This window comes from Stegodyphus dumicola, chromosome 2 (assembly GCF_044657685.1).
Source record: "Stegodyphus dumicola isolate Sdum_Otavi_A_Nest chromosome 2, ASM4465768v1".
NCBI classification, from domain to species: Eukaryota; Metazoa; Arthropoda; class Arachnida; order Araneae; family Eresidae; genus Stegodyphus; species Stegodyphus dumicola.
The window spans coordinates 19,676,101-20,197,998 of NC_140769.1; the positions used below are offsets into that span (position 1 = coordinate 19,676,101).

General features: G+C 32.7%; 6 protein-coding genes and 1 pseudogene across 14 annotated transcripts; 3 read left to right on the forward strand and 4 right to left on the reverse strand.

The window, feature by feature from the left end:
- The first annotated feature begins 56,356 nt into the window (after positions 1 to 56,356).
- LOC118191723 (protein NDRG3-like) lies at positions 56,357 to 124,720 on the forward strand. Of its 5 annotated transcripts, none has more exons than XM_035362568.2 (14): positions 56,363 to 56,736; positions 67,309 to 67,401; positions 79,550 to 79,649; positions 82,142 to 82,262; positions 90,456 to 90,518; positions 90,680 to 90,740; positions 92,528 to 92,692; positions 92,773 to 92,876; positions 100,521 to 100,586; positions 100,711 to 100,810; positions 109,384 to 109,468; positions 109,580 to 109,633; positions 113,356 to 113,422; positions 120,763 to 124,720. In XM_035362568.2, the coding sequence occupies exons 1-13, from the start codon at positions 56,734 to 56,736 to the stop codon at positions 113,418 to 113,420; spliced, it is 1,080 nt and encodes a 359-aa protein (XP_035218459.1). In that variant the 5' UTR covers positions 56,363 to 56,733; the 3' UTR covers positions 113,421 to 113,422; positions 120,763 to 124,720. The 5 variants fall into 5 exon arrangements, 4 of the variants coding, with proteins under 4 accessions (XP_035218483.1, XP_035218459.1, XP_035218450.1 ...); XR_015039389.1 differs by having other exon boundaries at positions 56,365 to 56,736; positions 109,580 to 109,672; positions 120,763 to 120,828; XM_035362559.2 differs by lacking the exon at positions 113,356 to 113,422 and having other exon boundaries at positions 56,364 to 56,736.
- Positions 124,721 to 127,317: 2,597 nt separating this feature from the next.
- LOC118191715 (uncharacterized) lies at positions 127,318 to 167,754 on the reverse strand. 2 transcript variants are annotated; one of them, XR_004758651.2, is made up of 4 exons: positions 167,596 to 167,754; positions 143,382 to 143,506; positions 131,364 to 131,434; positions 127,318 to 127,454 (listed from the first exon to the last, which is right to left on the reverse strand). XR_004758651.2 is itself a non-coding variant. In XM_085810500.1 (3 exons), exons 1-3 carry the CDS (start codon positions 167,622 to 167,624, stop codon positions 127,441 to 127,443), a joined length of 168 nt encoding a protein of 55 aa, XP_085666626.1. In that variant the 5' UTR covers positions 167,625 to 167,754; the 3' UTR covers positions 127,318 to 127,440. The 2 variants fall into 2 exon arrangements, 1 of the variants encoding a protein (XP_085666626.1); XM_085810500.1 differs by lacking the exon at positions 131,364 to 131,434.
- A 2,164-nt stretch (positions 167,755 to 169,918) lies between these two features.
- Positions 169,919 to 341,557, forward strand: Crag (DENN domain-containing protein Crag). 3 transcript variants are annotated; one of them, XM_085810501.1, is made up of 34 exons: positions 169,919 to 170,011; positions 176,480 to 176,616; positions 184,706 to 185,051; positions 192,268 to 192,454; positions 197,561 to 197,617; positions 197,757 to 197,826; positions 200,894 to 201,063; positions 201,167 to 201,399; positions 220,091 to 220,157; positions 226,024 to 226,079; positions 229,963 to 230,107; positions 231,840 to 231,933; positions 232,990 to 233,071; positions 233,171 to 233,213; positions 238,323 to 238,463; positions 239,396 to 239,537; positions 240,089 to 240,501; positions 243,406 to 243,446; positions 243,562 to 243,706; positions 244,987 to 245,115; positions 251,219 to 251,495; positions 255,051 to 255,203; positions 255,961 to 256,104; positions 258,954 to 260,033; positions 277,701 to 277,895; positions 294,188 to 294,389; positions 301,044 to 301,095; positions 301,201 to 301,395; positions 305,950 to 306,303; positions 307,248 to 307,331; positions 307,443 to 307,566; positions 307,872 to 307,929; positions 312,777 to 312,946; positions 328,901 to 341,557. In XM_085810501.1, exons 3-34 carry the CDS (start codon positions 184,753 to 184,755, stop codon positions 329,041 to 329,043), a joined length of 5,745 nt encoding a protein of 1,914 aa, XP_085666627.1. In that variant the 5' UTR covers positions 169,919 to 170,011; positions 176,480 to 176,616; positions 184,706 to 184,752; the 3' UTR covers positions 329,044 to 341,557. The 3 variants fall into 3 exon arrangements, with proteins under 3 accessions (XP_085666627.1, XP_085666629.1, XP_085666628.1); XM_085810502.1 differs by lacking the exon at positions 169,919 to 170,011 and adding an exon at positions 170,036 to 170,773; XM_085810503.1 differs by lacking the exon at positions 176,480 to 176,616 and having other exon boundaries at positions 169,925 to 170,011.
- Positions 341,558 to 343,108: 1,551 nt separating this feature from the next.
- Positions 343,109 to 345,381, reverse strand: LOC118205725 (heat shock protein 70 B2-like). Its single transcript, XM_035378018.2, has one exon. The coding sequence runs from the start codon at positions 345,164 to 345,166 to the stop codon at positions 343,250 to 343,252; it is 1,917 nt and encodes a 638-aa protein (XP_035233909.2). The 5' UTR covers positions 345,167 to 345,381; the 3' UTR covers positions 343,109 to 343,249.
- A 1,276-nt stretch (positions 345,382 to 346,657) lies between these two features.
- On the forward strand, positions 346,658 to 348,929 carry LOC118205727 (major heat shock 70 kDa protein Ba-like; annotated as a pseudogene).
- A 4,542-nt stretch (positions 348,930 to 353,471) lies between these two features.
- Positions 353,472 to 459,002, reverse strand: PIG-S (phosphatidylinositol glycan anchor biosynthesis class S). The gene is made up of 15 exons (XM_085810504.1): positions 458,658 to 459,002; positions 454,682 to 454,818; positions 453,951 to 454,143; positions 437,139 to 437,300; positions 426,517 to 426,626; positions 420,008 to 420,128; positions 411,485 to 411,546; positions 389,606 to 389,723; positions 383,137 to 383,226; positions 379,407 to 379,579; positions 375,100 to 375,156; positions 370,875 to 371,003; positions 359,215 to 359,317; positions 354,383 to 354,440; positions 353,472 to 354,279 (listed from the first exon to the last, which is right to left on the reverse strand). Exons 1-15 carry the CDS (start codon positions 458,701 to 458,703, stop codon positions 354,174 to 354,176), a joined length of 1,665 nt encoding a protein of 554 aa, XP_085666630.1. The 5' UTR covers positions 458,704 to 459,002; the 3' UTR covers positions 353,472 to 354,173.
- Positions 459,003 to 491,168: 32,166 nt separating this feature from the next.
- LOC118195575 (uncharacterized) lies at positions 491,169 to 496,723 on the reverse strand. 2 transcript variants are annotated; one of them, XM_035366909.2, is made up of 2 exons: positions 496,579 to 496,723; positions 491,169 to 492,231 (listed from the first exon to the last, which is right to left on the reverse strand). In XM_035366909.2, exons 1-2 carry the CDS (start codon positions 496,585 to 496,587, stop codon positions 491,329 to 491,331), a joined length of 912 nt encoding a protein of 303 aa, XP_035222800.2. In that variant the 5' UTR covers positions 496,588 to 496,723; the 3' UTR covers positions 491,169 to 491,328. The 2 variants fall into 2 exon arrangements, with proteins under 2 accessions (XP_035222800.2, XP_085666631.1); XM_085810505.1 differs by lacking the exon at positions 496,579 to 496,723 and adding an exon at positions 495,687 to 495,713.
- Between the last annotated feature and the right edge of the window lie 25,175 nt (positions 496,724 to 521,898).

Consider the following 521,898-nt stretch of genomic DNA (forward strand, 5'->3'; position numbering starts at 1 on the left):
TGTTAGTTTTTTAACTGTGATCAAGGTGTTGGCTCAAGGAAATAGACTTCCTCCGTGAGAAAAATTGGACACTTCCCCCCAAGATTATATATTCCGGAAAATCTGTGAGTGATTTTTAAATTTGTCTACCTCTCTATCATTTCAAATTACTTAAACGAAAATTATTTATTTTATATATGTAAACTACTAAATGATTAGAATATTTTGAATAATGACCAATTAATTTTAAATCTGTAAATGAAGGTTTAAAGATTTGTTTTACCAGCTTAATTAGTGAGCTATTGAGTGTCAAAAATAGTATGTTAATTTTGGAATGAGATATGTGTTATTTTTCATCTTAAGGTATATTAATTTTTGTAAGCTGTAATTGCGTGTGACATTATGTGTTACTTTTCATAGTAAAATATGTGGTAGGATTACTGATCAGTTATCCATTATTTAATAATATAATATATTCAAGAATTTAATAAATGTGTGTTAAAATTTAATTGCATTTGTGTATTTATCTTGTGCGTAATTTACTGTAGTCTGTCATGTTCCTCCATTTGTTTGAGCTGGGAGGCTTTTAAGAAAAATGGAGTTTTATTGAATTTAGGTTATTGATTTTTCCCTAGTGTGCTTCACAACGCGCCCTATTGTACTAAACCAATACCACTATACGATTGATAGATATGATATACAATTGTTTATTCGATTTATCTTTTGATATCTTATAATTAGATTTGTTTTGATTATGTTATTTTTTTTTAGTTAGTTTGTCCGGCACCATAAGTTGAGTCAAAGTTTAAAGTTTAAAAGGGTATCAAAACCCCCAAATTTTCAGAGATACAACAATAAGATATTCAACAAAATTGGCATATCATTTCAGAAAGAGGTCCGATTTTGTGTCAAAATACATATATTAGAACAATGCTATGTATGTTCGAAAGCTAAGTCGCGCTATCGAGAAATGAAAAACGCAATTTGAATTTCGTCAATCGGCCCAATAGAACGGGAGATTTTTTTTTTTTTTTTTTTTACTGATTTGTACTTAGATAATTGTTTAAGAGCATACAACTCAAATTATACTGTCGATTATAATAAGTTGGCAGATGAATTACAAACACAAATTTTGCACTAACGTATCAAAAAAAAATTCTTTAAAGCGTTTGAATTATAAATTATTGTTATTTCGTTCAATAAAGTTAATATCTTTTAAACAAAAATAGTTTTGAGTATGATGTTTGATGTTTGAATTATGAAACATGAATGGGTTACCCTAAGGATTTAAAATTTTATTTTATGGCCTTGATGTCTAAACGTTTGCCGACCCCTGCTTTATAGTACGTAATTAAATTCCTTTCTCTTATTCTTCAATATCGATTAAAAGTTTCTATCAAACTCCATAACAAAAGTATAGCAAAGAAAGAAGCTTATATTCTAGCAATCCTTACTGATATTATAAATGCGAGTTTGTTTGTGTGTTTGTTTGTTACGCTTTCACGCCTTAATTACTTAACCGATCATCATGAAATTTTCAAGAAATATTTTTGATGTATTAAAAAAGGTTATAGGCTATAAAATGTCTTCGTACGACTTTAATTAGCCGAGATATTAATTAAAAACTACTTTTCCACTTACTTTGTTGGGTTTTTTCCTATTAAAGGGATTTGGCTACGTGCCAATTTATACTTTTACAAATATCTATGGAACGGCGGTTAGTTGAATTTCGAGACACATATCCGCTGATGCCAAAAATTCGTCGGAATATGTCGACACCATTCTCATCTTCGTACGACTTTAATCAGCTGAGATATTAATTAAAAACTCTGAAAACGCTAATTTGAATGTTACTCAATAGCGACATTAGGGTCTTCCCTTCTTGAGTCTTCCCGTGTGGGTCCAATAAATTGGTAATAACAGTTATAACTTTTGATCTAATTATCCAAATTTCTCGAAATTTAGAAATTTGTGTTGCTCTCTGAATCATGGGAACAATGATGGTGTAACTGTTTTTGTCGCTTAATTATTTCCAGCTTAATCCCAGATGAAACAATGCTCCACTTGTTATTTTTAACTCTTTGTTGACAGGCTGCGATTCGAAAGCGACGGAGGGAGGGAGCTGAAATCCGGTCGACCGTTGGGTTGGCGATCAAAGTTCACGGATTTACACGTGGAAACTTCTAATTAACTTACCAATTTGAAACTATTATCAACATTTCGATTTTTGAGATATATTTAATGTTTTGTTTCGTATTTTTTTAAAGATCTATTCATTCGTGTTATATATTTCTGTTATTGTTGCTTCAAAAATTGCAGTGTTACAAAATGTACAGGAGCGATGAGATAGCTTCGCCGCAAAGCAGTTTTAGGGTAGCCATAAACTTGCAAGGGAAGGCAGGTTTGCCACATTTGGCGACAAAATTGGCGATATGCAATGGACGGATGGAGAACCTTCTGGAACGAATTCTTACCGGTTTAGCCAAGAATGCTCTCGAACACAAGCCGAAAGCTATATAAACCTTGCTGGTCCGCAGTCAGTTAGTGTGTGCCTCGCATAGAGTGCGACAGAGTTAGTATAGAGTGTGTGCCTCGTCTAGCGAGCTGATAGTCAGTCATTGAGCGAGTGTCTCGAAGTCTAGCGCCGAGTTGGTCGTCGAATGCATCGAAGAGTCTCTTAGTGTATCGCGGTTAGTGCATTCTCGAGAGAGCGTGTTGAGCTCCGGGAACGACTGAACCGAAGAGTCGGGAGCCGTGCTCTGTGTGTCGTCGAGTGCATCGCAAGTTGTAGCGTGGAGAGTCTCGAGAGTACGTGGAGTTCCGAGAACGACCGAGCAGAGTCGGGAGCTGTACGTACTCTGGTACTTTGCAGTGAAGTTGTCTCCACCGTGATAGCCTGATAACCTGAAGGCTGTGCCACTGATTGTGTCAGCGTGTTTATAGTAGTCCTTCAACGACTGTAACGTGATTTTGGAGCTGCCCTGATTAGAACTGGCTAAATAAAGTGTGTTTCGATACTTCATCAAATGTCGTCGTTATTCACTCCCACACGAATCCCGTACGAACGTGAAGGAAGAAAATAACGTAACAGCTGGTGACAGAAAAGAAAAACCGTAACACTATTATCAATATTTCGATTATTGTGATATATTTAATGTTTTGTTTCGTATTTTTTTAAAGATCTATTCATTCGTGTTATTTATTTCTGTTATTGTTGCTTGAAAAATTGCATTTACAGTTTATATTCTTTACATTTTACTGTGTGCGATAAAAAATTTTGTTTTATCATTTTAAGGCGCTCGAATGCTCTTTATTTTGAAATTTTACGCGGAGTGTATTTTTAAAATACACGCGGAGTTGAAACTTATTTAAGGACATCAACGCAAGTGAAGCTGCGGGTAAAGCTAGTATTGTACAGAGGGGGGGGGGGATGAGAAAAGTGAAAAAGTAATTTAAAAAAAATTCCTTTTTTTTTAAAGACAGGTTTGTAAAATTGCTATCCGGGGGGGGGGGAGAGAAACCAAATACGTAACCAACGTGTTAAGTATAGCAGATTTTAAAACCATATAAATTTGTGATTCTTCCTCATTTAGAACTAAACGACCAAATTACACAAGCAAATATAAATACAATTTTCATCATTCTAAATAATTCAATGGAAAAAACTTTTATGATTTTGTGCTGTGCTATTTATTTACTGTATTATTTGGTCATCTTGTCTCAATAAAAGAGAATCTTGAATTAACTTTCAAAATCTGATACACTAAGCATTTAAATTTTTATTAATTTTTTATTGCACACAGATAATCAAAAAGGGAAAGTTTACTCGAAACGTTTTGAAAGAAATTTTAACAGATTCAGTACCTGATGCCACAGGGAAATGAAATTGTTTTCTTGAAAACAGGCGCTATCATTTTGCGTTTGTGTTAAAATTACAGCATGATTTGTATGTTAACGTCGGGTCTGAGGGAAAACACCATATTTGAAACTTTTATAGAAATTAACTTTTTCTTTAGGATGTCTCAACTTGGTACTAACAGTGTAAATAACAATTATAGTTTCAAAAAAGCATGTTTTATGAGAGGAAAAAACTGAGAACATTAGATTATTACTCAAAATTTATGCAGTTTGAAAAACGAAAAATTCTAGGCGAATAAACAGGTGATAATAATGAAATATATAGATAAGGAGTAAAGAAAATAAACGTCGAGAAAATCCCAAATATAGCAACGTAATCAAGAGCACAGAGAGCATCCGACAGCCATGCAAATTTTTAGGACTTCCATGGCGAAAACAAGACTTCTCGAAAACGACTTGTCACTAGGAAATAGTGTGAAAGAGGTGCTGAACTCTCAAATAAGAGCATTTCAAGCCAGATTTAGCAGTTTAAAGACTGAAGAAGCCCTGAAAATGTCCATCATCTGAGAAGTTTCTTGGGTCTTAGCACCTACTGTAGGAGATTTATGGACTTTTCTCCATCGCAAAACCCTTTCAAAAGCTGACAGACAGCAAGCAAAAGTTCTTGTGGACTAAAGAATGTGAGGATGCATTTAAAAAACTGAAGAAAACTATAACATCTTCGAAAATTCTTAGCTCAACAAACCATTTTTTTTTTGTCACAGATGCGAGGAATGAGAGTATCCAGGCTATTTTGTCCTAAGAAATAAACGGTCAAGAACGTGTTGCAGCATACTGGAACAAGTGTCTGTTTAAACTGGAGAGGAATTACTGTGTGGCCAGGAAAGAGTTGCTCGCCATAGTTAAAGCCGTAGAACGTTTCAATCAGGGGCGTAGCTAGAGGGGGCAAGGGGGGCATCTGTCCCCGGGCGCAGAATCCAAGGGGCGCCAAACTGATGTTACGACATTTTAGAATTAAATGTTTTCCATCCTTGGCAAGCAGTAGAGGGCGCGAAATCTTCAGTTGTTCCTGGGCGCTGAAAACCCTAGCTACGACTCTGGTTTCAATCATTATCTGTGCGGCAGAAAATTCTTAATGACATGGCTATAATGACCGTAACAGAATGACCTGGCTATTAAATTTCAAGAATCCCGAAGGCCAAATGTCCAGGTATATATAGAAGTCCATATATAGGGCATCACTATTCGACATCAGAAAGGTTCATCGTACGGAAACACTGATGTCCTGTCTAGAAGTTCCTGCCCAGAAAACTGCCAATATTGATCTAGGGTCGAAGTGAAATACGAGCTGTTTAATCCAGTCGTACGTCAAGTTACGAATTCAACATCGTCTTACCCACACACTTGGAATTACGAAGAAGCTAGGAAAAACCAGTTGGAAGACGGCGACATTAAACCCATAACTGACTTGATGGAATCTTCAAAAAGCTACCTGGCAGACATTTCGATCTATAGTCCCATAGCAAAACCATATTGGGCTCTCTGGTACTCATATTCGAAACGGCGTCTTTTGTCGGAAGTTGGAATAGGATAATGTAAAGGCTCAAATGGCAGATGATATTTCCAAGATCCCGATTCTCGGGCCTCCTTAAAGAATTTACACAGCTGTTCAATAGGAAAATACTTAGGAATAATGAAGACTTTGCATAGAGCTCGAGAGCGCTTACTGGAGTAATGGAAGGGGTGACTTGCGAAATTGGTGCTAATCATACAATGCTTGTGCGGGTCGGAAAGGACCGAAGAAATGCAATCGAGGGAAGCTACAATGTTACAATGTAGGAGCGCTTTTTGAACGCATTGCCTTTGATATCCTGGGACCTCTGTTACGAATTGCTGGTGACAGCAAATACATCCTTGTTGTCATTTCTTACTGCACAAAGTGTGTCCTATCATTGATCAAGAAGCTGTCACGGTAGCAGGGGTAATGATATAGCTCTGGATTTCCAGGCTTAGAGTGCTTCTTTAGTTACAAGGGAGAAATTTTATCTCGGTTGTAATTAAAGAACTCTGCAAGTTACTCGGCATCGACAAAACTCAAAGGACACCTTTACATCTGCAGTTAGACAGTACGGTAAAGGGTTTTAATCCAACTAACCTTAATAACCTCTCGCAGGTGATTTCCAAAAACCAACGGAACTGAGACCAGAAGTTATCCCTGTTCTTACTGGCCTAACGCAGACTACCGGCACGAGACTACCGGCTGTTTCCCATCCCAGATACTCTACGGTCGTGACCTTCGTCTGCTTTGTGATCTCATGTTTGGTCACAGGATCTACCTTGTCATCTGTTGTTTCAGATGCGCCTTTATCGCCTGAGGAGTACATTCGAGAGCTCCAAACACGGATCTCCTTTCGATCTCCAGGCATCACTTCAGTGATGCACAATTTTGCACGACAGCGAATCAACTTGGTGAAGGAGAAGATGAAGATTCGAAACGAACGAGAGCTACAGGGCATCGATTCAATGATGGTGGAAAGATGTGTTTATGAAATCCGATTCGACAGAAAGGACTTTCTCCTAAACTATAATCACCTTAATACGATTTTTACACAGTCCTAAACAGGTTGAACGACATCATAGTTTGGATACGTAAGTCATCAAATTCTAAAGTCGTTCCTTAGGACAGGCTAGTCCCTTACCATGTCCTTAAAGTGTAAATGCAAATAGTATACTAAGACCATGGTCCTATTTGTATAACAAATTTGTAAATTTAAAAGTTTATTTACAGGTTTAACATTTGAATCTTTATGTCATTATTGTAATTATTGTTTTGGTATTGCACTGACTTTCCTTAGTCGTAAGTATGACTTCCTATGCAGAGATTGTACTGAACGGGACGTGCAGTCCTAGGAAGGGGGCAGTGTAATGAATTTTGCACGCATGTAAATAATATTAGTGAAATTATATATGAAATTTTACTTTTTTTGTGTAATGTAACATAAAAATCTGAGAAGAATAATATTTGCTGGAAAAATAAGAATACAGTTGCAAGTCTATTTAACATTGAGTAAATCGCTACTCAAAATGCATCGTCGATTGGAACTTTTTCTCCAACGAAGAAAATATTGCGGTATAATTCTGCTATTTAACTAACTTGGCTCACCAGTGGCTGCGCTAATAAATGTGCTTAGTTTAGTAACTTGACCCTCGTTCAAATCACAGCTAACGAACTAGTTACATAAGCGTGTCGTTGTTTTCCCTTCGTGTAGCGTGAGTACGAGTCATTTTCCCTTAGAAGTTCTCCCTGAAGCCATGGCAGTACATTAGGAAAAAGGGGGACCCAGACCTGGCTAGTTCGAGGCTGCCTTAACACAATTTAAACGCCCCTACCCCTAGAGGCTATCCAAGGAGGTGTATTATGCCGTAATCAATTAAAACAGTGCACTGATTTTGATAAAATGCTTTTCTCGTTCTCAAATATGATGTGGTATTTACACAGCATTAGAATTTTTATGAAAAGTATTCCGAACATTAAATCTGTTTTGAAATTCTAATTCAGATAAGCAAATTTGATCTATGATCAATAATTAATGAACATTGAACGCGTCACAGAATCAATAATTTGTATGTCTTCCTTACATTTAAGCCATCAGCGACATCCCAAGGAGAAAAATCAAATTGTGGCATCCACGTAGATACATCCCTGTTCACGAGATAATCCAAATTGCCTTCGATTTTGTATACTGGTGGTCGTAATCCAAGTCTTGACCAAATCTAGGAAATTTGTAGAAAATAATAATTAGTCATTATCACAAATAAATTAAAGAATTTGTGCTATGTAAAATTTTAATGCTTAGTCATTATTGTAAAAAAATTGCATTTCCAAATAAGACTTGACAGAAAAAAGAATGTGATCGTAAAGTTCCAGAACGTTTGGCAAGGGGGATGGGGAGCGGCTAATCGAAATGTGATGTAACCAAATAGAATGGTGCCTCTCATAACAAACGTGAATAATACTGCATAACGTATCATGGAGGTAGGAAGAAAGCCTCCATGTAACGTATAGGAACGGGTGGGACGCACGGGAACTTTACCGACACGCCGCTGGTTGCTATGTCCGCCTTGTCACCTTGTAAGGATCCTAAGTTTTACTAACGTTTATTTTATTTTAAATCTTTACTATCACTTCTTATTTTCTACTTCCGGCCAGAATTAAAAGCTTTAACTTATTTATGCAAATTTGTCTTGCTAACGCCAAGTACTTAAGTTGTGGTTTTTTGCCAAGCAAGATAGAGGAAGGAGTTATTGGAAGCAAGCCGCTTGCCATAGTAGTTTTACGAGTTTTCACTTGGTTGCTGGTTGCCTTCAAGGCCAGAGGTTTAGTCCTCTTAATAATTTCAAACGTATCGTAGTTTTAGCAGCTCGGCTTACTACATACGGACTTTTGTTAAATAAAGGCCAATCTTAATGCTAGGCACTTGTATACTAATTCAAAGTTAGTTTTAGTTAGAGTTTGAGTTAGTAGTTTTATATTCTTACGTTCAGACCACAAGTGGTTGGTCTCTGTATTCCGAAGTTCCGGAAAGATCTGTAAAGATAGAAAAATAAAGGGTTTCGTATACCCTTCCTGTGTGTACTGTCTACTTCACAATTTATTGAACATAGCTTGAGTAAGCTCCCTGTTCCGAGTCAGGACAGTTCATGTTTCCAAAGCAAGTCAAGAGGAACACATGTCCTGATAGTGGCGCCCGAAAGAAGTTTTAATCTGAAAGACTTTTGAAATGTAGTATTTCAATGTAGAAGAATTGGCACTTGCTTGGAAAATAATAGAAGTTAACAAACAATGTACTACTAATGTATGTTTTAAAATGCGTAAAATTAACGGCATGTTAATATGCCCTTATGTACAATGTGAACTGTTACCTTAAAAGTTAAGAAATACTGTGATATGTTAAAGGTGAAAATATTAGAGTAATGCCCAAAAATTTTAACTTATTCGTATGACTGTAAAAAGAGCAAATTATTGTAAATATGTGTTAAAGGTTGAATGAATGTAGTTAGGCTCTCCGACGCTACACTTCAGAGTTAGCCACTTTTCAGAATAGTACCTCAGGGTTCAGAGATGAATATAAGGTGTGTTCTGAGGTCTTGTTATGTTGAATTTTAACACGTTAGTGTTTTGATTGCGCAGTGGCTAATCGCACCGACGGGGCGAATAGCTAACAGGCTATTCACACCACCTACGTTCGCGCATGCGCACAATCAGCCCAGGTACCAGCATTTTACGCCGATTTCCGTAAGGCAGGCGGTAGTGAGAGCGAATGTTGTTAATAGTTCACCAGCAAAAGAATAATTTGTAAGTAATAATTATCAGTTACAAAGACGAGGTCAATCTGTATACATGATAATGTTCAAGAAATGATTAGATAAAATAGGGATTTAATTGATGGGTCTAATTGCAAACGAGGACGAGTAAATAGTTAAAATATCTTTAGTGTATTGACAAAAAGGCTACAGGAATTACTTAAATTCTATTTAACAGAGGAATTTTTATGCAAACTTAGACCCTATTCTTATAGCACAGGACTGTCCGAATTTATTATTCAATAAGAAAACTTACTGAAAATGATAATATTCTTATATATTCATCACTTTTTCAGTATCCACACGGGTTTATATGTTCAAATGCCATATTTCAAAATCAAAGTTATTTATGAAATAAAACCTTACAAAATATAATAAATCATTTGTGTGTACAAATGTTTAAATCTAAATTTCTTACATTAAATTATTTCTGTCTTTTAAATTACATCCCATTATTTATTTCAATTTAATTGATTAATGTGTCTGTACTAATATTTCAAAGTTCTTTGAAGCACTTTTTGTGTTCTGAAAATGCCAAGTATTTCCATAAAAAAAATAAGCAGGCATACAGAATAATTCATTTAATAGTTGATATGATCGCTTTTAACTTATTTCATGTCTAAATTTTCTACACAGAAATCCTCTGTCTAATTTTTAGTATCTTTTATCCGACGAAATTTTTCAAAGAGGAATGAATTAAAGTCTTGATTGCAAAAAACACATCTTTAAAGCTAAATGTAATCTAAGAAGTACAAAAAAATGTAAACAAGATTTTGTCCCCCCGCCCCAAATCAGACATTTAAACTATTCAAACCGTTCAGAAAAAGGATAAACATTGCGAACATAAAAATTTGCTCTTTTTTATATATACTTTAATAAAAGGAAATGTGTTCCTTCTTTTTATAAGAAAAGGAACCCATTTTCCTTTCTAAACTTTTGAAAGTCGCCAACGCTTAAAAAATGATAAACTACGCCAAGGTTACGCCCGCCTTTTTTTTTTTAAAAAAAATGATTCACTACAGCAGTTCGCGAACGCAGAATCCGTTCCTTTCGATTGGGTTCAATTGACGGATCTGACAACTCAATGCGCATGCGTGGTTAATGTTGGTGCGAATAGCATCGGCCTTTTGATTGCAGGCGGTAGTGTTGAACACTTGTACATAGACACGAACGTGTTTGGTGTTTTTCTTTACAACACATGTCAGAGAGCACGGGGAGATAAATAACGTCATGAATGAAATAAGAATTTTAAAAGAGAAATATAAGTAATCATGTTACTTGCCATTAGATTGTGTAACATTTCATTAAACTAGTTTTCCTTCCAGATCTCTGGAAGGAACCAGATTCAACTAAGAAACTCCTGTTTATAGATGCAGTACAGATGAAAATTATTTGTCCATGGAGTTGATAATGTAAAAACGACTTTTTAATTTCTAGATTAGATAATTTCTAGTGAGAAATGTCTGTAAAACATTGGCCTCGCGTTAGATCCCAGAGCTAAAAGTTTTCAACAAGGTCGTTTTAGACCTCAGTTTCAAACTAATTAACTCTAGCGGGAAGTATGTAAGGATCCTAAAATTTACTAACGTTTATTTTATTTTAAATCTTTACTATCACTTCTTATTTTCTACTTCCGGCCAGAATTAAAAGCTTTAACTTATTTATGCAAATTTGTCTTGCTAACGCCAAGTACTTAAGTTGGGTTTTTTGCCAAGCAAGATAGAGGAAGGAGTTATTGGAAGCAAGCCGCTTGCCATAGTAGTTTTACGAGTTTTCACTTGGTTGCTGGTTGCCTTCAAGGCCCGAGGTTTAGTCCTCTTAATAATTTCAAACGTATCGTAGTTTTAGCAGCTCGGCGTACTACATACGGACTTTTGTTAAATAACGGCCAATCTTAATGCTAGGCACTTGTATACTAATTCAAAGTTAGTTTTAGTTAGTAGTTTTATATTCTTACTTTCAGACCACAAGTGGTTGGTCTCTGTATTCCGAAGTTCCGGAAAGATCTGTAAAGATAGAAAAATAAAGGGTTTCGTATACCCTTCCTGTGTGTGTTGTCTACTTCACAATTTATTGAACATAGCTTAAGTAAGCTCCCTGTTCCGAGTCAGGACAGTTCATGTTTCCGAAGCAAGTCAAGAGGAACACAAGTCCTGATAACCTAATATTATAGTTCCCGATTCTAGGAGTGGTGTTGGCATCTGGATACTTGGGCCGAAGGCCCCACCTCATGTAGATCAGTTTCCCTTTCCTAGTTGTTACAAGAGAGAACTAAAAGGAGATTGTAGCTGACTGAATTTACAGAGATGTAATAATTGAACATGAGACAACACCCTACATTTGCAGACCAGAAAAGCCAGTTCCAATTGGCGATTTCTAGAAACATAGAAATAGAATAAGACAGGCAGTTACGAGTCAATTAGCGCATTAGTAAATTACATAAACATGAGAGAGGTTTCCCGGTTCTAGGAGGAATACTGCATAAGTGATATATAAAAACAAGTAATATATAGATACATATGTATAACAAATACATAAGAATAAAATTTTACATTATATAGTTGTTGAGACAGCCATTGGCCTATTACTATTTGCTAAATCATTGTAATCATAAGAACAGATTTTAATAACGGTGTTGTTTATAGACCTCTGCCTCTCATTGAATCTTTTTTGCAAGAAAATAGTAATAAGTCCTGATCTGAACAATATTTAGTTCCTCATGGATCCGGTTATTACGAAGGTACTACGGGCATCTACGATCTGCCGTAGAACGCAGTTCTGCGCTATCTCCGACCTTTTTCTATTATTTACGCGCAAGACTGGACACGCATAGCAAAGCATGGGACGCAGTATGGATTTGTAAATGAGTAACTTGTGATCTATAGATAGAACGCTGTTTCGAACAATTAAGGGGTAGAATTTAGTTTTACGAGTTCGAAACTTCTGGATAAAGCTGTAATGTGTGGGGTCCATCTGAGCAAATTGTTGAGGATCACCCCCAAAGGGATTGAAGTTCCATAGAAATTGAGATTTTGCTAGTATCACTGTATCGTCTGCATATATGGCTAGAGTAGTGTTGCGCATGATCGGAATGTCGTTCGCATACATATTGAAGAGGGTGGGACAAAGTAAGGACCCTTATTGGACGCCGGCTGAAGTAGCATGGCTGCCGGAATATGTGCCTGAAACGTGAACAACAAAGTGTCTACCGCTAAGTGGGATTTAATTATGTTTATGATGTAACCTGTGAAACTCAGGTTGTGTAATTTGTATATTAGTGCATCCAACAATACTCGGTCAAAATCCTTGGCTAAATCAATAAAGGTACCTCGTGTGATTTTGCGAGACCGCATGTCCTCTGAATTGGTCTCAACAATTATGTAGAGCTGATTTGATGTGGAAAGTTCTCGTCGGAAACCAAACTGATGCGGGATGAGAATATTTTCTTTTTCCAGGTGGCCTTTTATTCGTCTGAGAAGTACTGCTTCGAAGATCTTGCTAAGCGTGGACAACAGGCTTTAGTCTCCGGCCTCGTATCGGGCTTGTTAGGTTTCAATATAGGTATAACCTTAGCCAACTTCCATGCTGGGGGAAAATGATGCCACTGTAGCATAATGTTGAAAATCTTGGTGATGAGGAAAATGGTCTTGACAGGGCGTTTTTTTCCTGTTCGGGTTCCTGACGTTGTTAACTCCAGGTATTTTGCTTCTCCTCATTTTTTTAATATAGCCAATGACTTCAGACGGCAAGACTGAAATCATGTTGTCTGTGCGTGGGTTTGTAGAGTAACTGGTGTGAAAATTAGAGACAAGTTGTTCTGCTGTAGAAACATGAATGTTGTTAGTGCAAAAATGAGATTCCAGATGCTGAGCTAAGAGTTCTGCTTTCACAATGAATCCTGTTAGGGTCTTTAAAGGACGGAATTTTGTTGTAGCGCATATCTTATGCCTATCAATAGCTTTTCACAGAGAGTGATCGCAGATAGTTATCCCAGTCGAGTTGTGCTCGAGCATTTGTAAGAGACTTGACAGCCTCACACAGGCGATTAAATCTCACTTTATTATCTCTTTGCTTAGTACGCTAGAATATCCTCTTCGCAATATTTCATTCTCTGATGAGTTTCTATAATTCTTTGGTTTTAGCATATTTGTATTTTTCACCTCCTTCTTAGCACCATCATGTGCATCTTTAACTGCTTTAGTGAAGTTTTCAATTGAGCTATCAATGTTATCCCCCGAGTGTATTCTGAGAGTTGTGTAATGTATGTTGTGTATAACTTTGACATATTTATGCCAGTCAGTAATAAAGGCTGTGTTGTCTGATGCAGTATAACAACTCATATCCAAAATTAATTTAATTGGACTATTATCCAACGAAAGTTCAGCACGGAAACATCAAGCGGATCGCTGGTGTTCCTTAGCAGGAAAAAATCGATAATTCTGGATGAACCAGATGTATACTGTGTTGGGGTTTATGGAGTTGCTATGAGTAACATCGTCGAGTTGGCCAAGTTAAAATTTACACGTCCTATGGGGTTAGAATTACATTAGTTCCAGCCGCGATTCTAGCTTTCAAATCTCCATCTATGATCACAGGTGTACCAAGTGTGGGTAAACTATTCAAATCCAGCTGAAACGGCCGCAGGGTCATGTGAGGGTGGAATATAGGTGGAGAAGAAAGTGTATGTAATAAAAGTGTTTGTAGTGAGTAAAATAGCGCAGCCCTCAACGGCCGAAAGCTGTGGAATTGTGAGTGGATAATGGGGAATGCAACGCTTAATGAAGAGAGGTTTCCACCTCTCTTTGGTCGCTGTGCACTTAGAGGCCTATGAGGGCAATAGAAATTATATTTGGAACATGTTGTAGAGACATTAGGTATTTTTTTGGAAGCAGGAGAGATGAAAAATTTGCAACGCCTTTGCCGGGAATCGAACCGCGGACCTCTGAAATACGCGCCCAGTCTGCAGACCACCACACCATTAAGGCATGCCAAGAAGGCGGGAGAAATACCTTCTACTTTAAAGGCGCATTAGGGCCAAGCATGTGTTCTTGTAGGAACAGAAGATCGAGGACATGCTGATTTACAAAATCCTTAAAATCATTAATCCTACAGGATAATTCATTTGCGTTCCATGTAATCACAGTAACACAACTATAAATAACACTATTCATTATAAGTATTTCTCTCGCCTTCCTAGCATGCCTTCGTGGTGTAGTGGTTCTGCAAGCTGGACCGATATTCCAGAGGTCCGTGGTTCGATTACCGGTGAAGGCGATTGCTCATTTTTCATCTTGCCTGCTTCCAAAAAATACCTAATGGCTCTACAGTGCCGCCCGAACTAAAAAGGTGTTGGATGATGATTCTCTTCACCCAGGATTTGGCGACTGGGTTTTCTAAAAACCCCAGTTGCTCTTGAAAAGGGGGAGTATATAAGGTATTTCTCCCGCCTTTCTAGCGTGCCTTCGTGGTGTAGTGGTTCTGCACGCTGGGCCGGTATTCCAGAGGTCCACGGTTCGATTCTCAGCGAAGGCGATTGCTTATTTTTCATCTTGCCTGCTTCCAAAAAATATATATTTTATCATTATTACCTAATGTCTCAATATCATTATTAAAAGTATTACATGAACCAAATATGTCTTCAAATAGTCCAAACAATATAAGTAATTTGTCAATCGTATTTGCAGTAGCCTCTAATTCAGGCTTTCTGTCAATATTCTTGGGAATTTAAGACCGCCTTTTAGACAGTTACAAAATTTGCCAGTTTCGAGGCGCTTAGCCGAACAGTTTTCCGTCTTATGAAAACCTGCAAACTTCACGCGTCTAGATTAAAATTTGCATGTGTCCGAAGAATGGGGTGAAAGTGGTGACAGTTATGTCTTGTTAAACGCACATTTATATTCGGCTTTGATTGCTTTAAGTAAAAAACTTTTAACGTTAGTAAAAGTGTGTGTGTGTGTGTTTAATTATGGCAAAGCACACTAGGGCTATCTGCCTAAGGGGAGGGATGCCCTCGTGGAGGACTTTCTAAGGGAAACTGGCTCGTATACACGTTACACATGGCGAAAACCACGAAAACACACATGCAGCCAGCCCGTTCGCGGGATTCGAACCTCGAACCGAACTACCAGTGTTCAGCGACTTTACCGCTCGGCCGCTGGTGGGCTTCACGTTAGTAAAAGGTTTTCATTAATATTCTTCATATTATTATCATGAATTGTTATTATTATTAATTATTATTGTTGTTGTTGTTATCATTACTGTTATTTCATTTTTATTTATTTACTTTTATGAAGGATTCGATAACATTTTTAAGGTTAAGATTAGCATTGGAACTTTCTAGGCTTCCCATAAAAAAAATACATAAAATTATAATGTTTTGAAAAATAAATTTACAATTATTTGAGGAGAATGAAAAACATGGAATATTTTGTTATATTTCAAACTTTTTCTTAGATCAAGTTTGACGCATAAAAGCATTTTATATATGTTTCTTGGTAATAAATTGAAAGCATTTCAGGATTCTACATATCAGTTGCTCTACAGCAGCGTTTCTCAAATTTTTTAAAAAATTTCAATTTTTTAAATTTTCCCCCTTTTTTATAAATCAAAATATTCTGCGAACCACCTTACTTTTACCTCCTTCGAAAGCAGTTTTTTGGCATAGGTCACTTACTACCAGTATACTTATATTTAAAAAATAATTTAATTTTATATCGATCCGAAGCCATTAAGTTAACGGAAGAAAATTCATATTCTCTCTTTGTTAATTCAAGACCATTAGAATTTGGGTATACTTTATCTTATCAAATAAAAGTTAAATAAATGTTGGAACTCACAATTCGATACATGCCGAATCTTGCACAACTGTTCCCTGTTTTTATTGTAGAATCATTACGGTTTTCTGAAGCAGGAATACATGAAAAATGCCCTCACTGGGACTCGAACCTGGACCTCTCGAATACGCACCGAGTGTGCTGCCGTTATACCACGAAAGCATGCAGAAAGGAGGGAGAAACTACCTTATAGTACGTATACTAGTATGCTCTAGTCTGATATTGGGCACGTACGTCAAGTCAGCTTCAGTACTTTTTTTTTTTTTTTTTTTACTATTTCAGTTGGTGATGAAAACCTTTTCTCATACAGATACGTAGAAGCAAATTGAATTATAATCTTTAAAACACAATTGTACAGTTCACCATATTTCGTTTTACCTGGTAATGAATTAAAGTCGCCAGATGTGCAGAGAAACGATGGCAAGAAGCACACAATCATAGTATGTTAAATCCCTCTTTTGTTGCTAAGGGTGAAGTGGGATGGCCATAGAGTAACTAGTAATAAAATTCATAAAATGTTCGTGTTGGGAGAAAATGTGATAAGCGATTACCATGTGTAATTCGAAATTCCTTTTTGGTCTTTTTTGGAAATATAGAAAGGCTATAGGAGCAGCCTTTGAGGGCCACAAGTGGTTCAAGGACCACAGCTTGATAAACGCTGTTTTAAAGTATTAATGTGAAATGAGTTTTAAGTTTACCTTGGAATATAGTAATAATAAAGTAGAAGCCTAAATAAAAGCTGGGAAGTCATTTAAACCATTATTGCTGCATAATAGCAAAATATAATTAGTTTACTGATTTAGGTGGTAAATAACACATTTGAAAAGAAATTTTAGTGATGTAAGCAATGAAGCAGATATTACTGAAATTAAACCATCGAATTTTTTTCCTGACTATAAAATGTAAATTTATCACTGGAATATTAAATATGAATTTAAAATTAACTGCGTCAGTTTTTCCCCCAAAACAGCGTAACTAAGAAAAAAGTACTGTTAAGTGCTATGAAACAATCCTAATTTTTCGAAGACATTTAATACAGAATTTGAACTAAATAAAAGTCACCGATTATTTTAGGAAGCAAAACGAAATGAGAGGCAATAACGTTTAGTATATTTTAACTATAGATATCTTTTTCAATATAACGTTAAGTTTTATATTTCAGTTTTAGTTGATTTTTGAGTTACTTTGGAGGGTAGTTTTTAGAAAGTATTGAGAAAAGTGCCTCTCGTGTCATTTAAATAAGCTGTATACTTATGCATGTACGACTCTCAAGTCAAATTCAAGGCACCATTTTCATTTTTAAAATGATAAATTTTCCCTCTATCAAAATTCTGTAAATACATATATATTTTTTTTCCTATCAGACAGGAAAATGAAATTCTTCCTGTTCGAAACTTTTACACATATACGCATATTTCTTTTCGTGAGCTTTATATAATAAGATAGTATATATAAGTATAATTCAGATTCTACTTACATTTTGTTTTTTAGTAAACACGAAGAGCTGGTTGAAATATATTGCCGACTCTATGTATGGAATTGTTACAAATTCTGTACCAAAAAGTTGCTCGCCGATAAAATCACGAAGCAATTTCCAGGTCAGTTCAATATTCGGTTCATTACCAAGCTTTCTGTACAATGTATCCTTCATCCAAGCCTGCACAGTTCTTCTTAGTGAAGTCATTATTCTTCTTATTCCTATAAATGAAACCGGGTAACGATTCTTATATTTTATCAAAATTTACACTCTATTTATACTAAAATTTAATATCAAATATTACTGAGTACTTCTGCTGACTTAACTGAATTTTTTTAATGCTGTCTAATATAGCTGATGGTGCTGTCATACAAAAGTTGTTGATTTTTGGCATTGTTTCGGGCTATTGTTAATTTTATGAGTAATCTGCAACAGTAAAATAAGAAATTCCATAACAATTAAAAAATTTATTTCTTTTATTTCTTCTTCATTTATAAAATCAATTGCATTTCAATTAAGTTCTTATGATATTAATTCATTATTATGATTAAAATTTTCAAGAAAAGAATTCAAAGTTTCTTTAAATGATCTTCTGCACAACCAAGAACTCATAATTTCTATTGAAACAATAGCTAGGATTGTTATTCTGGTAATCTTGTTATGAGGCACAAAGTAAACTGGGAAAAAAAAAAAAAAAAAAAGCTTTGCAAAAAAGGGGGAGGGAAGTATTGTTGAGAGAAAAATTAGATAAATTCCTACCTATTTCTGAGAATGGTAAACACAATATATTAATGTAATGTATTTATCAAATTGTACGTTACGTTAATATAATAATACTAGAAGGCCGGCCTGGCGGTCATACGAAGTGACCGCTGTTCTAGATATTATAAACTGTAATTAAAATGATTTCTGCAAAGATGTCTGCTAATTCAAAGTGAATTACCCAGGGTAGGCGGCGAGGACGCCTCTTTGCTTACTGCCCCGCTGGGTTTCTTCCTTCTACTTGCTTAATTGCTTAAAGTAGAGTGCAATGATGGAACCACTGGCGGTACATTTCTTAAGAACCACCGTAAGGTCAATAAATAAAAGTGATTTAAATAATAAAATGTTAATTCACATGTCAAAGATATCTTTGTACACAACATTTCTTGTGTAGATCTTTCCATCATTTTTAAGCTCGCCTTGCAGAGGACCATCGATTATTTTTAATTTTACGTCCGTTCTTTCATGAAGTCTTGAACAGGCAACATAAAGTTGACCGTGTCCAAATGCAGGCTCAGGTTAAAAAATACCAACACGCTTAATTTGGCCCAGAGACTAATTGATGGTCATAGCAAAGGCAAGTTTTACAGGAAATTGTCTACGTCTCAATTGAAACGGCAACCCTGTGCCGTGGCTACTTCACCCCATTGGCTAGTAGAGTTACGCAAGTAAACAGTAAACTATCAATGGCAAACAGACACTTAAGCTGCATATATATATGGGGTGAAGTAACATCATCTCCTCCGAAACGACTGGCTTCCGGGCTTAGCGAAGAACACCGTTGGATTCCGCAGGTCCGTGGCACGCCATTTTGACCATTCACGTCTTCGTGAAACTTTAACTAGCTGAGATATTAATTAAAAACTAATTTTCCCTACGTTTTCTTTCTTTGGTTTTCTCTATTATAGGGATTTGGCTACGTGCCAAATTTATTTTTCTAGAATATCTACGGAACGGCTCCGACTTGAAATTCGAGATGCGTATCCTCAGATTCCAAAAAATTCTCTGAATCCATCGATACCGTTCTCATCTTTGTATGACTTTAATCGGCCGAGATATTAATTAAAAACTGCCGAAACGTTAATTTTCGAGCTCATTTTTCCGACTGTCAATAATAAACTATCGGCAACAAACACTTAATATAAAGATTATATAACTGGGCCCGGCATTGAATCCCGAGAAGGTGCATGCTTATCTGTGTGGCATGGGGGAGCATTTAAAATACCTAGCGGACCGTCATTTTTCTCCCACGGCTTTGATAGTAGATCGAAATTTCTTTCTGTTTCTTCTTCTAAAGTGTCGTTAGGAAAAACAAAGGAAAACGCTAATGCTAGACCGGTGCTGACCAGTTTGCTGCGTGGTTGTCTCTGCGGGTTCTAAATTCTACATCCTAGCACTTCCTCCCCAAGTTCGAAACATTTCGCTGCCCTTAAACTCTGCTACCCATTACCTCCTCTGAATTTTACATATTTTGCCATCCCTAAATTTTGCTGCTCGTTTCTTTTCTAAATTCTAAAAACTGTTGCCTTCCTTCGGTGATACAAGGAAAAAAATTATTTTCAACAAACATGGAGAAAATTATAATTATTACAAAAATATAAATAAAAATCTGTTAAATTTTAATTATCATCTTCTTTCTTTAAAAAATAAAAAACTCATTCCTTTTAAAAATGAGGCTTTCTGTTTCTATTATTAGGAGCAGAAGATATGAATTTTAATTAAAAAACGTTTTTAACACGAAAAGTTTTTTCCTCTTCTTTTTAGGTTTTTTTTCTCGAGCTGAAGCTGGAATTATTTATTCCTCTGGAATTGGGGGGAAAAAGTTTAGAGCAGAAGACGGTGTTTTAAATCTTTTTTTTTAAATCTCCCTCGTGCACACTCCGACTACCAAAGGTTGCATAAATTTCATTCATTTTTCAACTTTTACTCGATCCCTTTTTCTGTAATAATAATCGGGTTATTTTCCATTACTAAAAAAAAAAAAAAAAAAAAAAACTTAAAATACTAAAGTTGCTTGTTTTAAGCTGTTATCTTCAAAAAATTACTTGAAATCTGTTGTTTGGGAGCTTTTTCTCTTTCTAAAAATCTGAAATTTCTTTAAGGCAGTTCCCTCTTAAAAGAAAAATTTGGAATCCATACCTCGATCAAATTGTTTCCAATCAGTCTTTTCTTAATGATTTCCTTTAGAGCATCATAGCAAATTATGCGTGCAACTCGCATGTTTTCTCCCATGAACGTATAAATGTTACCTGGTTGATTCGGCCTCGTTTCAAAGATTAAGCCAAATATACACCATACTAAAGGGGGAACTACCAATGATTTATTTAGTTGTTATAATTTCCTTCCTATTAGAGCCCCACCAATAACCGAATGGTTAAGACCGTTCAATACTGATAGTATGGCATGGTTTGGTTTCAATTCCAGGCAAACGAGCTCGCTGCATAATTGGTTTTTGTGGTTTTCACCCATGTGCAACGTGAATATAAGCCAGTTTCCCTCAGAAAATCCTTCTCTTGATCATATAGCCCTTGTGACTTCGCCATGTTCAAATAGCCTAATCTAGCCTTTCTGCTGGATCAGTTGTAGCAATTCTAGACCTTTAGAGTTTAATACGTACAGTAAACATAATGTTACGTTCGTAAGGGGTTCATATGGATTTGGAGTGAATAACGACGACACTTGATGAAGTATCGAAACACACTTTATTTAGCCAATATTAATCAGGACAGCTCCAACAATACTTTTTACGCTCGTCGAAGATCTACTATAAACACGCTGGAACAATCAGTGACACAGCCCTCACACTGTCAGGCAATAATGGTGGAGACAGCTTCCTGCAAAGCACCAGAGTACAGCTCCCGACTCTGCTTGGTCGTCCTCGGAACTCCGCGTACTCTCGAGACTCTCCACGCTACAACTCGCGATGCACTCGGCAACACACGAGCACAGCTCCCGACTCTTCGGTTCAGTCGTTGCCGGAGCTCAACACGCTCTCTCGACGATGCACTAACCGCGATATACTAACAGACTCCTTCGGTGCACTCGACGAACCACTCGGCACTCGCTGCCCGGCTGTCAACTCGATCCACTTCGCATGGACTGGACTGACCCGCTAGACGAGACACACACACTAACTGACTGCGGACCAGCAGGGTTTATATAGCTTTCGGCTTGTGTTCGAGAACATTCTGGGCTAAACCGGTAAGAATTCGTTCCAGAAGGTTCTCCATCCGTCCATGGTATATCGCCAATTTTTTTCACCAAATGTCGCCAAATGTGGCAACCCTGCATTCCCTTGCCATTTTATGTCAACCCTGAAACTGCTTTGAGGCGAAGCCATCTTACCGCGCCTGAACATTTCGTAACAATAATAAAATTGTTAGGAAAACTTACAAACGATAATATTTTCCTTTACCGAACATTGAGAAATTTAACAAAACACAGTAAAATTGAGGAGGAATACTCTGCAACAATTTGTTTTAGTGTCTGCGTGAGGGGGAAAAATAATAGACAAAGGGAGAAAGAATGGGAAAAGATTTCTATGGAAGCTTGATGACTGGTTGCATGGTTGTTTTTATTCTAATGGGTAAAGCATAGATAGGACTTCCTCAGAAAGTTCTCCTTGAAGATATTCTCATTTATGATAATAATTATCTGAATAATTCGTAGAAAATATTTTAAATACGCGACTCTTCATTAAGAATTTAATTAACCAGTTTTTCGAAACAATTTACAAACGCTTTTTAGTTAATGCTGTAGAAATTCTCTAATGGTTTTTGTTTTTTTATTTATTTCACTTTTTCCAGCTGAAAGAGAGAGCAAGTAATACTTTCTTTTTGGTGACCGAAATTAAATTGTTGATTTTATTTTTTAATCCTTCGAATATACAGTTAAAATAGAAATATGTAAATAAACTACAGTTTAAATTACTGATAGCATGTCAATCTACATAACCCTTCCTTTGTGCCATGGCGAGTTGAATTTTTTACATCTGAGAATATATGTTGTTCGAGGCTCTTATCAAGTTAAATATTTTCGATTTGAAGTGAATTGAATTAGGATGTTTAGTGCGACAGCTGTTAAGAATCTGTTGGACCCTATTTAAATGCACATCCCTTTGTTGACATTCTGATTTCCATAATCTTGGTGACCGGGCTGCTGCCTAGTTAACGTCTTCCCTGTTAGTTAAAATCATCTTGAAAGAGGGACAAATAATCATGTTTAAAATCACCACAACTTTCCAAGTTGTTAATTTCTTTCCAAGAATTAAATGGTTAGTTTAATTAAAAGTACACTCCCTCAAAAAAGTTAGTTTAATTAAAAGTATACTCCTATTCAAGTACCGGAACCCATCCAGAAAACACAAAAATCGCTTAAAGGGGTTCTAGAAAAATGATGGTCATGATTGTAGAAATTAATGAGTTATTAATGAAAATTACATTCTTGGAAAAATAAGATTTTTTTTAGATTATTCGTATATTTTCTTTTTTTCTTTTTCTTTCCTACCCTATTTATCGCTGGAGGCTAACAAACATCTGGAGGCTGTCTGTCTGGAGGTAACTTTCGAATTGGAATTTTACGGGCCCTAACCCTGTGGACAATTACGTGAGTAAAAGACATTCCAAGCTATGGTTTCTGATGGTTTTAGGAACCTCTCCTTTTTTATCATGAATCATTGGCGATGACTTTCCTATCGTTGAATTTTAAAGACTTCACGTCTTTTAGACAAGACATCCCTTGGCATGACGACTCCGCTAATCACCGAGAGACATCTCTTCTTGCGGAATGGTGCTTGATACACCTGGGTGCCTAGGCTGAAGCCTTATCTCATATCGAACATAGTTGAAAGTTTTGAAATATTTTAGAAAGTAACCCCAACAGCGCGGTGACGTCGCTGTGACATTGCAAACCTGTTGCACTGTGGCGATCTCCGTTTAATCTCCGCTTTTTGCGACGTCAAATTGGGACGTTGATGTGAAGTCACTTTGTGATATTGAAGTCACACTGTGACATTGATGCGTAGTCGCGCTGCGACTTTGTTATGAAGTTACACTGTGATATTGATGTGAAGTCACACTGCGGCGTTTATGTAACGACTCATTGCGATTTTAATACAACGCCATAGAGTGACATGAATGCAACAAAATAAAGGGCTTTTACATTCACTAAATATGTAAATGGATGTCACGCAGCATTAGAATGCTTTCTAAATAATTAGCGTTATGAATTCCTATTTTAGAGAGCAGGTAACTACAACAATGTTTTAATGATCCAGTAAGGAATTATACTCTTCAAGGTATTAAAATACTTCCGTAATATTCGAAATTTTTAAATTGTTTAAAATATTCAATATAATCATTTGGAATTCTCTCATCGTACTAAGGTTGTAGTCACCCTATTAAGCTTACATAACTGTTATCCATTTATGTTTATTACAGCTCTGTATAAACCATAGCGTACAGAAAATGCTGAACGGATGATATATGATGCGAAAGTGATCATATGGTCATTTTCTAACCATATTACATTGCAAATACTTTTGAATATTAGCTGTCCAGAAGCTACATAATTTTGCTTTTGTTTAATAGAATTTAATACTTAAAGACACTTCATATTTGTCCAAAATTTCTGAATATTATCAAAATTTGAGTTCTTATTGTAGCTTATTAAACACTTAACCACATGTCTTAATTTAACACCTTCCCCTCATTTCAAAACAGAAATTTTTCAAAAAAAGAAGAAAAAAAACTCCTTGGCTTGCAATATTGATAATACCTGTATTTCTTATAATATAATAATCAGTATACTTCTTAATTTAATACCATTCTCCCCTCTTTCTAAACCGAAAAATTAAAAAAAAATTCTATTTGACTTGGAATTTTCTGTAATTGTTTAGCTTTTAACATCGTTTTCTCTTCTTCATTTCTCTCTTCCTTAATTGCTTTTCTTCCAAACAAAGAGCTAAATTTGTAAGGATCTTAAGTTTTACTAACGTTTATTTTATTTTAAATCTTTACTATCACTTCTTATTTTCTACTTCCGGCCAGAATTATAAGCGTTAAAGTTTTTATGCAAAGTTTGTCTGGCGAACGCCAAGTATTTAAGTTGTGGCTTTTTGCCAAGCGAGAGAGAGAAAGCAGTGAGTCGAAGCAGGCCGCTTACCTTAGAAGTTACGCAGTTGCTTGTTGCCTTCCAGGCCAGAGGTTTTAATCCTCTTGATAAATTTTAAACGTATTGTTGTGTTCACAGTTCTCTGTGCTACATACGCTTCCTGTTATTATAAGGCCAATCTTCCACGTTTATTATTCTAAAGTTAAATTAGAGTTTAGTTTTATTTTTATACTTTTACGTTTTGACCCCAAGTAGCGGGTCGGTGTATTCCGAAGTACGGAAGTCATTGTAAATAGAGAAAAATAAAGGGTTTTGTATACCCTTCTTGTGTATCCTGTTTACTTCCCACAGTTTTGAACATAGCTTTAGTAAGCTCTCTGTTCCGAGTCAGGTCCTTGCATGTTCCCGAAGAAGGTTAGAAGGAACATTGAACCTGATAGTGGCGCCCAACGAAGAAGAATAACTATGGCCGAGTTTCAAGAAGAACCTGTGCTGCCTGCAGAAACGGCTCAGAATCCAGAAATGCCAGCTGCCGCCCTGGAAGGATTTGGTTACATCGTCCAGACCATGCGCGCTTCGATGAAACCAGAAGCAACATTTAATGGAAACTCACCGGTAACCAGTTTTTTGAAAACATTGGATGACCACTTCATGCTCTACCCCGTGCACGAGTTTCAAAAAGTTACCTTAGCTACCAGCGCTTTGAGGGGCCAAGCGCTTAACTGGTTCAAATGTATAGGCAGAAGTCTCTTGGGTCAAGCAGGAAGTCCCACCTATACTTACGAGAATTTCAAGACTGCCCTACTAAAAGCCTTCCCTGTTGTAAGGGATCGTGCGAAATTAGAAACGGAACTTTTTAGTATATATCAACAAAGAATCGAAAACCTCTCAAGCTTTATTTTAAGAAAAATTCACGTCTTCAAACTCTTGTATGGAAACCGTCCGGATCCTGAAATAATTCAAGTGATTTTGCCGAGGTTACTGCCCCAAGTGCAAGACTTTATTGAATTAAGAAATCCGACTACACTGGAAAAGTTATTTGAGCTAGCAATCCAGTTTGAAAGTAGAAGAACGGCGGACATCGAAAGAAGACGCCAATATCATCAGCGAAACCAATTTGGTACGCCAAGACTACAGCAAACTCAAGCACACGGCTACGGAAGCAAAGCGAATCAGTGGGCAAGGAAACCCGAGCATTCAAAAACAGCTGGCGAACGTCGACAGTTCAATAGCAACCCAGGAAAAAAGTCTCAAGGCCAGGGGAAAAAGAAGGAAAGCACGGAAATGAAAAATAATTTAAACTAAAACGGATTACTGCTACGAGAGGGTGCGGAAATCCGAAGGCCACGAAAACCCCTCTCCCTTCAAGTTGAATACAGTAATGGTGAAAAATTGGACTCTTCCGAAGATTGAAGTGTTGGTGAATAATTTCCCAGCCACCGCACTCCTGGATACAGGCGCGCAGTGTTCCTGTGTGGCAGAAGATTTTTTTAGGAAGTATTTTCGGAAATACCGCATATATAATTTGAATAATACGACAGTGTTAGCGGCGCAAGGAGAACTATGTAAATGTATAGGTAAAGTACCGCTATATGTCCGTATCAAGGACGAACAAGTAAAGGTGATGTTTTTTATAGTAAAGAATCTGCAAGCACATATAATCTTAGGGATAGATTTTCTTTCAGACGCACAAGCAACACTGGATTGTAATGAAGCGTCCCTTAAGCTGACAATGAAATCAGTTCGTACTGAAAAGGCTGAGCTCCCGATGTTAAAACTTGACCACCTCCCTAATGACGAGCAAGGAAGAATCCGACAAGTGGTAAGTGAATTTGCTTCGTTATTTAGTGATATTCCAGGATTTACTCAGGTTACTAACCATAGTATTGACACCGGAGATTCAATGCCAGTTCGTCAAAAACCATACCGGTATGATAAGAATAAGGAAAAAATTATAGAATGGCATATTACCGATATGTTACGTAAAAAGATCATAACGCCCATCTCAAGTAGTTATGCTAGCCCGGTGGTTTTATGTAAGAAAAATAATGACTATCCTTTGACGCATCCAAAAAGGTGGAGATTCGCTATTGATTACCGTAAATTAAACTCCATAACTAAATATCCGGTATATCCGTTACCGATCATTGAAGAAATTATAAGGAACATAAAATCCACCAAATACATGACGACTTTAGACTTAACGACTGGTTATTTTCAAATAGGGGTTAGGCCTGAGGACGTGCCTAAGACTGCTTTTATAACCAAGTCTGGCACTTATGCATTTTTGCGTATGCCGTTTGGCCTTTCAGGGGCCCCGGCAACATTTCAGCGATGCATGGACATTGTGTTAAGACCTGTTCTTGGAAAGTCCACATTTATCTATTTAGACGATATCATTATTACTAGTGATAATCTGGACCAACATGTACAGGATTTAAGACAGGTGTTTTCTTTATTAAATGAGGCCGTTCTAAAAGTTAAGGTCGAAAAGTGCTAATTTGCAGCCCCTGAATTAAAATATTTAGGTTACAAAATAGCTCAGGAATCGAGACAGACGAATCAAAAATAATCGCTGTGCAAAAGTATCCGCCGCCAAACACGGCGAAGAAGCTCTCTTCTTTTCTAGGACTTTGTTCATATTATAGGTCCTTTATAAAAGATTTTGCAGCTATTGCTGAACCATTGTTAAAATTAAAAAGGATAAAGGCAAGATTCTCGTGGACGGCCGAAGCTAGTAGTGTTTTCGAAAAATTAAAACAAGCATTAACGCAAGCCCCTGTGTTGAAATTTCCTGAAAAGGATGAGAATTTAGAAATTTCAGCGGATGCTTCGGATTATGCGGTAGGAGCGGTACTTTCGCCAAATCAGCAGCCTGTGGCATTTTTTAGTCGAACTTTAAATCAAACACAAAGAAATTATTCCGCGACTGAGAGAGAGGCACTTGCAGTTCTGTTAGCAGTGCAAAAGTTCCGAGTTTATTTTGGAAGAGCGCCAATAACAGTGTATTCTGATCATGCGGCGGTAACTAGATTGTACTCAGGGAAAAACTTATCCCCAAGGTTAATAAGATGGGCACTCAAGCTACAAGAATATAATCTGGTAATCAAGCATACCCCCGGAAAGGAAAATATCGTAGCAGATGCCCTATCCAGAATTAAAACAGACGAAGAAGGTAATACCGTAAAGGTGGCAATGCTCACAGCATGTACAATAAATTCCCGAGAAACTGTAATAACCGAACTGGGTAAGGAGCCTGAATTTAGGAACATTTATTAGTATTTAAAGGATCCTGAAAATTTTAGCCACCAAGATATTGTGGCGATAAGAAATAGGGCGGCCCATTACGAACTAATAGATGGTCTATTATTTTATACAAAAACTGCAAATTCCAACAACGAATTTCGACCTGTTATCCCAGCTAGTCTTAGATTAAATATCCTGCAGGAGTTACATGACAGCCCTTTAGCTTCTCAGCTGGTATTCGAAAAACTATCCGACGCGTACGCGAGGCAGTCTATTTTCCTGAACTGCAAAAGTTAACAAGGGCGTATGTCCAGTCCTGCCCAACATGTCAAGCAGTTAATTATATTAATTTCCGCCCGGCCGGGTTTCTAAATAGTATTAAATCCGAATTTCCAAATGAAATAATTGGCATCGATTTATTGGGCCCTTTCCCAAAAAGTCAGTTAAACAAAAGTCGCTATCTCCTTGATATGGTTGATCATTTTAGTAAGTGGACCGAAATTGTTCCCTTAAAACGAGCCTCCGCGAAATTAGTTACTGATTCTATTTTAAATAAATATATTTTAAAATACGGGGCGCCCCTAAAAGTTATATCGGATAATGGTCCTCAATTTGTAAGTAATGTATTTGAAGACATATAAAGTAGGGGATGAAGTTTTAAAAATTAAACATTCACTTTCTTCAGCACCAGAAGATAAGACTGCCAAATTTTTTCCACGATTTGAAGGACCATATGTTATAGAAAAAATAACTCACGCTGTAGTAGTGTTAAAAGCCAGAAATGGTGAAACCTGCTCCGCAAACGTTGATCAAATCAAACCCTACTTCGATCGTAATAAAATGCAAATATTTTCAGATCTTTTGCAGGATCCGGCACGGCAGACACCGCAGGCACAAGCTCCAGAGGTGAAAAAACGACAAGTACAAGGGCAAGCGATTAAGAGGCAGGAGCAAGTGAAAAGAAAATTTCCCCGCGGAAAAATTGAAGGTAGCAAGAAAAAGAAGCCGTTCCACCGTTCAGAAAAGAGAGTTCACGAACACCCCCAGAATGAAGAAGGAAGAAGGACGACGTATGTGAAGAGAACCAGGAGAAATGACGGCAACTATAACCCGGCTCTAAAACGGAAGATCTACTCATCCGACAGGACTCTCCGCAGCAAATGCCGCCGAACTGCGGAAGGGCCATCAACGGCGGAAGAAAAGTTACAAGGAAAATTTGAACGGCCAGCAACGAGGTCCAAGCAGGAACACGACAGAAGTTTCCCGGTTCCGCCAAGACCAGCTGCCATCAAACGGCCAAGACCACAAACAGAGGAGAAAAAGAAGGTATTCAAGGGTGACCGAACTGGTGAAAAAAGGAAGCTTCCAGAGGAAGGCACTGAACGGCGAGCCCGTACAAGAAGGAGGATAAATCAAACTACTATCTGCAATACCTTTAAGGACTGGGCCCAGAAAAGGATGTCCGAATATCACAAAGATAAGTAAAATTTTATGTTACTTTGCAAACATTAAGTTAATCTTTCATTCTTACTGCAAGTGGCAGATTTCAAGACGTTTTACCTCATGCGAGGTCTACCTTTATCGCCAAAAGGGCGAGAAATGAGTTGTTACCGATTTTGGTATTATGTTTTTCAATTACTCGCGCGTAAAACTAAAGTTGATGTATAATAGCATTGTGTAAAGACTTAAATATTGTAAAAAGTTATTGTATAAATTTTATTTAAAACATTCTAGCAAGAAAGAAGTTTTAGTCTGAAAGACTTTTTGAAATGTAGTATTTCAATGTAGAAAGAATTGGCACTTGCTTTGAAAAGAACAGAAATTAACAATGTACTACTAATGTATGTTTTCAAATGTGTAAAATTAACGGCATGTTGATATGTTCTTATATACAATGTGAACTGTTATTTTAAATGTTAAGAAATACCGTGATATGTTAAAAGTGAATGTTAAAATTTTTTTATTCGTGTGACTGTAAAAAGACTAAAGCATGGCGAATATGTGTTAAAGGTTGAATGATGTAGTTAGGCTCTCTGACGCTACACTTCAGAGTTAGACACTTTCAGAATAGTACCTCAGGGTTTAGAATTGAAATTAGGGTGTGTTAAGAGGTCTTGTTATGTTGAATTTTAACACGTTAGTGTTTTGATTGTAGGAGGAAGTGTGGAACACGTAGACAGAAACACATTCGTGTTTGGTGTTCTTTTACAACACATGTCAGAGAGCACGGGGAGAGATAATTAAAATAGTCATGAATGAAATAAGAATGTTAAGAGAAGTATAATTATATATGTTACTTGCCATTTCATTGTGTAACATTTCATTAAACTAGTTTTCCTTCCAGATCTCTGGAAGGAACCAGAATTGAATAAAAGCTCCTGTTTAGATGCAGTACAGATGAAAAAAGTCTTGTGTATCCTGGCAGCTGCTATTGTAATAACAAATTTCTTTCTTTTAAATTTCTAGTTTCTAGCGAAGTATATTTGTAAAAGATTGGCCTCGCGTTAGATTCTAGAGCTAAAAGTTTTCAACAAGGTCGTTTTAGACCTCAGTTTCAAACTAATTAACCCTGGCGGGAAGTATGTAAGGATCTTAAGTTTTACTAACGTTTATTTTATTTTAAATCTTTACCATCATTTCTTATTTTCTACTTCCGGCCAGAATTATAAGCGTTAAGGGTTTTATGCAAAGTTTGTCTGGCGAACGCCAAGTATTTAAGTAGTGGCTTTTTGCCAAGCGAGAGAGAGGAAGCAGTGAGTCGAAGCAGGCCGCTTACCTTAGAAGTTACGCAGTTGCTTGTTGCCTTCCAGGCCAGAGGTTTTAATCCTCTTGATAAATTTTAAACGTATTGTTGTGTTCACAGTTCTCTGTGCTACATACGCTTCCTGTTATTATAAGGCCAATCTTCCACGTTTATTATTCTAAAGTTAAATTAGAGTTTAGTTTTATTTTTATACTTTTATGTTTTGACCCCAAGTAGCGGGTCGGTGTATTCCGAAGTACGGAAGTCATTGTAAATAGAGAAAAATAAAGGGTTTTGTATACCCTTCTTGTGTATCCTGTTTACTTCCCACAGTTTTGAACATAGCTTTAGTAAGCTCTCTGTTCCGAGTCAGGTCCTTGCATGTTCCCGAAGAAGGTTAGAAGGAACATTGAACCTGATAAATTATTTTGATAATTAGATGAAAGAAAAACCGTTTTAGTACTATATTTATAGGATATTTACCTATTTGAATATTTTGTTACATAAAGAATTGTTACGTTTTGAATTAAAAGCTCTTGTAAATCAACACAGTCATAGCTTCCAAATTAGTTAACTACAACCTTAGTTTTCAAATTAGCGATTTGTTGCTTATCTGTAATACTGAACGAATAGTTATGGGTACGCAAATCAGTAGATCGAAAACGTGGTTCTGGAAACTAAATTACAGAAAATATATATTTATATTTACTTATATTAGATGTACAAAAAGGGGCATTCTCTTTCCCCGTTATTTCTCTATTGACATATTTCAATTTTATGAGATTTTGAAGCTATAAATTTAAATAGCTCTCTTATACTACACAGCTTCAATATATTTAAATAATTGTATTAAGGTACAAATATCGTGTAATTTGTTTCATTTGATGATTATTGTGAATCACTTGTTTTAAATATTTCTGTATTTCCTAAACGCACGTTTCTGTTCTCTTGACAATTATAGATTAAATTTAGTACCATATTACACAATTTATTATGCAAACGCATAACAAATTTGCATGAATTAATAATTCCAGTTCATGAAACAATCCTTATTACCAAAGTTGAATTACGGAAAATCTGTAATACTTGCTTCTGAGAATATACACTATCAAACTGGGATTCCAGATGCGAAGCTAAGGGTTCTGCATTTTCAGTTTCTATGTAAATGGATCCTGTCAGGGCCTTTAAGGGACGGAATATTATTGTAGTATTTCCTATATCCAGAGCATGCTCTCCAGATATCCATATAAAGCAGACTTACATAATTAGTCCAGTTTTGTTGTGACTCAAAATTTGTTAGAGACCTGGCGGCATCATCTAATCTATTGAGCAGTTGCTTGTCAGCAAGAAATCTAACGCGTTGGTATCGTCTTCTTGCAGCATTTCGTCTTTTAATTATATATTTAAGTTCCATACTTCTTTTGGGTTTGAAATTTTTGATAATTTTATAGCCCTTTCTGTGGGTATATAATATTGAATTCGTAAAGTCTTTAACCAAACTATCAATGTCACACTCATTATGCACTGTTGGCAGTGTGTAATGTATGTTGCTTAGAGCTTTGTAAACTTAGGCCAGTCAGTTAGTGGTTCTTTTGACCGATGTGTTATAATAGCTGATTTCCAGGAGAACTCTGACCACGCTATGGTCAGATGAGAGATCATGTAGCACGGAAACATCCAGTGTATCACTGGTATTTCTGAGCAGGAAGAAATATATAATTCCTGAAGACACAGTACTATATCGTGTTGGAGTCTTTGGAGATGCTATGCATAATGCAGCCGAGTTGGCCTAAATTGTAAATTACTCGTCCTTTGCTGTTTAAGTTGTAGCAGTTCCACGCGAGATGTCTAGCGCTAAGGTCATCAACTATGACAGTACGGTTTCCAAATGTGAGTAAACCATTCAAATCGGATCGTATATTTGCGGGGTTCGATTTGAGGGAATATAGGTGGAAATTAATGTGTATGGCAAAGAAGTGTTTGTTGTGAGGGTAATTGCTGTGGCTTCAGCGGTCATCGGGAGGCATTTGCAACTTTACTGTAGATAAAGGTAGCGATACACGCCAAAATCAAAAACAGAGTTAATCAAACATTCGGTCTTTATAACCCCCCTTTTTTTCCAGAAAACACCATCACCTTTGAGGAAGTCAGGCGAAAAAAAATTTTCTTTTTAAAGAAGCAAAAGGTTTGCTCCTTGAAACTTTAATTTCCTTAAATTAAAGCAGCCCCATCTTCTTGCATGGCCTCGGAATTTTTACTAATTTTCTATATAACTAGCTCATCTTATTTTTGCGTGCAGTAGCTGATGAAGCGAAATTCGCTGAACAAAATCTTATCTTTCAATAGAAGACTAGATTATTTCTTTGGTATGTGTTGATGTACAAGGTGATTATAATTAAAGTTTAAGTTTCAAAACGCTATAAAAAAGAACCACTGATGAAAATGATGTGAAATTTGAAAGGAATGTTATTGAAGAAGGCGGAAAGCGTATGGCAGAAGAAAGAATTTAGTTTCAAAAGTTAGCAACAGATGGCGCTGTAAGCGGCAGAATCACGACGAGAAACGAAAAATGATTCGTAAAACAACGGCTAAGGTGGAAGTTACACATTAAAACGCATTGACAAATTAGGATTGTTGAATAATTTTATTTGCATGACTGTACATATCACATCGAAAGGGACAAGAGTTTCAAGAGTTTTGCGGCGACATACCGCATAAAAACCATTCATCAAAGAAGTTCGGAACTGTCGCGAGACTGGCGCAAAACATGTTCAATATGGTGTCCACCGTTGTGTGCAACAAGTTGAAAGCGACAAACAGCATGTTCCACAACGGATCGCAGTGTCTCCGGGGTGATGTTCAGAATGTGTTGCGAAATGCGTGCCTTTAATTCCGCTAAATTTGCAATTGGAGCACGGAACACAACATCCTTCAGATATCGCCACAGCCAGAAATCACACAGAGTAAGATCAGGCGATCGGGACGGCAAGGCTGTAGGAAAATGACGGCTGATAATTTGAGCATTTCCGAAATGGCGCCTCAGCAGCTGCTTCACGGGATGTGCAATGTGCGGAGGAGCGCCATCTTGCATAAAAATGATTTCATCCACACATCCACGCTGTTGCAGAGCTGGAATCTATCCACAAATAAGCTCAAACCCCTGGAGATTGCCCACAAAATGGCCATTAAGAGAGCTCTCGGACTTCTCCGCTTTACCCCCTCCTCTGAGGTGTACATCGAATCCCAACTAAAACCCATATTCCTTGAAGCCCAACACCAACTCCTCCATCTTCTTCACAGAGTGTGCATCTCAGCCAATAATCATCTCTTAGCTCCTCTGCTACTTTCACCTACGCGTTCAGGCAATATAATGGAATTCCTCAAAATTAAAACTCCAAATCTTTCCTTCCTTACAAGCCCCCTGCTTCTCCTACCAACTCCCCAGCCCACTGGGATTTCTCTCCAGCACCCACTCGATGCTATATTCCTTCACTTACCTCAAAATCCTCCCTTCCTTCATCAGCTGTTCAGTCCCTTTGCCTGGACACTCTAGCTAATCTTCCCCCTAACTCTATTTTCATTTTTACTGATGGCTCCCTTACACCAACCCACAATGGTGCAGCATATGTTATCCCAAAATTGGGCATTCAACAAAACTTCACCCTTCAGGACAAATGTACCATTTTGGAGCTGGAACCCCTTGCCATACGTGAGGCACTCTCCTGGTTCTCTTCTTCTCATCCCCATAGCTTTATTCTCACTGATAGCAAATCTGGCCTACTGGCCCTTCAAAAGCTTCCTTCTTCTACTTCCCTTCATACGCTTCTATCAGAAATTTACTCCCTTTATCAGACTTGCATCTCCTTAAATAAATCAGTTAAATTTCAATGGATCCCCTCCCACATTGGCCTTGCTGGCAATGAAGAGGCGGATCGACTTGCTAAACTTCCCACAGGTACTCCCATTTCTCTTCCACCTTCCGCCCTCCAAACAAAATAATCTCTTATCCTCTCTCTCAATACTGACTTCACCTCCTATCTACAAGATCATTCTGCCAACCCTGGGCGCCCCCTCTCTTCAATCACTCTGTCTAATAAGCTACTTTCTCATCCCCCCAAAAAAGTTCACATTTGCCTGCGCCGTATAAGAACAGGCGCTATCCTCACCCGCGAATTACTATTTAAATTTAATAAAATTGACTTCCCCCTTTGCCTATTCTGTAAGGTTCCTGACACCCTCGAACACCTCCTACTTTATTGCTCTCTCTACTCCGTGCCCAGGAACACCCTTCAGACTCATCATCTTGCACTTTCTGAATCCCCCTCTATCCTTGCTGCACTCTACTCCACTTCCTCTACCATTCTCAAACTCCTAGGAGACTTCGTCAAAGACCGCAATTTCATAAATATGCTTTAAATCACCTCTTTGTCCCTTCTACAGTCGGTCACAAAAGTATTCGAACACCGGTACCCATTCAGAAAATTTACTTTTCCGTTGAGAAACAAAATTGTCTCCAGAGTCTATCTTGGTTCGATAGAAAAAAAAAACAAAAGGATGGCTCATGTCCAAAATTGGCTAGGTGCATGAAACAAAATACAACATGACCTATCTGGGTGAGATGGGAAACAAAATGGCTGCTCACGTAATCCATTATTGCGCTCATAGAAAACGCAAAGTGTGGCTGCGGCTCGTCTTGGTTCGCGAAGAGTGAAAACCCAAAACGGTCTGTAGTGTCTATCTTTGTTGGATGAGAAAACAAAAGGATGGCTCATGTCCACTTTATTTAGATGTGGGAAAAAATATAACGTGACCTATCTGGATGAGATGTCTCCAGCGATCCAGTATAGACTTTTTCCCCATCTGCAATAGGTGACATCTATAAACAATTTTATTGAAATCTCCTCGAAATATAAGAAACAGCTAGCTCGTGAAATTGTAAGGTATTCCCAAAAAATTCCACTTCTTGAAGAAGGAAAAACATCCTAGATGCAGATGAGGTAGAGAGAGAAAAAGCGTGTTGCACTATGGAGAGCCCGCACGGTTCTGAACAGAAAACGTGGAATGCTTTTATAGAAAAGAGTTGAAAGTGAAAGTAAAAGCCGATTGCAAATTTTTCACTTGGTTTCCGACTGGGAAAAAATTTTCAGAGCTCAGAAAAAAAATTCTGAGATGAAAAAAAAAAAAAAACTTTTTGTTAATTTTTATCATGTCTTCTAGACATGATAAAAATTAACCCTACCCCCTTTTTGTGTGGGAATGTTGTCTCACTGTTTCTAAAAATAGACCATGACTCATTCTAGGAATTATATGTTTTAGAAAGGATGAGTCATGGTCTTTGGGTTTCTCCATTCCAAAGTAAACAAAGTGAAGACATCAAATTAATAAAAAAAAAGGAAGTGTTTTTTTTTTTTTTTTTTTTTTTTTCCAGTTCTGGAAATATTTTTCCCATTCAACAGCGAAGAAATATTTCCAGCCAATACAATTTCATTTTTACTTTCACTTTCAATTCATTTCTTATATCTATAAGAACATTTCATGTTTCTGTTCAGATCAGTGTGGGTTGTTCAAGACGCAGCAACTCTACACCATCCCACAGCCAGGAAAAAAACAGCCCACTCAATCCCTGAAATGGATTAAAAATAAATTCTTTCATACATTTTTAAACCTCAAGAGTGTTAGCTGTCATGGGAAGAGCCTTTTTTTCCCCTGAGCTCTAAGAAAATGTTTCCCAGCAGACTCAATCGATGAAATGGATTAAAAATAAATTCTTTCATACATTTTTAAGCCTCAAGAGTGTTAGCTGTCATGGAAAGAGCCTTTTTTTCCCCTGAGCTCTAAGAAAATGTTTCCCAGCAGACTCAATCGCTGAAATGGATTAAAAATAAATTCTTTCATACATTTTTAAAGCTTAAGCGTGTTAGCTGTCATGGAAAGAGCCTTTTTTCCCCTGAGCTCTGAGAAAATGTTTCCCAGCAGACTCAATCGATGAAATGGATTAAAAATAAATTCTTTCATACATTTTTAAAGCTTAAGCGTGTTAGCTGTCATGGAAAGAGCCTTTTTTTCCCTGAGCTCTAAGAAAATGTTTCCCAGTCCACTCAATCGCTGAAATGGATTAAAAACAAATTCTTTCATATATTTTTAAAGCTCAAGCGTGTTAGCTGTCATGGAAAGGGCCTTTTTTCCCCAGCCCACTCAATCGCTGAAATGGATTAAAAATAACTTCTTTCATACATTTTTAAAGCTCAAGCGTGTTAGCTGTCATAGAAACTGAAATTTATGTCATGGTTTGTGTCTCACACGTCGTCAACGGTATGGTTTGAGGTGTCTTTCAATATCATGACATCTCCTTTCAAATAGGATTTTTCTTAAACTGTGTTAAAATCTTGTTGCATCCAAACCACGGATGGGAAATTCTGATTCATGGATGGATCATCCAATTTCGCTAGAACCTGATAAATGGTTGCTGATGAAATCCAAACGAGATGTCCTAGCTTTTCAAAAGGGAAACATTTTCCCCTAAACAGAAGAATGATTTCTATTCTGTGAGACATTAAAAAGTGGAAAGAAACTTGTGTTCACAGAAGCTCTTTCTAGAAGAATGTTCCTGGGTCCAGATGAGATAGAGAAAGAGAAAAAGCATGCTGCACCTTAGATAGCCCGCGCAGTTCTGAATAGAAAACGTGGAATACTTTTATAGAAAAGCGATGAAAGTGAAAGTAAAAGCCAAATCGTCTTGGCTGGAAAATTTTCACTTGGTTGCCGACTGGGAAAAGATTTTCAGAGCTCAGAAAAAAAATCTGAGATGTAGTGAGAATGTTGTCACACTGTTTCTAAAAATAGACCATGACTCATTCTAGGAATTATATGTTTTAGAAAGGATGAGTCATAGTCTTTGGGTTTCTCCATTCCAAAGTAAACAAAGTGAAGACATCAAATTAATAGAAAAAAAGGAAGAGTTTTTTTTTTTTTTTTTTTTTTTTCAGCTTTGGAAATATTTTTCCCATTCAACAGCCAAGAAATATTTCCAGCCAATACAATTTCATTTTTACTTTCACTTTCAGTTCGTTTCTTATATCTATAAAAACATTTCATATTTCTGTTCAGATCAGTGGGGGTTGTTCAAGATGCAGCAACTCTACTCCATCCCACAACCAGGAAAAAAAGATGTTCTTTCATGAGGAATTCTTTTGGCTTTCGAAAACAACGATGACATGATGATTGTAATATATTTCTGTTCTCATGTCCGATGCTTGAACTCAGAATTATTTCCAGAGCTCTGAGAAATTTTTCTAGTCACTCGATGACCCAAATTTCGTATATTTATTTAAGCCACTCGAGTTTCGACTTCGCATCCGTGTGTGCTGTGCATTCAACCTGGACACACATTCCCTGAGCTCTAAGAAAATGTTTCCCAGCCCACTCAATCGCTGAAATTGATTAAAAATAAATTGTTTCATACATTTTTAAAGCTCAAGCGTGTTAGGTGTCATGGAAAGAGCCATGGTTTTCCCTGAACTCTAAGAAAATGTTTCCCAGCCCCCTCAATCGCTGAAATGGATTAAAAATAAATTCTTTTATACATTTTTAAAGCTCAAGAGTGTTAGGTATCATGGAAAGAGCTTTTTCTTTCCACAGCCCACTCAATCGCTGAAATGCATTAAAAATAAATTGTTTCATACATTTTTAAAGCTCGAGCGTGTTAGGTGTCATGGAAAGAGCCTTTTTTCCCCAGAGCTCTAAGAAAATGTTTCCCAGCCCACTCAATCGCTGAAATGGATTAAAAATAAATTCGTTCCTATATTTTTAAAGCTCAAGAGTGTTAGGTGTAATGGAAAGAGCTTTTACTTTTCACAGCCCACTCAATCGCTGAAATCGATTAAAAACAAATTCTTTCATACATTTTTAAAGCTCAAGCGTGTTAGCTGTTATGGAAAGAGCCTTTTTTTCCCCAGCCCACTCAATCGTGTTAGCTGTTATGGAAAGAGCCTTTTTCTTTTCACAGCCCACTCAATCGCTGAAATGGATTAAAAATAAATTCTTTCATACATGTTTAAAGCTCAAGCGTGTTAGCTGTCATGGAAAGAGCTTTTTTTTTCCCAGCCCACTCAATCGCTGAAACGGATCAAAAATAAGTTCTTTCATACATTTGTTTAAACCTCAAGACTCTTAGCTGTCATGGAAACTGAAATTTATGTCACGGTTTGTGTGTCACACGTCGTCAACGGTATGATTTGAGGTGAAAATTGAAAACCCGGTATGAAAAATCTCTTTAACTTCACTTTAGAAGAAGGTGTGGGATAGAGAGATTTCGTCATGGGAAAATATCTTTCAATGTCCGTCGATGAAATCCAAACGAGGGGTCCTAGCTTTTCAAATGGGAAACATTTTCCCCTAAAAGGAGAAATGATTTCTATTCTGTGAGACGTCAAAAATTGGAAAAAAGCTTGTGTTCACAGAAGCTCTTTCTAGAAGAGTGGTCCTGGGTCCAGATGAGGTAGAGAGAGAAAAAGCATGCTGCACCTTGGACAGCACGCACAGTTCTGAACAGAAAACGTAGAATACTTTTATAGAAAAGTGTTGAAACTAAAAGTAAAAGTCTTGGCTGGAGAATTTTCACTTGGTTGCCGACTGGGAAAAATTTTTCAAAAGACATGATAAAAATTAACCCTACCCCACTTTTGTGTGGGAATGTTGTCTCAGTGTTTCTAAAAATAAACCATGACTCATTCTTGGAATTATATGTCTTAGAAAGGATGAGTCATGGTCTTTGGGTTTCTTCATTCCAAAGTAAACAAAGTGAAGACATCAAATTAATAGAAAAAAAGTAAGAGTTTTTTTTTTTCAGCTTTGGAAATATTTTTCCCATTCAACAGCCAAGAAATATTTCCAGCCAATACAATTTCATTTTTACTTTCACTTTCAGTTCGTTTCTTATATCTATAAAAACATTTTATATTTCTGTTCAGATCAGTGGGGGTTGTTCAAGATGCAGCAACTCTACTCCATCCCACAACCAGGAAAAAAAGATGTTCTTTCATGAGGAATTCTTTTGGCTTTCGAAAACAACGATGACATGATGATTGTAATATATTTCTGTTCTCATGTCCGATGCTTGAACTCAGAATTATTTCCAGAGCTCTGAGAAATTTTCCTAGTCACTCGATGACCCAAATTTCGTATATTTATTTAAGCCACTCGAGTTTCGACTTCGCATCCGTGTGTGCTGTGCATTCAACCTGGACACACATTCCCTGAGCTCTAAGAAAATGTTTCCCAGCCCACTCAATCGCTGAAATGGATTAAAAATAAATTGTTTCATACATTTTTAAAGCTCAAGCGTGTTAGGTGTCATGGAAAGAGCCATGGTTTTCCCTGAGCTCTAAGAAAATGTTTCCCAGCCCCCTCAATCGCTGAAATGGATTAAAAATAAATTCTTTCATACATTTTTAAAGCTCAAGAGTGTTAGGTATCATGGAAAGAGCTTTTTCTTTCCACAGCCCACTCAATCGCTGAAATGGATTAAAAATAAATTGTTTCATACATTTTTAAAGCTCAAGCGTGTTAGGTGTCATGGAAAGAGCCTTTTTTCCCCAGAGCTCTAAGAAAATGTTTCCCAGCCCACTCAATCGCTGAAATGGATTAAAAATAAATTCGTTCCTATATTTTTAAAGCTCAAGAGTGTTAGGTATCATGGAAAGAGCTTTTTCTTTTCACAGCCCACTCAATCACTGAAATCGATTAAAAACAAATTCTTTCATACATTTTTAAAGCTCAAGAGTGTTAGGTGTAATGGAAAGAGCTTTTTCTTTTCACAGCCCACTCAATCGCTGAAATCGATTAAAAAAAAATTCTTTCATACATTTTTAAAGCTCAAGCGTGTTAGGTGTTATGGAAAGAGCCTTTTTTTTCCCCAGCCCACTCAATCGTGTTAGCTGTTATGGAAAGAGCCTTTTTCTTTTCACAGCCCACTCAATCGCTGAAATGGATTAAAAATAAATTCTTTCATACATGTTTAAAGCTCAAGCGTGTTAGCTGTCATGGAAAGAGCCTTTTTTTCCCCAGCCCGCTCAATCGTGTTAGCTGTTATGGAAAGAGCCTTTTTCTTTTCACAGCCCACTCAATCGCTGAAATGGATTAAAAATAAATTCTTTCATACATGTTTAAAGCTCAAGCGTGTTAGCTGTCATGGAAAGAGCCTTTTTTTTTCCCAGCCCACTCAATAGCTGAAACGGATCAAAAATAAATTCTTTCATACATTTGTTTAATCCTCAAGACTCTTAGCTGTCATGGAAACTGAAATTTATGTCACGGTTTGTGTGTCACACGTCGTCAACGGTATGATTTGAGGTGAAAATTGAAAACCCTCTTTAACTTCACTTTAGAAGAAGGTGTGGGATAGAGAGATTTCGTCATGGGAAAATATCTTTCAATGTCCGTCGATGAAATCCAAACGAGGGGTCCTAGGTTTTCAAATGGGAAACATTTTCCCCTAAAAGGAGAAATGATTTCTATTCTGTGAGACGTCAAAAATTGGAAAAAAGCTTGTGTTCACAGAAGCTCTTTCTAGAAGAGTGGTCCTGGGTCCAGATGAGATAGAGAGAGAAAAAGCATGCTGCACCTTGGACAGCCCGCACAGTTCTGAACAGAAAACGTAGAATACTTTTATAGAAAAGTGTTGAAACTAAAAGTAAAAGTCTTGGCTGGAGAATTTTCACTTGGTTGCCGACTGGGAAAAATTTTTCAAAAGACATGATAAAAATTAACCCTACCCCCCTTTTGTGTGGGAATGTTGTCTCAGTGTTTCTAAAAATAAACCATGACTCATTCTTGGAATTATATGTCTTAGAAAGGATGAGTCATGGTCTTTGGGTTTCTTCATTCCAAAGTAAACAAAGTGAAGCATCAAATTAATAGAAAAAAAGGAAGAGTTTCTTTGGAAATTTTTTTCCATTCGACAGCCAAGAAATATTTCCAGCCAACACGATTTCATTTTTACTTTCACTTTCAGTTTATTTCTTATATCTATAAAAACATTCCACATTTCTGTTCAGATCAGTGTGGGTTGTGGATGATGCAACATCTCTACCTCATCTCACAACCAGGAAGAAAAGATGTTGTTTCATGAGGAATTGTTTTGTCTTTCGAAAACCACGATGGCGTGATGATTGTAATATATTTCTGTTCTAATCCGTGGGGTTTGTGGAAAATACATTCTCGATGCAATGCCCCACCCAGGAAGAACAGAAAATGTTTTAAAAGGAATACTTTGGCCTGACTTTTGAAAAAAAACAATGATCACAGGGCTGTTGGGATAAGATTGAGAACCCATGATGATGTTGTGCGATGGGGCTAATCGTTTTTACTTAAACGGATCTTCTTCTAAACATCCAAGGTATGATTGTTTCCCTAGATGAAAGAAAACAATACTTTTTTTCTTTTTTACAAGAAAAGTATCCTCAATAATGTTACTGAAAAGATTAAAGCGATATTTTGTCATGGAACTATTAGACCGCTCGTCTATAGTCATGTTGCACCTTGGACAGCCCGCACGGTTCTGAACAGAAAACGTGGAATACTTATATAGAAAAGAGTTGAAAGTGAAAGTAAATCGCGTTGGCTGGAAACATTTCTGTTGGCTGTCGACTGGGAAAAAAATTCTCAGAGCTCAAAAAAAAATTCTGAGATGAAAAAAAAAAAAAACTTTTTGTTAATTTTTATCATGTCTTCTAGACATGATAAAAATTAACTCTACCCCCTTTTGTCTGGGAATGTTGTCTCACCCTTTCTAAAAATAGACCATGTATACCAATATACTACAAACGGACTTGAACGCCTGTTCTCAGTATGTAGCTATACAAATTTGAAGGTAAAATTAAAAAAAAAGACATCTTTTTGGGGAAAAGGGAGTAAATTTGTATAGGAATATACTACAAACGGAATTTAAGGCCTGTTTTCAGTATATAGCTATACAAATTGGAAGGTAAAAAAAAAATAAAAAAAGACATCTTTTTTTTTCGGAGGAGGGAAGGCAGTGAATTTGTATATGAATATACTACAAACGGACTTTAAAGCCTGTTTTCAGCATATAGCTATACAAATTGGAAGGTAAAAAAAATAAAAAAAAAGACATCTTTTTTTTCGGGGGGGAAGGCAGTGAATTTGTATAGGAATATACTACAAACGGACTTTAAAGCCTGTTTTCAGCATATAGCTATACAAATTGGAAGGTAAAAAAAAATTAAAAAAAAGACATCTTTTTTTTTTCGGGAAATTAAGTGAATTTGTATAGGAATATACTACAAACTGACTTTAATGCCTGTTTTCAGTATATAGCTATACAAATTGGAAGGTAAAAAAATAAAAAAAAGATATCTTTTTTGGGGAAAAGGAGTGAATTTGTATAGAAATATACTACAAGAACATCAATAAAAGAACATCATGGGTCCAAGAATTGAAACTGAAAGTCCAAAAACGAAATGTTAACGACTGGGAAGAAAATTTTCAAAGGTGAAAAAAGATTTAAAAAAAAAAAAAAACACTTCCTTTTTCTTTCTTAATTTGATGTCTTCATTCTTTTGACCTTGTAGAAATAAAAAAGTGAAGACATCAAATTAAGAAAGAAAAAAGGAATTTTTTTTTTTTTTTTTAAATGTGTTAAAATTTTTACAGAGCTCTGAGAATTTTTCCCAGTCGGTTTCTAGAAGCAACTCGTTAATGTATTTAAACCACTTGCGTTTCAGTTTCAGATCAGTCTGTGCTGTGCACTCAACGTGGATACACGCTTCTCACTCTCCTGTGAAGAGCTTCTGTGAAGGTATGTGAACATTTTTTTCTTACTCTTTTGTATTTCATAGACTACAAATATTTATTGAGTCACCCATTTTATAGAAATGTATTCTTATTTCCTTTCAATACTTTGAGATAGGGTAATATTTTTCCCCGTGCTACTGTTTTTGCTTTTCAAGGCTAGAAATGTTTTACTCAATAGCTGTTTTTATAGAATACATGCTATTATTTCGTATACTGATATATTTTGTGAAACTTTAACAAATCCTTTTCAACAAAGCAAGATCATGTGATCCACAGCTGGCTAGACCCGTCAGTGTAATCGGATCACGATTGTTCCATCATATACTGATATATTTTGTGAAACTTTAACAAATTCCTTTCAAGAAGCCAAGATCTCGTGATCCACAGCTGGCTAGACCCGTCAGTGTAATTGGATCACGATTGTTCCATCATATACTGATATATTTTGTGAAACTGTAACAAATTCCTTTCAAGAAGCCAAGATCTCGTGATCCACAGCTGACTCCATTAGTCAGGAAAAACGGATCACGATTTTATCAATCGTATACTGATATATTTTGTGAAACTTTAACAAATCCCTTTCAACAGGGCAAGATCTCGTGATCCATAGCTGGCTAGAGCAGTCAGGATCAATGGATCACGATTGTTCCCTCGTATACTGATATATTTTGTGAAACTTTAACAAGGCAAGATCTCGTAATCCACAGCTGGCTAGACTAGTCAGGATTAACGGATCACGATTTTATCAATCGTATACTGATATATTTTGTGAAACTTCTTTAACAAATCCTTTTCAAGAAGGCAAGATCTCGTGATCCACAGCTGGCTAGAGCAGTCAGTATAATCGGATCACGACTGTTCCCTCGTATACTGATATATTTTGTGATATTTTAACGAATGACTTTCAAGAAGGCAAGATCTCGTGATCCAGAACTGACTCAATCAGTCAGGATTAACGGATCACGATTGTTCTATTGTACACTGATATATTTTGTGAAACTTCTTTAACAAATGATTTTCAAGAAGGCAAGATCTCGTGATCCACAGCTGACTAGACCCGTCAGAATTAACGGATCACGATTGTTCCATTGTATACTGATATATTTTGTGAAACTTCTTTAACAAATGACTTTCAAGAAGGCAAGATCTCGTGATCCACAGCTGACTAGACCCGTCAGAATTAACGGATCACGATAGTTCCATTGTATACTAATATATTTTGTGAAACTTTAACAAATCCTTTTCAAAAAAGGCAAGGTCTTGTGATCCACAGCTGACTCCATCAGTCAGGATAACGGATCACGATGGTTCCAACTTATACTGATATATATTTTGTGAAACGTTAACAAATGACTTTCAAGAAGGCAAGATCATGTTATTCAATAGAATTGTTCAATCGTATACTGGTATATTCTGATAAAACAACAGAATGATCCAATTTTGAATACGATCCCAATATGTTTTTATAAAATCCATTTCATATTTTGTAAAACGTGAACGACTGACTTTCAAGCTGGCTGCATGGGTGTTTTTTTTTCGTGGTTTTTCCCCATGTGTAACGTGAATACGAGCCAGTTTCCCTTCCAAAGTCCTCCACGAAGGCATTTCTTAAGGCAAATAGCCCTCAAATGCTTTACCGTCCTCCGAATCGACTTGACCTCTCTCCAACTTCCACGGTGTCATTTGAACGATCGAGTCGGCTGTTGGAAAAAAATGTCTGACAGCTGAAAACAATATCTCCACACACCTTCACAAAACCTCTTTCCAGGAGGAAGAAGCGTGTATTCAGCTCCAGTGCACAGCACAGACTGATTTAAAGCTGAAACGCGAGTGATTTAAATAGATGAGAACCCTCTATAGAAATAATTTCAATATATCTGGTTTTGTGAATCAAGCCGACTGGGAAAAAAATTCTCAGAGCTCAGAAAAAAATTCTGAGATGTAAAAAAAAAAAGAAAAAAAATCTTTTTGTTAATTTTTATCATGTCTTCTAGACATGATAAAAATTAACTCCCTTCTCTTTTTGTCTGGGAATGTTGTCTCACTCTTTCTAAAAATAGACAATGACTCATTCTTTCTAAAGAATAGAATTCCAAGAAAAGATTGGATGATCATGGTCTATTTCTAGAAAGTGGGAGACAACATTCCCAGACAAAAAGAGAAGGGAGTTAATTTTTATCATGTCTAGAAGACATGATAAAAATTAACAAAAAGTTTTTTTTTTTTTTTTTTACATTTCAAAATTTTTTTCTGAGCTCTGAGAAATTTTTCCTAGCCGATCCCATTTCGTTTTTCGACTTTCACTTTCAAGTCTTCACTTTTCTATAAAAGCATTCCGCGTTTCTGTTCAGAACAGTGCGGGCTGTTGATGAGGCAACATGTCTCTCTCTACCCAAATCTAGAACCCTAGTCACGAGAGAATATGAGACTAGAAAAAAAGTTTAGCTTATTGATCTAAAAAATGTCCCATGCTAGAACTCAGAATTATAATCAGAGCGGGGCTTTCCAGTATCCAGTGCCAAGATTTTAGATTTGCCATGGTGACATGTTCCCAAATTCATAAATTCTTCAATTATAGTCCCCTTCTTTGACAAATGGCTAAGAAATTCTTAAAGAATATCATGAGATTGGGTAAAGAGACAGACTGGAGAAGATATCCAAAACACATCTCGTGGAGATGACTATCTCGTAAGAAAGAAAGCTAACCGTCCCACCACACCTACACAAACACACGTGTTTTTTTCAAAAGGATCATGCTTTTGGAAACTCATTTCAATTTTGAATAGGAAAATCATGTTTTTAAGAGAGGGTCTTATCTAAAACGTAGAGTAAAACATATGAATCATGCCGGGTATAGGTAGCCCTAAAATTAGGCATTGAAATTTTTTAATAGATTCATGATCAACAGAAAATAATACAACGTCTTACTTGCAACTATTTAAAAGAATCCTTTGAACCCATACTTGAAAAAGAAATGAAGAAATATCCAGCTAGCTCGTCTAAAGTTCAGAAAGGTTAAGAGATTCTCAAAGAATTCTTTTTTAGAACATCTTGGATTCCCAATTAATGTAGAGAGGGAGACGTGTTGCCTTTTCAACAGCCCACAGTGTTCTGAATAGAAACTCGAAATACTTTTATAGAAAAGAGAAGAGTTGAAAGTGAAAGTCGAAAAACGAAATGAGATCGGCTGGGAAAATATTTTCAGAGCTCAGAAAAAAAATTCTGAGATGTAAAAAAAAAAAAAAAAAAACTTTTTGTTAATTTTTATCATTAATTATCATAAATTAACTCACCCGCCATTTTGTATGGGAATGTTGTCTCCCACTTTCTAAAAATAGACCATGACTCATCCAATCTATTCTTGGAATTCTATTCTTTAGAAAGAATGAGTCATTGTCAATTTTTAGAAAGAGTGAGACAACATTCCCAGACAAAAAGAGAAGGGAGTTAATTTTTATCATGTCTAGAAGACATGATAAAAATTAACAAAAAGATTTTTTTTTCTTTTTTTTTTTTTACATCTCAGAATTTTTTTCTGAGCTCTGAGAATTTTTTTCCCAGTCGGCTTGATTCACAAAACCAGATATATTCAAATTATTTCTATAGAGGGTTCTCATCTATTTAAATCACTCGCGTTTCAGCTTTAAATCAGTCTGTGCTGTGCACTGGAGCTCAATACACGCTTCTTCCTCCTGGAAAGAGGTTTTGTGAAGGTGTGTGGAGATATTGTTTTCAGCTGTCAGACATTTTTTTCCAACAGCCGACTCGATCGTTCAAATGACACCGTGGAAGTTGGAGAGAGGTCAAGTCGATTCGGAGGACGGTAAAGCATTTGAGGGCTATTTGCCTTAAGAAATGCCTTCGTGGAGGACTTTGGAAGGGAAACTGGCTCGTATTCACGTTACACATGGGGAAAAACCACGAAAAAAAAACACCCATGCAGCCAGCTTGAAAGTCAGTCGTTCACGTTTTACAAAATATGAAATGGATTTTATAAAAACATATTGGGATCGTATTCAAAATTGGATCATTCTGTTGTTTTATCAGAATATACCAGTATACGATTGAACAATTCTATTGCATAACATGATCTTGCCTTCTTGAAAGTCATTTGTTAACGTTTCACAAAATATATATCAGTATAAGATGGAACCATCGTGATCCGTTATCCTGACTGATGGAGTCAGCTGTGGATCACAAGACCTTGCCTTTTTTGAAAAGGATTTGTTAAAGTTTCACAAAATATATTAGTATACAATGGAACTATCGTGATCCGTTAATTCTGACGGGTCTAGTCAGCTGTGGATCACGAGATCTTGCCTTCTTGAAAGTCATTTGTTAAAGAAGTTTCACAAAATATATCAGTATACAATGGAACAATCGTGATCCGTTAATTCTGACGGGTCTAGTCAACTGTGGATCACGAGATCTTGCCTTCTTGAAAGTCATTTGTTAAAGAAGTTTCACAAAATATATCAGTATACAATAGAACAATCGTGATCCGTTAATCCTGACTGATTGAGTCAGTTCTGGATCACGAGATCTTGCCTTCTTGAAAGTCATTCGTTAAAATTTCACAAAATATATCAGTATACGAGGGAACAGTCGTGATCCGATTATACTGACTGCTCTAGCCAGCTGTGGATCACGAGATCTTGCCTTCTTGAAAAGGATTTGTTAAAGAAGTTTCACAAAATATATCAGTATACGATTGATAAAATCGTGATCCGTTAATCCTGACTAGTCTAGCCAGCTGTGGATCACGAGATCTTGCCTTGTTAAAGTTTCACAAAATATATCAGTATACGAGGGAACAATCGTGATCCATTGATCCTGACTGCTCTAGCCAGCTATGGATCACGAGATCTTGCCCTGTTGAAAGGGATTTGTTAAAGTTTCACAAAATATATCAGTATACGATTGATAAAATCGTGATCCGTTTTTCCTGACTAATGGAGTCAGCTGTGGATCACGAGATCTTGGCTTCTTGAAAGGAATTTGTTAAAGTTTCACAAAATATATCAGTATATGATGGAACAATCGTGATCCAATTACACTGACGGGTCTAGCCAGCTGTGGATCACGAGATCTTGGCTTCTTGAAAGGAATTTGTTAAAGTTTCACAAAATATATCAGTATAGGATGGAACAATCGTGATCCAATTACACTGACGGGTCTAGCCAGCTGTGGATCACGAGATCTTGGCTTCTTGAAAGGAATTTGTTAAAGTTTCACAAAATATATCAGTATATGATGGAACAATCGTGATCCGATTACACTGACGGGTCTAGCCAGCTGTGGATCACATGATCTTGCTTTGTTGAAAAGGATTTGTTAAAGTTTCACAAAATATATCAGTATACGAAATAATAGCATGTATTCTATAAAAACAGCTATTGAGTAAAACATTTCTAGCCTTGAAAAGCAAAAACAGTACCACGGGGAAAAATATTACCCTACCTCAAAGTATTGAAAGGAAATAAGAATACATTTCTATAAAATGGGTGACTCAATAAATATTTGTAGTCTATGAAATACAAAAGAGTAAGAAAAAAATGTTCACATACCTTCACAGAAGCTCTTCCCTGGAGAGTGAGAAACGTGTATCCACGTTGAGTGCACAGCACAGACTGATCTGAAACTGAAACGCAAGTGGTTTAAATACATTAACGAGTTGCTTCTAGAAACCGACTGGGAAAAATTCTCAGAGCTCTGTAAAAATTTTAACACATTTAAAAAAAAAAAAAAAAATTCCTTTTTTCTTTCTTAATTTGATGTCTTCACTTTTTTATTTCTACAAGGTCAAAAGAATGAAGACATCAAATTAAGAAAGAAAAAGGAAGTGTTTTTTTTTTTTTTTAAATCTTTTTTCAGCTTTGAAAATTTTCTTCCCAGTCGTTAACATTTCGTTTTTGGACTTTCAGTTTCAATTCTTGGACCCATGATGTTCTTTTATTGATGTTCTTGTAGTATATTTCTACACAAATTCACTCCTTTTCCCCAAAAAAGATATCTTTTTTTTATTTTTTTTACCTTCCAATTTGTATAGCTATATACTGAAAACAGGCATTAAAGTCAGTTTGTAGTATATTCCTATACAAATTCACTTAACTTCCCGAAAAAAAAAAGATGTCTTTTTTTTTATTTTTTTTACCTTCCAATTTGTATAGCTATATGCTGAAAACAGGCTTTAAAGTCCGTTTGTAGTATATTCCTATACAAATTCACTGCCTTCCCCCCCGAAAAAAAAAGATGTCTTTTTTTTATTTTTTTTACCTTCCAATTTGTATAGCTATATGCTGAAAACAGGCTTTAAAGTCCGTTTGTAGTATATTCCTATACAAATTCACTGCCTTCCCTCCTCCGAAAAAAAATGATGTCTTTTTTTTATTTTTTTTTTACCTTCCAATTTGTATAGCTATATACTGAAAACAGGCCTCAAATTCCGTTTGTAGTATATTCCTATACAAATTTACTCCCTTTTCCCAAAAAAGATGTCTTTTTTTTTAATTTTACCTTCAAATTTGTATAGCTACATACTGAGAACAGGCGTTAGAGTCCGTTTGTAGTATATTGGTATACATCGTCTATTTTTAGAAAGGGTGAGACAACATTCCCAGACAAAAGGGGGTAGAGTTAATTTTTATCATGTCTAGAAGACATGATAAAAATTAACAAAAAGTTTTTTTTTTTTTTTCATCTCAGAATTTTTTTCCCAGTCGACAGCCAACAGAAATGTTTCCAGCCAACGCGATTTACTTTCACTTTCAACTCTTTTCTATATAAGTATTCCACGTTTTCTGTTCAGAACCGTGCGGGCTGTCCAAGGTGCAACATGACTATAGACGAGCGGTCTAATAGTTCCATGACAAAATATCGCTTTAATCTTTTCAGTAACATTATTGAGGATACTTTTCTTGTAAAAAAGAAAAAAAGTATTGTTTTCTTTCATCTAGGGAAACAATCATACCTTGGATGTTTAGAAGAAGATCCGTTTAAGTAAAAACGATTAGCCCCATCGCACAACATCATCATGGGTTCTCAATCTTATCCCAACAGCCCTGTGATCATTGTTTTTTTTCAAAAGTCAGGCCAAAGTATTCCTTTTAAAACATTTTCTGTTCTTCCTGGGTGGGGCATTGCATCGAGAATGTATTTTCCACAAACCCCACGGATTAGAACAGAAATATATTACAATCATCACGCCATCGTGGTTTTCGAAAGACAAAACAATTCCTCATGAAACAACATCTTTTCTTCCTGGTTGTGAGATGAGGTAGAGATGTTGCATCATCCACAACCCACACTGATCTGAACAGAAATGTGGAATGTTTTTATAGATATAAGAAATAAACTGAAAGTGAAAGTAAAAATGAAATCGTGTTGGCTGGAAATATTTCTTGGCTGTCGAATGGAAAAATATTTCGAAAGCTTAAAAAAAAAAAAAAAAAAAAAAAAACTCTTCCTTTTTTTTATTAATTTGATGTCTTCACTTTGTTTACTTTGGAATGAAGAAACACAAAGACCATGACTCATCCTTTCTAAGACATATAATTCCTAGAATGAGTCATGGTTTATTTTTAGAAACACTGAGACAACATTCCCACACAAAAGGGGGGTAGGGTTAATTTTTATCATGTCTAGAAGACATGATAAAAATTAACAAAAAGTTTTTCTTTTTTTACATCTCAAATTTTTTTCTGAGCTTTTGAAAAATTTTTCCCAGTCGGCAACCAAGTGAAAATTCTCCAGCCAAGACTTTTTCTTTCACTTTCAACACTTTTCTATAAAAGTATTCTACGTTTTCTGTTCAGAACTGTGCGGGCTGTCCAAGGTGCAGCATGCTTTTTCTCTCTCTACCTCATCTGGACCCAGGACCACTCTTCTAGAAAGAGCTTCTGTGAACACAAGCTTTTTTCCAATTTTTGACGTCTCACAGAATAGAAATCATTTCTCCTTTTAGGGAAAAATTTTTCCCACTTGAAAAGCTAGGACCCCTCGTTTGGATTTCATCGACGGACATTGAAAGATATTTTCCCATGACGAAATCTCTCTATCCCATACCTTCTTCTAAAGTGAAGTTAGAGAGATTTTTCATACCGGGTTTTCAATTTTCACCTCAAATCATACCGTTGACTACGTGTGACACACAAACTGTGACATAAATTTCAATTTCCATGACAGCTAAGAGTCTTGAGGTTTAAACAAATGTATGAAAGAATTTATTTTTGATCCGTTTCAGCGATTGAGTGGGCTGGAAAAAAAAAGGCTCTTTCCATGACAGCTAACACGCTTGAGCTTTAAACAGGTATGAAAGAATTTATTTTTAATCCATTTCAGCGATTGAGTGGGCTGTGAAAAGAAAAAGGCTCTTTTCATAACAGCTAACACGATTGAGTGGGCTGGGGAAAAAAAAGGCTCTTTCCATAACAGCTAACACGCTTGAGCTTTAAAAATGTATGAAAGAATTTGTTTTTAATCGATTTCAGCGATTGAGTGGGCTGTGAAAAGAAAAAGCTCTTTCCATTACACCTAACACTCTTGAGCTTTAAAAATGTATGAAAGAATTTGTTTTTAATCGATTTCAGTGATTGAGTGGGCTGTGAAAAGAAAACGCTCTTTCCATGATACCTAACACTCTTGAGCTTTAAAAATATAGGAACGAATTTATTTTTAATCCATTTCAGCGATTGAGTGGGCTGGGAAACATTTTCTTAGAGCTCTGGGGAAAAAAGGCTCTTTCCATGACACCTAACACGCTTGAGCTTTAAAAATGTATGAAACAATTTATTTTTAATCCATTTCAGCGATTGAGTGGGCTGTGGAAAGAAAAAGCTCTTTCCATGATACCTAAAACTCTTGAGCTTTAAAAATGTATGAAAGAATTTATTTTTAATCCATTTCAGCGATTGAGGGGGCTGGGAAACATTTTCTTAGAGCTCAGGGAAAAACAAGGCTCTTTCCATGACACCTAACACGCTTGAGCTTTAAAAATGTATGAAACAATTTATTTTTAATCCATTTCAGCGATTGAGTGGGCTGGGAAACATTTTCTTAGAGCTCAGGGAATGTGTGTCCAGGTTGAATGCACAGCACACACGGATGCGAAGTCGAAACTCGAGTGGCTTAAATAAATATACGAAATTTGGGTCATCGAGTGACTAGAAAAATTTCTCAGAGCTCTGGAAATAATTCTGAGTTCAAGCATCGGACATGAGAACAGAAATATATTACAATCATCATGTCATCGTTGTTTTCGAAAGCCAAAAGAATTCCTCATGAAAGAACATCTTTTTTTCCTGGTTGTGGGATGGAGTAGAGTTGCTGCATCTTGAACAACCCCCACTGATCTGAACAGAAATATGAAATGTTTTTATAGATATAAGAAACGAACTGAAAGTGAAAGTAAAAATGAAATTGTATTGGCTGGAAATATTTCTTGGCTGTTGAATGGGAAAAATATTTCCAAAGCTGAAAAAAAAAAAAAAAAAAAAAAAAACTCTTCCTTTTTTTCTATTAATTTGATGTCTTCACTTTGTTTACTTTGGAATGGAGAAACCCAAAGACTATGACTCATCCTTTCTAAAACATATAATTCCTAGAATGAGTCATGGTCTATTTTTAGAAACAGTGAGACAACATTCTCACACAAAAGGGGGTAGGGTTAATTTTTATCATGTCTAGAAAACATGATAAAAATTAACAAAAAGTTTTTTTTTTTTTTTTTTTTACATCTCAGATTTTTTTTTCTGAGCTCTGAAAATTTTTTCCCAGTCGGCAACCAAGTGAAAATTTTCCAGCCAAGACGATTTGGCTTTTACTTTCACTTTCATCGCTTTTCTATAAAAGTATTCCACGTTTTCTATTCAGAACTGCGCGGGCTATCCAAGGTGCAGCATGCTTTTTCTCTTTCTCTATCTCATCTGGTCCCAGGAACATTCTTCTAGAAAGAGCTTCTGTGAACACAAGTTTCTTTCCACTTTTTAATGTCTCACAGAATAGAAATCATTCTTCTGTTTAGGCGAAAATGTTTCCCTTTTGAAAAGCTAGGACCTCTCGTTTGGATTTCATCAGCAACCATTTATCAGGTTCTAGCGAAATTGGATGATCCATCCATGAATCAGAATTTCCCATCCGTGGTTTGGATGCAACAAGATTTTAACATAGTTTAAGAAAAATCCTATTTGAAAGGAGATGTCATGATATTGAAAGACACCTCAAACCATACCGTTGACGACGTGTGAGACACAAACCATGACACAAATTTCAGTTTCTATGACAGCTAACACGCTTGAGCTTTAAAAATGTATGAATGGAGTTATTTTTAATCCATTTCAGCGATTGAGTGGACTGGGAAACATTTTCTTAGAGCTCAGGGGAAAAAAGGCTCTTTCCATGACAGCTAACACGCTTAAGCTTTAAAAATGTATGAAAGAATTTATTTTTAATCCATTTCAGCGATTGAGTCTGCTGGGAAACATTTTCTTAGAGCTCAGGGGAAAAAAAGGCTCTTTCCATGACAGCTAACACTCTTGAGGTTTAAAAATGTATGAAAGAATTTATTTTTAATCCATTTCAGCGATTGAGTCTGCTGGGAAACATTTTCTTAGAGCTCAGGGGAAAAAAAGGCTCTTTCCATGACAGCTAACACTCTTGAGGTTTAAAAATGTATGAAAGAATTTATTTTTAATCCATTTTAGCGATTGAGTGGGCTGTTTTTTTCCTGGTTGTGGGATGGAGTAGAGTTGCTGCGTCTTGAACAACCCACACTGATCTGAACAGAAACATAAAATGTTCTTATAGATATAAGAAATGAATTGAAAGTGAAAGTAAAAATGAAATTGTATTGGCTGGAAATATTTCTTGGCTGTTGAATGGGAAAAATATTTCCAGAACTGAAAAAAAAAAAAAACTCTTCCTTTTTTTTTATTAATTTGATGTCTTCACTTTGTTTACTTTGGAATGGAGAAACCCAAAGACCATGACTCATCCTTTCTAAAACATATAATTCCTAGAATGAGTCATGGTCTATTTTTAGAAACAGTGAGACAACATTCCCACACAAAAAGGGGGTAGGGTTAATTTTTATCATGTCTAGAAGACATGATAAAAATTAACAAAAAGTTTTTTTTTTTTTTTTGATCTCAGAATTTTTTTTCTGAGCTCTGAAAATTTTTTCCCAGTCGGCAACCAAGTGAAAAATTTGCAATCGGCTTTTTCTTTCACTTTTCTATAAAAGTCTTTTCTATAAAAGCATTCCACATTTTCTGTTCAGAACCGTGCGGGCTCTCCATAGTGCAACATGCTTTTTCTCTCTCTACCTCATCTGCATCTAGGATGTTTTTCCTTCTTCAAGAAGTGGAATTTTTTGGGAATACCTTATAATTTCACGAGCTAGCTGTTTCTTATATTTCGAGGAGATTTCAATAAAATTGTTTATAGATGTCACCTATTGCAGATGGGGAAAAAGTCTATACTGGATCGCTGGAGACATCTCATCCAGATAGGTCACGTTATATTTTTCCCACATCTAAATAAATTGGACATGAGCCATCCTTTTGTTTTCTCATCCAACAAAGATAGACACTACAGACCGTTTTGGGTTTTCACTCTTCGCGAACCAAGACGAGCCGCAGCCACACTTTGCGTTTTCTATGAGCGCAATAATGGATTACGTGATCAGCCATTTTGTTTCCCATCTCACCCAGATAGGTCATGTTGTATTTTGTTTCATGCACCTAGCCAATTTTGGACATGAGCCATCCTTTTGTTTTTTTTTTCTATCGAACCAAGATAGACTCTGGAGACAATTTTGTTTCTCAACGGAAAAGTAAATTTTCTGAATGGGTACCGGTGTTCGAATACTTTTGTGACCGACTGTACCTCCAGCCCTCTGTCTCCCTCAACCACTACCTCTTCACCAATCTCTTCTGGAGCTCTACATGCCTGCTGGCTTTCCTCCTTCATTAACATCTCTCCACTATGCTCAACTTTCATCTTCCTCTTCTCTCCCTACTTTGCATTACAACAAGACCGAGAGTCCAAAGCACTTCCTTCTGTAAAAGACAAAAATACCATTCGACAAACGTTCTTCAACCGAAAAACTCTTCTCCTAGCTACCTCCAACACCGACAAATCTCTGAAATAAGTAAGTACCCAAATTTATGTCTCTCTTCCTATTCTAATTTATATCTTCACTTCACCACGCCAGCTCATCACCTGCTCTACCTTCCTATTCTGAAATTGGTCATGCACATTTTCATCTCCGGTTCCTCTTCTCCTTCATTTTAAAAGAGACGCATACTTCTGACCAGTGATGGTTGCGGTAACAGGACCAGAAGCACCCGTCTGCTCGAAAAAATATGGTTGTAGGATGAATGATGCCGTAAAGCCACACCATACCGTGACCTTTCCAGGATGAAGTGGTACGGGGTGCGTTGCCAGTGGATTTTCTTTTGCCCATATTCGACAATTCTGGGTATTCACGTATCCTGTCAAATGGAAATGGGCTTCATCTGTCCACAAAATTTTCCACGGCCATTTATTATCCACTTCCATGCGAGCCAGGAATTCTAACGCAAACGTCTCCCTAGCTGTCAGGTCAGACGGAAGCAACTCCTGCACAGGGCCAATTTTGTACGGATAGCATTGCAGGATGTTTCGTACAATTTTCAGCACCGTGCTTGTAGGCCTGTCCAATGTTCGGGCAATTCCTCGTGCACTCACGGTTGCACACCACCGCCGACCCCTCCTGTAATGCTGTGGCCATTTCTTCAACTACCGTCGAATGCACTCGTTTTCTCTCTCTACCAGATTGCACATCAAACGAACCTGTCGTTTCGAATTTTTGCATCATTTTCTTTAGACCTACGACACTCATTGGACCAACGCCTTCTTTTATACCCTTCAGTGTCCTGAATTTTTGCAGAGCTACTCTTGCACAATCATCATTCTTGTAATACAGCTTTACCAGCAGAGCGCGGTCCTGCAGTGAAACACCCATGGCGAACGTCTGAGACGCGAAATGAGGAACAGCCTGGTACCTGGCGGCTTTATAACACTGAAATTTAATTAACATTTTAATGTACGTCTTCTTCCGCTTGCAGCGCCATCTGTTGCTAACTTTTGAAACTAAATTTTTTCTTCTGCTATACGCTTTTCGCCTTCTTCAATAACATTCCTTTCAAATTTGACGTCATTTTCATGAGTGGTTCTATTTTTATAGCGTTTTGAAACTTAAACTTTAATTATAATCACCCTGTATTTCGAAGTTTTAAATGTTTTGTCCAGAATTCACGAAATTGCTACGTAGCATCCTTAATCGTCCAGGGCGTGGCATTTGTTTATTAAATAAACAGATCTATCTGTAAACTGAGTCATCGCATGTCGTCAGTCACAAAGATTGCAAAGTTCATACATAAAAAAAGTGAGAGTGAGATCTGCGTTCTGATTGGCTAACTGTCTATGTATACATATCTTATCGTAGATACTGAAGTAAATAATACCGAATAATAACAACTGCGAATTTAGCAAGACATAGTCTACAAATGGTATGTAAACATTTAGTTTAAATTAAAATTGAGGATAGCAAAATTTTAAAATATATTTTATATGTGATACATTATGTGTGTAATTTGCTTTTATGCGTTTCGTATGTTTAATTTCGAATTTTTTTTTCTGTTGGTAAATTCAAATATATAAATCTATTGAAATTGGATGTAATTGATAGTATGACGACATTCATGAATATATTTTTTTAATGTGAATGTACTGAATTAGTTTTAAATATGTATAATGTTTGATTTACTACAGCTTGAGGGGCAATAACCTCAGTCATTTATCGTTTCGCATAAAGCATTGCCGGAAATACTCTTGACGCATAATTTATTTGATTTCCTGTATTTATGTAGCTCTAGAATTGATTGCAGATGTATCAAGAATATATCTGAGAAATATTAATTGTAATTTAGTCTTTTGTTCAAATAAAATATTTACATAGTGACTGCTTTCACATCATCATTTTACTGTGGTCTGTGTATAAAATAACTAATTCTTTTAGATAAATACTGTGGATATGCATTCACCATAAATGCATATAAAAAACACGTAAACGCATCTAATCGTGTTAATTCTTTGTACTAAGCATGCAAAATATTACTGAATAATCACTCCTTATGGTATTTTTCTTTTCTGATGTCATTGCCTCATTCCAAGAATTATCTAACTTTTTCCATCACTCTGTTTGGTAAAATCCTAGTATACGGTGCAGCCTTGGCGCGATTTTAAACATTATCGCCAACACCAAAAATTAACAAAAGAACGTTCTATGTATATATAGTGATAGTATACTATACACTATATACTATCACTATATACATAGTATATACTATGTATAACTATATATATTCTTTGAAATACCCGTTTACTACTTATCGTATATGTCCCGTTTTTATTGTTTAAAGAGTATAAAATCTATCGAAATAAAAAAGTTGATTATGAGTTTATACTTATTTTACATAAGAGTTTTGGCATTGTGGGGGAGGGGGGAAAAGAGTAAAATTAGCGTGAATATAACTTAGGAGTTAATTTGGAAATTTTTAGTTAAGTATGTAATGGTCGCAAAGTCCAGATTCATTTAACAACAGTGCAAGGCCGAAGTGAAAGATTTGAAGAAATTTTTGCAATTCATGTATAACCACATTTTATTCAGGCAAAAGTTTTAAAACTTTGGTGTGGGGGAAACAGGACTAATTTAACATCTACCAACAGTTTTGTACCATGGGAGGAAACTACAGAATTTGTGTTTTTCTTTTTCTCATCATCATACTAGTAACGTCTGTGCGTATGTAGTGTGTATGTTGCATATTATACTACAGCTGAATCATGCTGTTTACATGTATATGTATTTAATAACAATACTTATTTGGATTAGTATTTTCATGTTGCAAATATGCTAGGTGTAGTGAATATGAATTATGAATATGCTAGCTAATCGTATAAATAAATTTTCTTATCTTTTCTATTGTAATTTTAATAAAAAGGTTGAGTATCTCAATGATCACTTGTAAAACTTTTGTTTTATAACTATATTGAACAGAATATACTTTAATGTAGTTTATTGCAATATTGTCTTCTTAAAGTTCACATTCAGAATTGATTTATGTATCATTTCCTCGTATTTGATTTATAATATTAAAAAAAAATATCTAGGAAATGTAATTAGAATCTTTGAAGTAATTACTTACAGTATTTACAAAATCTAAATAAAATCCAATATTTGAACTCAGACAGTCATATTTCATGCTGCAACATCTTAATCTAATGTCAAATCACATTTCTTGTGTTTTTATCCAAACTCGTAAGAGGCTAAAGTGTTAAAGAAACTTGTTTATTGCTTGTTTTCTGAGATTTTATTATCAAAATAATGAATTGACTGTGTTATAATATTTTTGCAGTTTTACTTGAGTATAATGTAGATTGCCATAGAAAGCCCATGGTAACATTCCTTCCAAAAGCAACAAATCTTAGCTATGATTGAATATCTGGTTAACATATTGGGATTGGGAATAATTTCTTAATCATTTCAAGAATCTGCAATATTTTGTCTCATCAAAATCTGAAAAACCAAGCCTAGGAGGATAGAATAGCACTTAATACCAAAATGTGCGTGATTTGTCCATCAAAAGAAATCTTGTTTGAAATTAAATGATCTATTGCATTTTCTGGGATTAGTAAGCACTTGTTAGCTTGATCATTAGCTCCAATAACTAATAATAACAATTTTTATACTAGCATCCAGTGCTAGTATAAAAGTCTCTGGTATATATGTATGTAAGTATATTTACAGTTCAAAATTAAAAAAATCATTGGGCAGTTTTGGAAATTTCTGGATTTTAGATCATCAATTTAAATCTAGTAAGATTACATGTAGAAATTATTAAAAAGACATTCTTTGTTAATACATGTTCTGAAAAAGAGGTATTTTGTGTAAAGAAAGTCCACTTTCCCTGAATGATCACCGCGTAAAATTAAAATGTGACAAATTTCAAACACCAATATTTTCTGTATTTAAAAGTATACTAGCAATATGTGCCATTCCATTAATTAATTGATGGTGAAGATTTCAGTTATATCATCTTCATTTAGAATTTTTTTTCATATTCCATTAATAGGAAATTTTTTTTTTTTTCTTCATTCTTGCAATATCCCCAAACCTTCAGATTCGTTACTCTTATAATAATGAAATAATGAATAATTATAATGAAATTTGGTAGATGGCTATAAATTATGCCAAACATTTTAAACAATATCTTCAGACATGTACCATCATGATTTTGTAGCAATCAACATGTTGGATTTTATATTAAAATATTTCTAGAATTCTTGAATGGTTTTACTTCAGCATTATTTCTAAAAGTCTCCTTTATATGTGCATTTCAGTATGCACAGAATTTGGATATCCATTCTCTAATAGATGAATGTACGGTTTTTGGAGAACGAGCAAAATGGACAGGAAGCGTTATCATTTACTAAAACTGTAATTTTGATAGGACTGAATGACTGAACTAAGAAATTAGCTGCTTCAAGTCGGAAAATTAAAGGAAGAGTGCAGTTTTGTTAACTGAGGTTCCATAGAATCCAATTCCTTTTTTCCACTGCTATGCCAGCAAAAGAAAACCAATATACAGTCAAAAGTCATTAATCCGGACTCGTCGGGACTTCAGCGATTCTGGATTATAAACACATCAGTTTAAATCTGGTAGATGGTGTGCAGAAATTACAAAATTAAAAATATGAAACCGTAATTTATGAAATAAAGAACAATTATGATCTGAAGAGTATCAAAATTTACAAAAAGAAAAAGCTTAATATTGATTTGTTTATTTTATTAAACATTTCTTTCAATGTAAGTTGTTTAAGTTGCTTCGTTTCATTTGATAATACTTTCTCTTTAATTCTATTAAACAGACATGATTTCTTGTTTAGTTACAAAGTTCCACTGTTCAAGTCCTATAACTGCTGTGTCGAGAATACCGACTAATTTGTCAACCGAACTTCTTTCGTTTTCAATAACCTCTGTCACTTTCTTCACTATCGGAACCGAATTATAATGACGAGGAACTTGTTTTAAATCATATCAAAGATGGAGTACATCGAGATGAAATACTACATTTAGTAAGGAATTATAATCCAAATAAAATAAAAACTTCTGCCCTTAAGATAAGGATAGGGCTGACAGATCAACTTCTGGCTGATCTTTAGAATATGGTAACTGGTAGTTTGGCGACATTTTGGAGGCGATAAAGGTTACTACCTGGGACTTTGGTAATAAAGTGAGCAGTACTCAGTTCCGATTACGCATTATTTTGTGTGAGGGAAATGAGAGATCATGGGATATGTCATGTGATATTAATGGACGAATTACGGTTCTTTAATCGGAAAAAGGGGGAAATCGGGAAAAAATCTGGAAATTTTGTATTTGGCTTTATTCTGTGTTGTGTGAAACAGTGTTCGTTAATTTTTGGATCCCATGGCCCTAACTAAAGTGAATTCGAAATGGGTATTTAGTGGGATTGAAAGGGGTAGTAATAAGTGTTTCTTTAAGGTTGTGCGTGATAGAAGTAAAGATGTTTTATTAAGTTATTTATTTTACCTGGTACTTTGGTGTGAACTATAAGTATGATTTTAAACATCCTGAAAAAGAAATAAGAAAAGTTTATCGGACACATAATCAAGATTCTGAAGAAGAATAGGTAAGTTAGTATTTTTAATTATTTGAGGATATTATTTTTATGCATTGTTCTAAATGTAAGGTGGAAGTAAAGTAATTTGCGTAAACATGCATGGAAATAATTTAAATATTTGAAACTAAGTATTTGTAACCATTTGTAATGTTTGCGGTATGAATTAGTTAGTGACGTTTGTAATATAATAGATAATGTAGAGGTAAAAGTTTTGGATATTTTATTTATTTTATACAGGGAAATGTTTATATTTGGAAAGGGTATATACTTTTTCGCGATCAGGTAATTTCATATATGTTCTTTTTACCGGGTTTAAAGATTCAGAAAATTGTTATGCATTTTCGTGAAATTTTTCTAATTTATGAGAAAAAAGCAGTGTACATGGATATAGTGAAGAGTGTGCGCAATGCCATTTTTGTGCAATTCTGGGATATTTTTTTAAGTAAAAATAAGTCGATGTGTACATGGTTTAGTGATATTTTAATTAAATGATAGTTATTTTGTGAATTTTATGTTTGTAGGAATTTGGTATACGTTTAAGTTGAAGTAAACATGCATGGAAATAATTTAAATATTTGACACTAAGTATTTGTAATGCTTGCGGTATGAATTCGTTGGTGACGTGTATAATATAATAGATGATTTAGAGGTAAAAGTTTTTGGATATTTTATTTATTTTATATGTGGAAATGTTCATATTTGGAAAGGGTATAAACTTCGCGATCAGGTAATTTCATATATGTTCTTTTTACCGGGTTTAAAGATTCAAAAAATTGTCATGTATTTTCGTGAAATTTTTCTAATTTATGAGAAAAAAACAGTGTACATGGATATAGTGAAGAGTGTGCGCATTGCCATTTTTGTGTAATTCTGGGATGTTTTTTTAAGTAAAAATAAGTCAGCGTTTACATGGTTTATGTGTATGTGTTATTTTGAAAAACGCGTAAGGAGTATGGTATCGTGCACTTTTTCCCAATTTTGCAGTGAATATTTGTCATGATTAAGCAGTTTTGTTAGATAAAATTTCTAGCATAAGTGTAATTCGGCTAGTAGATTGTTGGAAGAAGTGTTCAGTAGATAAAAAGAAAAGAAACATGTCTTTACTTTGTGAAGACAAAATGGCGGCGGGAAAAAAAAATAGAGGCTTGCTGTAGGAGAGTTGGTCGCCAAAAAAAAACGCCAAGTTACCATAATGTAAAGATCAACCCAACTTCCAATTCATTGCGCACCGCAGCGTTCCCCCCACCGAGCAGCGTGAAATTGATAAACGAATTTCTAAACATACTTTTGCTTTAGATCCTTTACATATTAGCAAATATATATCGGAAATTCTATTTGATATAATCGAAAGTTCAAGGTTACTTTTATAAAATTGCTGTAACAGTCTGCAAAAAATAATAAGCCGGATCCAATTCGAAGATTAAGGAACAACGCAATCTGCAACATTAACTGAATTAAATAATTTTAGCTTAGCTTATATCGTCCGTTATACATGAAACGCGCATGCGTAAACGTTTTATGCATATTCGCAACCGTAAAGGTCTTACGCGCACACATAAACGCCTGTGCGCATGCGTCATGCGCAGAAAGTTTTTAGCTTTGAGGTCCGGATTATAGATCATTCTGGATTATGGGTGTCCGAATTAATGACTTCTGACTGCATACAACATCTGACTCCAAATAAATATGCTCTGTAGCTTTACTTGTTCTTTAGGTCAGATAGAAAAATGCTAACTCTCGTAACCAGTGCAGGTTAAGCCATAAGTAAGAAGAAAGAAGATGTCCTAACCAATTTTCCCCATACACTGTTTTGAAGCACTGGTCACCAATACATTGAGTGATTTACCAGTAAGATCAATGGGTTTTGACTGATTGGATGTAAATATTTTGTAACTACATCGTAAATATACATATAAATGTATGTATTTTCTTTTTCTACAATATTTCAGAGTCCTAAGCATGTGAAAAGAATAAATTTTTAAGCAATATTTCATTCTGAACGGAATTTAATGCTACACTTTTCACAGAACAGTTTGCTCAGAATGGTTTAATTTGAATGAAATTTGAATTTCACAAGTTTTCATTAATTGCATTAGAATAATGTTTTAAGGTAATTTGATTTTCAGTTAAGGATTACAAAAGTTAAGATCAAAGTTTATTGTATTATTAATATTAAAATTATGCATTATTTCTTTTCTATTTATAGAGCTTCTTCCTAAAATACTTTCTCAAATATGACATGATTTAACTTTTGAGGAATCTTTTAAATCGAAAAATCTAAGTCAATTTATAGTTAATGTTCTATTTGGTCCATTTCAAATTGGAGTACTTTTTATTTTAATAGTGAAATATGTGGTTAGATTAGAGAGAAGGTTATCCCTTATATTATTGCAAAGTTGTTGTTTCATTTATTGCCAAGTGGTGCTTTATTTATGGTAGCCTAAGTAGTTGAATGTTATCAAAACCCTATTAGACATGCACTATTATGACATAATTGGTTTCATGATTGCGGTGAATTTGTAACGGCTTGTGGTCTGTGTTGGTTAGGAAGAATCTTGGTTGTTTTGTGGTTTACATGATAAAATGGCTGAATGTGGTAAGATTAATTTGAAGTTTCTGTATGATTTGGAATGAAAGGGAAAAAAGCATTAATTGACTGGTATGTAAATGAAAGTTTACTTAGTAGCCATTATTAAGTGTCCTGTTTGTAAAAAGGAAATGCGTATGGTTGGAAGATACGGCTACGGCGCTACGGAAGATATTTTTTACTCTTATTTTGTGAATTTATGTGGTGACATCAGTATACAGATTTTAGTTCAGGTAATTTTAGGAAGTTTTTGAATGCTGTTAAGGAATTTTGTTTGACTGAAGACGTGTTAATTTGTGAATAAGGTAGGTGGATATTTCCTTTGTGTAGTGCAAAGATGAATTTCCTTTTTTACGTTATTTATTGTTTGATTTAAAATGTAGTTTTTTGAGATTGTGTAGTTTTTTTTATGGCTGCTCCTTTGACTTTTTAAGTGAATATAGTTCGATGTGTACATGAACAAAGGGAGTGCGTAGTGCCTAGTTTGTGCAATTCTCTGATTTTTTTTTAAGCAAAAATAGGTTGATGTGTACACAGATAAAGTCAGGGGAGTGTGCAATGCCAAGTTTGTGCAATTCTGGGATTTATTTTTAAGTGAAAATAGGTCGATGTGTACATGGATACCGAGTTTGTGCAATTCTTTAGCTTTGTGTAGCGGCGATTTTGGGGGCAAAAATCGCTGCTACACAAGCCAAAATTTTACTTAGGATTAATTCATAGTTAGAAGAAGTTTCTTTTCAGGGTTCATAGTGGTCCTTATAAGTGATTATAAGTCCTTATATTTCAAAATAAAATATAAAGACCCTTATAGGTGCTTACTTTTTCTTTAAAGCCCTTATTTTTTTGTTTTTAGTGCTTATTTTTTGCTTTTAGTCCTTTTTTTAATGAACGCGCTATTTTCCCCTGTACCAAAGCCGAAACTAAATAAACAACTTTTCTTCCTAATATGGAATGTCAGATGGTGAATCATACTCCCGGAAATAGCTTTTCCCCCTTTCTCTGCATTAACATAACTTTTAGTGTGCACGAAGAGTGCAGACAGGTGCCCGTAGTTCTATTGGTCAAAGAAATGCGAAAGCAGTAGAAAATTCCGGTACATTCGGCATTCTTTTTCTCCCGTCCAAATACTACAGTCAAAAGTCGTTAATCCGGACTCATCGGGACTTCGGCAATTCCGGATTATAGATCATCAGTTTAAATCTGGTAAGATGGCATGCAGAAATTACAAAATTAAAAATATGAAACCGTAATTTATGAAATAAAGAACAATTATGATCTAAAGGGTATCAAAATTTACAAAAAGAAAAAGCTTAATATTTATTTGTTTACTTTATTAAACATTTCTTTCAAAGTAAGTTGCTTCGGTTCATGTGATAATACTTTCTCTTTAATTCTATTAAACAGACATAATTTCTTGTTTAGTTACAAAGTTCCGCTGTTCAAGTCCTATAATTGCTGTGTTGAGAATACCGACTAATTTGTCAATTGAAATGTTTTCGTTTTCAATAACCTCTGGGTTACTTTCTTCACTATCGGAAGCGAACTATAATGAGGAGGAACTTGATTTAAATCATATCAGAGACGGAGTACATCGAGATGAAATACTACACTTAGTAAGGAATTATAAGCCAAATAAAATAAAAACATCTGCCCTGAAGATAAGGATAGTGCTGACAGATCAACTTCCAAACCGCGGCGTGAAATTGATAAACAGATTTCGGATTTCAAAACATACTTTCGCTTTGTAGATACAAATTACATATTAGTAAATATATATCGGAAATTCTATTTGACATAATCGAAAGTTCAAGCTTACTTTTATGAAATTGCTCTAACAGTCTGCAAAAAATAATAAGCCGGATCCAATTCGAAGATTAAAGAACAACGCAATCTGCAACATTAACTGAATTAGATAATTTTAGCTTAGCTTATACCTCCGTTACACATTAAACGCGCATGCGCACAAACATATTCGCAGCCGTAAAGGTCTTATGCACACTCTTAAATGCCTGTGCGCATGCGTGAACGCGACGCAGGCGCAGAAAGTTTGTAGCTTTGAGGTCCGGATTATAGATCATTTCGGATTATGGATGTCCGAATTAATGACTTTTGACTGTACACACGTTTGAATTTCTATCAAGATCTTGATAATTTGCATTCTCGTTCCACTTGGTCAGTTCATATCCGTGTTTATTATGATCGTTATGCTTATATTATGAGCATATGTATGAATGTTTATAACAACATAGTTGCAGTAAATGCTGAAGTATAGTAAACTTCCAAAAATTGTTGTGTTTTAACACAGAGCTTTCTAAGGAATAATATTCGGAATGGCTTAAATAAAGGGAAAGTAACCGAATAGTCAAAATAATTTAATTTTTTTGGCCAATACATTACACAGTACGAAGGTTGGGAGGTTCTTCCCTTTCTCCGCAAAATCTCGAATATTGAAACTGTTACAGTTCGCTGCAAAACAAGCAACGGGCCTTTTTTTTTTTTTTTTTTTTTTTTTTTTTTTTTTTTTTTTGGTCACTTTCCAATCTGGATTGAATAGGACTAAAAGTTCTGCGGTCTACCAACCCAAACAGAGTTTTTAAATGGAAGACTATGCTGAAACAAAAACTCACTTTTGGTATTATAGTTAGAGTGTATGAGAAAGGTTGGATGTCGTTTGACTTAATGAAAGAGTGGCTCAAAATTGTATGGAACCATTTTCCAGGTGCTCTTCTATATAAGTTACTGCCATGGCCATCTCATGGAAGGTTTAAACAAACAAACAAAAAAAAGAACGAAACAAAGACTATTCCTGTTGTTATTCTAGGAAGACGTGCATGAAATTTTGCAACCATTAGATCTATCAGTGAATAAACCATTTAAAGACCATCTCTTAAAGTTTTTTAATGAATGGCTATCAGGTCACACAATTTTATGAGAGCTGGAAAAATCTGGAGATCATCCATTGAAGTGATTTGCTCGTGGATTTTCGGTGCATGAGATCTGATTGATGAAGCAGTAATTATGAAGAACTTCAAGAAAATGGGGATATTTAATGCTCTCAATGGTTCTGAAGATCATTATATGTGGAAAGATAGATTTAACAGCGACATAGACAATGGTGATGACTTGTAAGCTGTAGCAGATGATGCAGACAGTAGCTGCGGCATCACTGATTCATTTGAGGATTAGGGACTAGAAGTGGATAACAAAGGAACAGATGTGATTCAAGTTACATGGAAGTAGAATTGAGGTTATCTTATTAGATATTGTAATGTTAATATTACTATGCATTTTTATTAGAATAGAAATTTCTTTTAAAATAATATGTATGGCATTGTTTGCATTGCCAAGTGGCTTCTTTTCGTATTTTATGTTTATAACATACGCGACATCGTTTTGTTGGGTGTTTCTTTAATTCTGTTGTCGGAATATTCTCTGGGAAATGTTCCCAATTTTTCGCTTGTAAACGATGTGGTATTGGTAAACGATTTTGTATTGATTAGATTAATTTCAGATGATAGAGTCGGACTCGTCCACTGTAATTTTGCCCAAGTAAGCAGATGACAAATCTCACTTGTCAAATATACGCAAATGGTTAATATGATTTTTATAATTGAAAATTGTAGTGGAAAGGAAGTTACACATTTAATTATATCATTTTCATTGTATCATTTATCTCTTTGCACTAAGAACATAAAAAATTAAGTAAGGTTTTTGAGGTAGATATATCATCTAGTATATGATTTATGTACTTAATATGTGACTTTTCATTTATGATTATTTTTTATGTGTAGAATATGAATATGGATGACATCGAACTCAGAAACATCGAACCAGATCAACCTCTGATTCGGTCATTGTCTCGAGCAGAATCCTTTACTCATCAGGTATTGTTCGTGTGATTTTAGTTTACATATTTTGACATGTTTTAAGTTTTGTATGACCTATTGCAGTGTTTCCCAACCTTTTTTTCCTCGCGAACCAAAAGAAAGGTCCGAAAAAATTTGACGAACCCCCTATGTAGTCGTTAATGACAGGTAAAAAAAAAAAAAAAGCAATAAAATTTGATAGAATATATATTTTTCATATTGCAGAATAATTGATTATATTAATCATGAAACATTTAAATAAAACATTAATAAGACTAAAATGATGGCTATAAAAGTTGAAAACAAGATAAATTTAACAAACTGGTTCTTATGTTTTACATTTGGAAAAACTCTTAATGGGATATTTGTGGCTGTTTGATAGAACAAAGCAATTCAAAGTTAGGTTCAATATCTGACAATTTCAGTCTTAGATCAGGTTCAGCATTTAACCTGTTTCTGTATTTATCTTTAGTATATGTTGAAAATCCTTTCTCGCATAGATATGTTGTGCAAAATGGTAATAGAATTTAAATGGCTTTTTTTGACAGAACAGGATATTCATTTTGTATACTGAGCTAGAAGTCAATTAAAGATTGATCTTTAAAAATTGCTTCTAGAGAACTGTCACAAGATAACTCTATGAGTTTTTCTTTTTCCAGTATATTTAGAGAGTTTTCTGAACTTACATTTCCTTGAAATGGATTACGTATCCAGTTGTTTGAGATGGATATATTGCATCTGTTGGGAAAATAGTCATCGAAAGTTAATCGAAGATAGTTCAGATGTTCACATATACTCCTTTTAATGTTTTCATCAAGTTTAATTGAATTTTCTGATAAAAAAGTGCTGACAGAATCGAAACATCCATACTCATTCATCTGCAGGCATTGAATCCAAAAATTGATCTTTTTCAACATAGCCTCAATTCTATCATGTACATTGAAAATGGTTACACCCTCGCCTTGTAAAGACATATTTAATTCATTCAGTTTACAAAAAAAAAAAAAAAAAAAAGTCAGCTAAATATGCAAGCTTTTGCAGCCAAAGAACATCGGATATACAAGAAGACAAATGAAACGGATGATCAATAAAAAATGCTTGAACTTCAGACTTCAATTCAAACAAACGTGTCAAAACTTTACCACAGGAAAGCCATCTAACTTCTGTGTGAAGTAGTAAAAAAACGTGGAAACTTCCAAAATCTTCACAAAGCGTACGGAATAGACGGCAATTTGTAGCACACGAAATACCACAATTTTCACAGCATCACTTAAAGTAGTAGATAACTCTGCAGGAATACGCTTACATACTATAGCTTGCTTATGAATACAACATAAGAATGGAATATCCAGTCCTCACCTCAGTGTTGAGGTATCACTGGAGCCATAGGCTAAATATATTTAATAATCCAGCAATAGCTAAAGATTTTATACAAACAATTTTAAAATTTTTAAACCTAGCAAAATTTTGAAGTCCGCTGTCTAGAAGATGTGTTGGCCTCGCCAACATCTTTATTGAATATTAAGTACAAAAATTACAATGATCAATTTATACATCAAAGAAAGATATAATAAGTATATAATAATATAAAGAGAAAATAGATACACTAATACCATAAGTCAGAATACAATTATTATAATTCAGTACATTTTAGGAAAATACAGTTTATAGAATTATACATTTTAGGATAATACAATTTATAGAGTTATATATAACATTTGTAAGCCATTACATTAGAATATTAAACATATATTATGTTTTCATTAGAATATAAATATTCCATTAATTTAGATAATTGAAGTTGACCTTTTTCCAATAACATAAGTTTACGAAGTAGGTCGAAATTTAAAGTTTGATGAAATAATTCTTGTCTTTTGCTGTCCAAACTCGGGCAGTCTATAATCATGTGAAGTGCATCTGCTGTTTCTAAGCCGCAAGGACAGCGACTTGGTGGATTTTTTATCTTTAATCTGTTAAAGTAACAGGAAAAGTCTCTGTGATTCGAGAGTATCTGATTGACGAAGAAATCATGTCTTCTCAGAAAAGTGTCTTCTCTCAGAAATTCTAGGAAGAATCTTGAAGGTAGATCTACCAGTTTCTTCTTCTTGCCATCGGCGTTGCAACAGAAGGAGAGCTTGTTCTTTAGCTTTGCGCACTATACTACTAAGTGGAATTTTGCAATCAATTCTCTCTGCAGAGGATATTCCTTTTTTAGCTAATTCATCTGCTTTCTCGTTTCCTCTGTAACCGCGATGGCCTCTAATCCAATGTAATTTTACTTTAGTAATGTAAGCGAGCTTTTTAACTTCGATGATTTCTGAGTTTAAGATGTCGAACTTTGCCAATGATTTTAATACTGCTTGGCTATCCCTGTATAAGTGGGCTTTATACTTGTGATCTTTTAGCCATTGTAGAGCTGATTTCAACGCTTGTATTTCCGCTTGGTATATGGAACAATTTTGATCCAATTTATAAGAATATTCAGCTTCTAGAGTGCCGTTCCAATAGACACAGAATCCTGCTCCTGTGCCTTCATCATTCTTCGATCCATCCATAAATACTTCATAATTTTTATTAGATGGTCATTCCATTCACAAGTCTTAATCCGTGCTGGGTGAGTATACCATTTATGCTTTGGAAAGTCCAGAGCTTCTTTAGAAAAGTTGAGATTTTCAAATGAGAAGTCTGACCAACCTCTTTTAGTCCTTTGAATTGCACTTTCCTGGTTCAATTTGATGTCCAGTGGTATTAGGCCTGCTAAAGTCTGCAAGGCCGAAGTTGGAACAGTTTTATAACATTTGGTCATGGCTAGTAAAGCCACTCGTTGAATAGTATTTGCTTTGTTACGCATTTTAACTGTTGGTGGAAACCACCAGGCTGCACAAGCATAAACTGCAGTCCTTTTGATTGCACGTTTATAAAGTTCTTTCATGACTGCTTTGGATAAGCCAGGAAATTTCATCAATCTATTAATTATTTTGCAGACCTTAGTTTTGATATAGTCTAGATGGGGAAGCCAAGTCAAGCACTCATCGATAATTATTCCTAAGTATTTGATATATTTGTGACATTTAATGCCATTCAGTTTAATTTTAGGGGCTGAATAAGCTGAGCCCCTCTTTTTAACTGCGATAAACATTGAACTGGACTTCTCCGGAGAAAAGCATAGTTTGCTTGTCTTTGCTCATTCTGTGATTCTAGTGAGGGCGTTGTTAGCTCTATTTTGAATCTGTTGATGGGTCGATCCCGTCACTATGAACAAAACATCATCCGCATATGCTTGAATCTGAACACCTTCTCCATAGTCTATTTTTAGTGCTGTGTTCATGACAATGTTCCAGAATAAGGGTCCAGAAATTGACCCCTAAACACATCCTTTTTCTTGAACATGAAAGAAATGTTCATTGTTAATTTCATAGACTATTTGTCAATTATCCAGCATTGATTCAATAACCTTGTAGAGATTAATAAGACATAAGAGGGATCTTAGTTCGTTTAATAAGCAAGGCCACCAGATGTTATTGAACGCACTTTTAATATCAAGAGATATTATATTCGTGTAACAATTATTTCTTCTATTTTCTTCGACCGTATTTATAATATCTTTAATTGCATCCGTTGAGCATACTCCCACTGTAAATCCATATTGTTTTTGGCTAATTTTGCCATTAGAGAATAGATAATAATTTAGTCTATTGGTAATCAACTTATCATAAACTTTGCTCCACGTATTTAGTAAACAAATTGGTCTGTATGCTTCAGGTAATTCTGAATTCTTTCCTTCTTTTGAGAACAGAACGAGTTTTGCTGTTTTCCAGCATTCTGGAAAGATGCCACGTCGTAAAAGTTCATTATAAAGTTCAGTATGCAACATTGGATTAGCATAAAATGCTTCTAAGATTATCTCTTTAGGAAGATTGTCCAGACCTGAAGCTTTTCCAGAGTTTAAAGACTTAATTGTATATTCTACCTCCTGTCTAGTAAACGGGAGGTGATCTCCTTCACCCGCGCCACAAAACCAGAAAATTTTCCTGTCATTGATTTTGCACCATCTGTACACACACCCACACAGTAAGACCAGCTTATTCCATTCTTTTCAAAATATCCATTGATCATATCGAAAATCGCTTTTCCAGTTGTATAGGTTTTCAAAGGTTTTGCAAATAGTACATCTTCTTGAACAATATTCGTAAAAAGATATCTAACGTCGACAAGCAAGACTGCGGCATTTGTTACATCTGTCGATTTGTCAAGTTGAATTGCAAAATAATTCAATTTTATTCTTTTTAGAAGTTCGTTCTCCACATAATTAGCCAAGTCATTAATTCTACGCGACACTGTGTTGTTTGATAAGGGAACTAGCTCAATTTTCTTTGCTGCCTTTTCCCCAAGCATACATTTGGCGATATCTTTCGCACATGGTCCAATTAAATTTTCTGCTATTGTATGCGCTTGTCCAGATCTTGCAATTCTATAACTTACTCGAAATGATGCTTCAATGGCCATTTTACTATCTTTGTTTGAAATCAAGAAAGAAGAAAGGCTACACTTTTTGATATCTGCTAATTTTCTTTTGAAATATTCAAGAGGTTTATCTTTGTGTGTCGGATGTTTTGTTTCAATATGTCTACGAAGAAGTTATGGTTTTAAAATGCTGTTGGCAAGAACTTTGTTACATATAGCACAAAGCGGTTTAGGTTCCGACTCATCCTCAGTAAAATGAAAACCCAATTGTATAGTCGCTGTCATATTTTTGCTTTTTCTCTTTTCTATCATCATTTCCTTTGCTTCTCAATTCATTTCCTTTCCTTGCTCTGGTGAAACGGTACCTCACTACAGCTTTCAGTACTATCATCTCGATTATCATGTCTCGCTTCTAAATGACCCGTTTTTAAACATAGATCCATAATAAAAATAAGTTATAATAATAATTAAATTAATAATTATTAAATCATTTACACAAGAACTTGACAGTCACAGTATCACTATCACTCAAGCTTTACAAGTGCTAAGCCTATGTATGAACATAGACAGACAGACATACAAAATAGACAGTTAATACAACACTACTCTCCCAGTTTCCGGTTGTGAACAAGTATCTAATTCTAAAATCTGTAGTAAACTGCCTTAATTTGATATTTATTTAAAAATATTACATAGAAGGGAAAACTGCTGCAATGATTTTAAATATAAAGCAGAACATGATACTAATCACATTGATAAAATGTTTTAAATATAAATAAATGTTTGTAATAAAAAGAGAATAGTATTTGATTACTTGAATAAGAGGAATAAATTATAGTGTATAACATTGTTGATATAATTTGATATAAATGAAGTAATTTTGAAAAACAAATAAGGAAAAAAGAAATGAAAATATTGAAATTTATTATAGATTTCTTAACAAATAGGCAGCGAACAATCTGTTTTTCAATGGGTGTGTTCTTTAATTTTTGTGTTAATTAATCCCTGTTAATCAAATTTTCTGTTAACTCATTGTTGAAAAAGTATTCTGATCTTATTCATAAATTTAAAGTTTTAGATCTTATAGCTACTGATCCGTCATTAGTCTTATTGTTGTTAGTTAGATACACAGTTAGAATAATTATATGGATTACGTAATACTATAAACATTTAGTTAAATTGTAATTTTTATGTGAGAATGTGCTTCTTAATAATATAAATGAAAAAGGAATTTTGAACGTAGGTCTGCATTACTGAAGCTTGTATAGTAAAACTTTCTTTCATAATTGAGTTATACCAGATTTTAATATTTTCTTTAAAGGAAATTGTAAAATATTCATAAATAGTAATACAGTCAAAAGTCTTTAATACAGACTCATCGGGACTTCGGCGATTCTGGATTCTCGGTTTTTCCAGATTATAGATCATCAATTTAAATCTGGTAAGATGGCATGCAGTAATTACAAAATTAAAAATATGAAACCTAATTTATGAAATAAAGAGCAATTATGACCTAAAAGGTATCAAAAAAGAAAAAAAAAAGCTTAATATTTATTTGTTTACTTTATTAAACATTTCTTTCAACGCGTGCATGCGTAAAGCATACATTATGCGTAGATGCATAGTCGAAATTAGTCACATATGTTTTAATGTTAATTATATTCTATGTAACGTATTTTAAAGTATTTGAATTTAGTAATATTTTAATTCTTTTAAATGTTGGTGTAATGTTTTTAATTCAATATTCAATTTAAGTAATATTTTAATCTAATTAAACATTGACACAATGTTTTTATAGCGGTGTTTTTATTCTCTTCTTTGTTATATGAAAGTAATAATAACCTTACTTTAGTATTTTATATTCATAGTAAATGTATTTATTTACACTTGCCTGCCATCTTAAAAAACGATATTTTCAACAAAAAATTAATCCATTACTTTTAATGATATTTATTTTTTTTAAAGTTTTGAATGCTTTACTATGTGTGAAAACAGCATTTTTCAAGATGGCTGACGATTGTAAAAACCGCGCCAACGTAAATCGCAAAAATCCGTGCAACCGTCTACCAAAGTAGCACCCACAGAATTTATGTATACTAAAATGCATTATTTTTTAAATAAAATGACAACAAAGTATCTATTACCATAAATAACTTGTCTAGCAATGGGTGTACCATAAGTCGTATCGCTAGTCAAAAAATAAAATCGCCAAAATCCGTGCAACCGTCTACCAAAGTAGCGTCAAGAATTAAAATACTACATATTACTTAAATTCAAATCCTTTAAAATAAGTTTTATAGGATATAATTATTTAACATTATAACATATGTGGCAATAAATATCTCGGCAATTTTTGAAAACAGTGTATTAATATTTTTAATAAAAATTGAAGTATACAATTATAAAGTAAAAGAAAAATATGTACTTAGATTTTTTTGCATATTTAATCTGTTGTATATTGATAAGTACCATAAAAATCGGAATCATAATTTCAATATCGATGGAAAAATTTGAAAAATGTAATATAATTTAAAAAATGTAATCTAAGGGGGGGGAACTGAAAAAATTTGAAAAATGTAATCTAAGGAATTTGAAGAAATGAATAATAAAATTTTAAAATGGAATGGTAATACACAAGTATTCAGTAACCAATCATGGAGTTTATTACAGCTCGTTAATGCACAAATATTCAGGGAGCTGATTACATCATGCATAGAATTAAAATTATATAAATATTCATACATAATAAAATCATTTCTACAAAAATGCAAAATTGTATTTTAATGTTTAACAGCCATAAATAATGTTTAAAACATTAGAATTAATTTATAGATATTAAAACCAATTACTTTTAAAGTAATGTCACGTCATTCATTACATCATCCACAACATAAAATTCCATAAAATATCATAAACAATAAAATTTTTATTTCAAATAAAAATGCAAAATTAAATCGATTTTTAATATTTAGAAGCCATAAATAATATTTAAAACACAGAATTTATGCATAATAAAATGCATTATTTTTTAAACAAAAGGACAGCAAAGTATCAGTTACCATAAATAACTTGTCTAGCAATGGGTTTACCATAAGTCGTATTCCTCGCCCAAAAAAATCCACCAAAATCCATGCAACTGTCTACCAAAGTAGCACCTACAAATCTTTCATCCACATTGATTGTCATCACTTAAATGTAGCGCATTTGACTTATTTATACACCAAATGTAATACTCATTTAATGCATTGCCAAATGCATATATGTGTATACATACAATATATAATTTCACTTATATATAGTATTGATTTATGTTATAAGAATGTTCATATGTAATACTGTGCTATTCAAAATATCTTATAATAAAAGAAAATAATATGTACAGAACAACGGGCCTTGTATGCCAGTGTAACTGATTTCCACAGAAATTATGTTCAATTCCATACGGCACGAACTAGGACGGATGTCATCTTCCTGGTGTATAGTCAAAGCAAAATTTATATTTACGCCTCAAAAGAAAATATAAAAACATTTCAAATGGATGAAACCAGTTCTGTCTTTCCAATCAACAACCAATTCATAAATAATTTTTTTATTGCCAAACCAGGAAACAAAAATTTTTGACACTTTAGGTTAATATGTATACGTGTGATGTCATGATTTAAATTTAATATAATATAACAGCTTTTTTTCAATATTAATAAAAGAATTAACATGGCAATAACATATTGTATCAGTTATCCTAACCTGAAACAAAAAAGTTTAAACAGCAGCTATTGATTTAAAATGCTGACCATGTGCTTTCTTCGATGTCAGAATATGATCTTATATAATAATAATGCCTTAATGATCTTATATAATAATAATGCCTTAATGATCTTATATAATAATTTAGCAATGCTATTTTTATTTCATTTTGTAAAACTTACAAATTTTAATAAACAAACTGCGTTATTTAAAAGCGAGCAGTGGCAACACTTTTTAAAATAAAGCAATTTTTTTATCTCCAGCATGCAAGACTGTTGCCATTTGGAAAAAACAGTGCAAAAATTGCTGTTTTCAGAGTTTTTAATTAATATCTCAGTTAATTAAAGTCATATGAAGATGAGAATGGTTGAAATTGCTTCCCACGAACTTTCGGAATCCGAAATAATATAATTAATGTTTAGCAGTGCTATTTTTGTTTCATATTTTGTAAAACTTACACATTTTTTATTAACAAACTCTATGATTTGAAACCGAGAAGTGTCAACACTTTTTGAAATTAAGCAGATTTTTATCTTCTGCATCTAAAACTGTTGCCACTTGCAAAAAGGAGTGCAAAAATTAGAGTTTTGATTAATATCTTGACTAATTAAAGTTGTATGAAGATGAGAATAGTCGAAATGGCTTTCCAGGAATTTTTGGAATCGGGGGGGGGGGGGGGGTGTACTACTCTGGAAATCAACTCCCCGCCATTCTGGAGGAGATAATGCCAGAAACAAACAGACAGATGCACACAGATTTTAATAGTACAGATATGGAAGAAACTGAATGTTAATTATGAAGTTAGGTTATTTGTATATTAATAAAATCCATAGTAAATACACAATCATTTTAACTGTATTATATGACAAAGGGAATACGAACTGAACAAGTAACAAAGTAAATTCAACTAGAAGGATAAGCTTGATGAGCTTTTGCCAGTACTTAAATTTCCCCAACACAGAACTAGAATGAAAATTCTTGGGTTTTGTAAAACATCAAAAATCAATTAGTATGATAATTATGAAAAAAATTAGTATTACTATTCGTTTTGAATTACTATTTTTAGTAAATGATTTCATTTTATCTGGAAATTAGGAAAAGTATTTTTAACCATTTACATAACAAAATCTGCATCAGTTTTTAATGAACTGTTTATTAAAATTTAATTAAACTTTTATCCTTTTAAAATTTTCTGTTTAATAACATGTTGAATTTCACTAACCTGCTTGTGACAATTATCTGTCTTTCTTAATGTGTGCCTGTTTTATATAATTCATTTTATATTAACGTAGCTTTAATGTTCTTAGAAGTATATTTAATTTCTAAACCCAGTATCATTACAAAATATTGGAGCTGTTCTGAAAAAGAAATAATTCTGGCAAATTTTTATTTGAATAAAAACTTCTATTGATACTTAAACCATAAGAACCTATTAAAGGTATCTTATTTCTTTTCTTAGTTGTGGAATATATAATATTTATTGATTTGGGGTGCTTTTGATATTAACCCTTGGAGTGGGACAGCTTTTTGTATCTCCTTATGAAGAGTTGCATTTAAATTGCATTTTAAAAGTAGAGTCGTATAATTACTTGTTTTAATCTTTGTTTTTATAACTTTCCATCCATTGGAATGATAGTTAGATCATGAATGAAAATAAGAGAACAAAATATTTTAAACAACAAGCTAATAGTGGCAGCAAATCTCAACTATTATGAAGATGATCTACTATGTCTAATATTTTAATATACATGTTTGTAAACATGTAAAATAAACATGTAATACATGTAAAAAATATCATACAATAATCAAATTTCAGTTAAGAAATTTTTGTTTGTGATGAAATTAAGAAATTTTCATTTTAACAATTTTGAAATTTTATTTTTTATTCCTTCTTGCTATTATTACATTTCAGACATTTATTGAAAAGTTCTTCATTCAAAAGTTCTTTTTTTCATTTTGAAGTACATTTTCTGCTAATTATATTGTCACTGCTGATATGGATGTTTAAGTATGGTCTTTTCTGTTCACATTACATAATTTTAGCATTTAGCATTTTATTTTAGTGAATTACTAAGAATGGAGAACCAAAAAGGTCATTTTTATCATATTATGTTCTTTTATTTTGAAAAAGGGGGAAAATGATTGTCAGCTGCTCATAAAATTTGCATTATATGTGAAAAAAGTGCTGTTTCTGCTGATGCATTTAAATGCGGTTTCAGAAGTTTAAGCATCCAAATATAAGCTTCAAATATGATGCCTGCTGTGGAGCTATCAAAACCTATTGAAAGGAGTTATTAAAAGAAGTTGTCACTGAAAATTAAAGTTCTACAGTTCCAGGAACTATCAGACAAAATACATATTCCACTTACAGTACATGATCATTCGAAGAAGCTAGGGCTTGTAAGCGTCTACAGTGTGTAAATATCCCATTCTATAACAGAATAGAATCTGCATGTTCTACTTTTGGCCTATGATTCTTATCTTAAAAAAAAAAAAAAAAAAATAAAGACCGTATTTTTTTAAATGCTTCATTACAATGCTATGTGGTGGGACTACAAAGTGTATAGTGGGACTAAATTATATGCTATGAATTTTTGCCACCAAATCAGATATAAGTTTGGAAAAATACTTTTTCCAAATGGCATTTTTAAAAGCAGAAATCAAAGTGAAGAACACAGAATTGACCAATCATCAAGGTGTTAACTTTCGTCATGACAGTGCTCAGCCTCGCATTTTAATGAGCTTCATACAAAAACTTATTGAATATGGGTGAGATATTTTGCATCACCCCCATATTCACTAGACCTAACTTCTTGGATTTTCATCTCTTCAGGTCATTTCAAAATTCTCCAAATGACATGGCATTCACTTAAGAGAATTTTAAACACCACATGAATTTCTTTACAAATAATGCATAATGATTTATTTTAAAAAAGGAATTTTCCATCAGCTCCAGAGATTGAAAAAAATCGTAGAATAAAATGGTGCTGTTGTAGTTCAGTAATAGATTCTCATGTTTTTGTGTTACTTCGTTTGTATTTATCTTAAACAAAACCTAAGGACTTTTCAGATGATCCAATATTTTAAGTTGAGAACTTTAATGTAAATCAATTTATAGAAAGGAAAGCACTGAAATGTATATTAAGAAAGGAAATTTTTATATTATGGTCATTAAGTACATTCATGAACAAATATTAAAAAACAATAGTTTGAAATGCTTCAATTTTGAGTTTATTGCTTTTCTTCCTTTCATTATAGTATAGTACTGTTTATTTTATTGAAATATTTGAATAATGAAGATCACATTGTTGTCTAGTTATCTTAACTGTAACCTTATTTTGTTGTTTAAATGTAAATTTAGCTTTTGGAACTTTCCTGTACTGGTTTTATTTCTTACTTTGTTTCTTTACTGGTTTTATTACTTACTTTGCTTAAAGTAAAGGCTTGCTAAATTAAAAAAGTAAAAAAATAAGGAGCTATTTTTTTTTTAAAGCAAAAGAAAGATAGAAAAATGCAAAGTTTAGAGAAATCAATATTTAGCACCCTTCGCAAAATTGAGGATCTTTTTGATAGGGTCTGTAAACATATATCATGAGTTAGATAATAGTATTTCATTGTAGACTTTAAATGCATACTGTATTAAATGCTTAAAGTAGGTTTTTCTCTTTCCAAAAAAAATAATCTTTATTTTAAATCTCAGTCTTTTAAAATATTTCATGTATATTTTCATGAATTAATTTTTTAAAATTTTAATTCATCATTTAAGTAATTATTTAGTTCTTTACTAATTCATCATTTTAATTAATTATTTAGTTCTTTACTCATTCATCATTTTAATTAATTATTTAGTTCTTTACTAATTCATCATTTTAATTAATTTTCTGTTCTTTGGAAATGATATATGAAAAACCTTTTCTAATAATAATATATATGTATTTAATTAGTTCTTCTTTAATAGGATGACCAGATAGACACAGAATATGGCACAGTTACTGTAGCAGTTCATGGTGAAAAAAATAAACCAGCAATTTTGACATACCATGACATAGGATTAAACCGTAAGTTTCATGCTTAAGTTAGATTGCTATTTTATTCTGTGCAGTGTTAATGTACACTATAGTATTATTGAATTTAATAAACAATTTTAGAAATTGTTTGTTCATGCCAAATATTATTCTTAGTTTTTTAAAGTAATATCTTATAGACTATAAGTATAGCTTTTTAATTAAATGTAATGTTTTATTAATTCTTTTTAGTCATTTACATTTATTTCTGTATTATCTCTTTTAAACCGTTTTGGACCTCCCCTCATCTTTAAATTTACTAACGTTTTATACGCCGTTTCCGTAATATATGCAGAAAAATGGCAAAAACTCACGGGGGGGGGGATCACTCGATTAAAAAAAGAACCACCACATAAGAACATTCAAACCGCAACAGAATAGCTTTAAATTTCCGACACACTGTTTTGTGCTCTGCACATAAAAATGTTTTTTCCCATACTGTGTTGCCGTTGCTCGCTTTAATATTTTTTAGTTCGTTATCAAAAATTCGTTCATGTTTAGGACAAAATAGGAATCAGATAATAAAAAAAATTCCAAATTCCAAGTTAGGGCTTCCAGATGCCCATATTAGGTTGGAAACGTACGTTATTCAAAATTTGATGGCTCTAGTTACCGTTGTTTTATCACGATGCCATAAACATTTATCCAGATTTTTCAATATTTAATTTTTTAAAATATAACACAGGGTGATAACATTCACTGGCAACAGAATAACAACACACCTTCAAAACATTGGGTTAGCCATGTTGGCGCGTTTATTGCCCATTGAAAAACAATCGCCAAGCAGTGGACTAAACACATTTCAACCTCAAATTTTATAAGAAAAACTAAATATTATCTAAAAATTATATTATTACATTCATTTTCAAATTTTTTTAAAATTATTTATTCATAACACCATTGAACCCATTTCTTCTTGTTTTGCAAATTAGTTTTTGTACTAATTTCTTTCTTTGTCTCATTTAAACTATTATTATCTGTTAATGTTGTTGCTTAGGATTTTGGCAAGTTGTTTCATTTGACTATTTTGATTGTCAAATGAATTTGGATACATATGGTGTTAACAAAGCCAGCACAAAATGATTTTGTGATGCTTGGAGCAGTGTGATAAATTACCTAATATTAGGTACTTTAAAGAAATTTTATTAGAAGTTATTTTAAATTAACATGGGATTTGCATAAATCAATATTTTTGCAATGTTAATAAGTTTTATTTATTTGTGTGTTTTTTAAATAACAAAGATTTTATATGAAGTAATGCGTGATTATAATTTGTAATAAATTTAATCTATTTTAATAATTTTCTTTCATTATGTACATGATTACCTAGCTATTAATTATTGGTTTATCAATATTTTCAGTGGTAGTTCATAATCTACATTTGGCAATTTATCATGTATTCCTGCCTAATGTAAAAGTTCCTAATTTTTATCCCTCTGTAGTTAATACAGTCAAAAGTCATTAATCCGGACTCGTCGGGACTTCGGCGATTCCGGATTATAGATCATCAGTTTAAATCTGGTAAGATGGCATGCAGAAATTATAAAATTAAAAATATTAAACCATAATTTATGAAATAAAGAATAATTATGATCTAAAGGGTATCAAAATTTACAAAAAAAAAAAAAAAAAAAGCTTAATATTTATTTGCTTACTTTATTAAACATTTCTTTCAACGTAAGTTGTTTAAGTTGCTTCGTTTTATGTGATAATACTTTCTCTTTACTTTATCGGAAGCGAATTATAATGACGAGGAATTTGATTTAAATCATATCAAAGACGGAGTACATCGAGATGAAATACTACATTTAGTAAGGAATTATAAGCCAAATAAAATAAAAACATCTGCCCTGAAGATAAGGATAGTGCTGACAGATTACCTTTCAATTCATTGCACGGCGCGGCGTTTTGGCGTCCCTCCCCCCCGCGCCGCAGAGCAGCGTGAAATTGATAAACAGATTTCGGAATGGTTTTTGAAACGAAGGATATGCCTTTATCCATTTTTTTGCAGCAATTCCACTTTTGTTTAATGGACTTCTAAACATACTTTCGCTTTGTAGATCCTTTACATATTCGGAAATTCTATTTGACGTAATCGAAAGTTCAAGCTTACTTTTATAAAATTGCTCTAACAGTCTGCAAAAAATAATAAGCCTGATCCAATTCGAAGATCAAGGAACAACGCAATCTGCAACATTAACTGAATTAGATAATTTTAGCTTAGCTTATACCGTCCGTTATACATTAAACGCGCAAGCGTAAACGTATTACGCGCTTGTGCACACGCAAATTCGCAGCCGTAAAAGTCTTACGTGCATGCGTCAACGTGACGCATGCGCAGAAAGTTTGTAGCTTTGAGGTCCGTATTATAGTTCATTCCGGATTATGGGTGTCCGAATTAACGACTTTTGACTGTATGTTATTTCCTCTGCTCTTTCTTAGGAAAAAAAAAAAAAAAAAAAAAAACTGAAATACTTATTTTTTAGATATATCCAACTTCCAAGCATTCTTTAATTTTGTGGACATGCGAATTTTAATGCAGAGCTTTTCAATTTATCATGTGAATGCCCCAGGGCAGTCAGAAGGTGCTCCGAATTTACCTGAAAAGTAAGGAATACTTATATATATAGTGAACCCTTTCTAAGATGACCACTTACTACTTCAAACAATTTTCAATATTGTTTAGAGGTGATTGTGTTAGAGAAGTCAGATATGAGTGATGAAAGTTATCATTTAAGCAAAATAAATTTATCTAATTTAAAACTTTTGCTGTATATTAAGGAAAAATACTGAAGGGAAGTGTATGGGTTTATTAATAGCACATTTTAATAAAATTACATGTTTGTCATAAAACATCATGCTGCAACCCCCTCCCCTTAATAAAAGGAGAAATTGATTTATTTTGTATTTAAGGTTATAAATGAATAATAGTGAATTATGAGGAGATTAAAATAAGGAGAATAGAAAGAAAATGATATTTGTCAAGTATATTAAAGAAAAAAGAAAAACTTGCAGAATTTTCTGGTCACATTTGCTGAGTGAATTCTTCTTAATATTTTAAATTTTTAATTGTAAAACAGTGGGAAATTGAATCAGAAAAAGGCTTCAGTGATTCACTAGCATCAGTAAACATTTTAACATTATTAAAACTACCAACTGGAAAATTCTGGAGAGTGGAATGGGAAAGGGTTCAGAGAAATGGCATAACCCACCTCTTGTTTGTCGAGCTAATGGAAGAAGTAATGAATAATATTTTAAAATGCAGAGAATAGATCTTATTGCCAAGCTTCCTATAAAAAATTATAAATTTTGTTTAGAAATTTCAAAAACATTCACCATCTATGTATGATCTATGCTTGATTTTTCCTCTGGTTAATCACTTCTTTTCTAAAACAATTTGAACTTCGTAAATAAACTGTCTTAATTTTTCCTATTATGTAAACGTAATTATTTTTAACTTGCTACACAAAATTTAGATCTTATAAAAATTTACTCCAGTTATTCAGGAATAAATATCAAGGATCATCATCTAGGATATTTTGGATTTATATACTATTTCACTGTAAGTTTAGATTTACTGACATTTTTTAAGCATCTCAGTTATAATGAATTTATTGTAAATAGTATTTTTTTTTTTTCATCTAAAGCATCGATATCTTGCATAATCGATGTTGTTTGTTTTCTTTTTGGCACTTTGCACAGTTGAGTCTTTCAATGTCATTGATTAAGTGCAGCATTGCCCAACCATAGCCCATAGAAGCTTTGAGGTGGATCATAAGAAAAGGTATAGTTTGAGCATTCATAGTATGAACTAAGGGATTCACGATAGAAACATATTTAATAAAATTATTTAATAATACTAAATAAATAAATGCCATAGAAAAGTCTAGAAACTCATGGTGAGAAGATGCATAAATTCTCCAGAACTTTTGCCAGTTTAATGGGGGGGGGATTTGTTTAGAGTAGACTGAAGGACTTATATTATCACAAAGTTGTTATTTCATTTATCACCAAATTGTTGTTTCATTTATGGTAACCTGAGTTGTTGATGAAGAATAAAGATAGCAAAATTTAGCTTACCTATTGTGCACTCAGCAGCGCAATTGAGTGTGCAAAACTTAATTGATGTTATGAGGGATATATCCATTAATAATAGGATGCAGATTTAAACACTGATAAGTATTTATTCTGCTGTTCCTGGTAAGTTGACTGTTCCAACTTTGTTTCCTTTCAGATTGAAAATCCGTCAACAGCCAATAGGAAGTCTTTAAAATTCTCTGGTATGGTTTTGGTTGTGTTTGTTAAAAATCCTAGATGTTCTTGTGATACTCCCTTCGTTTTCTTTTCTGATCATCTTGGCTCTTCTTTGAATACAATTTTGTGTTTTTCTTCAGTTTTTTTCGCCATTTTCTGCGTTTGCAACCATTAGATGGACAGAAATTTCAGTATTTTCATTTGCTGATAGTTCTTTGACAAATTTTACACTTCTACTGATGATTATACGGTTTTCACCTGTGTAGATTCTGTACTCCTTTGATCGAAACCTACAAAAATGCCTTCATTCGCTTTCTGGTCTAATTTTTTACGGTTTTCCTTACATACATATGCATAAGCTGTGCAACCAAATTGTTTCATATGAGCTAGATTAGGTTTTCTTCTGCTCCTTAATTCATAGAGAGTCTTATGACAAGCTCTGGTTGGAAGGCGGTTCTATTTGTAATTTGTTGTGTTGACAGCTTCACCCCAAAAATTGTATGAAAGTCGGCCTTGGGACAGCAGGCACCTGATCATCTCAGTTTTTATTTTTTTTTTCTTTTGCTCACACCGTTCTGAGGAGGTGAAAAGGGAACAGTTAGTTGATGTTTGTTGCCATTATCTGATAGAAATTCATCCATTTCCTTGCTGGTATATTCACCGCCATTATCGGTACGAAGAGTCTGAATTGTTCTTCCAAATTTATTTCTTGTCATACCGACAAAGTCCTTTAATTTGCTAAGAACTTCATTCTTTTTAGTGAGCAGATAGATGACAGTATATCTAGTAAAGGCATCAATAAATGATACGAAATAAAGTTTTCCACCAATACTTGGAGTAGTCATAGGCCCACAAATGCCACTATGAATAAGCTCCAGTGGTTTTTCTTGTGCGAACACTAGCAGCTTTTGGATAAGGAATTTGCTGCATTTTATTCTTTATGCATTCCAAACAGTTTTCATTATAAGTGCAATAATCTAATTTTATTCCTTCTGCTAGGTTTTCTCTTACTAATTGTCTGATTGCATCATAACTTCAGTGAGCTAACCTTGAATGCCATGTTTGTATATAGTTTTTATTTCTACATTCAATAACAAAATTAGCGTTTTCTGGAATTTTTATTAAAACAATTTTATATAAACTATTGTCATCAGAATATGCGTGCATAATTCTTTGGCTATCCTTTTTGATGTGACACTTTTCTTTTTCAAAAGTAACAGAATATCCCTTACTAGCAATTTGCTTAATAGAAATTAAGTTGCTCTTTAAATCAGGAACATAATAAACATCATTCAGTCAAATTTTCTGTAATATACATTATCTTCTAAATCAAGGTCAACCCGGCGAGTATAAAATTTTTTCATCTGCTAAAATGGTTTTTGCTTGAGAATCCTCATATATCAGTTCTTTTAACAAACTTTTATCTAATATTAGATGACTGCTTGTGCCGGAAACGAGGCACAAAATCTTTTTATTTATATTTTGTTCTGAGCTATATAATGGAGTAATTATTAAACCCTTTTCATAAACAATTCTTTGGGTTGGTGCCGATTCACAGCTTTCTTTGTCTGCGTTCATACAATGTCGGTTCGATTGTCCGACATGTTTGGTCACGCGATTTTCTGATTTTGAGTTGTCAGGACAAGAACTGTTATTTTTGTTTTGCAATTTATAACAACACTCATGAGTATGACCAGTGCATTTACAAAAGATACAAAATTTCTTTTCTGTATTATTATCATAATTTCTTGCATTTATTGCGGTTGAAGAATTAGAACTTCGATCTGCTTGTTGTTCTAGTCTTCTAGTGCAGTGGTGCGCAAACTAGGGGTCGCCAGAAGTTTTTTGGGGGTCGCCAAATTTTTATGAAATGCATTATGCCTGCATGCTGCATACCATACAGTGTACATATAAAGAGTGAAGCGCTGTCACTCACTGTTTAATTGCATTTTCATGCTGTCCGCTCTTTCTTTGACCGTAATGCGTAATGTATGTAAAGTGTGAAGACGCAAGTTTTTCACTCCGGTAGATAGCGCCCTCTTCGCGATAATTTGCCAGTTTTACTGTAAAGCGCCTATTTGATTAGACATTAACCTCAGGGAAAGGGGAAAAATTCGCTTCCGTGATCAGCCAATCAGATGGCGAGGTACGCAGTGTATCTGATAGTCAGAGTGAAGACGTGAAGTGTTCGCATGAAGTTGTAGCATGTAGCTGTTGGCCTGCAATTTTTTTAGTTTATCCTCAAGTTTTATCGTGTGACGTTGTGTAATTATGATTTTTTATATTTTTATCGGGCTTTGCTACTCTTTGTTATTAGGTATGTGCTATCATTAGAGAAAGATCTCTGTTAATATTATTGAATTTCTCGAAAAAAAATGATAAAATTTTATATATTATTTGTTATGTGTCATTTGCCCGATATGTGTCATTTGCAACGAAAAATTAGCAAATGAGAGCATGAAACCAGCTAAATTAAAAAGGCACCTGGAAATTAAACATAAAGAACTTCAAAATAAACATGCCGATTTTTTTCAAAGACGAGCTGAAAATCTGAAAATTCAAAGTGCACATTTAAAGAAATTTACAACAATACCTCAGAAAGCATTACGAGCTTCTTTAGAAGTTTCTTATCTAATAGGAAAAACAATGAAACCCCATACAATTGGAGAATCCCTTATCCTTCCAGCAGCAACTAAGATGACATCAATTATGCATGGCAATAAATATGGAAATGAACTAAAAACAATACCATTATCAAGAGATACCGTGTTTCGGCGAATTTCCGAAATGTCACGAAATAACGACTCAGAAGTCATAAAACGCATGCAAAATTCATCTGTATTTGATTTACAACTGGACGAGACTACCGATATTACTAAAATGTCATGTCACAACTAATTATTTACGTTATTTTATAATTTATTTTTAATGAAGATATAACAGAAACGTTTTTATGTTGCAAAAGTTTGGAAGGGAAAAACAACTGGAGAAAAATATTCGAAGTAATAAATGAATATTTTGAAACAAAGTCCCTTACCTGGGCAAACTGTTTTGCGGTTTGCACTGATGGTGCTGCAGCATTAACAAGTTCGAATAAAGGGCTCAGAGGCTTAATTCAGAAGGTGGCGCCTCATATGGTATTTAATCACTGTATGATTCATCGGCAAGCTCTTGTTGCAAAAGATATGGATGAAGAGTTGCACAACATATAATAAGACGGTGTTAGTTCAATTAAGTACATTAAATGCAACAGCCACAACAGCCATCTCTTTTCAATACTTTGCAATGAGATGAGCTCAACGTATGAGAGATTACTGTTACACACTGAAGTCAGATGGCTTTCACGTGAGAAAATACTATGACGGATATTTGAGAAATGAAGTGTATATGTTTTTAATCGAAAAGAAACATAGATTGGCAAGTTATTATATCAATGAAGTTTGGCTAGGGAAGCTGAGCTATTTAGTTGATATTTTCGAAAAACTTAACGACTTAAATTTGAGCTTGCAGGGTGAGAATTCAACTATCATAACTTAAGCCAGTAAAATTCAAGCTTTTAAGAATAAGCTTAGTCTCTGGCAAACTGAACTGAATAAAAACAACACCGACATGTTCCCTTGCTTTAACGATTTTATCAGGGAAAATAATATAGATATATTTACATTTAAAAACATCGTTTCTAATCACATTGAAAAGTTAAAGGAAAATTTTTCGAGAAGATTCGAGGATTTTCCTGAAAACGATCTTGGTTGGATTCGTGATCCATTTTCCTTTGACATATGCAGTTCAACTCTTCAAATTAGTGAGAAAGAGCAATTGATAGATCTAATTAGTGATTATACTCTTCGAAATCAATTTAAAACTCAGCCTTGCCAAAAATGTTGGCTATCCGTGGAAAAACAATATCCCGTTTCATGCAAGAATGCCATCAGAGTGTTAATACAATTTGCATCAACGTATTTATGTGAAACTGGATTTAGGAAACTAGTTTCAATAAAAACTAAATACCGCTCGCGTTTAAACCCTGAAGATGATATGCGAATTGCAATTAGCAACATACATCCAAACATCGATGAGATAATTAGAAACTTGCAGCCACATACGTCTCATTAAAGGGCAATTTACTGATTTTTGTGTTATACAAAAAGTATTTTCTTAAAATTATAAATAAAATTAATATGAGTCAGATATGATGATGTTTTTATTCGAAACGAAAGAAATGCGCGAAATATACATCGTATTTGTGAACATTTATCTCTAGGGGTCGCCAAAAATTTCTCTCTACAAAAGGGGTCGCAGTCGAAAACGTTTGCGCACCACTGTTCTAGTGTGCTCGTCAGTGAGTTTCATTTTGACAAGATCTATAGTTATAAGAGTTTCCTCTCTAGCTTCAATTTCAGTTATAAAATTATTGTATGATTCGAGAATCGGAACTAACAAAAGTGCGGCTACATGCTGATCCAGAATGTTCTCACCAATAGCTTTCAGTCTTTTGACTAAGTCCATCATATGAGTGATGTGTGCAATCATATCTTATTGTTCTTCCATTTTTACTGAATATAATTTTCTCAGAAGGTATAATTTGTTGCTCAAATTGGAGCGCTAGTGAACTGATTTTAATTTCTGCCATGTACCGGCGGTAGTCGTTTTATCTCTAACAGGAATAATCTGAGAGTCATCAATGCATATATTTATTATAGCTCGTGCTTGTTTATCCCTCTTTAAAAATTCATCATCAGGTTTAGGTGGTGGGGGAGAATAAAGATTATCTAACCCATCACGCATTAAAAGCATTTGAATCTTGAGTTTCCAAGTAGCGTAATTTTCGGAATTCAGTTTCGTTATTTGCATACAATCTTTAAAACTTGACTGAGCCATTATTAATTCTTACTTAGCAGTTTCAGAAAGTTTATATATTATCTGCTCAATTTAAATTTTAGTTTCGGGACGTAAAATGATATTAGTCTTAATAATCAATGAAGAATAAAGATAGCAAATTCAGCTTACCTTTTGTGCACTCACAGCAACACAGTTGAGTCTCTGAAATATAATTGATGTTATTAGGGATATATCCATTAATAATGGGATGCAGATTTAAACACTAATAACATATTTATTTACTGCAACTAAAATAATATAAGTGACAAATAACATTAACACACAGTATACACATAAAAAATTTTTCTTATGATGCAAATCTCGCAGGCAGATTTTATTGATGATAACACACTGTACAAACATAAAAAATGTTAAATATTAGTTCTAAGAATTGTTTACGTTGGAGGCATAGACATTTTAATATCATTTAATTTTTTTCAAATAGGTCTTTCGCTTTCCTTCTGCACATAAGTTCTGTGAGATAACTTTCCAGATGATGTCATGCCCTTCCTCTGTGTTTCTCATTTTGTCATTAGGTCTTATTATTTTTTGTATGTGCATTCCAGTTTTGGGATCGACAAACTTAAATTTATGGTTAACTGTGAAATGTTTGAAACTTTCCTCTTCCAGTTTTTCAGTGCCTAAGAAATTTATTCATATCGAGTTATTAAAAAACACTGTGTGAAAGCTACAATAGGTAATATTGTCAATTGGAAAAGAAAAAAGGTCAAAATTTTGCTTCATGTGGAAAAATTGTTTCAAATATGTATCCAAGGAAAAAAAGGAATGTTTCAAATGTTGCAGAGGTAAGATATTAAATATTAAAAGAAAATCTGCCAAGTGCAGTTGCAAAATCCTTAAAATGCTCAGTATAAACTTTAAACAAAGCAGTTAATGCTGATTTAAATCTTAAAAAGGCAAAAAAACATAATATGCATGTCTTATCTCCACGACACATCGCCGAACACAGAATGATGTGCAGAATTCTTTGTGAAAAACATTTATTTAGGCAAAAACGGAAAACTTTTCTCACAATAAATGATTCTGTGGTGCATTTAAATTACTGCAATAAAAACATTTTGATTTCTTATCATCAAAGAGAAGAAAAAATCTTAGAACTTGGTTCAAAGAATCCAAAGAAAGTTTTCAAAGGGATTTGTGATTGTTGCTGATTTTTCATATAATGGCAAATCATAAATAAAAAGAGTATAGAAATATATTAAGATCAACTTCACACATTATCAGGAACATATTTTATGCATAATTTGGAAAGCTGTTCTGGAGGAATGGGATAAAATACCTTTTCCGATACCACAAAAGGCCTTTGTCTTGGAAATTGCATTCTAGAAAGATAGGGAAGAATAATGGTTACCAAAAAGAACATTTAAAACACAAAAATTTTAGGTAAAACATTTCTCTAAATACAATGAATATTGTCTAAAAAGTATGTGAACAGTCTCTGTATTTCATTCACTTCATGAAAAAGTATCTTTACATATATTAGAACTCCTTCTCCTTTTTCATAAATTCATTCATTTTTCTGTAAACTTATCCAGTAATTTATGTATTTTTTAAAAATAGTATCCACCCCATGCAAAATAACAGCTATACTGCTAGGGGGGAGGAAAAATGCTTAAAACTCATTTTTCTTTCTTTTCTTTTTTAAAGTTTTATATATCCCACAATGGATCAACTAGCTGAGACTTTAATTCCTGTAATGAAATTTTATGGGTAAGTTTATATTTTTATCATGTCTTTTTTCTGTCCCACCTCGAATATTTTTAAAACTATCAATTTATTGTTAGTATTGGTACAGAAAAATTTATGAATATTTTCATATATTGAATTCTTTGATATTTTTTATTAAGCTCATTTAAATTTTTATTTTTCAGCTTAAAACACTTTGTTGGATTGGGTGTTGGAGCTGGTGCTAATATTCTTGCTCGATTTGCGGTATACGGAGGTTTTTAGTTACTTTAAAAAAATGTTTCGATTATTCATTAAATAATTTGCAAAGTATACATTTTAGTACCATAAGTAGAAATTAGTAGAAATTTGAAATATATCCAGTAGACAATAAATTTTAATATGTTTTTTATTCATGCCTAACAGATATTGACAAAATGATTTTAACAATTTATATTCTAGTTCTTCCTATATGTAGACTGTATTTTTCTTCTAAAATTGTAACTACTAAATTATCCAATGTACATTGTTTCAGCATTGTTAGTCTTTTTAACATGTATTTAGAGTTTCTTTGTCAAATTTACCCAACAATTTCCTTTAAATCTCTTCTGTGGTTGACTAAATAAATTTTCTGTATCTATAAAAATCATGGTTAATGATTTGAATTCTAATTCCTCATTTTCCCCTGACTTCAAAATGTTTTGTTTGAAATTAGTTTCTTCATTTTTTTTTTATCTTAATCATGAAAATAATGCTAGATATTTTCTTTTTTCCCCCATTTTAAATGGCATTCTGTATTATTTTCTGCAAGTATTTTCATTGTTTGATTACTTTTCCTATAAGATTTGTGATTCATTTGTTTAAGTGTCAGAAAGAACAAGTTTTTGAAGTGAATACATTTAGTTATTTATTTCTTAGATGGTGCCATATAAATGCTATTTTTAAATTCAAAAGTGCAATAAAATGGCAGGAAAAAGAAGTGATTAAAACAACAATCAGTTTTAGTGTCACCATCTAAAAATAAATAAATAACTTTAAGTGGTGAATAGCATACTACACGGTTACCAAATTATTATTTGGGTAGTTCTCGTGTTTGTTGTATCTCTCGTAGCCTTTCTTGTATAATGTAATATTTCTTAAATGACTCTTATATGTTATGCAGGGTTATCAAAAAATATAAACTTGATTTTTTATTGCCAAATTAAGCTTTATCATAAGTTGGTCTTCTTAGCCATTGTACTGAAATAGTTGGACAGGGCTTGATGATCTCAATATTCACAGAAGCTTCGCTTTAAGTAATTTTGCAGTATACCATAACCAGCCAGTTTGCATGAAAATAGCAATCATGCAACAAAAAGCTAAGTGTGTGTTGTGATACACAGAATTTAAATCTTGAAATTGTTCTATATAACTTTTTGCCCAGTTTTTATGAGGCATGGTGACCTGTTGCAAAACTATGACTTGTTGCCATTGCTGTTAATAATCTAGTAATGAGCCAGCATAGTTGGATGAATAGAACAATGCTTTAATTTCTGCAGGGTAATCAACAGAGCTTATGCTGAAGAATCAGAAGACACATGTAGTTAGAATTAAATCTTAAAATAAAATTGAAATAGTTTGTACTTTTAAAATTGATATCCAGATGTAATATCCCATTTTGCGATAGAAACTTTTATTTTAATCTTCCATACATCTGGATACTAATTCTGAAAAATACAGCAACCTTGTGAGAAAAGGAGGGGAAACTTTATCCAAGTCCTTCACTTAGGACTCCAGATGAAGATAATGATAAAAGATGGGCCATTTGTGAAAGGCCTGGCCTCAGTGATATTTGAACATGTAAACCTATTTTATTTATATTTTAATTTTAAAAGAGCATTTACTAAAATGTACTAATTACATGACAGAAATGTTGAACTTTCATTTTGCAGTAAAAATTGTTTAAATGGTTTATTTTTTTAGGGGGGATGTAATAAAGCTTCTTAATGTTAGGTTTATATGAGTGACCCAGCATTTGCCGTGCATTATAAATTAACTTCAGATTTTTTTCTCAGTTGGCACACCCAGATTGTGTGGATGGATTGTTTCTCATAAATCCTACTTGTACAGTATCTAGCTGGACTGAATGGGGCTATCAAAAGTTAAATGCTATGCATTTACGTTCAGCTGGAATGACTGCCTCAACACTGGATTATTTAATGTGGCATCATTTTGGACGGGTATTAATAATTTGTTTTTTACTAGTTGGTGATGTTTATAAAAGTGTCATAAAAGTTCATTTCAGTTTTTATCCTTATAGCAAATAGAAGAAAGAAGCCATGATCTGATCCAAGTATATCGACAATATTTTAGTACTTCAGTCAATGCATATAATCTCTCTCTGTTTATTGATTCATTTATAAAGTAAGTCTTTTGGCTTTGGCACTATTTGTTTGTTATATTTTCTGTATACTTGTCAGTTTAAAATTTTCCTTTTTAAATATATTTAAAATTTTGTTTATTTGTTATGTACTCTTTTTTAAACCTTTCCTTTTTCTCTTACTAATCTGTAGAATTCAAATTCTTCTTATGTTTGTGAATTTTCTACTGTATGATTTCACTTTAGATTTTGCTATTTGAATATTTTAATAAGAAATATTCCTCACATTTTAAGGAGAAATTTCACAGTGTCCTTACAATCCTTAAATGCCCTTAAGTTTTTTCAGAAATGACTTTTTATTCTTAAAAGTCATTAATTTTGACAATTTTACTAATCCAACGTTTTGATCTGTTTTTTACAACTGCCGTTTTGAGTGTGAATTCACATTTTAGATTTTTTTTGATAATTTATTGACAAATATGTATTTGATTGGTTGCCATTTGAATACATTCCTACTTCTAATATGATCTCTATATATATTTTTAGAAATTTATATATTTAGATATATATTTAGAATTTACTTCTAATATATTTAGGAATTTTTTTCTTTTTCTTCATGAAGAATTCATAAAACATTACCTCAAAAACAACTTTTCCCATGTGAGGATATGATTTTTTTTTTTATTTTATTTTTATTTTTTTATTTATTTATTTATTTTTTTTTTGTGTGTGTTTGTGTGTGTGTGTGTGTGTGTGTGTGTTAAATCTAACAACTGATCAACATAAGGCAATTTTAAATAATTTGCATACAAAATTTTGATTTATAATTTTTGAATTTTTCAACATTTTTTTGTGTGTGTTGTACTAACATAATAACATTGATAAATATCATTAAAATAATGATAATATGTTGAAATTAGAAGTATGAAATATTTTTATTGTCTTCTGCCATATTTTTAAAGTGATATTACTTTCCATTTTAGTGATTTATTAATATTTGGATTCTGAAAATAAACAGTAATAATAAATGTAATAAAAGCACAGGTTCTGAAACACTTAGCAAAAACAAAAAAGTTACTGCAATTATCTTAAAATTAAATTTATTTTTCTTTTATATTTTTTCATAATAGTCTTTGGTACTTATGTATTAATGCAACCACCATAGTAGAAGTCGCCAAATTTTCCGAATATGCCAAAAGTGGCATAACTGTTTTCCAGCAAACCATGCTCAGAGTTGCCAACTCTCCCGATTTAGGCGGGAGACTCCAGATTTTAGACCGCTCTCCCGCCAACCCGATTTACAATATATTTCTCCCGACTTTTTCTTATTCTTAATATTTCTCACGATTTTTATGGAACTTGGCTTAATACTTCGTTTTATGAACAAAAAAAAAAGGGATTTTGGACGTCTGAAAGCAACTGAATTTTCTTTAGATTATATCTAAAATGAAACCTTGCGAATCAGATGAGAATTTCTGCTTTGTGATTGACAGCATACGTATCCAGAAACGTCGTTCTCCAATGGGCATCGAGCTCCACTGCGTGTCATCTGGCATATATTAGCCAATGAGCACAAAGCAAGCTCAAGGCCGTTGGCCGTTCTTTGGATGTTCTTTCGCTATTTCGTTCATCTTGTCCTGAGTTGTGTGAGTACACGTGCCTTTAGGAAATAGTTTTAGAAATTATCGTCTTTTGATATGTCTGCGAGAAAGGTGAAATACTCGTGCACGTTTCAAAAATCGTACATAGTTGACTTTCCTTCCATTATTTCTTCAAGGAAATGTAATAAATTTGCGATGTGTACCATCTGTCGTTACGATTTTTCGATTTCGCTTGGTGGAAGGGCAGATGTTCTCAAACATGTGCGTACACAAAAACACAAGGACAACATGAGTTGTTTTGAAAAAACAAAAAATTAAATTTTTCTTCGGAAACAAAAGACCAAAAAGTGATTAATGCAGAATGTCTGTTCTCTGCCTTTTTACTGGAGCACAACCTGCCACTGAATGCATCGGATCACGCTGCAGCTTTATTTAGAAAAATGTTTCCTGATAGTGAAATCGCTAAGAAATACTCAAGTGCAAGGACCAAAACAGGTGCAATTGTTAAAGAAATGGGTTTGAAAAATAAATCTTTAGTTATTGATTGCATTAAAACAGCTCCGTTCTGCCTCTCTACGGATGGAAGCAATAATACCAATTCAAAACTGTATCCAATTGTTGTTTCTTTTTTTAATCCAGAGTCTTCAGAAATTGAGTGCAGTTTACTTTCTGACCCCACTTTAGAAGGACATTCGGCAGGCTTTAATATAGCACAGCTAATTATTAAAACTTTAAAATAAAATGCAGTCCCTCTGGATAATTGCTTAGCGCTTGGTGCCGATAATGCACGAGTAATGGTAGGCTTGAAGACTGGTGTTGCAGGCATCTTAAGAAAGGCAAATTCAGATTTGCAGATTATGAGGTGCACCTGTCGCCTCTTAAATTTAGCAGCTGAAAAAGGGGCAGCTTCTTTACCATTAAATGTGGATGAACACATTGTTGATATTTATTATTATCTTGAAAGGAGTTCTAAAAGAAAGGAAAAATTGAAACAGTTCCAACAGCTGCATAATACTGAAATGAGAAAAATTTTGATTTTTTGTAATTTCTGCATCATTCAGCAATTCAACTGGCAGTTCTCAAAATAATACTGCAAAATATAAGCGTAAAGCTGATACAAATTTCTCTCAAAATAATAAAAAAAAAAAATTGCTCAACACACGAAACATTTTCCGATTACTGTAAGTTTATCTTGTGAAGAACGAATATTTATGTTTTTTTTCTTCGGACCTTAACAAAGCTTTTTGCTTTTTTTTTTACAATTCATTTTGCCATCATTCGATGTTCTGAACACAATTCTACAAAGCAGAATTCCATTAATTCATGTTTTGCAATCAATGATTTATGATCTGTTTAAAGACATTTTATCAAAGTTTGTAAAACCAGTCTGTGTTTTGTCTTGTAATTCTATATATGATGTGATTTATGGTGAAACAGAAAATGAGAAGGAAGATGAAGATTTGGTAATAGGAGCTGCAGCTACAAAAGTAGTGAAAGAACTTAAGACAAAAATAAGTTTTATCTTCATGTTAGAAATTACTTCTGTCAAGTATGTGATTACACACTACATAAATTTCCAGTCAACGATGAAGTGATTTTGCATGCTAAAGTTGCTGATGTTTCTGCTCTAGCAAATGCATCTTTTTTTGATATAAGGTACTTTTTGAACAGATTTCCTGTGTTACTTCGTTTAGTCATGAAAGATGATGATATTGATGTTGCTACTGATATACTGCAGTCGCAATTTTGCAGTTTACAATTAGAAAACTTGGATGAAGTTATAAAATCAGCTAGGATTGACACCCAGTGGAGGTTAATTGGAAAATTGAAAGGTGCTGATGGAATTTTAAAATATAGTGAACTCTCTAGAATTATGTTGGCCATCTTGACAGTTCCCCATAGTAATGCAGAGTGTGAGAGGATTTTCAGTGTTGTTGCGAAAACGAGGACTAAATTTAGATCTAATATTAGTGATGACACATTAGAAAAACTTTTATTAGCGAAAGCAGGCCTACGTGGCAATTGCTATGAACAAAATTATGAAGTTTCTTTCTTAACGAGAGCAAAATCTGCCACTGTCCATAACATTTGTATGAAAACTGATTAAAGTGCCTTTTTTTTTTTTTTTTTTTTTTAAACGATGAAAGTAATAAAAATGTTTTTTATGTCTAAGGTATTTTTGTTTTGCTTGCATTTAAGACTTAGTAACTATTTAAAGTTAATTCATTATTAAAAACTATATTTTTATCATTTAAAAAGTCTTTTTAACATTGTGAAAAATCTCCTGATTTCTTAAAAAAATCTCCTGATTTTTGAGTGTCATAGGTTGGCAAGTATGCATGCTCATAACAGTCTTTCAGTCAAGCAATACCGGCATTTTTGAATGTGTTTGTTTTCATTGTATTCCAAGTTCCAACGGTTTTTATAAACAAATCGTGATATTTTTTGCTGTAAACTTAGTTGCCAAGGGTTGGAGGAAGCTGAGTCTTCACAATTCTCTGATTTTCTTGTAAGCGAAAACAGATTGCTATTTTGGGAGAACAATAGCACAGAAAAATTTCGGAAATATTTAAAGGAAAAATGTAAATGTTTTATTTTTAACATATCAAGCAATCTGTATTTAATAATTCAAATTTGTATTTAAATTGTTGAAGTATATTTTCTTTTCATATGTTGATAATGTTTAACAACTTACGATAAATATTGTTAGTTTAAGAACCTTTCTAAAAAAAATGTCACAAAAACCACCAGTTTGTACCTTTCATCTGTTAATAAGTAGCTTTTATCTTTTCATGTGTAAAAAATTGCCAGATTGCACCATGGTGGTTCTGTTAATATGTAAGAAAAAATTTTTCCCATGTAATAGTTTCATAATATTCAAATGTGTATAGTTTTTCTCTGTAAAATTAATTTTGCACTTTTCTTTCCTGAATTCACCCCCTCTCTTTTCCAGAGTTGGTTAGTTTTTTTTTTTTTTTTTTTTTTTTTTTAGTTTTTATTTTAGACTTTGCATCTCAGAAAGTGTATAAGGATTTCAAAGCAACATTTATAAACCTGTTATTCCGGATTTCAGAAAAATGTGACAAAATAAATGTCTATGTTATTAACACATAATGGGCATGTGTTACAGGAATTTAGCGATGAATTTCTTATTTTTTGGAGAATGTTTTGAAGGATGGTGAAAATGAAGTTATTTGTATTTTTTTATTTTTGATCCTAGAAGGCTTTCTCTTAATAGGTTTGTTTATCTTTCCTTTATTTTCACTTTACACTGTGCATAAGTATATAAGTATGGAAAATTGTAAAAATTTTTCTAATCTTGTCACTTGACAGTTATTTATGGAAAAGAATTTTTCTGTTACTAGAGAAATTAAAAATTGAAAATTTAAAAGATTTTTCTTATATGTATGAGTGTACCATATTACTAGAGAAATTAAAAATTGAAAATTTAAAAGATTTTTCTTATATGTATGAGTGTACCATAGGTCTTGGCACTTTGCATTTTGCTGCTTGGTGAAATCTCAAAGTCCTAAATTTTTAAAATTTTCACTCCAAAATTCTTCTTAATATATGCAGTGTGTTAAAGAGTGTATTAAATTATGTTTAATAATAATGCATCCTACTTTCAAATCTATTTGGTACTTTCTGATTATTCAGACCCCTAGTTTCAACATCTTGTAAAATTACCATTTATCACAAAAGTTCAGGCATCGATAAGTGCTTAAATTTATTCAATTCACTTTTGTTAATATGTCAATTTTTTTTTTCTTTGATGTCCTTAAAAGACTTAATTTTCATGCGCAGAAATATGTACAAACATTGATTTCAGTGTTCTAAGCTATCTCTAGTTGTTTATCTTCTTAGTAAGATTCATGCAAAGTTGGAATAACGTTTAAAGTTTTCTGTGTTCATCTGACCCTATTATTTAAGATTTCTGTCGACTCATAGTACACAGCAATATGAACACTTAGGTGAAATATGAATGTATCTTGTATGTATGTATAATTTTTTTTTAATTTTGGTTCAGCTGCCATATCTAGATTATATAGTAAAATCTATTTCTTAGCACATAAGTCTGAAATTTATATTTAGTTTTAACTTATATATTTCTGATTTTATTGGAGAGAATTAACAAACTATTTTTAATTTTTGGCTTTAGTAGAAGGTTATTATGTTCCATTCGTTGTAAGTTTATTTCAAGTAAAAATTTAGTTCTTGAAACTATCGAGTTGTTTTAATGTTAGAAAAAAATACTTTTGTGAGTGAAAATTTTTGGATCATTATGATTATGCTGGTTTATCATATCATTTATTGAGCCACATAAGTTTTGCCATTATGCAAAATGTAAGATTTTGAATTTAACTTGTATATGGCCTCACAAATAGTCGGGTCTGTAAATACTGCTATTTGTTATAACATAAGCTCTTTAGTTTACCTTTAAACTAGCCACTACGCGGCCAGCCTTCCTCTGGCTTTTAAATGTACCAGGAAAGTGCTTAAATGGAACACTAAACATTAAATTTAAAAGAATGCACAGAATTTTACTCTGCAGAACTACTTTATATATAAAAAAAGAAAAAAGACAGAAAGAAAGGAAAAAATAGAAATTTCAATAAAAATGTATTATATATAAAAAAATTACAATGAAATAAGCAATATCCCTTAACACAAATATTAATTATCCTAATAAATAAATTAACCAACTTCCCGTTGCAAAATCTTAAGAATTGAAATGTTATAAAAGAAATTAAGAACTTTGTTTCTTAAAATAAAATCATACAAAACTTTTTATCTAATTAAAATTATATATAATTAAAACATAATATAAAAAAATACAATGACATAAACAATAAATCTCATATTTTCAAGAGAAAACAGTAAGCAGTCCAGTATCCAAAGCAGTGAATAAAAACTGATGCTAAAACCACATTTCTAAAAGATTGAAACTATCATCAGAAAGCAATAACCAATCAAAATTGTGCTTTGTGGATGACATCGTCCAAAATATAAAAACCTCTTTGCTATTAGCTAATAAAGAGAGAGAGAGAGAGAAAAAATGAAATTCTTTCTGTTATGCCTCACGATACACATGCGCGTCAGAATAAGAAGATTGGAATGTTCATGTTGCGTGTATAATTAATAATATTGTATCTCATATTTTCAACAGTTAGCAGTCCAGTAAACAAAGCCTTGAATGAAAAACTGTTGCCAAAACCACATTTCTAAAAGAATGAAACTATTTAAAGTGATGCTATTTCATCAAAAAAGATTTAAAAAAAAAAATCTGATTCAAATTTTGGAAAAATCGCTTCGAGGTGCAGTGGCACTTGTCTAAATGCACCTATGTACCAAATTTCATAGCCCTGGGTCTATTAGCTTACGCACAACACGAACGAAAGACACACACACAGACAGACTCTTTCTTTTATTATACGTAGAGATTATGACTTGCTTAATGCTTTGAGCTATTTGAAAAGTAATAAACGTGAATTCTAAACAATTGAAACTTTTTATTTTTTTCTTTATTATCTATCTAATTAGTATTTAAAAATTTGTGTAATTTATAATAGATCCAATTAATAATTCTGAATATTTGTAGTATTGTTATGATTAATAAAACATGTTTCTGACTTTTGTTTAGTTATTAAATAATAACTTACTTTATAATATGCTACTATTTAGTTGAAGAAGTATCCAAGGATTGAGAACAGTATAATTTGTCATTTAAATTAATGATAATTTTGATCTTAAACTGCATGAAAAACCTGGTTGTGGCTATTTTTTGTACAGTATGTAATGTTTGTACAGCAGGTAAAAAATATAATACTTTTGTGCAATATAGTATGTTGCTTTGAGAAATAAATTTTGCGTAGAAATCAGATTATGAATTTTTTATACAGTATAAAATTATATATTTCTCGTACAGTAGATACTATGTGTTTTATATAAAGTACTTTGTAAGATATCAGTATTATTTTTTTATGGTGTAATTTTGATATTTTTTTCTGGATTAATATGCATTGTAGTAAATGCTGATTTAAGAAGCTCTCTAAACATACAGACTTGTAACTTTCATTTCCATTCTAGGCGTACAGATTTGGGCATTGTCCGTGAAATGGATCCATTAAAGAAAAAAGAGGCAAAAAATTTTAAGTATGGTTTTAACTTTTCATTTGATTTGTTTGTATTAACTTTTGTTACTTTTTCATGGTATAATGTTAAAAAGTGTAATGCAGTGCATAAATATTTTTTTAAATTTATGTTTTGTTTTTAATAGGTGTCATGTTCTTCTGCTTTGTGGAGATATGTCCCCTCATCTAGAAGATAGTGTAACCATGAACAGTCGTCTTGATCCAACGAATTCTACTTGGATGAAGGTTTGGTCTTGGTTGCAATTTTTATAAATAAAAATCCTTTCATGTTATTCCATTGATTAAGACATTAAATTTGGAAGCTATGTTTGATCATCTGTGTAGTAACCAGAAGTTCTTAATGGTGCTTTTTCAAATATGGCAGATGATCTTTAAAATATGGACAGGATGATCTTTAAAATATGGATATAATGAATGACTTCTGTATGAAGTAGTTTAATCATGGCAGTTATGTATGTATGCATTATATGAACAGAATTATAGTTAAATTTTAAATAATTTTAAAAAGTTATAATAAAAAAATACGCTATCTTTAATTCCCATCAAAATACATTCCGTGTGGAATTGAACATTGCTCTTGTCACTTTTTGAAGCAATTCTGGAAGTCTTGCTTTTGTAAGTATTTTTAAACATGTCATGACTGCATCAGTATACTAAATTAGTTTAAAATGTTTGCTTTTTCTAGTCATCTAAACTTTGAGAAAGAGGAATTTTCATACTGCCAAATCTAGTGAATAAAGTAACTGAGGGCATACTGCAATGTTTTTGACTGAAATAGCTATGCCAGAAGTAGTGCCTGATACAAAACCATTGTTGTGATGGAGGATGAAACTATTTACTGATTTTTCAAACTGTATTTTTCACACAGTATTTTTTAAGTGCTGTGGTAATCTTTTGTATTATTCAGAGTACATCATCATGAATAAAAACTCAACCTGCCTTATTCTGTGATAGTTTAAAAAAAAAAAAGCCAATTTATTTTTATGTTGGTTCTTGATTGACATGTTTTTCGCATGCAAGCCATCATTTGAATCACTTGTAAGCCTTTTTCTTCAGCATCACCATAAATTGGTTATAATGGTGTCTGCTTAGCACTTTTTTGGTGAGTTAACCCTTTTGAGACAGCTCACTTTTGTTCAAGATGTTCCCTTGGAATGAATCGGAGCCGAAAGTAATTATCCCTCAGGGCAGGGGCTTTGTGTCGCTAAGCCTAACTTTAGGAAACAAAAATAATAATAATAAAAAAGTCCTTACTAATTTTTGGTTCTGTTTTAGATTATTACTTGAGCTATCATATATGTTAAAATTAACATTTTCCCTTTATTTTACATGAAAATATATAAAAAAAAATGCTTACTTTAAAAAACAATTTTGGAAAGCTCTATTCAAATTATTCTGAAATTTTAATGGACAAAATATATGAATAAACTTTCAAAGTAATAAACAAATACAAAAAAGACTGTTTGCAAGAAGTAGTAACAAAATCTTTCACTAAAAGTGGAAGGCAGCCACTTGGTGAGCTCTCAGTCTCTGACAAAATGCTTCTATCATAATTGCTAGAAATATTGCTTTCTAACTCTTTAGAAAATAAATCATCATTCTCAGCTGTGTCACTGATTGGCTCATTTATCATGCAAGTATATCTTATAAATAACACTTGCTCACCATAATAAATTGAAGTTAAGGCTTTCAGAAATGAAAAGGGAAGTACTCGAAATATAAGAGATAAAAACAATGCAAGGCATAACAGAACCCGACATAATAACCCTAAAAGACACTACATAGTTGTGAGAAAAGAATGAAAAAAAATATTTGAAGAGAAATCAGGAAAGTAAATATTTATATCGCATTCGAGTTAAAGAGCAAAGATCTGTTTGTTTACCTCCTCACCCACAACAGCTGACACCAACATTATGCAAAATGTGATCAACTGAAGATCAGGACCCTAAAATTACATTCAGTTCAAAAGTAATGGACACAGGATGCAATTTGGTGGTCTTTAAAAAATGTTTCAGCTTAAAATGCTTATATGTATCACCCATCCCTCACGCTCATTCTCTAGTGATGCAGGGTTGGGATGCCCAACTGTGAGAGACTTTCACAGTGAATGTGTTTATGAGATACCCATTCAGATAGGTCTAAAACAAAATATTAAGTTGATTCGTTATTACTGATCCGTTGTTTACAAGACACTTTAAAACATATTTTCTCTTAATCTTTTCACGACGGCACACCTTTGTTTAAAACGCTCGTGCGGGACGGAAGGGAATCGAAGGCAGTCACCGTACAGGAGGGAGGTTTTGCATCGCTAAGCCTAATTTTATAAAAAAAGATCAGGAAAAAAAAAGCTTTGCTTCTAGCATAGTAATTTTTTGTATTCTTTTAGATGATTACTTGAGCTCTTATATATTGTTGCGTGCGTATGGGTTCGTTACGAAATGAATGCACAAGTCCGATGAAAAATGAACAAACATTTATTATTATCACAACAAAAATGCTTAAATCTTCTCAAATTATCATGCAGTATTACAATATCTCACAGTAGTTATCTTTTAACTACTCAAATGTCCAATAGAACATAATTCAAAACAGCTAAAGAAAGCTAATCCGCGAATTCGCTACAATCAACAAGAGCAGTTTTCTAAACAACAACAAACTATGCAACTGATCAACAAACTGAGATGTTTTCCTCCTTTTATAAGATTTTAAAATCACGCGCTAGAATTTTCCAGTACTTTCTCGAAATCAAAAAGAGATATTTATTTATTTAATGCACGCGCTCTTGTATTTTCAATTTTCTGGCTTAGCTTTCTTTTAATATTCGTCACGCGCTGCACTGCGCGAGAAATAAAACCATTTAATTTAATTGAACTAACATTAGCTTTTTAAATACCAAATTCGTAACACTGCCCCCTTCCCAAGGACTGCACGTCTGGGACAGTACAATCCCTGGACAGGAAGCTAAACTTACAACTGTGGCATAAATGCATTAATAAGCATTACATTACAATAATAAACAACATGAACAATAAATGCAATAAATAAAACAAATCAAATGCTATCAAATACAAATCAAATACTAAATGCAAATCAAATACTAAATACAAATTAAATCAAATACACATTTAAAAACAAAAAGGACCATGGTCTTATACTATTTACAATTATTTACATTACGTACTATGGCCATAGTAATGAGCTAACCTGTCGTAATGAACGACTTTAGGTTTAGAGTTCGAAGACTTACGAATCCGAACCACGACGTCATTCAGCCTGTTTAGGACTGTGTGGTGACCGTCTCAAGGTGACTGTAATTTCGGCCTGAGTCCTTTTCGTTGAATCGGGTTCCACAACCACACCTTGTCTCCTTTGTTGGATCTATGTCCAGTAGCTCTTGTGTTGTATCTGGTCTTCACTTTCTCCGTGACCAAGTTCACTCGCTTTCGTACGGAACGGTGGATCACTTCAAAACGGGCCTGGACATCTTGGATGTGTTCCTCAGGCGATGAAGGCGCATCTGTACAGCGATCAAACAGGCGGTCACAAGGCAGACGAAGGTCTCGACCGAAGAGCATCTGGGCTAGAGAAGAGCTGGTAGTTTTGCGTTTCTTTTCGACCCTAGTATGATTTCGGCAGCTTCCCGAGCTGGATCTTTCGGACAACGCGTCGGCATTTCCAGGCGAGGATCCTTTTTGAGGATGGATAGTCATGCCATCAGATGCTGAAAGCAGTTTGTTGTTTTTCAAGTCTAAGGAAAAATTGTATTTCCTTAAAAAGTCCAATCCGAGTATGCATGGATCTGTGATATCCGCCACATATGCCGTGTGATGGTAGGCGGCACTTCCAAACGTGATGCTTACGTTTAACTTCCCAGTTATGTCGATCTTATCACCAGACGCAGTCTGAAGGGTAACACAGGATGGCATCCAAATAAGTTTATCTTTAAACTGTTCAGCGATATCTTTCCTAATGATGGTAACATTAGCTCCTGTGTCAATGATCATATTGCAAGGAACTTCATCGATATTCCCATTAATGGACAGTTCGTTACTGTTGCCACTCACTGTTCAAATTTTAAGCGCTTTAAAACAAGGTTTTCCATTATCTGGCAACCTCTGTTCCTCGATATGGTCACTAATTTGTTTACTGCGTCGTTGCTGGGAAATGGTCTTATTTTCCGTACCTCGGGGTGTTCTGCAGTTTCTTGGTATGTGGCCTTCAACTCCGCAGTTCCATCACTTTAGAACTACTTTCTTTTCATTTCTGTTCCGTCTCAAGCCACTGACTTGTCTGGTAAAATCATCTGCTTTATATTCTGTACCCTGGGGTGTTCTGCAATTCCGTTAGGTGACCTTCACTACCACATCTCCAACACCTTAGAGCCACTTTCTTCTCGCTCCTACTCCGTATCAAAGCGTCCACTTGTCTGGCTAAATCATCTAAACGAGCCATCAGTTGATCCACTGGCTCATGGACTCGCACAGCTCTAACTGGGTAGCGATCTCTATTAGTTGCTTCCTGGGCTGCCTCGAACTTCATGGCATACAACAGAGCGCTTTTCAAATCTTTAACATCCGCCATTCGCAGTGCTTTCTGTATTTCAGGGTCCCAGATGCCATCGATGAAATATTGTAGAATTTCCCTCGTTTCTCTCGGGCACTCCGTAAAGGCGAGGTGGGACAGCCTTTCAACATCCGTGGCGAGTTCCTGGAGTGATTCGGTGGGCTTCTGTTGACAGGATTTTAATTGAAGCCTGCTGTAGTCTTTTAAACATTTCTCACCGAAGCGCAGCTCCAAGGCACCGGACAGAGCTTCGAAATCTAGCCTTTGATTTTTGGGAAGCGTCTGCAGGATATCCGCTGCATCTGCTCTCAGAGAAGTGGAGAGATGACAGGCCTTAGCTTGGGAGTCCCATCCATTCGCATCCGCAACGATAGAAAACTGGGTCTTATACACTTGCCAGGATGTCTTCCCATCATATGTGGATAGCTTCAGAGATGGACGAGCAGGCATCGGTAAGAATTTAAAATCATCATTCTTGCTCCCTGCCGTCGCTACGAATTTTTTTAAAGTTTCCATTTCTTTCTCAACTGCAGAAACTCTCTCTTCAATTTGTTGTTGGACGGCCGAAACTTTTCCTTCGACTCGTTGCTCCACAGCCGACACTCTTATCTTCTATTTCATCTTTGACAGAAGAAACCTTTTCTTCAATTTGCCCAACTTTATTTTCTACAGCTCCTATTCTGTCTTCCACAGCCTCAAATTTACTTTCTATTACGCAGGTTATTTCTCTTTTCATTTCGTCTTGACCTGCTTCAATGTTTTCTTGTACAGCTTTTATATCTTCCTTAAAAGTTACTTGACCAGCTTCCAACTTTTCGTGAACGGTTTCCATTTCCTTTTTAATAGATTCCATTTCCTTTTTAACGGATTCTTCCATCTTTTCCTGACCAGATTTCATATCATCTTTCATTTCTTCTTGTCCCGCTTTCATTTCCTGCTGGCCCGTTTTCATTTCCTCTTTAAATGCAGCAAAGGCTGATATCAACTGTCTTAACTGCTCTTCCATCGCTCTTGTGATTGGCATTCAAATCCCACCGCTGCCACCAAAAATTGTTGCATGCGTACGGGTTCGTTACGAAATGAATGCACAAGTCCGATGAAAAATGAACAAAAATTTATTATTATCACAACAAAAATGCTTAAATCTTCTCAAATTATCATGCAGTATTACAATATCTCACAGTAGTTATCTTTTAACTACTCAAATGTCCAATAGAACATAATTCAAAACAGCTAAAGAAAGCTAATCCGCGAATTCGCTACAATCAACAAGAGCAGTTTTCTAAACAACAACAAAATAAGCAACTACAACAAACTGAGATGTTTTCCTCCTTTTATAAGATTTTAAAATCATGCGCTAGAATTTTCCAGTACTTTCTCGAAATCAAAAAGAGATATTTATTTATTTAATGCACACGCTCTTGTATTTTCAATTTTCCGGCTTAGCTTTCTTTTAATATTTGTCACGCGCTGCACTGCGCGAGAAATAAAACCATTTAATTTAATTCAACTAACATTAGCTTTTTAAATACCAAATTCGTAACAATATGTTAAAATTAGCACTTAATAACGTTTTTTTCTTTATTTTACATGAAAATATACTTAAAAAATTTCTTGTCTTGCAAAATAATTTTTGGAAGCGCTATTCAATTTATTCCAAAGTTTTAATTGATAAAATCCATCAGTAAAGTTTTAAATTAATAAAACAACACAATAAAGACTATTTACAGCAAAAAGTAATAAAGTTTAATATGAAGACTGTGGTAAATCTCGAAGTACGGAGAAGTATCACTTTCTAACTCTTTAGAAAATGAATCTGCGTTAATAAATGGTTCACTGACCATACAAGGGTATTCTTCCTCTGATAAATAAGCGCCTTTCTGCTATAATAGACTGGAGGTGAGGCTTTCCGAAAAAAAAAGAGCAGAAACGGAAATATATCTGAAGGGCAATGCAAAACATAACAATACTCCACATACTAACCCTAAAAGACTATATATGGTAAAGGAAAAAATAGAATAAAAAAAGGAATTGGATATAAATCTGACACGCGAATGTTTTCATTAGCACACAGCGATTTAAAGAGCTCATCTCTGTTTACGTTTTTCCTCCCCCCTTCTCGCAAGAGCTGATGAGTAAAATACCATTTAATTTAAGTCAAACAGAATATATCAAACTCAAGGTCAGGAACTTAAAACTGTGTTCATTTCAAAATTAATGGACATAGTATGCCATCTAGTGGCCTGCAGAAAAACATTTCAGCTTAAAATGCGCATACGCATCACCAGTCCTCTGAATGCAATCTCTAGCGATGCGTGGATGGGACGCCCGGCTGTAAGAGACATTCTTAGGGAATGCGTATATGGGACGCCCATCCTGAAAGGGTTAATTATGGCTCATAACTGTGTGACTGCACTTCAAGTTAAGACAAGTAGTTTTATTAATGCTTGATGTACTTCTTATTTGGAAAGTCCTATAATTGCTGTGTCGAGAATACCGACTAATTTGTCAATCGAAATTTTTTCGTTTTCAATTTTTTCGTTTCATAGTGTAGATTAATTTTTTAAGTGCTTGATTATTATTCATGAACTTACTCTGTCGGTATGGGTCTTCATAATGCAATTGGGAGCTCAAAATTTATTTGTGTTGCAAATGAAGCAAAGGATTGCATGAACAAATGCTGTTTAGATATTTCTTGAATTAAGGGAATAAATCAGTCACACGGTTGAAATTTAGAGAATGTGAAGGTTGTCACAACACTTCTGAACCTCATCTTGCGAACAGGTCATTCACCCCAAGTGATAAAAATAATAATGATGATGAAGAAGAATGCAAGCTACAATTGTAGGCATTGCCATGGGAGATTATGGATAAAGTGGAGAGTGTTTGATGCTGTTTTTTCTGCAGGACTTTATGACAAGTGGTTTGCAAGAAATGTACGAAGTACAAATTACATCTACTAAGTAAATATTGAGTAACGATCATACCATAATAATCATAATGACATTGACTCTCATGGATTTTGCACATGTTTTCTTTGGATGTGGAGACCCGTAGTAGTTCTCCTTACTGGATTTACATTTTTACTGTGTTTCATTTAAAGCAATGATTTTTCATACGAATTCACTCTTCACAGATGTACTATTCCATGTGGATGTTAGCAGCCTTGTAAAATTGTCAAAAATCATTCTTCTTCATTGGTGTGAGGAATCAGGTGTATGACAGTTTTACATAATTGCTGCTGCATGCTCAGTAAGTTTGACTTTATTTGCAAGACAGAACAGAAACAGTCCATTGCTAATCATCATCAGCAAATCAAGATATAGCTGATACTTGTGCATCCAAAATGGCTAGTTGCATAAGCCATGTTATTCATCAGTCATATTTTGGTATAACCCATCTTGTCACCATACTTTATATTTTAATATGTCAGCTTTTTTGACGTGTATGAGTACTTTAGAATATTCTATCCTTATATGCAGCTCCTTGCATTTTAGTTTTAAGCTAGGAACACTTCCATGCACTGACTACACCCATGTAGTATTGGAAGGATAATGACTGTTACATCTGAAAGAGGGGGAATTTCTGTATGTGTCAACATTGTTATGGTTGCTAATATGGTCCATTTCTCTCCAGCACTGCTGCAATCATTATGCAATTTCAAATTCAGGTATTCTGCAAAATGAAATGTTATGCTTTATAATTTGCAGACTTGTATTTTTGCATTGTATCAAGGTTATATTAAGTAAGGGATACGATTCTGTATTTACACTAGGATATTTCCATAAACAATCAAACCTTTAGAATTTAAATGTATGTAATATTTTATATTTAAAAAGTACCAAAAATTGGGAAAACAAAAGAGAGGTATCTGTAGGAGACTTCAATGTCTAATCTATCCCTTATCTGTCTAAATGATAACCTTACCATTCACAGCCAGATTTGAACCTCTGTCTAATCTGAGATATTCTACATCGTCTTTTGTGTATTACTTGCAAATGTGACTGAAAGGGAAAAATATGAATTTTAAAGAAATTGCACTGGCAAAAGAACTATTGGTAAATGAGTTTTGAAAACTATGTTATAGCTAAAGTCACCCATCATATGATGAAATATTTTATGGTTGTGATTAGGAATGAAATGATTGACGTATAAATGAAATAAGAAACATATAAATTGTGCTCCACACTATAGGATAATATTTTATGTGACCAAATTGTCTATTTTGTTTCTAGCTGTCTAACTGTGGAATGGTTTTAGAAGAAGAGCCAGCTAAAGTCAGTGAAGCTCTTCGTTATTTCTTGCAAGGGCTTGGTTATGGTGAGTTCAGTGTTCAGCTCTGTAGGTTTTTCCCATTCTCTTTGTAATGTAGGCAATGCCAATTCATCTGTTTATGCTATTTTGTGTCAAATTAAATGGCCTTCATTTCAGCTCTCAATCAGTATCGCCGTAAATCATCAGCTGCTTCATCACTCAGTTGTGAAGGTAATGTCATGAACGCCTGTTGAAAAATTTCCTTCTTTTGTAAGTTTTCAGTTATTTTTTGTCAATTTTATTTTTTAATTCATTATTATTGATTTTATTTTTCAAGTTGGTGAAGTTTGAAATTTTGAGATTATCATATAGATAATAGTTATGTTAGCAATATGAAGTTATAGATTTATTTCAAAAGTATGGATGTGATATCTTAATCTTAAAATCTTAAAAAATCTTAATTACAATATCCAGCTGAGCTAGTATTCATAGAAATAAAATATGCACATTTAGAGCAATGATCTTCAAACGTTCCCAGAACTATAAAATTATTTGTGTGGATTCAAAGCCCCCCTTTTCCCCCTTCTTTTTTTGATGCATGTGGAACCAGTATAATCCTTAAAAAAGCAAATATTAAAAAAGCATTAAAAATATATCAGTGTTTTGTAGAGAAATGAAAAGAAAATCATAATTTAGTATTGAGACTTATTTGCTACATATTATTTTAGGTAAAAATAAAAATTTAAGAGAAAAAATAATTGACTTCTCTGGACATTAAAGTTTATATCCATATTTTACTCAAAAAATGGTTTTAAATTTTGATTTGGTTTGTAGACCTTGTAGGAGTTGCATGGAACCACATAGTTGAACAGTTTGAGGACATTGTATAGGATCAATTAGTACCAATCAAATATAGAAAGAAATCATTTATGATGTTAAAGAACCATTTTAATAATAATATTTGATTTCATAATCTTCATGATGTATCGGAATTTTTGCTATCTCTATGTTAAATGTAGATTTAAATTCTTTTATGTAATATGTTTGCACAAGAACTATGACCAGCTAAAATTAGTTTAGCAATTCAGATATCCACATTTTGCATTAATAAAAGGCTTACATTTTTGTAAAATGAAAGAAATCTGAAGAAAATTTAGATTTGCAAAAAGTAATCATAAGCTGCAGCATTTACCATATTTGACGGCATATAAGACGCACCCTTATTTAGACGGCCACACACAAGGAAAAAAAGTTTCGATAGCGTGGTTTCTTTTAGTTCTCACTTTTCGTAAAAGCTAAATAAACAATTATTCACGTATAAAATGCAGGTAACTTTTTTTAGACCAAATTTAAGAAAAAAAGTGCGTCTTATATGCCGTCAAATACGGTAATTCCTTTTTTTTTTTTTTTTTTTTTTGTCTAGATTTGCATTTATTAGGTGTTTCAATAAATTTTCAAGAAAGTGCATTATGAAAAAAATATTGTATTCTAGTTGTAATATTTCAAGCTTTCTCTCTAAGTTACACACAAATGACTTTCAATATCAAAGCTGACAGTTTTTTTTTCTAACTCCACTTTTTTTTTTTAATCTACTGGCTGGGCACTCATTAGTCATTTGTCAGGAGTGGCTAAACCAGTGGTCATTTATCTGTCTTATCACCAGAAATGCTGCTGCTGCTGCACTGCTGGCCTGATTGATAATCCAGAGAAAGGGGGTTGTTAGACATTTACTTATACTCATGCTTTTTCCAAAATTTAAATTTTGTCCCAACTCTATGGCAGCCTGCTTTGCTAACCGCCATAGGAATCAGGGTGGTCGCAGACAGATGTAGAAGATGTAAATGTTAATGACTTGCTTGCCTAAAGGAATTTAGCTAATAAGATAAAAATACTATTTGCTCCTTTTCATCCATCTTCTTACACCCAGATGTACTTTTTCCGAAAATACTACCAATGGCCAACCTAAACTCTTTTCCTTTCTGAGGAAATGTTCTTCTTGCCTCTCCAGACAGAACTGTATTATACATAGGCTAATTACATTTCAGATAAGCTGGGTATTTTATCAGATTGTTCTTTGATATTCATGTTCTATTAAATTTAGTGCTCTGTGTATTATGATTGAATCAGTCATGTTTGGATTTACCTTTGTGTAAAACTGGGAGCTTCTCAATTTTTTATTGCATTTTCTGTTCTTTTCATTAAACTGCCAAATTTTTCTATTAACTTATCTGAATTATGTTAGCTTTTCAAATGCAGCTCTAAAATGTTATTGATCACATAGTGCCAAAATAAAAGAAAATACTGTGAAAGAAATTTTAATCCAAATTTAAAAATCTTAAGAAATGCTTCATTGCTTTTGATTTAATTTCATATGGCTTGAGATGTTATTTATATGTAAAAAATAGATTCCCATCCCCATAATTATCAAAAATCATTTACACAAAACTAAAGTTTTAAAATAAAATGTTTTACTGCTACATTATATTTTTATTTGTTTTTCTTTGTAAAGTATACATTCTTACATCGTATACATTGTTACTGAAAAAACTTCTGTGTTATAAACAAAATCAATGAAATAATAATGCAATGATTAACCTTTGTTAATCTGTAGCCCAAATGATATTGAGTTTAACATAAGCTAACAGCAAAATTGGAGTTAGGTGAAAATATCATGTAAAGCATGGATATTTGTAATGTGCAATATAAGAGAGCTTAAGTCCAGTAGTCCTTTTCAAAAAATTGATAGTAAGCCTCTTGACGGGGGTACAGGTCTCTTTATTTTTGTCAGTATGTTCTTAATCAAAATTGGGATGGCCTTTTTAAGCATATAACTCTTTAAGTGCTTTGCTATATTTAAAGAATTCATCATATTAAAATAGTATGTATTTCAACACTTTACGTAAAACAAAACTTTTTCTCAAATAGCATGCTCATTTTTTTCCATTGTTTGATTTTATTCCTCAAATTATGCTTAGTTACCAAATTTTGTAATAAACATGCACTTCTAATACATTAATCAGTACTGTAGTGTTATCACAACCACCTCAGTAGAAGTTGCCAAACTGTGGCAATCATGCACATAACAATTCTTCAAGTAACTGCAAGTTTAAATAAGCAATATCGCCATTTTCATACATGCTGTTTTGGTTGTATTAGAAGCTGTAAAGGCAAATTGTGATATTTTGGGTCTTCAACTGAATTTTGGAATATCGCTTGTGAGATATCTCTGCAAATGAAAAAAGTTCTGTGAAATCTTTTCGAGAATACAATATTTTGATGCAAAGGTGGGAATTTTCAGATTTGCATTTGATAATGTTTTATTTTGGAAAAAAACTGTTTTGGAAATCTCCATGAAGGAGTGTGTTAAACAGGTTGCCATTTGAAGCAGTAATTGGTTCAAGAATATTCGTCTACTGTGTACGATAGCAGTCGGATTGTATATACTGCTGGAGTAATGAATTAATAAGTGTAACATTTTACTTTGAAGAGTTGGAAATGGGTGGTAAATGGCCAAAGATACCATTTGTAAGTAATTTTATGAATATTTTACAGGATAAATATTGGACTAAAATAAAACTATATGCTATTAATAACATGTACGATATGAAATAAATAACTTTCTCCAATTTGAAACTACCAATCTACCAAATTCACAAATGTGGTTGCAATATTAACAAAGTACTCATTAAACCTGCCGTTTTTTTTCCCCTGTCTTCAGTGAATGACCATGTGCTTAAATATTTCAGAATTTTAATAGCTGAGTTATTAATTTTGCATTTTGAAAACATACTGTTTTGAATACCAAAATTTTATATTGTTCAGGATGTAAAATTATTTTAAAATAATCAAGATGTCAGAAAAGTATCAAAGGATTTTCAGAAGAAAAAGTTTTTTTTTTTTTTTTTTTTTTTTTTTTAATTTCATTCATGTACAAGATAAAATTTTATGCTTAGAATCATCTACTGTGGAAGAGATTAAGAATTTCAACTTAAAGCATGTCAGTATAGAAGAAAAATAAAAGTGAGTAGTAAATTTTAAATAAGTCGATAGTTATCCCAGTTAACCCCTCCTTCTTGAAATTTTGGGGGATTAATACTTATCATTTTAACCTTTATTCATGTATTATTTAAAATTATGCAAAATTGTATGTAATAAAAGTTCATGGTGAATATGTATCTCTCTTGTAGCTGTCATTATCTTGAGAAGACTCTGAAACCAATATTTTTCAGAAAATAATTAAAACCTATTGAACTCTCACTATCTGAAATTTTTAAATTAACAACTCACAAAAATTAGCCATTAAAATATTTTAAAATTTAAAATGTAATTAAGTGCATCAAATATTTTGATTCTTTTTTAAATTAAAAATAATATTTCATGTTGTCAATTCATAAAACTGAACTTTTATTTTACCTTTTTGAATAAAATTAAAACCTAACTCAAAGAATTTTGATTTTAAAAAAATTCTGTACTTGTTTTTATACAGTAAGTAAATGCAGGGGTTACATCATCAGTACATTGTTCACATGGCAAAATCAGATTTTACAGAGCTAACTTTCTGTGGAAAAAATGTGCCAGGTATGACTGAGATTTAAAAATGTATGTATAATTGAAATAAACTGAAATATTGTTACAAGTAAAAAGGAGAAAATGAAATTTAATTGAAATGTATTTTTTTTTTCTGTTTAATGAGTAGGTACAGGATACAGTTAATTTTTTAAAATGCTTGTAATTTTTGCTTGGAATGATTATTGATGCAACTCTTTGAAAGTTTCATGGTAAGGAGTGCCTTTGCCAAAGTATCACATGAAGATTTGACTCTAGATTGAATCTTTTCTTAATTCTTCCATATTGGTTTTTGCTTTATTCGTTTATAGCTATGAATCTTTTCTTAATTCTTCCATATTGGTTTGTGCTTTATCCGTTTATAGCTAGTTCTCTTGCAGGCAATGAAACAAGTGTATTATTTTCCTATCTAAAATTTTAGTTTTTTAAATGATGCCAAAACTTTGCATTTTTTTGTTCCTTGTTCTCTTCATTCTTTATCGTAGACATCATATAGAATTTTGAGCTTAGAAGAAATACATATGCAAGTGAAGAGGATAAACACTGATAAATACATGATCATAGCTCTGATAACATGAGTGAAATGATCACAACTCAGCCTGAGTGGAAGAGCTAGCAGGATTGCCAGATGTACGTGTGGACAGTCTCTTGTAAAATGTACATTGCTCTGGAAACATGATGTTCATGAAACCGCTTATGAATGAAATTCTAGTATCATGCAAGTCAAATGGAAACAATTAGGATAACAAGTATTTGCAAAACTGCATTCTGCAAATTTGTGCTTGACAAAAATTTACTGTATTCTTTTACGGTATTTCTTAGAATAGCGTAAACAGAAGAATGTCAAAATATTAAACTAAAACTAACTTGGAAAAATATAATAAATAAATAGAAATATAACCGTTGATAATAGAAATATACCATTTCAACTGGCCTGTGCTTTCCATTCATTTTTCTACAACATTTATTATTAAATTTAGAGTATGAATAGCCCACAGAACGAAAATGTGTCATTTGTATTTCAGTGTAAACTTTGAAGTACGTTTATTTTCTTTCATTTGGATTCCTAAGTGCATGTAATTTCAGCATAGCTGTAAAAGGTAACATTTTCAATGATAAATTAAGTCTTATAATAAGATAAATATTGGTGAGTGAAATAATAACTCAGGATTTGATAAAACTGGAAAAGGTTTTTATCTGGAGTTTACATATTTAGGAAGATGAAGTTTATTAAAACTTGCAATTTGGGAAAATGTACCCTTTCATGGTGCAAATCATTATGCATTTTTTATATAAATATAACGATTGTTTTTTTTTTACTTTAATCTGCATTTATCCTTTTAGTAGGTAGTGTTGAACTAATTAAGAGGGAAAAAATTAAATAAATTTATGTGAAAATAGGGCAGTGTAAAAATCTTGCTCATTTAAAATATCTGTAGGTGAAATACGCTCATGTCCATAAATTAAGGATAATGCAAAATCAGACAAAGGAAGAGTTAGAAAGAAAACAAATTTGACTTATTTGTAAAGCTTATTTATTAAACAAAAGGTAAAGAGCAAAAAAAGATGCTATATGTTTGATATTATAAAAAAATTAGCAATTTTTTCTCATTGGAGCAAATTAGAAAAAAAAAAAAAAAAAAAAACTATTTACAAAAAACCAATATTACATGGTTGGCATGATTGTTAATACATTGTATGTCTCCCAGACGATGCAATACAGTCCGAACAACGCCTAGGCATGCTGAGTATCAAATTATCGATCTGATCTTGGGGGATATTACACCACTCAAAAAGCAATGCTCTCCGAAGTTCCGGTAGACATGCAGGAGGAGGTTGACGGGCTGTAACTCGTCGGCCAAGCATGTCCCACACGTGCTGTACTGGATTCAAGTCCGGTGAGAATGCTGGTCAGTCCATACGGGTGATATCCTCCGATTGAAGGCATTCGCTTAAGAACGGTGAGGACGAGCGCTGTCATCCATAAACACAAATTGTGCGCCCATTGCGCCCTGAAACAAACGTACATGTTGTTCCAGAAAGAATGACGTCGCGATAGATTTGGCTTGTCATGGTTCCAATTTGAACATGCAGGTCAGTTCTGGAAACCAGAATAATTCCACCCCAAACGAGCACTCCTGCACCTTCGTAATGGTGTCGTTGGTGTTTTCTTGGTGGCGACAGGTACTTGGAGCCCTATATATAAAAGTTCGGCGAAAATCAGACTGCAAGCTAAATCTGGACTCGTCGGAAAACATCGCACAAGCCCACTGTTGAGGTGTCCACAATGCATGCTCTCTACTCCAGGCTAACTGTAGGTGACAGTGAGTTGCAGTAAGTGGAACGCATCTGACAGGTCTACGAGCATATAGACTAATCTGCCCTAAGCGTCTGTACATGGTCTGCCTTGAAATTGATGTACCAGTGGCTGAAGAGAGCTGATGAGACAGGTCTGAGGCTGTGCTCCGCCTGTTGCTTTTGGCAGTAACTGAAAATACCGGTCCTCATTCGGCGTTGTAACTCTGGGGCGACCTGTGCTGTAACATCTACTCACATTACCATCATATTGGAATCATTGCCAAAGCCTGGAGATGACACTCTGGGCAATTCCAAGCTCGTCTGATACATCCAGTTGGGTACGCCCACATTCCAGACGGCCAATAATTCTACCACATAAAAATTCATTCAAATGCGTCCTTTGTGTCATAACTATTCGGTTATTGCACTGAAATGCTTATAAAGCGTCTGCGAACAATTTTACTTCTTTTCCTGTATTCCTTATATATCACTCTCTTACACTCTTGTCATTGTGACGTACCATCGGTGTCATCTGGTTACTTCCTGAAATTTGCATATGATTCTTGAAGATGTGTGTAGTGATTTTACAGGTGTTATATTTATTTTAGAGCTCGATTTCCACGTAACTCCGAATTATCCTTAATTTATGGACATGAGTGTAGAAATTCTACTTTCAAATTTAATTGGTTATCATTTATCCTAAAATGACATTCTTAGAAATTTTAATATAATTTTACAAAAATTATACATCTGACATTTTGAAATTAAAAGGCTTAAAATGTTATGGTGGTAAAAGCCAATTTGTTAAATTTCTTGTAATTAAAAGATTAAAGATTGAAAATTAAATCCAAGTGAAAAGAGCTTAAAAGTACAAAATGGAATGATGCTCAGATCTGGTGTCATCACCAAGCATATTTCAATTTAAATATAACTTTTAAATTTTTTAATAAGAATTCTAATTTTTTGGAAACATTTCTAAAAATGTTTGCTTTAAGATGGCATGCAAGTTTTTATAGGTTATAACTCGGTTTCTCTTTTTGAAAATTTTTTAAAATTATTTTAAAATTAAAATTTTTAACTAAATTAGAAAAATGTTTGAATATTATTTTAATTAAGCCCAAATTTTAGATTTTAACAGACTAAAATGAAGTTTTATTAAAGAAAAACATTATTATTAAAAATATACCAAATTAAGTTAAAATTACTGAGTTAATTTTTGAAAAAAACTGCAATTTTTACAATACTTGGCGTTTTGCATAATTAGAGGTGTAGAATTGAACTGTGGGGGGAGGGATAAAATGGCATAGCATTCTAGACATATGTTGACCTTCAAATAACCAAGGATTTGGCCCTTAAACCCTAGTGTATCAGTAAGTGACATTTTCTTGGTTTTAATTCTAAAATGACCCTCCCAATTTCTACCATTGTGCCATTTTAGTTAAGTTTTAATTTATATTTGTCCTTAATGCTTCATTTCATCATGTTTTCAATTATTCTTGAGAATTATACGGATTTAAATGGGAAGCAGCTTAGTATGAAGTGAGGGAAAATGTGTATTAGATCTCCATTTGGGTGTGAAGCCAAATAAAATAAGCCTTGCACTTGCCTATTAGTAAATGCCACTGCTCAAGTGAATAAGATTGGTTTTGGTTTTACGTGATTACAGCAAAGTCTCTAGGTTTATTTGCATAAGGGAAAGAAATCTTTCATGGAGGACTTTCTAGGAGAAATTTTCTTATATATACGTAACACATGGAGAAAACCATGAAAATGCCCATGCAGCCAACCCGTTCGTAGTATTCGAACCTCTCTCAAAAGAATGAGAATTTTCAGATTAATCCAGATTGTTTCTTTGCCAAGTCCTGGAGACTGGCAATTTTGTTTTGTAACATTTTAATTTGTCCCTAACAAGTGTGAGGAATAAAATAAAGTTATAAGTAATCCATTTGTCTGTATACATTTTTGCCATTTGGTTAAGCTGTCAGTGATAATTGAAGCCTAGCTTTTAAGTAAAATTTAAGGGCAAGGATTAGAATTTAATGTATCAATGCATGTATGTGAATTTAAAGTTTTCATGAAAAATATTTTTGATCGCTGTTTGGTGCTTGGAGACTTAAATCAAAGCTATATATAAATTTGATATATCTTAAATTGTACTTTCAGAACTTGAAAAATTTAAATTGACTTTTGTCAATTGGCTGTACAGAATGGGAGACATAGCACTATTACCCTTCTTTTTAGGCCAAAAGGTGTTAGCCCAGAAGGGCTGCTAATTTCATTTTGGCATTTTGTGTCGGTTCACTATAAAAGTCAGAATCACTTTTCAAATTGTTGCCACCAAATATTAGAGCCTTACATTATATTTAAAGAAATTAAATAATGAAGAATTTGCATGAATGTATGTATATTTCTTGCATTTTTTTTGGGGGGGGAACCAATGGTACCTATAGACATCAAATTCTGAATAACGTAGTCCTGCATTCAAATATAGACATCTGGAAGCTCTAATTTGAATTTTTTTTATTATCTATTTTATGTTTTGTAAAACTTAAAAAATTTTTATTAACAAACTCAAAAATTTCAAAGCGTTCTATTAACACTGAAATCACGTGCATCTTCATGCACAGATATTTTATGTGCGAGGTTTCTTTACATTCCTTACTGGTATTATGTTAGTCGCATAGCAACATAAAGACATTACATTAACACTATTTTGCATCAAATTACACTGGTGAAAGAAATTAAGAGAATTTTCATATTTGATCTACGATCTCCAGAACTACTGGACAGATTTTAATAAAATTTGGTGTGCACATAGGTTGGTATAATACAAACAAAATACACATTCAACAGTTATAATAGGCACACATGTTCGTGTGTAACACTCATGGGAGTCTGAAGGTCTGAAACAGCAGTTGCAGAAGATATGAAGGAAATTGGCTAATAGGGGATATGGTCCCCTATTACAGCCATACAGGCCTCGCAGTGTGATGTCATACCGGAAATAAGGTAGTTTATCAGTGCCTGTGGTAATTGGTCCCACTCATTCAGCAATGCTGTTTTCAGCTCCTGAATGGTTCTTGGAGGGGGTTGCGAGTTACAGTTGCCCTCCCCAAAGCGTCCAAGACATGCTTTATAGGGTTGAGGTCTGGAGACCTGGCTGGCCAATCCATCCGGCGAATATCCTCACTCCTGAGAAATTCGTCGACCAGAAGAGTTCTATGTGGCCTCGCGTTATCGTCCTGTAAGATGAACTCGGGGCCCACTGCACCAACATAGGGCTCCAAGACCTCACACCAGTTACAGAGCCCAAAGACGTGGAGAGGTGTGCGGACATCCAACATGATGCCTGCCCAGACCATTACACTGCCACCGCCATAATTGTTGATTTCATGGACATTGTAGGGTAGGTAGTGGGTCCCTGGCTCTCTTCATATGAAAGTACGGCGAGAATCGGTGTTTATGGCTAAAACGGGACTCTCGGTGAACAGAACGGTCGTCCACTGCTTCGTACTGCAATCACTATGCTGCCTGCACCATGCTAACCAGACTCTCCTCTCTGTAGACATGAGCGGGATGCAAACAACCCTCTCTCATTCAGTCTTTCGGAAACAGTCACCCTTGTTACACGGGTTCCTGTGACTACATACAGGTCCTGAAAGAGCTGAGAAGCTGTAGCCTCTCTGTTACGCCTCGCTAAAATGGACAAATAACGATCTTCTCTGGCCATCGTGGTTCTTGGATGACCTTGCCCAGGCTTTTTCTCGATGAATCCAGTATCCTGAAAGTTTTCATAGGTTACACATGACACTGGGCATTAAATTAAACTCTGCATATCTGGACTTGCAATTGGCCTGCCTCTAGCCTCCCCACAATTCACCATCTCATTCTGTCATTTAAACATTGGTGGTTACTCATTTTTACTGTTCCGATGTGAATTTAACTGATTACTGCAAGATAACAACACCAAGAAATTCATTGAGGTGTGCTAGCAAACGCAATTCGTCCTACCCTCCACGCACTTATAAAGCCTGTTTTTCTTGCTGGCTCCGCCTACACACACATGTACGCTTACGTATTTGCCATACAAGATATGCATTTTTATCTAGAAGCAGTGGTTTTTCCTTCAGTTCAGTTCTTTTTATGATATCCGATAAAATATGAAAATTTTCTTAATTTATTTCACCAGTGTAATTTGAATGTCTGTATCACTTTTTAAATCTGTTTCGAATCCCCTGTGTGAAAAATATGCCCCTTTGGGCATAATGAAAAATCTGACAGCTTTCAAATTTTTTTTTAACATACTTTACCTCTTCTTATTACAATACTTATTTCAAATATTTAATTGCATGCAAATATTTGGCAAGTTTATTCAGGGACATGTTGTGAATTCTAACTGGATCCTAAAATTTCTGTATAATTTAATTAGCTATTTTTTATTTAATGCATGTTTTCAGAAATTCTGCTTTTTGTTAATAAGTGTCAGTACTTTTCAGCTACAGCTTTAAATTCTATCATGCCAAAGTCCGCACATTCCAGAGGCAGCTCACCAACCAGATTAGAGGTGCACATTGTGGAAAATCCTATCAACAATCTTGATGTTCCTTGCTGATAAGCATTAAAGATGACAGTTTCTCATCTACTTCACCAGCATCGAGGAAAGGCATGTTTTCATAGACTAGTCGAATTACTCTTTTGAGCATTTTCAAAAACAAAAAAAAAAAAAAAAGTATGTACCATAAATTAGTCGGCAGAGTCATAGTTTTTTTTTATTGATAATATTTGGTACATAGTGCTTTATTTTGATTACATTTACATCTGTTCTGTTGTTTATAAAAGAACTATATTTAAAAGTTTAGAGTTTGTGAATATTATTAGACATGTATTGTTTTCAAAGTGCATTTGACTGCTGTATAAACATAAAATACATTCTTCTTATAGATCTGTAAACCAATTTATTTCTTGTGTTCTGTAGCTGCATTTATTTATTTATATTCTTCAAGTTTTTATCATAATTTTAAAATTATTAGAAGAGCTGTTCAAAATTCTTTAGTGAGAATATATTCAATTTTAATTAATTAACTGGATTGTAGTTTATTATTTTAATCATTCTGAGAGTTTTTCTGTTTTTAAAGATGAATACTACTTAAGGGTACTGTGAAAAAAATATTTAATGTTGACATTTATAATTATTTGAAAAACTGTAACTATCTGTAAAAGATATATTACCATAAAAAGTGTAGTCTTAAAAAATGGGTGATTATAGAAAGGGAATCTGTAATTTTGTTTATTTAATTTCTTAATTTAGAAGTATGGTATTTGATAATAGTTTTACTATTATTAAATGTTTGTAAATTAAAGACACATAATATGCAAATTTCAGAATTTTTATGAAACTTGTATTATGTATACAGTGTCCGAGTTTATTATAGATGTGGTATCATTTTTAGCAATAAGGTTACATTAAAATTAAAAAATGGAAATCCTTAATTTTTTCTATAAACTGCTTTAGGTTTATTGATATTTTCATTTCATCGTTCTCTGATAAGCTAGGAATGTTGTTGAATATTAATTTCAGATATTATTAAAAAAGCTATGTTGTAAGAATAGCAAAGACTAATAAAAGAGAATAAAATAAAAATTTGCAAGCTCTTAGACTTGATTTTAAAACTTTCTGTATAATAAGATGTTACAAAAATTATGTTTTTTTTTAATTTATTTTAATGGTTTGTCATCTTTGTGTGTTGAGAGCATGAAAGTTGAAGTTTAATTAGAAATATTAATTACTAATCATTTCGTATTTTAGGAATGTGAAAATGTTTTTAAAAAATATATAAACTTTTAAGTAGCTCATTTTGCTGTGCATCTGAGTATTGTACAATAAATTCCAATAATCTGCTTAATTTTTAGTTCTATTTTGTTAATTAATCATCCACAAGTCTTAAATATGTAAAAATTTTCAGAATTGCTCAGTAGAAAACCAAAAATCAGCACACCTTGGGACCTCAGATTATGTTTGTTATGTTATGAGAGATTATATTTAGGCAAATCATTCCAAATCATCATATTTAGGCTAGAAAAATCAAAATTAATATAAAATTCTGAAAACCACAACAAAATTTAACTTCTTTTCGACTTTTTTAAAGAGAAATCAATATATACAGAAGGAATTCTTCTTACTTATTTTTACAGAGAATTACATATTAAAGTTATTATAATTTTACATGAAGTAATAAGGATAAGAAGTACAGTCAAAAGTCGTTAATCCGGACTTCGGCGATTCCGGATTATAGATCATCAGTTTAAATCTGGTAAGATGGCATGCAGAAATTATAAAATTAAAAATACGAAACCATAATTTATGAAATAAAGAACAATTATGATCTAAAGAGTATCAAAATTTACAAAAAAAAAAAAAAAAAAGATTAATATTTATTTGTTTACTTTATTAAACATTTCTTTCAATGTAAGTTTTTTAAGTTGCTTCGTTTTATGTGATAACACTTTCTCTTTAATTCTATAAACAGACATAATTTCTTCTTCAGTTATAAAGTTCTGCTGTTCAAGTCCTATATAGTGCTGACAGATCAACTTCCAATTCATTGTGCGCCACGGCGAATATGTGTCAACACGACGCATGCGCAGAAAGTTTGTAGCTTTGAGGTCCGAATTAACGACTTTTGACCGTATTATTTTTCAGACATCCACTTTACTGTAGTTTCTTTTAAAACCATAGGAAATTCTACTATGAGTTTTTTCCCTTTTCCTCAAATTAAACTGACTGTGTTGCCTACTGATTCTGTTGTTTCTAATTCATTTGTTCACTGTTACTTGCTAAAATATTTGTTTATTTGACACTTTCCTGCACTTACCATTTGGATGCAACAAAAAGTTTGCAAATAGTGCTTGTGGCTCATCATTGGTGCATTCAGCAGGAAAGTGTCAAATAAATAATTTTATGCATAAAATTTCCATTAATATGCAAAGTGTACAAAACTTCCTCACTTGTGTTAGTTACTCAAAAAGTAGAGCTACCAGTAGAAACTGCCAACTACTGTTGTCTTGCTCAGTTGAAACAGCAAAGGGTTAATCTTCCGTCAAGAATGCAGATGTTTGATGACATTTGACAGAATATTTGTTTAGTGACAGCTGTAAAAGCACTAAATTGGTAGAATATGATAGCTTACTGAAATATTAATTAAGGAAAACCAATGATGTGCAAATCCAGGCAAAATCCTTCACAGATTTCAAATAAAGTGCAGTTTTAAGTACAAGTATTTTTAATTCAGGATCTTTACTTCAATATATCCTCCCTTCTTCTTAACCAACAAGTGCCCTTTAGTTGCTGAATAGATAAGATTGCTATGCTAGTAGTTTGAATTCTAATGGGCAGGTTGGCTGCATGGGTGCATTAATAGTTTTTCTTATTTGTAACAAAACTTTTAACCAGTTTTCGTCAGAAAATCTTCTATTAAGACATCCTAATGTGTTTTGGCATAATCAAATAATTCCAACCAGCAAGTAAAAAATATTTTTCATAATGGATGGTTCTCTTTAGTATAATATCATATGTTATATATAGTAAACTCCTAATTAGCCAGTATAACACTGAAGATAATGTGTGATTAATTCAAATTCACAATTAATCTAAAGGCAGTTAAAACAACGAAGAAAGAGGAATAACTTAAACTATAATTGACAGAATATTTGCATCCAGGTCAATCCACCCCTGTACAATTTGGAGTTCACTACACTTCTGATTTGTAATATGAATTTTTTTAATAGTTTTGTATTCCTATTAATTTTCAGATTTAGCACTTGTTGAGTTTATTAACAAATTTGTATGTATATTTTCCAGGAGTTCTATCTGTCTTGTTGATTACAAAGTCTACCAAGTTTATTTGTATTTTTGGTATTCTACTGTTAAAAAATAAGATTTTTAGAGCATGATTATTATTATAAAATTCTTTCTTTCTTTTTTTTTTTTTTTTTAAATTGAGCCTTGTAGCACATCGTGGAGAGAACTTGAATGCATGTGCTGGTTTTCACATTAGCATTAGGTGCCTCAAGAATTAAACGTTCGACTTGCTTTTTATGTATTTTATATGATGAACTAATGTAATGAGTTTATCTGTCTGTGTTGTCTGCATTAATTGCAATTCTTGTAAAGACTTTTGAAAGTTTATATTACACCTATATTTGGTATTGCAGTTTGTGATATATATCAGTGGATAGATTTTAACAATCTTGGTCTTTGACTTTTTTTGTAGTAATTGTATTCTTTGTAGAAAACTGTCATCTATTAAAATTATGATATTTGAATGAACTAGGTACTATTCTGTGTGAGATATTTGCGTCAAAAACTACCTATAGGAAAAATATTTTTAACTTGCTTGTTTTAAATCAAAGAAATTTATAATTATAAATTTGAATAAAGATATGTTGTTTTGGGTTTATCTTGCCTGTATATTAAAATGGTTGTGACTGTCACTTTGACGACTTTGTTACTAATATTGGTTAAAAAAGGAAAAAAAATCATCTTGAAAAATAGTAGTTATACAGGGTGATTCAGAATTCATCAACAATATTTGATGGGGAGGTAGGGAATAGGAAAAGGAGATTTCATATAGGAAAGTATGGGCGCATGTTTAACGATATTTCATCCATACATCAACAAAATGGCTTTGCCGTTGTTAGTTTTCATTATTTGCTTGTTTTGGTAAGTAGTAGAATGTTCTGAAGGAGTAAAATATTTACAAAAAAGGCACGAGGCAATTAATTTATATCTGCATAGTATTCCGATACAACAGTCAGCAGTCAACTAAAAATATATAATACCGATAGAGATCCCACAGTGATTTTATTGGTGTCGGTCACACTCCATAGCAAGCACAAAAACAATGTATACATACATATGCTACCTGTAAACTTGCTTTTTAATCTTATTTTTTGGCCATCCAAAGCGAACATGAAAGTGCACCAGGACCTAGCAGGGGGACTTTCTAAGGGAAACTGCCTGCTCGAATTATAGGTCCAGGTCAGACTACCAGTATTCAGTGGTTTTAACCACTCAAACATCGAAAGGGTTAGACCTCGCTACATAACATAAGAGAGTCACTGCATCTGTATTTTCTCTGAAGTGCCTTATTTTTGTTGCTGCCTTTTGGCACAAACGACGTGCATGCAAATAAGTGTTTTAAAGTGTTAGTTATTTCAATCATTATATCTGGATATGCTTCCTTCGCCAACCATACAAAACTTGCACATTTGTTTTTTAAGTGAGTACTTAGCTGACTTTGGCTTGCCCATTACTAAGGGCAGAAGTGGTGGCCACTTCATTGTGGAAGTACTTAATAGGTGGGCCACCAGTACCTCCTATGAAGGGACGGACAATTACAGTCATGCCTTCTCCTTGATTCAAACTCCGGTCCTTCGGTACCATAGTAGGCTCCCCTAACCACTATACAGTCTTAGTGGCCACATTAATTTACCTTTGTTTTTTTGTTCCTCATTTTCTCTCTCTTGGTCTTCGATTAGCTACAGCATACATTCGAAGGTAAAATCGGCAATGGGGAATTTTTGTAGTCCAAAGCACTTTTTGTAATGTCCTCTTTCCTTGATGCCCCACATGCTTAGTGGTTAATCTAGCTCTGCATCTGGGTCATTATAACCTTTAGTTCACTCTCAGTTTTTGCATGTGTTCAGTAATACATGAATAAATGCATCAGTGAAAAAATTGGCTTCGACATTTTGCCCGCATTCAGTTCACGATATAAATGCGAGCAAATACTTTCACGCACGGAATTTATTTTAAGAACAGGAGGAGTACCGAAAATTTAGATGCTGTCTTGAGATTACTATGAGCCAGACTTGACTAAATTGGCATCTCTTGCAAATACAGTAAATCATTTCTCAAAGAAGGTCAAATAAAGCTTCAATCAACTAAAACTGCATACAAAATGGAATGCTAATTAATGCTACATTATGAGAATATCATTTAAACAAAGAATAATTCTTCCCATTTCATGTAATATAATTTTGGTGCTGCCAGTAATAATAAATAATACCACACGGTCACACTGTAATTAATGGGAGTGAAGTGTCGCTGATGGCATATTTGATATGCTGAAACAAAGCATTTTATTAGAAATTTTTCAGAATGCTGTGAAACCTTTTTGAATGGAATCTAAGTGTTATTGTTATTAATTATTTATTACATTGAGTATTATTTTATTCTACAATTAGTATTATTAGTAAAATGTGTGATGTTTCACTGGCCCTTGAGAATTTAAAAATGTTTCATGCAGTGCAAGTGGCTTAAAATTTTGTATGCAAAATAAAAATAGGCCATTGTTAGGCACTGATATTTAAAATTTTTAAGTATTTTATTAGTGTACAAAAATAAATATAATCATTATTATTAATATAGCACATTAACTTAATCCATATTTTTATTTTAATTGCAAGTTTAGGATTTCTTTTTTATATTACAAGAAATAATACTAACATAAGCAAGAACTGATATATTTTCATAAAAAACAGATTTTATAAGAGTTATTTTTGCATATTAAGTTTAACTTTCAAACCACTCCAGTACACAGTGATGTTCAGCACTTCAAACATTACGGATGTATGTGGAAAGTTCATTCTCTCAACGCTGAGAGCGAAGATTTTATTGTTTCTGATAATTCTACCTTTGCGTGACACAAATTTATTTACTCACAGCTGAATTACAGTGCAAAATTTAAAATTAAAGTCCTGCTATAGAAACAAACTTCAATCCACTTTTAAACTTGTAACTTGATGCAACCAAAAAAAAAAAAGTTTATTTTTTATAATTTTTACGAGTTGAAATTTAGCTTTTTTAACAAATTCGAATAAAAAGGAATTAAGGGACAACTTAAAAACTATGAATGAAAAGAAATAATTCAACTACTTGTTTTTTAATTACTTTTTCACGTGCTTTGAAATATACTGAAACCAAGTTCTTAGAAAACAAGTTCAGGCAAAAGTTTCAGTGTGAATGTTTTAATGTTACACACTAAAACCAATACGGTTACAAAAATCTTTTATTTTCACAGAATGGAGACTGCCATATTTTTTTCAATTATTAGATGATGAAAAGATCCTATTGTATAATTCTGAAGATACTTCATTACTAATTCTACAGCAATTCATACATCAGGCCCTGTAAAAAAAATAATAAAATGATGATTATTTAAATTTATATGATTATTTAAAGTCTGTCAAAACTTTGCATTTAATAACATTTATTAAAAATGTTAGGCATTTTTTTGCCTTACATCTTACCTTACCTTACATCTTTATGCTAATATTAATTTTATTTAGTACACAGTATGCTTTAACCAGAAATAAAGCATGTCTGTGTAAAATTTTTAAATAAGAAAAATTCACAGCGGAGGAGAAATTCTGCTCTTGAAGAGTTAGGCCTTTAAATCAATAGTTTTGTCCAAAACACACCACACTGTACTTGCCTTTTTGCCCAATTTTATATTTTATGTTGGCATGTTCCTCAGATCTGTAATAATTCACATCTTTAATTTAAATTGAAGGGCTTGCAGCAAGAAGGGCCCAGCTTCATATTTCTTAATTTTCAGAAAATTAAAAAATTTATTTTTTAACTTATGTTCTAAACGTTTGTCCTCATTAAAAGTGTTAAGGAAAATGATTTTTTACGGCTACTCCAAAGCAAAGAACGATTACCCCCCCCCCAAATAAACGACCCATGAACACAAAATCTCCCTTCTTGTTGCAAGCCCTTCAAGGCTCACAAAATTTAAAATAAAATAAAAAGTAAAAAAAAAAAAAAAAAAAAAAAAACTTGGCAGATCATTAAAATTGCCCTTTAGAATTACAAATCATTATTGTCATAAATATTAAAATAATCAAAAACAAAATGCTTCAAAACTGATCTTTATGAATCATAGGAATACCCGATAGATTTTTATGAATCATGTGGAATACTTGATAATTCAAAAACAATTACGATGGTGATCTAATCTGCTATATATAATACTCAAGTTGCAAAGGGAAGCAATTCTACATTAAGAAGAGAAAAAAGTAAATCATATGTTTTTCTCAAATTCTAAGAAAAACAATTTTAATTGCTGGAATAAGGCAATAAGCACTCATTTTACAATTTTAGTCAGGATGGTACAATTATAACACTGTGGATGCTCTTAAGAAGAATTTCAAAAATAGAACCAGTTCCAACAGATACATAATATGGTGAACACCTCTAATAGAAACAACACATGCAAAAGACATGGTGGGGAAAAAAAAAAAAATTAAAATGGATATATTTAGCATTTGAAAAACATGAAAATCTATGACAAGGAATGATCTCAGAATATGCAAATCAGATAAAATGGGTGACTTTGCAATCATTAACAAAGAAAAATTCATCAAAATCCAGAACACTACAGAAAATGCACTGAAGAACGCACAAACACCATAAAGGAATATAAAGCATTTTTCAGAGCAGCTACATGTAATAAAACTGTTCCAATATTGTGATAAGACTGCATTATTATTGTAATAAGATGACTTGGTAGAAGCAAGTTGCAACAGAGTGGTTCTCTGCATCATAACTTGAAGACAACTTGATTGCATAGTTAGAACAATAGATGCATAAACCAAAGAAACTTACAGACATGGCTTAAATTCCACAAATAATTTATTTTTGATAATGCACATTATCACTGTGAGTGTGCTATGCACCCCCCCCCAATTTTGTACAGATTACATCTTCTTAAAGGATGAAAATTAGAAAAGTAAAGACTGCAGTAAGGTGACAAGCATTTGGATGAAGAAGGGAAGACAAAAAAGAGTGTTGTGACGCAATTAAGCTTTTGTACCACATTCCATTTCAGATCACATGGCAGTTTAATGTTGGGTTCAGACTTCATCGATAAGTGGGCAATACAGATTAGATGATGGATCTTTCTTGTTTAGTTAGAAAATTTACTGCTTCGCTATTTTTAGAATGAAACAGGAGTTAAAGGGCTATTAGTTTATTATTCAAAAGTTAGATTTTATATTTTACATATATATACAACAGAAAATGGTATATTGGTAATATTAAGCCTGATCCTGATTACATAACATCAAAATATTTCACACACATCGAAACTCAAAAAGAAAACTATTCAAGCTTTGGTAAATGGTAGACATTCACAGTCCAGCAAATTCGAACACAAATTTGCCAAAATCTGCTCCACTTTCACAAAGGACAGTATATCAACTGTGCATTCTACAAGTGAATTTCATGCACAAATTCCAAAAGCAGCCGGTCCTGGTGTTATCATGTTTACCATCGACATCAGATTCTTAATTCTGTCTGCTCCTTTATTTGAATTTCAAATGATTTTAGTAAAAACCTTAACTGAAAATTTAACAATTAAATCCAAATTTATTACAAACACTTATAAAACTTTTAATGCCAAACCTGTCTATGGAAAAACTTACAAACGGCAAGCTAGTCTCTTTTGAAAGCATCAGTTATCGTGTGGAAATTTTTGTTTTCTAGCCACCAACTTGGTGTTTAAAAAAGCGGGAGCTGTGATAATAAGTGGAAAAAAATCTTATCACTATGCTGCCTTTCAGTGGAAAAGATCTAAAGATGTGGAAAACATTAATAAGGTATTTATAACTATAGAACAAAAAAGTACTATATTGTAAAAACCTAAATCTAGTTTCAGAAATTTATATTTTTAATCCTCAGCTAAATATATTACATTAACAATCTTCTCATCACAAAAAGCTGATTTTTCTTGTTATGTAAGCTTAGGAAATGTCAGTATATATGTATTTGTTCAACTTTTCCATCCATAAATGAATTATCATTTTCTATTTACTAAGATTCAACATATTTTATACTACATTGAGTTTTACTAGAAGTAAAATATAAATACTATTAATCACAGCTACAACAAGACAAACTTAATGTTGATAAAGTTGGAATGACTGCTTTACTTTCATTTGCTTAGCAAATTTATTGTTACTCTTGAGAGAACTAGTATGTAGATAAAAGGCCTAGAACACTACAATGATTATGACTTATGATTCTATGAAGGTAGCCTAGCTTATTTGGCACACAATTCTTCATTGCTTTGTACCAAATTTAGAAAATTTATATAAATAAATTTAGATTATATAAATATAATTAATTACAACATATAATAATATAAAATTAAATAAATTTAAATTTATTAATGTAAACATAAAATATTTATTGGGCAAGGAATGGCTTCTTAGATCATTTTATGATCCTCTCCACTCTCTAAAACAACTGTTATATGTGTGTATTGCCATAATATTAAGTATTGTACTATTTAGATGTTTAATTTTTGAATTTAGGAAAATAATTTCAAGAATTTGCAGCCACATGTTTTGTGCAAAATGTTTATTTTTAATGCAGAATTGTAGAATCTAATAACAATGAAATCGTGAAAACAGCTCAACTAGAACATTACACAAAAATGCTCCTGACAAGATTTATTAAAAAGTTCTGTTGCCATTTGGCAATTTCTTTCTAAGTTGATAACTTTTTGGAAGTTTAGGAAAATTTTCCCTGAAGCTTTCAGAAGCCAGAGCAATACCATATAAATATGACTCGGACACTGCAGTTCAAATTAGCATTAAGTAAATTGTATTTCAGAATTTATTCTATGACTGACATCAGTAATTCACAATACTCGTATCAAACTCTATTCACAATCAAAGGTGGATTTGCCTAACATTTGCTTTCTCCTTGAATTATTTTCAGCTATTTATTTCGCTGTGTGTCAGTATTAGTTGCAATAAATTGTCAATTTCTGCTTGCTTAAGGAAGACATATATGAACCCATAGCTCGCAGAAATATATATGACTTGAGATTGCTCTAATCATCAGTCCTCAAACATGTTTATTGGTGGACTTGTCACTGAAACAACTAAGATAGCTTTACAGTATTTATTATTGGCAGACATAAATCACTTGCAACTTTCCCTGTGTTTTCAGGTTCAATACATACTTCATATTTCAGTGAAAATCATACAGCATAAGTACCACAATGTTTTTTTTTATGCTACTTACCTATTACAGTCAGACTTTGAATGCAATTCGCAAACAGGATATTGCAGAAAACAGTCAGCTTTTTCATGGAGCTTTGAAAAACAAGTAAAAATTGGAGAATTACATTAAAAACTGAATTTCCTCAGCTAGTATTTCATGAAAGCAGCAGCACACTATACTTCTTGCCGATTTATAATTTACGTAAAAATGATGGTTAGTTGACTGGTTGATTTAATTAAGGTGAAGCATGCAAGAAGGGATACCTTGGTGGAGGACTTTCAATGCAAAACTGCTCATATTCGTGCTACAATGGGGAAAATAAAGAAAATACCTATACAGTTCACTGGAATTTGTAAACAATCACTATTCATGCATATTCACTTAGCCACTTGGAGCCAAAAAGAAATCTGTTTAATGGAATAAGTATTAGAGAAGATAACAATATTCATTTCAGATCAAATACTGTTATTATTTTATACGCCAAGTTTCATTCAAAAGCAACTCAAATTAGTAAACAAGTTTTTTTAGCATCTTACTGAAAATACATCTGAAATCACACACTGTATGTTAATTAAAAATATCTCATGCTGTCAGGTACATTTTAGAATGTTTCCACATTCAAAAACAAGAAAAAGTCATAGCCATCAATCATCTCAAAACAAAATACATGAGAGATTTCAACACATTAGCATCTCAGAAACACAGACCATGTTCCATTGTTCGTGCTGCATAACCATTGTTTTCTGATTATACATGTACTAAATATCTCAAAAACAATTATACATAAATAAATATACAGATAAAAATTTAAAAAAAAAAGCTTGTATTTACATATTACACCATTGACCATCGGTGGAAATTTCGGTAATGGTTACCAATCATTCCAGCAGAATTCTAAATGATTGGCACAAAATCGTACTACTGGGCCTGTCGATGGGATAATAAGCAAGTACCAAAAATTATACTTTCATAACTTCCTCAAAAAACACTTAACCCTTAGAAATTTCTTCAAGCTTCCCATAACCTTAGATACTTCCTCAAAATACTCTTAACCCCCTGTGTAGCATAACTGCACTTATCTGGTCATGAGATTTTTTGTCACTTGATATACATTATCAGGTCTCGGCAACCTTAGACTCACAAGGTCTTTGAGTGACCCATTTCATAACTTCAAGTGATCCAATTGAGTCTTTTTCCATAACTTCAAGTGATCCAATTGAGTCTTTCTTATAATCCACAATTAACATGTTGATGCCGGCCTGACCCACTGGTGGGTCATACTTAATTGTTCCATTGCCCGGCATGATTCACCAATGTGTAACACTTGTATATAAAAAATACGTAGTACAAAATTTTATTTTATTTTAATTATTTACTAGTATACATTAATATTTCAACATATCAAACATTCAATACGAACAAATAACTTAAAATATAACTTACAAATTAAATATAATTATTAATTTTTTCTATGCAATTTTTTAAAGCAGGCTAAACAAAGTGTGGGCTTGCCCTTACAATTATCATAATATGTTGTTATTTTCTTTGCTCTTTATTTCAAAGTTTCGCCCCATGAAACGGACCACTAATTCAAGCGCTGCTGCAGGAAAAAAGCAATGAATAACAGTGCCGCCGTCAACATGTTAATCTGCTTTTAGCACTACTGTTTACCATAACTCCTTTTCTGTTTGTTTTTCTCTCAATGCTAAATTATGTCACCCAACTAAACAAGAAATGGTTTCTTTTTACTATTATGTATTTTGTGCTCTCTAAGGTTGCTCCTCAGAATTTTTGCTTTCTACTGAACCCAATTATTTGGAATCAGTTGCTACAGACAATATTCATCCCATGGTTATTCATAAATCCTTTTTCCATCTTGTCACCAGGCATTCCATTATTAGAAGTAACATTAATAACCTTGTTGTTCTTCCATTTCATCCTTCAATTAGTTATAAAATTTCAGGGATTGTTCAGATGTTCAATTTTCATGTCATTTTCTCACCTATAAATAAAATTCATTTTTTTAATTTTTAAAGATCCCATTTCTGACTTTAATTCTTAGAGAATTTATAGCTTATCGTGGTTTTAGTTACATTGGTCAAACTAAATTAGCATTAACATTTCACATCAAGGAACTTGAATCTTATATCCGAAAAGAAGAAATTAAGAAATGTTTGACAGCTAATCATTGTTGGAAATTTAATCAGTTTTGACTTTGGGGCTGCAAAAACTATCCCAAAAGCTTCTTTAGTTGGTGAATCAAACTTTCTTGAAGCTTCTCATATTCAAGATTTATCTTATTTAGTTAATGACTTTAATTAGAATCAAGTTTTAAAATGCTTTTAAAATGCTATTAACTTTATTTTCCATGCTTTATTACTATTTTCATGGACAAATGGCACTACATCCCTGTTAATTTTACTGTTTGGCTTTTGCTATAAATATGGCCTCCTTCTCTGCAGAATTTCTTATGTCTTGATGATGAGGGACTTGCACCTCTTGCCTTCGAAATTCCTTACTGAATATATAAGTCCTGAATTCCTTACTGAATATATAATATTACTGAGAGTCCTTACTGAAATATATACTAAATAGAAGGTTGCTGCGAACTTTAAAGAAAGCATTAGCATTTGTTTCATAAGAATCACACTAAATTATTTGATTTTTTTAACATTTAAAAGAAAAGAGTCTTAAGTAAGGCCCTGATGTTCAGGTTCCAGCACCGGAGCCCTATCTAAGTATAACACTAAAGTTTTTCACATCATAAATAGCATAAGTTGTGTGCACAGAAATCTATTTATGATAATAAGCAATAGTTATGAGCAATGAAGATCATAGAATCGTAGGTGAATAAGAATTTAAAAGGTGAGAGTTCAGCTGTGGCCGCAAGAAGGGTTGGTGATTGGCATACGTCAGGCAACAAAATCGAAGTTCAAATAAACAAGCGTTAGACTTCAGCAAGGTGGAATAGCATAGTCACATGACAAGAAGGAGCCAGAAGCCTTGTGATTGGCTGGTGGTAGAAGAGGGAAGGTACTAGAGTATACAGGCTTTGTAAGGAAAGACAAATTTTTAAAGTAGACCACTTATTGGCAGAAAACAAATTCTCACACCATGAAAAATCTTTCTCAACATTTACAGATATGTTTGGGAAATATTTAAAGAAATGAATTATATTTATAGATATTTATTCAGATATATTTTCTTTTCCTGTAATATTAAGAATTATTTTTCACTGTTATGACATTTTCCTTGATTTCAGAATCCAAGACTACTGGTATTTCATGGTATTTTTATTGCTTTTCGATGCATTATATTGCACTGAGTTTCATACTTGAAAAAAAATATTATAATAATAATAATTAATAGCAGAACAGAAGGTAAAATATTGCAATTTGATTTTATTTATGCTAATTTTCCTGCTATTGAAACACATCTTGTGGAATTTTAACAGATGTAGTAACTTCTGGCTTCTTATTTAAAACAGACTTAATTGTCAAATTTTCATTGCAATAAATGCAAACATCGACCTTGTTCCTCAGTGCATTATCAAAAGCTTTAGATTTAAAAAAAAAAAAAAGAAAAGAAAAGAAGCTTGTATTTTAAGAGCTTCAATACTAAGAAAATTTTAGAGGGGGAGGATTCTTCCCAAGGTTTGAAATAAGTCTATCTGTTAGGTGAGATCAACTGAAACTCATTAACTGACCATACCTGCAATATGGTATAATAAAAGGAATGGGCAGTCATAATAGTACATCAAGGAGTATGTCTTTGTTTATGTAAAGTATTAATCCAGAAGGTATTGATGATTTATACTGTTTACATAAACAAAAAGCGAGGTACATATAATCTTTGATGGCATCAACATTTCATACTTGTTTATCACTTCCAATATACAGCGTGATAACCAACCTCTTCTCTATCACAACTTTAAAGCACGCCTTACAAAAAAAAAAAAAAAAAAAAAAACTGTAAAAAGAACCCACTTATCCAAATTCCTTCAAAATTTCTTTTTTTTTCCCCCTAATGTTATTTACTTACTTATTTATTTGGGGGTGGGCAAGATTTCACTTTGCCCTTAATCATCTTTTAAAATGAATGACTATTACTTTGCTTTCTGAATGGAAATCGATATTTTCTTACAAGTACTTTTCCAAGATTTATCAAGTTGAAAAATATCAGAAACAACTGAATCTTTTAGTACATGTCTTCTGCAGGAGCACTGGTGAAAATGTTGATTTGGTGCATTTCTGCACTCACAAGAAACAAATGTTTATGGTTACCGATCTTCACATATGTGCTTCTTCTAACATCACTTTTAAAACCATTGTTTTGTTTTGTTTTTGTTTTGATAAGGGAAAAATAATAGTATGAGGAATTAGAGGATGCTTTGGGAACCCCCTAAAGGCCCGTCCACACGAGGACGCTCGCGACGTAGTTGACGCAACTTTTTTGACGGCGGCATAAATTCGCATGACGCAGAAGACGTAAAACCGAGTACACTCCTGTTCAGCTTTTTCGCCCGCGATGCGCGCGTATAGCCAATAGCCGACCGAGTTCTTATCACGTGTCATAATCAGAAAACCTTCTTGCTTACCCGTTTCAATATGGCGTTAGAACCACACAGAAATGAGCTTTTGCTTAGAAATATCATAACTGTATACAGCAATAAAATAATCAGCATTGTTCACGCCATCTTCAGATTTCTCAAATCATACATATTGGTATACATTTAAAATTCTCATTAAAGGGGAAAACTGTATATTTATAAAGCAATGATCCGACCAGTATATCCATATGCTTCACCTATTTATAACACCGCAAGTAATAGGAACCTAAATAAATTACAGTTTCTACGAAATCAAAGTTTCTGCCTTACAAAATTCTTCTTAATTATTATAAATATTGGCTATATCATGTGTAATAAAAAGCTCTATAAATATTCCAATATTAAATACACCAAAAACTAACTTCAGCAATATAACAACTTCAAAAATAAAGCAGTTGACTGTGAAAGAGTATTCAATAAAATAAAATTACGAAATTTTGGAGGAAAGTTACAACTTGTGTCATACAGCAATCATTTATTGAAGTTTAATTAAATTACCTTTGTAGCGACTTCTACTTGATACATTATTTTTCAGAAAAACTGCCATCACAGATAGCTGAGTGGTTAGCGCGCTGCTTTGGTGGCGGAAGAATGGAAAGGTGGCGAGTTCGAACCTCACCCGTAGATGGTGTTAAGTTAACTTTTCTCATTTTGAAACGTGTTTCTTACATTTAATCATGAATTATTATATTCTTATTTTATCTATTATTACTGTTTTCATTTCTTATTTTATTCATTATTATTATTGTTTTCAATTTAGTTTAAAAATGTGCACTGCAAATAGAAATCCGTATGTAATAATATCTCTGCATCTCTTTATCGCATATCATCCATAAATTCTCCCTTTATTTTTATTTTATTGCATATTTTATCATGCACATAATTTCTCAAAAACTGTACAAAGTTTGAACCTCATTCTAAATTCAAAAATAAATAAAAAGAAAAACAAAAGACCAAGGGAGGGGAGTTAAAAAAATATGAAGTTGGTTTTATTATATGGTGGATGGTGTATATAAAGAGAATTAAGTAATTTAATTCTCTTTATACTATACTGTATTCAAAACCAATTTTATAAATCCTAATTTTCCTACAATATAGAATCTGCAAGTCTGTCAAACTGGTCGATACTCATCCTGACGTAATTAAAAAACAAGTAATATACAACAAAAACAAACAAACAAACAAAAAAAGGGACAATTCCTACTTAGGTTCACAAAGAAAAATTTAAAAAATACAAATAAACAAATTAAAATACAAACAGAATTTTTTTAATTAAAAATTTTAATATGTGAAAAAGCTGTATTAACATTAAGTGTCTTTCACTACAAGTTTAAAAAATTGTATATGAATTTGAGTGGATGAATAAAAAGCATTTTATGTAGTGAAAATTTAAACAAGATATAGGGACAGTGTCAGCTAAGGAATTTAATAATTCCGGATATTCATTTCGCAAACGAGGCAGGAAAAAAAAAAAAAAAAAAAAAAAAAAAAAAAATTCTCTTCGAACAGGTCGCTCTAAAAATAAATCTTTCGGACCCATTCTTGCGGTTTTGCCTCTGCTTAATAATATCACTTAATAGTAAAGTTTCAGCTATAAAAAAAATTATCTGATTCGGACAACTTGCCGCAAACATACAGAAGCACAGCGAAGTAATAAGATACAGCTCTGCTGACGCTATATTATAGCGTCACGTGATTTTTGCGCAAAACAATTCTATTGGTTAAATGCATTCTTCGCAAGCATACTCGTTTGGACGCTTTTACGCTGGTACGTAAAAGCGCGTTCGTCAGCTACGTTTCGAGCATACTTGTGTGGACGGGCCTTAAAACAGATTTCAGCAACCTATAACTGGGAGTCACCGAGTGACATTTCATGATTTCAAATGACCCACTTGAATTCTAAAAGTAAAGTGTACTATATAAAAATAAAACATATATGAAATGATCACTTGAAGAAAACATAAGAAAAATAACTATATAAACTGAAAATAAATAATAAATTTTTTAATTACAAATTTGCGTTAATGAAAATGCATTTTTATTTAATGCAACTTCAAGGAGAAATTGTCCAGATTGGCAACGCCGATAGTAATTCATTGACAGACATCTGGCAACACTTATGCCTCGTTTCAGTTCACTCTCCCTTGTAGCAATTTTCAGTAGTGCAAGAATAGTGATGCAGTGAAATAATCAAAATACACTCATGTCCATAAATTAAGGATAATTCGGACTCATGCGGAAATCAAACTCTAAAATAAATATATCACCTGTAAAATCACTACACACATCTTCAAGAATCATATGCAAATTTCAGGAAGTAACCAGATGACACCGATGGTGTGTCACAATGACGAGAGTGTAAGAGAGTGATATATAAGGAATACAGGAAAAGAAGTAAAATTGTTCGCAGACGCTTTATAAGCATTTCAGTGCAATAACCGAATAGTTATGACACAAAGGATGCATTTGGATGATTTTTTATGTGGTAGAATTGTTGGCCGTCTGGAATGTGGGCATACCCAACTGGATGTATCAGACAAGCTTGGAATTGCCCAAAGTGTCATCTCCAGGCTTTGGCAATGATTCCAATATGATGGTAATGTGAGTAGACGTTACAGCACAGGTCGCCCCAGAGTTACAACGCCGAATGAGGACCGGTATTTTCAGTTACTGCCAAAAGCAACAGGCGGAGCACAGCCTCAGACCTGTCTCATCAGCTTTCTCCAGCCACTGGTACGACAATTTCAAGGCAGACCGTGTACAGACAATTACGGCAGATTGGTCTATATGTTCGTAGACCTGTCAGATGCGTTCCACTTACTGCAACTCACTGTCGCCTGCAGTTAGCCTGGAGTAGAGAGCATGCATTGTGGACATCGCAACAGTGGGCTTGTGCAATGTTTTCCGACGAGTCCAGGTTTAGCTTGCAGTCTGATTTTTGCTAGACTTTTATATGGAGAGCTCCAGGGACCCGTTACCACCAAGAACACATCATTGAACGACACCGTTACGGTGGTGCAGGAGTGCTCGTTTGGGGTGGAATTATTCTGGTTTCCAGAATTAACCTGCATGTTCAAATTGGAACCATGACAAGCGAAATCTATCGCGACGTCATTCTTTCTGGAACAACATGTACATTTGTTTCAGGGCGCAATGGGCGCACAATTTGTGTTTATGGATGACAGCGCTCGTCCTCACCGTTCTTAAGCGAATGCCTTCAATCGGAGGATATCACCCGTATGGACTGACCAGCATTCTCACCGGACTTGAATCCAGTACAGCACGTGTGGGACATGCTTGGCCGACGAGTTACAGCCCGTCAACCTCCTCCTACACGTCTACCGGAACTTCGGAGAGCATTGCTTATTGAGTGTTGTAATATCCCCCAAGATCAGATCGATAATTTCATACTCAGCGTGCCTAGGCGTTGTACGGACTGTATTGCATCGTCTGGGAGACATACAATGTATTAACAATCATACCAACCATGTAATATTGGTTTTTTGTAAATAGGTTTTTTTTTTTTTTTTTAAATTTGCTCCAGGGAAGAAAAAATTGCTATTTTTTTTTAATAATATCAAACATATAGCATCTTTTTCTGCTCTTTACCTTTTGTTTAATAAATAAGCTTTACAAATAAGTCAAATTTGTCTTGCTTCTAACTTTTCCTTTGCCTGATTTTGCATTATCCTTAATTTATGGACATGAGTGTATTATGGATAAACAAAAAGCAAAAAGAGATTATTTCAAGATGTGTGGAGAGAGAAAATAAGATGTATTGAAAATGCTGATGTATTTACTTTATGCACAACAGCAATTACCACCAGAACTTACAATACTGAGCGACATTTTTCTCCAAAACATAAAAATGTGACTTTAATGCCAAATGAAGAAAAATCTGACTATATTGCTAAATGTATATTAAATTTTGTGATACAAAATAAATTGTTAAAGAGTTTTGTTGCCAACCACAATCACGTTACATATGCTTACATATGCCATTCTTAGCAGTGGTTCCAATCGAAAACCATTCACAGACGGTGAATTTTTGAAAAATGCATTCATTAATTGTTCCAAACACTTATTTAATGACTTTGCAAATAAAAAATCACTGACAGAATTTAAGGACTGTCATTGTCAGCAACAACAAGCATCGCACTGGACATGTGGCCGAATATACTGATGAAGAAGACAAAAAGGATTTGTTATCTAGTGATGTGATGTGATTAGCATTGCACTTGATGAAAGTGCCAATGTAAATACTATAGTTAGGCTTGCAATTGTTATTAGATATTTATCAATAAATGGTTCAAAAGTCAATGAAGAACACCAAGGACTTGCTTATACGAATAACATGACCAGACATATTTCGTCAAGCACAAGATTTTACTAATTTAGAAAATGGGCAAGTATTAGATTTAAAAAGTAAGTTGTTCTCTTAACAACTGACTGTGCTCCAGCTATCAATGGACACACTTTTGGATTAGTAAAGCTAATGGAAGATGAACTCGGACACTCACTTTTATAATTTCATTGTATCATACATGAAGAAAATTTATTTGCAAAGGCATCTATGTAACAACTTAAAAAATGTAATGGAAAAGATTGTTAAGATCGTAAACATGATAGTAGCAGGATTGCTAATAATACATAGGTCCTTCAAAGCTTTTTTGATGGAAATTAAATTGAAATATGGAAACTTTCTGTTATATTCGGAAATGCAATGGTTAAATTGGCGCAAAATTCTTAATAGATCTGTAAGAGTGTTTTGATGAGATACAAATATTTCTTTACAAAATCAGTGAACATGATTTTTAAAAGTTGTTCTTAGCAAACATAATGAACCATTATAATAATTTCAACCTACAACTCCAAGGAAATAAATACACAATTTCAAAAATGTACAAGGAATGGAAGAGTTTCTCTTTGAAATTTAATATTTGATACTTGAAACAGACACAAAAAGAAAGAATGTCATTTCTTTCCCTTGTTATAAGGGCAACATGAAAAAGAAAATACAGTCGAAAGTCATTAATTCGGACACTCCTAATCCAGACCTCAAAGCAACAAACTTTCTGCGCATGCGTCATATTGACGCATGCGCGTAAGACCTTTACGGCTGCGAATATGCGTATGCACATAATACATTTACGCTTGCGAGTTTAATGTATAATGGATAGTATAAGCTAAGCTAAAATTATCTAATTCAGTTATATATATATATGCGAATATACATGTGCGCATGCGCATAATACGTTTATGCATGCCCGTTTAATGTATAACGGACGGTATAAGCTAAAATTATTTAATTATCTATTTCAGTTAATGTTCCAGATTGCGTTGTTCCTTAATCTTCAAATTGGATCCGGCTTATTATTTTTTGCAGACTGTTAGAGCAATTTTATAAAAGTAAGCTTGAACTTTCGATTATGTCAAACAGAATTTCCGATATATATTTACTAATATGTAAAGAATCTACAAAGCGAAAGTATGTTTCGAAGTCCATTAAACAAAAAGTGGAATTGCTGCAAAAAATGGATAAAGGCATATCCTTCGTTTTTTTAACCATTCCGAAATCTGTTTCAATTTCACGCTGTTCTGCAGTAGGGGGAGGGGGGATGCCGCGACGCGCAATGAATTGGAAGTTGATCTGTCAGCACTATCCTTATCTTCAGGGCACATGTTTTTATTTTATTTGGCTTATAATTCCTTATTAAATGTAGTATTTTATCTCGATGTACTCCGTCTTTGATATGATTTAAATCAAATTCCTCATCATTATAATTCGCTTCCGATAAAGAAGAAAATGACACAGAGGTTATTGAAAACGAAAAAATTTCGATTGATAAATTAGTTAGTATTCTCGACACAGCAATTATAGGACTTGAACAGCAGAACTTTATAACTGAAGAAGAAATTATGTCTGTCTATAGAATTAAAGAGAAAGTGTTATCACATAAAACGAAGCAACTTACATTGAAAGAAATGTTTAATAAAGTAAACAAATAAATATTAAGCTTTTTTTTTTTTTTTTTTTTTTTTTTTTTTGTAAATTTTGATACCTTTAGATCATAATTGTTCTTTACTTCATAAATTACGGTTTCATATTTTTAATTTTATAATTTCTGCACGCCATCTTACCAGATTTAAGCTGATGATCTATAATCCGGAAAAAATCGATAATCCGGAATCGCCGAAGTCCCGACGAGGCCGGATTAACAACTTTTGACTGTATTGATGAGAGCAATCTTAATACGTTTAAAAGCTGGATTTTATGCATTAAAAGTTAATTTGGAAGGCCGATCTCAATTTTTTAAGAGGCATGTCAAAATTTTTACTTTTATAAGAAAGCCCTCAAAATAGAAGAAAGTATTTTAGATTTCTGTTATTTTCAATATCTTCTCACAATTTTAGTTTAGAAATGACATTATGGATAGTAATTGTATTATGGACATTGCAGAAAGATTTAGAAAAATCAGTCGATCATGATCTTTTTATAATATCAATGTGCTGAGCATCACTTCTTACAAAATTTTAATCTCAGGGAAAAAGGAAAAAACCTGGCTTTGCTATTTTGTCTGCAATTGGTTCAACTTATAAATGCAAGCAAATATTTCACACATGAAATTTATTTTAAGTAAGATAGCTTAACTATAAAAAATTTAGATGCTTGTATTTATCTTAAGATGACCAACTATAAGCCAGACTTGACTAAACAGACATCATAAATCAGGAAAAACAGTGATATATAATTAAAAAAAAAGTTCATCCAGTTATGTTTGTTTTCATAACAATGAGAATAATAATTTTAATTTTCGAAGTATGATATAGTCATGTTTCAAGACTAAAGCATTATTTGTAATAATTTTCTCAATGAAATTTCCTTATTATACACTTAAAAAAAAAAAAAAAAAAAAAAAAAAAACCTCTTTCAAAATGAAAATAACACTGCTCTGAAATGTCTATTTAGTACACTTATTTAGGTTGATTTTGACTTTGCTGCTGCCTGCCCTAAGAACTACAGTTCTCAGCAATAATCAGGCCCTGTCTATTTATAACAAATAATATAACAGACAGCAGAGAAATAGATATATCATCATTAAGTGATACAATTACAAAATGAAAAAGGAAAAACTATCACAATAAGTTCAACATTCAAAGCAAGAATTAACTTGAAGATATCATCAAATTCTGGAGAGAATTTGCCAACACACACATCATAGAATGCAAAATGGTAAATTGTTCTGCCAGCTATGGAACACTGGATGCAATGTGTTCACTTTTACTAAGTTATTAACAATTAGAAGGAAGCAAAATTCTTTCACCTAATATATGCCACTTAATATATTAAAAAACAAAAGTACTTTGAATAATAATAAATGCTATACATTTAACAGTATAAAGGAGCAAAAACATGATAAAAAATATACTTTGAGGCTTTCCATCTTTCCATATAGTTTGCTTCATAGCACTTCTACGTGCAGCTTCTGAACGAAATTCTTGCTTTAATGCATTTTTAACTATTTGTGAGCTTATTGCAGAAAACCTGAGGTATCTGTAAAAGGAAGAGAAAAATAAGAGATTATATATATATATATAAAGTAATAATAAATGAATACAATAATAAATTTTACGTTACTATCACTAAATATTTTAAGCCCTAATAAGGTAACAACTGACTGGAACAAAATCTCAGATCACACTATTAACACTATATAACAGGGATGATCAAACTTCAAGAGGATGGGAGCCACATGATTGATTTTATGAATGTTTGAGAGCTGCAAGTCCAAATTTATATCGTTTTAAAAATAATGAGACAGATTTTGAATATAAATAAACTTTTGAAGTAAATTAATGAATATGTGATTAACATGATTACATATAAATATGAATAAATACAGCTTATATCTACTGTTTTGTGTTCACCATGTTAAGTCTCAAGAAAATAAAAATTGCAACTTTTGTACTGGGCAACTGCTTTCCCCCCCCAGGTAGAGAAATCAAATATTTTTTTTCTGATTTACTTTATACCTCTCCATTTATAATTATTATTGTTTTATTTATTTATTTATTTTTAAATTTAACTCGTGAGCAGTGTTTTAGAAAAGGACATATTAAATGATGCATATCAACATGCCCTGCAGAGAAAACTGTTATTCAACAAAGAACATTTATTTAACAATAAGCTATTAACATGTTTAGGCTTTTGCTTAAAAGATAATTTTGCTTCTCCATACAATTAATATAAGGACCAACATACTATGATCATTCCACTCTTTGGATCCAAACCTAAGAAACAGTTTTACTCATTACTGATGCCCAGTATAGGAGAATTAATTAAAAAAAAAAAAAAAAAAAAAAGATTGTAATTTCAGTAGTGTTTGAATAATCAATATCTCTCATGACGGACCTGACTGTTATAGTATTTCAATGTGACATCCAACTTGCCAGAATTTTTTAGTAATCAGTAACACTGTGCATCATTGAAAATTATCGAAACTATCTATTGAATCGTACCAATAATTTTGAACATAGATAAAAAAAGTTCATGTGCATCATTGAAAATTCTCGAAAGCACCTCTTGAATCGTTAGGATAATTCTGACATATCTAACCTATTGCTAACAAATCTAGTAGTTTATGCCGGCTACATAAACGTTACGTCAAGCACATATTCCATTTGCCTAACAGGCGAACTCTTCAACCTAGTTGTTTAATTTTGAGCTGTTTTTCAAATACATGGGAAATCAGAACTAATGTTACTGAAAGAAAACATACCTGTCATTACTACTGTTACGAAATCCCCAACCACGGTTGTTTCAAAATATTCTAAGATTGCTATAAATCGACATCAATCACTTTTTAAATGCAACTTTTAATATGTACAATATTTGCAGATCATTAATCAAAACATGGTGGTTCAGTTGACAAACAATCTATATGTTTTCACAATCGAAATCTTTTAAATAGGAACCGAAGTGTTCCTAAAGTGTGCGTAGCATCTAAAGATCCATCTATCGAGCTGCCAGTGGAGAGTCTATGGAAATTCAGAAGGAACGTCGTGTTTAATACACGAAACTAGCGCCATCTATCAATTAATCAAAATAATTTCCACAATGGTAAAACAGCTTCCCCACAAGGCGGCGGGTTTAGGGTAGCCAGACAATAGCAAGGGAAGGCAGGATCCCCATATTTGGCATGAAATTGCCTATTTGGCTACATTTGGCGACAAAATTGGAGATATGCCATAGATGGATGGAGAACATTCTAGAAAACATTCTTACCGGTTTGGCTCAGAATGTTCTCCATGACAGACTAAAAGCTATATAAACACTGTCTGTATGCAAAGTAGTAATATATCGTAGTGCATCGTTGAGTGAATCGTGAGTCTTATCATAAAGAACATCTTGAGTGTGTTGCTTGTTTTTGGAACTGTCCTGAGTAATATTGGCAAATAAATTGTGTTTTGATACTTCATCAAGTGTTGTCATCAACTACTCTAAATTCACAAACCCATAGAAACACAACACTGTAAAGAATTTATTTTGCAGATGCAGATATAATATGAATGTGTAACTCTTCATATTTCTACAAACATGCACAGATGTTCAATGTGGAGGCCTTTTGTAACATGGCAAACATCTGCACATTAATTTAGTTCCTAAGCGCTTGCCAAATAGGTATACGGATTCACCACATTCTTGGATCCATAAATGTCATGACAAATGACTTACTGTCTCATCTTGAATTTCTAAGTAAAATAACTCGGAAAAAAGTTTAAAATAAATAAATATCAGCCTAACAATTAATAAAGAAATGTGGCAATGCATGACTTCTATTTCATTTTCCATTTGCATTAAAAGAACTACTCTGATATGCAGCCTCAAGTCGCCAAACATTTTTTACGAGAAATTCCACTCTGCCATATTACTATCTAAATTTTTTGTGTACATTTCGAACTTTAAGCCTAAAATGTCTCCCAAAAACGCGGATTTCGCACATGCAAAAACCACCTTTTGAACACACAATTTAAGCTAAAAATCCAAAACAAAAACAAAAAAATTAGATAGGAAAAACGTAAAGTTTCTAAACAAAAATATTTGACAAGAATCCATGTACACAGCGATATCTTTTAACTTAAAAAAACATCTACAAATGGCACAATCTAGGCAACGAACAAATCTATGAACTACTCTCACTTCGCTTTAATAAATTTCAAAGAATACCATGTACACAGTGCTCTGTTTCAACTTTAAAAAACATCTATGAATTGCACAATCTAGAAACTATGCACTAATCAACAAAATAAACTAAAATAACTAAAAAATTTCAAACAATTAAAAAAAAATAACGACAGAAATTCATACTAAAGAAGCAATGAACATAACATTCTACAAAATAAGAACAAAAATAAAATAAAATGCTCTTACCATGAATTAATGCCTTTTCGAACAGCAGATATACCAATTTCATACCGCCTTTAACATGCCGCCACGTAATCATTATTGTATTTGACAGCCAGACACGCTATCCAGAAAATTTATACTATGGTTCACAAATAAATAAAATCACAAATCCCTACTTCTATCATGCACAGCCACTAAAAACAATCTCCCAGACCCTCTTTCCACTCCTTCAAACACTCACCGCCCCTCAACAGGATGGCCACAATGATATTTCCTTTTGCCGACCTTCAATTCAACAACTTCCACCATTTTATCTTCCCCCTATCTTCTCAGAAACAGACGCGAACCAACGAGCTCCAGCGAAAGATTTTTCAACATCAACAGGGTTGCCATACAACATGCAATAACACCAAAAACCAGTGCAGAACACATATCGGCACATCTGGTGAAATTAGGGCGTATAGCAGAGTTGTACCGTATTAAAAAATTAAACTATATTTATTTGAAACAAGTCACATTTCAGATGACAAAGAATCGAATGTAGCTTACGAGCTGCAGAGCCGCAGTTTGGCCATGTGTGCTACATAACAACAAATGGAGTATATATAACTCATCCCATACTTAGCTTTAAACCTTGAGTGCATTTTTAATCCAACCACCTATAACTTAAATGCAAGACAGTATTTTTAAATGATGAAGCCATGAAAGAAAACCACCAAGCACAAATGACATAGCATGGAAAAAAAACAACAAAAACATTGCAAAAATGTGTAAAATTTAACACAATTACTCACACTTATATGTTGCACATAGTTTCTGATGGTCTTCTCACACACAATTTCAGCAAACTGTTCAAAAGTGGTTCCCATGCACTGTTGCTGGTCAGTTTTCTTACATATGGCTCGAAATGATACCGAATTATGTATAATATTTTTTGGTAAACAAATCACATGCAGTATTCTGTTAGCAGTTCAGGGAACTGAAGGTTTGTTGCTAGGTATGCTAAGTACTTATATATTAGCACAACTACTTCGGATCAATCTTCTGGTGAATTTTACAGAGGAAAAATATGATGGCCAATAACTACAAACAATTGGTAAATATATATTTACGGGTGCCCTTTGGCAAAAATTGGTCACTTTTGGCATACATGGATACCGAGTTTGTGCAATGCTTATTATTTTGTTTGTGTAGTGTTTTGAGACAAAAATCACCGCTACACAAAGACAAAATAACAAGTCAAAGAATTGCACAAACTCGGTATCCATGTAGACATCGACCTATTTTCACTTAAAAAAACATCAGAGAATTGCACAAACTTGGCATTGTGCACTCCCTTTATCCATGTACACATCAGCCTATTTTCACTTAAAAACATCAGAGAAGTGCACAAACTTGGCATTGCACAATCCCTTGACTTTATCCATGTACACCAGTGTTTCTTAACCTTTCTAGCGAGTCGCATCCCATTGAATCTGAAAATATATCTCCGCGCCCCATTGAAAAATGTGTTTTAATTTTTTTAGTCTAAAAAAATACATTTTTTGTGAAACTTATTGTTTATTGAAAAACATTGTACATTTTATATAAATACGAAACAATATTATTTTTATAAATGACTAAGCTGTTGTTGTTTGTTTATTATTATACTGGCGAAGCGAGGTTCCTTTTTTGAAGGACATATGCGCAAGTCATCACTTGCATTTAAGCAATTTCTCGCTTTAGTTTTTATATGCAAAAGCGATGAAAATCCCATTTCGCACAAGTAGGTGGTAGCAAAGGGTAAGAGTAACTGTAGTGCTCCGTTCGCCAACTCTGGATAATGTTGTAACTGTGAACACCAGAATTGCTGCAATTCTAATTATTCGAATTCCATTTGAACATGTCCACTTGCTCGCATTTCAATAAGTTAATCTTTTTTCAGAACACTATCATCCATCAAATTTAAGTCAAATAGAAATGGATCCAGTATCCATTTCTGAGGTTTGGTAATATTTCCAGTAGAAAAATATCCATTGAATGATTCGCTCAATCGTCTCAAATGTATTACAATGTCGGGTATAATTGTATTCCTTTCATTTTTCGCAATAACAGAATCAAGCAACGGAAAGTTTGCAAAATTTCCCTTTTCTACTCGACGGATCCAAATTTCTAATTTTGGGATAAAAGAAGATAATTTTTCACTAGATATTATTATATTCATACCAAATCCTTCATTGATAGATTCAATTCATTTAAATGGTTAAATATGTCTGCTAAGTAGGCCAGCCTCAGCATTGCATCATTACTCTTAAAATCTTTTACTAAATAACAGTTTTGATTTAGTCAGTAATTGAATAATTTCCTCACGCAATTCAAAAACTCTGTTAAGCCCTTAGATAACCATCGTATTTCGGTGTGATATAGGAGCACGGTATGATCAGCACCGATTTCTTCGCAAAATGCTCGAAAAATGCGACGATTAAGCGCTCGCCCTCGGATGTATTTTACTACATTTACTGCTGTAGTTAGATATTGTTTAAACTTTCTGGCAATGCTTTCGACGCAAGTGCATGATGATGCAACATGCAATGCATTATTATAACTTCCGGTAATGCATTATTCTGTGGTGATGGCGATAAGGAGCCCGCCTTGTGTCCTCCGATAAGTGTGGCAACCCTAGAAGAGAAGCTTCTTGAGAGTAGCGAGACAGGCCGACTGTCGGGGAGTGTGCACGAAGTTCTGAAATAAAGCTTAATTTTTATTGTGCACTATGTTCTAGCTAATATTTTTATTAATGCAGTAAGAACATAATCTGTGATATGGAATGCGAGGATTGGTGGTAAAACATACAGGTAACACTATGATAGGAATCACCATAATGGTAACCCAGACTGTGTTAAATCAGGCCATATGAACAGTTCTCAAGCACTTTCGGTTTTGACTACAAGCCATCACTCAAGATCTTCAAACCAGAAGTAATGGATTACATCGGTTTTCATCCTCTGAATCACAGATGAGTAGTAATTATAGATCATTTTATAATTCTGTTTTCTACTTATAATTTTCTTTAGTTAAATTTTTGCTTTTATTTTGGCTTAAAAACCTTGCACAATGTCTGATGTTCATGCCGTCCAAATTCCGGTTTATAACCGATCAGACCCACCTTTATGGTTTATTATGTGTGAAAGTACCTTTGCTCTTGCCACCCCCAAACCTATCACAGAATCCATTACTAAATATAATTATGTAGTTGCTCATCTTCCTCCAGATATTGCATCAATAATACGGGATTTACTTATGAAACCAGACCCTATTGTCCATGTACAAAGCTCAAAACTGAATTAATAAATCGTTCAGGAGAATCTTCTCAGCAAGAAATTCGCCAATTATTATCTGGAGAGGAATTAGGTTCTTGAAAACCTTCCGATTTGCTTAGAAATATGAAACGCCGAGCAGAATCTTTAAATGTTCCTCATAACTTAATGTTAGAATTATTCCTTCAACGCTTGCCTTTGACTGTTCAATCTATTTTGGCAGTGGTTTCCAATTTAACTGTAGATAAAGCTGCAGAAATTGCCGACAGAATTTTAGAAGTAAATCCAACCCCAGGGACTTGTGCCGTTTCTCGCACAGTCGATCAGTCTTTTGAGGATAAATTATTTAAACAAATAGAAAAATTAAACAAACGTATTGATCGCATTTCTCTTTCTCGTGGTGGCTCGCCAAATCGCGGAGATCGCAATAAGGAAAGAAGCAATTCAAAAAGGAGAGATTATTCTGTTTGCTGGTATCATAGACGTTTTGGGAAGAAGTGTAGAGAAGACAAATGTACAAAACCTTGTTCATGGCAGGGAAACGAAACCAGCAAAGAATAGAGGCGACTTATTCTTTGCCTCAAGTTTCACATCGCCTGTTCATTTGTGACCGCAGAACAAACCTTTCATTCTTGGTCGATACCGGCTCTGACGTGTCCTTACTTCCAGCAAATAATTCTCAGAAACGGAATTCTCCCCAACAAACACTTTTCGCTGCTAATTCTTCCACTGTTCATGTTTATGGTCAAAAATCACTTTCTTTGGGTTTCAAATTAAGATGACAGTTTACATGGACTTTTCTTATAGCAAATGTTAGTACACCCATTCTTGGAGCAGATTTTCTCCATTTCTTTGAATTGGTGCCGGTGCCTGATCTCAGAAACAAATGTCTCAAAGATTTAAAAACACAGTTTAAAACCGTCGGCTGCGTGAAAAATGCCAGCATTTATTCAGTAAAAATTGTATTTAGCGATACACCATATCACAAAAGTTTAAAAGAATTTCCTTCAATTACTAGATTACCAGATCCTAGCCAACCTGTTAAACACAACACCGTTCATTATATCATAACTAAAGGTCCACCTGTGGTTGCAAAACCTCGTCAGTTAGCTCCAGATCGCTTAAAAATAGCAAAACAAGAATTTCAAACTATGATGCAATTGGGGCATTTGAGACCTTCGAGCAGCAATTATGCATCCCCACTTCACATGGTTCCAAGAAAGGGAAGTCCTGTAGGAATCCCTTTTTTGGAACCATGTGAATGGAGACCTGTAGGAGATTATCGATCAATGAACGCTCAAACAATAAAAGACAAATACCCTATTCCATGCTTAGCCGATTTTACTGCTGCATTGCACGGTACTAAAATTTTTAGTCATGTCGACCTGATTAAGGCATACCATCAAATACCAATTAACCCAGCCGACATCCATGAAACCGCCACATGGTTTATTCGAAAGTATCCATATGCAATTCAGCTTATGCAGTGCATCCGCGACTTTTCAACGTTTTATAGATGAAGTCACGTGGGATTTAGGAGGTGTTTACACTTCCGTTGATGACTTGCTCATAGCCTCTAATGATAATGAGGAACATTGCAGGCATTTGAAAGCTTTATTTTCCCAACTTCAGGAATATTAACTTTGCATAAATGTTTCAAAATGCACCTTTGGTCAAACGTCTATTGATTTCTTAGGTTTTCTTCACCTTAGTGAAAACGGAATTGAACCTCTTCCTTACAAAGTCAAATGTATTTTAGATTTTCCTCAACCTACCACTCTCACTCAGCTTCGCCGATTTTTAGGCATGTTTAACTTTTACAGATGTTTCATACCTAAAGCAGCACATATTCTTTCTCCTTTAATAAAATTGTTAGAAGGCTATATTAATAAAAAGAAATCTCGTTCTCGTGTTTAGGATTCATCCCCACAATTAAATTGGAACGAGAATGCTGAACAAGCCTTTATTGCTGCCAAAAATGCCATTGCTCAGGCTAGCCTTTTGAGACACACTATTCCCGGAGCCCAGCTAAGCATCTGGGTAGATGCCTCAGATGTCACTATAGGCGGCACACTTATGCAGTTGTCTCAACAAACATGGGAACCTATAGCATTTTTCTCTATGAAACTCAATAAAAGTCAACAGAAATGGTTCGCGTGCGATATGGAATTATTTTCAATTTATTCTGCAATTAAGAAATTCCGACACATGTTAGAGGGCAGAAATTTTATAATTTATACGGATCAAAAACCGTTAATATACGCTTTCAAACAGAACCTTCATAAATGTTTACCTTGACAATTGCACCATTTAGATTTTATTTCTTAGTACTCTACTGATATTAGGCATATGCAAGGTTCAAAAAACATCGTTGCTGACGCTCTTTCAAGAGTTGAAATTGATTCCATAACAAAATCTCCATTTTTGGATTTTAAAAAATTTTCGGAAGCTCAACGGCATGATCCGGAGGTACAAGACCTTCTCAAAAACAACACATCATCTTTGAAACTAGAATTTAAACCATGCCAGTATTCTGATGGTAATATTCTTTGTGACATATCAATGGACATTCCTCGTCCATTTGTTCCGAATTCCTTTCGCAGACTCATCTTTAATCATCTGCATAATCCGTCACATTCAGGAATTGCAGCTACTACGAAGCTTATTTGTTTTCGTTATGTATGGCCCGATATGAAACGTCATATCAAAAATTGGGTGAAATCCTGTGAATCTTGCCAAAAATCGAAAATTACTAGGCATACTAAAGCACCACTGGGCACATTCTCTCTTCCTGATGCTCGTTTTTCAGAAATCCATATGGATATTGTCGGATCGTTACCTCCATCAGAAGGCAACGTGTACCTTTTGACTCTAATAGATAGATTCTCCAGATGGCCTGAAGCCATTCCCATCCCGGATATGAAAACGGAAACCATTTGCAGAGCCATCTTCAACTGTTGGATATCTCGTTTTGGCTGCCCATCGATCATAACAACAGACCAAGATTCTCAAATGAGATCCGCACTTTTTGCAGAATTTACGCGCATTTTAGGTACGAACAGAATCACAACGACAACCTATCATCCAATGTCCAACGGCATTGTTGAACGATTTCATCGACATTTAAAATTATCTCTTAAGGCTCACGAGACCAATAACTGGACTGAAACACTACCAGTTGTTATGCTTGGTATTCGGACAGCCGTAAAGGAGGATCTACAGTCATCTTGTGCTGAACTGGTGTACGGCACAACTCTCAAGCTGCCTAGTGATATGATAACGTCATCTAAGATATCTCCGTATGACACTCAATTTATAACGAATCTTTGGCATAGAATGCAACAATCAAATCCAATATCAACATCTGCACATTGCCAAGAAAAGTGTTATGTAAGTGCTACCTTAAAGTCGTGTACGCATGTATACTTGCATGTCGATCGAGTGAAGCCACCTCTGTGCCAACTGTATACAGGTCCACATAAAGTCCTTTCTAGAACGAACAAAACTTTCACAATTGATATTAATGGTCTGAAATCTACTGTGTCTATAGACCGTGTGAAACCAGCCTATTTGCTTTCGGACTCTTAATTTGCCTGAACTGAAAACAAATAAAGACTTAAAGACAGTTCAGCAGAATAAATCTGCAAACAAACTCTCTAAGACACAAACTGTTACCAGATCGGGAAGACATGTTCACTTCCCTAAGAAACTTGCTTCTTACATAACAATTTAAAACATATTTTTTAAATTCATATCGTAACATATTTTTTGTTATTTCATGTTTATTATATGTGTCATTATCTTTTATATATTGAATTGCATTTTGATCTTTTCTAATTTTATATTCTAATTTCGTAATTATGAAAAAAAAAAAAATACCCAACAGTACGGATCCTCTGAGATATTTTCATAACCTGATGTCGTTCCTTTGAATGGCCATCAAAGGAACTGGGGGGAAACTCTGTGGTGATGGCGATAAGGAGCACGCCTTGTGCCCTCTGATAAGTGTAGCAACCCTAGAGGAGAAGCTCTGGGAGTTGGGAAGGCAGTCGGGGAGTGTGCGCGAAGTTCCGAAATAAAGCTAATTTTTATTGTGAACTATGTCTAGCTAATATTTTTATTAATGCAGTACGAACATAATCTGTGTTATGGAATGTGAGGATTGGTGGTAAAACATATAGGTAATAATATGATAGAAATCACCATAATTCTCTTTTCGTGTGTGAAAAAAATCCTGAATTTTTGTAACATTACTGGGGCTCTATCAGTGCATATTGAGCCAATCACATTCATTGGTAATTGATATTTAGTAAAAAAATCCTTGATGCGATTGAAAACATCAACTCCTCTCGTATTCACCTCCAGTGGCTCACAAAATAGAAATTCTACTATCACCTCTTTTTCCTTCACATATCTGACAAATACCAAAAGTTGGCTACAATTATCAACATCTGTTGACTCGTCCAGTTGCATGCTTATTTTTAGTGGACTGATTTTTATGTCTTCAATTACTTGCATTAAAATATCTTCACTGAGATCTTGTATTCGCGATTGTATAATATCATTTGATAATTTTTTTATGTACTTCCGAATCTAAAACTGTTTTAGCAATAATTAAAGCAGAAGGTTTAATCAACTCTTCAGCGATCATGTGAGGTTTCTCTCTTTCTTTTCTTTTCTTTTTTTTTTTTTTTTTTTGCACATAAATATGCCACTTGATATGATGCTTCTAATAAAGGTTTTTTAATTGCTGGTCCGCACAATTTTAGGATAGTTCCACTGGTATCAAACCGAGCCTTCTTTGACTTCAAGCTGTTCATGCTATGCGCTTTTTCGCCACCATGCAGATTGTTGAAATGCTCTAATAACTTTGATGGTTTGAGATTGCTGTTTGAAAATATCTTGGAACACAAGATGCATTGCGGTCGTTACGTGCCATCTTTTTCGGTTGTGCAGTTAAATCCATAACTGGCACACTTATCGTTCCATTGTTGGTTTTTTGACATAGTGGGGTTCACTACAATCGATTTAATTGTTTAGAAATAATGTAACATAATACATAAAATGTTCTTACGTTTGTAATATCACTGAATCCTATTCGGCTTGAACGGGCAATTAAGAATGTATTAGTCTCAAGAGGTTTCTGGACAAGTCAAAATACACAATACACATGTCGCAGACACAATAGTTGACTCAACCTAACACAGGCGCAGTAGATGTAGATACAAATCTGTGAATCCGTAGATTAGATTGGAGTAGCACATATTGAACTCAGTGCATGAGCAAGCTGGGATAACGTTCTCCGCTTGTATTCCCACAAAGTTTTTTTTTTTTTTTCTTTTCTCCGTCACCTAGCTGCCTGTTCGCGTTCGTTTGTAGCATTTCATGCTTTTTCGTAGCGTGGTGTACACACCCATTGGCACCGGTTCTTTCCTGTGTCTTTTCCCAATAAGTGAGCTAGGTGCTACCAATTTTCATGAGCTTCAATATTGGGGACACTATTGCAGATTTCAAATATTTTATTATAAGAAATTTAATAAATGATATTTAATCATTTTTATGGTTAGGTAGGGGCTTCTCCCGCACCCCCGGTTAAGAACCACTGATGTACACATAGATCTATATCAAAAGTGAAAGGAGCAGCCAACAAAAAATATATAATCTCAATAAACTATATTTTAAGTCAAACAATCAACATAAAAAAAGAAATTCATCTTAGCACTACACAAAGGATATATCCACTTACCTTATTTAGAAATTTCCCTTTCTTCAGGCAAACAAAATTCTTTAACAGCATCGAAAAACTTCCTAAAATTATCTGAACTAGAATCTGTATACTGGCGATGCCACATAAATTCACAAAAATAAGAGTAAAAAACATCCTCTGTGGTGACGGTACTCTCCGACATTCAACCATACGCATTTCCTTCCTATAAACAGGACACTTATAATTTCTACTAAGTAAACCTTCATTTACACACCAGTCAATTAATGCTTTTTTCCCTTTCATTCCAAATCATACAGAAACTTCAAATTAATCTTACCACATTCAGCCATTTTATCATGTAAACCACAAAATAACCAAGGTACCTCCTAACCAATATCCAACACACAAACAAATCCACACAAATCTTTTCCCATCATTCAAATTCACAACAGTCACGCTACCAATTACGTCATAATAGGGTTTCCATAACATTCAACTACTCAAATTACCATAAATGAAACAACAATTTGGCGATAAAACAAGGGGCACCCTTCAATCTACTCTAACCCAAAAATTATTTATCCCATACAAATATCTCATTTCAAATATATTTTGTATTTTAACTTATATATATATAATAACTAAGGATATTTATATCACAAATCAATTAATAAACCTATTCATAATTGAGGTTTTTGTTTCTTTTGTTCTGATGGAAATTTCATGGCAGTCGCTTAAGAATAGATACAAAGCAGTATTTCCTTTTGTGATTTTGTGCCAAAATACCGAATTCCTGCAGAAATTTTACTGCAACTTCTTTTAATGAAAGTAAACAACACAATTTTGTTTATAGGAACTGTTGGTATTTGGAATACAACAAAAAATAATCTACAGTACAGAGTCCGTAATCCGGACTTGTCGGGACTTCGGCGACCGAATTCATTCATGACCGAATCATTCCGGATAATGGATGTCCAGATTACAGACTTTGTATTGTACATGAAAATGGAACTGTGGACTGTTAAAACTTAACTATGTTTCGCTGCCAGAGTCTGGCAAACTCTGAATGGTAATTTATATTAAGGTGGATAACACAATGCATGGGTACCCGAAACAATAAATTTTTTATGTACTGTGCAAAAGAAAAAAAAAGGGACAGTTTTGTATCTCGCATTCTACTGGGTCGACTAACGAAATTCAAACTGCGTTTTCCATGTCTCCAAAGCATGACTTAGGATATATATGAGATTTATATATAGCTTTGATCTAATATAGGTATTTGGACACAAAATTGGTCTTTTTCTGAAATAACATACCAATTTTTTCCATGTTTCGATTAATTTTTGGTGAGAAATTTATGGAGAAATTAAAAAATTTATCTTGGCAATTTTTTTTCAGTTTACATCAAGAGTAATTCACTTGGCAAACTTCTTAATTTATAGCAACCTATTTTCCTTTCCTTTCTTCATTGTCCACGAGTGGGGAAAAAAAGTCATCATTCATACTCCAAGCATTCTGCTGTTTGTGTGAAATTGAGATTCCAAGTGCTGGGCTAAAAGTTCTGCTTTCTCAGTATCAGTGTAGTGAATGCTTTGGGACCCTTTAATCGCAGAATTTTATTGTGCCACCTCGTACAATTCCTTATTGCTTTACACAGCGACTTATCGTCAGTGGAGAGCAAGTTAAGGTAGTTCGCCTAGTCGAGTTGTGCTTGTTTATTTGCGTGCAAGACAGCATACAAATAAAAAAAGAGGCAGAAAAACAAATGTACACCTTGCTGGAAAGAAAAACAAAAGAGAAAGGGACAGTTCTATATCTTGCGTTCTACTGGACAGATTGTCGAAATTTAACTTGCATTTTACATGTCTCCAAAACACGTTTTAGCGTATATATTAGGCTTATTTATAGCATTGTTCTAACATAGGTATTTTGGCAATAAATCAGACTTTTCTGAAATAACATACCATTTTTTTTCCATACTTCGATTCTACGATCAAATTATGGCTAGATATTAAATTTTGCACTTTTTGGTGAGAAATATAAAAATTTATCTTGGCTCATTTTATTTCAGTCTGCACCAAGAATAATTCACTCGGGAACTTCTTAATTTATAGCAACCTATTTTCCTTTCCTTTCTTTCATTGCACACAAGCGAAAAAAAAAAAAAAGACATCATTCATACTTTCTAATAATTTTAACAAAGTGTGTAAACCACATTTTCATTATTATCGCTTATAATAAATACCCAAAATTTCAAAACATGCCAAAATGTAAATTCACAAATATGTTAAGAAATTTTGAATAAAAAACTCTAATTTTTGCAGGTATGCTTAGAAACACATCTACTTTAAGAGGATAGCAAAACTTTTATAGATTATAACTAAAAATTGTTTTCGAAAAATTTATAAAAATTATTTTTAAATAAATTTTAAAAATAAATCATAAAAAATAGGCAAATTTTATTTGAAATGAGCCTAAATTTCAAAATAAGAAAGGAAGAATAAGTTTAATAAAAAAGATATTAATAGATATATATCGAATTCAATTAATATTGAGGCGCTAAACCTTTGACAGCTAATTTTTTGAAAACTATTCGTGCGATTTTTACAAAACTTGGCAGTTTGGAATAATTTGAGTCGTAGAATCAAAATATGGAAAAAAATTGGCACGTCATTTCAGAAAAGGTCAGGGCTGATGGCTGCTCTTTACTGCACAGTACCCCTTGGTTTCTGTCTGAAAAAATAGCCAAGCGGACTGTTTATGAAATCTGGAAGCCCGCTGTGTGAAACAGGTTTTTCAGTAACCCTAATATCGATATTGTTGGCAAAACTAGCCTTGCAGGGAAAAAATTTTTTTATCATTAAAAAGGGGTTATTTCTGCGAATATTGCCAAACGTGATGTGATAAATCTCGATTTTGGCTATTTTTCGTAATAGTAACCCTTTCATATGGACCTGGTTTTTTTTAAGTCTTATCATTCATTTCAATTCCTGTGTTTGGTTGCATGTGCGTTGGGTGTTGTTTTTTGATGTATGTACCATCATTTGAATATGTTTGAGGTATGTTAGAGGATGAATTTTGGTTTGGACACTACTATACGTATTTTTCCGCCATTAACAACAGAACAGCTGAAACAATCAAAAATTTATTTTATTGCTTACATAAAGGATGGAGGAGATAGTGGTGGGAAGCGCGACTATATGCATGTGAAAAAAGGTAAGTTAAAAAATTGATATTTCATTTATTTATCTCTGTGTGTTAATTTTTGTTAAAAGATTTGTTGTTTAATGTTTTATGTTAGGAAGCATGTATGTTTGGTTATTTGTTCATCTCTGTATAACACTCTGTTAAGACAGCGGCCATTTTTTCTGGTTAACACGATATTCCTGTTTTTGTTTAGGTGAAAATACATTGATGTGTACATGGGCAAAGTGAAGGCAGTGCAATTCTCTGATGTATTTTTAAGTTAAACTAGGTCAATGTGTACATCGACACAGAGTTTGTCCTTGACTTCTTGTTTTGGTTTTGTGTAGTGGGCGGAAGGATTCGCATCTTCTTGAAATTGGTGCCGATCTTGGGATAAAAAAATAAACTATTTGCCAAAGGATACCGTAAATTTTAAACAAAGTCTGATTTTGTGTCAGAATACCTATATTAGAACAATGCTATATATAAATCTAATACAGTACAAAGTCCAAGATCTGGACGTCTAATATTTGGAATGACCCTGAAAGCCACCAACAATTTTTTTTTTTTAATGCTTTACACATGCGCACTTGATTTTTCCCCTTCCACAATAAAACATGAGGAGAGTTCCGATTCTTAATTTCACTTCGGCATTAGATAAAATATCTCGTTATTGAAGAAACAATTATTTTATGCTAAAAATAGATTTTATTCATGATACTCATACACCATATTATTTATTCATGATATATTCATATAATATTATTTATCCATGATAATTATTCACGAAATATTATCATATTATTTAATCATGATACTTCCCATACCAAAAGATCACATTTAGTGCTATTTGCATTAAGAAGAACTGGTTTATTTTCGCATAAACCCAGAGGCGACGCCACAGTTCGGATTACGAATTCAGGAATGAAAATTTTTGGAATTTAGAGAAGCACCGAGCAACAAAATTAAGGGATGACAAAATTTTTAGAATTTAGGGAAAGCACTAGAACCCGAAATTTAGAGGTGGCAAAAATTTAGAACCTACGGAGGGTCTTGACAGCAGAATTTAGGATCTGCAGAGACTCCATCAGGTGGTAAAATATCCAGCGCCGTCTCTCGATAAGCCTTAAGTATACGTGGAAATTTATTCATTCAGGACTCGGATAAGCCTTAAGGATGTGCAAGAAATAGACGTAAGTATAATAAATAACTAAACTAATCTAATTCAAGCTTAATTGTCACAGTGCGTGATAGAAACAAGACAAAATTTAGCAGAACAACTTGCCTTCCGTCGCCAATATCATGATACATAGCCAATAATATATATAACGGACGCTATTAAGCTAGGCCAAAATTATACTTTACTGATTCCATGGAATTTCAGTTAATATAGCGTATTGCACTGTTCCTTAATTTTCTGAATTGATTCAGCTCATTATTTTTTGCAGGTTGTTATTAATACAGCATTTTTATGAAAATTAAATTTTGAACTTTCAATTATGCCAAAATAATTCTGGAGCTGCAATAGGATCTACAAAGCGACATCATGTTTCAATGTTCATTAAACAAAAAGTGGAATTGCTGCAAAAAATGGATAAAAGGGAAAATCAACTGTATATGACATAAGACAACAGAAAAAGGGAAGCTTTTTGAATTTGGGGGGGGGGGGTCCGACTTACCTTTCACAATGAAAACAGGAAAAATTTAACAAATTAAATTAAAAAATTATTCATTAAAAGTGATGGTCAGACAGCATTGCGGTGAGGGCATGGCATTGACGGGTTGAATGGTAATGCCTGAAGTCAAAATATTTCATGAAGAAATGAACTTAAAAAATCTGATGTATACTCTACATTACTTATACGGAATATTAAATTATACGCATTTTTTCTTGCATTTCATTTAAACTTATCGGATTGATCTAAATCTACTTCATTGACAGCGCAAAAACCACAATAGAATAAATGCACTCTTTAAAATTCACTATATTTGTTTACCATAGCAACACTCTGGCGCTAGGTTCACTTAACAGTATTATATTTCGTTCATATTATAACTTTATGACTTATTTTTTTTAGTCATTAACTACTAAAGAGTTTTCGCCAGTAGATCGCATTAAAGTGCACTAGGCAAGGATATTTCCATATAAATGCTACTAGAGAAGTACCAACACCCGTGGGCGAAGAAAATTCAGCTGCGTGAGCAGGCATATCTTAATACTTATGAAAGTACGCGATCATCATAAAAATTGTGCAGTGATAAGCAATGGCATTAAATTGAAGCATGCAGGCAGGTGCAGTCAGTTATATATATTATAACTCAGAATGCATATTACAGTCAAAAGTCATTAATCCGGACTCGTCGGGACTTCGGCGATTCCGTATTATAGATCATCAGTTTAAATCTGGTAAAATGACATGCAGAAATTACAAAATTAAAAATATGAAACCGTAATTTATGAAATAAAGAACAATTATGATCCAAGGGTATCAAAATTTACAAAAAGAAAAAGCTTAATATTTATTTGTTTACTTTATTAAACATTTCTTTCAATGCAAGTTGTTTAAGTTGCTTCGTTTCATGTGATAATACTTTCTCTTTAATTCTATTAAACAGACATAATTTCTTGTTTAGTTACAAAGTTCCGCTCTTAAAGTCCTATAATTACTGTGTCGAGAATACCGACTAATTTGTCAATCAAAATTTTTTTGTTTTCAATAACTTCTGTGTCACTTTCTTCACTATCAGAAGTGAATTATAATGACGAGGAACTTGTTTTAAATCATATCAAAGACGGAGTACATCGAGATGAAATACTACATTTAGTAAGAAATTATAAGCCAAATAAAATAAAAACATCTGCCCTGAAGATAAAGATAGTGCTGACAGATAAACTTCCAATTCATTACACGCGGCGTTCCCCCCGCCAAGCAGCGTGAAATTGATAAACAGATTTCGGATTTCAAAACATACTTTCGCTTTAGATCCTTTACATATTAACAAATATATATCGGAAATTCTATTTGATATAATCTAAAGTTCAAGCTTACTTTTATAAAACTGCTCTAACAGTCTGCAAAAAAGAATAAGCCGGATCCAATTCGAAGATTACGGAACAACGCAATCTGCAACATAACTGAATTAGATAATTTTAGCTTAGCTTATATCGTCCGTTATACATTAAACGCGCACGCATAAACGTTTTATGCGCATGCGCACACGCATATTCGCAGCCGTAAAGGTCTTACGTCAATGCGCCGCATGCGCAGAAAGTTTGTAGCTTTGAGGTCCGGATTATAGATTGTTCCGGATTATGGGTGTCCGAATTAATGACTTTTGACTGTATATCATTTAAAGAATTATCTAATCATTGCCACATGCTCTATTCAAATACTATAATAAAGCTAGAATGATGTTTAAAAGAAATTAAGCAAACAAAACAAAAAAGAACAGGGTTAATCTTTGAATTATGGTAACTTGTCGATTTTTTAGCGAAAATTTGGCGACCAACATTGCTACAGCAACCTGCTAGTTTTGTTTCGGATGCCATTTTATTTTCATGAAGTAAAGGCATATATATATATATTTTTTTTTTAACTCAACATTTTTTTCAACAATCTGCTAGCCGAATTATGCTTATACTAGAACTTTTATGGAACACAAAATACTTAATCATGACGAAGATTAGGTGCGGAATGGGGAGAAAGTGCAGAATCGCAAACTGCTTGCCGTTTTTTTAAGAATTGCACACACACGGTACCTATGTACACGTTGACCTATTTTCACTTAAAAAAAAATCCCAGAATTGCACAAAAATGGCATTGCGTACACTCTTGACTTTATCCATGTACACTGCTAAAGTCCTAGCTAGTAACCTTTATCGCTTCACCAAAATGTCGCCAAACTACCTGTTACCATACTCCAAAGATTAACTAGAAACAGTTTTTCACAGACAATTGAGTATTTCTCATTCAATTAATTCAGTTCTTACTTCGCGACAAGGCAAAAATACATAAAAACTCAAAATATCTGTATTAAAAATTACGAAGTAAAATGAAAAACACTTATTTCCTCGAAAAAATTCCAGACGGGATTAAGCATGATTTAATTCACAATAATAAATGAAGGCGTTATCTTCGTTGTTGCGAAGCTAAGTTTCTCTAGATTGGCAACAAATCCATTGTCCTGCTGTTTCAAATATAAACAAGCAACGGCCGCCATCAAAAAAATTATTAGGCTTAGCGGCACTTAAACAACTTTAGAAGATAAGAACAACATAAGTCAATAATTTTTAAAGCAAAAAATTTACAATTTACAAACATATAAGAGCAAAGAAACTGATAACACTGAGCCGGGTAAGAGAGTGGATACATATATATATTTATATATGCTTGGTGCGACCAATTGCAACCAAATTATAAGGTGCACATCTACATGTTATAGCAGTCCTATATACAAAATTTCAACGTTCTGAGGCTACTCGTTTTTGAGTTATGTGAGATACGTTTGTACAGACGCCCCGAAAAATTCTCTTCAGAATTCATTTTAAAGCAGTTTTATAATTTTTTTGGAGGAAAAGAGTCTTTTATTCTGTCGTTACATACAGATGTCATGCAAATACATCGCTAAATTGCATTCGAAAGAGGTCAAAAAAATTTTCGTTGAAATATGCTGCCTGAAACTTTTCGCGATTGCAATACTTCCTTTTTACTTCACACAAGGAAATAAAAATGAATGTACATATTTGATAGGTTGGTTAACCAAATTTAAAAATTGCCATGGTAAAAGGCAATTAAAAATTTCAGATGAAAAAGCTTCAGCTCATACTGAAGCTGCTGAACTATTTGCAGATGAATTCATTTAACTCATTAATAGTGGAAAACCTGGTGAAACTGGTCTTTTCTGGCTGCAAAACACTTTGCAACCTCTACAGAAAAGGCTCTAACTGACGTCAAGGATTCCAAAGAGAGACTAAGAATTTTTTAGCATGCGTATATGCTGCAGTACTGCACAAGTGCAAACTTTTCATAATTGGTAAAAATATACAACCTCAAGCATTTAAAGGAGTAAAGATTTTCCTCATTATACTCGTATATCATGCAAATAAAACAACATGGATGACACAAGCTCATACCCGAGGCTCGGCAACATTTGAATTCGGTTGGTTTACCTAATGATGCAAAAATTGCCGTGAATGTATAATAACTCTTCCGCTCATACTTCAATTAGTGAAAATTCAGTGTGTGTGCTAAAATGCAAATATAAAGTAGCATTTTTAAAATCCCTGCTAAATGTCTTGAATAATAGCAAGATTCAAGAATATTTTAGCATAAAATCTGCTATGTGGAGCATCGCAAGACTGCAGGAGGATATGTCTCCAGATACTTTAAAAAGTGCTTGGCATAATTTATGGCCAACTACCATATTTCATAGTAGGATGATGAAGATGTTAGCTGCAAATTTGAAGGTTTTTGGATATTGCAAACCAAAGGAGAAATTTTCCAATTAATGGATTTTGTAAAGCAACGTAAAGAAGCAGTAATAAATGAAGATGATATAAAAGAAATTTATTATTGCAATGAAACCCCAATCATAAATGAATTAACAAACGGGGAAATCTGTAGGATGGTTCTAGATCCAGAAAATACGTAGCGTATTCGGAAACTAAGTACCGTTTCATTCTAGTGCCGTCGCAGCGCTGTGGTAGGCGTCCCGCGCCTGCGCACTAGTCTTTCTTGTTCACTGACTTTCAATTGTCGCCATTTTGGTTGCTCTATGTTGTGTTTTCAGTTTGCTGTGTACATTCAAAATGTTTAAGACAATTAGTTCTTCCGCTGACTGTGAGATTCGCGCCGTGATTAATTTTTTGAACACGAGGAATGTTAAACCGGCCGAAATTTATCATCAATGACAGAAGTTTACGGCAATAAGTGATGGAATGGTGAGAAAGTGGGTAAGAATGTTTAATGCAGGTCGAACAAATGTCTATGCGGAGGCTCGGAGTGGTCGGCCTTCTGTTGTCACTGATGATTTGGTAAGGAAAGTTGATGAAGCAATTCATGAGAACAGACGCTTCACAATGACAACTCTTTCAGAGGCATTTCCACAAATTTCACATAGTGTTTTGTTCGAAATTGTGTCTGACTGCTTGAATTATCGCAAACTGTGTTCCCGATGGGTTCCAAAAATGCTCACTGATGTTCACAAAACAAAGCGACTTGGTAGTGCCCTGACATTTCTCACGCAGTACAGTGATGAGGGAGAAAACTTTTTAAACCAAATTGTGACAGGTGATGAAACTTGGGTGTCATTTCACACCCGAATCGAAACAACTATCGATGGAGTGGAGACACACTCATTCTCCGAAAAAACAAAAGTTCAAAGTGACAAATGCCATCACAAAAAATCATGTGCACTGTCTTCTGGGATAGGAAAGGCGTTTTGCTTACTGAATTTCTTCCCAGAGGTGAAACCATTAATGCGGCACAATATTGTGAGACTTTAACAAAACTAAGGCGTGCCATTCAAAACAAACGAAGAGGATTGCTCAGTAAAGGAATTGTGTTGCTCCATGACAATGCTCGTCCCCATACTGCTGGTGTCACTCAATCATTAATTCGACAGTTTCATTGGGAGCAGTTCGATCACCCGCCGTACAACCCGGACTTGGCGCCGTCCGACTATCACTTGTTCCTGCACATGAAGCGCGAGCTTGGTGGCAAGTGCTTTGGATCTGATGATGACATGAAAAATGCTGTGGAGTCGTGGTTATCGAAACTGGCGGGAAGTTTCTTTGACGATGGTATACAAAAATTGGTCACCCGCTATGACAAGTGTTTGATCATTGGCGGAAACTATGTTGAAAAATAGTTTAAGACATGTATTTTCATGTAAAAATAAAATTGGATTCAAAAAAATTGTTTTACTATTTTTTTTTTTTTTTTTTTTTCAAAACGGTACTTAGTTTCCGAATACGCCTCGTACCACTGCCGATAGTGAAGAAAGTGACAGAGAGGTTTTTGAAAATGAAAAAATTTCAACTGACAACTTAGAATGCTTGACACAGCAATTACAGGACTTAAACAATGAAACTTTGTAACTGAACAAGAAATATGTCTGTTTATAGAATTAAAGAGAAAATATTAACATATAAAATGAAGCAACTTAAACAACTTACATAGAAAGAAATGTTTAATAAAACAAATAAATAAATACTAAGGATAAATTTTGATGCCATTTAGATCATATATGGTTCATTATTTCACAAAACACAATTTCATATTTTTGATTTTATAACTGCTATGTGCCATCTTACTAGCTTTAAACTGACAATATAATACCCGAAACAATCACATATCCGGATCTCTGTACTGTATATATCCCAAGTCACACTTTTGAGACATGAAAAACACAAGTTGAATTTTGTTAATCGGCTCAGTAGAACAGAAGACATAAAACTGTCCCATCTTTCTTTGTGCAGTGTACATAACAGCTTGATATGGGAAATCTTGCTGATAATTCTGATCTTGTTTTTGATGAGCACAAGATAATTTCCTTCTATTTAGGGCTACTCTATTAGTTACTTCATACAGGCTTTCTTTTTGGGTTATAGAAGACTGGAGGGTACCACTTGTATTATCGCAAAGTTGTTTCATTTATGGCAACCTGAGTAGTTGAATGTTCCGTAAATATACTTTTACCTAGAATTGGGTGCTCGTTTGAATTTTAAGTGAAAATATATGGATGTGTACAAAGTCAAGGGAGTGTGCAATGCCAAGTTTGTGCAATTCTCTGATGATTTTTGTCAAGTGAAAATAGGTCAACATGTGCATGGATAAAGTCAAAGAATTACACAAACTTGGTATCCATGTACCACCAAAAATCGCCAATTTTCACCAAAGGGTACCCGTAAATATTCTTTTACCCCTTTTTGTTAAGTGCATTTTGGATAATAACATCAAATTTAACAAATATGTAAACAGGATTCCCTTTCTTTAGTTTAGCAAATATGCCTAGTACTGGTTTAATTATTAAAATGGCCCTTGTTGTTTTTGTGGTTATTTAGATGCCCATAATTTTATTAAACTATGCAAACACAACAAAAGGTAAAAATTTACAATATGGTGCCCCCCCCCTTTTTTGACGCCAAGATTGGCACCAGGAAGACACAATTTCATAATGTCCGCTACAAAAAAACAAAATAAGAAGTCAAAGAATTGCACAAACTCAGTGTCCATGTACACACTGATCTATTTTCACTTAAAATAAATAAATAAATAAAATAAAATAAATCAGAGAATTGCACAAACTAGGGATTGAGCACTGCTTTGCTCATGTACAAATCACTCTATTTTCACTTAAAAAACGTCAGGAAGCTAAAACAAAGTTAACACTATTGTGGTAACCAGAAATGGGGTTTCATCGCAAAAACTGAACAAAATTTGTCGCTAATCAAAGGGGCATCAATTCTACATTAGTGCCCAACAAAAAAATCTTAAAACTAAAACATTTTATTGGAATAGATTTTAAACATATATACCTTGTCAATGATTACTATATGATGGAACCATACCTTCAAATAGTAATCACTGACACAGTATTTTGAACAATACTGTACTGACAAGTATAGTACTACCCTAATTACTACCTAAACAGCATTCTAAAAATTATTACTCCCTTCCCTACTCTTGACATTTTCCCATTTCTAACTGTTTTAGAGAGTTGAAACAATAAAAGTTTAGCACATAAAATGGATTATGCTTACATGGACAACTAGCAGTACAGGAATGTCGAAATCGATTATGTATTAATTGCAGTTAAATAAACTCAGAATTAATTACAGAAAGTGAATTCGAATTTGGAGTCTTCATAACATAAAAACACGTAATTAATGAAAATTATGAAATATAGTATTAAAATGTATGCGGGATACCGTGAATATTAAATGGTCAGGGTGACCTTAAGTGTCGAAATTAATTTATAAGAAAGAAGAATCCCAGTATATATTAATAAGTTGACAAGGTATATACTTAAAAATAAAATCTTACGTTATTCCTGCTTGACGCCAGTATGTCATGTTGAAAAGAACAAGTTTTAAGAAATTAAGCGTGCAGAAATTCTCCTCAGAAGAGAATTAAAAAACAATAGATAAATAATAATGTAGAGTTGAGAATTAAGAGTGCTGACGTTGTTAGTCATCAAATTTTGCTAATCTCAAATTTCAAAAGGTTAAATCCCCCCCGCAAGGGAAAAAAATCAAATTAACCATAATGAAAGGTATTTAGGTAATCCAGAAAAAGTTTCTTCTTTTATTTTAGTTTTCTAAGCATTCCTACCTGAATGAAAAACTGAACTTCAAAGATTAGTCTGAAAAACAAATATTTGAAAATAGGAGTTTTGAACACGTATAAAAGGGCATTAAGAAAGGAGATAGATACATATATTTTTTTTACTATCTACTATAGTTGGGCGATTTTTGTTTTCCGCTTATATAAAATCTTCGATGCTATTATTCAAACGGACCATGATTGCGCAAAATTTGTTTCTATCAATAAGAATACGAGGGATAAGGTTCGGAGAACATAGGAGTTTTGAACACGTATAAAAGGGCATTAAGAAAGGAGATAGATACATATATTTTTTTTACTATCTACTATAGTTGGGCGATTTTTGTTTTCCGCTTATATAAAATCTTCGATGCTATTATTCAAACGGACCATGCTTGCGCAAAATTTGTTTCTATCAATAAGAATACGAGGGATAAGTTTCGGAGAACAGCCTTGGTTGCTCCAACTTGGCTCCTTTAAGGATATTAAGTTTATATCATAAATTATTATGTTTAATACCAAAAGCCCAAACATTATCGCTGTGATGATGAGTGGTGCACCTACTATTACTAAAGTGTTTACCTAATAATGCGTCCTACTCGTACCTTATTCTTAACTGGTCGCGACCTACCTTATCTCTAACTTTTTTCGAAGCTAGGAAAAAAGATCCATCCTTTCGGATTAAGACTCCTCTAGACCTTATTTCGGAGGAGATAAGGAGCCTTATTTCGGATAGATCAAGTTAAGGCTGCTCCAGATCTCAGTTAAGGCTCCCTCTGGATCAGCCTTTAGTCAAGTAATCAGCCCATGCCCTATTTGGGGCCCCTCAGTGCTGACTAACAGAAAAAATGACCACATTTTCTAATCTAGAATGCTTCGGCAAATACTTAAAGCTCCGTGGTATATAAGGAACAAAGAAATTCATAATGACCTCAAACTTATCACCATCAATCGCTTTACACAGCGACTTTCGGATAACTTTTTCAAAAATATTCAACATGTTGCGTATCCTGTGCTACATATGCTACGTGTTTATGATCCTGCAGTCGCCTCATCCAGGAAGAGACCGAGATCGGTTCTCAACCCTGATTATGCTGCAAATCCTAAGAGGTGTCAATCATTTAGCTTTAAATACCGAAAGAATAGCGGGCGAAAGGTGCTCCTTCTCCCCTGTGAGCTGAACACTGACACTACAACTTTTTCGAAACGTTAGCGCATCCCCCCTCCCAATTCATCCTTAGAAGCACTCGTAGTGTAAGGTCATTGACTTTTCCCCTATAGGTTCTTCGGTCTCCGCATAGTTGACGCTCGCAACGAATGATCAAGCTTCAAGAAAACACCATTTTACTATTCCTAGTCTAAATTTTTGTAAATGATGACTGCCCCTATCTAAGCTATTTTGGTGCAAAATTAGCCTTCTGAGTTTTTTCCTTTTTTCTCAGTTTGAAGGCATTTATTCATAAAGCTTTTTTCGGCTTATCAAATTTTTACCGTGTTAGAAATCCCCCTCTTTTGATAATGTAGAGGTAAAGGCGTTAATGCCTAAGAACTCCGTAACTTGTATGTCCTTGATCCTGCGAGAAAATCGTTATATGTGTGGACAGGCGAGCTATCTCAGATATTGTCGGCCGAGGAAATCGCTACGTGTAGAAGGGCCTTTAGAGTTGTGGGACATACGAAAGGAAAAAGTATTATTTCGTGCAAAATGCTTCTGAAACACAATAAAGCATATTTTATTTTAAGACATGTCAGTCTATGATGTAGTAGTTTATATACTAGAGCAATTTTTGGATTTCTGTTGAAATATCGTACTGTGTTTCATTGAAGAGAATGACGCAAAAACAAGCGGTGTTTTTGTCGGCATGGTTGATAATTGCTCCGTTCCCTTCATAATATTGGTCAGGAAAAGTAGTTCGTACTCTTGTCCTCGGAAGAATATGTAAAATAAGCTATAGTATTTTTTTCCTCGTTTGAAAAATTTTAGATAATCTTTTGTTAGGCAATTTTGAATTTATTTTGTTGCAAAAATGCTAACTATTCAGACAGATGGCGCTACGATAATTGTCATTAATGGCGACTTTTATTTACAGTTACTCTGAAATTTAACAGCTATGTAAATATATGTGTGAAGAGACGGGTGAGTAACCCGTTTGATATGATTTATCGTGGATGAAACACTTGACTTAAAAATTATTGAGTATGTCATTCTTAAAAACGTTGCACATTAGGCATTTCAGCTCTTTCCAACCGTTATATATTTTAATTCAAATGTTTCGTCTGCTGAAAAAATTGATTAAATAGGTGACAGTCGGGCAAGAATATTTTCACAGTAGTTTCAGATAGTTTTTTTTTCCTTTTCTCTCTTTTTTTTTTTTTTTTTTTAAATCTAGTAACTTTTCTTTATAATCTCTTGTAAAACGAGCTGACTTGCTCTGTTATAATGAGCTTCTTTGTATAGCATTTAATATTTCTAATGTTATGTCTGTTTCTGCTTTTTCCTATCAAATCTTACATTTTCCTCCTATAAATGTAGGTGTGTATTTATCATGAATGCATTGTTCTGGCATTTACTTTTGTTTACATACGGTTTGTAACTTCCTTAACGCATTGTTTCTCCTCTCGATTTTATTCCTCAAGGAGTGTTTGAGTGAAGGTGTGTAATAAATTTATTACATATAAATTGTGCGTTTAGTTGATTTTACAGTTACTTATACATAATTATTTCTTGAAAATTAATGTATTATCACTATTAATCACATTAAATTTAAAATATATTTACACGGTCAAATAATAACTTAATATTTGCTGAGTCAAATGATAGTATAAGATGTTCTTTGCTTCGATTCAGATTGATCTACATATTTTTCGAGAATATATTTGAAAATCAAATTCCTAAAATGTAAGTATACAGAGTTATTGAATTTAAAAATTCTTTGTTTGTCATCTTTATCTTTTCATGTCATCTTTCAGTAATAATTTTTTACAGTATTTGCGTAGATCCTTTTTTATGCAAATCTTAATTAAATGGTATTGTATATAAATTGTATGACACTTTTCTACTTGAGCTTTTTGAAATTTTTAAATTGCAATTTTAAAGCTGTTGTCTTGTCCTGTTTCTTTTATAACTAACTAATGTACTTTTTCTGTGTGAATATTATTGGTAACATATTAAGAGCTTTATTTGTACTGCGTATTGTCAAATATGACGTTCAAAAAATTTAATCGAAATTTTAGATTCTGAAGCTTTTGCCACTGTTTTCTTACTATTTTATGTTAATATTCATTTATGAATGAGCATGCATGTTAATTTCATTTTGTATAAGTGGTTTTTTTTATGTAATTTGAATTTATATGTTTAGTTACATAAACTTAAGTTTTTTTTTTTTTTAGTTTCTGAATTTAATAAATATTACTGAATCAAAGTGAAAAAAGGGTGTTTTTTTGTTTCTTAAAACATTGTGGGTAGAGTAGACTCTTTGTATTATGGCGAAGTTGGTGTTTGATTTATCGCCAAGTTGTTTCATTTATGGTAGCCTGAGTAGTTGAATGTTATGGAAACCCTACTGTGCCATAATCAGCTACATGTTTCTAAAAAATTTTGAATCACGGTATGTTTTATAAGCGTTTTTGTGGTGTGTGTTAAAACTGTTTAGATGGATTTGAATGGGTTTGTAGGAAGAAAGGCTCAGATGGTCACTATGTGAAGCGTTCTGTCAGAAAGAGTACCTGGTTTGAAAAATGTATAACATGTTTTTCCTTTTTTATATTATTTTATTGTTTGGTTTAAAATGTATTTTATTGAGATTATGTATTTTTTGTTTGCCTATATTGTAGACTTTGTGCTCCTTTGACTTTTTAAGTGAAAATATATCAATGTGTACATGGACAAAGTAAAGGGAGTGCACAATGCAAGTTTGTGCAATTCTGGGATTTTTTTAAAGTGAAAATAGTTCGACGTGTACATGGATAAAGTTAAAAGAGCGCACATTGCCATTTTTGTGCAATTCGGGGATCTTTTTTAAAGTGAAAATAGGTCGACGTGTACATGGATAAAGTCAAAGGAATGCGCAATGGCATTTTTGTGCAATTCGGGGTTTTTTTTTAAGTGAAAATAAGTCGATGTGTACATGGATACCAAGTTTATGCAATTGTTCATCTTGTTATTTTGGCTTTGTGTACGCTTCGCAAGCCAAAATAACGAGTCAAAGAATTGCACAAAATCAGTATCCATGTACCACCAAAAATCGCCAAGTTTCGCCAAGGGGTACCCTAAACTATACTTTTACCAACATTGTTAAACCATGTTTAGTGGTGATTATTTGGGGAAAAAATTAATTTTTAGTGTTTAAATTCCTCATGCATAAAATTATATTATTAAATACTGAGTTCTTTTGAAATACAGTCAAAAGTCGTTAATTCGGACACCCATAATCCGGAATGATCTATAATCCGGACCTCAAAGCTACAAACTTTCTGCGCAGGCGTCGCGTTGACGCTTGCGCATAGGTGTTTACGCGTGCGCGTAAGATCTTTACGGCTGTGAATTTGCCTGTGCGCAAGCGCATAATACGTTTACGTGTGCGTGTTTAATGTATAACGGACGGTATAAGCTAAGCTAAAATTATCTAATTCAGTTAATGTTGCAGATTGCGTTGTTCCGTAATCTTCAAATTGGATCCGGCTTATTATTTTTTGCAGACTGTTAGAGCAATTTTATAAAAGTAAGCTTGAACTTTCGATTATGTCAAATAGAATTTCCGATATATATATACTAATATGTAAAGGATCTACAAAGCGAAAGTATGTTTTGAAATCCAAAATCTGTTTATCAATTTCACGCTGCTCTGCGGCAGGGGGGGGGAGAAATGCCATGGCGTGCTATGAATTGGAAGTTGATCTGTCAGCACTATCCTTATCTTCAGGGCAGATGTTTTTATTTTATTTGGCTTATAATTCCTTACTAAATGTAGTATTTCATCTCGATGTACTCCGTCTTTGATATGATTTAAATCAAGTTCCTTGTCAGTATAATTCGCTTCCGATAGTGAAGAAAGTGACAGAGAGGTTATTGAAAACGAAAACATTTCGATTGACAAATTAGTCGGTATTCTCAGCACAGCAATTATAGGACTTGAACAGCGGAACTTTGTAACTAAACAAGAAATTATGTTTGTTTAATAGAATTAAAGAGAAAGTATTGTCACATGAAATGAAGCTACTTAAACAACTTACATTGAAAGAAATGTTTAATAAAGTAAACAAATAAATATTAAGCTTTTTTTTGTAAATTTTGATACCTTTTAGATCATAATTGTTCTTTATTTCATAAATTATGGTTTCATATTTTTAATTTTGTAATTTCTGCATGCCATCTTACCAGATTTAAACTGATGATCTATAAACTGGAATCGCCGAAGTCCCGACGAGTCCGGATTAACGACTTTTGACTGTATTTATGGGTGGCCTGTAACTGTGTTAGCTGATATCCAAACAGTGACGGCTCGTGATAAGTACTGTGGAACTGCAGCATCCCTATTTCCACTTATTATTATTTTTAATATTTAATATAGTGTGCCTTTTAGTCTTTAATTCTTTCTTTATACTTTTACAATACATAATCCTTAAGCTTAACGTCAGTAGCTATCCCCTACTTTGTGAAAAAGGTACGAAATTCTTTGTTTGGAACTGCGCGCTTCACAGTTCCAGCGACGTGGTGTTTGGCTGCTCTGCGCGTGCGCACACAGAAAAGCAGCACGCGAGCCGAGTAGAAAGAAGAGCACTGTCGTTCTTGCAGTGCCGAAATTCTGGCATGTTGTTGGAAACGTGATTTCTTTTTACTCTGCGCGTGTGGTATTCCTCCACAAGGTGAAACTTCACCATACGAACCATAAACAGAGTTGATGAAAATTTTCAACCTTTAAAAAATTGCCTTACTGAAATTCAGTCAACGTCAAATGCAGATCAAACTATTGCAAAAGCAACAGGAATTTTAAAATATCTAAATGATGATAATTTCAAGTTTTGCTTAGAGTTTTTTTTATCAGATACCTCATGTTGAAATAATATACAACTAAATGCAATCCAGAGAAATTAGTGTGTTTAAAGTTAAGGAATATATAACATATTTCAAAACTGCTATTTTAGAATTAAGAAACTCAAAATACTGTGAGAATTTTTCAAAGAGACTGAATGCAGAAGCTAAGGAAATATGTGACTTTATACTATGTATTGATATAATGCACAGATATTCTACCACTAAACACTTAGCAGTTTTTAAACAAGAAATGCTTTGCAAGTTTTAGGAATGAACATTCTACAGAAAAAGTAGTACTGACCACTGAAGCATATCCAATGATTTACAAAGAAAAGCTTTAAACGGAACTAAAAGTATTCTGTTGTGGGTCTGATATCCATGAATACTGCAAATTAATTGAGCTACTGAAATTTATCTTCAAAAATAATCTAGATATGTTCTTAGTGAAATTACGAAACAGATAAAAATTCTCTTACGAGTTCTCATGGCTACATCAGAGGCAGAATGCTGCTTTTCAACATTGAAAAGAATGAAAAATTTTCTAAGAAGCACTAGGAATTCAGAAAGATTAAATGCGCTTGCATTGCTTTCAATAAAGAAAAATTTCCTCAGTTCTCATCCAGAGATCAAGGAGAAAATTATTGATCTTTTCGAGGAAATTAAAACAAGAAGAATGGATTTCATTTTTAAATGAATAAACAAAGATTGAACTGTAACAATTTTGGTTAAAGTAATTAGGAAATGTTTAATATTTTTCTTGTAAGATTTCATGTAGTTTCAAAATAAATTTTCTTTCTATACATGTTTGTTTCCTTTCAGACAATTGTGCCCACCAGCGGCCGAGCGGTAAAGACGCTGAGCACTGCTAGTTCGGTCCGAGATTCGAATCCCGCTAACGGGTTGGCTGCATGGGCGTTTTCGTGGTTTTACCCATGTGTAATGTGTATACGAGCCAGTTTCCCTTAGAAAGTCTTGCATGAAGGCATCCATCCCTTTAGGCAGATAGCCCTCGTGTGCTTTGTCATTATTTAAATAATCTAGTCCTTTTAGACAAATTTTTTTGGAACAGAACCCCCACTAATTTTAGCCACGAGCCGCCACTGGATCCAAATAATGTTTTATAGTGAAGTTTTGGTATTTGTATTGTGTGGGTTGATCAGTTTGATGTTCATTATTTTATGTTTTGAAAAATATTTAATACAAGAATACTAAAATATAATACAGTTATATCTCTGAAGTTATGTGATAGGTGCAACTAATGAAAGTTCTGATGTCAGATTCCCAGTAATCAGAAATGTACATATGTGTATATATATATATATATATATGCATGTATGCACATACACATGCATACATACATACATCCATATATACATAATTCTAAATCTCTTCCTGATAACAGAAGAATACCTATTTATTTTGCATACAAAACAATGCATATGAATTTTAGTTAAAAAGAACCAGTGGCTAAAAATGCACTTGTTTAAAAATATTGAGTAATAAAGAATGTGTTTTTCATATTATATATGATTATGATTATAATTACATATTATATACATTTCATAAGAATTTTAACTAATTTTCTCATTCGTATAAAGCTAATTTAAATTATAAAAATTTAATTGTATACGAGTAAAAGATTAATTATTGCTGCAAACTAATTTTCAAAATATATAATTCCATTCACTTTTTTGAACCAAGGAATGAAAGTAACAGCACTATGTATAAAAATGTAGAACAACTGCATTGTTAACACAATTAATAACTGAAGTGCTGTTTTGAAGAAAGTTATGGGGTTTTTAGAGCAATTAGCATAAATTATTAGACTTTGATGCTACTTATTTTATTAAAGCCAATTCTTATGTGCAGGTTTTGTTAGATGCAGGTTTTGTTCACCAGCATTTTATGAATTATTCACAAATTCAAATACAAATTAACTGCAGGTATAAATGTGTGAAATAAAATAGGCAGCCTTATTAAAGCAGACAGAGCCTTGCAATATTTAAAAGTTACATGTTACAAAATTGGCACTTCAATCAAATCAGCTTATTTTGTTAGTACCTTTCCAGTCCTTCCTCCCTACATAAAATTAGCATCTGAGGTAGGAAACGTCATGCAGGTATTTTATTTTACAAAAGGTAGAAATAAATATAATAGAGCTTTATTTTTTCAATTGCAATTAACTCCCGATAACGATTTACGATAATATGAACTAATTATGATATGCGATTTTTTTTTTTTTTTTTTGTCATGCAACTACCTTATTTTACAAAAGGTAGAAATAAATAGACTAGGAAAGGTAGAATAAAAAGAATAGAGCTTTATTTTTTTCAATTGAAATGAACTCCCGATAACGATTTGCGAAAACATGATTTGCAATTTTCCAACTTTCATTTTGTCTTACCATAATGTTCCGTAAACAGAATAGAGCTTTATTTTTTCAACTGAAATTAACACTCAATAACGATTTGCAAAAATATGAACTAATTATGATTTTCCAACTTTTATTTTGTCTTACCGTAACGTTCCCTATACCTATGTAAACAGAAAATATCCCTTTTTGTCCTTCAGGAAAATTCTCTGAGTGGGTTACAGGGTTGTAACCCTTGTCAGGTTTACAATAATCTGGTGCACATGTACTCTCTTCTGAGATGTCAACAAATTGCCAAGAGCCAGTTATCTGAAAGCTGCCAGAATTTGATTAAAGAGTGAAGTATTTTTTCTATAATTTTATTTTCATAATGATTTGGATTCTTTTATTTATTTTGGAATACGCAATTTTTTAGGAATCTGCCTAATTTTTCTATAAAATCAAGATTTTTTTTATGGTTACTGTAATAAAGAGCATTATGTTTTAAGACTATTTCATATTTTATCTAATTCTTTCCCATTTCGTCCTATCATAGTATTTTGTGTGCTCATAATGTGATTATATTTAAATTATTGTCCTATAACTAAATTTTAACAATTTGTTAACTGCTTGCCTGATTATCCTGAGTTATCCCGGGTTCGTATATATTGCAGTTAATTATTATCCCGAGAAAACTCTGGCAAAGCAGAATTTGTCAGTACGATTTGTTTTATCACGGTTTCACTCGACTTGGAGGAAATGAAAAGAAATATTCAGCTTTTATTGACAATTCGCCAAGTTTTGATGGTTTCGCGGTTCTTTTGGTGGGACTGGTCACGTGTTTTCCCTATTGTCTAGTATACGTCGGCTTGTGGATTAGTAATGTATAAAGAATGATAGTTACGTTGAAAAAAGTAAAATAATGGCGATGATGCAAGATAGCAAAAGCGATGATTTTTCAGATAGTGATTATAACCTCAAGGCATTTTCCATATGTTATTCCTGATACTGAAAAAAAATCAAATCCAATGAGACAGTGTCCTCTGTGCTCCCGCAAAAGAGATTCCAGAGGTAAGCCAGTAAGAAAAAGAGACCAGATAGCAGTGTATAGAATGTTAGATATCACTTTGTGTTGTCCCTTGTTTCAAAAACTCTCATACAACGACTAATATTTAATTTTTTTTATTTTCCCGAGATAACTCGGGATAGTAAACTAATATAAAAACTAAATGCTTTTACACCTGTAAAAAATTAAAAATTCAACTTATAACCTGTATATTTCGTTTTGTTTCGTTTCCTAGTATTTAATAATAAAATAAAAAAATGTGATGATTTTTTCGCAATTTTTTCAAAAAAATGTGTAAGGGAAGTGGTTAATTTCTTGGCTTAGTGCTAGGCAATGTAAAGAATTTTAAGCACAATATTGAGGGAATTATTTTTAATTTTTTTTAAAGTTTATCACATTAAAAGATTATAGAATTTGCAGAAGCCATGTGCCTTTTTCTAAATAAATATGTTTAATGTGATTAGAATTTATTTACATGAAAATCATAGTTTCCTCGAGTTGAAACAAAGTCTCAATAAAATGAATTATAGAAGAAAGTATGAGTAAAATAAATGATACCATTTTGAAAGTCTGATAAATTTTTATTCTTATTGTTTTTTAAAAGTATGTGTTAAAATATGCTGTTCTCTAATTTATTAGGGTAAAAAGAGGTATGCATTTTACGACAAATAAGACCCCAGATTCACATGAAAGTTGCAATAGTATGAATTGCATGAGAATGAGAATGGGAGAATTAAAAAGTAGAGAATAAATTCAGAAAAGAAGAAATTATTAAATTAAGATTAAATGAAGGTGGTTCAATTATTTTGTTGTTTTATTACAACATAACTCGAACTCTGCACAACAGTGAGTAGTAAAATTAAAATAAATCAATTCATGAAATTAATCAAATACTTCACTTTACATAATATTTTGGGTGAAAACATTGTTGGTAAAAATATATTTATGGGTGCCTCTTGGCAAAAATGGCAATATTTGGCGGTACATGGACATTGAGTTTGTGCAGTTCTTTGACTTGTTATTTTGGCTTTGTGTAGTAGTGATTTTTGACTCAAAAATCGCTGCTACAGAAATCCAAAGTAACAAGTCAACCTATTTTCATTTAAAAAAATGAGAGAATTGTACAAACTAGGCATTGTGTATTCCCTTGATTTGGTCCATGTACACATCAATCTATATTCACTTAAAAAGTGAAAGGAGCAGCCGACAAACAATATATAATCTCAATAAACTACATTTTAAATCAAACAATGAAATAACATAAAAAAAGAAATTCATCTTAGGACTACACAAAGGAAATATCCACTTATTTACAAATTTCCGTGTCTTCAGTCAAACAAAATTCCTTAACAGCATCCAAAAACTTCCTTAAGTTATCTGAACTAGAATCTATATACTGGTATCGCCATTTAAATGCACAAACTTGATTGACGCTTTTATAGGAGCTAATAGGGATTCTAATCACTTTTTATTTTCAGCTAGAATAAGAGAAAAAATATCAAATTCTAATAAAGATGACTTTAGAAACTACAAAGGTTTGATTGTAATCAGCTTAAAGAGGAAGAAGTGGCTAGAACTTGCAGAGAGATTTTGAAGAGGAGTATTTCATAAGTGAAAACTGACACTTTGATCTTGAAGACCTATAGTTTTAGAACAACCTTATCCAAAACCTTATCCTGCAGGTTTAGTTTTGGGCCATAGAGCTCGGAAAAGTAGAGTTTGCTTTGATGAAGAATGTAGGCTCTCAAAATAACAAAAAAGAACATTACAATATAGTACTAGAAATATTGGAGAAGAATACCATGAGATATGGGAAAATGAAAATTAAATTCTTAGGGCTAAGAGAAGAGCTTTTGAAGAAAATAGATTCAAGGATGTTGAACACCTGAAGAAGATCATTGAGTGCTGTGCATTCTGTTAGGAGGTCAGATGCTATCAAAGAGACTTTTTGTAGAAATAAAACAGGTGATACCCTTAGTGAAAACTCTCAAATTTTGGAAAGATGGATCAAGCATTTTGAGTACTTATTAAAAGTTAGTAAAAATTCAAATTCTTTTGCCATTACACAGGAAGATAGCTTGGCTGATTCCATTGAATTGGCATCGTTAAATTTGCAGGAAATAGTATCTAAGATTGTCAAGAAGTTTAAAAACTACAAAGCACTTGCAATCAATCTCTTACAGGCAGAGCTTCAAAAATATGGAGGACCAACAGCTATGGAGTTTTTCCATAGAATAATTGAAAATATTTGGTTGAGAAGATGCCAGAGGATTGGTACATAGGGGTTGTATGCCTGATCTACAAAGGAGATTCTTTGGTTTATGAAAATTATACAGTGGTGGCCAAAATTGTGGACACTTTTGGAAATTTTTATGTTTTTGAACTTTGTATGCTTATAGAAAATGTTACGTTTCGCAAAATGCAAAATTGTATTACACAAAATTCATTTATTTGCAATACAAAAAAAGTTATATGTACTTTAATATAAATAAAAAACACAGTTATGAAGTGGTTTGTAATGTCTAGCTTTCCTGGCCAATCACTGTTCTTGTTCTGAGAACCAATCAAATGTTAGTAACTGCCAGTAGAATTTGACATCATGCTTACACTTGAAACAATTCATTATTTTGCTTTGTTCTGTAGAAGGAGGACCTGTTTCTTATACACTGCAATTACAAGTAGGAATTTTTGTAAAAATTTTTAATATTTAGTCAAGAAGAATGACATCAAATAAAAGAGTAGATTGGACACCTAGAAAGAGATGTAATATTATTGTGTTACGAGAAAGTGGTCTTTCCTATGCTGAAATTGCAAGACAGGTGGGTGGTCCAATGACTACATCTGGAGTCCGAAAGTTTTGTTTACGATATCAGGAGACAAATTTAATAAAAAACAAAGAAGGAAAAGGCCGAAAAAAGTGCACCACATCTATTGATGACAGAAGAATAAAAAGACTATGTCTCCAAGATAGAAAAATGTCATCAGCGGCTATCAGAAGTGATCTGAATGATGCTGGTGTCTCTGTCAGTTCAAGAACAATCAGGAGAAGATTAACAGATGTTGGACTGAGAGGTAGAATTCCACGAAAAAAGCCTTATCTTAATTTTCAACAATGAAAAAAAAAAGACTACAGTGGGCAAAGGAACACATTAATTGGACAGATGATCAGTGGTCACAAGTTATATGGAGTGATGAAACTAAAATATCGTTATTCGGTAGTGATGGGCAAAAATATGTAAGACGTAGAATAGGAGAAGAGCAACATCCTGACTGCATTCAAGCAACTGTGAGGAACCCAGTTAGTGTTATGATTTGGTCATGTATGTCAGCTGATGGTATTGGTCGCCTTCATGTCATCGATGGGACACTGAATGCCAGAAAATACATTGACACTATTCTAGAACCAAAACTTCTACCTTCCAGCGGAGATCTCTTTATCAACAATGCTTCGTTTATTTTTCAGCAGGATTCTGCTCCTTGCCACACGGCCAAAATATCGAAAGAGTGGTTTTGTACAAAGAGCATTAAATTGTTGTCATGGCCAGGAAAAAGTCCTTACCTCAATCCTATCGAAAATTTGTGGCACCGTTTGAAAACTCTTGTCCGAATGAGGCGCCCATCAAATAAAAGGGAACTAATTGAGGCTATAATTGTTTCCTGGCATCATGTAATAACGAAAGAAGAGCTTAAAACTCTTCTCAGCTCAATGAAACGTCGATGTGAAGCTGTAATAAAAAATAAAGGGTACCCTACTAAGTACTGATAACTCACTGCAATCATCACTATCTAATGTATATCGATAACTATTATCATTTAACTTTTTTTGTATTGCAAATAATTGAATTTTGTGTTTTGTATTGAATTCAGTAATAAATTCTCTTTAAAATGATATATACAAGTTTGCATTTTGTGAAACGTAACGTTTTCTATAAGCATACAAAGTTCAAAAACATAAAAATTTCCAAAAGTGTCCACAATTTTGGCCACCACTGTAGAAGGATAAGTTTACTGTGCATTTCTACAAAGCTTTTTTCAAATTACTGTACAAGAGATTTGCTCCTTACGTAAATTAAATTATTGGTGACTGTCAATGTGGATTCTGTACAGGTAAATCCACTGTGGGCTATATCTTAGGCCTTAGATAAATTATTGAGAGATCCCATGATATAATATTGATTTGCATCTCTTGTTTATTGTTACAAAGTGGTATATGGTTCCATTGACTGCAACAAATTACTAAGAGTGAAGCATGATTTTAATATTCCTTTAAAACTGATAAAATTGGTAAAAATAAATGAAAAATGAAACTAAGATAAAACTAAATATATGACTACTATTGGAAATATTACTTACACCTGAACTCATTTCTTAATTGGGGGATTATAATTTTGAAACGGTTACACCTTTCATTTATCTGGGATCTATCTTTAAAAAATTAAAAAAAAAAAAAAAAAAAAAAAAAAAAAGTTTCCTACTTGAAATGAAGAGATGTAGTTTTGTGGCTAATAAAGCTTTTTATGGATTAAACCATTTATTTAGATATGGTTTTTTAACTTGAAACACAAAGCTATTATTCTACAAGACTATAATCTGTTGTGTCTTAAATTATGCTTCAGAGACCTGGACTATTATTATGAAAGAGGAAGGAATCTTTAGTAATTTTGAATGCACAGTCTTGAAAAGTGTTTTTTGGAGGAATTCAAGAAAATGGTATCTGGCGTAGAAGACCCAATACCAAATTATACGGAATTTTGAAATAGCCAGATGTTGTTCATTACATTAAAGTAAGCCTTCTCAATTGGGCTGGGCGTGTTATCCATATGAACGACAGTAACATTCTAAAAGAAATATTTTTGGCTGTACCAAATAACGCAAAAAGAAGAAAAAGACCTAGACTTTGATGGATAAGTGCTGTAGAGGAGGATTGTTTTGTCCTTAAAACTAATAATTGGAGAAGTTTGGATGCTAGTTGTGGTGGTTAGAATTGTGTAGTTCAGAAGGCCCTGGGTGTCGTGCCATGGATGATGATACAATTTTGTGAGCACAGCAGTTTTTTAATGTCCCGTTTGCATATTGATATAAACCAAATCTTTGATCTGACAGCTGCAGTTGCAGGTCATCTAACATTACAATAAAATCATGTATTATGCAAAGATTTTGATAAATTAATTCCATTATCAAACTGAGAGAATGGTTTGGTTTGAACGGTGAATGTTTATTTATATAGATTATAAAGTAACTTTCGATAATAATATGATCTGTATTTTGTAACTGAACAGTTGTGGATGCTGGGGTATTAACCAGTACTGAAGTATCTATAACTTGGTATGTCATAGCCAACAGTTAAACTGGTGGTGAAATATATTTTTACTGTCAGCAGATCATTAAATTTGTTTTCTCAATTCCTGTCAGGTTTTTGTCTAGAAATCGCATCAGATGGATTGTTATTTTTTGTAGCTTATCTCTGTCTCCACATGATCTGGGCTGAATAAGAAGGCAAGTGACTTTCTACAGATGAGTTTCTAGTTTTTATTCTAACACTTTGTCAACAGTTAACATTACATTTGTATTGTATATTCCATTGTACTTTAATTCCATATACAATTTCCTTGCATGGGAACTAGAACATTTGAGACTTTTTGACAAAATACTTTGTACCTGGAAATAATGGATTTCTTCTTCATTTCTCATCAAATATAGTATAAATGTAAAAATGTTGTTTTAGAAACAATTGCATGGGAAAATGATTGTTTAAATATAGTGCTACATATATATGCACTTAGTATAATGAGTTTGAAGCTGACATTGAAATAATAAAAGCAATACACATATTCTTTTACACCTCTGAAAATACCTCAAAGGAAAAAAATAACTTCTTTTCAGAAGAATCCAGAACACTTCATAGGATTGCTAGTGCTTACTGTAAAGCACTTGTAGGTAAGATTATTGGCAGTGTTGGGTGATGCCCAAATACCTTTTCGTATTATTTTTGATAAAATGAGCTGTTTTAAAAGCTGTTGTTAGAAACAGGGCTGGATTTACATTAAGCTACACAAGCTATAGTATAGGACCATCACTTTCTTGAGCCCCCTAATTAATATTATAAATAGTATTAAAATATATTATAACAGACTTAAATAAGGGCTCCATATCTTAAGTAGCTTAGGGCCTTATCAAGTCTAAATCTCGCTCTGGATAGAACTTGATACATTTTGAAATAAATTAATGATGCAGCAAATGATCCATGCAGTTGAATGAAAACTTTAGAACTTTTAATGAAAATAATTATATTTTCTGATTTTTTGCACCCCCACTGAAAAGTTATGACCTCATTGGTGACTCTGGAGAGAAACATTTCAGTATCTTTACATCTGTTTCAATAATCAATCTAGTACTGTCTATTTTTTCTACATTCATAAAAAATGTAAAATGTATATCTTTTCTAAAAAACCTTCTGTAATTTTTTTGAAACTTCATTGTACATGCTAATGTAATGAAAGTAAAAGAGGGCAAACTTAATAATCCTGTTACCATTTGTTATGATAAAATTAAATGTACTTGATTAAAAAAAAAGAAAAAACTCTAATCAGAAAAATTATCATTTGTAACCGTTCCTGTGTGCTCTGTTAATAAATCCTTTTAAAGCTAGCCAGCATTAGTGTTTATTGAGGAACGGCTACATTGGCATTAATGTTTATAGAACGGCATTAATGTTTATTGAGGAACTGCTACGTTGGGCGCCAATGTGATATAGCCTTTCCTCAATAAACACTGATGCCGGCTAGCTTTAAAAGGATTTATTAACAGAGCACACAGGAATGGTTACAAACAAAAGAAATATACATAAAATGAAACATGTACCAAATGGAACATCAAACATTAGAATAACAGTAAACTATCATCATGGTGGCTGGAGGTCGACTGACGTTTTTTCATATCGCCAGGAGATGGCATTTAAAAAAAATAGTTCGGTTACAGTTCATGAGTTCATGGCGTTGAATAAAATAGTTCAATTATACTTAAATAGTTCTGTTACACATTTAATTTCAAAAGTGCAATTCCATGTGTACTCAAACTGGTGTGGTACTTTCACGTGTACGTTGCCACATGAATACTTTTTGGCAATATAGTGCATTTCCTCATTAATACTTTTTTGCAACTTTTTGATGCAGGTGTAGATAATCAGAAAGTACCAAAATAATAAGTGATCTTTAAAGTTTTAGTCAAAACCATTTTAATGAATTTTTTCTGTCTTATCAGTGAATAAATATCTAATTCACTGGACACTTCTTTATTGTATGAAAACTGGTGCCCACTTTGAGTAATTCTTTTAACATTCTTTTTAAAAATAGACTCCTTAATTAAAATTCATTCTTTTTAGGTAAGCTTCCACAAAACATTTAATACCCAGGATGTTGGCTGTGAAGAATGGACGATAAAAGAGTAGCTGATTACTTTGTTGTCGCTGGGCTTCCGGATAATCCTTCAAAATTAGATGAGTTTTCTCGAGATGGAATAAGCCCGAAAACAACACATCCTTTAGTTCCCATTACAGACATAACAGTGATAATACGTAGCCAAGGGGAGATTGTACCTAAAGGATATACTTGTATAGAATATACTCCTTTTAACTTTACTGCAGATTTAAATCATGGGAGCTTACGAAGTCCTAACATATATTTTTGTTACAAACGAGGAAGGGATAAGCCACCTTTGGTGGATGTCGGGTAAGTAATCTGTGTTTCTTATGTTTGTTCTGGGTCAGTTTTGTGAAAAAACATTGAGACTTATTTAGTGTAATGTTCAATTCATGTTCATCTAAAGTGTAATAATTTTTGTTTCTTTCTGTTTAAAACATATATAAATATTTGTTTGAAAATGTATAAATATTGCGAAAATTTTTTACGAAGTGTATAATGTAATTATATTTAAATCATTGTTTATCGTTTAATATTTTCTGTGAAAATATTAAATGATAAACAAAATATGATCATAATCCTGCATACCATATTGGCTTGAATAGCAGGCAGTACATGGTTTTGTAATTTATTAAAATGTGCTTCCGAAAATACTTATATGTTTAATCCGGTAGTCTTCAGATTATGTTTTGCAGAAGCTTGGGCCTCCATGCAATTCTTTAAAAAATTCCATTTAATTCAAGGGGCGGGGGAATATTTTTGAAAACTATGTGGACTGCAGAGCTGAACATCTAAAATAATTAATTAAAAGAATTCTATAGATACTGTTTGAATAAAAATGAAAACCATGAATATGGTCACGATTTTCTACGTACAGTGTATACTACTAAAGTAATGTATTTTTGAAGCATTTTTAACATTTACTTTCATACAGGTAACGATTCTTCCCCCCCCCTTTCTCCCAAATATAGTTTCATGGGTTCCCAGAGTTGATAAAGTTTGAAAACCAGTGGTTTAAATCCAGCATTTAAAAAAGGCAGTAAGATAGTCAGTTGCTTAATTTTTATGGATTTACCTAATTTTACATGAAGGCATTATATTTAAGTATATTAATTACGTAGTAGAACAATTTCAGCATATCAAGTAAATGTGTTTGAGTTCATAAGTCCTATCTTTTCTTCCCCCTTGTAAAACTTTTGGTATTCTCATAATAGTTAACCTGACACTCATCTGGTGACCTGTTGCTGGTGAATCATGATGAAAACCAAGAAAAAAAACTAATATAATTAGCGTACTAAACCATATAAAAAGCAACATTATGTAAATAAGTAAATAGATAAATAACAAATAAAGTATATGTACTCACTTTTATTACATTACTGGAAAATTTATTACATTACAAAATTATTATATTATACATTATTACCTGAAGAATGCTCTGATGTAGTCCTGAAAAGGACCTAGCATATCCTTCAGTATTTGTCATTATACTTATACATTTGTCTTACATTGTATAAAAAAGTACTTCATGTGGCATCTGCCAGTTGAGGCAGCCATATTTAATGTTTGTCAAAAGTCATCATTTTACTGCTATAATTAGATATAAAATAACACTGTTAACCATCTCTACTTTTTATTGACAGAAACACTGTTTTGGTGTCTCTGAACATTGCCAAAACTTTATCCCCATTGCTGACAGATCATAATCACAAATCAGCAAGGTGATGGAGCAGCATCGTAAATGTTTTTTCTCTTATATTCTTTACAATTATTTGGGGCTGCTATCAGAACAAGATTAAAAAACGTATGTATGTACCACATGTGTGTGTGTGTGTGTGCATGTATGCATGTATATAAGTACTTACATACATATGTATGTGTACATGTGTGCATGCATATATATGTGAGTCTATCTCTATGCACACACATATATGCACACATGCATTTCTGAATCCGGTCCACCGATAACTGAAGAGTACCATTATTTGTTTAAGATGACCCACATAGTCACTCTGTCATTTCAATGTTGCCAACATAGTAGGATAATAAAAGTTTCTCTGATGATCAAGCCCACGCCGACAATAGGTGCGCTGAGTCAAAAAGGCGCCGGGCAATCATTAAAGCAAGCAGTTCGTCTCTCTGTCTGTCTGAACAAGAAAATTCTTATCTTATTTGAATGTCCCTCCGGGGATCGACTCTGGTAAAACCCGGGAAGTTACTGATTAAGATCTATACCTAGGTAGCCTCAGCCATGGGTGTTTAAATTCAGTCTCCGCAGGACTGAAGTCATCGCTGATGATGGCTGTTTCAGGCTCAGCAGGGACCGTATGGTACTGTCTTGTTCGTTCTGTTGGTTGTGGTGGAGCTATATATCCAGATATTCATGGTTGTGCAAGGCGAAACAGCTCCGATGGCGAATTCAGCAAGCCTTTAACCTGCTAGAGGTTTCCAGTGAGTGCCTGGAGTCTTCTTGTTTTTTGCATTGCTAATGGGATGCAAAAAACTTTGCATCCTGTTTGTAACTTTATCACCTCGTGAATAAAACACTTGTCATCATCCTTTGTCATATTGCCTTTTATGTTGATCTTGCTTTGTTTCGATGTGTTCTTGTATGTCCTTTGTAATAGTTGCGAATTATTTAAGACATCACATTCATTATCATTGTTTTTTACCACAGCCTTGAAATCGTGTATGTCATCCTGACAGTCATCAGTTCTTTTCCAAACATTAGGAATTCTCGTGTATGGCCTCTAGTGTCACAGATGGCCATATTCATGGCAAAACAAAGAACTGGGAGTTTTGAATGCCAGTTGCCATGCATATCTTGTACAGGGATTGCAAGATGAGGTTTTAGGTCTCTGTTTTTTCATTCTACAGGGTTTGATTGAGGAAAGTAAACTGGTATTAAGTTTTGATTAATATTTACTAATATTAAATTAATAATATTAAAACTTGCTGTTAGATGGCCCTAATAAATTGGAATCCATTATCGCTGATGATTCTTCCTATTATACCATGCCACATGAATATCTCTTCAATGAGGGTTATGGCGCAATCACATGCTGTAGCTTGAGCAAGAGGAAATAATTCAACACATCACATAGTACAGTCTTCGACAATGAAAATCCATTGTTTTCCATTGTCAGTTTGTGGGAATGGCCAAACAAGTCTTTAGAGATGATCTCACAAGATTGAGAATAGACAGGGGCTCTTAGTAATCCAGTTGGCTTTTGGTTGATAGCATTCTAGCAGTTGCATTCAGGACAACTTTTCATATAGTCGGATATATATACATAGTCAGATATATCTCATAGAAGGCAGTTGGAATGACTAACTGGGCCTCTTCCAATTCAGAACCAGGCATGTATTGGCAGAGAACACCTTGATTCGTTAAGAATCCCTGTTCAGCCCAATTGGCACGTTCTTTAGTTTTCTGAGTGGATTTGAAACTTTCGATAATCTTTTTAAAATTTTCATCTTTGAATAGAGATTTGCGCATGTCTTTTGGACTTCTTGTGGGCATGTCAACTACAGATATATTTGAAATCAGGGAAGGTGAAACTTCATATTCAGAAATTGATATAGGACAGCATGTCAGCAATGATGTTTGCCTTTCCACGGATGTATTAAACTTTCAGTCTGAAAGACTGAATTTCAAGTGCTCATCTAGCAAGTCATTCTTTTAGATACTTGAGGTTAAAAAACCATTTCGAAGGTTAATGATCAGATGCCACAATTATGTGTGATCCTTCAATGAATGATCCCACGAAACTTCTTCAGGGCCCAGACGACAGCGAAGGCTTCTCATTCAGTCATCAAATAGTTTCGCTCAGCCGCAGAAAGCTGTAGGCTGGCATATTCAATAGAGTGCCCTTTTGCTCTTTGTCCTTGAAGTAAAACAGTTCAAAGAATCCAATTGCTTGCATCAGTTCGAAGAATATAAGGTAGAGTTCCATTTGTCTTCTTCAACGTGGGAGGTGTTATGAGGCAGTTTATTTAGAGTTTCAAATGCTTTTTACTGGTTGAAACCCCATTCACACTGGACTTTCTTCTTTGTTAGATCACTAAGGGGTCGTGATATTTCTGCGAAGTTTTGTATATATCTTCTAAACCAAGAACATGTTTTAAAAGGAAGAATTTTAGTTTCTTGAATTGTGATCTTTGATGAGGAGATAGATATTGTCCTTCACCTTTTCTTAACAGTACAGTGCTAACTGGCACCATACATTTGGATCCCTCAGTGGGTTAAAAATCATCATCAATACACTTAAAGTTCTATTTCGGATTATTGTGATAAAACCACCAATGATTTAGTAGGTCTAAAATAATCCCAGCACTTCCAAGAAAATTTAATTCTAAAAGTGTTTAAATAAGTAACAGATGAAATGACAGCATCATGTGCAAAGCAATTAAAATGAATGTTTCTATTATAAAAAAAATTGCTTCGAAATGTTTTCCTTTTTTCTTTTGTATTCTCTTATATTTATCTATTTTCAGATACATTGTGTAAAATTATTATAATAAGTTTTGTATATATCTTTTAAACCAAGAACATGTTTTAAAAGGAAGAATTGGAGTTTCTTGAATTGTGATCTTTGATGAGGAGATAGATATTGTCCTTCACCTTTTCTTAACAGTACAGTGCTAACTGGCACCATACATTTGGATCCATGAGTGGGTAAAAAATCATCATCAATACACTTAAAGTTCTATTTTGGATTATTGTGATAAAACCAGCAATGATTTAGTAGGTCTAAAATAATCCCAGCACTTCCAAGAAAATTTAATTCTAAAAGTGTTCTGTTACCCTTTGCTGTGACTGTTACAAATAAAGGTATGTGGAATCACCTTCTTTCAATGAATGTGTACCTGAGTCATGTGAATCTCTTTGTCCCTTTGAATCCTGTTGGTGAGAGTGAACTTCATAGTCGTTTTCTTCCTTCAGCATAAAATGACATGGTGATGTATTTCACTTGTGGTAAATTCTTTGAGGGGGGAAACTTTATTATGCCACTAAATAGGAAGTCTTATTGAGGTCATCTTACCAAGAAAAGCTCTGTAAAGTCATTTGGTTGTCCAATAATTGATTTGTACGAAAGTCAGTTTGTGCTGCAGAATGTCACTAAAGTTAAATACAAAATTTGAAGAACTTATGCAAGATTTTGATACATAGTTTATGAGTTTTTAAAGTTACTTTTATGCATAGAGAGATTACCCAACAGAAATAATTATAAAATAGATTTTCTCTGTTCTTAAAATAATAAAGCAATATGAAGTACCATTTACCACAAAATTTAATATGAAAAAAATATGACACTGAATGAAAATAATGTATGGAAAAAATAATAATAATACCATTCTGTTCCTTAGAAGAAAAACATTTTGCAAGGTAGACTCACACACTACTTTAAATCATCAAATATAAACAATTTTCAATCTACCTGGAAATGAAAGACAAAATATCAGTGAGGGAGGAATCTTTATGGAGGCACAGATTAATAAACATAAAATGCCTAGGTGTATTGGCACGTGAAGTGGGTTTGGTGCCAGAACTATGAATTAAATCAAAACTAATTATGCTTTATAACAGGATTTCTTAAACTTTTTTCAGTCCCAACTCCTTTTTATCACTGAGATTCTTTCGTGACCCTCAGAACCCCATAATATTTACGAAAATTTTGCGGGACCCCATAAGCACCTGCACAAATCCGACACACGTGTGTGTAAAACTGCCAATTTTTTCACTTATACTGTAATATACTATTGCAGTTTTTAGGTCATTAACTTTAATTTCTAATTTTAAGACATAGAACATTGTGAAAATTTTAAATAAGTAACAGATGAAATGACAGCATCATGTGCAAAGCAATTAAAATGAATGTTTCTATTATAAAAAAATTGCTTCGAAATGTTTTCCTTTTTTCTTTTTTTGTATTGTCTTATATTTATCTATTTTCAGATACATTGTGTAAAATTATTATAATAAGTTAAAGAAATATAAAAACTGCCAAATTTTTTGGCAACCGCCTGCTGCAGGTCGCAACCCACAGTTTAAGATAGAATAGATTTATTATACATAATTACAAGTTGCCCAATCTTGCACGATAATCAACGGCAAGCAGCAGAACTTGGACTTGTATATAACAGTTTCTGATGCAACAGTGTACTTCTAAAATGCCTCGCTTTTAATATATTGCACATATACACATATTATTTCTAAACAAAAAAGTGAATATTATGAATATATTGTTCTTCTCATGCATGCATTATGTGTAAACGAAAATCAAAGAATTTCTCAAAAAATCACATAATATTCATAAAAAGCACACAGACACACATGTATATATCTATGCTTTTATATATATACTTTAGGAACACATGTTAACATTTAAATATTTTCACATTTTCAACATTAAGAGGTAAAAACATTATAGAATGTTAATTTTTAAATGGAAACAAATGATATCAAGTCATCAGAGCGGCAGAAAAAAATAATACTCGTACCTGATGGGCGAGGATATTTTCAGACATTACCCAAAGTTTTATTCAGTGGTGGGTATTGGAGGTTTCCATTGAGTGTGGATTTAACTTCTCATTCTGAAAGAGAAAATAATGAGCAAAGGCCAAGCGAAAATTCTTAAACATTAACGTTGGGCATCACTTATAGGGGGTCATGTTAGATGGGTTAGATACCACCTAACATGTTCAATAACCCATGTTAGATACCACCCAACAGGTTCGTGACTTGGCCTTTACTGAAATTTTTCACTGCCTGTTCACCAGAGGCCATCCTAATGTCATAGCTAAACCATAGTTTATAGTATCAGGAGCAGTTACAATGTTTAATTGTAGAGACTGGTTGGCATTATATTTAGATAAATTAAAGGATCTTGTTGCACATCTTGGACATTTTTTTTAAATACTTACCATTTAGTTTGTTAGAGAAACTCTTATTGAGCATGTAAGTTTTTCTGTCTGGTAAATTTTGCTAGCTGTGTAAGTTACTTTTTATTTTATTTATTTATAGATTAAAATCCATTCTGAAAATATATTTTGTTGTATAATAGCAAGATTAAAAATTTAGAGCTTCAGCATTAAATTTATTGAATTTTTTGTTCATGGTAAACAAATGTTTGATTTTGTAGGATGTTTCTTTTTTCTTTTTCTTTCTTTTTTTTTTTTAAGAATCGTAATTTCCAAATTAAAAAAAAAAAATGTGAAAATTATTAACTTTGTAGAATTTTACTTTATTTAAAAGAAACAGTATGGAATGCTGTCCATGTAGAATTAATTCTGTTGCTAATAATATATTGAAATAAGTTATAGATGATCTTTTTTGACCATCTTAGACTTCTGTTCTTAATTTGAGTATCAGCCATTAAATTTGTTTGAAAACATCTTGTTTGCTGTGTGAGTATCTTTAAATAAACTTAAAAATCTAGATAGCACTAGATACTTTTTTATTGTTTTTCATCTTTAGCAAAGTTTTGTAATTATATGAATATTTTTATTTCAATCATTTCAGTGTTCTCTATGATGGTAAGGAAAAAGTTATGGCTGACAGTGAAGTGGTCCTGACCACTCCGTATGGTCGCTCAGCCAATGTAAATAATAGTGGTTCCAAAACATTTATTACATATCGCAGAGCAGCTGAAAATGCACCTTGTAACCAACTAGTTGTCACAGATATATGTGTTATTTTAGCAAATAAGGTAATAAACTGCACATTTTGTATTTTATGTTTTCCACTTGAGATGTAAAAATTGATTTTTAAAAGATACGTGTAAAAACAAAAGTTCCAGTTTGCTTCAAAAAATTCTGTTAAACTTACCTATTGCATCTACTTATCTGTCTTATTTAGAACTGTATTTTTTAATAATATTATATGAGAATCGTTGCTGTTAAGTTTATGGTAAATTAAGTGTAAAACGTTAAAGTTGGTAATTAAGGTTGAACAAGCAATGGAATTGGTAAATTAATATAGTAGCCAAAATTGTAAAAGAATAGGAGAAAGAAATAAAACTTTAGAAAAACTGGGAAAGGAAATTATTAAAGGGAAATAATTAGGTATATTTTAGAAGCATTTAAATATTAGTAACAATTATTCTGTTTATGTAGCAACCACTGTATTTACATACATGCTGGTAAATTTCAATGAACAAAATCAAAAAAGGCATTAAAAGTTCGAAAATTCAAAAGGTCTCGCAAAGTATTTCTTGAGATATGTTTGAGGTAAATAATTAAGATGTATCCGTAGCTGTTTTTATGTTTTCAAATAATATATGGAAGTTAAAATAAATCTGTCATACTGAAAATTTAAAAAAAAGGGATGTTTGTCAGGATTCTAAATAGGAAGCAATGTTATTCTGTACAGTTTTAAATGAAAGTTTACTATTATCTTAAAGACAGCTAAAGTATGTGTAAAAAGAATAGAAATTCAGTTGAAAATTAAATATGTTAAGAATAAAGGATTTATGAAGCAGAAAAAGTAAGTGATATATGTTACATAATCAAGCTTCTTGTTTGAAGAAAATCAAATCATCATGGAGTGTCTGTAAAACGGGAATGCATTGTCTTCTTCTTCAAGGCTCAGGGATTCAGAAACCAGTTGCTGAAATGAATTGTGTGTTTATAGAAATTTGACTGTAATTCTGTGCAACATTCTAAAGTTTAGAATTTAATGTTTCATTGAACGTGAAAATTATTAACTTTGTAGAATTTTTGATGGCACGAATTATTTTAAGTGGTATAGAATACTAAGCAAAGCTGTTAATGTAAAGCAGTTTTACAATGTTGAAACAGTTATTAATGTTGTAAATAGACATGAGAAATAAAAATGTATTTTGCAAAGACTACATTTGCCATTGCAGTCTATTAGGTTTTGAGAAATTCAAGTAAAGCAAATAGAAGATTGTTTAAAATAGAAATTTTATTGGTTTTAGGCCATAAGAATTAGTGATGACACAATGTCTTTGCCCTGCTTTTGATCAAATTCACACACTCCAAGAATTTTGTACCCCATCCCTTGCAAGCCCTTAAATGGATTTGTGTTCATGGATTTTAATCATCCTTGCTCCAAAAAGACATTGTAGTTCTTAAAATCTTTATCGGAGATTTTAACTTACATGCTTATTAGTATTATAATATCTCTGTTAATCATTATATTAATTGACAGGAAAAATAAAAGTATGTTGAAGAATATTTTACCTTGTTTTAACAAAAGTAAGAGTTTTGTGAGAAATGCTTGATATCCAGTATTTTGCAAAGACTACATTTGCCATTGCAGTTTATTAGGTTTTGAGAAATTCAAATAAAGCAAACAGAAGATTGTTTAACATGGAAGTTTTATTTGTATGTATGTATATTAGAATGGGGGATTTTGTCATTGATAATGTAATGTGGATATATTATATTGGTCCTAGCCATTAGATATACATGTCTATAAATAATACTGTAGGAAAACTAATAATTTTTAAAAGGATGAGGTACTTGCAGGTATAGCCAGTAGAATAATTCTTTTATATGTTGAAACACATTAGTTTTGTTGTAAGTAAACATTCTTGATATGTCAGTAATAAATTGGTGCCAAGCACACCCATTCTTGAATGGATTTTGCATTTTAAAAAATGTTCGAATAAGAAGATTAGTGGTAATGACAGTCTAGCTAGAGCGATAAGCAAAGAGCAAATATGATGTTTTCAAGTTAAAAGTTTAGTTCAGAATAATTTAGTTTCATTTGAGATTTTTTTTACATTCCCTAATTATAAGTTTTCCTTTCCAAATTTGAAATTGTATTGGATGAAGCATTATGAAGTTGCCTGCACCATTAGCGTTATCAAAAATTGTATGAGGAATTAACATTGAAATGATGCAGCTCAGAGCAATTTCTATATAAGCAGTTACCATTTTTAAACATAAAGGGATAATAGCCAAATTAAAAAGGGATTTAAGGGTCCATTGAAAATTGTAGTATTTTCATTTGCATATATTTTATCTTTTAGCCCTGAAACATATTAAACAAGTAAACCTTTAAGTGTATATTATCTAATGTATCTCATGTTATATAACTAAGCAACATTTTATAGTTGGATAAAATGAAATCTGCTGTAAGTATAAAATAATGTGTTGATTTTGAAACTGTGTTTGAAATTTGGAAAAATTAATGAGTTAAAAGTCCTTTGAGTTTGAAGATGATTTTCCCTAAGAAACAAAACTTAATATAAAATGAATTAATTTTGTCATTTTTAGATGACATTATGCTTAAACCTTTAATCAGCTTTTTCTATTTTTTATATAGCTTTTATGTGTCAGTGCTAATGTTGAATTAGCTTCAAAGAATTTGACTCTACATGAATATAGATTTTTTTTCCTAAATTCATATAATATTACAGTTTACAATTAATACCATATTTTAACACTTGAAGTATTATTTTACATTGATATTTGTTTTGTTCTTGGATTACTCATTGTGGTCTCTGGGTAACAATGAGTAGTGTAAGAGCTCAGCATTATTTAAGGAGTGTGAACTACTTTCATACTAAACATATAGCTTCTCATGTTATTTTTGGTTATCTCCAGTAACATTTTTTTGGCAACAAACCAGACATCCCTGTTGCCATTTACATGTGTTTTGTAATCTTTTTCTCTTTCTCAGAAAGTGTGATCATTGAGCACATTATTTACACGTGCTACTTTTCAGCAGTTACTTGAATAAGTATTTAATAATGATGACCAAGAAAATTTAAAGAATGAAGACCAAATTAAAAAAAAAAAAAAAAAAAAATTGGCACTGATGAATCCAGATGTTAGTGTTTTTCAGGAGGATGGTACCCTTTCTAATTCAAAAACTTGTAGAATTATCCATATGATGAAGTTTGTTTAGTTAATGGAAAATGTTGCAGTGTAGCATGTGGGACCTTGTGTTAAGAAGAAGTCAGCCTTAGTGTGAAAAATTGGGTTGTAAAATATTCTTTTTTGACCATTTTGTGATTCATTTGCAGTTGACATTTTGAAAGGTACTTACGTATTAATGCAACCACCTTAGTAGAAGTTGCCAAATTTTCAGAATATGCCAAACTCTGGCAGCCATGCACATGACCATTCTTTTGGCAACCATGCTTATAACATCAGTCAAGCAATACCGCCATTTTCGTTACCATTCTTTTTTGTTGTATTCAAAGTTCCAGTGGTTTTTATAAAAAAAAACTTGATATTTTTTGCTTTTTTAGTTTTAAAATAAGAGCTTGTGGAATTTGTCAGCAATGGAAGAAACTGTGGTAAAATTTCAGCAGGAATACAGAATTTTGCTGAAAGTTTTCTAAAGGGAACAACTAAGAAATGTTTCCTAGATAGCTGCTATTGCCGAGGATTGCACGAAGCAGAGTTTGTGCAATTCTCCAATGTTTTTTTAAGAAAAAACAGATCAGAGAAAACTTCAGGGAAAGAACAGTGAAAAAATACAAAAAGATTTAAAGAAGAATGTAAGTTTTTTATTTTTTTAATGTATCGTGCAATCCATATTTAATAATTCAAATTTGTATTTTAAGTTGCTAAAGTATGTTTTCTTTTGATAATGCTTACCAACTTATGATAGATATTGATAGTTAAGAAAATTTGATAAATGGTGCAAAAACAACCGAATGTTATTTGATAAGTAACTTTTTGCCTTTTCATCTGCAAAAAATTACCAAATGTGGTCAAGGTGGTTGCATTACGCGAGTACCTTTTGAAATTATACCTATCAAATACTGAGAAAGAGAACTTGATTTGTCTCTAGGAATGCTAATTGGTTAATTGTCTGTATGAAATTATTTTCATTCTATTGGACAAGGAAAAATTGCAAAGTAAGAGGGAAAAAATAAGATTGGACACATAGATGAAAGCTTATTTATTTAGCTAAAGAACTTGATTTATTTAGCTAAAGAACTTGCAGTATTTGCAACAAAACAGAGTTTCTTAAAAAGGGAATAAAACTAGAATGTAAAAAGTTTACTGTAAATAGTTACAGACAGTGCAGCAGAGAGCTTGATAATATTTAGAGATTTCTGGGTTGGGGTGGCTATTCAACACAATAGTTTGAAGAAATTGCATATATTAATCAGACAATCAATTACAAATGCAGCTTTATTAATCCTGCTTTGAAGCTTTGAAGACACATTCAAAGCACAATGGCTGTATGTTGTGCAAAGTGGCAAAATAAAAGGCGGCATAGTATCACTTAGGTGCATATCTTAGTTTATTTGATGAAACACTTTGCAAGAAAAAAATCTTTTTGATGCAATTATGACTGCAGTAATTTTCTGCTCGAAGCAGTTGTTTTATAATTTCTTTTTACTAACCTATTTTTAATTTACATCTTCCCTTTTCATATACAGCTTGCAAATTCTTCAAAGATTTTTTTCGGTAAAGCTAAGTTTTCTCAACTACTTTGGTAAAGTGTTGAACAAAAGTGAATATAATTGGTGGTGTTTGGTTGTTAAGAAAATTTCAGATGTAACCCAAAACTATTACTTTATTATTTTTTTTATTATTATTATTTAAAGAGGGAGTAATAGAAAGAAAATTTGCTAAGAAATGAACACAATATTTTTAAGTATGAGCTTTTTTAATTAAAGTTACTTTAAAAAGTAGAAAATAAAATGCTTGTTAAAATGAATGTAACTTATTATAGATGGCCTGAATTAATATTGTTGATATAACAAATTGTAAACATTGTAAATACTATTTTGATTGTACATTAAATCAGATACTCAAGTTAAGCATATAATTTTCTTTTCTTACAAACTGTCAGAGACTGACTTGCATTTATTCCTACTTAGGGAGAAAATCCACCTCATGCATTTTGTAAAATTAATAAGAATTTAAATAAAGGGGTGGTAAGTATAATAAAAGTTTTAAAAAATTTTAATTTTAATAATTTATTTTGTTGTAATTCAACCTTTATTTACTGGTTGATTTGTGCTGAATGCTATATAAAGTCTTTTTTTTTTTTTTTTTTTCCTATACATCTTTCAGCTCGGTTCTGATGTTTATTTATGTTATAAAAAGTCTATGAATAGGCCTGATCTCCTTTGTTACAAACCAGGTAAATAATTATCATTTTTGATTGAGAAGTTATATGTTACTTTTATGCCACTGTTTATTAGTGTTATTTATAAATTGTTCAATTTTAGACCACCTTTTTCATGTTAAATGCTTAAATTTCTTTTCTATTTTCTACTGAAATTTTATTTTATATGAGTTAGATAAATTATCCTTTTTTCAGAAGAATTGTTATTATAAATTTATATATGGATTGAAACATTAAAACACTGGTAGCATAAAATGAATGTTTTTTATATTACATTTTTAATCAATACCTGACCTATCTCAAAATAAATGGATTTTCTCTTCCAGTGTTGCATGCATATGCTGTTGTCAGAATTTTTTGCAAGTTGGTGTCTGAAGTTATACAGCCATGTTGTTCTTGAAACAGAACTAGGGGAGCTTTTGGAAATGCAGAGAGGGCTGTGAGTTAGGTGCTACTCATATCCGCTATGAGCACAAAGCAAAGGCTTTCTTATATTGTATCATTAGGCCAGATGAGATGTAGTCTAGTTCAGCAGTTCTCAACCTTTCGACTAACGCATACCATCTAAACAAAAAATTTAAAACCTTTAGTACCACCACTACAAAGTACTATTACCACCACCACTCTTGAACAAAGCTTAGATCACATAAATTTACGAGTGTTGGAGAAAAAACTCAATCAGGCTTTTGGAGTTTTAATTTTTTAATTTAATAGTTAAAAATCTTTTTATTCTTTGCATACCACCGGTTCACAACATCTGATCTAGATCATATTACAAGCTAAAACTGAAATGGCATTGAAATAGGTGGCGTTATTACGAGTTATCGCAAAAATGAAAAGCCATCAAACCTCCAGCAGTGTGAAGGTTGTGGTGATTCGTATGGATAACTGTGATCTCTTCATATCATAAAAATTAACAGTATGAAGCACTACTGTTAATTTTTGGAACTGTGACGAGCAGTGACACTTTTTTGGGATTTTTCCCATCATTTTTTGAGGCAATGCGTAGGTGCATATAGTGAAACCTGTGGCTGATATGTTTGTTCACTGATGCTCTATTATTCACCATGCTTATCAGATTTAAGTCATTATGATTAAGGTTTGCACATTCGGAAATTGCATGGTGAATAATAGAGCACTGATGCTCTATTATTCACCATGCTTATCAGATTTAAGTCATTCTGACTAAGGTTTGCACATTCAGAGATTGAGACATAGAGTGCATGCATCAAGTCTAAATGTCTGACATCACAGGGAAACCAGAGTCCAGGGAATACCACGAAGATATTGCTTTGGAATGTCCATTAATTTTCTTGCATGCATTCCATCCTCGTTAAGCCTTCATGCAGCAGTAGAACTGCTAATTCAAGTTCCAGCGTAGCATGAAGGTCTAAACGCCAATCCCTCATATTCGCATCATTGGTTCTTCAAGCTGACAATGACAGGAAATGGTCTTCTGATGCAGTGTTCCTCTTGGTTGCCCTTGGTCAGCCTATCTGTCAATTGAACCAATGCTTAAAAAGCAGCTCCAAACTCTTGATATGACATTCTGAGGGATATTCAAATCTTGATCAACTTTCACTTGTGTTTGACCTCCCTCGATTCTACCTACTATTCGCCAGTTTTTACCTTCACTTAAATGATGCTTTTGAACCATAATTACTGAATACTGATCATTCTCAGAAACTGCGTTCACTTTAAACAACACTACAAGCAGAAATTCTAACGTGCATCCATTCCGGACCACATTGCCAATCACTGAATTTGCATATTTCTGGCGCTAATGTATGCATGGAACTGCAATTTTGTGTTTTGCTGTATTTAATTAACATAAATAATTACAGCACTGGGCACTATTTGCAACATTAACGTAGTAAGCATATTTTTTTCTCATTATCCTTTAATTTGTTGACCAGTGTATATTCAGAGCAGTTTACCCGTTTAGGAATTTTAGGGCAAAATACTATGTTCATGTAGATACTAACCGTAGTTTCTTCTTTTGTAGGTGAATCCCACAAGTGTATGCTTTAAAATTGAGTTTGAAGCAAAAAATATCATTATTTATTTATAATGTTACGAAATGTCAAGGCGTGGTGAGATGGCTTCCCCGCAAAGCAGTTTTAGGGTTGCCACATTTGGCAAGAAGCCATGGATGGATGGAGAACCTTCTGTAACAAATTCTTACCGGTTTAGCCCAGAATGTTCTCAAACACAAGCCGGAAGCTATATAAACCCTGCTGGTCCGCAGTCAGTATTGAGAGTGTGCCTCATCTGGAGTACGAGATAGTTAGTATTGAGTTGGTGTCTCGTCTAGCGAGTCCATCCCTGTGGAGTTGATCGAATTGACAGCCGGGCAGCGAGCGCACCGAAAGAGTCTCGTAGTATATTGCGGTTAGTGCATCGTCGAGAGAGCATGTTGAGCTCCGAGAACGACTGAACCGAAGAGTTGAGAGCTGTGCTCTGTGTGTCATCGAGTGCATCACGAGTTGTAGCGTGGAGAGTCTGGAGAATACGTGGAGTTCCGAGAACGATCAAGCAGAGTCAGGAGCTGTACTTTGGTGCTTTGCAGAGAAGCTGTCTCCACCGTGATAGCCTGATAATCTGAAGGCTGTGTTGCCAATCTTGTCAGCGTGTTTATAGTAGTTCATCGACGACTGTAAAATGTGTTTTGGAGCTGTCCTGACAGTACTGGCCAATAAAGTGTGTTTCGATACTTCATCAAGTAGTATTGTCATTATTCACTCCAAATCCTCACAAACCCCATACGAATGTGAAGGAAGAAAATAGCGTAACAACTGGTGTCAGAAAAGAAAAACACAACAATAAAAACTGCTGGAATTTGGAAATATAACAAAAGGAACTCATGTGATGGCATTGCTTGTTAAAACTGAAGAATTGCTATGTGCATAGTTACTATAGTTTAACACATTTTGAAAATTTGTTAACTTTTGCTAAGGTGGTTGCATTAATACATAAAAAATACCTTTGAATGGTAGTTAAGTACACTTGACATGATGTATGTCATAACATAATCAGTTGAACTTTTTTTTTTTTCTGATCCAAGAAATTTATTTTTAAACAGGTATTATAGGAAGATTTCCTTTGGAAGATTATGAGACATTTCCCCTACCTCCATCAGTTCCTCTCTTCTGTTTACCCATGGGTGCAACAATTGAATGTTGGCCAAAAAAAGCCCAGCATCCCAAACCTGTGTTTTCCACATTTGTTCTAACGTCTTATTCAGCTGAAAAAGTAAGGTTACTTTAGTTAGCTTTATAATTTTTAAGTGTGTTCATTTTTGCTATTATCTTTATATTATAATCTTTGTTTTAAAAATTTTACATTTTAATTCCAGGTTTATGGTGCGGCTGTTACATTTTATGAAGCTTTTCCAGAAGCCAAATTAAATGATGAAATGAAGGTACAGTTGAATTATGTAACAGATGAACACAGAAAAAATAAATGTTTGCAAATGAATAAATCCATTTGTCTATTATCAAGATGGCCCTTTTTTGATACATTTGAGAAGTTTCTTCGTTATTTACATCGAATGTCAATTACGGGTCCTCACAGAGTTCCTCTAGAGAGGTAAGATGAAATGAATGCTTGGTATAAAGATTAAAAATTCTGTGTTAATTTTTGTATTATCGATGTCATGTTTTTAGTTTTTTGGGGAAAATATACACTGACTTCTAAAAGTTAAGCACACAATGCAAATTAACTCTTTTAAAAAATGTATTTGAATTCGAGTGGCCCAATATAGCTGCAGATGCAGATGACCTTATGCAAATATCATATGTTTCAGCCAATCACAGTTGACAATTTTTTATGTTATACCTGTTTCTGTGGCTGAAAGCAGATGAATAGTGGATAGTGTATTCTGACGTGTTATCGGACGTTTTGAAAAGAGACAGTCAATTAAAGATGTCTCTCTTTTCTTTGCCATTATCATTTGGTAATTTCTAGAATATGAAAACAATTCCAAATAAATCAGCTAGCAGTTTGGAGACCTGTTCTAGTAAACTGAGAGTTACCACCTCTTCTGAAGATTGGTATATTGTTATAGCAGCCAAGAAGAATCGTTAAGCGACCTCCACAACTGTTACATCTGTGGTTGCAACATCATTTGGCAAGTATATCACCATAATATCTCTTAATACTGTGACAGAATTGTGCCAGTGCATTTAGCGTGAACCTTGGCTACAGAAGCAGCAAAATTTTTGGAATGTGAAAGGAACATCAATTGTTATAACTGTGTAAAAAAAGGCAGCAAGATTGCATCATCAGAGCACAGCAATGATTGAAATGCAAAGCTGACTGATAAACTGATAAGGATAGATGGATTTAAAGCACATAGTAGCCCAAAAGCAACTGCTATCCCATGTAACATCTCAAATGAATACTCATCTCCAATTCTCTAGAACAAAACTCTATACTGCGAACATTTATGGAAGTTTTCTTACTACTAATTATAACATGTAATGCTCCCAAGCAGTGCCATTGGTGCAGAGTGCAGTGGCAATAAATCATCTGGTCTAATGAATCAACATTTTACCTTATTTCAGACCATTCACACTGTATGCATTTTTATTTGGGAAAAACCTACAGAATCATTTATACCAGCCTTGCCAGTGACACTTGTTATCCTGCAATAGAAGTTTGAAGCTGGTCATCATCAGAGCATCTTGGCAGATCACGTCCATTCTTTTTTCTACTCTGTATATTGTGGAGGCAGCTGCTTTTTTAAGGCAACAGTGTTGCTATTCACACTGCTAGTCCCATTCAAATATAATTCAGTTCAAAGAGCATGACGATGAAGTAGGATTTCTTGTCTGGCTTCTTCATTCCCCTGAGTTGAACAATATAAGAATATCTGAAGTCCAAACTTTGCGCTCAAATACTACCTCTCATTATGCTTACAGAATTAAGATATTACTATACAGGAGGAATGGCTTCATATTTTCTTAAATGTTGTGTAAAGCTTTTATGGTTCCATCCCATAATGTATACAGTATGTACTTCAGTCAGTTGGTTCAGTTCTCTAAAGATTTTTTATTTCACTGATGATCATATTTTGCTCTACATCTGTATCCTGTTTTCTAGTGAAAGTTGAGTACAACGAAGGAGTGATTGGAATGAGACAGCTTGCACAGTTCCAATGGCTGAATATTGCAGAATGATCAGTAAGTGGTAGAGTATCATATTAGATGGTAATGTCATAATCTAAGTATTGCATTGGTTCAGTGGATGATTGTGGACTGTGTTGTGTAAGCCCAAGTTCAAATTTAATCATTTGGGGGCACTAGAGATCATTCACTCAACGGCCTTTAGATTTTGTACTGCCAAGATATTTGGAAATAATGTTAGCTAAAGAATTAAGCACATAGAATTTTTGAAAACCATGCTATGTGTAGGTAAGCATTATAAATAAAATACCATTTTGGAGGTATATAGAATGGAGCATTTCATCAATGTAAGCTTCCCTTATTAATATCTAGTATACATATTGGAGATGATCAACTGTTGATTGCTTATGGATTATGACCTGTTTGATTACTGCAGAAATAGCAGGTTGATTGCAGTATTCATCTGATAATCTCTTCATTAGTGAGATAGAATTAAGAATCATCATTGAGCACCATACTATGTTATTTTTGATGCCAGGATCTCGTATGACACCTTTCTAAGTGTCATGATGACAATTTAATGCTAATGACATTTTTTGAAAAGAATAGCTTAACTACAAAATTTCCTCAACCAACTGATGAGGAACTGTTTGCATCAACAGAGTTGCCAACTCTCCCGATTTAGGCGGGAGACTCCCGATTTTCGATCGCTCTCCCGCCAACCCGATTTACAATATATTTCTCCCGACTTTTTCTTATTCTTAAAATTTCTCACGATTTTTATGCAACTTGGCTTAATACTTTGTTATATGAATAAAAAAGTGCTTTTGGACGTCTGAAAGCAATTGAATTTTCTCTACATTATATCTAAAACAAAACCTTGCGAATCAGATAGCTTCTGCTTTGTGAGTGAGAGCATTATACGTATCCAGAAACGTCATTCTCCAGTTCTCCAATGGGCTTCGAGCTCCACTGCGTGTCAGCTGGCATATATTAGCCAATGAGGACAAAGCAAGTTGTTATTTGGACGTTCTTTTTAGTTATTTCGTTCATTTTGTCCTGAGTTGTGTGAGTACACGTGCCTTAGGGAAATAGTTTTAGAAATTATCATCTTTTGTTGTTACGTCTGCGAGAAAGGTGAAATACTCGTGTACGTTTCAAAAATCGTACACAGTTGACTTTCCTTCCATTATTTCCTCAAGGAAATGTAATAAATTTGCGATGTGTACCGCCTGTCGTTGCGATTTTTCGATTTCGTATGTTGGAAGGGCGGATGTTTTCAAACATGTGCGTACACAAAAACACAAGGATAACATGAGTTGTTTTGAAAAAAACGAAAAATTAAATTTTTGTTCGGAAACAAAGGACCAAAAAGTTATTAATGCAGAATGTCTGTTCTCTGCCTTTTTACTGGAGCACAACCTGCCACTGAATGCATCGGATCACGCTGCAGCTTTATTTAGAAAAATGTTTCCCGATAGTGAAATCACTAAGAAATACTCAAGGTGCAAGAATCAAAACAGGTGCAATTGTTAAAGAAATGGGTTTGAAAAATAAATCTTCAGTTATTGATTACATTAAAACAGCTCCGGTCTGCCTCTCTACTGATGGAAGCAATAATACCGATTCAAAACTGTATCCAATTGTTGTTTCTTTTTTTTGATCCAGAGTCTTCAGAAATTGAGTGCAGTTTACTTTATGTTCCCACTTTAGAAGGACATTTGACAGGCTTTAATATAGCACAGCTAATTATTAAAACTTTAAAAGAAAACTACAGGCACTCTGGATAATTGCTTAGCACTTGGTGCCGATAATGCACCAGTATTGGTAGGCTTGGAAGGCTGGTGTTGCAGGCATCTTGAGAAAGGAAAATTCAGATTTGCAGATTATGAGGTGCACCTGTCACCTCTTAAATTTAGCAGCTGAAAAAGGGGCAACTTCTTTACCAATAAATGTGGATGAACACATTGTTGATATTTATTATTATCTTGAGAGGAGTTCTAAAAGGAAGGAAAAATTGAAACAGTTCCAACAGCTGCGTAACAGCAGTTTACAATTAGAAAACTTGGATGAAGTTATAAAGCTACGATTGACACCCAGTGGAGTTTAATTGCAAAACTGAAAGGTGCTGATGGAATTTTTAAATATAGTGAACTGTCTAGAATTGTGTTGGCCATCTTGACAGTTCCCTATAGTAATGCAGAGTGTAAGAGGATCCTCAGTGCTGTTGCGAAAACGAAGACTAAATTTAGATCTAATATTAGAGATGGCACATTAGAAAAACTTTTATTAGCGAAATCAGGCCTACGTGGCAATTGCTGTGAACACAATGATGAAGTTTCTTTCTTAAAGAAAGCAAAATCTGCCACTGTTTATAACATTTGTACGAAAACTGATTAAAGTGTCTTTTTTTTTTTTCTTAAACAATGCGTGTAGTAATTTTTTTTTTTTTTTTTTTTTTTTTGTGTAAGGTATTTTTGTGTTGCTTGCATTTAAGAATTAGTTACTACTTAAAGTTCATTCATTATTAAAAACTATATTTTTATCATTTAAAAAGTATTTTTAACATTGTGAAAAATCTCCTGATTTCTTAAGAAAATCTCCTGATTTTCAGGTTGGCAAGTATGCATCAATCTTGAAGCATTCAAATCTTCCTGTTTAACTTGTAGAATGTTACTATTTGTGGCTTGTAAGATTGCTACTACATGATGTTGATACTTCAGTTTGTGTATTGTGCCATCTGTCTTGATGTTCCATCACCAGCATTTCCACTTGCATTTTCTTCTAATCGTTAACACCATTTTATACTTCATTTGAATTTTCTTTTAACTTCTATTATTCCATTCTCTTTATTCTAACAATGAAAAAACCATGGATCAGTTTTGGGAATCGGATCCATGGTTATTGCATTATGTTGAATTTCTTCTGCATTGTGACCCAAAAAGACTCAACAGTTGTATGTAGGTGTATGGCTCAGTTCATAATAAGTCCATTAATTCGATAAAAACATTTTCTACAGCATCCCCAAAACATTTAAATCCCTTTAGAAAATAACACAAATACTCTCTCTCAGAAAATCTCAAAAGTTAGGAATACACTGGTTTGCCCTTTTTATTATATTTTCAAATTCCATGATTGATTAGAAGCAACAGTAGTGTGTATAACATGATTGATAAAAATGAAGATTTAAAGAGGATAGTAATATTATAAGTATTTTAGCACTTTCTGTTGAAAAAAATGTTGGATGGACAGCAGTAATATCATGAAAATGTTTGTTAGTTAAATGATTAGGAGTATAATTTTATTACTTCATAATAATGCAGTTTGTTAAGTGACATGAGCTAAAATTTTATATTTCATTTCACACTATTCTTTCTTTCTTTTTTTTTGGGGGGGGGGAGGATAGCCAGAATTGTAATGTTATTGACATCTTTTCTTGAAAATGCATCCAGGGCATTTGTACTGTCCTGTATCCCACTTGTTTTGAGGGCGTTATCCATCAGAAATGGGGCGGACTATATCTGTTGACCAGTGGCCAAATTCTAGAGCCTGCTGATATCTACCTGTAGCTGTTCAAAATGTAGAAAATACTAAAAGTAATGATGATACAATTAAACTGTAATTTTCTGTTAAAATTATGTATTCTAAATTGAAAATCATAAAAAAGGGGGTGGGAAGGAAAGTTAAAAGTAGACCTATGGCTGACTTCTTCTTTGGAGGGGGGGAGGGCAACACAGGAGATTAAGAATTAAAAATAGTAAGTAATAATTTTGGTACTTACTGATTATCCACATTTCAACATTCGGTAGAATTGCCAAGTGTTTTCGATGTAATTTCAGATGCGCATGATTCAGTTGGCAGGCGACACATGCACATGCCTACCACACGTTTAAATAGACCTGGTTGTTTGCACGCTTTATCTGGAAGTGTCATATTCCAAACCATATCCACTTGCTTTAAAAATGAAATATCAGTGTACATATTTTTATTTCGTGCAAAATTTCTTATTTTATAAAATGCTTCCTTTTATTATTTATGCATAGGCTATACCAACCAATTACCTACAAGTTACAAAATAGAGTTAATGTGTACAGGTTCATAATAGATTGAATGCACACAGGTCCAATGATAGGTTGATAAAATTTATTTAATCAAAAGAAGCACTTTAGAGTTTTGGAACTTTCCACAGAAATACTCATACAGGTGTTCACAGTATCATAGAGCACAATCAGTAGTTACACTATACATTCATTAGTTTTTTTTTTTTTTTTTTTTTTTAAAGCAGCAGACATGAAAAAGGAGCAATTCCTTTATCGGGATTCGAACCTGGATCTCTCGAACACGCGCCGAGTGTGGTACTGTTACTGAACTAACAGCTCACAACAACAACTGACATCAGAAGATCTCTCTGGTTTTACATAGTTTTAACACAGCATCTGAGAGATGTCTCATACTTCCTGAAATTATTGGAAGGCGTATAAGGCCGGGTACGATTACAGTTACATCTGAAATCAATTGCAGTTGTTTAATTACAATATCTATTACAGAGATATGAAGACTTGACCTGTGTGTTGCCAAGTGTGACAACTTCTAGTGATTTCTCGCCAAATCTGGCCACAAAAGTTACAACTTGCCATTGCCAGCTTTTTGCAAGCCATTGCCAGCTTAGCAATGTCTCACCAAATTAGCAAGATAGCCATTTACTCAGTGTCAAATATACTTGCCCTGTATTCTTATTTTTCCTGCAGAGCATCCTCTCTCTAAATTTTCATGTTACATTTTACAGAAAAATGCAACAATTTCACATGAAATTTATCTCTCTATGTACAAAATTTGTAACAATAGTTCCCAAACTGTTTTTTACTAATTCACAAAGTCGTAATCAGTTGTTGACATTTTGTAGATGTGCAGTTAATCAGAAAATGCTTGCAATTTTAATTAGGTGTGTTATTGAATAATTTAAGATATAAAAATCAAGTGCATCATATTATTAAATATTTTGTATTTCCAAATGTTTATTGCTTCATGTAATATAGTTGATTCCTGTCGTAAGAAATTGAAATGTAACAGATTTTCCAGTATAGTGAAGGAAAACAAAATTATAGTTAGATTAATATAAGATGAATTTAAATGTTTCTGGTCCATTGTTTCCTGCTAAGTTCTGTATGAAAGCAGTGACAAGATTTCTCTTGCACCCAAAAATTCAGGGGAAGAATAGTTCAGTTTCATGTGTTACAGGCAAAATCTTGTCCTGCATCGTGAAGCAGGAAACAAAGGGAAAAGTATTGTACTCCTGTGCATCCTGATGGTCTAAAAGTATTGTTTTTATGGTTTAAAGAAATGAGGCCCTAAATTTTATGCAGTTGCATTGCAAGAGAAGGCCCAAATATCTGTAAAACTTCAAGAATTTCTTTTACAGTACAAAGTCCGAGATCAGGACGTCCAATATCTGGAATGATATAAAATCCCGACCTTAAAGCCACCAACAAAACTATTTTTTTAGGAATTTTTTTATTATGCTTTACACATGCGCATTTAATTTTTGCCCCGCAAGGAAATGTGGAGAATCACGATTCTTAATTTCACTTCGGCACCAAATAAAATACCTCATTCAAGAAACAATCATTTTAGCATAAATTTGTGGGATCAATAATTTGACTCCATAGCTGCATACCTGCTCAAATCAAAAATATTTTATATCCTTGACACCATCCTGGCATAAAAAACTTGAATAATAACTCATGCCTAAAGATTTTTTTTTTATATTAGTAATTGAATGAAAAAGAGTATGGAAACCTTTTATGTTGACATTACGCTTGGCGATGATTACAGATTTAAGTTAAGTGTGCTAAATGTTGACAAGGAACAATATTGATACGGAAAAATTTAGCAAAAATTTCTTTTCACATGTTAAAAGTAGATTTTGTTAATGATACTCATAGGGCAAAAGATTACATTTAATGCTATTTGAATTAAGAATAATGATTTTTAATTCACATAAACTCAGAACCGGCGCCATAGCTCGTATGGCCACACTGGGCAGCAGAATTTAGGAAAGACAAATTTTTGGGAATTTAGAGGGGCACCGAGTAACAAAATTAAGGGATGATAAAATTTCTAGAGAAAGCACTGGGTCCCAAAATTAAGGGACGGCAAAAATTTAGAACTTAGCGAGGTGCTTGGTAGTAGAATGTAGGACCTGCAGAGACTGCATCAGGTGGCAAAATATCTAGCGATAGCCCCTCAGTAAGCTTAAGTATATGTGGGAATTTATTTATTCAGGACTCATATAAGCCTTAAACGTGTGCAAGAATTAGGCATAAGTATATTATAAATAATTAAAATTAATACAATTTCAGGCTTAAATGTCTCAGTTCATGGTAGAAGCAAGACAAAATTTAATGGAACATTTTGTCTTTTGTCGCCATGCTACATAGCCAATAATGTATAGTGGATGCTGTTAAGCAAGACTAAATTTATACTGTACTGATTTGAAAGAATTTCAGTTAATACAGCAGATTACACTGTTCCTTAACTTTCTGATTTGATCCAGCTTATTATTTTATTGCAAGTTGTTATAATTACAGCAGTTTTATGAAAACTAAGGTTTGAATTTTCAATTTTGTCGAAAAGAGTTTCTAATTCTGGAGCTGCAACAGGATCTACAAAGCAAAAGCATATTTTAATGTCCATTAAAAAAAAAAAAAAAAAGACTTGCTGCAAAAAATTAATATAGGCATATCCATCTCAAAATTATGTGAAGAGTATGGAATTGGAAACTCAACTGTATATATGACATAACAGAGAAATGAACTTTTTGAATTTTTTGTGAATTCTGACACCCTACTTGCAATGAATAACAGAAAAATTATTCGCTATGCTAAAGGTGATAATTGAATGGTCAGACAGAGATGCAGCGAGGGCGTGCTGATGGCTCCAGTGCTAATGGCTCAAGCCAGAATATTTCATAAAGAAATGAACTGCAATTTTTGACAGATTGGTTAACTAAATTTTAAAATCACTGTGGTATAATGCAATTAAAAATTTCAGGTGAAAAAGCCTCTGTTGAACTGTTTGTAGATGAACTCATTAATAGTGAAATGTTATATCTAGGACAAATTTACAACAGACAAATTTACAGGAAACTGGTCTTTTCTGTCAGTATGTACCACGAAATACCTTGTAAACCTCTACAGAAAAGGCTTCAACTGGTTTCAAAAAGTCCAATGCTGTACTAACAATTTTAGCATGTGCAAATGCTGCAGGGATGCACAAGTGTTAATTGGAAAAAATACACAACCTTGAGCATTTAAAGAAGTAAAGATTTTCCCATTATATGTCATGTAAATAAAAGAGCATGGATGACACAAGTGTTAAAGTACGATTTGAAAATTATTTCATACCCGAGGCTTGGCAAAATTTGAATTCGGTTAGTTTACTTGATCACATAGAAACTGCTTTGATTATAGATAACTGTTCGGCTCATATTTCACTTAAGGTTTTAATGAAAGTTAATATATTCATGTTATTCTTTCCTCCAAATTGTACGTCCATCATTCAGCGTATGGGTATTGGAATGGTGCACATGCTGAAATGCAAATATAAAGTAGCATATTTAAATCCATGTTAATTTTCTTGAATAATGACAGGATTATTTAATAATTTAAAAAATATTTTAGCATAAAATCTGCTGTGTGGAGCATTGCAAGATCGTGAGAGGATGTGCCTCCAGATACTTTAAAAAATGCTCATGATATTTTATGGGCAGCTACCATATTTCATGGTGAGGATGATGAAGATGAAAGCTGCAAATTTGAAGGCTATCGGATATCGCAAACCACAGGTGAAATTTTCCAATTAATGGATTTTGTAAGGAAATGTGGAGAAGCGGTAATAAATGAATATGGTATAACAAAAGTTTTTCATTGTGATGAAAATGCTTCAATCATCAATGAATTAATGGACAGCAAAATATGTAGTTTGGTTCTAGATCCAGAAAATACCATTATCAATAGTGAAGATAGTGACGGAGAGGTTATTGAAAACGAAAAAATTTCAATTGACAAGTTAGTCGGAATTCTCGACACAGCAACTACAAGTCTTAAACAGTGGAACTTTGTTTACTGAACAAGAAATTATGGCTGTCTGTATAATTGAAGAGAAAGTATTAGCATAAAAAACAAAGCGACTTAAACAGTTTACATTCAAAGAAATGTGTAATACAGTAGACAAATAAATATTAAGTTTTTTTTTGGTAAATTTTAACACCCTTTAGAATATAAATGCTAATTCAGAAGTCAAACAACATAAATCAGCGTTATATTTACAAAATTTTCACAGGACTAGTTTCGATGGTTTTACCGAACCACCATCCTCAGCTGCAAAACCACAAATGAACAAGATAGGAAATAATGATTAGATAACATAAGAAAGCCTGGACAAGAATAAGCAGGTGGCACCATCTGTTGGTGAAACCAGAACTACAACAGAATTTCTTTAAAGACTGAAGGCAAATTTGGATTGGAATTAGGATCGTTAACTAGAACAGAAAGATTTTTTTGAATGTGAAATGCCTCTAGAAAATCCAGTTCTCCAATGGAAGATGTTTTTTGAATAATTTTGGCAGCAGAAAAGTTGAAAGTGTGATTTTCGGACCAACAATGTTGAGCAACAGAAGACTTCTGTGTTTCCTTTTTTCTAACATATGCCTCATGTTCCTTGACGTGAAATTTTAAGGCTCTCTTAATTTGGCCAATGTAAATTAAACCACACTGGCAAGGAATCCTCCTCAAGGACCCTATTCCGGATATGAATTCCTGGGGTATTTATAGGATTCCTTGCTTCATCCAACTTCAGTACTACGGTTTACCGTAAACCTTCATCGGTTTGCCTTCCACCACACTTTAAATCATGTCATCCAACTAAACAAAAGTTAGCTTCATTTTATTCCTATGTTTTCCATGCTCTTCAAGTTTGCTCCTCCAAACTAGCCCTTGATGAAGAACTAAATTATTTAAAAGCAACAGCTATTGACAGGGGCTTTTCACCCAACATTGTTAATCAAGCAGTTAAACAATTCTCATCTCAACACACTAAAAGGCACTCTAGTTTTAGGAGATTATAAAAATTCTGTTGTCATTCGCTTCTTTCCATCAATTAGCTATAAAGTTGCACATATTTTGCAGAAATTTAACTTTCGGGTTGTTTATTCTCCCATCAATAAAATTCCGAGTTCCATACTCAAGGACCCCATTCCGGATATGAATTCCTGGGGTATTTATAGGATTCCTTGCCAGTGTGGTTTAATTTACATTGGCCAAACTAAGAGAGCTTTAAAATTTCACGTCAAGGAACATGAAACATATGTTAGAAAAAAGGAAACACAGAAGTCTTCTGTTGCTCAACATTGTTGGTCCGAAAATCACACTTTCAACTTTTCTGCTGCCAAAATTATTCAAAAAACATCTTCCATTGGAGAAGTGGATTTTCTAGAGGCATTTCACATTCATAAAAATCTTTCTGTTCTAGTTAACGATCCTAATTCCAATCCAAATTTGCCTTCGGTCTTTAAAGAAATTATGTTGTAGTTCTGGTTTCACCAACAGATAGCGCCACTTGCTTATTCTTGTCCAGGCTTTCTTATCTTATCTAATCATTATTTCCTATCTTGTTCATTTACGGTTTTGCAACTCAGGATGGTGATTCGGTAAAATCATCGAAAGATTCGGTAAAATCATCTAGTCCTATGAAAATTTTGTAAATATAACGCTGATTTTTGTTGTTTGTCTTCTGAATTAACATAAATGCTTCATTTTTTCATAAATCATGATTTCATATTTTTAATTTTATAATTTCTACATGCCATCTTACTGGATTTAAACTGATGATCTAATATCTGGAAAAATCCCAAATCCAGAATCGAAGTCTGACGAGGCCGGATTTCGGACTTTGCACTGTATTTTATATATTTGCAGATTTAATGACTGGTATGTTATTGTTTGCCATCAGCTATGTAGTGTGTCTAAATTTTGTTGCCAAAGAGGTGGATGAAGGGCTGATTCAAATCATTTGATGTGGAATATGACGCATAAGGTATTATAATGTTGATAAAATTGCATTTTTTTTCCAAATGATTTTGAATAAAGTTTTGTATTCATAAGCAAGAAGTGTCATGATGGATGAAATGGAATAGGCTATTTGACAGTTCTTAGTTGTAATATGGATAGTAGAGATAAGAGGAAAGCCACTGTAAGATTACAGATCATAGTGGTTTTGCTCTTGGTGTTCAGAAACAACAGTTTCAAGGTGTTCTTAGTTTCAAAGAGGATATTATTTTATATTCTTTATCTTACTTCTAACTAATTAATCAAGGTAAAACAAAACTGCTTACCTTGTTCCAATGGGTTCGGCCAGGGCCACTGGATCATTTCTTCTCAGGGACTCTATCTGCAAATCTTGAGAGGGATAATCCATAAATGATAAACTTTCTTAACACAAACATATTTAATGAAAATGCAAACGGTTACAGAATATTTACATAATGAAAGGTTTAAATGTTCGCACGACGCAGCGTGCGACTTCTCAGTCCCGAGTTCTCGTGATCTCTAGCGAGAGTTCATAGTTCGAGATGACGTCACTCAGCCATCGGATCTCAGCAAGAGTTGAGTTGCAACATCCTCCCGCCCGGAAGGACAATTGCCGTAATTGTCCTTATTACATTCCAGCTCCACCGGATATAGTAATTGCACTGGTCTTTTAATCGTATGTCCATTGGGCAAGCGGACAGCACAGGCTCTCACCTTGCCATCTCTCCCAGGAAGGACTTCCATTATGATGCCCATCTTCCACATCAGCCGTGGAATTTTATCTTCATGCACTAATACAATAGTTCTTTTCTTCAAACAGGTTCCTGTTTTCACCAGTTTGGAATGATGAGCAGATTTTAAATTCATCAAATAATCCTGCCTCCATTTTCGCCAGATTCTTTCTACCAGTATCTGTTGATGTCTAAATCGACGTGTAAGACTCTCCTTTGTTGAAGTTAATTTAGAGCTTCCTTGTGGCAATGATAGTAATCGTCTTCCTATTAAGAAGTGACCAGGTTTCAAAGATTCTGGCTCTCCTAGATCTGAGTATGTAAATGTTAAAGGTCTGGAGTTCAATATAGCTTCCACTTCTGTTATGACTGTCTCTAATTCCCTAAACGTTAAGGATGATTTTCCTAAGATTCTCCTCAGAAGAGCTTTAAGAGACTGAACCATACGCTCCCAAAAGCCTCCCCACCATGCCCACCTCTCAACTATAAATTTCCATTTGATTCCTTGCTTAGAGAACTCGTCTTGAACTTTATTGCTTTTCATCACCTCATTTAATAGCTCTAATTCTTTTTTCGCTCTTTTAAAGGTTTTGGCGTTATCGGTGTACACTATTCGGCACAAACCACTTCTCGCTATGAACCGTCTAAATGCAAGCAAAAATTTTTCTGTGGAAAGGTCAGCCGTAAGTTCTAAATGCACGGCTCTGGTTACAGCACAGGTAAACAGTAAAATGTATGTCTTAGATAATTCTTTTCCACTTTTTACGTACAGTGGAATCGTGTAATCTATCCCAGAGTTTTCAAACGGAAAGGCTTCTTGGCATCTGTCTGGTGAGAGAGGTGCCATATCTTGCATGACAGGTTTAGTTCGAAATATCTTGCAGACATTGCAATTGTACAGAACACTTTTAATTTTTCGACGAGCCTTCAGCAACCAAAATTTGTCTCTTATCTGATTTAAAGTATCTGTTATTCCTCCGTGCCCTACCACCTGATGACTGTGAAGAATAATTAGATCAGTCAAGTGATCTTTGTCGGGCAACATGATTGGATGTGCTTGTTTGTAATCCAAATTTGAATTTTCTAATCGTCCACCAACACGAATTACACCACATTCGTCTACAAATGGATTGAGGGGCCTTAGTTTTGATTCTGAACTTAATTCATCGTTGTTCTTCAATGCCCGTATTTCATTTGTAAAATTTCGCTCCTGAACACGTTTGATCCAATAAGTTTCTGCCATTTCCAATTCGGTAACCTGCAAACATCCTGATAATTTCGAGGTATTTTTAATATTGTTGATGAACCTTAAGCACCACGCAGTAATTCGGTAAATTCTGTGTAAATTGCTGTAATTTTGGGTTTTAAATAAATCTTCGGAAGGTTCGGTAACGCATGCATTTACGAAAACTTCCTTTGATGTTTTTCTTAGTTCCTTGTTGGAATCTTCAATGTTCTTTGTGGAACATAAATTCGGTTTTGGCCAGTGTTCCATTTCTTCTTTCAACCACGTGGGCCCTTCCCACCATATGCTATTCTGCTTCAGATGTTTGACATTTTCACCTCTAGTTAGTAAATCAGCTGGATTATGTTCACCAGGCGTATATCTCCAGTTCAAGACATCTGAATTCTTCTGTATTTCCTTCACTCTGTTCTGAACGAATGGCTTCCACCTTTTCACATCACTTCTAATCCAATGTAACGTTATACTAGAATCGGTCTACATATATACAATTAAATCAATGTCCCGAAGTTTCTTTTGAATGTAATTTGACAAGCGCGAGCCTATCAAAGCACCCATCAATTCCAATCTGGAAATTGATAATTTTTTCAAAGGTGCTACTCGTGATTTTGATGTAATGAAACTTGTCTGAATGACTCCATTTTTCTAATAACAAAAATACAGAACAGCCCCATAGGCCTTCTGACTCGCATCTGTGAAACAGTGTAACTGTAAACCATCCTTTATATCCCTTTTCTCAGCACCTGCAAACTGATGTCTGGGTATTTCCAAACTAGAAATATGAGCTAATTCATCACACCAGCTTTACCAATTCTTTCTGAGATTTTCTGGTATTTCAGTGTCCCATGCTATCTTTTGTTCCCATAAATCTTGTAATAAAATCCTAGCTCGAATGGTGTATGGATTTAAAAACCCCAGTGGATCAAAGAAACGTCCTACAAATCTCAAGATTTCCCTTTTAGTTGGTATGTTATCTATCCTTTTGGCATCTTTTACCAACTCTTCAATTTCTATTAAAAATGTATCATTTGACCTATTCCATATGTATCCCAATACTTTAGAACAAGTCGAATCATGTGAAAAATCTTCATTCCATACCCTTTGTAAATTCGTTTCATTCGTTTCTCACTTCCGCATGTTAAATCCACCTTCTTTCAGTATGCGTTTAATATGTTCCGATTCCTCGAATGCTTCTGATTCTTCATCTGCTCCAGCGATTAAATCGTCTACATACATATTTTCAGTTAGCATGGAAAATACGTTTGGATACTGTAACTTGTATTTGTCAACTTGTACATTAAGAGTTGCTCTGAGAAGAAACGGGCTAGATGTTGCTCCAAAAATTACCCTTGTCATACGAAGAACCTTTATTTTGGTTCCATTTAATTCACCATCGTTCCATAGAAACTTGACTGCATTTCTGTCTTCATCAGCAAGAGAAATCTGCAAAAATGCTTGTTCGATGTCAGTTGTAAACGCAATTCGATTTTGACGGAACTTAAGGAGCAATTCCAGTATGTCTGGACACATCTTAGGACCTGAATGTAAACAGTCATTTAATGACAAACAATTCTCCGCATGTGACGAAGCGTCAAAAACCACACGGAGTTTTGTAGTTTCCTTGTTTTCTCTTATAACGGCTTGATGCGGCATAAAATACGTTTTTCGTCAAATTTCAATGTTAGTCTCTTCGGCGATTCCTTCTTTTAAGTACCTATCAATTACTTCGCGATATCTGTCATAGAACTGTTGATTATTCTGAAATCTATGACTTAAACTCTTAAATTTAATTTTAGCAATCTCCAGATTATCTCCTAGCTCATTTGAATTATGATTCCGATGAAGGCGCACAATATAACGATTGTTTTCAAACTTCACAGATCTTTTGAAATTATCGAAAACTAAATTATCTTCTAATTCGAGTTCCTTATCCGAATCATAATTTATCCCCATAGAATCGAGCTCCCAGAGATTCTTCAGCAAACTAGACAGTGATTCGTTCTGTGTATCTTTATTATTATGAACCACAACCTTCATCGTATTCACATTAGTTTGTGAAATTCCGTAAGCCCTTTCGGTTCCACTAATGGTCCAACCCAATTTTGTTTCAACTGCTACTAAGGAATTAGACAGTCTGTGAACCTTACCCATAACTATTTTCCAATAAAAATCCGCTCCTATCAACAAAGAAATTTTCGGCGGTTTATTCCCTGGTCCCCATTCATCGGAAAGTTGTATGCCCCGTTTTTTAATAACATTAACTACTTCATTTCTAAGGGAATGAATATGTGATCCATTAATGACAGGAATAATTACAGCTTCTATTTTGATTTCATATCGATTCTTCGAATTACGCAAAATGAACCTGGTTTTTTTAACATTCTGCGCTTCAGACGTTGTGCAGCCGAAAGAGAATATTTTTATTTTTTCTTCTCCAATAACGGGAAGTTTTAATTTCTTACAGATGTCCTCTCTAATAATGTTCGCTGTGATCCTAAATCAAACAACAAGCGAACGCTTTGCTGGCGCCAATTGCCTGTGTTTATAATTTCAGCTCGTGCTGTCAGAAGAAATGAGTTATTTGCTATTGTGCAATCGGAAACAGAAGAGACTACTGCCCTTTGGATGGGACTCTTGTCTGACGCATTCGTTTCGTCAGAGTGTATCAATGTATGATGTCGCTGATCGCAAATACCGCAAGTTAGTTTCGATTTGCACATCCTCGCTAAATGGTATCCTTTGAGGCACCTGAAACAAAATCCCCTTCGCCTTAACGCTTCCCTTTTTTCTGGCACAGTTTTTTGACATGATTCTGACGTATGATTTTCAGAACAGAATAAACAGCTATTAGATAGTGATGTATTTAACGCTGCCGCTGAAGGAATTCTACCCTTATTATAATCCTGATTTCTTTCGCTATCTCGAAAACGTTCTCCAAACTGCCGCTTATTTTCCAAATGGGATTTCTTTTCAGTGACTTCAGAATCTGTTGGCTTAATTAAAAATCCTGTACGTTCTCGACTATTTCTTTTCTTAGAAAATGGAGCAAATTCGTAATTTTTGTCTGATTATCATCTTCATATTTCCTATTAAATTCTAGTGCTAAATCATTCGGAATCACCTTTATTAATATCGGATACAATAAGGTACTGTACGAATCTGGTAAAAAATTACACGATTCTAATCCTCTAATTTGTACTTCACAACGATCATATAATTTTCGAAGTGCTGTCACATCGCCAGACCTTTTAACCGGAGTCAGAGTTAATAAATTGTTCATATGGGTATCTATTATTAGTTCTTTGCGTCCGAAGCGATCTTTTAATATTTTCACAGCCTTCTCGTAATTCTCCGCTGTTAATGTCAACCCTTGTATTGAAGTTTCTGCATCGGAAGTAAGAATTGACTTTAAATAGTTAAATTTATCTACGGCATGTAGACTTTCGTTTTCGTGTACAGCTGTCTCAAATCGTGCCCCAAACCCGGGCCAACTGCACACGTCCTTTCCCGAAAATGTTTCCAGTGCCAATTTGGGGAGTTTAATTTTGTTCTGCGATTCAGTGACATTTCCATATGAAGTAGAATTAGCACTATGTGGATTAGTATCTAAATATCTTTTCGCGCGTAATTTCCAAATAATAATTTTACTTTTATACTCTTCTCTAGACATTATTTCATCTTCTAAATTTGCTACATCAATTAAAATTTCAATACCATTATCCGCTAAGATTAGTTCTTCTTCTTTACTAATTAACTGAGCAACCGTTTCTTCAATTACATTTCTGCCCTCCTCAATTTCTGTTTCTATTTTATTTATTAGCCTCATAACTACTGCTCTTATAGCAGATCGTTTCTTTTTTAATTTTTCTAAATCCATGTTTTTGCTTAATAAAAATTTATTAAATTTCACTTCAAATTCAACCCAATGGCCCCACGTTGGGCGCCACAATATTATTATTTTATATTCTTTATCTTACTTCTAACTAATTAATCTAGGTAAAACAAAACTGCTTACCTTATTCCAATGGGTTCGGCCAGGGCCACTGGATCATTTCTTCTCAGGGACTCTTATCTGCAAATCTTGAGAGGGATAATCCATAAATGATAAACTTTCTTAACACAAACATATTTAATGAAAACGCAAACGGTTACAGAATATTTACATAATGAAAGGTTTAAATGTTCGCACGCTGCGTCGTGCGACTTCTCAGTCCCGAGTTCTCGTGATCTCTAGCGAGAGTTCATAGTTCGAGATGACGTCACTCAGCCATCGGATCTCAGCAAGAGTTGAGTTGCAACAGAGGATATTCAACAGATACACAATACTGTGTCAGTATTCAGCTAGGCATATAAGAATCTGGAAAATGTAATAGTTTAATAATGCCTGTAAAAGTAAGTAGCATAAGAAGACAGATATTTGAAAAGGATTTTTTTTTCAAATAAAAAATATGTATTAATTACGGTTTCAGTAATGAAAATATGTATTTCATTGCTCATTAAAATAGTTCCAAAGATTCATCCATTTTAAACCAGTTTTAGTTATAAGAAACAGATTTTTAATCTAGTTTAACTTTATTATGTTGAAAATCATGTATAAGGCAGTGTATCAATGATGTTAACTCACATATTTTCTAATGCATTCCATTATGTTGTTTATAATCAATCATCTGTTGATTAAATTTTCTTATTTGATATATTTCTGCATTGGTACAAATCATAATCACTAATATCTGGAGAATTTTGTCACCAAAATCGACTTGATTCTTGTGTTGAGGAATTCTTTTTCCTGTGATTAATCACTGTAATTAGGAACCTTGATAAGGTATTTTTATTGTGACATAGGTTACAGAACACTGTACTGTCTGAAGCTGCCATTTATTTAGTTCTCGTTATATTGATAATTACTAAAAACAAAAGGGTATTTTTGCTGCAGTAATACCCTTGCTGCAGAATGAATATTTATTGATCTTAATTGTTTTCAGTTTCACAGTGTTTATATCTTTACAAAAATTGAAATTTGTAAGAACTGTGCGAGTTCATATTTGCTGATGTTCTGATATCCTGTATTAATGCATCTTTTTATTTTTATTTCAGAATAATATCTCATTTCATGTTAGAAGTTCCATTTCCATCAGTGCAAAGACCTAGGATTTTAATACAGGTAAATTTCTAGTGGTTTTGGTCATTTTAATGTGGGTAGTTCATTTCACTTCGATTTTAATTTGGATACATCTAAAAAATTGCTCTTTAAAATCATGAAATTAAATAAGTTCTTATGATTGCATTCCATCATAACCTTGTTAGTTCTCATCTTGTTTATTGGACAGTAGACTTCCCGTCTCTAAAGCCCATTTTTGCAGTCGTCAAAATAAAGTGGGCAAGTGAAACTGTGTAAGTAGCAGATGAAAAGAATAGACTCATAAGATATTCGAAAAAACTGTAGTTACATTTTATTGTAAATATTTCTGTAAAGCCCCCTTTTTGCAGTCTTGAAAATACCATAGGCAGTAAAACTGAATAAATAGGTGACAATATTTCACAGTTCATGGGTCATTTATTTTTAATTTAGTTTTGTTTTTTGTTGTAGTAAAACAAAACTTGGGTGATATTTTCATTGATATTTTTAGCTAAAGATCGGAAACAGATCACTGTGTACATCAGGAGAATAATAGTGGGGAAAAAAACCACAGAAAGATTTAAATAAAAATACAGGTGTTTTATTTTTTTAATGTATCATGTAATCCTTATTTAATAATTAAAATTTATATTTTAAATTTCTAAAGTATGTTTGTTGATGATGTTTAGTCACGTAATATAATTATTGATAGTTTGGGAATCTTTCTAAAAATAGGCATGACAACCACCAATTTGCACACAATAAGTAATTCTGCCTTTTCATCTGTAAAAAATTATTAAATTGTGTCAAGCTGACAGTTCTAATATTTAAGTATCAAGAAAAATAAAAATAAGTACCATATTATTTTACACATGTAAAATTTTTCTGAAATTCGTATGGAAATGGAAATATTTTAATTATGTTATTTATTGTTTCTTAAAATTAATGAATGATATTAAAAATGTTGAATTAGTTTTTATCACATTTGTATTTTTATTCTACATTATTGTTTTTCTTTGAAATAAAGTGGAAAGTCTGAAAGTTATACAGTTGTTTATGAAATAATGAAGTATTTTTGACATTAAGGGAATCAAAATTACAAAAAAGATGAATACTTGTTTGTTTGCTTTATCAAACATTTCTTTCAATGTAAGTTGTATAAGTTGCTTTTTTTTTTTTTTTTTTTTTTTTTTTTTTTTTTTTTTTTGCGGGGGACTAATACTTTAAGTTCCATTATTCATTCATTTCCATTAAATTGTCAGTCAAAATTTTCCATTATCAGCAACATCTCTGTCACTTTCTTCATTATTGGTAGCTATATTTTCTGGTTTAGAACTATACTACAGATTTTACCATCTTTTAGTTGATTATTGATATGGGCATTGTCATTGCAATAGAAAACTTCTGTTATAATCATCTTCATTTATTACCACTTCTCCACAAATTCCATTAACTGAAAAATTTTATTTTTTATTTACAATATCCAAAAACCTTCATATTTGTCTCTATCACTTTAAAGATTAGGTAGTTTTTGTTCACTATGCACTATTGGCAATCTTGCCTCTTATTTGTGTGCTTAAGTAGTTAAGACTGAATTCTATTTAGTTATTTATTATACTTAACATATATTTTTCACATATGCTTTTGTTTATCTGGACAGCAATTCAGTTATTCTTAAATGAAACAGCAATAAATTTAGTTATTCTTAATTCAAACAGCAATAAATTTAATCCATTGGCCGATGAATATCATTTACAAAATACATTTTTTTTCATACATTTCCGTTTTCAGTTACTAATATTTACAAAAAATATTTTACATATAACTACGTGAGTCATTTCTCAAGCTGCCATGAGTTGATAGTCATGTGGTAATGAAAGTAGTAAAAAATAAAAAAGCTGATGTGTACACCACATGACTTCCTTGTATGGAGTATTAAATTATACGATTTTTTCCTGCATTTTGTTTAAACTTTTTTCCTCGAATTTCATTAGAGATATATTTCTCGTTCAGTTAATTCAGTTCTCACTTCGCAGCAAGGCAAAAACATATAAAAACTCAAAATATTTTCACTAAAAATTGAAAGATATAGAAATAAATAAATAAATAAATAAATAAATAAAATAGCAAATACAGTTGAAACAATTAAAAAATTGTTATACAATTAGAATTGTAGTTTCTTCGTAAAAACAAAAAATTCGGACTTCAAGCAAAGAGGCAGATTTTTCGATGCGAAAATCTAAAAATTTCGTATGGTCAAAAAAAAAAAAAAAAAAAACTGAAGGTGCAGAAAGACTTAATTCACTATTTTGGTAAGTTTCAAGTGTAAACAAATATGTCTGCTGTGGTTTAAAGAGAAAAAAAAAAAAAAAGGCTTAGCCACACTTAAACAACTTGTTGATAATTCTACAACTTTTGCCTACAGATTAACTAAAGGTATAAAAACCGTAACTGAAAGATAAAAACAACATAATTAAATCATTTTTAAAGCAAAAAATGCACTATTTACCAACACATAAGAATTAAAAAAAGGGGGTTGCTCACTGAGCTGAGCAACAGATGAAATGCTGTATGATCTTAAATTCATTTAGTGCGAAAACAAGTTATTCTACTACTTGTGCAATTGCTGCAAAGTAAGTTAATAATAATTTATTTACTAAATAATATTGATTATATTATCTCCTAAGATTAATTATGGTGGAATTATCTGAAAAGAGTGAATCTATACTTAGTAAATTCTATTTCGAAAGATGTTTTGAAGTAACTTGAATGTAAATTGTTAAAAATGTTTAATGGGGACTGGAATTAAATCATGAATAACAAAATTTCAATTGTAAAAGGATTCAATTAAAAGCAAGAATTAAATTAAATGCATGTAATCATTGTCATTGATCGGAAATTAGTTGACTTTTCAAGGGGAACAAACCAACTCCCGTTCAATGAACAATAATTAAGAAATAAATACGAAGGTGTTTCGTCCTTTACTCGAGCAATAAGGCGAAGCCAAATCGCAATTCAAGTCAGGCCAAACATTTCCGTGAATAGAAGGGATCTAGAACTAATGCAGAGATCCAAAGAACTCATTCCAAGCATTTTAGCTAATTCAATTTTGAGTGAAAAGCAGTTTCTGCAGTAAAATTGATAACGCTCGAGTAACCATCCCCCGACACCCTCGTGTTTATGCATTTGAGTTCAATATTATTTGTAAAAATTAAACATTGGAAATTGTCATTATGAAATAGAATTCAAAGTAGTTGAAATAAACATTAGAAAATTACAAAATATAAGAAAAATAATGCAATCTTTGTAAAAAACAAATCAAAAAATAAAAAATATATAATAAGAAAAGTGAATGTACATGAAGATATAAAGGCCAGAAAAAGCATTAATTAACTTACGTTCTTTCTGGTTGGGAAAGGGCAAAGTGTTCTCTTTGCGTCTGACTCGGAAGGGAACATAACATGTTACAGAAAATTCTTTAGCGGCAGTGGGAGCTTTGAATTATATCAGTCGGTAAGACTTGTGTGAAGTAATTTATGGTAGTGGGAGGGACTAGGAATTCTTGAGGAACGTGTGCTGTGAAACTCTTATTTGAGTGAAATTGTCTGTTAAAAAAATTTTTTTTTTGAAAATACTAGTGAATAGAAATTAATTAATTTCTGGCTAATTGTCGTGTCGTAATGATTGAAGAAATGATTGTAATGAGAATTGAAGAAAGGAAAAAAGGAATTTTCACTGTCATATATATATATATATATATATATATATATATATACACTTTTCATGCGGCCAATTGCACCCAAAATGAGAGGTGCACAACTACATTATTATAGCAGTCCTGTATACAAAATTTCAACATTCTGAGGGTACTTGTTTTTGAGTTATGCGAAATACATATGTACGCATGTACAGATGGCTAAAAAAAAAATCTCTTCTGAATCCATTTTAAATCAGTTTTACAATTTGTTTGGGGAAAAGCATCCTTTATTCTGTCCTTACATATAGATGTCACACAAAAACATCATTAAATTGGGTCATTCAAATAGGGGTCAGAATGGATATTTTGTTGAAATATGCTATCTGGAATTTTTGGTTATTACAATACTTCCTTTACTTTGTACAAGGATGTAAAAATGATTTTTCAATTTAGCATCAGGATTTTAAGTTTTCAGGTGTAAAATGAGCATTGAACTTTGGTTTGGTTAACTTTGAGATATATTCTAAACAGAAAGGTGGCTGTGGAACCAAATTATATGTCATACAAATTTATGCTAATAAATGATTGTTTCTTCAGCATTATGAGTTTTATTTGGTGCCAAAGTGAAATTAAGAATCTTTCAACACTTTATAATGAGAGACTAGAAGCAAGGCCGCATCACAGCTTTTCCTTTTATATATTTTTCATAGACAGTTTTTACTTCCTTGTACGAAGTAAAAAGGAAGTATTGTAATCGCGAAAAGTTTTAGGCAGCATATTTCAACGAAAATATCCATTTTGACCGCTATCGAATGCAATTTAACGGTGTTTTTGTGTGATATCTGTACGTAAGGACAGAATAAAATACTCTTTTCCTTAAAAAAAATTATAAAATTGCTTTAAAATTAATTCTGAAGAGAATTTTTCGTGGCGTCTGTATGAACGTATGTACGTGCGTACGTACGTATCTCGCATAACTCAAAAACGAGTAGCCTCAGAACGTTGAAATTTTGTATATAGGATTGCTATAACATGTAGATGTGCACCTCGTATTTTGGTTGCAATCGGCCGCACCAAACTTATATAAATATATTTATATATATATCTACTCTGTTACCCGGCTCAGTGATCTCAGTTTCTTTACTCTTATATGTTTGTAAATTGTACATTTTTTGCTTTAAAAATGATTGAATTATGTTGTTTTTATCTTCCAGTTAAGGATTTTATGCCTTTAGTAAATCTGTGTGCAATATTTTTAGAATTATCAGCAATTTTAAAGTTGTTTAATTGCCGCTAAGCCTGTTTTTAATGGTGGCCATTGATGTTTACATTTGAAACAGGAGACTAGTGGATTTGTTGCCAACCTAGAGAAACTTAGCTTCGCAACAACAAAGTTAACGCATTCATTTATTATTGCCAATTAAATCATGCTTAATTCTTTCTGGAATTTTTTCGAGGAAATAAGTGTTTGAGATTTACTTCGTAATTTTTAATTTAGATATTTTGAGTTTTTATGTATTTTTGCCTTCTCGCGAAGTGAGAACTGAATTAATTAAATGAGAAATACTCAATCGTCTGTAAAAAACTGTTTCTTTTTTGTTTTGTTTGCTTAATTTCTTTTATAGATCATTCTAGCTTTATTATAGTATTTGAACAGAACATGTGGCAACGATTAGATAATTCTATTCTTTAAATGATATAAATTTTGTGCATTATGAGTTATAATATGATATAAATATGTACATTAACTTATATAATTATTGAATTATATATCAGTTAACTTTGTTTCCATTATATAATTATCATATAAGTTAACTGTAATATAATTATTAATACTGTTAAGTGAATCTAGCGCCAGAGTGTCGCTATGGTAAACAAATACTAGAGTGAATTTTAAAGAATGCATTTATTCTATTGTGGTTTATGTGCTGTCGGCGAAGTAGATTTAATTCAATCCAATAAGTTTAAATGAAATGCAAGAAAAAATGCGTATAATTTAATATTCCAATACAAGGAAGTCATGTGGTGTACACATCAGATTTTTTTTTTTTAATGCCGGTGGTTTAGTCCTGTCATTCTATAATAAGCAAATATATTTTTTTTAAGACAGAGCCCAGGTAATCTGAAACATGATTAATTTGTGCCTAGCAAATCAGAAGTTGACTGTAATTTTTTATGCTTATTATATTTGGTAACTTTTTTTATTTCTTTCAGTTATCTGATTACACAATAACCCTTGCTCAGCCTGGAGATACACAGCTGCCTCTTACGTAAGTTTAATTTTTAACTCATAAATTTAATACCTATATATTATTCAAACCATGTTTTTAATTTAATATTGCAAATTTGAAGAAAATTTCTATTGTGCTTTAAGTTACTTTCAAGTTGGGGGGGGGGAAGTGGTAATTTTTATAAAAAGAGAATTATTATTTTTTCTTCATTACGAATATACCAGACATGATGCAGTATATGTGGATGGGAATACAATATCACTTTGATATCTGCAGGCAGGGCTGAATTAATGCTAAGCAGTGTAAGAACGAGCTAAACCAAAACCGAAAGAAAGAAGGAATGAACTAAAAACTGGCTAAACACACGTAGACCTACCAAAATCTTTATGGGCTTATGATCTCTAAAAGTCTTAATCTCGCCCTGTTTGCAGGGCAATAACAGAACTTACATTGAAATTTACTAATTACATGGTAAAAAAAAAAACTGAAATTTCTTGTTTATTTCCTATAATTGCTTTGTCGAGAACACCGACTAATTTGTCAATCGAAATTTTTTCGTTTTCACTAACCTCTGTTACTTTCTTCACTATCGGAAGAGAATTATAATGACGAGGAACTTGTTTTAAATCATATCAAAGACGGAGCACATCGAGATGAAATACTAATTTGGTAAGGAATTATAAGCCAAATAAAATAAAAACATCTGCCCTGAAGATAAGGATAGTGCTGACAGATCAACTTCCAATTCATTACACGCGGCGTTCCCCCCGCCAAGCAGCGTGAAATTGATAAACAGATTTCGGATTTCAAAACATACTTTCGCTTTAGATCCTTTACATATTAACAAATATATATCGGAAATTCTATTTGATATAATCGAAAGTTTAAGCTTACTTTTATAAAATTGCTCTTACAGTCTGCAAAAAATAATAAGCCGGATCCAATTCGAAAATTAAGGAACAACGCAATCATCAACATTAACTGAAATAGATAATTAAATAATTTTAGCTTATACGTCCATTATACATAAAACGCGCACTCGAAAACGTATTCTGCACTTGCGCACACTCATATGCGCAGTCGTAAAAGGTGTTACGCGCACGCGTAAACGCCTATGCGCATGTGTCAACGCGGCGCATGCGCAGAAAGTTTTTAGTTTTGAGGTCCGGATTATAGATCATTCCGAATTATGGGTGTCCGAATTAATGACTTTTGACTGTATAATGATGCATATTCAGATTTTCTGCAAAACTGAATGACAAGGCTATTACAATATTTTGCAGCAGACACAGTTCATAATTTTTATTTTTTAGGTATTGCATCTTGGATAGCTTGCATGTTCATGTGTACTTTTCATGAAATTTTATTCTGTTCATGTTGTTTCTATTTTCTGAGAAATATTTATGCCATGGAACCCATTGCTACAGCTTTTATAACATATGCTGTGCCAGTTACTTAACATCCATGCAATGTATGATAACAGTTTTATATTGTATGCAATGTCATTGTCAGGTCCAGCTGTTAATAGAATTTTAAGTTTTATTTGAATTTTTTTAAGATGAAGCAAGTTTGCCACGATTTCTCTGCAACACTTTGTATAACATAACATTGCTTTTACTGCTATGTGTATGAGCTGCCACTGCATCTATAATATTTTTATTAACTGTCCAAGCTCCATGACAGGCTTTATCCAGTCGTGAGTTTTTTTACCACTTGGTATATATAATCTTATAATTTAAGATATTTTACTTCCTTACTTTCTTTAATAATATAAATGGCATCTTAATGAATGTGAGTTTATGAAAGTAGAGACTAAAATAAGTAAATATACAAATTTAGCTAATAAAAGCTGTTTAAATACAGATCTTAATGACACATATAAAAACTCGCACCTCTCAGAGGGTTAATAAAAAAATTATTTCAAGCAAGATAAGTGTAATTTTTTATGTCTTGATATAGGCTTTCTTCTATGAATATGTCACCTGTTGCTTTTGAGTCTAAATGTTATTGTAAAAATTTAGAAATAAGTTGGTCAGTTGCATTTAAATTTAGAGGATCTGGGGCTATAATTAGATAAAAATTACTCTAGGGAGAAAGAATTTTAAATAAATAATATAAAAATTGAGCACATATCCAGTGCTTTAAGTTATCAGTGTACTTTTCAAGGTCATTTATTAGATGGTATAATTGCTAAGTTGACTTATTTATCTTGATTGAATTGGCTTATGTTATTTATTGCACTTGAAGTGTTTTTCAGTGTGGATATAAAACCTATGCACCATAATATTTTTTCAAATAATTCTATGCAAGTAAAATAAATATTTATGCTGAAATATATTTAATTCTGTGTAATTGACATATTCCGAAAGAATCAATATGAAGATCATAGAAAAAAATAAAATATAGTAAAATTGATACAAATGTACCATTCTGTAAGAACGTCCCATACATTTTAAATCTAATTACATAAAAGAATTCTCAAATACATATGAATTTTCTTGTACATAATTACAGCATTGTGAAAATTTTGTGACATTTAACCGTTGTATGTACTAATGCCTTGTTAATGCACATGTGTCCTTAACACGTTGAATGCCACGTGCATTTGCATAGTTTGCCCATGGCGCCAACATGAATTTTTGATTATTCGATGCATACTATGTTGAAATATTATCTACAGAAGATAAGGTGAGTTATGTAATTGTGTTTAATGCATTTTTCTTGGTGGGGGATCACCGCTTACTCCTGAAGGGCTGCAGACCATTTTTACAATTTATTTTTTAAATTTTTGCGATCTATTACTCTTCAAAACATTGTAGTAACAATAAAAATTTATCTGTATTGATATTTACTTTAATTTTATATTTTTACTTTTGGTCGAGTCGGCTGTCGCCCGTGGCCCCTACGGTGCTGTAGCCGAGTCGAGTGCCGGCCGCCGTTGACCCCCCACGGCAGTCAACGCGTTAAGAGTTTAAATACATGCACACACAGCAGTAATTAATTTAATATCTTTATTTTGTATCTTTAACTGATCAATATCTTCAGTGTAGTACAATAGTTTTTTTTTTTTTTTTCATTACAATAGACTTTTACTCTACTTTTCTCTCTTCTGGGATAATAATCTCCCCATTTTGTAAATATATATTCCTTTGTGATACTTTTGAGAACTGGGAGAAGTACTATTGAAATCTAGATAATAAATTTAGAGAATTACAGATTAATTTTATGAATTTTCTGATGTATTGACACTTTGATAAATTTTATTTGAGTAATCATATGCAAGTATAAAGAATTCTCTAATATTAACTCCAGTGGTTCCAATTGATTTTAGTCTACCATGGAAATGGTTGTCTTCAAGAGATAATGTTAATACTGATGTTGAATTTATGTTCACATTTGGAAGTGGCTGTTTTCGAGAGTGACTCATCATGGGAAAATTACCTGCATCCAGATAAATGAATTTACTGGGTTTATTAGTTTTCATAATATTATTTTTATTGTATAAAGAATTGTATTTTATATTGTCAATATACAAAATTTGATTAAAACTATTCTTATTAAATAATAAAATTAAGTGGTTTATTAATTTTTTTATGATTTGTGATAATGGAAATGTTTTTATTTTGTTAATTCATAACCATTTTCATGTGAAAAAATGCGATTCAATAAAATTTATTTAATTTAAAATTAAATTTTGCTTAATTAAAGAACTCATTTGAAAGTGAAATACCCCCCCCACACACACACAATAAAGTCAGAGAATCTGCTTTTAAAATCTAAAAATACATATTCACAAAATTATAGTCAGAATTATGTTCTAAATTGTTTTACTTTCGACAAATTAAGTAATAACTATTAAGAGTAAATAACTGAATTGTATAATTATAATGCATTATAATAATTCTGGAATTTTCTTTTTTAGGGGAGCATCTTTTATTCAACTTTTAAGGAATTTAGGACCTGACAATTGTCTTAAAATTCTTCTGTTTGCATTGACTGAGCAAAAAATTTTGTTTCATTCATTGCGCCCTGATGTCCTTACGAGTGTTGCTGAAGCAGTAGTCATGGTAATATTATTACTTTTCAAAAGTCTTTTTGTATTGGATGTCTATCTTGTGTAGAGATATTAATTATTTTTTAACTAAATTTTATTAATTAAACAAATTATCTGAATGAACTACCATTCTGGAGTTAAATAAATGCTTCATAATTGTATGATAACAAAGCTGGAGTTTTGCAAAATTGCAATTGTAGATTATGACTACTAAATGAACATTTCAATTTCGTCTGAAGAAAATTATAAATTTTGCTGCAGAGTTTGTAATCATAAGTCACTACTTGTTGTTTATCTGGTACATGCCAACTGTCTAGAAACAATCTCTTAACATCTTTTGCATATGAAATCTGTTTTTTTAATTTCTGCCATGTGTTGTTTGGCTATTCATAAGTAAGAAGGCAAGTGATGATGTGCTGTACCACACTGCTCCTTATTCTTCCATTTTGCTGATCCCCACTAATGTTGCATTTCTTGTGTGTAGATGCCAGTACTAGAAACCAAGTTGACATTGTGTGTTGGGGGGGAAGTGGAGTAATTCATCTGAACAAGCTCATGACAATCAATCAAGAGTCACTGGTGGTATTTTATGAGGAACTGACAGGTGCTGGACAACCCAATAATTTATTTTCTATTATTTATTCATCTTCACAGGAAATAATGGTGGTATTTTTACCATTGTTTTTATGGAAAAAATTAATTCATATGTTCAACAAAATTTAATTGGGTAAGTTAATTTGTATTGGCTATTCTCAACAAATGGATTAAGTTGCAAATGCCCAGCCATTTGGAACAACAGCTATGAATTATGCAGTTGTATATATTGATAGTATCTATATTATTTGTATCTTGATTCATTCTTAACAACACATTATTCCTTTGATCTTAATACATTACTGTAATGACTGTAACTATGTCAATGCTTCTGTTCTGATGTATATAATATATATTTTAATTCTCTTCAGAATGATCAGTGTTTATCAGTATTTCTCAGAAGCAGTTGCAGTAGTTATGATCAGAAATTACTTAGTCATTTTATTGAGTGATAAAATTTAGAAAAAATGAGAGGGCTATTTTGAATTTAGTAAAAGCAAAGGTGAATTTAATTGGTAAATTTAATATGGTTTAAATATAAAATAATTTAACCGATAGAAAATAATCAAAGGCAATTATGATTAGGAGAATATTAATCATAACAGCAATGTAAGAATAGGGCAAATTGTTCCATAGAAAATGAAAATAGTTAGCAAACAAATTTAAAATTAGAAGCTTTTGTGATATTTTATTTTCAACACAGGCAATTTCATAGCAACTTACAGGCAGCTTTTATAGTTATTATTTTAAAAATGTTATAGAATTACTGATGAAGCATGTTAAAATATTCTTAGGGTGTAAAGGGCTAAAACTTGGAAGGCAGTTATAATTATTTTTGAGGAGAATAAAAAAGTTCATTTTAAATTGTAGTATCTTTTATTTTTATTTTGTTTTATTTATTTATTTTTATGTAAGGAATTATTGTATTACCTTGGATATGCTGTTGTAGTGTAAGTTGTTAAGCAAATTAAAAAAAAAAAAAAAAAAAAAAAAATCACCTGACAGTATGTCATATATTGCTAAAGTGTATGAATTTGTGATTTCTGGTTTATTGAATGAAACATAAAGTACTATATATTTTATTCTTATTTAAAGTTAAATATATCATTTGAAGTTTAATCATTATCTGAGTTCACATTTTATTTCACTAGCTAATATTTCCTTTCCATTGGCAATGTCCATATATACCTCTGTGCCCACTTGGTCTGTCGGATGTTTTGTGCGCACCAGTGCCATTTTTAGTTGGTAAGTTTGAAATTGGTGAAATTGCAAATACCATATTTTACTGGCATATTTCTTTCTCTCTCTCTCTTTTTTTTTATTTACCACTTGAAAACTGGCAGGGGAAAAATATATGATGTACACAGTTTCTGAAGAAATGGCTTAATTGACAAATATGGTACATTAAAACATACACATAAAGACACACGAATATTATTATATATTTTAAAGGCCTTATCAATTTCAATTATATTTTTTTTATTTACACAAAATACTTCCTATTTGTGTGTATGTTTTACATTGCTACCATAAATCAGAAGTTTCTAAATCATACGCCAAAGAAATTTAGGGGGAAAGTATAGGAGGTGGAGAAATATGCAAATAAGTATGGTATTTATCAGAATTTCATACATTGAACTGTAATTAAACTGCTTATGTAATTTGTTCCAATTCAGATTATCCTCTAAGCAATTTTGCATAGCTTTGTGTTTGCTATAAAGTCATATATTTTTTCAAAACTAAATGTAATATATTCATTATTATAGATTAAAAAAATTAGACTTTGTTCTGGAGATATTAAATAAGTAGTTTCTGTAAAGTTGAAACCAAATGATGAAATAATAAGGGAACAGTGAGAAACTTTTGAATGAGTATTTTAAAATTTAATAATATAGCATGTTTATGGATAAGCTTCAAATTTATTCTCTTTTCCAAAAAAAGACATTTTGTGCAATATAGTAAACCATAGATAAAAATAACTTGTAGTCAGTTGCTTCTTAAATGGAATTAGTTGCTCAGTAACGAAAAAAAAAAAAAAATAGTTTGAATGAATTGAACATAATTATCTCTTTCTGAAGGAGTACTGTACTCTTTAAATAGTATCCTAGTCTGAGGGAAAAAGTATTGTAAATAAATTTAAACATATGTATCTCTTTCTGAAGATATCCTACTCTTTAAATAGTATCCTAGTTTAAAATAAACGTACAGAGTTTCAGAGTTTATTATAAACAGAATTTTCTTGTAACCTTTTTCATTATACTGCTGTATGAAATATGTATGATATTTTTTTATTTCACACAGGTGTCGATTCTCGATATTTTGACCTTTTTGATCCACCGCATGATGTCACTTGTGTTGATTTGGATACAAATTCTATTTTTATGTATGTATTATTTTATTAAGGTATTTTCCATAAACAAAATACATAAATGATAATCATGAATTGGTTTTAGTAAAATTACATCTAAAATTTTCTATTTAGTTCTGAAGAAAAAAGAGGTCTGAATGTGAAACTCTTCCCCAAAGTGAGTTTTTTATTGTGGTATATTATTTGTTTTATAAAAATATGAAATATATTTGTGATATATCAAATATGCATGTTCGCATAGTTTTGGTAATTTGATAGTTTAAAAATATGTTTATAAAGTTGGAGAACCTGAGAAAAATTTTATAATGTTAAAAATACACAAATTAACATAAATAGGATGATATATATAAAATACAGGATTATAAAGAAGAATCATCCGATTACAAAATTTATTATTTTCCATAATTACAAACAGAAAATTATAAATAATGTGTCATTGTAAAGGAAAAAATATTAAATTTTTTGCACAAGTGTTCAGTGTGATTTGGTCACCCATATAATATAAATACGATATGCCATTTCTTGCGAGACACATTGTAATGTTTCACTATTAACTTTTTGTAAAGCATCACAAATGCATTATTTAAGTTCAGGCAAACTTGTAGGCAAAGGTGGTATGACCTTTGACATATCCCCAAAGGCAGAAGTCACATGGGGCTAAGTCAGGTGACCTAGGAGGGTAGCTGTGTAGGCGAGCTACATTAAGACCAATCCAATGGTGTGGTAGTTCTCTGTTTAGAAATTTATGATGGGGCAGTGCACCATCTTGTTGAAGAAAGGAAATTTTGCATATGTTCCTTAAACCGAGAGAAAAGCCAAATTCTTGGATCAAATAATCTTTGTAAACAGTTTTATAGGTAAAAAGTACTGAATGTGAGAAAAAGTGTAAAACTGCTCAAAGAAATTTACAATACATTATGGAGTATAGATCACAGAAATGTCTTTAAATCGTAATATTGCAATGCCAATTAATAAATACATTGTGACTGCTCCTTTTAAGTCAGCCAGTGATACTAGTGTTTTTTTTAACATTAAGTGCATGAAAATTTTAAATGGTTAAGATTATGCATTTCCTTGCCTGTCACAGTGCTGAAAAATTATGTTATAAATTCTAACTGCTATTTAAGTAAAAATGATCTTATGAGATAAGAGTTTCAATTTTGATGCCTTCAGTTTTTGCGCTATGTATTTTGTCAATCAGTGCTAATGGATTGTTGCAATATTGAATTCAAGAATTTTTGACCATACATATTGTTGCATGCGTATGGGTTGTAATAGATTGAATGCACACAGGTCTGGATGATAGATTGATAAATTTATTTTATCACAAGAAAAGAAGTCAGAGTTTGGAATACCCATACATGTATTCACAGAGTACAGTCAGTAGTTGCACTTAAAACTGCTAAGAACGTTAAACTGAATGCAATGAAAAGCACATCTTAAAGCAAAAGTTAGCCCTGAGATATCTCAGTACTCCGAACTCATGTTGAATGAACAACTTGCAACTTCAAAAACTAAGAGCAGATGCTCTCTCCAGTCTTATATAGTTTTCACCTGGCCGTTCAGATATTTCTAGTACTTTCTGCTTCTTGAAATTACTGAAAGGCAACATGAGGGCCAAATTACGGTTACAGCTAATATAGTGATAAATTACATTTATTAAATTACAATAACTATTATGATGATATAGGGACGAGACTAAAATGACGTCAAATGATCACCAAGTTTTGTGACTTTTGGCGATAAAATTAGCCACCAGAACTATTGTCAGCTTGGTGATACCTTGCTAAATTAGCAATATACGCATTTACTCAATGTTAAATGGACTTCCCCATGTATTCTTACTTTTCTGGTATAGCTTGGCTCTCTAGACTTTTTTTTATGTTACATTACACAGAAAAATACAACAATTTCACATACAATTGCACTAAAATCATTTATCTGTGTGCAATATTTGTGACAATTTATTCATACCAGCAAGAAATTTTTCCTTATGAACACTGTGCAAAGACACAGAAGACTTACTATTGTCACTGTGCAAAGACTTATTGTAGAGTTGTTGGCAGTTTCTTTTTGTTTTCCTACACAGTGATAATATGCACAGATTTGAAATTTGGTCAGTAATTAGCAAAGCTTCATGCTACAGAAAGAGATGTTACAGCCTACATGAGGTTTATAGGACACTAGTTGTGATGCATTATGTCACACATGCAACTGACTTAACACTTGGCATGCAGACAACGTATTTTTACGTTTTTTGCAGTCTGTCACTGGAGTGCAGGTCACATAAAAATATGTATGGCATGCAGGCAATGTATTTTTACGTTTTTTGCAGTCTGTCACTGGAGTGCGGGTCGCGTAAAAATACGCATTTAGTACATTTGTGGTGGATACCCGCTAACCACCACAAATCTAGACATTATATGGGTGTTGTTTACGTTGCTAGGCAACGCTTTGCATTTTCCTTTCAACAAGTTACGATTAGTTGAGTTACTTGGCCTTTTGTTGAGTTATTTCGTCTTCAATTCTTAGCTCCAGAACATACAAGTCATGTTTTGTCAATTTGAAGCGTGGTTTTTTTATTATTTATTAAATAAATTGATGAAATGAACCGTTGTGACAAAGATAGTGATGAAGAAATAAGCGCTGAGAGATTATCGGACTTTTCGTATGATAGTGAATCTGAAAGTCAAGATATCGAAGAAAGTGACGATGATGAATTATTCCACGTTCTCAAGTGTTCGTCCGAAGAAGAATTTCTAGTAGTTCTGAAACAACTTCTGATGAAGAAGCAGATGAATGGTCATCGATTAACAATCCTCCAGACCTTGAAGAGTTATTGGGTCATCCTGGGATAACTAACATGGCTAATGTTCCTGAATCCACAGCTGATGCAGTAAAGTTATTTATAGACGAAGACTTTTTTGCATATTTACTCACGGAATCAAACAGGTATTATTATCAAAATATGAATCAGTTCAAAATATCTCCCAAAAGCACGAAATGGAGAGATATTACGATTCCGGAGATGTAGAAATTTTTTGGGCTTATTATTTTCATGGGACAAGTTCGTAAAGATGTCCGAGACGATTATTGGTCAACTGATGTCTGCACAAGTACATTGTTTTTTTCAAAAACTATGTCAAGAAATAGATTTTGCCAAATATGGAAGGCTTGGCATTTCAATAACAATGAAGACATCACAGACGATTCTGATCGATTATTCAAAGTCAGGCCTATACTAAATTATTTTGTTGAAAAATTCAATAACATTTACAAACCGAAACAACAAGTATTGTTAGATGAGAGCATAATACCTTGGACAGGACGATTGTTTTTTTGAGTTTACAACGCTGGAAAAATTATAAAATATGGCATACTCATACGAATATTGTCTGAAAGTGATACTGTTTATATTTGCAATTTTGAAGTTTATGCAGCTCAAGGATTATGTTTGATCGAAACGACACTCACAGTAGTTTTGCCATATACTGATGTCTGGCACCATTTGTATATGGATAATTACTACAACATTTAGGTTTGGTTTCCTTAAATTCGTATTTTTTTTTTTTCTTCTTCCCCCTGTAGAAGGGCTTCAGCATCGATAACACGGAAGCCCTTTTACAGGGGGAAGAAGAAAAAAAAAAAAAAAAAATACGAATTTGCGGAACAATTAGGAAGAATAGAGGTCTATCAGACTGCCTGAAAAAAACTAATTTGAAAAAGAAACAATCTTTTGAAGAAAAAATGATATATTGGTACAAGTTTGGCAATCCAAGAAAGAAGTCAGTCTCATCCATTCCGCAGAAATGAAAGAAAGTAGTAATGTTGATCGTATCAGGAGACAAAAAATTATAAAGCTAAATGCTTTGATCGACTACAACAAGTACATGAAAGGAGTAGATCGGGCCGATCAGTATTTGTCCTACTATAGTATTTTGCATGAAACAGTGAAGTGGACAAAGTGCTTAGTTATGTATATGATGAATTGTGCATTTTTCAATAGATATATAGTATACAATTTGACAAAGATGCAAAAAATAAAATACAAGAAATTTTTGCCTGACATCGCACGACATTGGGTTACTGATGAACCAGAGCAAATGATATCCAAATGCAACCCTCCTGGAAGAGTGTCCATGGATATGCGCAAACACATATTTCAGAAAATTCTTGGTGCCGGGAAGAAGAAAAATCCACAAAGACAATGTCGCGTGTGCGCATTAAAAAAAGTACGAAGTGAAACGTGTTTCATATGTAGCTTTTGCCTTGTTCCTCTTCATAGAAGAAAATGCTTTGAACGGTACCATGCTGTAAAGAACTATTAACGTGTTATCAGCTCTATTTGTGCTTGTTATGAAAAAATATTTTTGAATACATTGTAAAATTTTAAAAATTGTTTATTTTCATGATTTCGTAAAAATATTGTTTTTTTTTTTTTTTTTCTCTTTCCTTGTTAAATAATCAGAGTTTATATTTAAGTGTAAAATAAAAAAAAGTTTCGTTCATAAAAACAAATTAGTTTTCGATTTACTGCGATTTTCTTGAATAACCATACTTCCACACGATTCACGAAAAAACGCCTGCTGCACGCTTAAGTTCGTGGCGAAGTAAAACCGCATGAAGTGTTAATAAACGTGGTTTTTCTTCCCCTCAAATTAATGATATTTGTAGTATCTACCCTTTTTCATATCAGTAATATTATGCTGTGATTTTGTTTTCAGACTTAACAATTATGTCTGTGAACGTGTTTCCTTAAAATCATATGATTATTTTTTTATAGCGTCTTATCTTGATATTCGGAAATAGAATACGAAATTGTTTTTAGTTAATCCATTATTTATTTCTTTAAATTAATTTTGGAATTTTCTAGAGTATTTTCAGGGATGAGATGAAACATTTTTTCCTGCCTTATTTGTGTTTTTTGGTAGCAGTTTCCGTGATGTATAATTTTTTTTATTTTATCAAACAGTCCCACTCTATCTAACTTGCATTACTAACACTAATCATCATATTCCTAAATCTGTTCTTCTTTCTATTCTAATAATGTGAAAAAGATATATAAACTTTAATTCAATATTTTGTATTTATTCTTATATTTATAATGTAATACATTGTAGAGATATTGAATATTATTAGAATTGTTATTAGTAAGATTTTCTCAGTATTGTTAGTTTCATTTAATTCCTTAGAATATATAAAAGTCATCCTTTAATAAACTAATAATACTCTGTACAGTGGTAATAAACTATCTGTAATTTTATAGCGTTCTGCCAGGATACTACGTAATACTCTGCAGTCTTTGTATGAAAAACTGGGATCCGTTCGTACTAATGCATCTTCTTCATTACTTTTAGCGACTAACTCTGCATTGATTGATTATGATTTTAAAGCTAAGAAAAAAGAGGTAAGTGCATTTGAGATGAATAATTTTCTAAATGTTTGCAAAATTTGAAGAATTGTGTTACGAAGAATGATAGTTTTCATAGGAATTTAAGTTTCAGACCAAAATATTAGAAACTCATTAAAGCCTGCTTTTATATTTGACCATGGATTTATAAAAGTTATGATGTTCTTGTTCATGATGACTATCTGGCTGCCTTTGTTGGCCTTTGAAATTATATCTAGGATAGAATGAATTTCGCGCATTATAGCTCTTTCTCTCACATTTAGGTTTGGTTTCAAAAACTAACTGTGTTTCACATTTGAAAAGAAAATTTCTGTTCTACTTAACGACCCTAATTCCAATCCATTTTTACCATCAGCCTTTAAGAAAATTATGTTCAAGTTTTCTTGTTTCATCAAAAGATGTTGCCAGTAGTTTGACTTCTTTCCAGTTATCTTATCACCATATTCTATCTTGTTCAATTGCACTTTGGCAGCTGAAGATGATTTTGTATTTAAACCATCAAATCTAGTCCTGCAAAATTTTCAAACATTACGCTGATTCTTGTTGCTTATCTTCTCTTACAATTGTCATTCACCATGCTATTTTAATCAAAATAAGTTCATTGAAGATTGGAATAAACTATGCAAAAAATTGTAACCAGGGTAATTTTCTTTATAAACATGTGTGCACACGCACACACACAAAAGTAACAATTACATTACCAAAATGTAATCAAAGACTTTTATCGTCAGAAATCTTCTCCAAAAAAATATGTGCTAAGACAGTAAGTACCAGAAAAAAAGGTCACTTGATCAAAATTGATTTTGATCAGAAGTTCACAAACCTATCTGCTTGAAAATATTTATTTAAGTTTTAATATTATATTATTTATTGCTTGTACATGTTGCTGTCAATATTATTATGCTTAAATTATTACTTTTCTTTATAAGCGTCAACTAGAGTTGGAAATCCAAGAGGCATTTTTGCGTTTCATGTCATCCATTTTAAAGGGGTATCGCTCTTTCTTGTTGCCAATCACAACAGCTCCAACAATTGGAACAACTGATCCTAACTCCCTATTTGATTTATCAGGTATGGTGGAATTTGATATCTAAAAACTTAATTCTTGTACATGTTTTTAAGTAGTGTTTTTAAACTTTGTCATAAAATCGGTTGAGTAAAGTAAAAATATCAATGGTAAATTGATATTTTTTTAGAATTAAGAAATAATGTGAACAAAATTTTGATGAAAAATTTTTGAAAGAAGTTAATGATGTTGTCACCTGCCAAAAACGTAACTTAATATTTCAAAAATTCATTATTCTGAATTTTATTTTTTGTACTTTAAATCAAAATCATACTTGCATTATTTTATTGATTCACATTTTAAGATATTATAAGATAAGTAAGTGAAATGTGTCAGTCTGGACATTTTAAACTTTCTAGTTTTTCATATTTCAAGGTTGATAGCGATGAATTTCTGTAAAAGTTTTTTTTTTTTCCCAGAAATCTGCAATATATTTTACTCGTGGACAGCACATAAATGCAAATTTATATGAATTCTTCTTTTTTAAAACTACTGTTTTACAAAATTTTCAACAAATTATTAAATCTGAATTTAATCCCAAAATTTCTTTTTCTAGGTTTCCTTCGAAGTCGCGATAAGGCATATAGTCGATTTTATTCCATGATGATGAAGACTCAAATGTTTATTCGCTTTATTGAGGAACGGTCATTTGTGTCTGATAAAGATGCCAGCTTAGCTTTCTTTGATGAATGCACAGAAAAAATAGATTCTGCGGAGAGTAGTGATACTAAATTTCTTGAAATTGATGAGTCTCACATGAGTGATCGAACAGTATTTGTGGCTCCTCCTGAGCCAGTTGGTTTGCCGCCTGGTTTAGAATATAGGTATAAACAATTTGGAACATTAAAACCTCAACTGTTTCACAAAAATCCGGCCAAGTCTCTTTTAAATTTAATTGCTCAAGCTAGTCCAATGCCCAGTAGTCCAATGGCTCGACGAACTAAGCAGGAAATAAGAAGTGCTCAAAAAGTAATTGATGAAATTTTTTTTAATAATTTTTAATGGTCATAATATAATTTAATTATTTATTTTAAGTTATTAAATATAATTCCAAGTTTAATGTAATTATTGCATTCATTTGGACATCAGTTCATTTTATGCATATGATTGGAAACTTAATGGCTTGAAATTGTTATTTCATAAACATTTAACATACATTTGTAAGCATGCATTTCAGTAAAAATTGATATGTATTTTAGATATCTGTAATAACTGAATTTTTTTTCCCCAAAATCCCCTGAATAAAAATTTTACGTTTCTATGTGTTAATTATGTCATAAAAACCTGCAAGCAAATTTTAAGTTTAGTGATTTTTAATAACCACTAATTCAGTGTGGAAAAATATATTTTGCATTGTAGAAGTATTTTAACTGCTTTTAATGTTTATTTGAATCTTGTAATTTCAGGTAATGCAGAAGTGTTTTGAATCATAAAGTATAAACCTGTTTTTTAGATATGATGAATTCTGAAGAATCCTTGTATTTGATTTTATAGGCGGTTAAATTAGTTACGTTTTAAAAATGTTTGAGAAGTGTTTTTGAATGATTAATAAATTCAAAATTTCACTATGAATAAAATCTAAACTGTAGAGTAAAAAGAAATAACTTAGATATATGTTTATTACTCCATAGATAAAGGATCAAATTAATTGAAATTAACCGGTTTGTTAAGTAGAAGAATTTATATTAAACCCGAGTAGAAAAGGAATGTGTGTGCAGAAGTGTTTTAACTGCTTTTAATGTTTATTTGAATCTTGTAATTTCAGGTAATGCAGAAGTGTTTTGAATCATAAAATGTAAACCTGTTTTTTAGATATGATGAATTCTGAAGAATCCTTGTATTTGATTTTATAGGCGGTTAAATTAGTTACGTTTTAAAAATGTTTGAGAAGTGTTTTTGAATGATTAATAAATTCAAAATTTCACTATGAATAAAATCTAAACTGTAAAGTAAAAAGAAATAACTTAGATATATGTTTGTTACTCCATAGATAAAGGATCAAATTAATTGAAATTAACCGGTTTGTTAAGTAGAAGAATTTATATTAAACCCGAGTAGAAAGGAAATTATAGTGGTATATATAAGGATATTTTCTTTGAATTGTCTAAATATTATTTTGTCATTATGCACTTAAGGTACAGCAAAGTACCCGAGAGTTATCTCTTTCAAAAATGGTGTACGTTGCTGAAACCTCCAAACATCATAATTTATTTTGTTCAAAGAATGAAAGGAAAAAGCATTTCCTTTTGTTCAATAATTGAAATTGTAAAATTTAGTGGCAGTAATTCTAAATGATTTGTGATGCACCAAGTGTGTTACCATTACACCACGAAGACATTCTGGAAGGAGGGAGAAAATACCTTGTATACTCTCCCTTTTAAAGGGCAACTGGGGATTAAGGGATCCAATTGCCAAATTATCGAATTATCTGTGATGAATTATCGTTCACCACCTTTTAGTTTGCTTGCCACTGTAGAGTCATTTGGTTATTTTGAAGCAGGAGACGTGAAAAATGTACAGTGCCTTTGCCGAGACTCGAACTTGGACTTCTTGAATACACACGTCGAGTCTGCTACCATTACACCACAATGGCATGTTGGAAGAAGAAGGGAGAAAATACCTTATAAGTAAATAAATAAATTAAATTAAGAAAATATACCCACATAATTAAAGATATTGAACAGAGAAGGGGTTTAAGTACATGTATTTTTTAGCATAATGTTACAGTTAAAACATGCAGATTCTCCTTGTAAAGGAACATAAAGAATTCCAGAGGGAAACTTCTTTTGATGAGAAGAGAACACAAATAGTCTGTGCCTGCTGGAACCATAAAAAATCTGAAGAAACAGCAAGAGGTCTTAGCCATAACCAAGCAATGATTTCCTAATCTAGCAGAGAACTGCTGCTCCACAAACCTTTTCCCTAACCCCAGTAACATCGGCGAGTTCCCTAATCCCAGTAACTCTGGTGAGTTCCCCAATCCTGCTGAGTAACCCCAGTAAATTGCTGAGGGTGATAATGCCACACACTTACTGAGGACTATTTTGAAGAAGAGGGAGAAGAAAACCGATTTTGATAGTTTTTTGAACCAGCTGAGTTTTCCATTTCTATTGTAAAACTGGTAACTAAAATACAACTATAGTATGTTACACCTTGTTTTAACTCAGTATGAGGCAGAAGGAGTGGGTTTGAAAAGTGCTGTGTTTTAGGGACTTGAAGTATTTCATTGATGCAAAGCTTTGCTTTCCTTCATCCAATTCCAGAAACATGAGCTTTTCATCAACCAGAGCATGAATGTAGGAATGTAAGCTGATTTCTCCAGCCTAGAGAGATCTTAATAAAAAATCTGGTTCATAAGGCCCTGTTTCCCCGAGATGAAGCTTATTGAATACAAATCTCATTGAACACATTAAATGATTTAAGGGAATGGAAGACTTCTTAAAACAGACTAAACTGAATTGAAAAAGCTGAAATTGTAAATATACTTAGAGTATGTAAGCAATTTTATTACTAATAAATTAATTTCCTAATATTTCCAATACTGATGATTTTTTTATATTCACTGAATGTTCTGTATGTTACTTTTTATGATTTTGGACTGAATACAATCAAAATTTAAATTATTTCCCTTATAAACTATAAGAAAAGCATCCCACATTATGGCCAGTTTTAATAATGAATGCCATCATAGAATAAAATATGTTTTGTTGTCCAAGGCATCAATTACTGCATTATAATTTAGACACTTCTGTTCTTAGATAGCTCTATCTGCTTTACTTTATATTTTATTTAATTCTGCATTTAAATGTATTTTATACTTTTTTTATTTTTCACTGTCCCACCAATTTATTTCATTTATGTAAACATTTTTAGATTGCAAGAAAACATTCTGAAACTCCTGTGATGTGGGCAAAGTAATGTTATTTTCAAATTACAACTTAGTGTAGTATTTTTGATTAACTCTTTTTTTATTTTTATAAATATCCCTGGTCCGATATTTTTCTCTAATTAGAATATTTTTTATTTCAGATGTTTGGTTGGATATTGCTTCAGTTTGTGGTTTATTCATTTGCCCTCCTTTTTAAAAACTGCATCTTCCAAAAGCAGTGCTTTGAGGTTAGCATTTGATGTTCTTGTGAGAATGCAGCGGTACAAAATCAGCCAACCTGATGAAGTAAGTAAGCTTTTGTGAACTAATTATGACATTTTTCTTATATGGTTGAATTTATATAACATGTATCTACTTAATCTGCCAATGCCTGTAATCTGCATTCAGTTCTGAAAGTAAATTCGGTTTTGATTGAAAGTTCTATTTTAAAATAATTCAGTGTGCAAATTTAATGGTAATTAAATTTTTTTTTTCTTATATGTATTTGGAAATGAGGTTTTCAATAAAAATATTCTGTATTTATAACATATCTTGATTAAAGAACCCAAATTATTTCATTATCAAAGTTATTTAACATTTTTTTGTGCCCACATCAGCATGCTATTTGTAATAAACACAGATTATAAATCACAGCAAATTTTTTATTTTTATAAACCCTTACCTTCAGATAAATATATTATTGTTTTTTAGTATTAGTTTTGAATTTATTTGGTTTATGAATTTAAAATGTGACATACGCCAAGGATTTATCTGTCCACAGTTTCTCCTGATATTGCGTTCAAACCCAGCATTTAATAACTAGTTTGTTTACATTCACAGCAATAAGCAAGTGTGTTTACGATAGTGAGTGAATAGTAATAGATTCATGAAAATAACTCTTGTAAAAGTTTTTGTGGCATTAAAAATGAGGAACAAGATGAAGGGCTGAAGAGTAGAAAAATTTTGTTTCAATTAATCCAGAATTTCAGTTATAGTGCTTTAGAGTTATTCATTCAATTGAAATGTATCAAATGTAATGGCAGAATTAGAGTAGGAATTCAATTTTAGGAAGTCCTTGCTTTTGGAGGTTTCATAAATTGTACATTTGTTTATTTTTTCTCTTGTTTAATTGTATAACTATTACTTTTAAAGTAGTTTCATTGATGAATGAATAGTTTTTTATATAAAATTCTTTCATGCATATTTACAAAAAGAGTTCTGTAATTTCAGAGAAAAATTCTTTTTTTATTCATCAACTACATTTTTCTGTTGCACTGATATTCTTTTCTTTGTATATAATTATAATTTTAAAAATATAATTGTTTTACATTCAAAAAATCTTAGTTAAATAATTTTTAAGCTGTGAGTATCTTTAGTTAGGTATATATGTGTAAAGTAAAACTTAGGAAGACGGGATAAGTAATTCATGAAATTCTCTAATTTACACAACTCTTAATCCTTAGATGTGCAGATTATGGAAATCCTACTGGGTAATAAATATGGTTTTAAAAGAAAATATATTCTTTATTTTCTCCTTTTTTAATCACATTTTCACTTTTTTTTTTTTTTTTTTTTTTTTATGTTAGGTCTGTTACAGAGTGCTGATGTTGTTATGTGGATTATATAGTCAGCCAACTTTAGCAGTTAAAGTTTTGTTTGAAATGAAACGTCATGGAGTTCAACCAAATGCCATAACTTATGGCTATTATAACAAAGTAAGTCTCATGTTTAAATAACATTCAGTTTTATGCCACATGATAAGAGATTAATGTATCATGTTATAAATTTATAGTTGAAATCCTTTGGATTCCTTTTCATCGGTTAGAACATAGTTTCATAACATTAATGTTATTGCTTGCCAGTTAAGCACTGGGTTCTAGAGAAGCATTAGTGTTCTGAATGGCTTTAAAAAACAAGCAGGCAATAAGAACGTGCTTGAAGAACTTAGTTGTTTGAACACTTTTGAAACAGACATTTCAACATTAACTCAATTATGCAAATATTACAAGCATGCATCTTTATAAAAATCATGCAAGTCGTAAATAAGCTGGTTGAAGTTTCATGTAATTTTATGTATTTATTTTTTATTTCTAGGAATGCAGCTATTAATTATCAGTCTAACATTTTAAAAACCTGACCACATGTGAGATACTTAGTGATATCCAATGCTCACAAGTACCCCACCCTTTTTACTTTTAATATATACTGTGGAATATGCTATGGAAGGAATTTGTGCATTGTTTGTCAAGTTTCTAATCATTACCATTCTGTTTTTGTACTGCATGTTTCAAGTGTAGTAAATACACAAAAAATTTAAGCAATTTTGGTCAGTGCTCAAAAATTATATTCAAAAAACTTCATATCATGTTACAGTTTGGAGTATTGAGGGTGGAATGTTGGATAAGTAATAATATATTCTTAATTATTTAATCTATCATATAATTTTTTTGGATCGAATTATTTTGATCTCATATATAAGCTGTCTCTCAAACTTCAATAGAAAGAAATTTACAAAAATTCTTAACTTGCACATGGACTTGCATATATTCCTTCGACTCTGTAATGTCCACCTGATAGAGCATCATGGTGCTCTTTTAGTATTCTTTCTCATTCATTAGGGATTCCTTTTCATCCTACTAACTGAACATACTTTGTATTCTTAGTGAGTTATATATATATTAAAAAAAATGGTTCATTAGATAACCTTGACTACTCCAATTATTGAAATTCTCATCTTTAGTGGGACTTTCCAAAGATTCAGTAATTTTCCTAATATTTTGGTTCTTCAGTTGCATCAAATTTTTCTAATTTTTCTTGGGCTTCATGCAAGTCTTTCGATAGTGACAGTGCAAATCTGGCACAGTTCTTTTTTATGTTGACAGAACAGTTGGGGCAGCATATCTGCACCAGTATTAGCTTTGGGGCAGTCATGGGAATTATGGCATAATTTACCTTAGCTAAAACATTTATGATCATCTTGTTGACAGTCTTTAGATATATGGTCACATTTGCCAACAGTTACAATCGAATTGTCGTTCCATCGAACAAAATTTTTTAATTTCTTTTCATACTGGAAATCATAATAACCCTATCTTTCTTACGAACATATTTTGCAGTTTCTAGTGGACACATTTGTATGCGGTTTTCCTGAATTATTTCTATATCACTGAAACCTTTATTTTTTAGATGACAGAGAAGCTGAAATTATGTAAAAAATTTATAAAAATAAATAGCATGATTGGCGGGAGTTTCAACAACACTGAGCAAATTTATAACCACACTTCCTCCAAGCCCAAATTCTTCATATTCTGGTAATTTGGGAGCTGTTGACTTACCCAAATAAATATGGAAATGAAACACATACCCATTAGACACCGCCAAAGTCCATGCTTTGTATCCAACTCTTATAAGTTTCCCTTTTAAAAACCTCTTTGATGAATGTTTGCCTTGATAAGGAATCATTTGCTCATCAATACTGAGATCGTAGAAAAATCTACCAAATTGTTGGAATTTCTTATTTAGTAAGTTTAGATACAGTCTCACCTTATATAATTTATCAGTATTTTCAATTTGACTATTGTCAGCTAAATGCAAATTCTGTTTCTGTTTCTGCTAAATGCAAATTCTGTTTCATATTGCTGTACTGCAAACGTGACATCGATTCTCGTACAATAGGAACAGAAATGTCCTTATCAAGAGACCAATACATTTCTTCTTGAGGTAAAGAATGATATCCTGTAAGTAATAATATTCCAATAAATTTTCTCACATAGGCTTCAGATGCAATAAACTTAGGGCAGTTCCCCCCCCCCCCCCGAGCGTATATATTTCTCTATTCAACGAGAAGAAAGTAAACGTCTGAACAAAAATAAATAAATAAATAAATAAATCTCTCCACTAGTTTTACCTTGTATTTTGTCTTTTGTAGTTTCTCTTCTATACCTTTCTCCGTTTTCTTCCTAAGACATAACTGATGGTTCCTTTTTTATCCATTTCAAGTTTTCAGTTTTTTTAATTTTTTTGTATGACTACCACTGCTTTTAGAAGGCTGAAACTTCTTACGTGAATTTCAACTTCCCTAGCAGGATCATTTGGTAAAATATTATAATCATTATTTAAAACAGTGTCATTCTCTTTATCTTCATCACTAGCTTCTGCAATTTCTGGGGGAACAACAACAATATCAGTTTCATTCTGGTCGTTATTAACATTATCATCATCTATTTCTTCATCAAAAAACCTTTGAAGGGCTTTTTCTAAAAGATTCCTTGTTCTAGGCATTTTCAAAGCAGCCAGAACATCGAAAGGAATGAGTAAAAAAGGAGATTACCCATTTCCTGCTGACGTTGTGTCAGCGCAACACCTTTTTTCCCTTCCTTCACAACAGAAATATAAACATCTAATTGATGTAATGTACTGATAAATGGTGACCTTGACTAAAAATAGATCACTCATAACGACGACTATTCTTTCGTTAAATACTTTCGGCAAAAATACCCAGTTGAAAATTTTGCTTAAAGTATGAGATTAATTATTATAAACAAAATGCGTGTTGAAGGCAAATATTCTTTTACAGAAATAATCTTCATAATATTCCCTATACAAAATCATCCGCTGGTATAAAATATCTTAGGTAGTTATATTTATATACGTATTTATTTTGACCGTTGTGTCAACGCAACACCAGCGGTTAATGGGTTACAGTAGATGCATTTCTAAGCCATACCTGCAAAAAATTAAAGTTTTTTATTCAAAATTTCCAAAGATATACGTGAATTTATATATTGGCGCGTTTTAAAATTTGGCATATTTCTTGAAAGCGATAAAACATCAAATGTGGCCTAGGCAGTTTGCTAAAATTGTTTGAAAGTAAGAACGATGTGAATTTTTTTCCACTTCTGCACAATGTAAAAAGATTGGAATGAGGTGCCTTCCTCCCCTCCTCCGGCTCAATGGAAGAGAAAGGAAAATTGGTTGTTATGTATTAAGAAGTTCGCCAAGTGAATTATTCTTGACACAAACTGAAAAAAATTACGCCAAGATAAAGTTTTGAATTTCTCTGTAAATTTCGCAACAAATTTTACCAAATTTAATATCTAGGCATAATTTGAGTCATATAATCAAAATATGAAAAAAATTGGTATTTTATTTCAGAAAAAGTCCAGTTTTGTTTTAGAATATCTATGTTAGAACGATGCTATATATAAATCTAATACATATCCTAAGTCAGGTTTCGAGACATGAGAAACACAATTTGAATTTTGTCAGTCGGCCCAGTAAAATAACAGATATACAAGGTCTGGCTATTAATTTCCAGGACTCGTGGAATAACTCAGAAGGAAAAAAGGTTAAACACATAGCCATTTAATATGATTCAAAGTAATCCCCATCAGCTGTAATGCACGTCTGTGCTCGGCTGTGCAAATTTTGGGAAAAAATTTTAAAGTCCTCTTTTGGAATGCTCTTTAATAGTGACGCTACAGTTTTCTTGATGGCTTCGACATCCTGAAATCTTGTTCCCTTCAGTGAATTTTTCAGCTTAGGAAACAGGAAAAAGTCTGCGGGAACCCGCAGACTTTTTAAATTGCATAAATAAATCTCTCCACTAGTTTTACCTTTTCCCTTCCTTCACAACAGAGTTATAAACATCTAATTGATGTAATGTACTGATAAATGGTGACCTTGACTAAAAATAGATCACTCATAAAGACGACTATAAAGACTCTGAGGTCTAGGGAGTATGGTGGATGCTGCATTTCAACGACACCATGCTGGGCTAAGAATCTCCTCACAGGCAACACAGTGTGTGGGCAGGCATTGTCATGTAGCGGCAGCCAACTCCCATTTTGTTGAAAATGAGGCCTCACTCTACAAATTTGTTTTCAGTCAAGAACTTTTGTGTAGAACTGTCCATTGATAAGTCATGTTAAGAGGAAGAAATTCATGATGAATGAGTCCATCGCATTGAAAAAAGCAATCAACATGACCTTGATTTTGGACTTTTCTAACTGAAATTTTTTCTGCCTTGGTGAACTTGGAGACTGCCATTCGGAGCTTTGACACTTGGTTCAGGGTCGTATTGATAACACCAAGACTCGTCTCCCGTGATTATCCTATCCAGGAATGCAGAGTCAGCATCAGCATTGTCGATACGTTTGCCACATGCGTCCAGTCTCAATTGCTTTTGTTCGTCCCTTAAATGGTGAGGAACGAATCTGGAACAAATCTTGCATTTGCCTAGGTCTTGTGTCAAAATTCGCCGAACCGTCTCTTTTTCTCTTTCAATTCTTTGGCAAGTACTCGAATAGTCAATTGACGATCACATTTCACCATGTCGTGAACTTTTTCAGTTGCTTTCGGCATGAGTACAGACTTCGGCCGACCTGTGTGTGTGGATCATCTTTGATGCTATCGTGCCCGTCCCGAAAGTGTTTAAACCATTCAAAAGTTCTTGAGCGGGATAATGCTTCCTTCCCGTAAACTTTTTTTAACATTTCGTAGGTTTCCACAGATGTCTTGCCCAATTTGAAGCAAAGTTTAATGTTAATTCTTTGCTCCATTTTCACTTCGACAATAGGAATTTAAGAGCTACATTTTAATGCTCATTTCCACGAAAACACTTACTTCAGAATGGTGCCGATTGCACTGCACATGCACGAGAAAGCGCTCTTCAATATGCAATCATTAGCACCATCTTCCGACTTTTCGTTCTCCTATAATTATGTCAGTCCTGGAAATTAATAGCTGGACCTTGTAGAACTGTTTCCTTTTTTTTTCGGGGGGGGGGGAGTGTACCTTTGTAATTTGTTTCCTGCTGATTCTCCTATTGTAATATTAGCCATATCAAAAGCAGCTGGTAAAATAAGTTCTTATATGATGACGTGAGGTTTCTTGCATTTGCAGTGAGGTAGGGTGAATGGTCTCCAGATGTTGTTTTAGTTTACTTGGAAGCATACTCTTGGACGAAAGAATTTTCAACTAGAGCACACATTGTGGTCTTTCTTTATTATTTTACTTCTATTGAAATAAAGCCAAATAGCTGACATTGTATTTACGATATTTCCACCTTTTTGCTCCCCAACTGCTTGTCGAGGCTTGATCACTCCGACTTGAACTATCCACTTGCTTATTTAATAAAAATGTTTCCATTTTACTAACTTTTGATAAAAATACAAAACATCACATTTAAGACAAAACAACCAAACTGCTCTCATACATATGCTTAAATAGGTATTATAATGTATATCTGTCCTTGGTTTGTAAATCGCAATCCTCTGCACTACCAAGAACACTTTATTACTATTTCTATTTAACTTAACAATTTAACTGCTTATGCTTACAATAAACTAATTTGCCAATGTGGCTTATGGCGGTTTATGTACTACTACCAATGAGTGCTCGCAACAGCTCCAGTCGATACAACATGACAATCGAATGCAGGCTTCTGGAAATCTTTTGCATTGTCTAGCTAAGAATTCATCATTGCAAAACCCAACCCAAATTCCATACGTGGGAGGAGAGTGGTGCTGTCAGTTTCCAGTTTATGCAGCACATGCGATTTGAATTTAGATTTCGTAAAAAAGTACACAGGAGCAGTGTGCCGAGCCGCACACTTTGGGAATCCCTAGTTATAAGAACAGATAGTCCGGCCAACAGTGCATAATGCATCAAGAAATTCCTAGAAATGTAGTTGGTGAAAGCATTTTTTTTATCAGTGCTGTCAAATATCTTAACATGGTATTAAAAATATATGTATTTATGAGAAATTGTTTTGACATAGTATATTATATATGTATTTATTAGAAATTATATTTTTAGGCAGTACTGGAAAGCAAATGGCCTGCAGCTGATACAAGCAGTACTCTGATGTGGAATCGATTGCGAAATGTGATAATTGGAATTGCACAGTTTCGGCAAGGGCTAAAAAACAAAGCAAGACGCTCTCTGTCTTTGTGTTCTGAAAGTGAGTTAGATCGTATTAGCAGGACAAGTACTGAAAGCAGCAATCCCGATGATGTGACTCTTGTGAGAATTAGTAATCCGGCTGAATTTGTTCCAGATCTTATCAAGCTGTCTGATGATCAAAATAACTCAGGTATTTTTTTTAATATTTTATATTAATATATTATTTTTGAAAGAGCCCCACATTATAATTCATATTAAGTATCTTGTTTGCAACTTTTGTTAAGTTAATGAATACTTTGGACCACAATTATAGTTATTTTAGGTGATATTTTTTAGCATAAAATATGTATATGATTGCATAGCAATGCATATGATCTGACATCTTTCACACACATTATATCTCAACACTCTTAATTTGTAATTTAATTGATTCAGCTAAGGATGCCAGATATCTCAATGAACAACAAATCTTGTATGCAAATAGGTCTTGTATATTTAAGTAATGCATATGCTGTTTCAGGATCCAAACTAAAGAAAGTATAATTAATGCCAAAAGAGACGTCACTGAAGCAGTTATGAAATTCAGAACCAGACATCTTAAGAAAACAAGAATTGGTCAGGAAAGCGCAAGAACATACACATATTGTGGAAATATCCCTGATACTGAATGTGATGTACTGAATATACTCTAAAAGAAGGGCTATTAATTTCATTTGGGGGTGTTTCATTATAAATGGCATTTCACTTTTCAAATTGTTGCCACCAAATATTATCTCCATGTATTATATTTAAAGAAATTAAATAATGAATAATCTGCATAAATGTATGTATGTTTCTCACATTGTGATAAAACAATGGTACCTAGAGCCATCCAATTTTGAATAACAGAGGTCTCCACGCGAATATGGGCATCTGGAAGCCCGAATTTGGAATTTGTTTTATTATCTGTTTCATGTTTTGTGAAGCAGTTATGAGTTTTTGATTAAGAAACTGAACTGAATGAAGCGAGCAATAGCAACACTGTGTGGGGGGTGTGAACATTTTTATCTCCAGCTCGCGAGACTGCATATCGGAAATTCTAAATATATGTTCTTTTAAAATTATTTTGTGATATTGCTGTTGAATTGAATTTTTATGGTTTAAGTGTGAATAACATGATATTTGATACATAAAACGAGGGGGGGACCTTTAGATGTAATGTAAAATCTGAAATCTTTCAGTTTTTTTTTTTTTTTTTTTTTTTTTTATTATTGTGTTCTTTTTATTTTATTTATCATTACATACCAAATCACTCAAAATCAAATAAGCAAAAAGTAGACCTCAAATGTTGTGCTTTTAAAGCAGAATGTAGTGCCAGTTATTTTGTCATAGAATTAAATGACAAAGTTTTATGTTTAATATGCAGTGACATGTGCGAAAAGAGTACAATATACATTATCATTATGAAACTAAGCAGGCAACACGGTATTCAGACGTTGCAGAAAGTGGATGATCATTAAAATTGGAAAATGTAAACCAGAATGCCTCATTACAATACAATTTTTTGTAAAAATCAAAAATGCTATTGAAGCAGTAACTAAAGTCAGCTTACAAATAGCTCATTTATTAGCCACGAAAAGGAAATCATTTAGCAATGGTGAATTAATTAAATTATGTTTGCTTGTAGCAGGCAAAAAAATGTAGCCAGAAAAAATAGTTTTGTTTTGATATCTCAGTCTTTCAGCGAGAACAAGTATTCATAGGCTTAAGGACTTTGGAACAGACTTAAGCCACATCAATAGTCATTCAAAAGACAAGGCAAAAAATTTCAAATAGTTTTTATTTGCTGTTGGTAAATTGACAAATATTAATGATTCTGCCTAGTTGCTGCCGTTTATTCAGGTCTATTCTGAATTTGAGGTGATTAAAGAATTAGCTTTTATGAATAGTCTCCAGGGAACAACAAGAAGTGAAAATATCTTCAAGCAAGTCAAGAAAACACTAACACAATAAATACAGTTTACAAGTTTACAATGGAATCACTTAAAATGTATCACAACTTATGGTGGATAAAATATATTTGGAAAGGAGAAAGGATTAGTTGTACAAATTTTTAAGGCTTGTGAAGATGCTAAATGTTTAAAACATCTGGTAATTCAATTGTATTATTCACCAGCAAGCTCTTTGTAGAAACATCTCAATCTGTCATGTGTTTTTGAACCAGTACTTTTTTCAGTAATACTATTAAACTAGTCTTTGTATCAGCAGTAAACTTCGTTCTCTGTCGTAGCTTCGTGAATCACCAGCTTCGTGAATTTATATTAGAGATCAAGGCTGAATATCCTGATAGAAGTCATAGATATATTTTTTTAAATGAGAAAAATTGCCCATGACCTTTATTATCATTCACTGATTAGCTATGGAAAGCATTTGTCACAGATATTATGGCATATCTTAAGGAATTCAATTTCAAATTGCAAGGAAAAACAGTACTCATATGTGAAATATATTCTATCATAAAAGCATATCACTGAGAATTTGCATTGTTTGAAATGCAAATAATATTAAACAAATTTGACCATTAACCATACTGTAAAGAATTTCAAATATTAGGAAAATCTGCATTCCCCCCAAAAAATACATGCAGGATATAGCTTCTGAACTTGCACTACAGTTACCAAAGCATTTTGTAGATCTTGATGCAAGTACAAAAGATATTTCCATGTTTCAAAATCTGTTTGATTGTATAGTATATGATTGCATGGTAAGTAGTTTCCAACAGACCTTCAAATGGAAGTGATTGATTTTTGAAATTATACATTTGTTAAAACTGGTATTTAAAGAAAAGGATCTAACTCAGTTTTATAAATATCTTATGTATACTCAGTTAAAATTATATGCATGGAGCAAAAAGACATTTTTAAAAATTAAATATGTAAAATCAGAATTAATATACATATCACCAGCTGCAAACAACTTTATTGGCAGGATGTACTAATTTTGAACATTTAATTGATGAAATATTCTCTCAAAAACAATTATTTTCTTTGGATTAGAAATTTTATTCTGTTTAATAAAAACATCATAATAATTCAGAGTCCTTCTATTCCTAACTTCATCGTTGCTCCCATCTTGTGTCTCCCCTAGAAGTGGTCAAGTGATCTTGCGTTTTCTCACTGGTGAGCATATTGCCATTCTTACATAAAAAAGAAGCATTTCACCATATATATGTAAATGATAAAACAACAGGTTTCAATGTAATGATGTAGAAGCATTGATGGCATAGAGCATAGAATGTTGAATGTCATAATGAACAGCAAACTTGGTAGCTGAGGGAAATTAAGTATTCATCTTAATTTCAATTGACATTTGTGGCCACAATTTACTTGGCACTCTAATCGTGCAAATCAAGAACATTTATATATTTTATAATGCTGCAAAAGGAAGAGGGTAGCATCTTAATGAGAACAGAGGTAGAAGCTAAGTGCACAGTTATCCAGTATGGAAGCTCACCTGTAGAAAAGTTTCAGTTCTCGAAATTTGAGTTCAAGTTCCAAATCAGCAACATCATCAGCTTTATGCAAGTTATATGATATGGACTGATCTAGAAATGACACAGTCAAGAAATAGTTATAAATATTTTTGGAATAGAGAGAGGAAGTAACCAACTTAAAAAGGAGGAATTATGGGGCTATTGCTAGTTTAAATTACAGTTTTGATTTATACATATTTTTTATCTTACATATATGTATTTTCCTATTTTCAGATGGTCTTTCAGACAGAGGGTACAGTTCAATGAACCATGTGGATGGAATAAAACCGTCTCCAGTTCTGGAGACTGTCATTTCTGATGATGTTAAGAAAGAAGAGAAGTCTGACACAGATGTCACTTCAGAAAGTGATAAGAGAAAACAAAATGGTGTTTATGTGTTACATTTTTTTCATAATTTGATTTTATTAAACCAAACTCATTATGAAAAGGGAATTGCTGTTTGAGTTTTTTGTAAGTTGCTACAGCATTAACATAAATAATAAATTTATCATGATGAGTAATGTGATATAATTAAATTTTGCATCCAGTTTTATATGAATAGAAATCTCTTTTACTATTGCAAAATTTTGTTTTGAATGTGTTGTATGTTTTTTTTTTTTTTTTTTTTAATTTTTGTTTTAAGTATGTATTTTGTATTGGTATTGAACTTCCAATTTACTGGAAATAGCATCCATAGTCAACTCATAACATCAGTCTGATGGCAGTTAAAAACACAGAAAGTCATATCATAATTAACAGAAAAACTCTTTTAACAATTTATCTGCATTTTAAGCATTTTCTTGTGGCAATAAGTTTCCGTGATTCTGAAAATTAAATCACAGTTCAAAACAAAAACTACAAAATGTAAATAATGGAAATATAAACAACTTTAGAAATGAACTATATGCGAACTAATAATAAATGCCACTGAAGAAAAGCATGTACAATAATACTTCATTTAGTTCAAATTTATGAAAAAAAGTGTGTTAGAATTTCTTTTCTACTTCATGTACACAGTTTTGCTTAATGCAAATGGATTGTAGTATTAATCTTTTCATTACTCCACAATAAACCATTTTAATTTTTAAATAAATATGAAATTGTAAAGTGTTCAATTTGAAATAAATTTTCTTTCTCCTTTTAGATATAAAATGTGCTGCTGCAAGATGTTTAAAATTCAAAGAAATAGATTTCTCAGCTTCTGACGACTTCAGAAGTCGTGTTGGTAGCATAGTAAAAAGTTCAGCTACAAGTATTGGCAGTCTTTCACAGCTACAAGACTTTACTGGTATAAGTTTTTTAATGGTTATTTTATTTATTGAAAATTGTATTGAATTATCTACAATTCCACTATTTGTGATTTCACATATTAATTTATTTATAGTTTGCTCTTTAATGTATGAGTTTCCTCTTTTAAGTTAAAGTTTGCTCTTTAATGTTTACTATCTAATGTATAGTTTTTGAGAAAATTATATGTACAGCCTGAGGATTTTTATCTCATTATATTTCTCTGAAACAATTATTCTTTTTTTCCCCCTGAATTTCAAGTGGAGTTTCCTTCATTGTGTGGTTTCCATTCACTTGTGTACTCCTGAAAAGTCAGGGAAGATATGAAGACTTTTAAAAAATATCAGACAAAATCATAATTTTTTCTCAAAAGTCAGGGATGTTGAAAAAATGCAAATCGAATGTCACAGATAATAAAACATTCAAATATTTAGTACATTTTACGGTTAAGTTATTGCATTGTATTTAGTAGTATATGAATAGAATTAAATATCCATACTTAATATAATAACTAAATTATGTTTGTCAGGGAAATTATTCTCTTTAATCAAGGAAATCCTACAGAGGTATATTATTATTTGTAGGATTACAAATTTAACTTAATAACTCACATGATGCATGAATTCTATGAAATCCAAAAAGTGGCATGAGGAAAAGAATGCTTTATGATAAAAAGAGTAATGACGTACATGAAAGCTTATTAAATAATTCCTTACTCCATTTATGTTATTTCTATATGTATTTAAAACAAAGTAGGCTTTTTAAGAAAGTATAGCACATAGATTTTTTATGTGCAAAATTTATTGAATTATCTGGGGATCAAATCAAGTATCTGTCTGAAGCTGTGTTATTTTTATTTTATATTCATACATTAAAAAAATATGTGTATTTAATAACTGAGAAAATATTGTGGGAACTGTTTTATATTGTATATGTGTATGATTATAACACAAACTTTATTTCCTTAATCATAAACTGCATTGAGGAAACAAGTATCATTTCATATTTAAAGTGAAAGTTGCTACTTATTTGAAGAGAAGTTTAAAGTAAGAAATGCCAGAAAATTATTTAAAAAATGGAAATATTATTTAAGAAAGTGCAATAAGTTTGTAAGTTTATGTAATAGCTTTTATTTGTCAGTTTGCCATCACTAAAAAAATATTACTTGTAATGCAGTGATTTATTTTGTTTTGATTTATTTACGAGCTGTTCAGTGAACAAGAAATTAAATAACAAAACCATACTAATGAAATTTGCATACATTTGAGCTTCATAAGCATGTAAAAAATCATTGAACACTTGTAGTTTACTTCAAGTTGATTAGCAGATATTTAATCAGCAAGTTGAAAACACAGAAAGTCATATCATAATTAACAGAAAAACTCTTTTAACAATTTATCTGCATTTTAAGCATTTTCTTGTGGCAATAAGTTTCCGTGATTCTGAAAATTAAATCACAGTTCAAAACAAAAACTACAAAATGTAAATAATGGAAATATAAACAACTTTAGAAATGAACTATATGCGAACTAATAATAAATGCCACTGAAGAAAAGCATGTACAATAATACTTCATTTAGTTCAAATTTATGAAAAAAAGTGTGTTAGAATTTCTTTTCTACTTCATGTACACAGTTTTGCTTAATGCAAATGGATTGTAGTATTAATCTTTTCATTACTCCACAATAAACCATTTTAATTTTTAAATAAATATGAAATTGTAAAGTGTTCAATTTGAAATAAATTTTCTTTCTCCTTTTAGATATAAAATGTGCTGCTGCACATTTTATATCTAAAAGGTTTTTAAAATTTAAGTTTTTAAAATTTATTTTACATATGTAACTCATTTTAGCCCTAATTAATTGAGTGCTGAATGAGATCACTGTGTGGAATTTTCAAGTACATAAAATTAATTGTATGAAAGTTGTGTAATCTTCTGTAATGTGCAACCCTGTTAATAAAAGTAAGCAACATGTGCTTCTTAACTTTTTGTTACTGAACATCTGTACCAGGATCAGTTAGACTGATAGTGAATGCTGTGTATAATGAACAATTCGTAGAATTAAATAAGTGCATCAAGAGTTAGAGCTACTTTTATCTAGCAGTATCAATCTGTTCTACAGAACTTTGGAGCTCAAAGCAACTCCTGTAGAAAGTAAAATTTGAAATTTTTTTAATGCTATATGGACTGTAAAATTAATCATTTAAAATAATTAATTATGTGATTGATTTTTATTTCTGGTGTTATTGTTAGATAAAATAATATGAAAATATGTCGTTTTCTTTTTTTTGAATAAAACTGTAATGCTCACTAGCAGTACCAGTAACTACCAGTAAAATATTAATGAAATAATTCATGATCTTACCAGCAGCCAAAAAGTAAGAACGCTAAACACTGTTGGTTCAACCCAGGTTCAAATGTTTGGAAATAGGTTGGTTTCAGTTTCTGTTATGTGTAACATAAATATGAGTCAGTTTGTCTCAAAATGTCCTCCATAATGGCCATCAAAGCTTTAAGCAGATAGCCCTGAAGTGCTGTGTAATCTAATTCAGTTAGTAATCCAGTCAAATAATCTAGTCCAGTTAATTCATTTTAACCCTCAAGTTCCAAGTAATCCAATTCATTCATTTTTCTGAGGATGGTAGGAATCCACCAAAAAATATATTTTAGGAGTTTAAAAAAAAATAAATAAATAAATATAAAAAAAAAATGTGATTTATTAAGAAAGTTTGAAGACTGTCGTTGTAATGAAACATGAAAATCTATAAATATGTATTCATATATTGTGATTTAATATTTTGATGAAGCAATGAACATTATGCTTAAAAATACTTTTTTTTCCCTCACAGTTGACAGCTGTGCAGGAATACTCATGACCAGTAGGACTTCTTTGTTAGATGAAATGAAACTAAGTAGCTGGGAACCAGAAACTCGTAGACGACACAAAAGTGCTGGTGATTGTAATTGCCATGCATCCAGTTATCAGTTACTCTCTTGCAGCAATAACTTAAATGACCCAACAGATGAAAATGAACCCAAAGTATTTTTACGCTCATATAGTTTTGGCTGTGATGCTCAGATTATCAAAAAAATTCGTGCACTAAAAGAAGATTCTGAACCTCTTGCAAAATGGATTGAATCTCCTTTGAAAAAAGGTTTGTTTGATAAAAAAAGAGAAGACAAAGAAAAGGTTTCAAAAAATTTTGGATTAACTCGCTGTGATGAAGAACCTGAAATAGAGCAAGAAGTGTCTTTATTTCCTATGGGTCTCAAACAAAGGCCGAAATCACCGAATATTCCTGTTGAAAAGCAAAGAAAAATATCTCAAGAGTCAAAGCATAGTGTAATATCCAGTCTTTCCTCTGAGGATGGTTCTGCTGCAAGTACTAATGAAGATAAAAATGCTAATGAAGAAACTTCATCTACTTCATCTCAAGACTTTTTGTCTTCTACTTTTACACCACTAAAAGAAGCTTGGTTAAATTTTGGTTTTTCAAATACCGCATTACCCCGCGTTGCTTCAAACATTACAACCACATTTGGTAATGTGTATAGGGAATCATTCAGAAGAAAACAGGGAAACAAGGTGTCAAGAAGTTCAACATTTCATAGTGGTTCCAGGAATTCTGTTCCCAAATTGAAACCTCGGAAAGAAAGTTTGGGTAATTTAGATACAAATGAGATTGGAAATATGTGTAGATCATCTACTCTTCCAGTGTCGCCCAGAACGGGACCTAATTTAGAAAATGAAATGTCTGAATCCCCAGGACGAGCATTTCCTATAAGTTCTTCTTCCTTTGGAATATCTCGTTTGACAAATAAACATTCAGAGGTTTTATTTGATAGTTTGAAATCAGCTGTGACATCTGTCTCTTCTAAACTGAATGAATTTAGAAGTTCCTTGTCAGCATCAAATACGCCAACTAGAAGTGAGTTTTGAATTCTTTAATCTTTGTTGTGTATTGAATTTTATATTAATCTCATAGAACTGTATTCTTATATTGTTTAAATCTGCTCATTAATGTTAAGGTTTTGGTAGTAAAAATGAGTTTTAGTGTTCTCTTTCAATAAAAATTTTCTACTCGAACATATCCCTTTTCTTTTCTGTTCCTTCCTTCAAAATTGCTTTGGTTTTATTCTTTTCTAGTGTAATTTTGGCATATTCTTATCTTAGCAATTTAATTAAAATACATGGCTTTTTATAATTTTAACTTTCCATGCTTGAATGCTTAAAGTACTGATTACATTTGTATTAATTTTACATTTATCATTTGATCACCATATAAAAATATTAACAATTAATTTAAAACTCTGGCATCTTAATGCTACAGTATACCTTAAAATATAGAAATTAGTTATTGACATAATATACATAATTTGTCCAAGAAGTCTGAAGACAAAGTGCGTAAAACTTTATTCAAATATATCAGCCATCATCATGTCTAAAATAGTTCTTTTGATGTTAACATGCTTTTATTAATATACTTTTCATAGCTAGAAGCAAGTCTTCAGGTTTGTTTCTAATAGGTCCTTTAATTTCTTTGCCACTTTTGTCCTTATGTTTTTTACATTTTCCACATACTATGTTTGAAAATCATTTTGATTTTTGGACACAGGCGAAGGCAAAGGAAACATAAGGGGATCAAGAGTAGCACTGTGTCATTTGGCACTTCAATGAAACTTTTGACCTACTTTTTTAATGTTGTTCATTGCATGGTGGTCATTAGAGATTTGCATTATGAGAAAGAAATTTAATGCTGCTAGTTGGAGGTTCCAAAGAACTTTTAGAAATGATAGACAGGATTTGATTAAATCTTGATTGAGGAAAAATGTACATTCTAGAAACTTTTATCAAGAAGATTGAGATTTCAGGCTTCCAGCTTTTATCCAGTAACTTTACATCGCCTGAAGAAGAGACTGTCAGCGCTATTCTTAAGCCTTTCCTCCTGATTGTGAGTGGTTTGATAATGACTTTCATGCTCGGGCTTATCTGCTCACAGTGAATATACATCTTTCATTGATCCTTTTCGCCAGCTGTTTGTGATGTAATTCAGAATTCAGTGCTTAGTGAAGCTTCTGGCTTCCAAAGAAATTGCAAGATACTTTCATCCATTATTTTCCTGCTGTTTTTCATAGACTGTTCAACATATGTCTTGGTGTTTTTCCATGGGCCTGGAAGAATGCCCTTGTCATTATGATATCCAAGAAAAAGAATTTTAGTGTTCTAAATGTCAGTAATGTTAGGTGCATCTGTCTCCTTTTTTCCTTGGGTAAATGATTTGAAAAACTAACATTAACATAATTACTTGGCATCTATATGAAGAAAATCTTCTTACTGCTGATAATATGGTTTCACTGCTATCCAATGTACTCAGGATACACTTTTGCATCTAAGATCACAGTACAGTGTGGCAAGATGAGAGGTTTGTATACTGTTTTATTTATTTATTTTTTGATGGTGAAAGAGCCTTTGATAATAAATGGTGGCCTGCCATTCTTAATTTATTGAAGAACATGATATGTAGACCTTAGAAAGGATGTCCACAAGGTTCTATTTTGGCCCACAACTTTGGATTATCATTATCAATGATATCTTGCAGAAACTAATCTCTTCAGTTGTGAAATTAATGTCCTTGCTCATGATTTGCTGTGTGGTCAGAAACAGGGGTTACGTGATATATATATATATATATATATATATATATTTTTTTTTTACTTTGCCCAAGATGTTTTAAATTGACCTTGTGAGTGGTTGGTAAATTTTAAGCCAAAATTTAACCATGAAAAATCTAAGATGATCTCATTTATTGAAGAAATAATATTTATGGTGAATATCAATTGCTTTTTAGTAATAATTCCATTGAGACTAAGTTTGAAATTAAATATTTAGGTGTTCTGCTGAGCAGCAAATTTAACTTGTAAAAGCATAATTTTTATATTTCTAATAAATGTGAGAGATTTCAAATCGATTTCGAAAAGTATGTAATAGTTTTTATGTTAAATTGAACGTTAGCGCAATAATTTATAAACAATGTATCCTTTTCATTTCAGATGGCTGTAGAGCTTGGGGATTTCTCTTTAAAAAAACGATTGTCTGCTTTGAGTTCAGGGGTGATTTTGCTGCGAGTTATCAGGGGTTACCAAACTATTAGTTATCATGCTGCCTTCCTTCTTGCCAGATTTCCACTGTTAGATGTATTTATTCTGTAATATATAAGTTGCAAGGAAAGCCTTTTTAATTGCTCTAGTTTTCATTTTGATCATTTACTGCCTTTATCTGCTCTTGCTCAGCCATCTGTCAGACAACAAGGACAAATTTTGTAATGCATGGATATTGATGAAAATTAATTATCAGTTGTGTGCTGTGTAGATGGTAGTAGAACTGATAACTGAGTTGGTTTTGCTTATGCCATCTATGAGGATGGTGTTGAAATTGAGCATAACGAATTGTGTATTAGAAATGAAGTACTGTTTATAATTCTGAACTTCTCTGTATTAGTTTAACAGTAGATACTTAGCCAGGCTACATATGTTTCCAGTTATTTAATCTGCCCTGATTCTGTGTCTTCCCTGGAGTCCTTAAAAATATCTCATCACATAATGATATTATTCTTAATATTCAAGAACCTATCGAGGATCTACTTGTGAAGGATATTTTTGTGTTTTTTGCATTTGTTTACGGGCATGTGCATATAATATGGAAATGAGAGAGCTGATTGGCTTGCGAAGAATGCAACTAGAAAAGATATTAATATTGATGCAAATATTCCAAAATTGTACTTTAAAAATATTCAAAGCTAAAATGATTGAACAATGGAATTATGGTTATATCACTTTTCATAAGAGAGCTATTACAAAAAAACTTTTTCCAATTATCTTTGAAAGACATAAAACTAAGAACTTATTACTCAATTTTAATGTTACACAGTTTTTGTCTGGCGTGAAAAGTTTAATATTTAACTTGAACGGTTTAAGCTGCCATCTTCCAATGTATGCTGTTGTGATCTTGGTGTTCAGCAAAGTGTCTTCCACATATTTTTGGATTACCTTTTACTTAATTATGCTAGAAATTCATTGAAATGTAAATGGAAATTAATTAGCCACTGAAATGTCCTGAATTTATTTCTCTGTCTTCGCCGATCTTGCTTTCAATGACTTTTTTAATCTTAAATCTTTTTTAATCATTTACAGTTAAATACTGTAAATGATTTTCTTTGTTTGATTGCTATACTATATATATGTTTGATGCTGTCTGTTTTTTGAGATCATCCTCCTCCAGAACAGCAGGGAGTTGAGTTTCAAGAAAGGCAGCTCTGGATTAAAAAATTTCATGGGAAGCCATTTCGACCATTCTCATCTTCCTACAGCTTTAATCAATTGTGATATTAATTAAAATGTCTGAAAAAAAGCCAATTTTTGCACTCTTTTATTCAAGTGACAATAGTCTTGCGCATTGGAAATAAAAATGCTTTATTTCGAAAAGTGTTACCAATGCTCGCTTTCAAATTGCAGAGTCTGTTAATCAAAAATTTGTCAGTTTTGTAAAATTTTAAGGAAAAAAGAAAAAAAAAATAGCATTGCCAAACATTAAACATATTATTCTAAAAGGTCATATTCTGCTGTTGAAGAAAGCATGTGATTGCATGTGATGCCATTGTATGTCAAAAATGTTTTGCTAATGTCAGCATTTTAAATAAATAGCTGCTATTGGCAACCTTTTGTTTCAGGTTAGGATAATTGACATATGTTATTGTCACATTAATTATTTTATTGATATTGATAAAAAGTTATATTACATCAAATTTAAATCATGTCATACATATGCATGTCAACCTGAAGAGCGAAAAGTTTTTGTTTCCTGATTTGGCGACAAAAATATTTAGGAATTAGTTGTTGCTTGGAAAGAATGAACTGATTTCATTCATACTGAAATGTTTTTATACGTTTTCTTTTCAGGTGTACATAGAACTTTTAAATTTTGCTTTGTCCCGCTAACTTATTCATATTATTTAAATTTGATGTGTTTTTCGTACTCACATTTTGTAATTCTCATGTGATGCTTTGTGGTGCAAGACGAATTTTTTTTTCTTCAGTAGTCTTCTCATGCAATTGTTGCTGTTGGTCGGCCTTGGTCAGGCTATCTAGCAACTAATCCAGTGCTAAAAAGCAGCTCCAAACTCTTGATATCACACTTTGAGAGATATTCAAATCTTGAGTCACCTCCATTTGTGTTTGACCTCCATTGATTCTGCAGCATTCGCCACTTTTTACCTTTACTTAAATGTTGCCTTTGAGCCATAACTACTGAATACTGATCGCTCTTAGAAACCACATTCACTTTAAACAATACTGAAGGTCAGAATTCCAACATGCGTCCATTGTGCACCATATTGTCAATCACCGGATTTGTGTATTTCCCATGCTAATGTATGTGCAGAAGTGCAATTCTGTGTTCAGTTGTATTTAATTATTGTAAATAATTACAGTATTGGACATTAGTTGCAACATTAACTTAGAGCATATTTTTTTTCTCATTATCCTTTAATGATCAGTGTACAAGTCATTTTTGAAGTAACATCCTTGAGAACATGGTGCTGTAAATTTATATTATTTGTTATAGTTTTTTGTGTGTAATTAACGTTTCATGTGTTTTTACATGTGAATAACTGCATTTTTATGTATTGGCATTTATGTATATATTTATTTAGTGCATTTAATTATTTATTTCATGAATTATATTGTAACTCTTTTAACTCTGAACTAATTGATACTCTAGAATCGAGATATGAAAATCGTAAGGATAGTAAACAGAACTAGAGATATGACCAAAGGTCCTTCCACTGGGCCTTGGCAATATTTTTTATCTACAAGACAGCAACATTTGGTGATTTCTTGTTAACTTTGTAATAATCTGGAAGTTTTCAGAAAATATGCTTTAGAAACTCTTAAGAGTATTTTTGAAAAAAAATTTTCAAAAGTGCTTGTCCTTCCACTTGAGCAATCCTATATATATAAAGCTGTGAGCAGCATACAGTAAGTCACTCAATGATTTTAGTAGGAAGTGTATTGAGAACTGTTAATGCATATTACACTGTTGAGCTTTCCACCCAGTGATACTGCAAGTGACTTTGATTATCTGTAATGTCCATGTGTAGTAAGGGAAATTTTGCTTTATCTTTCTTCTTCTTTCCAAGCTATTTATGGTTGTTTAAGTTGCTGTAAGAGCTACTGTTTATCGCAGTCTTTTTTAAAAGTTTCAAATTTTCTGCTTCATCTGGCCTGATTATGTAAGGAAAGTCTTTGTGAATTCTTAGTTAGCACACAATATATACTTACTCAAAGGCTCTTGGTGTTTTTATAGACATCAGGATGCTTCTTTTGGTATTCATTATAAACTGGCTGTCATATCCTTTTGGATACCTTAAATTGTCTGAAATCACCATGTTAATGAGAAAGTGCAATAAGTTCAGAGGCTGAAAAAATCTAGCTAATAAAGTGGTTGTTGCATGACAGGAATCTGTTTTTGATCAAAGAAACCCAAGCTTCTTTGCTCAAGACTCAAAATTATGCCGAATGGTCAAAAGATGCTTTAATTCTGTTTATATTATCTAATAATTTTGTGCAATTCCAAATCAGATAATGGTGGTTCAGTGAATTCACTAATTTTAACACTTTTACATTTTTAACAATATTTTAATTGCTATATACAGAGCGTATTCTTAGGCCGCCGCCTTCAACATGAACAAACTTTATTCTTTTTTTTCAATTAAGCGAACAACAGCGCCCTCTAGTGGTTCTTCAAATTACACAACACTCCCCTCTTGAACTCGGTGGAAAGTTCATCTTTCAATAATATATTCTAGAATATTCAATTAATATTTTGGCAATTTTGCCTTATCTTTCTTCATGTGATGCTTTGTGATGCAAGACGAATTTTTTTTCTTCAGTAGTCTTCTCATGCAATTGTTGCTGTTCGTCGGCCTTGATCAGGCTATCTAGCAACCAATCCAGTGCTAAAAAGCAGCTCCAAACTCTTGATATCACACTTTGAGAGATATTCAAATCTTGAATCACCTCCATTTGTGTTTGACCTCCATTGATTCTGCCAGCATTCGCCACTTTTTACCTTTACTTAAATGTTGCCTTTGAGCCATAACTACTGAATACTGATCACTCTTAGAAACCACATTCACTTTAAACAATACTAAAGGTCGGAATTCCAACATGCGTCCATTGTGCACCATATTGTCAATCACCGGATTTGTGTATTTCCCATGGTCGGGAGAATCAAACCTAAAAATACAAAATACAAACATTAGTTAAGCTCCATATTATATAACAATTGTATAGGCCTTTTTAAGGTACCAGTAGGTGTTTTAATTATGCAAGATCTTATTTTACCATCTCTGCCTGGCATTAATTCCAAAATTTTACCTATTGTCCAGAGATTTCTGGGATTTTATTGTATTAGCAGGCAGAGATAGTAATCGTCAACCAACCAGAAAATCAGAGGGTGTTAGTGGAGAAGTTCATTGGGATCGGTAAACACGTAGGTAATTGGTCTACAATTAATCATTGCCTTGATTTCAATAAGCACTGTTTCAAGTTCTTTCACAGTAAGGGATGATCGACCAATAATTTTTCGCAAGCTGGATTTTATGGTTCATATCATACGCTCCCAAAACCCTCCCCAACATGGACCCCTCTCAATAATAAATTTCCAATTTATGCCTCTAGCAGAAAATAATTCTTTCACAGATGAGTCACTCAGAGTTTTAAAAATATGTTTTAGTTCTTTGTCAGCTTTTTTAAAACTCTTGGCATTATCGGAGTACACGGTGGTACACAGTCCTCGGCGAGCTAAAAATCTTCGGAAAGCTAGTAAAAAACTTTCAGTGCTGAGATCAGTTACTATCTCTACATGTAAGGCACGAGTGACTGCACACGTTAACAACAGCATGTAAACTTTACCTTGCTTGTCTTTCGTAAAAAATGGACTGGCAAAGTCCAACCCGGTCACAGCAAATGGAGGCGACTCTTGGATTCTGTCTGGAGGAAGTGGAACGATATCCTGCACCCCAGGACGAGCACTATATCATTTGCATATCACACATTTGCTGATGATAGTCTTAACACGCTGTCTTCCCTTAATGATCCAATATTTGTCTCTGATCTGAGATAGTGTCGAATTAACTCCAGCATGGAATACCCTTTCATGTGAGTCCATGATGATCAAGTCGGTAAACTTGCATTTTGAGGGTAATAGATTAGGATGTTTTAAATTCTCGTGACAGTCTGCAAATTGAATGCGACCTTTCAACCGAAGAATTCCCTCCTCATCAAGTCTTGGATTAAGGGAGTAGCTGGAAGAATCGAGAATTGATTTTTTATTTGATAACTTAATCATTTCCACTTGATATGATTCTCGTTGAGTAAGTTTTACCCAATAATGTTCAGCTGCTTTAATCTCAAAAGCACTTAAAGGTCCATTCTCTGTAGACCTTTTCTGAAGCCTCCGAATAAATCTAAATACATAGGCAGTAATTCGAAGTAATTTTCCTAAAGAACTGAATTTTTCTATATGCAAAAATGGGGATTCATTGTTAATTACAGGTGCAGTCAAAACAATACTTTTTCTTAACTGTAACGATTCTGAATTTGGTTGTAATTTCTTTTGTTTCGGAAAGTTTTCAGTAGGAAAACGTAACCAGTGTGGCCCATGGCAGCACAGATCATTCTTAACTAGTGACTGAGCACTAATTCCTCGAGTCAGTAAATTGGAAGGATTTTGTTTTCTTTTGCAGTGGTTCCACAATTTTTTTGTAACACGATTGGCGATAAATTGTTTCCAATTATTTGGCGAACCTTTAATCCAAGTAATGGCGATTTCGGAATCACTCCAAAAATAAACATTCTCAATTAAATCACCAAACAATTTTTTAAAATATTTATACATTCAAGAAGCCACAAGTGCTCCCATTAACTTTAAACGAGGAAGCTTGATTGATCTTAAAGGTGCAACTCTGCATTTCGACATGATAAAGGAAGTTTTAATTTCAGAATCACTCGTACAATATCTGAAATATGCGATGGCCCCATATGCTTTAGAACTAGCGTCCGAAAATAGGAAGGCTTATATTCACTGGATTGTCATCAAAGAAATTTCGCTGTATCGATATTTCAGTTAAATCATTAAGTTCCTCCCACCAAATGTTGAATTTGTCCTTAATCTCTGCAGGAAGGACCTCATCCCAGTCAGAACCGGAACACCAGATTTCTTGCATAATAATTTTTGCCCGAATAACAAAGGGTGCAGTAAATCCAAATGGATTGTATATTTGGGTGATACTTTGCAAAAATTTCCTTTTTGTAGCAAAATCGTTTAAAAAAAATTAAATTTTTTAAATTTATATTGTCCTCAATGGAATTCCAAATCATGCCTAAGAAATTCAATTCACTAGTTAATTTGTTATCTGATTCCTTAATCCCATTTGAGACCCATAAATCATTTAATGCTTTAGAATTAGTTCTTAATTTTCTAAAATTCATCCCAGCATCCTTAAATATGTTAACTGCATCTACAGATAATCGATATGTATCTTCAACCGTTCCTGCTCCAGAATATAGGTCGTCGACATAGACAGAAGAATTTAACATTTGGAAACTGTACGGCATTTTATCTTTATATTTCCGAATGTGATATTTTATAGTGGCAGCCAAAATGAAAGGAGATATAGTCAAACCGAAAGCTATGTGACACATTTGCGTAATCTTAAAGGAGTCATTATTTTCATTAAACCAAAGAAATTTTAGAAATTGTCTATCACCTTCAGCAATTCCTATCATCAAAAAGGCTTTTTCAACATCTCCACAAAATGCTACCTTAAACTTACGAAAATTTAATAATGTCTATTATAATAATGTCTATTATATTTGGATTTAGATTAGGTCCCGATTCAAGGCAGTCATTTAACGAATTCGTGTCCTCTGCCCTTGAGCTAGCATCATACACAATTCTTACCTTAGTAGTTTCACTAGGTCGTATCACTGCTCGGTGCGGCATAAAATAACCCAAATTTGTATCATTATTCTGACATTCCTCCACAATTCCTTCTAATATCTGGTTCTCAATTATACTTTTACATTCCTGAAAAATCTCCAGAGTTTTACTTAGTTTATTGTGAAGGTTTGCGAATCGTTTCTTAGCTACCTTAAAATTATTTCCTAGATTATTCGGACTGTATTTCCAGGTTAAATTTGCCTCATATCTTCTGTTTTTAAACTGCAAATTTCTTTCAAGCTGGTCTATTATTTCGCAGTCAATATCGGAATAATCATCAGAATCATTAATTCCCATATGTTCTAATTCCCCAAAACCTCTTAAATCTTTCAACACAACAGTGTTTGTCATTACCGCTAAATTTTCAGAACAAGTTTTATTTGTTTTATTTTTCTCGATTCCTGCAGCAACCCAACCAAACACAGAACTAACTGCGTATAACCCTTCAGATATTTTAATTCTTTCTGAATAAACTACATTCCAGAATTCATCCCCGCCAGTTAATATCTCAACATCTATGTTATTTTTTCTTGAGCAATCGGGGATCTGCAACCCCAGATGCTCTATGAAGTCTGCAATTTGTTTACTAGGCACACTGATGGGCGCCGAGGAAATAACATCCGAGATCAAACATTCAATTTTTATTTTATTATTTTGTTTCCAATTCTGAATTTTGATTTCAACGACCGGATAGGAATGATTCATTGCCTTGGTCGCACCAAATGAATACACAGAAAGTCTTTCATAACGGATTGGAGTAAGTTTTAAAAAGTCGGCCAATTTTTTAGTTATAAAGGATCTGTGACTGCCTTGATCAAGAATTAATCTAGTTAATTTTGATTTATACTTAGAACAAGCATAAACTGTACCAGTTTGTAATAATATTTCCCTGGCATTACAGTCATTATTATTATCACCTTGAGGAACAGAAGCAATCAATTTTAAGTTTTGAACTTTATTTCTTTCCTCAGAATTCAAAGTCAGAGATTCATTTTCATTTCCAGAATAACCTTGTTCTGACTTTTTGATTACAGGGGATTTATTAGTACAAATAAATTCATTGTGATACATACCGCCACATTTATTACGTTTAGTTTTATTTCTACACTTTTTTTATGTATGAAATTTTTTAAACAAGAATAGCAGCGGTTTTCAGATCTTAGTTTCTTTAATTTATCAGAAACATTCACTTCGCATTTAAATGACTCATGCAAATTATCACAAAAGATGCATTTTCGGTTAACTGCAGTATGAAATGCAGCCGTGGGTGTATGTTTTACATATTTTCTAGTTTCATATTTTGATTGATCGACTCGTGGAGGCACAGGACTCTTCCTTTCATTTAATACTAGATTTGAAACTTTCCTGCATTCTATTTCCGTTTTAATAAATTGCGTTAATTCCGAAACTTTATCTTTCGATCCTTTTTGCCGATTAAATTCCAAAACTAAATCGTCCGGAATTAATTTTAATAATATTGGAATTAATAAATTCCATATGACCCAGAAGTTACTTCTAAAGTTTCCAAATTACGAATTGAAACTTCTAATTCATCATATAATTTACGTAAAGCCTTTATGTTAGCAGAATTTTTAACGGCTTCTAAATTGAGAATTTTATTCGTGAATGAATTAATGATCAGGTCTTTTCGACCATATCTGTCCTTTAGTGATGCTACGCAACTATCGTGATTACTTTCTGTTAACTCAAAGCCTGAAACAACATTCAAAGCTTGTCCCATTAAGAATGTTTTTAAGTATGCAAATTTTTTAATTTTAAAAGCGTTTCGTTTTAATGTATTGAATTTTTGAAACTATTCCAAAATTCATTCCATTGTTGGGGTCTCCCCAAAATTTATGAATCATTAATTTTGGTAATTTCAGCGTACTATTCCCACTAGAACTGGAACTTACATGCAAATTTCCATTACCACTAGATTGGTTTAAATCAGAACTTTGGGGATTACTTGCTGGCTGTACTGTGGTAACCGCACCTAGAAACTGCTTAATTTGACTACAAGCAAATACATTTGTCATTGTATTCTTCGCTTATACTATAATCTTTTTCAATTAAGTTAACATCAATTAACTCTTGTATTTCATCATCAAGCTTTCTCAAATTATTTTTCTTTTCAGTTAATAATTCAATCAATTCCCGTAATTTTTTAATCGAATTTTCGTCCCCTTCAATTTTTAATTTATCTTCAATCACTTTAATTAACTTAGTAGCAGACGATCTCAATGTGGAACATTTACGTTTCAACCTATCTAACTTATCTTCCATTTTATTTAATTTAAATACACCCACGAACAGCAATAATAAATATTTACTAATTTACTACAAATAATCACTAAATAATTAATTTAAGATTTCCCTACCTTTATTTGGAATTCCATTGTCCCTTGAATATGAAATATCCATTGTTAAATTCAAATCGAAACACTTAGATTGAACACCTAAAATCTTCACAAAGCCTTTTACGCCGCATGCACCATCTAATAATTTTGTGCATTTCCAAATCAGATAATGGTGGTTCAGTGAATTCACTAATTTTAACACTTTTACATTTTTAACAATATTTTAATTACTATATACAGAGCGTATTCTTAGGCTGCCGCCTTCAACATGAACAAACTTTATTCTTTTTTTCAACTAAGCGAGCAACAACACCCTCTAGTGGTCCTTCAAATTACACAACATATTATGACCCTAAATGTGCTGTTCTTCAAGATACCACTTAATACATATCTTCTGTAAAAAGTATGCTAATGCTTTCTAACAACCAAATTTAAGCACTGAGAGTTTCACACTTGTTGTATGACTTTTAAATGAACAAATGGGCATTACAATATCTCTGAATAATAGTGGTTTGCAAAGTATTCAAGTTCAGATATTTTGCTTTGTCATACTGGGCAGTACAGTTGCTAGTGGAGGCTGATTGCTGTCCTGAAACTAAGCATACGAGTTTGATCCGTGTGTAAGGCTTGTTTGTGTGTCCTCTTCCACTTCATATGCATCTTATATAGGCATAACCCCCTTTGGTGTATAGCTGTTAGATTCAGCCTTTCCCAATGAATTGTCTTCAAATAAATGCTGAGTCATTAGGAGAAAAAATGTTTTTTCTTGTTAACATTTCAACAATAGGACATTTAAAGGGTTTACAAAAGAAACAGAATGCTAATGCATTCTAATCTGTAGATATAATATGTTTGCATTTTAAAAGATATGTTTAATATTTTTGCAGTACAGCAAATGATAAATTTATGAAAAGATAAAACATGTATAAAGGATAGTTATTAAGTTATTAATGTGTAATAACTTAATTAAGTATCTACGTATATTGTTTTGATATAGGAAATAAGTTGTGGCATATTTCTGTTCATTAAAAATATGTTTAAATGTAGGAAACTTATGTACAGTAAGACCCCGCTTAACGCTGTTTCGTTTAGCGCTGTTTCGGTAAAGCGCTCTTTTATTTCAACCCGGGGATTCCACGAAGTCGCTCGCAGCATACGGGGATTCCCTGAAATATTATGCAGCGATAGGTTTCAAATACCAATCCGAAAGAGTGTACTTGTATTTCTTGTTTGGTGCGGTATTGTACAGACATATTTTGAAGGGGTAAATGTGGAAGATGTCGAAGAAATAATTCAAGAAGCAGCGGCTAGTCTTTCTAATGATGAGCTCAAGGAATTAACTGAACAAGAAGAAAACAAAAATGTTGACAGCAGTGATTCAGAAGAAGAGCAAAAAGAACTTTCGATGGCGTTTGTAAAAAGGAGTTTGTCTACCATAACTGAAATAATGGATCAATTCATTGAAAATGATCCGAATTTTGACAGGAGCTCAAAAGTAAGGCGTGGTGTTAGAGATGCTCTATCCGTTTATGAAGAACTTTTAAGAGAACAACGCAAAAGAAAAAGGCAAACAACATTAGATGCTTTTGTCACAAAAAGGCAGAACACTGAAAACGCGGAAGGCTAACTAAATATGACTGACTTAGAATTTTATTTTTTTTTTAAGAATATTCGTTTTATTTTTATTAAAAAAACATACTTTTTAAATTTAATACCTAACCAATTTCCTAGCCATCTTCCCCTAGCCCCAAAATTTACATGTAAAGATAGCCTCGTTTAGCGCTGTTTCGCATTACGCTCTACTTTGATGGAACGTATCCCCCGCGTTAAGCGGGGTCTTACTGTATATGCTTGATGAAAAAATATTGATAATGGCATACAACTTATTATTGATAATTTGTATAGCAGAAGTTTTCTTTACTAGTTAGGGTTTCATATTAGTTTTGTGTATACATTAAAAAATATTTAAAATAAAGAATTCTTTTTCTTTCTGCACTCTTCAAAGCACATACAATGTTTTCAGTTAACATACAAAATCCTATTCAGGCAAAATAAAATCTGTACACTCAATCATGCCTTAGAAATTAATAGATGAGGAATGGAAAGAATCTAGAAGCAGCAATTGTTTTTCATGTGCCTTAGAAAAATATTACCTTTATGTAAAACATAAAACCATTAATTTTACATCCATGTGTCCTTGCACACAGCTGTTTCTCAGGGTGTTGCTATTTGATAAAGCATAAAAATATGTAATTTTCCTTCAGATTTAATCAATCTGTAATTGATTAGCAGCCTAATTGATTTAGAAGTAATAAGTGTTTTTCCTTAGATAATGTGCTCATTTATATATTTACAGTTCTTTCTGGCTGATGTAGTTTGTACACCTTTCTTTAATAATAGTTTTTAGGAGTGGTGGTTTTTTTTTTTTTTTTTTTTTTCCAGTACATTAAAATTTACAATGAAAAATATTCAAGAGGAGCTTCATACTGTTTTAAAGCCATGCATTAAAACAATGAATACAGTCAAAAGTCGTTAATTCGGACACCCATAATCCGGAATGATCTATAATCTGGACCTCAAAGCTACAAACTTTCTGCGCATGCACCGCATTGACGCATGCGCGTAAGACCTTTATGGCTGCGAATATGCTTGTGCGCGTGCGCAAAATATGTTTACGAGTGCGCGTTTAATGTCTAACAGACAGCGTAAGCTAAGCTAAAATTATCTAATTATCTGTTTCAGTTAATGTTGCAGATTGCGTTGTTCCTTAATCTTCGAATTGGATCTGGCTTATTATTTTTTGCAGACTGTTAGAGCAATTTTATAAAAGTAAGCTTGAACTTTCAATTATGTCAAATAGAATTTCTGATATATATTAATATGTAAAGGATCTACAAAGTGAAAGTATATTTCAAAGTTCATTAAACAAAATGTGGAATTACTGCAAAAAATGGATAAAAGCATATCCTTTGTTTATCTAAACTTTAACGTTTGTTTATCTAAACTTTGTTTATCTTTAACGCCGTAGCGCGGCCAGCGCGAAATGAATTGGAAGTTGATCTGTCAGCACTATCCTTATCTTCAGGGCAGATGTTTTTATTTTATTTGGCTTATAATTCCGTACTAAATGTAGTATTTCATCTCGATGTACTTTGTCTTTGATATGATTTAAATCAAATTCCTCATCATTATAATTCGCTTCCAATAGCGAAGAAAGTGACAGAGGTTATTGAAAACGAAAAAATTTCAATTGACAAATTAGTCGGTAGACACAGCAATTATAGAACTTGAACAGCGGAACTTTGTAACTGAACAAGAAATTATGTCTGTTTATAGAATTAAAGAGAATGTATTATCACATAAAAAACGAAGCAACTTAAACAACTTACATTGAAAGAAATGTTTAATAAAGTAAACAAATAAATATTAAGCTTTTTTTTTTTTTTTTTTTTTTGTAAATTTTGATACCCTTTAGATCATAATTATTCTTTATTTCATAAATTACGGTTTCATATTTTTAATTTTATAATTTCTGCATGCCATCTTACCAGATTTAAACTGATGATCTATAATCCGGAAAAATCGATAATCTGGAATCGCCGAAGTCCCGACGAGTCCGGATTAAGGACTTTTGACTGTACTATAATAAATAAAGCTTTGAATGATCATCTTTTTTATGCAACTTTATGATCACAATGATGAAAGTTACAACAATTTCCTTCTTCACTGATCATCCAGGGGTAATTATTTGCAATATTTTATAGCCATTTCTATTACTGTGATTGAGTTTTGCCTTTAAAGTGTAGAACCCTATCATAACAGAATTGAGAAAGTTCAGAAAACATATAGTGTACTTAGCTGATATCTGCCCATTGTCCAGTGCCACACAACATAACTGCAAGGAAGATACATCAATTTCATTGAAGTTAAAATGATATCTTTGGTTTTCATTCAAAATTTGACTTGAAATTTCAATCTAAATAAATTGAGTTAAATATTACTCTTGAATCAAAAAGAATTCAATTGCTTTGATTGTCTGTTTCTTCAAAAGATATATTGTTATATACAAGCCATTTGCAGAGTTTAATGTTTGCTTTTAAGACGGTGAAAATTTGAAATTGCCAGCATGACTTAATAGAACTGCTGAATATTGATTGATATTAGGATGCAAAAGTTAACCGTATTGAAGAAAAACATTCAAACACTTATAAAAAAAAAGTGGATGTGTTTAATTATTAAATTTAAAAGTCATCTGAGAGAAATATTAAAGAAAAATTTGTTACAAACCAAACATTATTGACTTCTTACATAGTGGAAGCAAGCTTTAGTCAAATTAATAATTTATTATGGAAAAACAGGAAAGAGGTTGATTATTTTTGAACGGGATGATTTAAGAATTAAATTAAGTAGTCTTATTCTAAATATTAAGCAGATTGCATCAATACATCAAGGGCAGTCGTCTTGTTCATTAAAATTGATTTTTTGCGCATTTTGAATCTGTAATTCCCCCTTCCTTCCCTGAAAATTTATTTAAATTAAAAAAATACAGAAAATAAGACATAAATTTAATAAATGTTTTTTTTCCAAAACATTTGTTTATATTAGCCTAGTCATTTAAGTTATTTAGGTGCAATTATCTGTAATATGTTATGTGCTGGTATATAGTAGAGAAAAATGTAAGTGGGTTGATGAAGAAAACCATTCTTTTAAAAAAGGTCAAGACAGGAAAAAGGTTGGGAATTCTTGTTCTAGAGCATTTCTGCCATTAAATCTGTGAAAGTATATCTTTTCAGGAGTTATCACACTGCTGATATATTTGCTGGCACATGAACTTAAAAGATATCCAGGATTAAACTATAGATGTAATGTAATACACTGTTGTCTTGTTCTCTATTTTAATCTTTTTGAAAGATTTTGTTTGTACAGTACAAAATCCGTAATCTGGACTCGTCGGGACTTCGGCAATTCCGGATTAGGCTTTTTCCGGATTATAAATCATCAATTTAAATCTGGTAAGATGGCATGCAGAAATTGTACAATTAAAAATATGAAACCGTAATTTATGAAATAAAGAGCAATTATGATCTAAAGGGTATCAAAATTTAAAAAAAAAAAGTTTAATATTTATTTTTTTACTTTATTAAACATTTCTTTCAATGTAAGTTGTTTAAGTTGCTTCGTTTTTTGTGCTAACACTTTCTCTTTTATTCTATAAACAGACATAATTTCTTGTTCAGTTACAAACTTAAACTTTGAGGTCCGGATTATAGATCATTCCGGATAATGGACGTCCGGAATACGGACTTTGTACTATATAGTATCTTTACAAGACATAAGTTTTGAAATGATGTAATCATATCTGATTATGACATGGTAGAATTAGCAATGTCAGAATAACATAACTAATAAATATTTTTGTTAAAAATGCTTATTATTAACAAACTTTATAGTATTTATAAAATTTCTGTAACATTTACAACAAAGCATACCTTTACCACTCCATTTCTTAATCTTCAATTTTTCCTGGAAAAAAAGTTTTTCGGGTTAAACTCTAATGCCATGATATGATAACCATTTTAATTCCTTAAGTAAGTTTGGATGATATGAACTTACCTGCAAGGTATGAATGATGCTATTTATTAACTAAGAAAGAAATTCAGTAACCTAAATAAAATTGAATATATTTATATTGTAGGCCTTTGTAAAAGTGGCTATTATGGGTAATTACAAAAATTGATATATTTAATAATCCAATCTTAGTGTGCAAGTTTCAAATTTGTATAAAACTTAAGTGATGAGTTCTTTAATAAAAGCCTTTAATAACTGTTTACACATGAAACTTAGATGTCTAAATTTCAGTCTGGATTATGTTTGCTTGATCAGAACCTACCAAAATGCAATATCATGCTTGGATTGCAAAGTCAGTGTTTTCAATTCTGTCTTAACGGTTGCCTAAATGAGGTAACTGCATTTATAAATTGAGTAAGTTGTACCTAATTTGTAAACTAGGCTAATTAGTTAAATTCTATAACTGTAAGTTCAAAATTATATAAAATTTTAATTGCTTTCACTTTTAAAAACGAATTCGTGTGTTTTTTTGGTCTTTATCTGCCTTTTTTAATGAAATTCATATTATAGAAATATATATATATATATATATATATTTTTTCCCCCCTCAGTTGCAAATTCTGTAAGTAGTCAGCATGATATAGATCAGTTAGTGTTGTATGATGACGGAGAATTTGGTGGATTATCATCTGATGGTCATCGTATTAATATGGACTCTCCAAATTTTACCAGTTATAGCGATTCTTTATTTGGAATTGAACCCTGTAGCAGAGAAAGGTCCTGCAGGAATAGTTTACCTCATGTTGGTAAGTCAAATTTCATTTGATTCGAGTTCAATAGCAGATTGCATTTTTTAAGTTTAGAGGGGGGGGGAATAAATATTTATGATTTCCTCTTATGCAAGGCAAATATTAAAAATTTTTTGTCTTTTGTTGCCCAAGTATGGTACAATGTTTCTACTCATTTAGAAAATTGTGAGCAATTATAAAAGATCAAAGAAAGAAAAAAGTAGTCATTGAAAGTATTTTCAATAGATCAGGAAAAATTTGAACTTCTCAAGGAGTTGGGAAAGGGATAAAAAATAGATTTGGATCAGTCCATTCAAGTAATAAAAATTCCTTGTTTTAAATAATGCACAATAAACAAAAATTGTCCTTCTTAAGAAGAAAACAAAGAAAAAATCATGTTAACATTTTTCTTGCATAATGTTTTTTACTCATCTCATATAATTTTATACATTCATGGCTTTTCTCTCTACCTATTAGCGAGTTCTTGCTCATTCTTTTCTTTAGAGATTTAACTGTCCTCTCAGCCACCTTTTTAGGAGAATAATATGTCCTTAAAAAATAAGTAGTGTGATTTAGAAATTTCACTATTGTGTAACTGTACACTAAAATAAATTAGATTCAATTTAGTATAATTGCACTATTTTGTAGATCCCTGCATTCTTTCTTTATGTTGCATATGTATGATCTCTCTTGTATTAATTGAGTTATATGTATGATTAACTATTTTGTGCATAAATCGAAATTTTTCTAGTTCTTGAGCTTTATATCTGGACCAGCAGTCTGAATAGATGCTACTTCCTTGCTTAGCATTTTCATTTATTTCTCTACATTAAAATTGCTGTACTTTTATTGGAAACTGTAATAAATATTGTTACTTATGTTTCTTTGCAGATTCTATCCAAAATCTATGGCAAGTAACTCAATGTACAGCATGATGTTTTCTCTTTAAGTAGATTTTTGTCTATTTCAATGCTGAGATTTTTTTTCCTTTCTTTCATTTTCTGTTCCTCACTCTTTTTTTTTTTTTTTTTTTTTTTTTAAATCAAGAATGCAGCTCTATCGCATATGATTATTCCATCTTATCAAACTTTCGTTGGGTGTTTCTCATCACAGTACAGTTTAGCACTGATTTATTCTTTGCTTCAGCAGTGCATGAATCTCAAGACATAATGTAAAAATTCAACTATTCAGAACACTCAGGAAATGTTAAATGCCAGATATGGGAAAATTCCAGATAGTTGAGCACATAAAAAATGCTTTTCATGGTAGAAAAGTCAAATGGATGGAGGAAGAAATTATAAACCTAAAATTCTAAGAAGAATCATCTTCTTTGCTGTCACCTTGAATATCAAAAGCCTGCATTTAAATCATATGAGATTTTTGGGAAAAAGAGCATTTTTTACATAAAAGCTTACATATTTGTGTGACAGTAATACATCTGACCTGAGTATGCAATTTCATTGACCATAATAAATGAGATCTCTCCAAATTTGTGTCTGTCATTCTGGCAGAATTTTGAAGGAATAAATTGCTGTTTATTTAATTAGTCCCCCTTAAAAAAGTCAATTCCTACTGTTTTCTGATGAAGCTATCAAGAATAAATGTAAAGGTCTCAAATATTCCTTCTTCTTCATCCAAATAAGACCGAGACAAAAGATACTTCTAGAATAATAATATATTTTTATTCACACATTACTACCTAATTATACTAACAGTGCACAAAAGAGAAGTTATTAATTACATCTATCATATTCATTCAATACTAGTTTTAAAAATGCTCTGATTTCATTGTGATCTCCTGTTGATCACTCTCACCATCCTTTCCACCAGGAAGTGTGATCCTATAAATATTAGCATGCTCTAGGATTTTATTCTGGTTTAAGCTTTTGAATAATCTGTCACCACCTGTGAAATTCATTCCATTGTTGGAATAGATGGTATGGGGGTTTTGGGTGGCTAGCAATGAAAGTCTAAAGAAACATCCAGGCAATAAAGAGAAAATCAACTCTAAATGTACTGCTCAAATAGCACTAATTAAAATTAATATCCATATTTTTTTTATTTCCGTTCAGTATCAATAATCCAATCAAGTCAATACATACAATCTCAAAAGATTCTGCTTCTATTACTTGATCTGCAGGAAGAGGTGCAATGGGTGTTTTCAAAAAACTAGTTTTGAATCTCTGGCATATAACACAGCTTCTTATGACTTTCTTGACAGTCTTTTGTGTTTTCAAGATCCAGTATAGTTTTTATAAAGTGGATATCAAAATTGTATAACATGATTGGTCATTTCGTGTTTAACTTTTATTAATTTTATTCCAGTAGGATGATTAGAAGGAAGAATAATAGGAAATTGAAAATCATCTCTTCTCGGAATTCTGTTTTTAACGCAAAGGATTCTGTTGGAATCAATCATTGGCTGAAGTACACATAAAATTTCTCTCATTAAGACTTAATCTGGCATTATTTGTAAAATGGAAGATCCAAGACATTACCTTTAAAATGGTATTATACTTGTAGAAAGAAATTTTATCAAAATTAGCCTCCGTCCTAACAGTTGAATTAACTATAGAAATTATTTCCTTCTTCCTTTCAGTATGTAAAATATTTTAATCTGGCACAATTTTAGAGCTAGGTCATTGTTCTGGAGGATTCCTCACCTAGTGCCCAGGCAGCACGTCTCCAAAAATATATGTATAATTTTGGTGAAATAAGGGTATGGTATTTTTTACATTTTTTTTGCACGTTACTTTTACGAAATTTTTACGAATGAAAAAGGCTAAAGTTACTGTTGACTCTTGATCGTTATGTTATTTTTACGAAAATTATATGAATCCGAATGTACTGAAAAAAACTACCGCCATAATGGTATATTTTATACGTCACTTTTACGCATATTATACGAATCCGAATGTTCTGAAAGAAACTACTGCCTTTATGGTATATTTCATTTGTCACTTTTACGGATATTATACGATGTCTAAAAAGATTGAAAATGAAGTTTATTAATTCAAAATATTTAGTGTATTTCTGGCATTTCACTTTGTTTTCTTTGTCCACGAACATGAAAAAGGGGCATTCAAATATGAGGCTAACATTTTTCTATGAATTTTAACATGTGAGCTAAATTTTTACGTGCATTTTTGCAAAAAAATTATATTTTCTTAATTCAAAGATCTTCAAAATAACTTTTTTATTTTCTTATATCAAATTTGTTATTTTTATTCATATCAACACTTACATTAATTTACACAATTTAATTTCTTTTTTGAAAATCCTGTTACTCATTTAACTGGATTAAGCTGTATATTAAATCTGTGTACTTACTGAGTTTGGTACAATACTCGTCTTATTTTATTTAGCAAATGTGGGCTATTAAATTGGAATAAGACTAGCAAATTTTTCATGTCGAGAAATAGAATAATAAATACTGCAGAAGATGCTCGAAAATGTTTAACTTCTTGAACAATAATTTAATGTAGAACAAAGGATCATTAATTATAATCAAAGATATACTAATATTTTTATTTAATAATAATAATAATAACCCTATGAAATTGTAAGCTGAATTCTCATATTTTACATATATTTCAGTTCCTTTAATCTCTGTTATAAAAATCATATGAGGCTAAATTTTTTAAATTTTGTTTAATGTACGGGAAAAATGATATAGCGATTTTAATCATTTTTATGAGGAATAATAAATAATTATATTTTATATTTTTCCTGAAACAGTTAAAGACATTCTTAATATAGAGATCTACAGAATAAGTACAAGGGTCCAGTTAAATGAACTCAAAATTTACATAGTTAATTTTACGCTAACTTATAAAAATTAACCGGATTTACGATTATACACTGAGTATGCGCATACACAGACATTTCTATTTTTCGTAGAAAAATTGAATTATTACTTAAATACAGAGATGCTGTGAATATAAATTTATATAATGTAAAAGTAAGTTTATTTCATATGCTAATTTAGAGGCTTTCTTAATATGTTTAATTATAAAGAAAAAAAAAAAAGCGTTGCAATTCTTGTTCACTGACCAATGGCAAAGCAGGCACTTTCTACTTCCGTTTGTGGCAGGATATTTGTGAAGTCAGCAATGGCGGTCGAAAAGAATGGTAAAGTCGCAAAGAATACTGTTTGTTCGTGGATTGGCGTTTGTGACTGAATCCATCGATGTTACTAACTATTTGAAGAAAGTAAGTGAATATTTTATATTTTCAGTGTTTAATACTCTTACTTTCTTCACCTATATAAAATTTTATAAATAGCGTCTGTTAGGAAATGTGATTTTCCATGTGTTGTTCTTTTGTGTACGTGCCTAATGATTCATTTTCAGGATTTGGTACTGTTAATGACATAGAATATCAAATCAATAAATTGAAAAAATTTTGCACTAGTCTGTTTCTTACTGTTTGTGTCACTCCTGTTTGTATGTGTCTCACCTTTTTATAGTTATATTATTTTTACTCAAACGTTTTTATATTTATCTTAAAGCATACTGTAATTAAGCAGGAAATAGCTTTTAATGGAAAAAGAAAGGCAATATTAACATGATTAATTGTTCAGAAATCTGTTCTGGAAATATTATCTACCTTATGCCAAAAAATAAAGCATGTAACTTTCATTTATTTATGAAATTCAAAATTTTTTATTTGCTTAGTGTTTTCCCTAAAAATAATTTAATTTCTTATTTTTGAATTTAGTTTTATAAATTTGCTTTAATATATAATCTTTAACTCAAAGATATTGTGCTATTAAAACAGGAAATTTTAAGCGATAGAAACACAGGTACTTTGTTCCAAATCTTTGTTCATTTTATTTTATATATACTGAATTTTCATGCACTTGTAATTACTGAAATATATCAAGTTTTCTTTCATAAATGCATTTCTTTTTTGTTTGTTTGATTTTGTCGTTTTAAAAGATCTGCCATAGTTAAAAAAAGAAAATAAAGTAAGAATGCTTTACTTCCAGTTTTGAATAAATTTATTACTATTTACTGCAGCCTCAGGTTTCTCTAAAAATAATTTTCGAAGTCAAAACTTGATAGTTATGTCGATTATTAGACTTGCATGAAAAAATTTATTGAAAAGTTTGTATTTGATCTAAAGTACCTTAAATTATTTGAATTATATTTTACTAAATCATGCATTTGGATATAACTAGAAAGTTAAAAAAATGAAAATTGTAAATGTGCAGAAATGCTTATATAAAACCAAGAAATTGTTTATATTTTTGTTGCTTTTTCCCTTGTAAATTAAATATATATATATATATTACAGTCTGGGGAGTCAGAACCCTGCTGAATTGTAGTAAACGAGATGTCCAATCTACTATACCATCAAAGACACAGATTTGGATTTTCTATTTCATAGTTATTGAAATCATAATGGTATGTTTATGTTTGTTTAAATTAGTACTGTTTATAAATGTGTTAAAAAATAAATTCTGATAAGCTAAGAAATGATTTATTTTCTATTAATTATGAACTGTAAATAATGTAACCAATTTTCTTCATAGTATTTACTAAACATTTTTTTTTAAAAAAGGGAGGTAGTCTTATTTATACAATTCTTGCACAGTGAGATACCAAGAAATAAAACATTTCAGGAATTTTCACTCGGTATATCTTGATTTGTAAAATCATGTTGTTCAATGCCATATTACTTTTTCACAGGAAAGTAATTTTATTGATCTAACATCTGCATAAATCAAACTTTTTTAACAATGATTACAGTTTTTAAGCTAACTTAAAATTTTCAGATTTAGGAAATATATGTTTAATGTAGCATTAGTTTTTCATGGAATAGAAAAGGTTTTAAAAATGTTCAGTTGTTAGAGGGAAATAATATAAATGAGTTTGTCCTGATATAATTTCAGCTGGAAATGAAACTGAATTTTCGGATAGTGAAGATGAAATTCTCTGCATTTAAGAATTCTAATAAAACTGATTAATGTAAATCCTCTGCATTTAAGAATTCTAATAAAACTGATTAATGTAAATCCTATGATTCATATAGGTATTCTTCTGTTATCAGGACCAGATTCAGAAATGTGTGTCTATATGCCTGCATTTTTCAATGTAGGTGCTCGTGTGTGCATGTGTATATTCTTTATGTATGTATGTGTATACTCATACACATATATGTGCACACATGCATATACACGTGCTTACATATCTAACAATCTTCTTGCAAGGCATCTTGAAATAATTATTTTCACGTTAAATGTCAAAACAATTAACTTACAAGGGCACAGACACGTATATAAAAGAACACTGAGTGATCTGATGAGGGGATTCCCTGAGTTGAGCTGAATAGGGAAATGGCGCCACCCATACCAACAGCCTGGCTCATTGCTCGTTACTCGAGTCGATGCTCGTATTTTGCTTATACTTTTCTCGTATCTCGAGGTTTCATTGTACATTTCTGAATCCCATCCTTAATAAGAGAGGAGTAACTTTGCCAGTATTGCAACAGAGCTAGAATGAATTATTTTGTTAAATATGTGGAAAATGCATGCTTATTTCTAAAGATATTCTGTATGTCTATTTTTTACAAGAAGAAAAAATAGCTAAAAGTTGTTAATTTATTTATTAGTCCAAAGGGCCTTTATCCCTAAAGGACTATTGTTTTTGTTTTGCGTTGGTTCACTATAAATATCCGTTTCAATTTTCAAACTGTTCCCACCAAATGTTTAGAGTCCCTATTGTGGGATTAATACTCTCTAGCTTAGTGCCCTCTATAACCTATGTTAGGGTTAGCCTGTATAACCTTCAAGGATTGCCAGTTTGGGCGAGATATCTAGGTAGTCATCATAATACGTACCTTATTTTTTATTATTTTTAAATTAAATTGAAAGTAATAAACTAGTTTTCAAGAATGGAGTTAAACTAGATGTGCATTCAACTCTGGTTTATTGTGTTAATGATGTTTTGCTGTAACAAATATGAATTTTTTGTTTAAGTATAAAAATTTAAAATGTTTTTCTAGAGAATGAAGTACTGCCACTAAGTCATATTGGATATGTTGCAAGGTAAATTTCTATTCTACATCTTTATGTCCTGTTTCAGATATAATGGCAGAAATAATAAAAACCTGAAATTTAAAATAATAATAACGTTGAATATAGTATATTACATAGTTAACTGCGTTTTGGCAGCCCATTAATAATCTTACACATATTGAATACGAATAATTTTGACAATTACCAGTATTTTCAATAGTATAAAATTATGCAAGAAAGCAGTTTTAGTTTAGCATCAATTTTAAATACAACTCTCTTAATTTTGAAGGTGATCCTGCACACACAGGTACTGTGTAATAGAAGGCTCTCCAACGGCCGAGCTGTAAAGTCGCTGAACACTGGTAGTTCGGTTCGACGTTCGAATCTTGCGAACCGTCTGGCTGCATGGCCGTTTCCGTGGTTTTCCCCATGTGTAATATGTATACGAGCCAGTTTCCCTTAGAAAGTCCTTCACGAAGGCATTCCTCACCTTAGGCAGATAGTGCTATTGTGCTTTGCAGTAATCAAATAAACCTAAACCAAACCTGTTACAGATGTACTTTTGTTACTAAAATAGTAAAACTTAAAACTAAACTGGATAGCATAAACAGACCTTAGAGAGCCATGACTGGCAATGCCTTGATATATACTACTTTCTAGATGGTGAGCTTTGTGGTGTTTGTGCATAAGTGGTCAGCTTGTTCCAGGCCCCCTGGTATTAGTCCCCAATGGAACTTGGTACTAATTTTATCGACCCACTCAAGAGATGAAAGGCTGTTTCAACCTTGCCCAGCTTGGGAATCAAACGCGGTGCTGCTGCGTGACGCACTAGCTACTTTGCTACCGAGCCTCCCTAAAATAGTAAATTTTTGAAAATTATTAAAAAAATTTAAAATACTAGGGTACTTTTCTGTCTCACCGGCGCAAATCTTGCCAAGCAGACTTTATTGGCGACAACACACAGTATACACATAAAAAAATGTTAACAAATGTTAGTTCTAAAAAATTTTTATTTTAAAGGCATAGAAATTTTAATATCGTTTAAAATTTTGTAAAATGATAATAAATAAAGACAATAAATTTGTAGAAAAACATTAATTTGTATTTGTAAAAAGAGATTAATTTAAGAATTTACTATGCTTTTATGGTGCAACATTCTGATTCGCCATTTCATATCATGTGACCCCAAGTGATTTCATCTCATGTTAAACTACGCTAATTCTCTCAGTAATTATCTACATTAATTTCAAGTTAAATCTTAATTTGGAATACAAGTTTAAATGCAAGAATTATTTCATTTCGTATGAATAGCTTACTCAGAAATTATGTAAAACTGCAGGAATTTACTTCGCTAATGCATTCTCATTAGAATTGATGAATTTAACCCTTGATTTTGCCTTTTCTATATTTTCGGTAGAGCGTGTGATTGCATCTTAATTGAGTTAATTACCACGAATGGCCTTAGGACATAAGATTGAACTATCTGGTAAAAATTCTGTGTAATTGTATCCCAGTATTAAAAGAAACATTCAGTCTGATAGAAATTGCTGCGACTTATTTTGAAAATGAAACGTAAAAGGTTACCAGCGAGAATATTCTGTTTGGCATCGGTTGTACCATTTTGGACGACTTTATCGCTTGCACCGGCAAAATGGAAAAGTACCTATATTGGTTTGACAAAGGTAAGGTGTAATTGAATTTAATAAGTTGGAAATACTGTCTGTCTTTCCATGAGTTAAAAAATAATTTCAAATAAAATTTCTTTTTTCAGTTTTTCATGTTAGTTGTTTAATGTTATTGTAATCTGATTTATCATATTTAGTCACATATTCCATCCCTCTTTGCACTATAGTATATAATTCAAAGGACTTATTAGTTTTAGCAATATTTTTTTTACCAGTATACATTTTTACCATAAGTCTGTTTCTAAATCATATGCTGAAAAATTAAGGAGTAAAGTACACAAAGAAAGAAAATATGCAAGTAAATAATGGCATTTAGTGTTGTTTATATGTCTAATATTTCTACTAGATTGTAAAAGTTATAAAATTCTATTAGCTTTTATTCTTTTTAAATTTGAGATGCTTCTTTGCACCCAAATAGTTAAAGCCTTCCAGAACTGGTACTTTGATCTAACTTCTATTCCTAATAAATAATCCAGCTGCATACAGTTTACTCAATTTCTGCCATGTGTAAGGTAAACAGTATTAGCTTTTTTTAAATATATCTTTTACAACTATTCCATCAGGTAGATTTCTTTCATATTTTGCCTTAATTGAATCATCCTGCTAATTAAGAATTTATTAAAGTTAATATGTTAATTTTTTGTGTGTATAATACATTTTAAGTATGTGCAAGCAAATGCATACATTAACAGTTACGTAGAATTATTTTTGGGTATCAAATTCAGAAAATTTTGGGCTGTTTTTAAAAGATTTATTAATGATTTATACCATATTAATATTGGTAAAAAAATTCTGTGGCTTTTATATGAGAGTATATATTTTAAAATAGCTGCATGATATGGTAAAAAGCTTCATGTGGATCATAAATTAATATTACGTGGGAATTTTTCATTTATTTAATAAAGAAAATATTCAAGCCACAATTAAATCTTTTTCACTGGATTATTTGCACACAAAGTTTGCAGCAAATATTTCCTGCAACAGAAGTGACAATTTTTATTTTGCCAAGACAGGAGATTTAGTTAGTGAAAGCAGTAATCCTATTTTGAGATGTTAAATAGGAAGGCAAATTTTTGAATTTAAATTGATTTTTGAAGGAATACTTCATTTAGTCTTGCTATCATTCTACGTGGCTTTTAACTTTTTTATGGTATTTATAATTTTATTGTTATTCAGCTTTCTGTTTGCTTAGAATGCACATGAATGTAGACTTAAAATATTTTATATTGCAAACTGAGATGCCATTATTATCATAATTAAAGATTTCTTCTGATTCTGGAGGAATTTACTGATAATACTTTTGATTGTGTATTGGTTTCTGGTTTATTGAAATGTGTAAAATAGCCTGTTAATGCATATACGTATGTTTATGAAGTATTCTGTTATATGTATATGGTGTTGTGTTTAGTTTTCTGCTTACTCTTTATTTAAGAAAAAGTTATCTGTAAGAAAGCGAATATTCTTTACTATATGTAGGAGTAAAATTGGAAAGGCTAATGCATTATAATTAATACAAAATTAAGTTTTTTCTCGTGTACTTAAATACAAACATAGCCATTAAAGACTTGCAGTTCTAAACAAATCTTTAGGTATTTTTTACTTGAAATTATAGGCATTGTGTAAGGTATATAATTGAAGTTTACTGTGTGATAGTATGAACTTAAAATTTTAATTACTGAAATGTAAATTTTTTAATATGAAATACTCAGTGCATTTTATATGCATCTTTTAATACTTCAATTATATTTAAAAACTGAAAACATCTGAAGTGTGAAATTATTACAAATTTTTCTATTTCTTGTTTAGGAGCTGTTCTCAAAACATTGGGTGACAAAGAATTCACTTTTACAAAAATCGAGAAGGATATTAAAGACAGCAAAATATAGAACAAATATGGCGAAGCTGAATGAAATCTATATTGAATTTTGTTATTGAAAAAAATTATGCTCTTCAGATTTAATGTTAGTTTTTATTGTTTAACAGTAATTGCAGTTTTTGAATACCTGTTAAATAAACCTAATTCTTAAATTAATTTCATGTGTATTTCTTTTGCAAGTATTACAGTTCATAATACTTCAAACAACTTGAAATTTGATACAGTCAAAAGTCGTTAATTCAGACACCCATAATCCGGAATGATGTATAATCCGGACCTCAAAGCTAAAAACTTTCTGCGCATGTGCCGCGTTGACACATGCGCATAGGCGTTTACGCGTGCGCGAAAGACCTTTACGACTGCGCATATGCATGTGTGCAAGTCCAGAATACGTTTTCTCGTGCATGTTTTATGTATAACAGACGGTATAAGCTAAAATTATCTAATTATCTATTTCAGTTAATGTTGATGATTGCGTTGTTCTTAATCTTCGAATTGGATTCGGTTTATTATTTTTTGCAGACTGTAAGAGCAATTTTATGAAAGTAAACTTGAACTTTCGATTGTGTCAAATAGAATTTCCGATGCTGGAGCTCCCAAAGGATCTACAAAACGAAAGAATGTTTCGATGTCCATCAAACAAAAAGTGGAATTGCTGCAAAAAATGGATAAATACATGAAGAAGGTGACAGAGAGGTTAGTGAAAACGAAAAAATTTCGATTGACAAGTTAGTCGGTATTCTGGGAACAGCAATTACGGGACTTGAACATTGGAACTTTGTAACTGAACAAGAAATTATGTCTGTTTATAGAATTAAAGAGAAAGTATTATCACATAAAATGAAGCATCTTAAACAACTTACATTAAAAAAAATGTTTAATAAAGTAAACAAATAAATATTAAGCTTTTTTTTTTTTTTTAATTTTGATACCCTTTAGATCATAATTGTTCTTTATTTCATAAATTACGGTTTCATATTTTTAATTTTAGAATTTCTGCATGCCATCTTACCAGATTTAAACTGATAATCTATAATCCAGAAAAATCAATAATCCAGAATTGCCGAAGTCCCGACGAGTCCGGATTAACGACTTTTGACTGTACTTGTTAATTTATGTGGGATATGTTCATAATAATTTTAGAATTTAAATAACTCATTGTCATCATATGAGTGTAATCTAAAATGCACTGCATTTGACAAGTAATTAATAAAAAATTAGCCAACTTCTAATTGCTTTCTTTTGTCCAGTTGCCTCCTTTTAAATCATTTAATACCACATAGCTATTTGATGAAAAAATAATTGATTTGTCCACATCAACATGTACATTTATAATGATGTTATAGAAAAAGTCACATGACATAAATATTTAAAAACTTCAATATTCCTAAACAAATTAACTTTTTAAAATTTTATCTGGTATATAAGTTAAATAAAAAACATATTTAAATAATTTTGAATTTGCATAATTTTATGAACTTATTTATGAAATTAACAGTTACATTGTAAAAGGGAACTTTTTAAAAATGTCTCGATAAAGCATTTCTTTTGTAGAGGTGAACATTTAGTACTGATCTAATATATTTATAAGATTTTAAACTGAGAAAGACAACAATAGATTACAATACATTGCAAGATTGACTGATAAATGTAAAATTTTTACATATCATAATTATGTGTGTACTTAAAACAGAAGTTACTCTATTAACTTACATGCAAATTAATAATATTTTCTTTAACATGTTTTTGATAAACTTAATTTTAATAAATATATATATATTTGTGTATTATCTGAAGATATGAATGCAATATTTGTGACATTAAACATTCATCTTCAAGGAAAATAAGCAAAAAGTAAACTCTGTAACTATTGGAAAAGGTAAGTTTTCTACAATATCCCTCCTGGTTTATATTTAACAATTTTAAAATTTAGCACACTCATTCAAATAATCTAAATGTATGATGTTTTCTTTTGCGCTACAGTCGTTTACTGAATTTGGTAATTAACTATATTGTACTTTAGATAGAAATTAACGTAGATATTCCCGGTATTTTACGGTACAAAAGCTTATATATTTGATAATAATTGACCTAAATCTTCTGCGAATAACTTTGGTAAAAATTTAGTCCAATGTCTTCTGCTCTTTACTGTGTATAAGTGCACATTTTTGGTAAAAAATTTGCATAAATCTCCAATTACCTTTTTACTGCATTTTTCGTAAAATGTGCTTATTTTAATCTCATATTTTTTATATAAATCGATGCAAAAATGTTCTGCATATTATGATTAAAAGATAAAATATTAATTTGATATAAAATTTTTACATATCCACCTTTTAGGTATGTACAGCAATATGGAATATATATAACTGGAAAATTCAAATGCAAAAAAATGAATTTCTATTAAAAAATTACGTAACACTTAAAGGCTGAAAATCACTTTTAATATTTCATTTCAAAGTGACTACAAAATATGCAATAAATTTTGTAAACCTGAATTCTATGTTTTAAATCAATTAATGCTATCGTTCATTTTCATGGCATAAAAAAATGTCCTTCGGAAAAGCGAATAATTTATTTAAAGTGTTATTTAGCCATAATGAATTTAGTAAACAAAAATGTAAATGAACGATAGCATTAATTGATTTAAAACATAGAATTGATGTTTATGAAATTTATTGCATATTTTGTAGTGACTTTGAAATGAAATATTAAAAGTGATTTTCAGTCTTTAAATGTTACATAATTTTTTAATAGAATTTTTTTTTTTTTCATTTACTAGTGCATTTAAATTTTTCAGTCATATATATTCCATATTGCTGTACATAACTAAAAGGCAGATATGTAAGAATTTGATATAAAAATGACATTTTACCTTTTAATCATAGCATGCAGAAAGTTTTTGCAGAGATTTATATAAAAAATATGAGATTAAAATAAGTACATTTTACGAAAAATTAAGTAAAAAGGTAATTGGAGATTTATGCAAATGTTTTACCAAAAATGTGCATCTATACACAGTAAAGCGGAGAAGACATTGGATTAAATTTTTACCAGTCATTTGCATACGCAAAGAAAACATAGGGAAGATGTAGGTCAACTACTATCAAATATATACGTTTTTGTACCGTAAAATACGGGAAATATATACGTTAATTTCTATCAAATATATATGTTTTTGTACCGTAAAATATGGGGAATATCTACCTTAAATATACGTGTATATACAGTAAAAAATCAGGGAGATTTACGTAAATTTTTACTAAATATATACGCATACGTGAAGCAAAAAATTGAGATTTACGTATATGCGATAAATATACGTAATGATTCAGAAGTCAAACAACAAAAATCAGCGTTAATTTTTAAAATTTTCACAGGACTAGTTTCGATGGTTTTACCGAACCACCATCCTCAGCTGCAAAACCGCAAATGAACAAGGTAGGAAATAATGATTAGATAAGATAGGGAAGCCTAGACAAGAATAGATAAGATAAGAAAGCCTGGACTTTGTTGTTTGACTTCTGAATTAGTACTTATTTGGCGTGTTATTGTGTCTTAAATATACGTGAATTTTTACTAAAAATATACGTAAATTCCAGAAATTTACATATACGTAAAAGTTGCGAATGAACAGCAGTCTCTCACGTAAATATACCTAAATTTTACGTAAAAGTTACGTATAGTATAACGTAAAAATAAATGTAAATATCTAGTAATTGCCACTGGACACTTTTTATGATATTTTTACGTTTTTTATACGAAAGGCCATTTGTAAATTGCGCATATTTTTCTCGTGCAATTTACGAATGCATGCTGCCTGGGTGGGGACCCTCCTGCAACTTCATTTGACACTAAGATTTACAGACTGCATCCCCGAGAGGAGAGGTCTGCTAGATTCTATATTCGAGGAACATAATTTCAGTTATTTTGATCACTTAAAGCACATATTTCTTTCTGTTGTACCCAAAAATTGCTCAGATTTCCTCCACTTTGATACAAAGAATGCATCCAAAGTCTCACAATGTTTGGTTCGAACTCCTGAAAACATTCAACGAGTGAGTGATAACGTTAATTACAAACCCATTCTTGGGTGATTGCCAGACTGAATAATGTTGCCGAAAGCACGCTGCCAGACGGAGAATCGTAGTCTGATCAGGACAGTTGTGCATACTAAAATGCTGATGGTATGCTGTTTGAGGATAACTGATCTTTGATTTTCAGAATAAATTTCAATCAGTTTTGTGCACTGTTTAGGATTTACTTTCTCCATGGTGTATCTCACAGATGTACTTTACAATCAAAATAAAAATATTAAATAAACAAATTAAAAAAAAAAAAAAGAAGAAGAAGTCATTGTAACCATCACGGCGTTTGTGCAACCCTGTACAAAAATGTATCGAATTATTTACGTATAAACAGCTGTTTAAAAAACACTTGATTTTTGTGTTAAGTGTGATTATATGAGTTACTCTTTGAATATTTTACTGAACACTAGCTCGTATGTGTATGTATATCTATTAATATTTTTATAAATAGATATAAATGTGTAAATATATGTCTACTTGTAAATGTAAATGTGAGTTTGTAATATTCGTTTGATTTTCACTATATGCAGTAGACTGCATTTGTTTTTGAACACTTATATTGAAATTTATTTTCAAAATAAAATCTACACAGTATTGAAGAATTTATCCTTTTTTTTTTAATACCTATAAACTCCCCTCCTCAAAAAACCTTTTAACACATTTTTTTTAATAAATTCAAAAAGTTTTCGAAAGTTTTTGGATTAAAAAATTTGAATTAAAATTTATTCTATCTTTCTTGGCTCATTGCAGCAGTATTTAGTCAGATAAAAAAGTTCAAAGGCATGGAACATGGTTTAAAATGTAGGAATTTAATCCTCATTGTGGCCCTTTGTAATGTTTGTCATATTGCTACTCTCTCTTTGAAAACTTATTCTTGCTGAACTTGTGGAAGGCCAGAAATGAAATTTATAACTATACAATTGGTTGTGGTTTATGAATTTATAATTACAAATCCATATTTAATTTTGAAATTAGTATCTTGTTTTTGCAAATAGCTGAAGTCCTAGCTTTTCCTAACTAGTCCTAGCTGGTCCAGAGCAAGTAGCCTCATCTTTGTTATGGCATTGTGTAGTAGAGCATCATTTTAGCTTGTATAAAAATTTCATTTTTAATCTCCCACTGCAGTGGTTTAATAAATTCTATTCGATCTTAACTTGACTTGTTCTTATTGAATTGCAGTTATGTAGTTGTTAATGGTGATAATTCACCGACAGCTTATGATAACACTTTGTGTTAGTAATTAAGTTGAGCATACACTTGAAATTAGTACACATCTTAAAAATAATAAATTTTTCAGGTTTTAGATTAATATGCGAGTACATTTTTTTAATTATTATTTTATTTTTATTTATTTATTTATTATTATTATGAACACTTTGAACCTAATTCCTTATAGGAGACTAATTTTGAAAAAAGGCAAATAATAGGATACTTGAAAAAGAATCTGCTGAAGTTATTTTTTTAATATCTGGTAAATTTTTCTTGCAAATAAATTTCAAAAGCACAAGTGATTCCCTCCCCAAAAAGTATAAACCACCATAGTTTTGTGCACTTTGAGGTTAATAAAAATTATGTTACTGCATTAGTTTAAATATAAACTTCATTCTTGACTATTTATTCGTTGTTTCTTCTTGTTACAGGTAGTGCTCCGGTTTTTTCATCCCAGGTGTATGAAATGTTTGAAATGCATAATTCTGCTCAAAATGATAATTCTGTCATACATAAAACTGCTATTGAAATATCAATGACAACGTGCTCTCGTTGTTTCACTTGCTGCTCTTTACTCTATGATGAAGAAATTATGGAAGGTTGGAGTGCTGATGAATCAAATTTAAATACACAGTAAGTATTGTGCTGATTGGCAGGTGTAAGAGGTTACAGCAAAATGAGAATTTATTTATTCTAGTAAAAGTAATTGAGAACCTGTTTATTTATTGTAAAAATAATGATTAAAAAATCTCAGATATGTTTAAATCTTTATTTTAAGAAATTTATATGAAGTAAGTTACTTCTTCTCTTTAAAAAAGAAGTTTAATGAATAATAATACAGTCAAACGTCGTTAATCCGGACTCGTCGGGACTTCGGCAATTCCGGATTATCGATTTTTCCGGATTATAGATCATCAGTTTAAATCTGGTAAGATGGCATGCAGAAATTATAAAATTAAAAATATGAAACCGTAATTTATGAAATAAAGAACAATTATGATCTAAAGGGTATCAAAATTTACAAAAAAAAAAAAAAAAAAAAAAAAAAGCTTAATATTTATTTGTTTACTTTATTAAACATTTCTTTTAATGTAAGTTGTTTAAGATGCTTCGTTTTATGTGATAATACTTTCTCTTTAATTCTATAAACAGACATAATTTCTTGTTCAGTTACAAAGTTCCACTGTTCAAGTCCTATAATTGCTGTGTTGAGAATACCGACTAATTTGTCAATCGAAATTTTTTCGTTTTCAATAACCTCTGTGTCACTTTCTTCGCTATCGGAAGCGAATTATAATGACGAGGAATTTGATTTAAATCATATCAAAGATGGAGAACATCGAGAAGAAATACTACATTTAGTAAGGAATTATAAGCCAAATAAAATAAAAACATCTGCCCTGAAGATAAGGATAGTGCTGACAGATCAATTTCCAATTAATTGCACGCCGCGGCGTGCCCCCCCCCTCTTCCCCGCCGCAGAGCTGCGTGAAATGGATAAACAGATTTCGGAATGGTTGAAGAAACAAAGGATATGCCTTTATCCATTTTTTGCAGCAATTCCACTTTTTGTTTGATGGACATCGAAATATACTTTCGCTTTGTAGATCCTTTGGGAGCTTCGGCATTGGAAATTCTATTTGACATAATCGAAAGTTCGAGCTTACTTTTATAAAATTACTCTAACAGTCTGCAAAAAATAATAAGACGGATCCCATTCGAAGTTTGAAGAACAACGCAATCTGCAACATTAACTGAAATAGATAATTAGATAATTTTAGCTTATACCATCCGTTATACATTAAATGCGCATGCATAAACGTATTATGGGCATGCGCACACACATATGCGCAGCCGTAAAGGTCTGCATCTGCAGAAAGTTTGTAGCTTTGAGGTCCGGATTATGGGTGTCCAAATTAACGACTTTTGACTCTACTTGTCAATAAAAATCTCATCCATTGTTATTTTCTGCAGTGTCATATAGATTGTTACTACCTAATAATATGCTGCTTTGTGAATTCTGTAAACGTTGTTGTCAAACAAATAGAATGTAGTATTTAATGTTACTCATTTTCAAAGTAAGATAATCCATTTATTGTGTACAGCAATAAATACAATTGAGTACAGTTAGGTATGGATTCACAAAACATGCATAACTTTTTCAACACAACATCTTGAAAATGTTTTTCATGGCAGTCAAAGCATTGCTGCTATCTTCCAGGTACATTTGCCATAATGAGTTGTAGGATCTCATGTGTGATAATCGCAGCAGGCATGGATGGGGCTGTCGGAAAAACAAGAAATTTTCCGAAGCGACAGTGATCATAGGTCTGCCTTGTCACATGATGTGTGTGGATTAAAAATGGTTGAAATATTGATCATAATTACAGGATTCATGCCACAAGTAATAATAATAAATTAATAAATAAAAATATACTAATTGGAAGAAAAAAAATTTAGTGATCCCCCCCCCTGATAATAAATTTATCTTGTGAATCCTATTGGTGTTAGCTTGTTTCAAATTCATATTTTCTGGATTTAATTCTTTACTCCATCATAGCATTAAAAGTGTGGAATTTTCATGTTCTGACACCTCAATAATTTCATAGTGATGCTGACATATATGTGCAAGCGTCAGAATGCAGTGTCCTGGCATTTTGACGAAAATTGTACTCTTCACAGTATAAACTGATTTTCATAAGGTGCAAGGCATTCCCTGCATTCTGACGAAAATTGAACTCTTCACAGTATAAACTGATTTTCATAAGGTGCAAGGCATTCCCAGCTCCATCTTGCAAAAAAGGGGTGCCAGCACCTTTATCCTCAGACCAACCCTATTGGCCTCCGATCCACAGCCTCCTGAAGAGCTGCATTTTTAAGGCTGGTGATGGCAAGTAGGATATGAGTGAAAACGTGAGCTTTCAGATACTGCTATAAAAAGTTTATTACATTCCTTAGGGTTTAGTTTGGGAAAATTCAGTGGCTGTCCTTCAATTCCCTGGAACTTTCTCCAGCAGATTTTAATTGATCAAGTTTTTACTCGTGCTGTACTCGATATTAACGATTTAAAAATGCAGCTTATTTCTAGATTTTGTGTCTTTGACAGGATACTTTATAGTTTGTCATCACATGTTTACCTAGGAGATGGCAGCAATGCCCTGATTATTAGGGAGAATACCTGTAGGCATTGTATTGAAGAAGTAATTGTAACCCCTGTTTCATTGTATTGTAATGTCTTATTCATAAATCCACAACACTGATTTAACTGTTTTTAATTGCATTTTTTGATGACTGATTTAACTATTTTTAATTGTTAAATCAGTAAATTATTGTTGTAGCATATAGTAAATGGCATATATTACTTTAAAAATGGGTGATTTTAAATACTGCAGTTGCATTTGCAAAGTATAATGGAATTCACCTTAGAGAAATATCTATATATAAAATGGTAAAATACTGTAATTTTTTAATGGTTAGCAGATAATGTTACATAATATTGCAGTTTAAGCTAATGCTTTGTGTGATCATGTTTTAAGACTATTATGCATAGAGTAAATAATCTTTTTCTATATCTTGTATGGATTTATAAAATCATTCTTCAGTACTGACATTTGTAAAAGAATTTTTATGAATCTAAGTGTGATATTTTAGTTTCAGTGAAATTTTGTGTTTGTATACGTACAGATCTGTCTCTTATGTACAATTTTAATGGATCAAATTCCTATAAATGTACCACAAAATCATTTTTTATGCTTTTTTATTGAAATTCAGTTTTTTTACAAGCATTTTAAATCAAACCTCTGTAAGAATTTGCTTTAGAACCAGTGTTTGTTAAAAAATAATTCTAAACTTTTTATAATTTAAAGAAGCTGATTGTTTGTTTACAGTTTGCACTTGTGCATATTCCTTGCACTAAGTCTCTACTGTATGTGAAATATTTCTGTATACAATTTTATACATAGATAATACAATTTTATACATAATTGAAAATTACAGTTTTATACGTAATTGAAAAATTACTACCATATCTATCTATATATTTAATATTAAGAAAGTTATGTGCTTGTAAGATTTCAAGTTAATTTCATTTTTCAATTAAGATTTCATAAAATTGTGATTTTTCCTGCTTGTGCTCAAAATTTCTGGCTGATAAGAATTTCAAGAAATTTTTAATGTATATGCGTAAAATAGCCAATCATTGTGCTTCTGACATAAGATCTTTTTAGAACTGTAATTAAATTTGAAACCATATGAAAATTTAAACATGATTTTTCATTGTCTCAGTTAAAATTTATGTATGCAATACATTTTAAATATATAACTATGCATATTTGTAAACATTATTTTGATAAATGTATTTTTATAGTTCTTTAATAGTTAATATTAAAAAAATAATATACATTTACAACATTTGATAGTAATTAAATCTTTTTTCAAAACTGCAAAATTTTCTTGCATGTGTGCATAATTCTTTTGAAACTATTCATCAGAATTTCAGGAAATTTTGACAAATTATATAAACCTTATATGAGTATAAAATAAGCAACTGTCTTATGTTTCTAGCATAAAAATTTAAGTAAAACATTTTAGTTATGCATTGTTTTTTTAATTTTGAGGACGAAATGAGTTAAAAATAGTATTTTTTTTATCCTTTATGCTTCATGCAGTACGTATAATTTTATTTTGACCACAATGAAGGTATTTTATTAAAAATATTTTAATATCTGAAACATAAATAAAAAAAAAACAAATACAATATCAGGAATTTTGAAATAAGTGTAGAAAATTGTCTGAACATAAACCTGCTAATTATAAGACATGGAGCATTAAACTTTGTTATATATTTGGCTATTTTTATTGTTTAAAGATACCTGGCCGCTTAAAAAAAGGGTTTAACCATGTAGCAATAAATCAATCCATTAACAGGCTAAAGAAAATAATTATATGAGATCTCTGCATTTGGGTATGGGCCACATTTAAGTATCATTATAAATAATTATGGATAAAATAACAGGACCAGTTGTTACTGACCAAATGCTTTGCATACCAGTGGGGATGGAATGACTTTATTCCCTGCTTGACCAAAATTTTGATCAAGTACACACTAGGATATGAAACCTGATAGTCTTACACATATCTTTCTGTACCACCTAACTCTAAAAACTCATACTGACGTAGTTTAAGTACTTGCATTTTACAGAGTCTAAAAAGACTGTGCCTTACCTAGGGTATAAACTAAGCTCCAACCAGCAAAAAAATTTTACAGTTAAAGAGAGTAACAAATTTGTACGTATGTAAGACAATTTCTACTTTAGATCAGCCTCAAAATTGCTTTAGCATTTTTTTAAAAATCTATGTCAGTGTGAGTTTTTTTATAACTCTAATTTTAAATCAAGAATTATGTTGCTATACGTTTTTTATTTGACTTAAAGTTTATGTAAAAAATTCTTTAGAAACTATATAAATATGAGGGGTGATCCAAAAAAAAGTTTACAAGGCAAATGAAAAAGTATTTATTAACAATAGAAACAAGATACAAATGGGAATCAAAAGACACATCTGGCCTTCACTTTTCCACATAGTCACCAAACCTGTTTAGGCATTTGTCAGAATGTTCGACCAACTTGTTTATCCCGTCTTAGTAGTAATCAGGGCCCTGCTCATTGAGCCATTTCTCGGCAGTTGTTTTCACTGCATCGTCTGAGGTGAACCGTGTTCTGGATAAGTATCGCTTCAACGCCGTAAAAATGAAATAGTCACTTGGAGCCAAATCGGGGCTGTATGGGGGGGGTGATTCCAGACCTCCCACTTGAACCTTTGCAGCAATTCCTGAGTCTGGAGAGCTGTATGGGGCCTGGTATTGTCATGCAGAAGAATGACGCCCTTGCTCAGTAATCCAGGCTGTTTGCATCGGATGGCTTTACACAATTTCGTTAAGGTGGCACAATAACGATCGGCCTTAATGGTATGGCCACGCTCCAAATACTCAGTTAGGATCACACCAGTCAGATCCCAGAAAACGGTTGCCATCACTTTACCAGCAGAGGGTGGGACCCTAAACTTCTTCCTCGTCGGTGATCCAGTGTGTTTCCACTCCATCGTGGCTCTTTTGGATGTGGGGGTGAAGTGATGACACCATGTTTCATCACTGGTAATGATGCGATCAATGAAGTGTTGGCCGTCTGAATGGTATCGCTGAAGAAATGTGAGGCTGCACATCATTCGAGTGGCCTTATGCTCCGCGGACAACGCATATGGAACCCAGCGGGCACAAACTTTGGAATATCGCAACTCATCGGTTATGATATGCTAAACTTTACCATAACTCAGGTCCAACTCTGAGAAAATCTCACGGACGGTTACTCGTCGATCCCTTTGGATGAGTTCTTCAACACGTGCAGTGTTGATATCCCTCCTTGAAGAACTTGGATGGCCGATCGCTTCCATATTGTGGTTTTCCACATGTTCCCTACCCGCTTGATAAGAACAACACCATTTCGCTACCTGTTGTCTACCCATTGCTTTGTCCCCGTATGCCTCAACGATTTGTCTGTGAATTTTGGATGCGGCCACATTCTTGGCCCATAAGAATCGAATTACGGTTCGCACCTCTATGCGAGACCACTTTTCTAGACGTCGTGCCATTACTGTCGCTCTTAAGTGTCTGCATACTCACGCTACTTACTTGTAGCACCGCTGTAGGACAACTAGCGCCATCTGTCAGCCACCCGGGGTGGAAATATTCGCTCCACAATTATTACGTTTCAAATGCTTCTGCTTGTAAACTTTTTTTTTGGATCAACCTACATATATCTCCTAGTGAATGGACTGGCTACATATGTGGTTTTGTGGCTTTTTCCATTTATTATGTGAATATGAACTAGTTTCAGTAGAATGTCCTCCAAAAAGCCCTAGTTTACTTTGCTGTAATCTAATAAATCTGAATATAGAAAGCTAATAAATCTGAATATAGAATCAAAATATAGAATATTTTATTTATAAACTGTCTATATTTTGATTTATAAACTGTGTGATATATGGTATTTTTAAATAACTCTTGAGTGTTTTAATAGCATGCTCTTGTTCAAATGCTGCTTAAAAAGTTTTAAGTTGATTTTTCATGTGCAATTTTAATATTTTATTAAATAAAATTGTTTCATATTACAGACATAAAAATATGTTGACCAGAAATAAAGGAAATTTGTTTTTGACCAAAATGAAAAATAATTTTTGATTAGTTTTAAAAATATTTAATCATGTTTACTAATCAAAGTGCTTGATTTATAGCTGCTCCTTTTGCAAAGCAAAATTTGTTCCCCTCTTGACCATATTTGTTAAAGTAAGTAACAAATGCTTATTTTTCAAAAAAAAAAAAAAAAAAAGGGGGGGGTGAATCATTTCAGCACATTATGTTTTTATTAAGTATAATGATATTTCCTTTTAGGATTTTAGATGGGATGGATCTGATGACAATTGTATGAGTCCTGCTCAGTCATCTGAGAGTGTTTGCTCTGCACCTTCTGGAAATCATGATGGCTCTATAAGTAACCGTCCAAAGCTTCTAAATGAGAAAAACACTCACCTTAATAGGAGCATAGATTCAAATCACAACACTTTTATTTTGTTTGAGGAGGAAAATGTAAGATGTGTTTTTTAACCCTTTTTATTTGAAAAATCTGTTATCACAACAGACATGTAAAATTCCATAAATATATTTATAATAGTGCCTCACAAAATAGAGGTTCTATTTAACCAAGAACCTATTTAACCAGACAGTATCCTGAATTATAATCTTGACTATACAACATCTAGAATCTTTTAAAGATGTCAATATTATCCAGTAATTGTTTGTTATCCTGTCTCACATTTTCTTGGCAATATTTTTTTAACTTAACATCTTTAATAGCCGTTTGGTAAGCTTTGTCAAAAGGTTAATTTTTATGGAGGTAATCATTTACAACATAGCTAAGAGCTCAGTAATATTTATAGATTGTTGGAAAGGATGTTTATGAAAATGATTGGAAGAAGCCTTGTACTTATCAAATCACAGAAACAATAATTTCTTGAAATTTCATGAAATTGTTTTATACTGTTTCATATACTACCATGTGCAACAGCAAGAATGTAGTTTTTGTGCCCCTCCTTTTTTTAATCCTTTATCTGGCATGTAATTCTTTTCATGTAAAATTGAGTTTTCTGAACTATTTTGTTGTTTATTATCACCTTTGATACACATATATAATGTTTTATTGCTTCTGAAAAAATTGTTTCTTATAAAATGTGAATGAGGTAATTGATACATAATTGAAATTGTGACTAATCTGTTTAGTGACAGTAGGCCTCAACCGTTAGCTGAGTTGTTAAGACAGCTGAATATGGGTAACTTGACCAGGATTCATACTCAGATGAACAGATGACTTACTTCACTGATGTTTTTTGTGGTTTTCCCATGTACATTGTGAATATGAGCCAATTTCTCCAATAGAGACATCTTTACCCTTACGCAGATAACCCTTTTCGGCTTTGTTGCTTGGTCATATTCAAATACCCCTTCTCCCATTCAGTTACAAAATTATGCACTATTTCAAGACCATCCTGAAAAAGAGGTGGTCTGCATTAAATGATTTCTCAAAATATAGACCTCACAGAAAACAAAAGCAGATATGCAAACTGCAGAAAAAAATAAAAGTAAAAGGAATTTAAAAATTGTGAAACCATAACTGCTAACTCTTTAGTTTTTCCAGGAAATTCCTGAATTTTCATTACATGGCCCAGTTCTTTTAGTTTAGTTAGTTTTTAGGTTTTACTAAGGAAAATGCTTCTCAACTACAAATGATATTTTAATTCTGAAAATTCCGTTACTGATTTGCAGAATAATTTTTCTTACTATATTTTATTTGACCTAAATTGCCTTAATCTGCTGTAGGCAATTGTAAAACTTTTTGTAAAGATTCAAATTATGTTTAATGACTTGCCATTTGAATTAATTTTGTGTTCCATCTGTTTATGTTACATTATTAAGGTTATACACACCTTAATCATTATTCATTTTGTTTTAATTGTATTTAAAAGTGCTTTGATATGTAAAAGCTTTCCTTCCCTACTTAGGATTTTTTTTATTATAAAACTGTAAAAGAATTTCAAAATGCAATTACCCAGAGAATATAAAATTTAGACTATCTTATTAAATAGTAGTTCACTGTGCATCCTGAAATATTCTGTATTTTTATATTTTAGAGTTGGTGGTTATATGGGACTCTCTATAATACATACTGTATGTTAATAATTTTATTATTAATAAATTTACTATATTTCCAAAGGGGGGTGTTTTTAATGCTCTCTGAAAAATGTTTGTTATATTTCTTGGTTTGGAGTAGAACTCAGAAACAGATTAAAATTATTCCAGTAGTGACCTATGTCAGCATCTTGCATAAAAAATGCTATTACAGAATTGGTTGCAGTCATTTTGTCGGGCACCACTGTAATTGTTTGCAATTTAATTTCATATTTTCTTCTTTTTTAAGTATTTGAATAAATTTGTGAAATATAAATCATTACTGTTTCAAAACAACTGGTTAACTGTTACTTTTTTGATTACTTTAATTGATTATCACTGTAATTAAATAATCTTTATTTGTAGATACTTTGCTTATCCTATTATGCAAATCTGTAGATTGAAAAATTTTTCTGCCTCATTTTCACCATATTAGCTCTAAATTTATCATTAGGCATATTATATATAAAATTTTGTTTGGCAGCTATTTAAGAAAAAACGATAGCTGCTGACTATCAGCTTTAGTATACTGATCCTAGGCATGTTTCAATTACAGAACTTTTAAAAATGATTTGAGTAGTATGAGCAGGAAAGCTCTGTAAATATAGAATCAAACTTCTATGGTGTCCTCATAAAGCAGAAACTGTATTACTAAAATATTATGCTTTAAGTTTTATGTACAGTTTTGTACTTTTGCGTGCAAAGTTGTTGGAGATATTCTCAAACAAATGTGTTAGCTGAAATTAATTTTTGATGCCTATATTTTGGCCAAAAAGACTTTTTGCCCAAACTTTGGGACCATTTATTATATAAAAATTTACTTTTCTGTGGAGGGTCTTAAAATGATACTGTTTGTTCAGTAGGCCTTAGAAATGTTGTTACATTCCAAGTAACATTGTTACAACATTGTTACTGGAAGTTTTCTAGAAAAAAATAATTGAGGAAATATAGTCTGTTGTCACCTTTTTATGAATGCTTTGAATATGTACAATTGCCAATTGAAAAATTTAAGACAACAAAGGCAGTTTTAAAATTTTAGAAAAAAGCACAATATTCTAAATGTGGCAAACCATTGCTGAATTGTGTGAAAGTTATACATCAGTGTGTCTAAACCTGCATTTGTACACTAGTAGACTTTTTTTATTACTGCAAGTGAAGCAAATATTCTGCTTTGTGTAGCTAATAAGGAAATGGTCTGTCTAAAAATATGGCATGAGTGTAATTGAATTTTGTGCTTAAATTTGGGGGAAAAAAAAAAAAAAATTGAGATGCTTGAAATGTTTTGACATGCTGCATTTTTTCAAATAGGAAATGCAGAAATTATTGTTCTAAAACTGATGTCTTTATGGAATCTCTTCAGTGTTCTTTTTAAGTACTCATAAAGTGTGTGGTGATTGGTTAAAACTGCTCAATACTAGATGTTTGACTGTTGTTTGATTTCATGTGAATGGCCTGTCTACATGGTTGGTTTTCATGATTTTCATATTGTGTAAAGTGAATACAAGCCAATTTCTGATAAAACGTCTTCCATGAAGTCATCCCTTCTCTTAGGCACATAGCTCTCGTGTGCATTACCATATTCAAATAACCTAACCTAAATAACGTAAAAATGAAATTCTGTGTGAAGAATTTTTTTTTTTTTTTTTATGGGGAGGGGCTGGTTATGCAGGGCCCTTAAGCATCTAATTCTGAATTCTGATGGTAGATTCTGAATGATCCAGCTTAAAGTTTTTCAGTTAGCCTTTGAATAAATCAAAGACCACCTTTTATGTAATACCTTGCATTTGTAGATTCAAATGCAAGAAGGGGGCAGGCAAAACTTTCAATCACCTGCATGTTGTGATTTTTGAAAAGGAAAAGCATTTGTTTGTCAGTGATCAGATGCTAGAGTAGTGATAGATGCTGAACATTTGTTTCTTCTTGTAGTGATTATCAAGTAAAGCATATATAGTTTTATAAAACTAAGACCTTTTATTGAAATTTTCTTTTAATAAGAACTGTAATCTATGTGCCTGTTCATTCTAAATAATTTCAGAAGTACCAGGTGGTCATAAATTACTGTGTGTATAATCATTGACAAATAGTGAATGATCCATGCCTGTATATACATACAAAATTATACATCATCTCAAACATTTATTCATATGTGTTAAAATTTTAAACAATTAAATATGGGCTTTTTTAGTTATCCAGTCTCTTATGATGCATTCTTTGCATTAATGACTTTCATAATTCATCATTTAAATTCATCACTGCTGCATAATTTGCTGCTTTTACGAATCATATTTTTCATCATTTTATCATATTTTTCATTTCCTACTTAAGGAAATGAAAAATATGATGCAGATTTATTTCTAGGTCAACTTGATCTCCAGATACAGTACTTAAGACTATTTTAATGTGTGATTATAAAAACAACATTTTTGCAATTAAATTATATGACACAGTCGAACTGTTATAATGAATTATAAAAGACATTACAACAATAATGCCCAAAGTGCTAGGGAATACATGATGAGAGTTTCAGAATTGGCTCAAATAATGTATGAAAACAGAAAAGGAGTGCTTATTAAAGTATTTAAAATTTAGTACAATTTCAAAAATGCTTGACTTGCTACATAATTTGATATGTAATATAAATGGGTATATTCCATAGCTCACTCACTAATTGTCACTGAAAATGTGCCCAATAATTTATAACCTTCCTGTATGATTGTATTGCTAAAGTGTGTGTGTGGGGGGGGGAAATACTGCTGCTTCTTTTGTAGAGTTTTAATAAAAATTTTATTTATTTAGTCGAGGTCAAAATTCCTCTTTAGTACTATTTTATACTGCTCTATCTTTCTCATAATTCTGAAATGGAAATTTGAAAATTTTCAATTAAGTAAAAAAAAATTTTTTTTTGTAATAATTTTTCAGGACGATCCAATTGAAGAGCATACTAGTCATGGGACTCAAGAAGGCAATTTAAAAAATGTTGGTTATCAGAAAGAGACTTGCTCTCAAAATTCAGTTTCTAGCCCTTTGGATGAAAATGAAAATCCATCCACTGCACTTGCAGATGCTAAATCCTCTAAGCAGTCCACTTACTCCTCTAGTAGTGATATCAGGAGGTTTTCTGTATCCATGTCAGATATTGAGCCAGTTACAGTGCCTTATCTAAGTCCATTAGTTTTAAGAAAAGAAGTTGAGAATGTTCTGGAACATGAAGGTGATAACTGTATGACAAAGCCAGAATTTGTAGACCAACATCCCATTATTTATTGGAATTTAGTAAGTCATTATGTTTTAATAGTATTATAATTTATGAACATTAAATATTTATATATCACTTTAAAAGTTTTTAAGAGCACTTTATAAAAACCTGTAGAATTTTTTAAATTATTCTTTTGAATCTTTATACTTGTATAACTTGATTTTTTTAAATGATATTGATCTTATTTTTGGAAAACATTGAACTTTCTTTGTATTTGCTAACAATATTTTGTAATTTAATTTAACAATTATTTAACACTTTTTGTAATAATAATTTCAGTAGTTTTGAAAGCCCCGTATAGCTGAGTGGCTAAATACGCAGAACATTAGTTTGCTCTGTGTGTAGTTCCTAGAGTAGCTGAATAGGCTGCAGCATGGATTTTTCACATTTTCCCATAATGGAGCCTAATTCATTTAGAAATCCTTTCATGGAGGCAACACATGCACGTTTTGTTATTATCTGTTAATTTATCTTTTTAACTTGTTTTAATACTGAATAATACTTTTTGGGAGGGGGGAAGAATCTGTGTATGTACAGTATAATGTAAACAACCACTGTCCTGTTAAATATTAATTTTGATCTAAAATAACAATGTTGAATATATTTTCAGAATTTTACTGTTTATAAATTTAAGTTTACAGATGTGTAATATAATTTTTGTTTATTTACATACTATATAATGCTTAGTTTCTGGTACACATCCTGACCCCTTGCAGTATAATGTAAATTCTTTGATTTTGAATGTTTTAGCAAATTTTCATTACTTGTGCCATAACTGTCCCACGGGTTTTGTCCCCCTCCCCATTTTGGAAGTGTGCAGAGTCCCCTTTCTAAGTGAGGAAATTACTATGTAGTGTAAAACAATATTACATTGTAATGTTGATCTAAATTGCTTGTTAGACTTAATGTTACATATCTTTTAATGAAATTGAATATTTTATTGATTTACTTTTTCTTATAGATATGGTATTTTAAACGCATTGGTGTTTCAAGTCATCTTCCTAGTCTTGTTTTATCTGCTGATTCTATCACTAAAGGAAAACAGGTTTAAAATATAACTCCTTTTAGTTTTTTTTTTTTAAATTTAAAGTTAAATATTAAATTTTAAAAAATTATAATATTAAATAATGATTTACACAAAATTTGTTTTTTACAGATTCCACCACTTTGGCAGAAAGCTGATGGTAGAAATGTATCAATTCATTGCATATGGGATAATGTGAAACTTCATGAAGATATGGGGCAGCCATTTTATTCTCTTTGGGTTCAACAAGAAAATGGTATTTTAATATAAGAAAATCATTCAATTTATCTCCTTCTGTGCTTTTGTGTTGAGCATCTCAGTAGAAATTTTATAAAATAACATAATAGTTATTAGGTATTTTTTTATCTTCATAAGTTAATATGTACATACACATCTTAGTCATAGAAAATATTCTTAGAAAATATGCTTAACAATTTATCAAAAAAATTTTAATATTATTATTAAATGCATGGTATTTTAATATGAATGAATTATTTAGAATTTTATCTTTACTAAAATTATAATTATTGCATAAAAACAATATAAATTTACATTCACTAGGTGAACAATCACCTCTTGTCACTGCACTTCTTACAGATGAACGACAAGCTTCAAAAAAGTATGTTCCGTTTTCATTTTTCAATTAAGTAAATTAGTTTTACCTTTGTTCTCAGTCATTTTGTCACAATAAGACCTTTTATATTCCAGCAAAATAAGTTTTATATACATATATATATATTTGTAAATGTAATAAAAAATGGGAATGATTTATTTAAAATATGCATGCTCAAGGTATCACTTGCAAAATTTTTGGGAGTTGATAAGACTTTCATTGACACCTGGCAATAATCTGTAATTTCTTTTCTTTTTATTTTTTACTAACTCATTCATTTTTTCATTGTCTATTTCTTCAAATGGCAAATATAACTGAGCAGCGTACACATTAAATTTTGTTTTCAAAATAAAATATCTGCTACAAGAGTTTTTTAATTGTTGCAAAAAAAGGTACTTTCTGATTATCTGCAGTCCTGGTTTCAACATATTGTAGAACTGCTATGTTTTTTGATATATTTTGGAATATACATGTGGCAATAGACAATCTGCATATCTGTGCCGCACACATTTTAACCCTTTCCGTACGGGTACGTCATAGACACCACAGTAGCATGTGGTTCGCCTGTGGTGGGTGTGACGTCTGTGTTTTAAAGGATTGTCTAGTCTAATCTGTCTGGCTAGACCTGTCTAATGTATATGTGAAAGTCACATGAAATGAAATTTAAATATTTTTAATTCTAACAGATGACACCCTATTCCCATGGTACCAAGATAAATAGGAATTAGGATGCCTGAACTTTGACCTTGGACTGTTTCATTTGATTCTAAAGGGTAGATAATGGTATTCAGTAATATAAACAAGCGTGCTGAGACAAGCAAGCGTGCTGCGCATGTATATTTTTGTTTATGTTCCTTAAAGTGGCTTTTTGAGGAAAGAGTATCCGGCATAAGTCCAGTTTTTATTTAGTTTCTTCATTTCCTACGTAATATAGGGTGTTCTTTCTTTTGTGTGAATGTAAATTTTTCGAGGGGGTTTGTGTTAAGATGTCAAAGCGAAAGCGATATTTATAATGCCATTTCATCGAAACCCATTTTCCATCTCTAATTCTTAATGAGAAAAAGATGCATTGTTTGCTTTCAAGCTACACTGAGGAAGCGAGCTTTGGGAAAAATATCTTACTTTGAGTGTAAAGATTGTAATACAGGACTCTGCATGTATCCATGCTTCAGAATATATTACACAGAAAACAGATTTTCATCGTAAATATATATATATGTATGTGTGGATGTGCCTGTGTAGGTTTATTGCTTTAAATTAAATATTTTAATCGTTGCTTAACAAATGCTGAATGTTTGTTTTAAAATTCCTCTTTGAGTGTCTACATATATCATTACAGCTGCAAAATTTATTTATATTTAATTCTGTAAATCACCAAGCATAAATATAAATGCATTTTCTGAAATATTTGAAAAAAATTGTGTAAATTCGAATAAAAATGTATCTCTGCCAAATATTTTTAGCAAAATTAGGCTTAGCAATTGAGCACCCGATGTCCAGTGGGGAGACCACGGAAGCCCAGCGCTCCGTCTCATAACGAGAGGCTAGGAGATCAGGCTGCCGTTCAGAAAGGGTTAAAGTACACATCTATTTACACACTTTACTGTCATTTCACTGGTTAGCCATGAAGATAGCCAAAATAACTGATAAATTCAACAAGGAGTAGCCAACTTTTAATGGGGATGGAGAAACTTGGAAAATACCAATGAACTTAGCTAAACAGAAAAGCATTTTTAATGATATCTTTAACTCTTTAATTGGTCAATTTTTTCATCTGAAGTGGTTCTAAATAAAATATTTTTTTCACATAAATAAACACCATACTTTACAGAGTGTAAAAATGCAATAATTTATTTTGTAACTTTCATAATTAGTAATTTTAAATCAATTTTCATTTTACAATTTTAAAACATAATTATTCTTAATTTTTTTTTTTCCCCCTCTGTTACAATATACACACTATAATAAACACAAGTGATGCAGTGGAGACAAATTTACAAAATTTCTCAAAAATAAACTTAGTACTAAAAGCTCTTTTTAGCACTAATTTTTTTCCTCAGAAGTGGGTTTTTTTGGGAAGGGGCAGGGTACAATTTAAAACATGGTGTAATGCAATGTCCTATGTTACACTTAGGGCAAAAAACATGAGTTTCCTTTCAGATTCTCTTTCCATTCTCATTTCTTTTCGAACAACAAATTGCACATTGCCTTGCAGTTATAATTTTCTTATTTGTGGGGCAATAATTTCAATAAAGCATGTTTCTGTCTGTCTTAGAGGATTGGGCTTAGAACCTCAGGTTGTTATGCATGGCACCAATTTCCAATCCTTCTCGACTCGGGGAATCTCCTCGTCTGATCACTCAGTGTTCTTTAATCTACATGTTTATGTACTTGAGAGTGAATTGTTTATTACATCTAATGTGAAAATAATTATTTCATGATACCTCCCAAGAAGATTGTTGCCTCAGATAGTGCTGCAAAGAAAAATAAGGGAGCAATGGCCTTTGAAATTAAGGAAGAAATCATTGATAAACATAACTGTGGTGTAAGAGTGACAGAATTGGCGAAGACTTATGGCCTTTCAACATCAACGATCTGCACTATTCTGAAGAAGAAGGAAGAAATTAAGAAACTTGATGTAGGCAAAGGAATTACCATTATTTCCAAGCACCTGCCAAAACACCTAGAAGCTGTGTGGATTAACGAAAAGCAGTTCAGATCGGTGAAGCTATCATAAAGGTAAACTACGGTTATATTATTTACCAATGTTATTTATTAAAAAAATGGATATTTTTGGGGGGTGCGGAATGGATTAACAGGATTTCCATTATTTTCAATGGGAAAGTTTGCTTCTAGATACGAGAAATTCACTGTACGAGCTCAATGCTGGAATGAATTAAACTGATATCCCAAGATTCCATGGTATAATCCATGAGTTTTCTTTTTTTTGTTATTCTGTATGGACTTGAATTTGTCCATTTGATTATTATGAATTGTAGACAGTAATAAAAAAAATTTAAAAAAACAATTATCCATCAATTTCATCACCATAACTTTTCCTCTCTGTAAAAACTATCTAGAATTTCCCCTTTTTTCAATTTTCTTTGCTGCATTTCCTTTGGTGCTTCTTTCATCTTCAGGTTTAGTGTGCGGTGTGTATCCATTCAACATAAAATAAGTCTGTCTACTAATTCTGGGAGAAAATAGGAATTGTCTATAGAAGCAATAGATCCATCATTGTCAGGACACCTTGTGATGAAAAGCAAAGGATTGATTCTTGTAAAAATTGTAATTGATAACACATACCTGGATATCGCCCAGTATCAAATATTTTATTCCAAATCTAGCTCTTTTTATGGGAATAAATTGCTTCATTCTAGTCATTCCTTATATAGCATAAAGTTCTTGTAACATACCGCATTGGTGTTGCTGTCTTTCTAAACTTCTCGTCTAGATGTTTGATAACTGGTCCATATATTTATCAATTTGGGGCATTCGGGATTTTTTTGATCAAATGCTGAATTATCAGAGAGATATAAGTAGCATTGCATAAGAAGAAATCAGTTATGTGACATTATTTTATGGGAAAAAGGTGTATGCATGGAATATCTCTTTCTCCAGTATTGGTCAGTTCCAGGTTTCTTTACAATTCCTTTACTATATTTAGAACAAAAAATATATGCATCTCTTCCAAATTTGTTCCTTCACAAAATTTACTTCTTGAAAAATGTGTTATAACATTTGATTCAATACACTGTTTAACATACTTATTTGTCTTTTCAACAGTTTTATCCTTAAGAAATTTATCAATGAATATTTCATAAAATTGTAAAGCATCCCATATATCGTCAACTTGCATGTGTACAGATGAATTGCCTGTAAAATTGAACCAAGAGCATATAATTGCCTGTAAAATTGACCAAGAGCATAGGGGGGTCATATCAATTTCTATAAAATTTCTAATAGAACTCAAATTTTCATCAGAGCTGAGCTCACTGCACAAGTAATATTAAGAAGAATCCCAGGCATTTGAAAGACATCTCTGAATCTGTATCAGAATTCAGTTCATCTTCTAGCAACAAAGTATTTTCATCACATTCTTCCACAATTCACTAAAGTGCTCAAGTAGAAAGGTTTCGATTCAGAAGTCTTGCATACAACAGAGCAAAAGTTTCTTGAAGTCTGAAAAATTCCAGTTCAACAAATTAAAAAATGAACAAAACCTTTGATATGGACAAGTTGTACCATCTATTGAAAGGTATTGAAACTAAATCATTTATTTATATAAGCATTAAAAATACAGGGAAATCAAAAAAGGAAACTCAGAAAATATCTATTCCTGTATGCTGTGCAGGCAAACTAGTTGGGGTTAACTTTGAGTAAAATTCCATTATTCAGCAGTATGTATTTACAAGCTCTGTATTCACTGGATATGGCTTAAATTTCAAATTTTTAGTATTAAAATTGCCATTTCATAGTCATTAATTGCAAGTCTGTTGACATAAAAGAAAAGTCTCTGTAAGTCCTGAGAAGATTTTATGAAAAGGAGTTTAAATTATGTTTTGGCTTTGGAAAAAGCATTTTGAAGTGCAAATAAAGGAGTTAGTTACTTAGAAAGTGAAATAAATGCTGACCAATAAAAAAACTGAAATTGTGTTTTATGGACACATTCCTGATATTTTTTGATTGCAGGAGTGTACGTTTGTAGTGAATGCTGACCAATAAACTGATATATTGTGATTGATAGAACCATTCCTAATACTTTTTCATCACAATAGTAAAAATCAGCATTTTTATTAATGAATACTGACTGTGATATGTATTTTGATCTCTGAGTTTGTTTTTTCCCCCAGTGTCATGAAACAAATTCTGGGTCGTCTTCAGTGCAATGATTTATATTCTCCTATATGCATGCTAATGAATGAGAGGAGGAAAGGTCCGGCCAGGAAGCATTACCACAGTATTTACAGGGAAATTCTTTTCCTTTCCTTTGTTGCAATAGGTAGAGAAAACATTGATAACTGTAAGTATATTAAATTCGTACTCCTTTAAGAAGTGTCCTATTTGAGTAGCACTTTCATGTAAAAAGGAAATTATATATTTTTTAGTCATAATTTAACTGCAGCATATCATTAGGGATTTTCTTTAAAAAAATTTTTAAAAACTTGATAAGTATGGAATGAAACTGTATTCTAGTCTATAAATGAATTTTTTTGTATGTTATTTCTGTCAAGAAATGAGTAAGCAAAAACGTTAGTCAAAAGTCGTTAATCCGGACACCCCTAATCCGGAATGATCTATAATCCGGACCTCAAAGCTACAAACTTTCTGCGCATGCGTCAACGCATAATGTGTTGACGCATGCACGTAATACCTTTACGCATGCGTGTACGCATGCGCATAATACGTTTATGCATGCACGTTTAATGTATAATGGACGGTATAAGCTAAGCTAAAATTATCTAATTATCTATTTCAGTTAATGTTGCAGATTGCGTTGTTCCTTGATCTTCGAATAGGATCCGGCTTATTTTTTGCAGACTGTTAGAGCAATTTTATAAAAGTGAGTTGAAACTTTCGATTATGTCAAATAGAATTTCCGATGCTGGGTCTACAAAGGGAAAGCATGTTTCAATGTTCATCAAACAAAAAGTGAATTGCTGCAAAAAATGGATAAAGGCTGCTTCGTTTCTCTAACCATTCCGAAATCTGTTTATCAATTTCACGCTGCTCAGCACGGGGGAAAGGGGGGAACGTCGCGGCGTGCAATGAACTGGAAGTTGATCTGTCAGCACTATCCTTATCTTCAGGGCAGGTGTTTTTATTTTATTCGGCTTATAATTCCTTACTAAATGTAGTATTTCATCTCGATGTACTCCGTCTTTGATATGATTTAAATCAAATTCCTCGTCACTATAAATATCACGAATACAAATCAAATAGTTTTCTGGTTGCAATTTTCTAATTTTGACTATGCATGATGTACGCTTTACGCATGCGTGCGTTGAAAGAAATGTTTAATAAAGTAAACAAATAAATATTAAGCTTTTTTTTTTGCAAATTTTGTTACCCTTTAGATCATAATTGCTCTTTATTTCATAAATTACGGTTTCATATTTTTATAATTTCTGCATGCCATCTTACCAGATTTAAACTGATGATCTATAATCCAGAATCGCTGAAGTCACGACGAGTCCGGATTAAAGACTTTTGACTGTACTGAATTTACTGCACATGTATATGGAATGCTTACATATTTTTCCATTGATCATTTTCAATAATTAGAAAGTATTCCCAAACAATGCAATTTAGTGCCAATAATAAACAAGCATGTTGTCACTACATACTTATAAGATCTCCAGTTTTGTTTAATGTAACCATGATGCTTAATAAGCCAGTTTAGGCTTTATAATGAAGGATATAAGGTAAGAGTTATTTCTCTGGTTTTTCTTGCAGTTTGAAAAAAAAAAAAAATGATACATGTTGGGGACTGCTTTTTTTATAACAGCAAGCAGTTGAGTGCATTCAGAGTGAGAGGCTTATTATGCTGTTCCATATACACAAACATTTTTCTTTAAGAAATTCCATAGGGGAACACTTCATAACTGTTTTGGTAAATGTTACACAGCATACAATGTTACATAGTTTACACAGCACTTTTAAGAAACAGCATTGCCTTTTTGCAAGAGAGGCAGGTGCTCCATAATGTAACATTCTTGCAGGATGGAGCACTTCTGCTCCGATGGAGCACCTGCTATGATTATCATTTGATGGCATTTGAGTCCTCAGTCTCTCTTTTCCACATGAACAACCAGCACAGTCTCCAGACCTCACAGCTAGTAACTTTTGATTAAAGTCCTTAGGTATTTAGTTTTAGCCAAAATTGATAGAAGATCCTTAATTTTGCTTATCAGGAACATTTTCTCATATTTTTGTACCTTCGTTATGAGTGTAAATTAAAATTTTCAATGGATATGAAATGCTCAATGAGCTATAGTGCATCTAGAAGGATACTAATTCAGAAGTCAAACAACAAAAATCAGCGTTATACCTACAAAATTTTCTGAATTAGTATTTATTCGGCGTGTTATTGTGTCTTAATCTAGAAGGATGTATCTGCAAGTTGAATCCCACTATGTTGAAGGTGTAGATATGAGCTGCAGTTCCATGCAGATGATGATATCATATGACTGTGATATAATTGCTGTTTTGGGATGAGAGGTAGAATATATCATTCAAGATCACTACTAAACATGGCTGTGCAAATTTGTTCAAATTTGGAATTGTGCAAATTTGTTCTTGTCTCGGGACGCATGTTACAGCAAAGAATGCTGGCTAACGAGGTCATCAACAGAGGCAGTTCCAGCAGATAAACAATTTTACGAGGGGCGTAGTAATCGGAGTGAAGGGCGGTTTTGGGATGAGAGGTAGAATATATCATTTAAGATCACTACTGAACATGGCTGTAGCTAATATTTAATTTTTGGGGGTGGGCTCTGACTTTTTGGAGTAAAGCTAAGCTGTGACTTGATGAAGTATTTTGGTAATTCTTATATTAGTAAATTTAATCTGTGCGATTTTGGGCAAAAATGATCTAGAACAGCATTATTGACCTTAAGTCGTAAAGGATTGAAACTTGACGTAAACTGTAGACACATTCTTCATTTTTTCTTATTTCTTAAATAGTTATTATTGTTTCTAAAGTTAAAATCTTTTTTCAATTGTCACAGTGAAAACTGGCCAACAAAATCATTAGAAGCTTTTGTTTATTTGAAAAATAATTTGCATCACAGACTGCTGATGCCTTATCTGCAGTTTTGGGTTTGCCATTTTTGTCACCATAGTGACCATTCTCCATTTAATATACACTACCTGACATTGAAAATGCAACACCAAGAAGGAGTGGCCTGAAAATTGTGCAAATTTCAGGGTAGACACACGTCACCAAGTTATGTGAAATGTGCAGCTCTCCAGTGCACGTTTAAGAAGATTATAAGGGAAGGAACACGCAGAATGTTAAATTTTTGTGCCGTTACTTCTGCTAGGGAAATCATCGTGGAAAATTTGTTTTTGTCTCAGGGGACGCGTGTTATAGCAAAGAACGGCACGTTAACGAGGTCGTCAACAGAGGCCGCTTCCAGCAGATAAATAATTTTACGAGGGGCGTGGTAATGGGAGTGAAGGGCGGCTTGTTCCATATGGGGTAGATCTCAGCTAACACGCACCTAGTTGCATCCACAGTCCATTGGCTGTGGCAACAGTGATTGGAACAAGGAAATGTATCAAGTTTGAAGGGTGATTGTGCAGGCAGAGTGACGTCAGCATGCATGGATCTATGCATCTGCCGACAAGTGGTGGTGCACCCATAAGCCACTTCTACCTCCATTCTGCAGCATTTCCAAGACACCCTGGATGTTCCCATATCAACCAGAACCATTTGCCTCCAGTTGGTGGCTAGTGGCCTGCACTCATGGCATCTGTTAAGAAGACTGCCATTAACCCCACATCATAGACGCCAATGTCTTCAATATTGTTGGGTTCGAGCAATGTGGACAACGTAATGGCACAGGGCCGTGTTCTTCATACTTCTGTTTCTCCAATGATAGTTGCTGTGTACAAGTGTGGCATTAGTGTGGAGACAGGTCCAATCCAGCAGCAATTGTGGAATGCTCCACCACATGGCATCATGGTTTGGGGGTCAATTGTGTATGATTTCAGGTCTTCTCTAGTTTGTATTCAGGGCACCATGACGACCCAATGATAGGTAGAGGATGTGCAGAGGCTAGTGACACTCTCTTACATTCAGGGAGTGCTCAATGCCTTATGTCAGCAGGATAATGCTCGACCACACACTGCTTCCATCAGCCAACATGCTCTACAAGGTGTACAGATGCTTTCCTGGCCACCATTCTCTCCTGATCTCTCACCAATCAAACACATTTGGGATGTGACTTGAAGCCATCTGAAGACCCTGCTACTGCAGCATTCAGAAGATGAACTGTGGCAAGTGGTTGACGGGGAATGGAGAGCCATTCTTCAGGGCACCATCCATAGTGTCATTGACTTCAAACCTAGACGTGTTGCTTCATGTCTTGCCGTCCAAGGTGGTCCTACTAAGCTGGTGCTGTTCTTGCTGTATATTATGTACGTCATTTCGAAATAAAGATCATGTATTGTTCGTGGCAGTCTCTTTTTGTTTGTTGAGTTTCATCGCTTTCTGGCCATTCCTTCTTAGTGTTGCATTTTCAGTGTCGGGTAGTGTACCTTGACGAGGTTCGTGATTATCATCTCTATAAAAAAGAACACATTCCTCAATAGAATCATGCGGTCTATTATATCTTTCTAGTATAGTATATACTAAAAGGAAATGATCAGCATTTCATGTACGAGAAGGAATCTGCCATTTAATAAAGAAATTAAATCATTGATAAAAAGATGGAAAATTTATGTGTGATAATAGATTTCTGAATCTGTTGTGGATATTTTACTATGATGTTTTTGGAATTTGTGATTTTTAGAATAATCATTTTTATGTTCAGATTGTTACATATTTCTTTGACTTGAATATATACTGAATGCAGTGTCTGCATTTTGCGTGCAATTTAGAAGTCGAGATTTATATATTACTGCCTGTATAGCACTTGCAATAACTAAATTAGCTGTTTGTAATGATTTTGATAGTGCATAAATGATTTACAAGAATTTGAACACAAATATTGCAATAATGAATTTATACTTATTAACAGACTTTAACAGCAAAATATTTTTAGCTTTCAGCAAATGTTTGTTTGATTTCTTCCAAAGAAGCAACAACTGGTTCAAGAATTTGTTTAAAAAGGAATATAGCTTCATGTCTTTCACCCCACCTAGTTCTGCATAATTTTTTAACTTATTTTTGTCCATTGAAAGAATAAACCTTTTAATCTTTTCTTCTAATACTTTTATGTGCATTTTGGACTTAAATGAAAAAGTGTGCATTTTGGAAGTAATTCCAATAACACTTATGTCTTGAACTTTACAAGGATCATTTGGTTTAAACAATAAGATGCACAATGTGTGTACAAGGCTTTTGGGGTACGTATTTCATGTAATAAATAGCACCTCTTAGCAATAATTGCTGATGCTCCATCATAGTCTTTTCCTCTTAAATGTTGTACTTGTAAAACAAAGCCTCCAATTTTTTTTACAATTAATATGAAAGAGCTTTACCAGAAACAGGAGATTATGTAATTTATCTCCTGTCCTTCCTTTTAAATGTCCTCCCCCCGGTTACTCCCATACTTTATATAAAGGGAGCTCTGTTTGTGGAATGTAATTTGTTTTGTCAGCTGATACAAAAAAAAAAAAAAAAAAAAAAAAAAAAAACTTTTCATTAACTCATTCAATTATTATTATTATTTCGTATAAGATAGCAAAACAAAGTTACTACTTCATTTTATATTTTGGGGCTGGTATATGAAGCACTTTTGCTAACAGTAGTAAATAGTTTTTTAAGATTTTGTCTTCTCAACTGGCTCTAAATCTTAGTAGGCTTCAAAAATTTCCATCTTTCTTCTCTGGCATTTTTAAATTTTTATTGCCCCTTAATTGAATGCCTTGCTGTCCACAAAAACATATGATTTCTATTATAGGTATAACTTTCTTTCTATTTTCCTTTGCCTTTCTTCTTTTTTGTATCTAGTTGTTTATCTATATTTCCTATTTCCTTTTTAACAATTCCTCTAATAGTGCTTTTTATCAGTACTGCTTTTTCGTGTAGTCCAAAAGATTCCAATAGGGTGTGTTAATGAAAGTCCCAATTTTTTCATGTTTTTGTTTACACTCTTCTTCATCAGTTAAAAATAATACACATCGTGAACAACTTTAGCCTCAGAATGAGCAAATTATATAAATTTTTGCAACCATTCATAATGGAAGTGTTTGGTAAATTTTTCTGTATTCTTGGAAATAAAATGTTTGTAATTATTTTTAGGTCTTCAAAAACACTTCTAGCTTTAGTTTTTTTTTTTTTTTTTTTTTTTTTTCTCTTCCCATTATTGTTTAAAAGGCTACATTGTAATCAGCTATACTTTTTTTATTTGATTTGATTCTGGGTTATGACTTGCTTGATAATTAGATTCAGATGTTCTTGTTGTAGGTGAAGATGGTAAAACTACTTTTATATTCTTCCATCTGACTTTCTCTATCCACAAAATGATCAGCTGATGTACTTAATAAAATTTCTCCTAACTTTTCTTTCATACTGTTTTCAGATTCATCAGTCATTGTAATCATTTGTTTCTTGGGAAGATAATGAAATAGATTTTTTACCAGTTAAATTTACTCTTTTCATTTTGATTTCTACTTTCTTGTATGAAATAAAGGAAATATTATATTCATGAAAATTTTCGTGTATCTTATTTCAACGAAAATATCCATTTTGACTGCTATAATGATCTAATTAAATATGCTGATTTTTTTTTCTTGTCTACTTTCAAATGACAGACATTTCAGTTTGTGATTGAGTACTAGAGTACAAGATCAAGAATCAACAAGCTATGGACTTGTTTTGCTGTATCTCTCTCTCTCTTTTTTTTTTTTTTTTAAGTTTTGTAGATTTCAAGTAATCTCAAATAAAAATTATTGGATTCAGACTAAAAGAATGAATAAATAAATTAATAATTTGCAATAAAGCAATTAATTAAGGAAGTACTTCCGCACAGAACCCAGTAAATGTAAACATCGCCAACTTTGGCGATAATAGTTCAAACCTGGTAACCTAGCAGATTCATCCTATTCGCTTGTTCGAAGGTTGCAACCATTCCTCTTGCGTTCATTTTGTTGAGTTATCACTGTCTTAGTTTGCATTAGGAGATTTATATTGTTCTTCTCTTATTTATTATTATTTTTCTGATTTTCCATGTTATTTTTTCTGAATTTTTTAACAACGAATAGATAGAAATATTTTGGTATAATTAAAGAAGTTTTTTTCATCGATAGATGCCGGTTCTCGGCTCGTTAGTTTGAGATCAAAGGAAGAAAATATGGCGGGAGGGGTGAATGCTAATTTGTAACATGGCTGTTCAGGTTGTGTTCTTAGTTATTAACAGCTGTAATCATGCAGAACCATGAGGTTTCCAACCCCTCAAATAATTTGTTTTCGTAGGCCGCAAAAATGTGCGTGTGCATTTTAAATAATTAAGTAATGGTCTTATTTTTATTATTGGTTATTGTCATCTAAAATTATGAGAATAAATCAATTTTTATGGCGTAAAATTTTAACAAGATACTATATTGTTAATGCTTTTTAACAATAACCTTTCAGGGGATGGCAGGTGTGACATAAATAGCTGATTAAATTGAAATAAATAATATTGATTATCTAAGATGACAGAATAGTTTGATGCATCCCCATGGTCATCAAAATTAGCAAACCACTGATGGTGTAAGAAATACAGTTCAAATGACTCTTGAAAAATAATAAAATGTATAAAGTTCTAGTTTTATTAACAATGCTACTGAAGAAAATTTGATTACTCTTGAAGGTTATTTGTATTGCGAAATATATTATGAAAAAGACAGGTATTTGTTTCAACGTAAAATGCTTTAAGCCGTATGCAAGTAACTTGAAAAAAAAAAATTACTGAAAACTGTTTATGTAAAATGGATGTACTAAAGGTCATGCATTCATTAATTTATTACATGGGCATGGCTCTTATCGAAATACATCAATCAACAAGCAAAGTACTTAAAAAAATGAAAAAAAGACACTTATAATAGAAATATTAGTATTATATATCATTTGGAGAAAATACATATAAGTATAATGTAAACATAAGTATAAGAATACTAATTTTTATTTTTTAAATGCTGAATTTTTATTTCCTGTAATGTTTAATATATTGTTTTCTGTGCTAACTTGAATTTAATGCAAATTTATTTTCGTATATCACATTTAACTGGTTAGTTTTACATCTACGTGCTTATTATCTGTGAATTTTTACTACCACTTGCCTACTACCACTTTTTAAACTTGCCATTATGTTGCAATAAAAAAGTATTATATGCATAAATAAATAAGTATTCTCTTTATCATAAAAATTGTAAATTCTGGTACTTTTGAGATAGTAGGCAACAGTTGTTAATCTGATATAAATGCTGGAATAATAACCAGAAATTCTGACAGCCCTTATGTTACTTGAAGATTCGTCACTGCTTGAAAATATAATCATGATTATGTGGACAAAATCTTTCACTAAAGATAATTTCTTTTCCTGAAAGAATTTAACGACAGAAGCTTCATCGTTTGGCAGCTACCAAATTGTAAAATGCATCTTGGTTTGATCCTCCTAGTATCACATGAAAATAGTCTGGATCAAAACATGCTGAGTCATAATGTTTGCTGCACTTCATGATGTAAATCTTGTCCACATTTTAATTGTTGCCTTCTTGATGGAAGATTCTAGCTTCTGCAAATTCTAGTTTGTGCAATCTTAATCGTCAGTTATAGGTACAAGTGACTTATATCAAAATATTTATTTGATGGCAATTTTAAAAGTGATAATTAATATAATATAGTAACTTGTTTTGAGACTGGATAAAGAAACCTATAGCCAGTAATGTCCAAATCTTGCCTTAAATCACCAAAGTCATCTGCATTTCTCTATGTAACCATAGCTGTAGTTTTTCAGTGCCTAAGAACTGCAGAACATTTCATGCTCTCTCTTGTTTGCCAAGAATAGAAAATATTTTATTCTAGAATTTCATAACACCAATTTTGCACAGATGTCTCTCTTTGCCACACCCCCAGCTATGGCTTTGTTTTTCTATTGGCATCTGAGAGGCTGCACAGATTTAGGCATTTAGGGGATTTTCCATATTTAAGCAAAAACATAAGCATGGCACGTGTTTTCTACAAGTGGCAAGACAGCCACAGTAGTGAATGTTCTGAAGGAATTACTAAATAGCGATGACTTTAATATGATAGTCATGTATAGTAGTGCCAACTAACTGGGACTATTTTATGGAACTTTTTTTAAGGTAACATGTAATTATTTTGACTATTACTTGCAAGTACAAAAGCAAAAGTACTGTTATGTAAAGTGTGACAATACATTTACATAGTTTAATTATTTAATATGAAGATTTTTATGTTTTTTAATTTAATTTGTTTATTTTAAAATTTGCTTTTGTGCAGAATTTTCAAGCAGGTTTATACCACTGTTTGAAAAGCAAGGTATACAAAAGTCACCTCTTCACCACAGTTTCATACTTTTGTGTGCAATGTTCTGCAGATTCATAGCTTTCATAATTAAGTATGCGTTGTCTGAAAAATAAAATAAGGGATGGTGAGCATTGTTTTAAAATTACATGTATAAGGCTTTTGAAGCTTGTAAATTAACATGACTGTCTCCATTGTCTTGGGTAAATAGGATACTTGTACTTGTTGAGCAAAGTTCAATTTACTTAGCAGATAATAACTAAAATATACAAAAAAAATAAAATCCAACAAAAATGTATTTATTTGTATTTTCTAAAATTATAAACAAATTATCTAAAAATTAAATAATTGCAGAGTTCCCAACTGTTCTGATTTAGGCGGGAGACTCCTGATTTTTGACCGCTCTCCTGCCAACCCGATTTGCAATATGTTTCTCCCGACTTTTTCTTATTCTTAAAATTTTTCACAATTTTTATTGAACTTGGCTTAATATTTCGTTATATGAACAAGAAAAAAGTGATTTTGGACATCTGAAAGCAATTGAATTTTCTCTAGATTATATCTAAAACAAAACCTTGCGAGTCAAATGAGAATTTCTGCTTTGCGAGTGAGAACATACGTATCCAGGAGCGTCATTCTCCAATAAGCATCGAGCTCCACTGCGTGTCATCTGGCATATATTAGCCAATGAGCACAAAGTAAGCTCAAGGCTGTTATTTGGATGTTCTTTAGTTATTTCCTTCATCTTGTTCTGAGTTGTGTGAGTACACGTGTCTTTGGGAAATAGTTTCAGAAATTATCATCTTTTGCTATGTCTGCGAGAAAGGTGAAATACTCCCGTACGTTTAAAAATAGTTCACAGTTGACTTTCCTTCCATTATTTCCTCAAGGAAATGTAATAAATTTGCGATGTGTACTGTCTGTCATTGCGATTTTTCGATTTTACATTGTTCTCAATCATGTGTGTACACAAAAACACAAGGACAACGCGAGTTGTTTTGAAAAAAAAAGAAAAATGTAATTTTTCTTCGGAAACAAAGGACCAAAACGTTATTAACGCAGAATGTCTGTTCTCTGCCTTTTTACTGGAGTACAACCTGCCGCTGAATGCGTAGAATCACGCTGCAGCTTTATTTAGAAAAGTGTTTCTCAGTAGTGAAATTGCGAAGACATTCTCAATTGTTAAAGAAATGGGTTTGAAAAATAAATCTTTAGTTATTGATTGCATTAAAACAGCTCCATTCTGCCTCTCTACGGATGGAAGCAATAATACCGATTCAAAACTGTATCGAACTGTTGTTTCTTTTTTTAATCCAGAGTCTTCAGAAATTGAGCGCAGTTTACTTTCTGTCCCCACTTTAGAAGGACATTCAACAGGCTTTAATATAGCACAGCTAATTATTAAAACTTTAAAAGAAAATGCAGTCCCTCTGGATAATTGCTTAGCACTTGGTGCCGATAATGCACCAGTAATGGTAGGCTTGAAGACTGGTGTTGCAGGCATCTTAAGAAAGGAAAATTCAGATTTGCAGATTATGAGGTGTACCTGTCACTTCTTAAATTTAGCAGCTGAAAAAGGAGCAGCTTTTTTACCAATAAATGTGGATGAACACATTGTTGATATTTATTATTATCATCTGGAAAGGAGTTTTAAAAGGAAGGAAAAATTCAAACAGTTCCAACAGCTGCATAATACTGAAATGAGAAAAATTTTGAAATATGTGTGTACACGCTGGCTGTCTTTAAAGACAGATCTAGAATCCTCGATCAATGGAACCTTTTTGCATTTTGTAAAGAAGAATTAAATGCTTCGAGAGTTAAGATAAAAGGCTCTATTGAAAGTTATAAAATACCTAAAATAAATGGAGGTGTAGTTACTACTTACATTGTTAAAATAGGTTTGAGAAAAATAAAGTAATTTCCGCACCATTCAGTAATTCAACTGGCAGTTCTCAAAATAATACTGCAAAATATAAGCGTAAAGCTGATACAAATTTCTCTCAAAATAAAAAAAATAAATAAATAAATTGCTCAACAGACGAAACATTTTCCGATTACTGTAAGTTTAGCTAAGCACGAATCTGCCACTGTTCATAAGATTTGTACAAAAACTGATTAAAGTATCTTTTTTTTGTTTTGTTTTGTTTTCTTAAATGATGCAAGTAATAAAAATGTTTTTTATGTGTAAGGTATTTTAGTGTTGCTATCATTTAAGAATTAGTAACTATTTAAAGTTAATTCATTATTAAAAACTATATTTTTATCATTTTGTGAAAAATCTCCTGATTTTTGTGTGTCAGAGGTTGGCAAGTATGTAATTGCATCTGACAAATAACTGTTACTGTAAAATTCTAATATTCTGGCACCTGGTAGTTTGGCATATATCCAATATAAATGCTGTCAGACTAATTTTTATGAACTTAGATAACTAATAATGTGCTGTTTGGAATATTTAAGTAAACTTATAATAATTATCTGAATTTCAGAGAAGAATTAACGGAATGCATTTTAATAGTTATTTTAAATATTCTATTAAAATCATACACCTTAAAAATCTGCTTACAAAATTATTTTCATATTAGGTATATATTCAAACAGAGTTGCCACACTACCTGGAAAACCAGAAAAAGTCAGGGAATTCGAAAGTGACCAAAAAACTCTGGGAAAATTCAGAGAAATCAATTATTTTAGTCAAAATCTGGAAAAGTCGGGGTATTTCATATGGTGATCCAAAAAAAGCAATTTTTTCGCCAATGTGTGAAGCTATCACTTTCTTAGTAAATTATGTATCATCTGAGTATTAATCGGGCAGCTGACATAGAGCCAATTTTTGCAGCTCTAATTAGATTGTCTTTTAGAAAAGTAAAGCAAGTTTCCAGTAACCTCAAGAATCAAGAGACTTGCATGTGCATGTGCAGTGCATGTTGAACTAAAGAAAATACCTTCCCATTCTCGTCTAAAACAAAATCAATTTAACACATCGAACTGGTTAACAAAATCAATTAGTATATGGTACACATGGGATTTGGCGACATTATGATGAGCAATATACGGGTCATTTTGTTGATGGCAACAATTTTCAAAATCGTACCAACGCTGTAGTGTATACTAGGATTTTACTGCAAAATCTTTTAAACTTTTTTTTTTTTTTTTTTTTAAATAAATGCTTTATTTGTCATTTTGAAGTAAAATAAAAAAATAGCAATCAGTCATCTAGGCTAACCGTTTAATATAACTATAGTCTCCAAAATATCGTTGATTACTGTAATTCAATTTTTAAGTAATTTATTTTAATGTTATTCATACCATTTAATGTGGCTTCTTCCCTCTAAATTTATTATTAGTTAATAATACTTGCAAATTTCAGGCAATTTTCTCTGGTATAATTCTGAATTTAATTCTAGCAGTATGATGACATACTATCACGATAATGCACATATTTTTTGCTTAACTATGCTGCTAAATAAATATAAAATACCTGAATTTATTTTAATATATCATTAAATAGATTTCTTTCTTTTGTTTAGCTGCAAAATTTTTTTAAAAAGAGACAATTTTTTTTATCCAGGTTGGGCAGATTCTTATATCAGTCTTCAGCGGAGAAAACAACTCCTATTATAGTTATAATAGCAATGCTTTGGTTATTGTATGTTATGTATGTAATAAATTCAGGAGCAGGAAGCAATGACAAGGAAATTGGAGGTGAATGCAGATTAAATCTTCAGTTTTATTTTGAGCAACATGTTGGTACTACACACAATTCGGTACATTAAATGTGCCTGTTCCAAAAAGCTTACATATTTTATATAACTTTGTAGCAAGAAAGTAGCAGCAGACAGACGGCAGTGTAGCTAGGCCAAAGAGTGGAAAGCAAGTGTGTAATGTTCAGGATGAAATCTCAAGTCAGACTGAGTTAGTTTTGGTTTTCAAAGCATTTTGATTGGATATTTAATACTGCTCTAAAATTACTATTGGCTGGTTGGGTTTTAGTTCCATTTACATCATCATAATTATGTAAGAATCATATGACATAGAATAGTGTACATCATCATAATTACGTAAGAATCATATGACATAGAATAGTCTCAAAATAACTCAGTGCAGAGAGGGGTTACTATTTTTAGAATTGAGCAGGGAAATTAATTTACACTGCTAATTTTATCTTTTACATATTCTTTCTTTTTCTTACATATTCCCTCCCCTTTAAGAAGAAAAAGGCATAGCGACAGAGAAGCCTTTTTAAAGCGAAAGCATTAAAGCACTAGCAAATGAAAAAACATAAATAATAAATTTTTGATCCTGTAAAAGTATAATTTTTTAAATATCAATTTTTTAAAATAAATTCTTAATTTTCAGAGTCCTATTGAATTTTCCAGCATTTCAGTCCAAAAGTCTTTTTGTTTGAGAGTTCACATAATCGTAATTCTTCAGAACAGGTTCTTGTTATTACAGAACATCACGAATTAAAACTTTTAAATAATCATTACTTATAATTAAATGTAACACACATAAATATTTATGATACTAATTTCCATATTGATAAATTATATTTTAACACCATATAATAGGAGTAACAGTTTCAGAAATTATAGTTTCACCGTTATTATCTTTCTTTTGCTATTCCTTTATTTTACCATACTGGAAGGCCTCGTAATACTTCTAAACAAACATATCCATCAATAGGGCTGTCCTCTTGAACTAACTAGTGTGTTCTCTGCACTGGTGGCCCAGGTGCCTAGGCAATTACTTGAAAAGGCCTCCGTTCCTTGCATAAGGTAACTGGCCTTTGAGAACTGCACTAATACATTCCTCAATAAAAAAAAGTATAATAATAATAATATAAAAAAATTACACACACTCATAAAATGAAAGCCTCCAACATTATCTTACATGAAGAGGGTAAAAGGAACAACTGTACAGAGGTAATTACAGGCCTCTTAGGAACCAGTACACCCTCATCATACTCTATATTTAACATACAATCACCTATAAATTTTAACATGCATTTACCATAATTTCATATTACTTATCCATTCTAATTTCACTTATATTTTACATCTACTTCATTTTTAGAATAATTATAAAATTCATATTCAAAATTTTCAACAAAATTTCAAAAATATAAAAACTTATCTTAATAGCCTTCCCTAAAAATAATTAAAAATCTAAGAATTCTTTACTCGCTTTACTAAATTATTAGAATTCAAATTTCTAATATCGTTAAATTATATTTTTTCATATCATAGTGTTACATTTTTAATATCCAATTTATTAAGAAAAAATATCAGTTCCCAATGGAGATTTAATTATGCAAAAGCGAGTATAATTTTCTTACGCCTACTTCAAGTGTAAATTTAATCCTATGACTGTAAAAGAACAACCTAATTTATTCACATAAGAGCCATATTAAGATATGCAGTTCAATGACCTTGAAAGCACTGGAGTGATTTTAAATATCAGCACTCGGAAAACATTCGTCATTTTACTATAAACAAACCCTGGATTAATTTTGAAAGGCTGGCACTAGATTTCATTTTTAAGCACTCTCAGCAAATCTATGATTCGATTTTTTTTTTCATGTTTTCATACTGCTGTTGAAGAACATTGCACTAATTAAATCACCGCATATACTAGATTAAATTTCGAAGAATGGATTTTGACTTGAAACATTTAAAACTTTTAACACAACTTGCTGATTCTAGGTTGTGCGTATAGATTGACGGAGCCGAAGTTATCTTGAAGATTAGAACACAAAGGCATTAATTAATTAATTCACTTTCACAGTCATAGCCACAATTTGGATGATAACACTTCTGTGAAGAATAGGAACAGTTTGGTGATTTAAAACACTTTTTTTTTCTTCTAATTATTTAAGAGATGGCTGCACACTTCGTTTTCACTGATGGTAGCACTTTTGGACTTGCGGATACTCGATATGCATTATGAATTTTCATTACACGTGGAAGTTTGAAGAGATGGTTGGTTATTGTAGACACTGCAATGACATTTCCACTGGAATTCCAATGCGCAGGACATTTGTCATGTCGACTCGGATGTAATAAATTCAGGAGCAGGAAGCAATGACCAGAAAATTGGAGGCGAATGCAGATTAAGTCTTCAGTTTTATTTTGAGGAACATGTTGCAGCTACACACAAGTCGGCACATTAAATGTGCTTGTTCCAAAAGGCTAACATTTTTTATAACTCTGTAGCAAGAAAGCAGCAGTAGACAGACAGCTGTGTAGCTAGGTGAAAGAGTGGAAAGCAAGTGTGTAATATTCAGGATGAAATCTCAAGTCAGACTGAGTTAGTTTTGGTTTTCAAAGCATTTTGATTGGATAGTTAATATTGCTTTAAAATTACTATTGGCTGGTTGGGTTTTATTTCCATTTACATAATCATAATTACATAAGAATCATATGACTTAGAATAGTCTTGAAATGACGCAGTGCAGAGAGGGGTTACTATTTTTAGAATTCAGAAGGGAAATCAATTTACACTGCTAATTTAATCTTTTACATATTCTCTTTCTTACATGTATATATATATGTATTAAGTCATATGTAATTGGCAAATTATGTGTTTTCAACTGGTACCATAATTAATTTACCTCTCAGCACAGCCAACACACACTACCTGGATAAACTGGAATTTTCTTAAAACACACATGGAAAAGTCAGAGAATTTCATTCTCCTTTTGAGTGGCAACCCTGTTCAAACTTAATTTTGTTTGGGGATGTTTTCTATGAATGTTATATTTGTGATTTTTTTTTCCAGTGTCTTTTGACTTGGAGTACAGAAAAGCATTTGCGAAACTTTCGAACAAACAGTTATCTCAATTGCACACGAATGATCGGCCTCCTGCAGAAGGGGCGGTCTTCTGTCGTAGGTATTTCCGCGACTTAGAATTGAGAATATGATGTAAAAATAAATACCTTTTGTGTTCTGTTATACACTTGTGCATAATATTTTGTTTTAAAAGACTGAAAATTTTACAACTGAGCATTCTCAAAATACTGACTGTTATTGTAAATGTTTTGTTTACTAAGAATGTATGTTATTTTTTTCCCCTTCCAAATTAAGAACTATTTTTTGCCTTCACGTTTTCAAAGTATATTTTTCATGTTTGTAATTAAATAAGTTATAAAAGTTGTTTATGTTAATACTTTTGATAAGCAATGCAAAAATGAATACTCTGTTTTTTATTGTTTAAAAAATGTGAGTTAAATTATAAATAATTCTATCTAAGTAATTTATGAATGAATAAAACATTTTTTCTCTCATGAATTTTAAGCATTTTTTAAAACGATAATCCTCTAGAGACCCCTAGAATGATTGTATGTATATTATTTGTGTCAGATAAGTTCATGGTTTTCTAAACTAATTTGTGTGTAACATTTTTCATTATGTATTTTTATTATTATTATTATTTATTTATTTAAGTACAGAAGTTTTCAAAATTATTTGTTGAGTAACTTTTTTTAATGAATTGTAATCAGAAGTATCTGCGGTAGAAATTGGACATAATTGGAAAATTTTAGACAAGAATTATGAAAACTGTACAAGAAGTTCAGTATTCTTAAAGTTGTTGGTTGAATAGTCAAATAATTTTATTAATTGTTTAAAAATGTTTTCCTTTCATTAATTTGTCAGCTTTCATTTGGATAATTTGTTTTGTGTAGATGCTTTTATTTTTGGTACTCATTCCCCCTTTCCAGAATGGAAAAAAATCCAAATAATAATAATAATAAATGAAAATTCATTTGTTATTTCTGTAAAAATGATGAAGCATTTTATTTTGATCCTTGTAACCATATATTCCTTACTATTTTTAATAGTTTTGTAAAATGCCACATAAGGGAAAATGTGATTTTTCTCAAAGTTATGAATTTTTTTATTATATTTAATTAAAAATGTCTGCTATTAAAACCTTTTAGATTTTTTAACACATTTTGCTTATATCTTTCATTAAAATATTTAACTGAGCATTTATATGTATGCTGTAGACCACATATTCAAAGAAACACTTTCAATGGTTATTCCAAATGCCAGAATTTAATTGAATCTGAAATACTTTGCCAAATAAATCAGTTTTAAGGTATTTTCTGCACAATCAAAGTAACTAAAGTAAATAACTTTTTGTTTATAGTTTTATAGAGTACAGTTTGACATGACTGCTCTTATAATATGCTTCTGTAATATTCAAAATGTTAAATTATACTATCACTTGAAATTTGGTTTATTAACTTCAGTGCACAAATTTAAATAAATTTGTAACCATGTTATTAAGGTTTTCATAATTTTTTTTAAACTTTCCTTCTTTTTCTTTCCCTGCTTTCTTTTTAATGAAATGATTTAAATTTGGCATTAATTTGCTCTTGTTTGAGCATAAGCGAATGATGAATTGAAATTTAATGAGAACTGAAGATAAACTTCCCCCTTTATGTTATATATATGTGATGTACCAGCTTTAGTCATAGCTTAAATTATCAGACGATAAGTTTTAAAAAAAAAAAACAGGATCCATTTATTATTATTCAGGAGAAATAGCAGTTACAAAATCAGATATCCGGAGTAAATAAAAAGAATTACTAATAACTTTTTGTATGAAGTTTACTGCATCGTGACATTTAAGAAAAAGCCCCGATATTCTTTTGCGAGTCCTTTTATAGCCTCTGGAAAGGCGGAGCTTCCAAGAAATGACGTCAGCCAATCCAGTTCGCTTTAAATATTTCCAGAACATTCTATAACTGTACGTGTAGAAAAGGCGGGAAAAAACAACTTGACTACGGGGCTGTGGATTTAATTCCACATACTTTCAAATAAGAGAACATCGCCATTAAAAATGAAAAGAACATACAGTTAGAATTTTAAGTGTATTCTTGATTATGGAATTTTATTATTACAAATATCCCCCCCCCCATCTGAAAAGGCTTGAAATTTAAATAAACTCGTAATTACTTTAACATAATATATTTAAACCAAACTATTGTCGTAGCAACTTAGTTCACACACTGAGAAAAAATAATTTCTTAAAATCTGTTCTTACTTGGCTGTTGAGTACACTGTTTAATCCTGCTCGTTTGTGGAAAAAAAAAAAAAAAAAAAAAACAGCATAAATGATTTAAATTCTTCAGCTTCTTTCCAGCAGACAATATCCAAATCATGCGGTTCTAACTATGAGACGCACTCAAAATTCGAAGACAAAGCTGTATCACAATTCACAATTGTTCAGTTGTAAAAAACAAACACCACTTGCACTCAAAAAGTTCTTTTCTTCCATTGGAATTATTTTCCTTTAGGGTACACCCATCCTGCCGACTCCTTGTGATGTACCAGCTTTAGTCGTAGCTTAAATTATCAGACGATAAGTTTTAAAAAAAAACAGGATCCATTTATTATTATTCAGCAGAAATAGCAGTTACAAAATCAGATATCCTGAGTAAATAAAGAGAATTACTAATACCGTAATTTCCGGAAGAAACGCCGCGGCGTTTACGTTTAAAACTTAAATTTTCAGCGGGTGCGGCATTTAGGTGCACTAAAAATAAAATATTTCCTATGATGGTCATTGTACATAGTTTGGATGGCCTTGTCATTGTGCATAGACTGGTGCTGTTCCCACACAAAAGACCATTCAGTTGCTTTTTGCGAACGTTATTTTGTTTACATTCTTTCCCTTGAACAGACCTACATGCCTTATTCACTTTAAACGAGATCTGAGAACAATAACATTCTTCCCCCTTTCAAATCAACATTCTCATCAGTTTGAATAGTCTCTCTCCTCTACCATTCGATGAATCTTCCAGGACCCATCCTCTCCCCACCCCTGCCTTTTCTGCAATTTTTTTCAAAGGCGGTCACGACTCCACCTGCCTCGCAATAACGAACTCTGACAAATTTCCCCTTCAGCATGAATGGATTTTTCTTGGCATTCTGCCAGATACAGATCCCATCAGTTTTGGTACAAGTACTTGTTGGATAGTTTTTAAGTAAGAAGGGAGCGGAAAATTTTTGAAAATGTCCCTAAACGGCACAGAAGCTATATTGCTGGTTTTAAGCTCAATGTAATTTCACGTGCTGAACAAACTGGAAATCGAGCAGCAGCTCGAAAGTTTGAAGTGGACGACAGATGTATTCGACGTTGGAGAACTGAAAAAGAACTTCTTAAAAATATGCCACAACAGAAACAAGCCAAAAGAAGTGGTACTGTAAGGTGGCCAAATCTAGAGGACTACCTTGCAAACTGGATAAAGGAGCAACGAGGAAAGGGAATGGCAATTTCGACTGTAAAAATTCGCTTACAAGCAAAATTTATAGCAAAACGAATGAACATAAATGATTTCAAAGGAGGTGTAGCAGATTTATGAAAAGAAACGCTGATGCAGCCTTTCTTCCAGAAATTACGGTAACTTTTTGTATGAAGTTTACTGCATCGTGACATTTAAGAAAAAGCCCCGATATTCTTTTGCGAGTCCTTTTATAGCCTCTGGAAAGGCAGAGCTTTCAAGAAATGACGTTAGCCAATCCAGTTCACTTTAAATATTTCTAGAACATTCTATAACTGTACATGTAGAAAAGGCGGGAAGAAACAACTTAACTACGGGCTGTGGATTTAATTCCACGTACTTTCAAATAAGAGAACATCGCCATTAAAAATGAAAAGAACATACAGTTAGAATTTTAAGTGTATTCTTGATTATGGAATTTTATTATTACATGTATATTAATATAATTGTTATTAGTATTTTTTTATTTTAAAAGTATAAAAACGGGAAAATTCTTCACTTAAAAAAACTCCTTTTATTATGATATATAATATTGGATAATTAGCCCAGTAGCGTATAAAATTTTTCAGTATTTAATATCATAGTTTATTAAATTATTGTTAATATGAAAAACAGAACTATAGTTTTGTACTGTAATATTTTTGGTTTTAATAAGATTTAAATTGTAAATATTGTCAGCTTTAATTGAAAACACCTGCACTATTTCATAATATTCATTCACCATTAAGCAGTGAATATAAAATGATATTGTAATAATAATATAATGAATAAAAAGGTTTATTCATTATGATATTTTTGTGTAATTAAATTGTTTTACTCAGTAAATGAGAGATTAGATTCGAAAATGATTATGTGAATAAGGAATAAGTTGTTTGTGTATGTTTATAAATATGTAAATGATTTCACATTGAGTTTTCTGTTGAAAAATCATGCTATATCAACATGTTACTAATATATATGTTATTGTGTGATACACACAGTAACATGATGCTTCACTATTTAATTTTTTTTTCTTTCCATAAACGTGCATTGTTTAATAATATTTGCAGCGTGTGTACATAAAATCAAAACTTAACTAACTAAAAAATAAACTGTCAAGTGTTTTGTTGATGTATTTAAAATAAGTAAACAGTTTTTCTGATGTTTCTCTTTAAATACTTAAATCATTTTTACAGATATATTTTATTCTGCAACATCAAATCTGTTTTGCCAACTTTTATGCAATGTGCATAAAATGTATGCGTTTTCATATAATACAACAGAATTCTGATACTTTGCACATCCTAAAATCAAAGGCTGTGTGCCATAGAGAATTTTGCAGATTATAGTCATGCCTTTTTTAGTTTCATTTATATTTTCCCCTTTGTAATTTTCATATTAAATTTGGATGGATCAATAATGATTCTAAATTGAATCATTATGCTACCATTATATTCTGTATGTTTATAATGGATTAATAATAAAGTGACCATACGTCCCGATTTTGGCGGGACAGTCCCGCTTTTTGGAGGACTGTCCCACGTCCCGCCGATTTTTAAAAATGTCCTGCTTATTAGAAAACATCTGCATTTCTTATTTTAAATGTATTGTAAAAATATATTACCTATTATTTATTAATTATTATAGTAAATATAAAGAAATAAAAAACATAAATAAAAAAACACATAAAATGCATGCAGAGTAATCTAAATTAGGCGATGTAATGAGTTAGATTTACTCAGTGGTGTTCGATCATTGTCATTACGTCTCGTCAAGGAATATGTTTTGTTAACTGAGGAACAGCTAGCATCAGCTGAAGGGCTATTTGCTTTCCACACCATAAACCACAATCCAAGTTTCAGATCAATTGATTATACGTCGCAAATGATCAAAACATTCTACGACAAAAAGTTTCATGTCCAAGGACAGAAACCGAAGCAATTGTCTGCATCTTGCATTTGAACTTTTATCAAAATTTAAATGCTTTTGTATAAACTGATCCATAATTTTTGTTATAGTGTCTGAGCTTTATTTTAGAAAATCTTTTGAAAGTTCCTTTTGCTCTTAGTCTTCAGAAACACTAATTTTGTCATTTTCGTGTACTTGTTATTCAACTAGTTTAAGATCATCATTGGAAAAACTTTCACCAATCTTAATTTGCAATAATTCTTTAATATTCTGCACATTTATATTATTTAACCCTGTTTCATTAAATAAGATAATTTCATTATCTAGCTTGACAATTTCATCGACATCAACATTGAATTCTCTTATGTCAACATCCTTGCTTAGCTTTAAGCATACATTATCACCTAATTCCAGGAAAGACTGATGTTGTCTACACTATATATGATATTGTATTTCTTCAAAAAATCTTTAATGGATTGTATATTTTTTTCCTCGATTTTATGAATCAGTTGTAGGAATGTCGCTGCAGATTATAAGCATTAAAATTTGAAATTATGCTTTAACCTATTCATTGGATTAATGAAGTTGTGTTCATTGGGGGGGGAATGGAAAACACTTCTGTGGAATGAATGCAGTTATGTCGGCCAAATTCTTTGGATGGCATAGAACATTATCAGTCAAAAAGTAAACCTTTCAGTATTAGTTTTTTTTTAATTCATAGTAGCATTAACATAATGCTACTGCTTTTGTCTGAATGTAGAAAAAAGTGTAGGGCAAAAATATTTGGTAAACCAGTTCTCAAAAATTTTTTATACTTTCTCAAAAATATTTATGGCATGTTATGTAATGGCTTAAATCATTATTTCCATAATACACATTATATGCTAATATATTTTTACACATTAATCATAAAACACTTTAATTTGTTTTAATTATGAATTTCAACTATATGTGGGGTGCAATTTTATTGTTTTAAAACCTAAATGCAAGCTTTTATTAAAATTTATGTTAAAACATCCAGTTTACATATTAACTAGTATCGGTACTTTTCCGCTTTACCGGCGCAGGCAATAAAATCGCCAATAATGGTACAACTGATGCCAAACGGAAAATCCTCACTGGTAACCTTTTATGCCTTATTTTCAAAACAAGTCGCAGCCATTTCTTATCAGATTGATTGTTTCGTTTAATACTTGCATACAATTTACATAGAATATTTACTAGATAGTTCAGTTTTATGCCCTAAGGCCATTTGCAGTAATTAAGTCAATTAGGATGCAATCACGCTGCTCACCTGAAGGCAAAATTATAGAAAAAGCAAAGCCAAGGGTTAAATTCATCAATTCTAATGAGAATGCACTAGCAAAGTAAAGCACTGGGGTTTTACAGAATTTCTGAGTAAGCTATTCGTACGAATTGAAATAATTCTTGCATTTAAACTTGTATTCCAAATTAACATTTAACTTGAAATTAATGTAGATAATTACTGAAAGAATTAGATTTTTGTAACGTAGTTTACGTGAGATGAGATCACTTGGGGTCACCTGATATGAACCGGCGAATCAGGATGTTGAACCATGAAAGCATAATAAATTCTTAAATTAATGTCTTTTTACAAATTTATTGTCTTTCTACAAAATTTTAAATGATATTAAAATATTTATGCCTTGAAAATAAAAAATTCTTATAACGAACATTTGTTAAAATTTTTTATGTGTATACTGTATGTTGTCGCCAATAAAGTCTGCTTGACGAGATTTGCGCCGGAGAAACAGTACCTAATTTTCAGTTATTGTTTATGCATCATATTCTTAATATATAAAAACATAAAATTTAAGTAATGGTGTTAAAGGTGGTGTTTTTTATTATTATTATTAGAAGTAGTAGTATTTATTTCTGCTTTCAAACAACTATAGAATGATTCAGCTCTTCTAAATTTAAATCTTCTGCATTCTCCAAGTTTAAATGTATAATTTAAAATTTTTTCTATTATAGTATTAAAAAGTTTACTATGTCTATTAAGATGAATTTCTTAAATGTTGTATGTTTTCTATAGACTTCTACATATCTAAACTGTAGTGTAATGTATTTTTCATTTTTTCATGTACAGTACAAAGTCTTTAATCCAGACATTGATAATGCGGAATGATCTATAATCCGAACCTCAAAGCTACAAAATTTCTGCGCATGCGTAGCATTTAAGCATGCACGTTTAATGTATAACGGACGGTATAAGCTAGGCTAAAATTATCTAATTATATATTTCAGGTAATGTTGCAGATTGCGTTGTTCCTTAATCTTCTAATTGGATCTGGCTTATTATTTTTTGCAGACTGTTAGAGCAATTTTATAAAAAGTAAGCTTGAACTTTGGATTATGTCAAAAAAGTTTCCGATTCTGGAGCTGCCAAAGGATCTACAAAGCGAAAACATGTTTTGATGTCCATCAAACAAAAAGTGGAATTGGTGCAAAAAATTGATAAAGGCATGAAGATATTGTATAAATATGAAGAAAGTTACAGATATGAAGAAAGTTACAGAGAGGTTAGTGAAAATGAAAAAATTTCGATTGACAAGTTAGTCATTCTTGGCACAACAATTACAGGACTTGAACAGCGGAACTTTGTAACTGAACAAGAAATTATGTCTGTTTATAGAATTAAAGAGAAAGTATTAGCACATAAAACGAAGCAACTTAAACAACTTACATTGAAAGAAATGTTTAATAAAGTAAACAAATAAATATTAAGCTCTTTTTTTTTTTTTTTTTTTTTTTTTGTAAATTTTGATACCCTTTGGATCATAATTGCTCTTTATTTCATAAATTACGAATTCATATTTTTAATTTTATAATTTCTGCATGGCCATCTTACCAGATTTAAATTGATGATCTAAAATCCGGAAAAACCCCTAATCCGGAATCGCCGAAGTCCCGACGAGTCCAGATTAAAGACTTTGTACTGTATTTTGATATTGACTATTATAATACTGTATTTGTGCATACATTTTTTTCATGTATACAAGCATGTATAAATTTCCTTTTCAGTAATTTAAATGAAAATGAGTTCAAAATAACTGATTGCTTATATATATATTAGATTAGTAGAAGACAAAAGATGAGAATGTTTTATTAAATATAAACTATATAAATTTTAATGTAGTTTAGCTATTTTCTGGAATGCGTGTTTCATTAAAATTCATTCTGTTTTACTATATCCAAAATAATATTTTGATAATAGATTGGAAGACTTAACATTTCCTCCTATGATTGTTAAATTTCAAAATGCATTTTGAAGTAAAGTGGTGAGAGAAATATTATTCCTACTTAATTACTAATAAAAATAATTTTTAAATGATATTATGGTGCATTTATTAAGTAGTAAAATTTATTTCTTGTATTTTGTATTACTAGTGTGCAAATCAGATCCTACAATTTGTAGAATTTTCTGTGATAACTTCATATGTAAGAAGACTCGATTGTTGCTATATGCAAATTTTATATCTTTATAAAATGGAGCATGACATGGATCTATCTATATGTATTTAATTTTCAATTATACCTTGAAATAATTGTTTAATGGAAATTCGAAGATTTCTAATTGTGTAAAAACTTGTACATTCGGATATTAAGTTTTAGTCCACCTGTTAAAATTCAGTGCATTTAGCTGATATCATACAGTACTATTATATACCTTGTGGAGTTTTTTTTTTTTTTTTAACTTTTTTCTAACAGGGTCCCCATGAGAAATATTTAAAGCATAATTTGATGATTTATTTTGTATAATTAGTAATTCAATAACTATTTTTAAATGCATAAAAAGATTTTAAATTTGAGTACATCAGTTATTGCAAATTAAAAATATTTAAGTTATTGGCATCTATAAAATTATCATAAAAAATTCTGTATTAAGCAGAATCAGAACATTTTTTCTATAATTTCCTAAAATGTTGTATTCATTGATGGGGATACTCAGATAACCGGCATTTGGCGGGGTTCTGGAAATTGCATTCATCAACTTGGCGGATAGGCACCAAACAGTTGGAAGAATGTTTAGGTTGCTAGCCCAGATGTTAAGCAAGATAAAGAAAAGGAAAGGGATATTTTCTTTCTATATGGTTGATACTTTGCATTGGGTGTTGTGACTTTACAGATAAATCTTTGTGCTGATGATCACATGACTCTGTCAGTAGACGCTTTGAATTCACTGTTTAATTATTTCCTAAATAAATTAATTATACTTGTGATTAGAATAAGATAATTTTATTTTTATACAAGAAAATTAGAAATTATGTTCCTTTTCATACTTTTGGCTCACATTATTTACATATAATTAATTTCTAAATAAATTAATTAAAAATACTTAAAATTTTTAATTATAGACTTTAATAAATTAATTACCTTTCTAATCAGAATAAAATGATTTTATTTTTATAGAATAAAATATGCTCTTTTTCTAACTTATTGTTCATATTTCCAGATAATTTCTAATTAGAATGAAATTTTTATATACTTAATATTTAAATATATGAGAGTCTGGCCATAACAAACAGGAATTAATTTCTAAATCAAATAATTGTACTTATAATACAAATATATATATTTTTTAATTTATGGAAGTCATTTGTTTAATCTAACTGAATGCCTTTTTTCTAATTATGTCCATGTATAAATACGATTAGGAATATTTAGAATATCAAAAGCACTCCCATTCTACTAAGTTCTAAGGAGAGGGAAGTCTGTTAGCCATGGCTTCACTCCAAGACGAACTACCAGTGTGCAACAGTTTTACCCTTCAGCCGCTGAAAGACACCCTATATCATAAAAGCAGTTTTTTAACCCCTCATAATCATATTTAAATTCAAATATAATTATTAAAATGCAATAAAATTATAATCAAAATTTGAAATGCTAATAAGTTAGTATAAAATATTAAACAAACATTATTCTGCTGATTTTCTACGTCAAGCATATTTCACTGATTCATTGTATTTGCAACAAATGCATAACTGAAATACATTCGCCGACCACATGAAATTGCTTCCTTGGCCGCCAGTTCGAAACCACTGTTATAGACAATGTTGTAGTATTTAACTTTTCATGGAATAAATACAGAAATATTCAAATAACCTTATCCTATTCTATTTGTTTGGTCTCTTTCTGAAATTTAAACAAGTGCATAACACCTTGAAAAGCCATAGTAGCACTTGTTACAAATCTTGTTTCCCTGCAGTTACGCAATTCAGGATTACATTTCTTTGGTTACATACACGAAAACTATTTTCGCACTTAAACAAGAAAAAAAAGAATAAAAATAACCCTCTTAACCTTATTAATTGAAATTATGTGCATAAAAGAATCCGGAATGTAACATATAAACCTGACTGGATGATTGAATAGCCTGCAATAGATTTCGAGAATTCAATATTATTGTGGAAATACAAGCATATTTTGTTTTTTTTTTTAAACTTTAACTAACTTAAACCTGTGATATATATCACATTTTTCATGATCATTGCTGCATTTATATAAAGAACATGTTTTCAAACATATATAGCCATTATTACAGATAATTGTTCAGATTAATGGTAAGAATTAAAAAAGAAAAGTATAAAAGTTAATAATACTGGAGTTATATATATATCATAATATAAAAATACTAAAATTGAAAAATGTACGTAGATTTACTTAATCACAACAATAACTAATCGTTTACAATTTGTTCTATATGTATGGTTTACCATCTCAATGCAAACGCTACACTTTGCCTTACTCGATTTTCGCCCAGCAGAGCCTTTCCCCTAATATTGGGCTGAAGGAATTTTTGGAAAGCACCTTTTGATTCCATTTCCCTCTTGGCATCAAAAAATTCCTCCCGAGGATATGGTGAGAAAAAATTGCGCTAAGAGCCGCTTATCTGAGTTCTTCCAAATTGATACCTGGGTTATTTATGTTCTTTCTGAACCTGATTAGATTTTAATGGAATGATATTTTTTATTGTTCCTTTGAAGAATATTCATATTTAAATTAAACATTTTCAGTTTTTTCTTGATTGGGAAAAATGTGATGTAAATTTATATCTTATTATTATTAATAATTTCATTATTGAAAAATTTCTAATTTACAAAGGCTGCACAATAAATGAAAATCTGGAAAAAATTATCATTTACATCATGTTCTTTGAAGCATACAGCAATTAATTGACCATATTTTTTCTTTTTCATTAATATTTGAAAATATTGCTTTTTTTATATTTTTTCGGGGGTGCAATGTCTATAGTTTCAGGAAGTATTAGTATATTTTTACAATCTGATGTATAGCCATGATTTTTCCATGTAGTTCAGTTTTCACCATTTATTGTAATAAGTTAAACAATAAGTTAAATTTTATTGTACCTAATTCAAATTAAGGAATTTTCAGTTTCACAAGAATGGAAAATAATTTATAAATGTGCATGTTATCAATTGTTATGAAGAGCAATTGTGTAAAAGTGTACTTTTTGATATTAATTCAGTAATATTTATTGAAAATATTTATGCTTTGCATTTCATGTCATTTAATTTATATTTTACATATTAGAAATTAATTTTAAAACATTTATAAAGGTATATATGGTCAGTTATTGCATAGCTTGAAATATTGATTGCATAAGTACAGGGCTGACGCTAGGCTTTTCGCCACCTCGTGCAAATTTCTGGATTCTGCCTCTTGGTTTCTCTTTAAGTTCTAAAATTTTTGCTAACTGGTACGACTGCACCGGCTGTGTGTAAGTAGCAGGTCATCATTTGTTACTTTCAATGTTCCTTACTTCATGCAATACAGGATATAAGTGCACACAAACACAAAAGGGGGAAAAATAAATCAAGCATGCTGCTCAAAGAATCAGCATTAATAAGCTTTTTATTATTGTCATTGTTATGTATGGAAAATAATGAATACGTAGACTTTTAAAAGAACTGATCTCGAATTATTTTAGTATTGTTGGCAGATTTGATTTTAAGAAGTGATTATTTTGTTATTAGACACTGTTATGTGAGATTAATAGTATTTTAATTATTTTAACCTGTGATTTTACTCCTGGAAGACAAATCTTTAAGAAAGCAAAATTATATGTATATTTGTTGAAAAATTTTTGCTGATTATTGTAAATAAACTAAACAGTGAAATGTGTTATAAAATGGACCTTTCTTTATTTTATCCTATGAAATTCTTAGTTCAAGTTAAATAAAAAATATATTTGTTATCTTTTGCAAAATAAGAAGTGTTTTTTTTTTACTTCTTACATGATGGGTTAATATTATTCTAGCTTCTTGCAGTCATGTTGGGCAGAAGATATTAAGAGGTATACAGTTTATGTGTAACTGCATATATACATTGAAAATTCAGGGGAAGATTTTTTAATATTCTATCTACTAAAATAATAACTCATTCCACAGGTAATTCTTAGAAACATTGTATCGCCATTTTGAAATACTTTCCAGAAAATGTTGCTATAGTGATTTCTTTAAAATATGTTAGAACAATAAGAATCACAATTTTAAGAATGTACTTAAAATTTTTCTAACCACTTTTTAGAATAATTCTATTTCAATAGAATTATCTATTATCCATAAACTGTTTCTCTTAACTTCCATTATTAGATCAATAAAATCTGAATTTTACTCTTAAATAAAACATCATGCTTGATCAAGAATATGGCATAAATTTTATTCTAGGCAGTGAGGTCACTGCTGCTGCGATAGGGTTTTGGCACCCCCCTTTCCGTTCAGTAGAATGTACCCAAAATCCATAGACATAGCAAATAAGCAAGTGCTTATTTATAATGATAATATCACTATTTATCATAAATTAGACTTTGAAGCAGAATATGTGTATGATTTAAGTGTTTTGGGTCATTTAGACCACACAACATGCATGTCATTTTATGAACTAAATGGTTATATTCTTAAATTATTGAAAAGTAAATGTAACAAATGAATTGTTCAACACATTGCATTTGCTTAGAACATAGATATCAATGCTGTGCACTTTGCTAGCCCATCCTTCTACCATGCATCCATCTCAAGTGAATCTCTTAAATTTATTATCTGAGCAGATAAATGTAGATTTTAAGCATACTGAATGAATGAAAGGGTTTTGCTTAACACTTACATGCAAACATGTCATTAAAAATATTATTTTAATTCCAAATTTAGTGAACTCTAGAAGCTTATTCTATATACCCACTCGTACAAATATTCTCTCTTGCATACGCTTTTGAACTCTATCCAGCGAAAATCACCTCATGCTTAAAACATACCATTTAATAAAATTTTTAATTTAACAGTTTCATACAACTCAAGGTAGAAAAATCCTATACATTTTGACATATATCAGTGCAATACTCTCAATTCATTGCAGCATAAAGTTACACATAGCAATATGTTTATAATAGCCAAAATTTTTAAAAATTTCTCATGCACAATATGAAAATTATTCTACAGCTGAAATTAATCACAGACTCCTAAACTAAGTAATTTATCAAAAACTTCTAAAATTTCATATACCTATTTGTTCATAAAAACCACAATTTCATAACTTCTCATCATGCACAACATAATTAATACTCAGTAGCCTGAAGTAATTAATTCTTGCTCACTCATTGAAAATTTACAAACTCTTAGTTAGAATGTTACTGATTTAGACTTACTGGTAAAAATACAAAAGTATCAACTTTAAAATTTTTAATTATTTGCATTATCATAAAATACAAATTAAGCATTACCGGAATAACAGGAGGAAAAAATGAAAGGCACAAATGAACACACATATATAAAAAATTAACTTACTTTATTTCTTTTCCCTATACTTAAATACAAATATTTTAAATAATTTAATGATGCAAGTTAACTTCACTGGTGATACATGATATATTTACAGTGACATGAAATTGGAATGTTCTAAGTTCAGCATGTTAATCAACTTCTTCAATGGTAGGTCCAGTGCCAGCACTGGCCCTAGGTTCTTGACTAGAATTAAAATTGCTTCCTTGATGTAATTTACTCATGAGAGGAGACAGTTCAGATTGCACTTCTTTCATTTTATGTTCTATTTCATCCTTCTCTGCAAGTGTATTATTGTCTAACCACTGAATTACAGAATCACAGGTCTGCTTAACTTTGGCTTTATCTGATGAAGATAGCTTGTCGTCCGATGCAGTGTCGGCTGCTTGCTTTACGCTGTACACGTAGCTTTCAAGGGCATTGCGTGAAGCTACTCTCTCTTTCTGCTCTGCATCTTCTTTTTCATATTGCTTCGCCTCTTCCAGCATCCTCTCAATTTCTTCTTTCGACAGACGGCCCTTGTCATTGGTGATGCGGATACTCTGTGATTTTCCAGAGCTCTTCTCCATTGCAGAGACTTGTAAGATGCCATTTGCATCTAAGTCAAAGGTTACTTCAATCTGGGGTACGCCCCTCGGAGCAGGGGGTATTCCGGACAGCTGGAACCTCCCTAGCAAGTGATTGTCTTTTGTCATCGCTCTTTCTCCTTCATAAACCTGAATGTCAACACCTGGCTGATTGTCGGAATAAGTTGTGAAAACTTGCGATGTCTTGCAGGGAATGCGAGAATTTCTCTCGATGATCTTGGTCATGACACCACCTGCTGTTTCGATACCCAGTGACAAAGGAGCCACGTCTACCAACAGGACATCTCTGATCTTTTCGTCTGTGCTTCCTGTCAGAACGGCAGCTTGGACGGCTGCCCCATAGGCTACTGCTTCGTCAGGATTGATCGACATGCAAAGTTCTTTACCGTGGAAAAAGTCTCTCAGCATTTTCTGTATCTTGGGAATGCGTGTTGAACCACCGACCAAGACAACGTCGTGGATGCTGCTCTTGTCTAACTTTGCATCTTTCAAGGCACGCTCCACTGGCTCGAGGGTTGATCGGAAGAGATCCATGCACAGCTCTTCAAATCTCGCTCTGGTTATTTTCGAATAAAAGTCTATCCCTTCGAATAGTGCATCTATCTCGATGCTAGCTTCAGTGCTGCTGGACAGAGTCCTCTTGGCTCTTTCACAAGCGGTTCGCAGCCTCCGAAGAGCTCTTGGACTGGAACGCAGATCTTTACGATGCTTGCGCTTAAACTCTTCTACAAAATGTGCCACCATCCTATTATCAAAGTCCTCTCCCCCCAGGTGAGTGTCACCAGCTGTAGATCTCACCTCGAACAAGGAACCTTCATCGATTGTCAGGATAGACACATCAAATGTGCCACCTCCTAAGTCAAAGATTAGGACATTCTTTTCACCTCTCAGATTCTTGTCCAGACCATATGCCAGAGCAGCTGCAGTTGGTTCATTGATGATTCTCAGCACATTCAGTCCAGCTATTTTCCCTGCATCCTTTGTTGCTTGTCTCTGCGAATCATTGAAGTATGCAGGAACTGTGATTACAGCATCAGTAACTTTCTGCCCTAAGTACATCTCGGCAGTCTCTTTCATTTTAGTCAGCACCATAGCACTTATTTCTTCAGGATTAAAACGCTTGCGCTCACCTTTGAACTCGACACAGATCTTTGGTTTACCGCCTTCGTTTGCTACCTTGAACGGCCAGTTTTTCAAATCTTGCTGAATTTTTGGATCATCACACTTTCGGCCGATCAACCTCTTTGCATCGAAAATGGTATTTTCGGGATTCAGAGCAACCTGAGATTTTGCAGGATCGCCGATGAGCCTCTCGGTCTCCGTAAAGGCAACATAACTAGGTGTTGTGCGATTGCCCTGGTCGTTGGCTATGATTTCCACATTTCCATGCTGGAAGACGCCGACGCAGGAGTATGTCGTGCCTAGGTCGATACCAATAGCTGGCGCTTTTCCACTCGGCATCTCTGATGTTAAATCAACAGCAGTAACTAACCACTGCAATAAGGTCAGAGAGAAATGCTATCAGAACACTTCACAAAAAATTCGTAGTTAATGCAAAATCGGCGAAGAATACAGCACTTCCAAAGATCGCTTTGTTTGTTTACAATTCTAATCGCCATCCTCACAGAGCTCATATTTATACTTTCGCAGCGCCTTCGGGAAATTTCCCGAACATTACTCGGGAATGACGTCAGATCGATTGTTCTGCCGCCTTCCAGATGCTCTCGAAATTTCTCGACCGAAGATACGCTTGTGGTGCCATCTAGGAAGTCCCATTGAAATTAAACATAACTTTCATCCCCCAACATCAAAACAAATTTCTTTCGGGAAACGTTTAGAAATAAACAAGCTTTTAAATCTCACAATATTCGTGAATCATTCTTATCTTACTGTCGCTAACACGCATTTCTTTTTAAGCAAAAAAATATCCTGGAGAGTGCAGTATTCGAAATATTCACATGCGCCTGAAACCTCAATGCAAAAAATCTACGATTTTATGAGTTATTAAAGGAAATCACGATTCGATTTTGAATGGCTCAAAACTTGTTGTATGAGGACTCAGATGCTAATTTAGAAGAAGTGTCAAGTGACTCTTCATTTATGTAGCTCTGGAGATGAATGTCTAGATTTTGACGAAGAAGATTAAAAGGTGTTCTTCCCCATATAGATTGGGTATTTGCAGAAAGTATTACATTATATAAAAAATTCTGTAAGTTCATTATAATGATCAGTAATATAGTTTTATCCTTAAAGAGATTAGATATACACCGGTAAATACGGTAATTTTCAACTAATTTAATGACAGATATGTTTAAAAACTATGGAAATAAATAGGTATAAATTATAAAGAAACAATGAATTGAAAATTTTAAGAAAAAATCCTGGCTACAGGATACTTGAAAATTAATTTCTTTTAAACATATAGTGTAATTTTCTTTACATATAGTGTGATCTGAGTCCTCATACAACAAATTTTTTACATATAGTGTGATCCGAGTCCTCATACAACAAATTGTCCTCTGTATCATCCAGTGAATTACTAATGCTACACTTCTTAAATGATTTAACCACTGTCTCTGTTTTTACAGCATCCCATGGAATTTCGAGCCATTCAAAATCGAATCGTGATTTTCTTTAATAACTCATAAAATCGCATTGAGATTTCAGGCGCATGTGAATATTTCGAATACTGCACTCTCCAGGATATTTTTTTGCTTAAAAAGAAATGCGTGTTAGCGACAGTAAGATAAGAATGATTCACGAATATTGTGAGATTTAAAAGCTTGTTTATTTCTAAACGTTTCCCGAAAGAAATTTGTTTTGATGTTGGGGGATGAAAGTTATGTTTAATTTCAATGGGACTTCCTAGATGGCACCACGAGCGTTTCTTCGGTCGAGAAATTTCGAGAGCATCTGGAAGGCGGCAGAACAATCGATCTGACGTCATTCCCGAGTAATGTTCGGGAAATTTCCCGAAGGCGCTGCGAAAGTATAAATATGAGCTCTGTGAGGATGACGGTTAGTATTGTAAACAAACAAAGCGATCTTTGGAAGTGCTGTATTCTTCGCCGATTTTGCATTAACTACGAATTTTTTGTGAAGTGTTCTGGTAGCATTTCTCTCTGACCTTATTGCAGTGGTTAGTTATTGCTGTTGATTTAACATCAGAGATGCCGAGTGGAAAAGCGCCAGCTATTGGTATCGACCTAGGCACGACATACTCTTGCGTCGGCGTCTTCCAGCATGGAAATGTGGAAATCATAGCCAACGACCAGGGCAATCGCACAACACCTAGTTATGTTGCCTTTACGGAGACCGAGAGGCTCATCGGCGATCCTGCAAAATCTCAGGTTGCTCTGAATCCCGAAAATACCATTTTCGATGCAAAGAGGTTGATCGGCCGAAAGTGTGATGATCCAAAAAAATTCAGCAAGATTTGAAAAACTGGCCGTTCAAGGTAGCAAACGAAGGCGGTAAACCAAAGATCTGTGTCGAGTTCAAAAGTGAGTGCAAGCGTTTTAATCCTGAAGAAATAAGTGCTATGGTGCTGACTAAAATGAAAGAGACTGCCGAGATGTACTTAGGGCAGAAAGTTACTGATGCTGTAATCACAGTTCCTGCATACTTCAATGATTCGCAGAGACAAGCAACAAAGGATGCAGGGAAAATAGCTGGACTGAATGTGCTGAGAATCATCAATGAACCAACTGCAGCTGCTCTGGCATATGGTCTGGACAAGAATCTGAGAGGTGAAAAGAATGTCCTAATCTTTGACTTAGGAGGTGGCACATTTGATGTGTCTATCCTGACAATCGATGAAGGTTCCTTGTTCGAGGTGAGATCTACAGCTGGTGACACTCACCTGGGGGGAGAGGACTTTGATAATAGGATGGTGGCACATTTTGTAGAAGAGTTTAAGCGCAAGCATCGTAAAGATCTGCGTTCCAGTCCAAGAGCTCTTCGGAGGCTGCGAACCGCTTGTGAAAGAGCCAAGAGGACTCTGTCCAGCAGCACTGAAGCTAGCATCGAGATAGATGCACTATTCGAAGGGATAGACTTTTATTCGAAAATAACCAGAGCGAGATTTGAAGAGCTGTGCATGGATCTCTTCCGATCAACCCTCGAGCCAGTGGAGCGTGCCTTGAAAGATGCAAAGTTAGACAAGAGCAGCATCCACGACGTTGTCTTGGTCGGTGGTTCAACACGCATTCCCAAGATACAGAAAATGCTGAGAGACTTTTTCCACGGTAAAGAACTTTGCATGTCGATCAATCCTGACGAAGCAGTAGCCTATGGGGCAGCCGTCCAAGCTGCCATTCTGACAGGAAGCACAGACGAAAAGATCAGAGATGTCCTGTTGGTAGACGTGGCTCCTTTGTCACTGGGTATCGAAACAGCAGGTGGTGTCATGACCAAGATCATCGAGAGAAATTCTCGCATTCCCTGCAAGACATCGCAAGTTTTCACAACTTATTCCGACAATCAGCCAGGTGTTGACATTCAGGTTTATGAAGGAGAAAGAGCGATGACAAAAGACAATCACTTGCTAGGGAGGTTCCAGCTGTCCGGAATACCCCCTGCTCCGAGGGGCGTACCCCAGATTGAAGTAACCTTTGACTTAGATGCAAATGGCATCTTACAAGTCTCTGCAATGGAGAAGAGCTCTGGAAAATCACAGAGTATCCGCATCACCAATGACAAGGGCCGTCTGTCGAAAGAAGAAATTGAGAGGATGCTGGAAGAGGCGAAGCAATATGAAAAAGAAGATGCAGAGCAGAAAGAGAGAGTAGCTTCACGCAATGCCCTTGAAAGCTACGTGTACAGCGTAAAGCAAGCAGCCGACACTGCATCGGACGACAAGCTATCTTCATCAGATAAAGCCAAAGTTAAGCAGACCTGTGATTCTGTAATTCAGTGGTTAGACAATAATACACTTGCAGAGAAGGATGAACATAAAATGAAAGAAGTGCAATCTGAACTGTCTCCTCTCATGAGTAAATTACATCAAGGAAGCAATTTTAATTCTAGTCAAGAACCTAGGGCCAGTGCTGGCACTGGACCTACCATTGAAGAAGTTGATTAACATGCTGAACTTAGAACATTCCAATTTCATGTCACTGTAAATATATCATGTATCACCAGTGAAGTTAACTTGCATCATTAAATTATTTAAAATATTTGTATTTAAGTATAGGGAAAAGAAATAAAGTAAGTTAATTTTTTATATATGTGTGTTCATTTGTGCCTTTCATTTTTTCCTCCTGTTATTCCGGTAATGCTTAATTTGTATTTTATGATAATGCAAATAATTAAAAATTTTAAAGTTGATACTTTTGTATTTTTACCAGTAAGTCTAAATCAGTAACATTCTAACTAAGAGTTTGTAAATTTTCAATGAGTGAGCAAGAATTAATTACTTCAGGCTACTGAGTATTAATTATGTTGTGCATGATGAGAAGTTATGAAATTGTGGTTTTTATGAACAAATAGGTATATGAAATTTTAGAAGTTTTTGATAAATTACTTAGTTTAGGAGTCTGTGATTAATTTCAGCTGTAGAATAATTTTCATATTGTGCATGAGAAATTTTTAAAAATTTTGGCTATTATAAACATATTGCTATGTGTAACTTTATGCTGCAATGAATTGAGAGTATTGCACTGATATATGTCAAAATGTATAGGATTTTTCTACCTTGAGTTGTATGAAACTGTTAAATTAAAAATTTTATTAAATGGTATGTTTTAAGCATGAGGTGATTTTCGCTGGATAGAGTTCAAAAGTGTATGCAAGAGAGAATATTTGTACGAGTGGGTATATACAATAAGCTTCTAGAGTTCACTAAATTTGGAATTAAAATAATATTTTTAATGACATGTTTGCATGTAAGTGTTGAGCAAAACCCTTTCATTCATTCAGTATGCTTAAAATCTACATTTATCTGCTCAGATAATAAATTTAAGAGATTCAATTGAGATGGATGCATGGTACAAGGATGGGCTAGCAAAGTACACAGCATTGATATACCAAGTAAACACAACATACTTATTGATAATCTGAAGCACACTTTCCATATCTTTTCCCACGATTTAAATTGACTGCTATCATGCAACCAATTACATCATAATATGGTTTCCATAACATTCAACTACTCAGGTTATCATAAATAAACCACCACTTGGCAATAAATGAAACAACAACTTCGTGATAATATAAGTTCCATTCTCTCTACTCTAACCAAAAAAAATTCTTAACAGTTAGAATTTCTTAAAATTTTTATTTTTATTGTTCTAAACTATTTCAACGAAATTTCTGGGGGCCTGGTTACGTTTTCCAAGTTACAATTTCCTTCTGATATAGTAGATTAAAAGTTGAAAATTTCATTCTCTGTACAGTGAAAACGACTGGAGAAGTTGTTGCATTTGAGGTTTTTGATATAGTAGGTTAAAAGTTGAAAATTTCATTTTTTTGTGGAGAGAGAACGACTGGAGTTGCATTGGTTTTTGTTGGTTTGTGATAAATTAATGAATGACTGTTCAGATTAATAAAAATTTAGCAAAGTTAGAAATATTTTCATCATTGTGTAATTTGGAGTTTGAGTAGATGTTATACTCAACAAAGTGCAATGAGTTCATAAAGATGTCATTTTGTAATATGCTGAGTTATGTTACTTTTTCATTTAGTATTATTCTTAGGGTCTGTACGGAGGAAGTTCTTCATTTAAATGTTTTTTTTTTTTTTCTTTTCTTTTTCTTTTTTTCATTGATATCTTTTGCTTCGAATTAAGTTAATAATGATGTCTTCATCAAGTGTGTTTGAGTAGCATTCAGGTGCATATTAGTAATTTGGAGCTAAACAAGAAAGAGTCCCAGCATAAATAATGTATGCTGGGACACTAAAACATTTTAAATGCTTAGGACTTTAAATCTTTTAATCCAGCTCTGGCTGCGTATCACGTTTGTTGTTGACAGACCGAACAGGTGAACAGACATCTTTAAACCAGAGAAGATTCTTTCTCATGAAATAGAAAGTTATAAGCCAGTTAATCAACATACAGTTACACCTTAACACCATTATAGGCACCTGAGCACAAAAGAATGTGCTAAGATCTCTACAAAACAACTCGCAGAAATGAAATGCAAATGAATTAGCATATGGCCCATGTGTTAAGATGCCCTTATTTACGAATGGACAACATTGTAATCTTATCACGATGGCAGAGTGTATATGGGTACAATACGAATATGCGAGGGATAGACATAAGTGATACTATAATAACTCAATTTTCCTCCTTCAGGAAAAATACACAATGGTATTAACAAAACTTTTTTGAATAACATGAGTATGGCTATTTTTAATGCCAATATTGTTTTTAAATAAAAATCAGAATAATCTTACTTTTTAACTATCGTTTTATTTAGTTAAATTATTTTTTGGTTTTTCTCTAGAAGTTGCAGTGCTTATGTTATACCAAAGTCAAAAGGAGAATTAAATGCACTCAGACTGAAACTTTCCATCACTTTGTTCAAATGAAAATGTAACAGTGGTGCTTTGTTTTGTTCCATCTTCTGCAATAATCCTCACAAAAGGCAAATGTTTTATTATTATGAATGCAAGGATTGTAACAAAGGGTTCTGCTTTGAAATTTATCACACTAAAATAAATTTTAAGTAAAATATATAGTCTTCAAATGTATAAAATCAGAAGCCACTGACAGTTAAGCAAATACTGGGGGGGGGAGTCTTAAAGGTTTCAAATTTTAAATTATGCCCAAAGGTTTTTTTTTTTTTTTTTTTTTTTTACGTTCTGTGTGTTACCTTTATTTATTAAATATCATATTCTACGTACTCAAACTATAAAATCTAGTTCAACAGTAATATCACAAATGAATTTTAAAATGAGCATATCTTTAAATTCCCAATACAGAGTCTCGCGCACTGGAGATAAAAATGCTTTTTTTTTTTTTTTTACAGTTTTGCCATTGCTTGCTTTAAAATCGTTTAGTTTTTTAATCAAAAATTCGTTGAAGTGTTACAAAATCTGAAATTGATAATAAAACAAATTTTAAATTCAAATTAGGGCATGCCATATTCTACATGCCCATATTCTATGGAAGATTACATTATTCAAATTTAATGGCTCTAGATACCATTGTTTTATCACAATGCGAGAAACATACATACATTTATGCAGATTCTATATTTAATTTCTTTAAATATAAGACAGGGTGATAATATATGGTGGCAATGATTTTAAAAGTGATACAGCCAAGTTTTCGAAACAAAATACCAAAATGAAATTAATAGTCCTTCAAGGGCAAATTGGCCCTTTGGACTAATAAAATAAGATAAATGTGAAACTTAAGTACATAAAGTATGTAAATAAAATAATATATACCATTCAGAACATTCATATTCAGAATTATATATTCATATATATTATTCATATTCAGAATTATATATTATATATTCAGAATATACCATTCAGAACATTCTTTAACAATGCATTCATCTTTTCGTAATTTTAAGTTTAGCATAAAAACCCTCCAGCCCTGGAGAAATATTCATGGAAAAACAGCCAGTCCTGGCAATATGTGCATGTTTGTGCCTGCCGTCGCGAAAGAGTTAAGGGCAGACACAGTTGTGTGTCTATAGGCACAACTGTGTGTGTACTAGGCTGCAGAAAATTCATGCATTACTGCATAAAAGTCTGTCAGTATACTGGGAATCGATGCTTAGTGTGGATTGTTGGCTAGATGTCCTCCCCTTTCTTTTTTTAAAGCTTTTATGGGAAAAATTTATCTGGGCATGCTTCAGTCATCCTCCATTTCACCAGGTATTCATACTCCATGGGAATGAGAGGATTTATTACCAACAAAATGACCAAGCAAACTTTGATGAGAATTTGATGAAATGATAGTGATTAGAGTGAATTAGTTTTTCCTCCATGCTTTCCAGATTAAACCCCACTGGATTTTTATTTGTGAGCCTTAATACATATAAAATCGAATAAGGGAGATAGATGTAAATACAAATGTAACAAACTATGTATACTGGTCACATTTTATAACTAAACTGAAACAGCCTGTGCAGAATCTAAATGCATGTTTGGATCACTATTACTCACCCAGCAATAGGCTATACACAGGAGATGTGTGAACATTGGGTGGGGAGAGCTAAAATAATTTTGAGCATTTTTTTCATGTGCAGAGCCCTGTCTTCAGATTGTCTTGGAATCTTCTGCAGTGGCCTTGGTGAGAATGTTGATTTGCCATGTTTCTGCACAGGTGAGAAACAAAAATTTATGATCACCAATCTGCACCTATACATTTCTTTTAGTGTGGCATTTAAAATATAACAATTTTTTGTCTATACTTGTAGTTCACATTTCTTCAGCGTGTGAAAATTTTTGCTTTTAAAACACAGTGATTTTTCAATGGTTACTGAACTGCATTCTTCTACCTTCCATTTTAAAATATAAAAGTTTTTCCTATGTGGCTGTAGTTCATGTTTCTTTGGCTAATGCAAATTTTCAGTTAGCTATAAAATCAAGAAAAGTCTTCACAGTTGGAATTGGTTTAATGGATCACAAATATACTTTATTATGGCACTGCAGGGATCAACAAAATGGGAAAAAAAAAAAAAAAAAAAGAGGCACAGAGGTACCATTCACCATCACCTGTAATCCTATTTAGCATTCACATTTATTCAGGAACCAATTGAAATGTGACTACCAGAAGGAGTTTGTAAAAAAATAAGTTTTACAGTTATGTATGTTTTTTTTTTTTTTTTTTTTTTTTTGATAAACTGCTAACAAAATTGTACACTAAAATAAACACTTTAAAATTTATGATTTCATTTGAAAATAATAAACATAATGAGTATTTTGCAAAGAAAAACCACTATATTGAGAGAGTGCCATTGCATTTATTTCTCACTGAGAATGTAGCAGAAGACAAGCAACTCTTCTTTTCATATATACATTTTTCATATCCTGAAGTGTATTTACATTTTACAGATGCAGTCCGTATTCTTGCCAAATTTGCAACATTTGGATCATTCACTGGCATTGCACAAGATCTTAAAATAATCACACTGTATTATTGACAGGCTAAGCTTAATGTGAGATTAATTCAGGTAGAAGATGGTAAATTATATGCAGGTGGTTGGTTATGAACCATGAAAAAAAATTACGTTCTTTACTATAAAGAACAATTTTTTATACATATAAATTATATGTGCATCAGAAGAACTGAAAATATTACTTGAATAGATAAGCTGAGAAACAGATAAGTTGATTTAATGCATAGATAAAAGAATATGAATTTTATTTCAGAAGGGACAAAAAACTGAATATGCTCACAAATCCTTAGGTTCTGAAATCTACAGCCAAAACAAAAATGTTTCATTAAATTTTTTTGTTGTAAATGATATGTACTAGTACAAATTATCAAATATTTATGAAAATCTTAATCAGATTTTATTTTTGAATTTCTCCAAAATTTCCATAGGTGGCTCATGGATGTTATCACAGGAATGCTGATAGGTAGAAATAATGGAATATAAATAGCGTACCTAAAATGGGAAAAAAAGTCAAACAAGAATCATATTAATTATGTATTTTTAACTCAAAATTATTTAATACTAGTACAAAATTTATTCTATACATTGTTCTTACTTTTGATCTTCTGGGAAATACAGCAGTGCCAATAGAGAAGGATCAAAGAATACTTCATCTGAAACAGATTACTGATTACAGAAAATTTTTATTTCGAAAATTCCTATTTGATAATTATTGGACTCAGAATTTATATAGTACTTGATGGAAGAAAGATGTTGCATGCATCATTTATGTATGAATAATAATCAGCTGGCATGCTGAGGATATTTTATCACACAGCTGATGTAAATGGAATGCTCAGGAAATTGTTGGATTTTGTATGACGTATTAGAACATGAGACAGGCACATAGATTGCTGGAGCAAGATATGGAGCATTTCACCTCTGAAGTTGAGGGACCTCTATGTAAGCCAGCGTATCAATTTTGAGTCTACCATGATTATGCAGATTCCGACAAAGCCACTACTGCCACAGTTAACTGCTATGACACGCAACTTACAGATGAAAGGGTTTGATGTAACTAAATCTTAAAGTAACAGCAAATATGAATCCTAGAAATAAATTCCATCAATCCTAGAAAACAATGAAATATGAATAGTCATACCCCCAGAAACATCTCCTTACAGAGCCCATTATGCCCTCCAGTACAGAGCCCATTATGCCCATGTGTTTATTGCTGAGCACAAGGCACAACATTTTACAGCCATTTGCAACTAGTACAAGCCTGAAACTGGGGCATTTTATACCCAAAATGATCTAATACATAGACTATTATTTTTTTAATATACTTTTATTTTTTAAACAAAGTTAAGTAATAGAGAATATACTTAAGAAAAAGCAGGTATGCCATAAAAGCGAGTTTTTTCCATAGAGAGGGTATATCATTGATGGGCTCAGTGCTAACAGCTCAAGTCAAAATATTTCATGAATAAATGTAAACTCATTTATAAGAGTGTATATATTAGACAGGTTCATTAACTAAATTTTAAAATTGCCATTGTATAAGGCAGTTCAAAATTTCAGGTGAAAAAGCTTCAGCTGATACTGAAGCAGCTGAACAATTTGTACATGAACTCATTTATTAATAGCAATAAGTTTTCTCCAGAATAAATTTATAACACTGACAAAACTGGTCTTTTCTAGCAGTATGTGCCCAAAATACCTAGACGACCTCTCCAAAAAAGGCCCCAACTGGTGTCGAAGATTTTCGAGCAAGAGTAGCAATTTTGGTGTGTGCTACCAAAATGCCTAAAGGCTCGTTTCCACTACTGCGTACGAACGCGTTGCGTCAATTGAAGACACGCCTACGGCATCCGTACAAGCGTTTCCACTGCTGCGTATCCGTAAAATATTTTAATTTTCCGCCGCTAGGTGTCACTGTAATATTTTGGCGCCAAACAAGCAGTTCGCGAGTTACGACGCTGAACATCTGAATTTTCCCCGCTTAAGCGAGTATTGTTTATTTTGGATTTGATACGGATCCTGACGTAAAAGGCAGAAAAGTTTTGTTTACTAAATTCCATGTTATTGGAAATTTTTATTTCTGCTTATGAACTGCGAAAGTAAAGTGCGCTAGCAATTTTAAATAAGTAAGGTTTACTTATTTTATGAACATGAATTTATGAACATCAGTAATTCCATAGAAGCTGAAGTAAATTTTAAAAAAAAAATTGTGTTTCTAGAAGCCTTAAATATTATGAAATAATATATATATTATTAAAACTAAAATGTACTGTTAGTGAAAAAGTAAACAAATAAATAAATAAAATAAAAAAGTTAAAGAAATTAAAAAATAGTTGGTACTTTAAAAGTACAGAGCAACTGTAAAGAAAGGTTCGTGATATTTACACAAAATTTGCTATGCTTGTATACAGCTGACTTCAGGGTCATAGCTGGATAATTTATTAGAAATCTCGTTTGTTTTAAAATGCACTATGAGCAGTTATATTTTATGCATAATCCATAAAATATTATTTTTAATTTAAACATTTTTAATTCATATCTCTTTTTATAAAAGAAGTTATAAAAATAAGATTTTTCTCTTTAAATATACACACATTAAGTAAAGAAAATGGAAATATTTAATTAATTAATTCCTGCGCTTCTGCTGGAGAGGACTGAATTTAAAAGCAATTATTATAGTAATTTTTTTAAAAAAAATGTTTAGGGCATTAATACTGTCTCATGTTAATTTGAATGAAAGTTTAGAGTCGTAAACATCCCAAAGTCTGAGCACATGTATATACATTCACATAAAAGTGAAACGAAAATATATATATATATCTGCAGGGTTTCAAAATAAATTAAATTTAAATAATTCTCTTGCACCATTGCTGCAAGGAATGAAATTTGAATTTAACAAACATTTTCTATTTGTAAAAAGCAAATTTAAAATTAATTAAATTTAAATGAAATTTAATGCAAACAAATAAATGATTAATTATTGCTGCGAACTAATCTACAATATCATTTAAATTCTGAGAGCATATGTAAATCAAGTGCAAGTATCAAAATCCATGAATAAATATATAATTCCAAAAATTATTCACTTATGCATTTTTATAAATTTTTTAGGATTAATAAATTTTTGGAATTATATATTTATTCATGGATTTTGATACTTGCACTTGATTTACATATGCTCTCAGAATTTAAATGATATTGTAGATTAGTTCGCAGCAATAATTAATCATTTCTTTGTTTGCATTAAATTTCATTTAAATTTAATTCACTTTAAATTTGCTTTTTACAAATAGAGAATGCTTGTTAAATTCAAATATATATGTACAGGATATGCTTTAAATTAGTATTATATAATTTTCAAACTTTTTTGCGGGAAAAATTTAAATAAATAAGAGCATAAATAAAACAATATATTTAATGCATATAATAATAGAAATAAATTATAAAACACGAATATAGATCAAATTGGAATAAAAAGGCAAGAAAGTTGCAGACAAGGTGCAAAAAGCGTATGGGATTCGAACTCACGACTCCAAAAAAAAGAACATCCTTACCATCAGCTTTATCACTAAGCTAGGATTGCACGTGAATTGCATGCATATTTTGGCTTATATACATCATCAACTAAATCAATTCTTAAAACTTAATTTTTTTGGTCCTATTTCAGTGTGCTATCGTCTGAAAAATTAACCAGAGTTTGTTTTTCAGCTTCTAGTAAATTTTTTACAAAAATAATTATCTTTTAAAGTGGCGTTCGGATTGAAGTTAAACGGGCTGTTAAAAATATATTTCATGTGCTTACAAATATATGTTATCCAAAAAGATATATTTATAAAGGGAAATACAAATTTAACATACTCTTCAATGAACTGGAGTATTTAAAAGGCTATCAAATTTAATTTATAATTAACGTTTTTAGTTTTTACCTGTTTCAAAAGAAAAAAATAGCAAATCTTTTAATCATATCTAATTTGCTATAGCAGTTTGATATAGTCAGACATTCATTTTCATTAAATCTAAATGAGTATGCAGAACTAAAATATGATTATCAGAACAAATTTTGCCATTTCATGGACTTGGAATTATAATTTTTGCCGCTGATTTTCTTGAACTGAATTTCTTGAACGAACAAGTACTGTAGTTGCAGTTATCTTGTTTTTCTTATCTTTTTTTAACTAAATTCAGCTGATTGCTGTCTTTTTCAGCACACAGATTTCTCGCTATAATGTTAATTCAGAAATAAGTATTTTTTAGCAAAACATTCTTTCCCTATTAGCGAGCGTTCATTGCTACTTCTGCCGCCATTAATTTTTAGTGACTGCACCTTATTGCTCCTTTTTTACCACGTGACCCCAATGCATCCGCAGACATACGGATAGAAGTTGAACATTGTTGAACTCCATCCGTATGTCATCCGTCACCGCACACCGGCCGGATTGCAGATGTCAATCAAAGTGAATTTGCTCGCTGATTGGAGAAATGCATACGCAGCAGTGGAAACTGGCCTTAAATGTAAACTTCCCATAATTGGAAAAAATACACAACCTTGGGTATTAAAAAAAAAGGAGTAAATGCTTTTCCTATTATTTGTTCAACTAAAAGAGCATGTATGACATAAATATTAATGAATGACTGACTGAAAAATTATTCCACATCTGAGATTTGGCAACATTTGAAATTGGTTGGATTACCAGTTGATGCAAAAATGATCCTGAGATTAAAGATAACTCTTCAGCTCATACTTCACTTAGTTTTATTAAAAGATAACATAACTGTCTTCTAAATTGTACAGTTACAGACAATGGATGTGAAAGTGCTGTGTCTGCTGAATGTAGATAAAACAGTCTTTCTCAAATGTATGCTAACTTTTCTGACCATTCAAGAGTTCAAGAATGTTTGAAATATTTTAACATAAAATCTGCTGTCTGCAGCATTACAAAATGGAGGGTGTGTATGCAGATATTTTACAAAATTCTTGGCATAACTTATGGCCAGCTACCGTATTTCATGGTGATTACAGCCATGAATTTGAAGGTTTTCATGTAACACCAAGCGAAATTTCCACAACAAATAGAATTTGTGAAGAAATATGGAAAAATGGTACATCCATCAATGTACAATAAAATAGAATAATTTAAAGAATTCAAGAGATCTTATGAGATAGTTGTACATTGTTTCAATTTTTTAAAATTATCTTGGATCTATCTGTCTCTTACACTTTGATGTCTGTAGTACTTTATACTACTAAGTTTATAGACAGAAAGATGATACAAAAATTAAAATTAAAACTCATTATATAATATAATCTCATAGAATTTTCTCTTCCTTCAAATACATGTGGATTTATAATATATCACATTTATATTTAAAACATGTAATAAATAATCTTTGAACCGAATAAAAGGAAGAACAAAAATAAAAACAAACCTGAAGCCAAAAATGCAGCTTGGGCTTTAGTATATCCTTCTTCTAAGTAGCCTTCCCTCAAAAGCATAAGACTTTCTTTTGTGAATGACAAACTAAAGTATATCTAAAAATATTTTTAAAAAATTACTTCACATGAATTCTTAATTTTTTATTTATAATATTGTATGTGATATGCAAATAAATGCCGTTATTTTATGTAAAATAAAATAAATTCTACTACTTTTTCTTTTTTAAGATATTACTTTTCTATAAAACTATATATTTCTATTCTGCTAAAAATACACAAAGGCAAAATATTCTGAATTTCTCACTTTTAATTAGCAAGTGTAAAAATTTAGAAAACAATTATTTATACTATTTATTTTATATTCATTTTAAATAGCAAAATATTCAAATAAATTAGACAAAAAAAGCAAATAAATGCCACTTATTATGAATAAGAATTATGTTTTTATTATCAATAATTCAACTTGGAATTTAATGCTATGCCACATTTAAACCTAATATTAATGGAAATACACAGTCATCCTTCATTACCAGACTGTGTAAAGAAACAAAGTATCAATACAGTGAAGCAAATAAAAAAAATATTCAAAGCTTTATTTAATTAATAATATAGCTTTAAAAATTGACTACACAATTTTATTTTTAAAATAAGCACATTTGTTATCTAAATGTATCATTATTCGTGTCGCATTAGATAAAAAAATCTGATGTGTACACCACGACTTCCTTGTATGGAATATTAAATTATACGCATTTTTTTCTTGCATTTCATTTAAACTTATTGCACTGAATCAAATCTACTTTATCGATAGCACATAAACCACAATAGAATAAATGCACACTTTCACTATGTTTGTTTACCATAGTGACACTCTGACGCTAGGTTAACTTAACAGCGTTACATTTCATTCATTTTATAACTCAGAATGCACAAAATTTATATCATCTGAAGAATTATCTAATCACTGCCACATGTTCTACTCAAATACTATAATAAATCTAAAACGATGTATAAACGAAATTAAACAAACAAACAAAAAAAAAGGGGGGGTTTACAGATGATTCAGTATTTCTCATTCAATTAATTCAGTTCTCACTTTGCAACAAGGCAAACATACATAAAAACTCAAAATATCTATATTAAAAATTACGACGTAAATCTTAAGCACTTACAGTACAAAGTCCGAGATCCAGACATCCAGTATCCGGAATGATCTAAAATCCGAACCTCAAAGGCCACTACCAATTTTTTTTTTTTTTTTTTTTTTTTAACTTTATTATATTTTTTTGTGTGTGTGCTTTACGCATGCGCATTTGATTCCCCCCCCCATCATAAAACACATGGAGAGTCCTGATTCTTAATTTCACTTCAGCACTAAATAAAATACCTTGTTACTGAAGAAACAATGATTTGGGCATAAATTTGTATGAACAATAATTTGGCTTCGTCACTGTGTATCTGCTTGGCATACATTTCAAACCGAAAAATTCTACATACATCATTGATTTTACACCTACTAATATTTTATATCCCTGACTCAAACCTGGCGAATTATTATCTACATATATATATAAGGAAGAGCCTGTCTGTGTGTGTGTCTTTCGTTCATGTTGCACGTAAGCTAATAGACCCAGGGCTATGAAATTTGGTACATAGGGTGCATTTAGACAAGAGCCACTGAACCTTGAAGCGATTTTTTTTTTTTTTTTTTTTTTTCAAAATTCGAATGAGGTTTTTTTTTAAATGTTTTTTTGATGAAATTGCATCAAATTGATAATTCTCTCTCATTATATCAGCAATAATGGCATGCAGCCATTGCTGATATACACTGTTGCCATTGTTTCTGATATCAATACTATTGTAACTCAGAAAAAGGAGGGAGATAATTCTGTGCAGTTTTTTAAATTTAATGTTTCTCTCGGATACTAGACTTTTGTCAAGAGAAGGCAACGGGAAGTTGGTTAATTTATTTATTAGGATAATTTTGTAGATATTAAGGGATATTGCTTATTTCACTGTAATATTTTTATATGTAATACATTATTATTAAAATTTGTAGTAGTTTTTTTTTTTTTTTTTTTTTTTTTTTTTTTTTTTTTAAATTTATATATATATATATATATAAAGTTGTTCTGCACAGTGAAATTCTGTGCAGTTTTTAAATTTAATAGAGTTTCCTTTAGGCATTTTTCCAGTACACTTAAAAACCAGAAGAAGGCTGGCCGTGTAGCGGCTAGTTTATTATATTTTGCTTTCATTACCACATGCTTATCAACACATGACAACTTAAGTAATGACTTATGTAGTGATAACCTAAACAATTTTTTTATATTAGTAACTGAGAAACTGGTAACCTTTTATGTTGACATTATGCTTGACGATGATTACAGATTTAAGTTATATGTGCTAAAATATGTTGACAGGAAAAATATAACAAAAATTTCTTTCCATACGTCAGGAGTAGATTTTGTTAATGATACTCATGGGCCAAAAGATTACATTTAGTGCTATTTGAATTAAGAATACCTGATTTGTTATTCATGTAAACCCAGAACCAGCACCAGAGTTCATATGGCAACACCGGGCGGAAGAATTTAGGGAAGACAAAGGGAGGCATGCTTGGTAGCAGAATTTAGGAGTCACAGAGACTGCATCAGGTAGTAAGATACATAGCGCCGACCCTCAATAAGCCTTAAGTATATGTGGGAATTTATTTATTCAGGACTCGGATAAGCATTAAGCATGTGCAAGAAATAGGGGTTAAGTATAATAAATAACTAATACAATTCAGGCGTAATTTGTCTCAGTGTGTGATAGAAGCAAGACAAAAATTTAGCAGAACAACTTGTTTTTAGTCGCCAATTGCATAATACGTAGCCAAATATGTATAGTGAACGACAGCTAAAGTTTATGATGATAGTCGCAAATCTGAAGGTTTTTCTGAATGTTTTGGGATATCGCAAACCATAAATGATATTTTCCACTTAACGGATTTTGTAAAGAAATGTGGAGAATCGGTAATAAATGAAGAGGATACAAAAGAAGTCTTTCACTGTGATGGCAATGCTCCTTAATCATCAATCAATTACCAGATGGCAAAATCTGTAGTATGATTCTAGATCCAGAATATACCGCTACAGACCAGAGTGGCAAAAAATTTTCAACTGACAAGTTAGTCAGAATTCTGGACACAGCAATTACAGGACTTCAAAAGTGGAACTTTATAACTGAATAAGAAATTATGTCTGTATATAAAATTACAGAGAAAGTATTAGCATAAAAAACGAAGCAGCTTAAACAACTTGAAAGAAATGTTTAATAAAGTAAAAACTTTTGTTTAATAAAGTAAAATGTTTAATAAAGTATTAAGCTTTTCTTCCCCCCCCTTTTTTTGGTAAATTTTGATACTCTTTAGATCATAAATTCTTCATTATTTCAAAAATCACAATTTTATATTTTTAATTTTATTATTTCTACATGCCATCTTACTAGATTTAAACTGATGATCTAATATCTGGAAAAATTCCAAATACGGAATCATGGAAGTCCTGACGAGTCAGGATCTGGGACTTTGAACTGTATTTCTTCAAATAAAGTCCAGAATGGACATGGTTCATAGCCACATTTTAGTTAAAAAAATAAGCACCTATAAGCACTTTTCAAGCACATTTTAAGAAAAAAATAAGAACCTGTCTAATTACATTATACACAACTGCATAACCTTAAAAATTAGACATGTGATTTAAAATATGAGAAATGCAGTATTTATTAAGAGAGAATAAGCATTACCTCAACTATGGAAAATAATTACTTTTTTTTTTCTTTAATTTTAAATAACAGTTCAATTTACAGAACTAGTTTACAATGAGAGAAAAAAAACTATGCAGAACTCAATTATATTACAAGATTTAATGATGAAATTTCAGTTCAAAATGAGAAAATAAATAATAATAAGGCATATTTATTGTATTCGCTTGGAACCCAATAATAAATACAATTTATTTTTCCACTCATATTGATATTTAAACAATTTAAATCTAAATTCTGAACATTTTCTAAATTTTCATTGTATATCAGTTTTCCCTTAACAGATATTGCAAGCAAAGTAATTTAAGTAAAAAAGAGTAACATTTCTGAAATCAGAAGACAGAAATTTGCTTCATGCAGTCATCCTTTAACAGTAAAAGCTTAACTAACCCGCATACTTGGAAATTGGCGAATATTCGGACAGTCGAGCGTAACTTAAAAAAGAGGAGCTGAAGGGAGTAGACTGTAGCTGCTCTTTAGATTTTTCCACTAAATAAATGCTTTTGCATTTCGACATGTGCATCATATAAAAATAAACCAATGAAACTGAAAAATATTCTGCTTAACAAGCACAGTAAAACTCTCATAAATAAATCTCGGACAGAACATTAAAATTAATTATCTCTGCAAGATATCGCAAACGTTATTGCGCAATATGTGTGCCATAATTCTTTCCTGCATGATATTATGCAATCGGAATCAACAGCTGCCGGTATTGGGAGAATAAAGAATTAAATAACTGGGGTGTTTTTCATTCTAATTTTCAACAGACGGCGTTAAATTTCCAGCAAAGAATCATTCTTCGCTTGGGTTGGTAGACCACAGAACTTTTAGTCCTATTCAATCCAGATTGAAAAGTGATTAGAAAAAAAAAAAAAAAAAAAAGTTCGTTGCTTGTTTTGCAGTGAACTGTAACAGTTTCAATATTCGAGATTTTACGGAGAAAGGGGAGAACCTTCCAATCCTCGTACTGTATAATGTATTGGACAAAAAAATGAAATTATTTTGACTATTCGATTACTTTCCCTTTATTTAAGCCATTCCGAATATTATTTCTTAGAAAGCTAATCTGTGTTAAAACACAACCATTTTTGGAAGTTTACTATACTTCAGCAGTTACTGCAACTATGTTGTTATAAACATTCATACATATGCTCATAATATAAGCATAATGATCATAATAAACACGAATATGAACTGACCAAGCGGAACGAGAATGCAAATTATTAAGATCTTGATAGAAATTCAAACGTGTGTAGTATTTGGGTGGGAGGAAAAGAATGCCGAATGTACCAGAATTTTCTACTGCTGTCGCAATTCTTTAACCAATAGAATGACAGGCACCTGCCTGTACTCTTCGTGCACACCAAAGGTTATTATTAATGCAGAGAAAGGGGAAAAGCTATTTCCGGGAGTATGATTCACCATCTGACATTCCATATTAGGAAGAAAAGTTGTTTATTTATTTTCGGCTTTGGTACTGCGAAAAATAGCGTGTTCATTAAAAAAAAAGCACTAAAAGCAAAAAATAAGCACTAAAAACAAAAAAATAAGGGCTTTATAGAAAACATAAGCACCTATAAGGGCTTTTATATTTTATTTTCAAATATAAGGACTTATAAGGACTGCTACGAACCCTGATGGATTAAGCATGATTTAATTTGCAATAATAAAAGAAGGCATTATCTTTGTTGTTGTGAACCTTAGCTTCTCCAGATTAGCAACAAATCCACTATTCTGCTAAGTTTCAAATGTAAACAAATATGGCCATTATAGTAAAAATAATTAGGCTTAGCCACACTTAAACAACTTTTAAATTGCTGATAATTCTACAAATATTACATGCAGATTTACTAAAGGCATAAAAACTTTAACTGGAAGATAAGAACAACATAATTCAAGCATTTTTAAAGCAAAAAATACACATTTTACAAACATGCAAGAATAAAGAAACTGAGATAGATCATTGAGCCGAGTAACAGAGTAGATATATATATATATATATGTTACAACTTTTTCTCGGTCTTAGCAAGACCCACTTGGTTTGTTATCATCTTAATTTTCTTTTATTTTAATTACAGATTTCTAAAATATATAAAATTGTTAATCTTTAAGCTTGCAGGCCCAGCCCGTATGTTTTTTGTATATTTAGGACTAATAGCAGACCGCTATTTATTTTTGTTTTTATTTTGATTTTAATTTTGATTTTGATTTTAGTCTAGATATAAGATGTTTCGGTATAGTTTAACATATTTTAACACCTTAATGTGTCATTTTGTGCGGACGCGTCGGGAAATTGGAACAGAGAATTGAGACTATTAAAATTTTCCAAGACACTTTGTCTAAATTTTAAAAAAATTTTGTAGCGAAAAAGTTTCAATTGTCTGTTTCGGTGAAACGCGTAATGGGGTTAGCTTGAGTCGACGTTCAAACAAATTAAATTTCCCTTGAAAAGCCAGTTTGGAAGTCGAGTTGGGCTAATTTACCATTTTCCGCTTACTTTTTTTATCTGATTCTGTTTTTTTAATGTTTTACATGTTTAATGGTTTGATTTTCATATGTATTAATTTTTAATACGTGTTGAACTTTTTGGAGCAACAGCTCCTGGTAATTTTTAGGCGAGCTGACTACAATTTTTATATTTTACTTATTTTGCAGCATATTGCGCAAGATGTTTTCTAGACCAAATTGGTTTTTCAAAATTGTAATTACTACCTTGCTTGATATCTTATTTCTTTTTCGCAGCTATAAGCGCAAAAAGTGACAGTAAGTTCGGATGTATTTAGATTTTAGGTTTTTGAGCTTTAGCTTATAAGTTGCTGGAAACTGTTTACAGTTCCACTTTCACGATAGATTAGTCTTCCTCCCAAAAAACACTGTAAAGCAGGCTAGCTCCCTCTTTACTTTCAATCACTGGCTCAGATAAATAGCATAGAAATAATTAAGTGAAGCAACCAGCTTTGAAAAACCTGTAAGGCTAATGCTACTCTGCCTCTTTCTACTTCAAGTAAAACACAATCACTTTGAAAGACTTACAATTGCATCTACCAAATTACCTGTAAAGAATGTTCTCTCACATATATAGGTCAAACAAAAAACCCTCTAAACCTCAGAATTAATAACCATAGATCTCATATCAAAAAATTTAAAAATAAAAACAATAATAGCACCAAAGATTATCAGCTTACAGCTAATTCTTGAACATTATAATTTACATAATTTTGATAACATAGAAATAAACGTGCTTGATATTGTTCCAAACACCAAACTTCGACTGTTTAAGGAATCAATTTACATACTTCAAAAAAAGTCACTTTATCCTTACGGACTGAATGCATATCTCAGTAATACCACCAATAGACAGCACGAGATCTCTATATATGGACAATTCAGATTTTTTAGCACTACTACTACCAGAGGAACTAGAGGAGGTGATACCAAGAACAAAAAATTTTTTTTCGTCACAAGATCTGAAATTAATTATTCACAATCTTAATTCCTACCTTGAACATAAAGAATTCGCAAAAAATGCCATAAAACTTCTTCATACCTTTAAGAATACTACCTTATGGAATCTGATAAAAACAGTAAATCAACCTTCTCAATGCTTCACAATAGTCAAGGATCTGATTATAGACTTCTGCAATTTTAAACTAAAGAAAAGTAATTTTTTTCACAAAAAACTTTTTTGTGCTATTCAGTTCAAACACCCTTCTTACGATAAGTTAAAAATACCTAGCATTTTTAAAAAATTTCAGCACTTGCTTCCTGACCAACCACTCCAAATTAAACCCTGTTTTAAATTTGAAAAAACCTTAGGTCAACTGGTTATCAACCACCACATTATACAAGATAATAGCAAATGTAATTGCCAATTGACTGTCTACAAAAAATATGTCGATCCTTTCCACCAACATATTATTACAGGAGATCTTAATATTGTTGAAGATGTTGAATTACGTACCCTTTTGCAACTTGGCACCAAATTTCGTCCTACTTTCGGTATTAATAGACACGTCTGCCTCAAACAATTCAATAATGATCTTGATAAATTTATTATTTTAGCTAGTAATAGATCCAATTTACCCACTACGACTTTTCTTGAATGGAAAGCTGCACTTATTAAAGAATTTCAACGTTTGCTGTTCAAGTCACCTTGTTTCAACTCTTTACACAATAAAAAACGTCTGGAGGATCTAATTCAAAAATTGCAAAATCACTTTATCATCACGAAGATTGACAAAGCAAGCAACAATTTTAGTGTTATTTGACAAAAATTCTACTACAACCTTCTGCATAAAGAGTTAAATAACACCTGCACTTACCAAAAAATCACTACCAGTGCTCAGATTCTTCTCAATAAATTTAAAGCACTCCATAAAAGACTAAAAATACAACCCCAGAAATATAACAACAGGTTTGCCAATCTCTATGCCTTACCTAAATTTCATAAGTCTCCAATAAAATTCAGGTTCATAGCGAATAGTACCAAAAGTTATCTTAAAGAAATAGATTATCTCTTTGCACAAAAACTTCGTATGATAGATTTTGAGGGTTTGCATTGCAACTGGATGATCTCTAGTAACGAACTAGTTCTTAAAACTATGAATTCACTTAAAATAGACCATATCCAATGCTACGACTTTGAAAACCTCTATACATCTCTACCGCTTGAAGAAATTTTTACAAGTTTACTAGCTCTTCCAGATTTATTTCCGCAAATTTCTACCATTCTCAGCTACGAAAAATGGCAACTATTCCTCACCAGCGTGCTCTTCAATAATTTTATTCAATTTGACAATAACATCTATAAACAAGTACAGGGAATCCCTATGGGCAGTAATTTTTCAAGCTCTGTGTGTGAATTATTCCTGTTTACAAAAGAATTGACCTATGTCCGTTCACTCAGTACAGAAGAACGTATCTTTTACCAACACATCTATAGATATATTTATGATGTCATTGCATTTAATAACTACAACAAAATAGAAATAGCTAATATCTACCCTGCATGCTTAAAACTAAATAAAACAAATACAGAACAGCATAATGTAGTCTACCTTGATTTACATATTATAGATTACAATTTTATTAAAGTTTACGACAAAAGAAAAGAATTTAATTTTTCCACACTTAAATTAACTAACTGGAATTCAAATATTTCCAAAAGAGTCATACTCAACACAATTTATTCACAGCTACTTAGAATAAAAAGAATCTGCAATACTGCAAAACACTTACAAGAAGAAATACTATACTTCGTAACTATTTTGAAAAGTAACCTAATTCCTCATAAAATAATTAAAAATACCCTAACAAAAGCTGGCATTAGCTTTACCTATTTTTAGATTTTTTGAATTAGATAATGATATTTTATGCCTAAAGCCCGAAGGACGGTTTAAGATGGATGACTGATTCAGAGAATCTAATGTAAAAATGTACAGATAATTCTTGTTTATTCATTCTCTTTCCTCCAAAATTTTGGCACTTTACTTTTAAATACTATTGTGTAAATAGTTTTAAATTTCTATAATGGCCAATTTTACTGCTTTTATTAACAAATCGGGCCTTTTCGTTTTTCATAGTAGCTTGATCGCCCGCTAGCTTGAAGAATTACGACTTTTTTAACAAATGACTGTTTTTTCCTTTTACTCTTACTTTAGTGGCCAAGTTTTTGTAGTTTTAGCTGAATTGCCATTTTCACTTTGAGACAAAATTTTTTCCTTCCAACTACATGTCAGGAGCCATTTTTGAAATCTTTTCACGTTTTTCCGAGTTTTCCGACCCCCTTCAATAATAGGAGACGAGTTGCAGATAACGGACAATCTCTTCGCATTGGCTAATGCCCACAGAACTTCGCTCCCCCCTACATACGTCATACGACTGAAGTACACAGAAGGGAATTACAAGCACTTTTCAACTAGATTTAAGAGGGAGAGATCTGCATCGCCACAGGTCAGTTTTTTGTTTCTTTTGTTACAACTTTTTCTCGGTCTTAGTAAGACCCACTTGGTTTGTTATCATCTTAATTTTCTTTTATTTTAATTACAGATTTTCATTACAGATTTCTAAAATATATAAAATTGTTAATCTTTAAGCTTGCAGGCCCAGCCCGTATGTTTTTTGTATATTTAGGACTAATAGCAGACCGCTATTTATTTTTGTTTTTATTTTTATTTTAATTTTGATTTTGATTTTAGTCTAGATTTAAGATGTTTCGGTATAGTTTAACATATTTTAACACCTTAATGTGTCATTTTGTGCGGACGCGTCGGGAAATTGGAACAGAGAATTGAGACTATTAAAATTTTCCAAGACACTTTGTCTAAATTTTAAAAAAATTTTGTAGCGAAAAAGTTTCAATTGTCTGTTTCGGCGAAACACGTAATGGGGTTAGCTTGAGTCGACGTTCAAACAAATTAAATTTCCCTTGAAAAGCCAGTTTGGAAGTCGAGTTGGGCTAATTTACCATTTTCCGCTTACTTTTTTTATCTGATTCTGTTTTTTTAATGTTTTACATGTTTAATGGTTTGATTTTCATATGTATTAATTTTTAATACGTGTTGAACTTTTTGGAGCAACAGCTCCTGGTAACTTTTAGGCGAGCTGACTACAATTTTTATATTTTACTTATTTTGCAGCATATTGCGCAAGATGTTTTCTAGACCAAATTGGTTTTTCAAAATTGTAATTACTACCTTGCTTGATATATATATATACACATATATTTATATACTTTTACTGCGGCTGATTGCAACCAAAATAGGAGATGCACACATGTTATAGCAGTCTCACATGCAAAATTTCTACGTTCTGAGGCTATTTGTTTTTCAGTTGTGTGAGATATGTATGTACGCACGTACAGACACCACAAAAAATTCTCTTCAGAATTCATTTAAAATCAGTTTTATAATTTGTTTGGGGGAAAAAAAGAGTCCTTTATTCTGTCCTTACATACAGATATCACGCACAAACATCGTTAAATTGTATTCGATAGTGGTCAAAATGAATATTTGCGTTGAAATAGGATACCCTAAATTTTTCGAGATTACAATACTTCTTTTTCACTTCATACAAGGAAATAAAAATATTGTCAGGTGCATTAGTGGCAGATCCAGCTCCAGCAATTTTAGCACTCTAAGCAATCAGTACTGTTGACATCCATATAAATTAAACCTATTAATAATTCAAAGCAATTTTGATTGTGAATTTAGAAGTCAGTTCTGAAATAAATTCAATTGGCACACTTCAAAAATCAACACCTTTGGCAACTGCCTTATGTCACCTGTACTTGGATTTATTCCTGGTTAGTAGACACTCTGAAACCAAGGCTTTTTGTCTCTTACAGGAGAATAAAAAAAGAGGGCTAAAGAAAATTACAATGTGTGAAATAAAGAGCTGTCTTGCATATGGGAGATTATAAAACTATCTGAAGAACACAGTAATATAAATAATAAAATAATATTACGAATTTCAAACATTTGTATGAAAATTATTCATCCTTAAACACTGGATATCTGATTTATATCACTTTAATGATAAATATTAAACATACAACTGAATCATTTGATGTGATATATATAATTAAGTACCATTTGTAAACTGATATTATAAGCAATAACATATAAAGTACACCCCCCCCAAAAAAAAATTACAAACCTTTACAATGCTGCAATGCAGATGAAAGTAAAGAAAAGGATTTCAGCAAACCTCAGAAAAGAATTTTATTTCATTATTAAAAACACATAATTTTCACATTATACACTAATATAAAAATTATAATATTATGCATCAAGTATATAAAAAGTTAAATACAGTATTTTAAGGATAAAAAAGAAAAATTTACTTTTTGTCCCACTTCATCTCTGATAACAATGTTTCCAATAGTTTTCAGCAGCTGGCTAAGAGACGACAGAGAAGAGATGGCACTTGATAAATATTCCTGAGAATTCTTGCGTAGCAGAAAATCCACTTCCTGGCAATGCATAAATATTTTTAGCTTATGTACGTAATTTTAAACACCCAGTTTCACAGACAACTGAATATACATCATATGTGTGTATGACAAATTACAATACAATCTCAATAATTAAAATGCATGTAAAAATAGGTACCATTATATAAAAATGGCTATGTGAAGCAGCAAACATATGGAAGTAATAAAACTGTTACAAAAAAGGGGGGCAAAACAATATTATACTTCCACTTTTTACATAAAATTTCCCAGTTCCAATTATTTTGTGCATATGATTTTTGAGGGACATATCTGTCAACTCCCAATTTACTGATATAATACCAGGACAATTAAATATAGAGGAAAGTGGGATAACCAGTATTATGATTAACAGAAAAATACTACAAATTATTTATCTGTGTTTTCAAGAAGTTTCATCCAGAAGAAAAATTCCATCTAGTTACGTAAATTAAATCAGCATTAAAAAATAATAATAAGAAAAACTACAGTACACTCCCGATTATCCGCAGAATTGGGTGGCGCAGCCGCCGCGGATAACAAAAATCGCAGATAATCCGAAAAAAGCTAAAAACGGGTATAGCAAAGGAGGAAACAGGCAAAGATGGAATATCTTTGCAAAATCGTTTTATGTACAATAAAACGTAAAATAAACAGCAAGAAATGTTTAACTAATGCTTAATATTTTAGTATATCACTCAAAGATAACCTAAAATGCATATTGTTAATGAAAACAGAAAAGTGCTTTGAACCCAGTCATTTGTGTTTGCTTCTTGCTTTGCAAGCATTTTCTCTTGATCCGAGATTGTATTTTTCGTAGCATAAGTTTCTCGGCCAACTCCGTGTCGTCTTGTTCTTCCGAATAGCTCAGCAGTCCATCGACTTGTTGCAAAGCCGCTTCGTGAGTCTTCCGCATCTTCACAGTGGGCTCTTGTTCACCTTCACTTCGTTGTCCTTCATTCTCGGTCTCTCCCTTTGCTTTCTTCATAATTTCGTCATCTGTCAAGCGTTCGAAGCCAGGTTCGTTGACGTCACACTCCAACCACTCGTTAATGTTTTCAGCATCGACGTTCTCATCACCCGGAACTGTTTTCACCATATCAGCAAGAGTTGCTGTGGGCGTGTCTACATCTTCATTCTCTTCTTCACAACTCAAAGGGCTTAGGTTGTTGGCTTCAACTTTAGGCATGAGTTTTCTCCATGATTTTATGAGGGTTGACGGTTTTACTGAGTCCCATGCAGATGCAATATCGTAGCTGCTGTCCAAGATTGTGTAGTATTTCCAAAACTCTTTCAGATGATAACCTTCTTCAATTTTGGTCATTAGCACCTTGGTTTGGTATGTTCTCTTCATTGTTGCAATGACACCTTGGTCCATGGGTTGGATTAGCGCAGTAACGTTTGGGGGCAGAAACTTTGCAAAAATTTGTCCATCAGAAGACTTTAGCACGCTTGTTGCTGGGTGAGAAGGTGCGTTGTCGATCAATAGCACAGCTTTTTCAGGCAGGTTTTTCGATTTAAGATGTTTATGCACTTGAAGAACAAAGATTTTTTCGGACCATTCTTGAAAAATGTTTCGGTTCATCCAGCCTTTTTTTTTGAGGTGGGGTTAAAGTAATCAACGGGCAATTTCTATCCTTGTGCCTTTGAAAGACCTAGTTTTTTTTTTTTAACTTTCCAATGACAAAGTTTATGTCCACCAGTAGCGTTACTGCAAGACATGATAGTGATCCTTTCCTTGCTGCTTTTATGAGCCGCTTTACTTCCACTTTCAAATGCTAAAGTGCGAGTGGGAAGACATTTCCTCAAAAGTCCCGATTTGTCGGCATTGTAAATTTGTTCAAAAGATAGCTCTTCTTTTAAAACAAATTCTTCAAATTCATGGCAGAAATCGTTGGCTGCTTGTTGGTCACCACTAAGTTCCTCCCCATGAAGTCTAATTTCTCGAATTCCATGTTGCTGCTTAAAACGAGTCAACCAGCCAGAAGACGCATCGAAATTTCCTTTCAAGCCTAACAACTCAAAAAAGGATTTTGCCTTCGCCGCAATGATAGGACCATTTACAGGAATACCCTCTTTTCGAACTTGAGCTAACCACTCTGTCAATGCCGTGTCTAGCTCATCAAAGTTTCATAGTTTTTCGCGTTTTCATTGCGGAAGCACTGTCCGACATTGATACAAATTTTCACCAATTTGTCTTTTTGCTTTAGAATGTCACGCATTGTTGTTTCCGCGATTCCGTAATCCAATTCCATCTGCTGCCTTGTAGCGCCGTTTGCTACTCTGGAAATTAATTCTCGTTTTTGCGCAATCGTCAACACAACCTTCTTCATTTTCCTGACATTTTAAATCGATAACAAAAAACACAAAACCAAAAAGCACAAGCACTGAACACAATAAAAGATAAGAAATTAACTCTGACCAGTTCGCAAACACTATCAGGCTTAAACTAACAATGGCGAGTGGGAGGAAGTGGAATTTTATAAAAGTAAGCTTAAACTTTCGATTATATCAAATAGAATTTCCGATATATATTTGTTAATATAATATGTAAAGGATCTAAAGCGAAAGTATGTTTTGAAATCCGAAATGTGTTTATCAATTTCCCGCTGCTCGGCGGGGGCGTAAGGAATTGGAAGTTGATCTGTCAGCACTATTATGTTTATCTACTATTATGCACTTATCTTCAGCGCAGATGTTTTTATTTTATTTGGCTTATAATTCCTTACCAAATGTAGTATTTCATCTCGATATGCTCCGTCTTTGATATGATTTAAAACAAGTTCCTCGTCATTATAATTCGCTTCCGATAGCGAAGAAAGTGACAGAGGTTATTGAAAACGAAAAAATTTCGATTGGCAAATTAGTCGGTGTTCTCGACACAGCAATTATAGGACTTGAACAGCGGAACTTTGTAACTGAACAAGAAATTATGTCTGTTTAATAGAATTAAAGAGAAAGTATTATCACATGAAATGAAGCAAAACTTAAACAACTTACATTGAAAGAAATGTTTAATAAAGTAAACAAATAAATATTAAGCTTTTTCTTTTTGCAGATTTTGATACCCTTTAGATCATAATTGTTCTTTATTTCATAAATTACGGTTTCATATTTTTAATTTTAGAATTTCTGCATGCCATCTTACGAGATTTAAACTGATGATCTATAATCCGGAAAAATCGATAATCCGGAATCGCCGAAGTCCCGATGAGTCCGGATTAACGACTTTTGACTGTATACACTTATCTATTAATAATAAAAGCTAATACAATGTTAAAAGCTGCAGGAAAACAATATGTATTTGTATTGGAAATTGGTCCAGAGGTTTTCAGTTACTATTTTTAAGAGATTTTATATTTATTCACTTTTTGGCTGAAATTCTCTTCATAAAATGGTATAGTAAGCAGCTAAAGAAGCAGTTAAAAATGTGCAAAACAAGTTTTGAATGAAATAATAAGTTTCTTCTGTAGTATTTTAAATAGAATTGGTTTTTAACACGGTGAACAACTTTGGTTAACTGATTGTAAAGTTGTCAATTTTCTTCCATGGTTTTGTTATAATAAAAAAGTACCTAAAAATCTGTCCCAAAAAACTGACTGGAATCTCAAAATACTTGAACAGTAATTTCACAGTAATTTAATATGCATAATAATATCTACGTAAACAAAGTTATTAAAAATCAGTTTCATTATACTATATCTGTTATAACTTATCTCACTTCTCTGAGAGCAATATCAGAACATATATTTTATCAAGCTGCCAGGCCTACGAGTGCATCTGTTATTCATATATGGCTTATGGGCACCTTGTAAATGACAGTATAATTTTGCCATAACCATTTTGAAGAAGAATCCCCTGAGGGTTTAGTCCAAAGTCTTGCACTCCTAATTTCCCTACTACCAAACAACTCAAGAGGACTTTCAATTAAACATGTATTTTAAGTGCCCTCATAAAACTCTACACATAAACATCCATTCAAACTCATGTACAATGAATGATATGCCAGCCAGTCATGCTTATCACTATACCAATCAGGGTGGCATTGCTAGATCTTAACTTCTGCACGTTTCAATACTTGCAGAAATGAGATACATACCCATTTATGAATACTTGAACTTGGCATGACTTGACAATTTTCATCACTGAGAGAATCCTATACAGAAAGAAATTTTTCAATTAAACTGGTGTAAAAATGAGTTAAATATCAATGAGTATGACATAGATGAAGAAAAGGATCATTAGCTAGTACATAAAAATGTAGATGTGCTCATGGATGATTGACGAAGTTCTTCCTTTTTGGAATAATAACATCATTAATGTAAACACATACTATTAAACTAAACTGGGACAAGACATACATATGTTAGTCAATGCATACAAACATTCTAGTCACATATTCACAGGAGAAAAAGAAAGATGACAAGCTATATATTAGAAGGACAGACACTATATATTATATATATATTATCGATATTAAGATTAAAAATGTTCATTCACTCTATTTCTTAATAAAAGAACACAATATTGCTTTATTACTATCGACAAATAAAAATTTTGGTTTGTTATCTAAGCATAAAAGACTACTGTTCTAATTACTCAATATAGTATTATATGACAGAGGTTAATGCTAAAATGATACATTTTAATGTATCATATATTATCAGCATTCGATTATTTTGAATAGAAATGAGAAATAAGCAAATTAAAAAGAAGAAGAAGAAGACTTTAGGATCTATTACAAATTAGAATTTTATCCAAATATAAGTGATAAAAATCTTTAAAATAAATTTTATAAGTCATGAAAAGTAAAAGAATATAAAGATGCTTAATTACTTTAACAAATAACAAAATTCAATAATGTAAAAATATTGACAATTAATATTACATCTACAAAGAAAGCATGATCTCATTTCAACTGATAAAGAATATTTATATTTTTCTTTTGAATATGCTTACTTCTTTTAATTGAAATTAATATGCTATTATAAGGTTAAATTTTGTTGTTTGTTAAAATTTTAAGTGCATTTATTGGTTCATCCAGAAAATTTTGCAGTTTTTTAAATCAAAGTATATTTAAATCCCCCCCACTTTTTTTTTTTTTTTTTTTTGGCTTGCTGCTAATAAGTGACCTTTATTCAACCCCATATGGAAAATGGGTATTCCTGCTCATGCATGTGTTATTTTTGCATGTATTGTATTGTTATAGATTGAATGTAATGAATTGTAATTGACTGAATGCACACAGAATTGATGATGGCTTAATAAAATTTATTTTACAAAAAGGAACACGTCACAGTTCTTGAACTTTCCACAAAGATACTCATACAATGCTTTTCAGTATCACAGAGTAATTACTCTTATCAGTATCACAGAGCACAATTAGTAATTACTATTAAGAATGTTAAAACACAATGCAATGCAAAGCGCACCTAAAGAGCAAAAGTGACACGGAAATATCTGAATACTCCGAACTCACACTGAACTAACAACAACTGAGAAACTGGCTCTCTCCATGGCAAACTGTAATACCTTCCACTTCTTGAAACTACTGGAAAGCATATGAGAGCTGGATATGGTTATGATTACTTATAGGATGAATTACAGTTATTCAATTACAATACCCATTACAGTTATACAAGGATGGGACCAAAATGTAGCCCAAGTTTGGCACCTTTTGGTGATTTCTTGCCATTTAGTTGGGACAACATTTAGTCCTCACGACAGCTAGACATGCGGCACACAGTTCAGAATTCTCTTACTTCACCGATCTGAGACTTGATTACAGCAGTAGTTACCTTCGGATGCAAGAAAAATGTCCTTCTTTAGGACACCTTGAGACTTAACTGACAATGATGAGCTAAGCGAGAGGGATTCTGAGCATTCTTTTCAATTTAATAAGACTTCTGTTACACAAAGAGGACTTTCTGAGATCTCCCCAAAATAGGAAAAACAAACAGAAGAAGATGAAAATGATGTCAGAGACAAGATATACTAATGACAAACAAGCTACAATGGAATAAAATGAAAGTGAAAAACTTTAGAGATGACCCAAAAATATGGAGCTGAAGAATTTCTAAAGAGATTCACACAATCTAATGGCAAAGAACCCATTCTTGTGGAGCAAACCTTGAATAAAAGCAGAACCGAGGAAACAAACCAGAAGGATGAGAAAGAAGGCAAGTAGATGTCCACAAGAAAAATGGCAAAAATTCTAGAAAAAGAAGTTCGAATGGAAATCACTAAAGAAAACAGATACGAAGGGCTGAACTGTGCAGAAAATCCAGACGAAGGAGGAGCAACAGAAGAAGAAAAGCCCCCTCCAATTGTATTACAGCAGAAGACGACAGATTGGATGAAACTGCTTATACAACGGATTGGATGAAACTATTTGATGAACTGCTTATACAAGCCAGTGAAAATACGTTTGAAGCCAAAATGAAAGCTACTTCCATTTATGTGAACATTAAACACATTGCTGACAAAAATTCTTCAAGATAGAAGTATTCCTTTCCATTCGTTCCAGCTGCTGAGTGAAAAACCGCTAAGGGTGTATTGAAGAATTTACCGGACACAGTCACTGAAGAGGCTATCCAATACGGCTTAGAAAAAAGAAAATTTCTTGTGACAAAGGTGAAACAGTTCCGAAGAAGTCACAAGAACAATTTTGAGAAGTTCCCAATACTCCTTGTCGAACTGAAGCAGCGGGATTCACGATCCACCAGCTAAACAATATGTTCAGTGTGAACATTAAGGTTAAAAAATTTGTGCTAAAAAACAGACCATTGCAATGTTACCGGTGCCAGGGATATGGGCATTCCCAGCATCTCTGCTCCAACCCTGAACATTGTTTCAAATGTGGGCAACACCACAGAAGCAAGTTATGCCCGTTAAAACATGAAGAAAAACCCACTTATATTAAACTTATATTTTTATAAGAAAGCACACATAAGCTTGTACCATGAATGCTCGGCATATAAGAAAAGATTTGAGAGAAAGATGATCCCTCCAAAACTGAAGACACCAGTTCCCACCTTAGCAGACTTTCCCCAGCTGATCTAAACAGATGAAAAAGTAGAAAAGAGTGAATCGAAGCTATCATACAGAGCTCAAGTTAAGATGAGAATACAGCCCTCCCCCCCCCCAAGATGAGATGTCTGAAGCAGTTTCCTGGCTGCAGGATAAGAAAATCAAAAATTTCCTAAGCACAATTATCGCAAGTATCAAGAAGATCAGAGCAGCAAGGAACGCTGCCAAGAAGTTTGTAGCAGGGTTCTAAGCTGCATTAACATTGATGAAGTTTCCAGAAAATGAAGATTAGACTTTGCACTCTCAAGATATATCAGGTACTTCATTTTGAACTTCAAGCGGTTTCTCTCTGAGTCAAGACTTGGGAGGGTGATCTCATATGTGATTGGCTCGGACGAATCAACACTCTCCATTTTAGCAAAGTGATTTTCACAGTTCGTACGGCAGCCAATGAAGAGAAAGCCATGACCAGATGCTCTTTCAAGATTTTCACATGTATGCAAGTACATGTTTAAGTTTCAGCTTTAATGGCACTGCGCTTTGCCTTAGTTACAAAAATCTACCAACGCCTTAGAGCACATTTTCAAATCAGGCAGTAAAAGCAGTAGATCTGCTAAATGCTGCCAAATACCAATACAAATTAACTGAACTTAAGTCGCCAAAACACATATAATTTCATTAAAATTATTTACTATGCACAAAATTCATTACAGTATCATTATTTTTGTTTCAATGCAATGATAAAATGCTTTTTTACTTCACAGAAAATTAGGGCTATACAGCTCATAAAATTTATGCAGTATATAATTAAAATGCTATTTCTGATGACACAGAAGATACTCTGAGAAGTTTAAGCACACAAATTTCAGCTCCAAAATTGATGTTCATTCTGGACATTATTCCTTTGTATGACAGAACTTGCTAAAGAAACTATCTCTGAAAATTTCCATTACATAAAATCTGGATCTAAATATTCCAAAAAACACAATACATGATTGTTCAAAGAGGACAGGGTACATAAAGCTGGTATGATGCGTGGATACTCAATACTTTGACAAAAACAACTGTGCTTGCTTTGATTTCGGCTTGTGATTCGTTTTTGAAATGATATAAAGAAGCTTGTTTTTTTAACTTCCTATCATTCCAGCTGAGAAGTAACTTCAAAATTCCCTGAATGGTTCTGAAGTTCATTTCTATAAAGGCTGTCAAACAACATTTTGATAACATTTTTTTTACAAATAAATTTAAAGACCTATAATTTTAAGAAATGTTACTTGCACTTTGTGTACTTTATATAGTGCCATGAGAGGTAAAAACTTTGCAGTAGATAATTAACATTTCCATATGAGTTAGTACTTATAATTTAATCCCACTTACCATTTCTGGTAAACCTAACAACAACCGAAATTGACTAAGAAAAACTTCCATCACTGCATGCACATCAAGATTTACAGTATGTGGTAAAGATGAATTTTCTGGCATAGGACAATTGAACATCAGAAAACCACCCCATTGAGGCAACAGAAAGGCATTTGAAGAGACAGGCTGCCCTAAAAAATATTGTGATATATTCATAAATTAGGAAGGCACAATAATATTTACTTATTGTTCGAATAATAATATAGTAGAATTCTGATAATCACATACAACTCAATTCTTGAATTCCTGTATGTTCGTGTTTGATTTTGAAAGTAAACAAACAAAGTTTCTATTTTCAGATAATTTAGCATGACAACTTTCTTTTGTGTATATATACATATATGAAAATAAATATTTTAGAGAGTAATTAAAATATGAAATATTAGAAAAAAATTTTACTGAAAAAGCAAATTTATTTAATTATTGAAATTATTTAGCATTTTCTGGTCCACACCCGCTTTTTTTTTAATAACAAATGAAAACGACTCGTCGTGCCCATGTCTCATATGGGCAACCAAAATGAATAAATTTTGTCATTCCCGTATCTCACATAGGCTCTGCTTTTGCAATAAAAAGGTCAAGGAATAACAATTTTTATCACGCCCATATCAATTCTATTTACACAGATGGTAGCACAATACTTGTAAGTTGATTAGATAACAGTAGTATGTAGATTCAGAATATTTTTTCCGTTAGAACATATTTTGAAAGGATGCAGTTTCAGTGCTCGTCGCTTTTCCATGTTTAACGTTTGTAAAATGAGTAGTTCAAGTGAATAAGATGACTTAAGTCTTGAAGAATCGTGAAGTGATTCAGAAGGCAGCTTTTTTTCAGATGCTTTTGATTCTGAAATATCGGATTCTGAAGATAGTGACGATCCCACACAACTTTTACTAGGTCACCAATGGAACCAAATTATGTCGGATGTCCCAGATATTTGTCCTCCACGTTTTGAGTTCAAATATTTACCTGAAGTTAATATTTCATTCCAAGCCAGTGCACACATTTTACAATATTATGAACATTTTATAAATGATTAAATAGTGAATGTGATTGTAAAAGAGACTAATTGTTATGCATCTGAAATGAATGCATGCTGAGCAATCAGGTAATGTTGTTGGGAAAAGGAAACTGAAAGGTAGAAGAGAATGGAAACCCGTATCGGCACATGAAATTCATTTGTTCCTTTCACTTTCAGTTTTACAAGGTATTGTAAAAAAACCTGACAAAAGCATGTATTGGACTAAGAAAATATCAGAAGAAACTCCTTTTTTCCATAAGATAATGTCATATAATCGATACTGTGAAATAAAAAAATACTTGCATTTTGTGAACAATGATTCTTATGATCCATAAAATCATCCTAACCCAAAACTCTACAAAATTTAGCCTGTCTGTGAGCATCTGAATAAAGTATATCAAAAAACAATTACTCCAGAAAGAGACATTACCTTAGATGAAACGCTGATGTTGTACAAAGGATGTTTATCCTGGCACCAATACATACTCTTGAAAAAAGCAAAATTTGGTATCAAAATATATATGCTAAGAGAATCTAGTTTTCGTTACATATGGTCATTTATCATATATACCGGGAAAGGTACTTTGTTTCATCCTAAATTCTGGTCTTTCTTGGTACCTTCACAAGTTGTTATGATTCTGATGATGCTATTATTGAAACAAGGTTAATGCATCACCTTAGATAATTATTATACTTCACCAGAATTATGTGATATCCTTTTGACTTATCAAACAGATGTGGTTGAAACTATTAGACAAAACAAAAAAGATTTACCTTTAGCATTGAATAATAAAAATTTAAAACTGACGAAGTTATATCATTTAGACGGGGCAAAATCCTCACTCTCAAATGGAAAAACCTGAAGGAAGTAACAATGTAATCATCTTTTCATGATTCTGAAACTGTCGAAGTAATGAAAACTGAAAAGGTAAAACCAAAGTTAAAAACTGAAAACAAAACCAAAGGTAGTAATTGACTACAACAAAACAATGGGAGGTGTGGATCTTGTAGATCAGTATCTTTCTAGTTATCAAGTAGCAAGAAACGGTGATAAAAAATATTATAAAAAATATTCTTTCACCTTTTAGACCAAGCCATTTTCAACGCTTTTCAAGTTTATAAAAAAGTAGGCGTAAAAAAATCACATCTAAAGTTTAGACTGGATTTAATCGATGAAATAATTGACAAATACCATACTTTTATCAGTTTTTGAAGACGAGGTTGACCTTCGAGTGAAACGCCATCAAATCGTTTATTTGAACAACATTTTATTAAAACTGTACCACTTACAGAAAAAAAAACCTTCCAGATAATGTAAAGTGTGTTCATCAAAGAAGAATTCAAAGAAAACGAATTAGGAGAGAAACGAGGTATTATTTATTGTAAAGACTGCGATATAGGACTGTGCATATCAAGTTTCAAACTTTACCATACCCTGAAAAATTATTAATTTTTGAAAAAAATATTACAGCTATTATTGATGCTGAATAAAAGCCTTACCATTTGCAGATAATAATGTGCGTTATTTAAACGTACGTGATTTTTCTCTCTCCAAAATTTACATGTAATCTTAAAGGCCTGTATTGAAGCTTTTCTGCCTAGCTTGAGTGTAAGAGGAAAGCCAAATATAAAATAAAACAAGGTAAGTTAATAAAAAAATTTATATACTTAAAAAAACTGTTAAATTTAATGAAAAATATAGTGTTTTTATATGAATTTATTTTAAATTTCATAAGCATTAAAAAACATTAATAAAAAATTGATGATTTTTTAATAAATTTTGCGATGAGTAAGGGGTTAAGAAAAGTAATTAAAGTAATTTCATTGGTGGATATACAATTTTTCTATGTTACTTAAATGCTTTTACAAAAAGAAAACCTAAAACAAATACAAAAAGAAAAAGAAAAAAAAAAGAGTTCCCTGTTTCATTAAAAAAAATTCTCTCTGCAGTACGCATTTCCTTTACACTGCCATAATTTTCTTTGTGTATAATAGTTTTTTGTTCAATAAATCTTGTTAAATAATACTTAAGGTGTGAGATAATTCTTAATATGTGAGTGTGTTTAGTTGCATTAAATCTGGATTTTAGGTAAGTAATCTAGACTTAATACAAAAATTGGAAAGGTAAAGATGTAAACAAACCTCAGAAAGATATGACCTATCTCTGCAAAATTCAGTAATCCACACAAACTTTGATCCTGAGATATGCAGATTATAAGAATTCTACTCAACAATAATAGCTTTTATTGTTAGAAAAATTTGTCAGTTTTTGTATTTTGCATAGTGATACTTTTCACCAAAAGTTGCTTTTAATTTACATGCACTTGCACGTTTTTTGCAGTGCACGATGAAGCTCTCTTTCCTAAAAAGATTCTCCCCCCCCTCGTGCCCATATAACATTAATATTTTCTGATTTAAAAATATAGCAGAATGTTCGTTTCTTTTTTAATTTTTTCAATGCTTGAATTCTTTTAACTAAATCAATTAAAAGCAACCAAACTCTGAATTTCCTGACATCACTTATCTTTGCTGTATAACGTTTTTTTTTTTTTTTTTCCTTTTGTATCAGGATTTAAAAACCATTATATGTAAGATTAGAACCATAATACATAAGATTATATGTAAGATTAGAAAACATATGAATGCAGCTAAGAAATGAGGGCATACCTTTAGAATCATAAATCCGCAAAGGTGTCTGTTCTTTAGTTGGAATATACACAACAAAGTTGAGATTGGGATCCACTGAAATATCTGAACCTGCAGTCAAAAGGAAAATGTTCTTACTAGAAATGTGATATTTAATCAATGAAGGTCAATAACTAAATAACAGTTTTTACATGAAGAATTAATAACACACAAAGTGCTTGATATATATATTTTTCTAACCATTACTCTCATTAGTAATTCATATTTTTAACTCATACACATAATTCAATTGATATAAACATTACAAGTGGATTCAAATCAATATGCAGTTAATTGACAGCATCTGAACAAACATATACACTGAAGTGACAAAAGTCATGGGATACCTATTAATATTTTGTCGGTCCTCCCTTTGCCCGGCGAAGTGCAGCAACTCAACATGGCATGGACACAACAAGTCATTGGAAGTCCCCTGCAGGAATATTGAGCCATGCTGCCTCTATAGACGTCCATAATTGTGAAAGTGTTGACAGTGCAGGGTTTTGGGCACGAACTGACCTCTAGATGATGTCCCATAAATGTTCGATGGGATTCATGTCAGGCGATCTATGTGGCCAGATCATTCGCTGGAATTGTCCAGAATGTTCTTCTAACCAATCGCGAACAATTGTGGCCCGGTGACATGGCACATTGTCATCCATAAAAATCCCATCGTTGTTTGAGTACGTGAAGTCCATGAATGGCTGTAAGTGATCTCCAAATAGCTGAAGGTATCCATTTCCAGTCAATGATCGGTTCAGTTGCACCCGAGGACCAAGTCCATGCCATCTAAAAACAGCCCAGACCATTATGGAACCACCACCAGCTTGAACAGTGCCTTGTTGACAACTTGGGTCCATGGCTTCGTGGTGTCTGCACCACATTCGAACCCTCCAATCGGCTCTTACCAACTGAAATCGTGACTCATCTGACCAAGCCACGGTTTTCCATTCATTTAGGGACCATCTGATATGCTCACGAGCCCACGAGAGTTGCTGAAGGCGATGTCGTGCTGTCAGTAAAGGCACTCGAGTCAGTCTTCTGCTGGCATAGCCCAAGGAAGACAAATTTCGCCGCACTGTCCTATCGGACACGTCCCTCATACGTCCCACATTGATTTCTGCGGTTATTTGACACAGTGTTGCTTGTCTGTGAACACTGACAACTCTACACAGACGTCGCTGATCTCGGTCGTTAAGTGCAGGTGGTCGGCCACTGCGCTGTCCATGGTGGGATGTTATGCCTAAGATTAGATACTCTCGGCACACACTTGACACTGTGAATCTCAGAATGTTGAATTCCCTAACGATATCCGAAATGGAATGACCCAGGCGTCTAGCTCCAACTACCATTCCGCATTCAAAGTCTGTTAATTCTCGTTGTGCGGCCATAATGATGTCAAAGCCTCTTCACATGAATAACTTGAACACAAATGAAAGCTCTGCCAAAGCACTTCGCATTTATACATTTTCTACGTGATACTACTGCCATCTGTATATTTGCATATTGCTGTCCCATGACTTTTGTCACTTCAGTATATTTATAGATGAGCTGTCTTCAAACTATGTGGAATCATAGGATTTCATGAAATTCATATAGGGGTTTTAAAGGTTAAAATCAAAATTCAAAACTTTTTTACTACCATATGAACCATACAATTAAGTGTCTCAAAAAATTAATTAAATACATTTTGTTTTCACAGATATTGTTATCTAAAAAAAGTATGAAAGAAGTGCATTTTTATACTATAGGGAACTTTTTTTTTTTTTAATGTTCCCACATTGATATGTTTTTAATGCTTTCTTAACATTTACTTTTCTAAAAATAGCTTCTACAAATCAATAAATAAATCAAAATAAAAATAAAAAGTACAGTTTCACAGCTCAGTATCTGAGTCTACAAAATAGTTTTAAGCGTTTCTGAGAAAACCTTGACATAGATTTTAAAATATATTAAACAAATTTTTACTCACAACCAGAAACTGGGTGTATTATTTTGGAACCATCAATGAATCAGAAGAATGGTAAGAGCCTATCAATAGTTGAGTGGCTAAGATCACCGAACATTGGTAGTTTGAGCCAGATTAAAATCCAGGGAAACACACTGGTTGCATGGAAGTTTTCATGGTTTTGCCAACATATAATGTGAATATAAGTGTTTCTCTCAGAAGGTCCTCCACAAAGGCATCACACTACTTAAGCAAATAGTCCTCATGTGCTTTGCCATAATCAAAAATAATTCTGTCTAAAATGTAAATAACCTAGCAACTTACTCTCAAAATACAATAATATACAAATTTAGATCACAGCCTAAGCTGGTTATATGAATAAATATTAGACAATGTGTGTTATCACAAGTCAATAACAATTGATTCTAGAAAACTGCTCATTTTAATTACATATTTATATGCTTTGATTATTTTACATTTTATATTATTATAAACATAAATTATAAAGGCTATTTGTTATTTATAATACTGAAAGAAATTACCAAATCATATTGAGCTATTAAGAATAATCATACCTGTTTGCAAATCAATGGTAAAAATAACTGACATAGGCAAAAGAAAAAGTTGTCTAAATTCCCAGCCATTAACAAGGACTGAGCAAATGCAGGCCATGCTAGCCTCTCTCTAGGTGAATATCATCAGTCAAATTTATGAGCTGGGATTAAACTACGAATTGTCACTAGCCAGAACAGATCTTGAAAGCAGTTCAACCATTGAATTCCAAGGGTGTGAGCGAGGGTGTGGGTGAGGGTCCATCGCGAGACCAAGGGTGTGAAGGATTAGAGAATTCTGATGATAAAAAATTGTGCATCTCTTGAGTATTTTTATGCTTTACCCTTCATAATTTTTGCATTCAATTTGGATTATTTGCACATAAATAACTAACCAAAATAACATTCACACTTTAAGAATTATTTAATCAATACTGAATACAAAGCTCATATATTTTTAAATACAAATATATGCAAAAAGAAATCATTTCAGTACAAGAAAAAAATGTAATATAAAGATAGAGGATAAATGATTTGGAAATATTTTGAGGAAAAAAGGAATTGTTTTATAAAAATAAATCAAAGTGAAGAACTTTAGCAGTATTAAGACACAATAACACGCCGAATAAATACTAATTCAGAAGTCAAACAACAAAAATCAGCCTTATATTTACAAAATTTTGACAGGACTAGTTTCGATGGTTTTACCGAACCATCGAAACTAGTCCTGTGAAAATTTTTTAAATATAATGCTGATTTTTGTTGTTTGACTTCTGATTTAGCAGTATTACTTGTCCCTAAACTGAGACTTTGCACAACTTCTGATATTGTATGGCAGAATAATGTTCCACATACATGCAATTATACAAGTATTAGTAATACTTACTAGCAATCAATACTATCAAGTCTTAGAATTAAATTCTGCATTTATTAAGGGAAATGTTTTCTGTCCTTTACTCCTCCTTTCTTTTCAGTGTTTTCCATTTTAAATCCCTTAAAAAAAAAACTCTGCAAATGTTATTTTTAAAAGATTATTTTTGTGTGCCACTGATGCAGACAAGCTAGCTCATTGTGCTGAGCATAATAATCATCTTTGAGGCATTTTTATGTTGAAATTCAGTGTGAAGCAACAGATCCTTTACAAGTTAACCACATAAATACAAAATTAAAAAAAAAAAAAAAAAAAGCAGAATATGCATTTAAAAGCAGGGTCTTCTCTAAAACAAAATATTCATAGAGGTTTATAATTTGTGCTTGCTCTCAAGGAAAAAGAAAAAAAAAGATAACTGACACACGTACAAAAAATTTTAATTAATACTGTTCAATCAAATTAGTTTATACCTATAGTATATTTTTCTTAAAAATTTATTTCCATGTTGCTGTTAAATCTATTTTATTGAATTTTCCAAAAATTTAAATGCTGCTTGTTTACATCTAAGATTGAATGCAGATTACAAACCTTTGTAGTTCAACTGGTTACAGATAATCAGAATTTTACTGTTTATTCAAATAAACTAAAGGTAGAAGAATCCCAAATTTTCTCACATCTGAAATGCTTTTGGATCTCTTGAAACTTTTAAACAGGGTTCATAGAAACATTTTAGTTAAAAAAATAAGCACCTATAAGCACTTTTCAAGCACATTTTAAGGAAAAAATAAGCACCTGTCTAATTACATTATACACAAATGCATAACCTTAAAAGAAAAATTACACTTGTAATTTAAAATATGAGCAATGCAATATTTATTAAGAGAATAAAAGCATTACCTCAACAATGGAAAACAATTAACTTTTTTTTTTTTTAATTAACAAAATTAGTTTACAATGAGAGAAAAAAAAACTATGCAGAACTAAACTAGATTACAAAATTTAATGATGATATTTCAGTTGAAAATATAGAAAATAAATAATAATAAGCCATATTAACTGTATTCGTTTGGCACCTAATAATAAATACAATTTATTTTTCCACTCATATTAATATTTAAATAATTTAACTTAAATTAAAATTCTGAATATTTTCTAAATTTTCATTGCATACCAGTTTTCCCTTAACATATATCCCAAGCAAAGTAATTTAAGTAAAAAAGAGGCACATTTCTGAAATCAGAAGACGGGAAATTGCTTCATTCAGTCATCCTTTAACAGTAAAAGCTTAACTAACCCGCATACTCGGAAATTCCCTAATATTCCGGATAGTAACTGGAAAAAGAGGAGTGGGGGAGATTGTACCTGTTCTTTAGATTTAAATTTACGCTAAATAAATGATTTTGACATTTCGATATGTGCATCATATAAAAACCAACGGAACTGAGAAATATTCTGCTTAGAAAGCACAGTAAAACTCTTTTAAGTGTTCATAAACAAATCTCAGACTGAACATCAAAATTAATTATCAATGCAAAATACCGCAAACGTTATTGCGCAATACGTGCGGCGTAATTCTTCCATATGTGATATTACGCAATCGGAATCAACACCTGCCGGTATTTGGAGAATAAAGAACTAAATGAAGAAAAAGAAAGACACTTACTACTCTGGGGTGTTTCTGATTCTAATTTTCAACAGATTGTATTAAATTTCGGGAATAGAATCAATCTTCGCTTGGGTTGGGTAGACCGCAAAAATTTTAGTCCTATTCAATCCAGATTGGACAGTGACAACAAAAAGTCCGCTGCTTCAATATTAGAGATATTGCGGAGAAACTCCCAACCTCTGTACTGTATAATGTACTGGCAAAGAAAATGAAATTATTTTGACTATTCAATTACTTTCCTTTTATTTAAGCCATTCCGAATATTATTCCTTAGAAAGCTAATCTGTGTAAAAACATACCCGTTTTTGGAAGTTTATCTATACTTCAGCAGTTACTGCAACTATATTATTATAAATATTCATACATATGCTCATAATATAAGCATAACGATCATAATAAACACGAATATGAACTGACCATGCGGAACGAGAATGCAAATTATTAAAATCTTGATAGAAATTCAAACGTGTGTAGTATTTGGGTGGGAGGAAAAGAACACCGAATGTACCAGAATTTTCTACTGTTTTCACAATTCTTTGACCAATAGAACGACGTTCACCCGTCTGAACTCTCGTGCGCACCATAGGTTACGTTAATGCAGAGGAAGGGGGGGAAAGCAATTTCCAGGAGTATGATTCACTATCTGACGTTGCGTATAAGGAAGAAAAGTTGTTTATTTAGTTTCGGCTTTGGTACCGGGAAAAAATTCGCGTTCATTAAAAACAAAGGATTAAAAAAAAGCACTAAAAGCAAAAAATAAGCACTAAGAACAAAAAAATAAGGGCTTTAAAGAAAAAGAAGGCACCTATAAGGGCCTTTATATTTTATTTTCAAATATAAGGACTTATAAGCACTTGTAAGGACCGCTACGAACCCTGTTAAATCTTAAATCCTTAAAATAAGATTAAGAAAAGAAAGCAAAAGAAGGAAAATTACTAATTGTAATAGCTTTTAACTGAAGCAAAATCTAATATCTCTATTTTAAAAACTAAAAAGAAGAAAAAGGGAGTGGGAATGATAAGAATAATTTTTTAATATACATATACACATATTTAATACACAAAGGAGGGAAAAAAATGAAATTCAGTAAAAGAAATAATTAAAACTCTTGAATCCTGAAGATTATTTTATCAGTCTAATGTGACAAAATATATTTTGAATAATAGTTCAGAAATTTTTTCAAGAATTTTTTAATCCAAGGAAATGTAGAGGGTTATTTAGAGAGTTAACATAAATAAACATTCAATTCTCTTCAGAAGATTAAGACTAGTATATTCATGGCTACCATGGGGGGTGGGGAATATAATTAATATTAAGTGATCCAGGTCAACTGAAATGCAGTCCAAGACAAATGTAAAAAAGAAAGGAAAGAAAAAAGGGAAATATATATATTTAATCAAAGAGAGAAACCATACCAAGCCTTGCTTCAACTGGGTTTATAAGCGAAGGAAGGTGTTCCAAGTTAAGAACAAATTCCCCCCTTTCATCACTAGACATCTGGGTAGGTATAGGTAAAGAAGTCATGTACAAGATCTAAAAGGGGGGAAAATACACAGTTAAAAAAGTAATACCAGATATGTTATTCAAAAATCTAAGCCATTGTTTGGTGTAAATGAGAAAAAATTGTGAAATACATACTTAAGATTTACTGGCCTTCTTGATGCATTTTTAAAAGATTAATGAGCAATAAAACCATTAAGTAAATATTTTACAGTAATGTTGAGATATTTGTAATCGCATTCTTATTGGTTAAAAAGAATTATAGCTTTCTGTCATGTCCGATGCATTAGCTTTCTGTCAGGTCCGATATATTTTGAAACTTAATCCCATTCTATTTGTTTATATTTTCTTTATGTTATTTTTGATTGATTATTTTATGTGTCTTGTTTATGATTCGCTAAACCATAATCTGCTGTAAAGTTACATATATAACCTCTGTAAACTTTTTCTCTCTCTGTGTGTATCTCTGTAATAAATGTTGTTTTTCGTACCACGGCATTTTAAATGTTCAACAGCAGAGCGTGGTTCATCAAAAGTTAGAATGCGCTGATATTTTTTTTCATTGAACCTTCTATGCCAGTGTCATAATTTATCATTCGCGTGATTTTGATTTGGTTTTTCGTGAATGATGGCTTTTTCAACTGGAAGTGAAAAACAAAGTTTTTGGTGTTGCCAAATTTGATTGCGCTAAGAATTTTACTGTTTGGTGTCAAAGGGTTCAAGCAGTATTTACTACAAAGGAATTGGATACATTTTTAGGAACAGTAGCAAGTGCGGACAGAACTGCAGATGTTTTGAAATCAAAAAAGGCTAATGCCTTAATTCTTGTGCTTTTAAATGATAATATTCTTGCTTCTCTTTAAAGTGAAGACACAGCACATAAAATATGGAAGAAACTGCAATCTACATATAGTGCTGAAGGAGCAGTGAGTCAAATTTTACTCGTAAATGTTTAGCTACCATAAGAAAATCTAAAGATGTGTGAATGAGATAACATAATGAACTTGGTTAGTAATCTACGCGTCTCTGGATCTGAAGTATGAGTGACTCTGATGTTATTATTTGCATTTTAATGTCATTGCCAAAGAAATATGAAAATGTTAAGGCATGACTAGAAAATCAGCCAAGTGATAATTTGAGTTTGGATTTTGTTACAAACAGATTTATTGATTCTGAATCGCTTGTTTTCGATTACAAAAATGAAGATAAGTATTCTAAACCAAATATGGACAACTCTGTTTTTATTAGCGCTCATAAAGAACTGTTTTCTACTTATTGTAAACATAAAGGACATTCCGCTAAATTCTGTAGAAAAAAGAACTGCGTCTGTCATAGTTGTGGGAAAACTGGTCATTTCAAAAGTGAATGTTTTGATAATTCTAAAAAGCAGGCAAATTCAAATAGTAATAAGTATGAATCACCTGCAATATCTTTTATGGCTGGAAATCTTGTGCATGATCAATTTATTATTGATTCTGGTGCAACTTCTCACATGTCTTTTCACAAAGAACGGTTTACCTCAATTAAGCCTAAGACTGGAACTGTTAAATGTACATCTAAATCAGCGGTTTTAGAAGTGCGGCAAACATAAGAATTAAAAGGACAATTAATTTCTGTCAAAAATATTGAAGCAGCAGGTTTGAGCATAATTTTTAAAAATGAAATAGTTTACATTGAAAACAAAAACAAATGTTTTAGATTTTGATATTTGGAGAAATGAAGACAATATTTTAGTGATTTTTCACCAAATCTACTTACAGCTTTAGCAGTAAAGAATAATGATTTATGGCACAGATTAGAACACTGTTGTGATCAATAATTTAAACTAATGAATCTTCCTGCAAAAGAATCTTTTTGTGAAGAATGCATACATGCCAAACAAAGTGCACTACCTATAGGAAAGGGTCCTCGCATAAAAGAATCCAAACCATTTATAACTATACATACTGATATATGTGGTCCAATAGAACCTCAAACACTCCATGGGGAAAAGTATTTCATGACTATAATTGATGACTACTCACGATTTATGGAAATAAGACTGCTGTTCAAAAGAAAAAAGTTACATTGTTGATGAATTTAAACTATTCTTTAAATTGAATCCAACTGTCACAAAACTGCGCTATGACAATGCCAAAGAATATGTCAATGGAGAACTTTATGAAGTTGCTAAAAGAGCAGGTGTAAAAATACATCCTGCACCTCCCTATACACCTTTTCTAAAAGGTGTTGCTGAAAGAGCAAATAGAATTGTACTGGAAAAAGTTAGAGCAATGATACTGGAGGCAAATTCACCAAAAATTCCTTTGCGTTAAAGCAGTACTTATGGCTGATTATATAAATAATCGACTCCCAAATAGTTTAGTTGACAATCGTGTTCCTTATTTTCTGAAGTATGGTGAAAATCTTGATTTGACAAACATGCGTGTATTTGGCTGTGATGCTTATACTCTTGTGCCACCATCCCAAAGAAAGAAACTAGATAAAAAATCTGTCAGAATGATATTTGTAGATTATTCTACAATGGGATATCGTTTAATGATACCGGAAACAAGACGCATCACTGTTTCCAGAAACCTTAAATTTAATGAAGAAAAGAAGAAAGTAGAAAATCAAAAACGCATTCCCGATAGTTCTGATTTCAGCGAAAATGAAAATAATGGCATTAAAAATGAAGACAAATCAATTTCAAACACTGATAACAGTGAATTGAAATCTACAAGAGAAAAGACACAACCAGTTAAGTATCCTAATCCTGAGACTTATCAAGTGATGTTTGCACAACAAGGCACTCTGACATTTGAAGATATTGTAAATCTACCAAAATGGAAACAAGAAGTACGGAAAAGAGCTATGGACGAGAAAATGAAATCTATGGAAGATAACGACGTCTGAGATCTACAGAATTTACTCCTTGATAAAAGAGCCGTTTCCTGTAAATGGGTTCTATGCAAAAGACGAGATGAAACTTATAAACCCAGGCTTGTTGCTTGTGGCTTCATGCAAAAAGGCATAGAATATAAAGACACATTTTCACCAGTAATTAGTATGTGCTCTTTACGTTTAATCCTGGTAATTATCAATAATGAAGGTTTACAAATATTTACTTTAGATGTCAAGACAGTTTTCTTGAATGGTGAGTTTGAAACCATCTTCATGGACCAGCCCAAATGATATGATGATATGAGTGGTAAGAAATGTAAACTTAAAAAGAGTTTATATGGTTTTAAACAGTCTCCTCTACAATGGTATCAGAAATTTCTTAATTTTGTTATTAAATTAGATTTTAAGCAATTGGACTCTGAACCATGTATTTTCATCAGAAATCTAAATTGTAAGAAAGTAATTATGGCTCTTTATGTGGATGACTTATTAATTGCAGGTTTGGATGTAAAAGAAACAAATATTATAATATCATTGTTATCTAAAGAATTTCAAATGTCAAAATCTGAAAGTGTCTCAGAATTTTTAGGCATTAGATTGAAGTTCGAGTCCGGTTGTTTATATTTAGATCAGAAATCATAAATTGAAAAATTACTCGATAAAATGTCCGATTGTAAAACTGCCCAAACTCCCATTGAACCAAAATCTACAGCAGCTGATTTTCAGAAAGGAAATGCATATCATGGCCCATACAAAGAATTAATTGGATCTTCACTTTACTTAGCATATACTACAAAGCCAGATATTTTATTTGCAGTAAATTGCTTAAGCCAACTGCAGTAGTATTCTACTGATGTTGCCTGGTGTGCTCTAAAGAGAATTCTTAGGTACTTGAAAAACACCTTAAATTTAAAATTGATATACAAAAAGGATTTTGATATACAAAAGGTTGATTTGGAAAGGGCAAACTTAAGTTTGTATGAAGATGCAGATTGGGGGAGGGAGATACTCAAGATAGGAAATCAGTTACTGGTTACTTTATAATGTTTTCAAACTGTCCTATTATGTGGTGCTGTAATAAGTAAAAGTGTATTGTACTGTCATCAACAGAAACTGAAAGAATTGCTTTATGCAAAGGTATTCAAGATGTTTTATGGATAAAAAATGTAGTAAATGAAATTTCCAGTGTTAAAAATGTTTATATCCAGTCATGTATTAAAAGTATTGTTAATGAAAACATTTCAGGTAGGTTGAAACATAGATATAAAATTAAAGTTCACTTGTAAGACTGTTAAAGACAATAATATTAAAATTTAATATGTACAATCAAGTTTACAAATTGCAGATATGTTAACAAAGGCTCTGTCCAAAACAAAATTCTAGGAACTATTGTCATTGAGCTGTAATTTTTCTATCTTTTATATAATGTGCGATTAACTCTCTCACTGCATACTTTTTATCAAAATAGGTATTTTTAATACATATTTCAAATCTAAATATAGAGTTAAAATATAAAAAAAAAATTTTGTAAAAGATTTTTTTTTTTTTTCTTTTTCAATACAGAATTAGATTATAGAAAAAAGGTTTTCAGAATACTGAAATTGAAGAATAATGATATAAAAGGAAAATTTTGAAAATTAATATTGGTTAAATTAAGATTTATTTTATAAAATACAAAGGTAAAACATATATGCTAATGAAAATATTTGCATAATGTAATATTTTGCATATAAATTTTGCACTACTGTAGAATGTTTTCAATAGAAACTGAATTTTCAGATTTATCACTATCTTCAGAGGAATCCTAGAAATTCTCATCAGTTTTGCTATAACTTTCTTCAATATACTAGAAATCAGAGTCAGAACTACTATCAGTGTTGGAAATATTCTTAGGAATATAGGTTATATCACTTGCAAAATGCTTCCAGCCAGACATCTTTGCACTCTCAAAAGCGCGCGAAAAATGCTACATTACGTATTCTTCTATACTTCGCAGAAATATGGAGAACTAACACCATCTATTAGCCCACATCTAAATAAACAATTAAACATCACAGAAAAGCTGAAAGGAAACCTTGAACGGGGAAAGAGCGGGTTGCACAGTTAAATAGACGGCAAAAATTCATCCCTGCGGAAATCGTGGGTTGCACAAATTTTGCTACTTTTACATTGCCCGTGGAAATTGTGAGAGGATTAAGGGGGAGTGTTGAGATATTTGTAATCGCATTCTTATTAGTTAAAAGGAATTACAGCTTTTTGTTACGTCCGATGCATTAGCTTTCTGTCAGATCTGATGTATTCTGAAACTTAATCCCATTCTATTTGTTTATATTTTTTTATGCTATTTTTTATTGATTATTTTATGTGTCTTGTTTATGATTTGCTAAACTATGATCTGCTGTAAAGTTATAGATATATAACCTCTGTAAACTTTTTCTGTGTCAGGAATATCACCCGCCTGGAATACGGACCTTTCATCAAGGAAGGGCCTGAACAGGCTGCGGCCCTTCCTTGACGTGCTACCGCCCGAACAATTCGCATTTTGGAGTAACTTATCCACCACCAAACAATTTATTCAACTTGTGGAGTTTTGTGGCGATGCTCTGCACCATACGCAGAATATTGCCATTCTCATGCTGGACGTGACAAAAGTGTCTTTGACCGTGTCTGGCTTATTTACAAGCTGATAAACTTTAATATTGATAGCGAGATTGTCAAACTTATTGTCTCTTTCATTAACAATCGAAGTTTCGAGGTCTTCATTTAAAAAGATACTACTAATACATGAAAGATTAATGCTGGGGGGGGCCCAGGGGTCGTTTTAGGACCTATTTTGTATCTTCTATATGTTGCTGATTTTCCCTGGACACACCTGGACTGAAATAACTTCTTAGGCTGTTACGCAGACAACACAGCTTCAGCTGTGAGGTTTACTAACGCCAACCACGCAGTAAAGAAACTATAAGACATTATGCCAGAAATTGAAAGTTGGTGTACGAAGTGGAGAATTTCAATCAATGCCCAAAAATCCCAATTGCTCATAGTTAGAAGGAAACACACTCAGACTCAGATCAAGAGAAAATTCTACTTGTTCAACGAAGTGGTCCCACAAGTGTCAAATGCAAAATACCTTGGGGTTACACTTAATGAGAAACTGACCTAGAAAAACCATATCACAAACATCAGAAAAAAGGCCTTCACAGTAATAAATAGCTTAAAGCCCCTGCTGAACAAATATTCTAGATTAGACCTATGCAGAAAACTGCTTGGTTACATCATGAACATAAGGCTGATTTTAACTTATACATCACCCACCAGGAATACGGCCAACTTTACATAAGGACCTGAAGTTAAGTACCATAGAAGACCATCTTCATAAGCTGAATAGAAGTTTTTACCAGGCAATTAACTGTGCACATCTGTCAAATCTGAACATGTTCAATTATGCGATTTTGGAGGAGGACTGTAATATTAGACCGTTAGCGGTCCACCTTGCCAAAGATTCAAATTTTCCTACTTAGGATTACTGGTGCGTAGCTACATGTACATAGTGTATATATTGCATATAGACTTCCTGCGTGTAAAAAAGTTATTCTATTTTTCGTTCCCCCCTCCTATTTTTTGTATTCGCTTTCCTTTCTCACACAGAATTATGATGATATACTCACCACATTTTGTCTGTTCATGTTCGCTGGATTTTCGACCGTGCGATGTTCCGGTTCCCTTTTACCTATCTTCTTATTGCCAGTGGGTTTAATGTACTCACAGTCTAACATATGCTCCCATGTGGCAATAAATTGATTGATCTGGAGAAACTGGAATACCCAATCAGTCAGTCAGTCACCTTTTCTCTCATAACATGAGATTCTGAGTTACAAATTCGATTGCGACGCACGAGTCTCAGACTGCGCTTCTTGATTTTTGGTAAATATCATTTTTGCTTGTTCTAATAGATATGGCTAGTAATAGCGAACCACATGATAGGGGCAAAATACCTTGGCATGCTACTTTCAGCAATTATGATAGCGATAATGATTCTACTTATTTGATTGTTCAAGAAAATCGACTACATCCAAAGATATGCCTGTAATTGCTTCAGATGACCCGGCACTTCAATGTATAATTGCTACTCTAATTTCTACTAAGAAAAGTAAACCCCAGAGAAAAGAAAAGAAAACTGAAGGAAGTCGGTAGTCGATAATACTAAAATAGATGATAATACTAAGAAATTCAAACCCTCCCCTTCAAATTTTGCAGCAGTAGTAAACAAACACAGTTTTTTCTAATTTAACACAAACTATCTCGCAAGAATATTTTAATTCTCAGCTTCCGACTAACCCCAAAGATCTCACACTCAAATTAGAAAACGAAATCGCCGATAAATTAAACTCTATTGAGTCATTTACCTCCCCACCAGAGATAGGAATATTACAAGAAGAAATTCAACAAAATCAGTTAATTTTAGCAAGCATTCGGAACACTCCGGAGGTCGCAAATTCTAAAACAGATGATAAAACAATAAATCAGAATGATTGGTAAACTTCAAAGAAAACAGCGAAAAATACCAAGTCTACCGTACCACCGAAAAGTCTGCAAAATAACAGATTTGAAACTCTTAACGAAAATAACGAAGCTATGGAAGTTACAGATGAAACGCTAACGAATAAAACACAGAATAACCCAGAAAATAAAACGAAAATTCCCCCATTAGTCATTCCGGAAAACGATGTTGATCGGCCTGAAATAGACAAAATGCGCAGAGGAATATGTAAAAACGAATTTGAAGTTACAATCAAAGCCAGACAGATTTTCCTTTACATTACCACCCAAGCTGATTATAAAGCTACAGTTGATAAATTCCAGAAAGCACAGATTAATTTTCATATGTACCAAATTTCCTCAGTCTCTTCAATTAAAGTTAAGAATATCCCAAGATCCTACACCGAGCAAGCAATTCACACACACTTAGAACACAGAAGCTTACCTATAATCAAAGTAAAGCAATTCACGAATAAAACAGAAGACCAAATTATCCATTTACCTATATTTTCCTTGAACTAAAAAGAAATTCTGAAGGAGAGAAAATTCATCAATTAAACAATATGTTTGGATTCAACATCACAATAGAAAATTATCAGCCCGGAAAACACCCAATTCAATGTTTCAATTGCCAGGAGTTCAGGCATTCCCAAAATAACTGCTTTAAAAAGGTCAGATGCTGTAAGTGTGGACAAAATCACAGATCCAATACCTGTAAATTAAAACCAGATGAAAAACCAACTTGCATTTACTGTCACGAAAATCCCGCGTGGTTGTAAAGTATACAGAAAAAGATTTAATCCTTTAGAGAAGATAGAAAATCCACAAGAAATTCCCACTAAAAATTACTTTCCCGAATTCCTTTAAGCTTCAGCCCAATCTAATCAAGAAATGCCTAAAAACTTTACATTGACAAAATTAAACAGAAAAACCTGCAGGAAAATTTAGCAGAAATCATTAACATTTTCGAAGGTCAGAAATTTGATTTATCTCATGAAATCAATAACCACAATAGCTCAGAGAATTAAATCAGCTAAATAAATATGCAGAAACTTTGTCTAGCTTTTCAAGCCATCGAGATTATTTTGAACTCTGCAGATCAAGATTAATTCGCAGCTTCTCTCAAGACGAGCATAGCCGAGTGGCAGAAATCCTCAAGATGCAGATCTTCACATTGTGGGTTTGGTCCTCAGGCCCGCTCACGCTCACTACAATTTTTGCCAAAAGATGGCACCATGTTTACTTCTCTTCTAGAGACTCTGCACTAGGTGAAAAAAGTACGTTCCACCTTACTGGATTCAACTCATCATTAAAGATACCCTATCTATAATACATTGGTAAAGGCTGCACTAGGCCGATTGCCTCTTAATTGTGTTATGACATAAACATAAACTTTTTTCTCTCTGTGTGTATTTCTGCGTAATGCTCTGTAATAAATGTTTGTTTTTCGAACCACAGCATTTTAAATGTTCAACAAGTACAAAAGGCAAAAGCTCTACAAACTTCTAAAATTCGAAGTTACCTTAACTTAATTCCGAAATTAGTTCTCAACAGCAAACAGCCTAAATGCAGTCTAATCCTAAATATTTTTAGTCATTTAATGCTTTCACTATTTTTTATTTACTGATCATAATTGATTAATTAATTTATATATGATAAAATACAAAACCATTACAGAAACAAAAACTTTGGAAGGAATATTCATTATGGATGATTTTCAGAAATCTAATGAATAACATCCATGCAAATTTAAATAAAAGCAAAAAAGAAAAATGAATCTGAAAGGGTTCAGATTTTAAAGGTCACCTTAAGGGCTATTTTAAAGTGTGATATGTTTTATCGTAATGTAGCGCAAGACAAATTTTTAAGAGAAAGCTACGCTGGAAAAGGGAAGAATACAATGACATGTGCATTTAACAGTGAGTAAATTAGTATCTGAGAAATTTGTATTGAAATTGAATAAATGAAATTAACCACTCTGTTAGCTGTAACCATAATTCCATCCTCTTATTGCTTTCAAGTAATTTTGAGAAACAGAAAATACTAGAAATATCTTGTGCAGCCAGTTGAAAACTATTTAAGGTCGAGGAGAAAGTATCTGCTCTCGGTTGTTTAGTTAGCTGCTGTTGTTATTGTTCCGAGTTCAGCATGAAATCTGAGTAGCTTTTGCTTTGCATTGCATTGTATTTAATGTTCTTAGTAGTTTGAAGTGTAACTACTGTTTGTACTCTGTGATATTGATAACACTTGTACGAATATTTCTGTGGAAAATTCCAGAGTTCTTTTGATTAAAGAATAAAAAAAAAAAAAAAAAAATTATTGACCTATTATTGGACTTGCACGTTCAATCTATTATGAACCCGTACTCACGCAACGATACATTTAGACTGACATGGAAACATTGTATAATGCAAAAATATATAACATAATTCTATAAAAATATTTAATGCTTTTAATTTGATAGATCATGAATTAAATGCATTTTTATTTAACTGAATCATATTATAAGTAAAAAAAATATTTTTTAAAACTACTATTATTGCACTTAAATAGTTTAATTTATTTGCCAATAGCAGACACGTTAAATATCTTACATTTTGCCAAATGGCAACAGATTCGAATGAAAAGTAAAACAATGCAAAATCACATTTCAAGACTAATAGCCCTTTCAAGTTTTAAAAAAAATATCCTCCTACAGACAGAAACAAAATTTAAATATTATATTAAATCACAAATACATAAAAGGCTAATGCTAATAATACAGTGATCTAGGACCAGATTTAGACTTGATGAGACCCTAAGCTATTTGAGATATAAGTTCTTTATAAGCAGGGTTTGTACACATTTCTGCACACGGAAATTAAGTACTTTTAAGAACCATTAATGAAAAAAATTAAGGACCTGTCAGCAAATGGGATCTGAATAAATTTAATTAAAAATATTACCTATGCCTAAACTTTTGTAATATCATAAAATAAAATAGATTCATAAGTAGGATGCATTAATATTAAACATAATTAACATAATTATTAATAAGTTTGAGAATAAAATAAACTTTATGAAAGTTATCAAGTAGCGTTAAATATATAGTTGGACATATTTGAAAGAAAATAAGTGACATTTTATTAACATTTTACATTTTACTAACAGTTGGCTTTATGTTTTTTTTTTTTTTTTTTTTTTTTTTTTTTTTTTAATGTGTGTGTGGTGTCATTTTGTCTCATTCTTGCTCAGTCTAGAGGTTTGAATAGCAAGAATAATGCATTATACACATAGCTTATGTCAAGTGGCATAGATTAAAATGAGAAGTAAAAATCATAATCAGCATCTTTCATAACAAAAGACTGGCTGCTGTCACCTCTGCTGTTTGTCTGGCGAGAGACCTGATCAGAACAAACCTGAAAGGCCTAATCTAGGTGTGGTTGGCAAGTTTTGAAAGTTAGCTGAGGCTCTGTCTGACGCAGTTAGTGTTGTTACTTCGTGTAGAGTTCCAGGGTTTGTAACCCAGTAATATACTTTAAGGTTCCAATAAGCCAAAGCATGATTAAGTTGTTTTGTATTATTTCAAGTCTCACTAAATGCAAAGAATAAGTTTTACACGAATTTTACATTTTTGAGTTTTATCTTGTGACCACGGTAAGGATAAATGAAACATAATAACTTCCTTCAATACGCAAATATAATTTTTAAGGGTGAGCAGTTAGTTATAAATAATTTAATTAAATTAGCTAGTTAGATAATCTTAGTCCTCATGGATTAACATGGTCACTATTAGATTTTATTTAATTTTTAACAATATTTATTAAAAAGCTCTATTAAAATCTCAATCTAATAAAATTTCACAGTTTAAAATACACATAATTTATGATATTGATTCTTAAACGATATTAGAATATTACACATTAAAATCTCCCACTACACTCAACAAAATATTTATGCGTCCTCTTAATTTGAAGCCTTCCCAGACATTTTGGCTAATTTATATCAATTTCCTTCTCTTTAAGCATCTTTTATAACAATTAGAAATTTGTCTGAATACACAATCCAATGTTCTCACTAGTCTCTCCGTGCTTTATCTTGCCAACCTCTTCATAATGCACCTATGAGGATTTATTTGATCTGGTAAAAATTAAATAGTCCAAAATTCCCATACAGACGTAAAGCAAATTATTGCTATGTCTGAAAGTAACTACAAAGTCAGACAAAGGTTTAAATAAGCCTCTTAAAAAGAACTCAGACCATAAATGCATGTTCTTATGCTAACAAAATCAATTACATGTGATGTAATTCAACAAGAAGAGTCAAATTCAAACTATACTCTGTGGACTCCTGGTCAAAGCCCATAAAATATAATTTTAATTTATACTCGCTCAGGAACTCTCATAACAAATTCAAATGTCAGCAGTGATAATCCAAAGATGAATAATTACAAATGATCAGAGCTAGAAGAAACTAATGCAGTGAACAAATAGAAGTCAGAAACACACTCTGTCTTGCACTCCAAAAAACCACAGTTTAAAAACTGTCTCAGTGATTGTAATCTGGTCACGAAATCAAAATGAGAAATTATAGTAAAGGCTGAAATTATAAACAATTGGGTAACTTACATAATATTAACTGTACATATCTTTGAAGAATAATTTTCTTTCTCATTATGTATTCTTCAACACATTTCCTTTTCATTTTAGAATTTTTTGGTTTAAAGATTTCAATTACTCTAAAAACACTAAATGCATTTAGAATGTATAGAAAAAGCTGCTAATTTTATTTCATTATTCAGATGAACATTCAGAAGAAATATGAAATATATATCGTAAGGGCCAGTTACAGAACTGGTGTGGCAGAAGTTTTAGAATTTAGTGACACACCAAGCAACAGAACTGACAAAACTGACAAACTAGAACTGACAAAACTTTTAGAATTTAGAAAGGCATTAGGCAGAAGAATTTAAGATCCCCCAGAGATTGTACCAGGTGGGAAAATGCCTACTTCCAGCTATGTGTATAATGCATTAAGACATGCAGTCAAAAGTCATTAATCCGGAATGATCTACAATCCGGACCTCAAAGCTACAAACTTTCTGCGCATGCATTGCATGCATGTAATACCTTTACATATGCGCATATGCGTATACGCATGAGCATAATAAGTTTACACATGTGCGTTTAATGTATAACAGATGGTAAAGGCTAAGCTAAAATTATCTAATTCAGTTAATGTTGCAGATTACGTTGTTCCTTAATCTTCTACTTGCATCTGGCTTATTATTTTTTGCAGACTGTTAGAGCAATTTCATAAAAGTAAGCTTGAACTTTCGATTATGTGAAATAGAATTTCCGATGCCGGATACTGCCAAAGGATTTACAAAGCGAAAGCATGTTTAGATGTCCATCAAACAAAAAAGTGGAATTGCTGCAAAAAATGGATAAAGGCATATCCTTTGTTTCCCTAACCATTCCGAAATCTGTTTATCAATTTCACGCTGCTCTGCGGGGGAAGGGGAACGTTGCAGCGCACAATGAACTGGAAGTTGATCTGTCAGCACTATCCTTATCTTCAGGTCAGATGTTTTTATTTTATTTGGCTTATAGTTCATTACTAAATGTAGTATTTCATCTCTACTCTGATATGATTTAAATCAAATTCATTTTAAATATTACGAATACACATCAAATAGTTTTCTGGCTACAATTTTCTAATTTCGACTATGCGTAATGCATGCTTTACGCATGCGCGCGTTGAAAGAAATGTTTAATAAAGTATACAAATAAATATTAAGCTTTATTTTTGTAAATTTTGATACTCTTTAGATCATAATTGTTCTTTATTTCATAAATTATTGTTTCATATTTTTAATTTTATAATTTCTGCATGCCATCTTACCAGATATAAACTGACGATCTATAATCCAGAAAAATCGATAATCCCGAATTGCAGAAGTCCCGACGAGTCCGCATTAAAGACTTTTGACTGTATTAGATGAATCTTTTAAATTGTCAGTTTTGAATTTCTTTATTAATGAAAAAATTCCTTTCTATAATGCCTGTCTATGTCATAAGATTAGAAGCATTTTTGATATTTTCCATGCTTGTGTCTAGTAAAAAGTACAGAAAATAAGGGAGAGATAAACATGTTAAGAAAAAGATGTTAGTATCAGAAGTAAAACATAATATTCTCCAAAAAGTAAGAAATTCATCGCAAACTTCTGTAAAATACATCCATTACATGTTAATAGCATGGAGACATTATTCATTTTGTCACATTTTTCTGGAATCTTTCTGGAAAGAAAAGTTACTCCAACGAATTCTATAACAGCAGAAGGCCAGAAATATTTTGGGGAAAAAAATAAGAAGGGAAAAGTGTAAAATTAATTTTATAGAGAAAACTGATCCGTATTCCAAGAATTCTGAATATTCCGACACAATAACATGAAAAACTCTTACCATACAAAAAATTAAAAAGAATATATTTCTGATTAATTACATAGCAACTAAAAAAATATTTTCCTTCTGCTAAGAACTGTTTTGTAAATTGTGCTTTATAGCATTATACCTTGTTTATTTTTCAGATTCAAAATATTGTATAATAAATCGCCAAAATGGAACTATATAATATGACAGCAAAAAATAAAAAAATTTTATTTTAATGTTATGTTTTAATATAATTTCAATATATTACCATTATTTTAATGAAATTTAGCAATGTTACAATGGTTTTAAAAAAAAAATCGTCGAAGAATTCCCAGATTTTGAAATGAAAAATTTTCAAAAGAAACTGATCTCAAAATCGCCAAAATGTTGATAAGTCGCCAAATTTAGAACCATTTAATAATCCCAAAAGCGAAAAGTTGTTTAAGAGCTCTTCATTAGAAAAAATAAAATAATTTCGAATAAAATAATTTATATTAGAAATAGGAAATAGGAAAAACCACCAAAAAGTCCGCAAAATAACAGATTTGAAACTCTTAACGAAAATAACGAAGCTATGGAAGTTACAGATGAAACGCTAACGAATAAAACACAGAATAACCCAGAAAATAAAACGAAAATTCCCCCATTAGTCATTCCGGAAAACGATGTTGATCGGCCTGAAATAGACAAAATGCGCAGAGGAATATGTAAAAACGAATTTGAAGTTACAATCAAAGCCAGACAGATTTTCCTTTACATTACCACCCAAGCTGATTATAAAGCTACAGTTGATAAATTCCAGAAAGCACAGATTAATTTTCATATGTACCAAATTTCCTCAGTCTCTTCAATTAAAGTTAAGAATATCCCAAGATCCTACACCGAGCAAGCAATTCACACACACTTAGAACACAGAAGCTTACCTATAATCAAAGTAAAGCAATTCACGAATAAAACAGAAGACCAAATTATCCATTTACCTATATTTTCCTTGAACTAAAAAGAAATTCTGAAGGAGAGAAAATTCATCAATTAAACAATATGTTTGGATTCAACATCACAATAGAAAATTATCAGCCCGGAAAACACCCAATTCAATGTTTCAATTGCCAGGAGTTCAGGCATTCCCAAAATAACTGCTTTAAAAAGGTCAGATGCTGTAAGTGTGGACAAAATCACAGATCCAATACCTGTAAATTAAAACCAGATGAAAAACCAACTTGCATTTACTGTCACGAAAATCCCGCGTGGTTGTAAAGTATACAGAAAAAGATTTAATCCTTTAGAGAAGATAGAAAATCCACAAGAAATTCCCACTAAAAATTACTTTCCCGAATTCCTTTAAGCTTCAGCCCAATCTAATCAAGAAATGCCTAAAAACTTTACATTGACAAAATTAAACAGAAAAACCTGCAGGAAAATTTAGCAGAAATCATTAACATTTTCGAAGGTCAGAAATTTGATTTATCTCATGAAATCAATAACCACAATAGCTCAGAGAATTAAATCAGCTAAATAAATATGCAGAAACTTTGTCTAGCTTTTCAAGCCATCGAGATTATTTTGAACTCTGCAGATCAAGATTAATTCGCAGCTTCTCTCAAGACGAGCATAGCCGAGTGGCAGAAATCCTCAAGATGCAGATCTTCACATTGTGGGTTTGGTCCTCAGGCCCGCTCACGCTCACTACAATTTTTGCCAAAAGATGGCACCATGTTTACTTCTCTTCTAGAGACTCTGCACTAGGTGAAAAAAGTACGTTCCACCTTACTGGATTCAACTCATCATTAAAGATACCCTATCTATAATACATTGGTAAAGGCTGCACTAGGCCGATTGCCTCTTAATTGTGTTATGACATAAACATAAACTTTTTTCTCTCTGTGTGTATTTCTGCGTATTGCTCTGTAATAAATGTTTGTTTTTCGAACCACAGCATTTTAAATGTTCAACAAGTACAAAAGGCAAAAGCTCTACAAACTTCTAAAATTCGAAGTTACCTTAACTTAATTCCGAAATTAGTTCTCAACAGCAAACAGCCTAAATGCAGTCTAATCCTAAATATTTTTAGTCATTTAATGCTTTCACTATTTTTTATTTACTGATCATAATTGATTAATTAATTTATATATGATAAAATACAAAACCATTACAGAAACAAAAACTTTGGAAGGAATATTCATTATGGATGATTTTCAGAAATCTAATGAATAACATCCATGCAAATTTAAATAAAAGCAAAAAAGAAAAATGAATCTGAAAGGGTTCAGATTTTAAAGGTCACCTTAAGGGCTATTTTAAAGTGTGATATGTTTTATCGTAATGTAGCGCAAGACAAATTTTTAACAGAAAGCTACGCTGGAAAAGGGAAGAATACAGGGACATGTGCATTTAACAGTGAGTAAATTAGTATCTGAGAAATTTGTATTGAAATTGAATAAATGAAATTAACCACTCTGTTAGCTGTAACCATAATTCCATCCTCTTATTGCTTTCAAGTAATTTTGAGAAACAGAAAATACTAGAAATATCTTGTGCAGCCAGTTGAAAACTATTTAAGGTCGAGGAGAAAGTATCTGCTCTCGGTTGTTTAGTTAGCTGCTGTTGTTATTGTTCCGAGTTCAGCATGAAATCTGAGTAGCTTTTGCTTTGCATTGCGTTGTATTTAATGTTCTTAGTAGTTTGAAGTGTAACTACTGTTTGTACTCTGTGATATTGATAACACTTGTACGAATATTTCTGTGGAAAATTCCAGAGTTCTTTTGATTAAAGAATAAAAAAAAAAAAAAATTATTGACCTATTATTGGACTTGCACGTTCAATCTATTATGAACCCGTACTCACGCAACGATACATTTAGACTGACATGGAAACATTGTATAATGCAAAAATATATAACATAATTCTATAAAAATATTTAATGCTTTTAATTTGATAGATCATGAATTAAATGCATTTTTATTTAACTGAATCATATTATAAGTAAAAAAAATATTTTTTAAAACTACTATTATTGCACTTAAATAGTTTAATTTATTTGCCAATAGCAGACACGTTAAATATCTTACATTTTGCCAAATGGCAACAGATTCGAATGAAAAGTAAAACAATGCAAAATCACATTTCAAGACTAATAGCCCTTTCAAGTTTTAAAAAAAATATCCTCCTACAGACAGTAGCAAAATTTAAATATTATATTAAATCACAAATACATAAAAGGCTAATGCTAATAATACAGTGATCTAGGACCAGATTTAGACTTGATGAGACCCTAAGCTATTTGAGATATAAGTTCTTTATAAGCAGGGTTTGTACACATTTCTGCACACGGAAATTAAGTACTTTTAAGAACCATTAATGAAAAAAATTAAGGACCTGTCAGCAAATGGGATCTGAATAAATTTAATTAAAAATATTACCTATGCCTAAACTTTTGTAATATCATAAAATAAAATAGATTCATAAGTAGGATGCATTAATATTAAACATAATTAACATAATTATTAATAAGTTTGAGAATAAAATAAACTTTATGAAAGTTATCAAGTAGCGTTAAATATATAGTTGGACATATTTGAAAGAAAATAAGTGACATTTTATTAACATTTTACATTTTACTAACAGTTGGCTTTATGTTTTTTTTTTTTTTTTTTTTTTTTTTTTTTTTATGTGTGTGTGGTGTCATTTTGTCTCATTCTTGCTCAGTCTAGAGGTTTGAATAGCAAGAATAATGCATTATACACATAGCTTATGTCAAGTGGCATAGATTAAAATGAGAAGTAAAAATCATAATCAGCATCTTTCATAACAAAAGACTGGCTGCTGTCACCTCTGCTGTTTGTCTGGCGAGAGACCTGATCAGAACAAACCTGAAAGGCCTAATCTAGGTGTGGTTGGCAAGTTTTGAAAGTTAGCTGAGGCTCTGTCTGACGCAGTTAGTGTTGTTACTTCGTGTAGAGTTCCAGGGTTTGTAACCCAGTAATATACTTTAAGGTTCCAATAAGCCAAAGCATGATTAAGTTGTTTTGTATTATTTCAAGTCTCACTAAATGCAAAGAATAAGTTTTACACGAATTTTACATTTTTGAGTTTTATCTTGTGACCACGGTAAGGATAAATGAAACATAATAACTTCCTTCAATACGCAAATATAAATTTTAAGGGTGAGCAGTTAGTTATAAATAATTTAATTAAATTAGCTAGTTAGATAATCTTAGTCCTCATGGATTAACATGGCCACTATTAGATTTTATTTAATTTTTAACAATATTTATTAAAAAGCTCTATTAAAATCTCAATCTAATAAAATTTCACAGTTTAAAATACACATAATTTATGATATTGATTCTTAAACGATATTAGAATATTACACATTAAAATCTACCACTACACTCAACAAAATATTTATGCGTCCTCTTAATTTGAAGCCTTCCCAGACATTTTGGCTAATTTATATCAATTTCCTTCTCTTTAAGCATCTTTTATAACAATTAGAAATTTGTCTCAATACGCAATCCAATGTTCTCACTAGTCTCTCCGTGCTTTATCTTGCCAACCTCTTCATAATGCACCTATGAGGATTTATTTGATCTGGTAAAAATTAAATAGTCCAAAATTCCCATACAGACGTAAAGCAAATTATTGCTATGTCTGAAAGTAACTACAAAGTCAGACAAAGGTTTAAATAAGCCTCTTAAAAAGAACTCAGACCATAAATGCATGTTCTTATGCTAACAAAATCAATTACATGTGATGTAATTCAACAAGAAGAGTCAAATTCAAACTATACTCTGTGGACTCCTGGTCAAAGCCCATAAAATATAATTTTAATTTATACTGGCTCAGGAACTCTCATAACAAATTCAAATGTCAGCAGTGATAATCCAAAGATGAATAATTACAAATGATCAGAGCTAGAAGAAACTAATGCAGTGAACAAATAGAAGTCAGAAACACACTCTGTCTTGCACTCCAAAAAACCACAGTTTAAAAACTGTCTCAGTGATTGTAATCTGGTCACGAAATCAAAATGAGAAATTATAGTAAAGGCTGAAATTATAAACAATTGGGTAACTTACATAATATTAACTGTACATATCTTTGAAGAATAATTTTCTTTCTCATTATGTATTCAGTTTCTTTCTTCAACACATTTCCTTTTCATTTTAGAATTTTTTGGTTTAAACATTTCAGTTACTCTAAAAACACTAAATGCATTTAGAATGTATAGAAAAAGCTGCTAACTTTATTTCATTATTCAGATGAACATTCAGAAGAAATATGAAATATATATGGTAAGGGCCAGTTACAGAGCTGGTGTGGCAGAAGTTTTAGAATTTAGTGACACACCAAGCAACAGAACTGACAAAACTGACAAACTAGAACTGACAAAACTTTTAGAATTTAGAAAGGCATTAGGCAGAAGAATTTAAGATCCCCCCAGAGATTGTACCAGGTGGGAAAATGCCTACTTCCAGCTATGTGTATAATGCATTAAGACATGCAGTCAAAAGTCATTAATCCGGAATGATCTACAATCCGGACCTCAAAGCTACAAACTTTCTGCGCATGCGTTACATGCATGTAATACCTTTACACATGCGCATATGCGTATACGCATGAGCATAATAAGTTTACACATGTGCGTTTAATGTATAACAGATGGTATAAGCTAAGCTAAAATTATCTAATTCAGTTAATGTTGCAGATTACGTTGTTCCTTAATCTTCTACTTGGATCTGGCTTATTATTTTTTGCAGACTGTTAGAGCAATTTCATAAAAGTAAGCTTGAACTTTTGATTATGTGAAATAGAATTTCCGATGCTGGATACTGCCAAAGGATTTACAAAGCGAAAGCATGTTTAGATGTCCATCAAACAAAAAAGTGGAATTGCTGCAAAAAATGGATAAAGGCATATCCTTTGTTTCCCTAACCATTCCGAAATCTGTTTATCAATTTCACGCTGCTCTGCGGGGGAAGGGGAACGTTGCGGCGCACAATGAACTGGAAGTTGATCTGTCAGCACTATCCTTATCTTCAGGTCAGATGTTTTTATTTTATTTGGCTTATAGTTCATTACTAAATGTAGTATTTCATCTCTACTCTGATATGATTTAAATCAAATTCATTTTAAATATTACGAATACACATCAAATAGTTTTCTGGCTACAATTTTCTAATTTCGACTATGCGTAATGCATGCTTTACGCATACGCGCGTTGAAAGAAATGTTTAATAAAGTATACAAATAAATATTAAGCTTTATTTTTGTAAATTTTGATACCCTTTAGATCATAATTGTTCTTTATTTCATAAATTATTGTTTCATATTTTTAATTTTATAATTTCTGCATGCCATCTTACCAGATATAAACTGACGATCTATAATCCAGGAAAATCGATAATCCGGAATTGCTGAAGTCCCGACGAGTCCGCATTAAAGACTTTTGACTGTATTAGATGAATCTTTTAAATTGTCAGTTTTCAATTTCTTTATTAATGAAAAAATTCCTTTCTATAATGCCTGTCTATGTCATAAGATTAGAAGCATTTTTGATATTTTCCATGCTTGTGTCTAGTAAAAAGTACAGAAAATAAGGGGGAGATAAACATGTTAAGAAAAAGATTTTAGTATCAGAAGTAAAACATAATATTCTCCAAAAAGTAAGAAATTCATCGCAAACTTCTGTAAAATACATCCATTACATGTTAATAGCATGGAGACATTATTCATTTTGTCACATTTTTCTGGAATCTTTCTGGAAAGAAAAGTTACTCCAACGAATTCTATAACAGCAGAAGGCCAGAAATATTTTGGGGAAAAAAATAAGAAGGGAAAAGTGTAAAATTAATTTTATAGAGAAAACTGATGCGTATTCCAAGAATTCTGAATATTCCGACACAATTACATGAAAAACTCTCACCATACAAAAAATTAAAAAGAATATATTTCTGATTAATTACATAGCAACTAAAAAAATATTTTCCTTCTGCTAAGAACTGTTTTGTAAATTGTGCTTTATAGCATTATACCTTGTTTATTTTTCAGATTCAAAATATTGTATAATAAATCGCCAAAATGGAACTATATAATATGACAGCAAAAAATAAAAAAATTTTATTTTAATGTTATGTTTTAATATAATTTCAATATATTACCATTATTTTAATGAAATTTAGCAATGTTACAATGGTTTTAAAAAAAAATCATCGAAGAATTCCCAGATTTTGAAATGAAAAATTTTCAAAAGAAACTGATCTCAAAATCGCCAAAATGTTGATAAGTCGCCAAATTTAGAACCATTTAATAATCCCAAAAGCGAAAAGTTGTTTAAGAGCTCTTCATTAGAAAAAATAAAATAATTTCGAATAAAATAATTTATATTAGAAATAGGAACAAATTATAACCCATGAACCCATTCAAAAGATTACCATATTTGTCAGTGAATCGCCAAAAATATTCCACCAAAATACTAATACATACGGAAAATGGCAGTCGTAAAAACAGACAAATTTCTGATGATTAAAATTAAGGATCTTCTACTCATTTTGGCCGAAATTAAGGACTTTTAGGAACCAAAAATCGATTCGATCGACCAAATCGATCGACCAAAAATCAATCGAAAATACTTAAGGACTTTTAAGGACTCTTAAGGACCGTTCGAACCCTGTATAAGGGATATGAGACAATTTTTTGGGGACTCCAAGAAACGAGGTCCTGAACTATAGCCTGTGTAGGTTATACATAAATAAGGTATTGCAGTTATCAGTTCTGCTTTTCTGTTTTTTTTTTACATTTTATCTACTATGAAATATATATATTTATAACAGCTCTAATGCAAAAGATAAAGCCACTACATTTTTCTTAAACTGTCAAATGAATCTGAAATTTCATAAAATATATGCATATAATTTAAATGTACTTATCATCCTACACTAATGGTTATAACATCTTACATACCTGACTTTTTATAGTTACAGAAGAAACAAGATCTAATTCTTCAAGAAAAGGCTTTACATATGCTAAAAAAATAAAAGGTAAAATTAGTAGATTCAATAAAGTAAAATTTCATTAAAATTATTTAACATCTGAAAGAAAATATTTTTTTCTAATTTTTTATTACAGTTATTTAAAGTACTTTACATACAAGCTAACAATAAACAATAAAATATAGACCTAGTATTTTTCGCATAATGTAACATTTTTTAATTCTGAACGTAATATAAAATAAAATATCGAATTCTCTCACAGCAACCACCTTAAAAACTGAGGAGCAATTCTAAGTTTTTAAGGTGGTCATCTTAGGGAGGTGGTTGCTGTGAGTAAATTATAATTAAATAACAGTAATAAGCAGTACCAATAATACTGTTCTCAATGGTTAGAAAGCTAAAACTAAATTTGACTTGTGTTAAGTTACACTGTATTAGTGTTAAGTCCCACTTTCTGAGTGGGGGGAGGAAGACTAACCTCTCATTATTTTATATACAAAGTGATTCAAATGTAACAGAAAAAGAAAAAAATAATTTGAAAAGAACAGACAGTATTACAGAATTACACAGAAAGCCATGGGGGCTTCTTTTAATAATAAAAGATTCTATTGACAGTAGTACTATATTTATTTTTCAATACAAGATTTTGCTTTATTTGTCAGATGTTTTTACAGTGACACTGTGCAGTTCATAATGCAGCCAGAATTACAAATGTATAATATGATAGCCATCATTCATAAAAATAATATAGTGGTGGCATTATACTCTACACAACACCTCAGTGGTTCAGCTTTAATTCCTGTCACATGATGGTGAATAACTTCTTACAGTACGGAAAGTACCACAGACCAACTTCTGTACATCTGCGACTTCAGTTAAATGTAACTATTTTGACAATCTTTTTTTCTATTATTATTATTACTAAATAAAAAGGAATGTCATGACCATTTTATGTATTTCTGAGGAAATAACACCGTGCTGGTTTACTTTTTGAAATACTGAATTTTTACTTTTACTGTTCCTTCTGGATCACTCTGTATAAGAGATACTGCATGACTGAACTGGAACAGATAACTTGATTATACCAAAACATACTAGAACTATTTGTCTAAACAGGGATGCCTTTATGGAAGATGTATTTCTGTGAAAACTGCACCATGCTGCCTTACATTTTGAAATACAGTCAAAAGTAGTTAATCCGGAATCGTCGGGACTTTGGCGATTCCGGATTATAGATCATCAGTTTAAATCTGGTAAGATGGCATGCAGAAATTATAAAATTAAAAATATGAAACTGTAATTTATGAAATAAAGAACAATTATGATCTAAAGGGTATCAAAATTTACAAAAAGAAACAGCTTAATATTTATTTGTTTACTTTATTAAACATTTCTTTCAATGTAAGTTGTTTAAGTTGCTTTGTTTCATGTGATAATACTTTCTCTTTAATTCTATTAAACAGACATAATTTCTTGTTTAGTTACAAAGTTCCACTGTTCAAGTCCTATAATTGCTGTGTTGAGAATACCGACTAATTTGACAATGGAAATTTTTTCATTTTCAATAACCTCTGTGTCACTTTCTTCACTATCGGAAGCGAATTATAATGACGAGGAACTTGATTTAAATTATATCAAAGACGGAGTACATCGAGATGAAATACTACATTTAGTAAGGAATTATAAGCCAAATAAAATAAAAACATCTGCCCTGAAGATAAGGCTAGTGCTGACAGATCAACTTCCAATTCATTGCGCGCCACGTCGTTTCCCTCCCCCCCCCCCCCGCAGAGCAGCGTGAAATTGATAAACATATTTCGGAATGATTAGATAATCAAAGGATATGCCTTTATTCTTTTTTTGAAGCAATTCCACTTTCGGTTTAATGGACTTTGAAACATACTTTCGCTTTGTAGATCCTTTACATATTAGTAAATATATATCGGAAATTCTATTTAACATAATCGAAAGTTCAAGCTTACTTTTATAAAATTGCTCTAACAGTCTGCAAAAAATAATAAGCCGGATCCAATTAGAAGATTAAGGAACAACGCAATCTGCAACATTAACTGAATTAGATAATTTTAGCTTAGCTTATACCGTCTGTTATACATTAAACGCGCATGCGTAAACGTATTATGTGCACGCGCATATTCACAGCTGTAAAGGTCTTACGCGCACGCGTAAATGCCTATGCGCAGAAAGTTTGTAGCTTTGAGGTCCGGATTATACATCATTCCGAATTATGGGTGTCCGAATTAATGACTTTTGACTGTAGTGAATTTTTACTTTTACTGTTCCTTTTGGATCACTCTGTACAAAAGATACGGCATGGCTGAACTGGAACAGATACTTGATTATACCCAAACATACTAGGGCATAAACAGGGATGGTTTACAGAAGACTATGGAATTTGGCACACATTCTTAGTCATGGGTTAAAAGTATGAAAATATTCATATAGCCAGCTTATTTACTTGGAATAAATATCACATGAAAAAGGAGAAATTTAAATAATTGCTATCTTAAAATTCCTTTAATTATTATATATACCGTTTGAAACATATACTATCTAATTAATGGTATAATGCAAGCTTTTGTAAATACAGGGTTTGTACACACTTCTGCATGTGGAAATTAAGTACCTTTAAGGACCATGAATGAAAAAAATTAAGGGCCAATCAGAAAATAAGAATTGAATAAACTAAAGTAATTATCTACACCTGAACGTCACTTTTGTTACATCATTTTCATAATCTGTAAAAATAAAATAAATCTGCAAATAGGATGCATTATTATTAAACATAATTTAATATTTAACTTAACCATTAAACCAACTCAAGAATAAAATCAACTTCATAGTTTTTTTTTAGGTAATTGGCAATAAATTATAAAATTTCTTGAAACATTTACATTTTACACTTATAACAATTCTACATATTTTAAAAAGATTAGTGGCTTTTTATTTAATTTTACAACAGTTAACTGTATACTATTATTTCTTTTATGCCTCATTTCATCATGTACTCACTCAGCGATTAATGCAGATTTTATGTCTGACATAGTTAAACTGAAAAATAAAATAATAATCAGCATGATTAAGCAGATCCTGACTAAGGCAGGGGCATGCAGGGCAATAGAAAGTTTATTTTATGTTTCTTTTCTTTAAACAAAATATCAAATTTTTTTAAACAAAATATCAGTACGGTGTAAAATCCGTCAGTTTTATGTTAGCTTCTTCATTAATCTCGTATAAACACAAAAAAATCTATATTTCATAAATCCATGGCTTTCTAGGATGGAATTCAGCTAAATTTTCACTATAACGATGGACCAATCAAAAAGCCTGTATTTCCACATATCGCAAAATGTGATATGTTTACAAAAATACCACTTCTGATTGGCTTAATTGAGCCATCGTAATTGTGTAAATTTAGCTGAATTCCACCCTAATGTCAGCAAGGATATGAATTTTTCGCAGCCAGATGACAGAGTTAACAATCATAAAACTGCATTTCAGAAACTTGTGAAAAGTTCACAAACTGCAGCAATATGATTGTTAACTAGGTCATCTTGATCGCAACTGCAAAAAATTCAGTTGCATTGTGCTCAGTAGATTCTGTTGAATTTTCGCAACACTGAGAAATCACAATAATCAATTATAAGTTGTATTTTTTCAAAATTCTCACAAAATGTCAAATATTCTTTTGATTAATTAATTTCATTTGACAGACTGTGAAAATCTGCCTGGATCCCTTCCCAAATATCGAATGATAACACATTGTGATGACTATAACTGGTTATCTTAACTGTTTGCTGTTCGTTTGTTATTTCTGTTGTGTGTGGTATTGCATGTTGTACGCACAGTAGTTTTATTATTAGTTATCCGCGGGGGAACTTTATAGCTATTTTAGGTTCTAGTCAATTTTCTTGTCATATATCTATAATGAGGTGAAAAATTTAATACCTTCATAAAGTTCAATTCTTCATTAATAAAGTAGTGAAGCAGAGGGGGGCCCCCAAGGAATTTTTTGCACAGGGCCCCAATTAGGCTAAGCCAGGTCCTAGATTCAAGTGTGGGTGTTGCTTCCATAGTTGCTTGCTTACAGACAGACAGCCACTGATCAGAACACGTGTGAATACCTGATATTGATACAGCTGGTTAAGTATTGAAAGTTAGCTGCACTTTATATTAGTACCAGTTAGTGTTGTAGATTCATGTAGTTGTAACTCAGTTAATATACAACATTTAATATAAAGTTCCATCTTCAAACTTTATATTAAACGGTCACTGAAGCACCAGGAGGTGGTGGGTTGTTTTGTGTTATTTCAAGTCTCATTAGTTGTAAGGAATAAAATTTTATGTTAATTTTTACATTTTTGTGCTCTATCTCACATTCACAATAAGGATTAAGGAAAGGAGATGACTCAACTTTATATGTAGAGAAAACTTATAAGGATCAGCAGTTAGTTACAAATAATTAAATTACATAGTTAGATATCCTTAGTCAGAATAGATTTACAGGGTTACAGTTACAATTTTTTTATTTCTAAAACATATATATTACAAAAAGCACTAAACATTTTACAGCAGTTATAATTAATGATACTGATGTCTTTTGTTATCAGGACCAGATTCAGAAATGTATATATGTATGTATGTACAGATATATGTGTTCATGTATGCATGTATATATATGCATATATACATACGTTTTACATTTTTTAATTCAATAATAAATAACAGTCCTTCTCACAGAAGAGTACTATATTGATTTTAAAATGATATAATTAATTATACACTAAAAGCTAAAATATTTATGCATTTTCTTAATTTGAAAACTTTCCAGATATTTTAACTAATTTATATCAATTTCCTTTTCTTTAGCATCTTTTACAAGTTTATTTGTTTCAATAAACAAATCAATGTTTCCACTAGTCTTTGCTTCATCTCCTAATTTGTAATTGCTTTAACAATATACCCCCTTTTTTTTTTTTTTTTTTTTTTTTTTTTATTTAAAGAAAAAGAAATCCTCGTGCACCACAAAGTATCAACAATATACCTTGAAGAATGAATTTTTCTCGTTTATGAAATCAGTTTCTTCTTCAAGGAGTTTCCTCTTCATTTTAGAATTTTCAGATTTAATTAAAGATTTCTGATATTCTAAAGAGCTGCTTGTACTTAGAATGTATAGAAGAAGTTGCTAATTTCATTTCTTTAATAATATGAGTATTGAGAACATATATGAAATGATATAAGGTCAGTACCGGTGCCAGAGTCAGCGTGGCAGAATTTTTAAAATTTAGTGAAGCAGCAAGCTACTAAATGTAGGGATGGCAAAATTTTTAGAATTTAAGGCAGTCATATAAGATGAATATTTTAATAAATTGTTGGCTTTCAGTTTCTTTGCTTGCTTCAGTGCTTGTGTGTAGTGGAAAGATAAGAAAACAAAGGGAAGATAAACATCTTAAGAGAAAGATTACTGGGATCAAAAGAAAAAAATTCTAATAATTTTGTTTTTACTGTTCTTCCAAAAATTCTCCAAAAGAAATGAAATTCATCACAAATTTCCTATAAAATGTGTGTTAATACCATGAAAACATTTTTTTTATTTCATCACATTTTTCTGGAACTGTAGGTCTTGCCTTTAAATCCTCGTAAACTTTGTGAGGTGCAAGGTCTAAAATCCCTCACAACTCTGTAAGTGCAGAAAGGCAGAAGACTTTTTTTTTGGGGGGGGGGGAAGTTCAAAAAAGAAAAGTGTAAAGTTAATTCTCAGGAGAAAACTAATAAACACGTAAATACTCTGACAGAATTACACAGGGAAAAAACTCTTATCATGAAAAAATATAAAAGAAGACAAATGAAATTAATTTAGAATTACTGTAGTCCCCCTCCGCCTGAAAAGTGTTTCAGAAACTATGTTCTTTATTTATACCATTTATTATTCTGTTTATTTTTCAGAATCAAAATATTCCTACCTAAACAGAAATGGAAAGTGAGGTCACTTTACAATAGGGCAGGAGAAAATAAAAATTCTTTATTTTAACATTACTTCTTAAATATAACTTTTATACATTATTATTATTTTTATGATATTTATCAATATTATGTTTGTAAAAAAAATATCAAAATGTTCACGAATATCTGAATAACAAATTTTGTATGCAAACTGATCTTGGAATGGCTAAAATATTGCTAAGTTGCTAAATTTAGATCCGCATAATAAAAGAAATCATATTTCAAAAAGGAAATATTTCTTTTATGTAATATTTCTCTGAATTCTTCATTCTTAAGAAATAATTTTGAAATGTTTATTTTCAATCCAGGTAGCACTTTGTACCTAAAGCTCGAATATTGACTGTTTATAATTAAGTAAAGAATTCAAACCTTAACCCATCAAATACATATCTGTCAATGCATCACTAAAAAATATTCTTCCAAAATATTAATTCACACTCAAAATTGCAGCTGTAAAAAAATAAAATAAAATAAAAAAATAAAAAACAGACGTAAATGTCAGAGAAGTAAAATTAAGGATCTTTTGCCAATTTTGGATGAAACTAAGGGCGAAAAACCTAAAGACTTTTAACTACTTTTAAGGACTGCATAAACCCTGATAGAAGTGAATTTCTGCATATGTATTACAATTACTGCTTCTAGCACAGATAAAAATGTTTCAAGGATGTGAGTTTGACTTCCTCATAAGGCTTGGGTTATCCCACAACTCAGGGAAAAGATGTTAAAAAAGAGAATAAGTCTAAATCTGGTATAATGCAATACACACAAAAAAAAAGTTTACTCTTAGGTATTTATGTTATGGTTTACTAAAAATTTAAAGTTCATTTAAATAAATATCTTTATTTGCAATATATAAAAATAACTTATGATAATAAAGTTTAACATCACATAAAAATGTTCATGTTATCACATCAAAATATAAAAGACCTTTCCAAAAATTATAAATTTTTGATGGAAAACTATAATACATATTATTATGTTTATATTTTTTGAAAAGTTTAGAAATTTTAAAATTATATATATAGAAAGAGAAGTTGAACAAAAATATGGATATACTGCATGAAAATGCATGCTGGAACTGAAATGTTTATTCTAAAAAAAACTGTTAGTAGTGCCAATGTGTTGCTCACTAACACCACCTGTACGACACCCTCAATGCGTTGCAAGCATCATTCATTATTAAGACAGTGTTCTGTGTAGTTGTGAGTGCATCACATTTGAGCTAAATGAGTTTGAATGTGCATAAATTGTTGTGGCTTGTAAAGTAGGTACTTTCATAACCAAGGCAGCTGAAGTGTTTGGTGTTTCAAGGTGCACAATATCTAAGATTAATTCTGGAAAATCAGAAAAATTACATCCATTAAAATCAGACCATTGGTGAAAGTGAGTGATCATGACAGATGATCACTGAAGAGGATTGTGCTGAAAAATAACAGGACTATAGCTGCAAAAAGTGACTGCTGAACTGAATGCCCCACTCGCAAACTGTCAGCAGAGCAACAAAATGAAGGAAGCTCCACAATCAAGGTATTTTGGGGAAATCTGCAATTAAAAAAAAAAAAAAAAAAAAAAAACCCACTCATTAGTGATTAAAATGGAGTAAGTGGAGAAAATGGCACCAAAGTCATAAAACCTGGAATGTGAAGCAATGGAAAACAGTCATTTGGTCAGATGAGTCTTGCTTCATACTTTTTCTGAATTCTGGGCGACCTTGCCTCTGGTATAGCCGCAAAAATTGACTGCTGAACTGAATGTTGCACTCACAAACCCTGTCAGCAGCAAAATAGTATTAAGGGAGCTCTACAATCAGAGTATTTTTGGAACAGCTGAAATTTAAAAAAAAACACTCATCAGTGATAAAAATGCCTGTAAGAGAAGAAAATGGCACCAAAGTCATAAAACCTGAACTGTGGAACAATTGAAAACTGTCATTTGGTCATATGAGTCTTGCTTCATACTTTTTCCGACTTCATACTTTACACCATGTTAGTCGCGGCAATATATATTTTTTATTTTAGTGCTTCCATATTTTTGTCCAACAGTTGTATATTTGCATGGCCGGTGCCAACCTTTTTGCCATCTGATAAATCACCACCACCTCTGTGCGTCCTAAATTCTGCTGCCCGACACCTCAATAAATTCTACCTAAATGTTGCTGATCCTAAAATCTGCAATAATGTAATACTAATTAAAGCGTGATATTAAAAAGCTTTCTTATATAAATTGAAATTCACTCATACTATATTATGAGAAAAATAAGCAATTATTATCATTATAGAAGTGATATTTATATGTTAAATAGAGACTGAAGTCATTAATTTAAAACTATATTAGTACATGAATTTAATATGCATTAGTATATGAATATAACATGTTATTTATACTGTATGTGCTAATTAGTAATCCTCAAAATTATATTTATGTATATATGGATCGGTATTTTAAATATTCTTGAAGTAATTTATACTCATACCATTAATAGCTTTAGCAATATCCCAATTAATGTCCACAATGTGAGGCTCTGGTACAATTAAACTGAATGTAACATCAAATCTGGTTGAAGATCTCAAATACCGCATTCGATCTTTATCAGGCTGGAAAGACAAAAAAAATTACAATTTTATCAATTACGAATAGACACATACATACACACAATAAATACACCAATAAAATAAAGTAAAAACTTGTTAGGCAATATACAAATGATTATTCAGTACTTCCTTACTAAAAGAGTCACAGCATGACGATTTTGGTGATTAACGGTGGTGACTGCTTTAACAAGGAAATACTATCATTCTGTCTTAAGACGCATACTGAATAGAAAGCATTGCCCCTTGCGTATTAGCTGATTCTTTATATCTGTGTATCTCTCTTAAATTTTAAAGATTAAAATCTAAAGGAGGATAGAAATGTATCCTTTTTATATTCTTTTTATTTCAACATAACCTTTAAATTAATTAGAGTAGTGGTTCTCAACCTTTTGACTAACCCATACCATCTAAACAAAATTTGAAAAACTTTAATACTACCACTACATTTTACAATGACTAGTTCTCAATTTATCAACAGAAATATTTTTAAAAAAATAAATTTTGCTATTTGCAAAATCTATTAGCTAGTTGTATTAAATATGCAAACATCAAAATTTAGTGAAAAATTTGGGCCTTTTTAAGAGAGATCAATTTCTTTTATGTCTCGTTTTATTTTACTTAGTTTTAACTGTAAAGTAGGAACCACTTTTAATTTTGTTCTGTGTTTATTTTACAAATATAACACTGCAGAAAATCATTGTGCACATAAATAGATTGTGCAAAGAGGCAATAAAAAATTAATAGCTTTATTTTAAGTACCTTTAAATTCTTTTTTCGGTTCAGTCAAAAGTTAAGCTTGTTACTTTTGAAATAGTCAGTTCGATCTCAGGAAATTTCTATCAATTGTTCCTTTTCTTCATGAGATAAAATTTTAGGAAAATTTGAGCTAAATGGATTTCTAATCCTTGAGAAAATACATGTTGAAATTATATATCAATGAAAAACAATGATTTTTAACATCAGATGCTAATAATTCTCCTTTCATTTTCAAATTATTTTGGGTTAGAAAACTTTCTAAAAGTGGTAAAAAGCTTTAAATATTATTATCCAATTCTTTGATTATTAACTCGAGGTTTTTTTTTTTTTTAAACCATTGCATTTATTTTATCTATAATGGTAAACAAATCAACACTTTGTCCTTGTAATCCTAAATTTAATTCATTTAACTTTCCAAAAATATCACTTAATTATGCTAAACGTGGCAACCATACTTCACTAAATAAACATCTTTGCAATTCAAATTTTGAATCGCAGATGAAAATCTGAATTTTTGATCAAGTTCAAAAAGACGATTTAAAACTTTGCCTCTGGATAACCACCATACTTTGGAATGAAACAAAAAGTTTCATGTTCACTGCTCATCTCTTGGCATAAAATAGTAGATATTCTTGAGTTTAAAGATTGGCTTTTAATAAAATTAACAATTTTCACAGCTTGATTCAAAGTGAATTTCAGGTTTTCTGGTATTGTTTTGGCTACTAAACTTTCAAGATGAATGGAGCAGTGAGTAAATTCAGTTTCATGTGCAACTTTATTTAAGGAATAACACTGGAAACTTTTCTATTAAAGCCTGAGCTCTGTCACTGCATATGGCAAGGCATTTATTCCCAGGAATAGCATTCTCAGACATGAAAACATCAATTACATTGAAAATTTCATTTGCAATTGCCCTATCATGAAGAGATTCACAAAATAAATACTTTTTGGTAATTTGTTTATATTCTTCAAGTAATAGTTGAATAATGCTTTTTATATCAGCCTTTCAACTAGTTGCAATGTGAAATACTCCCTGTGTTTTATTTTTTGAATGTCTCTTTTATGGAATTTGCCATTTCATGAATTCGTCGACTTACTGTATCATTTGTTAATGGAATATTATTAAGTTCATTAGTCGCTTTTTCGTTAAATAATGTTGAAATGACATCTTTAGCTGTTGGTAATATAAGGTTTTTTCAAATAGTGTGTGCCTGCGCAGTCTTGGCAATTCTTAGGCTTACTATGTAACTATCTTCCAAAGTTTTTTCACTTGAAGTAACAAAACTTTTTATTACTTGTTTACTATTTTTGATCTCCGATAATTTTCTCTAAAATATTCTTCAGATTTATCCTTTAAACTGGCATGCTTAGATTCAAGATGTCTTTCAAGAAACAATGGTTTCATACTTTATTTAGATAACAGTTCACAGCAAACCAGTGCAGACTCTAAGGTTTTTGCCGCCTGGTGCAATTACGTCTATCCCCAGAATCTGCCATCCTATAATTTTCTAAATTTTACAAATTCTGACACCCTTAAATTCTGCTGCCCAATGCGGCTTTCTCTGTCGCACGTGCTCTAGCGGCGGCCTGTAAACAACACATCAAGGTTGAGGTGCATCTTATCTCCATTCCAAGTAAACCCAAATGATAAATAACTTTCATTACGTTTTCTATAAACAAATTTTCTTTCCTTTTCAGTATTGTTAATGCTAATACACTGTCCTGGATCCATCACTTGTGAATCATCACATTTCTGTCAGACAGTCAATTCTAGCCATTTGAAAAATCTAGGTTTGTTTCATTGTTTTTTCAGAAATATTTAAATGTGCAATGTATTATGATTTCTTCAAAAACAAACGATGATATTCTCAAATCGCATCGAAAAGTGAGGAATACAAAGCAACAAGAAGACAAAGTACCTCCTGTTAGAGACGGCAAATCAATGTTATTATAATTGAAAATACAAGCCCAGAAATGGTGGCGCCATAAAATGTACACATGCTACTAAATCGATCAAATCTAAAAGAATGAATGAAATACTGTTATCTTTTTATAGTAACTTATTTTTATTTCCTACTAAACATAATATCCATAACTCCTTTTAAAAGCATCACTTATGACAAATTTTGTTATGTGTATGGCTGAAAGAATTCTTGTGAAAATAAAAACGAATAACTTTTCTAAAGTCTGTGAGCAGCTATTGACCATGAACAAAGTTAGTGACCGGCTATAGACCTTGAACGAGTGTTAGAGAAAGAACTTAAAAAGAATGCTGGGATACTTAATTTTTTAATTTAATAGTTTTCCCCGCAAACCACTTGTTTTTCTCGTGTACCACCGGCTGAGAATCGCTGAATTAAAGCAAATATGTATCTGCATTTTGTACTCTTTTTGGTACTATTCCGTTATCACAACCAGATTCAGTGTATTTATGTATGCATGGTTGAATGTGTTCATGTTTGCATGTATATATGTTAGTATGTGTATACATATACACATACACTTGCACATACATTTCTGAATCTGGTCCCAATAACAGAACAGTAGCTTTTTGGAGGCGGAGACTTTATAGTCATCTGCACTCCCACCAAAAATTCACAAAAAAGTATTCGTGAGGCTATGCAGTAGTCGCCAAAATAGTTATGCGGCAACTCACAATGAAACCAAAAATAATTTATTTGAGAACTGAGATATGCAAATCGTGCATGTATGTTTTAGGTGGAGCATGTGATGGCAAATTTATGAAACTCTTTTTTTTTTTTTTTTTTTAGTGAAAACAAATTGATGCGTATAAGTGGAAAACAACTGCACAAAAATTTACAACAGGATATCTAAAAGAATAGGTGTTTTGTTAGCGATGCTGCTAGTATTTTATTGATTAATTGCATTTGATGGAATTCTTAGTGTGCTGCCATTTTGAAAATGTTTTTTGCCTTTGGTATATTAGCTTAATGAATCACATTATAACATACATACAGGTTTGTAATAGATTGAATGCATACAGGTATGGATGACAGGTTGATAAAACTTATTTTATCAAATAAAACACTTTAGACTACTGGAACTTTTCACAAAAATACTCGTACAGGTGTTTACAGTATTACACAGTACCATCAGTAGTTACACTTCCAACTACTAAGAATGTTAAACACATTGTAATGTTTAGAAGTGCATTTAAACAGGAAGCTAACCTAAAGATATCTTAATACAGCGAACTTGCACTGAACTAACAACTTGCAACAACAACTGAGAGCAGATACTCTCTCTAGCCTTATATAATTTTCACTCAGCCACTGAGAAATGTCTAGTACTTCCCAAAATTATTGGAAGGCGTATGAGGCCAGGTACATTTACAGTTGTATCCAAAGTCAATTACAGTTATTCAGTTACAATACTTATTATAGTGATACAAGGACCGGACCAAAATGACACCAAATAATCTTTAAGTTTGGCGATTTAGACACCAAACTCAATCAAAAGCCAAAAATTCATCAAATATCCGCAAATTTCAATCAAAAGCCAAAAATTAATCGCCAAAACCATTGCCAGTTTAGTGAGATAGCCATTTACTCAATGTTATATAGGCTTGCCCCTGTATTCTTATTTTTTCCAGAACAGCATCCTCTCTCTAGATTTTCATGTTACATTATACAGAAGAATACAGCAATTTCATATAAAATTTAACCAAAATTATCCATAGATGTACAAAATTCATAACAATATGAATCTTGCCAAGGGGTACCTTGTTATGGAAAAGGAACCTTGTTTCTTTGGAAAATCGTGAACGAATTCACAACATTACAGTAGGGGTGCGAATAATCAGAAAGTATTTTATTTATAAAATCCATTTTTGTTTCTTTTGCTCTGATGGAAATTTCATGATCATTTTATATATTCAATGCAGAGGTCCCCTTTCACAATTTTGTGGCTATTGTATTCCTGCATAAAGTTATTGGTTGTTTCTTCTGTTGCAGGAAATCCCACAACTGCACATTTAAAAATTGAGTTTAAGGCAGAAAAGTTACAATTTATTTATAAAAACCATTGAAACTTGGAATACAATAAAAAGAACACATACGGAAATGGCAATGTTGCTTTATAAAACTGAAGAATTGTTAGGTGTACAGTTGGTTGCCAAAGTTTGGAGCATTTTGAAAATTTTGGCAACTTGTATTTAAGTGATTGCAATAATATGTTACAGCCCAAAAGAGGTTTGTTGAATGCTTACCATGTTACTATAAAATTTCAAACACTATCTAACAGTACTTCAGAAAATTTATGAAATCTACATGCATTAAAAATTAGTTTCTTTGCAATTTAATTCACATACAATTAATTTTGTACATTACAAACAATAATTCAAAGAAAAACAGACAAGTTTTCAGTTTTTCTCAGTACAAAAAAAAAAAAAAAATGGTACTTGTATCTGAGGTAAAAATGGTCTCAGTATAGAAAAATAGTACATTTTCCAGCCAATTTTACAGAAAACTTAGTTAAACCAGATTATGTATAGCAGTGATCTCAAATAGCCCACAGGCCACATGCATGATGTGAAAAAAACTGACTGAGAAGAATTTTTTTTTAGGAAAATTTTAAATATTTTATTATCAAACTACAAGAAATATTTTATATAAATTTTAAATTTCACTTACTAAGCGTTTTTCAAAACATACATAGAAAATAATAATATCACAAACAAAACAAAAAATCAAACACTTCTATTTCTATCTAAAAATCTAAAGTTTGCTACATGCAAGACATTTTTGTTGATTATGCTTTGTACTTCAAATAAAGTGATTGCTAAATATTAAATTTTCAGACTGATTTTACTTTAAATAGTTCTAACATAATATGTTAGAGCAAATCTTTAATTATTAAATTTAATTAATCATAATTAATAATTAAATAACTTACTTTAAACTGACAGAAAGTATGAAACTTTTGTTAATTTTTCAGAGAAAATTTTCCAAATATGATAAAACTTGAAAATAAATAACAACTTAGTCTCTTTCTCTTATTTATTAATTTTTTTTTCAGTGCATAAATAAAAATATATATGCTTGTATGTAAATAATTCTAAACTTCTTTTATTTCTTACTACAGCTTGACACTTGATGGCATTTAAATTTTTAAAGAGTTCATAGCTTGGAAAGAAATTATTAGAAGTTATTTCATTATGGATTATAGATGCTTATCATTCAAATCGGTCAGTTGGGTTTCTTCTTATTAACTTTCAACTGTGAAAAAAAGCTGTCCAAACAAAAAGTGGAGAAATTTGTAGCAGAACTTATTTATTTTTTGGGGAGAAAAAGAATGAATAAAATGTAATAAATAAAACGTAATAAAATTTGTATCTTCGAATCTCTGAATAAGATTTATATCGCACTATAAATTATTTAGCTCCATTCATTGATTTTTTTAACATGGATATTTTACATGGAAATCCTTGTCAATAGTGCAAACTCTGATTTCAAATAATTAAAATCTTAAAATTTTTCTAACATTATATCTGCAACAAATTCATAATTGAAATGACTTTGTAGGCCACATAAAATTACTTTAAGTGCCACATGCGGCCCATGGGCCACCAATCTGAGACCACTGATGTATAGCATTTAAGAATTTATAAACATACTTTTTTGCCGCCAGTATAGGAAGAAATTGGTGAATATAATTTTTTCAACCGCTCCACTTGTGCAATTTTTCTTGCTAATGTAAAAACATCTTGAGCTAAGTGCTTGGAATCTATAAATAAAAGTTAAAAATGGAGAAATATTTCTAACAAACAAACTCTGTTGAACTATGTTTCTACTCTCTACTCTCTTAAACTATGCTTCAACTCTGTTAAACAAATAAACAATATAATTTGGATTTATTTGATAAAAGCAAACATAAATATTTTAAACACTTTGACTCATATACAGGAAACTTTGACTCATATACAGGAAAAAGATCATGACCTGAAAATTAGTAAATATTCAGGATAATAAAAATTATTATTATATTAAATATTTTTTTTAAAAAAATCAGTACATTTTTCTTTAAAATCTGTCAGTGTCCAAAGAGTTGTAAAAACTTCTCTACATAAATATCTTTATTAAATATTTTACACATAAAATGCACATTAAATATGAATAATATTACTAGCATTGAAAACGATGCTTTCGTGCATGAGGTGCATTTTATTTGCATGTTTCTACATAAACCAATGCATAGTTTTCACGTAAATTTCAAGTTACAACTGCATTTTCTCATCTTTCTAAAATTCTAACAGATAGCGGCACTGTTAAGTGACTGCCAGAAAAGTTGCTGATCTGAGCACCATAATGATGAACAGTGCAGATCTTAGCAGCAGCAAAACAAATTAATAGCTTTATATCAGGTCCCATACATCATTTAACACATGCTCATGATTTATTCTGTTATTCAAAAGTGTATTTTCAACAAGATATTTTACATGGAAATCCTTGTTTGCCAGATTATTAATTTGACATTTTCATCCCCTTTCATGCTGCCATAAATGCATGCACGAAGATGAATTATAAAATAAGTTCAATTAACACCTACATATATACTTGGTAACCACATTTGATTGTTTTTCACATTTTGTGTTTCATAATATTACAAAAATGTTTTACACATTGCTAACATACTGCTATAGTCCGACCGCTTAATCCGCCACCATGAGCGCAAACACGCATGCATCATTCGGAAAGAATTATTCTCAAAATAGGGTGGAAGGATGGGGACTTTCTTTCACTCCAGCATAGCTCTTTCCGGAGAAGAGACCTTTCGCATCGCAGCAAGTAATACTGCTCCTTTTGGACGAGTCTATGTGTTTTGGCAGAATGACAACCAGGTTGTGCTTAAGACGGTCGAACTATATCTAATTTTCCATATATAATCCCAACATATGAAGTGACATATATTACAGCATAAATTAAGCTACTTTTGTGTTTGTTGACAACTGCCATTGATTCCCCTAGTGCTTTGTGCATGATAAGCAAGTTCTCTGCTGCATAATACTTTTCTACGCAGTTAGCCAACGTCAATGGTGAGTATTGCATGTAACCGAGAAGTGCTAAGCGCTGTGTAATATCATGTTTCTACTCTGTTGTTCAACGTCTTCATAGCTTAAATAAATGTTTGTCATGTATATGGAAGATGTCATTTTATTTTTCAGAGTTATAGCAGCTATAATGAAAGAAAACCTCAAACACAAATTGTAAGGTGTGAAGAAAACAGTAGACAGAAAATACTTGAAAATAATAAAAATATTATAAAAAAGTAAAATATCATAAAATTATGCTTATGTTCATTCTTTTCACACAATTTCTCACTTGGCCTTATTTTTGAACATTTAGTTTCTAAATGCCAAAACTCTGTTTCTAAACTACTCTTAATATGATTTCAAACGAGTTTTCATTTCCACTGCATTGATGACACATAAATTCTAGTAGGTATGACGTAAGTGATGTCAGTTTGTACATAATATTCTTTCGACAAAAAGACATTTTACCTCAGAATATAAATTGTAAAAATGATCACAAAATGCAATTGTATATCAATAATTAAAGCATATAGAGGCACAACACTAAAAATTGCAGGAAAAAGAAGCCATTCATATTGAAAATTGGTTCTGTTGTAAGGATCTTAAGTTTACTAACGTTTATTTTATTTTAAATCTTTACTATCACTTCTTATTTTCTACTTCCGGCCAGAATTATAAGCGTGAAGGTTTTTATGTAAAGTTTGTCTGGCGAACGCCAAGTATTTAAGTGTGGCCTTTTTGCCAAGCGAGAGAGAGGAAGCAGTAAGTCAACGCAGGCCGCTTACCTTAGAAGTTACGCAGTTGCTGTTCGCCTTCCAGGCCAGAGGTTTTAATCCTCTTGATAAATTAAACGTATTGTAGTGTTCACAGTCTCTGTGCTACATACGCTTCCTGTTATTATAAGGCCAATCTTCCACGTGTATTATTCTAAAGTTAAATTAGAGTTTAGTTTTATTTTTTAGAATTTTACGTTAGACCCCGAGTGGTGGGTCAGTGTATTCCGAAGTACGGAAGTTATTGTATATAGAGAAAAATAAAGGGTTTTGTATACCCTTCGTCTGTATCCTGTCTACTTACCACAATTAGTGAACATAGCTTTAGTAAGATCTCTGTTCCGAGTCAGGTCCGTGTATGTTCCCGAAGAAGGTTAGAAGGAACATCGAACCTGATAGTGGCACCCAACGAAGAAGAATAACCATGGCCGAGTTTCAAGAAGAACCTGTGCTGCTTGCAGAAACGGCTCAGAATCCAGAAATGCCAGCTGCCGCCCTGGAAGGATTCGGTTACATCGTCCAGACCATGCGCGCTTCGATGAAACCAGAAGCAACGTTTAATGGAAACTCACCGGTAACCAGTTTTTTGGAAAAATTGGATGACCACTTCATGCTCTACCCCGTGCACGAGTTTCAAAAAGTTACCTTAGCTACCAGCGCTTTGAGGGGCCAAGCGCTTAACTGGTTCAAATGTATCGGCAGAAGTCTCTTGGGTCAAGCAGGAAGTCCCACCTATACTTACGAAAATTTCAAGACTGCCCTACTAAAAGCCTTCCCTGTTGTAAGGGATCATGCAAAATTAGAAACGGAACTTTTTAGTATATATCAACAAAGAATCGAAAACCTCTCAAGCTTTATTTTAAGAAAAATTCACGTTTTCAAGCTCTTGTATGGAAACCGTCCGGATCCTGAAATAATTCAAGTGATTTTGCCGAGGTTACTACCCCAAGTGCAAGACTTTATTGAATTAAGAAATCCGAATACACTGGAAAAGTTATTTGAGCTAGCAATCCAGTTTGAAAGTAGAAGAACGGCGGATGTTGAAAGAAGACGCCAATATCAACAGCGAAACCAATTTGGTACGCCAAGACTACAGCGAACTCAAGCATACGGCTACGGAGAAAAAGCGAATCAGTGGGCAAGGAAACCCGAGCATTCAAAAACAGCCGGCGTACGTCGACATTTCAATAGCAACCCAGGAAAAAAGTCTCAAGGCCAGGGTAAAAAGAAGGAAAGCACGGAAAGGAAAACTAATTTAAACTAAAACGGATTTCTGCTGACGAGAGGGTGCGGAAACCGAAGGCCACGAAAACCCCTCTTCCTACAAGTTAAATACAGTAATGGTGAAAAATTTGACTCTTCCGAAGATTGAAGTCTTGGTGAATAATATCCCGGCCACCGCACTCCTGGATAATGGCGCGCAGTGTTCCTGTGTGGCAGAAGTCTTTTTTAGAAAGTATTTTCGCAAATACCGCATATATAATGTGGATAATACGACAGTATTAGCGGCGCAAGGAGAACAATGTAAGTGCGCAGGTAAAGTACCTTTGTATATCCGTATCAAGGACGAACAAGTAAAGGTGATGTTTTTTATAGTACAGAATTTGCAAGCACATTTGATCTTAGGAATAGACTTTCTTTCAGGCGCACAAGCTACACTGGATTTTAATGAAGCGTCCCTTAAGCTGACAATGAAACCAGTGCGTGTAGAAAAGGTTGAACCGCCAAGGTTAAATCTTGACCACCTGCCTAATGACGAGCAAGATAGAATCCGACAAGTGGTAAGTGAATTTGCTTCGTTATTTAGTGATATTCCAGGATTTACTCAGGTTACTAACCATAGTATTGACACCGGAGATGCATTGCCAGTTCGTCAAAAACCATACGATAAGAATATGGAATAAGGAAAAATATAAGGTATGATATGGAATAAGGTATGATAAGAATAAGGAAAAAATTATAGAATGGCATATTACCGATATGCTACGTAAAAAGATCATAACGCCCATCTCAAGTAGTTATGCTAGCCCGGTGGTTTTATGTAAGAAAAATAATGATTATCCTTTGGAGCATCCAAAAAGGTGGAGATTCGCTATTGATTACCGTAAATTAAATTCCATAACGAAATATCCGGTATATCCGTTACCGATCATAGAAGAAATTTTAAGGAACATAAAATCAACCAAATTTATGACGACTTTAGACTTAACGACTGGTTATTTTCAAATAGGGGTGAGGCCTGAGGACGTGCCTAAGACTGCTTTTATAACCAAGTCTGGCACTTATGCATTTTTGCGTATGCCGTTTGGCCTTTCAGGGGCCCCGGCAACATTTCAGCGATGCATGGACATTGTGTTAAGACCTGTTCTTGGAAAGTCCACATTTATCTATTTAGACGATATCATTATTACTAGTAATAATCTCGACCAACATGTACAGGATTTAAGACAGGTGTTTTCTTTATTAAATGAGGCCGGTCTAAAAATTAATGTCGAAAAGTGCAAATTTGCAGCCCCTGAATTAAAATATTTAGGTTACAAAATATCTCAAAAAGGGATCGAGACAGATGAATCAAAAATAATCGCTGTACAAAAGTATCCGACTCCAAACACGGCAAAGAAGCTCTCTTCTTTTCTAGGACTTTGTTCATATTATAGGTCCTTTATAAAAGATTTTGCAGCTATCGCTGAGCCATTGTTAAAATTAAAAAGGAAAAAGGCAAGATTCTCGTGGACGGCCGAAGCCAATAGTGCTTTCGAAAAATTAAAACAACCATTAACGCAAGCCCCTGTGTTGAAATTTCCTGAAAAGGATGAGAATTTAGAAATTTCAGTGGATGCTTCGGATTATGCGGTAGGAGCGGTACTTTCGCAAAATCAGCAGCCCGTGGCATTTTTTAGCCGAACTTTAAATCAAACACAAAGAAACTATTCCGCGACCGAGAGAGAGGCACTTGCAGTTCTGTTAGCAATGCAAAAGTTCCGAGTCTATTTTGGAAAGGCGCCGATAACAGTATACTCTGATCATGCGGCGGTAACTAGATTGTACTCAGGGAAAAATTTATCCCCAAGGTTAATAAGATGGGCACTCAAGCTGCAAGAATATAATCTGGTAATCAAGCATACCCCCGGAAAGGAAAATATCGTAGCAGATGCCCTATCACGAATTAAATTAGACGAACAGGGTAATACCGTAAAAGTTGCAATGCTTACAGCGTGTACAATAAATTCCCGAGAAACTGTAATAACAGAACTGGGTAAGGATCCTGAGTTTGGAAGTATTTATGAGTATTTGAAGGATCCTGAAAATTTTAGCCACCAAGATATTGTGGCGATAAGAAATAGGGCGGCCCATTACGAACTAATAGATGGTCTATTATTCTACACAAAAACTACGAATTCCAACAACGAATTTCGACCTGTTATCCCAGCTAGTCTTAGATTAAATATCCTGCATGAGCTCCATGACAGCCCTTTAGCTTCTCATGCTGGTATTCGAAAAACTATCCAACGCGTACGCGAGGCAGTCTACTTTCCTGAACTGCAACAGTTAACAAGGGCGTATGTCCAGTCCTGCCCAACATGTCAAGCCGTTAATTATATTAATTTCCGCCCGGCCGGGTTTCTAAATAGTATTAAATCCGAATTTCCAAATGAAATAATTGGCATCGATTTATTGGGCCCTTTCCCAAAAAGTCAGTTAAATAAAAGTCGCTATCTCCTTGTTATGGTTGATCATTTTAGTAAATGGACCGAAATTGTTCCCTTAAAACGAGCCTCCGCGAAATTGGTTACCGATTCTATTTTAAATAAATATATTTTAAAATACGGGGCGCCCCTAAAAGTTATATCGGATAATGGTCCTCAATTTGTAAGTAATATATTTGAAGACGTGCCAAAAACTGGGCATACGTCATTTAAAAATGGTCCCGTATCGGCCGCAATCAAATATAGCGGAACGGGTCAACAGAAATATAGTGAAAATTATCCGTAGTTATGTTAAAAATTTTCATAAAAACTGGGATAACTATGTCAATGAATTTGCTTTCGCCCTTAGGACCGCAAAACATGATACAACGGGCAAAACTCCTGCTGAGTTATTTCTAGGCAGAAAGATTATAACACCGTTAGATAAACTATTTTATGTGCAACAAAGAGCCCCAGAATTTAAAATGGGTGATATAGAAAAACTAATAAAAGAAGCAAAAAAGAATACGGAAGTAGCACAAAGAAAACAGAAATTATATTATGATTTGAAACGACGGGGAGTAACTTATAAAGTAGGGGATGAAGTTTTAAAAATTAAGCATTCACTTTCTTCAGCACCAGAAGATAAAACTGCCAAATTTTTTCCACGATTTGAAGGACCATATGTTATAGAAAAAATAACTCACGCTGTTGTAGGGTTAAAAGCCAGAAATGGTGAAACCTGTTCCACAAACATTGATCAAATCAAGCCCTACTTCGATCGTAATAAAATGCAAATCTTTCCATATTTTTTGCAGGATCCGGCATGGTAGACATCGCAGGTACAAGTTCCATAGGTGAAAAAACGACAAGTACAAGGGCAAGCCAATGAGAGACAGAAGCAAGTGAAAAGAAAATTGCCCCGCGGAAAAATGGAAGGTAACAAGAAAAAGAAGCCGTTCCACCGTCCAGAAAACAGAGTTCACGAACACCCCCAGAATGAAGAAGGGAGAAGGACGACGTATGTGAAGAGGACCAGGAGAAATGACGGCAACTATAACCCGGCTTTAAAACGGAAGATCTACTCATCCGACAGAACTCTCCGCAGCAAAAGTCGGCGAACTGCGGAAGGGCCATCAGCGGCGGAGGAAAAAGTACAAGAAAAATTTGAACGGCCAACAACGAGGTCCAAGCAGGATCACGACAGAAGTTTCCCGGTTCCGCCAAGACCAGCTGCCATCAAACGGCAAAGACCACAAGCAGAGGAGAAAAGGAAAGTATTCAAGGGTGGCCGTACTGGTGAGAAAAGGAATCTTCCAGAGGAAAGCACTGAAGGGCGAGCCCGTACAAGAAGGAGGATAAACCAAGCTACTATCTGCTATACCTTTTTAAAGGCTGGGCCCAGAAAAGGATGTCCGAATATTACAAAGATAAGTAAAATTTTATGTTACTTTGCAAACTTAAGTTAATCTTTCATTCTTACTGCAAGTGGCAGATTTCAAGTTTTACCTCATGCGAGGTCTACCTTTATCGCCAAAAGGACGAGAAATGAGTTGTGACCGATTTTCGTATTATGTTTTTAAATTACTCGTGCGTAAAACTAAAGTTGATGTATAATAGCGTTGTGTAAAGACTTAAATATTGTAAAAAGTTATTGTATAAATTTTATTTAAAACATTCTAGCAAGAAAGAAGTTTTAGTCTGAAAGACTTTTTGAAATGTAGTATTATTTCAATGTAGAAAGAATTGGCACTTGCTTTGAAAAGAATAGAAGTTAACAATGTACTACTAATGTATGTTTTCAAATGTGTAAAATTAACGGCATGTTGATATGTTCTTATATACATGTGAACTGTTATTTTAAATGTTAAGAAATACCGTGAAATGGTAAAAGTGAAAGTAATGTTAAAAATTTGTTATTCGTGTGATTGTAAAGATTAAATCATGGCGAATATGTGGTAAAGGTTGAATGATGTAGTTAGGCTCTCTGACGCTACACTTTAGAGTTAGCCACTTTTAGAATAGTACCTCAGGGTTTAGAGTTGAAAGTAGGGTGTGTTAAGAGGTCTCGTTATGTTGAATTTTAACACGTTAGTGTTTTGATTGTAGGAGGAAGTGTGGCACACGTAGACAGAAACACATTCGTGTTTGGTGTTCTTTTACAACACATGTCAGAGAGCACGGGGAGAGATAATTAAAATAGTCATGAATGAAATAAGAATGTTAAGAGAAGTATATTCTATATGTTATTTGCAATGTCATTCTGTAACATTTCATTAAACTAGTTTTCCTTCCAGAGATCTGGAAGGAACCAGAATTGAATAAAGCTCCTGTTTAGATGCAGTACAGATGAAAAAAAGATTGTTGTATATCCTGGGAGCTGCTTTGTAACAAATTTCTTTCTTTAAATTTTCTAGTTTCTAGTGAAGTTGTGTTTGTAAAAGGTTGGCCTCGCGTTAGATTCTAGAGCTAAAAGTTTTCAACAAGGTCGTTTTAGACCTCAGTTTCAAACTAATTAACTCTGGCGGGAAGTATGTAAGGATCTTAAGTTTACTAACGTTTATTTTATTTTAAATCTTTACTATCACTTCTTATTTTCTACTTCCGGCCAGAATTATAAGCGTGAAGGTTTTTATGTAAAGTTTGTCTGGCGAACGCCAAGTATTTAAGTGTGGCCTTTTTGCCAAGCGAGATAGAGGAAGCAGTAAGTCAACGCAGGCCGCTTACCTTAGAAGTTACGCAGTTGCTGTTCGCCTTCCAGGCCAGAGGTTTTAATCCTCTTGATAAATTAAACGTATTGTAGTGTTCACAGTCTCTGTGCTACATACGCTTCCTGTTATTATAAGGCCAATCTTCCACGTGTATTATTCTAAAGTTAAATTAGAGTTTAGTTTTATTTTTTAGAATTTTACGTTAGACCCCGAGTGGTGGGTCAGTGTATTCCGAAGTACGGAAGTTATTGTATATAGAGAAAAATAAAGGGTTTTGTATACCCTTCGTCTGTATCCTGTCTACTTACCACAATTAGTGAACATAGCTTTAGTAAGCTCTCTGTTGCGAGTCAGGTCCGTGTATGTTCCCGAAGAAGGTTAGAAGGAACATTGAACCTGATACTGTGTTCATGTGGGAAATCGCTCCCAGTGCTGTTATTTCTAATAGTGCTATAGTATGTTTACTTTTGGACAGAATTCATGTCCTTTAAATTGTGCAAGAAGCAATTAATATGTGTGAAAGAACGTTAATTGGAAGATTTAAATTCATCTGTATGAGGTGTTAAATAAGATTGATTTTCAGCTAAATTTTCTTTCACAATGGTTGCTTTAATAAAAAGAAAATACCCATATTAATACTCAGACTACTAGCTTTTTGATTTCAAGAATAGAATGAAGATCAAAGATCATAAAGCATAATAAGGAGTAATAATAAAACTAAAGGAAAAAAAAAGAGGTAGTTTGATTATCTGAAAGCCCAACTTCAGCATTTGATAAAACTGATCTTTGGCATACTTTTAAGACAGATGCGACAACAGTTACTTTGTGCTATTTCATTATTATATTTAGCCATCATTTAACTAACAGTTTCATTAAACAACTATAAAAATACAAGCATATGCCCCACAGACTTTTGTTTTTGCTCATAAAATGTTTGTTCTTATTATTATATATAAAGATAACAACAATATCTATGAGCTTTAACCCTTTCCAGCATGCTACCTTTTAAAGTCGGAGTTTTGATTTAAAAAAAAAAAAAAAGTAGGCAGTCTAATTAGGCCTAGAGGAGTACACAAGCAAAATTTTGTGAAGATAGCACTTATCGTTTTAATTCTGAGGGTGTGCACAAAGTGGCAAACTGATTGAATAGAGCTACGAAAAGAGTGCTGAAACAAGCATTAATGAACTGACCGATGAGATGCGGAGGAACAAAGAATACAGTGTCTCAGTTGTCCTAGATTATGGGTCAGCCCGGTCTGTGCACACCTAGGGTTCGCCGTTTGATTTTAGGCAAGATTTCAAGGTAGAAATTTAAAACTAATATAGAATGAGGAGATTAGCATACAGCCAAAAATATAACAGAGAAATTTCTTTTCAAACAACTCCTTTTATACCCTAAAAAAAAAAAATCTGGAAGATTTCTTTGAAAAATGAGGGTCTTAAAAAACTAAACATGGCTAAAATATATGGACTGGTTTGTGTTGAACTGCCATCTACTATAAATAAAGAAGGTTCAGAGTAACCTACAGAGTAACTGTGCCGCAAAGGGTTAAGCCAAATATATGGTTTTCATAAAGTCACAAAAAGTTGGAGATTTTTCATGGGAGTAATAATAATCAGAAAGCACCAAAAATATTGCATTATTAAATTAAAGTGATACTGAAAATAAATTTTTCACTGCCTGTATGAAGTTTTAAAAGAATTCTTGAAAACTCTTGAAAAACAGAAAGCTGATTTAAAAATTATAACTTTCTAAATTTACATATATTACACAATAAAAATTTTCATCTGCAAAACTTTATTGAAATATCTTCTCCCAATCTAAAATTGTGAATTTCTAAACATCTTTTCTACAAACTTTTAACAAAATGCAAAAATGAAAGAGTTAAAAACCCTACCAAAAACCAATTTAAAAACTTCTCATTTCCTTATATTTCTCGAAGAACATTAAAATTAATTTATAGTAATACACCATAAAAACATTAAAATAAAAAGATTAGATTAATAATTCTATTACAATTATAAAAATTACTCACCTGCATCATTTAAAATGTAAGCTTGCCTGTTCCTCCCAATTGTAAATTTGGGACCTTTTGCATAATCTTTAGGCAAAACTATTATTTGCATGTTTCCATATGATTTTTTATGATCACCAGCCTTTAATACTTGCTCAGACAAAGCAAAAGCTGAATCTAAATCTTTCGAAGAGAAAAAAAAAATGGAAATAAATTTAAAATTAATGTAGCTCATAATAAACAAAAATTTATACTAACAGTGATTAACAAGATAGGATTATCTGATATTTCTCATTATACAAGGTGACACATGGTGTGCTTATCAGTTTTAAATGACAACAGAAAGATGATGACTGCTTGTAGTGACTTAACGTCACTACAAGCAGTCACTAATACTAATGGGGGAAAAAATAGTATACACATAAGCATCAAATGCAGTGTACAATATGGACATTAAGACATCAGTGCACCTTGAATAGATTATCATTCTGCTTGGATGCACTGTTCAAAATGACGCGGAAAGGCTTTCACAATATATCTCAACATGTCCTATTGAATATGCACTTCACGGCTGATGGCACTCTTCAGTTTGTTAATAGTTTTCAGCAAACAATGTGCAGATTCTCTTCTTCAGGTAATCCCAAAAGAAATAGTCCAGAGTTGTCAAACCAGAGAAGAGAGATGACAAAGTCAAATTGCCCAAACAAGAAATCAAATGATTACAGATGTTAGTCAGACAATGCACGTACTTGCTATTGCACCATTCTTTTACAACTAAATTGTAACTACCATCTTGTTTACAATTCTGGTAATTTTCACTGCTCCCTACAAAACCTATCAAGCATCTTTAACAAAGCCTGTTTGAATTAAGGTTTCTACCTCTGCTATCTGCAACTGCATTGCCTAATGCTCAATGGTATGCCTGACTATATATGCCTGAGTCCTAGTTTTCCATGGATGCAAGTAACATTTGCACATACATTCTTGCAGGGTTGTCAATTCAAACTAGTACATAAAATATGTATTACATTCTTTCAAAAAAATTAGTATAAAGAAATCATACACATTGGAACATTCTTCATGACTGGTATGATCCTCTGATCTCAATACCATTTAATCTGCATGGGGTTTGCCAGTGGGCAGAGTTGAGAAAATTTTTTTTTTTCCCACCAACAGTAACCGAGAGCTTCTGGTTTAAAAAAAGAATGGCTAAAAATGCCTTTAATGGTGTACATGGTTCATACAGCAATGTCGAAGAAGAATCACTATAATACTGGCCTCCAAAAGAGGACCTATGCTATATTAAAAATTACAGTCCAAGGAAGCACTTCCACAAAGGATCCTTTAAATGTAAACATTGCCAAAAATGGCGATAAAAGCTGGTAACCTGGCGAATTGGTATGTCGGAGGTAGAAACCTGGTTTCACAAGCACTTGCCTTAGCAAAAGAATATTTTTTGTCTGTTCGGGGCTCCGTTTTGCTGCTGGCTAACAGTGCGTCAGTCACTACCGGATGAGGTGATGAAAATCGGCCGGGGGGGGATAACACGGCTGTTTATTTTCAAGTTTTATTTTAAGTTTTTCATCTGCCTTTTTCATACGTATGGCTGCATCATTCAAAAGAAAATGATGTTGTCATGTTTAATTTCATCAGGTCTAATGCAAAGTCTAAAATACTGGAACTGCTGGTTTTTCCCACATCTGTTATAAGGAGAAATAATTTCTATGATATCCTGGAACTGGAATTATCCTAGGATACATATTCATTTGTCAACAGCATTGGTTATTTTATAAATGGAAATGAGAATATTGCTTTTTCCATTCTCACTTTGGATATTCTAAATTGCACTAATGTATACAGCATTGAATTAGGTCCATTTTAAGGTAAATTTGCAGATCATCATTTCTTATAAGTTTCCAAACATCTTTTTCAGAGATGGACTTTCTTACAAGATTTTGAAGATATTGTAATATTTTGTTATTTAACAAATATATATATTTATTATTGAAGTGGCAATGCCATATTTGTGTGATGTAAAAATTTTTTTTAAATGAGAATTCTGAAGTTTTACCAGCTAGTAGTTGTATGAAAATTTTGCCACTAAAGAATTTTATTTAAATTATCTATCTCCGTAAGCTAAAAATAAAATTTATATTTTATTAAGAAGATAGTCTGTTATTTTGTCAATTATTGAAAAATACTTTACAATATATTTAGTGATCATCTTCTATACTTATATTCTTCTATACTCATTTAGAACCTTCTATACTTTCAACATGGAAATTTACTCAGGACAGCAGCCAGATGGGTCATACAAGAAAGTCAACAGTTCTTGTGAAAAAGCAAGCACATCCTAGCTCCATTATACAATTCTGGAAGAAACGTTTTTCAGCATTGTCATGTTTTGTTTGACACAGACAGTTGGTATACCAGTTATGAATTGGCCAATTTCTTACAGAAAAATAAAATTTCTATCATTGGAACAATATGCAAGGATAAGAAGATTATCCCACCTGAATTTGTGTCGAAGAATAGAGAACAGCATTCAACTCTCTTGGGTTTTCAGAAGGATATAATGCTACTTTTTTATATGGCTAAAAAGAACCAATGTGTTAACCTTTTGTCAACTATGCACAATGATGACCATATTGATAAAAGCACGTGAGATTTGAAGAAATTTGAAGTAATTACGTTTTATAACATGACAAAAAGAGCAGTTGATATAGTCAACGAAACAGGTGGCACTTATTCTGTGGCCAGAATATCAAACCGATGGGCATATTTTTTTCGCTATTAAATATTGCCAAGATAAATTCAAGGATCTTGCTTTTATCTACTAAAACTCCACCAGAGAAGTTCAGGAATAGGAGGCATTTCTGATTTGGCCTTTGCACTTTTAGATCCTCATTTGAAATCACAACAGAAACAGTAGGAATACAACAAAGATTCTCTTGAAGATTTGCAAACAAAGAAAATAAAATTATGTTACCGATGTTACATGTGCTCAAGAAAAAAAGACAGAAAATCAAAAACTGTATGTGTGAAGTGTAAAAAAAATATGTCAAGAACACTGTGAAATAGAAGCTTCATGTATAAACTACAAAATATCTACTTCTTCTTGAGCCTAATTGATTTGAAAATTAATTATATAACTCATTGTCCATGTAATAATTCTGCATGATTTGGATTATAATTGCATTCAAAAATAAAAAACACCAATTTCTCATAGAAATCAATGATTCCTAGTCATCTAGAAAATGTAAGTACTTTTATTCATTATTAATTTTAAAATTATCATTATTTTTAAGCTATTTTATATAATAAATGTTACAAATAATACATAATGCATTATTTTACTGAATTGTAATATGTTTCATTTGTATGTCATTTAATTGCGACGGACGTTCTTGTGTTAAATAATACAGCGTGCGTCCTCCCGGGTTAAACATACACCGCTAAATGTCATTATCAACCTATTTATTTTACTTCTGTATGCTAAATATCTTATAACTTGACTAGTACACCGCTAAAATAAATGATAAATGACCACTAAAATGGCTTCCATATGATAAATATCATGCAACTTAACTATACACCTCTAAAATGATGGCCAATTAGCCGTTGGTGAGCTTGGCGAATAAATCCGCACCGGCGCCAACGGATCCGCTGTGGAAGAAAACCCCAGTCCAAATGCAGTATTTCAGTTTTATTGTCCAATTACTGTATCACATACATAATCATATATATCTTTTCATTATGAGATAATTATACTCAGATTCATCATACCAATAGTAAAGTCGCATTCAACACTACAACTAAATGTGGTCAGGGGTGGCACCAGGACCAGTGCAGTCACACCAGGCAGTAGAGATAAGGAGAGGCGAAATTTTTCTCCTTCAGATATAAGTAATAAAAATCTGATGACTTCCTTGTCTGATGACTTATGCGATTATATCCTTGTCTGATGACTTATTCCTCTGCATCACATGACTTCCTTGTATGGCCTATTAAATTATATACAATTTTTGCTAAACTTCATTTAAACATTATTTCTTTGAATTATTCTAAATTTATAAAGTTATGGCTTTCGTCTATGGATGCCATTTTTGGGTTGCTGCAGATAAAACGATGATAGCTTAACTCGATAATTTTTATTTAACACTAGAAAAAGGTATAAATTTTAACACACGTTCACTGATACACAGTCACAATGATTACAGTTCGCACGGTAAGCATTTTTATAGTTAGCAAGTCCATGTAGTTAAGAAATCATGAAAGTGAAGTGGAAGAGAGGTGAGCGCATGCTTCACCGACGGCAGCCAGGAACAGAGTAACGAGTCCGAAGTTTGCCCTAGTGGAGAAGAGGGTGAAAGCTGGTAGCGCCCTCTCTTGGGCCAGTGGACAAATAATAATAATGATAAAGAGTTCTATACAGTATTCACCCCCCCCCCGAATACCAAAGGTACAATGAAAAAATCAGTTCACAAACATCTGGTGCTGAAGAGCACACGTCTTCCTGATCGTGTGACAACTGGTGGAGCACTGGGAGGAAGCGTATGGTCAATCGAAGGAGGAGTATCTGGAGAAACAGTTGGGTCCAGGGAAGCAGGAGGATCACTGGTCACAGGAACCTGAGTGTTTGAAGCTTTGAAGAAGGCAGGCTTCAGTCTATCTATTCCCAGAATGGTTTCCTTGTCGTGCACGAGAACGGTGAAATGTTTATTGTTACGTGCACAGACCTTGAATGGTCCATCGTATGGAGGAGTGAGTGGTGGTTTTACCACGTCGTTTCACATAAACACATAAGTGCAAGTGCTGAGTGCATGATGTACGAATGGGGTGGATTTGTTGTGGCATGATGTAGGAGTTGGAGACAGCTTCATCATTGCCTCTCGGAAAGTCTGCAGAAAGGATGCTGGATCAACTGGAGCAGAGGATGGCTGAAAGAACTCAGATGGTAATCGAAGGTGTGTGCCATAGACAAGTTCAGCGGATGTACCTGCGAGGTCTTGCTTGAAGGAAGAACGTAAACCGAGAAGCACAAGAGGGAGTGATGTAGTCCAACGGGTGTCATTATGTCACTTTAGAGCTGCTTTTAGGTCATGGTGGAAACGTTCCACTAAGCCATTGGTGGAAGGATGGTATGGCGAAGTACGAATTCGGCGTATTCCAAGCATAGACATCAGAGAAGCGAAAAGGTGGGACTGGAATTGTCGACCTTGATCAGTAGTCACAATGGATGGTACACCAAATCGTGCAATCCAACCAGAGATGAATTGTCGAGCCAGAGTCAGCAGAGATGTCTTGAATGGGAAAAGCTTCAGGCCAATGAGTAAATCTGTCAACGAAGGTGAGTAAATATCGATAACCGTCAGATGGTGTTAGAGGACTGACGATGCCTATATGAACATGGTCGAATCGTTTGGAGAGCATCACGATTTTTTCCAAAGGGCTATGTGTGTGCCGGGTAACTTTCGAACGTTGGCACATGTTGCAGGATTGAGTCCGAAGTTTTCCCTAGTGGAGAAGAGGGAGAAGGCTGATAGCGCCTTCTCTTGGGCCAGTGGACAAATAATAATAATAATGATAAAGAGTTCTCCACAAAGTGATCCCTCAAGGCAAGTTGAAAATAACATCAAAATTTGCAAATTTTGAAACTGAATACCCTGGTAAATTTTTTTTATACATGGGGTCAAATTTCTTGTATTTTTAATTATTTTATTAATTTTTTTAATAAGGAATATAAAACTTTCCCATATATAAACAGGGAATCAGGATACCACATCAAAAGTTAAATTTTGTTATTTGTCCAAAATTTATTTTTTTTTTTTTTGTTTTAATTATTATTATTATTATTTTTTTTTTTTTTTTTTTTTTTTTTGACATAGCCAAAACATGAATATTTTTGTCCTTTAAAACACTTCTGTATTTTTGGTGCACTTCATTTAAACTTGCTTACTTGAATTATTCTAACTTAATTAACCAAGGCAAGTTTAAAAAAATGCCATAAAAATTGCAAATTTTGAAATTAATATCCCTGTCAATTTCATCATTTGAAACACCTGTGAAGTATATGACTATGACCAATGATTGAGGAAATAAAGGCTGGATAAGTGGGCGTGTGTGTCTGTATTATATATATATATATATATATATATAAATTTAATAAATATGATATTATAATCTTATTCATATAAAGCAAATTTAAACTTTATGCAAATTCAAATGCAAACAAAATTAATTGATTAATTATTGCAGCAAACTAAATTGCAATATCATAGAAAACATAAGTAAATAAAGTGCAAGCATGTAACTACAAAAAAAAAAATAATAATAATAATAATAATAATACAATCCTAAAATTTTTATCTTAAAAACTTTAAAAAAATTTTTTAAATAAATTTTAATTTGCATAAAGTGAATAATTATTGAACAAGCAGATATTCGTGTGTGTACACATTTAATACTGTGGATTGCAATAAAAAACGGCGAGGTCCACTGTTCACCTCGTTTGTGAAGGAGGGCAGAAATTGAACTCCACACTCATCAAAAGATAGACGCTACCTTTCAGGACAACACATTTTATTCCTACTCACTAACATATACTATGATACAGAAAAACTAGCAAGATTAAACAGCGCCCTCTTACGGTGGACAATGGATGGCGTAACACACTGAGCCCCCATGACCTCGTCATCAGCTCAGCTAGAAATATAAACTGAAACATAATGCAACACATAAAAATTAAACAAACTAAATATATTATAAAACATGGAAAGAAATAATTCAATCAGTCATTTATAGGAAGTCTGACCAGTTTATGTATTGGTCTTTTCATTTCACCCGACACAGTTTTTAAGTTGACTGACCTTACTCTTTGGTCAGTTCCCTTATAATTGCAAATTACTTTTGCCATCTTCTACTTAAGTGGCGGCAAGTTCTCGTCCTTGATTAGGACCAAGTCATTCACACGTAAATCGGCACTGGGAAGTTTCCATTTGTTGCGCACTTGCAACTGAGTTAAGTAGTCTTTTGACCACGATTTCCAAAACAATTGGGAAATATGTGTGACTAATTTCCACCATTCACGGATGGGAATTTTCTCATTTGTTACATCAGGCTCAGGAACACTTTTTAACTCGGAACCGATAATAAAGTGACCCGGTGTAATGACAGAAAAATCATTTGGGTCCTCAGAAGCAGCCACTAAAGGACGGGAGTTAAGTATGGCTTCAATCTCCACTAGACACGTTGAAAATTCTTCTTGTGAGAGGATCTGCGATCCTATAACACATCTCATGTGAAACTTCATGGATTTAATGGCAGCCTCTCATAGGCCTCCAAAATGAGGGGCTGATGGAACTTTCATTGTCCATTTAATGCCTTCGTTGGTCAAGTAAGTACCAAGTGACTCCATCGTACATGCTTTTAAGTAATTCTTTGCACCGATAAAGTTTGTTCCACAATCACTGAGTATTTCAGCGGGCTTTCCTCATCATCCTATGAATCGTTTCAGAGCTGCAATGCATGCCTGAGCACTAAGGTCACTAACAAGTTCTATATGGACGGCTTTCGTTGCAAAGCATACAAACACACATACGTACATTTTCAGTGGTTTAACTCCTCTACCACGTCTAGGGATGATCAAGAATGGTCCTGAAAAGTCAGTTCTGCATTTAAGAAATGGTCTTCCGGGATTCACTCTTGCAGAAGGTAAATCAGCCATCATTTGTTTCGAAAACTCTGGTGCAGATAACACACTTTCTTATTTCTCTGCATATGGCAGTTTTTGCTCCTATAATCCAATACTTTTGTTTCATCGCAGAGTTAACTAATTGTACTCCTCCGTGCATATAAATAAGGTGATAAAATGTCACTAACAATTTTGTAACAGGATGATTCTTAGGCAATATTATTTGATGTTTCACAGAGTCTGGTAAGCTGGCATTTCTAAAACGTCCTCCTACACGTAGTATGCCATACAAAACATTTGACAGAATCTTTTTTGCTCTCTTAGTATTTCCGCACTGACTACATTTGGTAACCCTCTATCCCAATGTTTAGGCCAACTCTCAAAACTTTTTCGAAGCCAAATTGGACCTGACCACCATTTTTCATTAAGTATCAACTTCTCAGCCAAGATTCCTCTAGTAAGCAAATCTGCGGAATTATCGTCAGACGGATAATAATACCAATCACTTGGACTCGATCTTTCCTGAATTTCCACAACCCGGTTGGCAACGAACTGTTTCCATCTCTTCGCACTTCCCTTCACCCAATGCAACGCAATACAAGAATCACTCCAAAACACTATTCTTCCAATTTTATCCTTAAAAACACTCTTAAGGTAATTTCCCACTCTAGCACCTATTACCATGGCCATTAGCTCCAACCGTGGCAGCGTTAGTTTCTTTAACGGTGACACTCTACTCTTCGACATTATAAAAGATACTCTGTAATTCCCATTATTCTCACAATATCTAAAATAAACAACAGTTCCGTAAGCACTTGGTGAAGCATCGCAAAACACATGTACTTCGGATTGCTCATTCTCACAATCCAGAAAACAATATCTCGAAATAGTAACGTCTATCAATTTTTCAATTTCTTTACACCACGTTATCCACTTTTGCTGCAAGTCCTCCGGCAATTCTTCGTCCCAATCACACGCTCTCTCCCAAATTTCCTGTAACAATAACTTTATACGTATCACAAATGGTGCAATCAAACCAATAGGATCAAAGATTTTTGCAGCTGTCTGTAAAACACATCTTTTAGTGCGTCGCAGCATTTTCCACAAATCCACCAAAACCTTCACCTCCAATGACAACTCATCTCTATCAGGATTCCAATTCATACCTAGGACTTTCAGTTGTTGAACTCCCACTATCTCACTGTCACTAAGTCCATTTTCTATCCACAATTTTTCTAATTCTCTACTGTTCGACCTCAGTTTCCTTAAATTAAATCCACCACTCTTTAATATTGATACAGCATCTGACGACAACTCAAATGATTCTCTTACACTGTCTTCACCATAATATAAATCGTCTACGTAAAGTGATGAATTTAACATTTCAAATGACTTTACTTTCCTTATATTTTTTATATGATGCTTTATTGTAGCACTCAAAATGAAAGGGGAACTTTTACATCCAATGGGTAGTCTTTTCATTCTCATAATTGTATATTCTTCACTAGGGTTATCTGAATACCAAAGAAATTTTAAGAATTTTCTATCTCTTTCAGAAATTTTTATCATTAAGAAAGCCTTCCTATATCACCATTAAATGCTATTTTGTAATTACGAAATTTTAGAATCACATCAAGAATATTTGGATTTAAATTTGGGCCAGTTTCCAAAGAATCGTTCAAAGAAAGATTACCTTTAGATTTTGAACTGCAGTTAAAGACTATACGAACTTTAGTTGTTTCTTTATCTTCCCTAATAACTGCTCTATGAGGCATAAAATACTCATGCTCATCTCTCCACATTCCTCAATAACTCCATTTTGTTTTTGGTCATTTATTATATCCTTACACTCATTAGCAACCCAATCATTTTTAGAAAAATCCTTTACTAACTCATCAAACCTCTTTTTAGCTAAAAAATAATTATTTCCTAATTCATCGTAACTAAACTTCCATAATAAATCAGTTTCATATCTCTCATTCACGAATTTTAAATTTTTCTCAAATTCATCTATCAGCGCTTTATCAACTACATTTAGCTCTTCCTTTTCTTTAATTCCTAAAGCATCAAGCTCCCATAATATCTGAACATCTGAAGCGGTTACACAAAAATTCGCTGAAACTGCAGTCTTAACATTTGGCTTGTAAACATCTTGACTTCCCTGTAAAGCAAACCCGAAAATCATTGGCACGCAAGTAATTTCTTGGTTTATTTTTTTGAAAGCTGAAGCTTCAATAATCTGCCAAAACACATCTGCCCCAATCAGTATCTCAATGGTTATATCACTGTCACAGCAGTCGGCTAAGACTAATCCGCGGGACTGCATAATATTTTGTACTTCTTCATTTGAAACAGAAACAGATGCCGCTGTAATAGTATTGGCCACTAGCACTTCAATTTGAATACACTGATTAGGGTTGTATCTGCTAGATAATTTTAATTCTACTACTTCATATAATTTCTCAGTAGGCTTTGCTGAGCCAAAGGAAAAAACTGACAACCTTTCCTTTCTAATTGATTTTAATTTTAAGCAATTGGCAAGGGCCTTCATACACCAGCTTCTTTCAGAGCCCTTATCGCATAATATGCGCGTCACTTTATTCAATTTTGTTTTATCAACAGGGCTAACGTATACACTGCACGTGAGTAACAGCACAGATGATTTATGTATTCGGCTTGACCTTGATACTGAAGCATTGCACTGAGTTTGTTCGGCGCCACCGCTCTCTACTTTGGAAAGAGGTTTATTTTGTTTATAAAAATGAATCATAGAATGATGAGCTTTCCCACAGAAACAATTTCTGGCTCTACACGTTTTCGCATTACACTGGGAAGAAAAACATTTGAAACAAAGGTTATTTTCCTTAATAATTTCAACACGCTCATTTACTGAAAGCCTTTTAAAATTAGGACAATTTTGTAACGGGTGGTTTTGATTAGTTTTACACAAAATACATGTTTGATCTTTTGCTCCAGATACATATACATTAGAAATATTTTTGTAATTATAATTCCGAAGTTTATTAACATTATTTCCATCGCCTCTTTTATAATCGTTACCTATAAATGATTTTGCAAAAAGGGATTCTGGTTTTTGTTTACCTTTTGATGAAAATAAATATCGCATTCACGACCTAAACTTTGGGGTTCGAATCATGTCTCTCCCTGTTTAACTGCTATATGGGTTTTTAATTCACGATCAAGTTCACTGAATATTTTATCTGAAACCATAAGATCACATAACGATTTAAAATCTTTTACATTTCTCAACTGACAATAATATTCAAAATTTGCACTTAACCTTGATGCAAACTGTACAAAGGTCTCAGATGACAATTTTTGCATAGAACGAAAATGATTTAAGCACTCTTGAGGGGTTGGTTGAAATTCCTTTAAAATTATGGACTTTAGTTTATCGTAATTATTAATATCTTCTTCCTTCACATATACCATTAAATTAGTGACCTTCTCTCCCAAAATATTTAATAGGATTTCTGCTTTTAAATCTTCAGGTACTTGTTTTGCCTTAAAAGCCCTTTCAATTGATTGAAAAAAGAGATTAAAGGATTCTGCTTTAGTAGGTACAGAAATTGTTAATGTTTTTATACTTTTAATTAAATTTTCCATATTTCAATTTGAGTTGTCCATCTCAACATTTGGATTTTGTAGCACGTTTTTTCTAGTGTTAGCTAAAGCTAATTCCGCCTCTAACTGAGAAAGTTTTATTTTCTCTAACTCTAATCTAATTTCATTTTCCGATTTTTGTTTCTCAATTTGTATTTTCTTTTCCTCTAGAATATTATCAATAACATTTTGCACAAATTCAGCATCATTTGCACAAACTTCTGAACTTTCTATTAAAGTTTTCAAAGTAACAATTTTCGCCCCGCTCGGAATTACTAATCCTAATTCCTCCGCGACGAGCGTCAACTCGTCTTTTTTTAATGACTTAAGCGACTTCAGACTGATCTTAATTCAAAGAAAAATACAACCTTGAATTGACAACTAGAACACAATGAGTACAAAAACGAACACAATCAAACTCAACACAGACACTATCAACTCAAATTATCAAGTAGGAACACTTCAATACATAACACTAATAAACAGAATTTAACACTAAACATTATTACAACAAACCAAAATCACTCACCACAATCTACACAATGGAACACCTTCACTTTCGATTTTTGCGCAACACATATTCCCATATCGCCACACTATTTTTTCACACAAAATTCGATGATACACATTATTACCATCACATTCTCACCTGACTCCACTTCCTGACACCATAACATGTTCACCTCGTTTGTGAAGGGGGGCAGAAATTGAATTCCACACTCATCAAAAGATCGACGCTACCTTTGAGGACAACACATTTTATTCCTACTCACTAACATATACTATGATACAAAAAAACTAGCAAAATTAAACAGCGCCCTCTTACGGCGGGCAATGGATGGCGTAACATCCACAACTAGATGTTATAGCAGTTCATATACAAAATGTCAACCTTCTGCAACTAATAGCTTTTGAATTATGCAAGCTACATACGTATACATAGATATCATGAAAAAATCCCTTCTGAATCCATTTTACAATTTGTTTCAGAAAAATTTTGATATGGACACCACAAATTCCTTATATGGAATATTAAATTATACACATTTTTTGCTGCATTTGATTTAAACTTATTTCCTCAAAATTCATTAGAAATATATTGCTCTTTCAATTAATTCAGTTCTCACTTCATTGTAAGGCAAAAATACATAAAAACCTCAAAATATCTTCATTAAAAACTGAAAAATATAGAAAAACATCAAATACAAATAAAACAATTAAAAAATCAATTTTTACGATTAAGATTAGAGTTTTTTTTATGCAAAAGCAAGCGATCTGGCCAGCAGGCAAGAAGGCAGATTTTTCAGTGCACAAAACTGAAAGTTTACTTTTGGTACCACTCGGCAGCAAAAAAACACTGAAGGTGCAGAAACTGACTTAAATCACTATTCTGCTAAGTTTCAAATGTAAAAACAAATATGGCTGCTATGGTAAAAAAAAAAAAAAAAAAAAAAAAAAAAAAAAGGTTTAGCCACATTTAAAGACACATACTCACTCTGTTACTTGGTATATATATATATGCACACATATACTTTTGTTAGTACCAATTGAAACCAAATGGGGAGGTGCACAACTACATGTTATAGCAGTCCCATATACAAAATTTCAATGTTCTGAGGCTACTCGTTTTTGAGTTATGCAAGATAAATACATACGTACATACAAATGTACTTAAGACATCACGAAAAAAACGTTCCTGAATACATTTTAAATCCATTTTATAATCTGTTTGGGAAAAAAAAAAAAAGAGTTTTTTACTCTGCTGTTACGTACAGATGTCAAACAAAAGCATTATTAAATTGCATTTGGTAGCGGTCAAAATGGATATTTTATACGAAATATGATACTCAATTTTTCATGATAACAATACTTCCTTTACTTCATACAAGGAAATAAAAGAGTCCTTTATTCTGGCCATATATATCATGGCTCAGCAAAAAATTCTTCTGTATGGGTCCGTAATGGTCAAAATTAATATTTCTGTTGAAATATGACACCCACAGTTTTTCACAATTACAATAATTCTTTTTTGCTTCATACAAGGAAGTAATAAATTTGTTCATATTTTATGTCATATGTTTAAGTTACAGTTGTATTACAATTTAGTATAAAAATAAATATTCTATATTATATTTAGTCATAAATATATTGATCAAATTCTGCTCTTTTGCAGGTTTATGTAAATGTAGCACCTCAAAGCAAAATAACCATCAATAACAGTTAAATTTAAGTTTCCAGCTAAATTACTTCCAGTCTGCTGACGCCAGTGAGGAAGGTTTACGGAGTCCCTGTGATAACACCACACACCTCCACATCAGAAGAGTAAAATTTGTACAGAGTTGGGAAAAAACAGAAAAGAAGGAATATGGGTGAATAAAAGGAATGCCTGCATGGCTGAGAAGCAGAGGGAAGAGAGGGGTGAGAAGATAGAAAGGTGAATTGTCAAGAAAAATCAGAGTTAGTAAGAAAGGAGTAAAAAATCATTGACAATGGCACATAAAACGAAACTTATCTGCGAAGAGCTGGATGAGTGGGCGGAGTCCTGATTCAGACATCCAAACAGAATTAATCTGGACATCCAAACAGAAAATTCAGAGAAGGCTAATATAATTTGCATGGCTTGCAGTTCTAAGATTAATTTTTCAACCTGAGAATTAGCAGTTCATATTTTTTGTGCAATTGACAGAATACTTTGTAAAAAACTAAAGATTATTTTGGTTCTTGAAAACATCAAGAATAGGGTAAATTTTTACTTCTTGAGAGTTTCACTGTATGAAGATTTTTTGGTGGTAAAGCTTTAACGGTGGAATGTCCTTTACAAACGTAGCAAAACTGACCCAAGTAGCAGATTTGGTAGGTGCTGGATTTCTAAGCTCCTGTTTCTTTTTCATGTCATTATGTCTTTTCTAAAATTTAGGGCATCCTAAGTATGAACTAACATGGTTTTGCCCTCAGGAAATACACTTGGGTTCTTGACCTTCTTTCAGTTTACAAGTAGGCAGGGTTTTTAGGTAATTTCCATTCGTTATTGAGAGGTTATTATAGAGGTTTAGGAAAACTTTTTTACATGTTCTGCTGTAATGCCTGAGAAATCAATTTCCTTATGCAGTTTCTGCATTTTCCTTTCAACTTCTTCATTCAAGTCTGCTTCAGAGAAACTTGATCGATAAGATTGGTGGTCAGCTTCCACTGCTTCAGAGTTAGGCATAATCCAAGGGATGGAAGTCTTTCCGAATGTGTTACTAGCCATCAATTCAGAATGCTCAACAACAGAGCTCAAGACTTACTTCCAGTCTCTGATAAGTGAATTTTAAGTATGTTATATTTAATTAGCTACTATACTATACTTATACATCATTACTATTATAAAGCTCATCATTCATACAACTGAAAATTAAATTTTCCTTGTAGTATTTTAGTGATCCTGATTTTCATTTAGTTATGCAACACAAGAACTGAATCCTTAATTAATTGAAGATGCAAACAAAGAGGGAATGCATATTGGATGCTCAAATTAAAAATGGATCATGTTTTTCATAGTATATTATTTTATGCATATTTTGTTTACACAGTTTTCCTGATTACTGCATTGTTCCATTATATAAAAGAGACTAGTAAACTGTTTAAAAGGGAGCACAAATTCTCTGAAAGCAGAGAGGTATTTGATGAGTCTTTTAATAGCAGGCAATGAACGCTGCCCCATTGTTTCACATCTTTGATTATTGTTCTGGAAGAATTTCGTTCATGGTTAAGTTTCCATTTCAGAGGAGGTATTTTTAACAGATTAGGTATGGTTTCACTTAAGTGAATATATTTGTGATCATAATTACTAAATCATAGTGTTCCAAAAACCTGTGTTACCACCTGTACTTACTGCAGGAAAATTAACGTCATTCCTATTTAAAAGAGGTGCCAATCATGAAATAATGCTTGTGCATGGCTTAATCACACTTGTGCATGGCTATTTTGATAATATTAAATGGTGAGAAAAAATGCCTATGAAATTTAACAAATTTAATATAAAATATTAAGAACATATTAAATAGATATGTCTACAGTAAAAAATGGAAATTAGGAAAATGCAAAAGTTTGTCTATGAACTGTTCGTAACATTTATGGAAATTATTTGGCTGATGTTGTACTCATAACCTTAATATTCAGAAGGCATCCCTCAATTTGGAGAGAACACACCAATGTAAAATTTTAAATTAAACAAAAAAGCAACCAACCTTAATTTGCTATATATGTTTTCGGGGAATTTTTTTCCCCCCGAAAAAGATTTGTGTCTGATTACCCTAATAATTGACAGGCATATTCAAAATATTCTATGGTTGCCTTTTTGCCCAATTTTTAAAAAATGCTTACCTGAAATTGAAGTCAAGCTGTTTGGCGACATTTGTCTGTAATTTGCAAATTTTATATTCTATTTTGACCTTATTTGGCAACTTTGCTCTGGTTTAAAAAATTTATACGATAATAGTTCCATCATATTAATCAAATTGTTGATCACAATAAATGATGTATTTTCCATGTATTCATATACAAATGGGCAAGACTTTGGCTAATTGACAACAATATCCAAATGGTAACTTAACTGCAATTACATTAAAAGGATCTATAATACAGGAACATCATCCAAAACGACATACAGCAAATTTTACCATGAAAGTGTTGGCAGAGGCTTTTGATGAAAGAATCATGTCTAAAGACTGAAACTACCAAGATCATTACCACTCTACTTTTTGTAAGAATAGACAAAATAAATTGTATTCATAAGCAATATGTATTATTCGAAAAAGACAAAAATAAACATTATTGCTGTCATCTTGAGGGTAAAGAGAAAAGCTTCATAATGTCACTAGGCACGTGAAACATATGAACAAAAAAACTGAACGAGATGAATGCCATTTCTAACATATGGCTGAAAGCAAGATCTGTTTCATATATGTACAATTTTTTTTTAATATTTTTTAATAAATTCACAAAGGGTTCTCTTTTAAACTGAACACTGTCATCATTTGATTACTTCATCTAAAAAGCATTTGATTATAGACAACTATGTACAGGTTGAGGGTAGGCTAGCACCTGTGCATTCCCATAGATGTATGAAGTATTGCTGAACCTGGCTGTCAAGCTTAAACCCCAATTTTGAGGGGGGAAAACCATGGGAGAGTACGCAAGGGTCTCCCATCCATCTGCCCCTACCACAAACTTCTTGACAGGACCGGCTCATCGCGTATTTTGAGTGCCTCGACACATAGCTATTATACACTTACAAACATCCATGTTTTCGGTATTCGAACTTGGGCCCATCATTACACCAGGCAGCGTCATTAACCACTATACTGGCTGAATGGCATAGTGATAACAATATAAAGGTTTCATAGATATATACAATAGACATCAATATTAGAGCATTTTTACTTTTGTGTTATAGAATTACTGTAGAAAAAAAAGGCCATCTTCATGAAAAAAAAATCACTAAAGTTGTAAACTTTTATCATTTGATACAATACCAGAAACATTAGTATACTGCTTGATTAGTGCTTCTTCTTCATCATTTGCAGTACTCATAGTCCAATGAAAATTTACATAAGGCTGAGAAACTTCCTCCATATTGCTTGACAAAAGCAACAATTCTTCCCAAAAGACACCTTGTTGAACTTGTTGGTCAGCAAGTATTATTTTAATAGGCACGGCATGGGTAATCTGTATTTAAAAGATTAAATAACATTTTGAAATACATATTTAGTTCATAAAATATCAATTATAATTAAAATGTAATTTCCTTCTAAAATTCTATACCACAAAAGAATACAGTAGATTTCAGTTAAAATTTCACCAAATAATGATTATTGAAGGAGTTAAAGCAATTGCTGCTTTAACTCCTCCAACAATAATGAAATGAGTGCCCTGAAATAAAGACAAATAAATTCTAAAGAGAAATAGTTGCTAATTTCAGTGATATGATAATGAATAAGTCTATGATGATAAATAAAACTGAGAATAAATGATAATTATCATTTGCCTCACTAACATTTTCTTGGCAACAATTTATTTAGCACAAAGAATTCGTTTTGGTAGCAAAACGTAGTCAAAAATTTCAGAGCAGATTTTTTGTCACTGAAAATTATTGTGAAGAAAATGTCAGCCATGTTAATTATTAAATATTAAGCAACAAATAAATTTATGACTGATTATGCTAAAATTTAAAATAATATTCATTTTTTATGTTGAAATAACTTACAGTTTCAGAAAGCAAATGATGACATTCTTCATGTGGAACAGGATATCTGTATACTTCTGTTGTTTTCCACCATACAGGTACTCCAATCAGAATGAAAGTTAAAGCAAATACACTGGTGGCAACAACAGAACTGGTACCTAAATTGCAAATAGCACATATCATCTTGATATACTCTACTATATAGGTTTATTAGGAATAATATTATATCAAGACATTAAATATGCACATACACACAGAAAAAACCTGTTATGAAACAAAAAAATAACTCAGCTCTAGTGTAAAATTAGATACCCCTTCAATTGGCCACAGATTTTGTTCTATTTTGGTGATGAAACCCCATTTCTGGTTACCAATATAGTGTTAACTTTGTTTAAGCTTCCTGATTTTTTTAAGCGAAAACAGATCGATGTATACACGGACAAAGTTAAAGCAGTGTGCAATGTGTAGTTTGTGCAATTCTCTGATTTTTTTTTTTTTTTTTTTTTTTAAGTGAAAATAGATCAATGGGTACATGGACACCAAGTTTGTGCAATTCTTTGACTTCTTATTTTGGTTTTGTGTCTTAAAATTGTGCCTTCCTGGTGCCAATCTTGGCATCAAAAAGGAGTCGCTAAAAAACAAAAGGCACCCAACTGTAAACTTACCAATAACTCTACCCATACATTTAAAAAAAAAAGTTTAATTCTAATTTTTGACAGTATACAAAGATGCTGAAAAATTACAGATGGAAACAGCTCTGCAATCCAATACAGTTAAATATATTAAATATAAATTTAATGAACCCCATGTCCAGCCTCTAGATTTAGCCTTATAACTCTCTCTTCTTTTCAACCTAAATGGTAATCTTCTACAAAAAATACCAGTCTATATTGTAAAGGGATAAAATGAATAATTAAAAATAACAGGATTTAATGTTGTAACTAGTTATGTGCCCAATACACCCTAGATGTAAAGAGATAATAAACAAATATGATATAATAATTGTTTATAAATAATTTTTATTCATACAAGAATTATATGGCAGTATTCACAGAAAGTTATCAATTGATAAATTTTTTGTTACATAACTTGGTTAATCTTTGGATTATGGTAATTTGGGGATTTTTTGGCGAAAATTTGGCGACCAACCCTGCTACAGCAACCTGCTAGTTTATGTTTGGACGCCATTTTATTTTCACGAAGTAAAGGCATGTTTTTTTTTTCTTTTACTCAACATTTTTTTCCAACAATCTGCTAGCCGAATTACGCTTATGCTAGAACTTTTATGGGTTGATCTTTACAATATGGTAACTGGTAGTTTGGCGACATTTTGGAGGCGATAAAGGTTACTACCTGGCACTTTGGTAATAATGTGAGCAATACTCAGTTCCGACTACGCATTATTTTGTGTGAGGGAAATGAGAGATCATGGGATATGTCATGTGATATTAATGGACGAATTACGGTTCTTCAATCGGAAAAGGGGGAAAATCGGGAAAAAATCTGGAAATTTTGTATTTGGCTTTATTCTGTGTTGTGTAAAACAGTGTTCGTGAATTTTTGGATCCCATGGCCGTAACTAAAGTGAATTCGAAATGGCTATTTATGTATGTATTAATTTAATGTATGTGCTCATTTATATTTTAAGTAGTGTTTTTGAATTTAATTATATTTTAATTAAATGATAGTTATTTTGTGAATTTTATGTTTGTAGGAATTTGGTATACGTTTTAGTTGAAGTAAACGTGCATGGAAATAATTTAAATATCTGACACTAAGTATTTGTAATGGTTGCGGTATGAATTCGTTGGTGACGTGTATAATGTAATAGATGATTTAGAGGTAAAAGTTTTTGGATATTTTATTTATTTTATATGTGGAAATGTTCATTACTTTTTCGCGATCAGGTAATTTCATATATGTTCTTTTTACCGGGTTTAAAGATTGAGAAAATTGTCATGTATTTTCGTGAAATTTTTCTAATTTATGAGAAAAAAGCAGTGTACATGGATATAGTGAAGAGTGTGCGCAATGCCATTTTTGTGCAATTCTGGGATGTTTTTTTAAGTAAAAATAAGTCGACGTGTACATGGTTTACTGATATTTTAATTAAATGATAGTTATTTTGTGAATTTTATGTTTGTAGGAATTTGGTACACATTTAAGTTGAAGTAAACGTGCATGGAAATAATTTAAATATTTGATACTAAGTATTTGTAATGCTTGCGGTATGAATTCGTTGGTGACGTGTATAATGTAATAGATGATTTAGAGGTAAAAGTTTTTGGATATTTTATTTATTTTATATGTGGAAATGTTCATATTTGGAAAGGGTAAATACTTTTTCGCGATCAGGTAATTTCATATATGTTCTTTTTACCGGGTTTAAAGATTGAGAAAATTGTCATGTATTTTCGTGAAATTTTTCTAATTTACGAGAAAAAAGCAGTGTACATGGATATAGTGAAGAGTGTGCACAATGCCATTTTTGTGCAATTCTGGGATGTTTTTTTAAGTAAAAATAAGCCGCCGTGTACATGGTTTATCTGTATGTGTTATTTTGAAAAATGCATAAGGAGTATGGTATTGTGCACTTTTTCCCAATTTTGCAGTGAATATGTCATGATTAAGCAGTTTTGTTAGATAAAATTTCTAGCATAAGTGTAATTCGGCTAGTAGATTGTTGGAAGAAGTGTTCAGTAGATAAGAAGAAAAGAAACATGTCTTTACTTCGTGAAGACAAAATGGCGGCGGGGAAAAAAAATAGAGGGTTGCTGTAGGAGAGTTGGTCGCCAAATTTTCGCCAAAAAAACGCCAAGTTACCATAATGTAAAGATCAACCCTTTTATGGAACAAAAGTGCTTAATCATGACTTAGATTAGGTGCGAAATTGGGAGAAAGTGCAGAATTGTAAACTGCTTGCTGCGTTTTTAAGAATTGCACATACACGGTATCATCCACGTACACGTCGACCTATTTTCACTTAAAAAAACATCCCAGAATTGCACAAAAATGGCATTGCGCACACTCTTGACTTTATCCATGTACACTGCTAAAGTCCTAGCTAGTAACATTTATCGCCTTACCAAAATGTCGCCAAACTACCTGTTACCATATTCCAAAGATTAGCCCATAACATTTTTCATTGCACCTTTCCAGTTTTTACACCAATAAATTCACTAAATAAATCATAATTAATGTCTCAAGTTTAATTACTTTTAGCAGAAATTATAGAAATATAATACTATTTTGATTTGGTAATCAATTGTAAATAGTTATTAATGAATTTCCATTTGTTAAATCTTAAAAAGAAACACTAGATTACAATAAAAATAATACATTACACTAGAAATACAACAGAAATAATATATTTACGTACAACTTAGCTAATCCCAAACCAGGAAAAGCTGACAAAATATTAAATGTAATCACAGTTTAAATATATCATATAATTGTAAAGTCTTGAAATTTTGACTAAAGTATTCAAACGCACTTCAATGATATCTAGCAGCTGAAGGAGAGAACTGACAGATATCAATGAAATGTATACAGTAATGAAGTTTAAGTGAAAACTGTAATGAAATGAATACAGTACTGAAATTTAAAAATTGAAAATACTATATTTTACAATTCCTGTCTGAACAATGTCCCATTTCTCTTCCACAATGTAGATTCAAAATATTTTTCATGAATTCTTTTCTTGCGTCAGGAATTCATTGGAAGACCGACAGTTTACCTTTATTTTTCTAATAGGATTATATATTTTCCAAGGTTCTATACGTATATACATTTAGGGTATTTTCTATTTCTATTATTATTTAGGATATTTTCTATTTCTATTATTATTTAGGGTATTTTCTATTTCTACGGCATTTCCACTTATTTGGCTCATGATTAATGGCATTTGTAGATTCAGAATAAGGCCATCACTTAAAGCTGCCCCTTTATTCATAACAGATGAAGAGAATATTTCTTCAAGAAACAAAAATGAACTTACTAATTTGTTTCGGTGCACTTTCATCCGGTGCATTTTCACATTTCATTTTTTAAATTATATTTATTTGCTTAAATTCTAGGTAGTTTTATTTTGCATGATTCATGAAAGTGTCATTTTCAAATGAATGAATCAACTTATTACTTCAAATTTACTTAACACATAAAGTCAATTATGCATAAAATTAAATAATGTCAGAAACATAAATAAAAAAACTCCCAAATAATTTATATATCAGCGAAATTTTGCGTGCTATTCACTATTAAAACATTAAAAATACTAATTATTTATTATCGGACGATCGCTAGTGGACAGATAGATGTCTTGTTTTGCACCCGCTAAGTCTTTTTGCGCTGATGGGCGAAAAATCAACACACACACAGATCGTCGAGTGTCAAGATGTAAGAAGTGTGGGAGGCGGAAAAAGAGAGTGAGGTCAACACCGACTCTAGAACGAAGTAGAGTCGGTGTTGGTGAGGTCCGCACTAGCGGCGGCGAAAAAAAGGGGGGAGGTGGCAAGTTCAGTGTCGTTATAAGATGTAGCCGTCTGTGGTTAAACCGCACATGGGTACCGATGTTTTTCACTGGGATGCGGGGAGTGTCTCAGAGTGATAATAAGGCTATTACTGTGGGTTTGTACTGAATAAAAGAAGTTGACCCCTAATCGTTTAATATACTCTTGAATAAGTTCGATTCGAAGGTCTCTGTCAATATAGATGTTTGGAATATACCAAGGAGCATTGATAATTTCTCGTAGAATTTTATTTTGTAGAATTTGTAATTGTTTAATATTGCATGTCCCCAGATCGGTGCTGCATAAAGGAGGGCTAGGCGAAGTATTGGCCTTGGGCGAAGTATGGAGCGATATAGAATTAATATGTTTGTAGTAGATAAGTTGCTTTTTCTACCAAGAAGAGATCGCATAGTAGCTGTGGTGATTTTAAATTTTTGTACTACGGACCGGAAGTGGTTTCTGAAGGTAAGTTTTTGGTCAAGGGTGACTCCAAGGTATTTGGTTTCATTAATCCAGTCTATTTCGTCGTCAAATATTTCAGGGGGTGGAAGATAGTATTTCATGTTTTCTTTACGGAAAATTATTGCCTTAGTTTTATCAGAGTTAATTTTAATCCTCCAAAGGGTGAGCCATTTTTCCAGTTTTATGAGATAGTTTTGGATTTGGGACCCTAGTCTGGACACCGTCGAGATAGAAGAACGGGTCGTTTTTTGCGATCTACTCGACAGAGAGCAAGTCTGGTGTCATCGTCTCGATCATTACAGAGATCGACGTGTCGGAAATTTTTCCGTCAGCTGGACAGCTGCCGTTTAAGTTTCTGACTGTCGTTTTAGAGCTAAACTGAGGACGGCGGAGGTCACGGAGTGTTTTTGAAAGTGTACGTAATAGATATTTTAATTTCTTAAGATTTATGAAAAACGAGTATTTCGCTATAGAAATAACGCATTTGATGCTGACGATTCTACATTATTTATTTATTTTACATTACCAATGCTTTAATTAAATTTTAGTGAAAATAATATATTTGGTGTTTTCCTATTTCACATATAAAGAAGGGGTGCATACTTTTAATTTAAAATTGTAATTTTTAAACTAATGTATATATCAATGTACTTAATTTCATGTTTTGATGAGTAATTTGTAAATTTTGAAATTTTTTGTTTTAATTATAATGTATTTCCCTTTACTTTTATTTGAATTTGTAGTGTATAAAAATGCATAGACATGCATTAAAGAATATGCAGTATATAATTCAAACAATGCACATCCTAAATTCAACATTTACATTAAATTGCTTTGAGTTAAAAAATTTATTTAAGTAGTTTTAACTGTACCGATATCAATGCCAATTTCCAATAGTTTTTAGAATCTCCTGTATAAAACAAGTTAAATTGCTGTATAATTTTCAGTTAAATTCTTGTCAATATTATAATGCAAGATTTATAATTAGGTATCAGATTTTTTAATGTGGTCTACTTTTAGATATTACATTAGTTTTGTGTATATTTATTCAGATCTAAAAAGTGCTTAGTTTTGGTATTATGTAATTACGGCAAAGCCTTGAGGGCTATCTGCCTAAAGTGAGGGTTGCCTTCGTGGAGGACATTCTAAGGGAAACTAGCTCGCATACACGTAACACATGGGAAAAACTACGAAAACGTCCATACTACCAATGCTACCAGCCCGTTTGCGGGATTCCAACCTCGGACCAGACTTCTAGTGTTCAGTGATTTTACCGGCCGCTGGTGGGATCGATTTAAAAAGGGTATAAATATATATGTACTGCAATTTCTTTCACTGCATCTTTTAATATATTTATGCAGTTATATATATATATTATATATTTAAAATTTAAACAAATTTAAATTTTAATTTTAATAAACACGTATAAAAGTAAAAAAGCAAAATTAAGCCAAAATTAAATTTAAAGCCAAAATAATTTTTTAAAAAAATGTGCAAACATATGAAAGATTTAATTCTCGAACTAATCTACAATAACATTTAAATTCAGAAGTATAAGCAAATCAAGTGCAAAAACAATATATTTTCTGTGCCTTAAACTTCTATGCCTCTGGAAGTTACCCATGACATATCTGTAATTACCAATGATATATTGGTAATGACGCCAATGAGTCCAGCCCGTTTGCGGGATTCAAACCTCGGACCGCACTACCAGCGTTCGGAGATTTTTACCGCTCGGCCACTAGTGGGATCGACTTAAAAAGGGCATAAATAGAAATATGAACTGCAATTTCCTTTCACTGCATATGTTAATATATTTATAATACATTTATATATACATATAGTTATTTATTTAAAACAGGTTTCATATGCCTTAATTTTTTATGCTTTTGGAAATTACGAGAAATATGTTGGTAATGACAGATATATTGGTTATCAGATAGTATGTTGGTAATGCAACAAACCCGTTCGCAGTATTCTGACCTCGGGCCGAACTACCAGTGTTCAGCGATTTTACCACACTGTCACTGGTGGGATCGATTTAAAAAGAGTATAAATAGGAATATGTATTGCAATTTCCTTTCACTGCATATGTTAAAATATATGTGTGTGTGTGTGTGTGTGCGAGATAATATGTTTTATGATTTAACTTATAGTTATTTAATTTTTTTATTTTTCTTCCTATTACTTTTGTTAAATGTTTGCTATATTTTTAATCACTGCTTATTGGTATCTACGATACATAGTATATTTGTAGCTACGTGATAGGTATAATTCCTGAATAAATAAAATTATTGATATAATCATGGGTTGCTAAAAATTAAAAATTTTTTTGATTCAAATTCATTAGGAATATTAAACACGCGTACGCGGTGCTATATTTCAATGATTTGACTTATGACGTTGTTGCATAACCTTTTTCAGACAAAATAATATATTTTAATCATAAAATTAATTTCTATTAATAACTATTTCAAATAGTTTACAAACATGTAACCTTTTAGAAAAATTCCATTTTGCAAAAGATCATACTTAAAATTATGTTTACATTTCTTCACATACCTGAAGTTTTGAAAAAGGCCATTTCTTTCTGCGTTTAAAAATATCCATTAACGTTCCCCATTTCTTTTTCCCATACTCTTTACTAAATCCAGCAGCGTATTTTTTCGAAAAATTTCACCATTTACTCGAACTCGATTTTTTTTCCTACCACCATCCTCAGTAATAAGCACGTGCGAAACAGCCCCTTTTTGACAACAAACTACCCCCTTCCCCTGAGCCTGGAGCAATGTAGAGGTGAGATAGACTGGTTGCTATGCAATAGACGTCACTTCCGCGCGGAATTTCCACTTCACTTTCCGCATCCAAAAAATGACACTTTTTCACTTTCAGCCGAGGGAATTTGAAGGGACCAGACTCGGTTTTCCTTCTGCTGTCAAGCGGAAAGAGAATCCCGACTGGTTTTCCGATATCGATCTCGACCGGTGTCCAGGCTAGACCCCTTGGTTTCTTACAGCGATAACCGTGCAGGCTTTAGTAAGTATGGCGGTGTCATCGGCAAAGAGTGCAAGATGAACAGAAGGGTCTTTAGGGATGTCTTGTGTATAAATATTAAAAAGGTACGGCGAAAGTGCCGACCTCTGTGGGCCACCAGCATTGATTACTCTGGTGGTACAGTAAGCAGTACCGATTTTGATTCTGAATGTTCTGTTGCTGAGAAAAATGGCTATTAAGGGAATAAAATGATCTGGAAAATTGAGAGTGATTAGTTTGTAAATAAGGTCTCGATACCATACCCTGTCAAAAGCTTTCGCGATATCGAGAATATAGCACCGGTCGGAAGCTTGCAGTTGTAGCCTTTAGTGATGATGTTGATAACTCTAAGAAGTTGGTGGCAAGTGCTATGATGATTACGAAAACCGAATTGTTCTTCTGGGAGAAAATTCATGGAAGGGTGAATTTTTTGGATGTGGAAAAGCAGGATTTTCTCAGTAACTTTAGACAGATGGCTAAGTAAACTGATAGGGCAAAGGTCTGTGGGAGGGTTGGATTTTGTTGCGGTTTAGCAAAAACAATTATTATAGCTTGTTTCCATGAGTTAGGAAAATGAGCGAATTTGATAATGTTGTTGATTATCTTAGTTAGGTAGGTAAGAGCGTTGATCGGAAGATACTTCACTGCTTTGGGTGAGATGCTATCGTGCCCTGGGGCTTTCTTCGTTTGTAAGGCGTTGATGGTGTTGGCAACGATTGTTGAGGTAGTCAGGAAAGTGAAGTTGTACGGAGCAGGGGTATTAAGGAAGTTATTGACCACCTGGTTGACCCGTTCAATATGGTTATTGTCGTACGGAGTGGGATTAAGAGTGAATGGATCTTCCATATAGTCCGCAAAAGATTTAGCTTTATCTTCTTCTGTATATGAAATTACACTAGGTCCATGGATAGATGGAATAGGTTTATAATGTTTTTTGAATTTGCGGGAAATGTCAAATAGGAAATTGTCCTCTATAGCTAGGTTATTAGGAAATTGGTCCATTTTTGGTTTTGAAGTTCTTGATTCTTCTGTTGATTTCTTTTTGCATAGAGTTTAGTTCGTGTTTGAGTTGTGGATCCCTGGTGGTTTGCCATCTTTTACGTATCCGGTTTTTCTCTTTAATACTATTTCTTATATCGGCAGGAAATTATATATATAATTTATATATAATTTCCTGCCGATTTCCTGCCGGCAGGTATATTCTCACATTGTCCGCTGTTTCATTCTCATCAACATCGGAGCTGAAAATCTTTGGAAAAGGTGTAGGTTTTGTAGAAAACACACTATTTCAAAGTAATTTAATTGATAATCACTAAGGGGAAAGGATTGTTTTTCACTTTTTTACAGAGCGCTGCGAACGTGCAGCCACTTGCCTCGGTAATCGCAGCGCCACCAATCAGATCGCTAGTGGTTCCTGATGCATCACCTGCTAGGAGTCTACGTTGGCGCTATGCTCTGAGCCTTTGACTGGAAATCGAAGAATAAGTACCAAACAAACATGGAAATGTTATTTGCTGTATGGGAAATGCGTAATAAAGTTCAAACTTAATAAATATAGATGAAGTAAATTATATATCAAGAAAATGGATTCTTGAGATGAGGACTTGAAAATTATTTGCCAAGTACTATAAATGCGCTAATACTAGAATAATGAAAATGCGTTGAGAAAAATAACATGGGCTGAAGTAAGGTACAACAAGATCCTATTCCCAGAGATTAAATTGCGCCGGAGCCCACCGGAGACCGGCTCTGGTACTTCTTAGTTTTTGCGATAAATCATAATTCTAGCCGGAGTGCACCGGAGCCCTACATTAGAAGGCTCCGGCGCTTCTTTTTTGTAACTGAGCAACAATTTCAGTAGAAATTTGATCTCGAAAACTTTAATTTTGCAATAAAATTATATTATAAATCGCTTATTAAATTTTAATTCATCTCTATACTTTTTATTTAATTTTAATTTAATTATTTAATTACATTTTATCTTTAATTATTTAACTATTTGAATAATAATAATTAATTAATCTTATTTAGTTAAATAATAATCATTAATTAAATAATAATTACTTTCGTAATAATTAACTATTTAATTTTTGAATTATTAATGATTTTAATAGTCATTTTATTTATTTATTTGCTTTTGTTCCTCTTTGCTGACGGTCTTCCATAGGGCTCAAATCACAGTCTTTAGTCTAATATCTGTTGCTTTGATGATATTTATTAATTATGAGCAGGGAGAAAAACGAGGTTATTGCACTTTTGGCCTGCGTTGCTGAAGTTTAATATGTAGGGTTATGATGAATAATACGAGGACGCCTGAAGGGATGTACAATTGTTGAATCATAACGTGGGAGTTGTGCGATATGATGATGTTCTAAATTTTGTACACTTCTGAAGAAGTTACGCGCGGTCATCAGTAAATAATCTTGGGCATGAGGAATTTTTAAATCCTGATGATTGAATTCTGACAAACGACGGTGAATTTGTTAGATTTCTAAGGGATTTTATTTTGGATGGTGGCTTATAGCAACAAGGAGATTAGAAATGACCAAATTTCCGATATAAACAACAACCAATGCTTTAACCAGCACTGGGAGTTCTACTTCCGATATAATGTTTTTTTTTTTTTTTTTAATTTTATTTTTTTATTTTTTTTCCAAGCTATATTTCCTAATTTTAAATTTTCATTTCCGCCCCATATTTTTTGTTTAACGTTTTATTTATAATTAAATCTCTTGTTTTTTAGTAGCGATGATTATTGCTTTATTTAATAATTAATAATAATTTTAATACAAAAACTGCCAGATTTGTTTTATTATCGCTACTTTGGCGACTTTTTGATTTTCTGAGATACCGACATCCATAGTGTTTATCGTAGTATCATTAAAGAAGTTTTGGGGATTAAAATAATTCTTCCTGGTATGCCCTTCTATAATTCTTTCTATATGAGTGCATAACTGTATTTTTAAAATAGTATGCGTCGAATATATATTTCTATTCCCTGCTGTTTAATTGAATTCTTTTATTTTATGAATGTGTTATTTTTATTTTAAATAAGTTTCATTTATTCAGTGAATGTTGAAAGTTCATATTATAAATCACAGTACTCCAACTCGAAAACACTTATTAAGTTAAGATTGTAGCTTTTATTTCACATCTCTGTAATTACTTTAACATTTTCTCCGCAAAGACGGGAGCACTCACTTCTCTAAAGCGAAAACACACTCTGTGTTTTTCTCTTTTTGCACAGCACTGCCCTCTGGAGGCATTTTCTACACTTTGCAGTTCATATATCAGGGAGGTAAGACTGAACAAATGTGTTAGTTTTATTTTAGATAAGTTTAATTTACTCTATGAATGTGTTAGTTTTATTACAGATAAGTTTTATTTATTCTGTTAATGAGTTAGTTTTATTTGTCCAATATGAATACATAAATGATTTCTTAATATGTTGTGTATTGAAGATACAGTGTTTGAATTTCATGCTGTTTGATTTATTCTATGAATGTGTTAATTTTTATTTCAGGTTAAGCTATTTTTAAAGATTTTTGTCACCTATACTGTTGTTTGGGAGTCATTCTTCTAATTTTTGAGTGATAGTTGAACAATTTTAGTTTATTTGTTTTTCTTGCAGTCAACAACAATCCATTTTCGGAACTCAATGTTGAGATTTTATTACGTTCTACTAACCTCTGAAAACAAGCAACTTTTTCTTTTTCTGTTTTGTCTACCCTGAACTTTGAGCTTAACAATTGAAGGCCATAATCTAGATGATTAGAATCATTAGATGGTTTACCTGAAAAAAAATATATATATATATATATATAGTATTGGAAAGAGAACAAAAAATAGCATTATCTTCTATTTTGATATTTCATATGCTAACACTTTCCTATGTTCTTTTTTAAAATATTGCAGTTTTCCTAAACAATACTATGTGCAAACTAAGAATAAAAATCACAGTTAAAATATTTTAAATAAATGCTGAGTGAATTTCAATTAGTGTACTTAAAATCATTTGAATTCCAAAAATAAACCAACATAACATTGAAAAAAAAAAAAAAAAAAAAAAAAAAATCGGCAGATAATATTTTCTCTAAAAAGTGGTCACAAGCTTTTTGAGATTTTAATATATTAAAAAATTTCCAGATGCTTAAAAACTGAAAAAATCTATATAAAGATCATAAAACGTAAAGATCATAAAACGAAAGTTATTTCTTAAAACATAATGAATCATTAGTGTCCCGGTGATAACATAACCTCAACAAGCGAAAATTGTCGCCAAAGCATTGACAAACAGCGCTGATACATTCTTCACAATTTTCGTCAAAGATTTTTATGATATATGTTTACATATCCATTAATATGATATAAAATGCTTATAAATATTAACTACCCATAATAAAATGGGTGTACTCCAACTGCGCTAATGAAAATCCCCCCCCGGGTCCTGCTATAGTCCAACTGCGCCGATCAGCATTTCTTCCCCCTGTTGCCTACAGGGTTACAATTTAACTTTTCGAAGTCAATTGTAGCCAAGAGGAAAATAAAAATAAATAAATAGAATTACATATCACAAGACCAAGTAAAAAACTATCTAACAAGTAGGCTAATTACTTGAATAACAGTAATAAATGCGAGAGCTAACAAAGAAAATAAAAGGTATTGGTAAACATACATATTAGCATTACAAGCATCTTCCATTTATTATAATAATATCATAAATTAAATAATTGTAAAGCATACAAATTATATTTTTAATAAATTACATCAATAATAGTCGAGATGTCTGAACTAGACTGGAAAATTTAATAGAGTTCACTAGCGTGCAAAAAAATTATTTCATATCAAAGCGTGTTAAAGTGTGCTAAAAGTACTTTTTGTTAATTAAAGTAATCATGTAAATGTTTGCAGAAGTTAAATTTAGTTAAATTTAAAAAAAGCTTAGCATGAAATCTATTATAACAACATTACTATGCATTTGGAACACTGACGTATAAAGTGTAAATAAATTTAAATTATTATGCTAAGAAGTTTTTTCTAAAATTTATCTAGAAGAAAGGAATTAGATAAACAATACTGCAAATTAATATAATCAGTCAGGCCTCTCAATAAATAAAAGTTTATTTTTTTAACCAAAAATTAAAAATTGGGATGCAAAAGTTTGAGTAATATACTTCGAAATATCTGAACATATAATTAATTAGAAATGTATAATTAAATTAATAACAAGCTAATTAACAGTAACATTAAGCTTAATTTCGTTCAATCTAAAACAAACAATCGATGAGAAGCTCAGCATAACTGAAGTTTTAATGTTATTTTACGTAGATTTGCGTAAATAAAAGTTTCACTTGTGAAACAAGTGAATAATGTACTGATAGTCAACTGGAATTAAAATACAGTGGTTAAAAATATAACTACTTGTCAGAAGGTATGCAAAGTTGCCGTGGCTAGAGAAATTGAATGGTTATAGAAAACTCATAAAGTTAAGCTCTACAGTGTGAAAAGAAAATTCTGGAATAAACACGTTAAGAAAATTAGAGGGAGAAATAATCCTTAATTTATTGATATCCATATAAACTCTATGCTTTTGGAAAAATGTTACATATAATTTCCACCGAGGTATCAATCACCGAAACCGAGTTAATTTCTTTCCTTATTTTTTCTTATTAGAGGGGATTTGTAAAAAGATATGCTAAGGTAAAGGTGAAAATATTTGCAACATTTTTAAAGAATAAATTTAAAAAGTATTTTTACTTCATGAACTGAAATTTTTACGCTACATTTTTACACAGTAAATAAATAAAAATAAAAAGAAAAAAAAGAAAAAAAAAGAAAAGGCTGGAGGATCTCTGGGATTAGAATTAGAAACTCGGATCGAACTACTAATGTTTAGTGACTTTTCCGCTTGATCGTAAGATCTTTCAAAATTAAGCTGAACACTATATTAAAGAAAGTAGAAGATACAGCACATGTAAAACAAAAGTGGGCTGAATTATAGATTAACATGTTTGGTGAATGAGTTAAACATAGATAAGTATGCCATACAAATAAGTATGCCATTATGAAATATTAGGAATGTAAAAAAGCATCAATGAAGAAGGCAATGGAAATCTAAAACACTGTAATCTAAATGCATAATATTATCAGTATATGCTATTAATTTCAATACTGCTGAAAAAATTATAAATGAATAATATTATAAATCACACGAACTCGTTGCATTATAAATTACAACAGTTAGAGATATTATTAGCGTGATTTAGCGACCATCATTGTTAACAAATAATTTCAAGTAATTAATTTTACAAATAATTCAGCTTGAAACTATGTTAGAAAATAAGCTACGTGCTGAAGATTAAGCTTTGCCAAGGTGTTAGAAACATCTAGTTGTGATGCAAGAATTTGTAAAAAATTATCATTTAAATATGAATTCGCATTAATACAATACAAAGTAGTATATAAATTCTACATACATGAAAACTTGAGTACAGTGCAACAATATAAGAAAAAGGAATGGATTAAAAGGGAACTGAAAATTCCAGGATATAAATATAAGGGAGTTTGATTTTTTTTTAATTATGAAAATTCTGCTGATGCTCATAATTATTAATTTATTAATTAAATGTGTATTAGAAATTAAAAGTATGCCAAAGTACATAATGTGGAAAACTCTATGTCTCATAAACGTTTCTAGTATTAAAATATGGAATTTGTAACAAAGTTAAATAACCTTAAAATAACTTCAATGACTAAAAATGGAAAACTTAATAGGGGAATATATTGCAATAATATTAGAGTGAATTTAGAACGACTTAAGACGTCCAATTTTTAGATTTAATAAAGAGAATTTTTTAAAATTAAATTAGAACTGTTTGCCTAAAATGGTAAATTTGAAAGTTAAAACCATTGTGCTATCTAAGAAGATTTGTTAATATTTATCTAGATAAGAAACTTATTTAAGGTGCGCTACAAATCTGACATTTGATAGTTTGATTATGTATCAGTCTTGTGTATGTCATTAATCTATCAATTTTACTATTCAAAACTGATATATATATGTAAGATAAAAATATATGAATCAAAATTATAGATTAAACTATAAACATTAATTCTTCCTCTCTATTCTAAAATCGTAATAACTTCTTTGCATTGTGCCATTTCTAGATCACTCTATGATCGGCGCAGCTCTGATGACGTAATCATTGCGAACTGAAACTGTCCTTGTAAACCAAAACTTTTCTCTTCGCGTGCCTCCATCTTGCATAACTACGCACTTCAGCTTTTGCTCTCTACCGTGCTAAAATGTAATTTCGCTGGCTTGCTTTCTATCCATACAATATCAAAAATGTAAATCTTCTGTGGAAAGGCACGACTAGAGTGCCAAGTGATTGTGGCCACAAATATCAATTGGACATAAAAATGGAATTAAAACTGCCTCGACTGCCAAGTTCTTTAAATACTACGCAATTAAAATTCTTCTTCAATATGGATCTAAGCACGCATCGACACTTCTCCGGCTTTTCCTTGTGCTTTTAATATTACATATATATATATATCAGCGACTAAAATCTACAACTTGGAAAGTTTTTAATTCTTACAGAGAATAAAAAAGGTCTTGCTCATCATTCCTTTAACCATCATAAAACTTTAAAATGAGTTTAAAAGAAATTTATTTTTACTTTAGCACACGCCCAGACTTTAAATTAATATTTGTTTTGCATGCACAATTTTTACAATATTGATAAACAAAAATAAAGGTCAATCTCAATAGAATGTCCCATTAATGGGGATAAATGACTTTTTGTAGCACCTAATCTTCTTGGGAAAGAAATAGGGGACAGGAAACGTCGCGCAGTTGTAAGGATCTTAAGTTTTACTAACGTTTATTTTATGTTAAATCTTTACTATCACTTCTTATTTTCTACTTCCGGCCAGAATTAAAAGCTTTAACTTATTTATGCAAATTTGTCTTGCTAACGCCAAGTACTTAAGTTGTGGCTTTTTGCCAAGCAGGAGAGAGGAAGGAGCTATTAGAAGCAGGCCGCTTGCCATAGTAGTTTTACTCGGTTGCTGGTTGCCTTCAAGGCCAGAGGTTTAATCCTCTTGATAATTTTAAACGTATCTTAGTGTTAGCAGTTCTCTGTACTAAATACGGCTTTTTGTTAATATACGGCCAATCTTGGAGTTAGGCACTTGTTTATTAAACCAAAGTTAGTTTAGTTAGATTTTTAGTTAATAATTTTTATATTCTTATGTTCAGACCACAAGTGGTTGGTCTCTGTATTCCGAAGTTCCGGAAATCATTGTAAAGAGAGAAAAATAAAGGGTTTCGTATACCCTTCCTGTGTGTATTGTCTACTTCCCAAATTTATTGAACATAGCTTTAGTAAGCTCCCTGTTCCGAGTCAGGACAGTTAATGTTCCCAAAGCAAGTAAGGAGGAACACAGAACCTGATAGTGGCGCCCAACGAAGAAGAATAACCATGGCCGAGTTTCTAGAAGAACCTGTGCTGCCTGCAGAAGCGGCTCAGAATCCAGAAATGCCAGCTGCACTTGGTTACATCGTCCAGACCATGCGCGCATCGATGAAACCAGAAGCAACATTTAATGGAAACTCACCGGTAACCAGTTTTTTGGAAAAATTGGATGACCACTTCATGCTGTATCCAGTACATGAGTTCCAGAAAGTCACCTTAGCTACCAGCGCTTTGAGGGGCCAAGCGCGTAATTGGTTCAAGTATATAGGAAGAAGCCTCTTGGGTCAAGCGGGAAGTCCCACCTATACTTACGAAAATTTTAAGACTGCCTTAGTAAAAGCCTTCCCTGTCGTAAGAGATCGTGCAAGATTAGAAACGGAACTCTTCAGCATATACCAGAAATGAATTGAAAATCTCTCAAGCTTTATTTTAAGAAAAATTCACGTCTTCAAACTCTTGTATGGAAACCGTCCGGATCCTGAGATAATTCAAGTGATTTTGCCGAGGTTACTTCCCCAAGTACAAGACTTTATTGAATTAAGGAATCCGACTACACTGGAAAAGTTATTTGAGCTAGCAATCCAGGTTGAAAGTAGAAGAACGGCGGACTTTGAAAGAAGACGCCAGTATGAGCAACGAAGCCAATTTGGTGCGCCAAGACCACAGCAAAGTCAAGAACAGGGCTACGGAAGCAAAGCGAATCGGAAAAGGAAACTCGAGTATCAAAAAACAACCGGCGAACGTCGACAGTTCAATAGTAATCCAGGAAAAAAGTCTGAAGGCCAGTGGAAAAAGAAGGAAAGCACGGAAAGGAAGAAAGAAAATTTAAACTAAAACGGATTTCTGCTGACGGGAGGGTGCGGAAATCCGAAGGCCAAGAAAACCCCTCTTCCTTCAAGTTAAATACAGTTATTGTGAAAAATTTGACTCTTCCAAAGATTGAAGTGTTGGTGAATAACATCCCAGCCACCGCACTCCTGGATACAGGCGCGCAGTGTTCCTGTGTGGCAGAAGATTTTTTTAGGAAGTATTTTCGGAAATACCGCATATATAATTCGGATAATACGACAGTGTTAGCTGCGCAAGGAGAAAGATGCAAGTGCATAGGTAAATTACCGCTATACGTCCGTATCAAGGACGAGCAAGTAAAGATTATGTTTTTTTATCGTAAAGAATTTGCAAGCACATTTAATTTTAGGAATAGATTTTCTTTCAGAAGCACAAGCTACGCTGGATTTTAATGAAGCGTCCCTTAAGCTGACAATGAAATCAGTTCGTACTGAAAACGCTGAACCGCCGATGTTAAAATTTGACCACCTGCCTAATGACGAGCAAGATAGAATCCGACAAGTGGTAAGTGAATTTGCTTCGTTATTTAGTGATATTCCAGGATTTACTCAGGTTACTAACCATAGTATTGACACCGGAGATTCAATGCCAGTTCGCCACAAAGCATACCGGTATGATAAGAATAAGGAAAAAATTATAGAGTGGCACATTCGAGATATGTTACGTAAAAAGATCATAACGCCCATCTCAAGTAGTTATGCTAGCCCGGTTGTGTTATGTAAGAAAAATAATGACTATCCGATAACACATCCGAAAAGGTGGCGTTTTGCAATTGACTATCGTAAATTAAACTCCATGACTAAATATCCGGTATATCCGTTACCTATTATCGTAGAAATTCTAAGGAACATAACTTCTACCAAATATATGACTACTTTAGACTTAACGACTGGTTATTTTCAAATAGGGGTTAGACCGGAAGATGTGCCTAAGACTGCTTTTATAACCAAGTCTGGCACTTATGCATTCCTGCGTATGCCGTTTGGCCTTTCAGCGGCACCGGCAACATTTCAGCGATGTATGGACATTGTGCTAAGGCCTGTTCTTGGAAAGTCCACATTTATCTATTTAGACGATATCATTATTACTAGTGATAATCTGGACCAACAGGTACAGGATTTAAGACAGGTGTTTTCATTATTAAATGAGGCCGGTCTAAAAGTTAATGTCGAAAAGTGCAAATTTGCAGCCCCTGAATTAAAATACTTAGATTACAAAATATCTCAGAAAGGAATCGAGACGGACGAATCAAAAATAATCGCTGTGCAAAAGTATCCGCCGCCAAATACGGCGAAGAAGCTCTCTTCTTTTCTAGGACTTTGTTCATATTATAGGTCCTTTATAAAAGATTTTGCAGCTATTGCTGAACCATTGTTAAAATTAAAAAGGAAAAAGGCAAGATTCTTGTGGACAGCCGAAGCCAATAGTGCTTTCGAAAAATTTAAACAAGCATTAACGCAAGCCCCTGTGTTGAAATTTCCTGAAAAGGATGAGAATTTAGAAATTTCAGCGGATGCTTCGGATTATGCGGTAGGAGCGGTACTTTCGCAAAATCAGCAGCCCGTGGCATTTTTTAGCCGAACTTTAAATCAAACACAAAGAAACTATTCCGCGACCGAGAGAGAGGCACTTGCAGGTCTGTTAGCAGTGCAAAAGTTCCGAGTCTATTTTAGACAGGCGCCAATAACAGTGTATTCTGATCATGCGGCGGTAACTAGATTGTACTCAGGGAAAAACTTATCCCCAAGGTTAATAAGATGGGCACTCAAGTTACAAGAGTATAATCTGGTAATCAAGCACACCCCCGGAAAGGAAAATATCGTAGCAGATGCCCTATCTAGAATAAAAATAGATGAAGAAGGTAATACTGTAAAGGTGGCAATGCTCACAGCATGTACGATACATTCCCGAGAAACTGTAATAACCGAACTGGGTAAGGATCCTGAATTTCAAAACATTTATGAGTATTTAAAGTATCCTGAAAATTTTAGCCACCAAGATATTGTGGCGATAAGAAATAGGGCGGCCCATTACGAACTAATAGATGGTCTATTATTGTATACAAAAACTACGAATTCCAAAAACGAATTTCGACCTGTTATCCCAGCTAGTCTTAGATTAAATATCCTGCAGGAACTCCATGACAGCCCTTTAGCTTCTCATGCTGGTATTCGAAAAACTATCCAACGCGTACGCGAGGCAGTCTACTTTCCTGAACTGCAAAAGTTAACAAGGGCGTATGTCCAGTCCTGCCCAACATGTCAAGCAGTTAATTATATTAATTTCCGCCCAGCCGGGTTTCTAAATAGTATTAAATCTGAATTTCCAAATGAAATAATTGGCATCGATTTATTGGGCCCTTTCCCAAAAAGTCAGTTAAATAAAAGTCGGTATCTCCTTGTTATGGTTGATCATTTTAGTAAATGGACCGAAATTGTTCCCTTAAAACGAGCCTCCGCGAAATTAGTTACTGATTCTATTTTAAATAAATATATTTTAAAATACGGGGCGCCCCTAAAAGTTATATCGGATAATGGTCCTCAATTTGTAAGTAATATATTTGAAGACATGTGCCAAAAACTGGGCATACGTCATTTAAAAATGGTCCCGTATCGGCCGCAATCAAATATAGCGGAACGGGTCAATAGAAATGTAGTGAAAATTATCCGTAGTTATGTTAAAAATTTTCATAAAAGCTGGGATAACTATGCCAATGAATTAGCTTTCGCCCTTAGGACCGCAAAACATGATACGACGGGCAAAACTCCTGCTGAGTTATTTTTAGGCAGAAAGATTATAACGCCGTTAGATAAATTATTTTATGTTCAACAAAGAGCCCCAGAATTTAAAATGGGCGATATAGAAAAATTAATTAAAGAAGCAAAAAAGAACACTGAAGTAGCACAGAGAAAACAAAAGCTGTATTACGACTTGAAACGATGGGGAGTAACTTATAAAGTAGGGGATGAAGTATTAAAAATTAAGCATTCACTTTCTTCAGCACCAGAAGATAAAACTGCCAAATTTTTTCCACGATATGAAGGACCATATGTCACAGAAAAAATAACTCACGCTGTAGTAGTGTTAAAAGCCAGGAATGGGGAAACCTGCTCCGCAAACATTGATCAAATCAAACCCTACTATGATCGTAATAAAATGCCAATATTTAAAGATCTTTTGCAGGATCCGGCACGGCAGGCACTGCAAGCACAAGCTCCAGAGGTGGAACAACGACAATCACAAGGGCAAGCCATTAGGAGGCAGGAGCAATTGAAAAGAAAGTTTCCCCGTTGGAAAATTGAAGGTAACAAGAAAAAGAAGCCGTTCCACCGACCAGAAAAGAGAGAGCACGACCACCCCCAGAAGAAGGGAGAAGTACGACGAATGCAAAGTGAGCCAGGAGAAATGACGGCAACTATAACCCGGCTCCCAAACGGAAGATCTAACCATCGGATAGGAGTCTACGCAGCAAATGTCGAAGAATTGATGAAGTAACATCAGCTGCGGAGGCAAAGAAACAAGGAAAATTTGAACAGCCAGCAACGAGATCCAAGCAGGAACGAGAGAGAGTTGTCCCGGTTCTGCCAAGACCAGCTGCCATCAAAAGGCCGAGACCACAGGCAGAGGCTAAAAAGAAGGTCTTCAAGGGTGACCGAAGTGGAAGGAAAAGAAAGCTCATGGAGGAAGGAACTGAAGGGCGAACCCGCACAAGAAGGAAGATAAACCAAACCGTAGTCTTCGCTACCTTCCAGGACTGGGCAGAAAAAATGATGTCGGAATATCACAAAGATAAGTAAAACTTAATGTTACTTTGAAACCTTAAGTTAATTTTTCATACTTGCAGTAAGCAAGTGGCAGAATTCAAGACGTTTTACCTCATGTGAGGTCTACCTTCATCGCCAAAAAGGCGAGAAATGAGTTGTTACCTATTTTTGGTATTATATTTTTCAATTACTCGCGAGTAAAACTAAAATTAATGTATAATAGGAATGTGTAAATACTTGAATATTGTAAAAGCATTGATAATCTTTGAGAAAGGTACCCTTAAGAAAATTGTAAAAAATTATTGTATAAAATTTTATTTAAAAGATTCTGGCAAGAAAGAAGTTTTAGTCTGAAAGACTTTTGAAATGTAGTATTTCAATGTAGAATTGGCACTTGCTTGGAAAAGAATAGAAGTTAACAATGTACTACTAATGTATGTTTTAAAATGCATAAAATTAACGGCATCTTAATATGTTCTTATATACAATGTGAACTGTTATTTCAAATGTTAAGAAATACCGTGATATGGTAAAAGTGAAAGTAATGTTAAAAATTTGTTATTCGTGTGACTGTAAAGACTAAATCATGGCGAATATGTGTTAAAGGTTGAATGATGTAGTTAGGCTCTCTGACGCTACACTTTAGAGTTAGCCACTTTTAGAATAGTACCTCAGGGTTTAGAGATGAATATAAGGTGTGTTCTGAGGCCTTGTTATGTTGAATTTTAACACGTTAGTGTTTTGATTGCAGGCGGTAGTTTTGAACACTTGTACATAGACACGTTCGTGTTTGGTGTTTTCCTTTACAACACATGTCAGAGAGCACGGGGAAATAATTATATAATGTCATGAATGAAATAAGAATGTTAAAACAGAAATATAAGTATTCATGTTACTTGCCATTTAATTGTGTAACATTTCATTAAACTAGTTTTCCTTCCAGATCTCTGGAAGGAATCAGATTTCAACTAAGAACTCCTGTGTATAGATGCAGTACAGATGAAAAATCGTGTCCATGGAGTTGATAATGTAAAAACGACTTTTTTAATTTCTAGTTTCTAGTGAGGAATGTTTGTAAAAGATTGGCCTCGCGTTAGATTCTAGAGCTAAAAGTTTTCAACAAGGTCGTTTTAGACCTCAGTTTCAAACTAATTTACTCTGGCGGGAAGTATGTAAGGATCTTAAGTTTTACTAACGTTTATTTTATGTTAAATCTTTACTATCACTTCTTATTTTCTACTTCCGGCCAGAATTAAAAGCTTTAACTTATTTATGCAAATTTGTCTTGCTAACGCCAAGTACTTAAGTTGTGGCTTTTTGCCAAGCAAGAGAAAGGAAGGAGCTATTAGAAGCAGGCCGCTTGCCATAGTAGTTTTACTCGGTTGCTGGTTGCCTTCAAGGCCAGATGTTTAATCCTCTTGATAATTTTAAATGTATCGTAGTGTTAGCAGTTCTCTGTACTACATACGGCTTTTTGTTAATATACGGCCAATCTTGGAGTTAGGCACTTATTTATTAATCCAAAGTTAGCTTAGTTAGATTTTTAGTTAATATTTTTTATATTCCCAAGTGGTTGGTCTCTGTATTCCGAAGTTCCGGAAATCATTGTAAAGAGAGAAAAATAAAGGGTTTCGTATACCCTTCCTGTGTGTATTGTCTACTTCCCAAATTTATTGAACATAGCTTTAGTAAGCTCCCTGTTCCGAGTCAGGAGGAACACAGAACCTGATACAGTTCGTGGATTAAATAAGAGGGGGACGGGTATCTTTGATCAAATTTGGCGCAGTTTGTACCCTACCAATAAAATGAGTACTGCAGACAGTAGATGAGCTATTCGAGTCCGGTTTTCTCTACCAAGGGCTGCTTCCCACAGGCGCCTACGTGATGGATTTCTAGGAAAATAGAACATTTTTATTTTAGATAATAAATCAGTTTTAGCTTTCAAGCTACACCCCACAGCCACACAACACTGACTCGATTTCCTTTTATGCATACTTCTGTATTTATCAGAATGAAACAAAAAATTAAACGCTTTTAAAATAAATTCACAACAGCAGCGATACTGGAAACGGAACCTTCTGGCGTTTTCGCGATGTGAGCGCGCTCTTCATTGACCTTTACAGAAAGCTTCGTTAACTTATACTCAAGTCCTTTTGCACAGTGTAAAAATATTCTTTTGTGTTTTCGGTGGCCTCCGTGATATTACTACTGACCGCAAGATGGCGATACTCTTCTGTGCAACACTTTGCGATGTTTACAATAAGCGGAAATGTACCAAAAACGAATTCTGTCTTGTTATATGCAAAGTTTAAAAACGATTAATCCGTAATAGTGAGAAATTATTGATTTCTTTTTTTAAAAAAACATTTTTAATTAGAAGGAAATCATGAAATTAAGCTAACCCACTTTTTACTTCCATATATAAACACCAGCTATTTAATCTCGATTTTAATTCCTGCTTGCATCTAGATATGCGCAGCTCTGAATTGTACGCATTACAGCTATTTATTCTATAAAAGTAATTTAGAACATATACCTCATTTTTCAATTATTTATATCGTAAGAAGTTAGCAAACAGCTTCAGAACATTCAGAGCAAAATTTTCAAAATATTTCTATCGGTTGCTCTGGGCCAAAAAATAGTTTAGCAGCCCCTATTACGTATGTAATTAACATATTAAAACACCATGATCTAAAATTTTTATATTTGTTTCCACGACATAGGAGTAAAAATATTACTTAAAGTAATTAAATTTTACGTACTGAAGAATTTTTTAAAAGAATATTATCAAATAAGTGTTTTAGGAAATCTTAAATAATAAAAATTTAAATAATGCCGATTTAGATCTCTGTGCAGTATTTGCAACATTGCAGATATTCGAAGCAAGACTAAAATTTTTAGGCAAAGAAAGCAATCTTATTTTGGCATAGATTTTGAATGAAACTCAAACCTCAAGTTGCTTTTTTGACTAATTTTAATGTTATACAGGTGTGTTTCTCTTCCAGTTTCATTTGTATTTTAGATTTCATTCATGTTAACACCGCTAAAACTAGAAATTTAATTAAAATTTCTAGTTTTAGCGGTGTTTGAGAATCTTAAATTTTTCCATTGAAAATAATGTTAATAATAATGAAATTTTTGATAAAGCTATTGCTCAAATGAATCTCAGTTTGTTATAAAGAAAAAGAGACACATACATCATAAAATATATTTTAACAACACAATAAAGCAACACAATAACTCTCTTAATCACAATATATGCTTAAGAAAACATTTTATATACAGGGTGATTATAATTAAAGTTTAAGTTTCAAAACGCTATAAAAAAAGAGCCACTCATGAAAATGACGTCAAATTTGAAAGGAATGTTATTGAAGAAGGCGGAAAGCGTATGGCAGAAGAAAAAATTTAGTTTCAAAAGTTAGCAACAGATGGCGCTGCAAGCGGAAGAAGACGTAAATTAAAATGTTAATTAAATTTCAGTGTTATAAAGCCGTCAGGTACCAGGCTGTTCCTCATTTTGCGTCTCAGACGTTCGCCATGGGTGTTTCACTGCAGGACCGCGCTCTGCTGGTAAAGCTGTATTACAAGAATGATGATTGTGCAAGAGTAGCTCTGCAAAAATTCAGGACACTGAAGGGTATAAAAGAAGGCATTGGTCCAATGAGTGTCGTAGGTCTAAAGAAAATGATGCAAAAATTCGAAACGACAGGTTCGCTTGATGTGCAGTCTGGTAGAGGGAGAAAACGAGTGCATTCGACGGTAGTTGAAGAAGTGGCCCCAGCATTACAGGAGGGGTCGGCCGGTGGTGTGCAACCGTGCAGTGCACGAGGAATTGCCCGAACATTGGACAGGCCTACGAGCACGGTGCTGAAAATTGTACGAAACATCCTGCAATGCTATCCGTACAAAATTGGCTATGTGCAGGAGTTGCTTCCGTCTGACCTGACAGCTAGGGAGACGTTTGCGTTAGAATTCCTGGCTCGCATGGAAGTGGATAATGAATGGCCGTGGAAAATTTTGTGGACAGATGAAGCCCATTTTTATCTGACACGATACGTGAATACCCAGAATTGTCGAATACGGGCAACAGAAAATCCATTGGCAACGCACCCCGTACCACTTCATTCTGAAAAGGTCACGGTATGGTGTGGCTTTATGACATCATTCATCCTACAACCATATTTTTTCGAGCAGACGGGTGCTTCCGGTCCTGTTATCGCAACCGTCAGTGGTCAGAGGTATGCGTCTCTTTTGCGCAACCACGTGATTCCAGCTCTGCAACAGCATGGATGTGTGTATGAAATCATTTTTATGCAAGATGGCGCTCCTCCGCACATTGCACATCCCGTGAAGCAGCTGCTGAGGCGCCATTTCGGAAATGCTCGAATTATCAGCCGTCATTTCCCTACAGCCTGGCCGTCCCGATCGCCTGATCTTACTCCGTGTGATTTCTGGCTGTGGGGATATCTGAAGGATGTTGTGTTCCGTGCTCCAATTGCAAATTAGCGGAATTAAAGGCACGCATTTCACAACACATTCTGAACATCACCCCGGAGACACTGCGATCCGTTGTGGAACATGCTGTTTGTCGCTTTCAACTTGTTGCACACAATAGTGGACACCATATTGAACATGTTTTGCGCCAGTCTCACGACAGTTCCGAACTTCTTTGATGAATGGTTCTTATGCGGTACGTCGCCGCAAAACTCTTGAAACCGATTTGTCCCTTTCGATGTGATATGTACAGTCATGCAAATAAAATTATTCAACAATTCTAATTTGTCAATACGTTTTAATGTGTAACTTCCACCTTAGCCGTTGTTTTACGAATCATTTCTCGTCGTAATTCTGCCTCTTACAGCGCCATCTGTGGCTAACTTTCGAAACTAAATTTTTTCTTCTGCCATACGCTTTCCGCCTTCTTCAATAACATTCCTTTCAAATTTCACATCATTTTCATCAGTGGTTCTTTTTTTATAGCGTTTTTAAACTTAAACTTTAGTTATAATCACCCTGTATATCAAGATGCCAATTACAAGACCACAGTTCCAACAAATTATATATTTGTATACCTAATTTTAATAATGTTTGAGAAATAAAAATTATTCAAAAATGCTTGTAACTAAAGACTTTTCTCAATGTCTTTGCTGTAAAGCCCTATGAGTATGTATTTGTGTGCATACGTATGCATATATATATATATAATATAATTTGATAATATATGAGCTCACAAATTATTGAGTCTTTTTTATGTATACGTTATATCATTTCATATTTGATGTTCAGAATACTTATTTTCAATCGTCATTTTAGAATGTGTAAATAAAACATGTACACTGCTCAAAAAAAAAAAAAATGGGACAGTCCTATATCTCCTGATCTACTGGGCCGATTGACAAAATTCAAATTGCGTTCTTCATGTCTCGAAAGCGCGACTTAGGATATATATTATATTTTTTTATATATAGCACTATTCTAACATAGGTATTTTGACACAAAATCGGACTTTTTCTGAAATAACATACCAATGTTTTTACATATTTCGATTCTACGACTCAAATTACACCTAAATATGAAATTTTGTAAAATTTGGAGCGAAATTTACGGAGAAATTGACAAATTTATGTTGGCACTTTTTTGTCAGTTTGCGCCAAGAATACTTCACTTGGCGAACTTCTTAATATATGGCAACCTAGTTTCCTTAGGAAAAAAAGTCACCATCGTTCCTTTTTTCCAAATAATATTCTTTATATTATATTTTTAATTATAACTTATTATTTTAAGTAATTTTTTCTTTTTCGAATTTCATTTTAATTGTGTAAGTTGCACTTTTTTCTTTTTTTTCTTTTTCTTTTTTTTTTTTTTTTCGAATAACTGTTTTAAAAATTTCTATTTACCTATTCGAACTGCGTAAATAAAGGTGCAGCGTTTATTTTTTTTTTCAAATAGTTTTCTTTATATATATATTTCGTCATAGCTATTATTTTAGGTCATTTTTAAATTTTTATACTTTTATTTTAATTGTTTGTGTTGCATTGTCTCTTCAGATAATTGTTTTAAAATTTTCTATTTATTCCTTCGAACTGGGCATTTTAAATATATTTATTAATATCAATTTTCCAGAATTTGATTTTATTTATTTGAACTGCGTTTCTTTCGGAAGAATACTTTGTAACCCAGACTACGATGCGTTTGAAAACTGCATACTATATTAAAAGAGAAAATACAGTAAAGCACAGTTTTACACGCCTTTCAATGTTCCGTTCAGAAAAAATATATATAAATAAGAGAGATGTATAACCGATATTTTAACTTAGGATGACTTGCATACACTGCTTTAAACAGTTTTATCATTGTGCCCATTGCTTTACACAATTTTATCCTACATCAAATATCATAAGATTGAAAAGTTTTAAATTTAAAAAAATACGAATACTAAATTTTACGAAAAAATTTATTTTTCTTCTCTGTTTCTTTAAGCATTCTGAAAGTATATTGAAAAGTATCCAACTTTTCGAAACATTTTGGTATTTCTGACAATCATTTTAAATAAAGTTATCGCCTTCCATTTCATAAAGGCCCACAAACGGCCGAGCGGTAAAGTTGCTAAACACTGGTAGTTCACTCCGGGGTTCGAACCCCGGTAAACGGGCTGGTTGCATGAGCGTTTTCGTGGATTTTCTCATGTGTACCGCGTATGACAGCTGGTTTCCCTTAGAAAGTTCTTCACGAAGTATTTCATCAGAGCCTTTATCAGTCTTTAGAGGCTAAACATTTTGAAGCTATGAGATGAAAGGAAAGACTGGTTTCATCAAAAGTTTTGGTTTATTTTATTATGACAAAGCACACTACGGCTATCTGCCTAAGGGGAGGGATGCCTTCCTGGAGGACTTTCTAAGGGAAACTGGCTCGCATACATGTTACACATGGGAAAAACCACGAAAACGCCCATGCAGCCAGCCCGTTCGCGGGATTCGAACCTCGGACCGAACTACCAGTGTTTAGCGACTTTACCGCTCGGCCGCTGTTTCATCAGGAAGGGAAAAAAAACATCTTTAAGTGACATCCACATACATCACTGGATAAACTCCTGAATCTTCAAATAATTCGACTGAGGAAATCATGGGATTCACCATTTATGATACGATATGGTGTTTTATAACGTAATTTACACAACCATATAGTTTAAAACCAGTCACTCTTCACTTTAATCTGGAATGATATCGTTTTGTCTTTTCTGTTAACACAAGCTCAATTTATGGTATTTGCTGGTGTACTCGTCCAAGTGTTTTCTCTTTGAACACCTAAATTCTTTGAAGTATCCTGAAAGTATATTCGAAAGCGTCCAACATTTTGAACATATTGGTACGTCTGACAGCCAAATTTCCCTGCAAATTTTTGCTTACATTTCTCCCTAATTTTCTTCTTTCCTTCTACAGTTATTTTCAGTGCTCACACAAGAAAATTAAGATTTTTCGACTGCTAGACTTCCATACATTTTGCATTCTTGTCAATTTTTTAAAATATCAGTTATATGAATTGCGTTTCAGCTAAAGACAGCTTTTCATTTTCTAGTCATTTTAGCCATAAATAAAGTTTAAAGCGAAGTCCAAAGGATAAATATTTTAATTAAAAGATTTTTGCTAAATGACAAAGAAATAAAACAGTCCAGCAGGGTTTATTCTGTACCACAGAGTAACCCGATTCTTATATCGGCTGAACCAATCTAAATCATATTAAAGATCATGTTTTTTTATACAATCTATAACGCGAGAGGAAAATTAGCTTCTTAAAACATGCTTTCTAAGAGAATTAATATAAAAATTTATATTTATATACATATTTTTTAAAGTTGGGACTTGAACCAAACTGTCAGACTTTTAAAGCTTATTTTACATGGTGGTTATTATTAACGTTCCACTTTGAAATGGTCATAAAAGGAAAACTACCGGACCAAATGTTATCAAACTTGGGAATCGTGTAAAGGAGGTTATGAGAATTTATTTTCGGCGGAAAAAAAAGAGTTCAAAAACTCACCATCAGGGGAAAAATGGCGCTGTATACAATATTGTTAAATGAAATAAGACACGAAAACATCTGTTTAAAACATGTTTAATATTTTCCGAAACGTGTTACAAATCATGTTCAATGTAGCGTCCAGCATTTTCCGAAAGCAAGTTAAATCATGTTACTGCATTCTCAACAGCAGCTCTTAGCATATCAGGTTTGGTTTTGGTTTTGTTTATTAGATTACAGCAAAGCACTCGAGGGCTATTTGCCTTAAGGGAGGGATGCCTTCGTGGAGGACTTTTTAAGGGAAACTGGATCGTATACACGTTACACATAGCATATCAGGAGGAATGTTATCAGTGTATCACATTTTTCATTTCTGCCAAATTGTTTAGATTATCACCATAAACAGTGCTTTTGAGATAACCTCATAGACAAAAGTCACAGAGGTTGACGTCTGGTGGGAAGAGGGGAAGTGTTGGCCTATAAGACGTTCATTCGTGAAATGTTGCCTAAGTAACTATGCGACGCTCTTGAGGTGGTGCCCAGCCCTGCATAAAAATCGTAGTATCTAAAATGCCACGTTACTGCAGTTCATGTATCACGAAACATTTTAATATTGGCTCTAAGTGAGCTGCAATCGCAGTGGTCCAGCTGTCGACTGCTCTTCAGAAAAAAATGGTTCAGTTATAAAACTAGCTGTCATTCAACAGTAAACGGTGTGAAATGACTGTTATGCAATCGAATGCAGTAGGAGAATGCAATGGAACTAGATAGATAACATGAGAGATTTCTTTGGCCCAAATCGATTAAAAGCGTTTTGAATCAGTATCTTCATGTTTTAATACCGAATTCAGGCTTAAAAAATTAGAAATTAGGGATCTGTAAGAAAACGATTTCCAGATTGTACGCACTTGTGAGAGTGATTTGCGATCTCACATTTTCTAATCGCTAATTCGTGGTTTTCACGGACGAAATTCTCACTTACAGGGATGGCGCACTCGACATTTATCGAATTTAACGTCTTTAAATGGTAATTTGCCTACTTCAAAGTTTCTTAAGGGTATACAACATATTAAACCCGTTTAACAAAAGGTTAAGTTAAATTCCGACCCATATTTCGTTTAACAATATTGCATACAGCGCCATTTCCCCTCCCCCTGGTGGTGAGGTTTCGAACTTCCTTTTTTTCGCGGAAAATAAATTCCCATGACCTCCTTTACACGATTTCCAAGTTTGATAACATTTGATCCAGTAGTTTTCCTTTTATGACCGTTTCAATGTGGAACTTTAATTATAACCACTCTGTATATTATTAAATTTTAATTTGAAACTATGCGTTATATGTATACCATGCGTAAAATTTTCGCTTTTATGGAAAATTAAAAAATCGAAGCAAATACACTTAGTATAATGGACCAAAACTGAAAACATTTCCCCTCCCTCCGAAAATAAAATATTGAAATTTCGAACTTGAATTTACTGGGTTATCGAAATATTTAATTTGACTTATCTTCTAAGTCCTAGTTCCGACAACAATTCCGTCAAAAATTCCGAATTACTTAAGCTAAAGTAAAAGATTTAGTATATATTCACTGTATGTTAATAAAGTAATCAGAATGTAATAAAAATAGATTATAGAATTTACGCTGATGTAACTTTTTGTCTGACTGCACAGCATGTAATGGAAGAGAAGGTTTGTAGAGATCTGTTTTTGACATGCCTCTAAAAGTAGATGTCATATTAATTTTGTCTCTTCAATCTCAAAAAACTTTCCTTTGAGAGGCAATTTTAGTTTTTGAGAAAGAAAAAAAAATCACAAGAAGACAAATTTGAAGAACATGCAGGACGATTGAATATACATACTTATTTTCCGAACACAAGCGGTTCTCCGACTGGTTATTGAATAATGAAAAGATGCATTATCATGCAATACAAAACATTTGGAATACGTTTTCTGGCTGAATAACGTAAGATTAAAAGTCATCTGCTTAATTCACATCCATTTACAAGTCAACTACTCGGGAAATTGCAGAATCGTTTTGATCCTGAGCTTGTAAGACAAACCTAATATCACTGGATTTAAACACTTCTTTAATCTTCCGAGAACGTTCCTTCTTTAGCTCATATTCCAAGAATATTAACTGAATACAATTATTGCCAAAGAAATTGAATATTCATTTGCACTAGGGCTTGGTAGTTTACTAACGAGTTAACAAAACTTAAATTCTGCTTTTTGTGTCAAAGAATACAACAATATTTTAAATATTTACAAATAAAATATTAAATTGGAGCCTCATCAGTTGCCTAGCATTTGAAAAAGAAAAGATTGTTAAATACTAATTGTTTGCTGCTCAGTCTAACCCAGGCTGCATGGTTGGTTTTCGTAGTTTTTTAGGTTCTCTTTACAAAGATTCTCTATGAAAGCATCTTAATCAAATAGCTCCAATGTTCTTTCTATGTTCAAATAACCAACTAACCTAGTTTAAGCGCGATTTCCAAGTGAAGTTACTAGTAAAATCCGAATACTCATTAAAAATCATGTAGCTAGCCAATCGGGAGTAACATGAAAGATATGGCGCCAATAATTGAATTGTTGTTACGGTACGCTGTTTCTAAACTTAGATGGTCATTCCTTAATCAAACAGCCCACCAACGGCCGAGCGGTAAAGACGCTGAACACTGGTAGTTCAGTTCGAGATTCGAATCCCGCGAACGGGCTGGCCGCATGGGCGGTTTCGTGGTTTTTCCCATGTGTAACGTGTATACGAGCCAGGTTCCCTTAGAAAGTCCTCCACGAAGGCATCCATCCCTTTAGGCAGATAGCCCTCGTGTGCTTTGCCATAATTAAATAATCCAATCCAATCCTTAGTTAAATATAATTGATTTGTAAATTCTACTAGAACTGACGGTAAGAATTGAAGTGGAAATAAGTAATATGGTGTGCAATCTTGATTAATATAAAATTAAAAATATTTGCATAGAAAAATGTTTGCATTCAGACAGAAAGTTTTTTGAAATATTTGCAATTACTTTATAAGAAGGATTTATTAATAACCGTAATAATTACTTATTATATTACTGCTGATTAGGATTCAGTTCTTGACAATTACATTCTAAATTAGAATTTTAAGGATATAATGAAAATACGCTACGCACAAAAATACATTTTAGGAAAAAAAATGAGTTGAATTTTTATGTTTTAAAACTTCTTAAATTCATTTAGTAAACATCGTATCCTCGTTGTTTATTGAATCCAGAATGTTGGTGTCGTTTATATAATTATTCTTACTTGTCCACAGAATCTGCTGACTTATCCAGCCATTAAGTAGCTGCAGATCATTTCTACATAACCATTGAACTTCCATTAATTCAGTCTCTAGAGGGTTGTATGTTTGTATCATAATTTGACTTTTATAAAAAATGATTTTTCTAAATATTATGTTTCTATAAAAATATATTGTGCTTTAAAAACATGGATAATAGTATCAGCCGCTCTTTCAGCCACTTCAAAAGCAACAGTTTGTTTAGAAATAAATTATGCAGTTAATGTCATAAAATTCAAATAAATATCAAACGAAAATTCTCAGTTTTAGACAATTCGACTTAAACGAAGTAAAGTAGCAGACGATAAAACGCCGAAGGTAAAAATTTACTCTTTCAAAAACTTACTCTTAAATTTTTTAAAAAAAGAAAAGATACGAGAGAAATTTAAAACAAAATAGTTAAAAATTTGAATAATATCATCTATAATTTAAAAAAATAGCTTTTCATATAGTATTAATAAATATTTATTACGCATCATTGAGGGAAAAAATGTCATATAATTAATTCTCCGTAAAATTTTACTTGAAGTTTAAGGTTAAAAATAGCTGTGGCAATTCAGTGTAACAAAAATCCATAGACCACATTTGGCGTTATTATCGCTCAAAAAAAAGGTGCCAAATTTCAAAACGCGAAATTATGTAAATTCGTGTATATCTTAGAAAATATTGAATAAAAAAGTCTAATTTTTTGCAGATATGCTTAAAAATACACCTACTTTAAGATGATGGTAGAACTTTTATAGGTTATAATTCAAAATTTTTTTCGAAAAATCTGTAGAAATTATTTAAAAATAGAAATTTAAAAAATAAAACGCAAAAAATGGGTAAATTTTATTTGGAATGAACCAAAATTTCGAAATGTGAGAGAAAAAATCAAAAAGGTTTAATAAAAAAAGAGATATTAATAAATATTTGCCAAATTCAATTAACATTGAGGAGCTAAAATTTTGAGAGCTAATATTTTAAAAACTATTCGTACGATTTTTACAAAACTTGGTAGGTATTCTGGCATAATTTGAGTCGTAGAATTGAAATATGTAAAAAAATTGGTATGTTATTTCAGAAAAAGTCCGATTTTGTGTCAAAATACCTATGTTAGAATAGTACTATATATAAATCTAATATATATTCTAAGTCGCGCTTCCGAGACATGAAAAACGTAGTTTGAATTTTGTCAATCGGCCCAGTAGAACGGGAGATATAGCACTGTCCCATTTTTTTTTTTTTTTTTTTTTGAGCAGTGTACATTTATTAATTACTTAATTTTACTCTTTCAATAAATTTTTTGAAAAAAGAATATATATATATATATATATATTCTGAACTATGTATATCAATAAATAAGTTTTACTCGACAATTTTATCCAATTACATTTAATTATCATTTTTAAAATTAAGTAATCCTAAATGTATGTAAGGGCATTATGTATGTATGTATGTATTTCATCCATTTTGGCCGCTATCGAATGCAATTTGACGATGAATTTGCTTGACATCTTTAAGTAAGGATAGAATAAAGTACTCTTTTTTCCCAAACGAATTATGAGATTTTTTCATGTTGTCTGTACATACGTATGTATGTATCTCGCATAACTTATAAGGTATTTCTCCCGCCTTCCTAACGTGCCTTCGTGGTGTAGTGGTTTTGCACGCTGGGCCGGTATTCCAGAGGTCCTTGGTTCGATTTACAGCGAAGGCGGTTGCTCATTTTTCATCTCTCCGGCTTTTCCAATTAACCTAATGTCTCTACAGTGGCGCCCGAACTACAAGGGTGTTGGATGATGATTCTCCTCACCCAGAATTTGGCGATTAGGTCCCGTAAAAACCGCAGTCGCCCTATAAAAGGGGAAGTATATAAGGCATTTCTCCCGCCTTCCTAGCGTGCCTACGTGGTGTAGTGGCTCTGCACATTAAGCCGGTATTTCAGAGGTCCGTGGTTAGATTCTCGGCGGAGGCGTTTGCTCATTTTTCATCTCTCCGGCTTTTCCAATTAACTTAATGTCTCTACAAACTCAAAAACAAGTAGCCTCAGAACTCTGAAATTTTGTATATAGGACTACTATAACATGTAGTTGTGCACCTCCTATTTTGGTTCCGATCGGCCGCACCAAAAGTATGTAAACGGCTTAGTGAATTCGACTATTTTTATTCTTATATGATGGTAAATTGTGCATTTTTTGCTTTAAAAATTATTGAATTATGTTATTCTTATCTTCCGGTTAAGGTTTTTATGCCTTTAGTTAATCTGCATACTTTATAATTATCAACAATTTAAAAGATGTGTAAATGCGGCTAGGCCTTATTTTTTTTTACCATAGCAGCCATTTTTGTTGATATTTGAAATTTAACAGAATAGTGAATTAAGTCTTTCTGCACCTTCAGTGTTTTTTGCCGAGTGGGATCAAAAGGAAACTTTTAGTTTTGTGCATCGAAAAATCTGCCTTCTGGATGAATTGCTTGTTTTTTCGTAGATTAAATTGTAAAAATTGCGTAGATTGAATTGCTTTTGCGTTAATTTTAATTGTAAAAATTGTTTTTTTAATATGTTTTAACTATATTTTGTATTTAATGTTTTTCTATATCTTTCCATTTTTAATGAAGATATTTTGAGTTTTTATATATTTTGCCTTGCCGCGAAGTAAGAACTGAATTAATTGAATGAGAAATATATCTCTAATTGAAATTCGAGGAACAAATTAAATGCAGGAAAAAATGCGTATAAGTTAATATTCCGTACGAGAAAATCATATGGTGTACACATCTGATTTTTATTTATGTGTAAGGAAAAAAATTAATAAATAAGAGACTAAATAGTCATTATTCAAAGTTTTGTCTACTTGGAAAATTTTCCCTATAAGTTAGGAAGTTTTCATAATTTGTCTTGTTTTAGTTTATTAAGTAATTTAATAATTAAATAAATACGCTTGAATTATTTTAAATAAATATCAGTTGAAAATTTAACATTTAACTATATATATATTTGAATAACAAATGCAACCAACAAAAATATTTTGCAGTTACCAAACTTTCGATTTCAGATAGAAAGTAAATATATATTATTTTTTTATTTGTGATATTATTGTTATTAATAATATGTGTTCTGATAGATATTTAGTAAGCGAAATTTAAAATTTAGATAAAATAATCTTTGTTCTGTCCATAAAAATTGTTCATTTTGTTTCAAAAATAAATCCGGCCCGTCAGCAATTCGTGCATTCGGCCTGCGTGTAATTTGAGTTTGAAACCACTGCTCGATGTAATCACAGTCGTCGAGTAGTGTAAACATTCCTAATAATAACACGAAAAATAGACACAAATAGTTGCAGTTATTGAATGAAAACAATTTCATGGTAACAGCGTTGAACAATAACGGGTCTCATTGAGAATATTCATTGATTTTTTAAAATGAAAGTAAGATTTGGCTTGGTTTGGTTCATTTAATTGTGGCAAAGCGCACGAGGGCTACTTGCCTAAGGGAAGGAATGACTTCGTGGAGGGATTTCTAAGTGAAATTGTTTCACATTCATGTTACACAAAGGGGGTGAAAAATTATATCTTTCAAATAGTTGCAAACGTAAGTTATTAGTCCATAGTTGGAAATTTGGCCTGAAGACTTTAGTTTCGTGTTGGCATTTTGCGCTGAAATCTATAAATGACGAATCACTTTTCAAATTGTTGCCACCAAATATTATCGCCCTGTATTACATTTAAAGGAATTAAATAATGAAGAATCCACATAAATGTATGTGTGTTTCTCGCTTTGTGATAAAACAACGCTACCTAGAGCCATCAAAATTTGAATAACGAAATCTTCCATAGAATATGGGCATGTGAAAACCCTAATTTGAATTTGAAATTTGTTTTTTTTTTTATCGATTTCATATTTTGTAACCATAATTTCTTTAACTTTGGAATTATAATTTCATGTGTTTTTGGATTCGGTAAAGTTTGAAGACCATTGATGTACAACTAATGTTTCCAGAATGAAATTAATGATTATTTGAATGAAACATATAACAAAATAAGAAATTAATAATAAAGTTTCATTTTTTTAAGTAACAGAACTCCACACATTGAAAGAAAATTTTCTTATCGTATTTATTTACACACAACTAAACTTACAAAGAAAATAATTTATTCAGAACATAAAGAGATTTTCCATTAATGACTCCTTCTTTAAACGTCCATCTAGTTTTCCCAAATATACGAACGCAAAATAAACTTTTCAGCCTGCTAGTAGATGTTGTAATGTATATTACTCAATCCAAGGAAAGATTGGCTAGGAAAAAGAATTTCGCTGTCAAAATGTCCGTTAGAATATCCATAACGTAGAGGACTATGATTGTATCGTAATCCTAAACCGTATCCTCGGATTCCACCCAAGCCGTTGAGATATCTATATCTGCCTAAAGAGTTATCTATTCCGGGATGATGATTTCTGTGAATGTACTGTGGTTGATAGACAACAACGGGCTGGGGACGCACAATATTCAAATTTCGGAGATGAAAATTTTTACCATACTTGGACAGAATATCTTTTCCTCGATTGTGGTTGGCAGCGATATCAATAAGAGCATTATTATGTCCATAAGCATTAGAACCATGCTTGTATCTGTGTCCTTGAGCAGCCAAATCGCGTAGCGCATGGGCAGCCCTGTTGTAGTGACCTCTGTTTTCGTTGTGTTTGTATCCGCTGCCAAAGCTCTTGGCACTGTGATCTCTGTCGTGATGCTTTGTTTCACGTTCATAGCCGTAACCTTTTTCGTAACCGTATTTCTTTTCACGCTCGTAAAAGCCACGATCATGGCCTTTGTTTATGTGACCTTCTTGAGCCCCCGCTAATTGGAGAGATGCATGAGCTCCTTTATCGTGGTGATTATGAAGAGCGAGATCTCGAAGGGCATGTGCATCTCCAGCCCCAAAACTGTTGGCTCCGTGAGAAGACTGCAGATGGTGTAGCTTCCTTAGCCCTTCATGGTCATATTCATGAGCAGCATGATTTCCGTGTTCAAGGTCGTGCTTCTGATGCTCATGCAGGAGTTGTGGTTGTTCATGAATGAAACCTCGTGGCTGAACGTGGTAGTAGTCGTCAGTAGCCAATGTAGCTGCAATGCAGCAGAATGCAACCACGAGTTTCTGTAAAACGAAAGAAAGCCAATTAAATAAATACGATATAATCATATATAAAATACTTTAAATTCTACACCCACAAAAATATTACCAAAACGTTAAAATTGAAACTTAAAAATGAGCATAACGCTGAATGTTAACTTCAAAAAGGGGAAATACTTTCCTTAACATATTTTTATGCGTAACCCTTTAAGGTATTTTATTTGTTAAACTAACATTACTTACTTAGTTTGAGCCCATCTTTTGATTTCAATAAACAGTTATTTTATGCTTTGAATTTTTATTGTAACTTCTCTCTTTTCGTTTCCTCATCAGAATGCAAATGAGATCGCGTATGTTTAAATAAGGGTTTAAGATTATGAAGACAGACCGTGTTCTTCCTCTTAAAAACCAAGTTACTGGGTTTGCTATCCTAAAGTATGCGTTCCATTCTTCGGCCTTGCATTAAACTTGTCGATAGTTAAATTCATGTCAGTGTAGTCCGAGCCAACTTCGCGTTAAATTACTCTGTGTAGCCTTTGACTATTCGTTACTTAAATTTAGCTTTACATTTGAATTTCTACTTTGAGTTTCTCGACATAAATGCTGGCAGACTTGCAAGCACCACATGTACCTTCTGTTCATCTTAGTTAAGTTTTAAATACATAATCTTTTACACCCTTCTCAAGTCTCTGTTGTACTTCAGGCATAGCAATAAGTCACTAAATGTCTAACAAAATGTTAGTCACTGTTTCCAAGAGTGAAAGACATTAAAACTTACAAGTTTTCCAACATTTTGTACTTGCTTAGAATACAGAAAATGAATAAATTAATTTAATGACTAATGTAATTATCGAATAGTTAAGATGTTATTTTCACGCTACAAAAAAGGTCAACTTATAAATGAAAAGGAACGATATTTTGAATAAGCATGCCAAACTTAAATATTAAAAACTTTTATTAGTAGCCCTTTGAAATTAATTTACATGATTGAATTCCATTGCCACTCCGGCGGATATATATATAGTAAAACGGTGGAACAAGGTTCGTAATATTTAGCATAGCTTCCTATATTTAGCTCACTAGTAACCGAATGACTTAGGCCGTTGAATATTGTGTAGGGTTCTATTTGTGCAGAAGTTTAAACCAATGGGCTTTAGAGCCTACGACACTGATAGCGAGTTATCGCTCAAGTCATAATTAATATGATAAAGTCCTGGGAAAGTTAAAATAACCTTTTTATTAACTCTTTTCACTTAACAGAAGGCACCACTTTTGCTTATAAACAAAACTCCTCCAGCTGAAAGTATTTGAAATAGCATAAATTGAAATTCAGGTTCAAGTAAGGTAGTCTGAGACTACATAAGCTGTCTCAAGTATTTTAACTGCGCGTTTTAACGTCGGCTACCTAAATACGTTAAAGCTGATGCGCCTTTCTCTCGAATAACAGTAGCTACTACATACCTTGGCAGTGATTAGGAAGAGATTTGAATTTAGGTGGAAACATAAGTTACAAAGGCATTTAAAACCTTTTGTCACCAAACTAATATAACAGTTACAGCATTCGCAATCTACTTAGAAAGGTAAAATAAAGATTTTTTGCCGGAAGACTGGCAATAATCTACCACGGCGCATAGATGTTTGATGGTGAAGACTAATAGACTGTGGGAACGTAATGTATCCTAAAATGAAATGAAAATTATAAAGATTTAATATATAATTTATAGAATCAGTAACAGAATTAAAGGTGTAATGTGGAGTTTAGAATCTCCTATTAACTTTTTCGTATTCATCGGGCATTTTATGTATTTGAAACATTACTGTGTCTTAAAAGATATTGCTTATGGTATGGATTTAAAAACATAAAATTTCGCTCTCTTAGTTCTTTTCCAATTTTGTAATCGTGTGTGATTTTTCAAACATATTGAACAAACACAACTAAGAAAGTTAGTAATATAAATATCACAAAAATGATCTTTTGCGGCAATTGTTTTTCTGCATTAATTTCAGAATTTACATTCGCTGCTATTTGTCCAAATACCTAAACTGCAATAATTTTGAAGATTTTATTATGCATAATAATAAAGTATTAATAAGAAATAATTAATTCTTAAACTAAAAATTAACTATTAATTCTAAAATTTTGGGTTAAATATTGGTACAATTTATGCATAATAATAGGTTTTCTGGATGAAAATAATAATTAAATAGATTTTATATGTAATCAAATGTAATTTTTTTATTACTTACGCTATTATATAAAGATTCTAGTTTTCAAAAAGAAGCATTTACTATTAAGAGAAAATAAAAATTTTTTGTAAATAAACCCAAACTTTTAATCTGTATTAAACAAATCTTAAAATATTCATAAATGACAGTTTTCCTTCGGGAAAGAGGTGGAAGGTCTCAAAACTATATTTAAGTAAATTTAGACTATGAATTAAATAATTCTAAATCCAAAGCTTTCTGTTTAAAACCAAGCTCGTATTAACAAAGATTCTAACCGAATATCCATAAATAGTTTTAAAAATATTATTTCACATTTACATTTTTCAGTTATCTACCCCAGAAACTTCCAAATAAAATTAATTAAAAAAAATAAATACTCGTAAGTAGAAATTTTGCAATTCGAGTTACAGACTAGTTACAGACTAAAGTCTCGAAACACTTATCAGGAAAATTTCAAAGAGTTAAGAAAGTATTTAACTTAAATTTATATATACATACATATATATATATATTAAGATTAAGATTTTGCAGAGACAATAATGAAGGTTATAAATACGAACAAGATAGAATTGGAATTCGGCACTAAGACTCAGATTTTGGACTTTTTCTTATATTTGTTTTTCTGGACAGTCCCATTTTTTGATCCTACGGCCGGCTTGTGCCGGCTAGGAGGATCGGGGCTGTGCCCTTATAATAATAATAATAATAATAATAATAATATAACAACTTAAAACGATATACAAATAATTCAATAGCATAAAACTTAAAACGAAAAAGGAAATGCCGCATTAATATTTGAATACCAACCTACTATCATTGTGAAACAAGTTAAATTAGTGAAACACCAAATTAAATACCAAATTAAAAACAAAAATTACATTTCAAAGAGGAAAAATAGAAAAAAAATGGGAAAAGTACAGAGAAAACTAAAACAAATATATATATAGTTAAAAGACAAAAAATTAAATTAGACAAAAAATTACAATCTAAAACTTGAGATACAGATTTCAATTTTTTTTTAAGCTGAAATAATTTCAAGCCAATCAGTTACGACAGGCCTACTAAAGAATAAGTTTTCTAGTCGAATTTTGTAGCATACAACAGGAAAAATTCTCATTTATCGTGTGTTAAAAGGTTCGAGCCTGAATATTAGGTTAGCGTTGACATTAAAAAGCAGATTTAAAAATTAAAAGTTCTTTAAAAAGCAAGGAATTGCTTGAAAATGGATGACTAAGTATGAAAATGCTTCTTACGAAATGCCACATGTTTATGTAAAATATAAAATTTTGTCACCGGAATGAAACTTTAGGAAATTCGAAATTAACATACTCATTAAGAGAAGGGTTTGTTTTTTATTTCAGCATTAAAACTTGCATTATATGTTGCTCCACAGAGATCGATTTGTCTGAGAAATTTCATTTTTCGAAAATTTATTTTTTAAAAAATGTTTAAGTGATGAGCAGAAAATAATTAAAAAAAAGGTATGCCTGCAACAATAGAATATGCCAAACTATTTCAATAAACTTTTCAGACGACTTTCTGTTCGATGACTGCAGTATACTTTTTAAAATTTTATTTTGAAACAGAAAAAATATTTTATATTAAATATAATTAATCGATATGAGAAATAAACGGGATCTTCGAATATAGTATGTTTATTGGCATAAAATTTTTGTCGCTTAAATTATATGAAAATTTCATTATCGTCAGGCAAGGTTCGAATTACTTTAGATTGCAAAACAATTTAATTAATTTAATTTATCTTAAGTTTATTGCTGAACTGAAATATTTTATCGTTTTCATCTTCAATAGTAATTCAATTTTTTTTTTCGATAGCTTAAATATTTTGAATAATAAACTAAACAAATGAATATTTTATCGTGTTAATCTTTATTGGTAATGCAGTTAATTTTCTATAGCTTAAATATTTTGAACAATAGACTAAACAAATGCTTTAAACTATGAATTAATAATTTTGCTGAAATTTTCAAAATTTCAAAATACATTTACTCATATTTTAAAATATTTCCCATAATATACTTCCCGAAATACTTTCAAAATTCTACAATACATTGTAGTATTGTAGTATTGTAGTATTCTTGGACTCTCAAGGAAAAATGAAAGTAAGAACTTTTATGTACTTACTAAGAGCATGGTTATTCTTTGGTGATCGTTTGTTGAATGACATTCTCCTGTTTCAGTGGTCTTTTATATCCGACTCAAAATCCTTTAAAAAATTCCACGCGTTCCACAATCAAAAACTATGAATCAGATACCAAACGGCTTACCATGGTCTCAATGGCACGGTGCTCTAGAGTCCTACTAATACATTACGCAATAGATTCCTTCGATTTGGCTCACAGGATCAAAAGGATTTAACGATTAAGTGCAAGGTTAGAATCGCCAGTTTGTTTTGGGGCAGAGGGAGGGAAAATTCGACAAATGCGAGATTTACCTCGGAGATAAAAATTAATTGTTCAAAACTTGGATTACATTACTTAGTGAAGAACGGTATGTTTAAAACATTTCTGTAGAATATCTTAACGCTCTACTGAACATCTCAATAAACACAAAGCAATGAAGCAGAAAAGTAAAATGTAAAATTTAATACATAATTCATAAATAAATTATTACATCATATACAACATAATTTTAAATTCAGTTTTTTTATCTGAAAATATTATATCACATATTGCAATTATATGAATTACGCATAATTTTTTTAGGCTTCTGAAGTTTGTTAGGTTATAAAAGGAAGTTGTTGCTGTAGAAAGTCAAATGGGAATAAAATTTGCTCGCAGTTAGAATTTCATTTTTTTATCAGCACCATTTTTTTTTATTCTGTACTTATGTAAGAGAAAGAGCTCAAACTCAGTAAGAGGCCGGCTTTGGTAGCTTTAAATTTTTAAATGAAATCTTAATTCCATCCGAATCCCTAAAGCAAGCATTCTCCGGTATTTTTCATAGATATAATAATACAGATCGAGTATGTTCTCTCCAAACCATATTTTGGATTCCAATAAATGGCATCAGCCATGAGAGTGGCAAGAAGTACGCTGACACGTGTTTAATCTGCAATTTATATTTCTTGTAGGAATCGTTAATTTGAATTCTGAACAGTGAAACATGTTTTTAAGCTCAGAAGGGCTAATAATTTCGTTTTGGCATTTTGCGTTGGTTTACTATAAAAGTCGGTTCACTTTTCAAATTGTTGCCACCAAATATTAGAGCCCTTTGTTATACTTAAAGAAATTAAGTAATTAAGAATCTGCATAAATGTGTGTATGTTTCTCGCATTGTGATAAAACAAGGGTACCTAGAGCCACCAAAATTTGAATAACCTAAGTCTAGACCGAAATATGGGCATTTGGAAGTCCGAATTTGAAATTTATTTTATTATTGATTTCACATTTTGTAACACTTTAGCGAATTTTTGATTAACAGGCTCAACGATTTCAAAGCAAGCAATGAGAACACTGTACGGGAAAAAAAAAATTATCTCCAGCTCGCGAGACTGTTTATCGGGAATTCTAAATATATGCTCATTTTAAAATTATTGTGCGATGTTGCTGTTGAATTGAATTTTATGATTTAAATGTGAAGAACATGATATTTAATAGATAAAGGTAATACATAAAACGTTAAAGAAAAACGCCTCTTCGGTCGTAATGGAAAATCTGAAAGCTTTAAGATTTTATTTTATTTTTTAAAAATTTTTGTCAGTTTCCTTTATGTCGAAATTTTGCGTTGCTTACGATACTTACTATTGCACCCACCATTTTTAATAACTTTCCTAAGCAATTATCATGATTAAGAGTTTTATTAAAGATAATTTAACAATTTAAGAAAATTATTAATGATACTTTACATCTTTTCCCCTCATTCTGAGTCAAATTTTAAGTGTCATAAACATTATGCTGGACATATTAAAATTTCGAACAGATGTGCACAGTAAAAATAATTATTTGAAATAAGTAAATACTTTTTAATTACTTGCTCCCTGCTTCTAACTTTAGCGTACTTTCTGTCTTACCTCCATCCCATACACGAGACAATAGGTAACCCCACATACGCGTATTGTACTCTTAGTGCACGTTGATTTGCACTCTCTGTATTTAATTAACAGCATCTACTGCTGTATAAAAATAAATATCCGTCCTATAAAGTTTTATTTTTACCGCAAAGTCAAAATAAAGGCGTAACAGTTATCTAAAATTATTTTACAACCGGAATTTTGTCTAAAATTATTTTATTTTTTTTTAAATAAATTTTTCTTAATTAATTTTTATTATATTATTAGCATTATATAGCTTTTCCACATTTCGGAAATTTAACTATTTGAGATAGAAATAGGCCTTAAAAAATCATTCCTAATGTCATTGATGCTCAGATGTAAAACAATATACATTGCATAACGATTATTATAATTCCCACAGGGATTTTTGCCACTCTCATGGCTGTTGCAAACCTTCTGGTTAGAATCAGGATTTATTGCATAATCCGTAATCTATTATTATTATTATTATTATTATTATTACTTTTTTGTATAACTGAATCACATTACGAGCAGAAAATTATGTTATTAGAACATTTTATTTAGCAGTTAATAACCTCATATTAAAACTAGATATTATACTAGATACTGAATATAATCTCATGTTTCATGAGAAGGACTAAGCATGCGGGAAAACTTGAATACCTGGGAGTACGGGGGGGGGAAGAAATACTTTCATGTCGAACTACTATTTCTTCAGGAAAGGGAAAATTTTTTATGAGCAACAATTATGTAGTCAGGAAAGCTCGAGCTCTGTTCATCTTGTGAAGAAGGCTTTAAATGGTTTAAATCTGCATTAAGGAAGCAATTTTATTTCATTGTGAGAAATGTATTGAAAGCAGTTATTCTTAATTTTGTCCTTATTTTTTTAATTTATTTTTATTATTTTGTTTCTTTTTATTATTTAACTTATTCATATCAGATTTTTTTTTCACTTTATTCGATTTTGATAATACCTTTTTTCTGATATTTATTAGTAGTTATTTCCCTTTTCTTTTTTATTATTTTATTTAATTTTTATAAAGTTATAAAAATTTAATTTTCGCCTTTTTATGGTTAACTCATTCCAGACGGTGTATTTTGGGGGGGGAGAGACGGTTCCTGGAAGCCGAATTTTTTTTACTTTATATTCACCATTTTGAATAATAATAATAATAATAAACATATTTGCACTTGAAATAAGTCACTTCGGAACTCATTTCATACAAATAAGATGATTGAACACCATGTGTATAATGTAAAATTAAATAAAAAGGCATCGTTAAAATGGAATAACATTTATTCCAAAAATAGTTAGATAACATGAAATCGTTATTTTAAATTCAGTAATGAAGAAAAGAATATAATTCACAAATAAATTTTAAAGAAAATCTTATGGATTTAGGAAAAAAAAAATCGTATGTAGCTAAGAAAAGCATCGTACGGATGACCTCCTTTAGGTAACTTTTAGAGACCCGGGTTACACCAGTACCTCCTACATACAAAGCCACGGCACGGCTGACACTATGGCACTAAAGTCGTTTAAATAAATAAATAAATATATTAAATAAATAAATATGTTTAAATAAATAAATATGTATATCCGATTTGCCCTTCATCGACTGCATTTCCTAATTTCAGTACGTATCTTAACTTTTCTTAAATAATTTGACACTTAAAATAGTAGAACAGAAATTGATTTAACATACTTTAGATGGTGGTAATAAAATACACGTTTAAGATCTGGCTGTTGCTGGTTTGTTTTTTGAATATATATCTTACTAAATATCCTCTTCCTTAATAAAAAGGCAACAATAATGCATAATGACAAGTTAACAGTTGATTAAAACTAAAAATTCCTAATCCTAAATTTATTAATCATGTTTTATTTTTGCAATATCAGTTTTTAACAACATTTGCTATTTACACATATTTGTTTAGTAATTTTACGGTTTTGATCTTGATTTTCCGGTTTTGATATTTCTAGAAATTTTATTCCTTTGATAGAATTAAACATAGAATAAAATGAAAGTAATATATTAATAAATATCTATAAAAATTAGTCATCTGGAATTGTTACAAATTGTACATACTTCCTTCTTACAGTTTAAAATTAATGTAAAAAACACGTCTGTTTCATTTAAAATAAGATTAGAAAATTTCAAGATATTGATTTTAAAATATAAACGAAAGTAATATTAATTGACAAAGTATTTTATCTTCAAAAATGAATATTCTTTAGTTCACTTCACTGTAGGATTGAATTTTGTAACATATAATAAACCTGGAGTATAATTTGAATACTATTTTTGAGCAATATGAAAAATACTATTTTTGAGCAATAGGAAAAATACTATTTTTGAGAAATATGAAAAATACTATTTTTGAGGAATATGAAAAATACTATTTTTGAGCATATATTGGTATTTATTCAGTGTTAATTTTCAATATAGGAGCAAAAAATTCCATACATTTAAGCTTTTTCAATTAGATTCCTATTTTTGAAGAATATATAATTGCATCTTTCTCAATAACAAAAAAGCAAAATTGCAAAAATTCAACAAATTTTACACTTGTTTGGAATTCAAAATTCTCAAATTTCATTCTTATCATTTAATGTCTGTAGCATCCCTTTTGTTTAATATGTACATATATAATTTTCTTGTAACTAGTAAATTTTTGTTCCTAAAAATCATTTAATTGTAACTTATCTAATAATTTTTTAGCAAATGATAAATATGAATTTGTATGATTGAGATGCACTTACTGGAATTTTTTATCAGGATAATCAGTAGAAACTTTTAAAACATCTAAATAGATCAAATGCCCTGAATTTTTAGAATTGTAAGGAGTAAGGAATTTAGGGTTAAGGTAAGATTTAAAATTTTCAGAATAATTTCAGATCTTTATTAAGAGAGTAGCACAACTAGGGTGCAAAACGCATTAAAAAAAGACTTATTTTTTACCTGAATTTTTTCTACCAGTACAATTATAACTAGAAATAATAGGAAATGACACCATGTATTGTAGTGAGAAAAAGGGGAGTAAATGTTTATTTAGGCAACTTCATGCTGCTTACTGTTTATTACAGTAAATCCCTTTGAGAAAAAATAACTTAGTACAAATGTATGAGGCCTTACAGCTGGAAAGAAATGAAAGTACTTTTTTATTCTAGTTTATTTTTTATAGATTTATCAGATGCATTTTCCCCTATATATGTAAAACTATATTTCTAGAAATTTTATTCCTTTGATAGAATTAAACATAGAATAAAATGAAAGTAATATATTAATAAATATCTATAAAAATTAGTCATCTGGAATTGTTACAAATTGTACATACTTCCTTCTTACAGTTTAAAATTAATGTAAAAAACACGTCTGTTTCATTTAAAATAAGATTAGAAAATTTCAAGATATTGATTTTAAAATGTAAACGAAAGTAATATTAATTGACAAAGTATTTTATCTTCAAAAATGAATATTCTTTAGTTTATGATGAAAAAGCTTTAGTATATTATATTGTAAAGTTGCGCGCTTCCAACCTGCACGCAACAAAGTGGTGACTGCTGAAAACTGGAAATTAGACAGAGTCTTGAGAAGGGTTTAAGTCCCTTTTTATTCAACTTTAGAAATTACAAATGCGTGCTCTTGACGCTCACAAACTACGCCGACCCGGCGGTAAAATAAAAATAAGAAACTGAAAAAAGAGATAATAACAAGTGACTAACTACGAGGCTCTCTAAACGTAACTAACCTCACCGCGTTCTAAAATACCGCTGATAATTCAGCAAACTCTGAATATTACGTTGAAAGATTAAAAATTTGCCGAGGCAAGCATACAGGGCGAAACGCGTGGTTCTTCAATTTCTAACTAGCCATCTCCACACTCGTGAAGCAAGAAAGCACTCTTTCGAACTCGTCTCCTTTCTATTTAACTCAGAATACTTCCGCTGATAATTTGAATCCTTGCGCGTTCTACTAAAATTTACATACTCTAGCATTGACAATTCCAGGGCTAAGTAAGGCTTGACAGGAAAGACAGTTTAAACTTAAAATAAATGTTAGTTAAAATAAATATAAACCCTACATTTGCCGCTGCCAGAATTTGGAAAACTTGGAAGCAGGTCCTACAAACGACCTGTTGAAAAGTTTCTACAATTCTGAACTAAATTTTAAGAGTCTCGTTTACATAAAAAAAATCTGTTATCACACAAAAAGTATAATAAATTTCTGTGTATACTTATTTAAATCTCTCCTCTTACAGCAACTTTTCCTGGACTTCAGCAATCAATCTTGTTCTTTTCCTTCCAGCATCTGGAAGGAATAAGTATCAGTATCTTTCTAAATACATTATAATTTACACTTTCTAGACACTGAATAAATTTTTGTTTTTAAACGATTTATTTTCCTTAGTTACTGCTTAATTCACATTCATTCAAGTATTCAAACATTATTTAACTTTATCCTGGCTCTCCACCATGTGTGGTGTCAAACGGGAATATTCGTGTTTTAGTATTGCAACACTGTAAGGATCTTAAGTTTTACTAACGTTTATTTTATTTTAAATCTTTACTATCACTTCTTATTTTCTACTTCCGGCCAGAATTATAAGCGTTAAGGTTTTTATGCAAAGTTTGTCTGGCGAATGCCAAGTATTTAAGTTGTGGCCTTTTGCCAAGCGAGAGAGAGGAAGCAGTGAGTCAAAGCAGGCCACTTGCCTTAGAAGTTACGCAGTTGCTGTTTGCCTTCCAGGCCAGAGGTTTTAATCCTCTTGATAAATTTAAACGTATTGTAGTGTTCACAGTCTCTCTACTACATACGCTTCCTGTTATTATAAGGCCAATCTTCCACATTTATTATTCTAAAGTTAAATTAGAGTTTAGTTTTATTTTTATACTTTTACGTTAGACCCCAAGTAGCGGGTCAGTGTATTCCGAAGTAAGGAAGTTATTGTATATAGAGAAAAATAAAGGGTTTTGTATACCCTTCGTCTGTATCCTGTCTACTTACCACAATTAGTGAACATAGCTTTAGTAAGCTCTCTGTTCCGAGTCAGATCCTTGTATGTTCCCGAAGAAGGTTAGAAGGAACATTGACCCTGATAGTGGCGCCCAACGAAGAAGAATAACCATGGCCGAGTTTCAAGAAGAACCTGTGCTGCCTGCAGAAACGGCTCAGAATCTAGAAATGCCAGCTGCCGCTCTGGAAGGATTTGGTTACATCGTCCAGACCATACGCGCTTCGATAAAACCAGAAGCAACATTTAACGGAAACTCACCGGTAACCAGTTTTTTGGAAAAATTGGATGACCACTTCATGCTCTATCCCGTGCACGAATTTCAAAAAGTTACCTTAGCTACAAGCGCTTTGAGGGGCCAAGCGCTTAACTGGTTCAAATGTATAGGCAGAAGTCTCTTGGGTCAAGCAGGAACTCCCACCTATACTTACGAAAATTTCAAGACTGCCCTACTAAAAGCCTTCCCTGTTGTAAGGGATCGTGCGAAATTAGAAACGGAACTTTTCAGTATATATCAACAAAGAATCAAAAACCTCTCGAGCTTTATTTTAAGAAAAATTCACGTTTTCAAGCTCTTGTATGGAAACCGTCCGGATCCTGAAATAATTCAAGTGATTTTGCCGAGGTTACTGCCCCAAGTGCAAAACTTTATTGAATTAAGAAATCCGACTACACTGGAAAAGTTATTTGAGCTAGCAATCCAGTTTGAAAGTAGAAAAACGGCGGACGTCGAAAGAAGACGCCAATATCAACAGCGAAACGAATTTGGTACGCCAAGACTACAGCAAACTCAAACACACGGCTACGGAGGCAAAGCGAATCAGTGGGCAAGGAAACCCGAGCATTCAAAAACAGCCGGCGAACGTCGACACTTCAATAGCAACCCAGGAAAAAAGTCTCAAGGCCAGGGGAAAAAGAAGGAAAGCACGGAAAGGAAAAATAATTTCAACTAAAACGGATTTCTGCTGACGAGAGAGTGCGGAAATCCGAAGGCCACGAAAACCCCTCTTCCTACAAGTTAAATACAGTAATGGTGAAAAATTTGACTCTTCCGAAGATTGAAGTCTTGGTGAATAATATCCCAGCCACCGCACTCCTGGATACCGGCGCGCAGTGTTCCTGTGTGGCAGAAGAGTTTTTTAGGAAGTATTTTCGCAAATACCGCATATATAATGCGGATAATACGACGCAAGCGTGTTAGCGGCGCAAGGAGAAAAATGTAAGTGAGACGTAGGTAAAGTACCTTTACTGTAGTGTAGACGTAGGTAAAGTACCTTTGTATATCCGTATCAAGGACGAAAAAATAAAGGTGATGTTTTTTATAGTAAAGAATATGCAAGCACATTTAATTTTAGGAATAGATTTTCTTTCAGAAGCACAAGCTACGCTGGATTTTAATGAAGCGTCCCTTAAGCTGACAATGAAACCAGTTCGTACTGAAAACGCTGAACCGCCGATGTTAAAATTTGACCACCTGCCTAATGACGAGCAAGATAGAATCCGACAAGTGGTAAGTGAATTTGCTTCGTTATTTAGTGATATTCCAGGATTTACTCAGGTTACTAACCATAGTATTAACACCGGAGATGCAATGCCAGTTCGCCAAAAACCATACCGGTATGATAAGAATAAGGAAAAAATTATAGAATGGCATATTACCGATATGCTACGTAAAAAGATCATAACGCCCATCTCAAGTAGTTATGCTAGCCCGGTGGTTTTATGTAAGAAAAATAATGACTATCCTTTGGAGCATCTAAAAAGGTGGAGATTCGCTATTGATTACCGTAAATTAAATTCAATAACGAAATATCCGGTATATCCGGTACCGATCATAGAAGAAATTTTAAGGAACATAAAATCAACCAAATTTATGACGACTTTAGACTTAACGACTGGTTATTTTCAAATAGGGGTGAGCCCTGAGGACGTGCCTAAGACTGCTTTTATAACCAAGTCTGGCACTTATGCATTTTTGCGTATGCCGTTTGGCCTTTCAGGGGCCCCAGAAACATTTCAGCGATGCATGGACATTGTGTTAAGACCTGTTCTTGGAAAGTCCACATTTATCTATTTAGACGATATCATTATTACTAGTAATAATCTCGACCAACATGTACAGGATTTAAGACAGGTGTTTTCTTTATTAAATGAGGCCGGTCTAAAAGTTAATGTCGAAAAGTGCAAATTTGCAGCCCCTGAATTAAAATATTTAGGTTACAAAATATCTCAAAAAGGGATCGAGACAGACGAATCAAAAATAATCGCTGTACAAAAGTATCCGACTCCAAACACGGCAAAGAAGCTTGTAAGGATCTTAAGTTTTACTAACGTTTATTTTATTTTAAATCTTTACTATCACTTCTTATTTTCTACTTCCGGCCAGAATTATAAGCGTGAAGGAGTTTATGCAAAGTTGTCTGGCGAACGCCAAGTATTTAAGTGTGGCCTTTTTGCCAAGCAGAAGAGAGGAAGCCGTGAGTTCGAAGCAGGCCGCTTACCTTAGAAGTTACGCAGTTGCTACTTTGCCTTCCAGGCCAGAGGTTTTAATCCTCTTGATAAATTAAACGTATTGTAGTGTTCACAGTCTCTGTGCTACATACGCTTCCTGTTATTATAAGGCCAATCTTATTCTAAAGTTAAATTAGAGTTTAGTTTTATTTTGATATCTTTTAAGTTAGACCCCGAGTGGAGGGTCATTGTATTCCGAAGTACGGAAGTCATTGTATATAAAGAAAAAATAAAGGGTTTTGTATACCCTTCGTCTGTATCCTGTCTACTTACTACAATTAGTGAACATAGCTTTAGTAAGCTCTCTGTTCTAGTCAGGTCATTGTATGTTTCCGAAGAAGGTTAGAAGAAACATTGAACCTGATAGTGGCGCCCGACGAAGAATAACCATGGCCGAGTTTCAAGAAGAACCTGTGCTGCCTGCAGAAACAGCTCAGAATCCAGAAATGCCAGCTGCCGCCCTGGAAGGATTTGGGTATATTGTCCAGACCATGCGCGCTTCGATGAAACCAGAAGCAACGTTTAATGGAAACTCACAAGTAACCAGTTTTTTGGAAAAATTGGATGACCACTTCATGCTCTACCCCGTGCACGAGTTTCAAAAAGTTACCTTAGCTACCAGCGCTTTGAGGGGCCAAGCGCTTAACTGGTTCAAATGTATCGGCAGAAGTCTCTTGGGTCAAGCAGGAAGTCCCACCTATACCTACGAAAATTTCAAGACTGCCCTACTAAAAGCCTTCCCTGTTGTAAGGGATCGTGCGAAATTAGAAACAGAACTTTTCAGTATATATCAACAAAGAATGGAAAACCTCTCGAGTTTTATTTTAAGAAAAATTCACGTTTTCAAGCTCTTGTATGGAAACCGTCCGGATCCTGAAATAATTCAAGTGATTTTGCCGAGGTTACTACCCCAAGTGCAAGACTTTATTGAATTGAGAAATCCGACTACACTGGAAAAATTATTTGAGCTAGCAATCCAGTTTGAAAGTAGAAGAACGGCGGACGTCGAAAGAAGACGCCAATATCAACAGCGAAACCAATTTGGTACACCAAGACTACAGCAAACTCAAGCACATGGCTACGGAGAAAAAGCGAATCAGTGGGCAAGGAAACCCGAGCATTCAAAAACAGCCGGCGAACGTCGACAGTTCAATAGCAACCCAGGAAAAAAGTCTCAAGGGCAGTGGAGAAAGAAGGAAAGCACCGAAAGAAAAAATAATTTAAACTAAAACGGATTTCTGCTGACGAGAGGGTGCGGAAATCCGAAGGCCACGAAAACCCCTCTTCCTATAAGTTAAATACAGTAATGGTGAAAAATTTAACTCTTCCGAAGATTGAAGTCTTGGTAAATAATATCCCGGCCACCGCACTCCTGGATACCGGCGCGCAGTGTTCCTGTGTGGCAGAAGTCTTTTTTTAGAAAGTATTTTCGCAAATACCGCATATATAATGCGGATAATACAACAGTATTAGCGGCGCAAGGAGAACAATGTAAGTGCGTAGGTAAAGTACCTTTGTACATCCGTATCAAGGACGAACAAGTAAAGGTGATGTTTTTTATAGTAAAGAATTTGCAAGCACACTTAATACTAGGAATAGACTTTCTTTCAGACGCACAAGCTACACTGGATTTTAATGAAGCGTCTCTTAAGCTGACGATGAAACCAGTGCGTGTAGAAAAGGTTGAACCGCCGAGGTTAAATCTTGACCACCTGCCTAATGACGAGCAAGATAGAATCCGACAAGTGGTAAGTGAATTTGCTTCCTTATTTAGTGATATTCCAGGATTTACCCAGGTTACTAACCATAGTATTGACACCGGAGATGCATTGCCGGTTCGTCAAAAACCATACCGGTATGATAAGAATAAGGAAAAAATTATAGAATGGCATATTACCGATATGCTACGTAAAAAGATCGTAACGCCTATCTCAAGTAGTTATGCTAGTCCGGTGGTTTTATGTAAGAAAAATAATGATTATCCTTTGGAGCATCCAAAAAGGTGGAGATTCGCTATTGATTACCGTAAATTAAATTCCATAACGAAATATCCGGTATATCCGTTACCGATTATAGAAGAAATTTTAAGGAACATAAAATCAACCAAATTTATGACAACTTTAGACTTAACGAATGGTTATTTTCAAATAGGGATCAGGCCTGAGGACGTGCCTAAGACTGCTTTTATAACCAAGTCTGGCACTTATGCATTTTTGCGAATGCCGTTTGGCCTTTCAGGCGCCCCAGCAACATTTCAGCGATGCATGGACATTGTGTTAAGACCTGTTCTCGGAAAGTCTACATTTATCTATTTAGACGATATCATTATTACTAGTGATAATCTAGACCAACATGTACAGGATTTAAGACAGGTGTTTTCTTTATTAAATGAGGCCGGTCTAAAAGTTAATGTCGAAAAATGCAAATTTGCAGCCCCTGAATTAAAATATTTAGGTTACAAAATATCGCAAAAAGGGATCGAGACAGATGAATCAAAAATAATCGCTGTACAAAAGTATCCGACTCCAAACACGGCAAAGAAGCTCTCTTCTTTTCTAGGACTTTGTTCATATTATAGGTCCTTTATAAAAGATTTTGCGGCTATCGCTGAGCCATTGTTAAAATTAAAAAGGAAAAAGGCAAGATTCTCGTGGACGGCCGAAGCCAATAGTGCTTTCGAAAAATTAAAACAAGCATTAACGCAAGCCCCTGTGTTGAAATTTCCTGAAAAGGATGAAAATTTAGAAATTTCAGCGGATGCTTCGGATTATGCGGTAGGAGCGGTACTTTCGCAAAATCAGCAGCCAGTAGCATTTTTTAGCCGAACTTTAAATCAAACACAAAGAAACTATTCCGCGACCGAGAGAGAGGCACTTGCAGTTCTGTTAGCAGTGGAAAAGTTCCGAGTCTATTTTGGAAAGGCGCCGATAACAGTATATTCTGATCATGCGGCGGTAACTAGATTGTACTCTGGAAAAAATTTATCCCCAAGGTTAATAAGATGGGCACTCAAGCTGCAAGAATATAATCTGGTAATCAAGCATACCCCCGGAAAGGAAAATATCGTAGCAGATGCCCTGTCACGAATTAAATTAGACGAACAGGGTAATACCGTAAAAGTTGCAATGCTGACAGCGTGTACAATAAATTCCCGAGAAACTGTAATAACAGAACTGGGTAAGGATCCTGAGTTTGGAAGTATTTATGAGTATTTGAAGGATCCTGAAAATTTTAGCCACCAAGATATTGTGGCGATAAGAAATAGGGCGGCCCATTACGAACTAATAGATGGTCTATTATTTTACACAAAAACTACGAATTCCAACAACGAATTTCGACCTGTTATCCCAGCTAGTCTTAGATTAAATATCCTGCAAGAGCTCCATGACAGCCCTTTAGCTTCTCATGCTGGTATTCGAAAAACTACTCAACGCGTACGCGAGGCAGTCTACTTTCCTGAACTGCAAAAGTTAACAAGGGCGTATGTCCAGTCCTGCCCAACATGTCAAGCCGTTAATTAGATTAATTTCCGCCCGGCCGGGTTTCTAAATAGTATTAAATCCGAATTTCCAAATGAAATAATCGGCATCGATTTATTGGGCCCTTTCCCAAAAAGTCAGTTAAACAAAAGTCGCTATCTCCTTGTTATAGTTGATCATTTTAGTAAATGGACCGAAATTGTTCCCTTAAAACGAGCCTCCGCGAAATTAGTTACCGATTCTATTTTAAATAAATATATTTTAAAATACGGGGCGCCCCTAAAAGTTATATCGGATAATGGTCCTCAATTTGTAAGTAATATATTTGAAGACATGTGCCAAAAACTGGGCATACGTCATTTAAAAATGGTCCCGTATCGGCCGCAATCAAATATAGCGGAACGGGTCAACAGAAATATAGTGAAAATTATCCGTAGTTATGTTAAAAATTTTCATAAAAGCTGGGATAACTATGTCAATGAATTTGCTTTCGCCCTTAGGACCGCAAAACATGATACAACGGGCAAAACTCCTGCTGAGTTATTTCTAGGCAGGAAGGTTATAACACCGTTAGATAAACTATTTTATGTGCAACAAAGAGCCCAGAATTTAAAATGGGTGATATAGAAAAACTAATAAAAGAAGCAAAAAAGAATACGGAAGTAGCACAAAGAAAACAAAAATTGTATTATGACTTGAAACGACGGGGAGTAACTTATAAAGTAGGGGATGAAGTACTAAAAATTAAGCATTCACTTTCTTCAGCACCAGAAGATAAAACTGCCAAATTTTTTCCACGCTTTGAAGGACCATATGTTATAGAAAAAATAACTCATGCTGTTGTAGTGTTAAAGGCAAGAAATGGTGAAACCTGTTCCGCAAACATTGACCAGATAAAACCATTCTATGACCGTAATAAAATGCAAATCTTTTCAGATCTTTTGCAGGATCCGGTACGGCAGACACCGCAGGTACAAGTTCCAGAGGTGGGAAAACGACAAGTACAAGGGCAAGCCAATGAGAGACAGAAGCAAGTGAAAAGAAAATTGCCCCGCGGAAAAATTGAAGGTACAAAGAAAAAGAAGCCGTTCCACCGTCCAGAAAACAGAGTTCACGAACACCCCCAGAATGAAGAAGGGAGAAGGACGACGTATGTGAAGAGGACCAGGAGAAATGACGGCAACTATAACCCGGCTTTAAAACGGAAGATCTACTCATCCGACAGAACTCTCCGCAGCAAAAGTCGCCGAACTGCGGAAGGGCCATCAGCGGCGGAGGAAAAAGTACAAGAAAAATTTGAACGGCCAACAACGAGGTCCAAGTAGGATCACGACAGAAGTTTCCCGGTTCCACCAAGACCAGCTGCCTTCAAACGGCCAAGACCACAAGCAGAGGACAGAAGGAAGATGTTCAAGGGTGGCCGTAGTGGTGAAAAACGGAAGCTTCCAGAGGAAAGCACTGAAGGGCGAGCCCGTACAAGAAGGAGGATCAACCAAGCTACGGTCTGCAGCACCTTTAAAGACTGGGCCCAAAAAAGGATGTCTGAATATTACAAAGATAAGTAAAATTTTATGTTACTTTACAAACTTAAGTTAATCTTTCATTCTTACTGCAAGTGGCAGATTTCAAGAAGTTTTACCTCATGCGAGGTCTACCTTTATCGCCAAAAGGGCGAGAAATGAGTTGTGAGCGATTTTCTTATTATGTTTTTCAATTACTCGCGCGTAAAACTAAAGTTGATGTATAATAGCGTTGTATAGAGACTTAAATATTGTAAAAAGTTATTGTATAAATTTTATTTAAAACATTCTAACAAGAAAAAAGTTTTAGTCTGAAAGACTTTTTGAAATGTAGTATTATTTCAATGTAGAAAGAATTGGCACTTGCTTTGAAAAGAATAGAAGTTAACAATGTACTACTAATGTATGTTTTCAAATGTGTAAAATTAACGGCATCTTGATATGTTCTTGTATACATGTGAACTGTTATTTTGAATGTTTAGAAATACCGTGATATGGTAAAAGTGAAAGTAATGTTAAAAATTTGTTATTCGTGTGACTGTAAAGATTAAATCATGGTGAATATGTGTTAAAGGTTGAATGATGTAGTTAGGCTCTCTGACGCTACACTTTAGAGTTAGCCACTTTCAGAATAGTACCTCAGGGTCTAGAGTTGAAATTAGGGTGTGTTAAGAGGTCTCGTATGTTGAATTTTAACACGTTAGTGTTTTGATTGTAGGAGGAAGTGTTGAACACATAGACAGAAACACATTCGTGTTTGGTGTTTTTACAACACATGTCAGAGAGCACGGGGAGAGATAATTAAAATAGTCATGAATGAAATAAGAATGTTAAGAAAAGTATATTCTATATGTTATTTACAATGTCATTCTGTAACATTTCATTAAACTAGTTTTCCTTCCAGATCTCTGGAAGGAACCAGAATTGAATAAAGCTCCTGTTTTGATGCAGTACAGATGAAAAAGAAAAAAGATTGTTGTATATTCCGGGAGCTGCTATTGTAACAAATTCCTTTCTTTTAAAATTTTCTAGTTTCTAGCTAAGTTATGTTTGTAAAAGATTGGCCTCGCGTTAGTTTCTAGAGCTAAAAGTTTTCAACAAGGTCGTTTTAGACCTCAGTTTCAAACTAATTAACTCTGGCGGGAAGTATGTAAGGATCTTAAGTTTTACTAACGTTTATTTTATTTTAAATCTTTACTATCACTTCTTATTTTCTACTTCCGGCCAGAATTATAAGCGTTTATGCAAATAAGTGTTAAAATTACTAACGTGTTAAAATTATAAGAGTTTATGCAAAGTTGTCTGGCGAACGCCAAGTATTTAAGTGTGGCCTTTTTGCCAAGCAGAAGAGAGGAAGCCGTAAGTTCGAAGCAGGCCGCTTACCTTAGAAGTTACGCAGTTGCTACTTTGCCTTCCAGGCCAGAGGTTTTAATCCTCTTGATAAATTAAACGTATTGTAGTGTTCACAGTCTCTGTGCTACATACGCTTCCTGTTATTATAAGGCCAATCTTATTCTAAAGTTAAATTAGAGTTTAGTTTTATTTTGATATCTTTTAAGTTAGACCCCGAGTGGAGGGTCATTGTATTCCGAAGTACGGAAGTCATTGTATATAAAGAAAAAAATAAAGGGTTTTGTATACCCTTCGTCTGTATCCTGTCTACTTACTACAATTAGTGAACATAGCTTTAGTAAGCTCTCTGTTCTAGTCAGGTCATTGTATGTTTCCGAAGAAGGTTAGAAGAAACATTGAACCTGATAAGCTCTCTTCTTTTCTAGGAATTTTTGTTCATATTATAGGTCCTTTATAAAAGATTTTGCGGCTATCGCGGAGCCATTGTTAAAATTAAAAAGGAAAAAGGCAAGATTCTCGTGGACGGCCGAAGTCAATAGTGCTTTCGAAAAATTAAAACAAGCATTAACGCAAGCCCCTGTGTTGAAATTTCCTGAAAAGGATGAGAATTTAGAAATTTCAGCGGATGCTTCGGATTATGCGGTAGGAGCGGTACTTTCGCAAAATCAGCAGCCCGTGGCATTTTTTAGCCGAACTTTAAAACAAACACAAAGAAATTATTCCGCGACCGAGAGAGAGGCACTTGCAGTTCTGTTAACAGTGCAAAAGTTCCGAGTCTATTTTGGACAGGCGCCAATAACAGTGTACTCTGATCATGCGGCGGTAACTAGATTGTACTCAGGGAAAAACTTATCCCCAAGGTTAATAAGATGGGCACTCAAGTTACAAGAGTATAATCTGGTAATCAAGCACACCCCCGGAAAGGAAAATATCGTAGCAGATGCCCTATCTAGAATAAAAATAGATGAAGAAGGTAATACTGTAAAGGTGGCAATGCTCACAGCATGTACGATACATTCCCGAGAAACTGTAATAACCGAACTGGGTAAGGATCCTGAATTTCAAAACATTTATGAGTATTTAAAGTATCCTGAAAATTTTAGCCACCAAGATATTGTGGCGATAAGAAATAGGGCGGCCCATTACGAACTAATAGATGGTCTATTATTCTATACAAAAACTACGAATTCCAACAACGAATTTCGACCTGTTATCCCAGCTAGTCTTAGATTAAATATCCTGCAGGAACTCCATGACAGCCCTTTAGCTTCTCATGCTGGTATTCGAAAAACTATCCAACGCGTACGCGAGGCAGTCTACTTTCCTGAACTGCAAAAGTTAACAAGGGCGTATGTCCAGTCCTGCCCAACATGTCAAGCAGTTAATTATATTAATTTCCGCCCAGCCGGGTTTCTAAATAGTATTAAAACTGAATTTCCAAATGAAATAATTGGCATCGATTTATTGGGCCCTTTCCCAAAAAGTCAGTTAAATAAAAGTCGCTATCTCCTTGTTATGGTTGATCATTTTAGTAAATGGACCGAAACTGTTCCCTTAAAACGAGCCTCCGCGAAATTAGTTACTGATTCTATTTTAAATAAATATATTTTAAAATACGGAGCGCCCCTAAAAGTTATATCGGATAATGGTCCTCAATTTGTAAGTAATATATTTGAAGACATGTGCCAAAAACTGGGCATACGTCATTTAAAAATGGTCCCGTATCGGCCGCAATCAAATATAGCGGAACGGGTCAATAGAAATATAGTGAAAATTATCCGTAGTTATGTTAAACATTTTCATAAAAGCTGGGATAACTATGTCAATGAATTTGCTTTCGCCCTTAGGACCGCAAAACATGATACAACGGGCAAAACACCTGCTGAGTTATTTCTAGGCAGAAAGATTATAACACCGTTAGATAAATTATTTTATGTGCAACAAAGAGCCCCAGAATTTAAAATGGGTGATATAGAAAAACTAATAAAAGAAGCAAAAAAGAATACGGAAGTAGCACAAAGAAAACAGAAGCTCTATTATGATTTGAAACGACGGGGAGTAACTTATAAAGTTAAAGTAGGGGATGAAGTTTTAAAAATTAAGCATTCACTTTCTTCAGCACCAGAAGATAAAACTGCCAAATTTTTTCCACGATTTGAAGGACCATATGTTATAGAAAAAATAACTCACGCTGTAGTAGTGTTAAAAGCCAGAAATGGTGAAACCTGTTCCGCAAACATTGATCAAATCAAGCCCTACTTCGATCGTAGTAAAATGCAAATCTTTTCAGATCTTTTGCAGGATCCGGCACGGCAGACACCGCAGGTACAAGCTCCAGAGGTGGAAAAACGACAAGTACAAGGGCAGGCCAATAAAAGACAGAAGCAAGTGAAAAGAAAATTGCCCCGCGGAAAAATTGAAGGTAACAAGAAAAAGAAGCCGTTCCACCGTCCAGAAAAGAGAGTTCACGAACACCCCCAGAATGAAGAAGGGAGAAGGACGACGTATGTGAATAGAACCAGGAGAAATGTCGGCAACTATAACCCGGCTCTAAAACGGAAGATCTACTCATCCGACAGAACTCTCCGCAGCAAAAGTCGCCGAACTGCGGAAGGGCCATCAGCGGCGGAGGAAAAAGTACAAGGAAAAGTTGAACGGCCAGCAACGAGGTCCAAGCAGGAACACGAAAGAAGGTTCCCGGTTCCGCCAAGACTAGCTGCCATCAAACTGCGAAGACCACAAGCAGAGGAGAAAAAGAAGGTATTCAAGGGTGGCCGAACTGGTGAAAAAAGGAAGCTTCCAGAGGAAAGCCCTGAAGGGCGAGCCCGTACAAGAAGGAGGATAAATCACACTACTATCTGCAATACCTTTAAAGGCTGGGCCCAGAAAGGGATGTCCGAATATTACAAAGATAAGTAAAATTTTATGTTACTTTGCAAACTTAAGTTAATCTTTCATTCTTACTGCAAGTGGCAGATTTCAAGAAGTTTTACCTCATGCGAGGTCTACCTTTATCGCCAAAAGGGCGAGAAATGAGTTGTTACCGATTTTGGTATTATGTTTTTCAATTACTCGTGTGTAAAACTAAAGTTGATGTATAATAGCAATGTGTAAATACTTAAATATTGTAAAAGTTATTGTATAAATTTTATTTAAAACATTCTGGAAAGAAAGAAGTTTTAGTCTAAAAGACTTTTTGAAATGTATTATTTCAATGTAGAAGAATTGGCACTTGCTTAGGAAAGAATAGAAGTTAACAATGTACTACTAATGTATGTTTTCAAATGCATAAAATTAACGGCATGTTAATATGTTCTTATATACAATGTGAACTGTTATTTCAAATCTTAAGAAATACCGTGATATGGTAAAAGTGAAAGTAATGTTAAAAATTTGTTATTCGTGTGACTGTAAAGACTAAATCATGGCGAATATGTGTTAAAGGTTGAATGATGTAGTTAGGCTCTCTGACGCTACACTTTAGAGTTAGCCACTTTTAGAATAGTACCTCAGGGTTTAGAGTTGAAATTAGGGTGTGTTAAGAGGTCTCGTTATGTTGAATTTTAACACGTTAGTGTTTTGATTGTAGGAGGAAGTGTGGAACACGTAGACAGAAACACATTCGTGTTTGGTGTTCTTTTACAACACATGTCAGAGAGCACGGGGAGAGATAATTAAAATAGCCATGAATGAAATAAGAACGTTAAGAGAAGTATAATTGTATATGTTACTTGCCATTTCATTGTGTAACATTTCATTAAACTAGTTTTCCTTCCAGATCTCTGGAAGGAACCAGAATTGAATAAAAGCTCCTGTTTAGATGCAGTACAGATGAAAAAAGATTGTTGTATATCCTGGGATCTGCTATTGTAACAAATTTCTTTCTTTTAAATTTCTAGTTTCTAGCGAAGTATGTTTGTAAAAGATTGGCCTCGCGTTAGATTCTAGAGCTAAAAGTTTTCAACAAGGTCGTTTTAGACCTCAGTTTCAAACTAATTAACTCTGGCGGGAAGTATGTAAGGATCTTAAGTTTTACTAACGTTTATTTTATTTTAAATCTTTACTATCACTTCTTATTTTCTACTTCCGGCCAGAATTATAAGCGTTAAGGTTTTTATGCAAAGTTTGTCTGGCGTACGCCAAGTATTTAAGTTGTGGCCTTTTGCCAAGCGAGAGAGAGGAAGCAGTGACTCAAAACAGGCCGCTTACCTTAGAAGTTACGCAGTTGCTGTTTTCCTTCCAGGCCAGAGGTTTTAATCCTCTTGATAAATTTAAACGTATTGTAGTGTTCACAGTCTCTGTACTACATACGCTTCTTGTTATTATAAGGCCAATCTTCCACGTTAATTATTCTAAAGTTAAATTAGAGTTTAGTTTTATTTTTATACTTTTACGTTAGACCCCAAAAAGCGGGTCAGTGTATTCCGAAGTACGGAAGTTATTGTATATAGAGAAAAATAAAGGGTTTTGTATACCCTTCGTCTGTATCCTGTCTACTTACCACAATTAGTGAACATAGCTTTAGTAAGCTCTCTGTTCCGAGTCAGGTACTTGTATGTTCCCGAAGAAGGTTAGAAGGAACATTGACCCTGATAACACTTCCCCTAACCACAATGATTGGTTAGAATTCAAAGACCAAATAGACACACCTTACTCGACATTCTACAACTCGATGAGCTACTTTAACATTCTTAAAATTCAAGTGTAGGTGGAGAACCCTACAAAACACATTCATTCAAACTTCCCCCTCATTCATCTTTAGACATGCAGGCTTTCGCTCTAAAGCAAGATTTTATCTACAGTTTAATACTGTAGCAGTAGTATCTACAGTTTAATACTGAAGCTCTAAAGAAATTCAGAAATTACGTTTTAGGTTATTCCTAAATTTCTAAGGTTAGAATAAATACGGATTGCGATGCTTTCCAGAAGACTATGTTCAAGAAGGATTTAACTCCTAAAGTGGCGAGATGCGCGTACTTCTAGAAGAATTTGACTACGAAATTTTCACAGATCTGGGCAGCAAATGAAGCATGTGGATTCGTTAAGTAGAAACTCTGTCATGATGGTTACTTGTTCTCAGGAAGAAATTACACCCAAAACTGCAGCTGCGCAAAGAAGTGATGAGTGTCTCCAGTTGCTAAAATCCTTAGTCGAGCAAGGACTAAAGAAAAATTTCCTAGTGAAGAATGGTATACTATACAAGTTCGATAGTGGTCGCGAGTTACTTGTGGTATCCGAAGCATTACAGCTAGAAATCATACGTAGTATCCACAACAAGGGACACTTCGCAGTATTTAAAAGGGAAGGTCTGCTGAAAATCAACTTTTATATTCCTAACCTTAGAAAACGAATTGAACAAGTTATCTCAAATTGTATACAATGTATTTTGTGGGACAGAAAACGAGGTAAGGGCGAAGACTCGCTGAATCCCATACGAAAAGATAGTATCCCATTGAGCACTTTTCATATCGATTTTATAAGACCATTACCTTCGACAAATAAGAATTACAATCATATCTTAACCGTGGTTGATGCATTCACAAAGTTCGTGCGGCTCTATCTAGTAAAGTCTACATCAGCTCAAGATGCATCCTAGAGGAAATGGACAAGTGGAAAGAATTCATCTCACTCTGATTCCAGTCCTATCCAAATTATCCACAGATGATCCAACCAAGTGGTACAAATAATTTGAAGATGTACAACGGATCTTGAACAGCACTAAGAGCAGAAGCACACAGAGTTCTCCATTTGAGCTCCTCACTGGTGTTAAAATGAGAAGTCGCGAGGACTTAAAGATTATGGAAATTCTCGAAGAAGAAGAAAGAAATATTATGATCAAAGATCGAGAAGATATGAGAGAGGAAGCAAGGTAAAACATTCTAAAAATTCAGGAAGGCAATAGAAAAATGTATAAGAAGAGAAAAGTGACACAGGTATACAATGTGAACGACCTAGTTGCCATACAAAGAACGCAATATGGAGGTGGTCTGAAGTTAAGGCCAAAGTTCTTCGGTCCATATCGTGTAACAGCGAGGAAAGGCAAAGATCGGTACCAGGTGGAAAAAGAAGGACACCATGAAGCTCTTTGGCTGCTCTAGATCTTGGGGGGCACGGTGCTGAACTGATTCACCCTATGGTAAAGGTACAGTGCTCGCGTTTTCCGTCAATGGAATGGAATGGATGTACCACTACAGCAGCTGATCACATGAAGCCTTGGACTGTTCCTGTCTAAGACTGTGTGTGGTTCTTCCGCACTTCTATTTTTTTTTCTTTTTTTTAAATTTATTTTCAGGTGTTGTCTTGATGAACCAGTGTCGCTGATCCGTGTTTTCGAGGGCGAAAACAGAGTCAGGACGGACGAGCTGTGGTATCCGTAAGTGCAACACAGCCACCTATGCGCCATCAGCGAGAGCGAGGTGAAAGAAGAGGAGGACATATAGAGAGACAGTCGTCTATCCTTCGCAAAGGTGGTAAGATGTCTCCACGAGAAGGTGGTTGAATAATGAACTGTATGTTTCCACGAGGAGGTGGTAACTTTAGTGCATATACGACAGCTAGTGCGAATAGGCGCTAAGCTGCTATTTAAATTCTAAAAGTGATAAAAAAACGGTGTTTATATCTAACAAGCGCGAGAAGGCGCAACAGCACCTGTATTTAATTCAATCTGTACCTTTTCTGTTATTTTTATTAAACGTCTGTGGTGTGGAAAACGTTGGACTTTTTAATTTTCCTAGGCCTAGCATCTTCAACTCCCCTACCACAGAAAATCTGGGGGCCTGTCAGGGATACTTGAATACTTCAGAGAAAGTACTGTGAAAACGTTAGAATACTTCAGAGAAAGCTTTATTTATTTCTTGAAGCTAGTGATACTTCTGTTTCGTTTTTAAAATGAGTTTCTTGAATAATTTAAAGAAAAGTGATTTAATAGTAATTGCGGAACAAATTGGACAGACTGTTCCAGAAAATGCTAAAAAAGCTGACATTAGAAAAATTATCGAAAAGTCTGATGTCTTCAAAAGAAATGCTGAATTTGTTCGTGTAGTCGTTAAATTGATCGCCGAGGATCGGAGGCCTACAAAAAGTAATGAACACTATCTATTAGAGATCGAACGTCTTAAATTAGCTGAAATTGAGAAGCAGATTAATTTGTTAATAAATTGCCGTCGTATTTTTATATCTTACAGCAAAACCTATGCGACAGACCCTAATGGAAAGGTATCCGCAAGTTCAAAAGCAAATGATTGAAAGATATCCCGAAAGTTTTATCACCCAAGGTGTGTTGATTTCAGTGCATTATCGAAAGTGTTTCAAAGGGAAACGATTGAGTTAAAGTTTTCGAACTAGGTCAAGGCCAGTCAGTGAACTGTAATGCGAAATGCATTTCCTTTCAATTTTCAACGTCATTCTGAAAGTTAAATATCATCAAGTGAATCATTAAATTTGTTTTTGGCATCAAAAATAAAAATTAAGCTCTGAACTCATTACATTTGGCCTCTAAAACTAGTGCTGTTTAAAGAAGTGAAAAGCAAAAGAGTGTACGTATATCATGGCCAGAATATTTATAATTTTCAGAGTGCATTGTTTCAATCCTATACAGCGATTGGACAAGATTTTTCGCATTGCAGTTTCTACAAGGAAAGATCGCAGAGCAAAGGGATATGTACATATATTCAAATTAGTAATTTAAGGGTCTATTGCCAGTTTGTCCCAATTAAGTTTAATTTATTGACAAATTACCATCATATTATTATATTTTACAAATTCCCCTCTGTGATGCTGCAGCTTTTACAGAAGGTGAAACCAATTCATTCCTTAGTCATGGTAGAGAAAAACTGCTGCGCAGATGACTGGAGGGAAAATTAAAACAAGTCTGGATCATTAAAATATCAATTTATTTTGAATAGGAAACAAATTCCTCAGAAATAACATTTTTGCTAAAGTTGGTACCACACTAAGGATACTAATCGCGCCTCACAATTTCGGTATGCGCAGTTTACATTTTAAAGAGTAGAGAAGGAAGGCGCAGCAAGAGACGTTGTTTGCTCAAGCATCAGCAGGTCAGAAAAATGAATGCGTACGAACAGCTGTCATATTTATAGCTGGAAAATCATTGGGTTAATTCTGAGCAGCTTTCGTGCTAAAGATTCCGCATTGCAGAGTAATTGCAGAAAAAGAGTGACGAAACATGCCGCAGAGTGACGCAGCAAAGCGTGTCCTTTGAAGTGGGGATGCGTTTAATTAAAATTTATGAATTTATTTTACATATACATATATATTTATGTATGTATGTCAAATATAAAATATGAAACAAAATTATTAAACTTAATTGAAATCAACTGGCAATATATATTCAGATTCATTAATTTTAATTTAACGAATTCCCGCTTCCAAGGACATGTTTTCCTGCGTTACTCTGCTGCACGTTAGTCCTTTTTTTCCGTGCAGAGCGACATGTGTAACCCGGTCGCTGCTCAGGATTATGCACAATGGCACACAATGCATGATTATGCACAATGACTTTCTGACTATAAATAGAACTGAAGTTAATACGCATCCTCTTTTCTCACTTGCTCTGTTGCCTGAATAAACCACTTTTTTCGCTTCGCCTTCTTCTTCATTGGCCCACCAGCGGCCGAACGGTAAAGACGCTGAACACTGGTAGTTCGGTCTGAGGTTCAAATCCCGCGAACGGGCTGGCTGCATGGGCGTTTTCGTGGTTTTCCCCATGTGTAACGTGTATACGAGCCAGTTTCCCTTAGAAAGTTCTCCACGAAAGGCATCCCTCCCCTTAGGCAGATATCCCTCGTGTGCTTTGCCATAACTGAATAATCCAAATCCAAATCCAATCTTCTTCATTGTCTAAACTATAAACTACGCATATCGAAATTGTGGGACATGTTTAGCATCCCTAGTTTAATCATCAGTTTTAATCCGAAGTATATTTCTGAATAACTGATCCTGTAAAAAAATTTAAATGATATTTTACACCAGCAAGCCAGTTGTTAACTTCACACCAACAGTCAGAACATTTTCACCACAACTAAGAAACAGTCTTCTCGGCCATGACTCAACCGTGCTTTGTGTGAATTTCATCTCCCCCCCCCCCGAAAAAAAACATCACACACACATACAGACACACACATATATCTAACCATCCCCTTACCTGGCCTTTATTTTCGCAAGCATTGATCGTAGTCATATACTTCCTATTACAGAAGTATTTCAAATGAAGAAAATACTCATGTTGTAGCAATGTCAAATAAAATATTAAAAAAAAAAAATAAAAGAAAGAAAAAAAAAATATTTTTGGCTAATAACGAAATATAACTTTTAATGCGGTTTTCCGCTTCCTTAAATTATATTTGGGAAAGTTTTATATTCGTTCTGAAAAAAAAAAAAAAGAAAATTATAAGCAATGTGATTCCCATACAACAAAAAATTCACCGAGATATTTAATTTCAAAATTTTCAATTTTTGATATTTTAAGTCTGCTTTGAGGGATTGGTTAATTAAGTTAGAATAATTCGGGAAAATAAGTTTAAATGACGTG

What these genes read in the sequence shown, in the direction of transcription:
- LOC118191723 (XM_035362559.2), top strand. An exon ending in CAGAATCCTTTACTCATCAG is followed by an intron (nt 67,402 to 79,549) that starts GTATTGTTCGTG and finishes CTTCTTTAATAG; the next exon opens with GATGACCAGATAGACACAGA. An exon ending in AAAGAGGCAAAAAATTTTAA is followed by an intron (nt 100,587 to 100,710) that starts GTATGGTTTTAA and finishes TGTTTTTAATAG; the next exon opens with GTGTCATGTTCTTCTGCTTT.
- LOC118191715 (XM_085810500.1), bottom strand. Translation starts at nt 167,624, where the DNA reads ATGACATACTGGCGTCAAGCAGGAATAAC. An exon ending in TGGCGTCAAGCAGGAATAAC is followed by an intron (nt 143,507 to 167,595) that starts GTAAGATTTTAT and finishes TTCCTTTTACAG; the next exon opens with ATACCTCAGGTTTTCTGCAA.
- Crag (XM_085810501.1), top strand. Translation starts at nt 184,753, where the DNA reads ATGGACGATAAAAGAGTAGCTGATTACTTTGTTGTCGCTGGGCTTCCG. An exon ending in TCTCCTTTGTTACAAACCAG is followed by an intron (nt 197,827 to 200,893) that starts GTAAATAATTAT and finishes ATTTTTAAACAG; the next exon opens with GTATTATAGGAAGATTTCCT. An exon ending in ACAGCTACAAGACTTTACTG is followed by an intron (nt 256,105 to 258,953) that starts GTATAAGTTTTT and finishes TTTCCCTCACAG; the next exon opens with TTGACAGCTGTGCAGGAATA.
- LOC118205725 (XM_035378018.2), bottom strand. Translation starts at nt 345,166, where the DNA reads ATGCCGAGTGGAAAAGCGCCAGCTATTGGTATCGACCTAGGCACGACA.
- PIG-S (XM_085810504.1), bottom strand. Translation starts at nt 458,703, where the DNA reads ATGAAATGTGAAAATGCACCGGATGAAAGTGCACCGAAACAAATTA. An exon ending in GCAGTATACTAATGTTTCTG is followed by an intron (nt 437,301 to 453,950) that starts GTATTGTATCAA and finishes TCTCTTCGAAAG; the next exon opens with ATTTAGATTCAGCTTTTGCT. An exon ending in TGTTAGGTTTACCAGAAATG is followed by an intron (nt 375,157 to 379,406) that starts GTAAGTGGGATT and finishes CTTTCTGTATAG; the next exon opens with GATTCTCTCAGTGATGAAAA.